Source organism: Triturus cristatus, chromosome 7 (genome assembly GCF_964204655.1).
Source record: "Triturus cristatus chromosome 7, aTriCri1.1, whole genome shotgun sequence".
In the NCBI taxonomy this organism is placed as follows: Eukaryota; Metazoa; Chordata; class Amphibia; order Caudata; family Salamandridae; genus Triturus; species Triturus cristatus.
The window spans coordinates 708,907,405-709,484,120 of NC_140590.1; the positions used below are offsets into that span (position 1 = coordinate 708,907,405).

Genomic DNA, 576,716 nt, shown 5'->3' on the forward strand with positions numbered 1-576,716 from the left:
TGTCATAGAGAGTACCTTTGGGATTCTGAAGAGTCGCTTCAGAATCCTACATAAGACTGGCGGCGCCTTGCTATACAAACCTGATACCTGCTGCAGGATTGTAGCTGTAGGTGCTATGCTGCACAACATTGCGACCAGAAGGGGGATACCCATAGAGGTTGACAGGAATGACGACCAACCACCCGCCCAACACCGACAGGCACACGTCCCTAACACAGCAGAGGGCCATAGGAGGCGGACATACATCATGCAACATCATTTCTGAAGCAGGTAAGAATGACACATTGCAATATCATTGGTGGTGCAACTGTTTAATGCACAGGAGCACTGAGGTATGTGCGACCAAACAAGCTATGAAATGAATGCTCCCCATGAAAAATGTAACAACAAATGTCCGTTTCAGTCACGGCTGTGCAGCGTCAGGAAGGGGAGGACCATGGTTGCCCCACCACGGTCATGTATGACTGTCATTCAGTCTAGTGGCGCTTGCCACGTACACCAAGCCTCCTCTCAGGTGTCTCCGACGCCTCACCACGGCATGTCCCCGTGGAGCACCGCGAACTGCGGCGCCTGGTGCTGCCCTCTGCCACAGACACACTGCTCACACTCGAGGCAGCCTCACTGCCGTCTTCCCCTCCCAAAGCGCCAGCACTGAATGTGCCGCTCTGCAGGTGTTCTACTGCAGCGGTGACCTGCCCTAGAGCCTTGGCGACATCCCCGCAAAAGTGTCCAAGGTCCACCTGCAGTGACACCGAGCGGCGTGCCAACACTGCGGTGCTATTGCTCATCCTTGTGATGGCCTTTGTTGAGGCCGCGGACCTCATCAAGTTCTGGCGGTGCCTCCTCCTCTCGCTCTCATGGCCTTCCCTCATGGCACGGGTGAGCTCATGGATGTCCTCCCTCAGGTACCCATTGCCCTCTGCCACCACAGTGGTCATGTCCCTCACCGCCGCAGTCATGGCACGCATTTCCTTTGCAAGGCGCGCTATGTTGGAGCTGATTGTCGCCATGTGTCTTCCCTGCAGGCGCTGGACACGCAGCATCCTTTCCTCTATGCCAGCTTTTGGGGTGATAGCAACGTCGCCTGAGGAGAGTGAACTGCGCCGAGACCTGCGCCGCTGTGGGAGTCTGGCACGTGCAGGTGGTGCAGCAGGCGGTGTGATGCTGCGCAGACTTTGACCCGATGGTGTAGCGGGTGTTTCCATCACCTGCATGGACGGAACTTGGGACCTGCGTCTCGGCGCTTTTGTAGAAGTTGTAGCAGGAGCAGGTGTAGCTGGTGCTGCTGGTGGTGCTGGTGCTGGTGGTGCTGGTGGTGGTGGTGGTGGTGTTGCAGGTGGAGGTGGTGAGTGCCTATCCTGCGCTGTATCCATGTCGGAATCGGCAGGAGTCTCGGAAATAATCAGCCGGCCGCTGTCGTCCGAATCCCCAGGAGATGCATCTGTGTGTGAAACAGTGCATGGTTAGTGGGATAGTTACACCTACGTAGTATTGTAAACATACATGTCCCTCTGTGATCCACTGAATAAACAGTCTATATCCAGGTTCAACTGATGTGGTGATTTGTAATTATATTTTATCCTGTACATGCACACTGGGCTGACTAGACTACAACTCCCATGATGCACTAGTGTTAAGAGTAAAGTTGTGTGGGCCAAAGCTGCATGCACACTCTGATCCTGCTGGGGGCATGGGAATGGATTTACGCTATGCTGGGTATGGGCACAGGCATGCATCTTACCTTGGGCACTTGTGGCTGCGCCGGAGGTATCCATCTGGGTTACTCCCACGACGGCCTCATGCTCGATCGTCCCTTCCACCAGCTCCTCCAGGGCAGTGTTGGCTTGCACTGTAGAAGGTCCGCCTCCCATTCTGGATGCCTCCCGGAGCCTCTCCGCAATCCTCTCCTTTGCCCGCTTCCTCAGGTCATACCATCTTTTTTTGAGGTCGTCAATGCTGCGGGCGTCACTCCAACTGCATTTACCCTCTCCTGGATGCGCAGCCATATGCGCCGCTTCTCACCCTCTGGCACATTTAGGGACAGCTTACCAAAAAGGCGATCGTGCTTGCTGCTAACTCCCTCTATCAGGTGCTCCAGCTCCCGGTCGGAAAACTTGCGTTTCCGCTTGCGTGCAGCCTCTGCGCTGGATGGTGCTTCCTTTTCCATCCTGGTTGTTTTGGAGGGTAGAACAGTTAGTGTGGCTTTAATGTGCTCAGCCAGTCTCCAGTCCCAGCTCCTGTTTGCTCCTCTGGCGAGGCAATGAGGGTGGGGGCTGCAGTATTTCCTGGTTGGTGATGTCATAGACACGTTCCCGGAGCGACCCGATCTTTTCCGTAATCGCTAATAGCGATTTCGCTATTACCGAAATCGCTATTAGCGATTTCGGTATTACCGAATTCGCAATTAGCTCTTGGGTGTTTGCATTCCCCGCTATTGGATATTTGGTAATAAATAGCGATTTTTAAGGAATCGCTATTTTTTACCGAATCTGTTGATGCATTCACAAAAGCGATTCCTTAATACGATTCCTTATTTCTCGCTATTAAGGAATCGCTTTTGCTTTTTTTGATGCATGTGCACCTATGTCTTTTAATTGTGGTATATATTCGTTATGAGACTAACTTTTTGATATACTGACTAAATCGTGGAAAAGTTTGTAGCACATAGCACTGTAATATCATAGTAGTGTTCATTGACGTAAATACGTGATCGAGTCGTGGAACTGTTCACAGGACATAGCCCCTTAAATATTATAGTACTGTTGATTGACCTTAATATGTGACTGGGTTCCTAAGTGATAGACAGATTGCTTAGGCTATTTAGGGAGTGTCCAATACAAGTGACATTATATAGCACCTTAATATCAAAGTACTGTTAAATGACATCTAGGGTCTTGTTTCTATTTTTGAACAAGAAGTTCATCAGCTATGTGCATCCCTGATGTTAGAGAGAATTTCAAGTGAGAAGAGAGTTTCTTGGAGTTTTCTTGGAGTTTTTAGAAATGTTTGAGAATCTCAGTTTTAGTTGGAGGATACACTCCAGCTCATACTATGTTTTGCTCTGTTTTATTGTCAGCTCTATTGTATTCTTATTCCAACATTGGATCTAACCAATATACCATCATGAATTGCACACTCGCTTACACACCTTTTTGCACTTTCTAGATAGCACCTTATGTAATCTTATATATCACGCTGTTATGTCCATACATGACAGCAATGTTCCATACTAGGTTTGGGATGGACAACTTCTCGGTATAATGCTCTGTATAAATCTCCCCCTCACCCCCTTTCATCTCTTTATGGCAATATGTATATATATATATATATGTCCTTATCTACCCCTGTCCACACTGCTCTCTCACCAGTGTGGTTCTCTTCCCCCTCGAGTCCCGCATGTGCTCAACATCGTGTGCTCCGCCTCTAGTGTTGCTTTCTTGCCTATGTGCTGCTCTGCTCCCCTCCAGATCCACATTGCGCTCTAGCCAGTTTGCTCTTCTTCCCCATCTGCTACACTCCATCTCACCCATTTGCCCCTCTCAAACTGTTACACCAAACTCCCTGTTGCTTCCCCCACCTGCTTAGCCCTCATGTTGTTTGCCCCATCAATTTTCAAAAAACACACAGAACATTTTTGCACATTTTATCATATATTTGCCGAAGAGCGCACCTACAAAATGATGGGATGGGCTTTTTAGGTCGAGCCTGGGCAGCATATGTTCTGCTCTGCGAGACATGCTGTATTTAGGTATGGACTTGAAGCTCCGCACATTTCCACCCATCTTTTCAATTGGCTCCTTTTACTATTGTTTCTAAATGATTGCTTTTGATTCATAAATAGGATTATTAGTCCATCTTTAGTACCGCCTTGTCTGCATTTGTAACCTCCCATAAGGACTGGACTTTTTACTTATGTTGTTACACAGCCTGTTTTATCTACAGTCTGTGAGCACTATTTTCTTAAATGATTTTGACCTATTGCAGGCACAAAGTGCGTTCCTGCAAGGGTGCCCGCTTTGCCCCCCGGCGCCGCGCTACGGTTTCAGTGCGAAGCCTGCTTTTACATTTTTATTGGGCCAACTTCACAAACAAATGTTTTTTTTGTATAAGCGCCCCATACCGCGCTTTCACTTTAATGTCGGCTGAGCATCTTTCTTTAGACAAGCTGCATCTAAAGAAAGGGGCGTGGCTGCCATCAAAGTGAAAGCATGGCATGGGGTGCTTTTACAGCAAGAAAAAACATTCGTTTGTTAACTTGACAAAAAATTTTTTTTTTTTTAGTAAAAACACTCCATAACACGCTTTCACTTTAATGGTGGCCAAGCACCTTTCTTTAGTCACGGCTCGTCTAAAAAAGGGTTGCTTTTGCAATGCAATAGGGCTCACATTTGCGAAAGTTTAAGCTATTGGCACCGGAAATGACAATGCCTTTTATTTATAAGGTTTGATAATCAACACATAAATAAAAGGCATTGTTATTTACAGTGCCAATAGCTTAAACTCTCGCAAATGCGAGACCTATTGCATTGCAAATGCTTGTTTCAATACGCCATGCTGCACAGCATTGGGGCCCTACGCCCCTACGGCATGGCTAAACGATATTGGAAAATCCAATAGGTCCCAAATGCGAGATATACTTGCTTTGCCAATGCTTCTTTTTTCTCCCAGCATGCACTCTAGCACAGGAGCAGACCCCACTTTCTAATTGTATTTACGATCGTTTGCCGGTAAACCTCAGGGCTTGCTTTTAGGTCAGAGCGAAAAAGTGAAACTGAAAGTTCTCCGTGTAACACAGAAATCCCTCCCCGGCCTTGGCTCAGTTGCAAAGACTCCGCCCACCATTTCCCCCAGGCCCAGTCAGGCCCTCATTTTACTCGTAACCAGTGGGCGTAGACGTGCTGCAACCAATCAGGGCTTCCGCTGTCCTCTGAGCATAGCAAAGGCGCCATTTGTGCAGGTAATTTTAACTATTTTCCATTCCGCAGGAGTGCGTGTTAAACAAGGAAAGGCTGCAAGTATTAAATACTTACGTTTTGCAGGTTTCATGGTGTAGTAAACAACAAAGGCTGTGTTTGAATGAAGATGGGAAGCGACACTATTGGAGACTTCACTTTAACTAAAAAAACTTCCCTTCGTTGTTGTTGATAAAATGCTGTAATGTAACAGATGCCAGTTGCCCAGGACGTACCGTGACGTGTTGAGATAGACCTAGCTTTTGTAGACAGCAGTATTGTGCATGCCAGGGTTCGCTAGCCCTTCCTGCTATTCGTGACAAGAATGTAAAAGTTCCAGAGTGCAATATGTAGTACAGCGTGACCTGATTGGCGACGTCACATGTGATGCAGGGACATTTCTCAGATACCAAATAAAGAAACCTCAGGCTGCTGGTGTTTTAAAGCAGCAGAGGTGGTTTGCGGGAGAGGCGTCTGGCCGAAGCGTTCCGTTTGCTATCCTAGCGCTGAAGCCATTCCGGCCCCGCATTCTATCCTTCCATTGCCTCCCACAACTGTGGTCCGTCGGCTGAGCTGCCTACTTTGGTGCAGGAAACCAGGGTTCGAGCCTCGAGGTCGCGTCCACATCCTGTGATTCTGGGCAAATCACTTAATCTCCCCGTGCCTGAATATGTAATGTAAATACGGTGCTCATGTTCAGCGCTCCAATACCTTCGGGTCGAGTTTGTGCTATATAAAAGATGCAACAAAAAAACCTTGCCACACTCCCCTTTAACACAACACAGAATGTACAACAACATTTTTGAACCGGAAATTCTTGGCAGCCACTCTTATGTAATGTCTAAGATCCTGGAAGAAATCTTGGATACAATCGAACTACCCTCAGCTGGTGACGAACTGACTGCGTTATTCCTAATGGCAGGCTTAGCACGCCTCTTAGCTCTACCCTTTTAGGTCACAGGCTACTTGCTAAAGACATCTTGGGGACATTCAAGAAAGTTGACCTAGAAATGTATTCTGCCAGTTGCTTGCCATTGGCTTTGTGGTTTGTAACTCACGTTTTCTTCCTTTCCATTTCCTGGCTCTATTTGTTTTAGGCTGTCCAGCTTGAGTTCGGACCTTCCTTTCACTAAACCTTAGTTACAGTATTGTTCTGAGCGCTCCCTTTCTGTAAACAGGCATGTAAATCTTGTTATATTCTCGTTGCATTTGCAGTTCATTCAAAGACCGAGGGCAAATGTTAGGTGCTGTCATCTGAGGGTGTTAGTTTACTTTTCTTTTCTGACTTCAAAGTGAGAGGATTTCTGTGACAATCTTGCTGGAAAATGGGGGGCAGGAAAGAGTTTTTTTGGTAGCACATGACAACATTTAGATGAACTGTGTAAGTATTTCAGAATATATCAGAATTAGGAACACAACTAAGGCACATTTTTTGTTATTTCTGAAGTCTGTTGGGAACACATACTTTAATATCATCAAAACAAATCATTACACTAGGTGATGCAATTTCCACACATTTTTGTCTGTGCACTGTATGCCTTTATTAGTGAAACAGTATGTCTGTGCAAATAGGAAGAGGTGTGGCGCAGCGGCCAGGGTGCCTGACTCCACACCACGGGGGCTCACAGTTCGATCCCCAGCACAGGTGGTAGGTAAGCCCAGCACCATGTGACTCTGGGCAATATCTCACTTAATCTTCCGGCTGGCCCCCAGTGCCTTGACACCCTCGAGTAATTGTGTGCACTTTACAAATACTGGATTTCAATATAATGGTCATTTCAATTGAAAATGTGTTGTCTGTAACGGCTGTGTCCTACCACACCATGAATACACCACTCTACTCTGCAACACTCCAATTTACATCACGTCACTGCACTCGGCACCACTTCACTCTATGCCTCTCTACTGTACCCTGTACCACTCTACTATATGCCAATGCACTCTTTCCCACTACTCTACACCACTGCACTCTTCGGCACAGCACTCTACACCACTTCAGTTTAGGTCCCACCAATCTCCTCTGCACCACTCTACGCTGCTGCACTCAATGCCAATACAATGTACACCAATGCACTTTACTCTGTAACATTCAACTCTATGCCCCTGCACTCTTTGCCAATCCACTGCCCACCAGCCACTCTAATCTACTCTGTACCACTGCACTCTATACCACTTTACCCTACGCATTACACTCTATGCTGCTGTACGCAACTGCACTCTACCTTGCACCACTCCACTTTATGCAACTTCACTCAACTCTGAAACAGTCTACTCGACGCCAGAGCACTCTGCGCCATCCTACTCTATGCTACTGCACTTGACGTCAATCTGCTCTTAACCACTGCACTGTACTCTGCGTCACTGCTCTCTATACCACTGCACATACACTCTACTCTGCAACACTGCACTTTCCGCCACTCTACTGTGTACTACTCCACTCACTCTATGCCACTGCACTCTACGGCACCCACTCGACTTTGCGCCACTGCACTCTACGCCACTTCTCTACATCACTCCGTTCTTCTCCACACTGCTCTTCGCCACTTCACTCTATGCCACTGCACTCCGCCATTCCACCCTACTATGCGCCACTCTTATATACACCACTTTATTCTATGATGCTGCATTGTATGACGCTGAATTCAGTGCCTCTGCACTCGATTACACCGCACTCTACACCACTACAGTCTGCAACTCTCTACTCCAGGCTTCTTCAAAGTCTTTCCTGGAGGGCCAGATCCATGTCAGATTTTTAGCATATCCCCATGACACAAATTTACTCCAAGAAACCCTCTGCAGCAGTTTCCAGCTTCAGTGGGAGAACAAGCACCACTGCAGCCCAGCCTTGCGAAGAGCATTGCAGAGATACAGAGAAGGTTCCAACCAATTTTGTGGTTACAGCCCAGGTAAGTCCACTCTTCGCCAATATAAAGTAGGCAACACAATTTGGATCTAATTATAAGCTTTATTCGGGATAGCTGTAAGACACGTCTAACTCCTGCCTCAGCCCTGGTCAGAATAACCGCGACACATTCCAACCCCTCGCATTCTATCCTTCTAATACCTCATACAGAACTCTGCACTAGGCCAACTAAGCCACAATTGTGTGCTATTTCTGTGTTTGCAGTTTCTCTACATGTTGCTTTTGCATGCCTCATGTGACATTATTGAATTGTTTATTCAGGTGGTGGCTTGTGACAGGAACCACTTAGTAGCACAGCTGCAGATTAGTGAAGTCGTTTGTGAAAAACCCTAACCCCCCACTCCCCATTAAATGATGTGTTTGTGTGTCTAACAACCAGGGCACAAGTCCTAAACAAGCATTTGCAATGCAATAGGTCTCGCATTTACGCGAGTTTGAGATATTGACATTGCAAATGACAATGCCTTTTATTTTTGTTTTTAAAACCTAAATAAAAGGCATTGTCATTTACAATGCCAATAGCTTAAACTCGTGTAAATACGAGACCTATTGCATTGCAAATGCTTGTTTGTTGCTGGAACCGTAATCCTGCCTTCCTGTCCCTGCTTAGAGGGCAGCTAAGGAATGAGCTTCCCAGAGATAAGCACAGATTTATGAGGTCTTTGAGCTCCACATGAAGGCCCCTTGATGTTTACAATCCCTTGTGTTCGCACTGAAAGGGGGGGGGGGGGTTTATGGCCTTCACAGTCGCCTGCTAGAAGCTTCTTATATGTTAGCTGTATCTGGGCCCGTGTTGTAATTGTGCTGCATGCAAAAAAAAAAAAAAAAAAGCATTTGCAATGCAATAGGTCTCTCATTTACGCTTGTTTGAGCTATTGACATAGCAAATAATAATGCCTTTTATTTTTGTTTTAAAAACATAAATACAAGGCATTGTTATTTACAATGCCAATAGCTGTAACTCTCGTAACTGCGAGACCTATTGCATTGCAAATGCTTGACATCTGTGACACTTCCGCTATCCACCTTTGCTTCGCCCCTTCCTTCAGTGGCACAGTAGATTGCACTCTGGCTGCAGGGAATTCCCGCTGAATAAAGTCACTGTGTGCCCGTCTCCCTCCTCACAGCCACAGAAGAGCCATCTCACTTTAAGAGGGGAGAGGGTGCTGCTTTAGGGCTAGAGCGAATCACACTCCGTGACGAAAACCTCACACGTTCTTGGTGACAAGACGGGAAGTGACATGCAGTTCTTTTGTCCTGGGGTGGGGGTGGGGGGAGCACCACTCGAGATGACATCATGAAAGGAGTAAACAGTTCTGGTTTAAATATACAATACATTCTGCATATTACTGATACAGCTCACTGACACTTCTAGGCACTACAGCCCTATCTGTATAATTGCTCAAAATAATGATTCATACACGTTAGATCAGAGGATGTGCAAAGACGTTATTGGGGTGACAGCAACTCCACAGAGGAAGGAAGTCTATCTGGCAACTTCATCATTTCTAAAAGCTGTCAGTTCAACGATTTTGTATACACGTGGAAGTAACGCACACAGTAAAATGTGAATGACAATCAGAAGCGCAACTAGAGCCAGATTTCGGGGGGGGCTGAGCAAAAATTTCGGGGGGGGCTGAGCAAAAATTTCGGGGGGGGGCTGAACTTTAAGCAATAGGCAGAGTGGAGCTGCAGGGGCTCTTAGAAGGGGTGAAACAACAGCGAGGCCTCATTAACATGCAAATGGTCTTTTAAAGACCTGTGAAGTGCTCGGGTGCGGCTGCTTTTTTGCCCGGGAAGGTGTCTCCTCCCGGGCTGCCACACACGACGGGGGGGGGGGGGGGGGGGGGGGGGGCTGAAGCCCTGTGAGTCCAATGGGTGTTGCGCGCCTGATGACAATACAGGCAGTGACTTTTAAATTAGCCCCTTTCAAAATACAACTGTATTTTGCCTCCTGTTTGCTGCTGTGTGTATAGCAGTTGGGGAATGCCACGTCTTAAAATAAATCGCGCCGCCTTGTCTTTTTTTTTTTTTTATAGAAACCGCATGTGCGTTTAAGTAACATAAAATAACAGCACTCAGTATGGGTGTACATACTATGTTTTCCTTGTCAGTTTGTTGGAAGGGAACTTCATTTCTAAAAGCTGTCAGTTCAACGATTTTGTGTACACGTGGAAGTAACACACACAGTAAAATGTGAAGGACAATACAGGCAGTGACTTTTAAATTTGCCCCTTTCAAAATACAACTCTATTTTGCCTCCTGTCTGCTGCTGTGTGTATAGCAGTTGGGGAATTCCACGTCTTAAAATAAATCGCGCTGCCTTGTCTTTTTTTTTTTAATAGAAACCGCATGTGCGTTTAAGTAACATAAAATAACAGCACTCAGTATGGGTGTACATACTATGTTTTCCTTGTCAGTTTGTTGGAAGGGAACTTCTTTCGAACAACTAAAATGCAAGCCTAAACCGTTTGCAAGTGTGTGAGGGGTAGCCCATACATTAGAACAGAGTACATTCTTTCCCAGAACTATTTCACCTGAAAACGTTTCTTTGTATGCTGTGGTTGGTGCAAGAGTGTGTTGTAATTTATGTAAAACGCGCACGAGGCACACATTACAGCGTCTTGACACAATGTGTACATTGTATGTTTAGACTGTTTAATTGTAAATGAAGAATATAACGATGCTGTTTTCTTTTAGAGTGCTCTTTGTACACGCAGGCTGCCACAGTGTGAAAGTGATCGCGATCACATCAAAGCGGCCGTGCCACACTTCAAAGCGCGGCTGTGTGACAGGCGAAAGTGAAAGACGAGTGCTTTCAGGCTGCCAAATGGTGCGCGCGCCCGGCACACATGCACAGTAGTTGGCGGCCTGAAAGCACTCGTTTGCACTTCCAAAAGTGCTTACTATAAGTCTCGCCAGAACAGCGCTAAAGCGCTGTCTCAGGCGAGACCTAAAAAAGAAGTGGGGGACTAACCAGGTTAGGCAGTATGCAAGTGAAATCATGACGCGTGCCATCACAGCGCATGATGTCACAACGCGTGACATTGCATGTGACATCACAGGGTTTGACCTCACATATTAAGATCTCACACATATTTAACAGGTATATCATGAGTACATTTAAGCGCATTATGAGATTTAACAAATGAGATTCGGCATTGGGGTTGTGTCCAAAAAGTGGTGCAATCTCGACGCAAAATCTGGGCATCAACTAATACATTTATTTTTTTAAACCCTGCCACAAAGAAATTGGCAACAAGAAGAAGCATGGTAGTAGATGTTATGCTTGATTGGTTGCAAAGTCTACATTTTAAAATATTTGATTGGGTTACGGCATCTGCAGTAAAGTTGCCCAGTAAATCTCAGGGAATAGTTCCAATTCCAATTCCAAAAATTCTTTATTTCGGTCATATAGACCATAAAAGATGCAATAAAAAGAATACAGACAATAAAACATTAATAAAATACATTTGAATAAAAACAACTGTCCCAGCAAGGAATAAGTTAAAATCGCGTTTAGAAGGTTCTTTAAAAAGTTCAAGGGGCTTCAGACAATTTTTTCCTTCTGATCAACCATATAGCCATAAGAAATTTGGAAACAGCAAACACAATGTGGTCCAGGGTGCAAGTTTTCAAGATCCTATATGCTTGTGCATACTCTCTGAACCCCAGGTTCTTACAGAGTGGCGCTATCCAATATTTCCTAGGCCTTTGGTATGCAGGACACACAAACAAGATATGGGGGTCATCTTCCACGTAGTTGTTACAACAGGGGCATATTTTGTCGCCCCCATTAGTCCACTTCGAGGTATATGAATTAATAGGTAGTGTGCTATACCTCCATTGAACATACAATTTCCTTGCCAGGATAGGAAAGATAAAATCCATAAAAGGTTCAAAAGCATATGAATTTTTGGATTCTAAAAATTTCAGGGTTAGGGTACCACTATTTTGAGCAGCTGTCAAGTGTGCGAGGGACCTGTCCTTATAAATTAGAGCCAAAGCCTTGCGCGAGATTGCGCGGCAACCTCGTGCAGGGTCCTCCCACAGATGACGAAGATTAAGGGCAGACAGTTCGTTTTCCACAAAGGTGAGCCAGGGTATTTTGCCACTTGAATTTAAGCTCATGACATGGGTAAGGTCCTCCCTATAGTGATAAAGTTCGTCCGTAGACCAGAGCCTGTGCCAGAATTTCACTGGCTTTGACACAAGCTCCTCTGCAATAGGGGGGAGGCCCATGTCCATTCTCAGAGGCTGGAGTGGCGTGGCACTTGGAAGGGCTAAAAGGCGCCTCAAAAAACTGTTTTCCACTATTGATAAGCCCTTCACCGTTTTATGTCCCCATAGCTCACTGCCATACATGGCCGCAGCCTTGGCCTGGGTCTTATAGGTTTCAAGGGCCGGGCTTATGGGCTTGAAAGAAGAAGTATTGGCCACTTTCAGGATTGCACCCGAGAGTTGGGATAATTTGGCCTTGGAACGTACTATCTGCCGATCCCATGCCAGGTTTTCCTGCAGTGTGACCCCCAGATATATGAAGGTAGACACCCTCTCAAGGCTCTCGGTCCCCAGGGTAGGATTGGGCCTAGTTTTAGTTGGTGGGTTAAAGATCATAAACTTGGTCTTTTCTGTATTCACCTCCAATCCATGCTCACTGCAGAATAGACCAAACCCATCCAGGATCCTCTGAATCCCCATTGGAGATTTTGAGAGGAGGAGGGTGTCATCGGCAAACATGATTGCCGGAACCCTCCTACCTGCCAAATAGGGGGCGTCATTATCCTTAACATTTTCCAGGTGTGATATGACATTGTTAATGAATAGACAAAACAGGGTCGGTGCCAGGACACAACCCTGCCTCACACCTCGGCGCACAGGGAACCTGGATGAAAGTCTGCCATCCCTCCCACACCTGACTTGCGCATAGTTGTTCTCGTGCAGGCGGGCCAGGATGTTAAGTAGCTGGGAGGGAATTCCTAGCTTTTCCAATACCTCCCAGAGTTTCCTGCGCGGGACTAGGTCAAAGGCTGACCTCAGATCCACAAAGACCATGTACAGTCTCCCGCCCTCAATCCTCACCGTCTTCCAGTAGAGGAGAACTAGGCGGAAGATCTGGTCCATGGTCGATGTGTTTCTCCTGAAGCCAGCCTGAAGGGGACTCAAGATGTCATTTTCCTCCACCCAGTCTAATAGATGATTCAAGATAAGGCGCGCAAAAAGCTTTTGGGGAACATCTATCAGGCTGATAGGCCTATAGTTTGCAGGGCTCAAAGGGGACCCTTTCTTGTAGATCGGAACTATTTCAGCCCCTAACCAGGAGGAAGGGATCGCCATACCTCCCAAAATGGCATTAAAAAGGACAAGAAAGTACGGGGCCCAAATATCCGGGTGATATCTAAACAAATCACCTGGTAGCTTGTCCAGCCCCGGTGCCTTCCCCAGAGCTAAGCCCTCCAGTGCCAGCTTCACCTCCCCCAGAGAAAATTCCAGGGCAATCTCTTGCAGGCAGGGGGACTCTAACACCATCCCCTCCGGCCAGAGAGTGGAATCTTGGTATAATAACCCAAAATGAGCCTCCCAAACAGAGGGGGCAATGTTGGGTTCTACTGCAGACAGCAGATCCCCTGTTCCATTGTTTACCAGAGCCCAAAATTTTCTATAATCTTTGGATTTCAGGGCTCCGGTCAGGTCATGCCAGTGGTTCCAATCCCACTCAGCCCTTGCATTGGCCAGTGCAACCTTATACCCCCTCCTAAGGGCAGCTATCTTCACCTTATCACTACCCTCTTTGATTGCAGAAAGAAGCTCAGACTTAGTTTTCCTGCAAGTGGAAGTATACCAAGTCGGAGCACGAGTCTTTTTCCTTCTAGTAGGCACGGCCGGATTGAAAACATCTGCAAGGTCCTTTACTAAGGCCAGATGAATACCAGAGAGTCTCTCATTGTAATCTGAGGGTCTAGATTGGCTGATAAGGGCATCCACCTCCTGGAACCTGGGGAGTGCTATGTCATAGAGGTTTTTTAATGCTTCTTCTTTCTCAAGTAGTTTCCCCCATTTCACTCGGCGCCTGCTTGTAGTGAGTAATATATCTCCCTGGTCGGCTAGAAAACCGGTAGTTGGCGTCCCTAAGACAGGGGCTGGGTGCTGGATCATCAGGGAAAGGGCATTGTGGTCACTATCTAACCTCGAGATCACTCTAAAATCAATAACTTTGGGCCAGAGGGAAATATCTATAAAAATGTAGTCCAGCCTTGACTCATGGTCCTTTTTATTAAAAGTACAGACCGAAGGGGTGTCAGAAGGAGTGCGCCCATTGCACGCCCTCAAGGCGAAAATTAAGGTGAGAGAGGTAAGTTGTACTGCCAACGGGGACCAAGCTTTAGGGTGAGGTGATGAAGAGGGAGGAACTCCCCAATGGTCATCTTCGGCACTAGAAACACCCTCCATTAGGCCCTCCAGGGGTTCAAAGTGGCAGTTAAAATCTCCTCCCATCACTATTTTCAAGTCCCCCGTCAATTGCCCTAAAAAGGATGAGAGGTCAGCTAGGGTGGGGGATTCTTTACCCACAGCGACTGGTCGAGAGTATACATTGACAATAGCCCACGTACTTTTGTCAGGCCATCTGAGGAGCACACACTGAATGTCCGGTGAAAGTGTGTCCATACCAACTGCCTGACACCCAATATGGCTTGCTACCCAGATTGCCAAACCTCCCGAAGGTCTCCCTCTCCCATTCGATTTTGCTGAGATTTCGAAGATGTCGTATCCCCTCCTGGCCAGTGGTGCCCTGGCCCAAGTCTCTTGAAAAAGGAGTAGATCACACTTACTAACCAAAGTTTCCCACTCCGGGGTATCCACCTTGTTAGAGATGCCAGCTACATTCCAGGACAGGATAGTCATACCAAGACCTTGGGGTTTGGGACCACCCTCACTTGGTGCAGACGGGATGTCATATACAGGGTCGCCCAAATCACCCAGGCCAGAGGTGATGGGCGACCGAGTGGGTAATTCAGCAAGCTCCACCAACTGCATTGCGGGAACAGTTAATGCATCTGGTGGATCCTCGTTAAAGACTTGAGTGCATCCCAGTATGGGCCCTTCGGCTTTTACAGGGGTCAGGGACCTTTTTTTGTAAGTGGGAACAAATGTACCTCCCCCCCTAAGTATAAAGCCATAGGCAGATTTTATCTGACCATGCGGAATGGCCCCTCTTATTGGTCAATCTACCAGTTCCAGACAGGAAAATCTGTTCTGATGGACAAAATTACCATGGGCAGGCAATGGATTGTACTTGGGTCTGTACCGAGAACCATCTACTGCAAAGCCCACTCTAGTCCAACTCTGTTCCCTCCCCACTCCTAAGTTGGAAGCTTTTGGATAGAATTGCGAGAGGGACACTACATCTATGTTGGATTTGTCCGGCCTTACCAGCCAGTTGCAAATATAAGGGGCAACCAGTGGGTTTTTAAAACTGATTATGATACAGTCCCCTACCCTATTTTTGGGAGTGATTCCAATCCATGGGATCCTTCTAACCATCAACACATCACCTTTTATATTAGGAGGGAGGGGGCTATTGGTATTAAGCCAACTAATTACTTTATTACGAAGTGAGTCCTGTGGCTCTCTGAAATCACTAGTGAGCTCAGGGACTCCTACCATAATCGCTGTGTAGGGCACAGCCTCCGGGGGCAAATTAACCACCCTACGCCTACTGTTAGGACTCATGGGGCGATTAGTGAATTCATCGTTGGCTCGCCCCCCGCTCATTAGAAGTGGTGATGTTGGTTGTTTAGATCTTCTAGGTACCGGGACAGGGGGCCTAAGTATTTGTGAGGGGGGCAATGGGGGAGAATGGCTACCTATACCACTATCTTGAACCCCTGCCGGGACCTGTATACTTGTTCCCGCAGAAGGCGCTCTGAGCCCAGCAGGATCCTGGGGAGTCGTCAGTGCACCTGGACCCAACCCCCCACTAGAACTATTCCTACTCTGTGCCTCTTCCATAGCCTTAAGTCTAGCAGCTATAGAATCCAATTTGACGGTCAGAGGCTCCAACAGGCTCCTAAGGATATCCCTAAAAGAGCCAATCAGAGCTTCGGCTGTATTTAGAGAATTTCCACCAAATACAAACGGGCCAGAAGACCCAGGTACCACTGTTGCTAACGGCGAATCTAAATGATCAAAACCGATTCCCGGGGAACTATCTACGGGAGAAGCTAGGACGCCAGAACTAGCAACTAGTGATGGGTTGATTTTATCCACTTTGGCCCTTTTTGCCCCTCTTAATTTCCTTATCCTTTTCCTTTTCGAAGGGTGGTAGACTTTCCTGCCTACAGGATCTGTTGGCGCTACAACCTGCCCTTCAACATGTACTTTGGATGTTTCTGTACAAATAATATGCGGAGTGGACTCCACCACCCCCGAGGGGCACAGGGACTCGCTATCCCTCAAAAGGTTTGACGGGGTCCTAAGTTGTTGGAGGACAGTCTCTATTGTCTGGTCGATGCTATCCATGAGAGATAAGTGAGTGGCGTCAAATGGTGTTGGAGTGCTAATATCAATGGATGAAGAGTCCGAGGGGACCATTGAGACGGACACATTTTCAACATTTACCTCTGGGATAGTGTCTGATGCTATGCGACCTTTAGTAGCCGCAGCACTAGACTTACAAAAGAATTTATCCAGCGTGCTGGAGCACTGTTGGGCAGCCTTACTTCTAGATACTCTAGTGGCCATAGCGGGCGGGATAGATAAAACCACTAATTGTATAGAAAAAGGAGGGGTTTGGGACAAAGACAACGATAGAGAGGGGGCCCGGTCCGGTCTCTGCCGGCCTCTAACGGCCTAAAACGGCCCGCTCTTTGCCCGGTCTTTGCCCGGGCTGCGTCCCGCGCTGCGGGAGTAGGATGTTGTGTTAAAGCCTCAGGAGGGCGGGGGGCGGGGCAGCAGGGAGAGCGGACCGGAAGCTCGTCGACGGTCTAGCAGGGACTTCTGGGAAATGAAGTCCCCGCACGCTCGCAGCCCCGCTACAGCCACACGCTTGATGCCGGTTTCCCTCCTCTGGGCTCTTCCCGGCGTGGATTGTGGTCCGCTCCTCGATATGGGCGAAGGGGCACCCGCGAAGCGGGTGCGCCGAGTGGAGTTTGGGCGCCAAGTAGGAACAGGTAAGCTCCTCCGTGAAGATCCCCTGTAAAAATCAGCAAGATGTCCCGCTAAATCCACGAAAAACAGGTGTTTTTAAGCCTCAGGAGGGCGGGGGGCGGGGCAGCAGGGAGAGCGGACCGGAAGCTCGTCGACGGTCTAGCAGGGACTTCTGGGAAATGAAGTCCCCGCACGCTCGCAGCCCCGCTACAGCCACACGCTTGATGCCGGTTTCCCTCCTCTGGGCTCTTCCCGGCGTGGATTGTGGTCCGCTCCTCGATATGGGCGAAGGGGCACCCGCGAAGCGGGTGCGCCGAGTGGAGTTTGGGCGCCAAGTAGGAACAGGTAAGCTCCTCCGTGAAGATCCCCCTACTGCTCTGTCCAAATATGACTGGCGGAAATCACAGCTCCAAAGTAACCCTCGTCCCTCCAGGGAATAGTAATAATGGTGATGACTCTGGTAGTTAATGCACTTGCTGGAGAGATCTGTGTTTTGTGAAGTCCCAGATTTGAAGTAGTAGAGAAGGTAAATGTGTCTCCTGCAAAGCACATCATCTAACACGCATATGACAGATTTGTATTTTTATGTAGATAGTAAAGTGGGTTACAGCTTTTAACACAGATCCTTTTGTTACCTGCTGTTCATAAATTGTAATCCTTCTAAAACACCACAGTTTAGTATAAAGGACATGTGACTCCTACACCTTGTAACTCTCACTGTCTCATGTAACTCCTCTTGTACATTGATTTACACCTGTAGATGATTTATTGTCAATGTATAATGTGTATGTTACGTAAAGAGCTCCTACACCCTGCCCTGCATTGGGTTGTATAGCGCCATAAAAGAAATGAAATAGTGCTATTGAAATTGTTATTTGTGTGAATACAGACCAACTCACCTGATGTTCTTACACTGCATGCATCCATTATATAAAGGGACTGAAAAAAGGCAATAGCTGCCTCACTTGAGTTCCTGTGAAGAGATAACAAGCTGTGTGCCTGTGTTTCCCTTCTGTGGCATTTACATTGGAGTGTGAGGTTCCAGGCCGCCTCCAGTCAGGGTATTCAAACAAAAGGAGGACTCATGGCCCCTTAACCTCGGCCCAGCTGGAGATGAAAAGAAGCCCCCTCCCTGCTTGCACGATGCTGCTGGGAATCGAAAGCAGACAACGTGCAGTCGCTGCTGAACGTGTCCCGGAGTCTGAAAATTACACCGGACATATTCAGCATATTTCTGTGGGGCCAACTTCTTAACAGGGGGGACAGTATCCACCCTGTGAAAAGAGTGGGTGGACGCTGTGTACCTTAGTGTACCCCCGACTCGTTCCCTGCTAACGTCATCAGCAGATTGCCAAAATGCGGTCTTACACATATGTGTCTTTGCCACTCTTCGGGCACTGTCCCTTAAGGAGGATAAGACATTTCAAGACAAGATGACAACTCTTAGGACCGGCTTTTGGCAAAGGCGAGCTGGGGCTAGGTCGCCAATCTTTAGACTGGTGTTGCCAATTTTTAGACAGATGCACATGCTCTCTGCATTAAGGTCATGTACACAGTAGCATCTCTCTCACTTGGCTCCAGTGATTTAGTTTACAGTGCTTTTAATTACTATTTAACATGTCAAATGTGCTGTATTTAACACTCCATCAGTCATCTTCCTTGCCCTCCCTTCTTCCCCTCACCATGCCTCCACACACCAGTGTGATGGAGCTAAGATGTGAGTGAATCAAGTGATTTGGGGGTAGTGCTTTAAATGGTCTGGTACAGAGTACCTGCACTTCTTAGTACTCTTCAATATATTTAATGGGAGAGTACCAGCACTTCTAGGAGCAAACAGGCATTTTAAATAGTGAGTACCTGCACTTCTATATTTCCATTTAAAGCACTGATTGGGAGAGATATACAATGTTTGAGTTCAGAAGCCAGTTAGTGTTCTGATGTAACCAGCCAGCAACTGATGTATGAACACAAAAGGGCCCCCGCTGCTTCGTTTTATTCACCAGCAGTTGCGAGTGCACCCGAGCATGCGCTGCTCTCAGCATGAAGAGGACCTTTTGTAATCGATTCAGCCAAAGCTGAATGCACGTGCGTCCAGATGGACAAAGATGGCTGCTCTCACCATCCACCATGCTAAACATGCACACGTACTGACAAAAAAATGCACGCGCATGTGGACAGCCTGACGCCATCTTTGTTTACTTTCATTAGCGTAGGGATGTGCACACGCGCACGCATTTTCTTTGTCCAAACGCGTGCTTTCCATTGTGATGACAACTCGTCACGCTGCCTTGTTTAGGTTTGGCCGCGCTTGTTTCACTTATGGGTCACCTTTTAAATATAGAAGCATTAATATATTTGTGGTTTACTAAAAAGAACGTTGTCATTAATGTACTCGCAGTTTACTGATGTTACTGAATCTGCTGTACACATGTGCAGCTTTCCCTTGTGAGTACTGGCTCCAGTAACTGTGGGCTTTTTGTATTCAAATGGACTTCCTGTTTGTTTTTTTCTTTCTTCCAGTAAATCACGTTGCGACAATTACTCTTATCATTTTGTGCGCAACTGCATAAGTTGCTTAGTGTTTCTTATGAGTGACTCAGACAGAATTGACTTGAATACAGAAGGTCCCCTTTTCATAAAGAGGCGCCCCTAGCTCTGAGTGAATGTGCTTTGAAAACGCCTTATAGTTTTTGCATACGATCCGTGACACAGTCCGAGGGGCCGCTTACAGATCCAGCCAGGGCTGATGTTTAGGGTTGTAGACCTGGCCAGGTCAGTGAAATTGAAAGTGCTATCATTCAAAGTGCTGTTGGTTGAAAACCAGGACTGCTGACGGTCGCTCACACGTATGGAATGTGAGTCGACCACCATTTCACTGCGGGTCCCTTGTAGGAGGTTTGTGATTGCCATTCATGGGTACAGACAACAGAGTACGCAAAGTACGGGTCCGCAGCAGGTCAGTGTGTTTTGGTAATCCTTCCCCTTGCCAATGATTGATAACCCGCCTCTATGCGAGAGTGACAATGGCTCCCTCCTCCTGCCGTCAGTTCTACGGTTGTGCTTCTTACATGCTGCCTGTGGCCGTGACCCCGTTTCACCTGCTCACCTTCAGCCATCCCGACTTTGAGCCCACGGCACTTTCCATGCTCCAGCTGCAGTTTAAGTATGGTTCAACTACTGCGCTCAAACCAAGTGGTGTGTGTTTAAGATGTGTTTAAGAGTCGTGACTTATGAATGCGTAACATTATTTTTAAAATTGTGTATTTAATATTTTCCAATTAGCAGTATAGAAACACAGGTACCAAAAAGATCAAAATCACAGCCAGCTTGTTCAGTCGGTGTTTGGTGGCGGTAGGGTGGTTGAACAGGAGCCGAGATAACAATATCTTTTGCAAGCTGTTTGCACAATTCACCTCATGAGATTAAGTCAATGCCACACAACGGTGTGGATCCTTCAGACGCCTGTTAACCATTAAAAATGATTGCGGACCAGTGCAGGAGATATACATTGTAATGTATTTCTATGGCACTCATGCTGCCTTATTGGCCGTTTTAAGGCGCTGGAAGTCTGTTTTTGCCTAATGTACCAGATAATTCATTGGTTTACGTTTAAGTGGGCCAGACTTCCACACTATGCAATTGAGGCACACCACAGAATAAGACCACTTAACAACAGCACTATATAAATAAATATTTATTGCCATCATGTCATTTCCCTGTGCAGTCAAGAGTAGACTGTAAATACTTTCTAGATGAGATGTACAAATGAGTGTCCATTTGTAGATTCCCCCACAACGGTGCCTGGTTATTTGCACTTCTCACAGGTTAGCTGTTCCTCATATAACAAGAGGCCACATCACAAACCATTTTTGTGTCTATGGTGGTAAGGTATTGCTTGTTGCAAACACATTTTACTAATGAGTCATAAGAACAGACTTCTAGAAGTGGTAATGTGTGACAAGAATGCCTGCACGACAAGTGTCATGATGGGGATATAGTTGTTTATGCTGCTGCATTATTGCCTTGTGTTGCTGAAGTGTACTGTGGTTGTTGTGCTGCATTATTTTTTTGCCTGTTTTATTCTACTGCGCCATTTATGTTTCAGTTGTATTGGTATGACGCTTTGTGTTAAGGCCTTATGTTATGCTCTGGTGTTTACTTTAGAGGCGTTAAATACATGCTGCTACATTTCCAGCCAAAAGCCGTGCATGTCCTTAAAATGATTATTTTTCACTGTTAAATGTGGTAAAATACAACTCTGACATCTCTCATGAACTAGAGACACTCGGCAGCCTAAAATGTGGCAGATACTGTTTTAAGTTACACTTTCAGGGCTTGCTTTATGTGATATGGCCCATCTACATTTCACTAGTAAACGAGCCCTGAGAGGCCATGTCAGCCTTTCAACATTCTTGAGTTGATAAGTAGGGCGGAGTGCATTTGGGGTAATAATGAAAGATATTACTAAACAATCCGAAGACTATAGAAGAATGAGTGACGCATCATTTGTAAATTATCACACATTCTTACCAAGTCAACTTACTACTTATAAGCGCCCGTAAGGCACGCCTTTGACATGTCAGCGATACCATAACTTAGCATGCGTGCTCACCTTAATAATACTACAGGTGGGAGAGTTTCCAATGTTTCTACAAGTCACGCCCCGGCCTCTAAAACACGCCTCCGGTTGCAGACAGCGCATTCCACAGCTCTGTTACACCGTCGAGCAGGGTCCCGTGGAACCTGCAGGCGAGCATCAGCCACCAAGAAGACCTTTGTTTTCGTTGAGGCGATTGGCAGAGTATTGACCCAGTTGGCGGAACCCTGGCAGGACGGTGGGGCACACTTGCAGCCGACATGGGGAGCAGACAGACACCGGGCGCTTACCTGGCCAAGGTATGGTTTGTGATGATTCTACACACAAAGCACGCAGCCTCTGTGGACACGGGTAATGCGGTCCATCTGGTATGCTTTGGTTATAAATAAACGACGACGTCCAAAATCTAATGACCGAGTGTACAGTAAGCCGGTAGCATAGATTAGTTGGTTCAGGTCCTGTTGCCCAGAAATGCATGTAACATGTAGGTCGGGGCTCTGGCGAGGGGTTGAGTCAACTTTCTCCTTTTCTATGAAGAATGTAGAAGCTGTATTTACAGTACAACAACATTAAGAAGGTTGTGATAGCAAGAACAATATAACAAGCATTGAAAATGCAATAGGTCTCGCCTTTAATTAAGTTAAAGCCATTTGCTTTGCTAATGGTATTGTATAGCAAAGCAAATGGCTTTAACTTTATGAAAGGCGAGACCTATTGCGTTTTTAATGCTTGTTTCTTCATTGTGGTCAGATTAGGTCATTTTGTTGGGTTTTGGGGAGGGGATTTCCAAAGTTGCGCCCCCAGTTCTCTATTTGATCTTCGTCCCTGCTTCTGCACTGCAATCTACTTTGTTTAGACATTTGTGCTTTGCTTGTTCGCAGGTTAAGTTTGGGTGTTCAAGGTGGAAAACTAACCTGTAAATAGGTCCAAGACCCATCCGGACTTTGAAGGCAATACAGAGCAGTTTTGATTTTACTCTGCATGCACCTTGTAGCCAATGATTGGGTCAAATCTTTGCCACCTTTGAAACCTATCTCTTTAAAGTGACACTGTTGGGACAGAAAAGTCCACTGCCTGGTAAAGGACAGGCAACCCTGCCCTAAGTGCCAACTGTACTGACGTCTGGATCTCTAATGTTGATTTTTATTGTCATAGACAGAAACGGATCATGCGTATGCGCCATGACATAGGCTTGTCTCATGGTTTGTGGTCTTCTTATGCCGGGAGGGGCGACCAAAGCTCTACCTTCACAGTAGTGAAAGGCTACTGCTTTTTTTCAGGAGTTAAGCAGCACAAGCGTGGTGGTGGCAGCATACCGTGTAGTGATTAGTAGGAGTGAACAGGTCCTCTTTAATCTGTGTCACTGGAGGGAGGCCTACAGCTCACTCATTCGAAGTTCCACTGCTGTTTGCTTACTTCACCCATTGGCCTACATCAGTTTGATGTGGAGTGCTATACAGCGCATGAGTGGTGTATCTGCGCTGACTGTATGTGTACCTGTGAATGGTACAATACTTGGCAAACTATGGGTTCCATTTTATGAGACCCAGAACTGCATGGTGAAACATGAGTAGAGGAGGTAGAGCTATCCCCCTAGACAGATTTGTGTATTGCTGTCCCGGGACCAACCTTTTGATAAACATATCACTGTGGCTGAAATCCAGGTATGAACTCCATTCACTCCCATGGTCTGTGTTGTGGGTCTATCAGTTTTGGTGTCGGTCTTGCTGTGAAAGACTCAGTTTAAGAGGAAGAGAGGACAGATGATTGATTACTTCAAAAGAAGGCAGACCCTCTATGTAAACTTCAAAGACTCGGATCCTAAATCACTTTTGGTGTCTGGAAATGGACTAAAAGAAGTGGAACGTGAGACCCCAAACATTGTCAAAGGTCAAGCAGCCAGCCGGGCTGTGTGAGGAGGAAATGCTATGCAAAGATTTCTGTCTGTGACTGGAACTAGGGTGCAAGGCCTGCTAGTCTCCCTGCTGGGTGAGGGTATATCATCCAGGGAATCCAAGACCTCCTGCCCTGGAGCACCAGCGCCTGCCTGCTTGCCAAGGCAAGTGTGCCCTGTGAGCAAGAGGAGAGTGGCGGAGGTCCAGTGGGGAATCCTGACGAGTGGACTACCTGAGTGAGGTGGAACCTTCTGCTGCACCGATCCGGTCATTGACCATATGCAGGACAATGTGGGTGACCCCTGAATGCAAGAGGAGGGCCACCGTGTAGTGAGCCCTTGATAGTGCTGTGCTGATCTGCCGGAGCCCATGTGCTGTGAGGATGTGGCAACCTGTATGCCAGGAGGGTCAGTTGCAAAGTAACCTGTAATCAGCGCTGTACAGTTTGGGCCGAAGCCCTTGTGCAGTGAGGGAATGGCAACCCTGTATGCCAGGAGCTGCTGCTGTGGACGGATTGCCATGTTGAATGGCCATAGCCCATGCGTGGTGAAGAGCCAGTTACCCCGTATACCATGTCGGGGTGCCGTGTGGGCATCTGCTGTGCCGATCTGGTCAGTGCCTGTGTACAATAAAGATACGGTGACCACATATGCCAGAGGGGGTCACCGGACCTAGCAAGAGGTGTGATGTGGCCTAGAGAGTCACTAGAGGAGTTAGGCCCCTACACCGGGATGAGGGATCAGCATTGCACCATCTCTCCTTCCCGTACACCCCCTGTGGGACGGGCCAAAGATTTAGCCTGCCACGTGCAGCCGCGAGGAACCTTTGGTCACTGCATGTGAGCTACAATGAGTGAGGAACTCTGGGATTGTTGTATGCAGTGAACTCACCTGAACCAGCTGCTGCTGCTCCGATGCCCGCAGATGGCGTGCTCAGGTACTCTGAAAGTTCCGATCCTGTAGGTGCGGATAAGAATGAATTTGGGCCAGTTGGCCCGTGGGGAAACTTGCTTGCTAGATAGTTCTGCAGTGTTGGAACACTTTTGACTTTGATACAGAGTCGGAGTGGACTTTTGAGTTTTGGAGTAGTAGTGGGCCTACTCTGGATGTTGCCTAAAGTGAATGGGGAGTAAATCGCTATAGTCAGCAGGGCTTGGGGGACAGGGAACTTTCTACGAAACAGTAGAGCCCTGACCTCAGGGGGACTGATTAGTTGTCTGTAAATGTCGTATTTCACTTTGTGTTGTTAGCAGTAAAATAAAAATACCTCGCTATAAATACGCTATTCGTGTGAGTCAAGTGCTGAAGGGGTACTTGGTCCAGTTGCTCAGGATCCCTAGTAGGTTGGGTTCCGGGACATCAGCAATAGGAGATCCCCCCCACGGTTGGGACCAGTAACCCCTGCTTGCCCCGTGGCCCTCTGAAAGGTGTTCTGACAGACACAAAGTCTGAATGTTTGGTTTGGAATGTTTGTAATTTAGCAATCTCTTTCCTTGGGGCACAGGCATAGAGAATGTTGCAATAGTCAAGTATCCTCAACACCATGGGCCGGTATATGTGTATGCACTGCACTACCTGTAGTAGCAGTTAGATTTAGTTTTGTGTTTATGATGACAGCCTCAAATTTTAATTACTGGAGTTGAATGGAAAATGAAATGAGTGGTTGAGCTGAGAGAGAGAGAGAGAGAGAGAGAACATTCAGCAATTAGAAAAGTAAAAGTTAAGTATTTTTTAGGTAATTCCGAAGTTTGATGAAAACAACGATTTTAATAGGATCGAAACAAATCAAGACTCTTTACTTGCACAAAAGATAAATTGTCACTGAAATCTGATTTCTACGCATTATAATTTGTGTGCAAGATAGTGTTATCAGTAAAACTGCAGGTCTGTGCAAATTTAGCGGAAATTGCAATGGAAATTGTGCTGTCTGTAAAAACAAAGTGCAAAATAAATTACATCTAATGTGTCAGAAGTTTTTTCTATATCAAGGGAAGGTCAACATGTTTCATGCAACTGTTGGTCCGTCAAGGGATCCACGACATTTCATCAAGACCATAAACAAAGTACCTCAAGGCACTCTAATAAGCGCACCCAGATCGCCAGAGGCAATATTAACCCTAGTGATAACTACAAACACAGTAAACATTACCATCCCATTGGTCGACCTTCCCTTGATATCGCTAACTTCTGACACATTATGTGTTATTTAGATTGAACTTTGTTTTTAATCAGACCTACCTTCCCACAATCGGATTAAAAATGTCCAAAGAGTTAGAGACTATTTTAATTCATATTGTTTCACCACATTACACACCACTACCTTTCACTAAAGGATTAGACACACCTCGGTGATCTCACATAGAATAAAGATCTCCTATAAAGAGCCCCCTTGTGGGTGCCCATTGGGCATTGCAGCGCTCACCCAGCGAGGAGTAGGCCAGATGATGTAGCATGACACTTTGGTGTGTGAGGACTCTATGATCCTATAAAGGATAACCCCAGGGCCTGGGGTCTCCTCCCAATAATCCCCTTCAACAGTGGATGAGAGTCTGAAATAGGCACATATTTTGGTTAGCAGCATTTGTTAGGGAGATGTGTGCCTGGACCTGTTTAAAAGATCCCTTCCTTCGCCTCTCCCTGGAGTTTATTGTGTCACTAGATGCCCTCAGACTGGTAATTTTTGATTAATTAAAAAGCCTAAAACTTCACGGCTTATTGCAAATGGATGCGTTAAAAACATAACAATCTATTCCCTAGCATAATTTGTTAGAGAAGAACTATGCATGAACTCTTGCACCATTTATTACATTAAAAATAGAAGGATGTGGATACCACCCACAGAGAAACAACATAAGTGCATCTATTTATATCATGACCCCCTCTCCTGTTGCACTCTTAGACCCTGGTTAAAGGATTTTAAACCTAATCTGGTGAGGAGGGAGAGATCCTATTTGACTTTAACTTCAGCAACACTAATTGTAGACGTAAAGATGTTTTGGTGTTAAGCGACAGTAACAGAGATGTCTTGGACACAATGATTAACCTTGATAAGATGATGACCTTGAACACACTGATAGGGAATTTAGGGTCCGGTTTATATGTTGGTGGTAAGCATACTCCGTCACAACTGCGGAGAAGTATGCTTACTGCTACGGAATCAGTCCAAAAACATCTGGGGATCTTATCGTGCATACCTAATAGAGAAAGAGACAGACGAGCCAGCAGGAGCAGACACTCAAGACTCATGACTGTATTGACATAACTCAAACTATTTCCCTGGGAACACACTCACTGTCAATAGGACCAGATGTCCCCGGGGTATCCACCTCTGCAGGAACGAAGTAGGCAGAGAGACCAAATCAAACGTACTGCACAATATCTGGGTACTCTGTGTAAGGTGACAACAGTAATGTATACTAAATGCGCCATTGTGAAATATGGCAACAGGATCTCTGTGCCAGAAAACTCATGTATGAAGATGTAATGCATACTGTGCTAAGATAGCCATATGTACTGTGTACTCTCCAGTCATTTGCCCTATACCTTTACTTTGACTAATAAAAATACAATAAAGACATTTAAAAAAAAGTATGCTTACTGCCAAGGTAATGGTCCGCCCAAATGATTTAGATGCAAGCGGACCATAGGTTTAATCACGGCGGACACTACTCCGTCTCTGCCATGATTAGACCCTTCTGACTACCCTGTACTCCACAGTACGGGCTGTAGGAGGCAGAGCTATAATTCCGCCCACCTGATTTAGATGGGCATTAGAGGTCCGTTTTCGCTGCCAGTCACCACCAGTAAACCCTGGTGGTAGGGGGCAGTGGAAACCGGTAAATGCTTCCCTCCCCATAATACAGGATTCCCATGGCAAGGGGAGAATTGTATTTTTTGATTTGCAAAAAGAAAATCCACTTTTGGGAATTGCTTTTTGAAAATGAAAAAGGAAAACTGGTGCGCAGCTCCATGTTGACGAAGCCCTGCACCAAACAGCGAAATGCTTTGACAGGAACCGCTAAGACAGCCGTTCCTGGCAAGGCATACACATTGTTCAGTCAAAGAAACCAAGGTTTCGTCTTTGGCAGATTTCTGTAATATCGGGTGGCAAAATATCCTCCAGAGTAAATCTGGTAAAACGGACAGGAAGACTTACCTACAATTATACACACTAGAATTACGGAGTTCACAGCCATCAAAAAGTCAACAGTAGGTGACCCAGCTCCATAAATATCATTTTATTTTTTGTGAAGTTATGTACTTTCAAGAACTGTTGCAAGAATGTATTTCCATCAATTTAAACAATATATTGATGACTCCCAGGGAGGAGGACTAAGATATCTGTTGCAAGAGTTCAGGTTGCCCATTTCAGTGTAAATTTTGGTCCGTGTGCAAGGTTGTCCTTGGAGGAATGCATCTTCAGGTTGTCTTTGTAATCAAACGCACATCCAGCTGATCGGTAAAGATAGACTCCTGATGCTAACCCTAATGCTGACTCTGACCTAACTTCTAACACTACCTTTTCCTTTACATCACTCCATTTGATACTAATGTGCAGTATGATTTTAGCAATAACATTTTATTTGTTTTTATAAACGTTAACTTAGTTTTCATTTTTAAACAAATTGTAATTTTCACTTCAGTTGGAATTAACATTTTTCATCTTGGCGTACTCATTTCCATATCGCCAGTGCAGTAACCATTACAACATAACCCAATAAAATACTGATGTCGCCATCACGCATATACTTTACTGATTACTTTGGAAGAAACAAAATTTAGAACCCCGCCAAATCATTTCTACAGGGAACCCTTTTTCAGCCTCCCATGCTTCAAAGTTTGTTGCTTCACAAAAGCCTCATTGTGCTAACAATACACAATGCTAGTCTGACAGGCTAATGCCAACCTTCATCTTGTACAGCTTTCAGTTACTGACAATCCAAAATGGATCCCTCTGACTAATACTGATGCAGGCTACACACATGACTAGCTCACACTACCATCCACCTATTCATGTACTAGTCAAGCACACGGAAAATAGCAAAAGGACTCCGCTATATAACTTGAGCAGAACTTCAGGGGCAAGGCTGGTAGGCCACTAGTTAGTGCAGAGAATAGGGAAAAAGGCTTCTTAAGTAATCTATGATTAAAAATACCCTGCCAGCACTGCCAAACCTATGTCAGATGGCAGAAGGACAGTAGACCTCTATCTAAGAAAGGTATGCTTGGTGCACCCCTCCAGACCAAAGAGCTCCACACCTGGTCTTCAGTTCCATTTACTAGGCCTGAATGCCAATGCATATGCATCACTTCCACTGTGTGTGGCCACAAAAATTTCAACATAACAGAGAGACTTGCTGTTGGGTAACTGAGGGCAGGGAGCACACCCCCAAAACTATGCAGGGGACATTCCTGTCCCAACAGCCTTCAACAATAAACTCACTAAAAACTAAAATGAAAGAGCAAAAAGAATGAAGAGGTTTTATTTCTTCAACATGAACAATTTGGATTTTCCACAGCCAGGGTGGGTAGAAAATCATGATTTTATTAAAGACCTGGAGGCTGATATTATGCATATTTCTTTAATTACCAACTCACAGCAGAAACAGCAAACAATGTAAAGAACTTAAAACATAGGTTTAACATTCCAATGTCCATATAATTCTGTGAGAGGCAGCCATATTCCTTCTTTAATGCTGTGAACATGTCCATAAATTCGATCCATGTCAATAACTGAAACACAAGGGATAAACTCCAATGACCCAAAGAGCTTCCTTCATTGTACATTACTTCTTGTTTGTCTCCACCTGAAAAAAGTCAAGAACAAAAAAAGAAATGGGTGGGAACCACAGGGAGGGATAATATCAGCCTCCGTGTCTTTAATAAAATCATGATTTTCTACCCATCCAGGCTGTGGAAAATCTGAATTTTATGGCAAGGCACGGAGCCCAATATTATGCATGTTTAAAGCCCTGCCATGTCAGAAGACCAACCAGCCGCAACTAAGATGGCTGATAAACCACCACCCAGGATGAAGGCCTTAGAAGCCATAGCCCCTCTAGCAGAGTGTGCACCAAACTTATTTAAATCGATCACCGCTCTATTCATGACCTCCTTGACCCAACAAGCCAATGTAGGAGCGGAGACTGCCTTATGTGGAGGCCTGAAAGAAATAATCAACTGTGATTCAGCACGGTCTCATAGACATTCAGGCCTCCTTTCATACTGGCGTCTGAATCTATAATTAAGTCTGGGTTCGGGCCAAAGATTGCCCTCCCATTCCATGCTTCGAGATTTTCCAACCACCATGCTAGCTCCTCCTGCACCTCTGAATCTATCTGCACTCTCTGGGAGTAGCTCACCCCTGTGTTCAGATACAAGGGCCTCATTCTTTGCAGTGCACGGTAATGAAGGGGAGCCGGGAAAACCGCTTGAATAGACGCCGTAAAAAGTCCTATAACTCTTGCTACCTGCCTCAAGGCAACCCAATCGCTCGCTAGCAGCTTTCACACCTCTCTGCGAATCTTCCTGACTTTCTCCATCGATAACTTCAAGACACAATCCAAGGTCGAGATCTGAAAACCCAGAAAAACAGTTTCCTGACTAGGGACTGGACAAGATTTCTTCATGTTTACTATGAAGCCCAAATCCTCTATCACCCTGACTGCTAAGATGGTATGCTCCTGAGCCTGACCCTTGCTTTCTGACATTATGAGCATGTCATCCAAATAAATGATCTACCTTATTCCCCTTGACTGTAACCAAGCTGCTACGGGACGCATCACCTTCGTGAAACACCAAGGGGCGGAAGTCAAACCGAAAGGGAGGCTCTTGAACCTTTACGTGGTCCCTTTCCATATGAACTTTAAAAGGTCTCTTTGTTCTACACAAACAGGAATAGTTAAATAAGCATCTTTCAGATCCAGGCGAGTCAACCAATCTCCCTTCCTCAAGATGTCTCTCAGCATATGAATACCTTCCATCTTGAAATGGCTGTATTCCACCCATTCGTTCAGATCCTTCAGATTTATCACAGGCCTCATAGTTTTGTCTTTCTTCGCTACCAAAAAGAGATTGCTCACGAAGCCAGCGCATGAATTCTCTGCCTTCTCTATGGCACCTTTCTTTTCTAAGTCTAATACCCCCTGACTTACCAAGTCCTCTTGCTCTTTTCCGAATCTTAGAAGAGGAGGTCTCCTTACCTGGGTCGGATTTGCAACAAAGTCTCTTTGGTAACCAGATACTGTCTGTAAGACCCAAGGGTCTGAGGTGATTTCCTTCCACCTGTCTAAAAACAGTGCGAGCCTGCCGCCCACCTTTAATTGGGTAGATAAAGGGTCTTTTGCCAAACATACCTTGGAATCTCGTTCTCCTTTCGCCTCTAAAGCAACCTCTTCCTCCTCGTTGCCTCTGTGGATAGAATCCAGGGGAGTAAGTCCCTGATTGAAATCCTCCAGACCTGAAACACCTCTTGTGAAAGACCCTCGGGGAAATACCAATACCGCGGCCTGGGAATCGGCCCGCATTCTCCCGGCTGAACCAAAAACCCTTCTTATGTCTTTCTGAACTTTTTGGATGGAGTTAAATATCCCTGCGTACTTGGCCATTTCCTTTACGAACTCCTCACCAAAGAGTAAACCATTAGCTAAGTGGCCCAACTCCTTACCAAGACTTTTTGTCCTCTCAGTACACAGGGAGGCGTTGGCGTTTCCAAACAAACAAACTGCCCTTTGGACCCACTGGTGTAGTTCTTCGGTATTAATCACACCCTCTTGTACGTATGCCTCTTCGCACAGATCAAAAATCTTTGTCAAGGGACCAAACACATCAAGGAGGCGGTTTTGGCACCCCTTGAGCCCTTTATCAAGACCCCTTCTAGGGTCCCTGCCCATCTTGTTAAAGAATGTTAGCATTTTAGCGTCCAGTGCTGGCGTGAACGCAACCTTATTTGCTAGTGAGGGTCTAGGACACTCAGACCTCAGTCTTGTCCTAACCTCCCTAGGCATCTCTTTCCTTATCCAATACTCCACGTATTGAGCAACATGTTTTGCAGGCACCCACTGTGGAGAGAGAGGGTGCTGTATGGTGTTAGGGTTAAACATGAGCTCCCCCAAAGGATCTGTTATCTGATCCAACAAATCAACATCTTTTTCTTTCTTAACTTTTTTCCTATGTACATCTTCCTTGTCCGAGGACCCAAATTCTGAGGGACAGGAAATGACAATGTCCCCGCTGCTTGATGACTCGTCGCAGACAATAGCCCTGCGATCCCCATTGGAGGCCTTTATAGCCTTTTTACTTAACTCCTTGCGAGTTCTGATCCCAGTGCCTTTCGTTATAAAGGCCCCATTGCATTTTCTCTCTTTTTCAGAGGTTAAATGTTTCCTCTCTGTGCGACCTTTTTGCCAGAGCCACCAGCTGTGGAACCATCCAAAACCTCATCCACATACAAAACTGCTCATCAGTAGCCACAGCCCTTGAAAACATGCCCCCTGTTTTATCCATGCAGTCATCCAGCTTTTTTCCAAGCTGGGATGCAAGGGCAGACATCGCTTTATCAACACATTCCTTTACTTTTAAGTCCAAAGCATCACCATTTCCATTCAGGTATTCCATTCCTCTCAAAGAACACACCACTCCAAACACCTGACACAAGGATAGACCTTACAAGGCAAATCACTAAAATGTTAGTAAAAAGTCACTTCCCTCAAGACACTCCCAGCTGAACTCCAGATGACAGTTGCACTGAAAGCACCTCAGTCTGACAGGAAAAAACGTACTTCTGCCTTTTTTGCATGTCCAAAAGATGGCTGCCACAATTTCATAAGCAAAAGGTAGGGATGTCCAAAAGATGGCCACTGCATCATGTGATGCAATTACAGTGGTCTCTGAAGCTCAAAACTCAGCCCAAGCCAACATGAATGTGCAAAAGGTAAATTATTTATTTATCTCTAAATGTGTAATTATATTATGCACTCTCAACCTAATAATTGCTGCTGATAGAAATTATTTGATGCAACCGGTGCGGTTAATAACGCGTGTGAGAAGAGTTGTATCATACACGCTTAGGCAATGTCTAGCACTTTACAAAACTAAATAAATAAATAGATTCTGAACGGAAGTTTGAACTAGAGTTACTACTGCCATCTTAGATATGCAGGCTTTGTATCTGAGTTTGCCGTCTATGTAGTAGCCCATTGGTTTGGTGTTGCTCCAGCGTAAAGAGCAAATTTACATAGTCTCTCTATGTCACAGACTCGTCATCACAACAACTCATCCATACACTCATTCATTGGTGGGGCCCATAACACCAACAGGCACTCGTCTCATTCGAATCCAGGACACAGGAGAAAAGCGCTGGACATATGGGTACCTCATTACCTATCAGGATTACATTTCTTTACATTATATACATTTTATACATTTGCACCTATAGAATCCTGACCTTAACATCAAGGCACTCCACCACTTGGTCGATGGACCAATTAGCTGGACTGGTTGATGGTGAATTAGAACCAGCTAAAACACAATTAAAGCTTAGGAAACATTTGCTTAATTTCTGTACTCAATTAAAGAATCACAAACTCATTTCTTATTAATCCAAATTTGTTTATCTAATAATAATTTGCTCTGCATTAGCATTTAGGCACTACAGATCATAACATAAATTCGGTTTCTTTCAAGGAAAATCGAACTTTTGGTAAATAAGCATAAATTTAGAAAATGCATTCAATAGTTACCAAATATCAAACGTTGGCGACCCTCCATTCACACAAAAAATTATCCTAATTCTCTGCTACAATCTCCGGGATAAACTGTCCGACCCACAGCAATAATCAAACCATCAGATGAAATAACTTCCCGAAAATCAAAGAAACCCAAGGTAAACCATGGAAATCTTCATCAGCTCAACGTAGACCCGTAGGATGAGAGTATTTTATACCCTTTTCCCTCTTACTTCAGATGAACATGCAACAATTTAGGGGTAGGGAAATGTTCTGATTGGCCAGTCCGAGGTCAACTTGTAATTTCTCAAAGGTTTCCCAGGACCAACTGGTTTTCCATGATACTTGGCATAAGAAAGCGCAAAATGTATATTATCTATTCTGTTCACAGGCGAAAGTACCGAAAGTAACGTTTGAATAACAAGCAAGCATCTTTATACAGGTCCTCCATTGTCCCCTTGGTGGTTCACACCCTCCATCACTTGGCAACCCTTCATGCTCCTATCCTTGACAAGTAACATGATGTCGCAGATCTGGGGTCACTTGGAGATTTCCAGAGCCATCCGATTCTGCGCAGAAGTAATCGCGCTCACATGACGGCGGCTTCATAGGACCTCCATTTTAAGTACTAGTAGGCCCGAATGCCAACTTAAGCAAAAACAGACATAACAGTAATTAAAATATAGAAATGAAGATTCTAGTGTTTAATCCCACTTCAAATCCCAATGTATATTAGTATTTTCCTAGCTTGTAGAAACATTTAAGCAATAATACTCACCATTCTGCAGTATTGAAAGCACAAACCATCACAAAAACAACAAATCCTGCAATTTTCTATTTCACCACAATCAAGTTAGTTTGCGTACCATAGTTAATTACTTTAGTGTTCTGCCTTGCAATTTGCATTTAGTCCCACGTGTATCTTGTGTTTATCAAGGTGTAAATGTTGGTTAGTAATGTCTCACTTCACACTAATTAGTACAAGTTAATTTTTAGAATGATTACGTAATTCATTTCATGCAAAATAGAGGAGGTATACAAGTTTGTTTTACCTGCTCCATCAGTGTCTACTTATGTTTAGGTGTGAATCTGTCCATATCCATAGCCAGGAACCATTGTCACATTTATGCTTCTTGTTTTTCTCCATGAAGAAGAATGTTATTTGCATGGGATTTTGTTTCAGGTTGTCCTTCGACATCTAAGCTTGAATATGCAGTGCAACTCTTTCAGGTGGTTGATGTTGTCAATGGATAAGGATGTTGGTGGAGCCTAATGGTCTCATCAGCTTGGATTACATTGACGCATTTCATGTTGAGGATAACTATGTCTGGTGGATAGAATGGGGTCCTGAAGTACCAGCAGACCACAGGCATGTGTTCTTCTAAGCTAGTTGTTTTCTATTGCCTGTATTATATGCTGGAATTATTCAGAAGAGGAGGACAATGTCCTTCAAGACAAGGAAATTTATGCAGCACAATGTAGCACACTGCGAAACAGTAGTCTATTATTTGGCATTCTAACAGCTAGCACCTCATTTGTACCAATTTAATACATGATAACAGCAATCGGCAACTGAATGGTAATCCATTAATCTTTGGAAAAGATCTGCCGATGAGCAGAACCAAAACGGTGCCTTTAATTATGTAACTTTTGATCTGCTTGAGCTAGAAACCAATTTATTTGCTGAAATATGCAGATTATGGAGCATAAATTGGATTGTGTGCCAAATCCGTGATAATGCTGAAAATGCAGCAGCAGAATCGCAAAATTCCATTGACCCTGATTGTATATACAGCTCTTTATCATTGCTCCAGAGCTGTAATAAAAGCAGATCATATAGCAGTATAATGTTGATCAAATCTTTTAGGTTATAAATCTTTTTTCTCAAGAAAATAAAGACCCCTTTACTAAAACGATTGCCTTGATGCCTTTCTGGTACAAATTATCCTCAGACAAGCCCTCTTCTCTTTGGGAATCATAAAGTCATGAAGTCGAGGATTTTCCATACAACCTCTAGGTTCTTTCGTATTGGTGATTTCCACCACCATCTCGAAGGTGCCTGAACTTCTATAGAAACTAAAGAAAAGGGTATCATGCATACTGTTTAAAACATGTAAAAACAAATGTCTTTTTCCCCCAACGCTGGAAGAAGTTTTACTTCTGCCCTGTCAGGGGTGAATTTCCATCTTTTCTCTGTATGGTAAAATATTTGAGACGAGCTGATATAAAAACCCATAAAACATGCTAGTAGGTTTGCACAGACTCAAAAGGGCATTCCAACCATGGGGAAATATTGCTTATCGCTACCTTCAGCCCCATTATGTAGTTCTGCGGAAAGGTGGCAAATTAAGCGAATTGTTAGTATTAAAACCCTACTATGATATGAGCGCAGGCATAGTCATAAAGGCTAATAACAGAGCTCTTACATAATGAGATTGCTGCCATAATCTGCAGCTGCAGTACATGGCACCAAAGGGACAAGTGGATTTTGTTACAGGGAAGTAGATTTATGAAGCAGTCTGTCCCATGGACAAGTAGATATTTTATTAAATTCCACACCCCTGTGTACAATCTCACCCTAGTTGACGAGGAGACTGAATTACATTGTTTTACTTGAGATGTCAGGAATTTAACAGCCAATGCCAAACATATTCTGTTAGATCCCCTAGGTATTCTGTGAACTCCAGGGAGTAGGAGATAATGACTTCCATAGCTACTCTTCAAGCGGCAATGATAATCTCTGGAATTGCCTTCTATGAAGAGCCCATCAGCAAGGTACAGAAAGTAATCTTAAGGTGTAAGATCAAAGGTGATCAGAGAACTGTTAGGGTAAGAAATACAAAAAGAACACCTGGTGCAGGACCTAGTGTATGCCAGGGAACGATCAGTGAATGTCATTGAGTGTTTAGTTGCGATGCAGCATCTTACATTGGGATGGTGTCAAACCTTTCCCTTTTTGAAGTTTTATCCCCAAATTTTTTACCTTTTGCCTCCTATTTTTCGGACTCTGTTTTTATTGGCTATAGGTCTGTGGGTGCTTTACCACTGCTGATCAGAGCTAAAGTGCATATGCTCTCTGTGTAAAGTGTGATTATGATTGGTTATCCATGATTGGCATATTTGATTTACTAGTAAGTCTCTAGTGAATTGCACTGTATGTGCCCAGGGCCTGTAAATCAAATGCTACTAGTGGGCCCGCAGCACTGATTGTGCCACCCACACCAGTAGCGTTTCAAGGGTGTCTCAGACCTGCCATTGTAGTGTCTGCGCTCACAGTTTTAACAGTCCCTGTCGACCTGGCAAGTGCACCCACTTGCCAGGCAGTACCTTTCTATTTTTGTACAAGTAAGACACCCCTCAGGTAGGCCCAGGGTACCCCCATGGGCAGGGCGCAATGCATGTGAAAGGTAGGATATATGATGGTGTGTTTTTCATGTCCTAATAGTGATCTTACATTGGGATGGCGATTTAAAGTGCCTCAATCCAGCCAGTATGCCGTTCCCATCAGTGCAGTTCCTTCTTGGAAAGAAGCAATAAAATGTAGCAGACCAGATAAACTCAAATCATTAGCTTTCTGCACTTGCAGTGCTTTGGCTCCCTGACGAATCAAAGTAACTGCAGACATTAGCAGCACTATTCGGAAGGGATTTTTACTTGTCTTCCTTGATTTACCATTGATTGGGTTTTATCAGATTTTATTGGTAAAAGGTGTAAATCTTATATCAAATGTGAAACTTGTTATGGCTTAATTCTTATAATAATTGAATAGTAACTTGTAATTGCATTTATATAATGCTTACTTCCCCTGACAAGGCATTAAGTAGCATGCTATTCCGGAACCCAAAGGATTAGTTGTGTATTAGTTAAGGGAAAAATACAAGGTAAGTGGAGCGGTGGATTTGTGAGTCTGTTAGTTGGATTGAATAGGGTAAGGGGGGAGTCTAGAAAGGGTTATTTGGAGGGCACAGTAGTAAAATGAGGTTTGGGATGAGTCGGAGAGTGGAGGAAGAGGCTATATATTGAAAGAGGTAAAGGATGAGTGGGTAGTGAATTGGAGGGAGGTGATGATTTTGTTTTCTACTATGGGAGTAAAGAAATATATATATATAGATGCATAACTCCATAAAAGGTATTCATGTATATGGAAAATAGAGTTAAAAACATGTATTATGAGTCCCATATGTACATGCATGGATAAATATTGAGAAACTCAGACTTTCCAGTGTTGCTGTACAGAACACATTTTTAAAAAATGTATATTAATTGTAATTTTGTTTTTTAATTGTTTATATTTAATCAATATTTTCCCCAACATTTCAAAAGACGAAGCAATTGTTATGACCATATCTTCATTGTGATTGATAAAAAACAAGAGACCCATAAACATATAATTAAATAACATATGTAAACTGTGCAGTGACCTATATACATATTGAGCCTAATATATATATATATATATATCTATATATATATATATATATATATATATATATATCTCAAACAGAAAGTTGCCTGCTGTAGGAGAGCCACACGAGGAGGAAAGATTTGCCTTTTATTCAAGTGAAGGATTACAGAGGGAACAAACTGCTCGCTGCTTCGCTGAAACTTCTGTCCACCCGGCGCGTTTCATGCATTCAGCATTTCTTCAGGGGTTGTGGACACTCTCTCTGTGCAAAGGCATCACTGTTTTTAAAGTACCAGGTGAGTAAAAGGTCCCGCCTCAGTGGGCGTGGCACTTGCGTGGTATTCTGGAGCTTGTGGTACCTTACTTTAATCCCAAGCGGGTCGTTTGCTTATGCGCAGCTGTACGTACTGTTAATTCTTCCCCAGTGGGTTGCGAAATGCCACACAAACAGCTTGCCATTTTTAAATTAACTCCGTCACTGGCATCCTCGCCCTCATGTTGCCTCGTAATTAACGCTGCAACAGGGCTGCACGCAGTGCAGCGGGCTCTTCCTGTGGCTCAGGCGGGGCCGCTAAACATCAAATAGAAAGTTGCCTGCTGTAGGAGAGCCACACGAGGAGGAAAGATTCGCCTTATATTCAAGTGAAGGATTACAGAGGGAACAAACTGCTCGCTGCTTTGCTGAAACTTCTGTCCACCTGACGCGTTCCATGCATTCAGTATTTCTTCAGGGGTTGTGGACACTCTCTCTGTGCAAAGGCATCACTGTTTTTAAAGTACCAGGTGAGTAAAAGTTCCCGCCTCAGTGGGCGTGTCACTTGCGTGGCATTCTGGAGTTGTGGTACCTTACTTTAATCCCAAGTGGGTCGTTTGCTTATGCGCAGCTGTATGTTCTGTTAATTCTTCCCCAGTGGGTAGCGAAATGCCACACAAACAGCTTGCCATCTTTAAATTAACTCCGTCACTGGTATCCTCGCCCTCATGTTGCCTCGTAATTAACGCTGCAACAGGGCTGCACGCAGTGAAGCAGGCTCTTCCCGCGGCTCACTCTGCTGCCACCTCCCAGTCCAGAGCCCCTGAGGAAGTCTTTGCACGAAACGCGTTGGGAATGGACTTGTGGATGGTGTTGCTGTTCTTCACTGCTCTGCCAATAAAGCATATGTGGCGAACTCTTACCTGTTGTGTGCATCCTCTACAGCAGGCAAAACTTGGAGTGTTTTGATGTGTAGCGGCTTGTTGCCTGACCTGCGGAGGAGTAGCGCTGGCGCTGGTTCAGCGCACCAGCGATTCCGTCAAGCGGTGGAATTGCATATGGAACAGGTGCCGCTTTTTGGAACAATGTTGAGTGGTTTTGGACAGTTTACACTAATGCCACGATCCACTTGGAGAAAAAATTCGGAAGAGGGATGTGAGCAACGGGGAAACTCACTTGAGTAAAACGGACGGAACCACGAGTACCAGCAGGCCACAGTAGTGGCCACACCCACTGAGGCGGGGTCTCTTTTGAATATTTAGGTTTCCGCCATATCACTCTGCTGCCACCTCCCAGCCCAGTGCCCCTAAGGAAGTCTTTGTACGTAACGCGTTGGGAATGGACTTGATATCGTGTGGATGGTGTTGCTGTTCTTCACTGCTCTGCCAATAAAGCTTATGTGGTGAACTCTTACCTGTTGTGTGCATCCTCTACAGCAGGCAAAACCGAGTCAGGGTTGAAACGCGTAATGGCAGATTTGCTTGGCACGAAATAAATTGGAATTTGCACTGACTTTTGGTGGTCCGCTTTCGTCCTTTGGTCCGTGGGAGACCGGTGATGGTGGCGAATTTTGTTCATATATATATATATATATTACTACTCAAGGATTGCAAGTTAAAGACATGCCCTTAGTTCGGACCTTACATCAACTTAATAGCGAAGACAGCCAGGCATGTAGCACACAAGAATTAGCCGAAGCAGAAGGAATTGACATCAACAAACCACATATAAGCCTTTTCAAGCCAGTTTCTTCTTTTGTCCCGAATATGCCTCGAGATGCCATTGACATTTATCATGATAGGGTCATTGAGGAATTGAAAAAACTACATTACAGAACTAAATCACATCAAACACCACCTAATGTTCATACTAGACATTATACAGCATTAATGAACAAACTTAAGAAAAACAACACTGTTGTTGTGAACAAATCGGATAAAGGTGGAAATGTAGAATTGTGGGACAGGAAAGATTATATCAATGAAGCATATCGCCACCTCAATGACAACACATGTTATAAGAAAATCAATATGGCACTTGTGAGTAACATACAAAAAAGCTACAAGGATGAATTAAATGAATGGAAAAAAAGAAGGGCTCATTTCTCGTGGTGAATTCAAGTTTCCCTGTTTTGCCTAATATTTATTTCATACCAAAGGTACACAAAAATGAATCACCCATTCCTGGAAGACCCATTGTCTCATCCATCAACAGTACCTTTGAAAATATGTCGAAATATGTTGATTTCTACCTCCAAGATTTTGTCACGACCCTACCAGCATACATTAAAGATACAGCTGACTTTTTATTTCAGCTGAGTACCTGCGAGTGGTCAGAAGAATATTTGTTCCTTACCATGGACATCTCTACTTTATATACCAGCATTGCACACCCAGACGGTTTGAGAGCCGTGAAATATTTTTGGGGCAAGCGACCGAGTGAACTGTATCGCCACAATGAGATGTTGATCAAAATGATACATTGGTGTCTTTATAAAAATGTGTTCACATTTAATAATGGTATTTCAGCAACAATGCGGTGTGGCTATGGGGGCATGCTTTTCCCCCAGTTACGCTGGACTCCATGTGGGCTGGTGGGAGGAGCATGTCCTCAGGTCGCAACACGCCTCAATATGGTCTGAGTATGTAATCAAATACTGGCGCTATATTGAGGATGTCTTTATTCCAATTTTGCTAATTGTTTGGACATCAGAGTGGAAGTAATCAATGGTAGAGTAGAAACTTGTCTGTATAGAAAGCCAACCTCTGGCAACACTGTCCTACATGCAAAAAGCTTTCATCCTCAACACACTATAGCTAGCATCCCATATGGCGAATTTATTCACATACATAGAGCTTGTAGTACACCTGAAGCCCGTACATACCATCAAATGGAGGCTAAAAAGAGGTTGGAGGCTAGGGGCTATCAATCCAGCAGACTAGATGTTGCTATGAGAAAGGCTAACACCTTAAATCGTACAGCTCTACTTGATCCAAATAGACACGAGAAGTCCACTGCTGTTGCCCTTAATGATATTCAAGACAGTGAAAAAGCAGAGATGAGATTGGTTATAGGCTATAGTAGACAAGCTAAAAACATTAAACACATTGTCTAAAAGGAATGGCCTATAGTCCTAACTGACCAAATTTTAAAGGAGGTCCTTCCAGCAACTCCTACTATAACCTACAGAAGGGCTCATTCTATGCGTAATAATTTGGTTAAAAACAGTCCAGAAAACACAGAAATTGTCAATTGATTGTCTCCGCGAATAGGTGTTTTTAGATGTAGCTCCTGCAGAGCTTGTAAGTTTGGAGTCAACACAGCTTCTTATTCTACACCATTTTCGAATAAGTCTATCGCACTGAGATCCCATTATACCTGTAGAACTGATCATGCCATATATATACTTAAATGTAGCTGCAATTTGTGCTACGTGGGCAGCACCAAACTACAGGTATATGTGTGGATTTTACAACATCTTCGGGCGATAGTGAATTCTGACCCAACTTACCCGGTGGCTAGGCATTTCAAGGCAACACATAGCAACAATTTGAACTGTTTGCAATATTTTGTCATTGATGCCGTGGCACAAAACAAGAGGGGAGGCAACAGGGAGAAACAGCTTCGTCAGCTGGAGTCACGATACATAGTAGAACTGGACACCAAGTCCCCTAGAGGTTTAAACACTGGGGATGACCTTCACAACTTTCTCTAATGAACTATAAAGATGTTTATATATATATATATATATATATATATATATATATATATATATATATATATAACTCTTTCCCAATGAGAGATTTTTTCCGTTCACGCTTATCTTTATCCTTATCTTGATACCAACTTTCATATATCTACATTTTGTGTCTTTGAGTGACATGCCTTGGCTATATATTATTTTAGCCATACATTTTAGTGGCCATTCGTACAATGGGGTACTTTGTATCCCATTTTTGGTAGCCATATTACTGCGACCTTCACCCCTCTGTGACTTACATGAGTATCTTATGTGGCTTTTAGTTGAGATATCATCCTATCCAATATAAATACATTTTTCCTCATTGGGAACAGTTTTTTCCCATTGTAATATCTTTGTCTTTAATTTAACTTAAGTCACATTTATGACCATGATAACATTTGGGTGTATTAATGTTTCCACCAGTATGTCTCCCCATATTTTTGTAACTTTTTAGTATTATTTCGCTTTTTGCACTTTTTTGCACAAATTTTGCACTATTAAACTCTCGAGGCGCATGAAGAATTTAGTCTTGACACAAGTATTCATGATTATAGAACGTTCTAGAGGTATTTGTACCGAGATTAAGGGACCTAATTATTATTGCATTTGCACACAGGAGATGTTGAAAGCTTGCACACAATCTAGTATTTTGCACTACATGTACCATATTGCTTGTCCATCTAGCGTATTTGCACATATATTATGCTTTGTTTGCACATGATAAGTGTTTACATATTCATGCGTATTTTGCACACATGCGCGCTTTGCACAAACCTTTATGGTTCTCCTATAATATTCTATATTTTTATATGGTTTCTATAGATTACCCATTCAGGGGTCTGCTCTTGATTAATGAAATACAATTTGCTATGTGCAGTTTTAATTTATACAACCATGCTTAATAGAGGATTTTATTGTATAATTATTGCATCATGATACACAATTTGCATTTGACATGTTATGCACTATGGATCAACTACACGAGCAAAAGCCCATTTTTGCTTATGGTTTCTATGTTATGGTATTTTTATGTGTAGCCAAGCTGATATGCATTTACAATTTTATCCCTGAACGTTCTTTTTGAATTATCGGTATTGCCCGTTGGGACGCTGTTTTTTCATATTAAGTATTTTTTCTATGTATTTGATGATGTCCTCCTGAGAGTTTTGTTTCTGTGTCTTTAAATATTTGTGTTGCATCTTCGTTCATCATGTGACCAAGGACACCGTTCTGTGTCCGAAACGCGTCTGAGACAGCACCACAAGAAATCACTGCATTAAATTCAATCTGGCATCAGCTATACTGAGATTCCGTGTTCCTGCTTTGTGCTCGATAGCACTTGGGAATACTTTCTGTGTGGATATATATATATATGTCGATGAAATGTCTCTTGCAATCTTCTCCATCAGATAAAAGACAAAGCGAACCCAGGTATGGTGCAATTAGTTTATTTTTGTCCCATGCACCCAGCCATAACGCGTTTCAGCCCTCGTGGGGCCTTGATCACATGACACATTAAGGGGGCAGTACAAAAGGGGGTGGTGATGGACAGAGCATCAGAACCAATCAAACACTCACACCCAGTCAACAGATCTGGGTTTGATCCATCACCGTTCTTTAGCCCACTCTGCCACCCCAGTTCAGACATGGCCATATGCAAATCAGTCTGACCCTGTGCCACATGGGAACAGTCCAGCCCGATCTGCCAAGCCATGCCTTCCCTGGACCTGAACCAAGCTTCCTAGGACCGGTTTCTGGCATTTCAGCCGTCTTCAGCCAGGCTTGCTTGAATCCAGGGGCAAAGTGAGCAAGGGACTCACGTCTGAGCATACCCTGCCAACTTATGGCGAACAAAGCGGTACAAAAGGGGGTGGTGATGGACAGAGCATCAGAACCAATCAAACACTCACACCCAGTCAACAGATCTGGGTTTGATCCATCACCGTTCCTTAGCCCACTCTGCCACCCCAGTTCAGACATGGCCATATGCAAATCAGTCTGACCCTGTGCCACATGGGAACAGTCCAGCCCGATCTGCCAAGCCATGCCTTCCCTGGACCTGAACCAAGCTTCCTAGGACCGGTTTCTGGCATTTCAGCCATCTTCAGCCAGGCTTGCTTGAATCCAGTGGCAAAGTGAGCAAGGGACTCACGTCTGAGCATACCCTGCCAACTTATGGCGAACAAAGCGGTACAAAAGGGGGTGGTGATGGACAGAGCATCAGAACCAATCAAACACTCACACCCAGTCAACAGATCTGGGTTTGATCCATCACCGTTCTTTAGCCCACTCTGCCACCCCAGTTCAGACATGGCCATATGCAAATCAGTCTGACCCTGTGCCACATGGGAACAGTCCAGCCCGATCTGCCAAGCCATGCCTTCCCTGGACCTGAACCAAGCTTCCTAGGACCGGTTTCTGGCATTTCAGCCGTCTTCAGCCAGGCTTGCTTGAATCCAGTGGCAAAGTGAGCAAGGGACTCACGTCTGAGCATACCCTGCCAACTTATGGCGAACAAAGCGGTACAAAAGGGGGTGGTGATGGACAGAGCATCAGAACCAATCAAACACTCACACCCAGTCAACAGATCTGGGTTTGATCCATCACCGTTCTTTAGCCCACTCTGCCACCCCAGTTCAGACATGGCCATATGCAAATCAGTCTGACTCTGTGCCACATGGGAACAGTCCAGCCCGATCTGCCAAGCCATGCCTTCCCTGGACCTGAACCAAGCTTCCTAGGACCGGTTTCTGGCATTTCAGCCGTCTTCAGCCAGGCTTGCTTGAATCCAGTGGCAAAGTGAGCAAGGGACTCACGTCTGAGCATACCCTGCCAACTTATGGCGAACAAAGCGGTACAAAAGGGGGTGGTGATGGACAGAGCATCAGAACCAATCAAACACTCACACCCAGTCAACAGATCTGGGTTTGATCCATCACCGTTCTTTAGCCCACTCTGCCACCCCAGTTCAGACATGGCCATATGCAAATCAGTCTGAACCTGTGCCACATGGGAACAGTCCAGCCCGATCTGCCAAGCCATGCCTTCCCTGGACCTGAACCAAGCTTCCTAGGACCGGTTTCTGGCATTTCAGCCGTCTTCAGCCAGGCTTGCTTGAATCCAGTGGCAAAGTGAGCAAGGGACTCACGTCTGAGCATACCCTGCCAACTTATGGCGAACAAAGCGGTACAAAAGGGGGTGGTGATGGACAGAGCATCAGAACCAATCAAACACTCACACCCAGTCAACAGATCTGGGTTTGATCCATCACCGTTCTTTAGCCCACTCTGCCACCCCAGTTCAGACATGGCCATATGCAAATCAGTCTGACCCTGTGCCACATGGGAACAGTCCAGCCCGATCTGCCAAGCCATGCCTTCCCTGGACCTGAACCAAGCTTCCTAGGACCGGTTTCTGGCATTTCAGCCGTCTTCAGCCAGGCTTGCTTGAATCCAGTGGCAAAGTGAGCAAGGGACTCACGTCTGAGCATACCCTGCCAACTTATGCTGAACAAAGCGGTACAAAAGGGGGTGGTGATGGACAGAGCATCAGAACCAATCAAACACTCACACCCAGTCAACAGATCTGGGTTTGATCCATCACCGTTCTTTAGCCCACTCTGCCACCCCAGTTCAGACATGGCCATATGCAAATCAGTCTGACTCTGTGCCACATGGGAACAGTCCAGCCCGATCTGCCAAGCCATGCCTTCCCTGGACCTGAACCAAGCTTCCTAGGACCGGTTTCTGGCATTTCAGCCGTCTTCAGCCAGGCTTGCTTGAATCCAGTGGCAAAGTGAGCAAGGGACTCACGTCTGAGCATACCCTGCCAACTTATGGCGAACAAAGCGGTACAAAAGGGGGTGGTGATGGACAGAGCATCAGAACCAATCAAACACTCACACCCAGTCAACAGATCTGGGTTTGATCCATCACCGTTCTTTAGCCCACTCTGCCACCCCAGTTCAGACATGGCCATATGCAAATCAGTCTGACCCTGTGCCACATGGGAACAGTCCAGCCTGATCTGCCAAGCCATGCCTTCCCTGGACCTGAACCAAGCTTCCTAGGACCGGTTTCTGGCATTTCAGCCGTCTTCAGCCAGGCTTGCTTGAATCCAGTGGCAAAGTGAGCATGGCTTGGCAGTTCGGGCTGGACTGTTCCCATGAGGCACAGGGTCAGACTGATTTGCATATGGCCATGTCTGAACTGGGGTGGCAGAGTGGGCTAAAGAACGGTGATGGATCAAACCCAGATCTGTTGACTGGGTGTGAGTGTTTGATTGGTTCTGATGCTCCGTCCATCACCACCCCTTTTGTACCGCTTTGTTCGCCATAAGTTGGCAGGGTATGCTCAGACGTGAGTCCCTTGCTCACTTTGCCACTGGATTCAAGCAAGCCTGGCTGAAGACGGCTGAAATGCCAGAAACCGGTCCTAGGAAGCTTGTTTCCGGTCCAGGGAAGGCATGGCTTGGCAGTTCGGGCTGGACTGTTCCCATGAGGCACAGGGTCAGACTGATTTGCATATGGCCATGTCTGAACTGGGGTGGCAGAGTGGGCTAAAGAACGGTGATGGATCAAACCCAGATCTGTTGACTGGGTGTGAGTGTTTGATTGGTTCTGATGCTCCGTCCATCACCACCCCCTTTTGTACCACATTAAGGGGGCAAGCATAGCCTTTTTAAAGTGATAGTGCAACATAGTGTGACAACAGAATTAGTAGACATAGTAAAAATCCTCTTAGTTCCCAACTCAATGGCGGTTATTGATTCTTACTCATGTAAATTGTCATAGGATTAAAATGTACAAAATGAGCAATTTGTAATTCAATAAATATAAATAAATATTAAATATACAAACAAAGTGCAAATACTCGATGTTTTTTAAAAACCAATTGTTTCAAATCGGATGGTAAAAAATGCTTTAAGAAAAAGTAAAACCAATGTAAACTTTTTTCTATTTCTTTAAAAGCATATTGCCAATCCTACATGGTCCTTGTTTGAATATATCATGTTACCAAGTTTAGACAATTAACAAATACTCCATAATACTGCCCAAATGGGCGCAGGAACTAATCATTCTTTGTCTACAAATAAAGTGCATGGTGCAAAGTGAAATATCACCTAATGAACCCATAGGATTCACATGTGCAAAATGTTTCAAAATAAATTAATTAAAACCTAAATAGTTAAAAACAATTAATGATGAGGCAGCGACACATTTTAAGGCAGTTTTGAGCAGACCCCAGACTTCATAGATATGTAAAAAAGTCCTCACTAGAGTTCAAACCATTCGGAGTTTTATAATCCAGCTCCAGAATGTATTTTGTCTCCAATTTACGAAGCATTGCCTCCCGGTCACCCCCTCTTCTCAATGGAGGGATCGAGTCCACAACAAAGTATTTAAGATCCATTGATTTTTTGGAATGACTCTCACCGAAGTGTCTAGCAACCAGATATGTGTTATCACCATTGTTGATTGCCCTTATGTGCTGGAGTATCCGCTTGTGGACCTGTAGCTTAGTGCTACCTACATATCGCAGGCCACAGGGACACTCCAGCACATAAACGGCAAACTCAGTTTTGCATGTCAATTTCTTGGTGATGTGTACAGGTTTACTGTTGAAAGGTGTTAAATATTCAGTCTTGTTTACACCATGCTTGCAAGCTTTACAAACAGCACATTTGATGAATCCCTTGCTTGTACTGAGCCAATTGGTAGAATTCCTCACCTCAGGACTACTTTTAACTAACATATCCCTCATCGATCGAGATTTTCTAAAGGTTATGTTGGGGGACTTGGTTAGTGTACCACCTAATACTGGGTCATTCTTTACCAGTACCCAGTTTGTGTTAATCATCCTTCGTATGATTTTGATTTGATTATTGTAGGTGAGTATTAATCTTGGTGGTTCTATTGTCTCAGATACCTGATTTGTGCCCATGCTAGTTTTTCCAATCAATGCCTGTGTTCTACCATATGTATTTGCTGGCATCATGGCTTTATGGAATGTATCCATTGAGTAACCTCTCCTAAGAAACCTATCCTTGCATTCATTCTGTGTCGCTAAACAATCTGAGTCTGAACTACATATTCTCCTGATCCGCAGCATTTCTCCGTACGGAATGCTGCGGATCAGGTGAACAGGGTGGTGACCGGTTGCATGCAATAAAGTATTGCCAGCAGTGGATTTTCGATAAGGTCTGGTACAATGCTGATCATTGTGAACATAAATTTCAACATCCAAAAAAACAAATTGATACCTTGCTGATCTAACCCGAAAATCTGAGATTCAGATTATTAACATTTATTTGCTCAATAAAATGGAGGGCTGCCTCCTCTGTACCTCTCCATATTATTAGCAGGTCGTCTATGTACCTGAACCATCTTATAATGTTGTTTGACATAACTTCTTCAAAGGCGGCCATGAGGACCTGTTCCTCCCACAGCCCCATGTGCAAACAGGCGTAGCTGGGGGAAAAACAGGCCCCCATGGCCACGCCCCGAACCTGCTGAAATACCTGGTTCTGAAATAAAAAGAAGTTATTTTCCAGGAACATAGTAATCATAGTTAGTATCATCTTGTTATGCTTATGAAAGCAAATTGGCCTGGTATTCAGAAAATGTTCAACAGCTTTTATATATATATTAACTGAAAAAAACCATAGGTTTTACAGACTTTATCGTTAGAAATTAGCATTTAAAAACCCTTTGAAATTCAGTAAAACAACATAGGTTTCAGGGATGTTATAGTTAGTTGAACATTCGACTCATATAAAACCAGAGAAATAAGCCTGTTATAGTTAGTTGAGCTAGCTATAACTCGCGCGCCCGCAATGCACTGCTGATGATGTCACATATTACATCACTCATGACATGGTCAGTGACATCACTGATGACATCACTCATGACATCACTCATTAAATCATCCAGTGAATGTGTGTTTCTATAAAATGTAAATATGTTTTATATATATATGCCAAGGTGTATTGAAGAATGAATGCATTTACAAGTGCCTAATGGAATTATTTCGTATGTATGTGACTGACTGAGTATAAGTGAGTGATTGAACGTGTCTTACTGAATGCATGGGTTACTGACTAAACTGTGTAAAAGTCTGTATTAGTCTCTCCATTGGTGTGTAAGCAACTGCATGGGTTGCTGAATACCTACATGAGTGTCTATATAGGTTATTGATTTGTTGTCTGAGTATCTGTATGAGTCCCTGAGTGTCTGTGTGGGGGGGTGGGTGTATGAGTCTGTGCATAGATGTCGGAGTGGGTGATTCAGTGGTTGTATGGATTAAAAAGTGCATCTGGAAAGGGCTGTATGGGTGAGTTAGTGTGTCTATGGGTGTGTTGGTGAGTGAATAAATGTCTCAGTGGTATATCTGTGACTAACTACATATGTTTTAAGCCACTATATGTGAGTGTTGGAGTATATAAATGAGTATACGTGAGACTAAGTTATTTCAAGAGTGGGTGTATAAAAAAGTGTCTGCTTCTATCAGTGATTGTATAAGACAGTAAATATGTGTTAGTATCTGTAGAAATAAGTGATGTGGTATGTCTAAAAATAACGAAGTTGGTGTGTATAACTGTATACATGATTAAATGGGAATGTGATTCATTCTTTGTATTACTGACTAGGTGTGTGAGTAACTCTATGGATGAGTGGCAGCGTGTGACTGCATATATAGATGTATGAGTGCATATTATAGTCCTCTATTGATGAGTAACTACATGTATAAGTGACTGGATGTGTGTGTAGACCTAGGAAATAGTGAGTGCTATGTAGTATATGGCATTCTTCTGTGTATGGTTTCAAAGATAGTATTCAGCATTTTAGAATGGGTGTATCAAAGTTTATATTAGAGCATCAGTATGTGCATCAGATTGTCACGTGGATGATGTCATGAGTGATGTCATTTGAAATGTCATCAGTGATGTCAATGACCATGTCATGAGTGATGTAATATGTGACATCATCAGCAGTGCATTGCGGGCGCGCGAGTTATAGTTAGCTCAACTAACTATAACAGGCGAATTTCTCTGGTTTTATATGAGTCAAATGTTCAACTAACTATAACGTCCCTGAAACCTATGTTTTTTTTTTTACTGAATTTCAAAGGTTTTTTAAATGCTAATTCATAACTATAACATCTGTAAAACCTATGGTTTTTCTGTGAATTTCGAAGGTTTTTTAAATGTTAATTTCATATTTTGATGTTTATAAAACCTATATTTTTTTAATTATATTTTTAAATATTTTGAAACTCTATTATACTTCTTGTTTTTAACTTTAAAACTCATGTAATGTTTTATATCTTCCCCCAAAAATATGTTTTGGGTTTTTTTTGGGAGAAAACTGCACTCCCATACCGAAAGCGTCCCAAGCTCCATCACCACACGAATCCTATCCGCCATATTGCTAAACTCGTAAATGATGCGCATTTCGTATCCGACGAGTTTGTGGCACCGCGTCCCGCGTAACATCATATACGCATGAAGTCACCCCAGGTACTACTTTGGTATCCGACGGGTACGCACTACCAAGCCACGCATTATGTCATGTACGTATTGGGTCGCGCCTGCTGCGTGTTGCGTATTTGACGAGTACGCGCTGCCAGGCCCTGTGTTACGTCACAGACGTATAGTATCACGCCAGGTACGCCATTCCCCTTTTTTATTTTTGTCTCAAAAGTATATCTAAATAACTTTAAACAGTATATGAGAGCACGCAAAAATATAAATTATTTTAAACATTTATATATTTCTAACTGTAATAAACTTATATTATGATAAATATATTTTGTCAAAATCGCGTCGGGTGTGCCGCCTTGCGTGCTCGGTGCGCGATTGCCATGTGACCTTAAAAAAAAGCATTTGATCGGTTCATAACATTTCCCATTGTAACAGTTGTACGACCCCACCCATTTTACTCATTCTCTCTACAGCGTTTGATGAGAGACACCTCTTCTGCTTAGAAAGCTTCCTTGAAAAGTGTTTTCCTGTATACACATATCTTATACTACACACAACATGCAACGATCATTTTGATCAATATTCATGCTCTGTACATTAGCCTTCCACGTGTGATTGCCATGCATCTCAAACGTTCCATCAAAAAACAAATATGTGTTACACGATGCCCCTGGTGTGTGTGTCTGCACATTATTGTGCTGCCTTTCGGCCTGGGTATTGCTGGCTCCAAGGAGCATCATCAGCCACAGGCAGACTGCACATCCTAGATCACATGCCATCTCATTAACGATAGTTTCCGCCCTCTCGACACATGCTACACTAATCTAAATTGCACACTCTGAGAGGTCAAAACTACAAAAGAAACACACATAAGTACACTTCCTGGCCAGGCAGGAACTGAACAACGCCCAAGTCCCTGGAATAATTATTCACACCCCTACGCTGGCCTGGCGTACGTATGCCCAGCCCACTTTGCGTACGTATAAATAGGATAACCACAACGCCACACACCCCTCTTCTTCCACACTACCTCAAATGAATTGCCGCATCCACCTCGCATATCACAATGCTCAGTAAAAAAAGAAATGGATCCATGAGGTGTACTCCATCCTGGCAATCAACACGGGCTATAAATTGTGAGCCCTACTGCCAGTCGTCTACGAAAGGGATCCATGAGGTGTACACTCTCCTTCAATCAACACTCCATCTGAATTGTGAGCACTGCTGCCCATAGTGTTTGCTCACACAACAATGACAGCAGGTAAGCAGAGCGGCCTGGGTGCACAGGGCCTCCAATTGTACGCGCTGCGGCAAGAGGGGTGGGGTGCTTCAGCCTAGCTGCGCAGGTCTGAACAAACAATATTGCCATGTGTTATGATGTGATCTTTGACCTCATTCAGTCACATCTCTGTCTCATTTTAAAGACCTGCTGGACTGTACTGTAGGCCTGAGCCAGCGGGCAGCGCTGCCCTACAGACACCTCTTCAGCGCGGTGCTGCGGGAGGGATGGGATGCATCAGCCAGACTGCGAACGTGCGAATAAGTGATATTGCCATGTGTTATGATGTGATCTTTGACCTCATTCAATCACATCTCTGTCTCATTTTAAAGACCTGCTATACCATAAGGTAGGCCTGAACCTACGGGCAGCGCTGCCCTACAGACACCTATTGAGGGCGGTTCTGCGGGAGGGATGGGGTGCATCACCCTGAGTGCGTACGTGCGAAAAAGCGATGTTGCCGTGCGTAATGATGTGATCTCTGACCTCTCAGTCACATCGGTCTAATTTTAAGGACCTGCTGGACCATACTGTAGGCCTGAGCCAGCGGGCAGCGCTGCCCTACAGACACGTGGCATTGGCTTTTAGGACACTGTAGTGAGCTCCTTACTAAGTGTACATGCACACAGGCTCCCACCACAGCATTACACGTGCACATTATGCTTCTAGCATGCGCTCTGTTCCTTTGTATGTGAACGTTGGCATAACATATTATTATTTAACCTTGTGTATTCTCGTGCACTCCAACTCCTCTTTGAACCACGATTACCACTAACAGTTGGTAGATCGTACTTCAAAAATGAAGGATGCACTCAACTCCTATTTTCTGTCAAGCTTGAAATAAACCTTCATTTACCTCCAGACGTTTCCACCATTAAATTATTTCTCCCTTTTCAGACATTCCATTGATTGCCACAAGAAGGGCGGAGCGGGAGCTGACCCCGCAATGATACCCTGGCATTCTGACACCTTCCATCGTGGTATCGAGACACCGTCCCCGACCAGAGACCTGGTCTATCGGACAAACATACTAGGAACTTGCACCAACACGTCGTGGGACACACCAGTGGTGGCAGGTGAGTAGTGAAGCCTCGGTGTGCAAGACCTACAATTGAGCACAGTGCGGGGGAAGGGGTTGGGGTGCAGCACCCAATGTGCACACGTGCATGCAAGCGATTTTTCCGTAGCTAGTAATGTAAGACTATATTATCAAACAACGGCGATAACATTATCGCCACTTTAGCGACAGGAAACTGCCGCTAAAGCGACGATAAGGGGTTGATAATATGCCCTTGTAAATTCCCATAGAAGCCCAGGTTCACACCAGAACCTGGGCTTCTAAGGGAATTCACAAGGGCATATTATCAACCGCTTTTCGCCGCTTTACGCGGCAGTCTCCTGCCGCTAAAGCGGCGATAATGTTATCGCCCTTCCTTCATAATATGGCCCATAATTTCTGGCCTCATGTATTTAATTTTAAGGACTTGCTGAACCACACTCTTTCTCGCAGACCCCAGCGTCCTAGACAAACGGGTGACGGAGGGTAAACACTAAGGGCTGGGTGCAATAGGCCGACGCTCTGTCTCCTCCTCCCTCTCTTCTTTTGACTCTCCCTCCCCTTCTCCCTTCCACCCACTCCCACTCCCCCTCCCTTCCATTCTCACTATGGTCCTTTCATTCGGACTACCTTTCTTTACCTCTTCCACGTAGCACACATACTTATGTTTCATTTTTGTCTTGCAGGTTTCCTACGCTGCTTCCACTAGAGTCCAACTGGAGTCCATTATACTGTTCTATTAAAGTTATATTTCTATTTATTTCTGTTTTAATAAAGGTTACTTATTTTTTCAAATAAATAACTGAGTGTATAGGTCTTCTTTTTCTGACGACACTTGTCTATTGTTGATTGTAAAAAACATCTGTTTATAGGAGATTTTAAGGACAACATTATTTAATATTAGAGTGCACCTACCAAACATAATCTAACTGACTATTAGACAAATGAAGCATGGGTAATTGTACAACTGCAAGAGTTCTATGAGTGTATCACTTTATAATACCATAAGTACTGCCCGTGTGATTACAGATCAAATAAGGCACTGCCTAGGACCACCGAGGCTTCAGGGACTGCCGAGGCCCACCCTGCATATTTAAATAAAGACCCGGAGTGTGGCGATCCCCGGACTTCAGTTGGCCTCGAACCCCCGAACAATTAAAGTATTTGCTATCACAGGGTGGAAGCCATGCACCACCCTCTAATAGCAAACACAAATGTCCAGCGAATACACACCCCGGTACATTGTATGAGCTGCGCCTGAGAGGTCGCCCTCCCTACTACCATGATGCATTTGTTAGTATAAACGCATACTAACACTACTTACACATGTGTAGTACAGCGACCAGAATGTAGTGAAGAAGCGCAAAATCTAAAAATATAAATCCTACCAGAAGTCGGATGACATAGTTCAATGAGCCGACGACCCTGGCATGAGTAGAAACAGCTACACAAGCAAAACGGGTCCTCAGCACAACGCAAGCAATTTTGAAATATTGCTGAGTGGTGCTTTCTTTTTGCCTTCTCCCACTCGTCGCCAAATTTATGTAGTGAAGAGGCAGACAGCAGTGAATCCAATAAGTAGATTTATTACAAGAAAACAAGACACCTCAAACAATCACCAACAGAGCAGACAGCAAAGCAACCGTCTAATCCAGCACCGTGTACAAACTCCGTAAGGTTCCCCTCATGACAGCCCTACATTCTAACATTGCATACTGAGGGCCACATTATCAAGCAACGGCGTTAAAATTATCGCTGCTTTATCGCCAGGAAACTGCTGCTAAATGGCAATAATGGGCTTGATAATATGCCGTCGAGAATTCCAATACAAGCCCATGTTCTCGTGTTAACATGGGCTTCTATTTGAATTCTCTACGGCATATTATCAAGCCCATTATCGCCGTTTTAGCGGCAGTTTCCTGCCGCTAATGCGGCGATAATTTAAACACCGTTCCTTGATAATATGCCCCCTAGGTTCTAGTAGAATTACATACTAACATTCTACTATGACTTACAATGGAATACTACACAGAGCACATTACTTTACAGCAATGAGCTCATAGTTTCATCCACGAATCTTGACACCGGTAGGGGTGAGACTTTCACTTCCCACTCCCTATATTGTATAAACGTAAACTAACACTTCTTCCACAAGTATGCTACAGCGCCCAGAGCACATCACTTTACAGCAATGAGCTCACAATTTAGGCTCACGGTTTAATCCTCGAGTCTTCACACCAGTTGAGATGAGTAGTTCGCTTCCCACTCCCTATATAGTATAAACGCATACTAACACTACTTACACACTTATACTACAGTGGCTAGTATCCTACACCGCCCAGAGCCCATCACTTTACAGCAATCAGCTTGGTTTCATCCCCAAGTCCTCACACCGGTAGGCGTAACTACTTTGCTTCCCACTTCCGGTATACTATCAACACACAGTAGCGGTCAGTAGTTCGCTTCCCACTCCCTGTATGGTATAAACACCTAGTAACACTACTTGCACACGTATGCTACAAACACCAGACCACATCACTTTACAGCAATGACCTCACGGTTTAGACTCTCGGTTTCATACCCGAGTGTAGCACCATAGCATATCACCACCATGCCACTCTGAGCAACACCGCACTTTCAGACCGGTAACAGTGATAACTACCTACTGTCGACCGCCAGTAGGTAATCAAGAACAAATTACAATAGTTCCTTGATTCCTTTAGCTTTCAAAAATTCTATCTATTACTGTCTTTCTAATTTTCCATATGAATAATTTTTTTAATTTTCAAGCACACATTGAAGTCAGAAATGCAACGTATTCTATCAACACACTTTCTAGAACATTCTACAACACGTGGAGGTTAAAAGTTCATAATGTTTTTTAAACCTAACGATATTTTTTTGCAACATTTTCTCAAACATTTAACGGCACGTGCAGGTTAAAAGTTCACGATTGTTTTAAGTTCGAACAGTGCCTTCCAAATGCAAGTTGCAGGTGTGGTTGAGTTGAGCAAATTTTATTCTATAATATGTACTATAATATGTACGTGCAAACTGCTTTTTCCTAACCAATCACAAACATACTTTTCCTCAAAACGAATGTGCACCCTACTTTTAAAAGACAATGCTTTTCATCTCCCAATCAGGTACCGTTTTGTATGCGAAAAGAAACTAGTTCCCTATCTTTAAACATATGTCTTATTCTACGAAGGAACTGCATGAGCTACAGACATCTTTCCATACCTTCCAGCCATACCTTCAAAATGCTAGTGTGGATCGTAGGACATAGCTATGTTTTCTGGTGCAAGAGGTATGCAGAACAGAGACGTATTGACTTAGACCTAGGTTTACAAAATGTGGACATTAACCCCTTGCCTGCTCATGACGGAACCACTCCGTCATGAGCCACGGGCGCCGTGTGCTCATGACGTAGTGGTTCCGTCATGCTGCGGCCGTTGGCGGCCTCTCCGCCCACGCGGCACTGATTCCCCGCCTGTGCGGGCGAACAATGCAAGTGGGCGGAGTCGTGACGGAACCACTCCGTCATGAGCACAGCGCGCCCGTGGCTCATGACGGAGTGGTTCCGTCACGAGCATGGCGGCGCCGCTAACACCCCGAACCCCCCCAGCGCTGCGGCAAAATTCGTGCCGCGGCGAAGGTGTTAAATGGTTTGGACAGAGAGGATTGAAGTGGCACCAATTGTTGCCTTTGGTTAAAACCTGTTTGCATCTCCAACACCCTAACCTCATGATTGTGCACTGTGGTGGAAACGACCTAGGCACATTGACTGGGGTAGATTTGGAAATGCTTATGAAGGACACCTTTGGACAATTGATGTTACTTTTGCCTCAAACTGTCTTTGTATATTCCAATATATGCCAAAGACAGAAGTGGAAATGGTCCAAACAATTTTATCCTCAGATTGAAAAATCTCAGAAAAAAGTCAACAAAGTTGTCTCTGCATACCTCAGAGACCACAAAATGGGGTCCATATACAATAACAACATACGTTTTGATATGGCGGATATATACAGAAGTGATGGAGTACACTTCACAGATCAGGGAAACCGAGTTTTCCTGAATAACTTGAAGCTGTGCATCCGCACTTGTATATAGCTCCAACTAATGAACGCAAGGGCTCTTTTTAGAGCCACCCTATAACTTACAACTTAGGCCCCCTATTTTAGGGCCATGTAACGCCAACTTCTGCACCCTCGCCAAAATGTATTCTCCACACAGCTGTGGCGCAGCGGCCAGACCATCTCACTTTGCAGCACAGACCTCTCGCTTTGATCCCCAGCTCTACTCACCCATAGGGGTGAGTAGTTTGCGCTCTACAAATACCATGTTGATTTACCTTTGCACTCCCTTTACAACACCACCTAAGCACCATACACAAGCTACAATGTTCAAAACAAAAGTTCATCCAAGTACCTATAACTACATGTTGACACTACTTGCACAGATGTGGCACAGCGGCCAGAGCACATGACTTCACAGCATATGACACACAGTTTGGGCTCTCGCTTTAATCCCCGAGTCCCGCACCAGCTCACCTTACCCGCATCAGACTCTACCCAATACCTCACTTAATTTCCGTAGCCCACCACGTACACACCGGTAGGGGTAAATACTTCGCTTTGCACCCCCTCTGTAGCATACCCTAAACACCCCACAGAGGTTACAGTGCTCCTACCCTCCTATTTCCCACTTTTCCCCCCTTTTTCCACCTTACTCGCTTCAACGGAATCACAAAATGGCAGCCAACACTTCCTAGTTGCAACCACCTCTCTCTCTACCTCTCTAACTCTCTCTCTACCTCTCTACACCTCTCTACCTCTATCTCTACCTCTGTACCACTCTCTCTACCTCTCTCTGTCTCTACCTCTCTCTCTCTATCTCTCTCTCTCTATACCTCTCTACCTACCTACCTCTCTCTACCTCTACCTCTCTACACCTCTCTCTATCTCTCTACCTCTCTCTACACCTCTCTCTCTACCTCTCCCTCTCTACCTCTACCTCTCTACCTCTACCTCTCTACCCCTCTCTCTCTACCTCTCTACCTACCTCTCTCTCTACCTCTCTCTCTACCTACCTCTCTCTCTCTACCTACCTCTCTCTCTACCTCCCTCTCTCTCTACCTCCCTCTCTCCCTGTACCTCTCTCTCTACCCCTCTCTCTACCTACCTCTCCCTCTCTACCATCCCTCTCTACCTCTCTACTTCTACCTCTCTCTCTACCTCTCTACACCTCTCTACCTCTCTCTCTACCTCTCTACATTGCTACCTCTCTCTCTACCTCTACCGCTCTACTTCTCTACCTCTACCTCTACCTCTCTCTCTACCTCTCTCTCTACCTCTTTCTCTACCTATCTCTCTAACTATCTCTCTAACTCTCTCTCTCTCTTTGTACCTCTCTGTACCTCTCTACCTCACTCTACTTCTCTCACTACATCTCTCTCCCTCTCTACACCACTCTACCTCTCTACCTACCTCTCTCTCTACCTCTCTACACCTCTCTACCTCTCTCTACCTCTCTCTACCTCTCTCCATCTCTCTACCTCTCTCTCTACCTCTCTCTCTATCTCTCTACCCCTCTCTCTCTACCCCTCTCTCTCTACCCCTCTCTCTCTACCTCTCCACCTCTACCTCTCTACCTCTCCACCTCTCTCTCCACCTCTCTCTCTACCTCTCTCTCTCCCTCTCTTACACCTCTCTACACCTCTTACACCTCTCTACACCTCTCTACCTCCCTCCCTCTTCCTCTCTACCTTTACCTCTCTGTACCTCTCTCTCTCTCCCTCTGTACCTCTCTATCTCTCTCTGTACCTCTGTACCTCTCTCTACTTCTCTCTCAACCTCTCTCTACCTCTCTCTCCCTCTCCCTCTCCCTCTCTACACCACTCTACCTCTCTATACCTCTCAACCTCTCACTACCTCTCTCTCTCTCTACCTCTCTCTCTCTACCTCTCTCTCTACCTCTCTTTATCTCTCTCTCTACCTCTCTTTACCTCTCTACCTTTCTACCTCTCTCTCTCTACCTCTCTACTTCTCTACCTCTCTACCTCTCATCACCTCACTACCTCTCTCTCCCTCTCTCTACCTCTCTCTCTCTCCACCTCTCTACCTCTCTCTACCTCTCTTTCTACCTCTCACCTACCTCTCTCTCCCCTACCTCTCTCTCTATCTCTCTCTCTACCTCTCTCTCTACCTCTCTCGCTCTACCTCTCTCTACCTCTCTATACCTCTCTACCTCTCTTTACCTCTCTACCTCTCTCAAAGATGGCTGCAGCGTCTACATGGGATGCGGTGGACTAAGTGGCAGCCTGATAGCACTGCTTGTCCTTTAAAAAAACAAAACAAGCATTGGCATAGCCAATAGGTCTCCTCTTTGGGACCTTATAAGTGTTTAGTTATCCAGTACAATATCCTTGGTGCAACAACATCAAGTGTTGCATGGCTAAACACTTATAAGGTCCCAAAGGCGAGACCTATTGGCAATGCCAATGCTTGTTCTTGTATGCTGGGGTTTTGAGGCAGGGTGCTAATCTGGAACAGAGGTTCCTTTGTTGTATATAGTTGGTGATTTTATTTCTGATGAAAAGTGATCCTGTTCAGTTTTTTGCTTTGTCGGTGATGTGGGGCAACTTGAAGGTGGATCTTCTGGCAACCAGGAACCAATGTAGGACCCTCAAGGTAGGGGAGATGTGGGTTTGTGGCTTTACAAGTAGGAGTAGTTTGGCAGCAGACTTCTGAATTTGTTGTAATCTTTTCATAGTTGATAAAGGTGATCCTTGCTAGAGGCCATTGGCGTAATCAAGTTTAGACAGTGCAAGAGTGATAGTGGCTTGGACCTTGTGTGGAAATCCTAGGTGGGGGAAGATATATCTCAGAGTTTTCATGGTGAAGAAGCTTGATCTTACTAACTTATCCACTTGGGCATTTATTGATAAGTTGGAGTTCATGGCAATTGAAAGGTTTCTTACTTTCTTGAATACTTTAAAAGGTGACCCCAGACCGTCAGTCCAGGGACAGAGTGGGTCATGATTTTTCCAATCGCCACATGCATTTTAGTTTTGTTTGCATTCAATTTGAAATGGCTCCAGGCCATCCAATGATTAACAGCTCTGACGCAAATGAAGATTTTAAAGTTCCAATGTCTTTGGGGCTTTCTAGTTTAAGAACTATTTGTGCGTCATCTGCGTTGTATTTCAGCATGTGAGCTGAAATTCATTGATCATTGCTGGTAATGTCTTCATGTAGATGTTGAAAAGCATAGGTGTGATGATGGGGCCTTGAGGGACCCCTGCTTTTATGATGTAGGGTTTAGATGAGAAAGTAGGAGTATGGATGACGTTTCCAGTCCAGTTGAGACTAATGATCCAGTCGAGAGAAATTAATTAATTAAATACATAAATAAATATAATATCTTAAAAATGAAATAATAGGATCAGTTAATGTACATATAAATTAATGACATCATCAATTAGAAATTATTCAAATCAAAAATAATGTAAAAACTGTAAAAAGAATTACATTAAATGAATAACAAATTAACAATAATAAAATCATTTTAAATGTAAGATGTGTTTGAGTCAGGTTTAGGACAAACCATTAAATGCATTTGAAATGAAATATAATATTGGACAAAAGTAAAAGTTACAGGTATGGTGAGTACTGTAAATTGTTTGTAAATAATCTACAAAAAGGCATATGTCAAAATTCGAGAAAATGAAAACAAGGGAACGTTGAACAAACTAGGAAAATATTTTTCCACAAAGAAATTACAGACATGGAAAAACCTACGATGAAATAAATGGCAGGCGATAAAATGGTTGGCAAAACATTTTATTTTGTCCTTCGGAACAGGATGTGGGTCACTACAAGATATAATGTAAATGGGACTCTCAACGTCCTTTTGAAAAAAAATTCTGATCTTCTGTTTAATCAAATTAGTGATTTACTGTTTTAGCAGAAGTTTTTAAGGAGTTATTTTGTATTGTTTCCGTTTTTTTTTTTCCAAAAGAGTAAAAAATAAGCGATCTTGTTGAAATGATCCCATCACCATAGGTAATCCTCAAACAGCTATCAAATGAATGAACATGTCCTTCCTTTTTATAGACCAACAATCTAATTACATTCTTATATAAAGCGCCATCTCTGCTTAGTCACTGTGCAAAAAATGAATACTAGTTTGCTTAAAAGCAGGAAAACAAGAAATATCAAGATGTGTTTGATGCATTCACTGAAATTGTATTACACAATGTGTGACGTTAAAATCTGTGCTTAGTGGAAGCTATAAGCATAACTTCTGTTTATTGGCTTCAAACTGGTTGTATTGCATAATATGTGAAAAGTGAATGCTGAGACCTGGGTTACAAATAAGCTATTATATGTCCTATTCATTGCAGGCAGGTGGAGCTCTTGGCTGAGAACATATGGTGCTGTTCTGAACATGGCAGAGTCTTGCCAGAAGGTCTCCTACTTGGCTGAATTTCGCTGCCCAAGAAAGGGTCTAACTGTAGGCAACAGTCACATACTGTGCCAGCAGTCAACTATCTACCTGTGCAATGGTAGTGAGTTTGCATATGTGTACAACAAAGAAGAAAAAGGTTTGAAGGTAAGCAGAAAAAAAAGGAATTTATGGCACAATGAGTTAATACTTTGAACTTAACAGCTAACATACAGAGTCAGTTGTGAGTCCCTTGCTTGACACAGGGGAAAGTGCCTCAGCAGTTAATGGAAAGATGTTCAGGTGCTAAGTGTGGGTGTGGAAGGTGTCAAGCACCTGATATCTTTGCGGACCTGTGCTGGAATTAGAAACACTTTACTCTGGGAACCCATACATTGGGGGTCAAAGTAGGGGGCTGAGTCATGAAACGCATTCTAAAAGTCAGCATTTTCATTTATTTCATAAAAATTCTGCCACAAAGAAATTGGTACCAAAGAGAAATGTGACAGTACATCTGTTCTGGATTAATTGGTTGCACGGGTTGCATTTTAAAATATCTTATAAGGTTTAGCACCTGCTGCATAAAGCTTTGCGTGCCCAGTAAATCTTAGGGAATCATAGTAATGGTAGTATTCTCTGGTGGTTAAAACACTTGCTAGAGAGATCTGTGTTTTGTTTAGTCAGTTTTGACTCATTAAGTAGTATAGAGGGTTAATGTGTCTTCAACAAGGCACATCGTTTAACATGCAGATGACCGATTTTATTTTATGCTGATCAGTAAGTGGGTTATTGCTTTTGACACGCATCCTTTTATTACGTGCAGTCCATAAATAGCAATCCTTCTAATATAGCACAGGGAGCTGTGAACCGGCATCAAGGACCTGCATTAAAACTGCAAGACATTGGTGAAAAATCTTATTGGTTTTTGTCAATCTGTTATTATAAGGCTGCTAAACGGATTTCTTTGGGTAGTAATAAAGGACAACACCAAGCACTGCATTACATTTTAAATCTCGACTGTTTCTCTGCCATAGAATCTTAGCATATACCCCAGGACAATGTGTGATTCTTGCACCTAGAAACCCTCTTTGTCAAAATTCTGCCTCCAAATCTCTCAAGTACTTAAGTTTCTATTAAGTACTTATGAAGTGATGGCAAGCTGTTTGCCTTTGTTTCCCCACTGCATTGGCATCTAGGTGTTAGTCTGCAGATAGCTCCCAGCCAGGTTGATATTAGAACAAAAGGAGGGCTGGCGGCTCTTTAAATTTGGCCTTTGTTTTCTTTGCTTAGAGTCCAAGCTAGTAGAGAAAATAAATAGCCCCTTCACCTCCTCTGCATTGCTGCTCTGAGAAGACATCTTGCGGGCGCTGCAGAATTGTGTCCCGGTTTGGCAAATTAAACTGGGACCAATTAAGCATATTTCACTGGGGTCAGACAGATTCTCCATGTGCTGAATAATAGCTGCTGGATCGGGATCCCGCTTGTCCCTCCTTTATTCCAGCACTGTTTGGGATCAAAGAAGTGTGAATTTTACTTACACTGGTATTTTGGTAAATTGATGTCCGCTCTTGTAGATTTCAGGTTTTTTGGGGAAAACTATAAAAGTTGGCTGTATATCGCTGCAATTCAAGGTGTCTGGTTATATAGCAGTATACTGCTTTTCTAAATAAGACTTCAGTACAAAAAAGTTACACGTTATCTTCATAGCTAGTTTGTCTGTTTTCGGAATTATATTCACTGCTATCTTTAGCTTTTAACAGGTGTACATGTAACATATCTATTGGGTACTGTTGTGTCCGCACGTTTTCACATGATACACACATATCCAAATAAACAAGCATTAAAAATGCAATAGGTCTCGCCGTTGATTAAGTTAAAGCCATTTGCTTTGCTAATGGTATTGTATAGCAATTAGCAGAGCAAATGGTTTTGACTTAATTGAAGGCGAGACCAATTGCATTTTCAATGCTTGTTATGTCAGTAACGGGCAATGACACCACAAGAGAGCCGATGACAAGGGGATAGCAAATATTACATAACGCCGGGGCTGCTCGACATTTACCATGTGACAATCCACAACGATAAGCAACTCCTGGGTAGAAGTCTAAATAGCAGGGGCACGGGGTGCATGCATGATTAATGTAGAGAATGTCCATGCGTAGTGCACAGTTCTAGTCACTGTCCATCTGAAATACAACTGGTAATGTAAAGTAAAGTGCTTCGTTACCTTCAGTCGAGTTTGTTTACCTTCGGGCGAGTTGATACTAAATAAACACATGCAATACAAAAGGAAAACATGCGAAAGCGCGCCATGCTCGAGTGATACTAAATAAACACATGCAAAACAAAAGGAAAACAAGCGAAAGCGCGCCATGCACGCGTTGTGCAGAGATGTCACGTGTAATCCCACGCCGCGCGTGCACATCTTCTGTCCGTCCGCGTGCACGCTTTGGAATCCGTATTGATTCCAAAAGGCCCTCGCATGGCGAGTCCGCGCATGCGCGCCGCTAACGACAGGCGAGACCTAAAAAACGAATATATATTTCAAATTCATTACGAAATAGTAGATATCAAAATGGGTCCAGGACATCCATAGCATGTGTCAAGTGCTGAAATTGCCCCTCACTTATTTTTTAGCTTTGTAATGATCGAGTGAGTGATTCCTGTACTCCTTCAGGGTTGTGGGGCTCACTACTACAAGGCATTCCTGCAATTCTGTCCATTACACAAGCAGAAGTCACAGCCACTTTCCCACTCATCGTAACCATCACTCTGGCACCCCTTCTCCATTCTATACCATGGTGGTGTAACATAATCTATAATTATTTTAGAGAGAAATGTGGCCCATTCTGTGATTGGTGAGATCGACCCATTTGTCGTCCTCAACTCATTCGGGGTTGTTGCCCTTGTGTCAGTCCAGCTTACAAGGTTAACTCTCCATTTGTTTAATGGGGGGGAGCTATTACTTTTCCATAACATGGCACTCTGTTGTTTCACCAGTATCAAGCTAGGTGAGTGAAGTGGGCCGCTTCTTTGTGCTTTCTACACCTTTTCATTATTACTAATAATCAGACCCTGGGCTCCCCCTTGATTTTCAGCCACTATTTTGTTCATGTGTCTTAGTGCACTTGGACAATAAGGTGATAACATTGGGCATAGCCAAATCGCGTATTCAAGATCAATATTTTCATCTGCACATTGGGGACACCTATCCAGCACTTCGGGCAACATTCTTTGTAACCTACTAGCTGTCACATCCGAACGATGCAGTATGTGATATTGTCTCAGTTGGAACTTCATGTTTCTCGATATCGACTTTGGATAGCCTGTGCCCCACTTCCATTCAGTATCCAGTAATTCCATCCCCAAGTAATTAGCCTATGGTTCTCTGAGCGTTGACAGTGATATCTTTGTTTCAGCAATCACCATTTTATACATTTGAGTCACAACTGTTTTATAATTGCCAGTTGTTTATATGAAGATAATACTCCATGTGTTTCTAGCACCTCTGGGTAAATTTCCCAAGTCTCCTGTACCAGCCAGACCATTGCATTTTAGGTTCGGAACTGACCAGTCGGAAGCGGGAATCCCAGAAATTTGCAGTACTTCCCATCCTCAAGACAGTTTCCCAAGCAATTTACTCCAGCTCTCTCCAAAGTCTTTACATCTATTTATTTGGCCAACTTGCCAAGTTGGGAAACAACTGTAGTTCAGTGGAATATGCAACTTTTGTACTAGCGCAGCAGCAGAATTTTTCTATTTATCATCTAAATATCTTCATTTTCCTTTGTAGCATCTGTGGCTCACCTGGCCAGCCATTGCAGTTGAACCGTAGCATAGTACAGCTCGGAATCTGGCACCCCCAAACCTCTTTCTATAACTGGCAATTAGATCTTGCTAAGGGAACATTTGTACCTTTCTGTCCCACACTAGTACACTGTTTAACTACTTGTGAAACTCAAGTAGCGAGGAGGAGGCTCTGATGTGTTGTGGGAGGTCATTGCATGTTTTGGATGTTATGTAAGAGAACAAGCGTCCTCCTGTTTTGCCTATGTGAATGCAGGGGTGTGTGAGTGAACGCGAGGCCTAGCATATGTGTCTTGATTGGTTGTGAATGTGTATGCAGCTGTCGAGGTATGCAGGTCCAATAATGTGTAGGGCTTTGTAGGTGTGCATGAGGAGTTTGAATGGCCCCATTTGTGAATGGGGAGCCAGTGGAGCTCCCAGAGGAGACGTGAGATGTTGATGCGCTGAGGAAGTTTGAGTATGAGTTTTGCTTGGTCATTCTGGATGGTCTGAAGTCTGTTCAGGAGTTGCTTTGAAATTCTGGCATACGGTGCTTTGCCATAGTTGAGTCTGCTTGTGATGAGTGTTGGTGTGACAGTTTGTCTGGTGTTCTGTGGAAGACACTTGAAGACTTTTCATTGTATTCGTAGGAGGTAGAAGCAAGCAGAGTTCACTGCCTTGCTTTGTGCTGTCATGCTGTACTTGTTGTCTAGGATGATCCCCAGATTTCTTGCGTGGTCAGTGGGTGTTGGTGAGGGTTCCATTTCTGCCAGCCATCAGGTGTCATCCCACAGGGAGTTCTTGTTTAACTTCTGTCTTGTCAGAGTTCAGTTTCAAGCAGTTGGTTCTTATTCATCCCGCCACCATGGTCATGCAGTTGGTGAAGTTGTTTCTGGTGGTGGGTGTCTTTTCCGTAAAACTCAGCGGGAAACCATTACTTCCCATCTTGCTCACTGCCAGCCTCTTTACGGCCAGCCTAATATCTGCTGCTTGTAAGGGTGCCTCCAATTCTGCTACTTGTTATCCTCCCAGTTTCACTAAATACGCATTGTGTGTCCAAGGCACGAATGTATTTCGGTCATGGGTGCATGCTCATATAACAGTGGCTTTAAGTTGTTTGTTATAGGATTGGACTCATGTTAGTAAATATGTTTTTAGTAGGCCGCAAATGTTTCTAGGTCTAGATGAAGGTGGCAATAGGGCACACATTTTCAACTTTCTATTACAGTAAGCAAGTGAGTCAAGCCATTGGTTAACATTCGGCAACCTTTCTCTACCCTAATAACAAGCCACCCTTCTCTTAGCCAGCAGTGCTAAGGCAAATAAAATCTTATGATTAGGGGGAATTTTCTTCGCCCAGCCCAGGAGTGCAACCCTCACAGTCCACCATGGCCGATCCATTGGAAAATAGGCCTGTACACCGCTGCATGACCATACCAGGTGCAGAAAGTCTGCCTCTGGTGTGCCACATCTAACACAGTTTGCGCCCTCTCTAGAGATACATTTCCAAAGAGCCATAGTGGTATGATAAGCCCTTTGAAGGAATGTATTGTGGATAATATGCAGCCTACCACTTGAGGAAATCATACTACTTTGGGTACATCAAAACTTTCACAACTCCTCCCACCACCCAAACCAGGCAGCCTGGAATGCTATGGGTACCTCCTCCTGATCAGAGAGATATAAATTAGAGTTCTGATGTTAAAAACTGGTTGCAGCTAGAAGTTTCTCCAGTGTTTGGAAGGAACTGGGATCTGAGGGAAAGACCAAGATAGCTTCCTTGCTTAACCCCCACAGTCAATAATATACAAGCATTGGCATAGCCAATAGGTCTTGCTTTTGGGACCTTAGAAGTATTTAGTTATGCAACTGTTGCATGGCTAAACACTTATAATGTCCCAAAGGCGAGACCTATTGGCTATGCCAATGCTTGTTTTTATGGCCATGGGCAAACATTATAGTTTGGGCGTTGTACATGCCATAGCAACAAGACCTTTCTAGTAATCTGGCAACCATTAGCCTACAGTTATCATCAAGGAGCTCTGGATCGGAGTGCCATTGCCTCCCTTCATTCATCTAGTGCCCTTCTGTTGAGATGTCGGAAAGTGTTGAGAAGAATGTGTTTTATTAGTGCGAAAAATCTGCGTGAACATCCTTTCAAGGACCAGGAGTGTCTAATGCCACGTGCTGGTGCGCCGAGGTCCTGCCCCTAAAGCACTGTGTTCCTCGATGCCAGGAGTCTATGCTGATGTTGGACGCAGCTATTTCAGAATGGCTTTTCGACTTTCTGTTTTTTCAAAAAATGTCCTACCACATCACTCTGTAGAAGAACGAAGCTTGGCTTGCGGTTACAAAAAAATTAACATCTGTTTGAAAACTAAACATAATTTTTTCTTAACATGATTTTACCGAAGTGTACAGCAGAGACAGCAGGGCTGAGACACAATCTGTGGACTGGGTCGGGCGTGGGGAGAGGGTGGGTGAAGATGAAGTCTCACCCACAAATGTATCGGTAACACACAGCGACCTTGAAGTAGTCACGCAAAGGGGGTCTTTGTTTCAGTCTTTGCTCGGCGATTCAAAGACGAGGTAGAAGAAGATACTGTGGAGTCTAAAGGGAGGGAGAAAACAGAAACCACATAGAGAGACCAGCTGCACAGCCACGAACAGATTTGCTGTGGGAGTAAGAGAGCGAAAGCCAAGAAGGAAACGGTGAGGAGGAAAAACACACAGGGATAGAGAGAGTAGCAGAAGGAAGGAATCAAGATGAAAACAGAGAGGAAAAGATGCAGGAGAAGGAGAGGGAAGGAGCAAGCAAAGAAACTAAAGGGAAGGGAAAAGGCAGTAACGAAAGGGAAGGAAGGATGCAAACAATGAAGAGGACTTAAAGAGAGGGCGAGCCACAATGGATGCAGAGTAGAGGAATAATACAAAAGACAAGGGGGACAAATGGTACAGCAGAATAAAAAGATAGAGGAAGCGATAGGTAAAGGCAGGAGAGCAAGAGAGCCAGGATGAAAACAGGGATTAGAAGATGTGTAGGGAAATTGAGGACAGCAAGAGCGCAAGAAAACAGAGTACAATATGAAGGAAAGGGAGGAAGCCAGTCAGAATGTAAGGAGAGAGGAATTTTAAGGCAAGAGGAGGGTGCGCAGGAATACGAAGGAAAGTACACCGGGAGGCGAAGAGGACCGAACCGATCAAACATCAAAGCGGCCGTGCAGCCATGAAAGCGATCGCGATCAAGCGCGGCGCGCGCCCGCGCACATGCACTGTAGCTCTAGACTGGCCATGGTTGCATTTTTTTAAGCCCTCACAAAAAGTCTCGCCAGAACAGCGCATGCGCTGGGTCAGGCGAGACCTAAAAAATGTATATTAGGGGCGGGGGGTTATAAGGATAATCTCCCTTAAAGTCTACGATTTTGATGAAGGAGGAACCATTTTTATATCTCGCGCTTCTCTGTGCAACAGGCCACTGTGAGGCAGTTGAGAAATGTCCTTAGCTTCATCTGTCACAGGTACCAGTGGCTAATAGGATAGGAGCAGGTGGGGGGGGAGGGGAAATAAGCTATATCAAAATCTGCCTTTCTATTCAACCTGTCCCATGCTTTAGATGTGCTTGTAGTTGTGGCTATAGACCCAGTATGGTGGGAAGGCGATATGCCGATTATTTTCAATTGATTTCAAGGTGTAGCATACAGGGAGATGATGGAAACCAAAATTGAGCGAATTGAGCATGAGTGCGCGAGTACAATATCTCTAAAGCAGGGGCCTTAAACCTGCAGCGATGGGAAGATAAAGTTAGTGTATTCCATTTTGTGCTGGGGTGCTTGCCAGGCCACACCAATCTGATTAATTGAGTTCTGATCATTTGATAAAAATAATTTGGTGAGTGGTAAGGATAGGTTCACAAATACATAATGTAGTTTGGGGAGGATTACCATTTTCATGAGTCCTATTCTGCCAGCTAGTGACAATGGCAGAGATGACCAGTGCATGACCTGCTCAGTGCTCTTATCAACTGCCACACCATTAACTATTCCACATAGCGGTAACTGTCACGACAGATCCAGATGCCCTGGCATTCTAGGCATCCATCACACTACGCCATGGGGAAGTCCTGCATACATTTTACTATGCTGTTAATTTGAGAGAATATTTGAGATTTGTTCCAATTAACAGCAACACCCAAAAGAGACCCAAATGTTATAATTACCTTATGATAAAAAGGATTTTGCTGGGCCACTAAGGTAGTACAGAGCTATCAGGATATTTAATTAGCTTATCTTAATGCATGATCTGAGTAGAGCTAACAGAGGTTTGTGACTGGAGGCTTGAATGTTAACACAAATAGAATGGATGAGAGAGGACAACCCTGTCGGCCAGTGAAGAAACACCAGTAATCTGCTCTCTGGCCACGACTGATGAGCAAAGCAGTTTAATCTTTTCTTTAAATGTAGTGGGTAAGCCCATCCAGTATAGTGTGGCAATAAGGTTCTCTCACTCTCAGGAGTCGAACACCTTAGATGCACCCAGAAAGAGGGCTGCGGCATCCAGGTCTGGTTTCAAGTCCTGTAGGAGTGCAAGGAAGGTATGTCATTTTCAGCCGTTGACTGACCAGGAATGAAACCAGACTGATTGGGTCTTGACAAATGGGCTTGGAGGGACTTCTATATGCTATTCTGTTTAGCAATACATTTCCTTTTGACTGTCGCCTTAAAAGCCTCCCATACCATGCTTATATGGTCCACAATGCAAAGATTGAGGTGAAAGTTTTCTGAAATTCCGGCCCTCAACTCTTCATAACAGACCCTATTTAATATAAACTCAGACACCAGTGATTCCCAAGCGGGCCATTCCCGGGACCACCAGGCGAAGGAGCAGAGGTGTATGGTCAGAAAGCTTATGGGCCAAGTGCCTCTCCTCAACAAATCAGAGCCCACCATCCTCGGTGACGAGCCAGTAATCTAGCCTCAACCACATGTTGTGTACGGCAGAATAGAGCATGCAGTCCTAAGTCAAGGTATTTTTATGCCTCCAAATATCTAGCAGTTTATGTTCTCTCAATTTAGCACAGCTGGTTGGCTGCCAAAGATTTCCCCCTACTACTATTGGGCTCTGTCCAACTGTTCTTGGAGTGTGCAGTTGAAAACTCCACCCCGAATCAGAGAGTGAGGCTCTGTGGAGAACACCTTCCCCAATAATGTATCTTAAAATCCTGGGCTATCAGATTTGTGCCATAGCAATTCACAGTGGTGATGTGAGTAGCACCAAGTCTGCCCCATAGGTTGACGTGTCTACCATGCTTGTCTAGGTGGCAGCCAATTACTTTCGATTGTGTGACTTTTTCTTTTCACTTGGGATGTCCACCCCATGAGCATAGGATGAGTATGTTGAGGCTACACAATTGGTAGCCCACCTTCAAGCAAAGCTGCGTTTAGCCCTCTGGGCAAAGCAAGTCTCCTGTAACATGCTGTTTACGCAATACCTCTCTATGTATGCTAGGGCCTGACGTGCCTTACGAGGATTATTGAGTTCCCTAATGTCCCATGTTAGGCAAGATAGCGACCTGCTTACATTTTTGTCATCCACATTGCAAAGTAGGTATGAAATCATAGCAGGATATAATGAAGTACAAAATGCTAAGGATCAGCAACTTTCTATGTGTAGTTAGGCAATTAGCCTGTCTTGTGATGTGCAATATAGTGAATGCCCCAACAAACCTCTTATCCCTAATCCACCCACGCTGAGGGCCCAATCCCACCAGGACATTGCCTGCAACCACCCTTAGAACTAGTTCATCCGAGTCAACTAGAGAATATACAGAAACTAGGAAAGGATTATTTGGTTATTGATTGAAATGAGTGCAACTTGGAGCTATCACCTTAAAAGCCTGGAGTGGCCCCTCTAGGTGGTGTAAAAGGGATCTGCTGTGGTGATTTGAAGATGTGTTGCTTACCATGGTGGGTGACTTTTAGGAAAGCTGTTGACAACCTCATGCATTGGATGTTTTCTTTAAGCTGCAGTTTTGACAGTGATAAACTTTCTTCTGGCCTGTAGACAGTGATGGTAAAGTCTGGGAATAAAGAGATGTCATAGCACTCAAATGTTATGTTGCACTTCACCTGGGCCAGTCTAAGGACCATGTCTTTGTCCCAAAAGTTAGGGAATCGCAGGACTATGAGCAATGTAAAGACCCCCAAGGGTGATATTGCTGTTAGAAAGTTGTGAGCCCTCTCCACCACCAACTGGCATGAGAAGGCTTCCAAGCCTAAGACTATATTCACCTTTATTTTACTAGTGTTGGTGGATTCAGGTATGCCCAGAATTCGAATATTATTCCAGCCTTATTTCGCCTCTAGGTCTTCATTTTTCGCTGCAATGACCTGAAGTACATTCTCCGTGTTTAGAAGTGTCTTCCCTTTAGCCGCTTGACTGTCCTCAGCATTATAGGTTTACTGTTCTACCTTTACCAGCCTGCCGAATTTCGGAAGATGGAGACCATTCTGCCATTGAGGGTGTCCATCTTTTGTTTAGGGTGACCATCTTGTTGTCGGTTTAGACCAGGCTTTCGTGCATGGCTTTGAGAAGAATTCTCATATCCTCACCACGGTCATCAGATTCCAGCGCTGAGTCGACCGAGCCGCTATCCTCATCTCTCGCCAGACTTTGAACTGCAGATTCAGTTGTCTGCCGTCCAATTTCACTATCTTCACAGGGAGCGTTGACTTGATTTGGGGGGTGGGGGAGGAGACGGAGATACCACAGCGTTGGCTAGGTAGCAGACTCAGGTCTCAGGATGTTTCTCTGGCTGAAATTTATAAATGTGTATTTTGGGTCATTTGTGACTACGGGAGATTTAACACTGGTCACTCGGTTCTAATCACTCCCCGCAGTAGTGGGGTAACAGCAAAGAATTGGTCTAGGATTGTCTCACTTGTGACTGTTTGTGTGTTTTGAAGGTTGTAGTAATATCCAGCTGATGCTGACACTTAAGGCAAGGTACCAGGATTAAAGTGCAGCCACAAGTAAGGCCCCCTTACCATAACAGGGTCTCAAGCAAAAACGGCCAGAACAGAGAGTGTCTATAAGGGCTGGGTGCACCTATATTGTGGCATTAAAAGACAGCGTCACCTCAGGTTGTGCATGCACTAATTTGTAGTAGTCCGGGGTTGGATCTTGAGATCTTTCCTTGATACGTAACATGAGAGCCACAGGGGCTCATGAGTGGCGCACAATCATGGGGCGAATTTGAAGGGTACTGCGGCCGCTCGCCAACGCAGCAGCTATTCTTGAAGGCATGATTCCCCACTTGGTCAATCAGCTGGCTTACATCACAAGAGATCCGCAGTTAGCTATCTTATTTCTCACCAAAGCAACCTCGTTCCCTGGATGGCAGACTGCTCTTTGTTTGCAAATGGAGGCACCAGCAGTCGGTGAGAGGGCACAGCAATGTATTCACCTACTTTTTTGCCAGGTTTATTTCCAGTTCTAAAAGTCAAGTTATGCCTGATGGCTGCCTCCAACGGTAAGAGCCATTTGCTTGCCCCCTCTCTGGCGCCCTTCCACTATGTATGACCTTAACATGTCGCTTTATGCTCTGTCTTGCAGAGCTTCATCCTGTAGACTCCACATGAGGATTCTAGGCCTCTAATGCTCCCAATTCAGACAAACTGTAAGGGGCCCATGATCGGAGAATGTGCATGCAAGATAATTACTGGGGTAGATAATATTAACTAAGTTCTGGAATACAGATCGTGTATAATGTGAGTATTCCTTATCCTCTTGATGAGAGTTGTGCCATGTGTCGTTAAATTTCCAATGTTGCATTCATTTGTGCAACACAGCAGTTGCCGTGAGTGATGGCGCCCCTGGTGTAAGGGTGGATAGGATCTGTCTGTCACTATTCGGGACACACCAAATTTTGGGTTTGTCTGCATGTGCATATGTTGGTGTAATTACACTGGGAAGTCCCATTGTCATATAGTTAGGGCATAATTGTTAGCCACTGTAATTGTTCTGCCATCTAACTTACCATCAGGTATTTACAATTCTACCATCCTGGACGTTTTTCATCTTCTGCAGTACAAAGGGAGTACCAGGTCTTAGCCATATGAACATTCTGATCCTTTATAAAGAATAGGTTGTGCAGTGCAGTGCAGCTGATTCCTCCACTTGTTTCTAAGCTTGACTCCTTCCTCTTTTCATAAGTGTGTTTACTTAAGGCAGGCTATGTCAGCACCTTGTCTCTGGATGTAATTGTGCTCTTTATACTGTTTAACTGGGTTCCCCTTTCCCTATATACCCCAGGCCATGATCCCATATTGCTTATCTACACTCATTGGAGATACATTTTACAGTACTACTGCAGAGTGATTGCATCCTTACAATTTACCAGTAGTGTAAGCACTGACACTAGTAAATGAATGAAATGTGAAATAAATAAGAAATTTCTAGAGCACCCTGCTACTTCGAAGATTGTCCCGTCGCTAACCTGTACAGGCGGCTCGCAAACCAACCTGTGAACTAAGAGAGAAGAAGTGAGTTTTAAGAGCTTTCCTGAACAGCGATTCTTGCGAAGTGGCACGGAGTGGTAGCAGAAGCTGATTCCATACTTTACTGGCGAGTACTGAGAAAGAACGCCGGTCGGTCCTGTCCCAATGGAATTTGGGTACCTCTAAGAGCAATGCTGCAGCTGGCGATGGGTTCTAGCAGGATTGTAGTGTACCACCCTGGAAATCAAATTCAAAAGGACTGTGCTTTTAAAATATCCTATAGATAAAAGTAAGTGCTATAATCAAAATTCTTTTGTTAATAGGAAGCTTGTGTAAATCCTGAAGATGACCTGAAACTGATTCTCTCCTGGGTATACCCAAAATAGAGTGGGTGGCAGCATTTTGCACAACCCGGAGTCTCCTAATCATGCACTCTGGCAGGCCAAGATATAGACTATTCGAATGGTTGAACCTGGATGTTATCAGCGCATGGACTACTGTTTTGAGTGCCACTGGAGGTAGAACATTTTTAAAAATCCTTATTGACGAGAGCAAGCTCAAAGCAGGTACAACTGACCAACAAGATTTGAGAATGCAAAGGAAAACTTGTTGTCTATCATAACTCCTGAATTTCAAGCAACAGGCGTAGCAGGAGGGGGGAAGATTCTTGAACCACTGTTATTTATCCAAAGATCCCTAACATTCCCAGACAACAAGCTCTCCGTTTTATCAGCATTGTAATGAAGGTGGCTCTCATGCAGCCAATGCAAGAAATCCTTCAGAAATGCAACAAAGGGCGAAGCCTTATCTGTTGCGAAAAGGTTTAGGTTGAGGAGCAGCTTAGTATCATTGTCCTATGAAATGGTCATAAGGCCATGCGATTCAATAAGTTAAGCTAAGGCGGCCATATAGATGTTAAACAGAGTGGGGCTCAAAGAAGAGCCCAGTGGCACCCTAAAAACCAAGCTTCTTGCTAAACTAAGACTAGGATGCAAGCCAATTGTTTTGTACTCTTCCTTCTAAGAAGGATTTAAAACAGCAATTCTCATTTCAGACATCCAGTGCAGTGGAATAGAATGAGACCCGATATCAAAGGCTGCAGACAGAACGAGCGTAATCAAGGCTGAATTTTTACCTTCATCCAAAACAAATGTAATTGTTTCCATCACCTCAAGAAGGGCGGTTTCAATGTTGTGCTGCGGGCAAAAGCCCTATTGAGTACGGTTAAGCAGATTGTTCACCTTCAAATAGTTGGAAAGCTTAATATTAGCAAACCTTTCCAACATTTTTGTAACCGCATGCAGCAGAGAAATAGGGGGCATTTATTGGGAAAGGTTGAAGGATCAGCAGACCTTTCTTTTAAGAAACTACCATTGTCCAAGTAACCAAACCATTCAGGGGTGCCATCTGTGGCCTCCTGAACACAGGGGGGTCCTGGCTCTGTGCCTATTCTCCAGGAACTCCTTCCTGCCCTACAATACTTTGAATTGACACCCAGCCTTTTGTTTTTGGCTCATCTGGGAATCCCAATAGCCATCTGTATGTGCAGTTAAAGTTTTGTCCTATGACATATACCCTGAGGTATCAATTACAGAGCTTCAGCCGTAACCTTTATCATTTATCTGTTACCTCCCTTCCCCACTATCATATCAATTCACCCCATGCTTTTCCAGTCTAATCAATTTCTCCACCATCATGTGCATGACCTTCAGGGTCTCTTCCATATCAAGTTCTGCTTTTATTTGTTCAGACTTTGTGCCTGTATTGGTGCCCTCTCATTCAGATGTTTTATTAGAGCCTTGGCATTACACGTCTCTCCATAGAGGCAGTTCAATACGTGTTAAATGACTGAACTTTGGATTGACTTATGGTTGGCAGTGGAATGTCTTTGTTTTTCTTCTTCTGTTTCCTCTTTCCAACTTGTCAACTATTTGGTTCATTCAAGACGAACTTTAGCTCACAGGTTTCATTTCTGTCTATGAAATAGCTCTCCCTGGGTCTAAGAAGTAGTATTTTCTATCATTCTCTAAAATCCTGAGTTTTGCAGGCAAAAGTAGCGTATATTTTCAATCCCTGTGTCCTAAGGCTTCATTTGACTGCTGAAAATGCAATTCACTGTTGTTGAACAGCTATTGTATAATCTGGAAATTGAGTCACTCTGCTGTCTTCCACTTCAGGTGGGCCATTGTGCCTTGCTAATTAGAGGAGGTTGTTTGTGTAGTTCAGTGGACATGCAACTATCAGGCGGGAAGGTGCTCTAGTTCTTTTGGAGGTGGGGAGGGGTTGGGGACTTGCCAGCACTTTAAAATGAAAAAAGACTTTGAGAGGCCTTTGGGGTCACCACTTGCAGGAGCCAGTCCTCCAAGAACAGTCCCGTACTGGGGCTTTCAACATTTTCAAGTATTCCCACAATTCTGACATTGTTCCTCTGGGATTGGTCTTCGGAGTCCTCTGCTCCGTTTTTCAGAGACTTCATTCTAGTCTACAATTCAGCGATATGTTTTTGCATCTCTTGTGCTTCTGGGTGAGTACTTGGCAGTACTGACCCTACCTCTGTTCCCTTCTCAGACATCTTTCATTTGTCTGCCTGTTGCCACTGTATTAATCGTGCTTTCCAGGGCATCACATGTTGCTGCTATTGCCTCCAACATTGCGTCAAATTTGTCTACTCTGGCTGGGTACGTGGTGGCGCCTATATTTTCACAATTGTCTGACTGTGCTTTGGCAGCCCCTGGTGAAGTTGCTCCCTGAGGTCACCCTGCATACCTGATTCTGCCCATTTCTATTCAAGTCTTATTGCCAATCAATGGCCTGTGCAAAACAATTCTGACACCACTGGGAAGCAGGTTGGTCGGCCACTTTATTATTATGCATCAGCCATACTTTATCCGGCCAACATTCCACCACTCATATCGTCTCCCATCGAACAGGGTTCAAATAACGAATTAACGATGGGCCTGAAGCTTTTTTACCCCCTAGTGCACCCAGGGCACCAAATCCGGGCAGCTCCCCGCCCTGCCATCAACAAAGAGGTGATATGGGGGTGGGGTGTAAGGAAAGAACTCCTTCGAAGTGTAACTATGTCCCTCGGGCACAGTTGTTGCCCGCTCTTCTCCACTTATGCAGCAGCTGTGGGTCCACTCTCCTGTTTTGCCGAAATCTTGTTGCTACTAATATTTCAAGGACAAATCACCTGTTATGCAGCCTGTCCCGCAGCACACAGCTGCTTCCTTATGTCTGCTTAATTATACAAGGCATTGAATCATTCATAGCCACCCTTGGTTCTGTACAGTAGAGCAGGGTCTTACTTCTGTTCCATCACTTGTAACGTGGGCTCTTGCAGCTTTCCTCAGCCACCTCCCGCTTGAGAAACAAGGCACTGCCCACTTGAGTCCTCCCACTCTAGCACCGCCGGCGTCCCTGGCCTTCGTCACTGCTGGTTCTGCCAATCACTCTCGTGGCAAACGTTCAGGGCGAGACCCATGCCTTTTCCACCCTTTAGTGGTACACACATTCTGACATCCAGGCCCGAGCCGGGCTGCAAAGGCCCAAACTCCGCAGCCCTTTACTCTTTCGCCGGAACCAGAAACACCAGTTCCAATGCCCCCAGAAGAACAGTCAGGGCCTGATCTTGCGCCATTCGCCTCAATATATTGGCAGATATCAACCTAGGCACAGGAGGTCTGTTTGAGTGTGTCTAATCGGCCATGCAGGCTTGCCCACACCCCTTGGGCAACATCTTGACCTTTCCACACAATGACCCCTTGCTGAATTTACAATTTTGTTTCAGAAATGTCTAGCCTAATTTCCCCAAAAATTGAAAGCATGTATAAACAGTAAAATTACTAAGAAAAATTGTAACATAATGTGAAATAAAGGCATTTGTTTCCACAACACCAATTTCAGAAAGCAGTGAAGTGTGTGATTTCTGCATTTGAACATTTTTGTTGATAATATTTAACAAAACAAAAACAAATGTGTTCTTGCACAGCACTTGTTTAAATCTAAAAAGATATCTTTGCCATCATTTTTTTTTTGTCCTGCTGCTCTATACTAAGTTACAATCAGCAGCAGGTGAGGCACAAGCATTTGGAATGTAATAGGCCTCGAATTACTGAAAGTTTGAGCTATTGGTGTTGCAAATAATAATGCATCACCAATAGATCAAACTTTCAGTAATGCGAGACCTATTGCATTGCAAATGCTTGTTTTAAAAGGTTACATGTCGGGGGCGTGGCCTGGCAGCCAAGATGGTGGACGTGTGTTAGGCGAGCTCCGTCCAGCCTGAGCACTTATCCTGTAATTATCCTTCCCTTCGATCCCGTTTTGGTGGATCTGTACCGTGTTCCAGCTGGGGCGATCCCCGCTCAGGCCCCACGTTTCAGCAGGGCGAGCCGTTGTGGTGGAGGCCTGGGGCGCGGCCCAGATGAGACGGAGAGACGCCTGAAACGGCAGCTGGCGCGTAGTGAGAGGTGCTCAAGAAGCATTGACGGATCGGCTGAGCAAGCCCGGGCTGAACTGCAGCGACGGACTGTACGGTGAGGGGGTCGGGTGGAGGTCTCTAGACATCTATAGCGTGGGGTTCGCGTGAGGCTGCCCCGCCCCCCTCCTTAGGTATGTGGTGATGGTGGCGGGGCTATCGGAGGCTGGAGTCGGGCCGCGGGGGGGGTGCCGAGTGAGCAGAGCGCTAAGTGCCGTGTCCGGCGGCCGTCTGCCTGTCCTGTGACAGGGGCTGGGCCTGCGCCCTTGCGCTGCTAGGCACCTGGAGGGCCGCTGGTGCTTGCGATCTCCCCCGGCATCACCATGCCCTCGCTCCAGCGGCCAATTCGGGTCACGCGAGGGGGGCACATTGAGAAGACTGCTGTGGCAGCTTGGAGCCCTTTGCTGCAGCCCAGTGCCCTGTAGAGGGGCGGGCAGATATATTGAGGCTCCGTGGAGAGTGGGGGGGCCCGCCTGATCTTGGCCCTCAGGCCTGGCCTTGAGTGACTGTGACTACTGCGGAGTTGGCAGAGTGGCCTGATTGAGATTGAACAGCCCCTCTGTCCTGCGAGACGGCCATTGCCTTCCACCAGTTGTATCCTGTGCGTCCCCTGGGGGCTCTCTCTGCTTGCCCCCTGCGGTCTGCTGGGTCCCCGTGTTCAGCGACCTGGTCGTGTCGTGTGGGACTCATGTTCGCGGCACTGAGGTCTTCTACACCGAGCGTCTTCGTATTCCTACGCCAGTGAGCCTGTGATCCTCGGGAGCTGCAGCTGGACAGTCTGGTGCTGAGTGGTCGGGAATTGGGAGGACCCAGTGGACATTATGACACGAGACAGGACTGGTGGAGGCTCGGCCAAGCAGAGCACGCTCGACATATACACGGGCCCTAGGGCCACGGCGGTGCCAGTGGGGGGTGGGGCAGGCAGCAGGACCTGAGATACCAGACAATGCTGCGCTTATGGCCACGATTACGGAGTCTCGAGATGTCCCCGATGCTAAGATCGGGCGGTGGGCTTGGATGTCATGCTCCTCCGCCAGGACCTGCGGAATGCGGTGGCCCGCATTACAGAGACCAAAACGTGGATATCGGGGGTGGAGGACGAGGTTACCACTCTGCAGAAACAGGAGGCCAGCCTCGAGACGACCCAGCGGGGCCTGGCGACACGTGTGGAGGACACAGAGGGTTGGGCCAGGTGTAACAATCTCCGTTTTGTTGGTTTTTCTGAAGGATGTGAGGGGGAGGACATGGAGCAGTTCCTTACTCAAGGTTGGCTTCCCCCAGAGTCCCTGTCCCGCTGCTTTGTGATAGAGCGCGCTCACCGGGCCCTTATGCAAAAACCACTGCCTGAGGCCCGTCCGAGGCCCTTCATCGCAAAGCTGTTGAGCTTATCACGACCGTGACATTACCCTTATGCAGGCTAGGGCCAAGGAACCTTTGCTTTTTGAAAATGCACGAATATTGATTTTTCCTGACTACACGAATTTGGTCCAACAACGGAGACAATCCTTTTTGGCGGCTAAGGCACGACTCCGAGATCTCAAGCTTCCATACGCCCTGCTATACACGGTTCGGCTGCGGGTATTATACCGTTCCCGGACCCATTTCTTCGACTCGCCGGAAGAGGTGTTTCAATGGACAGATGAAACGGTACGGCTGCGTCCTCATTCCCCGCCTCGGAGGGACTCTGTTATCTCAACCGAAGCCTAAAGATCGCAGGCTGTCCAAATCCCTCTACCCTTCCCACTCCTGCAGTGTAGCCTCCCGGGCCGGTTCGGCCTCTCTGCAGAATTCATCAGGCTCCTAATCAGGGGGGTGTTCGCAGTCCCTGATGACTCAGACAATGTCGTGTGGATCGGAGGGGTTCATGTGAAGGCCGGCTTCTCTGTTGGGCTTCCAGCGGAGGGGCTGCCTGCCGATTTTGGGCTGTACTTTGGAGATCCATTGGCTGAGGTGCGCCGGGACTCCCTGTTGGGGTCTGCGGGCGACACCCGCCACGACAGATGCTTCAGTGTTGTTGAAGTATAGAGTGGGGGGATTTGTTGAGATGTTTTGGTTTCTGTTTACGTTTTTGTCACCAAGTCGCACTTTATTGTTACACTACTCGGCCCCTAGGCTTGAACCGCTCACTCTTCTCTGCACACCACTATTCCATCAGGGTCCTCCATGGCCAGATCACCTGACGGGGCCCGGGATACCTCTGAGACTCTCAGGGTGGTAAGCTGGAATGTCAGAGGAGCCCTAGATAAAATCAAGCGGGGGGCTATCCTCCAATACGCTCAGAGGGCCCATGCAGACATACTTATGTTACAGGAAACGCATCTCATGGGCTCGAAGGCCCTCTGCCTTCAGCATTATGGCTACACACAGGTGTTTCATTCTGGATTTGTGCGAGGGTCACGGGGGGTGGCAATTTTGATTCACCTCCGAGTCCTATACACACACATTAAGATGTGGGTCGACACCCAGGGGCCGTACTTGTTTCTGCGGTGCCCGATCAGGGAGGAACCGGTAGTATTGGGATGTGTTTAAGCCCCCCCTCCTCTTTCCTGGGTACTGGTTGAGCGGCTCATGGCACGTGATAAGGGGAGACTGGAATGATGTCTTGGACATAGCCTTGGATCGCTGGCGGCCTGGGGAGAGTGCTGTGACTAGCCAGGTTCCGAAACTTTCCTGATTGATATCTTCGCTCGACTGGGTAGACCCCTGGCGCTGGTTGCACGGACAGGCCCAGGGCTACACTTATCTCTCTGCAGTTCACAATTCCTTCTCCCGCCTTGATGATCTGTTCGATCCTCGGGCGGTTACGGCTCGAGTGGTAGAGGCGGTTATTCTCCTGAGAGGTCTTTCCGATCACTCTCCGGTGACTCTTTCTCTGCAATGGGTTGGGCGAGGTGGCCCTTTCGCTGGCGTCTCTCGACGTGGAACCTACAGAAGACAGACTACAGGGAGTGTCTAGAGGGCGCGCTAGATCAGTACTTGAATCTTAATGTGGGGTTAGTATCGGAGGCTGAACCTATATGGGAGGCAATGAAGCCCACCCTGCGGCGAGTGGACATCTCCTTTTGTGCGACAGCCCGTAAGACTCTGAGGGAGGCCCTGCTTCAAGCTGAAACGAATATTGGGGAACTCGAGCATCATAGTCGAGGCGAGGGGGGGACACCTTATACGGCAGCAGCTGCAACTGGCGCAACAGAACTATGCAGCCCTCCTCCTGGATAAGGCCCGTCTTGCCTGGTTGGCAACGCGTAGCCGAGTCTATCAGTGGGGGGATAAATCCAGTAAGATGCTTCATAGGCTTTGTCAGGGTTAATTTCACTCTCAGACCCTCCCTGGGATAGTGGGCCCGGATGGAGGGCCTCTTACAGTCTCCCTAGCTATCGCTGAAAGCTTTTCTACATATTTCACACAGCTGTACACACCCAAAGAATGTCTCCATGAAGACGAGATAGGCCGGTTCCTGGATGACCTCCCGCCTCTGGCTTTGTCTGATGAGGTGAGCATGGAACTAGATCTTCCGCTCACTGTGGAATTGGGTGCAGCCCTGGGAGACCTAAATTTGGGTAAGGCGCGGGTGCCCAATGGGTTCCCCTGTGAGTTCTTTAAGAAATTCTTTTTGCAGCTAGGACCCCATTACCTTGGGGTGTTAGAAGAGTTCCGTGAGCGGGGTTGCCTCCCGCGGGACTGGAGACATGCTGAGGTGGTGGTGTTCCATAAACAGGTCAGACCCCCGGACTGGCATGCTTCATATCGTCCCATCTCGCTCCTAAACGTAGAAGCCAAAATATTGGCCAAGGCATTGGCTAACTGCTTGCGGGCCCACATCACCACTCTTGTTCACCCTGATCCATCCGGGTTCATGCCCCAGAGGGCGACTCGGCACAATATACGCCGTACGCAAGAGGCTATTGTGGCCATACCGGGGTGTCGCGAGCGAGCGGCACTGCTGTTAGCAGATATGGACCGGGCATTTGATTCTCTTAGCTGGGTGTACCTCTTCGCTCTTCTACGTACATTGAATCTCGGCCTGCGTTTTATGTCCTACCTGTCTGTCTATACTGATCTTACTGCGTCTGGCTCTACTTCCTCCATTTTCTCTCTAGGGCGGGTCACCCGGCAGGGCTGCCCTCTGTCTCCCTATCTGTTTGCTTTGGCGGTTGAGCTGTTGGCTGCCTGGGTACGTATGGATGCGCAGGTGACAGGCTTTGAGTGGGCCCACGGATTGTCAGACCGTATTGCATTTTATGCCGACGATGTGTTATTCTTTCTTACAAAAGTAGATCAGACTGGCCCGCGGCTGCTACGCATTATGCAGATCTTTGGGGAATCATCCGGTCTTTATCTGAATCCCAGTAAATCTACGTTAGGCTTCTGGGGAATACATTGAGTGTGGGCGACTGGGCTGCGTCTGTTCGGGTGGTTACCGATGGGATGAAGTACCTTGGGATATTCCTATCGGACTCTTCCGCGGTGGCTTGGGAGAGGAATCTAGCTCCGGTATGGGAATGCGTTTGGGAGGATTTGAAGGTATGGTCCCGTATGCCATTGTCTATTTATGGCCGATCAGCCATATTTAAGATGGTCGCGCTTCCTCGCTTACTGTACCAGTTGCAGAATCATCCCTACCCGATCCCCCCTAGATGGTTCAGGCAGGTTAATTCAGACTTGAGGTAACTTCTATGGGCAGGAGGTGCAGTGAGAGACGCCCTACGAACATGTTTCCTCTCTACGTATTGCGGCAGCTTGGCGACCTCTGATATTTTATCCTACCACATGGCCTCACATCTACTCATCTTAAATGAGTGGTGGTATGGGGGTCGGGATGACCCAGCCTCTGCGGTTGAGCGGCGCCTCATGGGGGATCTTTCTCTTTACATGATTCTGTATTCTGCACCAGTACGTAGGGCCCTGCCGTCGGTGACCCAGGTGGTCTTCCCGATTTGGTGACAAGCCTTGCGTCGGATGGGGTGGTGGAACACACTGACCCGGGAGACCCCCTTATGGAACTTGCCACAACTAGCAGCTCTATCAGGGTTTCGGGGCTGGGACAGGATTGGTATCTCTACCCTTGGGGATGTCATGAGGGGGCTAATCCTAATTCACATGCCTAAATCCCAATTTCATAAATACCTCCAGTTTTGTGACGCTCTCTCCCCCAGTTCGGTGGGCCTAGAGTCACTGGCGGAATTCAGTCCGGTGGAAGCCAAGGTATTTATGGGGGATCTTCAGAACCACAAAAAATATCTAAGATTTATCAGTCCCTAGTAACGCACAGCTCCCCCACATTACAAACACTTAGAGAGGACTGGGAGGGAGATGTTGGCTCGCTCGATGAGGAGGACTGGACGGAGGCTCTGGCCTCCCCGCGGGGGCGGCCATAGGGTAAGCCTACGTCTTATCCAGTTTAAATATCTCCATCTGGTCTACTTTACCAGAGTCCGGTTATGGAGGGCGGGTATGGTGGTGTCCCCGTATGTCTGAGATGTGAATGTGAGGAAGGGACCCTGATGTACACTGTTTGGCATTGTCCTTCCCAGGCACGGTCCTGGAGAGGGGTGATGTCTTGCCTCTCAGAGGTGCTGTGCTGGGAGCTGCCCCGGTCCCGGAAACTAGTATTGCTACATGTCATGAAACGGATTGGGGGCAACATTTATAAACGCCATCTTATGTTGTTGGGGTTCACGTTGGCAAAGAGAGACATAGCCAAGGCATGGAAGGCCTTGGTGTTGGTCAGGAAAAGGGGCCTGGACTTATGTATGGACTTAGAGCTCCCTATCTTCACGGCTAGAGGGTGCCCGCAGAAGCATTTTAAAATTTGGAAGCGGTGGACTGATTATCGGGGGTTGCTGCTGGAGCCAGTCGTTGCGGTTGGGGCCCCTCAATCCAGATTGATGGTACCCCGTCAATGCCAGTGCTGATTGAGTGCATATACAGGTGGGTGGGTGCGGGTAGTGTGGGACAACGTCATGTTCCTGGTGGGTCTAGGAGGTTGTTAGTGCGACTGGGAGGAGGGGGGTGTTGGGGGGGGGGGTTCTAAAAGGCATTTTTCATATGTATTGCTTTTTCTGTATCCTTTCTTCTTTCTTTAAAAGTCAAAGTCATGATGCTTTGTACTGATTGTGCAGAGGTCGCTGGGTTACAGTGCCCTGCTCTACATTTGTCATTTGATGAATAAAATCTGTTTAAAAAAAAAAAAGGTTACATGTCTTAGAGATTGGCTGCTGTGACAAGCCAGTGGCGCTCAGGAGATAGCAAGGGAAATGCTTAAGAATGGAGGAGGGGTGGGGAGATGGGAGGGTCGGACAGGACAGCAAGTTCTATCAACAGTGAACAGCGGGGGTGGTGATTGGGAAATGGAAGAAGCGCAAACTGCTATGTGCGTTGGGAAAGGTAATAAATTGTTTTGCCTGTGTGAAAGAAATTGAACTAAAAGCGACAATTAAAGGCGCGCTTAAAGTAAATGCAGCGCCGTTGATAAACAAAGGTGCAAGGCCATGCTATATTTTCAAGCACCGCTCACCTATTTAAAGTGAAAACGGAATTACATAAAATAAACTGTGTCATACGCCGCTGGTTAAACAAGCATTTGCAATGCAATCGGTCTCGCATTTGAGATCTTATATGTATTTAGCTATGCAGCACATTAGCCTGGCTGCTGAAACATCTACTGTTCTTTAACATTGAGGGAAAGTAAGCACTAAACTGCGTGACACGCCAGGTATGGGAACACATGGAGAGAAATATTGCTTTTCAGCAGGAAATGGTATAGTCCAAAGCTCGGTGGTCATATCACTGAAAATGCAAGATTTGAAAAAGATATTATTGTCTACGGGTGCTCGTGAAAGACCATTTCTAAAGACTGGAATCTAGAGAATGCTAAAGTGATTCTAGTATTTTACAGACCTCTGCTGGTCATTTTCTATCAAGAGAGTTATATGTAGGCAGTTGCAAGAAGAAAAAAAAAGTCCCTCAGCAGAAAGCAATTCTGGTACTTTACTGACCTCTACTGGTCATTTTCTATCAAGACAGCTAAATAGAGGCAGTTGAACATAAAAAAAAGTCCCTAAGCGGAAGCAGACAAGTCCTAGGGCTGATCTCCACAAAGTACATACACATATAAGTATACTAAAGTATATACAAGAGGTCTCGAATGCTCGACCTAAACAACAAGCCAGACCTAAAGAGGCAGTCGCGTGCCATTGTGTAGGCCATGGCTGTAAATCAGCCTCTATTTTGACATTCTACTTCAGGGCGGAGCACGCAGCTCAGCCTGCACCTTCTCTTATACTGTTCACTCCACGCATGAGTTGATCCTCCATAGTCCACTGTCACTCTTGGCTTTTCTGTGTTGTAAGCCATTAGGCATTTTATGTTGAGATTTGCACAAGAGTCAGAATACCAAAGGGAAAAAAATTAGAATGGATGAAATGCTCGAGTGGCGAAGTTGACGTTTTGTGCTCGTTACGTTTACCCACAATTAGGATAGTTTACAAAAGTGCCACTTTCCATAGGAATAAAGCTAGAAACGCAAGTGGGACACAACCGTGTATCCTTCCTGAGTGCTTTCCTTTGGGGCCCGGGTGATATCACCATGCATACACAGTCCACACCCAAGAGCCACCGATTACACCCACACAAACAGGAGGTCACAGGCTTCGTTCCTATATGGAGAGCTGCCTCGGCTGAACCCTCAAAAGCAGACAAGCCCTAGGGTTATGTAGGGCGCGCACGCAGCCCCTGCTAATGTAAGGGTGAGGGAAGATTTGCAAGCTGGCCTGAAGAAAAAAAATAAGATCCTTCCGCCATTGTTGCTGATTAGGAGCGTGCGTGCTGTGGTGCTTCATAAATGCGGGCGCCTGCTAAAATATTAGGCGTGGCGCCCGTGTTATTGTTAATATGAAAGCGGGCTCTGTGCTGAAACCTAAAGCGCGACGCCCGGGTCGTGACTGCGATGAGGAGCAGGCAGTGAGCACAGAGTTGAAAAGCGGGCACCATTGCAGGAAAACCTGTTGTGCGTGCAATAGGAGAAAATCATTTAAGAAAAGTGTGCTCACAGACAGTAGATAAAACATACCGAGTAACCACACACGTAAGAGGGCCAGTCCTCATGGGAGGTTACATAAGGAGAAAAGGACGTACTAAGTATGGTCTACTAAGCCTATTCACAAATCAAAAGCAACCATTTAGAAAAGACAGTAACAGGAGCCAATTGAAAAGATAGGCGGGAAATGGACAGAGCTTCAAGTTCATATCCGAATACAGCATGTCTCGAAGAGACAGTGCAGGCGCTGCCTAGACGAGACCTAAAAGAGGATGCAAATTCAACCTCGTTATCCTTTGTGGAAAAGTTAAGTAACTCAAATGTAAAAAACTGAGGTACGAGGCATAGAGTGTTAAGGAATAGTAAAGCAAGTCATTGTAAAAATGCATATTTAGATAATTTTACATAAGCCTTTTATCACACTGAGTTGCTATTTCTGTCTTGAAGAACGCATTATGTGTCTATTTGTTTCACAATATATGTTCAGATGAAGTATGCATATTTTGGTTGTATGACTTTGTATGAATGTGCATAGTTTTAAAGTGAAACTAATAGTCACATTTTTCTAAAAGCTATGTAGGTAGACTTAACTAACTACTCCACTCTAACAATCATAAGCTGTGATGCCAGGTTATCACCTCTGGTGAATAATCATGATTGTTTTCCTTACTAGGCTATCTATCAATTTCCTGGTAAGATTTGGAACATGGAGCTCGTCTCGCAGCAAGGACTCCTATATGTTTTGTGTGCTGGAAAAGGAATCTACTGTGTATCCAAGGAGTTACAAGAAAGGTGAGAAATAGGACTGTGATAAAAGAGTTTTAAACCAGAGCCGTGAGAATTAATGTCACATGAAATAGCTCAGTGGGCTCGGCACCCAACCATGTTATCTTTATGTAACTTTAAGGTCAGATAACTGCATATCGACACAATCATCCCTATATTCTATCCTTCTGAATAAAAAAATAAAATAGAGTGATGGTAACTGTGATTAGTGTAGACACACTGACAGTGCTATGAAAATGTTTATTGCAATAAGTATCATTAGTTAATTTCACCTCAGGACATAAGCGCAGCTTTCCACTGTAATGGAAATCTTTTCAATAGTTTTAGTATATTTAGGGCAGCCAGTAACGGGGTATTGTCTAGAAAACATGATGAGAAAATCTATGTTTGCTTAACGACCTCAGGGTGAATGTTATGCGAATAAGCAACAAAGCAAGTTTATCGTCTACAGACTGGATCCGAAAGCATGTCGACCATAACTTCTTTCAACAATTTAGGCTGAGAGAGTGGACCACAGGTCCACAAAGCGACTACTAAAGATCTATCCCAAATAAACAGGAAGTCTTATCACCATTGCTCTTTAATTGAGGGGAAAGTTTGTACAACTCCAAAGATTTATCTCTGGAATGTTGCCTTTCTTGTAAAATGTGAGAGACATTGCCTTAAGGACACAGATTTTGTATGTATACATGTATAGAGAAATTGAACATAGCTTGGTAAGAGGGTGATCCACAATTGTATATATAGTAAGGGCATTAATCAAAGGTAATGTATTCCATGGAGATAGCAAATAATGACCCTTCAATATGTGGAAGCGGGTAGTTCCTGGACCCCTCAAGCCATCTGCTTCATCGGTAACACCCATCCCTCCTGCACTTCATTCTGAACACAGAGGTGTTATTCTGATGAGGATGCATTCAAAAGTACAGTTTTGAAACAATTTAGTTGAGGACAACATGATATTTTGAGAATAATTTCCAGTATTGTAACAGAATTGTAACACACTCAGCAAAGAGGTGGTATAGTCACTGTGCATGCGGCTTATTGTTTCATTAATTTTTAACTGTTACACACAATCTCCTTTCTAGGTCTGCCATTAGTCAGGACCTTAAGATTTTAGTAAAAGTATAAATATTACACACTTATATGGGGCTTTTCATCTTAATCTAGTAGACTGCTGTGCCACTCACATTTTCTTCTGGCCACTAAGCATACAGCATGGGGTAAAGGGTCAGCCCACTTCAGTCATTGGCTGGGAGTGACCGCATTCTGCTCTTTCACAAGTAGTACATCAGCACCCAAAAGTAATTTCTTTCCTTGCAATGGACTCCTATAGAATGTGTACTTTTTGAGACCAAAGTAAAACTAGCACTAACAAATTCAAAAGGCTGGTTGCCTTTGCTTGACTTTGCCAGTGCTCGTTGCCTAATTTGGTCAATTTTGACCCGAGTAGGTGATAGTAATATGCCTTTTTACGTAGTGTTAGTTCAGCCTCTCTTTTTAATAATTCATTTTTTTAACCATCAGAGTCGACTTGACAAGCATTGAAAATGTAAACATAGTTCGAGTCTAGAGCAATCATAAGCATACATACACAGGTAAATGTGGCTAACAACAATGACTATGGTGTAAGTTGGTCGTCTGACACAGGATCAAGGGGGGAGCACAGATACTCCCTTGGTAGGTTTTCCATTTGTTCCATATAGAGGACCATTTCTTGGGACATCCTCAGGAGATATAGATAGTCTTTTCCCTGAACATACACCAGTCCATGTAATTTTTCCAGTAGTCCATCCTGGGTGGGTCCCCCGCTCCCCACAGCTGCGCAATGTTTCATTTGTCCCAGTGTAGCCCAGAGTTTGTCTCTGCTATTAAGGTCAATGGGCTCCCAAATATTGAAAAGACACCTTTTGGCCTCTGGCTGTATGGTTACCCCCGATATAAGACTCATATGTTTGTGCACTCGTGACCAGTAGGACTGGATAAGGGGGCATTCCCATAGAATGTGCATAAATGAGGCGAGCTGCCCAAATCCACGTCTACAGCTGCCCTCATCTACCTTTCCCATTTCAACCAGGGTTGGGCCAGAAACATAGACCCGATGGAGGATCTGTAGCTGGACCGGGCGCAGTCTAGTAGAGATTGCAACCTCCCTCGGGGAGGCCAGGGCCTCGTGCCACTCCTCATCATCTATCTCCAATCTATTTCCCTCCCAGCGGCGCCTCAAGAGCATCAGAGGATCTGGAGTGGTGTTGATCAGTTTTTTATACGTCAATGCTATAACCCCATCTGGCAAGTAACCGTCTAAGAGTCTGTCCTATAAAGGCGAAGCATCAGGTAGGGAGGTGTCTTTGGGTAGGTTTGACTGTAGTGCATGTCTGATATGCAGATATCTGAAGAGCTCCGAATCTACAAGCTTGTGGCTCTGCTGCAGGGCGGAGAACGGTATTATCGCACCATTTTTCCAAAGGTCTCCAATAGTGGAGATTCCGATCAGGTCCCACTTGTCAAACCCTTTTGTGGTGCCCAATGAACCCAATCATTCCGAGTCCCATAGAGGGGGAACCCCATGCTCCTGTTTACAACATGACAGATTTTTTAAAAAATATTTTATTTTCTTATCCAACCAGCAGTTACATGACTGTGAACCATCATACATTTATCATAGTATTTTCCCTATGCACTTGAGAGTACAATCGACATCCAATATTATACATTTGCCCCTGTACAGTTCCATTTTCCGACCAATGACACCCTGTTTCATTGATTAACAAAAAGACTAAATGCCCCCCTCTCTAGTTCGCATACTTTTGCTCTTATGCATGTCCCCGCACTTTGCCCCTTTTCCCAACCGTTTCCATGCTTTCCTAGTGTGTACATGTAGGCCAATTCATGGCATCTGGTTCCGCTGTAGTGAGTTCTCTCTGAATACGTACAGGCATTGTTAAGTTAGCATAACCACGTTAGATGTTAGAAAGCCATCTTTTTGCTTTTGCACACGGCACTGCGTTTACATGTTATTTCTTAAAACAAACTGCTGACTCGAGACTTGCTTCACACAAGCGCGATCTGTTGTTACTATCCCAAGCTCTGCGCAGCGACCTTGGTCTGTACATGGTGTGACAAACAGTCTGGGTTATTACACAATGCATGTTTTTCACTCTAGGTTGATCGGCCCACTATTTAGCCATAACACACGCGCAGCTGCAAATGCCTGAAAATTAGTGCTTTTAATATCACAGACATCATGTTTATTGTTCAGACCGAAGACGAGCCTTCCTGCGAGAAGACTCCTGATGCTCCTGTGATGTGATTTCACTAAGCTGATCTTTGAGGTATGGGGTCCCCTATTCAAGCCTAAGAGACCTTCTATTAGCATAATAATAATATTAGCTTCTTAGTAAAGGGAAGGTGGTAGTATCCACTGTCATTCTAATATGATCACCCCTTTTATATTCTATGGTATTGTAACTATGTTGCTGGTTTTGATATTAATCATTTGTCTGCTTGTATTAGCCAAAGTACTGCATCTTAGGACACGTGGTCTATAAAAATAAACCCCTTTTTATTTACAACGTGTCTCTGTTGATTATTGTTGTGGACTGATGTGAGAATAATATACGAACAGGTATTTCCGATTCCCACCATTCCTGAGTATGTACTGAGTCGCTTGTTCTGGGTTGTCTACACATTGGGACCGCCGAGCTAAATCTCGGATAACGAATGGGACACTTATGCTAGCCGGATATTGGGTTCTGGGTTCTGAGGTGAGTTTCTGGTACACCACAATTCACTGAGGTCCTGGGGTTCTTCGCATAGTTCTGTGTATCAGCAGAATCCCTGCAACATGGCGCACCTAACGTTTGGTCTATGAGTTGAAACGCCTTAGTAGTGCTTACATTTAGTCCACAGCACCCTCATTCTTGTTTCCGGATAACAAGTCTGACGGATTTTAAACCTACCTAGTTCTATTGATATAGGTTCCTTCAAGCTTGATTATTAAAAAGGTTATTGAACCCTTGTGCTACTGAATACTTGAAGTGTAGCTTGTCCTTATGGCAATTAATATTGCGGCGCATAGCCGTGCGGCCCTGAAACGTCACTTGACGCAGTATGGGGTGCCGGACGCGGGCATGGACGTCATCTTTGTGGTGGGAGCCGATGCGGCTCACCCCTTTGAGTTGTTCTACTCTTGGGTGACGATTCCGGCAGTCAGTGGTAATGATAATACATTTCATTCTTACACTGCCACTGCCGTGCCTGCCGCCTATGCGCCTTATAGGACACAAGAGATACCAATATCTGCTTGGCAACATCAGATTTGGTTTAATGGCGCCCTCCCCCATGTGGTTATACCGCCGAGAATGGGCCCTTTATCAATTGCGGGGGCCACTTGGCCGGTACTAGCCGGATTTACGCCTCATCCCCGTTACCTCACGGTGACGGTGGATGAATTGCGTGTACTACACACTGCCCTTATAACGGTATATAGGGCGTTAGTGCAGTATGTGTCGCGCACTGTACAGGCGGGGGCGCCTGTTAGTGCGGGACAACCTAGTGATCGTCACGCGGTGGTCATTAGTCCTGTTATGGTCAATTCTGTTGTGGGCAAGCGCCCCCTCACAAGGGATGATTATCCTTTTTGGCTTGCTGAAAAATTTGACCAAATAGAGGCGGTTTATCCGCATACAACTCCTGTGGAAAAACACAGGATCCTCACCATTAGTTTGCCTAAAGACTTAGTTCCCCATATAGATGACTGTGTATCCTGGGGTAAGATTTTTGCTGCGACGTACGCGCAGTGCTTCGGCACTCCGTCTATGTTACAGCTGCCCTCCATCATTAAACAGGTTCAAGAGGACCATGGAGCGGAGTCTGCGATAGAATTGGGGATGCGGCTCCTCGGAGATTTTGGCCTGGTGGCTACCATGATAATGGGAAACCTTAAGGGTGATGCGTTGCACTTTCAGGTTCGTAATGAACTGAAGAAAGTTGCTGAAGAGGACAAGCCGCAGGAATTTGCTAAAATAATTGCAGAAGCATATCGTGATCTGGGTCGTAGCTCTTTAGGAGTTAAGCCTGTGATCAAGAATCCCGATTCTAAGCAGCAGGGTAAGGCAGGAACTTCTGGTAAGGATGAACGACCCTTTTTTCCAAAACAAAAGTGGCCGTTTAAACAACAGGGCAAGCAGCAGCAGAAACAGGGCTCTCGGCCTGCCTCTCCCGTACAGTCAAGTAGTGAACGCACTTATGATCTGCGAGATCGTGCTACTATTAAGTCTCCTGATAGATTTCAGGTTTCTGAACCGCGTTCTCCTCGTTCTTCACAGGAAACATCGGCTACACAGTCTGGTGGCGGAGGCGGTGGCAAAGGTCGGGGTGCTCCACAACAGCGTGACCAACCCCGACAGACTGAGGGTAAAGGCAAGCAGGACGAGTTTGCTCGACAAAGACCCCCGTTTCAGAAGAAGAAAGTGGCGGCTCTGACGGCAAAATATGCCTCAGATAGTGCGGACACAGCTTCAGAACCGGACATGGGCGCTGACGCTACTAGACAGCGCGGCGGAAATTACCATAGTCCGTCAAGCTCTGCGTCCATTTCTGGCGGCGACAGCAACTGATGTATTGGTTACTGTTGAAACAGCTGACACCAGAGTGGCTCCCCCTGATAGACTTTTTGAAATAGTCTTATTAATAGAGGGTGACATACAACGTACTATAAAAGGGATTTTTTGGGATAATCTGACCACCACCTATGATATCCTCCTAGCGGAGGCAGATTGGCCCCCGGCCTTCATTTTGGAAGCTCCTAGAGGGGAGGAGAAAATCCTCCCGTCCTTTGCGCACACGGTGCCTAAGGACCAAGCTGAAATGTACGCTGGTGAGTGGGCGCTGGCACTTGCGCCAGCGGTGTATCGTACTCAGGTGGGTTGGGACCGGTTGTCCCCCTGCCATGAGATTCCATTGCGGTCTATGCCCCAGCCACAGCCCCAATATCCCATGCGTCGTGAAGCTAGACCCCACGTCGCTGCGATCCTTGAACAATTGGAATATCAGGGTGTAATTGAAACATGTGTGTCCCCTATGAATAACCCTTTATTCACTGTAACGAAGCCTGACGGCTCGTACCGTTTAGTTTTGGATTACCGGCACCTAAACTCTCATTGCCGGACCTGCGCGGTACAAAATACACATAGCTCGGCTCTAGTCGACAGTCTCGTGCGTAAACGGTTTAAAACGACACTTGACATTTCCAATGGCTTTTTTAGCCATAACCTGTCCACACTGAGTAGCCAGTGGACAGCGTTTACTTCGGGCGGTAAACAAAAACAGTTTACGAGATTAGCCATGGGCTACAAAAATAGCCCTGGCGTCTTTTCCGCTCGCGTGGTTTCTCTCTTAGAAAGAATAGACCCCGAGGCATACTCCTATGTTGACGATATCTACCTCACGGATGACGAGCTGTTGCCGCATCTGTCTCGAGTCGACAATATTGTAGTGAGTTTTGCTGACTATGGCTACAAATTCAATTTTGCGAAGTCTCACATCGCGGAATATACAGTGTTGTTTTTGGGCTACGAGCTCAATAATGAAGGTAAGGGGTTAGCTCCCCACTTTCTGGAGAAGTGCGCATGCTTGAGTGCGCCAACGACACTAAAGAAATTACAATCTCTGCTGGGCTTTCTGAATTTCGGCCGTACCTACATTCCTGATTATGCCCAGCGTATCAAGCCGCTTTACGCCTTGGTACAACCCACATTTTCGAAGTCTAGCTGGCAGCTGGAACATTCTAAAATTTTACAGTCTTTACAGGCTGACCTTCTTGCTTCACAATATTTGCTGACACGTGATAACCGCACCAACCTGGTAATAAGAATAGTGCCAGGCGCCGTGGGTTTCACGTATTTGACGTTTAATGAGGGCGATACAGTCCCCATTGCGTACAAATCCCACTTGTACACCTCTGCTGAATTACGTTTTTCCGCGGTCGAAAAAGTTCTGACTGCTGTACAGATGGCGATCCTTAAAGAACGCGCACTGTCACATGGGAAACAGATTCTGGTTGTAACACCCTATCCCGCCTTGGAAGCGGTGACAAAGGCAAGTGTACCAAATTCTAAAGCTTTGCATCCCCGGTGGATACAATGGGCCACAACACTGACGTCGCCAGACGTCACCTACATCTTTGATGCCTCATTACAGACTCAAGAGTTCTTGCAGTATGAATTTGTTCATCCGGCTCCTCTGTCTTTGCGCCCGCTCGAAGAATACCATTGTGTCATATACACTGACGGGTCTGCGCAGCCCGCAATTGGATCAAAGCACGCCTACTCAGCGGCTTGCGCAATTGTCGTAGGTACATTCGTAAATGGTGAATTCCAATCTGATGCAGTGCATACGCAGTCATTGGGTGATTGTACCGCGCAATTGGCGGAGCTTCGGGCTCTGGTGCTTGCACTGGAGTTTGCTGATCCCCGGGTCACTACTCTTATAGTGAGTGATTCCTTCTACTGTGTCCAGTCCTACAATGACAATTTACACTTCTGGTCTCAGAATGATTATCGAGACACAAAAGGTGGCACAATTAAGCATAAAACGCTTTGGGTTCGAGTGGCGGACTTTAAAGAACGTCTCCCACTCGTGAATGTAATTCACACTCTTGGTCACCAACGACTTGGTGTCCATGCTGTCGGCAACGGCTTGGCTGACGAGGCAGCAAAAACAGCAGTGGCTACATACTTAGTGGCAGCAGTAACCAGATCAAAGAGTAAGATTGATGATGACATCTTGGCAGCTATTGCTGCTACAGAAAAGGGAGGCGATTACCCGAAGGGTTTTCCTTCTCGTTACATTTACCATTCAAGTCCTGATAATGTCCCATTAGTGAGGATTAACGACGTTGGTGACAGAATTATTCCCAACGTGGACTGCAGACCCGCACTGATTCTGGCTGCTCATGAGGGGTTGGCGTCAGCCCACGCCGGAGTGTCAGCCACTATATCTCTGCTACAACAACGTTACTGGTGGTTCGGTTTATATAAACAAGCGTGCGCTTATGTTCTCGATTGTGACATTTGCCAACAGATTAAACCTTCTACTGTTGCGCGCCCATCACAAACACAGTTGTACATATCCAATAAACCATTTGGTTGTGTTTATTTGGATCACTGCGGTCCTTTTTCTTCTGATACTGCGTACAAGTACATCTTGGTTGCAGTGGATTCGTGCACACGTTTTCTGTGGGTATGGCCACAAAGGAGTGCTGACTCGCGGACTGTCATCAGGGATTTGCGTGTCTTTGTGGGAACTTTTGCGTGTGGTACCTTCCATTCTGATCAGGGCCCTGCGTTTGCCTCTAAGGCTTACAAGGAGGCTATGAGAAATTTGGGGGTCCTAGTCAAATTTTCGTCCCCCTACCGAACTGAGGGTAATAGTGTGGTGGAGCGAATGAACCGTGACTTAAAGCAATCATTGACAGCCCGTGTTTTAGGCACAGGCCGGAACTGGCTAGCCCATTTGTATAACGTTCAACGTGCACTTAATAATCTCCCTAGAAGGTCTCTGGGTGGGCGGACCCCGTACATGATGCTCTTCGGAATCAGAATGTTTGTCCCAGACCTTGATGGTCTAGACATGGCGGCGTCGACCGCACCCTTTGACGTAGATGATCACTGTGCTGTTTTACAGACTCTACAAGAAGCCAGAGACACTCTATCGAAGGAACACATGCCCTCCACATCTGAAGTTGAAGTTCAGGTTCCGGTAGTCGGCTGGCTACCCCGAGTTGGTGATCTGGTCCGTGAGAAGGTGGAGAACAAGAAGGAGTTCGGCCCCTCTTATCGTGCACCAGTTCCAGTGCTTGGAGTGCAGGGTACAAGAACAGTCATTTTACCTCCACTTCCTGGTCGCAAAGAAAACAGGTACATCTCTATTGACAATGTCAAACTTCAGCGAGTGGCCGATACTTCTTAGTGTGACTCCAGCAGTTTCATGCCAGACGGTGCAACGAAATTCAATGTTAACTCTTGCTTCTAACACCTTGCCTGAGGTTGCCATCGAGATGCAATCTGTTACTGATCCCTTGTTGATACCATCGGCTGGTGGTTTGCCCGAAGAAACTGAGTATGCTTATCCTACACGTGGTCCCTCGCCTGTTTTACAATCTACGGCACTTGGCCAGTCCCGTTTCTCCTTTGACACTAACTCATTGCCCTCAAGCCCCCCATCGAACATTGCAGTTTTTTTCAGCTGGTTTAAGAGACATTTTTTGATTGCCCCTTGGACATACATTTGGCTGTTGCTTTTCAGTGTTTTTTTATTTATGTCCATTGGATTTGTGATAGTTTTTTTCCGTCTTGTGGATGGCCACTATCTGAGTGAGAGATCGACAATTAGACTTATCAATGGAACTTTGGCCCCCCACTCCTCGTCCCACATCATGAAGAGGGACCAGACTTTTGTGAATATTACTGCCTGGCCCGTCTTGGATGGAATCGCATGGGATGCTGTTAAATTCCAAATTCATGGGCCTACAGAGGTCATTAATGTACCTAATGTATTTCGTTTTTCTATGGGTGATGTGGTTAGGCAGAACATACGTTCCGATGATTGGGATGTACACGCCATTGAATCACTGTTTTCTGATTTGAAATATTATGCCGCTTTTGATGCTGAAGATTTATACGAAAATGCGGCTAATTATGCGGAACAGTATTGTTTTCAACATTATGGCAATCATTTCCTGCATAAAGCTAATACATTTAGAAATTTTGTAAATTATACCCAATGGGAACACTGTCCTACTCCCGAATTCGGAAGTTCACAAACACTAATTAACAAGTATTCATATTTTACCGGTTTCAGTGTTTCCAACCCGGCAGCGTTTTATTTTAAGGTGCTGCCTGAGTCTGCCGCAAAGGTTAGACTGACACACACGAAGCTACTTTATTCTAAGTCCTTTATGGACGAGTTGTCAATCAAAGGTTATGATGTATGGAAGGCTACTATTGATCTAAAGTCGGTTTGGGGTTCCAAGCCGTGGCAGGTACGGGGTACAGAGGCTTTACATCGTGCCTGTCTTATACCAAATCATATTTTATTTTTAAATTCATCCATCTTCCAAACCACCTGTTTTGGATTGGCTACTTCTAAACAATTAAAGTCACCTTCTGTGCCAGATCTGGGCGCTTATCCCAATTGGGATAACCACACAGATCTGTCCCTTGCTGCTTTGCAATCCTTAGTTTCAAATACATCTTTCAATATTTCGAAAGTTAATAGTGAGGGTTGGTTAATTTGGCAAAGCAGTTCAGATATCTGTCATTGACGTTTTCTGGGGCTGACACCGGGGTATACTCAGGAACGCGTAGACCCTCGGTTTGAGTCGTCACATACTGTAACTACATACTCTGTGGGCAAGTTATGTCAATCTTGGCTGCAACATTCCACTTTGGCGTCTGTCAAAGTTCATTTATCACAGTTACATGACAAAATAGATTTGAATGATTTTGTTAAGGGTCCTGTGGGTGGCAGAACCAAGAGGTGGGCGTATGCTATTTACAACGAAGTCTGGAAGTTGTCACAGATTGAGGCGGCTTCCAGATTGCGAGCTATCGACCAAGCAAACATGGAGAAGGTTTTGGCCGTTATAGATAATAGCATTAGCACTCTCTCTTCTAGGATTTATACATTAGATAATATTGTTTCATCAGTTGTTGATATTGTGCATGATGATATGTCTGTGTTATATCATGGTCAAAACCAGTTGCGTTCTGTTATGCAGTTTGCCTGGACATTGCAGACTTAAAAGGCAGGGAGAGTCCCTTGGGACTATCTTAACACTACATCGTTATTCCTTCCCTTTAACCTTACTGACAAGCAGCGATTTATGTCCATGAAGGATGCTACATTTTCATTGTTACATATTGAAAAATTAGAACCATTGCCTTTTTCTGTAGCGGAGATCAATTCGGCTACGTGGTTAATCCACGGATTGATAACTCTCCCGTTTGCACTTTTTAAGTTTACGTCTTGTATGAAACATTATGCTTTGGGTAGATATGAACCGCTGGGCACCGCTTTCATACATGAGGTTTGGTCCCTCCCCTTTACGTATAGATGTACTAGGGACGGGACTGAGGTTTATTTGAAGGGCGAGGAATGTACCACGTCACCTGACCATTCCTTGGTATGTAGGCACATTCAATTACACGGCGCATGCAATGTACAAGCACCGAACTTAGCATGCATCTTACGGGGTGTCCCAGTGCCTGTGATTACGCCTTCTTTCACACTGCTTGCTAACGGTAGTTATTTGATTTTGAATAGTGAAGCTTGCTGTGGGATGTTAGTAGGAATCCCGTATATTGTAACTGTCTCGCAGAAAGTGGTCTGCTGCAATAATGTTCTCTTTCCACCCCCGCATGGGCGGCTGGATGCTTCCATCTGGCCTTCGATTCCAACCTTGAAAGCAGAGTTCAACAAGTTGAGCAGAATAAGAGCCCTATTGTCCCAAAAAGAGGTGTCTTTGACTTCATCACGTGAAACATTCGACCTTCACGCTGCTAATACGCGCACTGAGGTACAGGCGCTTCTGAATACTGACCTCCCCCTGCATTTCGGCTCTTTGATCCAAACTATTTTCAATGCCTCGTCCACGACCGGCCTGGCTCATTATTTTAAACTTGTGGGCTCGGGTCTCGTGACCTCTTTCCAAACTATTTTTGGTGTGGTTCCGGGCTTTTTTCATTCACTTTTCTCGAGCATCTTTGGAGGTGTTCCGCTGCTTCTGGCACTAGTGGCGGGTGTGCTGCTTTTCCTTTTCATACTACGGAATGGCTGCTCCTTCTGTGCCACACGTGCACCTGTCCCGCCTGCATCTTCTTCGGGATAGGATGCTTGACTTTTATGGAACTCTGCCATTGGCGACATTAAGCCTGGCATATGGATTATCCTTCCGGTATTGCTACTTCACCTGCGTGCAGCCTGTGCTTCACTGCCTGGATTGTCCCTTTGAATGGCCTTTGGATTTGTGCTTGACCAGCCTGGTGTCTCCGGTGCCGGATTTCGATCGACTAATGAGGCCCTTAGTGTCTCACGAGTTGACCTGTTCTGGTGTCCGGATAATGGCTTGTGGAGCAGCACATGGGATCCTGGGTAATTGGGACATCTCTACAGCTGCCTACAACTTCTTGGCTATGAGCTATTTGGAGGAACATTCCGGGTGCCCTCTGATCGTGCTGGAAGCTCCGCTGATTGAAGAACACGTGTGCTCCTTTTCGTTGATGGATTGGATGGCTGAGACTTTCGCTGGCCCTGCAAATGATTTTTTGTTGGAAGCGGTTGCCACATATGCTGCCTATACATTCATGGATTGACTGAACTATCGTCCTTGGCGCCTGTCGCTCCTGAACAGCACCCTGCCGCGGCATTTACACTTTTTTTGCTTTCTCCCTGATGGTTGTTTTGAGTTTTTTTTATTTGATTATATTTTTTTCCGGACACCACAGTTTCCCCTTTTGCTTTTCAATTTTTTTCGTTTCAGACTTTAACTCATTCTGCATCTTTGGATTGGTTACGCCTTGTTCTGCTCTGACGAAACTGAACTCTGCGTTCTCTCTTTTCTTGCCTACTAAATAGTGCTTCGATCAAGGGGGCGTGTAGTGAGTTCTCTCTGAATACGTACAGGCATTGTTAAGTTAGCATAACCACGTTAGATGTTAGAAAGCCATCTTTTTGCTTTTGCACACGGCACTGCGTTTACATGTTATTTCTTAAAACAAACTGCTGACTCGAGACTTGCTTCACACAAGCGCGATCTGTTGTTACTATCCCAAGCTCTGCGCAGCGACCTTGGTCTGTACATGGTGTGACAAACAGTCTGGGTTATTACACAATGCATGTTTTTCACTCTAGGTTGATCGGCCCACTATTTAGCCATAACACACGCGCAGCTGCAAATGCCTGAAAATTAGTGCTTTTAATATCACAGACATCATGTTTATTGTTCAGACCGAAGACGAGCCTTCCTGCGAGAAGACTCCTGATGCTCCTGTGATGTGATTTCACTAAGCTGATCTTTGAGGTAAGGGGTCCCCTATTCAAGCCTAAGAGACCTTCTATTAGCATAATAATAATATTAGCTTCTTAGTAAAGGGAAGGTGGTAGTATCCACTGTCATTCTAATATGATCACCCCTTTTATATTCTATGGTATTGTAACTATGTTGCTGGTTTTGATATTAATCATTTGTCTGCTTGTATTAGCCAAAGTACTGCATCTTAGGACACGTGGTCTATAAAAATAAACCCCTTTTTATTTACAACGTGTCTCTGTTGATTATTGTTGTGGACTGATGTGAGAATAATATACGAACAGGTATTTCCGATTCCCACCATTCCTGAGTATGTACTGAGTCGCTTGTTCTGGGTTGTCTACACATTGGGACCGCCGAGCTAAATCTCGGATAACGAATGGGACACTTATGCTAGCCGGATATTGGGTTCTGGGTTCTGAGGTGAGTTTCTGGTACACCACAATTCACTGAGGTCCTGGGGTTCGTCGCATAGTTCTGTGTATCAGCAGAATCCCTGCAACACCGCGGTCTTCTGCAGGTTTTGGACAAGTGGTTCCCAAAAATCACTGTTGATTTACAATATATCATGTCTGTGATCCAGTCCTTAAGCCTTGGTGGCCTCTTACTCCCCCACCGCATAGCTATTCTTCTCTTAGCAAGTAATAGTGCAACTGCCAAGAACTTCCTACGGCTTGCGTATTTAAGCTTCCTGACTCCCAATAAACACACTAGGGGTGTGTTGGGAATCTGCTCCGCTAGCATTTCAGTGAGTATGGTGGTGACTTCTCGCCAGTATGCCTGCAACTGTTGGCATGACCAGGACATGTGTAAGAAATCCTCACCCTCAACATTACATCTCTGACATCAATCCGTCTCCCTAAGTCCAAAACCATGTAATTTAGTCGGCGTGTAATATAACTGATGGAGAAATTTAAAGTGGATTATGCGCAAATTGCAGTTTGACGTGAGTAGTGTGAGTTGCGTGCAACTATACTGCCAATCTTGCTCATCTATCGTTTCACCTATCGCTGCTTCCCATCTAGCCACCGCACCATTTGACCTCCCTGCCTGTTCTTCTTGGGCCTCGTTGTAGAGGCGCGTCACCAAGTTCTGGCGCGTCGGTGCTGTTAATAGAATCTGTAGTGTGTTTAATTGCTTAGGCTCTTCTGGAAATGTGGTGTACAATGTCTGCAGCGCTGTCCGCAGCCTTAGATACGCAAATTTCTTCAAAGGGGACTGGTGGGCACAAAGTGCAGGGTCCGCCAAGTTAATACATTTATTATGTGGGAATATGGAGCCCATGGTGGTCAGTCCCATCTCCACTAAAAGATCGTACATTTTCTTTTCCTGCGTTACCGTAAGTTTGGGATGTTTTGCCACAGGAAGAGCCCTTGCGTAAATTAGGAGCTTGTGTGCCCTATGAGCCAACGTGTGCCATGCTCTAGAGGTGCATCTAGCTGTCTGTATCTTGTCTCGAGGTGTGTATGTCATCGGGTCCGCTATGGGTGCAGTCAGTGGTGTGGGATGTACACTAGCCTTTTCTACCGCTATATGTGGGATATGCGCATGTGGTTTCGTCCAGTAGTATGCGTGCTGGGCTTGTGCGCAGACAAAATATATTTGGAAATCTGGCACCCCAAATCCTCCTAGATAGTGCGGTTGAGCCAACGTCTTCCAACTGGTCCTAGCCCGCTTCCCTGCCCATGTTAACCGGTGCAATATGGAACGTATCTTGACAAAGAAATCTTTGTTCAACCATATCGGTATGTTCCAAAATAAATATAAGAACCGAGGCAGTACAACCATTTTCTGTATCGCAATTCTATCCGCTATGGAGAGAGGCAATTTGATCCACTTTTCCACCTGTTACTCCAATCGCACCAGCGCCGTGCTGTAGTTTTCTCTGATTACCAGTTCTGGGTCGCGATGTATCCAGATACCCAAGTATTTAATTGGGTCTGTTTGCCACTTTAACGGATATTCCAAATCTGGTTCTGGAGTGTCAGCCGTGAGAGGTATCACCACTGACTTATCCCAGTTTATGCGGAGGCCTGAATATTTCTCGTATCTGATATACTCCCTTATGAGCGGGTTCAGATTAGTGTTAGGGTGCGTGGTGTAGATGGCCATGGCGTACAACGCAATACCAATGGGTCGTAGACCAAATTGTAGGGTGGCCTCAAAGTGCTTCTGCCTAATTTTGCAAGCCAATGGTTCCAGGATCAATGCAAATAGCATGGGTGATAAGGGACAGCCTTGTCTGGTACCTCTTGTAATCTCTGTTGGGCCGGACGTGTTCCTGTTGATTCTAACCCATGCTGTAGGCTTGGCATACAATAATGATATCCATTTTAGGAATGGTTCTGGGAACCCCATCCTACGGAGAGTGACATACATGAAGTCCCATTCAACAGAGTCGAATGCCTTGGCTGCATCCAATAGGGCCGCAACCGCTGGCATGTCCGGGTCTAGTTGGTGGAACAACGCAAATATGGTGTGTATATTATGCGTGGTGGACGGCGTCGGCATGAAACCCGCCTGATCCGGCAGCACCAGATTGCACAGCAACGGCTGCATCCTGTTTGCTATTATTTTTGCCAATATCTTTGCATCTATGTTTATCAGTGATAGTGGCCTCTACGAGTCACACTCAGTTGGGTCTTTCCCGTGTTTCGGGAGCGCTATCAAAGTGCCTCATTTAAGGATGTCAGTAGTGTGCCTTCCGCATATGACTCCTCCAACATTTCAGCTAGGTGTGGGATCAGCAAGTCTCGGAACTCCTTATAAAATTCTCCCGGAAGCCCATCCAGACCAGGAGCCTTATTATTCGGGAGAGAGTTGATTGCATCTACTATTTCTTCTTTTGTTATATGATGGCAGAAGTTCTCTCGATGTGCATCTGACAGCCACGCCAGCACCACATCATCCAAATATTCATGTATGTCCACTATTGCGACCTGCGCCTGTGTCTCATAGAGTTTAGCATAGTACTTAATGAAGCAATCCAAAATTGCCGGTGTGTCATATACTATTTGACACTGCTCATTATGTATCTGAGTGACATATGCAGTGACATGCGTGGGTCTGATTTTGTGTGACAGTGCTCGTCCCGGCCTCCCGCCCTCACCAAAGTTTCTAGCCGTGTATTTCCGCGAAATGTATTTTACCTCATCCTCAGCAAACTCGTTGTATTTATCTATCTGTTTCCTAATTTCAGCTAGCAGCGTTGTATTATGTGTGTTCTCAAATTCTCGCTCCAGCCTACTGATATCTGTTTCTATCTTTGTCAGTTGTTGCTGAATATCTCTTAATATGCCTGCGTGCTTGCCAATGCAGTGTCCCCTGATGGTGACTTTAAATGCCTCCCAGATTGTCTTTGTGCTAGTGACCGATCCAGACTATTGGTCAAAATATTCCGTTATCGCCTGTCTAAGTTCCTCACAAAACACTTGATCTTGAAGCGCAGTGTGTCTTAGTCTCCAAGTGAATTGCCGCGGGGTGTGTGTCAGGATTGACAACTGGAGTCTTACTGGGGCGTGGTCTGACAAAATGTTGGGTAAATGATCAATGGTAGTTGTCCATGTACATACATCCTGGGTCCCTAGCCAGTAATCCAACCTGGACCAGGTAAGATGTGTTAGTGAAAAACAAGTACCTTCTCGTCGGTCGTGGTTTCTGTGCCTCCATATGTCCACCAGGCCCCCGTCCTCCATCCCCTCCCTTAAAACTTTTGCCGAGTTTTTGCCATATCTTTCTTGTCCAGTGGATCTGTCTAGTGCAGGGTCTAGGCAAGTGTTAAAGTCCCCACCCCACAAAACGGCTGTAGGTTTTAATTAAGGCTCCCGGTTTTCCGTTTAAATGGATTTTTACATATAAATACAGACGGATAAATATTTTTCCTTTGTCTGCATTTATATATAAAAACGGAAAAATGCCAATAAATAGGTTTAACTTTGTTGTGGTCTTCGAGGAGAAGACAAGTCTGTCGAGCGCAGGCAGGGAGAGGGCTTATTGGATTTCAGCTGAGTCAATACAAAGGTCGATGTTAAGGGGCCATTAGGCCTCATTTTGTTTAAGTATCCTGGCTTGGAGCATTCCTGGCGGGAGCAGAGGTGCGGCGGGATGCACACCTAAAAGAAATGGAGGGAAAACAAATGCACAAAGCTAATCACTTCACAGATACTTGAGAGGCATGCTTTTGACTTGGTTCAGCCCCTAGATTCAAGAGATAAGCATGTACTTTACTTCACACATTATACTTTCGTGTGAAATGATCTTCGGAGCCAGCTGCTTGCTGGACCTGTAGTGCAGCTGCTTTTTCCTGCTTCGTGCCTCCCCAGTATAGACGGAAGAGCTAAATGTGCAGTTAAAAGTTAAAAAGACCTAGCAGTGGAAATAACACCTGGAGTAATGGACTCTGAACAAAAGTGCATGCAACATTTGGGGTGCTGATTGGCCTTGAGGGTGCATATAATATACAAACCAGCACTAGTGGCAGGCATACTGTTAGCCTCATGCAACTAGGTTTGGGTTACAGTAATTCCCATGGTCAATATAGACCTACTTGAAGTAGCCTCGTATTGTCCGCCTTCCTGACTTAGATCAGTATTACTGGGGAAGGTGCTTGCAGGCTTAATTTTGTCTCTCCTGCCACAGGTGGAATATGCAAATCAGACTGGCTTTATGCCACAAAGATGCACAATGCAAATGTAAGAACGCAACTCCTTTTAATGCAGGGCTATGCACCAATGGAAAGGATAACGGTCTAATGGCTTCTGTAGTAAGTGTTGATGGGTGTCAATAGAGTGTGTATGCCGTGCCTTACAAATTTTACAACATATGGAGGGGAGGGGAGGGGAAGAGGAAGAGTTGAGTGTGCCCCGTTGTTTATTTCCCGTGTTTTTTTCTTTGTGGACAGTTTTTTGTTTACGTTAATGCGCACACATAGCTGCCAAGGTTTCACATTGTTGTGTGTAACATTTTCATAATTTGGCAACGTTGTTAAGGTCCTCTTTAAGACTGTGGTGGGTGATTGCAGGACCAGTGCGACTTTCACAGGGAGCTCTGCACAGCACTGTATTTACTTTAGAGTACCGCAGCATTTTCGGTCTGAGGAGGCTCCTCCATGAGCAAGAAGCGGTGGGGACATTAAAAGTGAGGACGGCGTTAACCTTTACTGGTCAATGCCTGTGCTCATCCTGCGGGGTTATACTGAGTTTGTGTGCGTGCTACTGGATAAAGGGTAGTAAGCGCTATATAAATGCAAAAGCAATACAATAAATCATGTGTAAATCACTGCATAGGATGCGTTACATAAGACAGTGAGGCTTACAAGGTCCTTCATAGCTCACTGTCTTATATTAGAAGGTTTGAAATTTATTAACAGCAAGTAACAAAAGAATCTCTTTGTTAAAAGCAGTAATCCATTTACCCATCTGCATAAATCTATCTGAATCTATAACAACCAAGTGCTCATTGTCTTTTAAAATAAATGTGAATAAATACTAGCTACACAGTCTTTTTTTTGCTCGTGGATAAATACTGAAAAAATGACCAAAAAATAAATATGGATAAATACAGACGGAAATGTTAAAAAAAATAAATACCATAAAGCCGGGAGCCCTCGTTGTAATTCACTAAGCTGCGTCAAGATTTGGGTGTAGAAAGATGGGTCATCGGTGTTTGGACCATATACATTGACAATTGTCAAAATGGTGCCACCAAAGCATCCTTTCACTATAACATAGCGTCCCTGGTTATCCTTTACTGATGTAATAAGTGTAAAAGGTGTATTGCGCTTCACCAACAACAGAACCCCTCTAGCATATGAGGAGTAAGATGATGCCAGCCTGTACACTGACGATCTGGCCACTATCTGCTGCTCCCTGAGGTCTGTCATGTGTGTTTCCTGTATACATGCCACGTCCACTTTGTGTCTATCCAAGTATGCCAATACTTTACGTATTTTCTGTGGGTTGTGGAGGCCTCTGACATTCCACGTCAGAAACGTCAGTGTTCTGTATGGATTCAGTGTGCCAGTCATTGGTCGTGTCGCTGCCATCCTGCCCATTGCGGTGTCTGAGACATATCATGTTGTCTGCCGTGTGCTTGTATGTCACTGTGACACTGGTCAGAATTTTCCTCCATAACTCCCTTTCCCTCCCCCTCCACCCTTCCCGTACTAGTGCAGACATTCCCATCAAAAAACCAACAGTCACGTACCCTTATAACCTCTGGTAAAAAAATAAGAAACTAAAGAACAACTAAAAAGGCAAGAAAAAAAAAGGTAAAAGGAGAAAATAACTAGTAACAACTTTGTGGTTTACACAAAGGGGTCAGAGCTGCCTCCACGTTTTCATGTGGCATAGGCCACATGGGTAGACGCCCTGTTTGACATATGCCATAATTCAAAAAACCATTAGAGTGTCCATTGAGTAGTGCCGTAAAGTACTCAGTCACGGCATCGTTCAACCTTCCTGCGCATGTCAACAACAGTTATAAGCATTATCTCTAACATATTAGACTCCAAAAACACTGTCTAGTAAACTTATCTAAACCTTCTGAGGGTACTCCCCCCTCTTCCAAACGGTGTTTCAGTGTCTTTGGTCGCTTTCACCGTCTAAAAATAAAGTCCAGCGTTATGTTGCGCCCAGCAGCCGTTACCAGATCTAGCACATGTCTGGAAAAAACGTCCGCTTATTCGACATCCGACAGTACAGGTTGGTCCGTTTGCTCCCCTCTCGGCGATCTTCTCCTCGCACTCGTCTGTCCTTTCTGATTTATGAACTTCAGCTCCTCATCATCTATCTCTTCCTGAGGTTCAGTGTATATTCTCGACTTTCCGTCGTCTGTGACTCTGAGTCTCGCTGGGTATAGCATAGCAAACGGTATGTTTAGATCTCTCAGTTTTTGTTTCGCTATGCCGAACTTCTTCCTCGCTTTCTGTACAGATGCCGTAAAGTCTGGGTATAGAGAGATGTCCATTCCTTCGTGAGTCAATTTGCCCAGCTCTCTAGCCTTGCGAAGTGCTGCGTCCCTGTCCCTATAATTTAGGATTCTGGCAATAATCGGCCTAGGACGGGACCCAGCAGGAGGCCTAGGCGCCAGGGATCTGTGAGCCCTCTCCACTATAAAAATCTCTGAGAAAGTGTCTCTTCCCAACATGGATATGAGTAGTTGCTCCACGTATCGTTCCATCGGCCCAGTGTTTGTTGTTTCCACAACTCCCGTTAGCCTTATGTTGTTTCTTCGAGACCTTGCCTCTAAATCCTCTGCCTTCGCCGCCATTGCTACAAGTTGTTTCTCCATCTTTGTTTGTGCCGCCATCATCTGTACTTGTCCATCTACCGCTTCGGATATCCTGCGCTCTGCCATGTCTATTCGCTCTGTGTGTTTATCCATGCGCTCAGACATTCTATCAACTCTATATGTCAAAGAATCTATTTTCCCATCATTGAGTGTAGCTTGTATCGTGGTGAACATAGTTTGGATATCATCATTCGACACGCCACCTGTCGCCCCCTCCGTAGATTGCGCCGGTGTCTGCTCTCCCGGCCCTCGCTCGTGCTGTTTCTTCGCCTGTTCAAAGTTTATTTTGGGCTGGGTGCGGTCTGTTTTACCCATGGTGTCGGTAGCGTTTGCGACCCTGTTTGTAGTTCCCAGTGCACAGCAGCAGTCAGATGTGCAGCATCCGATAGGTCACTCCCGCAAGCCCACAGGTATATTGACCACTCGCTGTCACGTGTGCTTTGTGGTGTGCGCTCTGCCTCTTGCTCACAGGGGTTATTTGTGTCTCACCGTGCCCGCACTGAGCACATCTATCATAAGGCGTCGCAGGTGTGGGTCCGCTGGGCCCTAGCTGCAATTCCGGAATGCACGTGCGTGGGTATGCTGTTACCCTAGGCGCATCCGCTCCAGGCCCCCAGCACCGCTCACTGTGCAATATCTGGGGCAGCCCTATGTCTGTCCAATCACCACAGTTCCGCTCCAGACAATATGTGTGCGTGTTGAACCTCCATCGGCATTCCACAGCAGCCTGCGATAAAAGCGGGGGATCGCACAACGCTCAAAATTGGCCCTGAAGTCTCACAGTACAAGCTGGGCTACAGCGCTGACTGCAGTGCGTCGCTTTTCACTGCCATCACCTTCCACCCTTGGGGATCCCCTTCTGCTCAGGTTTCAGGTCCTCCGCCCTGTATCTGAATGGCACACTTATTTGTAGGGAGCACTCGTGAGAGGGTTGCACTCTAAGCTGTAGGGCATGTGCCTGTGGCATTTCCAATTTGTATACACAGCGTATATGACCACCGCTCCAGGTGCAGTGCTCTGCTCTTTGTCGCTGTGATTATGGCCCCCACCTATATGCCTCTTCGTACGTCCACTTAATGGAGAGGCGCGACAGCCGATGCCCCAGGCAGACCACCACCTCTGCTACAGTAACTAGTCTGCGCTCGCTGTCATGGGGCCTGTAACTCTCCTTCCGGGCAGCCAGGGTACCTTTCCTTGCCATCTGCGACCTCCGCTTCTTCTCCCTCGCACCGCCCCAGCAGCCCCTGTACCTGTTGAGATATGTTTCGCTGGCTCCGCAACGTCCCGGTTCGACACCTGATCTTCAGCGAGTGCGGCCGCACGACGCGGCCGCGTACGTGCTTTACGTTTCGGTTTGGAGGTTTACGAGCGGCAGCAGCTGCTGTTTCACTTTCGCCGCCCAGGCCTCAGTGCGCCGATCGTCTGCTAGTCAAGGCATACAGGAATTTCCACATTTCCTCAGCATCTCGGCACCTGCTCCCGCTTCACTCTTCAGCACGGTCCCAATTTAGCCACGTATCGTTGGTTTTTTAAAGGATTATTAAAGGATAGATCAGGCGTCCACGAGGAGCTCGCTCAGTCCGCGGCCATCTCGTTCTGTGGCAAGCTCCGCCCCCCACAACATGCCAGATTGTCACTGAGTGCTTGGTCGGTCCCGTAAGGTGATATCTCTGGGGCCTGGAGTAGAGAGCCCTGTAGTTAGTGCCTCCCGGTAACAACCACTTGACCATTCTATATGCCGGGTCATCCCCTTGTCTATATACACAGTGGTTGATGGCCACCAGGTGTGCGGCCCAGTAGTATTGCTTTATGTTTGGTAACCTAATACCCCCGTCATATCAGCCCAGGACCAACTTCTGTAGTGCTATGCGTGGCCGTCCATCCCATAGCAGATCTCTCCGCAGACTCTCAAGATCGCCAAAGTATCTGACGGGACCCCTGACCCAGACAGAAGGCCTCCGATATTTTTATTATTTACTACTACTTGCGCCAGGGGCTCAGAATACAGGAGCCGCACCCAGCCGACGGAGCCAAGTCCGAAGCCCATTTTCGTCAGGACAGCGAAGAGATAAGACCACTCTGTCGTGTCGAACGCCATGGAGTCATCCAATGAAACGAGACCACTACAGCTGCTTCTTGAATTGTGTCAAGTCTTCCCAGGAAACCGTGAAGGCGCCTTAGGTTCAACGCCGTATTACGATGGGGCATAAAACCCGATTTATTGGGGTGTATCAGCTTACAGATCACTCGCATGCGGCGGCTTGCTAGCAGTTTGGCTAGGATTTTGGGTTCGGTGTTTAATAAAGAGATAGGTCTGTACGAGGAGCATTGATTCCTGGGTTTCCCCTCCTTATGGATCGTTACTATTGTGGCTATACACTGGTCGTACGGATGGAGCCCCTTCTTTCGGCTTTCATTGAACATAGCGCACAGGTGGGGAGCAACAGTGTCTGGCTTCAGTTTGTATAGCTCAATCGGTAGTCCGTTGAGGCCTGTGGCCTTGCCAAGGCGAAGGCCCTGGATTGCTTGTGCCAGCTCGTCGTCCGTGAGGGCGCCATCGAGTCCATCCCTTTCGTCGGCAGTGAGCGCCGGCATCTAAATGTCTCTGAGGAGCACCTCAGAGTCAGCGACGGAGAAAGCGGAGGTCGAACTGTACATGGAGCTGTAATAAGCGGCAAATAAATGTGAGATTGCTTGTGGGTCAGTCACTGTCAGCCCCCTCTCGACTATCAATTCAGGGACCAGCCGATTAGCCGCATCTTTTTTATCCAGCCAGACCAACAGTTTCCTGGCCTTATCCCCAAGATCATATAGCCTACCGGCTTTCTCACTTCCTAGCGTTTTGGCCATGTCTGGGGCAATGCTTCTATACTCATCTCGTTTGAGCTTCAGGGTGTGGAGCGTCTCCGGTGCAAAGTCTTCCGCCTCAATTTCCTCAAGGCAGAGAATCTCACTCTCTACCTGCACCAGTTCTTTCTGCTTCTCTTTCCGAGTCCCAGCAATCCCGGACAGGGCCTGCCCCCTGAGCACTGTCTTGAACGCTTCCCACAGGACCTGAGCAGACTGGACCGTGCCCTCGTTGTAGCAAAAATAGTTAACAATAGTCTGGAGGAGTGTTTTCTTAACAGCTGGGTTAATGGGTGTGACCCTTCCAACATGCCCTTCCCCCACAACCAGGTGGGCCCAGAGCAGAGAGTGGTCCGATATACCCCTCGCCATGTGTCTAGCTTCCTGCACCTCCGTGATCTGGGCCGCCGGGCTCAATAAATTGTCAGTACGGAAGAGACTTCCATGTGCGCCAGAATAAAAGGTGTGCTGGATGGTGTCCGGGTGGAACATACGCTACACGTCCACCAATCCCAGTGCATCCAGGAAGTCGGGGAGCCACCTTTGCGAAGATCCAATGTCCCGTGCGGGGTGGCGGTCCATAAGCCCCAATACCACAGAATTAAAGTCTCCTCCCATTACCAAACGGCCCTCAGGGAATGAGAGTAAGAGCACACCCAGATCTTTGAACGTCAGGCTCTGAAGTCCCAGGGAGATATACACTGATATTAAAGTAAGGGTTGAACCCTCCCAACGTCCGGACACCGCCGCATATCGCCCCATATCATCTACCCATGTGCGCTGCACACAGAGCGGGAAGGATTTTTTGATGATAATGCCTACTCCCTGAGATCCAGTAATGAACCCGGAGTCTGTCACCAGTCTATAGCCCCTTCTGTCTAGTGCTTTACAGGAGTTGCCAACCAGGTGTGTCTCCTGGAGGAGCACCACCTCACGGGAATGCCGTTTGACATGTTGCAGGATTATACTGCGTTTGTGCTTGTCTCCCAGACCATTGACGTTCCAGCTTAACAGTCTAAAGTGTCCGCCATGGTGGGTCCCCAGCATTATGGAAAGAGTTTGTACCTATTTGCTCCAGCTCGAAGAATAGATCAGTCGACATGTGTAACTAAAGAACAAAGAAAAACAAACTAAAATCCCCAATTCCAACCCAACATCCCCCCACCCTGCTCCCCTGCACTCTGGGCCTAAAACTGCCCATCAAACACTATGCAGATTGCCTGTCCCCGAACTGGTAACTAACTGTAGTTTAACTTGGGGGGCGGAGGCAGTTCCCACGTTAACCCTCCCCTAGTGGACAAGAACATTTAGGCTCCTACTTTAGGTATATAGGCCAATAGATCTACGAATTGTCAATATGATTCCCTACTTTGTAAGGACAGGCCCCCACCCGGGTCCCTATGTGCTCAGAACCTCCCAGCATAGGCCCAACCATCCCTTCAAGAATCTCAGTACGTTCATCTTACAGTTCGGAGACAGTCAGAGTCCAAGGGCTGCTCGCGGGCACTCATCTGTGAGCGTTATGAACCTCCGCACTTCTCCAGCCCTCAAGCCAGTCCGCAACGTCTTCCGGACGATCAAAGAAGCAAGCTCTACCATCCGCCTCAACCTGGAGACGGCAGGGAACAACATCGCATATTTAACACTCCTATCCCGGAGTTTCTTCTTGACTGCCAAAATGAACAGCTCTGTTTCTGCACAGTGAGGGTAAAATCCGGGAAGAAGGAGATCTCAGAGTTCTCATAGCGGAGCGGCGGGGCATTCCTGGCGGCCTGGAGGATTACGTCTCGATCACGGAAGTTGAGTTAATGTTTTTCTCACCTTTCAATTAAGCTAGAAAATATATAGCGACACATCAGATCCACGATACAATATGACAGACTTTGCACGATAACTATGTACTTGTAAAAATGAATTAACATCTCTAAGAAACTTTGATATAACGCATTCACCTACCTCTTCCCCTCTCAATAAGTCCGTTATTATTGAAATATGGGCGCCAACAATGCGCACGATTATCCCCCACCTAATTTAGCTTTTATGGGGATTAACATATATGATTACCGTTCGAGCATAGATTATTCAGAACCTCTAACAGTTAAGTTGTTGTTAGCATGTGAAACTGTTCACAATTTCTTTTTACAGGACCAGACACCACAGATCTGATCCCTGAACACAAGGGCGGTGAGTACAAAACACCCACCCCATAACAATTTTTGGTGAACCAGAAGGTGCTCCCAACACTCTTCGGTCCTGACGAAAGCCTCTAGAGTCTCCACGAGGCTGAAACATGTAGACCATCACTAGACCATCACCAGTGCATTAAACCAATAACAAGGTTTTTACATGCACGATAGCTTTTTAATTTCCCATGTCATTAATTTCAAGAATAAAGGACACGAGATTTGAAACTGGGAATTTTATCTTCAACTTCACAATTTTTTGAGCACGAGTACGCCCTCTTTTTTATCTCTGGCCACTACTGCAGAACCAGTTGGTCTTCCTCCATGTGGAGGTCAGCATATTGACAAAAGAAGCCCAATGATCATGCTACTACGGTACACGAAGGCGGAGAACCAACATATACCGCCCATCGCTTGTGTACGTATATGAGGGTTTTTTAACGATGACTTCCCACGTTAACTGAGACCTTGGTTACACAGGACAAGTGGTCCATTCTCCCCCCCCCCCGCCCCCTTTTTGATATTTATACTAACCATTGGAAGCTGAATGGATCACTGCTTCTCCCCCTCCCCCCCCCCAATTGATTTTTTGAAATGGTAGATAACTCTGGCATCAAAAACAGGCAAAAGCTTGGAGGCATTCAAGGAAGTGTCTGTATCGGGGAGCTAATGGACATGAAGAAGGTTCAGTCAGCAGTGGAGCGATTAATCTGTCGGGCATTCATAGGGGTGAATAGCAGATCATGGGCACAAGCACAACTGACAGCCATAGCTCACCATTGCAAAACTAGCCATGGCATGGACCCCACAAAGGCTTCTACATTAGGGCTGCAATGAAATACTAGGGTCGCATAGGGACACGAACAGAGGACAACAAGCTGCCAAAATGACTTTGAGCACTTTAAAGCGTTGTTAAGGGCCCTCTCTGTGGTATGCAGCAGCGCTTATGAGACATTACTATTCACAGCAGCTTTGGCTATCACATTGTGTGGGGCAATATGGGTGTTAAAGGTGGTCCTGTTGTCAAAAAACTAGCCGGGGATTACTTCGTAATGCTGGAAGGTATGCAGCTGTGGGAGGATTACTCGGCATTTAAGATGAGGAAATCAAAGACGGACCAAGAAGGTAAAGCCCCTTAGTGCTGCCTAGTATGCCTAACAAGGGATTACATGTGAAATGGCCGGAGGGTGGTTTGCTGCTCAAGGTGCATGAAGCCGGGGTCATTCCTTAGCAGATAAATATTCACGGGAGTAATGTGCCTAACCTTGGGGCAGGCGGTACTCCCTACATGTGCTTCGGGTCCCAGTCCTTCAGAATAGTTGTTGCAACAACAGCAACTGCACTATGAATGGATGAAACAAGCATCAAACAAATTGGTAGATGGGAATCAAGGGCATACAAGTCCTACAAACAAACTGGAACAGAAAGCATCCCTCATCTCCAGCCGACTGGATTACTGCAACGCTCTCTAAGCAGGGATCACAGCTCACCTCCAACAACTACAGACCATACAGAACACAGCAGCCAGACGCGTCCTGGATCTCCCTAGATGAAACCCACATCACCCCCTACCTCTGGGAACTCCACTGGCTCCCTGTACAGAAAAGATGCCATTTCAAGCTTGTGACCCATGCATACAAGGCCCTACGCAACTGTGGATCCGACTCCTTGAATCACCGCTTGAACTTCCATTAGTCCACCAGACACCTCTGCTCCGCGTCCCTTTCTCTAACCCTCACCCGACTTATCCTGCATAGCAGATGCTGAGGTCACTCCTTCTCCTGTCTAGCGGCGAAGAAATGGAACGAGCTACACTTTAATCTATGGGCCTTCCCATTTCTTCCAGAGTTCCGAAAGTTGCTGAAAACCTGGCTATTCGGCTAATCAACTGGACCTTGAGAGCACCTGGATACCCTCATGGGTGACAAGTATCGCTCTACAAATTTACTGATTGAAGCAAAAAACGATTAACAGCCATTCTTTTTTGCAGGTGACCGGGACAACATGACAACGGCAGTTTGCTTTGTGAGATATTCATTCATAACCAGGTTTAGAAAAATGGGCGACGAAAGACTGGGCATGGCAGCAACTGCACAACACATAGGTGATGTGGATGGGGATTCCGGGCATGAAAAGGGGGCACCTAGCGGGGTCTTAGAGAGACTGCAGGGCGAGCACAGCAGGTCAGGCATACTGCTCATAAACCTAGGGGGTAACGATTTGACAGTTCTAGGCAGAGGGCAGCTATTGGATGGCATTAAGAAGAGCCTCATCAAAGCTGCAAGGTAATTGGATAGGACGAGGATAATCTGGTCTGAAATCATACCACGCTGTCAGTAGAAGGGGGCACATCGCACAACGCTGTGGAAAATCCAGAAGAAAATGGAATAGAGGAATTAGAAAATTCTGCAAGCGTATGGGTGTGGCTTGGTGAGGTCGGGGCTAATCAACTTGAGGAAGCCAGGTTTCTACAAGGGTCCACTGGAATTGGCGGTGTGCACATATGGGCTACCAACAAAGGGGAGGTAACTTTGTAAGGTTGTTGAGTCAGTAAAACGTAAGCAACCCCCAGACCTCAAGCGACCCAAATGGGGGATAGAAATTAACTCCCTGAGCTCTGGGATGCCAAGACAGGGCCAACTGGAGAGATCAGTAGCAAGTTGAAGCTAGGAATCTGCTAGAGGACCACGCCTCCACCCCACCCCCCACTCTATATGCGTTCACTACAGCAAGGACTGCCAGTGCAAAGACTGCCAAACAGGCCCTGCTCTCAACTTTTTCCTTTGGGAGGGCCGTAAAGAAACATGGGTGGGCCATGAAGATGAGTGGGTACTGGCCAAAAAACAACAAAGTATTTAATCGATCTGATATTTTAGGTATTGGCACTGTCCGCATTTGACAATTTTAACACAAAAATCAGCACCCAGAGAGCTGCTTTCTTTGATGTGCTTCCGGTTTTGGGGAAGTCGAGATACGTAGCTTGTCAAATCTTTAAGTTGCAGAACTTTAAGACTGCAGCATGCTTCTAGTCATGTGCAGCAGCAATGTTTCTGCTGCCATACAGAGCCACTTTGCATCTTTTCACGTGTTTAAAAAACATTGGCAGCTTTTTACTTGGCAAAGCAATGAAGTTTAAAAATATGATGCAATAAACCCAGAATCATAATTCAGTTTTCAGGATATCCATGTCATTTGTGCATCACAGCAGCTAAAACACTGCTGCGGACTTCACACCTCTCCCCAGGCCTGAAAGTGTCCTATGTCAAAGGTGTTAATCATTAAAATAAATGATAGGGGAGATCCAACGGAAACTTTAAGGTGAAAAACGGGTTTTCAGTTCTGAATAGTCTTGGGTGGGTCCGGGTTTCCTTGGGTGGTCCTGGCCCACCCTCTAGACCAGGCCTGCTGCCAATGTGAATATTGATTGATTATTATCGACCTACTTGCGGTTACTGGCCCTTGTTACGAATAAACTGCGGCCACACTACTCCATACAAACCGCGTGTATGGTGTGTATAGGCTATGGTTGGCCGCGGTGGTCCGACTGCACAGGTGAGCTCCACCAGCAAGAAGGCTGCGCTGCTTGGGTTCGGTCAGGTCGAGCACGTCATGAGCAACACCGACTAGCAGCAAGAAGAGAGGACTGGGCGCGCCAACGTGTGGATACAGCGGGGTCCTGCCCCTGCCGGAGTTGCCTTCTCAGCTGTGGACTCGACGGAAAAGGGAGAGACGAATAGATTGGGTTAAAAAACGTCTAGCTGAGCCATTTAGCCAGAAGCGATTGATGCTTTGCTTACATGAGGCGATGACGCGGCTTGTCCGGTGTCATCCGTGGCCCTGAGAGGGGGTTCCCGTCAACTATTTAGCGAGCGGACCGCAGTGATGTATTCCCCCTGCAATGCCAGGCGAAGGTGCTGATCGGCAGTGTGTGGCAACGGTACTTCGTTTTTCATGACAACGCCTGCATTCGCCATCCGCGTTTTGAGTTGTTAGGAATCCTTGCGGTGCATTGAAGCTCAGACCTAAAAACGAGAATCTGGACATTTGGTAGATTTTAAAGTTTGGAACTGCACTGGGTTTCACAATACACGCCGCTTCATTGAATCCCAGCAATGGCCTTCTCATGGCTCCTGTCTATCGCTCCCAAACAAGAATTGCAATTAGTTTTGTTGTTGTTATAGATTCCGCAACGCATGTTTCCCACGAGCTGCATCAGGATTAATTTCGACTTTGATTTTTGAAAGATAATTGTGTATGTCGCAGTCAACATGTCATCCTCTAGGTGGCAGCAAAGCATAATAAACCACAAGCGCATCTGCAGTTCAATCGCTAACTGAAACGGTGTTTGGAGGCACTGTTTCATTTATATATCACAGAGTAATTTGAGATCTCAAGGTAGTTTAAATTTGATAACTGTAACAACACAAAAAGTTGAGGAACGAAATGCTGAGCATTATCAAACATGCACCCCAGTATAGACATCTGGGCTTAAATCCATTGTTTTTTTGCTCTCCATGCCATTCCAGTTTGGACCGAGCCATATGCAAATCAGTCTTGACCCTGCGCCCAATGGGAGCAGTCCAGACCGAACTGGCAGGCCAGGTCCTCCCTGTACCGGAAACAAGTGTTCAGAGACCAGATGGGTCCAAACTGGTATGGCGTGGTGAGCAAAAAAAACAAGCATTTGCAATGAAATAGGTCTCGCATTAGGAAAGTTTGAGCTATTGGTATTGTAAATGCCAAATTTTGTATTTATGTGTTGGTTTTGAAAATAGCTAAATTAATAGCTTTGTCATTTACAATTCCATTAGTTTTAACTTTCGCACCAGATACTTAGCACTGACAAACATTGCCCGAAAACAAAAAAAAAATGCTTAAAATGCGTTTTGGAAACGTTTTGTTCCTGTAACGTTTGTGACTTTTTTTTAAAAAGTGAAAATGCACCTACTGACATCGTACAAAATAGGGGGCAGTGTGTAAGAGGGCAGTGTGTGAGGGGGCATTGTATGAGGGCAAAGTGTGAGTGTGTACGGGTGCGGGCTGTAAGGGTGAAGTGTGTGTGGCCTAAAGTAGTGTAAGTGGGTAATGTGTGAGGGGGGTGCAGAGTGTGAGGGGGTGCAGAGTGTAAGGGGGGTGCAGAGTGTGGGGGGGTGCAGAGTGTGAGGGGGTGCAGAGTGTGAGGGGGTGCAGAGTGTGAGGGGGGTGCAGAGTGCGAGGGGGCAGTGTGTGTGGTCTGTGTGAGAGTGGGGCAGTGTGTGTGGTCTGTGTGAGAGGGGGCAGTGTGTGTGGTCTGCGTGAGAGGGGGACAGTGTGTGGGCTGTGTGCGAGGGGCCAGTGTATGTGAAGGACCAGTCGCAGGCGACTTGCGAGGGCAGACCTCAAGACACAGCGAGGCGCAACAGAATAAAAGTGCTGTTAGTGTAGAGAGTGATCTTCATCAGAATGTAAGCAGGAAAGCAAAGATTGAAAGTCCTACAAAAGCACACGTGTTTGGGTGCGTAAAGTAAAATAATGAAACACACATTCAAAAGTAAATAAATATAAGAGATGAATGCAAAGCACAGAGGCAGGAGGGCAAGTAGTAAGTCATACTGAGCCGAGATTCCGGAAAAGTTGCGAGAAAGAGAAGGCGGGGCGGAACTACACGGAAGGGGAGAGACGCGTGGGCGGAGAGGAGCCTGTGAGAACGCGCTGCGGAGATCAAAGGAAAGGTTTGCGACCACATGGAGAGTGAGGGGGTGTGCAGCCTGGTGAGCTGAATGCGTGTGGCAACAGAGGGAAAGCACGGCGCGCGAGCGCCACAACATTTTCACACCGCAACGTCCACGTGAACTTTGTTCATTTGTTAAATAAAGTTAAACAATAATTCTAATTTAAGCACAAAAAACCTAGCACCAATAGACATTAACTGACGAAAACCCCCCAAAATCTACTGATGCGTTTTAGAAATGCTTTGATCCTGTAACGTTTTTATTTCTGTTAAAACTTAGAAATGGCACCTACTGACATCGTATGAACTAGGGGGCAGTGTGTGAGGGAGGATTGCATGAGGGCACAGTGTGAGTGTGTAAGGGTGCGGGCTGTGTGTGTGTGTGTGCAGGGTGTAAGGGTGCAGTGTGTGTGACCTAAAGTACTGTGAGTGGGTAATGTGTGAGAGCAGTGTATGTGGGGGCAGTGTGTCAAGGGGTCAGTGTGTGAGGAGGGGTCAGTGTGTGTGGTTTGTGTGAGAGGGGGGCAGTGTGTGTAGTCTGTGTGAGGGGGCATTGTGTGTGGTCTGTGAGGGGGCCAGTGTGTGTGGTCTGTGTGAGGGGCCAGTGTGTGTGGTCTGTGTGGAGGGGTAAGTGTGAGTGGTCTGTGTGGAGGGGTAAGTGTGAGTGGTATGTGTGAGGGGACAGTGTTTGTGGTCTGTGTGAGAGGGGGGCAGTGTGAACTTTGTTCATTTGTTAAATAAAGTAATACAATAATTCTAATTTAAGCACAAAACACCTAGCACCAATAGACATTAACCAACAAAAAACCCCAAAAATCTACTGATGCGTTTTAGAAACGCTTTGATCCTGTAACGTTTGTGTTTTTGTTAAAATTTAGAAAAGGCACCCACTGACATCGTACGAACTAGGGGGCAGTGTGTAAGAGGGCAGTGTGTGAGGGGAAATTGTATGAGGGCACAGTGTGAGTGTGTAAGGGTGCGGGCTGTGTGTGTGTGCGGGGTGTAAGGGTACAGTGTGTGTGACCTAAAGTACTGTGAGTGGGTAATGTGTGAGAGCAGTGTATGTGGGGGCAGTGTGCCAAGGGGTCAGTGTGTAGTCTGTGTGAGGGGGCAGTGTGTGTGACCTAAAGTACTGTGAGTGGGTAATGTGTGAGAGAAGTGTAAGTGGGGGCAGTGTGTCAAGGGGTCAGTGTGTGAGGAGGGGTCAGTGTGTGGTTTGTGTGAGAGGGGGGCAGTGTGTGTAGTCTGTGTGAGGGGGCAGTGTGTGTTTTCTCTGTGAGGGGGCAATGTGTGTGGTCTGTGAGGGGGCCAGTGTGTGTGGTCTGTGTGAGGGGCCAGTGTGTGTGGTCTGTGTGGAGGGGTAAGTGTGAGTGGTCTGTGTGGAGGGGTAAGTGTGAGTGGTATGTGTGAGGGGACAGTGTTTGTGGTCTGTGTGAGAGGGGGGCAGTGTGAACTTTGTTCATTTGTTAAATAAAGTAATACAATAATTCTAATTTAAGCACAAAACACCTAGCACCAATAGACATTAACCAACAAAAAACCCCAAAAATCTACTGATGCGTTTTAGAAACGCTTTGATCCTGTAACGTTTGTGTTTTTGTTAAAATTTAGAAAAGGCACCCACTGACATCGTACGAACTAGGGGGCAGTGTGTAAGAGGGCAGTGTGTGAGGGGAAATTGTATGAGGGCACAGTGTGAGTGTGTAAGGGTGCGGGCTGTGTGTGTGTGCGGGGTGTAAGGGTACAGTGTGTGTGACCTAAAGTACTGTGAGTGGGTAATGTGTGAGAGCAGTGTATGTGGGGGCAGTGTGCCAAGGGGTCAGTGTGTAGTCTGTGTGAGGGGGCAGTGTGTGTGACCTAAAGTACTGTGAGTGGGTAATGTGTGAGAGAAGTGTAAGTGGGGGCAGTGTGTCAAGGGGTCAGTGTGTGAGGAGGGGTCAGTGTGTAGTCTGTGTGAGAGGGGGGCAGTGTGTGTAGTCTGTGTGGGGGGGCAGTGTGTGTAGTCTGTGTGAGGGGGCAGTGTGTGTGGTCTGTGTAAGGGGCAGTGTGTGTAGTCTGTGAGGGGGCAGTGTGTGTGGTCTGTGTGAGGGGGCAGTGTGTGTGGTCTGTGAGGGGGCAGTGTGTGTAGTCTGTGTGAGGGGGCAGTGTGTGTGGTCTGTGTGGAGGGGTAAGTGTGAGTGGTCTGTGTGGAGAGTAAGTGTGAGTGGTATGTGTGAGGGTGGCAGTGTTTGTGGTCTGTGTGAGAGGGGGGCAGGGTGAACTTTGTTCATTTGTTAAATAAAGTTAAACAAATATTCTAATTTAAGCACAAAACACCTAGCACCAATAGACATTAACCGACGAAAATAACCAAAAATCTACTGATGCGTTTTAGAAACGCTTTGATCCTGTAACGTTTGTGTTTTTGTTAAAATTTAGAAAAGGCACCTACTAACATCGTACAAACTAGGGGGCAGTGTGTGAGGGGGAATTGTATGAGGGCACAGTGTGAGTGAGTAAGGGTGCGGGGTGTAAGGGTGCAGTGTGTGTGACCTAAAGTACTGTGAGTGGGTAATGTGTGAGAGCAGTGTTTGTGGGGGCAGTGTGTCAAGGGGTCAGTGTGTGGAGGGGTCACTGTGTGTGGTTTGTGTGAGAGGGGGCAGGGTGTGTAGTCTGTGTGAGAGGGGGCAGTGTGTGTAGTCTGTGAGGGGGCAGTGTGTGTGGACTGTGTGAGGGGGCAGTGTGTGTGGTCTGTGTGAGGGGGCAGTGTGTGTTGTCTGTGTGAGGGGGGCAGTGTGTGTGGTCTGTGTGGAGGGGCAAGTGTGAGTGGTCTGTGTGGAGGGGTAAGTGTGAGTGGTATGTGTGGGGGGGCAGTGTTTGTGGTCTGTGTGAGAGAGGGGCAGTGTGTGTGGTCTGTGTGAGGGAGCATTGTGTGTGGTCTGTGTGAGAGGGGGGCAGTGTTGGTTAGTGACTTGTCAGTAAACTGTATTTCTATTTTCTTTAAAGGCTGTATTAGTATTGAAAAAAAATACACAATCTGACATTGGCTCACGTAAATGACTGCAGTGCCTTGGAAGTAAACTGTATTCTTATTTATTTGAGGGTAAGGGGGTGCAAAGTGTGAGGGGGCTAATGTGTGTAGGGCAGTGTGTGAGTTGGCATTTTGTGGGGTCCAATGTGTGTAGGTTAGTGTGTGAGGTGGCAGTTTGGGGGGTCTAATGTGTGTAGGGCAGTGTGTGAGGTGGCATTTTGTGTGGTCTAATGTGTGTATGGCATTGTGTGAGGCAAAACAGAATAAAAGGATAAAAGTGCTCTTTGTAGAGAGAGTGGGATTTTTTGTTTGTTTTGCATGAGAATGTAAGCAGGAAACTCAGACAAATGCATACGTGTTTGGATGCGTAAAGCAGAACACAGAGGCTGGAAACTATTGAAGACGAGGGCAGACAGCAAAACACAGAGAGGCGAGACAGGATAAAAGTGCTCTTTTGTGGAGAGAGTGATTTTTTTTCGCATACGAATGTAAGAAGGAAAGGAAACAATGAGCGTGTTTGGGTGCGTAAAGTTAAATTAAAAAAACATTCAAAGTAAATAAATATAATAGATGCATGCAAAACTCATAGGCACAAGGTCAAGTAGTCAGTCGCACAAAGCCGAAAATCAGAAAAAGATGCGAGAAAGAAAAGGCGGAGGGGAACTACATGGAAGAGGAGAGACGCGTGGGCCGTTAAAAAAAAAAACATTCAAAGTAAATAAATATATTAGACGCATGCAAAACTCATAGGCACGAGGTGAAGTAGTCAGTCACACAAAGCCCCCCCAAAAAAAAAAAAATGCGAGAAAGAAAAGGCGGGGCGGAACTACATGGAAGAGGAGAAACGCGTGGGCCGAGAGGAGTGCTGTTTGTAGAGAGATTGATTTCTTGTTTGTTTTGCATGAGATTGTAAGCAGGAAAATCAGACAAAAACATACGTGTTTGGATGCGTAAAGCAGAACACAGAGGCTGGAAACTATTGAAGACGAGGGCAGAGAGCAAAACACAGAGAGGCGAGACAGGATAAAAGTGCTGTTTGTGGAGAGAGTGATTTTTTTTTCGCATAAGAATGTAAGAAGGAAAGGAAACAATGAACGTGTTTGGGTGCGTAAAGTTAACTAAAAAACAAACTTTGGGTGCGTAAAGTTAAATTAAAAAAACATTCAAAGTAAATAAATATAATAGACGCATGCAAAACTCATAGGCACGAGGTCAAGTAGTCAGTCGCACAAAGCCGAAAATCAGAAAAAGGTGCGAGAAGTAAAAGGCGGAGGGGAACTACATGGAAGAGGAGAGACGCATGGGCGGTACAAAAAAAACATTCAAAGTAAATAAATATAATAGACGCATGCAAAACTCAGAGGCATGAGGTCAAGTAGTCACACAAAGCCCCAAAAAAAAAAAAATGCGAGAAAGAGAAGGCGGGGCGGAACTACAAGGAAGGAGAGAGACGCGTGATCGGAGAGGAGCCTGTGAGAACGCGCGGCGGAGATCAAAGAAAAGGCGTGCGACCATATGGAGAGTGAGGGGGTGTGCAGCCTGGTGAGCTGAATGCGTGTGGCAACAGAGGGAGAGCGCGGCACACGCGCACAAAGTGTCTGGTAGAAAATGGAAGCTGTAAAGAATGCGCGTGGTTGTGATAGTTGTTGACTATGCGCGTGATTGTGTTCACATGAACTGTACACGATCCGCAGCTAGGTAGACTTTTCGGACTGCTTACTATAATCTCGCCTATCCATCCCTGAGGGATAGAATAGGCGAGACCTAAAAAGATGGATTTGATACAGTTCTGTGACTGGGGGTGAATGACAATGTTCAGCATTCCGCCCGTCTACTTTTTGTGTTGCTATAATCTGATAACTGTACCATCGAAAGAAGACTTATGTTTGACCAATTCTTCTGAAGCCAAATGCGGAGAACACGCACAATGATCAAAAGATCTTTACTAGTGTTTTAAAAAATCTTCCTAAAACTCGAGATTTGCCTCGCCTTGCTCGTCAGCCAGCCTGTAGGGAGCATGCACCAATGAGCAATATGTGGAGGCTGTGATGAGGCGCACCTACGAATAATGCTGCAAAGAGCTTTCTTTACCGCCAATGTGGTTTTAAGTCAACCCCCTACTCTGTGCCAGATCCAGACAGCGCTGGTTCGGTACCTCAGCCGTCTATACCAGATGCCACTGATTCAGTACCTCCGCTGTCTATATCAGACCCAGATACTGCTGATTCGGTACCTCATATGCGTATACCAGATACAGATACCGCTGATTCGGTACCTCAGCAGTGTATACCAGATACAGATACCGCTGATTCGGTACCTCAGCAGTGTATACCAGATACAGATACCCCTGATTCGGTACCTCAGCAGTGTATACCAGATACAGATACCCCTGATTCGGTACCTCAGCTGTGTGTACCAGGTACAGATACCGCTGATTCGGTACCTCATATGTGTATTCCAGATACAGACACCGCTGCATCGGTACCTCAGCTGTGTATAGCAGAAACAGATACCGCTGACTCGGTACCTCATATGTGTATACCAGATACAGATACCGCTGACTCGGTACCTCAGCTGTGTATAGCAGATGCAGATACCGCTGACTCGGTACCTCAGCTATGTATACCAGATACAGATACTGCTGATTCGGTACCTCAGCTGTGTATACCAGATACAGATACCGCTAAGTACCTCGCCGGTGTGTGGCAGATTCAACATGCCTCTGATTCGGCACCCAAGCTCTGTCTGTACCAGTCACTGCTTCAATCTTGTTGTTTAACCCACCAAGCTTAGGGTAGATCATTGAAACTCTTTTAGGATGAAACGGTTTTTCTTTAACCCAGCGATGCGGTGTAACTACTGACAATTCTTTATTGGTTATTTCCAAACGACCACGCCACAAGCTTTCCAATTCCTGTACCTCTTTTTGTCCAGACATAGAGATCTGTACGAAATGTCCATCATTGTTCAGCAAAAAGGGCTCATTGACATTCCTGTCTAAGAACAGTAAGGGAAGCCCAGTTGGTATGAATGGAAAAGATTTTGCATTTCCTCTGATAAACATGTCTCTAAGACCTGAAACTGACTTACTTGTCGGACCTGAATTGTCCCCTCAGCCAGCTCCCTGCAGGGCCCAGGATCTCCTCTCAAAGTCAGCATTTAAAATGAATTACCGAGGCCCCTTTGGTTTTCTCAGTGAGAGACAAGTTTTGGTTTATTGTTTCTAAACCCCACACTTGCTTATCTGTGTATTTTGAACCCAGGGATTTAGAAACCTATGATGGCCCCTTTAGAATTATTTTCCTACTCGCAGATTGTGGTGGGCTTCTACTCTAGATGATCCGCTTTTGTGAAGGGGTCCGTGTGTGGGGCCTCTGAGCCCTGCCCCCCCTCACTACTTTAATGAATTTCAGGAAGGGAAGCATTTTATAACTGCCAATTTCGCCATCGTTTTACGATGAAGCCATATATGGAACTGCCTGTCACCAGTCACCCTGGAAGAATCCTACGTCCTCCTTTTTGTTTGGCCTCTGCATTGATGATTAGTAAGGGGAAGTGTCTGAGGTACCATTTTCTGTCATGTCGCATCACTCCCCAGACTCCTCCTGCAGTACCTTGTCTACAGACATTAGGGATCCAAACTTTTCCTTAACTCGACGCTTGGCTGATGTGGTTGGTGTCTGTACAAGACTTAAATATCCACTTCAGCTTGGCCTCTTGATCACTGTTGAGGAATAGTTTCTTGTTCTTGCTCTGTCCTCGTCACCGGGTACTTCTGGACACAAAGGTGTGCCGGGCATTTCCACTATCGGAGCAATTCTTAGTCCTGTTTTACACCAACGCAAGAGGCGACATGGCATCCATCATCCTAGCAGTGCCAAGGGGCAGACTTCACAAGCTAAGCTCAGAATCATTTTTTGGGACACTGATGAGAGAAAAGGTTTTCAAGTCTTGAAATAGCTCATGCCAGTTGTTGCAGGCAACGAGGTTTCTTTCGAGGGAGATTTCTCAGCAAAGTGCGCCCTTTCACACATCAGACCGGGAGATATTTATTTAATTAGATTCCTCTAGATACAGACGATGAGCCACCCAGTGAAATCTCAGCTCACATGGCTTGTGGTCCTCTCAGAAAGGGATCTTGCATATCAATGCTATGTTTTTAGCATTAAGATAGTCCTTTACGCAGTGGCATGGCAAAGTGAGGTATTGAAGATCCAGAAATGAAATAGAAACAAAGATGATCTGTTTGCAGGTTCTTTAATGTAGAGAGCATCCAAGAGACCCCATCCTTCAACATCCAAGAATAACTGACACAGCGTTCAAGGAGTAACATTCTCCCTCAAGTACATTCCATATTAGAATATACCAACACAGTATGACATAGCCAAGTGACATAAGCCCACTCTAGAACATCACATCATCTCCCTCTTACAACCTAGAACACTACATCACCTCCCTCTTTTCCAAAACATCAAACCCAAAGCAAAAATAAAAACATAAGAATAAAATGCACTGTGACAGACAATAAGCCTTAATCTTGAAATCTTTGAGGAATTCTCCTCAACCTGATAGGTTTCGACGATTCAGGTTGAGAAGAAATGGAGGGAACAGCCTTAATCTTGAAATCTTTGAGGAATTCTCCTCAACCTGATAGGTCTCGACGATTCAGGTTGAGAAGAAATGGAGGGAACAGGTACAGCTTGAGACCCATCTCCCTCTACACATTTGGAAGGACATTTTGCAACCCTGTTAAGATTCCAAACTCTATGATCTTGAGTTCTGACGGCATTACCTAGAAGTCTTATTACTTTAATCGGTTGACCAAATTTTGACTTCCCGAACCTCCTTTCAGGTAGCTTTACCCTGACCCAATCACCCACCTGAATAACCGTTTTCTTAACCCCCTTCTTATTGTCATACAACTCCTTTCTCTTAACCATTTTATCCATTTCACGATCCCTCCAACCTTCAGTTTTGTCAATAGCACCACCCAGTTCCAACCTTCTTGAAGTAACCCAAAGAGGATTCACCTGCGTGCTGGGGACCCTTCCTCTAAACAAAGTAAAAGGGGAAACACCAGTAGAGGAATGAGGTGTGACTCTATACTCATAAACCTTTTTAACAACAGCTTCCTCCCAGTCATAATCAGACACTAATGCCAGCTGCATGGTTTCCTTGAGCACCCTCACAAACCTCTCAACCACACCGTTACACTCAGGGTGATACAATGCAGCCCTTTTATGTGTAATCCCTCTTTCACAGAAAAATTCCTCCACCATGCTGGACACAAACTGCACTCCATTGTCTGTTAGCACAGATGCTGGCAAGCCTTCACCAGCAAAAAGACCATCAAGAAAGTTGATGACTGCAGCAGAATCAACACTGTTTACAATTTTGATGACTGGCCACCTGGAAAACATGTCCACACAGACCAAAACATACTGATCTCGAGATTTCACCTTAACCGGTCCAAGAATGTCTACAGCTATGTCCGTCCAAGGACCATTTGCTTGCTTTCTGATAACCATGGGTTGAGTCCTGCATTTAAGAACCTTGTCACTACCCGCACACTGAGGACACGAGCGCACCAATCTTTCAATCATAGTGTCCATTGCAGGCCACCAATAAGCTTCCCTCAGTCTTTCTTTCGTCTTTGCAATGCCCATGTGACTGGAGTGAGCATTCTTTAACAAAAGGGTATGCAGTTCCTAATAATAATGTAGTGTGTGTTAGAATCACTAGGTCCCAGGGTGATGGTGTGAACACGGTCTAGTTAAGCGGAGTAAAAGGTACTCCTACTGGAAATGAAGACCCTCACACACCCAACAAGCAGGTGTCTTGCTTCATCACCGGGTCTTTGCTCCTTATCGGGCCGGCGGTGCAATGCCCGATCAGGCACCCCGAGGGGGCCTTCTTATCGGAGATCTTTATTTCCAAACGCCGGTGAGTGAGGTGTGTGGGGAAACAGTTAGTTGATATAACTAGTGTAGGTGCAAGTGGAGTGAAAGGTAAGTGTACTAAAACAGGGTAGGTGATCCACTTCAAACTAATTTAATAAAGTATGGTCACCACCCTGATTAAAAGCAATCTGCACATCTCTCACCATTAGGTGTATGAGTGATATGTGCTACAACAATAAAAAAAGGTCAACATGTTTCTTGCCTGGATATTAATTAAATGGCAATTCTTCAGGACCAATGGATACGGCTACCTGCACCTTTTTGGTGGTGGCCACAACCTCTAAGAGGCGTCAATGGTAGCCACACGTACAGCACCCTAAAAACGTGTGGTGCCGTGTAAATCAAGAACACACAACCTGTGAAGAAAAACACACAATTAATAAAAAAACATTGTTATTGTACATCTGTTCGAGGCATCTGATTCAATTAAAGCATGCATCGAATGTGAGCATGTATTAAAAGGACTTTATCGAGGCAAACAGCAGAATCTTATGGGAGGACTAAATCCCATAAGATTCTGCTGTTTGCCTCGATAAAGTCCTTTTAATACATGCTCACATTCGATGCATGCCACGGTTTCTGGTTTGACATAATACGTAAACTTTAATTGAATCAGATGCCTCGAACAGATGTACAATAACAATGTTTTTTTATTAATTGTGTGTTTTTCTTCACAGGTTGTGTGTTCTTGATTTACACGGCACCACACGTTTTTAGGGTGCTGTACGTGTGGGTACCATTGACGCCTCTTAGAGGTTGTGGCCACCACCAAAAAGGTGCAGGTAGCCGTATCCATTGGTCCTGAAGAATTGCCATTTAATTAATATCCAGGCAAGAAACATGTTGACCTTTTTTTATTGTTGTAGCACATATCACTCATACACCTAATGGTGAGAGATGTGCAGATTGCTTTTAATCAGGGTGGTGACCATACTTTATTAAATTAGTTTGAAGTGGATCACCTACCCTGTTTTAGTACACTTACCTTTCACTCCACTTGCACCTACACTAGTTATATCAACTAACTGTTTCCCCACACACCTCACTCACCGGCGTTTGGAAATAAAGATCTCCGATAAGAAGGCCCCCTCGGGGTGCCTGATCGGGCATTGCACCGCCGGCCCGATAAGGAGCAAAGACCCGGTGATGAAGCAAGACACCAGCTTGTTGGGTGTGTGAGGGTCTTCATTTCCAGTAGGAGTACCTTTTACTCCGCTTAACTAGACCGTGTTCACACCATCACCCTGGGACCTAGTGATTCTAACACACACTACATTATTATTAGGAACTGCATACCCTTTTGTTAAAGATTGATTGTTGGGCATGTATGCTGGACCTGCAATATCATTTAGTTAGGTTTTTATTGCAAAAGCCCCGCCTTCCCTCTTTTTGTTTGAGAGACTGGAGTGAGCATTCTCAACCAACTTTTGGCGTACTGCACTAGGAACAACCAGTCTACTTCCTCTAAAGAGAAGCCCATTAGAAAAAGACAACTCGTCTCTAACATTCCAAAAACCCTTAATCTCCTCATCACACACATGCTTCTCACACCACCCATCACGAACAAAACAAACAACACGCTGAAGAACAGCATCATCTCTCATCACAGCATTCCATTCATCCTCAGTAACCACCCCCTGGGTGACCAGACACACACTCCATTCTCCACCAGAACCTTCACCCAGAAAATAATCTTCCTCATCATCACCTTCATCAGAAACCGTGGTCCCACCAAGTCTTGACAAACAGTCAGCAAGAATATTGTTAGCACCAGGCAAATACTGGACAACAAATTCAAAATCTTGCAATGCAACGACCCATCTCCTTATCCTATGTGACACACGGTCAATCCCTTTTTTTCCGAAAACTTCCTTCAACGGTTTGTGGTCTGAGACTACAACAAACCCTTTACCCCACAAAAATTTTCTCAGTTTACGAATCGCCCAGTACACGGCTAGAGCCTCTTTCTCAACCACCGAGTAATTGCACTCAGCCCCTCTGAGAGGCCTTGATATAAACAGAATGGTATTGTCCCCTACATCACCGGACTGTAGTAACACAGCACCCAGTCCTTTGGAGCTGGCATCAGTCATAACGTATGAATCTTTAGTTGGATCAAAACTGGAAAGATTAGGAGCTTTTTTCAGACAATCCTTAATCAAGTCCAACTCAGAACTACAAGATTCATCCCACTTGAATTCACAACCTTTCTTTAGTAATGCCCTGATCTTTTCTGTATTTTGAGCAAATCCAGGAAAAAACTTATTATAGAACTCTGCCATCCCTAAAAACGTTGTGAGTTCATCTCTACTTGCAGGATAATTCAACTTACAAATGGCCTCTACCAAAGACGGTTTTGGCTTAATCCCTGAGCCAGAAATCATATGGCCCAGGTACTCAATCTGCTTCACATCAAATTTGCACTTATCCAACCTGAGAGTGAGACCAGAATCCTCCAACCTAGAGAGAACTTGATTTACCCTTTCATTGTGTTCTCCCAAACTGGACCCGTACACAAGGATGTCATCTTGATAGATTTTGACCCCACTAACACCCCGTAAAGCATTTTCCATCACCCTTTGAAATACCGATGCAGCCGATATTAAGCCAAAGGGCATTCTAAGAAATTTGAAAGTGCCAAATGGCGTGATAAAAGCCGTCAAATCTTGGCACGAGGGATGGAGTCTGACCTGATGGTAGGCCGAAGATAAATCTAGTGTAGAAAAGTGTGTGGCTTCACCTAACGAGGACAACATTTCGGTGATGTTCGGAAGAGGGTAATGATCTACAACTACCGCTTTATTCAGTTCTCTCAAATCAATACATAACCTGGCCTCTCCGTTAGCCCTTTGGGCCATAACTACCGGAGAAACCCACTCTGTGGCTTCAATTTCTTGAATGACCTCACTATCCAGCAATTTTTTTAATTCCTCTTTCATTTTGTCTCTTACCAATAAAGGAACATTCCTGACCTTAGCCACCACGGGAATAGAATCTTTTTTTAGTTTAATCAGGTGTACGTACTTTTTAAGACACCCTAGTTTCTTTTCGAACACTTTAGGGAACTTACTTATCCATACACTGTTATCAGAGATGGAAGCAACAGTGGATAGATCCCTCAAACACACCGAAGGAGATTCATTGGGATCTAAAAAAAACCCAAGATCACGTTGGTGTGACCAACTGATTAACGAGTCCCCTTTCATTGAGACATAAATCTTCCCAGCCGTGATCCTCCCTTTGTAATCTATTGTTCCCATAAAATATCCCAACAGGCTTATGACCTGACCACCATAACCTCTAGGAATAATGTCAGGCTTAAATAGCTTCACTTTGGTGATGAAGTATTTTTCATAGAAAATTTTTGGTACTAAAGTGATCTTGGCCCCGGAATCAAACAACATATCCACCTGATTGTCATTAACCAAAACCTTCTGTATAGGACCATCTGCTGACTGACTGCAAATTTGTGATACAATCAGATCGCCCTCATCTTGCTCATAGATATCTACCTCATTCACCTTTTTTGTATTCTTGCTAGACCTACAACACTTAGAAAAATGCCCTTTTCTTTTACAAATAGAACATGTTGTTTTCCACCCAGGACAGTCTTTAAAGTTAGCTACATGTCCTGCATTTCCACACCTAAAGCACTTGACTGAGAATTTAGGATTCCAGTTCTGACGTAAGATCTTAGAGGAACTTGATCCAGATTGTACCGAAGACTTAACCAAATTATCAGAATTCTCATTCGGTTTTGTATTGATCTCTTCGACATCCGTGTCAGCACTTTTGTCAGTGACCGACCCCTTTTTTATGGCTTCAGAACAAGCTTTAGAGTGTTCGTGCATTTTCAATGTAGTGATAACTTCTTCCAACGGTGGATTATCTTTCTGCCAAAGTGCATCTTTCGCCTTCTCAATCGAAGAACCCAACATGAGTTGATCTCTAAGTCTTTCCTCCAAGCTACCAGCGAACGAGCAAGTGGAAGCTAGTTTGCGCAACGATGTAACATATTGTTCCACAGTTTCATCATGCCTTTGAACCCTCTTACCAAAATGATATCTTTCTAAAATCATGCTCATTTTTGGTAGATAATGTAAATCCATTTTCTTAATGCAGATTTCATACTCATTGAGGGAGTCTCCATCAGGTAGGTCTGGAAGGTGTTCAAAAACTTCCTGGCCCTCAGAGCCCAGGCAATGAAGAAAGAGAGCTGACTTCCTCTCTGCACTCAGAGACGTGCCACAAACCCTGGCGTAATTTGCAAAAACCTTTTTCCATTTAATCCAAGGAATGGTTGGATCACCAGGAGAAGATAGAAAGAAAGGAGGAGCAGTAACATTTTGCATGACTGCAAGCAGAAATAACAAGGAGCAAATAACCCAAGGAAAGATAAAATAAAATATTAGGGCAACCCAACCTCTCTTTTATACACAACTAAAAAGTCGTGTTTGTAAGCCTAAGAATACATGTACCTATACTGCAGTAAAAACAATAAAGCTGTGCAGATCAGCGTTGATAAAGCAATTGAAAAAGAACAACCCTGCTGTGCAGATTAGCGTAGGCCAATAAATGTCACGAAACAGTTTTAAAACACAAGAAACGATCTGCAGTGAAAAACAGTAAAGCTGTGCAGATCAGCGTTGTCAAAGTAACTGAATCGCTTGATTAGCGTAGGTCAATAAATGTCACGAAACAGTTTTAAAACACAAGAAACGATCTGCAGTGAAAACAGTAAAGCTGTGCAGATCAGCGTTGTCAAAGTAACTGAATCGCTCCACAATACCTTAGCAGTTCTTGGACGATCCACAAGCCACCTCGCACTCAGGACGCAGTAAAACCAACCTTGTGCCTAACGCTGAAGAGTTGCCAGGCAACGCAGCGGAGACTGCGCAGTAGATGTCTTTTCTCTGAGAGAGTTTCCGCTCGTTGACGTAGAGCGTACGGAAACGTGAGCAACTCGTTGCGAGGCAACAGACTGGGCCCAAAACACGGTAGGTTGCTAGGCAACCCCTCGAAGACTGCAAATGCCCTGCGCTTATTCCGGAAAACTTGAAAAATTGGATATGAGGTGTCGGGACAGCGAGGCCTCCACCAGCCAGCGGGCCAGATCTGCGAGGAAACGCAGTGAAGGGTGAAGAGCCACACTATCCAACTGTCAGACGCTTTCCAACGGAGATCAAGGACATGCCAGACGCCTTCAAAAGATCGTGGAAATACAGCGGAAATATAATAGATAGCCGCTGAGCAAGGATGTGAGCACTGAGCCTGAACTTGAACTTGAGGCACAAAAGGAAAGCCTGAGATCCGAAGATGACGATTATCGGTGAGTTGGGGTCTCTTGTCGATTTCCACTCGTCGCCAAAATGAGGTATTGAAGATCCAGAAATGAAATAGAAACAAAGATGATCTGTTTGCAGGTTCTTTAATGTAGAGAGCATCCAAGAGACCCCATCCTTCAACATCCAAGAATAACTGACACAGCGTTCAAGGAGTAACATTCTCCCTCAAGTACATTCCATATTAGAATATACCAACACAGTATGACATAGCCAAGTGACATAAGCCCACTCTAGAACATCACATCATCTCCCTCTTACAACCTAGAACACTACACAAAGGTCTTTGGGTATCTACAGCAAAAGGCTGTAAAGCAGTTTTTGCTATCTATTCCGGACCTTTAGAACTGGGATACAATCAGGGAAATCTTGTGGACTGGAAGTCAAGTAGACCGCTCTCGTCTCCTGTCGAATAGTCTCTTCCAGTTGCTGTAATAAATACGCTTCCTCTGCTCCACACTGAAATGTTTGCACCTTAATCCAACCTCCATTTTCTGAGCTACTCATCGGGGTTGGGAAAAAGGCAGGGCTTTCCAGGGGAGTGCTATCCTCCTCTAGTGAAGAGGGGCATTTATCTGCTGCTCACTTTCTTAGGATGACCGCCAGTGTCGAGTTTCACAACTTCTCCCAGTGCTCCAGGGTTGTCATTGTTGTGGGCCAGACAGGTCTATTTTTCTGATCAAGGTAGTGACAGTTCCTTCTTATTTTATCAACATTAAAGAAAGGCCTGTCGCAGATAAACCATGCCCTTCTCCACCCATCTCCAAACTGCTTGAATTTGAGAGTGGCACCTGAGTCTTTGCTTTCCCATCTCTCTGCGGAGAACCTAGTAAATACCCATGTGGCCAGCATGACTTTTTCCCAGGAAGCCAAGCTGGAGCAGGTGGTTATGCCTGTGCTCTAGGTCTCAGACAAGAATGTTAATCCTCTTTGGTGTGCTGTTGATTCCAAACTATAGATTCTTGCTCCCTTGACTTACAAGAGCAAGAGCGTCATCTAAGGCCCATCGTGCTGATAAAAGGGTGTTCAGGAGAATTTCATATTCATTTGATGCATTTAAGAATAAGATGGATTGAGGGCACTTCGCTGTCCTTTTCCGGTTATTTTCACTCCGGGGGAAACTTAAACCTGTATATCATCCTACCATAGTTGTCGATGGAATGGACGACAAGCCCTTCGATCTTGTGACACCTTCTCATACAAGGCTATCGTGAGTAAAAAACTTTCATAGCTGCAGGTGCTTCAGTCCTTGGGATTAGATAGCTGCAGGTTATCATGACTGAGAATATTTTTTCTTTTTCTCTGACAAATGAGATGGTTCTACAAAATTATCCTTTTTGCAAACAGGTTTTCTTAGTTTTATGGCAATCAAGGCTTTTATTTGCCTTTTAATCCTCCCTTTGTTTTTTTGCAGTTGGGAGAGCTACCCATATTGAATTAGAAAGGTCTCAACTGTGCTGTCTGCCTTTGCAGTTGTTTTCTTCCTAGATGGGTGCTGCTGTCAAGTAGGGAGCAATCGGTGCTGCCATAGTTTGTTGAATTGTTTCCCATATTTTAGGAAGCTGTCTCTTCATGCTTCCTCCGAAGAGTGTTCATGACAGACACCGAGGGCAAAGGCTGCTGGAATCTTGCTTCAATGGCATGTTCCAACAGTGCAATCACTATTTGGGCAACCCTTCGTGCCTTCTGGTAATATCTTGCCTTGGACAGTAGCTTCAGAGCCGAATGGAAAGTGGGTTACCCTTTCAAACATTTTCAGCTAGATGGAAGTCCTGTTTTCTGCCTCCTACTTTAATTCATGCTTTTGAATATTCCTATAGGTAGTAGTTAAGAGCCTAAGGTATAAAAAAATGTAAACGTTGCTCACATTCATAACTAGGATGTATGACAGAACCCCATACGCATTTCCCACCCATGCCTTTACTCCGCCGTCACTACCCCGACAGCTACGTTATCAAGCAAGTTGGTACAGCGACTCGCCTTAGGGGGGCGCTGGACTTTGAAATAGTATAATTTACTATTCCAACTCCTGTCAGTGTATCAGTAAGGAAGGTGTTGGACTTGAAATCCAACACCAGTCCAAACACCGCATTCCCTAAAGCAAGTCGTTGTAACGACTTGCGTGGTAAAGGAATGCATGGTAGCGTTGCAATCGGGGTAGTGACTGCAGAGTAAAAGCAAGTCATGGACCTGCCTGCAGGGTATAAAGGATGTTTCCCACACAACTACTGTATTCTTATTCTTCAAACCCTTTCCTTTATACAACCTTTTCCATTTTCTCGACCCCTTTCTCTCTGGAATTAACCCCACCTTGCAGACAGAGAAAAGGGGGCGGAGGTGATGGGGGCTGAAGGTATGTGAAGGGGACACAGCCTGTAAGGGGACACAGCCTGTAAGGGGACACAGCCTGTAAGCGGGCCCGGCTGGCCACTCTCGGGTTTCTAGCTTCGCTTCTAATCTTTGTTCAGCTGCTAGGGCTCCTGCTCCAGGACTGGATGCCCCTAAATGTGTGATGGAGGCTGCACGGCTAAGAATTCAGGCCTTACCGTGGAGAATAACCTTCGGCTCTCATTTGCAGTTAGTTTATGACTGGGAATCTATGCTGGGGCGATGCTGTTTGGTAGTCCTCCCATTTAACCTAACTTTCAAAACATTCAGATTCTGTTTAGAAAATATCTTAATCTATAATTGATATGTGTTGATCTTTTAGCAGCTCTTTTCATCGTGCCCAAATCCTCCTTTTGATAGAAGTTGTTTTCTCGTGAAAGTCAGAAGTCTTAGATGTATCTTTATATCCATGTTTCCAAATTTTCATGTGAAGAGTTTGCCTCTACTTCCTCTGCATTTGTGCAACATGTTGCATCAAGAGAAACAGCACGTAGCTTAGGTAACAAACATTAACAACAAATAATTATAATTTTGTATTTTTGAAAATGTCTCTTGACTTGTTTTGGATTTTGAGGTTTTTATGCATAGATGTAGTGTTTAATTAACTTACTTAGCTGTTCTGGTAGAGGCGCAGGCATTTATAAAATACTGGGCAGGGCTCCTTCTCAGTAATTGCTGTAATGGCAATTTTTTTGTGAACAGCTATCATTTATGGTAGTTTTTCCCTTCAAGGATACTTGTTTTGCCACAGTGCTTGGTAGGCATTATTAACGCTACTACAACTTCTGCCTATTTTCACTTTCTTACATAAAACCACATCTCGATGTTGCTAATAATTGTTTTGTCAGATTTATTAAAGCCCCTAAGTTTTCTCATTTTCTGCCATCAAACCTCATGGAATAAAAGGGCTGTGAAGGCCATTACATTTTGTAAAATCTTTGCTAGCCGTGTTCTGGCAAAATATGAAAGCTGCAGTGCTGCTGACTCCACAAGTCTCACATTCCCATCTCTCTCCAGCTGTCAGCTGTACACGTGCCTTAATCCTTCCCAACCCCACATCACCAAATACTCCTCACATGTACACAACTACTGCACCAGCAAGAGCCAACCAAAGGGCAGTATGTCCCTCTCTCACCACCATATTTTTGCATGGCCACCTACATATGCGTCCAAGGTGAGAGCCTGTATGTTCACTCATGCTCAAGGAGCTATGCCGCCTCCTTTAGCGCTAGCACAGTGGCCTGACCTAGCCATGCACTGGTGCACACTTAACCCGGATATATGAGGTAACGCACACTGCTAGCATCCACAAACAAGTGGAAAAACAACTTGAATGCAGTCTTTCAATACAGGGCATACTATAAAGAAACTCTGTGAACTAAAGCGTGTTTATAATCTGCATGTGTGGATACTGTTTGTGCTGCTAGATAGCCAATAGTGAATGTTAAAAAGTATAGTGGAATTAGGCCCAAATTCACCCAGGTTAAGGTAAAATGAGGAACATTGATGTGGGTGATAGCTTTGACATTTCCTTTACCTTGCTTGATGAACTGTGTTGCATTTCTGAGTTTTTCTTATTTATTTAAAGGTCTGCGAAGGAGCCAGATCCTGACCGAAGTGGAGGAAGCTGCCCTCCCATCGTTCACACCGTGGGCTCGGAACACTGCATTTTGACAGACTCCACCATTTGCGCGTTCACAGTAGTGAATGGCATCCTGGTTACCGTGTCCAGGTGGGCAGGCAGATGGAAAATTCAGAAATTTCAAAGTGACCCTGCACATCAACGAAATGTACACTATCAGCCAATTGGGGAAGTGGAAATTCCAGCTTCCTTCAAATCAGGTGTCGATGAAACAACAATGGAGTTGCGTTTCCTTCCTTTCCTGTGTTGCCTGGCTCCGCGTGGAAGCGAACCACCTGACGAGGACCTCACTCACCGTAGATTCTTCGCGGTGGAAGCTCCCCTTTTCAGTCTTCTTTTTGGAGTCGATGCTGCCTTGGTGCATTCTCCCATGGTTCTTTGTGGTTTCCCAGATGGACGTTTGTGCTGCGTTCCTCTGAAGACAGTGGTAGTTCATAGTATGAAAAGTGACTGCCCTTCAGTTCAAGACCATCCTTCAGTGCCACAACTTCTCCTCTACCACTTGGAGCAGCCCGTTGTTCACATCGGGGCTTTGAGGCGGCATCCTGGAGAAGGTGACAGTGAGCACCAAGAGTCAACCTCTGCAGGTTTGAGTTCTGGCTGCATCGTTGCCATAGGACATCAAGGCAAGTGTGTGACTGTGACATCCGGTATGAAGGAAGGGACACCTGTTATCATTTTTAAGGAGTTTCACCTAGGGGGACCCATCCTTAGTAGCATCTGCTGTGAAAGCAGCCTGTACTACAGTACTCATTCTAGCGTCTTCGCCGTGCATAAATCACCCGAAGACTGGAAGACCGAGAGACTGCCTTCTTTGCTGCCTGTGAACTTGAATATCTGCAGTGCTGCTGCCATGACCTTCTCTCCCAGGACTCCAGCAGGTACAGTATGATGCAGTACACTAACGTGGAGTTGAGAGTGCATTTGGGAAGTGTTCAGTCAGTCCCTCGTTGTACTAGCTTTCTGTGTCAAACATTGCGTTTTAGCTTCTGTTCTGGGCTGAACTGAGTTACTATAGAGGATTTTAATGTAGTTAGCTGACCTCTTAGCAGGGAGAAGGAGTAGAGGGGCATTCAATGTTATGACTTAACAGCAAGGCCATGGTTTTCTGTTTGGCTGTGTTTAGCTGTGTTTCTAGTTGTTGGTCATGTTCAATAAATGGTATGTCAGTGGTGAAGCATTTAGACTGTGGTTAATTACATACCTCTCTAGAGCCCAACCATAAAGTAGAGGCATAAATGATAGGTTGCATGTATAGGGGATGCATCATAAAATAATCTTTTTCATTGCTGACATATCTCCAGGACGGTGTTGAGGGGTTGCATCTGCCTCTTGTGATGCCAACTGGTGAGCCAGTGTTGTAACACTGCGAGTCCCTCATGACAAGACCACAGATAAGCTGCTTTGGTAAAGAAGATGAAAATAAGTGCCTTTTCTCAGTTGGGAACCCAGACTGCAGAATGGCTTTACCTCTGACATCCACTTGGAGTAAAATCTCCTGCACCCCTGAAAGATATTGAAAGTACACCTCTTCTAAGTTGACTGATGTACTTTCAGAAAATACCTCTTTTATTGTACCGTGGTACAGATGAAATCACGAGAAAATTTGTGTGTTATTGAAGTGGTGAACTTGTTTTTACATTTGTTTGAGTATTTATATCATGGGAATCTAAATAGGTTTACAAGACAGAAATTAGTTTATGTGAATGAATCTTTCTATATGTCATTGACATATGCAAAATAATCCTCAAATAAATTGTCCTGCTCCATTGTTAAGTCAAAGCCGAGGTACAGAAACACTGGACACTCGAGTGAAAGGCCAGATAGACAGTGGGGCTTGATTGGAGACCTGTTGACTGTGGAGGTGAGAGGCATTGGTTGGTGGCATTGGTGTCTTACATATATAACCTTTAAAATAACATTTAGTCAGAAGTAACTTGGGGTAGACAAGATTTCAGTGGGACGAGTGATTATAAAATGGTCTCCATAGATGCAGATAGAAACGAGAGGCGACTGTGAAATAAACGTTGAACTGTGAGTGAGGAGAGTTAAGGGCAATGGAAGTGAGAATAAGATAGGTGGACCAGACAAGACAGAGAGGCCATGGATGGCTTGAATTCTCAAATTAACAAACCAAGTCAGAAACTTAGCTTAAAGTGATGACTTGATGAGTTACGATAATCACATTTGTTCTGGGTGCCTTGATTTTAAATGTTCGTCTTCCTCTCCTCCTACCTGAATAAAGCAATCAAACAAAACAAAGCCAATAGGACTGCTTGTGTCTGATGCTTAACAGCATCTGCAAAAACGAAGCAAAATGGCCGGCCCCACATGATAATGTATATTCGCACCATGTGTATGCACAAAAGTTTCCAGATCCAGTCTGACACCTCGGAAAATATTCAAAAGGCGAGGAGTCTGCAGTTAGAAAGAGTCCCTACCAGAAAGGGCGTTAACGAAGGTAAGTAACTTGTTCAGTAGTGTCTCTTAAAATGTTTCCAAATGTGATCCTAGTTTACTTGCACACCAGTGGAAAACATCCATATGCAATGGAGACATTGTAACTTCGACATACATTTGTTCATTTTCTGTTGCTCAAATTATATTACAGGTAGCTTCACTGTCTGACACAAATGTAGTAGTGTGGTGGCCAACTCTGAGACCAATTGATGCTGTTTTCTTTATTTTTGTCAGTCCAGTAAATTGGTTTCTTTCATGTTCTTCTCCCAGATGTCTGATTTGTTTTCAAACAATTGTTAACTTATACTTATACTTTGTACTGGATAAAAATCAGAATCACCCTTTAACCCTTTCCATCCAATGTTTGAATTTAACTGCTAATCATGTTTCTGTTCTGTCTTTCTTATACGTTATTTAAAGTCTCCTCTCTATCTCCTAACATTTGTTTTGATTATATTAGCAAAATATTTTGGTTATTGTATTTTTAATATCGTATTTTTCATATTTATGGCCCATTGCTAGGCATGTTCTTACATGTGGGAATAACAGTTCACGTCTGTAACATGATATACCTTATTTCTTTAAAAAAATATTATTTACTGTCATTTTACTGACTTGCTGCAATGATATTGTCACACTAGAAAGCAATGAAGTCGAATGAAAAAGTCCAGGCATACAAACATGGTTGTTTTCTAGCATTACATATTGCCTTTATGATGTCATTTCAGAACCTTGATAGGATAAGGTTCTCTGACAGTTGGTGGAGAGAAGGAGACATTGGTAGAGTGGGGTGAAGAGCTGTAATATCGTTACCATACCAGGTCACTACAAAAAAAACATGCTTCCAACTGAGACCTGTGTAAGGAGTTGCTACAGTGGTGTCCCAGCAAATATCGAGCCTGGTGCAACCTTATTGCCACCTATCTTTCAGTCAATCTCCCCTCCTATCCTTGGCCAGTGTGCTTTCCTTCGTTAGTCTTCTCTGTCCTTCTCTATTTTCCTCTCACCCCTCAGCTTCAAACTCTCGTCTCAAGCTGCCTCCCGCAGTCAGGCAGTGGCTGGCCTTGGAACTCTTATGCTTGACACATCAAAGAGGGAAGCTATATTCCTCCCTTCCTTTACCAACCCATCCTCTCGCATTCCGCAGTCTTCATTTCCTCCTAACGGTGCTGCTTCTTCTCTGTCCACCAGAAATATTGGCGTCTCTTTTGACTCGAAATAGAACCTAAGTTCCTTTTATCTACATTAGAGGTGGGCGTAGTTCGCGAAGTAGCACGAAGTAGCGAAGCTACGCAAAGTGAAGTTCGCACTACGCGAGCTACGCGTAGCACTTCGCGAACTGCGTAGTAACATGTTCGCACTGTGCAAGATGTTGTTTTCAATGATTGCACAGTGCGGACAAGCAACCGGCACTGTGCAATCATTGAAAATGGCATCTTGCACAGTGCGAACTGGTAGTTTCTGATCGCGAGCGGTCGCGAGCATACGCGACCCCTCGCAATGAGAAACCTGACCTCCTAGCGTTGGGAATCTCGCCGGGAGGTTTATTTTCCATGCTCGCGATCGCCAACTTGATGTTGCTTATCGCGAACAAGGAAAAAGTCTCGCCGGGATGTCATTTTGCTTGCTCGCGGTCGCCAACTTGACATTGAGGACCGTGAGCAAGCAAAAAATGACCGCAGCACTACGCAACACTACGCTACGCGTGTTCGCACTGTGCTACGTGCAGTTCGCGTAGTGCGAAGTAGCGCGAACTTCGCAAACTACGCGAGCGGAGCGTAGTGCTTCGCCCAGGCTTAATCTACATCACTCACGGTGAGACCTCAACGATTAAACATTTAGAAAAATCTGCCCTACCTGCTCTTCCATGCTGCTAAATCGCTCGTTAACTCATTAGTCAAACAAACCTGACTACTGAAATAGGGCAAGTATTAGTCTTCCAACTTATTATTTTTCTGCCATTACCATAGTTCTCTACTTTGTTACTTGTGTGCCCTTCAGCCTTCACTTTATCTGCCCACCTTCCTCTTCAGCGTCAGGTTGGCTGCCTTCCTGCCAGAGCTCACTACGAGTTTCTCATTTTGACATTCAGATATCTTGATGTCCGAGCTGCTCTGACCTGTCTGAAGCTCTCTTCTGTGACTTGCCATACCGAACTCTGTATTCTGTTAGGATTCACATTCTACTGTTCCCAACCCCATGTGTGCCCCATTTTTGCTGCTTCCAACTACTTGCTCCACTGAATCGGCTTGACCTCTGGTGCTTTTCCTCTCTACCAGCCTGCAAAACCACTCTGAAGGTGCTCCGTACAGGTGGGGCACCCTTACATAGCCACTGTTAACTCACGGTGATACATTCCCACCTCCAAACCTCCTCCCTAAATGTTATAGCACTCAGAGGTGTAAAACATCACATTAGTGTAATGCCTCGACTTTTTTCTTTATTCATTAGCCACAATACTCTTCTCTTTTATGGCACAGACAGGTCCATCCTTGTGTATTGTATGATTTGTAGAGTGTGGAGTTGTGTGCAGAAACGTTATTGTCCTTTAATAAATGGAATACACACGTCAGTAGTACTGATTTATTAGACCTTTGAAGAATAAAAAGCTCAGTCAGTCCTGTTGACGTGCTATCATATGACGTGACTTAAAACGTATGCAGCGTGGGGCGCTCCCTCGTACCCATAGGAACGTAGTCTAGCATAACACAAAGCGAAAGTTCTTAAAAAAGGATGAATTATCTATGTTCATGGAAACAGAGGTGAGACCTAGAACTTGCCCAACTGAAGGTTCTACCTTCTGGCTTTGCTACATATTTAAACATAATGGATTTTGTGTTAATTCAGCGTCGTTCATTGTTCCTCAAGTGAAAGATTATTGCTTTTCCAATGCAACAAGTGGTTCGTGGCTTGGTTTACTGCCTTCCAAGCAGAATACTAAAAAGGTTCTCATTGTACGTCATATTGCAGAGAACGCAGGATCTCAGCGTCATTCCTTTCAGGATGGGGCCGCTCCTTCTTTAAATAAAAGGTTTTCCATCCAAGCTTCTCTTCTTGCGTAGATTTGAAACACGTTTTCATTATGCTCTTGATACTCTGCTCTTACCAGCTCGTCCACCAGGGCTTATGATTCAGTTTATCAGTGTTCATGTGTGAGATCTTTCCTGAAAAGACAATAAAACAGCAACACGTCAAGGGTTAAAGGGGTACATGGTGCAGCCCTGGGCTTGCAAAGGCTCTCTCCTTGTTGATGGAGAGGTGCTTCACTTTACTTTGCCCTGACTCCTCAGTTTTGAAGCTGCCCTCATAACAAGCGAACATTTAAATTCCCAATGCTCTCCTCTTGCATACCCACCCATGAGGGGCACCGATTTCGAGTTTTAAAGTACCGGTTTAGGCTTGATGTGCAGAAATAAAGTTAAACATCGAAGACCCGATACACAGCTCCATCTTGACTACTCATACTGCTGTACAATATGTCGTAGTGATTTGGCTACTTTTCATGTCTGTATCACAAAAGGTGACCGCCATTAAATGACATGTTGTGATATTTGGTGCCAGCTGTAATCTCGGTTACCATAAAATGTCCTCGAGTGCCAGATTAGTTGTGTATAGAAATGCTTACAGGGATGTAATTCTGAAGACCAATTCCATAGATCCCTATATTAGCTAGTACCTCAGGGTGGATTTCAGTGATCAGACTCTCAAGAGGAAAGGTTGAGGCCTCTAGCCTAAACATACCTGGTGCGTCCAACCTTGCTGACTTCACACAAACTTTCCCTGCAGTGTAGCCCTGTGACTGATAATTGCCTCACTCGATGAGCAATCAGGAAAGCCTTTTGCAAAAGGTGAAAATGAGCACAACTTGAAGCTCCTGCACAGTCTGAGGGGGTTGAGTTATTCAATACAAGTAAGGAAAATATCACACACACTGACTGATTCACACAAAAGTAGTGAATCTGCAACTGTACAAATACTTGTACGAACTAGTGCAATTTACTACTTTTTGAAATAAACAAATCTTTTCTGAACAGCTGCGCCAGCCACAGATTTATTTCCATGCGGACTTCTGGGAAAGTCATGAAACTTTTTTGGCCATTAACATTTCCTTGTAGGGGAATCATACGCAGAGTACCAATCCAATCATGGAAAACTGTACTTGTTTTTCACCATAGGGAAATATTTTTCCAGTGGAGAACCCCTTCTCCTAGACCTTACCAACTATGGGGGGTTTTGGTCCGCTTCCCACCTTAGAAGTGGATTTGCTTCTGTCCTTGAGAGGAGCACATTCCTGATTATTACTAGGTTGGGAAAGAGTTGGAGAGGGGCCTGTGAATGTTCGTAAACTCATCTGTTTGTGGGCATTCCCCAAGTCACACACAAATGCTGACTTGGCCTGCCCACTACCCAACTTTTGTGTGGGGCTTATTACCGCCTAATTGTACTTAGGCCTGGTGTACAATTAGGCAGCATTAAAAGCATTTATACCAGCTAGGAATCCTTTTGTGACTTTGCCACTCAGGCCTATTACATGTAGTACGGAATGACATAAGTAGTCAGGGGTTTGCATATAATTATATTGATAATGGGCATTTACATAGAACACAATGAATTCAGAATGACCATTGGTATGTAATTGTATGTATTATTTACTACCAAACTCAATTATACTCTTTTTTTTTTTTATCAAGCAGTGAAGAGTAAATATTTGAGTGAGCCCTCCTATGACTCAATTCAAGTGAAATGTTTTATTTTTTTGTACCCAAACATACAAATACACTAAACGTATGCACTAAAACTGCAATGCAAATGTTTACTTGTGGGGTCCCTAAGAATCCGTTTTCTTCATTTGTTCTTGTTTATGAATTACCTCATTTCCCATCACCCATCAGCACAGGAAGTGACATCACTGGATCTCCCATCAACCACCTGTACAATAAGTGACATCCCTGAATTTCCCATCGTCCATTTGGACAGAAAAGGACATTATTGACTTTTCGCCAAAACAGTCTTTTGAAGAAGAAGCAAAGCAAGAGGACTTCATTTCCCATCACACATCATGACAGGAAATGATCTCACAGCACCCTGCTCTCCTCCCGCCTCCCAGGACCTACTTAATGGCAGCTACAACTCGGACCCGTAGCAGACATGCTGAAGGCGTGATAGAGATCAGGGTGTGTACAATATTCCCACTACCACGAATAAAGTAATCTCACAGTTACACGCACATGCATACATCATACGCTAGGGCCCATTTCACTAACATACGCTCAAATACTCTACCAGCAATAAACCTGTGGAAGGAAAACACTCCTAAACACCCTGCATCTATACCGAGGTCGATAAGACCTGGTTTTTGTGACTGTCCTTAAGCATAATCTATACAATATATACAACAATGATCAATAATGCAAACCCAATAATTGACAAGAAAGAATATCCAACACCATGTTTAAAATTATATTGCTTTATCTAAAATTAGTCAAAGGAAATCAATCAGAGTAAATCATTTCTCATAGTTACCTATTCTAGCTAAATGTCAGAACGGGTCAGGACAAGTCTCTCGGTAAATGTCTCTCAAGACGAAGTCCCTTCAGCATCAATCCTCAGCAACGCAGATTCAGTACGCGGCAAAGGCAAAATGGCAAGTGGCAAAGACCCTCTCTAGGCTAACATCTCTTATAGTTTCTAAACAATAGAAAGATACATTGGGAACATAGAAAAAAACCATAATGTCCGCCGGACTTGCTGAGCAGAGCGAGAAGGAAAGGATGTAACATCGCTACATTTGAGAATCTCCGCTCAGGAAAAGTACACATAATGAAAACTACGGAACAGGAACCAAGAAAATAAAACATGTATCATAATAATCCTGCTTCTCCTCGGCCATCGAGCCACAGTTCAGAGCTTCTCTCTAAGGCTCCTTTGTTTCCCAAGGCTGCCAAGGACACTTTCACTTCTCTTGGAGATCTCCCAAAAACTGCTGCTGTCCTCATGTAAAGTTTTTCAAGCAAGGACCATGGTCAGTTAGCTTCAGGACCATTTCCAGCAGGGGTCTCCCTCGTCACAGTTTTCACATTATAAATCACAGCCAGGCTCACAAGTCGGACATCTTTTCTTAGGCCAACATAGGCCTCAATAGACCATCTTAATTAAAAGAGACAAAACAACGTTACCACAGCATAGTGATTAAACAGTGTTAACCCCACTAATACCCTTATGTGTATGCATTTATCTAGCACTTGCAACATAGAAAAGCATTAATTTCGGAAAGCGTTTTGTGCTCAAAAATAAACAGCACATAGCAACGTTTAAACATGAAAACACGCACGTTATTTTTTAAACAGCATATTTATGCACACCCGCGTGTAACTCTCTCTTGTTAGGACAAATGGATTGATTAATATAAACGCACTTGCACAAGACAAATAATTAATTATTAATTATTAATAATTAGTACAACGAATAGACATGCCAGAGCTTCAAAAGCCCCAGAATTTTCAAACTGAAAACTCTGCTCCAGCAATCCCCCCTTTGGTGATTTTATCACCAAATAAACCCAAAAAAAAAAATTAGTGAAAATTTAGTCCCATTTTAGGAGAAATCGGAAATGTCTTTTCCCCTATACACAACATCAGACACCAGTCACTCTTTCATCATCCCTTTTTGTCTCTAAGTAAACACTCTCCCTCAATTCTTCTAGTTCAATTTCTTGAGGTTCTCTTTTCAACCTCTTGTTTTTCTTTTCTTTATTCAATTTCTTCCTCCCTCCCCTGTTTTTACAACACACACACACCAATCTTATTATTAATAAAGCAACAATTATACAAGTTAAGGGAAACAGGATTCTACCTATAATAGTACTACCTATTTTTGCAATAAAATCCTTAACAGCTATCATTTTATTAGCTATTTTAGTCCATAAACTCTCAGCTTCAAGTGGTACTAATTCTTCATGCAGATCAGTAATATTTTTGATATAGACCTTCAGGTCTTTACTTTCGTCTGGAATGTAAGTGCAACAATGTTGAACTTTCAGCATTCCACAGACTCCACCCTCCTTGGCCAATAGAATATCAAGGGCAAGTCGATTTTGCATAGACATGGCACGTACGGCACTTAATTCCGTATTCACCAAAAGAAACCCTCCAGCGGTATTTGTCGATAAGCGATCAACCACTGTGGACAGTTTCCGAATTCCATAAGCATTCAAAGAAATTCCCACTGCTGGAATCAAAACCCCAAAAATATCACCCACTATTTCAGACCAAGTTTCTCTCTTAAAACGCATTAGTAAGTTAATATGTTCCACATCTGTTACTTTATCTATATGAAAAATCTTTGGAAAAACTAGGCCCACATAACATGTGCCATACCAATGGTCAGGCAACTTGTAATAAGCCTTATTCCCACAAACATAATATACTCCTGGAAAAATTGTATCTTCTCCACCTCTGAAACCCCAACCTGTTGCAATGAAGTATGTATCATGGCACTCACTAGTCCCGACAAAATATGTATCATATTGGGATTTCCTTCTTGTAATACAAAGTTTACCCTTCTGTGGTGCATCTAGAGCTAAAGTTGGACTAGCCCCATTCTTCAACTCTTTTCCCATCTCAATGTCCCAATTTGTCTCACTCACTTTATATTTTCCTCCTTTCTCATGCATGTTCAATCTCCTTTCTTCTACCATATCCAGAAAAGCTTTCTCCTCTCCTTTCAAACTGCAAGTTAAATTATTCTTAAAAATGTAATCTAATGTTAATCCTTTTTCTTCAATAAAAATCTCACCAAAAGTGTTAGCTTCTTTAGCTGGATTCAGCTCTTTGTTCATTGGCAAGTGCCCAAAAATACTATCTCTGTTAGACATCTTATAATCTACTTTCCCTAACAAATAAAAAACACTACTTAAAATACTACAGGAAATACCATATGTAGCTGGTAAATGATGATAAGTAACACCCTCTGAAACGGATGCAGGTAATTGCATACAGACGTAGCAATCCCTTACTTCCATTGTCTTCACATATTCATATAACAGTTTCGAAAAAACATTACTAGAAAAGTTATTAATTGACCTATCTTTGTGTATGTAAGTATTACTAATTCTAATTGGAACTACTTTTTGTGAATTCTTCTCTACATTTGTCACATTCTCTGTATGCATTTCAAACTCCACTTTAAAAGTAACTAATAAAACTAAAACACCCCATAGAAGCATTAATAATCCAGTACAGCAGCAGCACATCCTACACCACCTCTTAAAGAAGGCACATCTATTTCTATTATCCTCTATGTTAGCCATTTTAGTTTAGCCTCTACTACTCCACTACTGTTTGAACTTTTTCAATTCTTCTTCAGCAATTCTTCAGCTTTCAGTTTATCCAAATGATCTCTCCGTTCACTTAATCCAAGTGAATCCTTCCTTTATTCAGTTTGGATACTTGTCATTCTTCACTTCAATTTCTTCAACATCAAATTGTATCAGATCTCCAACATCTAAATCCTCAGTACTCGACTCTTCTCCAATGTCAGTCAAGAGTACTTTCAGAATTTCACCAGTATCTTCCTCAACCACTTCTCTCAAGATCTCTTCCGGATTATCTCGAGTCACTGCTTCTTCTTTTCCTCCTTCAGACAGTGCCACATAAGACCATTCCGGCGATCTGTACTTTTGGTTGGGTCTTCTTACTCTTTTTATTTCTACTGGTTCGTTTGACTCCTTTAATACTTCTCCTTCAGCTTTTGAACTTTGACTCGAAACTTCATTCACTTGTTCAGCTTTCGATGTATTTGCTCTTATTATTTTGTATCTCAGCCTCTTAACTCTGTTGTTAGGCCAACGATCTCCTCTTAACACTTTTTTCGGCTTTATTTCTTTATTATTTCTTTCTCCAATCCAAGTTCTCTTTCTCAGAACTCGACCCTCTGTTTGTTCATCTTCATCATCTGTTTCAAGTGCCTCTTGTTTCCGTTTTCCAGCAGCTTTCTTCTTTTCCACAGATTTTTTCACCACTGTTTGAGACTTCCCTACTCCTGTCCCTCCTCGGATCTCCGACACGCAATCTTCTTGCTGTCTACTTGTCCCTTCACCTGGCTCATCAAGAATGTTCACTACACCTCCTCGGGGGTCTTCCGCAATCTGTCCCTCTCTATCTTTTTCTGACCCTACTTCTTCAAGTATAATCTCAAATGGTTCTTCAATCTCCTCCTCTTCTGATTCAGGAGTAGTCTCTGTGTGATTTCTCTTTTCTTTTCTTTTTCTTTCACTGCTGTTTGAAACTTCAGGCTCTTTTACAGAATTTGATCTCCTCTCTGATACTCGCAGTGGTTCATTCAAAGCTCTTCCTACTTCTTTCCCCACTGATTCTGTATCTTCATCATCGCTGGAATCTGACTCTTCAAAATACTCTTTACCAGTCCCTTCTTTTGGGTTTGGAACTCTCAGAGTATGACTTGCATGTACCCAGTGCTTCACTCCAGCACACTTTACTGCAGTCGTCGTAGTCAGAATAACTTGTCTCGGCCTTCCCCACCTTGGAATCAAGCAATTTCTTCTTCTGTGAACTTTTATCCTCACCCAGTCTCCTGGACTCAGATCATGGGCTTGCTTCTTCTCAAGTGTGGTAGCTTCTTCTCCAACCTGGTGAAACACAGAATGAACTGCGTCAGCCAGGCCTTTACAGTAATCCAAAATCATGTCATCAGTTATTGTCACCAATTTATTGACAGGCACGAATGCATGGCGCATAGCACGTCCCATTATTATCTCGTGCGGGCTCAAACCAGTAGTTCTATCTGGAGTAGATCTCATAGTCATCAGAACTAGAGGTAAAACATCTGGCCATTTCATGCCAGTGGCTAAGCACATTTTTCCAATTCTATTCTTGATTGTGCCATTAATCTGTTCAACCACACCAGAAGCCTCTGGTCGGTATGCACAATGTAGCTTCTGCTGTATTTTCAATGCTTCACAAATCAAACCCATGAGCTCATTTTGAAAATGTCCACCTCTATCAGACTCAACTGTTACTGGAAACCCGTACCTAGGAATCAACTCCCTTAACAGTAACTTTGCCACTGTTAATCCATCATTTCTTCTAGTCGGGTAAGCTTCCACCCACCTTGAAAACAAACAGACTACCACTAGAACATACCTCAGTCTGTTTACTTGGGGCATCTCAATGAAATCAATCTGCATTCTTGTAAAAGGACCTCCTTCTCTGCCTATTGTCCCCAGACTCACCACTGTCTTTTTCCCAGTGTTAAATTGCTGACAAACTAAACACCTCTGACAGATGCTTTCTGCAATTGTCCTGAACTTTGCATTGTACCAGGTTTGCTTGAACGATCTAACCATCGCGTCCCTCCCCAAATGTCCCTGGCCATGATACATCCTTGCCATTGACGACAAGATGGAGTTGGGCATCACTGGTCTGCCATCTCTGTAGACCCAAACATGGTCTGTTTCTCTTGGAGCACATCCTGCCTTAATCCAATCTTTTTTCTCTTCCTCTCCTGCCTCATCTTGCAACTGTTTCACTTCATCCCAGGTCTCTAAGACATTAGTAAACATCACAGAGAGTAAAGACATTTCCCCTTCTCTGTCCCTGTTGATGGATTGATTTGTCTTGGCACAGTATTGCGCAACATCGTTGGCATAACGGTTTCCGACCGTTATAAAATCCTCCCCTAGTCCATGGGCAGCACATTTTACAACTGCTAACTCCTTAGGCAGCTGTATCGCCTCAAGCAATTTACCAATCATTTCAGCATTCTTTATTGGAGTTCCACTCGATGTCAAGAAACCTCTTTGTAGCCAAAGTTGGCCAAAATCATGCACCACTCCAAATCCATACTAACTATCAGTCAATACAGTTGTCCTCAAATCTTTCCCAATTTCGCAAGCTTTTGTCAATGCTATCAATTCAGCAACTTGCGCAGATTTCACCCCTTTCAATGGTGATGCTTCCATGACCTCTGAAACTTTGCATACCGCATATGCTGCACATAGCACACCATCATCATTTCTCAGGCATGATCCATCCACAAACAACACATGATCACTCTCATTCAAGGGTAGATCCCTTATGTCTGGTCTTGGTTTTGTACAGTACTCAAGCACATCCAAACAATCATGATCATCTTCCATCTTCACACCCACATTTTCAATATCTGGTAAAAGTGTTGCTGGATTCACATTCACACATCTCTCGAGAGTCACATTTGATGCTCCCAGAATCACTTTTTCATATTTAGTCAATCGACTATGTGACATGTACTGAGTTCTGCTTCTTGTCAAAAGAATTGCCACATTGTGAGGTACGAATACCCTTACAGGATATCCCATTATGATTCCCTCACTCTGTTCCAGACTCCTGCATGTTGCAGCCACAGATTTCAGACAACCTGGTAAACCCACAGCTACAGGGTCAAGTGTCGATGAGAAGTACGCAATAGGCCTTCTCAGTAATCCATGTTTCTGAATTAACACTGAAAGTGCACATCCATTTCTTTCACTGCAGTACAGCTCAAATTCTTTCTCATAGTCAGGCATACCCAAAGCTGGAGCCTCACACATTTTACTTTTGAGCTCTTCAAATGCTGCCATTTGTTCTGCATCTAGATCCAATGGATCTGTCATTTCACTTTTTGTCAGTTTAATCAGTGGCTTTGCTATCAAGGAAAAATTAATTATCCACTGACGACAATAACCCACCATACCCAGGAACATTCTCACTTCTCTCTGGGTTTTTGGAGCTTTCATTTCTCTGATTATTCTGATCCTGTCAGTAGTCACTTTTCTCAGACCCTTTTCAATATTGTGTCCAAGATAATGCACCTCTTTCTTGCAAAACTGTAATTTGGCTGGAGATACCTTTAACCCTCCATCTGCCAGATGATTCAGTAAAGCTATGGTATCTACTTCACAAGCTTCACGTGTCTTTGATGCCACCAGTAGGTCATCAATGTACTGCACTAGCACTGAACTCTCGGGCATGATCAAACTTTCCAACGATTTCTTCAATAACTGATTGAATATCGAAGGACTCTCCGTATACCCCTGTGGGATTCGACACCATGCTAAGATACGCTGGCCAAACCTAAATGCAAAAATCGGCTGGCTATCATGATGCAATGGATTTGAAAAGAACGCATGACACAAATCAATCACTGTATACCACTCAGCATCATGTGGAATTTGATACAGAATCACTGATGGATTTGGCACAATAGGACAACATGCCACCACAATTTGATTAACTTTTCTCAAGTCCTGTACGATCCTAAATTTCCCATTGGGCTTTTTTAGTCCCATTATCGGTGAATTACACGGACTACTCAGTAGTTCTCTCAGGACTCCTTGCTGAATCATTTTCTCAATTATAGGAGTTATCCCTTCAATTATTTCTGGTGTCATTTTGTATTGAGGAATGTTAGGATATGTGATTCCCTCTTTTACTGCAATTTTCACTGGATCCACATTGTTCATCAATCCCACATCCTCTCCAGTAAAATCCCAAACTGTCCTTTTCACTGTGTCTCTCAGCTCTTGAGGCAAATCCTCCGGATTAAACACAGCAAATGCACCAATTAACTCAATTTCTCTATTTTCTAGAGTCACTCGGTACAAAGCATCTTCATCTGGTGTCTCAAAGGCTATTCCATCCGGTGTACAAAAAATTGTGCAGTTCATTTTGCACAACAAGTCCCTACCCAATAGGTTCACTGGACTCGTGTCACAGACAATGAATCTATGCATGTCTGAAAATTTCCCTATCTGTACTCTTACAGGTTCAGTAAGACGTGTTTTGATTTGTGTATTGGCTACACCAACTACTTGGATTGCTTCATCCGAGAGAGGAAGATTTCTAACATCTGTTGACCTGACAGTTGATCTTGTCGCACCTGTGTCTACCAAAAAAGTAACACTCTCCTCATTTATTTTCCCATCCACAAATGGTCCTGCCTGGTCTATTTCTAGAGTTGCACCAAGTATGCACTCTTCTTCCTCTCCTCGGCACCGTCAATAATCACCCTCAGACTCACTTCCTTCACTCTTTAACAAGTACTGCTGTACTTTGTTAGAACGTCTTGGTTTGTTTACCTGCTCATCATTGTAGAATCCTGAATCCTGATTATACTTTTGTAACCCTCTATTCTGCGGCAAGGGCGGTTTTGGCTCTTGACTCTGCTGTCTCACAACTTTCTGTTGTTGCTGCTGTTGATTATTTCCTTCGTTCTGCACCTGTTGATTTAAATTTTTATTTTCATTACTCACTAATGGTGGATTAGGACACTCCGATCTCCAATGCCCCAATTGGCCACAGTTGTGACAAGGGAACTTTTTCTTCGCTTCCTCAAGACTTCCTTTTCCTTTTCCTGCATATCTAGGTCTATTCCCTGCATTATTTCCTGGATTATTTGCTTGTTCCACTAACTGTGCTTCCTGTCTCTCTGCAACTTTCACTTGTGCCCACATTGCTTTCTCTTTCAGCTTTCTTTGTTTTGCTTCAATTTCATCACTGAAGTATTTTGCATGTCTCAGGATCTCATCTACTTTCTTACTCTGCCAATCCACTGTGTGCTCACGAATTCTCTCACCAATTTCAGGTCTAAGGCCATATACAAATCTGTATACAAAATGACTCAAATCTTTGTCACCCAGGTGTTCATCTCCACTGAATTGTTTAAATGCCAGTATCAGCCTCTCGTAAAAAGCATGAACTGATTCTTTCGCTTCCTGTTGTGTTCGATCTATCTTTACCCAGTCTGTCTCTTTTGCAGGTACTTTACTCTTCAGGTATACCATCACCTGATCATACTTCCTCATTACCTCTGGATCTGGTGCCCCTGTTCTTGGGTCTCTTGGATATTCCTCAGTAGGCCAACTCACAACTATTTTACACTCAGTCCACAAGTCTGCTGGAACAATTATATCAAACAGACTATTCAGGTCAACCCACAGCACTTTTGACAATTTCACAAATCTATCTACCTGCCTATACCACTCGACGGGCTTTTCTCTCAATCGAGGGAAATCATTCGTAAATGATAAAATATCCTGTCTGGTCCATGGAACATGTACATATCCTCCTCCAGGTATTTCTCTCATAGGATAATTATCCACTGGTTTCTCCTTTTCTCTCACTGGAAATGCTGAATAAGTTGTTCTATCTTCAGTCTCATCTCTTTTCTTGTACCACCTATCCTTCCACTTTTCTACATCACCCCATCTTCGCAATAATGCTACCATTTCCTTAATCTGTCCTGTTCTACCAGTAGCATTCAAATTTTCTATGTCCTTTTCTGTAAAATCCATCCTGTAAGTTCTTTGTAAAGCTTTCACTTTATCAATGTCAACTCCCTGTTCATTTGCTATTGCTCTTAGCCTGTCATGTGTATTTCTTGCTCTCCAGGTAACACTCTTACACATAAACATTAGTTCACCATCATAATGACTCTTCAGAATCTCTGTTGGAACTGTTCCTGTGACAAGCTCTTCTAGTTCTACACGTAACTTAGCTACATCAATTACTTGTGAATCTTTATCCTTTTTCTGTAGAACCTTCATCCAATCATTCAAATCATCAACTGTTATTTCAGCAGTTTTTCTCACTGGAACCACTCTTTTTTGCGGTTCTAAAATCGGCATCCCTGAACAACTAGCTTCACTAGCATCCAATATTTCACTACATGTGTCATGTCTTGATTGTCTCAGGTCACTTCTTTCTGCTCTTTTGCCTGAATCTCCTGAAGGACCAACTGAATTTGTCAGATTATTCCCAACATATGGAATCACCAGTCCATTCTCACCTGTCCTCTGTTTGTCAAACACAGGCATAACTGGACCTATTGTTACAGGCACCGTAACAGCTTCTAGATTCTTTGTTAACTCCCTAATCTTCTCAGTCAACTCTGTTGTAGTTCTGGCTAATTGTCTGGCATTCTTATCAAGGTAATGATCACTTCTCACTTCAGGTGTCTCATTTTCCGTTTCACTAACACAAACTGTATCTCTTATCGGAGAAACAACTGGTGTACTTTTGTCCGGTTCTGGTCTATATGGAGGTGGTCTCTTGTAAATCATGTCATTCAAGACCTCATCCTCATACTCATTAACTCCATATTTTCTTATTTCTGACTCAGGAACCCTTTCTGCTCCTCCTTCAACTGTTCTCATCGGATATAATCCCTCTGACATACTAACATCTCGCCACCTTTTCATTCGATCATGATGAGTCTCACGATCATGTCTCCTCCCAAACATATACCTATAGTACCCTCCAGATCTTTGTTTCTCTCTCTCATGTACTTCCTCTTCCCATTCCACTAAAGCCTCGAACTGTGTAGGTCTCGGTTTCGGGTCAAGACATAGCATCTTTTCCCGTAAATTTCTCAACACGGCCAGATTAAATGAACCATGTTCTGGAAATGCTAGAACACCATCTTCTTTAGTATACCTAACCCAATTCTCCAACCATATACAGGTATGAAACCCATGTCTTGCAGCCATAAAGGATGCAGGTGTTTTCGGTGGAGGTAACAACTCGCCCTCTCTTGTTTGAACATCTTTATCCTTGCTAAACCACTTTTTAACTTTACCAAAAAATGTTTTCTTCTTTTTCTCTTCTTGGTAATACATTTTAGCGTTTACAAAAAACTCTCTACTCTTTCCGTATTATAAATATACAATACGAATTTTCAACCAATTGCAGCGCGACTCACACTAACGCACCAATCCTGGAACGTCTACGTCACTAAATAGCCCTTCCAATCCTTGCGCGGCTCACACTAACGCACCAATCCTAGCGCGAGCACTATTCTGATCTACCATCCAATCAGAGCGCGGTCTTTCTGACGTCAACAGTCGCTGCAGTTTGTCTCCTGTCTTCTGTCACTCGTCTACCCCTCCTTTACAAAATCTTTTCAGTAGACTTCGTGTCAAAATTTCTACAAAATCTATTAGTTACAACATAAAAACATCTCCATTGTCTGCTTCGCTAACCACAGAATAGTAAAAGAGAGTCTATTTCATAAGAAACCTTTCATTGACACAGTAGCACTTCTTCTACTCTGCCCTACTAACATACATTCATTAACTGTTTCCTCTAGGACTTGTCCAAAGAGTCTTACAATCAACTAAATGTACAAACATTCACGCACATTCATACAAAGGAAATATAGTACATACGCACAGAATCCTGCTTCCCAAGAACAGACAATCTGCTCCACTACAGAATTATAACATACATCAACTAAGCAAACTTTCTTTGCCCAGTTCTTCAAATAAGCTCAGAGAATACCTATTACTCCTCCCGCGATAAGCTTTAACGGAAATCCTTACGGATCCCTGGGACTTAAGACCAGAGTTTCACAGATAACCTTCACTATCATACACACTCCTTATATACCAGAAATATCTAATAGTAACATACGACGATGTCACTGATTCCGAACCCAGACAATGTGACGCGCAACTTCGATTGTCACACGTTATTCCTCACAATTCCGTCTTTCCCGAGAGCAGCATATACTTCCCTCTGCCCTACTACGGAACTGCTACAGCTTCCAAGTTCCAGAAGCACTACATATAACTCAACATTACGACTCCAACATATAGTATTAGTACATATACCAACATGAACCAATAATCAAAAATCAATAAAAACAATCTTATCAGATCAAGACAATCATCAAAAACCATCAAACTCTGCTACCAGGAAATTGATAGAGATCAGGGTGTGTACAATATTCCCACTACCACGAATAAAGTAATCTCACAGTTACACGCACATGCATACATCATACGCTAGGGCCCATTTCACTAACATACGCTCAAATACTCTACCAGCAATAAACCTGTGGAAGGAAAACACTCCTAAACACCCTGCATCTATACCGAGGTCGATAAGACCTGGTTTTTGTGACTGTCCTTGAGCATAATCTATACAATATATACAACAATGATCAATAATGCAAACCCAATAATTGACAAGAAAGAATATCCAACACCATGTTTAAAATTATATTGCTTTATCTAAAATTAGTCAAAGGAAATCAATCAGAGTAAATCATTTCTCATAGTTACCTATTCTAGCTAAATGTCAGAACGGGTCAGGACAAGTCTCTCGGTAAATGTCTCTCAAGACGAAGTCCCTTCAGCATCAATCCTCAGCAACGCAGATTCAGTACGCGGCAAAGGCAAAATGGCAAGTGGCAAAGACCCTCTCTAGGCTAACATCTCTTATAGTTTCTAAACAATAGAAAGATACATTGGGAACATAGAAAAAAACCATAATGTCCGCCGGACTTGCTGAGCAGAGCGAGAAGGAAAGGATGTAACATCGCTACATTTGAGAATCTCCGCTCAGGAAAAGTACACATAATGAAAACTACGGAACAGGAACCAAGAAAATAAAACATGTATCATAATAATCCTGCTTCTCCTCGGCCATCGAGCCACAGTTCAGAGCTTCTCTCTAAGGCTCCTTTGTTTCCCAAGGCTGCCAAGGACACTTTCACTTCTCTTGGAGATCTCCCAAAAACTGCTGCTGTCCTCATGGAAAGTTTTTCAAGCAAGGACCATGGTCAGTTAGCTTCAGGACCATTTCCAGCAGGGGTCTCCCTCGTCACAGTTTTCACATTATAAATCACAGCCAGGCTCACAAGTCGGCCATCTTTTCTTAGGCCAACATAGGCCTCAATAGACCATCTTAATTAAAAGAGACAAAACAACGTTACCACAGCATAGTGATTAAACAGTGTTAACCCCACTAATACCCTTATGTGTATGCATTTATCTAGCACTTGCAACATAGAAAAGCATTAATTTCGGAAAGCGTTTTGTGCTCAAAAATAAACAGCACATAGCAACGTTTAAACATGAAAACACGCACGTTATTTTTTAAACAGCATATTTATGCACACCCGCGTGTAACTCTCTCTTGTTAGGACAAACGGATTGATTAATATAAACGCACTTGCACAAGACAAATAATTAATTATTAATTATTAATAATTAGTACAACGAATAGACATGCCAGAGCTTCAAAAGCCCCAGAATTTTCAAACTGAAAACTCTGCTCCAGCAGGCGCACCAAAAGCGAGCTCGTCCATGCCAGGACAACGCCCTGTGCCAGAAACCTTGATCTGATCACCACCCAGCGATAAACCGCAGCCCTCTAAGTCGCTAGACCCCAGATGCCTGTGAGGGGAGGTTGGGGTGGAGGATCTGATTCAGTTTGTATCGGTCACCCTTGTTCTTTTTTTCTCTATCAAGAAGTCAGAACAGTGAGCAGCAGATATGGGAGAGGGTTTTATTTCTTTATTACATTTTTAATTCCTTGTTATCAACGTTTTCCCCAATTGTTTTCTCAAAGGTCTTATGGGGAAGACAGAAATAAGATATAGGAGGAAGAAAAAAACAAAGAAAGCACACACAGGGGTCCTCTAAAGCTGGAGTTGTCACAGTTCTTAAGATGAAGCTTTCCCAGTGTTCTGGATTGGGGTTTCTGTGGTTCTTTTGTTTGCCTCCGTCGTAGGGAACCGGGGAAGAAGGAATAAAAATTAAAAAAATGTCAGGCTGCCGTCCTGAGTATTTATATATATATATATGCATGCGGTATAGTGCTCCCCTTATACCATCCCTACTCCCGTGATGTGTCTAAGTGAAGGAAGGGGGGGGGGTGTGTTCACACTGTGGTGCTACGAAATCCCACCCACCAACCCCGAAAAGAAAATAAGCCAGGCACTTGCCTGATCCCACGGTCCTCCTGGACCGTGGGGAGGCAAGTCTCAGCCTACCCTTTCCTTGATGGAGTGCTGGACTCATGGGCGCTGCTCCAAGAGCGGATCTCAGCGTCTTCCTCTGCCTCACTTCGGGGTGAGGTCCCGGTGCGTTGTGTCTCCGTCTCTCCTCTCTCTTGTGGTTCTCGTATGTGGTCCTTTTCTTCCTGCTCCGTCTCTTCGTCTCCTCCCGGTCTCGTACACACAACAATGGAGTTCTGTGCCACTAGAACGCCGTCTGTTGCCCCTCCTTCCGTCATTGTAGATGCCGGTGTGTGGTTTCTGGCGTATACACTATCTAGACCGCTGGGCTCATTTCCGGCCTGGAGTGTTGTGTCCGCCATGTTGGAGTGGTCGGGCCATGCCGTTGTAAAAGGGAATCCACCACAGGTGGCTTAAGTGGTCTAGCTTGCAATTATCCGTGCTTAATGATGTCACTACTGTCATTTAAAAAAAACATTGTATAAAGCTATCCTGTTATGGTTCTCGTGCAGAAGACCTACATGTGGCCAAAACATGTTATAAAGTAGCCTTGATTCCTGCACCACCTCTCTGCGCTGTCGATCGCATTTTTCTGTGGGAGAAACATTTTAGATTTCAAAGATTATATTGAGTTGCTCAGACGAGCATAGTTGTCAAACATCATACTCCGTAGCGGACTGTGGATTGTCTTTGTAACAATGCAGTAGTCCACTTCTATAGCCAATTAAATCATTTGTAGATTTTCAATTTGTGTAATATCTAGCGCTCTTAAGTATTTTGGGCAGCACTGTTCCCTAAAATTTGTTGATTAAATAGCGAGTAAAGTTGCCCACACTCACTCAAACTCTCAAGTGTGTTCCTCATTTGTTGATTTACTACTGTATGCCTTTGTCAAGGAGTCCATAGACCAAAACTTTGCTCTTTCTTGTTTGGCATCCAGCAAAAAGAGCCGGAAGACCTGCTTCAGGTATATGTGAGATGTTTTTACTTCCTGAATCCTCTTCTAGATTCACGTGCCTGTTGATGTAGGGACAGTTAGCTTGATAAGGTGCATTTTCAAACTCGGAATTTGTATTGAAAACGGAAAGTGCACTATTGCACTGAACTGGTAGGTCATTTGTATTAAAAAAAATACCTAACTATGTCGTTATAACTAGAGGATTTTAGAGAAAATAACACAATTTTATTTGTTTGTGCAGCTAACAACGGGCACTGAAGAGAATGTAGATTCTCCTAGTTTTATGATCCGAGAATCTGGATTTCATTAAGACACAGAGGCTAATATTATGCATAACCATTTCATTTCTACTCCAAACTGCTGCACGTTAAAGCAAACTTCAACCACGCTTACAATTCTAGAATTAGAACCCCTAAGAGTCCATATATAGCCAAGCCCAGCAGCCATCTCCCTCTTTATAGCTGCTCCAAGGCTAACTTCTTGAACTTGAAACATGAAAAATAACATATTCAACCATTCCTCCGGACTTCCCTCTTATTCTCCAGATCTCCAACTTTATGAATGTTTTAGGGGAAAAAAAAAACATAACACTGAATATAAAATGAACTTCCTACAAAAAATAACATAACAAAGGTAGTAGATTATAATAATCACCTCTCAATAACAAAATTTGAATTTAATAATACCTTATTTTTTTTTTTAAATAAATCTTTTTATTAAACATGAATGAATGAATGACAAAGCATTTGTAAAGTACCTGGTTACCCGCAGGCATCCCCGCGCTAGTGGACAATCTGTTCATCAGATAGTGCTTCAAGGGAAAAGTAGGGTTTTTAACTGTTTACGAAAGATAGCATGATTGCTTTGAGACCGGATGTGCATAGGGGCGGTGTTCCAGAGTTTCGCACCACAGTAGGAGAACCTACAGCCTCCACATCTGGTGCGTTTTATTCTGGGAGCTGTCAACAAATATTTGCCCTCTGATCTTAGAGTTCTTTGTGGTTGGTGAAGGTGTATCATGGCCTCGGTCAAGGTAGAGCCTTTCCCATTCAGAGATTTTTGTATTATACACATAGCTTTGAATGTAATCCTATCCTCAATGGGAAGCCAGTGTAATGAGGAGAGTGCCGACCTAGCTGATAGACGTTTAGGAATATTCAACAAAAGTCGGGCTGCACAATTTTGTACGGTCTGCAAGGCTTTAGTAGTGGATAGCGGGGCTCCCAAGTAAATGGCATTTGAATAGTCCAACCTAGACAGGATAAATGCTTGTACCAGTATTCTACTAGCCATAAACGGGAGCAAGGGGAGGATCCTCCTGATCATCCGCAGAAGACCGTAACAGGTACCTGCAACCTTTCGGGCTTGTTCCTTAAAATCAAGCTTGGTGTCTAGCATGATTCCTAAACTTTTTATGTTTTTTTTAGGGATGGGCGTGGGTCCAAGACTAACTGGCCACCAGGATTCAACGGATATAGATGTAGCTTTTCCGAGAAACATAACCTCTGTTTTTGCTCCATTAAGCTTGAGGTAGGATGCCCCCATCCAGTTAGCCACTCTCTCCAGACATGCCGTAAGTGCCCCACATGAGTTGTTATCATCGTTCAAAGAAACAACTAGCTGAGTATCATCTGCATAGGTGATGATATGCACCCCAAACGGGGTGACAATGCTTGCCAGTGAGCTCAGGTAGACGTTGAACAACGTAGGGCTTAATGCTGAGCCCTGGGGCACTCCACATGAGAGCAGTACTGGGTCAGAGACGCAGTCGTCCGCAAAGACGGAAAGGACTCTGTCCTCCAGGAAAGAGCTGAGCCATTTCAATACCGCACCCCTAACCCCAATGTCTTGGAGCCGTTTAATTAGAAGTGAGTGGTTCACAGTGTCGAAGGCTGCGCTGAGATCTAATAGGATAATTGCAGCGCAGCCTCCGCTATCTAGGATCTTCCTGGCTTCCTCCACCACCGACAGAAGCGCAGTCTCGGTACCCTGTTTCGCCCTAAAGCCAGTCTGCGAGGAATGCAGCAAGGCGTTATTTTCTTTTTTTTTTTTTTTTTTTTTTTGAAACCGTTTATTGCAATCTCAAAAATATACAGGTATGGGCCTACAACCTTCCGGCCGGCCGCTAGAATGACAGGAGCATATGACATACATACAAAAACACTTGGCGTTGCAGAGGAGCAAAATCAGGAGGTATCAGCGTCGTGGGCCACATCACTCTGACCCCACAATACGGTTTCATTTTACACAAACAACACAAAAAACCACACCCGCAAGGCAACCTGCAATTGACAGTAACAGCACGTGCTCCCCGAATGGGGGACCCCAGCCATCCACAGGAGTCTAAAGAGGGGAAGGGGAACAGATCGAGGACTGGGGGAATTCCGTGCTCGGGGCTAAGAAAGGAGTCAACTAAGGGGACGGGGCTGGTGAGGCCGCAGGCAGCAATGGTGGCGCGCAGATACCCCCGCGGTAGGCGTTCCAGGGGCCCCATACCTTCACCCATGCCCCAGGCTTACCCCTCGCCACATACACCACCTTTTCTCGGAACATGCACCAATCCATGTGTTCTTTCCAGGCCGACACCGCCGGGGGCCTCTGGGATCCCCACAGTTGAGCAATGTCACGCTTAGCTATCATATATCCCAGAGTCACCCATCGCGTCTGCGGAACCGAGTAGTCATTTGGTTCCCACACATTCAGCAGGCATCTCCTCGCTTCAGGCAGCAGCGCAACATGCGTAACCACTCGCAGGACCTCATGCACACCACGCCAGAATCGCTCCACCTTCGGGCATTCCCACAAAATATGCAAAAAAGTCGCCAAAGCACCACACCCACGCTTACACAACCCATCCTCAGCATAGCCCATACGCAGAAGCCTTGGCCCCGTCATGTAAACCCGGTGGAGTATCTTAAGCTGGACGAAGCGAAGGCGAGCCGGTATGGCCACCTCCTTCGGAGAGGCCACCGCGGAAATCCAGTCTTCGTCGTCCAACTCCAGCCCGTCGGCAACCCAAGCCTCGCGGAGGCCAGTCAGCAGGCCCGAGCGGTCATTAATCAATTTTTTGTAAATAAGGGAGATCGTGCTGTCCGGGACGTGGCCATCCAGCACTCTATCCTCCAGGGGGGAAGACTCCGGGATGGAGACGACGTCTGGGAAGACTGAGCCCAGCGCGTGACGGACCTGCAAGTACCGAAAGTATTCACTGCCCTGCAGCTGAAACTCCGTCTGCAACGTCTCGAATGTTTTAAATCTCCCTCTCGTCCAGAGGTCCCCCACTTTACTGATGCCGATCATGTCCCACTTCTCGAAGCCCTTCGAGGTCCACAGGGAGCCCAATCTCTCAGACGCGTACAACGGTGATGCCCGGGTCAAACGGTCCTTCCACCCCATAGCTGCGTTAGCCGCGTGCCATACTCGTACCATGACACGCGTAGGTCCCGTCAGGCGGGGGCCGGGCGCGCCAGAGTAGAGCGCTCGATTATAATCGCCACCAGGCAGGAGCATCTTGTCCATTTCAAATGCCGGGTTTAAGGCGGGCCCGTAAAGGCCATGATTAATTGCAGCCAGCTGGGAGGCCCAGTAATACCGTTTAATATCCGGGAGGGCAATCCCCCCGTCGTACCATGGGAGCGTCAACTTCGCCAGGGCAATACGCGGCCTCCCGTCCCAGAACAGGCGGCGCTGTAGACTCTCCACCTCACGGAAGTAGCGCGCCGGGACTAAATCCATAGTATTCTGGAGAGCGTACAGGAAGCGTGGCAACGACATCATCTTAAACAATGCCGCCCGGCCGAGCGGCGAAAGCGGCAGGCGCCGCCAGCGCGCGACGTCCTCCTTCAAGCGCTGGAGGGGGGGAAGCAAATTCCGCTCGTAGCGGGCCTCCGGGTCCAGAGTAATGTAAACCCCCAAGTACCGAAACCCCTGTGAGGCAATCTGGATCGGACAGCCCCGCGGGAGGACGGGAGCCTCCCCGGAAAGCACATACACACATGATTTAGCCCAGTTGATGACAAGGCCTGAATTGCGGCCGAATGAGCGCAAAACATCAACCAGGACAATCAATGATTTACGCGGGGAGGCTAGGTACAAAAGGATATCGTCAGCGTATAGGGACACGCGGTCCTCATATTCGGGGGTCCAACGGAGACCACGGATGGAAGGGTGCCACCGCAGCCACTCCGCCAGGGGTTCCAAGGCCAGCTCGAACAGGAGCGGCGACAAGGGACAGCCCTGTCGTGTGCCCCGTCCCAGCTCGAATGGGACCGATACTCTTCCATTCACCACCACCTGCGCCAATGGGCCCGAATACAACAATTTGACCCAGCTGATGAACCCCGGGCCAAATCCAAACTTCGCCAGCATGGCCCAGATGTATGGCCACTCAAGCGTGTCAAACGCCATGGTGGCGTCTAAGGACGCCAATATGGCCGGCTCCCGCACAAACGGGACACGCGCGAGCACCCCGTGCAAGCGCCGCAGATTAAGGGCCGTGTTGCGATGGGGAATAAAGCCGGACTGGTCTTGGTGGACCAGGTCGCCCACCACGCCGACCAGTCGGTTGGCTAGCACCTTGGCGAGGATTTTGGGCTCCGCATTCAAGAGCGAGATAGGCCGGTAGGATGTAACCCGGTCTCGAGGTCTCCCCTCCTTGTGGATCACCACGATTGTAGCCAGACGTTGGTCCGGCGGGAGGGAGCCCAGCGAGTGGGCCGCCAGGAACATCGCACGGAGGTGGGGTGCCAGTACATCCGGTCGCAGCTTATACAACTCGATAGGGATGCCGTTCGGGCCCATGGCCTTGCTGGATGCGACCGAGCGTATGGCGAGGGCAATTTCGTCGGCGGTAGGAGCGGCATCTAACGACACCCTGTCCTCCACCGAAAGGGAAGGCAGCGCGATATCCCTAAGCAGAGAATGGGAATCATCCTCCGAGCAGGGAGAAACCGGGGACTACACCTCGCGAAAATATTCCGCGAAACAAGAGACGATGTCTTCTGGCTCGGTGACACGCACACCATCCATCCTCTCGATCAGCGGAACCACACGACTCGCTCTCTTCTTTTTATCCAACCATGCAAGCAGTTTACCAGCCTTATCACCCACATCATACAGTCGCCCCTGTTGCTCTCTATAGAGGCCCCTGGCCGCCTCCGTGACGAGGGCCCTGTAGGCCGCCTGCTTAAGTTGTAGGACATGTAGTGCAGCATCCGTCACCCCACCCTCTAGATCACCCTCCAATTCAGCGATTTCGGCCTCCACCCGGGTCACCTCCTCCTGCTCGCGCCTCCGGGCATGGGAGATAAAGGAGAGGGCCTCGCCTCTAAGAACTGTTTTGAAAGCTTCCCACAGGGAGATAGCCGAAGGGACGGACCCCACATTCTCATCGAAATACCGCTGCAAGGATTTAATCAAATCAGCGCGAATGGTGGGGTCGCGCAGGTACCAGGCATTGATTGGAGCTACTCTGCCCTCCCCCCTCGGGAAGACATCAACGTGCAACAGGAGCGGGGAGTGATCTGAAATACCCCGCGCCAAATGGCGCACCTCTCCTACCCTCCCAACATAGGCCGCAGGGACAAGGACATAATCAAGCCGTGAGAGGCTACCATGGGCACCCGAGTGGAAAGTGTACTGCAGCTGCGTGGGATGTTTTAAGCGCCAGCAGTCCACCAATCCCAGTGTGTCTAAGAAGCCGGACAGCCACGCCTGCGCCCGGGGGAGGTCCCTAGGGGGGTGACGATCCACGGTCCCAGAAACCACCGCATTGAAGTCCCCCCCAATCACCAGAAGCCCCCCCGGAAGGTCAAGGAGGAGGCGCCCTAGGTCTGCAAAAGTCGTGGACTGTAACCCCGGTGGGACGTACACTGATACGAAGACAACTACTTTACCCTCCATTCTCCCCAACAAGACAGTGTAGCGTCCCCTCTCATCATGGCGCACCTCGTCTATTTCCAACGGGAGCGAGTTCTTCACCATGATGCCCACCCCCCGCGAGCCCGACGTGAAGCCCGAATGGGCCACCAAACGATAGCCACGCCGATTCATGGCACAAAAGGAATTACCAATAAGGTGTGTCTCCTGCAGAAAGACCACATCTGGCGAAAGTCGTTTCAAATACTGCAGGACCACACCTCGCTTAATCCTATCCCCCAGTCCGTTAACGTTCCAGGACAATAAAGTCAGGTCCCTACCCCCCATCACATACAGAAGCCATCATTCGTCCCCCGGAGAGCACCTTAAAAACACAAATACAATAAAGGGTTTGCCTTGCGGTAAAAACAAACAACACCCCACCCCAACCCACCCATCCCAACAGAACTCCCCCCTCCCTGCACCCCTGCATGAGCCCAAATAGCCCCCCCAAAGTGCAGTGTGCCTGTCGCCCCATGAATGATTAAACTAACTAGTCCCCCAGAGGAGGAGGGAGAGCCCCCAAGAGACCCCGTACCACCTCCACAGGAGGGAGACTTAACGAACAGTCAAAAATGACGACAATGTTGTCCAGAGCAAGGCCTACTATTAGTCCCTCAGTCGTGATCCGGCGAGCCCTCCCCTCCAACCGCACCCCCCCGGCCCCGATCCCCGGGCAAGGAGTCCAACCAGTCCCCGGCTGCCTCGGGACGATCAAAAAAGTGCGTGCGGCCATCCACCTCCACCCGCAATTTAGCTGGAAAAAGCATCGCATACTTGAGGTTCAGGTCCCGTAGACGACGTTTGACTCCGAGAAAGCTCAGTCTCTGCTTCTGGACCGCTGGGGTGAAATCAGGATAGAAGTTCACATCTATATTGTCAAGTCTGACCGGTCCTTGTTGCCTAGAAGTCTGAAGGATAGCGTCTCTGTCCCGAAAGTTGAAAATCCGGGCAATGAGAGGCCGCGGAGGGGCTCCGGCCTTAGGTCTTCCTCCGGGAACCCTGTGGGCACGTTCCACCGCAAAGAGTTTACTCAGCCCCCGGGGCTGGAGATGGGTGAGAATCAGATCCTCCACAAACAGGTCCGCCGCCGCCTCCTCACGTCCCTCCGGCACCCCGACAATGCGGACATTGTTCCTCCGGGCCCGACCCTCGGAATCCTCCAGTCGACGATCCATCAGGGCGCTCGCCTGGCCGAGCCGGCGCACCTCCTTTTGGAGGGCCGCCACGTCCGCCGTAAGGCCCGAAGTGGTGTGGGCCAAAGAATCGACCCGGTCATTGGTCTTGGATAAATCGGCCCTCACCAGGCCAACATCCACGTGGACCGAGTCAATCTTTTGCGCCAGTGTGTCAAAGCGCTGGTCCACCGAGGCCTTCATCTCGGCGATAGCGCCCATAACATCTCGCAGGGTCAGATCCGCGGGCAGCGTAGGAGCATCAGTCGGGCCCTCAGGGGACCGATGCGGCACCTCGGGAGATCCCTTCTGGAGGGTGTAGCGGTCCATGCTGTTGGACTGGTGGGCCGCGCCACGGCGGGTCGATTTCACCTTTGCCCGGTCGCCATCTTGCTTTGTGGACATGGTTTCAGTCCCCAAATCGTGCCAATCACCTCGGGAAAGGCCGACAAACCAGTTCACGGGCTCCGGGGGGGGGCCACCACAGGTCCGCAGGACGGATCACAGCCGGCGGGCCAGCAGGGCACCCCAACGAGGCCACACCACCGCACACCGCCCCGCAACCCAACCTCGCCAAAGCAGCAAGGAGGGTGCAAAAGCGAAAGTGAAAGTGCGGGGTACGCGAGTCGCCCAGCCCTGCCCGCCGCTGTTGATCACTTTGTCTCCGGATCGCCCCGCAACTCCAATCCGGGGGGCCGGCGTGGAGAAGGCCGCAAACCTCAATCGGTGCTCCCGCCGGTGTCCGAGGTCCAATTTGGAAACGGAAAACGGGTGACACCTCAGCTCGGGCTCACCAACACAGTCCCCTCATCTAGGACAGGATATTTTCAGGATTTATGTAGGAGGTCACGGAGGTCCTCGGGAGCCTCGCACCTACGCGGCCATCTTGGTTGCGCGCTAGGCTCCTCCAAGGCGTTATTTTCAAGGAAATTAGATAGCATCGAGTTAACGTATTTCTCGGCAATTTTGTAGACACCGGGGAGTAGAGATATGGGTCTGTAGTTTGACCAGTCTTCCACATCTAGGTTGGGCTTTTTCAACAAGGCCCTAACCATTGCCTTTTTCCACAGGGGAGGGACAATCCCTGTATGAAACGACGCATTAATAAGTGCGACCAAAGCTGATAGGATTGTCTTCCTAATTTTAAAGAGAACAGTAGGAGGGGCAGGGTCGGACGGGGAGCCAGATGTAAGATGGGTGAGAATTCCCTCTATCTCCAGCTCATCTACCAAGAGGGGCTGTTCTGTCCCTGCCTCAGGTTGACGCAACAAACAAACATCTCCCTGCAGGGGAAAGGATTTATAGATGGTTTGAATTTTGTCAGAGAAAAAATTAGCCATTTGGTTGCACCAGGATTGAACATTCTCCCGGATGGGGCAGAGAGAGGGAGGTGCCAGAAAAGATTTTGCAATCTGGAAGATTTCCCTCGGAGAATTAGCTGCAGATGTTATTTTTTCCTGAAAGAAGGTACTTTGCACAGATTTAATCTCGCTTTTATAGGCTCTAATAGCGTTTCTATATAGAGTTCTGTCATTCAGTGAGAAGCCTTTCCTCCATTGCCTTTCGCATCTTTTACACTCTTGTTTAAGTTTCCTGAGTTCTGGGGAGTACCACGGGTTTTTCTTAGGGTCCGGTTTCACCTGAATCCTTTTTTTTGGCAGAATTTTGTCTAATGAGACTTCCAGCCAATTATTAAAAATATCATTAGTCATTACGGGATCGGAAAGCAGTGGGGGACGGGTGATTTCTACTTCATTTTCCCACTCGTCCCAAGAGAGGGTTGTCCAAGTTCGAATGGATTTTTTTTATGTTTGACAGTACCACTTTTGATTCCTGCCTAACCCATACAAAAGGGATCAAAAAATGATCAGTCCAAGGAAGGGGAGTGGGTTGCGCGGCGGTCAAAGACTGGATGTTAGATAAAATGGGATCCAGAAGGTGATTTTTACTGTGTGTGGGGCCCAGGACTTTTTGAGAGAACTGAAAGATCTCTAATCCCTCAACAAACTCTGATATTTGAGGGTGTTCAATTTTGTCAAAATAAATGTTAAAATCTCCCAGCACCGTAAAGTTGGATAAAGAACTGGCAAATTTAGTTACATTATCTGAAAAAATTTGACAAAAGGACGCATTCGGGCCAGGCGGGCGGTATAAAAGTATACCTGAGAAGGTGGAGGTAGGGGATAGTTGGATTGAGAACAGAATGCTCTCACACTCCGGTATGGGGCTATTTGAAAAGCGACCTTAAAATTCTTCCTTATAAATGATGGCAATGCCTCCTCCACGCCCGCATTCTCGATCTAGCCTCTGGATCAAATAGTGGGGAGGAAGAGTTTCAGAAATAACATAGTCTGAGTCTTTATCTAACCAAGTCTCGGTTAGAAATAAAATATCTGTTTTTTCCTCTTCCATTAATATGTGAGTTTCCACGGAATGTTTCACAAGGGAGCGGCAATTAAGAAGGAGCATTTTAAATTTAGTTTCCTTCAGTATGGCTTCCTGTCTGCCTTGTCGGTGAACCCTTCCATATTCACAATGAGAACATCGTAGGAAGGATGTGTCACAGCTTATAGAGTGTAGGCAGTTGTTCGATACCTCTATCTTCAATTTCATTAGTGAATCACGGGAGTTAATAACCTTAGAACTGTCAGGGTTCCTGGCCCCTGGGCCCGATCTGGCGCGGACAGGCGCAGACGGGCTTGCCTTGAGCGCGCCTATGGCGCGCTCGCGGTGCGCCCGCTGCGCGTGTCCGCTGTGCGTTCGCGTCATTGGCTCCTAATGAGGCCGAGTACGTACTCGACATAAAGGTACAATTCGCCATAGGTCAATAACAGGAAGCACAGCAAACTCAATATACATACAGATACAGAAGGATAATGCTTGGAAATCACGGGGAGTGGGGATCATAACAATCAAGGTTACAGGGGGGAGTACATATATTGCCACGGTATTCATTCCACGAAGCCCAAATCTTAGACCATTTTCGGGGACAGCCCCGGGCTGTGTATACCGTCTTTTCCCTCAACATGCAGCAGTCGATCTTTCTTCCAATCCGCCACTTTAGGAGCATGCGACGCCCCCCAGAGCTGAGCGATGTTTCTCTTAGCGATCACGCAGCCCAGTGTGACCCATAGTATGGCATGTGTCTTGAGGTTGGTTAACAATACCTTATTCTCCCTTTAATACATCCTTACCTGGGAAGGGAGGGTGAGATAATGCTAGCCTCCGTGTCTTTAATGAAATCCAGATTCTCTGATCATATAATTAGGAGAATCTACATTTCATTTCAAGACAGGAGGCTAGCATTATGCATGTTCAAAGCTGTGATAACACAAATGATGATTCATGTTCCATCGGTTTTAGATAAAACCTTATAAACACAGCAGCATTTAACCAGTCTGCTGCTTCCAGAATCTCCTCCAGATAAACTCCTGAAGTAAAAGCCATACTCTTCATTGCTCCTCTTACTGAATGTGAACCAAACTTTTGCAAATCCACTCCTGTGTCAAGCATACACAATGTGACCCAACATGCAATAGTTGCCAAACTCACAGGTTTAAAAGGCTTTACAGAAGAAATTAACAACTGTGTTATTCCATCCCCTCTGAACTCAGCCATTCTGTTCTCATATTCTTTCAAACAACGCACCACAAACAACTTCGGATGGTCATTAAACCTCGGGTAAGACGCTGAGGATGACACTGTCTTAGTTCTTTTAGTAATTTCTAAAATTACCCCATCCGGGTTGTAGAAACGGTTACCAGCCTCCAAAGCACAAAACATCTGAAACCCTTCTGAAAGATATCAAACACAGTAAAGTTGCCAGTTTACAAGACAATTGTCGTAATGTCAAAAACGTATTCTTTAGCCAACTCTCCAAACTCTTAAAAAACAAATTCATATACTGTAGATGACTATACCTAGGCCTAGGAGGTCTCTGCAACTCCATACATATCATTAACCTGCAAATTCAGACATCCTTTGCAATAGAAAACCCAACTACTGGAGCATACCCTGCAGCCACCGCTGTCCTATAACAAGTCATAGTTTTATAACTCAAACTCTTTTCAAATAAGGTTTCTAAAAGATTTGAGAATTCTGTGGAAGATGCCTCCACGGGATCCACATCTCTCTCCATGCACCAACACACCCATTTCCTCCATAATCCAACATAAAGTTTCCTTGTCCCAAGAGCCCAGGAAACCTTGAGCAACTCCTGAGTCTGTTCTGAAAGTCCTTCAAAATGGTTTCCTCCCCTGAAATCTTCCAAGCAAGAAGGTTCAAAGCCCCTTCCAAAACTAGAGGATGAACCTCTCCCCCTGGACCGGTCAACATGTCTTCCAAAACTGGAATTAAAAAGGTTCTTCTACTGCCAATTCCAACAGCCCTGGGAACCAAGGCTGAGCTGTCTAGAAAGGAGTGATCAGAATTATGTGAGATTTCTGTCTCCTCACCATCAACAACACTCTCCGAATCATCAAGAAAGGAGGAAACGCATACCCCTGAAATCCTTTCCAATCCTGCTGAAAATCATCCTCTGCTTCTGCTTGGGGATCCAGTCTCTAGCTGAATTACTGGGAAACTGGAACGTCAACCTCAATGCAAACAGATCCCCTCCCAAAGGATCCCAAACATTCCAACCTCTCGGGAATAGATGGACACTCTGCTTCCAATCACTGTATTCCCAGAAATACCCTGAATTCCAATCTTCTGTCATATTGATCACCCAGCAAATACTCTGTCTGTAAACCTATTTTTTGCTCTAAACAAAAACCCTGAATCTCCTTTGCAACCTGAGTCAAATTCTTTGACTTGCTGCCACCCAATCGATTTATATAACGGACATCTGGCACATTGTCACTCAGTTCCTCAAAGTTTTCTCAAAGCTTTTTAGAGCAAAAATACCTGCCTTCATCTCCAATCCATTTATATGGCCTTGACTCTCCTCACAAGACCATGTGCCACCGATCTCCTGTTGATTCAAACAAGCTCCCCAGCCAAAATGAAATCTGGACATATTCCAAAAATCGCTTGGCCATTCTATGCTTCCAAATTGTCTAGCCACCAATTCAACACCTCCTGAGCTTCTGAAGTGTGCTGCACTTGGTCTCTATACCTTAAACCCTTCCTTAGGCCTTCAGCCTCTGTAAATGTCAGTAATGAAGAGGACCCGGAAATACTGCCTGGTTTGATGAAGAAAAACAACCTATTGCTTGCAACCTCAAAGAAATGGAAGGTTTTTTTAGGACCTGCCTCACTTCTGCTTTGATTTTCACCACTTTCTTTTCTAGTAAACTCAAGGTTGCACAAATAGTGTTCTTCTGAAATTCAAGGAACTCGATCTCCTGACAGGGGGTCAGCACTGATTTTTCCAAATTGATTGAGAATCCCACAACTCCAACAGATGACAAGCCACAGACAACTGTACTCTCAACTCCTCCAGATCCTGAGACATAAGAGGGAAATCGTCCAGATACATAATCATATGAATCTCTCTCTCTCTCTCTCTCTCTCTCTCTCTCTCTCGCTCTCTCTCTCTCTCTCGCTCTCTCTCTCTCTCTCTCTCTCTCTCTCTCTCTCTCTCTCTCTCTCTCTCTCTCTCTCTCCCTCTCTCTCTCTCTCAGAAAAGAAGCCACTGCCCTCAACACCTTCGTAAAACACCAAGGAGTCGAAGCCAACCCAAAGGACAGGCAAGTGAACTGATACAGATTTCCTTACCATCTGAACTGCAGAAATCTGCGACTCTCCTCCGCTATTGGAATGGTAAAATAGGCTTCCTTTAAATCCAGTTTTACCAACCAATCATTTCTTTCCAGAATATCTCTCAAAAGATGGATACCATCCATCGTGAAGTGTCTGTAAATTAAAAATTAATTCAAAGTCCTCAAATTTATCACAAGGCGCCAGCCATCGTCTTTTTTTCTGACTAAAAATATTGTGCTCACGAAACTAGCATCTTTCCTGGATATCTTATTGCTCCTTTCGGGTATACAACCTTTACAACGCAACTTTTACAACGCACTACACTTACAACGCATTTTTTACAACGCAACATCCACTACAACGCATTCCATTACATCGCAGGACACTACAACGCATTTTTAAAAACTACCTTTACAACGCATTCCATTACATCGCATACTACCTTTACAACGCATACCATTACAACGCATAATATTACATTAAAACCCCTACACTATCCAACACTTACCCTAGTGTTGCACCCCCTGGAGTTAGAATAGTAATTTTTACCCCTATACTATCCAACACTTACCCTACTGTTGCACCCCCTGGAGTTAGAATAGTAATTTTTACCCCTATACTATCAAACACTTACCCTACTGTTGCACCCCCTGGAGTTAGAATAGTAATTTTTACCCCTATACTATCCAACACTTACCCTACTGATGCACCCCCTGGAGTTAGAATAGTAATTTTTACCCCTATACTATCCAACACTTACCCTACTGTTGCACCCCCTGGAGTTAGAATAGTAATTTTTACCCCTATACTATCCAACACTTACCCTACTGTTGCACCCCCTGGAGTTAGAATAGTAATTTTTACCCCTATACTATCCAACACTTACCCTACTGTTGCACCCCCTGTTGTTAGAATAGTAATTTTTACCCCTATACTATCCAACACTTGCCCTACTGTTGCACCCCCTGGAGTTAGAATAGTAATTTTTACCCCTATACTATCCAACACTTACCCTACTGTTGCACCCCCTGGAGTAAGATTAGTAATTTTTACCCCTATACTATCCAATACTTACCTTAAATGCAATGTAATATTATGCGCTGTAAAGGTAGTATGCGATGTAATGGAATGCGTTGTAAAGGTAGTTTTTAAAAATGCGTTGTAGTGTCCTGCGATGTAATGGAATGCGTTGTAGTGGATGTTGCGTTGTAAAAAATGCGTTGTAAGTGCATGCGTTGTAAAAGTGTGCGTTGTAACGACATACATCCCTCCTTTCGTCAACATTTCTTGAACTTCCAAATCCACTAACATTTGTAGATCCACCTGAAACACCATCTCCCTTGGCTCCACCTGTTGAACAGGTGCCTCTCTGAACTCTATTATGTATCCTCTTACTGTTTGAAGGACCATTGATTCCTGGTTAAAGAATTCCAGTTACTCACAAACTCTTTTAGAGACCCCCTAACTGTCAGTGGAAAGAACCAGAAATCGTCCTCACACTTAACCTGACTTCCATGTGAGAAAAGGGCTCTTCCTCTGGACTGACGCCCCCTGATACCTCTTCCTCTCTGAGGATAGAAACCAGTGGCCGACTAGAATCCTCTAAAGGACGCACGTCTTTGGGACTGGTTATGGGACCTTGAGTAGCAGTGGCCAGAGAAACGTCCCCTTGCTCTGGTCATGTCGAAAACAAGACCTCCAAAAACTCTTCTCAAGGAATTCTGTGCCTTATGTAGGCTTGTGAAAGTAGAAACGTATTTCCCCACACCTTTCACTAAGCCTTCACCAAACAAGAACCCTTTAGGATCCTAACTAGGCTCTTTTCCAGCAGAAGTCCTTAGTTCAGGGCTAATACTCATGAGGATCACCTTACGTCTTTTTCACCATTATAGCGTTTCCCAGGAAACAAACCGCTCTTGGCGACCAAACTCTCAACAATCCGGTATCCAGAGAAACTGACTTGGACCTTTCTTCTTAGGCCATATCTAATGTCCATGCAAGAGGACCGATGACGTCCAGCAGTCTACCTTGGCACTGTTTAAGTGCCCACCGAGACCCTTTCTTAAAAAGAAAACTAAGCAGATCAGGATCTAAATCTGTAGCATGCATGCCTTATTCTCAGTCACGGTATGAAAACACTCAGCCCTCATTACTGCCCGTTCCTTTTTCCCCAAAGGCCTCTTAATCCATGACTTTAAATAAATTCAGGTAAATTCAGAAACGTGTTAGAGGCCACCAGTCTGCACTTCTAGGGTGCCTTATCATGTCTGGGTTAAATATATCAACACCCTGTGGGTCTTTTACAATTCTTTTCTCCTTCCTCACTTTTTCTTCCTTATCAATATCCCAACCATCTTCCTTAAAGTTGTCAAGAACAAACTCATTATCACTATCCCCATCTCGATGAAAGGAATCCTCCTTATCAGGTCTTGCCTGGATCTCATATGTGCCGCCAAGGACACGCTCTTTTGTGCCACTTAGGATACCTTCCTTTTGCGTGGGGCCTAGACCACCTCTCTGCCATGCTAATAAACTAGCATGTGCCTCATTCTTAATATTCTTTCTTTTCGTCCTTTTCTTTCCAGAACCTAAGGTCTTATTCTGCTCCTCTTCCTCCAAGAACCAATATTCCTCCTCAGAGAGATCCACAGCTCTCCCTTTTCTTTTTATAACTGAACATACAAAATGCTGCACAGAAGCCCTTACCTCCTCCTGTACCATTTTCCTTAAGTCATCATTACCCTTATTCTCAGATGGATTTCCTTCTTGACTCATTTTCTGTTATTAATATATTTAATTTTTAAAACTGCCCTCTGTATCATGTCGGCAATGTGGGCCAGCTGCGGCAAACAGGATTGAGGACGAGTCCACTTGCAGGGCTCATACAGGACAAGATTTGTGTGCTATCCGGACCACATTTCCCACAATGCACAGTCTCATTCGAGCTTCCCATTGGTGGGTGTGCAATATAAAAATGGTTAAGTGGGTTCAGCGTTTGCACACACCGTCTCCGTTCAAGCCTCTGAAGAGAAGCATATGGCGCTTCGAAACGCGTCTGGCAATTCCATTACGGAGCGGCTTCTACAAGCGGATCCTCGTCCCTGCCTTTCATAAATAAAGCTGCTGATTGAGTGCTGCTCACCAGGTGGACAACCTTTGGGGATATATATATATATTCCCAAAGGTTGTCCACCTGGTGAGTAGCACTCAATCAGCAGCTTTCTTTATGAAAGGCAGTCGCCAGTAGGTAGTAATAGTTAGGACCAAGTTTCCATAGGAAGAGCATTTTTTGTTTTGCATATAACCTTGGCGTCGTTTGATGAATCTAAATGATATTTTCCAAACTAATTCTTTGTTCATATCAGCTCCTATGTTGAAAGTTTAGGGGTGATTCGTCAAGGGGGGGGTCCCAAAACGTGTTTTCTCCATGTTAATTTCCATAGGAAACTTTAGACAAGGCTACAGGTCGAACGGGTGAACGGAATTACCTCAAATTTGGCAGGGAGAAGGGTCTTGGTCTAGAAAGCACGCTTTTGTTTATTTGGTGTAAATCCGTTCAGTAGTTTTGGAGAAATATCGAAATTTACAGATATCGATATTTGGAAATTCTGCCATCTGATTGGCTGAGGCGTTACGAGCACAAGCTTGCTGCTTATTGGCTGAGAGCGGTGAGAGCGGTTGCAACTAGGAAGTGTTGGCCGCCATTTTGTGATTCTGTTGAAGCGAGAAAGGGGAAAAAAGTGTGAAAAAAGTAGGAAAGAGGAGGGTAGGAGCACTGTAACCTCTGTGGGGTGTTTAGGGTGTGCTATAGAGGGGGTGCGAAGCGAAATACTCATATCTACCGGTCTGAAAGTGCTGGGCTACGGAAATTAAGTGAGGTATTGCCTAGAGTCTGATGCTGCTAAGGTGAGCTGCTGCAGGAGTCGGGGAAGAAAGCGTGAGCCCAAACTGTGTGTCTTATGTTGTGAATCATGAGCCCTCTCCGTTGCACCACACCTGTGGAAGTAGTGTCAGCATGTGTTTATACCCACTAGGACGGACTACTGACCCCTACTGGTCTGAAAGTGCTGGGGTATGGAAAATATGTGAGGTATTGTCTAGAGCCTCATGCTGCTAAGCTGAGCTGCTGCCGGACTCGGGGATGAAAGCGTGAGTCCAAACTGTGTGTTATATGCTGTGAAGTCATGTGCTCTGGCCGCTGTGCCACATTTGTGCAAGTAGTGTCAGCATGTAGTTATACCTATTTGGAGGAACTTTTGTTTCGAATATTGTAAGTTTTATATGGTGTTTAGGGGGTGTTATACAGTGAGTGTGAAGGTAAATTCGCGCGTATCAAATCAATTCGGTATTTGGAAAGTGCAAACTACTCACTCGTATGGGTCTGATGGCGCTGGGGGCGTAAGCTGAGCTGCTGCCGGACTCGGGGATAAAGGCGCTGAACTACTGACCCCTACCGGTCTGAAAGTGCGGGGTACCGAAATTAAGTGAGGTATTGCCTAGAGTGTTATGCTGCTAAATTGAGCTGCTGCTGGACTCGGGGATGAAACCGTGAGCCCGAACTGTGTGTCCTATGCTGAGAAGTCAAGTGCTTTGGGCGCTGTGCCACACCTGTCCAAGTAGTGTCAGCAATATTTTATACGTAGTAGGAGGAAGTTTTGCTTGGAACACGGTAACTTGTATATGGTGCTGGTAAGTGACCCGCAGCACTTGCAAAGGCAGTGCACCCAGGACGTGCAGCAGACGTGCAAGGTATAGGTGGACGTGAATGGAGTCGACCATGTGTTCGGGATGCCCTGCTATACGTCAGTGGCTCTGCTTGTAGCTGCACTGGCTTGCTGTGTGCCAGTCTTCTGGATGAAATGGCACAACTTGGTGCAATGAGCCGGGTCTGTGTGCAATGGGTGCAAGGCAGGGTTGTCGTGGGAGTACGTGTGAAGGCCATTTCACGCACGCCAACTACGACAAAAAACTTTTGAGTGTGGGATGTCCACTCGTTCTCAAATCGGGCAGTGGGTAGTGTGGGAGACGGATGCAAATATTATCGTATCTGTCAGGGGGGGCTGGGTATTTGCAAGTTCCTTCTTGGAGCAGCAGATGTGTAGCGCAAGATAGCTCAGACAAAGAACCTTTCATTCTAACAGTAACTTCTCCAGGTGCATTCATACAGGATGTGTACAAAGGCCAGTCGTGGGTGTTGTGGGATGTCTGCGACCCTGGTCATTATGGATGAGATGCCCAGCACGTGGCACATGGGCGGGTTCACTGTGTGTTACATTGCCAAACAGGTGCTCCTCCCTCCAACGAGCCCCCCTCTTTTGTGTGCTGCGCTGTTGTATCCCGTGCACTCCTACGGCACACCTTTGTAATGCCTATTGGCACGTGTCCTGCGGCATTCCAATCACACCGTGACACTGCCTTTTGGAGGTGGTGCATGCCACTTTATAACATCACTGCTGCGGCCCTTGTGGCGGCCACAGCAGAACACAGAGACACACTTACTGCACTTCTTGCACACGGACATGTGTGAGACACCCCGTTCCCTTTGCCGCTTGTGCATGCAGGAGGATGCGTGCGTAGCTACATCTCCAGTCTCACTACCAGTGCTGAGGTGACATGGTAACGTCCGCAGAAGACAGCACACTGTGATGTTGTAGGTCCGGTGCCTACCATGCTAACACAATGACCACACGGACATACTTGCTCAGATGTGAGTTCGAGGGCGTTGGCGGTCCTGGGGTTGTTGCGAGGAGTGTTATGGCCCTCATGGGTATCCGTGTATCATGCTCATTGACTCTATGGCTCTATGACTCTGTGGGTTGTTCAGGTGTGGCTCTTGGCTGTGTTCCTTTTCATGCTGCAGGTAGTCATCCTGCTTAACACCAGCAGAAAGCAGGTGTAAAATCTCTGGTGCTAACGCGGTTTATCGGTGGAATTTGTTTCGCTTCGTACTTTTTGGCTTTCGTTGTGAAAGTTGTGATGTGGTTTTTTCGTGTACAGAAAAATAAACAAACTGGGCAGTGATCCGTCAAGATCCAGCACCTGCTATTCCCAATTCATATAAATACAATGAGATTTCTTTATTGATTTTGTGTGTACACTGTAAATGCACCCTCTATCACAGTGGAATTCAATACAGGATTTTAGTCATTAGAATAGATCGCAAAGGTGCACCTCGTGTGTTTTTGCACGGGAACGCCTACTCTGCATCTCATTATCAGCACTTTAATGCAACTAAAGTTGAGATAAATCTAACACACTATTCAGAAGCTGGTGAAAACTGCAGACATCACCAGTATTCCCGCGATAACTGCCCCAAAATTTAACACCATGGTGGACACCACCAATAACAGTATAAGAACGAGAAAGAGTGACACAGCACTTAGCAACCAAAAACTTTATTGAAATTTAACAAAACTCAGCACAACAAGGCGGAAGACTCCTGTCGGGTCCATCAGTGTCGGCGACACAACCTGGAAAATAAAGCACTAAATAAGGACGTGTGTAATGCGCATATCAGAGGAGTGAGACACAGAGAAAGAGAGAAGGAAAAAAAGCCAGAGAGGGAAGGAAAGAAATGGAGTGAGAAAGGGAGAAGGGGGAGAGAGAGAGAGAGAGAGAAGGAAAGGAAGGAAGAGAGTGAGAGAGAGAGTGAAGTGGGAGAGAGAGACACTGCCACCCTTGCGCAGCCATGACCAAATAATTACCTGCTGCCACTGGAGTGTCTACCAGTGGGCACTCCACGTGCCCGTCAAAGCTCCGCAGCCCGCACACATGTCGCTGAGTCCTGAGTCATCAATGGCGGAGACCAGATCAGCTTTTGGGGCCGCTAACCCTGTGCAACGCAAGTCAGCGCCAAGTGGTGGTAGGCCGCTGACGGCCATACAACTTAGGGTGCGACTAACCCTGTGCAAGTCAAGTCGGCGCCACGTGGTGGTAGACCCCTGATGGCCACATCAGCTTCGGGTGGCACTAACCCTGTGCAAGTCACGTCCACGCCATGTGGTAGTAGGCCCCTGATGGCCATGCAGCTCAGGGTGCGACTAACCCTCTGCGCAACTCTTCTTGGACTCTTTATGATTCAGACCCGTGGAGCGTCCGTCATCCAGTCACCACCGGCAATAAAGGATGTGACGCTGTTGATGCATTATATTTGCGTGGTCACATGGCCTGTGATGCATGTGCCGGATGGCTGTGGTGTGTGTGCAAACCTGCCCTTCGGGAGTGGCCGTGACATGTTGACAACTAGAGCACTGACTTGCACACCAACAGCGAGTACGCATGTGTCAGGTAGGTGTGTGGGGGTGTGAAAACGTGTTTTCTCAATGGATTTTCCATAGGAAACTTTAGACAAGGCTACAGGTCAAACTGCTGAACGGAATTACGCCAAATTTGGCAGGGAGCAAGGTCTTGGTCCAGAAAGCGGGCTTTCTCGCATCGAGTGAAAATATAAAAGAAAGGTCTCGGGTGCAATTTAATATACCGAAGCTCTGTTTCTGCAAGATAACTTTCACGCTGCCTCTCCTCAACATCACCACTTCGCAGCTATGCCGTTAGAAGCCAGTCCGTCGGCTCGTAGCTCTCTACCTTTGTGAGCTAGTACGCTACTGTGCCTGTACCTCTGCGAACTTCTACACTGCTGTTCCTTTGGGAGCGGACGGCTCGTAGTACTCCGTCTGTGAGTCGAGCGGACGGGCCGCAGTTGTCCCTCTACGAGTCTGGGTGCGAACTTTCATAACTCACACTACATAAGTGTACGAAGGTGGATATCTGACTATGGTTACCCCCAACTTTTTGCCTAGTGTCTAGCTGGTTTTTCGACTTAGTTGGCCTGAGATCCTGCCATCCAGGGTCTCAGGCTGTCTGCTCTCTCTTTAAAATGGACTCCATGTACCCTAGGTACATACACAATTGGAACTGGATCACCCTGTGAGCCCCTGTACCAGTGTACACTAGGTACCCAGGGCATTGGTGTATCTAAGGCCTACCAGGGGCTGAAGCATGTATTGTGCCACCCCTGGCCTGGCCTAGCAATTTGACACAACTGGCTGATCACTCAGCTGGGGTAAGTTGGTGTATCCACCTCTTACTTAGGTGTAGTATGCCTATACCTAACCTTAAATGGGACACATGTTAACCTATAAGTCACTCCTATGGCAGGCCTTAACAATCCTGAAGGCAGAGTGCTTGGTTTCATGTGAGATGGTGCTCTGGCATGAGCTGAGCCTGTCTGCAGTAGTCGGAACAACTTCCTTCTACTGTTTCCAGATATCGCCATACCATATACTCTTAAGTGCATTATGAACCTCGCGGTTAAATGCTATCTTTGGTTTGGCTTTATCAAAACATGTCGAGTAAGGTGTCATACGAATTGGAATACTAACCCCTCGCCAATTCTGGCGACGGGGTTAGCATTCCACCCTTCTAGAGGGACACGACATGTACAGATCCTGAAACCCGGGTAAAATCAGACATAGCCTCAGCTCCACAAAATGGACGCTGCCACCACAGACACAAGTCTGCCCTCCTGCTGCTGGGAGTCCTTACAGCTTGGGAGACGTGGACAAAGGGTTTCCTGCCAGGGGAGGTGCGAGCACCACCCCAGACAGGATTTTGTGTATTGGTCAGGTAGGGCTTGAATAGAATCAGACATGCCTGAGGTTTACAAGGAGCCTCGGTGCATATGCCAGTTCAAACCGGTCCTGGGGCACACCAGCCCCAGACCTGGGGCGAGCTGGACAAAGGATTGGGGGTGTAACCACCCCCCTTCCTGGTCCCACCCTTAGGGAGGGACTTAGCAGGTAGTCCGGCCCCTAGAATCCGCTTAAAGGTAGGAGCTGTGTCCTAAGACTTCAGACATCCTGGAATCAACTTGAAACTAAGAAGAAGACGGGAACTTCGACGTTCTGCTGCACAGAAGACTGAAGGAAATCTCCCCTATGGTCAGGGAGTGACCATCTTGCTAAAGCAAGCACCATCCAGCAAATCGACGTCTGCTTTGCCGCCGCCTCCTGCCGGAGCCCAAGCCCAAAGACCGACAAGAACTGGACCTCCAGACCTCTCACCGCCCGATCCACAGTCCCTGCAAAGAAGGAACCCGTGGAGGCACCGAGACACGTGGAGCCAGCCATCTTGGAAGACACTCGACAAGCTGCAAGCGCGACAACAGAGGCTCCCTCCGAGTTGTGCTTTGGGTCCTGAGAAGCCCAACATCCGAGCAGCATCTGCACCAAAGGTGAGCCCTCCAGCATCTCCACGATCTGCGTGGGGCCCCTCTGCACTTTGCGACTCAACGCGCCTACCCGGTCCCTGGCCCGTTGGCTAGTGGCCATCTTGGCGAACCTATTTGAAAACTACGACGCTGGTCTGGTTTCTCCAGACCGGCCCCTGCTTCCCTCCAAAGGAGCAGCCCCTCTGACCTCGCTGGTCAGAGTTACAAGCTTTCTTCAATTCCTGCGACTCCTACTTTTGCCAAGGCTTGTTTGCTTCTTTTGAGTCGCCGACACCGCCGACAGCGAGAGCCTGCGTGGGACAGCTCGTGAACCGACTCCTGGACGTCGTCGACCTTCAGGGACCACGTGGCTGCAGAGACAAGCTACACCTCTTCACCTGTTTGCACCCGACATCGCCTGGTACCTACCTGGTGCCACGCTGGTCACTGGCTAGTGACTGTGAACACTGTCCCCTCTGCTTACAGGTCTTCTACACTTCCGATCCACCCTTGGATCCACCGCATCTCTTCTGGACCGACCTCCTGCAGCATCTTTGTCGTCAGGCTCCATTGAACAGATAGACGAAACCCGACGCACTTCGAGACCTATGCACCCGCTTCCTGTGGGTGAGGTAAAGCTGGCACTCCGGTGCCCAAGTGTAGAGTAACATCTCTAATGTCTAGGTTTGAAGTCTTGATTTCGTAGTCCAACCAGAAGACCCTTCTAGCAGTAACTTTTGAACTTTTACGCACCCATTGAAAACCTATGGGAGCCCGCGTGTAACTTTCCTCACTGCACACGCGACCCGTGGACCTCCTGGTCACTAACTAAAGTTAGCTCCTTGTAGGCCCAGCAATTCTAGAGGCCCTAGGCCTTTTCCCTTTCCTGTTCGTGGTACTTATACCACTATTTTAGTATATGGTTTGAGCGGCCACCAGGGCCTATCCATATAAAGTGCAACTTCTGTATATTGTGATACTTTCTTGTTTAACGATTTGTGCTCCTGTGCTCATAAAGAGTCTAGGGGATACTTTGAGAAATAAATACATATATATTTTGAATATATATCTGTGTGGTGTCCTTTCATTGGTATAAAAAGGGGGTTACATATGGTAAAACAGCTTGCTTTACATGCCTAAACGAGTTTAGCCTGAAAGACTGCTTAGCCTACGCTACCACTAGGGCAGCTGGTCCGAAAAGGTTGACTTACAACCACACCATAAGGGTTGCTTGGCATGGTACAAGGTGGTCACTTTAATTAGTGAACATCATATACCAGGCCAACTTCTCACAATAAGCATTGAAAAACTATTTTGTGATTCAGTCCGTCAGCTGGCATAAGTCTGAGGCATTTCTGAAAACATATCGGAGTTCTTTCTGTGAAAGATACCCCTTTCACGCTGCCTCTCCCCACATCAGTAGGTAACGCACCCTCTTCCCATATTACCAACATACCCCCAACAACCTTCTTGGGCCCGCAAGTGTCCCTGTGCGGTTGGACAAATAAGAATCTTAGTCTTGTATAGGTTTACATATGAAACATTTTATTTAAACAAAACAATAACAAATAAAACTGAAGGGAGTCTGGTGCTGTGGTCACTGCCACGAAGTTGGGGTCACTGCCATTCAGGACTCAGGACACAGTTCCACATGTGAGAATGGCTTGTGTTGAAGAGGGTTAGTGGCACCACGTGTCGCTGGCTTGTGTTGAACAGGGTTAGTGGCCCTTCGTGTCGGCGGCCTTGCATATGGAACTATGCCAAACAGATCGAAGGGAGTCGGGTGCTGTGGTCGCTGCCACGGACTTGGGGGCACTGCCATTCAGGACTCAGGACACGGTTGCACATGTGGGATCGGTTTGAGTTGAACAGGTTTAGTGGCACCACGTGTCGCGGCTTGTGTTGAAAAGGGTTAGTGGCACCACGTGTCAAAATTTCAAATTGCGAGCTCTGTTGCTTGCAGTGTAGACTGTTGTTGAGTGTTTGTTTGCACTTGAAGATGAATTTGTTGATTGTACTAAAGGTATAACTGATATAAAAAAAGTTCTTGAAGCAAGGATACTAAAAGGATATTATGTAGGTTTTAGGCCTGTGATAGTTACTTGCCTAGTGGACTCTGTAATTAATGAATCAAGATTTAATTTTAATTGTGAGGCCTACTGACTGCAGTGTAGGCGTATCATGAAAAGATGAAATATGTATAGAATACACTGTCGAAGTGTATGAGCCTGTGATGCTGCTTGGTGCGGATGGACCGCAGTGGGAGTCTCTTGCCTACTGCATCATCTGCAACTGTGACTGTATCTGAATTGTGAGTCCTGCTGACTGCAGTGTAGGCCAGAGGTAGCGGTGAGCAAGGGCCCAGAGACACATGCATAGGTTGGTGGTCCCTGCTACAGACTTGGGGTCAGTGCCATTTAGGACTCAGGGCACAGTTACATATGTGGGATCGGCTTGTGTTGAACAGGGTTAGTGGCACCACGTGTCGCCGGCCTTGCATATGGAAATATGCCTAACTGAGCAAAGGGAGTATGCTGCTATGGTCGCTGCCATGGACTTGGGGTCACTGCCATTCAGGACACAGGACACAGTTCCACATGTGGGATCGGCTTGTGTTGAACAGGGTTAGTGGCACCACGTGTCGCTGGCCTTGCATATGGAAATATGTCTAACTGATCAAAGAGAGTAGGCTGCTGTGGTTGCTGCCACGGACTTGGAGTCACTGCCATTCAGGACTCAGGACACAGTTACACATGTGGGATCGGCTTGTGTTGAACAGGGTTAGTGGCACCACGTGTCGCCAGCCTTGCATATGGAAATATGCCTAACTGTGCAAAGGGTGTATGCTGCTGTGGTCGCTGCCATGGACTTGGGGTCACTGCCATTCAGGACTCAGGACACACTTCCACATGTGAGATCGGCTTGTGTTGAACAGGGTTAGTGGCACCACGTGTCGCCGGCTTGTGTTGAACAGGGTTAGTGGCACCATGTGTTGCGGCTTGCGTTGAATTCTGCCTGAATAAGTCCACGTGGTGATGACTTGTGGTGCAGTGAGTTAGTGGCAACTGAAGCACTCAGCGTGTGCGCACCCTGCGATGATGCGTGGTCCGGGAGGGCCTCACTGGTAGCAATGTCTTTACATGCTTTGAAAGAATCTTCATAGCAGTCAAAATTTCTAAGTAATTCCATTTCAGTCCTCCAAGGTCTGAAGAGTTGGAGAAGAGCTAAATAGAAATCTCTCTCTTATCTGGAGTATCACAACTTAATTTCCTGTGATTAATCAAATTTCCTTTGGCATTCTTTAAGAAACATCCATCAGATCCAATTACAGCATATTTCACTTTTATTTATTTTGGCTGTAACATTTTTTCTAAAACTATAATGTTGCAGTATTTCATATAGACATATGTTTTCCAGGTATGGACTTCTATTTGGATAGTATGCGAGGAACAGGAATTGAGTTATCTGCAATATATTGTATGTCCATATTTGTTTTCCACATCTTCAAAGTTACTGGATTGTAATCATTAATGTACTTTGATTCTTCTGTTCTTTTTGTATTGTAAGTATTTTTGGGTGATTTTCGAGTGATAGTATGCCTCATTGCTGACATAAAACTGTTCACTCTTCCTTGCTATGACTTATGGTGCACTGATTTAGTAGTACCTTTGGCGCTCAGCGTGTACGTACCCTGCGATGATGAGTAGTCCGGGAGGGCCACATTCGGAGCAGTGTCTTTTGTCTATTGAATTCAGCCTCAGTAAGGCGACGTGTCGATGTCTTGTGGTGCACTGAATTGTTGCAGGGATTGTGCTCATGCACAGAACTATGCGCAGGAAACCAGAACCTCAGTGAATTGCGGTGTACCAAAAACTCACCTCAGTACCCAGAACCCCTATCCGACCAGCATCAGTGTCTCATTCGCTCTTCATACCATAAAGAAGCTACCAATGATTAGACAACCCAGAACATGCGACTTTAGATTACTCTCAGGAATGGTGGGAATCAGAAATACCTGTTCGTTATTATTCTCATATCAGTCCACAACAAGAGTATTCAGAGACACAGTAAAGTTTAAAATGTTTATTTTATAAACTACGTGTCCTAAGATGCAGTACTTTGACTAACATAAGCAGACAAATGATTAAAATTAAAACCATCAGCATTGTTACAATACCATAGAAAATGAAGGGAGAAATCATATTACAAATGATACTGGGATACAACCACCCTCCCTTCGCTAGTAAGCTAGTATTACTCTACTAATAGAAGGTCTCTAGGTTTGAATGGGGAACCCCATACCGTAAAGATCAGCTTAGGTGAATCACATCACAGGATCAACTTTGCTCTGCGCCTGGAAAAGTTCTTCTCCAGAACGTGTGTCTAGTGCATGCAAACTGCAATATTAAAGGCACTCGACTTTCAGATATTTGCAGCTGTGTGCGTGTTATGGCTAGAGCGTGGGCTGATCAACCTGAACTCAAAAACCGACATTGTTTGGTGGCTCAGACTGTTTCTGCACACAATGTTCAGACCAAGGTCGCAGTGCACGTCTAGGGATGTGAACAACAGACAGTTCTCATGTAAAGAAAAAGCAAGCAAGCAGTTTTCAAATAATATCTATCTGCAGTGTTGTGTGCAAAAGCAGCAAAAGTGGCAAGATGGCGTTTCTAACATCTAAGACGCCTATGCTAACATAGCAATGTATGTCATCTAAAACTTTGCCTCCACTACACCCTCCCTTGATTGGACCACGAACTATTAGGGATACAATTAAGGAACGCACAGTTCAAGTTCGAAAGAGCAGAATCAAGTGCATGTATTGGAAATCAATATAAAGGGGAGTGAATGTCCGAAGAGGAAAAAAGTGAAGGGAAAAAAAAAACGCGTAAAAATTTAAGGAAACGGAGGGGAAAAAAAAACATGTGCAGTTCGTATAAGAAAAGTTGGATGACATCCAAGCTAATCCATCAACGTGTAAGCACAGTAAGTAGCGACAGCCTCCAAGAGGAAGTCATTAAAATGTTTTGCAAAAGTTTCCGCCATCCAGTCTAATAAGGCAAACGAACATACATGTTCCTTGACAACAGGAGCCTCTAGCACAATCAGAGGACAACTAGCGTGTTCTTCAAGATAACTTCTTGCCAAGAAGTCATAAGCAGCCGTACCGATGCCTTAATTCCCCAGGACTCCATGTGCTGCTCCACAGGCCATAATCCTGACACCAGAACAGTCCAACTCATGAGCCACTAAGGGACTCATCAGTTGATCATAATCCGGGGCAGGAGACACCGAGTTTGGCAAGCACAAATCCAGAGCCCATTTGAAAGGACAATCTAGGCAATGAAAAACAGGTTGCACGCGAGTAAAGTATGAAAACCGGAAGGACAATCCATAGGCTATGCTTAAGGTGGCCAGTGGCAATGTTCCATAATATTCAAGCATCCAGTTACGAAGATGGAGCAGCCGGAACAGGCTGTCGTGTGACACAAATTGTGCAGCCATTGCGCAGTAAGCAGACCAACAGCAGCACACCAGCCGTGAGGGTGAGAATCAACAGGATCCCGCCAAAGACGCTGGAAAAAATAGAATGAAAAAACGCCGGTATCACACCAAAGATAGTTTGGAAGGAGGTCACCAGGCCGGAGCCCACAACTTTGAAAAAATATATCAAGCCAGTTGTTGACGAGGCATTGAATAAAGTGTGAATCAGAGCACCGAAATGAAGTGGAAGATCAGTATTTAAAAGTGCATCCACCTCGGTGCGGGTGTTTGCTAAGTGAAGGACAAATGTTTCACGGGATGAAGCCAGAGCGACTTCTTTTTGAGACAATAGAGCCCTTATTCTGCTCATCTTGTTGAACTCTGCTTTCAAGGTTGGAATGGAAGGCCAGATGGATACATCCAGCCGCCCATGCGGGGGCGGGAAAAGGACATTTTTACAGCAGACTACTCTTTAGGATACAGTCACAATGTAGGGAAGTCCCACTAGCATCCCACAGAAAGCCTTGTTATTTAAAAGCAAATAACTACCGTTAGCTAACAACGTGAAAGAGGGTGTAATAGCTGGCACTGGAACCCCTTTCAGGACGCAAGCTGAATTTGGTGCCTGAATGTTAAATGCACCATGCAATTGGATGTGCCTACAGACTACTGAGTGATCAGGTGTGGAAGTACATTCCTCACCCTTCAAATAAACTTCTTTCCCTTCTCTCATGCATCTGTATGTAAATGGGAGTGACCAAACCTCATGCAGGAAAGCAGTACCCAACGGTTCATATCTGCCTAGGGCATAATGTTTCATGCACGAACTGAACTTAAACAAAGGAAATGGTAAAGTGATTAACCCGTGGATAAGCCACACAGCAGAGTTCAATTCGGCCACAGAAAAAGGCAAAGGTTCTAACTTTTCAATATGAAGCAATGAGTATGTTGCATCTTTCATGGACATGAATTGTTGTTTCACAGTCAAATTAATAGGAAGGAATAAAGACGATGTATTCATGTAGTCCCATGGGACTTTCCCAGCCTTCAATGTTTGCAAAGTCCATGCAAACTACATTATAGAACGCAATTGATTTTGACCATGATATAAAACAGACATATCATCCTGCACAATATCAACAACAGATGAAGTAATATTATCTAATGTGTAAATTCTGGAAGAAAGGGTGTTAATGCTATTATCGATAACAGCTAATACCTTTTCCAAATTGGCTTGATCAATGGCTCTCAATCTGGAAGCTGCTTCAATTTGCGATCATTTCCAAACTTCGTTATAAACAGCATACACCCATCTTTTGGACCTGCCACCTACAGGACCCTTAACAAAATCATTCAAATCTATTTTGTCATTTAATTTTGATAAATGAAGTTTAACAGATGCCAAGGTGGAATGTTGCAGCCAGTTCTGACATAACTTCCCTACAGAGTAGGTAGTAACTGAATGGGAAGATTCAAAGCGGGGGTCCACTCGATCCTGGGTATATCCAGGATGTAGACCTAGAAAACGATGTTGACAGGAATCGGAGCTCCTCTGCCATAGTAACCATCCTTCACGATCAAAATCAGAAATGTTGAAGGATGTATTAGTAATGTACGACTGCAATTCTGCAAGGGACAGATCTGTATGATTTTCCCATTTAGGATAAGCAGCCAGATCAGGAATGGAGGGGGAATTCAACTTTTTAGAAGTAGCCAATCCAAAGCAGGTGGTTTGAAAAATAGAAGAATTCAAAAACAGCATGGTGTTTGGGATGAGGCAGGCACGATGCAAAGCTTCCGTTCCCCGTACCTGCCACGCCTTAGAACCCCAAACAGATTTAAGATCAACAGTAGCTTTCCACAAGTCATAACCCCCGATAGCCAATTCATCCATAAAGGATTTGGAATACAATAATTTAGTGTGTGTCATCCGCACCTTTGAGGCAGACTCAGCTGACAATTTAAAATAAAAGGCGGCAGGTTTCGAGACACTAAAATCAGTAAAATATGCAAATTTGTTCACCAATGTGTTGGAGCTGCCTTGCATGGGCATTGGACAATGTTCCCATTATGTATAATTTACAAAATTCCGAAACGTATTGGCCTTATGTAGGAAATGATTGCCATAATGTTGATAGCAAAACAGTACCCCATAATTAGCAGTGTCTAAATACAAATCTTCAGGATCAAAGGCAGCATAATATTTCAGATCAGAAAACAGTGCCTCCATGGCCTGAACGTCCCAATCATCTGAACTGATGTTTTGTTTCACAACATCACCCATAGAAACACGAAGAACATTTGGAACATTAATAACCTCAGTGGGTCCATGAATTTGAAATTTAACAGCATCCCACACAATCCCATCTAACACAGGCCAGGCAGTAATATTCACAAAAGTCTGTTCCCTCTTCATGATGTGTGATGAGGAGTGGGGGGCTAAAGTTCCATCAATTAGTCTAATCATAGATCTTTCCTTCAGGTAGTGTCCATTTACAAGACGAAAAAATACTACCACAAAGCCAATGGACATAAACAAAAAAATACTAAAGAGCACCAGCCAAATGTAAGTCAAAGGGGGAATTAAAAAATGTCTTTTAAACCAGACAGCAAAAATAGAAATCTTCGACGGAGCACTGGAAGTCATAGAATTAGTGTCAAAGGAGAAACGTGACTGGGTAACAGACGTTGATTGTAAAACAGGCAATGACACATCTGTTGGATAAGCGTACTCAGTATTTTCAAGCGGACAACCAGCCGGCGGTGTCAACAAGGTATCAGTAACTGCATGCATCTCGATGGCAATATCAGGCATGGTGGTAGAAGCCAGAGCCAAAACAGAATTTCTCAGCATCGCAGGAGAAGAGACCGCTGGAGTCATACTAAGAAGAATCGTCCACTCGCTGTAGTTTGACATTGTCAATGGAGATGTACCGGTTATCCTTGCGACCAGGAAGTGGAGGTAAAATGACTGTTCTTGTTCCCTGCACGCCAAGCACAGGAACCGGTGCACGATAAGAGGGGCCAAACTCCTTTTTGTTCTCCACCTTCTCACGGACCAGGTCACCAACTCGAGGTAGCCAGCCGACTACCGGAATCTGAAGCGCAGCATCAGATGTGGAGGGCAAGTGTTCTTTTGCAAGACTGTGTCTGGTCTCTTGTAGATTCTATAATACAGCACAGTGATCATCTATGTCAAAGGGTGCGGCTGACGCCGCCATGTCTAGACCATCAAGGTTCGGGACAAACATTTTTATGCCAAAGAGCATCATGTATGGGGTCCGCCCACCCAGAGACCTTCTAGGGAGATTATTAAGTGCACGTTGTAAGTTATACAGATGGGCAAACCAGTTTCGTCCAGTGCCTAAAACCCTAGCTGTCAGGGATTGCTTTAAGTCACGGTTCATTCGCTCCACAACACTGTTACCCTCAAGCCGGTATGGAGACGAAAATTTGACTTGGACCCCCAAAGATCTCATGGCTTCTTTGTACGCCTTAGAGGCGAACACAGGGCCTTGGTCAGAATGAAAGGTACCACATGCAAAACTTCCCACAAAGACATGCAAATCCCTGATGACAGTACGAGCATCAGCACTCTTTTGTGGCCATACCCAAAGAAAACGTGTGCACGAATCCACTGCAACTAAGATATACTTGTATGCAGTATCAGAGGAGAAAGGACCACAGTGATCTAAATAAACACACCCAAGTGGTTTATTAGATATGTACAACTGAGTTTGTGGTGGGCGCGCAGCAGTTGAAGGTTTAATCTGCTGGCAAATGTCACAATCAAGAACATAAGTGCGAGTTTGCTTATACAACCCGCGCCACCAGTAACGCTGTTGTACCAGAGTAACAGTCGCTGAAAAGCCGGCATGGGCAGAGGCCATACCTTTGTGAGCCGCTGTTATCAAAGAAGGTCTGAAGTCCGCGTTGGGAATCAATTTGTCACCAACGTCGTTAATTCTTACATAGGGGACTTTATCAGGACTTAAATGATAAGAGTACCGAGAAGGGAAACCTCTCGGGTAATCACTTCCCTTCTCTATTGCAGCAATAGCTGCCAAGATGTCATCATCGATCTTACTTTTGGATCTTGTAACTGCTGCCACTAGATACGTTGCCACTGCAGTTTTCGCTGCTTCGTCAGCTAAGCTGTAGCCAACAGTGTGGACACCAAATCGTTGGTGACCAAGAGTGTGAATTACATTCACGAGAGGCAGATTCTGTTTAAGTTCTGCCACACGAACCCAAAGCATTTTATGCTTAATTGTGCTACCTTTGGAATCGTGATATTCATTCTGAGACCAAAAGAATAGATTGTCGTTAAAAGACTGAACACAGTAAAACGAGTCACTCACTGTAAGAGTAGTAACTCGAGGATCAGCAAACTCCAGTGCAAGCACCAGAGCACGGAGCTCTGCCAACTGTGCGGTACAATCACCCAATGACTGCATATGCATGACATCAGACTTGAATTCACCATTCACGAAAGTACCCGCTACAATTGCACAGGCCGCTGAATAGACATGCTTCGTTGCCGGTTGCGCCAAACCGTCAGTATAAATGACACAATGGTAATCTTCAAGCGGGCGCAAAGGCAGAGGAGCTGGATGAACGAATTCATACTGCAAGTACTCCTGAGTCTGCCATGAGGCATCAAAGATATAAGTGACATCTGGCGAAGTCAAAGAAGTGGCCCATTGTATCCAACGTGGATGCAAAGCTTTAGAGTTATGTACACTGGCTTTCGTCACTGCCTCCAAAGCAGGATACGGTGTAACCAGCAACATGTGTTTTCCTTGCGACAGTGCTCGTTCTTTAAGAATCGCCATCTGCACTGCAGTCAAAACTTTTTCAGCCGTGGAAAAGCGCAGTTCAGCCGAAGTGTACAGGTGTGATTTGTAGGCAATGGGGACCGTATCGCCCTCATTGAACCTTAAGTACGTGAAACCCACTGCGCCCGGCACAATTCTTATGACCAGGTTAGTGTGGTTATCACGTCAGTAAGTATTTCGAAGCAAGAAGATCAGCCTGCAAAGATTGCAAGATAGCTGAATGCTCTAACAGCCAGCTCGATTTGGAAAAAGTAGGTTGTACCAAGGCATATAGCGGCTTGATACGCTGGGCATAATCGGGAATGTAAGTACGCCCGAAATTCAGAAAACCCAGCAAAGATTGTCATTTTTTCAGTGTTGTCCGAGCACGCAAACATGCGCACTTCTCCAGGAAGTGAGGAGCTAATCCTCAACCTTCATTGTTGAGCTCGTAGCCCGAAAACAACACTGTATACTCTGCAATGTGGGACTTCGCAAAGTTAAATTTGTAACCGAAGTCCGCAAACATAACAATGATGCGATCAACGTGACACAGATGCGGCCATAATTCGTCGTCTGTGAGATAGATATCGTCAACATACGAGTACGCATCAGGGTCAATGCTGTCCAATAGAGAGACAACACGTGTGGCAAAGACGCCAGGGCTGTTTTTATAGCCCATGGCCAATCTCTTAAACTGTTTTTGTTTGCCGCCAGAAGTAAACGCCGTCCATTGACTACTAATAGAGGACAGGTTATGGCTGTAAAAGCCATTGGATATGTCAAGTGTGGTCTTAAACCTTTTTCTCACGAGACTATCAACAAAGGCAGAACTGTGGGTATTCTGTACAGCACACGTCCGACAATGAGAGTTCAAATGCCGGTAATCAAAACTAGGCGGTACGACCCATCAGGTTTCGTTACAGTGAATACAGGATTAATCATTGGTGACACATGTGTCAATAAGACCCTGATATTCCAATTGCTCAAGGATTTCCGTGACGTGAGATCTAGCTTTGCGGCGCATGGGATATTGGGGCTGGGGCATAGACTGTAAAGGAATCTCATGGCTTGAAGACAATTTATCCCACCCAACCTGAGTACGGTACAACGCCGGAGCAAGCACCTGAGCCCACTCTTCGGCCAACCTTTCAGCGTGCTCCTTTGGCACCATGTGCGCAAAGGACGGGAGGATTACCTCCTCCCCTCTAGAAGCATCCAAAATGAAAGCCGGGGGCCAGTCCACCTCCGCTAAGAGAATATCATAGGAAGAGGTCAGATTATCCCCAAAAATCCCTTGTATTGTACGTTGTATGTCACCTTCAATTAAGAGGACTATGTCATATAGTCCATCAGGGGGAGCCACTCTAGTATCAGCAGTTTCTACAGTTATGAACGTGTCAGTTGCTGTCACCTCCAGATATGGACGCAGTGCTTGCCGCACTACTTTAACCTCCGCTGCGCTGTCGAGCAGCGTTAGTGCCCATGTCAGGTTCCGGAGCTGCGTTCTCACTATCTGTGGCATACCTCGCTGTTAGTTCAGCAACTTTCTTCTTCTGAAATGGGGGACGTTGACGTGCACACTCGTCCTGCTTGCCTTTACCGTCAGACTGACGGGTTGCTCACGTCCTTGTTGGGCCCCCCGAACTTTGCCACGTTCTCCGCCACCGGACTGTGAGGCCGATGTTTCCTGTGAAGAACGAGGAGAACGTTGTTCAGTAACTTGAAATCTATCAGGTGACCTAATACTAGTGCGATCGCGCAAATCATATTTGCGTTCACCAGTCGCCTGTACCGGTGACGCAGGACGAGACCCCTGTTTCTGTTACTGCTTTTCCTGTTTCTTAGTTCTCCAATTTTGTTTAGGAAAACTTGGACGATCGTCTTTGACAGACGAACTCACCTTAGTTTGCTGTTGTATATCTGGAATGACAATAGTAGGCTTAATCCCCAAACTACTGCGGCCAATAGTTCTATAAGCCTCCGCAATAATTTTAGGCAACTCTTGGGGCTTATCGAGTTCGTCGACGAGGGCTAAACCATTTGCCACTTGAAAGTATACCGCATCTCCCTTGAGATTACCAAGGATGAGAGAGGCCAGTACGTCGAACACACCGACAAGCCGCATCCCCAACTCGACCGCCGCCTCCGGTCCGTGTTGATCTTGAACACGCTTGACGGAGGGAAGCACTGCCATGGATGGGGTGCCGAAGCACTTCGAGTAAACCGCTGCAAAAACCTTACTCCAGTTGTCACAGTCTGACACCTCTGGGACTAAGTCCTTCTGCAAACTAATGGTTAGTGTCCTGTGTTTCTCCACAGGAGTAGAGTGCGGAAATACTGATTCCAGCTGGTCAAATTTCTCAGCAAGCCAATAAGGTAAATCGTCCTTATTCTGGGGGCGCTTGCCCATTACCGAATTAACCATGACTGGACTAATGACAATCCCGGCCCGGCCAGCTGGCTGTCCCGCAACAACAGGTGCCCCCACCTGTACGTTGCGTGAGACGTATTGCACTAAACCCGATATACAGTAATCAGGGCCGTATGGAGGACACGCAACTCATCCACCGCAACATTCAAATAACGAGGAAGAGGTGTAAATCCGGCTAGTACCGGCCAAGTTGCCCCTGGAATTGATAAAGGGCCCATTCGAACCGGTGTAATGGGGAAGGGCGCCATTAAACCAAATGCGATGCCAAGCCGAAATAGGAATCTCTTGCGGCCTATATGGCGTATAATTTGCTGGGATCCGCGTGGGAGTATAGGTGTGAAACGTATTATCATCAGCATTTACCGCCGGCATAGTCACCCAAGAGTAAAACAACTGGTAGGGGTATGATGCATCGGCACTCACCACAAAAATAACAGCCATCCCATCGCCCGGCACCCCAAACTGCGTCAAATGACGTCGCGGATGTGCTGCAATATCGACCGCCATATGGACACAGAGAAGAACAACAATTTGTAGTAGCACAAGGGTTCAAAAATATAAAACATTTTTAATTAACAAGCTTGACTGAACCTATCAGATCAATAGGTAGGTTATAACCGTCACTCCCGCTATCCGGAAACAAGAGTGAGGGCGTCGTGGACTAATATAAGCACTACTAAGGCGTCTCAAATCAAAAGACCAAAGGTTAGATGCGCCATGTTGCAGGGATTCTGCTCATGCACAGAACTATGCGCAGGAAACCAGGACCTCAGTGAATTTCGGTGTACCAAAAACTCACCTCAGTACCCAGAACCCCTATCCGACCAGCATCAGTGTCTCATTCGCTCTTCATACCATAAAGAAGCTACCAATGATTAGACAACCCAGAATATGCGACTTTAGAGTACTCTCAGGAATGGTGGGAATCAGAAATAGCTGTTCGTTATTATTCTCATATCAGTCCACAACAAGAGTATTCAGAGACACAGTAAAGTTTAAAATGTTTATTTTATAAACTACGTGTCCTAAGATGCAGTACTTTGGCTAACATAAGCAGACAAATGATTAAAGTTAAAACCATCAGCATTGTTACAATACCATAGAGAATGAGGGGAGAAATCATATTACAAATGATAGTGGGATACAACCACCCTCCCTTCGCTAGTAAGCTAGTATTATTATACTAATAGAAGGTCTCTAGGTTTGAATGGGGAACCCCATACCGTAAAGATCAGCTTAGGTGGATCACATCACGGGGATCAGCTTTGCTCTGCGCCTGGAACAGTTCTTCTCCAGAATGTGTGTCTAGTGCATGCAAACTGCAATATTAAAGGCGCTCGACTTTCAGATATTTGCAGCTGTGTGCATGTTATGGCTAGAGCGTGGGCCGATCAACCTGAACTCAAAAACATACATTGTTTGGTGGCTCAGACTGTTTCTGCACACAATGTTCAGACCAAGGTCGCAGTGCACGTCTAGGGATGTGAACAACAGACAGTTCTCATGTAAAGAAAAAGCAAGCAAGCAGTTTTCAAATAATATATATCTGCAGTGTCGTGTGCAAAAGCAGCAAAAGTGGCAAGATGGCGTTTCTAACATCTAAGACGCCTATGCTAACATAGCAATTTATGTCATCTAAAACTCCGCCTCCACTACAGAATTAGTATTACCTTTGGCGCTCAGCGTGTACGTACCCTGCGATGATGCGTTGTCTGGCAGGGCCGCATTCGGATCAATGTCTTTTGTCTATTGAATTCTGCCCCAGTAAGGCCACGTGGGGATGACTTATGGTGCACTGAGTTAGTGGCATCTGAAGTACTCCGTGTGGGCGCACCCTGCGATGATGCGTGGTCCGAGAGGGCCGCACTAGAAGCAATGTATCTTGCGTACTGCACTGCGTCATCTGCAATCGCTACTCCATCTGAATTGTGAGGCCTGCTGTCCTCAGTGTAAATTGAAGACAGTAGTCTGTACAGACCTAAGTCTTTGGTGCTGTGCCGCTGGGTTCACAGGGGGCCTGTGTCGGAGACCCGCGGTCATGGCGGCAGCCTCGTGGCTGGGTGAGGCCCGCCTCTCTGGCACAGTCGTTGGTCTTCACAGTTCACAAGTGAACCACGCCCAGAGCCCTGGCCTATTTATTCACACTGCTGCGCTGAAGTGGCGTACGTCGGACCAGCCCGCTCCGGTTACCCTTATGCTTAGGGGGGGGGGGGGGGGGGACGACACAGCTACATGACTGAGATCGTCCCTAGTGTTTGACCTAACATGGTTAGGTCCACTGTCCACTACACTACAAGCACCAGTAGTATTTGTGCACATGGAGAGGTGTGTGCTCTGCATACTGAGCTGTGTTCAGCACATCACCGCTACACTTTGCATTGTATGCATTGTTATTCATGGGTGAATTGCTTCCTTCACATATAGTTTGTTCACACCTGTCCCAATATTCAGCTATTGTGTGGCTGAGGGGCCATGCCATTTTTCGGAAAGTTCGCTGTCTTGTTCTGCGCTGCCTCGGTGGTGGGGGTCCTGAGGGTGGTGGTGGGTGTTGTGGCGTTCTTGGGTGTCCGAGCTGCTTCATCAGTAGGTCTATGACATGTGTTGGTCTTCAGATGTGGCTCTGGGCTGGGCTCCCTTTCATACTGTATGTAGTTGTTTAATATTTAAAAAACAAGAAGACATTAAATAATAAATACAAAAACAGGATATTAAAGTTACACAATATCAAGTTTTTTCAAAATTACTGAGAAAAACATAGGTTTTATGAACATTATAATTAGAAATTAGCATTTAAAAAACCTTTGAAATTCACTGAAATAACCATAGGTTTCAGGCACATTATAGTTAGAAATTAGCATTTAAAAAACCTTAGAAATTCACTGAAAAAACTATAGGTTTCAGGGACCTTATAGTTACTTGGACATTGGACTCATAAAACCATAGAAATTCGCCCGTTATAGTTAGTTGAGCTAACTATAAGTCGCGCGCCCGCAATGCACTGGTGATGACGTCACATATTACATCACTCATGACATGGTCAGTGACATCACTCATGACATCACTGATGACATCTGAAATGACATCACTGATGGGGGCACGGGCGTTTGGCCCTGCTTTCCAAGCCTGCTTCATGCTCAGAGGACTCCATTCCCCAGGGGCCTTATCTAATATAAAAGGGGAGGAGGCATGCAGCCCTCCTCCCTGAACCACTGTTGGGCTCCAGGGACCCCACCGCTGGGGCTGATGCTTTATTTAAAGGGGAGGGGGACATGTGGATCCTTCCCACAAGCCTACTTGAGGCCCTGGGGATACCACCCCATGGGGCCGTATCTAATATAAAAGAGGAATAGGGCATGCGGTCTTCTCCCCGAGCCACTGTTTGGGTCAGGTACTCCATTCCTCAAGGCCTAATAAATGTTGGGCAAGGGGAGATGTGGGCCCCACCCTCTGCAAACCGAGCACTGGCTCTGGGGACCCCATCACCATGAGCCTGGTGCAGCAGTATCCTCGGGACCTCATCCCCTGGGACACTGCTGTTTTCTGCCCAGGAAAGTGCTGGGATACCCTGCCTGCAGTCTCCCAGTCAGAAACCTGAAGTTCGCTCCCACCCAGTGGGAGCAGATTAAAATGCTGCTCCCGCCCTGGCTGGATCAAGGGAATGCTGCCTGCACCCATTATAGTGCTGGCTGGGAAGCCGGCTGGGGCCTTGGGGCTTTCCCGGTGGCACTCCAAAAAAAACAGGATTGTGGGTGCCCTGGGTGGGCACCGGGAAGCCACAAAGAAATTAAAGGTGGCTGTCTCCTATCGAGTGGGCACCGAGGCACGCCAATTTTAACAAATTTGTAAAAAATTCAGAAACACGTTGCCCAGCTCCTGTGTGGCCTGTGAGCCCACGAACTACGGGTGTACGGGGACCCCACCGCAGCCCCCTATACAAACTGAACATGTGGGTGTCTCAGGTGGGCACCGGGACATCCAATAAATAAATAATTAAAAATTAATAATTTTTCATATATTATTTACCTCTTCTTCCCAAAAGCGCCTGATAATTCCCTGCAAGGGCTTTTTTTTTTTTTTTTTTTTTAAAAACCTTTATTACAATTTCAAAAAGATACAAGTATGGGCCTACAACCAACAGGCCGGCCGCTAAACGCAGTGTAAACATAGGCACAACTTAACATGCACATCAATGAAGCAGCAAAAGAGTTACTAAAGTGCTAATCCTCGCAGTCAGCCACAGCCGCAGTCCCTAAACAAACAGGAAAGGTTTCATATTTTTGAAAAACAGAAAACATCAAACTCACAAGGCAGAGGAAGTTAACGGCAGAAACATGTGCTCCCTGTATCGAGGGAGTAAACCAACCCGGGTAGACAGAGGGGGGGGGGAGGGGGGCAAGGTAGAAGCGACAAAGTCGCATGTCACAGGAGCATACAGGAATGCGGGGGCTAGGGAGACAGAGCGTCGTCCATCTCACGCGTCTGGGGCGGGGCACAAATACCTCCACGATAGGAGTTCCAGGGACCCCACACCTTAATCCACTTCCCAGGCTTGCCTCTCGCCACATACACCGTTTTCTCTCTAAACATACACCAGTCCATGTGTTCCCTCCACTCGGAGACCGTTGGCGGCCTCTGGGAGCCCCACAGTTGTGCGATGTCACGCTTCGCTATCATGTAGCCTAGGGTCACCCATTGCGTCTGCGTCACATTGTAATCAGTCGGCTCCCAGACATTCAGCAAGCATCTACGTGCCTCCGGCAATAAGGCAACATGCGTGACTTCTTCTAACACCGCATGCACTCTGCACCAAAACCGAGTCACCTCCGGACACTCCCACAAGATATGGAGAAAAGTCCCCAGTAGCCCACAGCCTCGCTTACACAAACCATCCACCGAATACCCCATACGCATCAGGCCGGGCCCCGTGACGTACACTCTATGCAGTATCTTAAGCTGGACGAACCGCAATCGGGCCGGGATAGCCACCTCTTTCGGGGAGGCCACCGCTGACACCCAATCCTCGTCGTCCAGTTCTATACTGTCTGCGATCCATGTCTCCCGCAATGAGGCCAGCAAACCCATTCGATCATTGATAAGCTTTTTATAAATCAACGAAATGGTGCTATCCGGCACATAGCCGTCCAATATTCTGTCTTCCAACGGGGAATGCTCCGGAATAGCCGCCACGTCTGAGAACACAGAACACAAGGCATGATGAACTTGAACATACCGATAGTATTCCCTATCATTCAACTGGTATTCCGTTTTCAGCATGTCGAACGTCTTGAATTTCCCTTTCATCCAGAGATCCCCCACCGTGCTGATACCAATCGTATCCCACTTCTCGAAGCCTTTCGTAGTATACAGACAACCCAAACGCTGGGACGCGTACAATGGCGTAGCCCGAGTCAAGCGATCCCTCCACCCCATCGCCGCATTTGCTGCATGCCACACCTGCACCGCGACCCGCGTCGGGTCCGTCAACCGCGCATCAAGGGACCCCGAGTATAGTGCTCGATTATAGTCTCCGCCTGGCAGCAGCAATTTGTCCATCTCAAAAGCCGGGTTCAAAGCAGGGCCATACATCCCGTGATTGACGGCAGCCAACTGGGAGGCCCAGTAATATCGCTTAATGTCAGGGAGGGCGACCCCCCCGTCATACCACGGTAGGGTCAGTTTAGCAAGAGCAATCCGCGGCCGCCCATCCCAAAACAATCGACGCTGGAGACACTCCACCTCCCGAAAATAACGGGCCGGCACTACGTCCATAGTATTTTGCAGGGCGTACAAAAAACGTGGCAGCGACATCATTTTGAACAATGCTGCCCGGCCGAGCGGCGAGAGCGGCAGCCGCCGCCAACCCGCCACATCCGCCCTTAGGCGCTGAAGGGGGGGGAGAAGATTCCGTTCATACCGGGCCACCGGATCCAGGGTTATAAAGACACCCAAATACGTGAACCCTGACTCCGCAATCTGGATAGGGCACCCCCGCGGAAGGGGGGGGGGGCCTCCCCGGAGAGAACGTATACGCAAGCCTTAGCCCAGTTAATTACCAATCCGGAGTTGCGACCAAAGGAGCTCAACACATCCACCAATACAATGAGCGATTAACGCGGAGATGCAAGATACAAGAGGATATCGTCCGCATATAGGGAAACACGATCCTCGTACTCCGGCGTCCATCTAAGGCCACGTATCGAGGGGTGCCACCGCAACCATTCCGCAAGGGGCTCCAAGCAAAGCGCAAAGAGAAGAGGCGATAGTGGACATCCCTTTCGGGTGCCCCTACCCAAAACAAAGGGAGCAGACACCCGTCCGTTGACCACTACCTGTGCCAGTGGGTTGTCATAAAGCAATTTCACCCAACCGATAAACCCCGGGCCGAACCCAAACTTCGCTAACGCCGCCCAGATGTATGGCCATTCCAAGGTGTCGAACGCCATGGTAGCGTCCAAGGACGCCGGCTCACGAATGAATGGGGCGCGAGCAAGGACGCCATGCAGTCGCCGCAGGTTCAAAGCGGTATTGCGATGGGGTATAAAACCGGATTGATCCTGATGAATCAGGTCGCCCACAACCCGGATCAGGCGATTGGCCAGTACCTTGGCGAGGATTTTGGGCTCCGCGTTTAACAAAGAGATAGGCCTATAAGAAGTACACCGATCCCGCGGCTTCCCTTCCTTGTGGATAACAACAATAGTAGCAAGACGTTGGTCAGAAGGGAGGGAGCCCGCCGCCTGAGCCTCAAGGAACATGTCCCGGAGATACGGGGCAATCGCATCTGGGCGCAGCTTATACAATTCGATGGGAAGTCCGTTAGGACCCATGGCCTTACCCGAGGCAATGGAACAAATGGCCAAAGCAATCTCATCTGGCGATAGGGCCGCATCCATCAATATTTTATCCTCATCAGATAGGGAAGGCAGAGTAATATCTCGAAGCAGCAGTCGAGAGTCTTCCTCCGATCGCTCTGAGACCGGAGAGTAGACCCCGTGAAAATACTCCGCAAAGCAATCAACAATGTCACCGGGGTCCGTCACACGCACACCATCCACCCTCTCAATCTCTGGCACCACTCGACTCGCTCTCTCCTTCTTATCCAACCAGGCAATCAACTTCCCGGCCTTATCACCCATATCGTACAATCGCCTCTGTTGCTCCCTGCTCATATTCCTAGCTGATTCAGTAACCAGCGCCTTATAGTCGGCCTGCTTAAGCTCCAGCACATGCAATCTGTCATCCGTAACACCTTGCTCCAACTCACTCTCCAACTCGGTGATCTCATTTTCTAGCCGAACAACCTCCTGCGCCTCGCATTTTTTGTTATGGGAAATGAGAGATAGGGCCTGGCCCCGGAGCACCGTCTTAAAGGCCTCCCAAAGGGAGATGGCGGAAGACACCGACCCCACGTTATCATTAAAATAGTGTTCCAAAGACTTAACCAGGTCTGCACGGATCGTGGGGTTTCGTAGGTACCAGGGGTTGATCGGCGCCACCCTCCCCTCCGCCCCCAAGGCGATATCTAGGTGTAGCAAAAGAGGGGAGTGATCAGATATACCACGTGCCAAGTGTCGCACTTCCCCGACCATCCCAGCTTGGGCCGCAGGCACTAGCATATAGTCAAGCCTCGAAAGACTACCGTGGGCCCCAGAGTGGAAGGTATATTGCGCCTGTCCAGGATGTTTCAACCGCCAGCAGTCTATCAGTCCCAGGGTATCCAGAAAGCCCCCCAGCCAGTTCTGGGCCCGATGGAGGTCCCTAGGGGGGTGTCGATCTTCAACTCCGGAAACCACAGCGTTAAAATCCCCCCCCAAGACCAAACCCCCCCCCCCGGAAGCCCAAGTAGCAGGCGCCCCAAATCAGCAAAGGTGGCCGTCTGCAGGCCCGGCGGCACGTAGACCGCGACCAGCGAAATCAATCTACCCTCCCACCTCCCCACCAGCGCAGTGTAGCGCCCTCTGTCGTCGTGGAGCACCTCATCCACCACCAGCGGGAGAGAGGTCCTGACTAAAATGCCCACTCCCCTCGAGCCAGAGGTGAAACCAGAATGGGCCAGGAGGCGATATCCTCGTCTGTTCATGGCATGAAAAGAGTTCCCTATGAGGTGCGTTTCCTGCAAGAACACAATATCAGGCGAAATACGTTTCAAGAACTGCAGGACTACCCCCCGCTTTATCCTGTCCCCCAGCCCATTCACATTCCAGGAAAGAAGTCTCAGTCCCCTACCCCCCATCCCTCCCAATGCAAAATATCCCCCTCCCGGGGAGCACAATCATACTAGCACAGCGAAAAATATTACCCCGCCTTGTGAAACAAACAAACAAACAAACCCCAACCCCCCCATCAACCCCAACAAAACTCCCCCCTCCCTGCACCCCTGCGTGAGCCCGATCAGCCCCCCAACATGCAGTGTGCCTGTCGCCCCAATATGGAAAAAGGACAAGAAAAAACCCCAGAAGGAGGAAAGGGCCCCAGCAAGCCCCCCGCAACCGCCAAATACCACGGGGCAAATCGTTACAAACTGGAGTCCAGTGCAGCCACAGGTGCAAAACGTTACCAATACAGTCCATCACCAGGATCACAGTTCCATTCCTACTCCGTCAATCCCTCTCCGCTCTCCGCCATCCGACCCTCCCGATCCCGACTCTTGGGCAGGGCATCCAGCCACTCTCCCCCTGCCTCTGGCCGGTCGAAGAAGTGGGAGCGACCATCCAACTCGACCCGCAGCCTAGCCGGGAACAGCATCGCATACTTGAACTCCATGTCTCTCAAGCACCGTTTGATGGCCGAGAATCCCATCCGTTGCTTTTGAACCGCTTGTGTAAAGTCTGGGTAAAAGCTAACATTAGAGTTCTCAAATCGTAATGGCCCAGCCACCCTCGACGCCTGCAGGATAGCGTCTCTATCCCGAAAATTAAAAAGTCGGGCAATGATAGGCCGTGGGGGGCACCCACCTTGGGCGCACCCCCCGGGATCCTGTGGGCCCGTTCCACAGCGAAGAACTTGCTCAGCCCTTTGGGTGCTAGATGAGTCACCACTAGATCCTCCACAAAAAGATCCACAGCAGACTCCTCCGACCGTTCGGGCACGCCAATAATGCGGACGTTGTTCCGTCTGGCCCTGCCTTCGGAGTCCTCAAGGTGACGCTCGGTCAGGTCACTGGCGAGCTGCAACCTCCGCACCGTCGTCTGCAAGGCGGCCACGTCTAGCGTTAGGCTCGACGCTGCTTGGGTCAATGAGTCGACCCGGTCATTGGTTTTTGACAGGTCCGCTCTGACCAAGGTGACATCAATCAGCACCGAGTCCAATTTGTTAGCCAGAGTATCCAATTGCTGGTTCACAGTCACCTTCATCTCCTCAATGGCCCCCATGACATCCAACAGGGTCAATTCGGATGATGCGCCCGAGGCCTCCTTGGGCGGCTCAGGCGATTTACGCGATCCACTAGGGGATCCCTTTGGCTGTGCATAACGGTCCATATTGTTGGCCTGGGAATAAGCTCCCCTCCGGGTAGATTTGGGTTTCAGTTTGTCGCCGTCCACTCTCGGCGTCATCGTCAGCAATCAGCAAGGTCAGCACCCTCCAGCACCCGGAGGAAGGCCAGGAGATCCGGGCCGCCAACTGAAAGTGGCCTGTTTACATTTCAAGACTAGGCCTTGCACTCCGTGCTTCGCGCAGCTCTCCCAATGTCCCACGCATCAGTCTAGGTAGCTTAACTCGAAACCAAAAGTGAAAGCACGGGGTCCGGGGCAGGTCCAGCCTGGCATGCCGCTGTTGTTCAATTCGCAGCCGGGCACCTCACCAACCCGAGGTCGGCACCAAGGCCGGAGAAGGCCGCAAACTTCAGATCGCCAAAAAACACGTTCCCGGAGTCCAATTTCGATTTGGAAAACGAGTGGCACCTTAGCGCAAGATCATAAACAAAAGCCCATCGAAAAAAATCAGGATTATGACAGGATAGACGTGGGAGGTTGCGGAGGCCCCCGGGAGCCACAAGCCTACGCGGCCATCTTGGTTGCGCGCTAGGCTCCTCCCCCTGCAAGGGCTTTTTAAATATATTTTTGGGAGCCTAGTGGTGTCCCTAGAAAACACAGGGGCACCACCAAACCTTTTGTAATGTGGGAGCTAAAGGAACTTCACCATCTCCTTCAGCAAGTCTGAAAAAACAGTAAATCTCCTGGGTCATTAAATCCTTGAAGTTAATCACTTTTATTAGACGTTGCAGTGTGTGAAGAAATGAAACATACATTTGAATATAATAATGGTGATTTTTGACAAGACACTAGGTGTTCTTTATTTATAGTGTACTGCTGACCCCTTCATAAACCAATAGGTTCACTCTCCCTGAGTCCAGCCCCAACCCCCCACTCACCAGATGCCAGACTGCCCATGGGAAGGTGGACGCAGGGCCTGGCCGATGCTTACGACGTTACAAATTATATCACTCATGACATGTTCTCTGACATAATTGATAACATCTCTTTTAGATCTTAAATTACATTATTTTTTTTTTTTATTATTTTTATTAACATTTTCATTTTTCGACCAATTCTGCAATACCATATAATTCCTTCATTACATATATCACACCGTCAAAGTTCAAGCCATTTACCCATACATCAAAACTATGTGCACGATTGTCTGAACATTTCGCGACCAACATGTTATCCATATCAAACTACTGACTCTTAGTTTCATCTGTGCACCTCTTGTCTAGTCGGGATTGCCTGACATCGTTATTCCCTGTGGGGGATCGCAAATATTACCCCGATATTCGTTCCACTTTCCCCCAAATCCTAGACCACTTCTTGGGGCATCTCCTGTGTACATATACTGATTTTTCCGTCACCATTAATTCGTCCATACCATTACACCATTTTCGCAGTGTCGGGGCTTGTCTGTCTCCCCACCTCTGCGCGATGTTTCTTTTCGCTAATGCCACACCAAGCGTCACCGATGTTTGCGCTGCCTGATTGAAGTCTGTGTCCTCCCATATGTTTAATATGCATCGATTTAAATTACATTATTGATGACAACACTGTGCATGGTGGGTAAGTGAGTTATAGTTGTTTTATGGCACAAGTTATAGTTACTTGAGAAAACTATAACTGGTGAATTTCTGTGGTTTTTTTCGTTTAAAGGTGTATGTTTTTAACTGACATTTTCACCTAACTATACCAGAGAGAGAGGGAGAGAGACCCTGTGCATATACATATATAAAGATATTTTAAAAGATGTATTGGTTGCAATCAAAGTCAATTGAAAAAATACATTTAACACTTTCGGCTAAAGGCCACCATATCATATATAAAGTCCCTGCAACTAACTACCTTGTGTGTGGTTGTGCTCCATATCAAAGGGCAGAATTCCATCACTCAGAATGAAGATAGCCAATGTCTGAAGTAGGCTCACCAAGTGTCCCATGCCATGTCCTGTAGTGGTCGGAAAACATTGAATGATGCAATAATAGACTAATAGATGAATAGTGCTAGCTTAAAGTGACTATAAGAAAGTTTATTATAAATGTCATTTTAGAAAAATCAGAAGCTCTATGCATGCCTAAACTTTTTTTTAAAAATGGCTAAAATATTTTTGGGCCTCCTAAAGCACACTTTGCTATTAAAGTCTTTTGTACTCAATTGAACTATTGTGCGTGGATATTCTCTTTGTGAAAAAGGCGAATGCCATCACCCACAGGGAAGTTAGTCTACATTAGAGCATGCAACACTTAAAACAGACAGCATTGCATAAAATAGGAATAACAAAACATAAGTAAACAGGTTTAAAACAAAGAAAAAAGCACCTCTGGGAGTGACATAAGTTTGCAATGGCACTATAATATTTGATTTTCCCTGCAGTTTCTACTTTTTTTGTTGTGAATTATTGTTCATTTGACCTTAAATCTTTCAAAGAATATCGTTTATAGTGTAGGGTAACACAGATGTAGGCGTAACAATTACATTTAGCTCGATAAGAAATCCAGCACGCATTCCAGTATAACTGACTCCCGTATACATTAAGCGTATCTACAAATCCCGAATAATTCTTTATTTGGCAAACCCGCGAGGATACGGTATCATTTTGTATGTAGGCGATCAGCGAAAATGAAGCAGAACTAAGTACTAAATCTTACAGCTGTTGTACTTCGTTGTAATATGCATTAATTTCTATTTAAATAGCAGTTTACAGAATTGTTGTGCTGGTACTGTCTTTGGTTGAAAAAAAGTTCTTGCAGGTGTCCCACGAGTGTGGCGTGAAACAGCACTGCAGTGGACGTTGGGTGTTCAACATTGCCACTGATTTGTTATGCGGTCTAATTAAAATTAGTGTCAGATGAGCGAAATTTAGAGGTGCATCTTTTTGACAATATGGCTTAAACTTTTCAGAACACATTGAAACCAGCAAATGTTGCATTAAGATAGCATAATCAGTCATGCAGTGCTGGGAAGCGAAGAAGGCAGGAATGATTTTGACCTTGTGGGAGTGGAACTAACATGTCCTTCAACATGTTGGAAATTCGTCGTATTTATTTCAAAGAGCGCAGTCTTGAACTCTTTGTCATCAGGGACACAAGTAAAAGAACGAGGTCATTTCTCGTCTCTGTGTGCATTCATTTTTTTTTAATAGAAAGATTTTGTTGTCAAAAACAAGTTATCACAAACAACGATTCTGCTCAGTTTACAAACAGATACGCAATAATGCAGTGTGAAATCAGATCCCCATAGCCGCAAAACTTGGCCAACCCCGGGATAAGCAGTGTGGCGCCTATGCATTACATTAACCAACCAGACGATAATATTCCCACCATTTACTCCATATTTTAATGTACTTCTGAGGTCATCCCCTCCCTTCATATATTGCTTCTTCCACTGTGCCACCCAGTCCATGCCACATGTCCAGGCTCTCACAGCGGGGGCTGTGGGGGATGTCCAGTTGCAAGCTATGTTGCGTTTTGCTATGAGTGTGCCAAGACCAATTAAAAATCTATTTCCCCTGGGCCCTCCAACATCCTCCATGATGCGCAGCAGTATAATGCGTGGATGCAACTTGATGGGACCTTCCACCACCACAGAGAGAGTACTGAGAATGGTAGACCAATAGGTGTGAATCACTGGCATGACCAAACCATATGGAAGAAACCACCCCTTAGTTCATGGCACCTAGGGCGAGCGGGAGAGCTGCAAATGTCAGCTTTTCATTAGCGATGTGGTGATAAATAGGATTGGTGGAGATATCGCAATTGTGTGCAACGGAGTCTAGAGGATATCGCCAGTTCCCGAGGAGACATGCATTCATCTCTCCAATCGGCTTCGTCCAGCTCTCCCATCTAACCTTCAGATCATCTAGGATTGTAGAGGAGTGGATAACCAGGGATTTATATATTTGAGCTATCCCACCCACCCACAGATGTCCCATAAGTATCTTCGATTCTAGGACGCTGCACTCAGTGACACTATCCAGTTCAGCTTGGTAAGGGGAGATGGCATGGCGAAGTTGAAGATAACAAAAGAACTGGGAGGCTGGCATCTGAAACTCCGATCTAATGTCTTGAAAGAATGTCATATGATCCTTCTCCCAAACATATCCCACTCTTGGGGGTCTAACAATTACCTGTCCTGTGGAAGGAGACCTGCGTGTGCTCCCTGATTTGAGCGGACTCTGCTGTGGGCTTGCCTCCGTTTGCGTCCCCCTCCCGCCGCCGCGTCTGACACTCCCGCGGCCGCGGTCGGAAAGGGACTACATCTCCCGGCAACCTCGGCTTCCTGGGGAGGAAGTCCCGCCCACTACCCGCCAACAGCGCCTGGAGGCGCCATAAATTCAAGCCCACCCTCGGTGGAGCGGGGGTCTAACAATTACCTGTCCTGTGGAAGGAGACCTGCGTGTGCTCCCTGATTTGAGCGGACTCTGCTGTGGGCTTGCCTCCGTTTGCGTCCCCCTCCCGCCGCCGCGTCTGACACTCCCGCGGCCGCGGTCGGAAGGGGACTACATCTCCCGGCAACCTCGGCTTCCTGGGGAGGAAGTCCCGCCCACTACCCGCCAACAGCGCCTGGAGGCGCCATAAATTCAAGCCCACCCTCGATGGAGCGGGGGTCTAACAATTACCTGTCCTGTGGAAGGAGACCTGCGTGTGCTCCCTGATTTGAGCGGACTCTGCTGTGGGCTTGCCTCCGTTTGCGTCCCCCTCCCGCCGCCGCGTCTGACACTCCCGCGGCCGCGGTCGGAAGGGGACTACATCTCCCGGCAACCTCGGCTTCCTGGGGAGGAAGTCCCGCCCACTACCCGCCAACAGCGCCTGGAGGCGCCATAAATTCAAGCCCACCCTCCGCGTCGCGGGTCCGCGCGCGAGCAGCGCCGGGCTGAGCCCGGGCAGAGGGCGGGCCGTCCGGGGCCGGAAGAGGCCGGGCTGGGGCCCCTCTCTAAGCATCGAGTGCTGGTAAGCGATCATACAAATTACAACGAGTAACCACGTGAGTTGTACGTCTAATATCGGCCCAATTGCCCCTGCATGTGGGACCTATGATATGCTCACCTCCTCATTTGAAAATATGCTGGAAGACGCCGTTAACAGGGTCAACAAAGAAATCGAGAATACTGAGAGGAGACTTTCCATGGGTCGCATACCATCACACCAACCACTGTTAGAGGGCCCTTGTGATAACAGAATCGCGACCCCTGCGTCATTATTTCCTACTGTCATAATTAACAAACCAGCCCATTGTGAAAACATTGTTGAGGCCCCCCTGATCGCTGATGCTGTAATTACCATCCCCGACTCCCAGCTAAGCCCCAATGTCATTGACACCAATAACTCTGTAACAACATCAGAAAAGACTGTGGGGGAAAAAAGGAAGAGGGGCCCTGGTAAAATCCCCAGAAGCAAGAGGAAACAGCCCCCTTGCAATAAACTACAACCGACACCAATGAGCATGTGGTCACGAGGAGCTGATGACCCTGATAGGGCACCCATTGACTGTATCGTGCATCCAGTAATCAGCACTCCCGCTCTCACCACAGGGGAACCGACACATTCTTCCACCCTCACACAAACTGAGCCTGCACCAAGGGACGGCCTATCTGTAAACCCGAATGGAAACCTAATTGATACAATAGTGGACTCTACCTTTAACCGATTGAAGGACCTAATGGTAAACCAGTTTAATACTATCTTTAAAAGACTTGATAGACTGGAAAACATCATAAAAAATGAGGAAACAAAAAGAAAAGGGATCATGACGATAGAACAAACCAGAGGTGAAAAGCTATTAAAAGACCTGGATGCTCACTACAAAAGAACCACAGAGGGTACCGGTAATAGTGTCTTGCCTGGACCAACTGGTGTGTATAAGGAATGTACTGGGGGGGTTAATTCAAATAGACCATCAACAATCCCTATGATTAGTTCTGTGCCTAGTTCGTTGCCACCAAAAAAGGCACATACCCCGAACAACCCCCCTACTAACTCGGTTCTCTCTCCTATCGCACCAATTGTAATACCCACGCCAGGCCTTGCAAAACAACCTGACACCACTAACAGACCTACTTTTCCCCAGGTTATTAAAAGTACGGAAGTCACTCTTCAGTTGCCACCAGAAGCCTGTCCCTACGTAATAATATTAGCTGGCGTACCCCCCCTTAGACCCAACCAGACAGAGACCTGGGACGATTTAAAAAATAAATGTCTGGACTGGTTGTGCAAACACAAGAGCGTGGGGTGGGAGATCGCAAATGATATCTTAATGGTCCGTAGGGTAGCCTGGGTGGGTCCCTCCACCAAACACATTACAGGCGATTGTATAATCGTATCCCTAAGGCTTCCCTCATTGGCAAAATGGTTGCTGAATGCCCCATTTGATCCATTTTCTAGTTCCAGGTACCACTAGGCTTCTTTTACAGACCACGAGCAAGGTTACATAATGATACTAATCTGGCACCCCAGTTATTTAACAGGTTTAGCACCTTATCTGACCTGGAGAACCAGGATTGACTTGTACATAGTTCTACTTTGACTGAAAAACCACAATCGAGCCATTTGTACGAGAATTCTGTTATAGTTGAATGTACTCTCACTGATAACTCTCAGGGACCGAGGCAGGTAGTAGCTGCATCTGCCGCTCCCCCCGTGACCATCCCCTGTAAATCCCATGAACAAAACCTGAACATACTTAGCTGGAACATTGCAGGCTTGAAAGCTAAATTGACTTCAGATGAATGGGTCAATATGGTTAGTCGATTTAACATCCTGATGTTCCAAGAAACTTGGTGCACTAGTGGTCTATTGCTCGAAGGATTTGTCTGTTATAACAAACTAGCACCGATCCCCGACTCCGGTAGACCAAGCGGGGGTTTATCCACATGGATAAAAATCACTGAAGGCAATAGTATAAAACCTATAGAGACTGACAGCGATAATATTCAGGCTTTGATTTATACGTATGGAATCACGTTTGTTTGATAAATTTTTATAATAACGATTTTATAACATTGCCTAACAAAAATTTTATCAGGTTATTTGAATTTATCGACAATCTAGTGCATGAAGAAAAATATGGTAAATTAGATGGCATTTGTCTGGGGGGAGATTTTAACGCCCACTTATATAATAGCATAGATACATCTGCCGTAAGTATTGCCGGAAAAATCCCCTGTAAGAGAGGGGAAGAATTGTACAACTATATATCCATTCACGGCTTAATCGATGTAATGGCTAAAGCTGGTCACGACTCAGGCAATCCCCCATTGCCTACTTATAGAGGTCGTGGTTGCTCATCCACCATCGATTATATTTTTATCTCTGCTTCCCTCGAAAAAATTTTAGCGAAGGCTGAAGTTTTAGGCACCATTTATAGCGACCACAACCCAATTTTAACTACTTTTAGATTTTTAAATAAATTCAGGAAATGTCTAGAAATAGGGGCAAAAGATCTGACAGCATCTACCGACAAGTTGAAACTGATCTGGAGAGGGATAGATAATAATGCTTTACTGGCCCGTATTATTAAATCCCACCGTCCACTTATAGAGATGTGCCTGTCTAGCACCCGTCCTGGCACTGACATCATCCAGGCCTTCACTATGCTGTGTGCCGGAATAAAATCAGAAATTTCGAAACCAGTTAATATCCAAGATAAGAACCCTAGATGGTTTGATGGCACCTGCTCAAGGGCAAATAGGTCCTTACGTGAAGCATTAAAAGCTGAACCTAGGGATACGGCATTAGAGAAGCATTTGAGAGAGCGTTATAAGAACGCAACTAAAACACGTGCAAGGCAGTGTTAATGGAACGGTGGGATTCTCTTGCCTGTGCAGCAGCTCTCAATGACACAACGGGGTTTTGGAGAGAGGTGAAAGCACTTAGATCCACTGGATCAAATATTACCCCCATAGGATGTAATATATCGAGCAATGTATGGGAGGATCACTTCTCAAAAATCTATCTTGCTGACACACCAAGCACTGACAGTTTTCCATCACCCACCAATCTTATCATATTATTATCTGAAGTTGAAGATGCCATACATGAAAGCGCAGGGAATAAAGCGCCAGGCCCAGATGGCCTGTCAATAGATCTTATTAAATCTGAACCTGACCTCTGGGCCCCTCTTCTATGTAATGTTTTTAATAATTTGATCAATAGCTCCATCCCAGCAACCTGGACGACAAGTATAATAGTACCCATCTTCAAGAAAGGGGATAGATCCGACCCCTGTTGCTATCGCCCAATATCCTTGATCGATAACACCCTAAAGATCTTGGGCCGGGTCGTTTTTAATAAAATCAGGATCTGGGCAGAGGAGGAACAAATTTTAAACTGTTGCCAACTGGGCTTTAGGAGCCGTGTTGGCACAGTTGAACAGTGTTTAAACCTGAACCTTATATTGGGGAAATATACAGTAGCAAAAAAAGTACCCTTATATTTGGGTTTTATGGACCTAACTTCAGCGTTTGATTTTGTTAACCGTTCAGGTTTATGGGAGATTCTTTTAAATTATGGGTTGGATGATGCACTTGTACACTTTTTGGCACATTTGCACAAAGACTTGAAGGCACGTGTGAGGATCAACAATGAAGGGGAGGTTTCTAGGGATATTGCAATTGGCAGAGGGGTCCGACAAGGGTGTGTCCTGGCCCCTCTGCTTTTTATTCTTTATATCAATGAATTGAATAATTCCCTGGTTAAACTAACTAGTGACATACCAAAAATCAACGGTCAAATGTATCCTGCACTCTTATATGCAGATGATGCGGTCCTTATGGGCCGCACACCCAAAACATTACGTATTTTAATCTCTGGTTTCGTCTCTTTTATGGAAGAGTTGGGACTACGCACTAATTTTAACAAATCATTTATAATGTCATGTGGACCCAAAAAATACAACACAAAGAACATACGGATCGGAACTGATCTTTTAAAAAGCACGAGCACTTTCCCCTACCTTGGCCTAGTCTTTTCCGACACAGGTTCATGGAAATCACACGTTACAAGAGGCAGAAATAAACTAGGCATGACAATTAATTCCATAATCAGTCTGCGACAACCTAAAAAGGCAGACATAGTTACTCCATTACTGCAGATCAACAGAACCCAGTGCTTGCCTACCGCGACCTATGGCTCCGAGGTTTGGGGGTTCGTGGACTGTAGTGGGATACAATCCGAAGAAAACAGATTCTGCAGAAGGTTACTTGGGGTACAAATTTCATCGCCAACTTTCTTATGCCACAAAGAATTGAACCTACATTATGTAGAAGACTTTATTAAATCTCGCCCTGCATTATTCTGGCTGAAGATATGGCGCAATCCTGCTGCCATTTTAACTCAACGGATTATAACAGATTGCCTGAGATGTGATAGGGGTAAAAACATAACTTGGCTCAATGCTGTTTATAAAAGTTTAGCCAGTATACATTTAGAACACAGCTTTTCTTTTCCCTCTGCTGCCGAAAACATTAGCCTAAGATCAGCCAGGGATGCACTTTACGATTTATATCGTACAGACAGAGCAAAGGCTGAGTCTAGCAAACCATCTATTATTAGATACTTGTCCATCCCGAGGATAGTAGGTACCAACCATTTCAAACCACAAGAGTACCTAAGAAAAAACATTGGGAGATGGAATAGGCGCTTGCTCTTTCGCCTTAGGGATAACAGTGTAAAATATTTGCTTTGTTTCCCCATCGGCTTTAATAAAAATCTGGAGGAGACAGTTTGTCCATGTGGTGATGGCTGTAAACAAACCCTACCACACTTTCTGTTTTCCTGCAGATTTTATGTAAAGTATACTAAACAATATCTCATCCCCTATTTCAAGGCAAATGGGATAATCAATCACATCCCTGCATACGAAGAAATACTCCAACTGGGCAGTGAGGATATGATTTATCGTGTTGGCTCCTTTTTATCAGCAGCTGTCAAATCACGAGCCTCCATGCTTACCCCGTGAAAAAAAATGCCATCATATGTAAAAAACATAGGGGAAACTTTACTGGCTAGCTAAGAAATGTTTATATTGCCCATAACTGGTTGTCATAAATTGATTATTTGCATTATAATTATGTTTATGTGTTTGCCATCCTTGCATAGCAACACCAAGGATCTATTTTATTGTCTATCCAATATACATTATCGCCTATTTTGTAACTTATCAACATTAGTATATATAGGGCTTCTTTTAGCACTCAATGATTAAATCGTTATTTATATTGTTGGAAGTCTATTAGCTGCCTATTTTGCACAGTGCTCTAAAGTTTACATTTTGTATTTTTGCACACTAAAGAATGTCGATCTTTGCACGAATTATTAGTCTAACCCACTCCCATTTTTTAAATTGTTTTTAAATTCATCTTATGTTTTTATCTTTTTACTGTTTTTGCTCGAGTGAGGAATAGTATTATATGTATATCGATAGTGATGTTGTACTTTTATGGATCAGATTGTATCCGAATAAAGAAGAAATTGAATTGAATTGAATATCCCACTCTTGATTTTGCTATGGAGTCCCAGCCTCGTAAGCCCCTCAAAGACGAAACTTGCTCCAACTCCCTACCCTCCCACAGCAGAGTTTCTTGTGTAAGTTTACGATTCCACACAGTCCCGCAAAACGTGTCTCTCTATGCACAAATAGCAGCTTGTGTTATCTCGGGGAGAGAGGAAGGCACAGGATTTCCATACAGGAGGCATATTACCTTGTCTAGGCCCAGCCGAGCCAATTTGCCTCTGTCGGCTGGATCGTCCCACCCTCCATGCAGCCAGTCATAAATAGGAAGAAGGAGCACTGCCATGTAATACAGCCACATGTCAGCCATTGCTATCCCCGTCATGTGTCGTTAAGTACATTTCCCGCAGGCCCGCATGGGAACCTTACCGGCCTAGATAAACTTGCGCCCCATGGCCTGCATTGCATCAAACCATATGCCATTGGGATACTTTGAGGGTAGTTTTGCAAAACATAGAGCAGTCTAGGGAGAACCTTCATTTTAAACAGGGCGATACAGCCCATAATATTTAGATGGAGAATGTTCCAACGCATCAGCTTTCGGCACGTAACAGGATGGAGGTTCTCTGTGTGCATTCTTAACATTGCCACTTCATGCGACTGAATGCTCCTTTATGCTGCCTCCTACACCTCTATTCTGGTTCGCTTGACATTGGATAAAGGGGGTGGCCTGTTCCTCATATGGGGCATGCAAACCCTTATATTCTAGACAATTAATCAATCAATCTAGATTTGTTTAACACGGCTAATCACCCGTGAAGTTATCCAGGCACTGAGAGTGCTGCTGCAGGGGTAAGCAGTTGAACAGCCAGGTCTTGAGTCCTTTTCTGAATCCCAGTGGAGAGGATGAGGTCCGTAGATGAAGTGGAAGGTCGTTTCAGGACTTTGTTATGAGGTAGGAGAAAGAGCGTCCTCCATTGTTGCTGTGGCGAATGCGGGGGTGTTGGCGAGGCAGAGTGAGGCGGAGCGCAGGTGTCTTGAGGGAAAGTGGAAGTTCTGCTGGTGGTTTATGTAAGCTGGTCCCTGGTTATGGAGGGCTTTGAAAGTGTGGATCAACAGAGGAGCTTCTTGAAGTGGGGGGTGACGTGGGTCCATTTAGGGAGGTCTAGGATAAGTCTGGCAGCTGGGTTCTGTATTGTTTGCAGTCTCTTGAGGGGGTGCAAGGTGATTCTCACGTAGAGTGCATTGCCGTAATCCAGGCGGCTGGTGAGCAGGGCCTGTGTGACGGTCAACCTGGTGTCGATGAGGGGCCACTTGAAGATCTTGTGGAGCATGCAAAGGGTGAGGAAGCAGGTGGATAAAACTGCGTTGATCTGTCTTTTCATGGTGAGCTTACTGTCCAGGATGATGCCATGGTTGAAGGTATGGTCGTTCGGAGTGGGTGAGGGTACTAGTTCAGGGGGCCACCAAGCATCGTTCCATGGATAGGTGGTGTTCCCAAAGATGAGCAATTCTGTCTTGTCTGTGTTGAGTTTTAGGCACTTGTCTTCGTCTTTGGCAGCTTCCCTGGGAATGCATTACGTCCAGTACTTACCATTGGTTTTGTGATTTGTAACTCACGTTTTCTAACTTTATTTGTTTTAGGCTATCCAGCATGTCTTCGTTCCTCGTGAGGCGCATAGCTTGTTCACCATCACTCCTTGTAGTCCTCCATGATTCCTCGCTTTCTGTAAACAGGCCTTTAAATATTGTTCTTATCTTGTCACAGTTGATGTGTTTCACTCTGCACCGCTCTATGCCACTTCACTCTAGGCCTCTCTACTCCATTATACACCACTCCACTCTAAGCCACTCCACTCGATGACACTTAATGCCCCTCTACAGCACTCCTTGCCACTTTACCCCACTCTAAGCCATCCCACAACTCTATGCCCCTCCACTCTATGATACTGTGCGTTACTCTGCACCACGCTATTACACTACACTCTATGGCATTTTACTCCACTCTACGTCACTATACGCCACTCCACTCTACACCACTCCACTCCACTATATGACTCTACTCTCTACTCCCTCTACGACCCTACTATACTCTATGCCACTCCACGACACATCTCTGACACTTTATTCCACTCTACGCGCCTCCACTCTACACCCCTCCACTCCAGTCCATAACACTTCATGATACTCCGCTCTTCGCCACTCTACCCAGCTCTTTGCCACTCCACTCTTGGACCCTCCACTCTTGGCCACTCCACTCTTGGCCACTCCACTCTTGGCCACTCCACTCTTGGCCACTCCACTCTTGGCCACTCCACTCTTGGCCACTCCACTCTTGGCCACTCCACTCTTAGCCACTCCACTCTTGGCCACTCCACTCTTGGCCACTCTACTCTTTGTCACTCTACTCTTCGCCACTCTACTCCACTTTGCCACTCTACTCTTTGCCACTCTATTCCACTCTTTGCCACTCTTTGCCACTCTTTTCCTCTCTTTGCCACTCTGTGCCACTCATACACTGCACATATCACTACTACTCCAGAGATTAATTATTCCTCCATCCTCTCCCACATTTCATAAAGTCATGGTCAAAAGGTCCACCACACGAAATGCTCCTTCGAGATGAGGCACCCAACGACATCCAGCTCCACTGCCATCACCATCCAGTCGTATATAGCCAACAACTCACTTCCTTCTCCTACACCTTCCATTTCCTGATACAGCTGCAAAGCCATTCCAGTCACCCCTGCCAATTCTGTGGCACCATCTCTCTCTATCTCTGTGGCAAACCTTTGGTTGTGGGCATGGTACTTTTTCTTCCGAGCAACAATATGACACTTCTACTTATCAACAGCAGTGAACTGTTGATCTGCCGAAAAGGTCTAATCCTATAGTATCCCTAAAGAAATCCTTTAAAGGAGTGAATTGTCCTGTCTCAGAATGTGTTTGAGTGAGGTCTGCTTGAGGTAGCCTCCTGTACCATTACCATGCCTCATGTCCAAGCATGCGTCACTGGTGCTGTCTCCCACACCATCTAGCTGTTTCTGTAAGTTAGTTGCTGTGTTCGTCTGCATTTCCAATTCATCTTTCCTACCATTCATTCTGGGAAACCAGGGCTCACTTCGCCATGCATGATTTCCCAGTCCATCTGCACCTCATTCCCCAGCTTCCATTGTCTCTTTCCTTACCTATATCCACCATCCCGTATTTGGGGTTTTCTATATCTCTCGGCTCCTCTCATCCTGGTCCCCCTTGCACTATACTGACTAGTATCTCTGTTCACGATGTCTTCATTGCTCCATCCACTCTAAACAGTCCTAATCTCCAAAAGTCAGTCATCATCTGCAATTCTCAGATTCATCAAACTCACAACTTCATCTTTTACTTCTGGCACGGGTCTCTGGCCATCTCACCAGTGTCAGGAGGCGCTGGGCAAAAGCGAACAAGGCCTCATCAAGGGTCTGGAGCAGGCACTTGATGTGCTCCTCGTTCTTGCATTAAAATACATTATATAGGTGCTCGAGCTGGGCTGCAGTACCACATCCATGACTAACGGGTGCAGCTAATCCACAGTTGTTTTATTTAAGGGTGTAGGATCTAGAATTTCTCGACACAGTTTTTTACAGTTTGATAACAGCGTCTGAATAAGCGTTTTTTGTAGAAGTCGTCAAGCTGATATTCGGACTCGAAGGGGGGCTTTATGATTACAACCTTCTGTCATCCACTGTGATTGCAGTGCATTCATACTGCGCTTACATAAGGCCTAGAATTGTACAGTGTGGAAGTGGCAGTACTAGCCTCCTCCTCTCTAGTCCTCTTTTTATTCTCTCGTGTTGGCTAATCCCAATCCCTGACACTGTATTCTGTTTAAGGCAGCCATCAAACGCTAAACCCCTTCCTACATTTATTGTCCATGGCGAAACTGAGCAAAGGTAATGCCTGTAGCTCCCAGAATGTCCTTTTACTTCATGTCAGCAGTTTTGGGACATTGCTGAATTTGTAAAGATGTACTGATCCAGAGATCGGAGTACTGATTGAGAAGATAGGATTTAATTGTATTCAGCCGATATTTGATTGCAAGTCAAAAATTGAGATGACACCATAGGGTGACTGTTAAAAATTGGTCAAAAGTTATGGCCCACCCTCTGGATTTTGTATGGAGGGAAATCAACATTATCCCGATAGGTGAATGGCCACCGTTGATAAGCACAGCATCCCCATTTTGTAGAGAAAGTGATGGCTTCACTTAGTGGGTGTGTAAGTTAAAAGGGACTAGCAAAGGTTCTACTATCATAACTTGGTGCTGCTGCTTGAACATTTTAAAGTGGAGACTGCATGCTGGGGAATGGCAATGCCATATAAAATCATCACGCTACCTAGATTTCTATATACTTTGCATACTGTCCCCTTCTGGGCCCTAGAGGTCTTCTTTTACATAGCAAACAATATTTTACAGGGTTTCGTATGGCCAGGTGGGACTTAAAGAATTTCAATAAAAAACATTTTTTAAAGTGGTTTACAACAGAGGATTGTCACTGCCTAATATACATTATAACTATTTGGCAGCCCGCTTTGGAGTAATAAACGGATGGGTGTTTATAGCACAGGATGGCCCTTAGCTTAGGATGGGCAGTTGTAGAATGGGTTTGAAAGGGTGTGTACATTACCTGCATGGCAGTGACTCACCAACACGATTCTCTTCTCTGACTGAGGTATTAATTAAGACATGGAAAAAGGCAGCTAGTGATATTGGATGGAAGGGGAAAATAACGATGGAAGCCCCATTGTGGGTTGAGAATTTCGTGAAAGAGGTAAAAATGCAGCCTGTATTTAAACCTCGGGATGTAGTAGGTAGTATATCTAGAATTAGACCTATATGGGGTGGAAAGCTATGCTGACTTTAGCTCAACTGAGCGAGGAACACACATTGTTAATGTTGTAATGTCTTAAATATCTTCAATTGTGTAATGCAGTGGGCGTTACTGTCTAGAAGGAAGAGGATATACCTACATACTCTTCTCTTAAAAATCGGGCACTGACAGAGACAATGGGAAACAAAGCAGTCATATTGGTACATTGTAATTGCATTGCATTGTAATTGCATTTATATAGCGCTTACTACCCCTGACGAGGCGTCGAAGCGCTTTTAGGCGAGAAGCACGCTACTGCGGAACCCATAAAGTATTCGTGTTGAATTAGTATAGCGAGATATGAAAGTGATTCAAGTTATGGCTAGGTTAGTCAATTATTTGGATTCAGAAGGACAGCGGAAGGATAGAAGAGGGAAAAAGGTTTGTATTTATATAACGCTTGTTACCCCGATGGGGTATTGAAGCGTTAAAATATATATATATATATATATATGTATATATATATATATATATATATTTGACAAACCATACCGTGCCTCAGGTATGTAGGCAGTACAATACTGCAGGGGCACTAGCGGGTACTCCAGCACATCAGGGCAATTAAAAACCAGGATCAAACCTACCCGGTTGCCTGTCATTTCGGTGAAGTGCATAATGCGGACCCCAATGATCTTAAATATTTTATGATTTACAGCATACCACCCAATAAGCGAGGGGGTGACAGGGTCAAGGCACTAAGACGTCTGGAAACACGGTATATTTTAGATCTTGGTACGAAGCAACCGGGGGGCCTGAATGCCACGGAGGACATACACGTACCTTTAGACCATAAGCGGAGCAAGAAGAGATTGAGTCTAATATTTAGAAAGGGGAGCTAATCATCATCTAGCAGTCAATATATAACCACAGGGTTTAAACTGAAATCCGCCATAAAACCCTACACTTTATACATTTTAACACGGTTTTCTAATTGGGTTTTATTTATTAACTCACCTGAGGGTGATTTGCACATATTCACACTTCTTCTTTTTTTAATAGTTAGACACACGCACAAAAAAATCTTTTACATATACAGTAGTGAGGTTTACAAATCAGATGTTTACATTCAAGAGTACTGTACACGCACTAGCACTTTACAACTAGTTTACATTAACCAAATGGTACAAAATTGAAAAAAGTGTCTGGTATTAAATCTGGGATAGTTGTCTCAAATAACAGTAAGCGTGTGAATTAAGCAAAACTCATAGAAGGTTTTACTAATTTTAAACATCTAACAGTACTAAGATTATTTTATGGTTTTACAGGAACAGAGGTTTTAAGGGCAAATATTTTTGTATTTATTCTTCTAACCAAAAACCTTTTTAAAGCAATTGACATGCACTATCACTTTTAAAACTGTTGAGTTTAACTAAAATGTATGATGTACAAATCTTGGTATTTAAACCTGGATGTTTTATGTTAGACAGCAACAATGTGAAATTGGGCAAAATGCATAAAAGGGCTCAAGGCTTTTCAGTACTGATTGTATGATAGGGCTGTTTAAAATAATTTCTGCTTTTAAGGTTAATTAATGATGCAGTTACCTGTTTAACCAAAAATGAATGTCCGAGATAAACACGAATATGTTTTCTATGTCTACCTCACTCAATGTATGTACATGTCACTTTAAGTAACGAACCTTTGAATATTCAAATGAGAAGAAAAAAAGAGTATTTAAAGAAACAACTTACCGTGTAGCGTGTCATGTGATCAAGGCCCTCCGGGGTCGAAACGCGTCATGCTGATGATGTGTTGATGGGAGCAATAAATCTTTAATGCTGCACCAAATTGTGGTAGGTGCTCCAATTCTTGTGGAAGCCAGCGAAGCAAAGGTGGAGTTTTCCTGTTATTTATATATATATATCAAATTGACAAATAAATAGAACAGGGGTTTTAGAGTCATGGAGGAAAGCGACTCGCAAGAGACTTTGATGTGTCTGAGAAGTGTCTATAATAGCAAATTGTAGATTAGTGCAGTTTAAAATTCTACACAGTTAATTACTCAACAACACAATTCAAAACATTCAGCCCTAACCTATAATGCTGTGTTTTTTGAAGGATGGCGTTGGGACAGCTGCAAGTAACAGTTGGCACCCCAAAAGAAATGTCCAAGTGATTGACCCTACTGGGAAAATGGGAAGACATGGAGAGTTACGGATATATCAAAGTGTTTGTTACCCTGGCTTTGGTTGTGACAAATCACGATATGTATTTATTTATTTTGTCATTCTATACAGCACAAAAAAAGTCCTAAAAGAGTGCCTGAGCGCTGTACATAGAACAGATATCTACTTGCAAACAACTTACAAAAGCACAGTTGAGCAGGTTAGAATACATAAAGACATTATAAACGGTTACTTCAGTTTAAAACATGTCACCCACTTAAACGAATTCCAGCAGGAAATTAGAATTTAGCCGTGAAAATATGTAGTAGTCCAAAAACAGGGCAGTTAAGTACTACCATGAGTGAATGTTTGGTGCATCTATCTAGTTTGATGTGTGGAGGTTGAAAGGGTAGTCTGCCAGAGTGAGAGTGCCTAAATATATTTGACAGATATCTGGAGATTTAAAAAATATGAATAGTTTAAGATAACAGTTTTGGGACACTTGCGATATCATTCACTAGGGAAGCTAGTCTGTTTTAGAGCCTGTGTTTGGCTGAGGTTATTTGCACGTGCGGCCCTTTCAACATCCGATAGGCCAGTCACAGGCAGCGTTTGCTCCAGACAGAGCGCCATGGATTTTAACCGTTTGTCTGTCTTTTTAAACCTATGAAAAAGGAACCGTACGCACAGTGCCGTGGCAGACTGCCATTACTTCGGAGGCTGCTCCAGTGCATCATTAGCGTTAAAAGCCCTCTCTCCTTTGTGGTTTGTTCCGCCGTGCAGGGGACGCGGAGCTGCTGCTGCTGTCCGCGAGAGGCAGATTGATGGGCTGCCGCCTGAGCCGGGGCGTCGACAGGCCCCGGCCTCCGCGCGCCGCCACGGCCAAGGAGGGACCGAAGATTAAAGAGCTGCTGTCTCGGATTGGCACTGTCTCCGAGAGGTGAGTAGCGAAACCGCAGAGCTGCTCTTCGGCTGGAATTAATATTTAGAAGTGTAAAACTAACTCGGCACCGTCTCCCGCGGGGATTTATCGGGCCCCATTAAAAGGTAGCAGGCAGAACGCCGAGTGCTTGCTTTGCATTTATTTTACGTGTTTGTCTAAGCAGCCTGCGGTTTCCGCGTAATGTAAGCGACTGGTACGTACTTAAGCAGGGATGTTGACAAGTGCCTCGTCTCTGCGCAGGGATTGGAGGCATCAGCTGTGCGTCTAAAGGCACATTCAGAGACCAGGGCCTTTGAACCACGGATTTATAATATTACTGTAGTCTTTCTTTTATGCTCCTGGGTTTGATGTGTTGCTTGTACTCGTGGACTGCACCTGGTGAAACTCAGTAAAAATCCAAGCGAATAATAATAAAAAGTGAGAAGGGCGCGTGGACAGAGTGCATTACTACGTCTGCTGCTGCCTGCCTCGCAGCGCATGCAGCTCCCTGCACGCATTCAAACCCCTTCAGTACAGGTGATAATACCCAATGACCATTCATCGGCGCTATGTGTCATCAACCTTTAATTAGATTTTTTTTTAACAATATTATTCCAGGTCAGCAACATAACTGCAGCGTTGGTCTGCCCTGTAGACAGTGAAAGTTAGTAGCACGAGGTGGAGGGGGGGGCGGACAAAAGAGGAATAAGTAGAATTTGTGATGGGAGATGAAGACTGTGCGGTTGCAAGTGTCCCATCGGGTGCAAGCCACACAAACAAATACAAAATTATTTAAAATGTGCAAAGTTCTGTTGGACCTTAACCTATTCTAAAATGTTCCTGAGAAAGATTGAATGTACTCCAAATCTCCGTCAGTGGTTTAACATCTACACAAGCCCTCAGCTGCTGATATATCTACTAAATGTTTTTGCCTCTCTGGCTGCCAATTGTGTATCGAATTGGCTCTTTCCCACATAAGCACCATACGCAAACAGATATTTACAGCATATCCCTCTGTATATAACCATTTATTGTTACTATAGATAAGAGCCTATCTTAGTGTATTGCTTTGTATAAACATGTAGAATAATTATGTTAAAAAAAAAATAATTTAAAGTACAATAAAACTTGAAAACCAGAGTTTATCTGGTGCATCTTTGGTCTACATGTACTTCTTCCATTGTGCATCTATGTACCTTCCATGTACTTGGATCTGTGTGTTTGTTACTTTCCTCCTGATAAGCATATCCAATGCACTGCCCTATTTCTCAATCTGTACCTCTATCAATATCTTTAATTTATATATACCTTTTCAAAGATCGTGATGTCATCCTGGCTGAAGCCCGCAAACAGCAGCGGCTCCTCTACGAGAACCACGCAATCATGATCTTCCCGGACTATAACCTTGAGGTCCAGGGTCAACTTCGATCCTTTGGTGAGGTTAAGCAGAAACTGAGGGCGCTCAACATCCAATATCGTCTCCTTTTCCCGGCACGCCTGAGAGTGGTGTTCGCCAATAAAACCTTGTTTTTTGACTCTCTTACTGAGGCTTGGGCCTGGGCAACTGAAGAGCACCCCTTGCGGACTGGCGACCGAGCTTTGCCCCTGGGGGGGGGCAGGCGGCGGACCTGTCCATCCCACACCTTTTGTCCCCCAGCCGCAGCGCAACCGCCCCCGCAGGTGCCGATGGCCGAGGCGGGCCCGGTCGGACTCTCAAACCCCACCCCCCCCCTCCCCCCCCGATCCCCCTCGCGGGCCGCTCCCAACAACCAACACTACTCTCCGGGGAGTCTTCAGCCGGGATGCGCTCCGGCTCCTCCGGCCGCCTAGAATGTGGAGGTGCTTTGCCCCGTCCTTCTCTTCTTGATCTTCCAGATACTGACCTCCCGCGTAGCCCGATGCTCCTGAGGGACCCAGCCTGATCTCGTCCCTGCCTGCCGAGCTTAGCTCCGCAGCCAGAGACCGTGTTTTGACTTATGTTTTCTTTTCCTCCGATGATCTCGTTTATGTACATCCTGTCATGAGGAGGGGTCCTCCACGCTTCCCCAATCCCAAACGTTTTAGTTTGGTCCTGTTTCACTAGTTCATTGTTGGGGCGACAGATGCTTCCGTTCCCGAAGTGTAGGGTGGGGGGTGGGAGTGGGGACTGTTGTCCCGTGTGGTTTTTTGTTTAGTTTTGTTTTCATTACTTTTTAATTTTGTTACACCAACATTCACACAGCACACAGACTTCCCTCTGGACACTACACTACGCCCTCGGGCGCACCTTCTGGGTGTAGGCCCCCCTTCTGGGTCTCTAATGCTACGCCATCCCACCATGCCAATATGCCTGATACATCTCTACTAAGCACTTCTCTATGCATCATATCTTGGAATGTTAATGGCCTCCTGAACCGTTTCAAGCGGATGGCTGTCTTGCGCTACGCGCAACGCCTTTGGGTGGACATATTACTGCTACAGGAGAGACACTTGCTGGGTAACCGTTGCCCCTTTCTAGCGCGCTATGGATACGACAGGGCGTGGCACTCGGGGTTCACTCGTGGATCCCGAGGGGTGGCGATTCTGGTGAAGCGCTCTGTTCCCCTTGTCATTGTGCAGACAACCCTCGATGCCCAGGGCACATTTGTGGCCCTCAGCGGTAAATTACACGGGAGCCCCATCAACCTTGTATCGCTCTATTCTCCTCCCTCAATGCTAACGGCGACACTAGCCAAATCTGCAGATATCCTGGCAAGCCCTCCTTCCGCCTCCATGCAGCAGACATGGAGACTTAATGCCTGGCTCCTCCAAGACGGGGAGTTCCGGAAGGTGGTGGGTCAGGAACTCAAACAATACTTCCTTTCTAATGACGGATCCATTTCCTCTCCGGGCGTTCTGTGGGAGGCGGGCAAGGCCACGATTAGGGGGATTGCTAAGGGCCAGCTTAAACATTAGCGGCAAGCCCAAGTAGATGAAATTACCAGTTGGTAGGCGCAGGTTCTGTGCCTCGAGCGAGCTTCTACTCAGCCTCCAGACGCTCCTGAAGCCAGACATGTTGCCCGGCTCCGGTCAGAAAATCGCTGGAGACGGCCAAACTCCTTTGGCGATCATCTGTGGCCAGGGTGTATGGTTGGGGCGACAAGAATGGTCCGCTCCTCCATTGCCTTGCCACATATCTCAGGGCAAACTGCATAAATCCCGAGGTCATGGCACAGGACGGCTTGTTGTGCCGTTCCCCAGAGGGGATGGCCCGGGCCTTTGCCTCCTATTATCATCAACTATACGTGGCCAGACCCCCATCCCTTTCTCTCACAGACATGTTGGAGGTCGGGGTGACCTCCTCCCCAGCTTACACCCCATCAGCCAGAAAGATCTTGATCGCCCCATCACGTGTGAGGAGATGGAGGGAGCGATTGCCCTTGTCTCCTCTGTCAAGACACCTGGCCCAGACGGCCTCCCTCAAGAGTACTACATGCAGTATCGGGACATTCTCACTCCGCTTCTGGCGGGGCTGTTTCGGGAGGCCGTTGAAAAGGGCTCCTTCCCGCAGGAGACAGATATGGCCACCATTGTGGTTCTCCCCAAGTCCCAACCACCTTCAACACGGTGTGCGGACTACCGCCCTATCTCCCACATTAATACTGAGGTTAAATTGTTTGCCACGATCCTTGCCCAACGACTCAAACCCCATTTGGCCATGCTGGTCCATCCTGACCAATGCGACTTCATGCCCTCACGTGGCACCAGGCACTGTCTCCGTAGACTGCAAGTCGCCTTTGCACATAGTCATCTTCTCACTCCTTATCTCGCGATTCTTCTGGTAGACTCTGAAAAGGCCTTTGATTCGGTGGATTGGGGGTTTCTAGAGGATGTCCTTGATAAGATGGGACTTGGTCCCTGTTTTCGTGCCATGGTTAAGGTTCTTTATGCTTCCCCCCGTGCCCGTATCCTGGTGAACAGGGTTCTGTCAGAGCCCTTCTCGGTTCGCAGGGGAACAAGACAGGGTTGTCCCCTATCCCCCCCTGCTTTTCGCCTTGGTGATGGAGCCCTTGGCATCCATGATGAGGTCGTGCGAACATATGCAGGGATGGGAGTGGCCCAACACCGACCCAGACAAAATTGCACTCTATGCGGATGACGTTCTCATCTACTTGGCAGATCCCGCCCGGTCAGGCCCCCATTGCCTCCGCATTCTGCACCTCTTTGCACGGGCCTTGGGCCTCCGGCTGAACCCTGATAAATCGGCCCTGGTTCCCCTCCACCTGTCCCGCGAATGTTTTGACTGGCAATCCAGCATTCCTCTTCGCCGTCAATCCTTCAAATATTTGGGGATATGGATGACCTTGCTTCCTGAGCTCAGCTGGGCCCTCAACGTTGCTCCCCTGGTGAAAAGGGTTTAGGTGGACCTCCACAAGTGGCAACCATTGCCCCTAAACCCCATGCGGAGGGTCGCGCTATTTAAAATGATGGTCCTCCCTCGCTTCCTCTATGTATTACAAAACACCCCCGTGGGCTTTCCCAGGGCCTGGTTCCGTGAACTCGATAGCATAGCCAGCATGTTTTTATGGGGGAAAGGTAGGGCCCGATTGGCACTCAACGTCTGTAGGATCCTCTCGTTCGATGGGGGCTTGGGAATGACCCATCTCTATTTGTATTATTTTACCATGCAGCTTCTCTCCATACATGATTGGTTCAACGGGGGTTGGTCAGACCCGGCTTACAGGCTCGAGGTCAGGGAATTGGGCTTCGCCAGGATTCAGGCTATGTTGTATGGGGCCCCTATTCCCTCACGTTCACCAGAGGTAACGCGCTCTGTGTGTCTGGCATGGCGGGCTGCATTGCGGCATACCAAATGGATGCACACACTGACCCAATGTACACCTTTGTGGCGGGGGACCTGGCTCAAGGAAGTTAAAAAAACAAATTATCTCTTGATTCACTCAATCAACAAGAACCCCCTATCAATAGTGGAATTCTTAATTCATATAAAACACATAGATAACTCAAAAAAGATCTCACTCAAAATGGTATTGTTTTTAATTATGCTGAAATGATGCATTGTGTTTTATTATAGGTGTTTTTATAATATTTGTGTTTTAATAATATTCCATGTACTAAAGAAATAAATTGACTTGTTTGTACTTCATGTTATAGTAGTATCATTGTTTGAGTGTTTTCAGGGATTTTGAGTGAGATCTTTTTTGAGTTTATCTACGTGTTTTATATGAATTAAGAATTCCACTATTGTTAGAGTGTTCTTGCTGATTGAGTGAATCAAGGGATAATTTGTTTTTTGTACTGATAGTACTCTACTCCCTTGGTTGCTGACAAGGGGTCTCTCTCTGTTTAAACACATCAAGGAAGTTAACACATTACACGGTTTCAGGGCCTGGGATCTCATAGGCATTTCGCAGCTAGGCGATGTGTGGTTGGGGGATACCATGCGGTCCTTCGGTGACCTTCAAAACAGATATTCTTTGCATCAGTTGCAATTCTATAGGTACTTGCAGTTGCTCCACGCGCTCCACATCCACCTTGCGACAGGTACATGTCTTTCTACCCACAGCCTGCCTTAGGCCCAGATAATGTTCGGTGACCTGGGGAGGGGTGGCATCTCCTTCATTTATCGCACACTGTTCAACAATGCCCCCACTTCCTTGGACCGACTGCGGGCTCAATGGGAGGGTTGGGTGGGCACCTTGGATGAAGAGGATTGGTGTGGCGCCCTTATGGCTCCTAGGATGGTCACTGCCTCTGCTAGATTGCGCTTGGTGCAACTATATTATTTACATGCTGCATATCTCACCCCGATGCGCTTTCACCGAGCCAGACTCAGCCCAACTTCCGCTTGTGCTAGATGTGGTCACGATCCCGCTGACTTTTTCCACATGGTATGGGTATGCCCCCGCTTGGAGCAGTTTTGGGGGGAGATTGAGGAGAAACTCACCGAGGTTTTGGGATGGGAGGTCCCCCATGACCCAAAGCACACAATCCTGGGCATCACTGATGGGCTTGATGGGTCTCGGAACGAAAAGTTGTTTTACACTACGGCAATGGTGGTTGCCAAAAGAGACATTGCAGACTCCTGGAAGCTCTCCGAGCGTTGGACGATGGAGGACTGGGGTGGACAGGTGTGCCACGCAGGAGAAGGTTATGCATGAGGCTCGTGGATGTCCTAAGAAATACCGTAGGGTTTGGGGGAAATGGTTGGGGGACGTGGTTTAGTCATGAAGGGAATGTCCAACTTTATATTCATATCCTCTTACCAATGTTTGTAAACCAGGTGATGCTAATTTCTTATCTTAGTTCTAGAATTTCATGGTGTAGGGCTGTATTACTGGTGTATTTCTTTTATTTTGTCAATCTAAATAAAAATTTGTTTATCAAAAATTTTTACATATACCTTCCTCCTTTATGCATCTATATACTTTCAATGTACTAATGGATCTATACATTTATCACTTTCTTCTAATTCAGCATATCCAATGCACTACCCTATTTTTCACCCTATACTTCTCTCAATATATCTTCTAACCCAACTTTGACTCATCTCAAACTTCTTTCTACTATTCTTTCCAATGCAGTACCCTATTTCTCACACTATCTATCAATATATCCTCTACACCCACTCTCTCATTTATCTCAAACCCCATACCACTACTATGATCCCCAAAATAACCCTTTCTAGACTCTCCCTTACTCTTACTTACTTGCATCATCTGACAACTCTTTTACTATACTGATCCCCAAACAAACCTTTCTAAACTCTTCCCTCTACCTCTTTTCCTCCACAACCCCTTTTTACTCATCCAAAAGCCTCCTCCTACTGCTATGACCTTAAAAAAAATCCTTCACTCTCCTATCCCTCCACTATCCTTTTCAATCAAAATACTAGACTAACATGTTCCCTTCTCAAATTTAATATTCCACTATACTAATTCACCACTAATCCTTTATGGGTCCCACAGTAGCGGGCTACTCACCAAAAAAGCGCTTCAACACCTCATCAGAGGTAAGCAAGCATTATATAAATGCTAACTTATTCCTTCTTCTATTCCTCCACTACCTTTCTCTATCCAAATGAATAACACATCCACCACTCAAACTACTTTCTTATTTCACTATACTAATTTTCAGCAGTAATCCTTTATGGGTTCCGGAGTAGCGTGCTACTCGTCAATAAAGCGCTTCAATACCCCATCAGGGTTACAAGCGCTATATAAATGCAATCCTTTTCCACCCCTCCCCAACCCTTCTCAATCCAAATAACTGACTAACAGATCAACCACTCAAATTACTTTCATATTTCACTATACTAATTCAACACTAATCCTAATGGGTTAGAGCAGCGTGCTACTCACCAAAAAAAGCGCTTTAACCCCAATCAGGGGTAGCAAGCGCTATATAAATACAAACCTCTCTATCCTGCCCTACCCTTCTCTATCCAAATAACTGAATAACATATTCACCACTAAATGACTTCATATTTCACTATACTAATTTTCAACACTAATCCTTTATGGGTTCCGGAGTAGCATGCTAGTTGCCAGAAAAGTGCTTTAACACCCCTTCAGGGGTAACAAGTGCTATATGAATGCAAACCTTTCTCCCCCTTCTATCCCTCCGCTATCCTTCTCACTCCAAATAACTGACTTATATCCACCACTCAAATTACTTTCATATTTCACCATACTAATTCACCACTAATCCTTATGGGTTCCAGAGCAGATTGCTACTCACCAAAAAAAGCACTACAAACCCCATCAAAGGTAGCAAGCGCTATATAAATACAAACCTCTTTCCCTCTTCTATCCTGCCGCTACCCTTCTCTATTCAAATAACTGAATAACATATCCACCACTAAATTACTTCATATTTCACTATACTAATTTTCAACACTAATCCTTTATGGGTTCCGGAGTAGCATGCTAGTTGCCAGAAAAGTGCTTTAACACCCCTTCAGGGGTAACAAGCGCTATATGAATGCAAACCTTTCTCCCCCTTCTATCCCTCCGCTATCCTTCTCACTCCAAATAACTAACTTGTATCCACCACTCAAATTACTTTCATATTTCACCATACTAATTCACCACTATTCCTGTATGGGTTTCTGGAGTAGCGTGCTACTGCCCAAATTTTTTGTTTAAAGTGTGCTTGAACACCCCATCAGGGGTAACAAGCGCTATATAAATACAAACCTTTTCTCCTCTTCTATCCTTCCGAATCCAAATAACTGACTAACCTATCCACCACTTTAATTACTTTCATATTTCACGATACTAATCCAACACTAATCCTTTAAGGTTCCCGGAGTAGCGTGCTACTCGCCGAAGAAGCGCTTTGACACCTCATCAGTGGTAGTAAGCGCTATATAAATTCAATTACAATACAATATAATGAATGTTCCCTCATTGTACCTCCCTCTTTCCTTCTTTCGAGTTTGAGGGCATATATTGCCTTTTAGAATTAGGGGAAATTAGAGTTCCTGTTGGCTGATTGAGGCCTTCATGTTTTGGTACCGGACTAAAGAAAAATATATTTACTTCTCATAGCATCAATCAGCCTGCGTGCATGGCCACTGCATCCACTTTTTTTGGTTTGTAAAATCTGATAATCCTGTTCCATAACTAACCTTTTCTAGTGACTTAGAGGAGCGCAGGCAAATGGTTGCCAGTTATCTCCTGATTTGGGATACCAGTTGTGGATGTAGATCAGATAATATTCCCCAAGTTTTCCAAGACTTGCTGTTCTTGTCTCTTGTAAATCAGTCAGTAATAATAAGTTTGGAAATTCAGAACACTGACAATCTCGGGCTCTAAGTTGTATTCTCCATCTTTGACTGTCTTTTCCATTTTAAAGTGAAAAAATGCTATTATTGTTTTTTTCAGAGCATTGAGAGAAATTTGTTGGTGACTCAGAAGTGTAACAGGCTCGAGAGTTCAATATTACTGATTAAATACATTTCAAAAGGTTACATATAACCTGTGTGTCAGGAATGGGCAGGGGTAATGTGTGGAAAGAACGTATCGGATGCATCTTCTGTTTTTATATAAACACATCGGAGCCAGACCTTGACCTGTACAACTCAGCACCCAAACTGATAATCCCATATCCACCAAAATTGATATATGAATCGACAAACCTTGGTGACTACAACTGACTTTAACAAAGGATTGAGCCCCTGTTGCTTGAGTGGTTTTCTTCCACTGTCTTTGGGTAATACAGGGCAAGCTACGATTAGCAGTAATACTGATTGCCTGGTGAGTTTTATGACTTAGTTTTGTGTGCATATTCATTGCACCAGATCTGAAGGCGTGTTATGCTTAGTGCCCCAGTAACGCAACATGTGTGTGCTCCCACGTTGTGCACTTCTGGGAAACTGTGGAATTACAGAAAGGGGAGGAGATGCTTGTGTGGCCTCTCCTGTAATACTGGTCGTGCTGGTGCACTTGTATTGCAAACGCTGCTTTGAGGAGGTGTTCCCTCATTTGCATTAAAGAGGCAGTCCTATTACCTCTGGGCCTCTACCCTATGACCGGCACAAAGATAAGCAAGGAATTAGGAGGTGCACTGACAGTGCACCACTACCATTGTGCCCCCTAATGGCAGCCCTTTGGAGAAGTTGCACCTTTTGAAAGGTGTGCCATGGCGCTAACTGGCAATGTGTGCCCTGTGTATAGTACAGACTGATCTTCAGATTTTGCTTCTTTAAGCCCATTAATTTGACAGAGGTCAGTTCAAGGACAAGGTAGGTCTGACTGTTCTTGTTCTCTCCATCAAGCAGAGGAATCAAGACTTTACTCCCTGCTCCATGAGCAACGTATGTGAGGGAGTGGGGTGCTTTTGGTAATTCAGCATCAAAATCCTAAAAAAACAATTACTATAGGTTTTGAGGGTGTACCTCGTCAGTGGAGCTAAAACTTTATAGTATTTGAAAACAATATTTGGAATACTTGAATGTGTTCTAACATTGACTAACTTTTATGAGAATGCCACATTTCGTATACTTTGTAATTTTATTCTTCTAACTGATAAAAAGCACATCAAAGCCATAGCATTGTTGCGCATTTACACATATTTAAAATGCACTGCCATTTTGTTATTCCTTTTTGTACAATGCACATTTCAGCGTCACATTTCTAGTAAGCATATTCTCGTTATTAAGTTTACACAACAAAGCGAGTACTGCAGAAATGAGTAAATTCAGCCATTTTATCCAAGCTTAATTAGTCTAGTTTTCAATGCATTCTCATATTCACACAATAAGAAGAGCCCAGCAGCCTGCTCAATGGCGCTCATCTGTAGCTTCTACTGTACCACATTTTGTTCAAACCATTCTTTTACGTTGAGAAAAACAATATAAATGAGGCACTGAAATGAATGGATTTTAGCTGACGAGGGAATGAAGCTCTGCTCCGTTGATATGGCGATCTGCCCTTAACTTTATTTTTTGTGCTAACTGGCTATTTTGGATTAAACATGTGTTAGACGTCTATGAGCTATTCTTAGTGTCTGTTTTATTTTGCACTTACCTTTAAAAACTACGAAATGGCACTCGTGGAGAGGAAGGAGCCCTGCCCCTTGACCAAAGCAATAGCTGGCCGACAAACACTGAAGCAACATTTGCTGAGGGTCTATTAGTCATGTTCACAATGGAGAATTCAGCTCTTATTGCAGCAAATACTGCATTCTTTAAAATGAAAGTGATTATTTGTCTTGTATAAAACTATGCATGTTGTCAAGACACAGGCTGTCGGTTTTCGGAGTTGTTTGACTTGCTGCCACTTTGCAGGCCATTGTTTACAGTCTCATCGGTCGTTAATGTAGGTGTTGTGAAGAGTAGCAGCTGGCTTAGTTTTCCCCCTAGCTGTTCATCTGGGCATTGTCAAAGGTTTAAGGTAGGCATGGATGCTTTCTCCTTACCTTTATTTTTCCTTCTTCCTTCTGCTGCTCGCTTTGTGAGGTGAGCTGCAGGATTAATATCTGGCGAGATCTCGTACCATCAGGACTCTTTAATTGTGCTGTGAACCTAAGAATGTTCTTCTATGGTCCCCCTCCCCCCCCCCCCCCCCAGGACTTTCAGCGACCCCACTGTACCATATTCATTCGTAATAGTTTGCTGCTGTTCATGTTAACTAGTTCATCCTGCTATCTCCGGATGGTATTAGCATAGAGTGAGCAGAATCAATATTCATGTAGTTGGATAGTGCTTAGATGCTAATGCATTATGACAATTTAGAAAGCTGTTCTCGGATTTGCTGAGAATGTAACTATTTTTTACACCACGATGATTCTGTAGAATTATTGATTTCCAATGAAAGAAAATTGTATACAAACCCTTGATTTTGAAATTCTGCCAAAACTAACCTGATGAATGCTATTAGGGATGCTGTCCGTTTTCCTAACGATTTTGCAGCTCACTAGGAACTTAGAACGTTTCTGATTTGCACATTATTCTGTAATTCTGTGTTCTGGGAGCCCTCATAGCATAGAACATATTGTTTCTATACTGTACATTTTGAATTTTGTAATAAATCTTTCAAATGTTATTTCTGATCTAGAACTCAGTATTTGAGTGGGAACTTACTTAATTGACTATAATTTAATGTTATGAGGTGCCTTATCTCGGAGCACATTGCCTCATGAAATTGAGGTTAACACTGTCTCCTATTGGACAAATGTTTGATGTCATAATTTGAGGAGTACACATTTAGTAGGTCCGCCTCACCCACAGGTGTATCATTCCACCATCTACAAAATCCTTACACAGCAATTTTTGGGGAACCATCACATGTTCAATTGTTTATCTAAGACATGCAATGTATTCATAAAGCAATCTATTCTTGTTTTATTATTTCCTCGGATAGCATCCACTGCCAGACAGTGGTGCTTTGCGCCTTCTTTGACACCATACACTACTTCCAGGACACAGTCTACAGCCCCATTCTCCTTCACTTTCTCCAGCAATATTACCCTCATACATTGCCTGCCATCTCGAGACAGTGCACTGCAATCCACAAGACACTGACTGCATCTCTTCATGAGAATACTGTCTTCTGCCCCATTCCAGTAAACCACACACTGACTCAGAACGCTGACCTGCATTCACTTTGCCTGGGAAACATCACCCTCCACAACACTGCCTGCCCCCCGACAGACAAATCAGGAGGCATGGCTTTAATGTGATAATGGATAGAAGCACAGTTATTCATGCACGGTCATTACATGCCGTAGCACGTCACAATACAGCCCTTTCTAATGGCTTTGCCAATGCTTGTTTTCCCTTTTTCAAGTTCAGATTCAGCTATGTCTGTAGTTGTGGCTAAATAGATGTTTTATGTGAAGTTGTCAGAAGCAACTGTTTGTGCCAAATGTAAAATTAGCCAAATAAATGCATCCATTATCCCGTTGAAGGTCTGCGAGGCTCTGCCACATGGGGGGGATTGGCAGCGACTGCGGAGTTGGGAGGAAATGGGGTTCACCACTATTGGAGACCTCTATGAGGATGGCGTGCTTTTGCCTTACCAGGACCTCCTGGAGCGGTTCGACCTGCCCCGCCAGGACTTTCTTTTACATGCTGCCATGTCGGCAGCTATCCGGAAGCACTGGAAGAGGGGGATGGAGGAGCCTCCGACCTCTCTCCCCTGTCAATATGTGGTATATGCAGCAGGGACGATTAAAGCGGTAACCTGCCTATACAGGTGTCTTACTCAGGAGCTTAGGTCCCCTTTGGAGAGGCTACGGATCAAATGGGAGGCGGACCTTGGGATGCCTATTGAGGAGAGACCGTGGGAGGATCTGATGGAACGGGCGTTGAAATGCTCTAGAAATGCGAGATTTCAGCTGATACAGTTTTATGTCTTCCATAGGGCGTACCTCACCCCGCACAAAATTAACGAATTTTTTGGGTCACGCGCTGTCTGCCCCCGCTGCAAATCAGAAAATGCTGAGTTTTTGCATATGTTTTGGGAGTGCCCATTATTGCATGAGTATTGGGGGGAGGTAACGGCTAAATTGGGCGACACGACGGATAGGAGCATTGATCAGACCCCAGGGTTTTGCTTACTTCACTGGTTTCCCCACACTGCCCGTAACAAGGTGACTAGTAAATTTATTGACTTGGGACTAGTCCTAGCTAAGCGAGAAATCACCAGTCATTGGAAAGCGGCCACGGCGCCTAATGCTGCGCGTTGGCTGCGAGAATTTACAAAGTGGGCCGACTGCGAGGGGACTCTCAGACTTCAAATGACCCAGAGAGCCGATAATGACAAAATGTTGACTGCAGCTAGAGCGTGGGTGGCGTTGGTGGACCTACTTAAGACATCGGCAGCTGACAATGACTGATCTCCTTCACGACGCCACTAGACCACACGCATGGCTGACCTGCCCTTCCCGAGTGGGCGGCAGGGTTAGAGGATAGCGGGTCTTGAGTGGCAACTACTGTTCATTCGCCCCCTGACAGTACGATACCAGTGGTCCAATCAGCGGGGCTCATCAGTGATACTGAAAGATAACGGAGGGAGCGACATGTCTGGCAGTGGGGGGGGGAATTGGAGGGGGTGGGGGTGGGCAGAGGGGGTTTTGTTAACTTGTTACTTATTGCGGAGGCTTGCAGCGAGGCCTCGTAAGACACTTTTGACCTGGATACTCTGGATGGGACTATAGGCCGTGCCTAACCTGACATTGTTGACGAAGAGATGGGTTTGCAGGGCGAAGGGGGAAACAGGGATAGGGGGAGTGATGCTCCTTCCAGGTGCCTTTGATATCGCAGGTGTAGGATGAGATAGCATGGGGGATTTAAGGAAAGACCCTGTCTTATGGTCTTATGGTGGGGATGGCAGAGGGATATCGATATTACGGAATTTGGTTGGGGGGACTGGACAGGGGCCCTAGAGGGGGTGGTTTATTTAGGCACGGCCCTTCTCGCAGTAATCATTGTGATGTTCACTGTCTTATCGTAATAAACTTGCAATAAAGTTTGTTTAAAAAAATAAATGCATCCATTGTCTGCACTCATGTACTAAATGATATCCATTAAAAATGTGTTGATTTCATCAGCGAGTTTATGCTGACGGCAACTGTTCAGAGAGTCGTCGCAACCAAAAAGACTTTGTTTAACATTTTCTTTCTCTACCTAGAGTGTCTTGGTTAAAGCATGCCATTCAAGAGAAAAACAGATCTTTGTCGCACCTCAACCAGGTAATCAACTTGAGCTGTGCCATGCTAACTAACGAAAGTCACCGGCAGCAGTTTGGATGCACTGTTACTGTAGCGTGGAGCCGTTTGCTATTGCAAGACTCTCTGATGATCACTTGCCGCCTTAAAAATTTGACAGATTACAGCCTAGACCATGGATGGACTCTTTGTGTTCATGTATCCGCCAGCTGCTTTAATTTTAGCCCAAATGTGCACCGTTCAGCCACCATCTATAATTTCCCAATCAACAGACTTCTTCCAGGAAACCATACAGATGTGACGTTTCCTCATCATCGTGGTCCAAACGGTTGCCTAGAGCTGCCCGTTGTTGTCTCCTGCACGCTCTTTTACAGCCTTGCGGAAGTCGTTGAGAAGTACTTGGTTTCCCCTAATTCTCTAGATTCTCAATGTTTCTCTCACGCTGATCTTCTAGATAGAGGTGGTGTATGTTTACCTTTGAATGAACATGTCATTGATGTGCTGCAGTGCCTTCAAATACATAGTGGTACAGATCAGAGTATCACATCTTCAACACCACAAAGCAGGACCGTGACACTGGATGCTGTGCAAACATTTTTGAGAACATCCACGAAGCTGCCAGAGAAGACTTTTCTGTCTGGGTCTGGAAAGCATCTTCAAGAAGTGGAGGTCATGGAAGACAGCACCTACGTTTCACCTTTGGTTATGTCCATTCGAGTATCGGTAGATCTTCTGAAAAAGGCTTTAAAAGACTACTCTACAGGTATGTTATATAAAGTTTATACTTCTCTATTTCTGCATGAAAGATGAATGTAAAGAGCCTAGCTTGCTATGGTTTTCATATAGTACCCAAAAAGGCACTACCATTTTACCCATGCTCTCGTCTAAAGCCTGTCTGGAATAAAAGAAATGTATTCAGGTCAAATAGTAAAAAACACAATAATTGAAAGAGTAAAAATGCAAGGAAAATTGCTACTTTTTCAGCTTGAAGCTTTCAAAACCTGCTGTGAAAGTGACATTGTAATTGCTTGCACACGTACCTGAAAATATCTGGCCTAAATAGGTTTTTATGTTGGGTTGTAATTTGGAATGCTTCTTTCTCTGCACTTTTGACATGTGGTTTCATTGTTGATACAGGCTTTGCTGTATCATCTGTAACAGTAAGAGCCCTATTTTCTTTCTTGATGGCATTTATTTATAAACTGTTTTTATGTATTGAATTTTGTATAGTGTTTACTATAAACCAGATTGCCTTTTAGCGCGCACAGCAGGTGAAATACCAAATCAACCACAGCATCCCATAAAACACCCAATAACCGCCTCATTGCTCAAGACAAAAACGTTTTAAGGAGGTGGGACTACACGATACGGAAAGCGCGTTTCAAATAATTAGTGCAACTTATTCCAAATGTTTGTCACCAAATCTGCAAATAAGACTTGGTTATCTTATACTACAGAAAATACAAAACCGTCCCAGTACCTAGGTTAGCTCTTCTGTCCTTTATACAGTCATTTCTAGAATCGGAGACCAAACTCAATCCCACGTTTTGAAATCAGTGTACACCTTGCATAATAAGTTCCTGTTTTCCATCGTAGGTTTCTTATTTGATATTTATACATATTAAAATAATATTTTTGCTTCTGTTTGGAATACATAAGACATTTCATAAATATATCATTTCAATTCCTGCAAATGATCTCCGAAAGAGAACTTGCTTATTAGTGGCCACACTTTCTGTACTCCTTAATAGAGACAATCGGACGTACGTTTTGAAACTGAAAAAAACATTTGAATGACAAGCCTGTTAAACTTGGCTCCAAAAACAAAGCAGGATATGGTTTACTTGGCATCAACTTTTATATGGAAGTGTTTTGACGCTGCTTATTTAAGGCATCCAAGTTCTCCACTGTTTCTAAATGCACATACAGCACTGTGTGTCGGGCTGAATATGTTTCTGTTTTGTGATTCAAGGATTCCCTAACAAAGCTGGGCCTTTTTAGGGAGTGGTTGATTTTTCATTATCAAATTTCTCCTTAATGAATTTTCTGGAGAAAGGGTACTTTAAAATAATGTCATAAGTTTGGTAGTCTTTTATTGTAATTAAAATGGTCACACTAGCATTAATCCTCGACTGGAAGTATCAATTCAGGATGAACTAAGGATTGTTAATCACAGCCACAGTTAATTTGTATTTTAAAAAATGGCGTATAATTAATGACATAAAATACAAGTGTCTCTTAATTTGTATATACAAAATTATACCCAAGAGACTGTGTGTTATTTTTGGCTTGTTATATACCCAAAAATGTGATGACTGTTTAATCAGGCTTCGATCATTGAGCGAAATTCACAATCGGATGAGTATGTTAACAGCTGAGTAACAGCCTCCCGTAATATCGCTAGTTTACAATACAGCAGCTCCATAGTCTTCTCCTTGAGACAATGTTCCAACTAAGTTCTAATTGTTCCTATTCCACAGGCTTGAAACAATTATCTTAAAACCCTAGGTCTGTATCCCTCCAGTGGAGTGCAAATGAAAAGACATGAACTACATCCTACTGAGGCCAACTGCACAGCCTACAACAAGAACATCTGATTCGCTGGAGAGCAGCAAATCCTGATGACCTTAATAGTGGCAACATCCTCAACAGAGATGTTTAAAAGTTGGTTTCTTTAAGAGCGACTCAATGCCAGCTAAAAACAGTTTAGATTCACATCTAGCTTAATGTTACCCTTAATTATATTTTCAATATTGGCTGGGGTCCAATTTAAATTCAGACCTAGTTTTTTATGGATGAGTTCTGTTTATTAAAGTATATCCCTTGTCATACACAAGTAATGCCACCTACAACCCAGAGGCCGGCGGGAAAAGTAAATAAAAATGTAACACACCCCTACCTCCCCCCAGCCATGCCCCCTTCACTCGCTATGAAATTTGTTACTGAATAAAGCAATAAAATAAAATTTTAAATTTAAAAATGTATATTTAAAATTTTAAATTTAAAAATAAAAATAAATAAATGTGTTATTGAATAAAGCGAAGAGAGATAAAGCATAATCCGAAGCCTCCGGTCCTGCCATAGAATTGTGAACACACCTCACGCCTGGCCCTCCACCCAGAAAAAAGAAGAATCGAACGGCAGTGAACTAATACTTAAACAGGACTCCATTAGCCTCTAATCAAACTTGAGTCCTTGAATCACTGATAGGGCTGCACATAGCGCAAAGGGGGATTTGTTGACCTTTTAATTATCTTGATGGGAATGTTTGCATGGCATAGGGAGGCCTTGCACTAGTATTTGTGTCTCAAATGTCTGGTCAATGTCACCTAGGGTACCCCCAGCATTGAGACGGAATAGGGCAATTCCAGGGTGTTAAAGAAGCGTCCCTGTGCCTCCACAGCCCCGGCAGCATTCTTTATTCCTTTCCGAGTACTCTATTTACTCAGGCTGGGGTGAGGTACCAATATGTCTGTTTGGATTTTGCGTCGGGCTGGGGTGAGGTCCCAATATGTCTGTTTGGATTTTGCGGACTGTTTTGCCAGATATTGCAGCCTTAAAATAAAACAATTGTAGCAAAAAAGAAAGCAAAATGTGTGGTATTTTTACCACAGGCACCATATATGCTTGTGGCAGAAATACCATGGCCCAGACTAGGGTCAGCAAACCAGCACTGCACAGCATGGCAGAGCTGGGAAGACAAATGTCTGGTGCCAGAGAGAGTGCAGATTTTAATTTTAAAGCTGCGTTCTCTCTGTCACCACCCTAACATAACATAACATGTATTTGTAAAGCGCACGTTTACCCGTAAGCATCTTGCCGCAGAATAACGAATGTTTCTTGTTACCAAACTCAGTTGTACTCATTTTATCGACCTCAGATAGATGAAAGGCTGAGTGGACCCCTGGGATTTTAACCTGTGACCATGAGGTCAAACACAGGCCCCTGCAGTGGACGCATTAGTCCACTGAGGCACCAGATGCTGAGACGCACCAGACCCGGCTGCCGTCGTGCTTCTCCATCTCAAATACACTGTGCGAGAGAGAGCTGTTACTTAGCTCCCTCTGCCCTCCTCCCACTTTAAGTTAAAGTGTGAGAAGGGCAGAGGAGGCTAAAATAACAACTCCTCTCCAACACCTTGTATTTCACTAACTGTGTGGATGGGTGGGTGAAGAAGCAAAAGACTGCCAAAGGAGGCCGGAACAATAACATACCGGTTTAGTCCTGGTCTTCTGCAGTCTTTTGTTTTGCTCCCGACTGTGGATGCAGGCGCTGCATATTTAACACCACATGTAGCAGTGAGAGAGTATGACACACCTCTCTCCTGCCATGCCGCCTCCTACTTGCCCAGCGCAGCATTGCAGGGTAAATAAAAGGAGGGTTAAAGAAAGGGGTTAATTAAGATTCTGCGGGGATTTTTGTAAAAATCGCTGCGTTTTACATAAGTCACGATTTTGTAATTTATTTGCAAATCGCTAAATCCTGGAGGGTCTCGCTATGAATGTCGCCATCATAGATTATATGAGTACACTCGTCTTTAAACAAGTTAAAAAGAAGCCTGGTAAAATTGGTGCCAAGGCCTGACAAAAATTATTATAAAATATGGCGTAAAACTATCTGAGCCTGGGGTTTCAGTCTAGCAAAAGCAGCTCTATCTCTTGTATTGCAATGGGTCTCTCTAAGGTTTCACAGTGTGATGGCGATACTGTTAAGTTAAGTGCCCATTGTCTAATTATTGGCCAATATTGGTGTTATGGTTTTATTGTAATCCTGTGCTGTATACTGGGTCTGGTAGTTTTACCTGAAGGTTGTCATAAATTGTATGTACTCCCCCCGTAATCTCCTCCCCTTTCTGGTTCAATATAGATTTTACCCTCTATTTATTTCTGCAGCGGAGTTTAAGCGACAATATCTTCCCACTTTTATTGCTACTTATATAGAATTTGTGTTGGAAATGGAATATGTCTTATGCTGTCCTGTCTAAATCCAATCTCTGTAGGTGGGCATGCAGTTCGCAACATACTCTGGGAGCACCAGTTCTGTTATGCATAGCCTCCAGTTCTTTCACCCCTTTCCCCAAAACATTGTCTAATTATTGGCCAATATTGGTTTTATTGTAATCCTGTGCTGTTTACTGGGTCTGGTAGTTTTACCTGAAGGTTGTCATAAATTGTATGTACTCCCCCCCCTGTAATCTCCTCCCCTTTCTGGTGCAATATAGATTTTACCCTCTATTTATTTCTGGAGCGGAGTTTAAGCGACAATATCTTCCCACTTTTATTTCTACTTCTATAGAATTTGTGTTGGAAATGGAAAATGTCTTATGCTGTCCTGTCTAAATCCAATCTCTGTAGGTGGGCATGCAGTTCGCAACATACTCTGGGAGTACCAGTTCTGTTATGCATAGCCTCCAGTTCTTTCACCCCTTTCCCCAAAACTTCCCTTTTTTCTCTCCTGGCCCTATTCACTGTGTAAGCCCTCCGCTAACTACTGTTTTGGTGCATCCCATAGGTAGCTCAATAAAACTTCCTGTGTCGTTATCTACCAGGCATTGGTTGATGACTGTTTCTAGAGGGCTGTGTGTCTGAGTGTATATAATAGTATCTGTAAGCCTCCATGGACCTTTCTGACTTTTCTACTTTTCTTGCCTGTAATCTGTAACACAATAGACAGCAGTTGTAGGAAATCTACCTTTCCTGCGTAGTCACCCCTGATTTTGTGGCTTTTGCTGGACCGTATATTTTTGCTGCTTTAGAACTAGATGCACTTTTCCCATGCTGATCAGTAGCTAAGTGCTTGTGCCCACTAGGGACTGCTGCATTTATTGTGCCATCTACTACAGTGACAAAGCAAACATGGCTTCCGGCCTACAACTGTAGCCTGACTAACTGCAAAAGATGCATTGCGGCCTGTCAAAATGAACCATTTTTGACAGCTAAAAACCTTTCTTTTAGATAATAAATCACCCCTATTTAAGCCTTGTAGCCCATAAGACAGGATGCATTACATTTAAAAGTAGGACATGTAGAAATGTTATCTTAACTGATACTTACAATGACTAGCATTCAAAAGCTATTTTCACTGTAGCAGGCCTAGCTTTTCTATTCAGAAAACTAGAGTACAGATTTAACTACTAATAATGTATCTAAGCAATAGGACCAGCTAGGAAAATGACTAATCATCTATAACTAGATTGTAATAGTTATTACAAATCTTATTTAATGGTGAAGTTGGATTTCTGATAAACATTAAGAAAAAGTAACATTTAAAAAGTTACCTTTTCCTTGCCTGAAGTTACTAGAGGCTAATGTGGATTGGCTTCCTAGCTTCCTCCAAAAAGTAATTAGCATGGAGTAGGTGTGAATAGCTGAGTTGAAAGGGCAGGGATGACACCTGACAACACAAATTATGCAGTCTGGGGACTTTAGTCAAATTAATTAAATTAAACTTTATTCGGTTACACAAGGGCAACCATAAAAGTTACAGATCAACATATCCATAAAATCAGGCATGTTAAAACACGACATAAAAAACAAACCCGCTCCGAGGTATTTCACGTTAATAAAAGAGAAGGGCCAGAAAGATCAGAGTGTGCAAAACTACTAATTCATGAGGAACAAATGTTCCATAAAACATTGTAGAAAAAATAAAATGGGGCTGCTTTTCATTTTACACCCTAAAGGGTACTTGGGCCAACATGCTATTATCTACCCAAAGAAACATCAACTCCCATGTTATACATCCATACAAGCCCTTGATTTCATTATCGATTTTAAATAGCCCACGACAAAAAATATACAATCCTCGTTTAGTAGTTGTAAATACAAGATGGCTGGGCGAGCTTGTCTAAAATTCAGTTTCTTTAGAATAGGGACCAGGAAATGTTTCTGTGGAACTGAATAAAATTTGCAGAAGAACATAAAGTGCAGCATATCCTGTGGAGACTGGCCGTCGCAACCACAGGATGCTAACACTTGTCCTCTGTGACAGCCCTTGGGTCTAGCCACCAGAAGATGAAAGAGGTTTGTCCGGAACGTGGTTAAAAGAAACTTCTCATGTGTGGACAGGGACCCTAGGAGGTAAGGCTCGGTAAGTGGAGTTGTTTTGAGAAATAAAAACCTACGGACACTTACTTTCTTGAGTTCCTGCTCGTTCCTATCCAGTTTCTTTAATAATAGATAGGCTACCCTAACTAGTTCCACATCCTTCTTGGTGATAGTTTCGGGCTTATAGAATAGCTCTACGCGACCTACATCTTCCAGGCTTCTTTTAATATAATTAAGCCATGGAATTTGGAGTGCTTTATCAAGTGTCAAGCACTCTCTCATTATCGTGTGGGTGAGGTTTAACTCCTGATTTAACCAGCATTTTAACCAGAATAGAAGAGGGCGCGAGGCCAGGGTGTCACTCAGGTACGGGACCCCCAATTCTTCGTGGGCCGCCAAGTTAGAGAGGCTTTCGGGGGCACACAACAGGTGCTTAAGAAATTTGTTCTCTGCCACCTGTAACAAGTTCACTATAGTGTGACCCCAAATTTCACTCCCAAACTGGCTATAGCCAGGCTTTTAGCCTGATATACCTTTAACATGGCACCTATTGGGCTCCTCCCTATCTTTGTGGCGAAATTAAAAATTGTCGCAATTGCCCTGGCCATAGCCCCTCTGTTCTTGGTCATTTGGGGTTCATTGTAACTGATCATCCAGGAGAACCCCCTAAATATGAGAAAACATTTGTATGGGGGATGGGGGAAGAGCCAACCCTAAAATGGAAGGTTTTTTTCGGGCGCAATCCCACTTGCATAACATAAGATTTCGTATTGTTAATAGCCAGATCCCGATCCGACATAAAGCTGGAGAAAGCTTCAAGGAGAAATTGAAGGCCTAATGCCGTCCTCGCAAGGAGGACGGCATCGTCCGCGTACAGTAGGACAGGGAGTCCACGCCGCCATATGTATGGGAAATCTACCTCCAAAGAGCTTAATACTTTGTCCACATCATTTATATAAAAATTAAATAAAAATGGAGCCATTATACACCCCTGTTGTACTCCCCTTTTGATATCCAAATCCCTGGTGACCCTGAGGTCCTGGAAGAACCTTACATTGGCCTTGGATGACCTATGCAGATCTTCCAAGAAGTCCACTAAACTGTTCTCTACCCCCATTGCCCTCATGGCCTGCCACAGCTTGACCCTATTAACACAGTCAAAAGCTGAGGACAGGTCCATGAAGGCAAGGTATACAGTACCTGTGCGTGCAACTGTGTATTTACTCCATATCAAAGAGAGATTAAGGCATTGAGCCACAGTAGAATGCCCGGGGCGAAAGACAAACTGGACATCTGATAAGATTTTATGCTTCTCCGCCCAGCTAGACAATCTGTCCAAGAGTACACGTCCCACGACCTTGACCACTGAATCAAGAAGGGAGATTGGCCTATAGCAATAAGTGCTATTCTGTCCCCCTTCTTGAAAACAGGGACAATAGTCGAGGTCGCCCAGGACTCGGGGCACCCATTTTTTGTGGCCGCGTTAAACACTGCCAGGAGTATTGGCGCCCAGAAAGAAGGGTCAGACTTAAGTAAGTCCGGGGGGATACCGTCCGGGCCTGGGCCTTTATTGCTTGTTAAGCCTCAAATGCCTTCCACCACCTCACCCAATTTAAAATTCACTACAGGGGCATTCATATTACGACCAACCTGTGAGAGGAGTTCCGTAGGACTCTCAAACATTGATTTAAAATGAAGCAACCATTCCTCCTCCATTATATGGGAGTCAAGGGCCGTCACCCTTTCCTGAGCAAAAAGAGGCCCATTCACAATGCTCCAGAAGCTGGAGCTACTCCGTAGGGTACTAGAGATAATCAATTCCTTCCAGACCTCTTCCTTCATGTCACCTTTCCTTTTTGCCAAGCAATCCTTGTATTCCTTCCGGCAGACTCGCACCAATACAGGATCTCGAGGATTTGCTGACAAAGATTCCCTTAGTTTTTTAGCGGCCTTAGAGCAAGGGGAATCAAACCAACTCAGCCCATGGTGCACCCGTCTACCACCCGGGACACTTAAGATCTTTCCAACTTTTTTTTACAATCGATGCATAGGCATTAATAACCTCGCCTGGCGGAGAGCCTTCATCCAGACACAGCCCTACCTCAACGGCGCACAATTCTCTTATCTTTCGGTAAAAGTTATCTGGAGTAATCTGGAACCATTTCAGTCGGCGTAAGCCGTCCGTTGCTTTAAGCACTCCCGTTGATACAGCTCCACTGATCTGGACTGACAGTGGTCCCTGCAGATACACACATAGAGGGTTGTGATCACTAAATACACTATCCTCAATATGAAACCCACTAAATAATGCATGTGAAGAGGAGGAAATTAAAATATAATCGATGAATGCCCCCTCCCTCTTCCGTGAAAGGTGGGTACAGGGAAAGTACGAAGTGGGTCCGAAATGGTCATGGTACACATCATGTCTAGATCACACATCAAATTATTTAATGCCTCCCCTTGTATAGAGTGTTCAAAATGGAACCCCTTGAGTCGTGGACAGCCCAGCTTGGAAACTCCAGTGAGCATGGGGTTTCCGCACGGGTGAATATTAAAATCCCCAGAAACCGTTAAGTTGTGAAGAAGGGAACAGTAAGATTGATGAATAAGAGTGCCCAAGGTAGTTATATTACTCACACCAGGTGGGCAAGTCGCGGAGTTATAGAAATTAATTATTCCCCAACTTTCGTCTCCCCTATTTAAAATCAATGGCAATATACCTGGGCTAGGGGATGAGATGACCTGAATCTGACAATCGACTCTCAGGGAGATATAGGTTACTAATCCTCCCATGGGTTTACCCCCATCTGAGGGGATAGCTGGCACAAAAAAAGCCCTGTAGCCCTCCAGGAATAAATCACATTCCACTGACCAAGTTTCCAGGAGGTTAATAACAAGGAATTGCCTCACAAATGTTAGCCAAAGCGGGTCCTTGAATTTGTTCGCTAAGCCTGCAATATTCCAGGATAAAAAGATTTTGTTTTTTACTACAGGTGCGCCAGGGGTGTCAATCTCTGCCTTTTGTGGATGCTGGATATTTATAGCAAGGTCATGGCCCTCTCTCAAATCATTTCTCGTGTCGTTTCCTAGTCAGTCACAGCCCTCCATCCCTATTAGTGGTGAAATCTATTACACAGATTTATCATAGGACCTACGCCTTGCTGTCCAACAAATAGAGCTGGAGGCTGGACCGCAGATATCAACTGTTGCATGCGCGCAGGAATCGAACCATGTGACCTCCCACCTTGGGCAAATGGCGTTATAACATTACGGGATCTTGCTCTAAATTGATCGAGTTTATAGAAGTAACCTAGCGGGAGTGCCCTGATTACTGATCCTGGCTTACTGGAGGTTCGATGTGCGTCCCCGAACTATATCCTACCCGCAATATGAGGATTGTCAATAATAATGCAATCACCCGTGCCTGTTTTACTAAGGCTCCCAATCTAGCCGACCCTGCGGACCATGATGATATTTTTAGCCACTCTATCCCCCAGGCCGGTATTATTTGAGAGCCAGTGAGTTGTTTTATTTTTAAGCTGACTATAGTCCTCACTACCCCCCCGGGGGAGAGATGGAACATTTCCCAAAACCACTACGTAGGGGGTAGCTTCAGGTGTCAGATCTATTACTGGTAAGTTCTTTAACTGTACTTCACTATTCTCAGGCTTCCCATCCCTGGCTTGAGGGCGTTTGCTTGAGGCACTACCAGTGCCACTACCGCTGCTACAGACAGGTATGTCCCTACTAAAACCAGCTACGGCAGTCCTATCATCATACCCCACAGAGGCTTCAGATGGCTTTGACAGATGAATTGGAGGGGGAACCACAGGGGTTGGCTGGCTAATTAATTGGGAGCACCGGAGCCCAGATACCCTTGCGTTATTCTGCCCAGTGTCAACACTTAATTCCCCTGAGAGGGATGGTGTAACCTTACTAGTAAGCAGAGATATGGAATCCTCAATCCTGGTCAGCCTCTCCATGATAGGGCCTAATTTTGCATCCAGTATATTAGACAGAGAAGCCTCCAGTGACGCTAGCGCCCCGGAAAGCTCCAGGGTTGGGGAGTTAGTAGGGGGAGCTATATTAAGTCTGGGAGATTTAACGCCCAGGGCAGATTTAATTTTTTTTTATTGACCCCCTATAGATTGAATTTTTCTTTTGGTGCCACCCCCCGACTGCAGAGTCCTTTTCATTATCTGGGCTGCTTTTTCTTTCGGTAAAGGGTAATTTCTCTGTAATACTGGATAAACTGGCATCAGCTTCCAAAGGGTCTCTTCCCCCACCTCCCTCATTACTTATTCCAATGACAGGTGAGAAAGGAGCCACCAAAATGGGCTCACCAGTGTCAATAGGCGACATTTTGGAAGTCCCAACGTTATACTCATAGTCCATGCTTGTGTCTTCGTGAGTGGCAGAGTCAATGGTCGCCTCCAACAGTTCCGACTCTAGAACACAAAGGCGCTGGATGTTATTTGGGGACCTCGAAAGGCGCCTATTTACCAGCTCGATTTCCTTGTCCAACACGGAGGTGGCCCTTTGCAAAAACGCGTCCATAGTAGAAACAGGTACGGACGCAACCGGCTTCCCCTTTGCCGTCTTAGTGGGAACAGGCGCAACCTTACGCCTGCCCATAATTATTTAAAAATGAAAAATCCGTTAAGGAGTGGGAAGTTAAAATAGCAAATTATCAATTAGCATAGAAAACGCCACGACAACGGGATAGATGGGGTAGTAAAAAAAAAAGGGTGGTCTGTGTAAACAGCAGGCACATGTAGTGGATGACCCAGGACAATACTTGATAATCTTTAAATCTTTAAATTTTGACTTGGAAAACACCCACGCCCATGTTCAATGCCTGCAAATAAAAGCTGGTTGCCAGGTATTTAAGAGCTCCAGTCCCGCAAGACAGAGAGGGGGCCCGGCGCCGCGGGGGTTGAAGCAGCGCTATATGGCGCGATCACCACGGCCCCCCCCAGCAGCAGCTGTAACCAATGCGGGCTTTGTGGCACGATGTACTCGGCGTCCCGCGGCGCTTGCTGCCTTTGCTCCCCCCGCTGTGAAAATGGAGACGGAGGGGGCAGGGGTCGTCTGCAACGGGCTGGGAGAGGCTTTAGTCAACATTTTTGACACTAGAGTCAAATCCTGCTTGCATGTCAAATCCTGTATACATATATATATTCACTTAAAAAACCATAGGTTTCACACATGTTATAGTTAGCTGGGCATTTTCCTTGTGAAAAACCAATGAAATTCCCCCGTTATTGTTTGTGCAGGCAACTATAACTCACGCGACCGTAACCCGCTGCTGATGACGTCAGATATTACATCACTGTATTTACACATTTATATACCCATGTCTTCTTCCTTTTTTTTTTAGCTCTACATATATTTTTTTTTTTTTTTTCAGAAAGACACATATGTCATCAGTGATGTAATATCTGATGTCATCAGCAGCGGGTTACAGTCGCGTGAGTTATAGTTGCCTGCACTAACTATAACGGGGGAATTTCATTGGTTTTTCACGAGGAAAATGCCCAGCTAACTATAACATGTGTGAAACCTATGGTTTTTTAAGTGAATTTGCAAGGTTTTTTAAATGCTAATTCCTAACTATAACGTGTGTGAAACCTATGGTTTTTTCAGTGAATTTGTACGATTTTTTAAATGCTAAGTTACTTTACGCCGTTTGTGCCGTGCGCGCACGGTGCGCTTCGCGCACGATGCGCGCACGGTGGGCACGCGGTGCGCTTTGCGCACCGCGCGCCCACTTCACGCAGTTCGTTCCGTGCGCCCACTTTACGCAGTTAGTGCCGTGCACGCACGGTGCACTTTGCGCACCGTGCACGCACGGTGTGCACGCAGTGCACTACGCGAACCCGCGCGCCCACGTTACGCTTAATGGTCCATGTACGCACCGTCCGCACAAGGAGGACACATGATACGCTTTGTTGTTAAGGGTTTTGGCATAAAATGGTAATGATTGATAAGCCATGCGCGCACAGTCTTACATTCCAATTTTTTTTTAAAGTATGTACACAGTGCGCACACGCTGCGCGAACCTCGCAGAATTTTTTTCATTTATATAGTGCGCGCACGCTTCGCGCACTCGGCGAATTACCGAAAAAAATAATTTTTTATAATTGCCCTTGGGGGACCTCTTGGGACCCCTTGACCCCTGCTAGGGGGTCAGGAACTGTCCAGCTTGCCCCCTTTACATGTTTTTCTCCTTTGTGTTTCACCCCCCTCTCAGTGCGAGAGACAAAATGGCGGCCGACACTTCCTGGTTTCGACCGATTCGAATGTTTACTAAGATGTAACAACCAATCAGAAGTGCGCTCGCGGGCGGCCAAGTGCGCGCTCCCTGCGCGCACGCTGCGCGCGTATAGATATATATATTGATTTAAATGCTATTTTCTCAGAAAATACTGAACAGATTTACACCAAACCTGCAAAAGGCACCAAACGGACGTTAGGCCTACCTCTCTGCCAAATTTCACGTAATTCTGTTCAGCCGTTCGGGCTGTAGCTGCGACTAAAGTCCCTATGGAAAAATCCATGGGGAAAACGTGTTTTGGGACCCCCCCTTTTTCCCCCCCTTGACAAATCACCCCGAGACTTTCAGGGTAGGAGCGGAGCGGAGCGCCCCATTAGTTTTGAAAATTTCGCGAAGATTCGTCAATCGGCGCCAAAGTTATTCAAAATAGAATTTTGAGATTTACTATGGAAACTCGGTCCTAACTATAACTATCTACTGGCGACCGCCAGTAGATAATATATATATATATATATATATATATACACATACATATACATACATACATACATTCTCTCTCTCCCCACTTGATAGAACAGAATGCCTAAACAGTTCTTGTGGATTCATTGTCTGGTTGGTGAAGGACTGTGCTTTTGTCCTGCCAAACTACTGACTCAGTTTTGTTTTGGTACAGTGGCTGTCTCAAACCAGATGTTATTTTTAAATGTGGATGGACACTAGGGTTATTCTCCCCCCACACGCAGAGACGCATCCAGTCCTTAGAGCCCAAGTTTAGTTTGGCAGAAGACTTTTGCAATCTTGAAAAACCCCAAAGTGGGTGGGTAGGGTTAGCCCCAGAAAACATATACCCAATTGGTAAGGGATTGCTTGGGAGTCAATGCCACCCACTAGCTAGTGGCAGGCATAATGAGGCATATCCAGGCACCCATTTCAGAAAACTTCCAGGACCTCCAGAGGATTAGAAGAGAACTGAACCTGTTGTTTGTGACCTGAGAGGAGCCCTAAATATCTGGATCTGATCCCCCTTGTGCCCAGGATAAAGACAGACTCCAAGGGTCATAAGGCTGACCTACTGTTCAAGCTACTTGGGTACAAAAAGCTACAGCGAACCCTTTTTTTCTCTAATAGCACCCAGCTGACCAGTGGCTATTGAACCTTGCTGTTGGCCTCTACCTGACATCATCTATGTGAGTCTTGAAAAGTGCCTCTCCTGAGATTTTGGACCTTTAGAAGTGCACTACTGTGGTGGATTGAAATGTAAAAGCCTAAGTCAGAAGTTTACATCTTTGACCAGGATGAACCTTGCCTGGTGTATCCAACCCGTGCTCCATTGTGTTTAATCTCAATTGCTCCTACCTCCTGGTCTAACATGACCATTGACCTTCATATGTGCTTTTTTGAACTATTTATATTTAAAACTTAAAAAACATCATATCTATTACTTCCCTTATTGGATTTGTGCCATTTTGTTTACTACATTTTATTCTATTTTCCTAATTTGGTTTGTGATTTTTATTGTTGTGCATTTTAAGGTTATTTCTGTTTTGGTACTGCAAAAATACTTTACACATTGCCCTAAGTTAGGCCTATCTGCTCTGTGCCATAGCTACTAGGCGGTTGAGCTCAGGTTATTTTTGAAGTTTCACACTGACAAGGGTTATGATTATTACTTTAGGTGAGTAGTCACCCAATCCAAATTATAATCCAATTTCTTAAAACGGTGCATAATCAGACCACGACCAACTTCTATTTCCACGCTACTTGCAATAGCTTGAATAGTGGGTGTGCCTAATCTATGCTCGTATGTGTTTTATGTGAGGCTGAAAATTTAGTGTAATCCCACTGTGTGGTAGGCATGTTCCTCTAGATATATTCTAGACAATTCTCCCTCAACCATGCTGTTCCCTTTTTAGTCAAAGTCCCAGTCTTTCGGAATTGTTGGCCCGATCTGTCTCATTGTTCATCACAAAATGTATGTCCCCTCCTCCAGTCAGTACTGTTCTATTTGGGATTTGCATGATGCCTGTAATATCCAGCTGTGGAAACGGTTCTTGGACCTCTTTGTGTCCATATATTTTAGCTAAGGTAAAATATTCAGCCCCATCCTTATTTGATAAGCAGTTATACTGCCTGTGACGTCACAGAATCTTGTCCTCGAACTCCACTTGCAAATCACGGGGGAAAAGTATGGCCAGCCTTTCTTTTTTAGTTGGCCATAAGGACAGATGTTGTTTAGGGAACCAATGTGATTTCATTCTCTGTCACTCTTTAGAAAAGATGAATTTCTTGAACAAGACAAATGTCACAGTGATCTGTTCAAGCATTGGTAATATTGCTAATCCATTAGTGGGGTTGTTCAAGCCTCGAGCAGTGAGGTTAAGTAATTTAAGATTGAAGGTATTTAAAGTTTATGACCAATTTAGGTGTTATGACCCGGGTGCTGTGGATAGGGGAAGGCTGGGGGGACAGGTAGGCGCTCCCTGATGCCTCATAGTGAGTAATTAAATCCAACAAAACCCAAAACTTAATTCTATTAATGCATCTTTTAGTAAGTTCAACCATGGTGGGAACAATGCAGGTAAATCCAATGGACATAAAAAGCCTGGATATGGGGGTAACAAGGGCACATGGGATACTAGTTTTTTTATTTTTCATTTCTTAAATGGAAAATCATAAATCATAGAATGCAAAGTAAGAAAATATTGCCCTAAATGTCTGGCAGTCTGAAAATACCGAATACATGTGGGTTTTCCTAGAGAATAAATCTGGACAATCAATTATGTAATATTCGCGCTGATCCCTAAATTGCTGCAAAATCTCTGTTTGTAATTCGCTATTCTTTAGTGTCAGATATCCAGCTCAACAATATAAGGACAATCTAAAATCTATATACTTGTCACTTCCCAGGGTATTTAGTGGTGCAAACCACACCTCCTTCATCCTATTTGGCTGCCTGGCAAGAGGCACTCTACATGAAGTTTGACAAACTGTCAGCAATATAGTTTTAAAATTCTGTTATTGTCTCCTATCTCCCATGCACAGAAAATTATACCTGCTATGGCTTGACTCACGTTGTTCCCCTGGGTCTTCTGAGTGTGAAAATACCAAATATGAATAGGGTTTCTGTGAGTTTGGGGTCCCCAAAGGCAATACACTGGGTGTAGCACATTTTTTAAAATTTGGAGAGCGAAATATGGTTCAGGTTGTTTGTCTTTTGGTCCCAAGTCACACCATGGCATAAGAAATCATACCAAAACCATATTAACATGTGCACACCCTAAGGTTTATTTTAGTAGATACTAGACCTTCTTCGCCTTGATAAGGTGGCTGGGAGAACACACTGAACATGTTGTTTGACAGATTTTCAGCAATATTTTTCCAAATTGCAGTTATTGTCTCCTATCTCCCTTGCGGAAGAACATATGCCTGCCAGGGATTGACTCCTGGGTTTCCTGCGTGTGGGGATACCAGATATGTATGGGTTTTCTGTGAGTTTGTGGTGCCCATAGGCGATAAACTGAGTACAAAATGCCTGTTTAGGTTGCCTGTCTTTCGTTTGCTGGTATCACCCCAGGCGCTATAGAATCATGCCAAAACCATTTGTTTTCAACTTCTCCACACTCTAAAGTTACTTTTAGTACGTCAGACCTCCCTCGCTGTGATTGGCTTGGTGAGATAATGTGCTGAATTGGACGATAGACACATTTTCTTCTCAATTGTTCCAAACACAGATATTGTCTCACATGTTCCCTTCACAGGAAAACATGCCTGCCAGGGATGACTCACAATGGAGTTCTCCTGCGCCTCCTCAGCATGGGGATACCAGATATGTACTGCAAATTCTATGAATACAAATAGCATGACTGGCATTACCTTTTCCTGGTGATGAATAGCGAATGAAGTAAAATGGTCATGCTTTCTAGGGGTTTAGATGTGAAATATATCTGTTTATATTTTTCATGTGACGTATCCTGTAGTGATTATCTATAATGTACGTTTGTTTTGAAAGTTATTCAACGCAGAGGCCAGGCTTTGACGGCAATTGTTCACAGCAGAATAGCAAATCTCTCCTAATCCCATTCTTCCAGCGCACTCTGCAGCGTTTTTGGGCATTTGCTTTCGTGGAGGTAGATGGCATTACCCTGGCAAAATGTCACTCTGTTAGGAGTATGATATTGTTGCACTTTTCTGCCTCTGGGACAACACGCTGTTTGTAAAGAAGACCAGAGACAGCAGCAATGTGGAGCTTCAAAAATGTCGGCTTTTGCTCTCTTGATGCGGTCTTATCGAGGATAAATGCACTGTGCACACTCATCTCAACTAAGTATATAGCAAGTTTTTTATACCATGCTACAGATTTTCATGTGGCATTATCCGAATGCATCATTTGATAATTTTTGTCAACGCCACCCATGTATTGATAGTAGTACACAAATAATTTTTCTGACCTGTGTCCTGACCACGCAACGTAACTTCCTTTGTTGACTCATCGTGGATGGTCGTCAAGAGATGCACGTCCCTTTTGTCTGTGAACTTCACTGCTAGGAGTTCTGCACATCTCATTGCTGATGTTTTCCCCTCTTTCTTGTTTTAGTGCAGTTAATTATATCGAAAAACCTTTCTTATTTGGCTTATTGTACCACATGCCAGAGTGCTTTTGGCATATAGGACTTTGACTAATGGCAAGCCAGTTTAAACATTGTCCATGTACAAGTGGTAGACACAAGTTAACGTAAGGTGCACCAAGTCCAAACCCATTTTTTCAGTTAAATTGAGAGTTGCAGGACAATCTGGAGGGGTCAAATGACTGTCTTTACCAGTACATACTCTGAAGTGTTGTGTGTATCCAGTTGAACTTTCACATAACTTGTACAGTTTCATGCCATACCTTGAGTGCTTCAGGGGTAAATATTGTTTTAATATAAGTCTCTCCTTGTAGAGCATGAGATACTCGTGCATTGAGATGTTCTTGGCAAGTGTCTGTAAAAGGCCTGCGTTTGTGCAGCCGATCATGTCCAGGATGCTCCTTTGGCAGGGCCACGCTGTTGACATTAAAATGTAGAAATCGCAGAGAAGTTATTAATTTCTAATCATTATATAAGGAAATGGGGGAGTGTGCAAAACTGGGTGCCTTGACCAGTATGACTCAATGCTGTTTTTTCTTTTTTTTTTTTACAAATCCTATGGCTAGTGTGAGAATCCAGACTATTTTCTACTCCACAATACCAGTGGGAACCCTTGACTAGGACCTTGCATGCAAACACAAATTAGGATGTTGCTTATGAACTGCGTTGCATACAAATGTGTTTCCATTTTGGGGAGATTTTGCAACAAGAGCCACAAACAAGCCTTTTAGTGCTCTGCTTCCCTAAATGCTTGCCCCATCATGGTAGTGCGTCTCGTCCATGAGGTGGGACCAGAAAGTTAACGCCCCAAACCATCACTTTTGTTTTTCTAGGAGAACCCCCAGCCCCCCAATTCCTCCCTAATTGGTTTGGCTCATCTTAAGATGTTTCATCTCTCTTTTATACATTATCAGCTGCTCTGGGGCAGAGCAGACTCTAAGCATGAATCAATAAGTCCTACCAGTCAGTCCAATAAAATATGCCAGTCAGCAACAATGTCTCTCTTGCGTCAGATTCTATAGCCCTCTTCTTCTACTGTAGATGTTCTCATTTGTGGTCCTCCTTTCTACAGATCACAGGGAGGACTTTTGAGAGATTGTGAAAGAGAGGATTAACACGTTAGATTAGGTTAACGTCTCTGCCAAATATTCATAAACACTATCTGTACATGGTTAATGTCATAGAGTGGCCCTGAGGCTGTGTTTTTCCTTTCTTATACCAAACGCACAACAAAAATCTAAAACTGCCTCTTTCCTTGGAAACGCACTGTTTGGATTTCATGCTTACAAAACGATCTAAAACATGAAAATGCCGGCAGAGACTCAGAAATAGGCATATTTGGTGTAAAAAAGTGAACTTTGAGTCATGTGGTGAGGCTTCTCCCAACAGTGGGTTCAGGCAGTCTGAGCAGAGCAAGTTGCAGGCCTTTTAACAGCAAATGTAGAAGCAATCAATCCGGGGCAGAGGAACCCAGTGGCTGTTTGCAGTGCTTGCAAAGGCTGTCATCCACAGAACAATGATTCCCCTTCCCTCATCCGCGCAGCACTGCATTTGTTTGAAGCCAATTCAACCATTTTCTAGAATGGCAGAGTATAACAAAGGTATAAATGGCTTCTAGATACTGTAGAGAATAGATAGAATGCATTACAACACACAAAAATCCTCATAGCAGCCACCTCTCCGGTCACTCATTGATGTTATGGTTGTGTTTGACCTTATACAGAGTTCTGCTGCCTTTTTTTCTACATACAGTCATAAAAGCCCCGGTTTAGAGTTCCCAGATCAACATTTCTTCCAGGGCATCAGGACTTTTTCAACTGGCCCATAGAGTGCAAAACTAAAAGATCCTGTAGCCCTTGATACATCTCTAGCGCAACATGAACTCCTGGAGAATTATTTCAGCATCTTCTATCTCTGTACAAGAAGATACTGATATAACATTCTCCAGTTGTGCCTGGTGGTCTGAGGATATGGTCACTGTTGGAGGTGTATTCTTGATTGACTGATGTTCATGTACTTTGAGAACTACCATATATTGGTGAGTAATAGTACGACATAGTGACACGCTTTATCCAATATTTTTAAAATAAGAAGATGGATTCTGATGGCTAGCAACTATAAGGTGAAGGTATTGTGAATAAAATTGCACTTTAGGGATTTTTATATTTTGTTGGACATCACATATGCTCATGATCGTTTCCAGCTCTTCAAGCATAACATCCTTAACCTTGAAGAAGCGTAGTGCCTGCGAAACACTAACACATTGCCAATTGATACTTGCTTCTGATATTGTACGTTGTCCAATTTTGTGTAAAAAAATAAAATACTAAGGAATTAGGAAGATGTAAGGAATTTCTCTTTGGTGCTGCTAGAAAAACCAAAGTGCAGATAGAACATTTTACCAAATGTGTATTTTGCTTGTTGGGTTACACCTATATTAAGTGCTGTGACGTTTAGCAAAGGTACCCTGGAAGCTATCTGAATACTGAATATAAAGTTGAGTGCATCGTGGATGTTTTACAGTGATGGGTTTAGTGCTTACCAGCAGTTATTGCTGGGCTACCTCTGTAAAGTGGGTGCTCACTCCATCTGTAAGTCAGATTGCTGCTGGAAACTAGGAAGGCAAGAGACTGTGGATAGCATGCACCCATCTACCAGAGAAGGACTGAGGAAAAACTGCCTCTGTTTAAATTGCTAGTGTATCCACACTGGCTGGTGGCTGATTTAGACACATTCTTGACAGACTTTCAGGATTCAAAGAAAGATATCCCCAAATCTTCATGATTTAGTCTTCTGTCTGCTTAAATTACACAAAAACGATGAGCACTCCAGACAAAGTTATCTAATGCTTAGAAGCAGCGACGGAAACGGACTCCACAAAAATGTATAATTTTGAGCACAGGCTCTTCTTTATGCGACATTATTTTCAGCATCAGAAGGCCAGACACATTTTGTCTTTTCTGGGCCCCAATGCATGCGTCTGTGACCAGGCTCCATATCGGACATTTTCAGTAGTGCCTAGAGGACAAGTGATGCCTGGCAGAAGGAGTTTAAGAGGACAAACTGTATCCCTGAGTGTATTCCTTGTAGCTTTACAATGATTCTCTTGGTGATGCTAGAAGAACAACATGTTAAGGTCTAAACACTGTATTATCAATGTATTGTAATACATGCCTTAATACAGGGCTGGAGCGTTTACATGGGATATGGAAAATGGTCTTCTGTCGTGGAATCCTGTTTCAAGGATGCTCGTGCAAAGAGCGGTCCATTTAGCTTTGAAGTCCTTTCTGCACTTGTTGAGATTGAATGCTATGAGACAAAATCCCCGACAACAGCTGAAAGGTTGCTTCATACCTTGGTTGTGAGATGAGCCCTGACGTATTATCCCGACAAAATGAAAGATGAACATAAATCAAAACAGCTATTTGTGACTTCTGGATCTCTGCACAGTTTTTTCATCCTGAGCAGACCTTAATCAGTTGGATAGTATCTGCAAGGGAATCCTAATACCCATTACTCTACAGATATTACAACTAGTGGTGCCCTACCAATCTCTACTTTCTGCAGCTTTTTTCATTGCTTCTGGTGCAGAAGTAACACTGAAGTGAGCCCGGCTTCCCTTTGCCATTTATAAGATTAACTTGTTCACCTTTTTCCCCACCTATTGTCCTTATTTATCAACCCCCTCAGTTGAAGTGATGAGTTCCCTGTTCTATTCTAATGTTTATAACTATCATAGAGGACATCATGGTGGGGTTCTGGTTCTCCAGTATGGTATCTACGAATTTATGAACATGCCCTATCCTTCTCTGTTATGCCAGGAATACATTCGGAAATTGGTGTGATTTGATCCTTTGGTTGAACTTTTCAAAATGGACTGCCTTATTGACAGCAGTCTTTATTCTGGAACAGTAAAGCACCTGGATTCCTTGAAGAAGTAATGTCAAGCCTCCGACATTGTTTTCTGACGGTTCGCGGGACAATTAAATTCTGCTTTTCTATCAAATTATTGTCTACTTTTCAGGCAAATGTATTTTATTGTACATAACTTTATTACTGATTGCCTTTTCGAAAGAAAAAAAGAAAAGGTTGGTACGTGTTGCCTCCTAAAGCTATTTTGTTTACTAGATAATTCTCGGAAATGAAAATAATATGTAGTAAGTAGTCGTACTTTTCACAAGTTGAAGAACATTGTAGGTTTATTGTAGTATTAAAGGCCCACGACAAAACACAGCCATATACATCCTTCTCCTCCTAACATCCTTGCAGCAACTGACATACCGGTCACTGCTAGAACCTTAGGAACAATCCCAACTTCCCTTCACATTCTTCATTCCGCCGGCTGGTCTTCTACTTTCCTACCACGACAACGGCATCGTACCACAAAACTGTTCTGTGTTGTCTAAAGTCCGCACACTGGTAGTGATATTGTAATGTGTATGACTTTAAGGAAGTTGCCCTAATTAGAGAAGTGGAATTACAAATAAGCACCTTTTCTTTACAAGAATTTCCAAACAAACGCAGTGAGCAGGAAATGATAGAATAAGACACAGATTATGTGTGGAATTTCCCTCTTCTGCAATTGTTTGCTTTCGTTAGATTGCGTTCAATGTGTTTACTGCAAAGCTGCTTAAGAGAGGTCAGACTGTTCATTGAACTATGCCCTATGCCATGGACCATGTAAACCATCCATATAACCACAGGTACCTTAAGACCCCACTCAAACATTCAGTCCACTTCCCAAATAACACGTTTTTTTCTCTGATCAAAACCTGTATGAGTCAACCAACAATCGTCTTTCTGAAGCAACCGCTTGTCTCATCTAATTCATACCATCAGCAAACCCATTTCTTCTCAAAGTCAGCAGAATCTGCACCCCAGTCATCCATCTTCCCATGTAATACAAGAGAACAAAACCTCCACCCCACCTGCTGCCTCCACCTGCGTATGGCCTTTCACAGCAAACAAACTCTGCCCAACTCCTAAAGCTTCTCAATCAGCACTCACCCCTCAAGTCAACACATGTTCCATCCCAGCACCAGCTCTTACAGTCAACACATTTCTTCCGGGAATTTAGCATGTGAAAGACTGTTTACTTTCAAAGCACATATATCATATGAACTGCTTCAGAGTTGTTAATCAAATGAAACATACTGACTCACTCATTGCATGATCACACAAAGGAGTGGGAAAGCGTCCTTAAATCAACTCCGTTTTTTGTTCTTAGAGTTCCTTAATCATCTGCTGTTACACATTGCACAGTCACCCAGTGGAACGGAGTTGCTTTTCTCATTGTTATGAGTGCATGGTTACGTTTAGTGTTCATACTCACCAGCTTTGCGACTGAGCGGTTTCCTCCTATCATGGAGACGAGGAGTGTTTTTATTATATGTTTTGTCAGTTTTTAAAATACGACTGTCCTGTTGTCTATATTTCAAACATGTGGTATGTTCGCAGGTTTTTTACTCTCCCTTCATTTTCCTTTCACTTCTAAGAAGCAGCTCTTCTGGGTAGTGTTATTACCTGCATGTTTCCAAGTGCATCTTAGTATTGCTACAACATAGAAACAATGGGCCAGATGCATAAACAAACCGTTTTGCTATTTCCTAATTGCGAATCCTTGCGATTCACAATTAGGAAATTGCAAAACGGCTTGCACGACAGTGTGTTGAACACTTTTTGTGATTCCTAGGGGATCATAAATAACCTACCTCATGAATATTAATGGGGTAGGTCGCAAAACAGGCCCCTTCCTAATAGCAGATCGCAAACCCTACTTTGCTATTCGGTAACAGGGTACCAAATCGCAAAATAGGGTTTGCTGCATCTGAAAACCATTTTTTGTGTTCGCAAACCGGCCTATTCTGCAAATTAGTCCGTTTGCGAAGACAAAAATACTTTGTGCCTGTGCCCCAATGTGTTTCTGCCACAGATTGTCTGAATGAAGTTAAGCTTCTGTTCATATCCCTTGCAGTTCTTGGTTAAATGTTGTTGAAACAATGGATGTAGCCCAATTTTCAGTTTATCTTTACCTTACCACCCACCCCCACCATTCACCTCGCAATGCACAGTTTTCAGCATTAGAAATCTTCCCACAATTATTTACAATATCACAAATTACACCTGTAATCACAGTGCTTGTGAGGGCGCCAAGGTTCACGGTTTACTGTAATTCTCACCCAATGCCATTACTCGGGGAATGAAAGATAGAACAAGTAAGTGAACAGGGGTCTTTTCATTATAGATGTAATTTGTGGTGTTTCAGAGGAATACACCTTCCCGCAGATTCCTCACCATATAGATTATACTTCCAGGCTTCAGACTGGTCCTAAAAACCTTTTCCCCAGCAATGACTCTCCAGCGGCACCATGGGGATCCTGCTGCGATGCAACATTTGGAGATGATGACACCAGAGTATATAAGGCAGCAACCTGCATATCGGCCACCCGAGTCCAGAACCGTTTCTCACTGTGTTCCACTGACAAAATTCCACAGCATCTTACTACAACTAGGTCAAAGATCCCCTTCTGTCTTCTTCATACCTTTCAGGTTTCAAGTCTAGTCACAGATTCTGCCAGAGGGTGTCCTTTTAAGATCCACATGACAACTTCATGGAGAATATCGGATCGGAGCATGATGCCGCAACTTGCTATTCCTGTGCCTCCATGTACCTGAAGGCCATTAAAGAATGGGAGGCCTTGCTGTCTCTGACTAATGCCCAGAGGCACATTTATAAGCAACCTTCTTCCCACATAGGTAAGTCACCTGCTAGGGTAGGATCTTCTAAAAGATTTCCCCACAAAATAACTCAAGTTCCATAGGAAGGAGAGGGCATTTTCATTCTCTAGGAAATGTTCCCACTCCTCCACTTTTCAGAGATTCGATGTTGGTCCCTGACGCTGAAAACTTCCTCAGTTTTGGAGAAGATCTCGATGTTGAAAAACAGGAGACTGGAGTTCCAGTGTCCATCGGTCAACCCCGCACAGGTCTAAGCATTCTGATATGCTATGATGGATCTGTTCAGAGGCTGCTGTGCTATGGGGAGAATGTTCCTGCAGGCTTGGTGACTCTGATGGCTTCAAACCCAGCGTCTCTGGATGCCCTGCTTCCAAGACTCTTGTCTCAGCACCACAAAAGAGGTTGAAGCTTACCAAGGAGTTGTTTGCTGTACGGCCAGAGCCTCCTTCAGTGCAAATCCACCCACAGAGCTGAGTATGGTGCCACTGTTGACGCCACCGATGTGAGGGGGTAAGTTAAGGTGAACCTTAATCCTGTTACCTAAAGTTTCCAGAGATGGAGGAGATTTATCATTCCAAATTTAAAGCCCTGGCAATGCGTGATCAAGATTATGACCATACAGAGGCTGATGATTTGGAGGTTGAAAACATTCTGACTAATTAGAATAATGATGCTGGCTTATATCTGGACTTATAAAATTAATGTGGCTTGAACACATCACCAGAAGGTGACATTCCCTACTTCCCTGGCCCTGCTTCAGAGGAAGTTATAGAAGTATCACTGTTGTACACAAAGCAGCTTGGAAAGTCCGACATTTTGACAAGGATCTTGCAACTCTCCTCCTCCGTAACAGAGCCCTTGCTTCCATTGGCTGTATGGGAGAAACCCTTTTCGGGCTGTGCAGTGCACAGACAGGTTGATAGATGCCATAGCTCTGCTCCTAGTGATGCCCACTTTGTCTTGCCACCTCACCCATCACCAGAAAGTCTGGTTTAAACATTCCCCTCTAAGCAGAACGCAAATTGCTTCCTTACACTTTTTGATAATGGGGTGAAGAAACCTGATGCTATGGGCTGTAAAGTCTACTTCTAGCAACATGGCCCTCTTCGCTGCTAGACACCTGCTTCAATGGTTGTTATGTACATGTCTTTTGGAAACTGGCGAAGCTTACGCTGATCAGCTTTCCAGACCATGTGAAATAGCTGTTTACAGACTTGGTCAAGGAAGGAGTGGATGTATTGAAACAGATCTTAAAATGATGCGTAAAAGCTTCAGATAACGTTTTCCAATCTGTGGATCACAGCTGCCACCGTGCATCGGCACACTTGGATTCTATCAACTGGATTCTCCAGAGATGCGCAAGCCACAGTCATTGACATGCCCTTCAATGGCTAGCGCCTGTTTGGAGAGAAAACTCCTTCCTGGAACCAGCCACGGTCCGTGCAGGTAACAACGGTGGGGCCGCATGGGGGTGGGGATTTCAGGGACAGTGTTGCGGGAAATGTAATTATTTATTTAATTTCCCCTCTGCATCATCCCTTGAAATCCCCAACTCCCCCCATAACCCCCCTCCCCCAACGCGGCCCCACCGCTGTTACCGGCACGGAGCGCAGCTGCCTGGAGCGCTTCAAGAACAGTAGCGCTGCAGCTTGTGCTTTTAGCCTAGTCTCACCAGTGCATCAGTAGAGAATGTTTGTGGCTACCCCAGGATGGTGTAGTCCTGGCAGAGAGTACATTCTCAAGCTACCTGGACACTTCAGCTGCTTTACTGCTTTGTTTGGAGCAGGTGTTTATCTAGGGGATAACAGTGACAGCAGCAGGTGCAGTGTTCACCTTCCTCTGCTGGAATTGCTGCCTCAAAACGTTTCTGACACCTTCCTTCCACTAGGACGTACTGACTGGTATACAACTCGATTTTGGAGGTGGGAGTCCTTGCCCTGTGGAACAAAAAGACCATAGACGTGGTGAACCCTGAAGGAAGGCGCACCAGAAGATGTCTGAAACCCATCTTGGAAATTCTCCATCTCAATCTGTTTGTTTCACAGGATAAGTTTAAAATCCTGTCCCTGAGTCGGGTGTTAATCGCCTTGAATGTGGGTGACCTATTGACATCCCTGGATCTTCAGAACAGTTATTTTTATCTTTCAGCTCAGAAGCATTACCTGATGTTCACAGCATGATCCTTGCAGTTTACAATTTTACCATTTGGACTGACGACCTCTCCATGCACCTTAGCAAAATTGCTGGTAGCTGTGGCATCTTCACTGTAACAGTCAGGGGTTCATGTATTTTTCATACTGGGGCAATGACTCTCCTCCACAACTTGGGCTTTACCGTTAACGCCCAAAAGTTCCACCAATTGCCAATGCAGAAGCTACCCTTCATGTGGGCAGTAGTAGACACAACCCTCATAAAGACCTTTCCTCCTCCTCAGAAGACCACAAACATTCAGCAGATGATACTGAAGTTTCTGATTCAGGCTTAGATGCCAGTTCTGCACGTCTTCTGTCTGCTTGGCCTCGTAGTGCCATGCATCTTATTGGTGCCACATGCCAGATGTGGGCTGTCCGGTGAAGCTTTAGGTCTCAGGGGCTCCCTCATTTATAGAGTCTCACTGCTCAGGTGCATACTGCCCATTCTGTACACCTGGGCCCGGCAACCTCTTAGTGAGTTTTCCTTTTTGCTGTCCGCAAGCTCAGGCTATCATGGTAATGGACGTTTCCTCGCTAGGCAGTGGTGCTCATCTGGGTGTTCCTTCCTTGTCATAGCAGAACCCATACATAAAAGCACTTGAGCTGCATTCCCGCAGGTTTGGCTTCTGTCAAAAGTGCTGCGGAAGGTGTGGAGGATTTAGCACTGTGGATTCAAAATGCCCCAGAGTGGAAATGGGGGATCTAGCGAACTTTGTCTCGCAGGAGGATTGTCAAGTCCTCCACCAGACTGCATAAACTCTGTGGCTTTACATGTGGAGTGCCAGTTAGCCTGCACTACTCCCAGGGTAGTGTTGCTTTAGGACTCATTCATAAGGTGAGGAATTTTCAAGAAGATCTATCCATCAGAACTAACAGTTACTTACCTTCTGTAACAATATTTCCTGTTAATCCTAAATCTTCTTGCCGATTCCTCACCAGCCTCCCATGCGGAGTAAGTACTATGACTAATAAGATCTCAATGTATGCAAACGTGTTATGTGCTGTGTTTTTTGCCTTTGTAGCTCTCTCGCTTCCCCTACACATGCATTGATGGGTCACAGCAAAATTTCAGGAACTGATGCCAGTGCACTGGCTGGTAACTAATGTGTTCTGGTGTCCTTATATCTGGAGGGGCCATTGTGGCTGGAACCCTTTCCACATGGCAGCGCTGGACAGCTATTGCTGAGGAAAAGCCTTTCTGGAACACACTAAAGCCTTAGATGATAATTCATAAGTTGAGGAATGTGTAGGAAGACTATGAATCCACCAGATTTATTGTTACAGAAGGTAAGTAACTTTAACTTGTTGTTATCTAATGTGTTATTGAACGCGTAAAAACATGTTTGATGTTTAAAACTGTGTTTGCGAGGATTGGGAGTAAAGGTGGAGGTTTTACCATAGCGTCTGAATATCATGTCTTTTTAGGTTTTGTGTAGTTACAGACAAGGCACAGGGGCATCTATAAACTGTCCCAGCTTTCTTGACTGTCCAAATAATCTGGGTCAAGTAGTCCCGGCACCCTGTTCGCAATTGCAAACAGTCTTTTGCCATAGGACATTCGCCTTTGATCATGGCAGTAGGCGCTCACACCCAGTCGCAGCCTTCAACAAGATGGACTAGTGAACAGTCTCCACTCTGCCCCACCCTTCGACTAGGCAGTGGGGTAAATATTAACAAATGCCCCACCACTGTGCCAGGAAGAGTTTAAATATATTGGATGTCACCGGCCAATCTCACCTGATATTTGTGACATTGACAGATATTAACGCTGTTAAGATTCTGTGGTTTACATGTTCAAATACATTTGTCAATCTTCTAATACTCACTAGGTTCTAACAGTAGATAAAGCTAACCTTATCTGACAAATAACACAAACAATTTCACTTTGTCTACATTCAATAAAGCAAAACTCAGCCAACCTTGAGTAGGCAGTCCGTGATTCAGTAACCCGTGGACCCTCCTTTAGTATCGATAACTTGAAGTAAACATTTCCTGTAAGAATTATCAGTCTCTCATGTCTCCTGGGAGGGGTTTTTGCCCACTCATCCATGTAAAACTTCTTAAGCTCAATGATTATGAGGGAAGTCATTCAAGCAAAACTCTCTTTCACTATCACCAACACATCTCAATGGTGTTGAGGTCTGCATTTTGAGTCGACCATTTGAACATTCTGATTCTTTTCTTTTCCATAGATGTACTGATGGGTTTTGCATCAGTGTCCTGTTGCATGATCTATTTTCTGCTAAGATGTACACTGAGAGATGTTCTCGGATTTCCCTCTAAAATTTGCTGGCAAAGAGAGGAGTTCATGGTGAACTGATGGTGAGGCATCCAGACACTGCTGCTACAAAGCAGGCCCACCACCCACACACAAAGTAGGGAGGGGGAGAAGAGAAAACCTAGGGTGCTGGTACCACTTTCCCAGACATGTTTGATGGCTTTTGGGAATCACTTTGCTCTGTAAATTCTCACCCTCCTATAAGGCAAAATCCTGCCTCCCCTTTTCTTTTTCTACCTTTAACTTTAGCTACTGCACAAGCCGAACTTGGTTTTCAACAGTTTCCCTTTTGCTTCCATCTTTCAGCAATATGTTAGTTGACAGCTTGAAGACAAACAGGGACGGAGGTTTGAAGGGCATGCTCAGGAGATACCCTGTAATTCAGAAGCCTGCATCAGCGCTGCCCTGGTTAAGGGTTCTTCTCTGCGAAACATTGCACAAGGCAAAATATATTCCTGTAATGGCAAACCACCTTCATTGGGGTTAATTAACTACAAGCCCACTCCATTCGAGACTCTTGAGGGTTGGGTGGTGGTTATCATTTCATACTCAGACACTGCACTGAACTTACTAAACAAATTTCACTCGTAGCGAGTGCACTACAACTCTTCGTTCAACTTCCTTTTAAATCCAGCTTTCGACACATGCATTCGCTACCACCTGAGTATTAACTTGCAAGGCTTTTTCCTCCATTCCCGTTTTCTACAACAATCGGGAAGTGGTGCCTGCTTGGCAGTAGCTTTCTTAACTGTTTTTCTCTGGTTGGAGCCATGTGCTTCAGGCCTGTTTTTCTTTTGGGCTTGGGAGCTCCTCATTCAGCGCAGGCTGTCTGGTTGTGAAAGACCTTTTGTGGGCTTACCATCAACTTACAGTAAACTTAAAGCCTGGCCATTACTTTATTGGCTTTATTTGTCAGTCGTTCGCTTGCTTGCTTCTTATTTGATGTCTTGCTGTCCTCTTCATGTGCCCTGGAGCGTAACTTCTGTACCATCCTTTTCATTTTCTGGCTTGTATCCTTCCACTTAACTTTTATGGAGCTATTTGCCTTTTTAGGTCTCGCCTTGCTATCGCGTAAGGGTTTGAAAAGTGCTCCCAAAAAGCGGATTGCATGGCTAGCATGCGCACCGTGCTGCCATGCAATCTGCTTTTTGGGAGCACTTCAAAGGGTCCGCTCCCCCGCCCCCAAGCGTGCGCGCGCCACGCTCCGCCAGGCTTGTCTTGTTTTTTTTCTTTGCAGCGTCGAGTTGAGGGCACGGCCCTGCAAAGGATTGTGCGCTTTTGAAGTACGTATAAGTAGTTCAAACGCCGTCCCGAGCACAAGCCTTCCAAACTTTTCGCTTTACCCTTAAAACACCCTGAAGCATATAATCGAATTTTACATCTTCCACTTATATAAGCTACATGTTTAAAATTTCAATGGAAGTGACTCAAGACAAATAAATGAAAAGAACGAAGGTGCGTCTACGTGACCAAACGAGGCTCGTGAAGTGCGGAAAGCTACTACTAAAATTCACCAACCAAAATAACTCGTAAGCCCCTTCACCGGAGGTTAAAGCACTCTCAATGAGTCATCATCAGACATATAAAATTGGACACAACCACGTGACCCGGAAGACATTCCTGGCAGTCATATGACTGGGGTCAGCTGATTTTTCCATTTACTTGGGTTCGTTTTAATCGTTTTCAATTCCCATCCCAATATTTCATACTCCCTTCCGCTTACCCATCCCGTGCCAAAGCACTAGTGGAGTGCACGAGCAGAGCCCCTTGAGTCCGAAACCAGCTAAGAACAGAAGACACAGCGACGCCATCTCCAGTAATTAGTAGACGATTCACTTCCGGATCACGTGGCTGTGATAAATGGGTCGGCCTTTGCGGGGCATGTGATGTCACCCCTAATTGAGGCAGCCTGGTGGGGGTGAGAATCTAACCTCTTTGACACGCTCTGAATATGCTGTGTCACGCATACATACCAAGCCTTCCAAATTAGGCTTTAAGCAAAAAAAGAAAAAGATTTTACCTTTGCCCCATCTAAAAACTCTTCCACTCAAATGCTAATTAATTTGTAAATGAATTTCGTGAACAATGGACTGCGAAGTGTTCGGTATTTATCGGGTGTGATAAATATCACCCCTCATGAGTTTTAGAGGAATACGATATTTTGTTGTTTTCTCCACCGAAATCCACGTTTCTGTAAATATCTGGTTCTTTTCCTGTGATAAATATTGGAAGGTATAAAATTGCGATATGTGCTACATACGTGCCAATATTTTAGAAGAGGAAACTGGTAGATTTGTTCAAAATAATCAGGAGAATGTATTTCCCCCATTGACTTTTATTGCAGTAGGGTCTGCAGGCTTTGTCTCTAAGGAATCAATCTGTTCGGCATGTCAGGCCTTCACGTGTAAAAAGGACCACCCAGTAACAATGCAATGAAAGGGGGTGGGTGCATTATAAGATGCAGCGCCAATGGTCTCTCAAGCCTTCAATCACTTATGGCATCGTAGATGTTGAAGGGACCTGTTGAAGAGAGGGGTGGGTCTTCGAGTACTTTGTGGACCAAGTGCAAGCAGAAAACAGAGTATGTCTTGTTTATTTACTCAAACCTCAGAGAAAATCCTTTTCAATGCCCCTCAGTGAAACTCACAGCCAGGACAAAGGCCACATCTCAGTTTTCCCAGTCAACATCTTGTGAGGATTCTCCTTCTGGTGTTCGGCGTTTAGTTGAGTCTCAGCTCAAGGGCAAGGAACAGCCTCAGAGAGCCATGCATTAGGCCCCAGTCTCCTCTAAAAATGGCCTCAGTAGTCAGCATCACCTAATACTCTAGACCCATCTCAGCCTGAAAGCCGGTCTGAGCTTTGAAAAAGCCTGGAGGACCAGGACTCGACCTCAACACCGAGAGCCTGAGCTGCCCACCTCACAACAGAGATTGACTCCAAAATCGACTTCAAAACCATCACCAGTCTTGATGCTAATGAGCCAATCCCAGAGGAGGGCAAAGGCGTGCAGCCTGATGTGAAACAGAGGAAAATAGACATAGAAACTGTCAAAGGTTACTTTTTAGCAAGTCCACCTTCAACTGTACCACTTCCAATGGGCAAACTCCACACAAAGAAATGCCATCTTACTTTCAACAAGGCAATCCCCGAGGCGCTCAGGGCATATCCTATTCCTGAAAAAATGAGACCTAGGGAACCAAGCTCACCAACAATACAGTTACATACATACACAGTCCCGTCCCTATCATACTTTATTCATACAAACTCAAATCATCATAATACTACTGCGGATCTCAGACTCCAAAATCAACATACTATGTCAAAACACAACGGAGACCACCGTTGGTATAATTATAATGTATTTATTTATTTATTTATGTGTTTTTATATAGCACGGACTCGAAGATGTCAGAGCGCTTCACAATAGGAACAGTAACATTACATGAGGAGAAAATTACAAGTGGGCATGTTACAAAAGCAAACGTTACGTTACATGAGGAACAAGCATTTGCAATGCAATAGGTCTCGCATTTACGCGAGTTTGAGCTATTGACATTGCAAATGATAATGCTTTTTATTTTTCTTTTAAAAACAAATAAAAGGCATTGTTATTTACAATGCCAATAGCTGAAACTCTTGTAACTGCGAGACCTCTTGCATTGCAAATGCTTGTTTGTTAAGCATGCTGTGAGAGTTCATGTGTTTTCCAGCTCTCTCACTCACGTGGTTCTTCTCTTAAGCACTTCATGAGAGTGTACTTGTTTTCTAGCTCTCTGCCTCATGTGCTTCTCCCCTCCGTGTCCTCTCTCTTACTGAGATAAGTGGCATCTACCATCTTAGATCGGTCAATAAAAAAATAGTGTCTCTGTTATTCCCTATGCATGTGCATGTAGGTTGACGTGCGCATATATGTCATAATGTATTTGCTTGCTTACAGAATGGCGGTGCCGGCAATAGTAGCTGGGTCATTGCAATGTTTTTTCTTTTCCTATTTTTCTTTTTGCTGACGCTGCACAGCATTTTGCTTTTTATAAAAAAAAAAACATTGGCATAGCCAATAGGTCTACCAGGCAAAAGCTGTTGGCTTTGTCGGTGCTTGATATGTTTTTGGATCAGGTAGTGACGTGCCAAGGAAATGAAATGTTTGACAGTTTGTGTATGACGAGGAGGTGCTGGAACAGAACACACGACCTTATGCTCTGCAATCCAAATGGTGGGGTCTGTTCCCTGTAGCTCTCTCTGTCCCCGCCTCTGTTCTGCTTAGATACAGATGCCAGTGACCACTGCACAAGACTGAACGTGGCTGAGGCAGCTGAAGACCTGTGTGAAGGAGGTTGGTGTAGGTGAACATTTACTATCCAAGGCAAGACGGGCTCTTTCTAACTGGACTCTGCTCGTAGTGGTCTGTGGCACGATTGCAACTGAAACAACTGACCCGTTAACTGCCTCACCTGCCACTCTGCCTGCTGTTTCTGAAAGTGACAAAGCTATGTTTTTATTTAAAAATCAAAGCACAAGGCTATGATGACATCAAGATGAAGAATTGAGTCGCAATAGACAGAAAGTGATGCATACTGTATTATGAATGTAATAGTGTTTATTGGTGGTGATTTTAATCATCAGAGTTTGACAAAGATATTTTCTGATTTAAATCACATCTGCATATTAACATGAACCTATTGCAATTCAAATGACTATATCATGATGAACAGAACTGTTAATTTTGGCCTATGCCAAACTAGGCCTCACCTCCATTTTGTATTAAAATGGCTGTTGCTTCATAATATTGATTGTGTATTTATATTTCTCATTGACATCACAGGTAGCAGAAGGTGCACTGCTTGTTTTGCAATGATATGTTGTTCTCAAAGAACTCCGGAGGAAGCCTTAAGAGATCTTTCACGGCTCTTCCTCTTAGTGCGCTCTAGTCCATTCGCTTTTGGGTCTTTCCATTGCTTTTGTTCTGACACCTCTGATGACGTTAGGAGAGAAGGGACATAATTATTATTTGTTTAGGGGGAGAGTACTAGGGTGGTGGTATTATATCATGTTTTATCGTACTGTATTTTGATTTGCTGTCATATTGCTTCATTTCCACACTCACTGCTGACTGTGCAATTTCCATTGCTTTCAATGGTGAAAATCACTATAAAAAGGTCCTCAATATGGGGTGCGCCAGATCCTTTTGATTCTGTACTAGGTTTGCTGTCAGTTTCTCTGTGGATTTGCTGCACATTTTGTACTCAGTCTATTTTTCAGATTTTTGCATTGCTGCATCTACCTTAAATGCTAAAGACTCCTTATGGCAATTGATTTCTATGTGATATGACTCCCTTATTGAGACTGACTATATGTTTGCCTTCTGTATTGCACTTTTATATTATACTGAACATTCATGATTTCCCTATTTACTGATCTCGAACTCCCTTTATGTGTCAGTCTTTATGATTGAATGAATGAATGAAACAGTATTTTTAAAGTGCATAGCTACCTGTGGGCATCCCAGCGCTGGAAGATAACTGAAGCTTCCGAGAATCATTTAGGGAAGAGCCATGTTTTCAGCAGCTTGCAAAAGGCCAGGTGGCTACATTCCCTTCGTAGCTGAAGAGGAAGGGAGTTCCACAGTTTGGCGGAATTGTATAAAAATAGCTGCCCCCACTTCGGACTTTTTTAATCCAATGTGACGACTGCCAGATGTTGTTCATCTGAACATAGGGGCCTGTTGGCTCGATATAGTTTGACCATAGTGGAGATCATCTCTGGTCCCTTTCCTCCTAACAGCTTATGAGTGATGCATAGGGCCTTGAAGTGAACTCTCTCCCGGACGGGGAGCCAGTGGAGAGCTTTCATGGCGGGTTTAGCAGATTACCGGTTCTGATTCCCCATAAGGGTCCTAGCGGACCAGTTCTGTTTTATTTGAAGTTTGGAAAGGACCAAGCTCGGGGCACTGAGGTATAGTGAATTGCCGTAATCCAAGCGTGACAGAATGAGTGCATGGACAATAAGCTTTTTTGCCTGAAATGAAAGCAGGGGAAGCACTTTGAGAAGCATCCTTAAGATGCCAAAGCAAGAGGTACCTCTCTGGCCTGGATTTTGAGGCTGAGGTCTGAGTCCAGCCAAAACCCCAGGCTTTTTATCTCTGACTTAGGGAAGGGTGCCGAGCCCACCGAGGATGGCCAGGTCGTATCTGCTCTGAAGAGTGAAGGATTGCCAAGGAGCATAAGCTCAGTTTTATCACCATTTAATTTTAGGTAAGAGTGTTTCATCCACTTGGCTACTTCTTCAAGGCAGGTGCAGAGACGGGTGGAGGCCAAGTTTGAGTGGTTGAGTGCAACCACAAGCTGGGTGTCTTTGGCATATGTCACGATGTTCACTCCATAGGGATGTACAATGTCCGCGAGGGGAGCCATGTAGGCATTAAGAAGTGTGGGGCTCAGGGAAGATCCCTGAGGGACCCAACAGTGGAGGGGCCAGGGTTTAGAGGTAGCCTCACCCTCGAATACCTGGAAGGATCTCCCCTCCAGGAGGGATTGCAGCCAAGTCAAGGCTACTCCGGACACTCCCAGATTTCTGAGGCGGTCGACCAGGATTCGATGATTAACTGTATCAAAGGCCGCGCTCAGATCTAACAAAATCACAGCAGCGAAACCACCTGCATCGAGGATCTTTCTGGATTCTTCCAAGACAACTAGTAGAGCTGTTTCTGTGCCTTGGCGGGGTCGGAAGCCAGTTTGAGAGGGATGAAGAAGATGATTAGATTCCAAGTGGGTAGAGAGCGCGGAATTAACATGTTTCTCGAGAATCTTACTAATTCCTGGGAGGAGTGAAATAGGACGGTAGTTGGCCAGGCAGTCTGAGTCCAGGCTGGGCTTTTTCAGTAGGGATTTGCCCATAGCTTTTTTCCATAGGGGAGGACCACCCCTGAGGATATAGATGAATTGATCAAATCCAGGATGACCGGACTAACTGCTTCTGCCACCTGCTTCAAGATCTTTGGCGGGGAAGGGTCTCTGGGCGATCCGCTTTTAACAAGTGCAGACATGGTCTGGAGTGAGGCATGGTCAATTAAGGGGAAGGCCTTTAGAGAGGTTTCCTTGCTCCCTGTGTGTGAATCCTCAGAATGAGATGTAGTATGGGTATCGGTTGGGGCAAAGGATCCGTAGATAGTTTGGATCTTGTTATAAAAATATTCCGCAAGTTCGTTGCTGCGTTGGTCTGTGGCTAAGGGGGTATCGGGAAGCGAGGGGGCTTTCAGTAGTTTCTTAGCAATTCGGAATGTATCACGGGGGGAATTAGCAGCTGAGGAAATAGTTTCCTTGAAATACGTGGCCTGGGCTTTTTTAATTTCAAGCATGTAAGTTTTGATCGCCTCCCTATATTCCTTTTTCTTGTTCCGTGAGAAGTCCCTTCTCCAGACTCTTTCAGTTTTTTTACAGATTTGTTTTAATTCTCGGAGTTTAGGGGTGTACCAGGCCGTTCTGTTGGGCCCTTTGTGCAACTGCGTGGTTGTTTTGGGAAGTACTTGGTCTAGTGTACCCTCAATCCAGATGTTGAATCTATCGTTGGCCACCACCGGATCAGAGTCGGGGGGGGGGGTTAGAATTTTCTAATGCCGGTATCCATTTTTCTATGGGAAGTGTTGACCAGCGGCGGGAATCAGTTTGCATGGTCCGAGTTGGGTGAGTAACATGGGTGGGAGACCAACTGCAAGAGATGAGGAAGTTATCCGACCAAGGAATAGGGGTCGGTATCTGACAAGAGAGCTCCCCCAGATTGGAACAAATGAGGTCTAGGAGGTGCTCTTTTGAGTGTGTTGCATGTAATACCTTCTGGGTGAGCTGTAAGGCTGCTAGGTCCAGGGACAGCTCAGATGCAACTTTCGATGATAAATCATCGAAATGGACGTTAAAGTCACCCAGGATAGTAAAATTTGAGGCGGTACTAGCCAGTTTGGGAACCATTTCTGAAAGTGAGTTACAGAATTGGCCGATGGGTCCAGGGGGGGGCGGTAGATTGGGATGCCCGATAGGGCAAGTGTGGCCGTAAATCCTATTGAAAAATGAAGGTTTTCACAATCGATTTAGGGGCTCCCAAGGGTCCGACAAGTGAGGTGACTTTTCAGGATAATGGCAATGCCCCCACCTTTACTAGTAGCCCTATCCAGCCTCTGTATTATGTAGTCAGGGGAGAGGGCCTGAACGATGTCAGAGTCTGAGCCAGCGTTCAGCCAAGTTTCGGTGAGGTATAAAACATCAGGGCCTTCCCCCATAAGAAGGATGGACAGTTCGGCGGAATGTTTAGGCAAAGATCTCCAGTTTAATAAAAGTAATTTGAAGACTTTGTCCGGCAGTGCTGCGGTGTGGGCAATAGGGGAGGAAGACGAGGGTCTGAATGGACATTACGTACAGTTAATATCTAGACTACTGGGGGCAATGGAGTGGAGGCAGTTTAGTTCTGGGGGTAAGTTCAGCTGTCTAAGCTACGCCACACTATAACAGTACTTGTCTGATAGGGAACCGGCAGGGGTTCTGGCCCCTGGTCCCGTCTGGACGCGCACAGGGGCAGACGGGCTTGCCTTTGGCGCACCAGCGGCGCTCACGGTGCTCCCGCTGCACGGTCGCTTCATCGGGCTTTTACTAGCCCGGGTAGGTTCAGCAACTATGGTGCTAACCGGGTCAATTGCGTCAATGGCGGCTCAAGTGCGATAGTGCAAGAAGCGAAGAGTTAAAATAAAGTTAAAATAGTTCCCCCACAAATTCCCCACAATCACTTAGATTCGATTCTGGTCAGTTCAATTTTAAAATAAACAGTGTATTTAAAAGAACACAACGAGGTAGCAACGCTGCCCTCGCTCCTAGCGTGACTGTATTTTGAAATGCTGTTTTGAACCTTGCCTTTATGGACACATTGCCTCATCTATTCTTCAGGATAAAACTGTCGCCTTCCCTCCAATGGCAGCCCTGCCAAGTATCACGCATGAGGGGTTAGACAAACGCATTTTTGTGTGGCGTCCGCATCACAGCACTAAAATGCATTATTCACGCATTTCGAGCACTGCCCTAACACCCTGAGGCATGCTGACTGAGAAGCTGCATTAACAGCGAGCGCACTGCTGTCAGTGACTAGGTGCACACAGTGCTGCCCGAGACTGAACCTGCTGTAGTCAAAATGCACACTGGCCTTTATTACAATCCAATATTGGGCAATACATTTCTGTCAGAGATAACTATCAACTCATCTCCTGCCCTCCACGCCGGTTACACTGTGCCACAGCTCTCCTTGAAAAGGCAGAGGCTGGCTGACCTAGGGTGCAGTCACGCCGTATGGTGACCAGAATTTTAAGGCCAAAAACCGGGACATTTCCCAAAAACAGAAAAAGGACTACAATTTTACTTCAACCCGGCGCACTGAGTGACAGTGCTCCTTATCAGGGAATTACAGAAGAGACAGTAAGAACATACATAAAATGCCATTTTTAAAGCCAGTAGCTTGCCTGGTAATTGAATTGCTTTCTCATAACAGCTGCTAACTATCCCTGCATTGCAAACATAAAAAGATACCTCCCACTGTTTTCAGCCGACCCTCTGTAAAAACCGGGACATGAGCTTAATTTCCTGAAATCTGCCGGGACAGCTGGCGAGAAACTGGGACTGTTCGGTCATCCAGGACGCTTGGTCACCCTAAGTCACGGTCTCATCTCACCGTGACTGCAGCAGCACTAGACTGCCTGTGTTACCCCCTAAAAACCCTGGGTCAGAGCGCTGAGGCTGCTACTATTGCAGGTGACATCTGCACACTGAGTCCGACTCCCGCTCATTGCTTAATTTGTAAAATATTAAGTGCCAGGGCTCTGACCAGGAGGCCACTGTAGCTTGCCCCACCCATCGCCCCTGTCATCGCTGCCAAAACAACTACTAACCTTCTCTCTCGCACGTAAATGCAACAGTTCAGAGTATCCAGGTCCCCAAAGCTAAAGGAATGGCTGGGGAGGCAGGTATTAGCAATCTTTTAATGTTTATTGTTTTCCAAAAGAACTGTTATATTGCTCACCTCTAAATTACATGAGCAGCGCCACCTTGTGGCAGACTGCCCTAAGTGTGGTGCAGCCGCTACTGGTGTGGTGTTGACAATTAGGTGCCGGTGCCGAGCACCGGAAACCAATTAAGTGCTGGTGCTCAGCACCGAAAAGCACCGGCTCAAATTAAGCACTGCTCCCGCTCAGCAAGAAAGAGAGAACAAGTGTCAGCAATGAGTCCACCACTGTTGCGGCTTAGAGACCACTACAGCTGAGGTCCAACGTAATACGCCCAGCAGTTAGTTGGTAAGTGTGCAGTTGGCATTGGTTGAAGAGGGATAGAATTTGCATGAAGAAACATTTAAATGAATGTGTCCTTGTGTAATGTAACTGGTGCTCGTGTCAAGCGCTCCCAATACCTTCGGGTCCAGTTTGGGCTATGCAAAAACTATTTTAAAAAAAATAATAATAATTCAAAGGCAATCACGAAGTTGGTGGAGAGTAGGTTTTACCTTGTTATAATTTAGTGGCGCAGCAAAGGTTATCCATAAAAGGGATCAGTCGAGCGCTGGTGTTTGTGATTGACAGTACAGAGACAATTTTGAGTTCTTCTATTTTACTGAGATTCATTTTGATTTCTTTCTTTCCTCTTATTCAGGTTAATTGGAAAAGATTCATTTTATTTGTGTGTACAGTTTGTTGCGACCAAAGGCATTGTGATGATTTTATTCACGAAGAAGTCACGCTGCAAAACGGCTACTTTTTGCTTGAGAGCTGTGCAGGAATTAGTGAGACAACACAACGAGTCATGCTGTCATTGGTCAGCTGCTGTTGTAGGTCGGGCGCTAATTGACTGACCTTTGCCCTAGCCTTACTGTGATTGGTTGGTGGGTCAGTTGTTTTTGTTTTGTTCTTTTTACATCGTTTGTGTATAGTTCGATCGATGGGGAAATGGGTGCTAAGTTTCTACGGTTCCTACTGTGCAAGGTGCAAAGATTCGTCCTTAGGTTTCCCCTGCATATGAGATGATGGAGGACATGAGTTTTCATACATGCATGTGCTGGCAGCAGGAGATCACATGACAAGAACTTGCAATTTCTTGTAGATGGTACTTTTAATATCAGAAAGCCTGACTACTTGAGGCATGTGATGTGTCAGAGAAAGCTGCAACCTAGACCGACACAATTTAGCATTAAATGAATAGGATCAAGTAGCTACTGAGATGGAAAGGAAGACCATGAGAAAGCAGGCTAGTGTTTAAGTGAGTCAATGGTTAGAAGCCAAGTGGGCCATGCGAAAAAAGTAATGGTGAGAAAACACAATGCTGAGAGTGGGTGTATTTCTTGCAATATTTAATAGGACATACAAAAAGAAAATTGAGAATAAATCTGATTAATCCAAAAACAAGAGATGAAAAAGTCACAAGGAAACTTATTGTGATGAAGAAGATAACTTCCTACATAATTTATAATATTCGAAAATTCCTCCTTGTACTGACGATACAGAGACAACAAAACTGCCAGCACATGATATGGGTGCAGGTGAGCCAAGCATGGCAAGCATCTGATAATATTACAGGGTGCATCGACTGAGCGCTGGGACCAGTTGTACCTGGTCTTAGTAAGATTATTGCTGCATTGGTTATTGATAGGAGTGTTCCAGTTACTGAGGCTGCCGCTTCTACAAAACCAAAAATTAATATTGGGAATATAAAAATTTAGATTGCAGAACAGGGTAGGATTTATGCAGAAAGTGTGTGTAAAATTCAGATGTTGAAATATTTGATCAGGGGGGGGGGAGGGAGGAAGAGAGAGAGAAAGAAGAAGAAAAAAGGTCTACTGGCTCTATGAGCACCTATCAAAGAACTAGTTGACAGCATAAACATGCACTGGCAAAGCCAACAGGTCTCGCCTATGCAAGGGCTATTGGATTTGTCAGTTTGTACACCACCAGGGTGGCTGCTGTTCCGCATGGCTAAAAGTTAGTGGCACAGAGAAGAGCTGTTTGGAGTGCTGTAGAGTGGAATGGCGAACAGTGAAGTAAAGTATTGTAGAGTGCCAGCAGGACTGCTTTTTTATAACTTCTCCCCATTACATTATGTATAGTATATGTGGAGTGGTAACATAGTTTTAGGTTTCAAAACCTGCCAGGGGTGTGAACTGTTAAGAGGGTGTCACCCTATGTACTTCCATCTGCCATCATGTATATATTTGCAAATGAATGCGTTGCATTGAGTAGTGTATGTGTAATAAATTACTTTTCCTTTTTTCATAATTAAAAGCATGGACTGAATAGTGATTTATTGGGTGGTGTTAGTTGCAGGGCAGGCTCTAGGACGGTGCCACCGGTGCCACCGCACCCGGTGCTAACTTCAGGGGGCGCAGAGTTCGCAAGTTTATTTTGGTTTTAAAAGCAGGTTTTAATTTTAAAGGAACCTGCTGCCACGTTCCTTGCCTCAAACAATTTCCTGGCAACAATAAAAATGTCAATATAACTCCTGTGATTAAGTTCTTCCTGGAGAGAGAAATCATATGTTCGAGGCATATGAGCTGCAGATTGTACACTTAGCATAGATCGCCATCTGGTGTTGGGCCCGGATGTTTGCAGTTTGTTTTTCTTCTTGGACAGTCTTTGGAAGTCACGAGTTTGGTGACTCCTCCTTCGGTCCGTACTGCGCATGGGCTTCGGCTCCATCCTCAGATTGTTTTTTTCCGCCATCGGGCTCGGATGTGATACTTCGTGCTCCGGCTTCGAACTTCTACGGTTCCAGCCTCGACGGAAAATCCTCGTCTCTTCGAGTTTCTTCATCATCATCCTCATCTCTCGAAGCGGCACTTTTCTCCATCCCGTACATCGGCACCGGCCTTCGGGCCCTCCTCGACTCCGGTCCCGGCCGATGGAAAGGACTCCGTTCAAAAAGTGCCCAAAATGTGGGTTTAAATTTCCCCACACCGACCTCCATCAGGTGTGTAATCTTTGCCTCTCTCCAGAACACGAGGCCAGAGACTGCCCCGCCTGTAAGTCTTTTCGATCGAAGAAAACCATCCGGGATCGAAAAGCTCGACGCACCATGGCGCACTCATCGTCTGCAGCTCCACCGGACATCTTCGGAGACGGCGCCGAAGCTTCGGGGCAAACACACACCGAGCAGGAAGAAGACGTCGTCAGCGCTTCCGAGGCCGACGACTCCGACGTGGAGGACATCACACCAGCGCAGCGGGCCGTGAGTACTGTGCCCCCTCCCACCCCCGCGCCCAAAACCAAAGAGACTCAGGTTACTCCCTCGCCTGCCGGCCTGGGCAAAACCAAGACCAAAGCTTCGATCACCCCACCTTCGGGCTCGGTGTCGAAGCATCCAAAGTCTCACGGCAGCTCGGGATCGAGCCAGCCGACGCCCGGTGCCGAAAAACAGCATCCGGCACCGAAGAAAGCAATATCCAGCTCGACTCCGAAGCCACCGGTGCCGAAGCCTGGACTCTCGGTGCCGACCAAACACAAACATAAATCTGTCGGCACCGACGCTCCGACGCCGAAACCTCCTTCGACGCCGAAAAAACAGGAGGCCCCAAAAAAGCATGGCGCACACAAACCATTGAAGTCCTCGGTTCCGAAATCACCGGTGCCGACGGACGATTCGACGCCACTGGCTCTGTTTACACCAGACCCTCTACAAAAGACTGTCCAAAGATCCAAAGACTGGACTATTGACTTTAATTATCAAGAAAAGACGCCTTGATACTCCGGCTCCTCCTCCACCACCCAAACGGAAGGACTCTGCTACTTCTCCCCTCAGAGTGCCCTCCCCACTACCACCTCCCCTACCTCGTCCACCTCCTCCACCCCCTCCCAGGTCTTCGCCACCCTTACCTCACTACTCTCCGGCCCCGTCCCCAGATCCGGACGACGGGGACCCGGACAATTATCCGGCGGATGCCCCCATGGATCCCACTCCACCAGGGACCCCAGACCCGTGGGAGGATTACAATAACCCTCATGTACCCGATATTCCTCAGGACGACCTATACCCATCCAGGCCGTCTCCTCCAGAGGACTCCTTAGGGTTCCATCATTTAGTGCAGAGAGCAGCACACTACCATGGGGTGGACATGCACACTGAACCAGTGGAAGACGACTTCTTACTGGATACATTCGACATACAGGACAAATCCACCTCCATCTTACCCATGCTTAAGGGTGTCACCAAGCATGCCGCAGAGGTGTTCAAAGACCCTGTCAGGGCCAGGGTACTAAACCCTAGAATAGAGAAAAAGTATAAGGCGGCACCCACAGACCCTGCATACATTAAGGGCCCTGCTCCCTTAGATTCCCTAGTTGTCTCTACAGCTAGAAAGCGGGCTAACTCCCAGTCCTCAGGAGAAGCCCCACCGCCAGACAAGGAATCCAAACTCCTAGACGCGTCTGGCAAGCGCACCGCCTCTCAAGCTGCAAACATGTGGCGCATTGCAAACACACAAGCGCTACTTGCGCGCTATGACAGAGCACACTATGATGAACTTGAGGCTCTTATGCAGCACCTCCCCGAGAAACACAAGCGTAGGGCTCATGAGCTAATACAGGAGGGTAAACTCATTACAAACACCTCCATTAAGTGTGCCCTCGATGCAGCCGACACTGCTTCTAGAGCCATAAATACCAGTGTCCTGCTTCGTCGCCATGCCTGGCTCAGGATCTCAGGGTTTAAGCCTGAAGTCCAGGCGTCCATACTCAATCACCCCTTTGACCAACAAACGCTCTTTGGGCCCAAGGTAGACGAAGCGTTGGAAAAGATGAAAAAGGACACAGACACAGCAAAGTCTATGGGGGCACTCCAAACACAAGCGTCTAAACGTTCCTTTCGACGCTCCTCCTTTCGTGGCACAGGCAGAGGCTTCTCCACCGATAGCACCTCTACCTCCTATAAATCCCCTCCTCAAAATACCTTTTCAAAGGGCAACCAAAGGGGTGGTTACAGAGGCAACAACAATAAGGGCAGGGGCAAAACTAACAACACCCGTTCTGCCACCCCGCCCACACAATGACTTCCCTCCGCTCCCCCCAGACCATTCCACTCCGGTCGGGGGCAGACTACAAAACTTTATCCACGCATGGGAGTCCATAACATCGGACAAATGGGTGACCCAAATCATTCGGTCAGGGTACTGTCTCGAGCTAACATCTACCCCACCCAATATCCCACCAAGGCACCGCCCAATGTCTCAAGAACATTCCACACTGCTCAAACAGGAGGTACTCTCCCTCCTCCAAAAACACGCTATAGAGCAGGTCCCCATCAATCAGCAAAATCTAGGGGTTTACTCCCTATATTTCCTAATACCAAAGAAAGACGGGACCCTCAGGCCCATTCTGGACCTCCGGCCTCTAAATGCCTACATACATTCAGACCATTTCCATATGGTCACCCTACAACAAGTCCTCCCGCTCCTCTGTCAGGGAGACTTTCTCACAACATTGGATCTGAAAGACGCATACTTTCACATTCCAATACACCCCTCTCACAGGAAATACCTCAGGTTCGTGGTGGACGGGCAACATTACCAATTCACGGTTCTCCCCTTCGGGGTCACCACCGCACCACGGGTGTTTACCAAATGCCTAGCGGTAGTAGCAGCACACCTCAGACGTCAACACATTCACGTCTTCCCTTACTTAGACGACTGGCTGATAAAAGCCGCGTCTTACCACCAATGCGTGCAGCATACAAACAGCACCATCCAACTGCTCCACCAGCTAGGCTTCACGGTGAACTACCAAAAGTCCCACCTCATACCATCTCACACAAAGCAATATCTCGGGGCCACTATAGACACCTCCAAAGGTATTGCCTATCCAAACACAGCCAGAATCACAAGCATTCAAGCCTTACGCAAAACATTCCTTCCCCAACACTCTCTTCCAGCAAGAGTGTTCATGAAGCTCATAGGAATGATGGCGTCTTGCATCTTTATAGTGCCCCATGCAAGACTACACATGCGTCCACTTCAAGAGTGCCTAGCACAACAGTGGAACCAGGCCCAGGGTCAGCTGACGGATCTGGTGTTGGTGGACGGCCGCACACATCACTCTCTGCAGTGGTGGAACACCACAAACCTTTCCAAAGGGCGGCCGTTCCTGGACCCGGTTCCTCAGGTGATTCTAACAGCGGACGCATCGCTCTCCGGCTGGGGAGCGCACCTCCTACACCTCACAATGCAAGGTCTATGGACGCCACAGCAAAAATTGCTCCACATCAACCATCTGGAGCTCTTGGCGATCTTTCTAGCCCTAAAATCTTTCCAAAAACAGATTTCGGGCAAAGCAGTCCTCATTCGCACAGACAACATGACTGCAATGTATTATATCCAAAAACAGAGGAGGACACACTCTCCCCAGCTCTCCCGCTTAGCCCAGAGCATATGGAGATGGGCAATTCCCCAAAACATCTTTCTCCTGGCACAACACGTTCCAGGCGTACAAAACACCATGGCAGATCTGCTCAGCAGACAAACGCAACAACTACACGAATGGGAACTGCATCCGCAAGTTCTTCAGCCATTCTTCCAACAGTGGGAGCATCCTCAGATAGACCTCTTTGCCACCCACGAAAACAAAAAATGCCCAAGCTTCGCCGCCAGATACCCACACCCATTGTCCAAGGGCAATGCGATATGGATGAACTGGTCAGGCAGATTTGCATACGCCTTTCCACCTCTCCCACTAATTCCATTAGTGGTCAGGAAGCTACAACAGCACTCCCTCACACTCATTCTGGTAGCTCCGACGTGGGCCAGGCAGCCGTGGTACACCACGCTACTACAACTATCAGTGGTACCACATCAAAAACTGCACCTATCCCCATGCCTCCTAACCCAGAACCATGGAGAAATCAGGCACCCGGACCCAGCTCAGCTCAACCTGGCGATCTGGCTCCTGAAATCCTAGAATTCGGATACCTTAACCTTCCCCCTGATTGCATGAACATCATCATGGAAGCCAGACGTCCTACCACTAGAGCATGTTATGCCGCAAAGTGGAAAAGATTTGTTATTTACTGCCGTAACAATACAATCAACCCTTTAGATGCATCCATACAGCACATCATATGCTATCTGCTCCATCTTCACAGGTGTAACCTGGCATATTCATCCATACGCCTACACCTAGCAGCGATCGCTGCTTATCTACAAAACAGACAGCATTTATCTCTTTTCAGAGTGCCCGCTATTAAAGCCTTCATGGAAGGCCTTAAACGAGTAATTCCTCCCAGGGCACCACCTTCCCCTGTATGGAATCTAAATTTAGTTCTTACACGACTAATGGGTCCGCCCTTCGAACCAATGCATAAATGCGAGCTACAGTTTCTCACCTGGAAAACAGCTTTTCTCGTAGCTATCACTTCCCTTAGAAGGGTTGGTGAAATACAAGCGTTCACTATACAGGAACCCTTCATACAAATACATCACAGCAAGGTCATACTTCGCACAAATCCGAAGTTCCTGCCCAAGGTCATTTCCCCCTTCCATCTCAATCAATCGGTGGAATTACCTGTCTTCTTCTCGCAACCTCAATCTGTTGCAGAAAGAGCCTTACACACACTCGATGTAAAAAGGGCCTTGCTATACTACATACAAAGAACGCAACCCTTCAGGAAGACTAAACAATTGTTCGTCTCCTTCTCTCCACCACATAAAGGCAACCCCATTTCTAAATCAGGGATAGCTAGGTGGATTGTAAAATGCATACAGATTTGCTACCAAAAGGCTAAAAGAACATTATCTGTTCCGCCTAAAGCCCATTCTACAAGAAAGTTAGGGGCTTCTATGGCCTTTCTAGGGAATATACCCTTAGATGACATCTGCAAAGCAGCCACATGGTCTACACCGCACACCTTCACAAAACATTACTGTGTAGATGTGCATTCCAAGCAGCAAGCTAGAGTGGGCCAGGCTGTACTAAAGACACTATTTCAAACCACTGCAACGGATACCGGTGGTCGCCGCTAGGGTTGGGTACTGCTATATAATCTATGCTAAGTGTACAATCTGCAGCTCATTTGCCTCGAACGGAATATGCTACTTACCAGTATGCATCTGTTCTTGGCATGTAGAGCTGCAGAGTTGTACACGCCCACCCGCCTCCCCGGCTACCTGTATCCGTTCCAGTACATCTTATTTAGATACTACACACATGGGTTTCTCACTGTGATTACCAAGCTCCATCATTTCCCTGTTGGCGAAAAACAATCTGAGGATGGAGCCGAAGCCCATGCGCAGTACGGACCGAAGGAGGAGTCACCAAACTCGTGACTTCCAAAGACTGTCCAAGAAGAAAAACAAACTGCAAACATCCGGGCCCAACACCAGATGGCGATCTATGCTAAGTGTACAACTCTGCAGCTCTACATGCCAAGAACAGATGCATACTGGTAAGTAGCATATTCCTTTTATCTAGTTGAGGTTTTGACTGATCATAAAATAGCACAGAGGGTTAATATGCCTGCTGCTGTAAATGGGTGCCATGCAGATCACATAGTGCATATCCTGTAAATAGGTCAGTGGGTTACTGCTTTTCCAAGAGACATACTTTTGTTACTTGCATTTTGTAAGTTAAAATCCTAATGTAGAACAGTGAATTATTAACTGTCATCAAAGAACTGCATGCACACTGCAAAGTGTAGATTAGATAGATTTATGTTGCAGAAAGGGTTCAGTTGGGTAGAAATCAATTCTTATTATTAAAGAGAACCCCCTACTATGGTGTTCTGTTTTCAATTCTGAGTTTGTGCTTCTCTAGAACAAGCACTCTTAAACTATACTGCCTACCAGCAGGGATGGCATGTCACTCATACACCTTGTATGCCTCTGGCTTATGTAACATGTCCTATACGCTGATTTACACGTGTATGATTAATTGTCTGAGTGTAATGTGTTTGTGAATCAAAGTGCTCTGACACCCTACACTGGTGTGAGTGATGCTAAATAATTAAATACATCTAAAAGAGAGTGGTTTTGGAATCTTGAGAGGCACTGTTAAAAGGTGGTGGTGAGGGAATCTGTGGTGGAGGTGGTCACCACCTCCACCACGGATGGGGGGTGCAAACAAGCATTGTGACACCAGGCGTCACAAGGGCTAAAGGTGGCCCTGTTTAGTTGCATACCTAAGGCAGGGGTACTAGTGTACACCACCTCCCCTGAGTAGTTCATGGACTGTTTTTCCCTGCTACCCTGAGAAAGTCAATCAAACGCCACAAGTTGTGCTTAGTTTCAAGTAAAGGATGTTTGTGGAGTCACTGATTGTGAATGGCCCACTTCTGCACAACTAATGACTCGATTTCTTAAAACCAGTAACCCCCTTTTCAACCATTCATTTCTAAACGGCACCCAGAAACCCCATGCGGGTCTGGGTACTTAGTAGCCTGTCTGGTATGAAAAACTATATGTATGCCACAGTGTTTCTGCTGTTGTCAAACAAACTATCTTGGGCACCCATCGGCCCACCCTAATCTGCTAACCCGGCTGCTCCTCTTTGCCGACTCGTGTGCGGATCACGGTCCTCTGTTTTTTGTTGTTGTTAATACTTCAGTGTCAGAGAACATGTGAGCCCCCCTTAACTGAAAAAGATCGGAAAGGCCCTGACTTGCAATATGCGCCTGAAGTTGGTCCGTATCTCTGTGCTTAACGAGAATGGCCACAAAGGGGTTGGCGACCAGCCTGGCACTGGCCGTAGCAGAGGGCTGGAAGGAAGGGTTCTTGAGGTGACCATGGATTATTCAGGGAGCTACCATGTGCCTTGTTGGGACACGCTGCCTCCGTGCCTTACAAATCACCAGGTGAGGTGGGCCATTTGGTTCAATGGGAGCAAACCAAGTGCAGAACTGCCAGAAGGACTTTGTTTGTCAAATGAAAGGTCTTGGCTGGAACAAGTGTCCTGGTGACATGGGGCGAGGGAGATGCGTTTGACCGAGAGAAGGAGACGGGTCTACGAAGAAAGGGACTGGTGATGGAATAGAGGAGGGGGCGAGGGCTTTGGGCAATAAGCGCTTGAAATAATGCAGTGCGCATTGGCAGTCGCTTTAGGCAGGAGACGGTACTTCGAGTGGCTTTAAATAAATACTTTGTTTTTTAATGGAGACAGGGCCCGCCAGGAGCTGCTTTCCTCCCACCGTTCCTCCTCGCCTGTGCCGTTTGACAACATGTGTAGGAGTCTTTTGAGCTGACACTTGTTCACTCAGTAGAGCAGTTACGCAGACCCTCCAGCCGCCTCCATCTCTGCCCAGTACAGAAAGCCAGACTGGTAATTCCTTCCATCCCTTGGCTCCGTAGAAACCAGCCCGAGTTTTTCCATTGTTCATTTTACATCTCACTGCCTTTGACAGGAAAACGCGAACCTTTTAGTGCCCTGCGAGGCCACCTCTGTTTCTAAACTTTCTGCTAAGCTGTTGGTACTGCTGGGGTGGGCTGCCGGCTTCCGTCCGCCTCAGACACTCGCATCCCCTCTGGAGCGGGCAGTCATGCGGCATCTCCTCCAAGTGGATCCGGTTAATGTAAATAATGTGACAGCGGCGCGCGCGGATGCTGCCTGCCTGCCTGCCTCGCGCTCTGGAGGGTTGAGCTGATGAATGGCGCGGGAGGTGTGTGCAGGTTGTGTAATGCTGCCGTGTTTGCTTTCTCCTCTCCCGCAGGAAGCCCCCCGTGCTGCGCCGTCCTCCAGTGGCTGCTGGCTGACAACGCCCGGGTCGATGCGGTGAAGGAACAGAAGCTGTCGGCGGCGCGGGGCATCGCTCCCGATGGAAGGGACGTCCGTCTGCTTGTCACCGAGGCAAGGATTGATGACCCTCCCCAGGCCTGTTGCGCCCTCCCCGCCGGGCCCTGTAGGAGTCACGGCCGGGGCGGAATGCTAACTGTACTATGTGGGCGCGTGGCTTCCAGACTCGTTGATGGGTGGGTCTGGTGGGGGAGATTGTTCTGTCTCTGTCGGGGCGCTAGCAGTGTGGGGCGAAGGACCCTCATTTATTGGTACTAGAGAGTTGTGTCTTACTATACAGATTCCAGAGTACCTCTGACTGAGTGCATAACATTTTCCATACCCTCACGTGTTGGCATGGGAACTCTTTATCCCGTATAGCCCATGTTGCCCTCCCCCGCCCCTCCATTGGATAAAATCGCCAGGCAGATGTTAACTAGATTACATAGATTGCACCGTTACGAGGCACCTTCGTGCTGCCACTGGTGGAATGTTAAGCCAAAATCGAAGCCGATGTAATGTTATAGGAGCGACATTTGCCCTGTTGGCCCGAAGTAAAATGTGGTTTTGGAACTGATCACATGATGCAAGTGACTGTACATAATAGACTGGCGCTGGCGCAAGGCGTGCAACCCAACCAGACATCCGAAGGACATGATGCCCTCCCATCCCCTCCATCCAAAGGGCACCTGATGCCCTGTCCCACCTCCATCCAAAGGGCACCTGATGCGCTGTTCCCCCCCATCCAAGGGCACCTGATGCCCTGTCCCACCTCCATCCAAAGGGCACCTGATGCGCTGTTCCTCCCCCATCCAAGGGCACCTGATGCCCTGTCCCACCTCCATCCAAAGGGCACCTGATGCCCTGTCCCACCTCCATCCAAAGGGCGCCTGATGCGCTGTTCCCCCCCATCCAAGGGCACCTGATGCCCTGTCCCACCTCCATCCAAAGGGCATCTGATGTGCTGTTCCCCCCCCCCCCCATCCAAAGGGCACCTGATGCCCTGTCCCACCTCCATCCAAAGATCTCCTGATGCCCTGTCCCACCTCCATCCAAAGGGCACCTGATGCGCTGTTCCCCCCGCCCCATCCAAAGGGCACCTGATGCGCTGTTCCCCCCCATCCAAGGGCACCTGATGCCCTGTCCCACCTCCATCCAAAGGGCACCTGATGCGCTGTTCCCCCCCCCATCCAAAGGGCACCTGATGCGCTGTCCCACCCCCATCCAAAGGGCACCTTATGCGCTGTTCCCCCCCCCATCCAAAGGGCACCTGATGCGCTGTTCCCCCCCATCCAAGGGCACCTGATGCCCTGTCCCACCTCCATCCAAAGGGCACCTGATGCGCTGTTCCCCCCCACCCCCATCCAAAGGGCACCTGATGCGCTGTCCCCCCCTCCCCCCTCCAAAGGGCACCTGATGCGCTGTTCCCCCCCATCCAAAGGGCACCTGATGCGCTGTTCCCCTCCCATCCAAAGGGCACCTGATGCCCTGTCCCACCTCCATCCAAAGGGCACCTGATGCCCTGCTCCCCCCCCCCATCCAAAGGCCCACCTTATGCTCTGCTTCCCTTCTATCCCAAGCACACCTGACGCCCCGATTCCCCTCCATCCAAAGGCGCACCCGATACCCTGATCCTTCTCCATCCAAAGGCGCACCCGATACCCTGGTCCTTCTCCATCCAAAGGCGCTCCTGATGCCCTGCCTCCCCTCCAAAGACATACGGGATGCCCTGGTCCCCCTTCACCCAAAGCCGCTCCTGCTGCCCTGTTTCCCTTCCATCCAAAGGCCTACCTGATGCCCTTCTTCCCTTCCATTCAAAGGCGCAGCTGATGCCCTGGACCCCCTGCATCCAAAGTGCACCTAATGCCCTGGTCCCCATTTATACAAAGGTGCACCGAATGCCATGGTTCCCCTCCATAGAAAAGTACAGCTGATACCCTGTCCCCTTACTTCCAGCGGTGCTCCGGATGTCTTGCTTCCTCTCCAAAGGGGCACCGGATGCCCTGGTCTCCCTCCAGCCAAAGGCTCAACGGATGCTCTGCTCTTCCTTCAATCCAAAGGCGCTCCTGATACCCTGCTTCTCTTCCACCAAAAGGCACACCTGATGCCATGCTCTCCCTTCAATCCAAAGGCGCTCCTGATGCCCTGCTTCCCTTCCACCCAAAGGCACTCCTGATGCTTCCACCCAAAGGCACACCTGATGCCCTGCTTCCCTTCCACCCAAAGGCACACCTGATACCTTGCTCTCCCTTCCATCCAAAGGCACACCTGATGCCCTGCTTCCCTTCCACCCAAAGGCACACCTGATACCTTGCTCTCCCTTCCATCCAAAGGCACGCCTGATGCCCTGCTTCCCTTCCACCCAAAGGCACACCTGATACCTTGCTCTCCCTTCCATGCAAAGGCACACCTGATGCCCTGCTTCCCTTCCACCCAAAGGCGCTCCTGATGCCCTGCTTCCCTTCCACCCAAAGACGCTCCTGATGCTTCCACCCAAAGGCACACCTGATGCTTCCTCCCAAAGGCACACCTGATGCCCTGCTTCCTTTCCACCCAAAGGCACACCTGATACCTTGCTCTCCCTCCCATCCAAAGGGCACCTGATGCCCTGCTCCCCCTCCATCCAAAGGGCACCTGATGCCCTGCTCCCCCTCCATCCAAAGCGCACCTGATGCGCTGTTCCCCTCCATCCAAAGGGCACCTGATGCCCTGCTCCTCCCTCCATCCAAAGGGCACCTGATGCCCTGCTCCCCCTCCATCCAAAGGGCACCTGATGCCCTGCTCCACCGCCATCCAAAGGCCCACCTTATGCTCTGCTTCCCTTCTATCCCAAGCGCACCTGACGCCCTGCTTCCCCTCCATCCAAAGGCGCACCCGATGCCCTGGTCCTTCTCCATCCAAAGGCGCTCCTGATGCCCTGCCTCCCCTCCAAAGACATACGGGATGCCCTGGTCCCCCTTCATCCAAAGTGCACCTAATGCCCTGGTCCCCATTTATACAAAGGTGCACCGAATGCCATGGTTCCCCTCCATAGAAAAGTACAGCTGATACCCTGTCCCCTTACTTCCAGCGGTGCTCCGGATGTCTTGCTTCCTCTCCAAAGGGGCACCGGATGCCCTGGTCTCCCTCCAGCCAAAGGCTCAACGGATGCTCTGCTCTCCCTTCAATCCAAAGGCGCTCCTGATACCCTGCTTCTCTTCCACCAAAAGGCACACCTGATGCCATGCTCTCCCTTCAATCCAAAGGCGCTCCTGATGCCCTGCTTCCCTTCCACCCAAAGGCGCTCCTGATGCTTCCACCCAAAGGCACACCTGATGCCCTGCTTCCCTTCCACCTAAAGGCACACCTGATACCTTGCTCTCCCTTCCATCCAAAGGCACACCTGATGCCCTGCTTCCCTTCCACCCAAAGGCACACCTGATACCTTGCTCTCCCTTCCATCCAAAGGCACGCCTGATGCCCTGCTTCCCTTCCACCCAAAAGCACACCTGATACCTTGCTCTCCCTTCCATGCAAAGGCACACCTGATGCCCTGCTTCCCTTCCACCCAAAGGCGCTCCTGATGCCCTGCTTCCCTTCCACCCAAAGACGCTCCTGATGCTTCCACCCAAAGGCACACCTGATGCTTCCTCCCAAAGGCACACCTGATGCCCTGCTTCCCTTCCACCCAAAGGCACACCTGATACCTTGCTCTCCCTCCCATCCAAAGGGCACCTGATGCCCTGCTCCCCCTCCATCCAAAGGGCACCTGATGCCCTGCTCCCCCTCCATCCAAAGCGCACCTGATGCCCTGCTCCCCCTCCATCCAAAGCGCACCTGATGCGCTGTTCCCCTCCATCCAAAGGGCACCTGATGCCCTGCTCCTCCCTCCATCCAAAGGGCACCTGATGCCCTGCTCCCCCTCCATCCAAAGGGCACCTGATGCCCTGCTCCACCGCCATCCAAAGGCCCACCTTATGCTCTGCTTCCCTTCTATCCCAAGCGCACCTGATGCGCTGTTCCCCTCCATCCAAAGGGCACCCGATGCCCTGCTCCTCCCTCCATCCAAAGGGCACCTGATGCCCTGCTCCCCCTCCATCCAAAGGGCACCTGATGCCCTGCTCCACCGCCATCCAAAGGCCCACCTTATGCTCTGCTTCCCTTCTATCCCAAGCGCACCTGACGCCCTGCTTCCCCTCCATCCAAAGGCGCACCCGATGCCCTGGTCCTTCTCCATCCAAAGGCGCTCCTGATGCCCTGCCTCCCCTCCAAAGACATACGGGATGCCCTGGTCCCCCTTCTTCCAAAGCGCACCTAATGCCCTGGTCCCCATTTATACAAAGGTGCACCGAATGCCATGGTTCCCCTCCATAGAAAAGTACAGCTGATACCCTGTCCCCTTACTTCCAGCGGTGCTCCGGATGTCTTGCTTCCTCTCCAAAGGGGCACCGGATGCCCTGGTCTCCCTCCAGCCAAAGGCTCAACGGATGCTCTGCTCTCCCTTCAATCCAAAGGCGCTCCTGATACCCTGCTTCTCTTCCACCAAAAGGCACACCTGATGCCATGCTCTCCCTTCAATCCAAAGGCGCTCCTGATGCCCTGCTTCCCTTCCACCCAAAGGCGCTCCTGATGCTTCCACCCAAAGGCACACCTGATGCCCTGCTTCCCTTCCACCCAAAGGCACACCTGATACCTTGCTCTCCCTTCCATCCAAAGGCACACCTGATGCCCTGCTTCCCTTCCACCCAAAGGCACACCTGATACCTTGCTCTCCCTTCCATCCAAAGGCACGCCTGATGCCCTGCTTGCCTTCCACCCAAAGGCACACCTGATACCTTGCTCTCCCTTCCATGCAAAGGCACACCTGATGCCCTGCTTCCCTTCCACCCAAAGGCGCTCCTGATGCCCTGCTTCCCTTCCACCCAAAGACGCTCCTGATGCTTCCACCCAAAGGCACACCTGATGCTTCCTCCCAAAGGCACACCTGATGCCCTGCTTCCCTTCTACCCAAAGGCACACCTGATACCTTGCTCTCCCTTCCATCCAAAGGCACACCTGATGCCCTGCTTCCCTTCCACCCAAAGGCACACCTGATACCTTGCTCTCCCTTCCATCCAAAGGCACACCTGATGCCCTGCTTCCCTTCCACCCAAAGGCACACCTGATACCTTGCTCTCCCTTCCATCCAAAGGCACGCCTGATGCCCTGCTTCCCTTCCACCCAAATGCACACCTGATACCTTGCTCTCCCTTCCATGTAAAGGCACACCTGATGCCCTGCTTCCCTTCCACCCAAAGGCGCTCCTGATGCCCTGCTTCCCTTCCACCCAAAGACGCTCCTGATGCTTCCACCCAAAGGCACACCTGATGCTTCCTCCCAAAGGCACACCTGATGCCCTGCTTCCCTTCCACCCAAAGGCACACCTGATACCTTGCTCTCCCTCCCATCCAAAGGGCACCTGATGCCCTGCTCCCCCTCCATCCAAAGGGCACCTGATGCCCTGCTTCCCCTCCATCCAAAGCGCACCTGATGCGCTGTTCCCCTCCATCCAGGGCACCTGATGCCCTGCTCCTCCCTCCATCCAAAGGGCACCTGATGCCCTGCTTCCCCTCCATCCAAAGGGCACCTGATGCCCTGCTCCACCGCCATCCAAAGGCCCACCTTATGCTCTGCTTCCCTTCTATCCCAAGCGCACCTGACGCCCTGCTTCCCCTCCATCCAAAGGCGCACCCGATGCCCTGGTCCTTCTCCATCCAAAGGCGCTCCTGATGCCCTGCCTCCCCTCCAAAGACATACGGGATGCCCTGGCCCCCCTTCATCCAAAGCCGCTCCTGCTGCCCTGTTTCCCTTCCATCCAAAGGCCTACCTGATGCCCTGCTTCCCTTCCATTCAAAGGCGCAGCTGATGCCCTGGACCCCCGGCTTCCAAAGCGCACCTAATGCCCAGGTCCCCATTTATACAAAGGCGCACCGGATGCCATGGTTCCCCTCCATTGCAAAGTACAGCTGATACCCTGTCCCCTTACTTCCAGCGGTGCTCCGGATGTCTTGCTTCCTCTCCAAAGGGGCACCGGATGCCCTGGTCTGCCTCCAGCCAAAGGCTCAACGGATGCTCTGCTCTCCCTTCAATCCAAAGGCGCTCCTGAAGCCCTGCTTTCCTTCCACCCAAAGGCGCTCCCGATGCTTCCACCCAAAGGCACACCTGATGCCCTGCTTCCCTTCCACCCAAAGGCACACCTGATACCTTGCTCTCCCTTCCATGCAAAGGCACACCTGATGCCCTGCTTCCCTTCCACCCAAAGGCACACCTGATACCTTGCTCTCCCTTCCATGCAAAGGCACACCTGATGCCTTGCTCTCCCTTCCATACAAAGGCACACCTGATACCTTGCTCTCCCTTCCATGCAAAGGCACACCTGATGCCTTGCTCTCCCTTCCATACAAAGGCACACCTGCTGCCCTGCTTCCCTTCCACCCAAAGGCACACCTGATACCTTGCTCTCCCTTCCATGCAAAGGCACACCTGATACCTTGCTCTCCCTTCCATGCAAAGGCACACCTGATGCCCTGCTTCCCTTCCAACCAAAGGCACAGCTGATGCAATGCTCTCCCTTCAATCCAAAGGCGCTCCTGATGCCCTGCTTCCCTTCCACCCAAAGACGCTCCTGATGCTTCCACCCAAAGGCACACCTGATGCCCTGCTGCCCTTCCATCCAAAGGTGCACCTGATACCTTGCTTCCTTCAATTCAAAGGCGCTCCTGGTACCATGGTCCCCTCCATCCAAAAACGCACTTGATCCCCTCCACAGTCTGAGCACATATGTGATACTGTGCCCCCATCCCAGACCCGCACCTGATATCCTGCCCACTAATCCAAAACGATGGACCACGCTCTGTCCCAGCCATACCATTTGAGGAGAACTCCAGAACGCCATTTTACCGCCACCTTTCAAAACGCTGAGCTCACACTTGCGTTTCCAGTGTTTAATAGCTGCAGGACGACTTTTGCAATAATGATATTAGAGACGATGCGTCAATAGGGTATTGTAGGGTACCCTACATGTTTCCTCCCCGAGGCGCTTGCAGAATACCGCAGCCCACAGTTTTACCCCCAGCTAGTGTTTAAAGTGTGCTGTGCCTATGTTGTGACCTGTTTGGGTGTCTGTCATCAGTTTCTCGCTGCAGTGTCCAATTAACTAGCCGTGGGAAGTAACCAGCCTTATTCTTCACTGTAAAAGGCACACAGCTTGTGTTGCCAAAGTGCGCCTAAAGACTCGAAACGACGCTTTTCACGACCAGAGGTGGGACTCAGCAGAGATAATAAAACAGCTCTGAAACAGGCTTGTCGAAATGGAAACGGAGAGTAAAACTAAAAAGCCTGCGCGGCACTCAAATCTTGTAATTATGAAGCCTTTCCAGTTAATTGAAGACCGGCTGAGAATGCTTAAGTGCAGGAAGTTAATCTCCCCCAAGTGAATATGCTGATGCTATTTAGGCTAAAGCTTTTAACAGTGGATTAAATCTGCAGAAACGGAAATGCTAATCTTGTTGGATTCCAAGTCCCACCTTGTGTTGTTAAGTGATGAGCGCACCTTTTTAGTGTGGGGCGGGTTTGTGCCGGCAGATTGTGCTGTAAAGTTTTAACTCTCTTCAGGTGACCTTGAATGACCTCTGTCCGGAAGGGCCAGTCCCAGCGGTGGAAATTAAGATGGAAAGCACATCTTTGGCTGTCGTTTCCAGCATGCATCAAGCTGTCCTCCGGCGTGTGCAGGTATCGACACAAATGGGCAATTTATTATCATTAAGTATGTACAGAGCTGTGTGCGTGTGCACTCCTAGCATGTCGGGTATACACTTCTCTGCACTGAGGAACACAGCGGTCATTTTCACACTGAATGCACGTGAGCCTGCGCCCCTCAGAAATGACTGATTTTCGGTGTTTATAATTCTAAAAGGCACTTGGTGTTGAAACAGTGAGTATAAAGAGGCACAGTGGAAGTAAAGCGATGGAGACTGGAAGCAGTTTTAGAGAATGAAGCCATTGCAGACAAAGGTCTTGTTAAGATTTGGATGTTCAAGTGAGCTGGAACTGGCAAGCAGGAAAGGTCAGACCAGGTAGAAAAAAAGGGACTTGTTAAATAAAGGGAGGCATTTCCACAACATAATCTGGCTTCTAATATTTAGGCTAACCTCGTTCCACGGGGATGTGTAGTGTGCCCCAAGAAGGCAGCCCATTTGTATAGCTGCGCACCTATATCTTCCGTTCTCCCAATGTTTTGGGATAATTCATCTGGACATCAAGAAAAGCTCAAATTTGAAAAGTAACAACCCTAGGCAACACAAGGCCCAGTTAATGATAAGGATCTATTCTAAACGAATGGACAGTGACGGCCCGTGTAGGGCGTTTTACCGGGGCGGTGACGTGGCGCAGAGGAGGGGCAGGGTGGGGGGTTGCAAAATGCAGCAAACGGCCGAGTTCAGGTAAGTTACGAAAAAAATTAATAAAACGAATTTCGTTGCGCGCGCTGCATCGAGAATCGCAATTTGGCTTGCTACATCTGGCCCAAAGTTTCTTATTTTCTCAAGAATTTTCTCTGTATATTTGAATGTTTTATTGAGTACAGTATATTGTATTGTCTTTTGTATAGTGATGTACATGTTTGACACAATCAATTTTTAATATGAAATTGAACTAATAAAATGATGCTTTTAATTTGAATCTGTTGTACACTGCGTCCATGGGAGCATCCATTCGTTTAGAATAGGTCCATATCATTAACTGGGCCTTGTGTTGCCTAGGGTTGTTATTTTTCAGATTTGTATTTTCCCTGCCCTGGGAACTATTACTAGTAGCAGGGGGTACTTTATTTTGACATTTCACCAAGAAAAGCTCTACATTTGACTTGAGACCTATAAGCCTGAATCGTTAACTACTCGCATTGTCACTTGGGGTCCCTCCCGTTTATCCACAGAAGGCATCTGATGCTCATTTGCTGCAAAGGCTGCGCTTCATTTTCTTATTTCCGATATAGAGACACAGCCTTATCCCATTAATTCTTCTGACCGCTTACTAAAGATTAATCTTTTCAGCATGGAGGCAAGAGGGATTCTGAAAGCTGTTAGTGCAAAAGCAAATAGTTGAGGTCTTATTTCTGGCCTCTGGAGAGGAATTTTAATCCTCGGAGTTGTCTTTTTGGGACTATTACATTTTTGACTTTTTGGCAGCCACTGACATACAAGTTGGCACTTAAAGCACAGTTTAACAGGTTGAGGCTTGCAGGAGTACTCATGATCAGACTTTTTCCTTAACCAACCCCCTGGTGAAGGTACATTTTCTTGAGCTCACTCACAGGTAGTGCCTGGTAGCACTTGCTTTTGGCAAACAAGTTAGTGAACACCCCGCTCTTTGTACTTAAGAACCTTGCACATTTTTCACAGAAACACAGTGGTGCTGCACACATATCCTCTCTTCACTACAAAGGCAATTTCAGATTCCCAGGGAACTTTTAATTGTTAAGTTATTTTTCATATGCTATATTCCAATTTCGTCATTTAGTTAATAAGGAGCACTCCGTTCTTAAACAATAACGTTTTTTGCAGTTCGTGTCTGTATGCTTCCCTGGCTTACTTTAGCAGAAGATCCTATTCAAGCTGAAAACTGTTGAAGTTTGTGAAAATCCTATAATATATTAAATTTGCTGATTAAACCTATCGGCCCGTTGTCACATGTAACAATTGATATGCATTGTAGAGCCAGAGTACAACCATTACCTGCTTTTAAGTCCAGCCAGTGGGCATTATATGGTAAATCATTTGTGATATAAGGTTGAGGTCATTTTTTATTTAACTAACTAGATGGTCTTGGCACACTGAAAAGAAAAGAAGCACAGACATTTGGAAACAAAAATGAACCAATGATCATAAGAGTTGTCAAGAGACACTCGGAGAGGACCGAGAGATCAGTCTGTATGAAGATAGAAAAAAAATGTTTTCTGCAATTTTCTGAGGTACAGAATGTTGGATTGAGATCTTTGTTCGCCAGGTAGGAAGTTCTAAAAGCGCGATGCAGAACCTCTGAATGATTGATCGAGTGCTTGAGAGGTTTTGAATTTGGGTGATTCGGAATTGAGAACCTTATTACTTCTAATGCCTTTTTGACCACCGGAAATGGTGAGGAGTTTGGTGAGATAGGTTGTTTCCTTACTTTGGTTTGCAAGTGAGGAAGCCAAGGAGGGTTTTTCAAGACAGGGGAGATGTGATTAACTTTTCTTTTGCAGGAGAGGAGTGTGGGGTGTGGAGTAAAGGACATCCTTAAGTGGTGTGGCCATGCAGAAATATAGGTGGGAAATGACTAATGAATTACATATACTGATACATTCAGAGGAACAGCATTTGGCAGGAAGTAGTATGTTTCCAATTTTATATTGATGTTTTGAATCTACATTTTCAAACAGAATGTGCTAATCCATGATGCTCCGACCAATGGCGGTCCTTCAAGACTCCAGGTGGAACGACTCCGAAAGATGATAACGAAGAACGAGGTAAGATTGCATCGACAGAGACTGCTTCTTTCACATAAGATCAGTATGAGCCAGGAGACTGCTGTGTGCCATGTTTCCAATAGCTTCTCAGTACTGGTTTGTGAAGTTGCAATTTTTCCTCATGAAACATTGTGGATTTCTTGCCAAAACATTTAATTCTTTGTGAACTTCATGTCGTTTTTGATATTCGAAAAAACAAATAGTTTAAGAACATTTCTGCTAAAAATCGGTTTATTGGAGAAAAGCACTACAAACAATACGTTCTCTTGCAAAATATAATTTTTCAGAAAAATTATGTATTTTTTTGGTATGGTTTTTCAACTTCCATTCTCATTTTTTTTGCTTGCATGTTGTGGCGGGTGCAGGGAGGGTAGAAGGGGGGCGCCTTCCGTGGTTGGACGAAGATGCACTACAATGCATACATTTCACTCAGGAGGGGAGGAGCTGTCTTGCAATCGGGTAGGCTAAGGGGGGTAGGGACATGTGGGTGGGAAAGGCATAAAGGGGCTAGGAAACAGAACAAAACTGGAAACGTGATTCTGAGGTATTTGGGTGTAGGGGATACGAGGATGTAGATCATGAGGTTCGGGGGTGCCTTCTTTAGTTGGTTCTGCAGGATCCATCCAAAATTTCAGCTGGTGGCCGGTTTTTTGTGGGACAGGACATGTATTAAGGGTCGTTCAGGAAGTCTGAGCTGCTTGCTTGTTCAATGACTAATTTAACGTTGGTTAGCTTTAACACTAATGGTCTTAACAGAATAATGAGGGCAGCCACGTTGGCGTGGCTGAAACAATTAAAGTGCAGTATCATTTTACTACAGGAAACACACAGGATAAACATCTGGAGCCATGGGGCACATTTTTTTCAACTATGACGACACCGAGGGTGTTGCTTCCTGTAAGCAAAGATTTACAGGCGAAATATCATCAGGTAGTTTAGGATGAGGTAGGGAATTGGGTATTGGGTCATTCTTCCAGTAGAGCTGGGGACCACACAATTAATGTTGGAAGTTATCATGGCCCAGTCAGTGATGATCCTAGCCATCTCCAGAAACTGGCTTGGTCTTTAGGCCCTCTGCCCGGTAAGGTCTTTCTGGGTGGGATGGAATTTTCCTTTTTTACCAGACCTGGATCAGGATTCCTCTAACTCATCACACACAGTACAAAAGACATACAGAGAAAGTGTTTAAAGACTTGAGTTCCCGCCTGGGTTTGCGTGATATATTTAGATAAGAGAAGGCAGCGTTAAAAGCCTTTACCTGCTATTCTCAACGTTTCCACTCTTCTTCCAGGATTGATCTATTCTTAGCGTCCTTTTCCCTGTCCACTAAAGACATTTCCCATCGTGTATGCAGCTGTTCAGACCTCTCAGCTGTAGTGTATAATTGCTCAGTTACCTTGCAGACAAATGCGTCCAGTCGGATCATGGATAGGACCATGCTCCTAGAGTCGGAGGGTCTGAATTGGGTAAGCATGGATATAAAAATATTCTTTTTCGTCAATGATTCTTCAGCAAAGATGTCGATGGTCTGGGAGGTAATCGAGTGTACTACCAGAGGGGTCTTTATTTCTCTTACAGCATCCTGAGGTATAAGGGACCGGGAAAACATTTGCTCCCTGCAGAAAGAAGCTGATAGAGCTTTATCAAGCTGAACTCTCTGATAGGTCCGATAGCCTTTTGAGAGATAGATGGCAGGATACAAAGGAGAGAGTCAGAGATTTGTATCTTCAAAAGGAGTTAATAAACATGCATGCTTTTCAGTGTCCGGTGTATGAGGGAGACATTTGTAGGCTGGTTTCTAGCCTGACAAGCCAAAGGGAGTAAAAATCGTAACTTGATTTTGCAAGTTAAAGACTCACGCACGAATCGGCTCAAATATAAGGCTGAGGAAATCAGCCAAGTTTTCTACCAATATTATTCCACCCTGCACTGGGGTGATAAGGTTGGTGGGGCAGAGGTGGGTCCCTGAGTAACAAATAGAGGATTTCCTAGCTGGCCTGCAATTGCCCTATTTTACATCTGAAACCTCTGCAAAGTTAATAAACCCAATTTCAGAGAGAGAGGTTCTTGCGGTAATAGGATAGATGGCCAGTGGCAAGGCTCCGGGGTAAGTCTGTGTGGGCCTGGAGTTTTATAATGCTTTTTCAGCAGTTTTCTTAGGCCTTCTGACTACCCTTTTTAATTATCTCCTAGGAAAAGAGCGGGTACCAGACTCTTTCTTCAGAGGGGCTTTGATCAATATTCCTAAAATAGTCAACCCGTAACAGACCTTTCAAATAATTAAGGTTCTCACTGCTTTGGGGGTTTTAAGATAAATGAAGACAGAATGCTTACTTTTGAATGTCTCCACAGAAGTCCTCCCTCCTTTTCCGAATAAGAACTGTAGAATGGGCCTAAAGAGTTACCTCAGGAAATATTTCTGTGATAGACAGTGAGGGTTTTTTCCAGATAATTCTAACCCAGTTCTCAACAAGGTAGATAACCTTTTGGAAATTTGGAGACGCCTTCCATTCTTGGAAATTGGCATAACCGCACTCACTAAGATGTTAATTCCTCCTTTGTTTCTGTTTCTTTTTCTTGCCGTTTCTTACAGACTAGAAAATTCTTTCTTTGTTAGACTGGATTAGATGTTACGTTTATTTGTGTAGAAGCAGAAACACTCCTGAGTTAAATTGAGCGTCTATAATTGTCCAAGGGTAAGGGCGGGGTTGATACTTCCAGTTTTGACAGTTCAGTTCTGCTCCAGATGCTGAAGTTTCAGAACAATACTGATTCATCGTATTGTTCAGTAACACCCACACCCCTGAAAAAAGTGAGATGCGAAGCACTATTCCAATCCGCGAATCTCCTGCAGAAGATCTTTTCAAGTCAGGGCATACCCATTATAAATGCTGAAACACCACTAGGTTCTTTTATTTTTCTGTCTCCCAGTTTATCTAAAGAAACTGTTCGTAAATGGGCAGATTTAAATATAATGAAGATTAGGCACTTTTTCGTGGGTCCCAGTTTCAAGTCCTCACAGATGTTGTTTTCGGGCAAAACGCTCCATAGCCAACATCACTTTATGTGTGCCCAAATAAGAGCGATCCTTGGTAATATTAACGGAGACTTTCAGGAAGATAGCAAGATGTTTAGGAAGGATAGAGTCCATCTCTCTCTTAGGTTTTTGTACCATCGCTGAGCCCAGACACAGTGCAGTTAGTAGAAGCGACAAGAAGTAAACAGACACAGCACTCAGGGATTGATGTAAGTGACCAGAAAAGGAAGAGCTATTTTGGCTTGAGCTACACCTGCTTTAAGGGTGCAAACTTCCAGCATATGGCTTTTATTATGGGTGGATGCTCTATCTAACATCACAGGTTCTGAATAAAATGTTCCCTTCAGTGCCTGGAAAGTGCCCAAGTGTAGTTCCAAGGGAGATTGGCTACACATGTTCTGGTCCTTAAACTCCCTTAAGGGTTTTTGGGTAGGGATATTCAGCACAGAATGTAGGGACCATCCAAGAAAATGTTCCTCCCTCGTTGAGAGTAGCTTTTCTGGGCCTGGTGGACTCGCATTTTCAAAAAGCCCTTCAGGTCAGGAATTCAGTTGTTATTGCAATGATGATTGCTAGGTGATGTAATTGCTACCCATTGGAAGTCCTCTGTTGGGCCCAGCTTTGAGCAATGGGTAACGAAAATGAGGAAAGTCAGTTAGTGGGAAGCCTGGTTCCATGCCAGGATAAATAGGTGTGCTACATATTACAGAAATTTGAGAGGCTGGGCTAGTAAGGAATACTACAGGGGTAGGTGCAGGCACTTTTTTAGTAGGGAAGAGGGTATGCACTAGTACTTTCAGGGAGGTGCACACCGAGTTAAGGGCCTGCTTTGGGAGATGCTATGGTAAAACTGCACCGTTGCTCAAGGGGGAGGCCATGAAGCGGGAGCCGGGGAAAGGCGAGCATGATGTATTTAATGGGTTTTTCAAGACCTCACATGGACTGGACATGAGACTATGAGGGCTGGTTGAAGTAGAAGATTTCTTTGACTGTATTTTACGATTTATGGATGAATTTTTCATGGGAGGTAATTTAATTGATATGTATACCCCGATGTTGTCGTAAAGTGTGGGTTATACTGTTCATCTGTACTCACCTTTTCGTATTTTAAAAAAAATCTTTCATGTTGGAACCATACCCTTACAATTTGGGTGCAATTTTAACTTTGAGGGTGAATTTAAAAACTCCCATCCATACTTTTTATATCAAAATAACTGCTTTCAAGTAGCATTTGTGTCAAATGAATCATCTGCATTCGCAGGGAATAATAGCAAGAAAATCATCCTGTGAGTGTCCGCTCAAGAATTTTGAGGTCTGTTTTCCGCCTTCAACTCGGGTCTCAGGGTTGCTGTCACAGCCACTGTTTTAGTGGTGTACTGTCTTAATTTTGTAGAGCCACTTCAGTCACCTGCAGTCCTTTCCTGACTTCTCACTCTATTAAAGCTCAGCCTTCTACATTTCTTTTATTGCTGCATTTGCTCTAGCAATCTATCATGGTTGGTGGCTGTTTTCTGGTACACGTGCAGTCCATGTGTGCGTCTGTTTTCCATCATGGGATTTTAATTGTGTTTCATAGCGTTTAAAATAAACTTTGTGAATCCAAATCAATTTTAAATAAACATTTTGTTAAATAAAAACAAATTGTTCTTAGGATGCTCATAAAGATTATGAGGAACTTTTTTCTTTGAGGCTTAGAGCCTTGGAACACCCAAAATGTTTTTCAGTCCTCTCATGTTTTTATTTGGTGCTTTTTGAAGTTATCCATGGCTCCTTCTTCTTCAGGCTTTGTATGCATTAAAAATTGGCCCCTTCCTCACAAGGGCATTTCTGTGATTTTGTTGTTCAGAGGGTCTTGCAGGTTTCACAAGATTGTCTTTTTTCTATGTTTTTTTTCAGTAACTACTTTCCTCTTGACACGAACATTTGGCATTTAATAATTTTGGCAACGTGTTTCTCTGTTTTTCGTATTCGTTAATGTATCCTTGCTACGGCTGCTTAAAACATGAGCGATTGTTTAAATTATAGTGTTAGGCCATAAAAGGCTCTTCAAGAAGGGAAGATGCGGCTGTCGGAGGCAAGGCCTCGCTTTTGGAATGCTCCGAGCGTAGCCCGCAGGTATAGTTACATACTGTCCCCTTCCATAGAGATTCATTTTTTGTAGATATGTTATCTGTTTGGACTCCACCTGAAAACACCCGACATCCCTCTTAAGAAACCTCCTGTCAGCCTGTTTTTAGACCTTAGGCTGTGCTTAAACTCACTCTTCAGACGCCTGTCTTTGAAGCATCAAATGTCGAGGATGTGCTGGTGTCAAGCAGTCTACCATTGATGTGCAAGGTGTTGGGCATTCATATTCGGGGGTCTTGATATCTTGCTGCTTCTTTGGGGTGCCTGTGAGATTATCTTGTCTGTCCTGGGAATATGCAAAGTCAAGATTTCCTGGATAACACCCAGATTAATGCCAAATCATCTAATCTTTTTGATCATGACATCATTGATTGTCCCTGTGACCATAGATTTCTTTGAGTGTCCCAGCAGGCGGACAGACCCATGCCTTTCATGCAGTTTGACTTTAAACCTCCTCTTGTTCTGACTTGTGGCTGAATGTAACCCAATACACCTCTCAGGCACTCGCCATTCACTTACTGGCTGGATACGGGTTCAGACCTGGAAGATTTAGAGATTGTTTTTAACTATTGACAATACAATTCGGCTTGTGAGGCAGTCACGGTCTCGAGATGGGCAGGCATTTAAATATTTAGTGCTGTAATTGACAGGTATTTACATATTTGGTGCTGTGATTGGTCCATTGGTGCCTAGCACTGTTAAGCTATTTAATAGTTTACTCTCTTCCAGTCCAATTAATTTGTCAGTCATGTTTGAGAGAGTAGTGTTGTGCCAGAAGAGGATCTTGTATTCTGAGATCTCAGCTTCAACCGCATTCATCCTTGGCTTCATGCTTCTTGCCTGGCGCTCAATGAGCTTTTCCCCAATGCATGGTGGTACTTGCAACCTGTCTCCGGAAGAACACAGTCTTTTTTTGCCCATTGTTGGACGACTAGCTCTTCCTATAGGATGGTTATGGCTGAGCACTGGAGCTTCCAGAAGTCGACTGTACTTGCAAGAGATAAGTAAAGTCTCTCTGTCTTTTATGGAGTCCCTCCTTGTCCCTACGCAAAAGTCCTCAGATTTTTTAGATCCATTGGCTAGCAGTGAGAAAAGAGAACCTTCTTTTGGGCATCATGGACATCACATGTTTTTCGGATTCCCCAAGGCAGGTTCCCATATGAGAGTTTGTAGACCAGTAATGGAGACGTAGTGCAGGAGATTGGGATGATCAGGAAAGTTAGACTTCTTTATTTGGTGGAGTTACAAGAAGAATGTCATTCATAGCATGTCTTGTCAAGCACTATTCTTGGTAGTTGTATTTCACTGATCCTTCTGGGTTCAACTCTTTCACTGATAGAGACAATCATAAAACCCTCAGTACCTGCACATTCCCTCTTGTGATCTCATTGATTGCCCCTCAGATTCTGTGTTGGGAGCTTGGCAATTGAGACTGTGGTTGTTTGCCTGACACTAGAGTGCTTCGGGCAATAGTAGATGTTGATTTAGTCCTGCGAGTGCATAATAGATTAGTGCATTGTGGTACACTGACTTTCTAATATGGTAGTCTGGTATCCTCAAACGCTATGAACTGAAACAATGCAAAAACTGGTGGCTAAGGTTCTAGTGGTACTTCTGGGGTATGCAAGATCGGAGGACTATATTAAGTTGTCTTTCGCAATTCTTTGGTAATATTGTATGTTGTGCTGGTGATTTCTCTCTGCCTCTTTTACAAGCTTTCTCCTTGCTTCTGGGCATTTTAATACTTTTTTAATGGAGTAGTCCTATTTGTTTCTGGATTTTTGGATGCACTTTCTAGAATGCTGGAACCAGCTGAGTACATAATAAGAAAGTAATTAGGGTTTTATTGCATAATGTATTAAAATCATTGCTAATCAATATACATAATAGGCAATCAAATAAATTAAGCATATAGTGTAGTAAAATTACACCTACTTAGCTTTGATTCATGGGACCAGGGCATTTTAGCGTAGGTATGAAGAGGCAGATTACATTTTATTACAGGCGATTAACATAAATTTTGCAAGAAACTCCTTTTATTTGAGTATTTGAGCCTGATTAATATGTCTTAACCATTGAATTAATTACATTGCTGAATGTTTAAAAGGTCGACCTTTTATCTTAACAAAGATGTTCTTTCTGAGATCAAGTATTTACATAGACCTAAAATATGGATCGGGGACTGTTTTCGTTTACTGCACACCTGACACCCAGTGTTCATATCCGCATTTAAATTACAATATCGAAAGTTTTTTTAAGTATGCCCTTGAGTTAAAGTACATGGATACTTTTAAAATTGTTGTCTTTCATTAAATATGTATGTACTGCTCACCATCTATGATTTTTTTCTTGTTTTCAGTTTATGTAAATCCTCATGAAAGGAGACATGTTTGGCTTGGTTCATTGATAGTTACCTAATCTGTGGGACTGACCAGTTTTTCAAAATTATACTTCTGTTTAAGGCGGAATGAAGGTACTCTCTTCATGGGTTTTTCCCCTTCATAAGATCTTTCCATAAAAACCCCTTGACATATTGTGGCGAAACTGCTTTCAGTTTTGCATAGTAGGACAAGAAAATCACTTTGAGAACGTAAGCTTGACTTCAAAGATTGAATTCCAAGAGTACTTGTGGTTCGGGCGTGGATTCTGGAAGATGGAAAGAGTTCTATACACCTGCTATTTTCCTACGTGTGTCCACCCCTTCAAAGGTCCATGGAAACTATCATGCCATATGTGATTGTAAGGAGGAACTTGCTCGCCACTACACAAAACAGTGGTAGGACAGTGGAGCTGGAGAGTTTGTTAAACAACTATTTTAATGTGCCTTTTAAGATGAGGGCCTTCGCTTTCAACATCTCTAACTGCAGTGCTGTTTCACATCGTTCTTCAAACCATATTCTCAAATATTTATAGCTTTTAACTCATTCTAGGGTGTTGGTATGTAACTGCCAGTGGCCCTCTTTCTTATGTTTACTCCCAAAAATTACTATTTTTGATTTTCTTTGTTAATTCTAGGACTGTTTAAAAGGTAGTAATAAGTGCTTTGCAACATAAAAAGGTTTTTTTGAAATGCTTTTGTAGTCTTGTCTAAGAGAACAGTGTCACCTTCCTACTGCAGCGTACCTATGCATTGCTGGCCTAATTTTATTGGGGCACAGAATTAATGTTCCTAGTATATCCCCACATCTGGTACATACAGGGTAAACAACAAAGGTGCACATATGCAGCCCTTTTTGTGCCCCTTGTTGGTAAAGATCTTCTCTGACACAACCGGTTGTGTGATTAGTCACACCCTTGTCAATGCTTGTGGGTAAATTGAAATGATAGCGGTCCACAGAGGCAGTATGATTTGCCATTTTAGTAGTTTTTGCCATAACCTTCCCCTGTCTGTGCTAACAAAAGCTATTTCCAAATCAATGAAGGTGGTGTACAGCGGGTTACTTTTGGGGACAGTTGGTTTTTTAATAATTAAAAAGAGGGTTAATAAGTTTTCTTCTCTTTCACATCCTTTCTGAAAGCCCTTTTGATATTGTGGGATAAGCCCTCTGTGATTGTCCCAATACTCCAGTTCCATATAGAGAAACATAGCAAAACATTTTCCGTCTGTGTCTAAGAGTGCAATCATACTGTAATTAGGTAGTGATGACTAGGATCCTTTTCGGGGATTTTGCACTAATAAAGAGCCCTGCCACCTATCAAGAAAGATGTTATTTGGCGAGCAGTTACTATATAGAGGTGTTACAATCTCTGCCCATAAAGATGGATTTGCCTTAAACATAACTCGCTGAGAAACCATTCGCACCCAGGGTGCCGCATGTTCTCAAAGAAGACAGAAACTTCTGAATTTCTGTACACATGAAGACCAGCACATGTTTATCCCGTGCAGTAAAATCAGTGCAAACTGCACCATGTGCAGTGTAAGACGGTGCTGCTTCTTTTCTTGCCGCTCGAGTAGATTTTCTACCCAAGCTGCAGCTTTCTCTACGCGAACAGAAGGTTTCTCAACGCGAGCGGTCGCGACCATCCTCAACCACCCGTGTTGAGGAATCTGATGCCCGCGTTGAGAAATCTCGCCGGGAGGTGGATTTTCTTTGCTTGTGCTCGCCAACTTGACTTTGGCGAGCCAGGAAAAAACTCTGCTAGGCGGAGCAGAGATTTTCGGAATTCCGCGAGCTCCACAGAGTGCAGAAAACTTCACAAATGGAGCGGAGTTCACTGCCCAGGCCTAATCATAATATGACTATGGAATCAAGCTATCCTGGATGAAGAGGGGTGAAACCCTGAAACCGGTCCTAGGATGCTTGTTTCCAGTCCAGGGAGGACCTGGCTTGGCAGTTCAGGCTGGACTGTTCCCATGAGGCACAGGGTCAAGACTGATTTGCATATGGCTGGGTTCAAACTGGAATGGCATGGTGAGCAAAAAAACGATGGATTTAGGCCCCGATCTCTGTACTGGGGTGAATGTATGACATTGTTCTGCATTCTGTCCATCAACTGTTGTTTTTGTATTAAAACCTACATGCATACATATTTAAGACTCCTGCCGACTGCATAGACATTCTGAAGGGATGTTCTCCATTACGATGTAATATCATTTTGAGTAGGACCATTTAAAAAAAGAGAGTGCTTGATTTTATTAGTCTTTTGTGAGACTTCCTCTGTCACGGTTCCTGCAGGTCTAAAACTCTGCTTCTGTTAGTGAGCTGAACGTAGCACCGTCTGAATTGATGGCCTCCTTTCGAGGCCATGCACAGGTCAGGCCACCGACATGTTTAATATAAGATGGCTTTGATACAGTTGTATTAGAGAGATAGTAGGTCCACCATTCTCTGTGTATAAACTATCACCATGTTAGATAGGGATCGATTAGCTTCACACACTTACAGACTCAAGCATTATTTACCCAGAGATCTTACTGATTTGCATTATAACCAATGGTTTTGTCAGTAGTCTTCTTTGGTAACCTGATTGCGTACACTGTGCGTTGTCTGGCACATTCTTAATGCAATTGATTAAGAGGTATTACGTGGGCAGAAGGTATCAGAACTTCGAGACAACTTTTAATGCTGTAAGCCACTGCAGGTCAAGGTGCAGCTTTTATCAACTAATTGTCTTTAATGGAAAGCTTTCTTCATCAGCTATTTCCATGAAACGTTAACTCCAGCTTTTCTGGTAGCAGTAGCACTCCCTCATCAAGAGGACAGTTGCCAACGTGTCCTTCCTGGGCTACATCTCATTCTGAGACACTGGTTAATCAATGACCTCAAATCCATTTCGTTCTCTTTTCAGGCACATCTGTTTAGACATGGATTCCATGATGCACTCTGAGACAGCCCTCTCGAATTTAACATTTTGCTAAAAAGGCCCCTCTCCCGTTTTCACACCTCCCCAGATGTCTTGTTTGCAGTTCCGGTTTTCGTCTTTGTGTTACCTGACGGAAGTCTCATATTTGAGAGAAGGAAACGTTACTGGCCCTGTCGTCCTAGTTCTGTCCAATGAGCATATTCACCTTTTTCATGTCCATCCCTCCCTAAATGACCTCACGGAGATAAGGGGGTGGGGCTGAGCAGGGAATAGCAGCTGCTTCAAGGCTCTAATCCTTGGAAGGCGATCAGTGTCTTGGCCTGGGCCTCTGCTCAATATATTTTCTTTTGAAAGGGATCTTCTTTTAGGAATAGATGGGCTGTATCTTCATAAACATACATTTTGAAAGGTGTTTTATAATCAACGAAACCCATAAGAATTACCATGATCTAGAAATATAATTAAGTAGAAGGGTAAGCAGTGGAGTAGGAGTGTGGGTAAGCAGTGGAGTAGAAGGGTAAGCAGTGTAGCAGGAGGATAAGCAGTGGAGTAGGAGGGTAAGCAGTAGGTTAAGAGGTTAAACAGTGGAGTGGGAGGGTAAGCAGTGGAGTGGGAGGGTAAGCGGTGGGGTAAGAGGGTAAGCGGTGGGGTAAGAGGGTAAGCGGTGGGGTAAGAGGGTAAGCAGTGGAGTAGAGGGGTAAGCAGTGGAGTATGACATTAAGCAGTGGAGTAGGAGGGTAAGCAATGGAGTAGAAGGGTAAGTAGTTGAGTAGGAAGGTAATCAGTGGAGTAGGAGGGTAAGCAGAGTAGTAGGAGGGTGAGCAGTGGAGTAGGAGGGTGAGCAGGGAAGTAGGAGGGTAAGCAGTGGCGTAGGAGGTTAAGCAATGCAGTAAAAGGGTAGGGTAAGCAGTGGAGTGGGAGGGTAAGCGGTGGGGTAAGAGGGTAAGCGGTGGGGTAAGAGGGTAAGCGGTGGGGTAAGAGGGTAAGCAGTGGAGTAGAGGGGTAAGCAGTGGAGTATGACATTAAGCAGTGGAGTAGGAGGGTAAGCAATGGAGTAGAAGGGTAAGTAGTTGAGTAGGAAGGTAATCAGTGGAGTAGGAGGGTAAGCAGAGTAGTAGGAGGGTGAGCAGTGGAGTAGGAGGGTGAGCAGGGAAGTAGGGAAGTAGGAGGGTAAGCAGTGCAGTATAAGGGTAAGCAGTGGAGTAGTAGGGTAAGCAGTGTAGTAGGAAGGTAAGCAGGAGTGGGGGTGATGGGGAGTTGTTTCCACTGTCTCCCTTGTTGAGGGAGATCTTCTATTCCTTGGTCTCCAAAGCACAGAATGTAGTGCAATAGGTGTGTGTTCTGGGGTGAGATGGTTGGGGGTATCTTTCCCTTGGCAAAGGAAATGTGAAGGGTAAGGTGCATAATGCTGTTGGATGGAGTTTCCTACTTGCAGGCCTCACTGTTCTCTCAAATGTGCACACAACACAAAAACATTTCAAATTAGCTTTCTTTCCTGCAGCGGTCTGCTCTGCTCTCCATTCAAGGGCTGGGGACGGGCTGGTCCAAGCACATCTCTAGCTGGTACTGCACTTTGTGTGTGCTCTACACTCAAGTCTCCACCTTCGGCTAGTGAACCTCCAGGTTATGTATGTGCTTTGTCGCCCTGTGACAGATCCAGTGAAGACAGGCACAGTTCAGTAAAGGATTAGCTGCACACCTGAGTTCTTGATTAGAGCGGTGAGTCACTGGGCGTGACTGTCAGTAAGTCAGGAAAGAACTGCTGAGGCAGTGTTAAGCTGTCGAAATAACTTGAGTCAATGCACAAACACAATGGGCTGGCTTACCAGCTCCAGCCATCAGAACAAACGTTTACTTAGCTACCTTTCCAGTAGTCTCAACAACTGCAAGCTTCATCTGGTCCCGTGCCCCCTCTGATGGATGGATGAATACATGTGCTCTGTACTGCTAAAACGCCGGCCAGTCCCTTTGACTGCTTTCACAATCAATACTAGCTTTCCAAACTACCTCACAGTATAGGCACAATGGGTCATGAGACATGTCTACACATCCTGAAGGAATTTATGGTAAAATCAAAGATTCCATATTGATGCCTTATGGAATGTCTCAATGTTAAGTCCTAGTCCCACAACCAAGCGCTTTAATATGATCATAGGGTACCACAGAGCACTGATTCAAAGGATAGGCCTCAGAATGTAGCCAAAGGCTGATGGCAAAATACCACCGGAAAATGTCCTCTGAATTTTACCCATCTCTCCGATTGACTAAACAGTATTCAAGAGTGGACGTCACTGCTTCGCCCTATTGTAAATCACCACAAATGGATGACTCGTGCCTTCTTCATCCCTTAAGTCCTAGCGTGTGGGGGAGCAGGTGCCACCGCAGTATTAGACGGACTGTGAGGAGCAGACCAGCATCTGTGTAGGTAGGCTAAATAGGGTCACCCATGTGAACATCTGTTGCTTTGGTGACATACATATGGGTACTGTGAGGCGGAAGGCCATGTGGAGTGTGGCTCCATATAATGCCGGACACCGTCCAAATGGCTAGAATGGCTTTGGCTGCTTCTTTACCTCAGGCCTCCATAACTGGCAGAGAAGGTTGGGGACTGCTGAAAACTTTCTTGTCACACTCTGATTAGCGAACCTTCCGGTTGTGAGAATGCTTTGGGCTTCACATCAGCGGTCAATAAAAAAAAGGTGGGAGACCATCCCTTCATTCAAACTTAAGAAAGAGCATTCGCTTAAAGAAATGGTTGTGTGCCACGAATCGCCATCATTGTGAGGCATACTTTGGCGATCAGGACGGATTGGCATAGAATGAAGGTGTATACAGAGACCTTCAACACCTCGAACATATGCTGGTACTGTGCAAAATGAGAACTTTCCCAAGTGTTAACATTCTTTCTCTCGTCCAGACACTCCCTCCCCAATCCCACAGGACTTGACGACCTACTGCTGTCACTTCTCTCGCCTGAGCTCAGTCTGACGCTGGTGGTTTGGCTACAAGCATCTTTTAAGACCCTAGTGCTCTTAAACATTGCAAAATGTACAAGTTAACACCTTAGAAAAGTGATTGCCATCAACAGTAAATAACTATAGAAAGGTGGAACGTAGTAGACCGCTTGTAAGTTTACAAGGACTCCGTGACGCTGATAATCCTTTTAGTTCAAATGAATTACACAACCCAATGAAATGTTGGATTTGTTGTAACTGTGTAGCATTCACACGATTTATTATTATTAAAAATGTAAATCAGACTGCTTATTTTCCAAATTTTAAATTCTAGCCTCTTGAGTGGTTCCGAAAATGTGTCATTTTGTTTTCTTTAAAGCCGCTGGGAAAACCAGTTGTGTCGTTAGGACTGGCATTAGCTAAGACCTTTTGATGTTACTAAAATTATACGTATAACATACTTCCTTAAAGAGTCTTTTAGCCAGCCCTCTTCATCTTCAGCGTGTCATTCACATTTTAGTTCTGCCTGTTGCAGGAAACCATACAGCAAGGGGCAATGGGTCAGCCCACGTTAGCCATTGACTAACTTCACGATGAGTGACTGCATTCGTCCAGTTCGCAATGCGCACATACACACAAGGTAGTTTCCGTAGAAGCCACGGACACCATGGTAATGTGTACATTTTGAGACAAAGAATATTTTTGCTTTAGCCAATGATTTTTTTAGATTGATGAGAACACATCAGCGTCCCCAGCAAAAAACATGTCTATCAAAAGCCATAACAAAACAAACAATGGCGAAGCCAAAAGGCTGGCAGAAATTCCAGACCTATTGGCTTTGCTAATGCTTGTTTTTGTTGCGCTGCTTAGTAATCTATACATAACCTGACTCTTTCAAAGAGTTTATCTAAAACATTGGTGTGCTGATTTTCACTATTTTAAGAGCACTGCTAGGAGTCGTATTTGAAAGTTGTATTGCACCAAACCAAGCCTCAAATTTGGAAGTGTTTGATTTTGTCTTGTTTGTTGATAATCGATTATTTTTTAGGAAAATGTAAAAGCAAATTGAATTTCATGCAGATGTGCGACATAGCATTCCTGTTTTGTTTTTCATGTTGGTTCTCAAAATAATTGAACTTTGCATGGACTCCTACTTTTATCAGTTGGTCACTATAATGAGTGCTTTTTTGCTTGTCAGTGTGGGGTTATGAGAACCGAAGCACTCTCTGTGGTGACTAAAAGTGTGTGACTGGTGTTTGGTCCCTGATAAGGAATGTATTCCTTGTTTAATGTTTGGGTTCCTCACCATCATTGACCCCTTCCTTATTTGTATCATTTATTTCTCTCGCTCGCCTCACCTCACTGTGCCCATCTCTTCTATGCTTAGACGCTGTTAAAAGAAGCGCTGGCCCTGCGTGACCAGTTGTGTCTTGGGAAAGATTCAAGCTCGAGTGGCACTAGAGAGAGACTCCTCAGCATCTACCGAGACCTGCGGAACCCGAGCCTGGTCATCCTGTGAAGATGTGGTTCCACACGTGGAGTGACACCCACCAGTTTGCATCTGAGCACTGTGCCGCGAAGGCATCTGGGGTGCCAGGGGACACTGCTCAGCATTACAGGACTACTGACCAAGAGAATTCGGAAGAGGAAAGGCGGGTGGAGACCGGACCATTTACTAACCTCCTATTGAATTGGATTTGGGCATTTCTTGGTGGTAAGGAAGGGATCAGAACATATTTGGTCAAAAAGAGGATGTTTTCCGTAATAAGTTGAAGAAATGATCAGTTTCGTCTAAGATGTTGTTACATGGATGCCCTATGCAGACTGAAACAGAAAAGAGGGTTTCTTCCGTGTCTAAATGTTGGACATTTTTGTAGAGCCACGTTGTTCTGTCTACATAAAGCAAAGACACAATATTTAAAAAATGCGGTGCTCTGTTATGGACATGTGCATGTGGCTGTATGCATATAAAGGCTTTCACCTCTAGAGCACATGTAGAGTTCATTCTGGGAATCCTGTACTCTGAGCATTATTAATAGAAGGGGAACACCCTGTTCCCGACCTGCAGATTCAACCTGTTCTATATGGCTGAAATACGATTTCTCTTTCTAGTACAGTCAATCTCGCTTAGAAAGTACCAAATCGCTCAGCCCATTACCTAACCCATAAAAAGAAGCAAATAAAACGTTTTCACCTCGTAAAAATCTCATAAGAACTGGAAGCGTTTGTAGAACAGGCAATTAAGTGCTATCTGGTTGAACATTTCCTATATTCTTGCGGATGAATAGCATGTTTGGGAAAAAAAAAGATGGTCGTGGAAAGAATGTAAAACAGTAAAAGTGCTGTGAGAATAGGCGAGAGGCTACTTATATGCAAAATTAAAAGGAGGTCCCATTTCAATTCAGGTAAAAATGACCCAATTCAGTGCCTTTGGGGATGGAAGTGAGAAATTATCGTCTTTACTTTTGTAATAAAAGAGATGACGAAATAAACTGGTTGATGTGATTTTTAATTTTTTTACCCATCATTTTCCTGTTTAAAGTCTATATGTATTTAGAATGTTTTTTAGCTTAAAATTGAGCTTTCGTTTAGTCCTTTGAGTAGTGTATGAAATATGTATGACTCGCCTCCTACTGCAAATTGTGGTCTAAGTAGCTTTTTTATTATGCTTCTCACTTGGTGACCACAGTTTGTTCCACTTCTCACGAATACTTGTACACCTTGCATCAAAAACACTACACCACAGTTGTGGCCAAATATTTGTTATGCAAAGGACTCTTCCAACCAAGCCTACTGGCTGTAGACCAAACGTTCAGCACCTCAACATTAAGGGCAAGCCACATTCACCAGGGAGTTTGAAACATTGCTTTGCCTTTGATTTCATTGTTTGTTTAGTTGATTCCTGCGGCGCACTTACTCCAGAAAAGTACGTAAAAAGATAAGTCACCGGCACCTAAACATGAGATAAACGAGAATAGAGTTGCAACATAAAACATGGTCACCATCCTGTCCACAGTTAAATGAAGCCATCTTAACAACAGTGCAAGCACTCCATGCACCGTGGTTCACAAGTACACACAAAAATCCTGAAAAATGATAATTAAGTGGAGAAAGCACGCACACATAATCGAGAAAGCAATCTTCAATGCTTCTACTAAATAGTTTTGATATAATCCATCAGGCCTCTGTCCTGTTGCATCAGTGTCTCGGCATGCTGGTGCTACGCTGGAGGAGTTTTCAGCCCTAATATGGGCATGCATTCTAATGGCACAGGTATGAATGCCCACAAGATTAATAGTCATGCAAGAGAGAAGGGCTTACCAGGCTTGTGGCAACCACACCTTGAGTCTCTGGTTATAATGCATGGTGCCAGTGCTTCATGAGTGTCTTGCAGTGTAAAGCTAGGATTATCTATTATTTACAATGAAGGATCCGGTTTGCTATAGGTGTGATTTCTTGTTAGGACTGGTAAAGAATGTCCAACCCGTGTGCAGGCTCGGAGTTTCCACCAGTCCTAGCTGTGTGTTGTGAGGCAGTTTATACGTTTGTGACTCTCTTTGTAGAAGCACTGAGCACTGGGCAAAGATCCTCCTCTGGTCAAGGTGGGGATAGTTCTGGTAACAGAGAAGGGTAAAAAGGTGGGTATCTGGACAAGTCAGTTTTGTTTGCATAGCCATGGCACAAAAGAGTGTAAGAGGCGGCATTGAAAGCTGTCTTTTAAAATACTCTAAAACGCTAGGACTCAAACCTGAGTTAAAATAATCGGGTGGATTGCACCAAAATGGCACTAGGCTTTTCCATCTCCACCTTGCCCAAGATCCTTTTCCTTGGTTCATTGACCTTGGGTGACAATGGAGCTCGGATTAGGGAATGTGAAAGGCTCTGTGCTGCCCCTGCTCCCTGCTTCGTTTTGATATATTGTGCAGACACTTAGCAGTGCTGTCCGTACCATGAATCTGTTGTACAAACTCCTCATTGTGGTTATTAAAATAATATAAGCTAGACATTGTTTGGCGTTGTAAGGCCAGAGGATGTGTTTTAACGCACGTCAGCTTATGATGGACCTACAATGTGATTTTGTTTTTTAAATTGACTACAGATAAGACTGGTGACTGATCCTTGGTGTGTCGGAAGCATGGCTCAACTCTGTCAATCACTAAACCCTCCTATACTTGAAGAACAGAGGCGTACTGACTGTAGGTAGAAGGTGGGCAAATCCAGACAAGGACTTAAGTGCCTTGGTTTCTGCTTATTTAATGAGTAAAATGGGCCTAGGTAAGGAACTGTACCTTGGTGTCATAGAGTCCCTCTTTCATAAATTGCTACATACCAGATTTAGGCTGGTCATCATTGTTGGTTGTTTAGAGCCAAGGGGATATACAAGTGGGAGCCAAAGCAGTTGTTGTCCTCTGAGTGGAAGCAGATGGGATAGAAGGCTGAGTTGCCATTGGATGAAAACTTTGCTGCACAATAACTGAGTTGGAAATCTGTTAATTGCCCTGTTCCACTGTGTAAAGGTACAGACAATTCAACTGTACAGTTTCAAAATAATGGGCGCATGGCGACATCACCAATAGCCAATAGTCTCCCTCCCTGAGCTACTAAGCCCACCGATAGGTTCTCTGTCTAAGCCACTAAATCCACGGGGTTGGAACCTTGAGCTGCAAGAAAACTGTTCATGCCGTTGAAGGAGAAAATCGCCAGAACTAACAAAAAAACTTTGATGATGCTGCAATAGGAAGTCTTCATGGAGCCAGTGGTGCAGTTTCGTCACGTGCCTTCTGGTACTAGAACGTGACAGTTCCAAGTGTGGGAGTCCTCACCGCAAATGGGTCCTTGCATGCTTTTAAGAGTGTAGTTCTTTGTTCTTCGAACAATCTTTAGCTTTGGTCGCTCAGTGACCCAAGTCCCCAACAGTACACTTGCATAGTGCCAACAAGCAGTGGCATGAGTCATTCTCACAGTATAAAGGGAACATAGTGTCTTGAAATTGGATGTGTTGGTGGTGGTAAGTTTCTTTGTTGGAGTTTGTTCGAGTTGTCTTTCGTGGTCCTGCGGGCTCACGTAATCCCCTCTTTTCAATGGAATGGAATGCTGTGCTCCAGGCTTCGTTTTTGATTTGAGTTGGGCAAAACTCCGTATCTAGGCAGTGCTTAATTTGTAAAACAATAAGTGCTCATAAGCCTGCGGCCGGTGTCTTGAATATCGGGGGTGCGAATACCAATGCCTCATAGTCTCGGTTCAACTTCATGTCCCTTTCACCCACCAACCAAACCATCCCTGGCTCGCTCTCTCCCTTACTTTTTCCCTTTGTCTGTTTTTCTGTATTTCTCTTAATCCCCAAAAATGAGTGCTGGTAAGCCCCACCTGCAACCACTGGCTCAAATGAAGCACTCGATCTAGGCCAGTAGAGTTTTCAAATCCAAAGGGCACCGAGGCTGCCTTTCTACAGCCCGTATACACTGTTCAGGTGGGAAGGGCTCTTGTTGCTGCAAAACAGCACTACAGTGATGTAACGATGAGTATCGTGGGCTTGCTAGCTATCGTTATCAGGCCTTATCGAAGCTAATGATGCTACCCAACGTCGGATTGGTAATATGGGCACTCAGGCAATGCATGAGGGGCGGGTATCCAAATTCCAGCTGTGGGCTGCTTTTTTAGCAGCCTAGGGAGCCGATTTGGGCGGTTTTCTGCGTTGTTCGATGCGCCAGCGGTCCAGTGGGTGCCTGAGTGGCCTTTCTGGAGGTAGATGGGTGTCCTTTGCCTCCCTTTTATCAATGGCAGAGGTGTCACTCCCTTTCTCTCGCTGGGTCGGCCCATTATTATATATATATCACCAGTGTAAATTAATCGGTGCATTTATTTTTAACCCCCCCCCCCCCCTTTTTTAGGTCTCGCCTACGCAGCGAGCATGCGCTGCATAGGAGGGCCTTTAGCCGTTGTTCTTCTCTTTTTCAAGCACTGTACTCGTGCTAGTGGCGGCATCCACCTTGCGGGAGCGCGCAGAGGCGCGCCACAGGCACGAGTACAGTGCTTGAAAAAGTGAAGAATGCGCGCGCACGCATGCACTACCCCCGGGCTTGATAAGATAAGAGTTTAACGTGTTTTCTCAGGTGCATTGTAATCCTTACCCGATGTGCTGTCTCTCTATCTTAATTGAAGTGCTTTAAAACAGCTGCTGCTTGTGCTCTTTTGAAAGATGGGAAATTACAGGTTTTCAGAACATGCGGATTCAAGTCGTCACTAATTGTTTCTTTTATTTGTTCTGCATGTATTTATTTGCATATAATAATGTAGTATCCTCAGAGCATTAGGAATAGCCACAAATCGTTAAACTCTGCAAACATGTACGGGTTTTATATTCGAACCATTGTCACAATGAAAGTTGAGCTTTAGAGTACTCACCCTAACTGCAAATGCCTTGCAATAATGGCTGACTCACTCTCACTGACTATTACACTCTCACTGACACTCACAGACTCTCACACTCTCACTGACACTTACTCACACTCACTCACACTGACTCTCTCACTCACACTGACTCTCACTCTCACTGACAGACTCTCCCACTCTCACTCTCTCACTGACTGACTCTCCCTCTCGCTCACTGTCAGACTGACTCACTCACTCTCAATGACAGACTCTCACTGACTCACTCTCACTGACACTCTCACTGACTGACTCATCCACTCTCACTATTTGACTCTCCCACTCTCTCTCACTGACTTTCTCACTCTCACTGATAGACTCTCACTGACAGACTCTCCCACTCTCACTCACTGACTGACTCTCCCACTCTCTTTCACTCACTGACTTACCGACTCACTCTCACTGACTGACTGACTCTCACTGAAAAACTCTCACTGACTCCCCCCCTCTCTCACTGACTGACTCACTTTCTCTCACTGACAGACTCTCACTGACAGACTGACTCACTCACTCTCACTGACAGACTCTCCCACTCACTGACTCTCAAAACTGTCTCACTGACTGGCTCACTCACTCTCACTGACAGACTCTCCCACTCACTCTCACTAACTGACTTTCCCACTCACTCTCACTGACTGACTCACTGACTCACTCTCACTGACTGACTCACTCAGTCTCACTGACTGACTGACTCACTATCACTGATTCACTCTCACTGACACGCTCTCACTGATTCACTCTCAATGACACGCTCTCACTGACTGACTCACTCACTCTCACTAACAGACTCTCACATACTGACTCTCACTCACTGACTCACTCACTCACTGACTCACTCTTTCCCTCACTGACTGACTGACTCGTCCACTCTCTCTCACTCACTGACTCGTCCACTCTCTCTCACTGACTGACTCGTCCACTCTCTCTCACTGACTTACTCTCTCACTCTCACTGACTGACTCTCTCACTTTCACTGACTGACTCTCACTGACTGACTCTCACTCTCTCACTGACTCTGACTCACTCTCTCACTGACTGACTCTCTCTCTCACTGACTGACTCTCTCACTGACTGACTCTCTCACTCACTCTCACTAACTGACTGACTTTCACCCTCCTGTTGTTTATGTCCCCCATAACAAAACAAGCATTGGCATAGCCATTAGGTCTCGCCTTTGGGACCTTATAAGTGTTTAGCCATGCAACAGTTGATGCTGTTGTACCAATGATATTGTGCTGCATAACTAAGTACTTATAAGGTCCCAAAGGCGAGACCTATTGGCTAGGCCAATGCTTGTTTATAAATTTTCGCCGAAGCAGTGCTTTGCGGAAAGGCAATATGCAAATGTAGGCCACTTTTTTTTTTTAAGTGCCCCGGCCAATTTGTAATCCTAATCCAACCCTGCTGCTACCCCTTTTGCAACTGCATGACGCCACCTCATACCTGGGACAGCTGGTGGCTGGTCCACAAAATCTCATAAGTAACTTCTTGGATAGCCAATATGGCAACCCCTATTTTTCTTGAGAGCAATGTTACTGTTTAGGCCTTGCTGTCAAGTTAGAGGAAAAGTTCCTGCTACATGAGTGCCACTGTGCACCCCGTGTGCATGCGCCTGCCTGGCTGGTGGGGGGATCATTTGCTGGCCACTTCACAGGAAATTGTCTGCCTGTGGCTTGTACAGTGATTCGTTTTGACCCAGACGGGAGGTACATTTAATCAAAATAAGACACTCAAGGACTAGACTTTTCTGGATCTTCCCTGAACTGGCATTGCTAATTGGCAGGCATTTGTAGCAACCAGACCAAATTTATAAAATTTAAGAGGCCCCTTGCTTTTGGAAAATATTTCAGGAATAGCCAGTTGTAATTAACAATGTATTGAATATTGAACTGTACTGGAAAAAGCAGCCCAGTGGACAAAACTGTAACTTGTGTTTAGAAATACTTGTTTATCAACGCTACATTTAAACAAGAATTGTCAAAGCCAATAGGTCTCACCTTTGGACCTGTTCAATTATTTTAGAAATATATTACTTTATGTACATTGCATAATTTAGTTAAGTAGATGCTTTCAATGTGTTTCATTTGTAAACTCTTCATGCTTTAGTGCAATTTTGTATTGTAATTTACTTTACTAAGTATTGGCAAAGGCAAGAGGTCTCGGCTGTAAAAAGCTCAGCTGTTAGGTTTTCAAATGCTTACATTTCACATGTGAGCAGTGTCTCTTACAGGTGTCTGGATGAATTATGACTATGGGAGGGTGTTCATTATGGGACACGATTGAGAGCTGAGGCTGAAGGCATTGTGAATCAGTGGGCCATAACAGTATTCAGATTACATGCTCATCCAATCCTTGGCCTCTCTCCAGTGTGTGCATAGTGATAGTCACATATGTACCAGTACTACTACTTACCGATTCTAATTATTTACAACAAAATCATTGTTTTACTCATTAAAATGCTAACAAGCACTCACAATGCCAATAGGACTGGCTTGTTTTAGGCATTTGTTTGTTGTGTGATATGTCTAGATGCAATAGCAAAAACCTCAGAGGAACCTAATTGTTGGTCAGGCAGCATACTGTATAAAGCATAGGGTTATAGTTCACATGTTTTAAGCCACACCCATATTTACACCCCCTCCCCAAACCTCTTTGTCCCACTTAAGGCATTATGGTCCACAAAAGCCTTTTGCTCATAGACAGCTAAAAGTTGTTTCATAGGCAAGACCTTAATATTGAGATGTTGGAAAACTGTGGAGTCCCTGGGGTCGAATCTAAAACTTAATGGAGCAAAAAGGAGTGACAGTTTTTCCCCTCTGCAACGTTTCTGGGAGGGCAGGAGTACAGCTGGTGTTATATGTCAGTGGGGCGATTCAAAGTGGAAGAAAGCCGAGGGCCTGACCTCCTCCACGGTGACACCCCAGGCAGAGATTGTAGGTCCCGGGGAGATTGTCACCTGGCAAAGTCATGCATGTCCTTTGTTCTGTGGTGAAGCAGATCCATATGTCCTCGGCTCCTCTGGGAGTCCAGCGCAAAGGGAGTAACATGGGCAAGAAACAGCAATGTGGAAGTTTGGGGTTGTGCAAAACAATATGGAGGGCGTGGTGGAATCATGGAGGACAGGGATTGGGGAAGCAACAAGAGGATGGGAAAGAAACCCGCTACGTGGGTGTGTGTGGGAAGCAAGACGCAGGATGGGAGGAGGGAAGCACAAGAGGCAAAACCAGAAGGAAATGCCAAGCAATAAGGGTATTCCTGCTGCAGCATATATCATACTCGCCAAAATAAGCCCCCTTGAATGCCTTGATTCAGATTACCTCACAGTTCCTTTTAGGCACTTTTGGGCCTATTCACAAAGTCCATTTTGTCGTATCTGAATCGTATTGCAGTAGTATTGCTCATGTAATACAAAATGCTATTCACTAACAGGTGAAGACCTTGGCCTCTCATATCTATTGTGTTGAGATCTCCGCACTTGTAAGCCTATGTTTTAGTAGTGAATGTGGCAGGGACAAGGGAGTGACTGGATATAGAAAATGCCTACTACAAAGTAGGAGAGGGTTTAAGGAGAAATAGACTGCTACAACCACACACCCGCCCTAAAGGTGACAAAACAGTTGTAAATGTACCTGAGCCCCTTCTTGGAGTAAGTCAAGTACCATACATGACACTCACTGGTATTGCAGCACACTCGCATAGAAAATAATGTTGGCAGGGGCTTAAAATGACACCTCAGATGAAATAATGTAAAGTAAACACAATTATTTCTACTTGTAAAATATTTTATATATTTTGTATAATGTTAAAGCATTATATATAGTTGTTATTATTTCAAAATGTAATCCTAATATTAATTTACACACAAAATGAAATGTTTAAACTTTTGATCAAAATGTTAAATTATTTAAAATTATGTTTGCACATAACTTTTAACAAAATGTAATAAATGTTACATAAAAATAAAATATCGTTGATGGGATTTTTTTCCTTTAAGAAATATTATTTGCAAATTCAATTTATTTGTGTTCATTATTTAATACACATTTAACTTAATGAGTTCATGTGATATAGCATTTTATTATAAATACCTCCAGGTTTATAATTGTATAAATAGTTTTTTTTTCATTTAGATTTTCTACTAAAGTATTTTTCATATTTTTGTAAAGAATAGAAAAATGTTTCCCTATACTTTCCCATACGGTGATCTCTGCCACAGTGCCAGAGATCTCCACATGTGTGGAAAGTTTACTTTAAGCTCATAAAACCTATTATAGAGGCTCCATGATGTATGTAGACATGTACGTCTATGCGTAGGTGTGATGAATCTACCCTTGGAAATGGTAAAAAGCGAAGAAACAGGATTGTGACTGTGTAGCAGCCTAGTAAGCTGCTCCCTCCCCACTCCTGCCACAAATGAAAGGGAGAGTGGCTTTACCTATTTTCTCATGCGGGATCACTCCGACTCGGCTCCAGGAGTGACGTGAAGGATCTGCCAGCCAACCGAGGTCCTGGTTTTGGTGCTAGTGGTGATTACCTCCCATGCAGTTCAATGGAAGGCAAGAGCGCGGAGGCACTGCGCTTGTTACGTGCGGCACTCTGTTGTTGGAGTTGGTGGGCTGCTAACGGCACTGAGCAGAAGAATGCTGCAGAAAACCTCAAGGTCATTTCGAGATGAGGAGAAAGGGCCGCAGGAGCTGGGTTCTGTTGGACAACCCCACCCTAAACTGGTCAGAGCAGCTTGGGATTGGGGACAAAAAAGCATGAATCAAGGATTACCAAAAACATTGAGGGACATGCAACCGGAGAAAAGATACCTACCAACCAAGAGTGCTCACAACATGGACTGCAAGGGTCAGGAATGCAGTCTCAGCCTTTCATTATGAAGTTTTTTTTATGGCCTCAGCCTCCGGGGCAGTTTGTCTCTTGAGGTACCGCCAAGCATCAGTGATATGGAGATAAAAGCGGACTTCAACGCTGTCAAGCTCATGACAGAGCAAAGCTCCAACATAACCCTAACAAAAGGCCTTGATTTGCTTTCCTCTGATGGTGGACCAGGTGGATTATCGACCTCGAAAGGGCCCCCTGGCCCCAGTGGCAGTAAGCTGCTGGATATTTTTGCAGGTCAGTGGGAGGCATGCCATTATGGGGGCAAGCGGGCAGGACAGTATTGAGTTGGACACTGCAGATAATCCTAAACGTTTAATAAAACAAACGCCAGTTGGGAGTAATACAGCAGTGATGACCCAAAGGAAAAGACCTATTCAGGCGCTTTTAGAGGAGACATCGGACTACGCCAACATTTGCCCACACCAGGTAGATAAGATAGAAGGGTTTTCGAAGCCAGCGATGGGTCTCGAAATCTTAAGTTGCCTGACTCTTAAGTACAACGGTCATAAGTCCCTAGGGGACTGTGGTAGGGCTCACAAAAGTCTAGAGGTTTCTTTTGATCCAGAAGATTAAAAAATCACTCAGTGGTGGCTCTATCTCCACTAGTATGGCTCTAGAGATCTAGATGATGACTCTTGCCTGTCTAAGTCTGAGGCTAGTGTAAGTAGCCTATCAGAGGAGCCGAGTGTGATGGTCAGATGAGCAAAACAGCAAAGTAAATCGAAGGGCAAAAACCAAGCCCGCTTATCTGGAGCCTGCTTAACAGAATGTCTGAAGGATCGTTAAGGAGCCTCCGCTCTGAAATGGGATTATTCTGCTATGCAGCAAATATATCCAAGGCTCAATGACCAGCAGCCCGTACGTCCCTCCTCAGTGATAGTACAACCGACCCCCACAGAGGGGACAGAAGAGCCCTCTTTGCGACTCATTTATAGGTCTGTAAAGCAGCAGCAAGAAGAAACTTGCAATGAAAGTCGCAGAGCTCGACTTACTATGAAAAAACTGCAAGGGTCAATAAGGAAAGTCAAAAATGCCTATACTGTGATTGGGGAGAGGATAGCCTCAGTGGAAGAATGTGCAGCAGTGCTTAAAACTGATATGGGAATTCTTAAGGCCCAGTCTGATTCTCACGAATCGCAGATCTCTGATATGTTATGGAAAATGGAGGACTTTGAGAACAGGCAAAGGCGGAATAATCTGAGGTTCATGGGTCTAGCAGAAGGCGCGGAAGGCGATGACATTAGGGCCTTCATGTTGAGGGGTCATTTCCCGAACTGGCCTCATGTGACTGGGATAAGAAGGTTCAGAGTGAGCACCGCTTTCCGCTGATGCTCTAGAAACAAGCATAGACTTCGGGCAAAAGTATAAACAGACCTAGAGCCGTTCTTGTGTATTTCGGGAACTCTCTGCTTAGGCAAGCAATATATGAATAGGCACACCCTGATGCCAGGCACAGCTTCAATAATCAGACTTTCTGTGTACAACCAGACTTTTGTCATGTTACAATTGAGAGGAGATCGAGGCTGAGGCAGTTTATTAAATCATTTCAGGCCCCGCGGGATGAAGCGTATTTGATTAACCCTGCTTGGTTGAAAGTTAACATCAAAGGCATGATAAATACATTTTTGTCGGAGGGCAAGGCCAAACAATATCTGGCTGAATTGTCAACTGGGAACTTAGAGGCTGATTTATCGCATGATGGTTGGGGAATGTTGATTGCATGTTGTTCTTCTTTAAAGTATTTGGTCATCTCCCTTTCTTTTTTGTGCTGGTATTAACTGATCTAGAGCACAATTGCCTTAGGGTATTCCCTTATGATTATGTTTGTTTTTCCTTTCATTTATATTTAACTTTTTATAATTTAGTTGGGTGGTACGGGGATGGAGGCTGCAGAGGGTGAACATGGGAGCCATCGCTCAGGCCTTAGAAGTCCTGATTGCTTCTAGGTGGAGGTATGGGGGTGAGAGGGTGGGCTGTCAGTTGGGAGAAAGAGAAACCCCTTTCGCTCCCAGGCAGGGCCTGGGAGGGAAAGGGGTTTATAGGGAGGGGTCACTGTTGAGGGTCTGGCAAGGGAGGGGGCACAATGCAAGAGGCAAGTTGAATAAACTTGACAGAGCGTATAAGACTTCTGGGCAGCTCGGCGAATGTTAATATCTGTGGCCTGAATGATAATGCCAAAAGGCGAAAAATGTCAGAAGATTTTAAAATGCTGTGTGGTGATATTCTCTGCCTGCAAGAGATGCATGTCACTGGGTTGAGAAATGTTTTAATTAATATTGGCGTGTAAAAATATATGTGGTTTTAAGCGCTGCTTGGGTGATAAGTATGGTAGGTTGGCTATCACTGAGTGCCATTCTGCTATGGGTATTTTTACTCTATGTTCAGTTTATGGGTCAACAGTAGATGTCCCTACGACTTTTGATACTCTGGAAATTGAGCTGGTATCGTGACCAACCTGTATCATAATGTGTGGTGACTTGAATATCAGTGTGGTCGGAGGGCTTTTTGAAGCTGGTATAAATAGTTATACAGGCCTCAAACCTACATTTTTTAAAGCTCAGTATAATTTGAAGAATGTAGGGCATAACATTGAAGCGCCAGACCCCGGCTATACCTTTTTCTCGGCTTCCCACAGGAAGCACGTTCAACTAGACTGTTCTTTTTGTTTCTGTTAGTTTGGTGCCAAATTGAAAAATTTCCCAGGGTCATGTCTGATCATACACCGTTGGTTATAGAGACCCCATTTGCTGGTCAAGATAGGGGTGCAGAATTGGTCATTCGAGAGAGGCTTGCTCACTGATCAAGGTTACATCTCCCATATAAACAACTTTATTCCAGAATTTCTGGAACACAATAGAAGGAGTGCTTCATTTGGTACAGTCTGGGATGCATTTAAGGCCGGTTTAAGGGGGTAAACACTCAGCTTCAGTAAGAACCACCAGAAAAGACAAAGATAGCGTATGAGGGAGCTGTATGTAGGGCTTTGGATATAGATGGACAACTTATTGTAACTGTCTGTGAAGGGTCTGACCTCGAGAGAGTGCAGCGTAAACTTGCACTGGCTAAGGGAGTCATCAATGATATTTCAGCAGAAAGAGTTACAGAAAAATATTTGGCACGGAGGTGGAAGTGCCATGAATATAGTGAGTGGGTTGGGCATCTCTTGGCAGTACATACTAGGCATAAGGTGGTCTGGTGGAGATTACCGAAATTCAAGACTGCCAGGTCGATTCTGTTACTGATCCTGATAATATTCAGGAGGAGTTTTGAGTATATTACGAGAGGCTTCATTGTGCTGAGGAAGTACAAGAGGAGGAAAGTATAAGGCAAAATCTTGACTCAATTTTAGTAAACAATATAAGCCCTGAAGATTGGGATCTTTTAGATTCTCCTTTAACTCAAGATGAAGTCCGGGCGACCCTTCAAGCTCTCTCATCTGTAAAAGCTGTAGGTGTCAATAGGATCCCCTTAGAATTTAGTAATTTTTTTTTCCCCCTCCTAGGGCCTGATTTAATGGAGACATTCTCACAGGTACAAAAGGGACAACCGGCATTGGAGTCTTGGTCCTTGACTAATATAGCAGTGTACTTGAAAAAGGGAAAGAAACGCAGACTTTAGGGCCTATAGGCCAATTATGCTAATGAACAGTGACACTCCAATATATTCAAAAGTTCTGGCCTTGTGACTAAGTCCGGTTATAGGGAAGGTGGGCAGCGCAATTTTATTCCTGGGAGGGGCACCACAGATCATAATCAGCTAGTCATCATGCTATCTCTGTAGATCCTATGGCATTAGTACTTTAAATGCAGAAAAAACGTTTCATAGGGTTTCTTGGAGCTATCTGTGGGCTGTTATGAAATGGTTTGGAATCTGGATAAGTTATATTAAGGCCATACAGGCAGTCTATCAAAACCCTAATACCAGGCTCCAGATTAGGGGGGGGGGGCAGTCTGGGCAAATTCAAATAGGGAGAGGAATTTGGGTGGGGTATCCCTGTTTCTCCTTGTTATTCACTCTATATATAGACACTCTGGTTCGGAAATTATAATCCTGTGCGTTAATGAGGGCTTATGCATCTCCACGGGTAGAATACTAAGGCCCATGGCTACGCAGACGATAAAACAATTGTGACGCCCAGTCCTGGATAGGCTTTGATGGAGTTAGGAAAAGAGGACCTGGGGTTTGGAAAGTGTTCCGGGTATTCTCTAAATTGACATAAAAACCCAAGTTGTGGCCAATAGTCCAATACAGTCTGCTGATACACGATTGGTCGGGAAAGCTGTATGTCTTAGTGTGAGCATAGTAGCAGATGTGGACCAAATTGTAGAATCCAATTCAGCCCTGGCCATCCAGAAGGCAAAAAAAGATTTGTAGATGTTTGATAACCTGTGGTTGTCCATTGTTGGCTGTTGGAATGTGGTGAAAATGCTATTTTTACCAAAAGTTTTGTATTCTTTCAGAGCAATCCCACTCGTGTTTGGAGCACATTGGTTCAAAATGATGGATGAAATGATATGCAGATTTATTTGGTCATATGCAAACACTAGAAGAGCATTGAAATACATGTCACTCCTTAGGGATAGAGAGGGGTGTGCTGTTCCAAATTTGAAACTTTATGAGTGGGTGGCTATGCTTCAATACATGCTCTCCCTCGTCGGGTAGCATACGGAAGATTGGTGTGATAGTGGAAGTATACCTCCCATTTATGAGCTATCACTTGGGGAAGAGCCCAGAAGTTGCTGTTTGAGGTACATAGAACCTAGCTACTACAAGAAGGTTTGATTTAAACCTCTCTGTGCTGCGTTTGGAATCCAGTCAACTGTGAGGAAAAATATAGGGCTGGGTAGGTTCAACAATTTTATGGCAAGACCGGAGGCTCCTATTATGCTTTCTTTTCTTGCCTTTATTCCAATAGCAGCCAAGATAAGTACTAAAAACTACAGTTCCCAGAGGGCCAAGCAAAGAACTGGCCAATGGGAACGCACAAAATCAGAACATCAAAACCAATCAGGTCGTAGTAACCGGTATAACGTCATAACTGACTGCGAACAGTCCTCTTTTCTTGCTACTCGCAGTCAGATAAGTGCCTTCTCTTCGTTGCTCTGTTTATATATGTATTATTGCATGGTTTATTTAAATGTGGCATTTGTTGTACGCTTTTCTGCTTTATTAATACTTGTTTTGCCCTTCGCTCTTCCGAATTGTTTGGTTTCAATTGTCTTCGTGCTATTTAGCGCTCAGCTGTTTCCCCGCTCGCTCGTTTTGCCTTTATCTCTCCCCTCACAGCGTGTGTCTGCTTTCCGATGGCGCTTCTGCCTCTGGTGATTCACGGAGCCTTGTTCTTAGCTCCTTCTCTACACTGTTAAAAGCAAAACGACACTCGTGAACATTGCCTGCGCCATCTTGTCTGGTGGAAATTTCTATGTGCACATAAGCTACAGTCATTTTAATCTATCACAGCCATTTTGTACTCTGTTGGCCACCTTTGTTTCACCCTGCCCTTACTAGCATCCCTCTGACCGACCTGGTATGTGTGCTGGGGGCTAGAAACTCTATTGCCGCAACAAACCTCAGCGCCACTTGCTGTCACAAACTCGTTTTTCCTCTCATCTCTGTTTACGGGCAAACCTTTGGACACTCTACCCCTCACTACACCTAGTTACACAAACAGGTTCCAAACACCAAAAAGACTCTTGCAACATGATTTATTGCACTGCAAACAGCAAGACTTGTTTTTACCAACAATGGGACCTGTTTTTATCAACAGAACGGACTCTTAGATCTGGCCGGTTTCACATGTTTTAGACCCCGAAGCAAGGTCCAGCTGCAAGATAAGATTGTCTGTTTAACCTGGGTGGGAAGAGAAATACTGTTGGGCTTGTGTGACAACCTGCCCGGGGCGGGGACTCCAAGCTTGTGTAACCATGTTGATGAAACAAATGCATTGTGTCAAACCTGTATAAAAGGAAGAGCCAAAGGAGTTATCAGCAGAACACCTCCCTCAGACATCCCGGTGTCTGCAGTTGACGTGATCTCCTCATCAGAAATAAACCTTTTTCTTGTCTTCCAGTTTCCAGCGCTTGCCTCATTATTTTGATAGCGAACCCAAAGTGAGTTAGAGGTGGAACCCTGCACCAGGCAGCATTGAGGGTCTTAGAAGACTCGCTGTCTTTCACAACACCGCCTCTTGTGGGAGTGGTTTTGGGTTGGTCCTGCCCAGTTTCAGCTTCCTGCTTCTCCAGTCTCCCAAATGTAACCCTTTCTCTCCTTGTGGTGCAGACTTTTGTCTTTCTAATGGAGGTGGACAGCTCCCCCGTGTCAGACCTCAATAATGAAGAAGGCGAAGCCTTCAAAAGTGATTTAAATGCTTTTATCAATAATTCTGTGGAGAATGCTGTTGAAGCATCCATGAAACGTTTTTCCAAGGGTATGGAAAATTCTATGCTCAGTCTTGTCCAAAGCTTTGGCCCATTCTGCGGGGGATAGCAGAAAATGAAAGTTGGTACCCTCTGTGTCTTCTAATGTCCCCAAAAAGGCGTCATGTTTGATTGGCGAGGCTCCCTTGCACCGGAATGAGGACTCTGTACCTCCCAGGCCTACTTCCAAGGAGGGGTTGTCTTCTTCTGAGGGAAAAAGAAAATCAAAATCTAAACACGTAGAGGTACCTAAGAAGTTGGTGATTTCCACCATCCTGGACAGAGACAATGATATGGGTGACGCAGATGATGATTTGTTTGATGTCTTTGATGTTTCAGACCCTCCTTCCCCCCCTCTAAAAAATTCAAATCCGACTCTTTCACTTTTACTCCAGTATTGGACTCTGAAGGTAATTCCATGTTTTATTCTTCCTCCCTCCGTCATCCTAATTCCACGGAGCGGTTTCCGGCTTTGCATGTTGGCGATTATATCTCGGCCAGACTTTGGCTTCCTCTCGACAAATCAGCCTGATCTAAATTAAAGTCTGAATGTCCTAAACCTTCTTTACCTTCTAGCATTACTATTGTTCCTTCCATTGACCAGCCTCTCCTTACGTTTTTCTCTAAATTTGGCAAAGATCCCCGCAAAGGGGTGGATAAAGCTTGGTCCACATGCCAGGACAAGCTTTTGGATATTGTGGGCCCTTTGGCTCGCTTTTTTGACCTGGCAGAAGCTGCTCGCTTGTACGGTCATGATTTGAATGCTGAAGATATTTCTTTGTGGGTCAAAAGAACCTTCTGTCTTCTAGGTAAGACCAACGAAGCTATTACTCATGAGCGCCGGAAAGGGCTCCTTATCAAGCTCGATCTGAAACTAGCTAATCTGGCTCCTCTAGATCCCAGCATCAAGGCGGATGGACTTTTGTTTGGGGATTCCCTTGTTAGAGATCTCAGCAAATTCGTCACAACCTTTGCCTCTCTGGATAAGGCTCAGCAATCTATCAAAAAAGTTTTTTCCCCTCGTGTTTTTCGGCGGGCTGGCAGAGACAGGAGTTGCTCTACCGGCCGCTCCTATCCCAGTCAAGGCTCCAGAGGCTCCTTCAACACTGGCTACCAGGAGTACAAGCCTCAATTCTACCCACAACGAGGTCGTGGATACAGAGGTCGTGGACAGAAGAACTTCCGTTACAACAATAGCAACCAACAAGGTAGGTCTTCCCCCGGTGGGGGGTCGTTTGAAACTCTTCATCCAAAAATGGCGCACTCTCATGCAGATCCCTGGGTTCTAAACTCTGTCCAAGGTTATCTTATAGAGTTCTACGCGCCACCTTCCCAAACAGTTTTCCCTCCTCCTCTAGTCTTTTCGGAAGACATGTCTCTCCTCATTTCCGTGGAAGTCCAAAACCTTCTCCAGAAACAGGCCATTCAAATCGCCCCTCTAGATCCTTCAGGTTTTCTCAGCTCCATTTTCCTTGTCCGAAAGAAAAACAGGAAAATGCGCCCTGTTATAAATCTAAAGTGGTTCAATCAATTTGTGGTGTATCGCCACTTCAAAATGGAAACCATAATTCATTTGCGTGATATTCTTCGTCCAAACGACTGGATGATCAGGTTAGACTTACAAGACGCATATCTTACCATTCCTATTCACGCTTCTCACTCCGAGTTTCTTCAGTTCCAATGGTTAGGCATCACCTACCGATTTTGCTCTCTTCCGTTCGGCCTATCGTCAGCACCATGGTGGTTTACAAAAATCATGAAACCGGTGGTGTCTTATCTACGATCCCTCTGTATCAGGCTTATCATTTACCTGGACGACATTCTGCTCATGAACACGGACAAACAGACTCTTTTGTCAGATTTGAACACCACTCGGTCCCTTCTTCTAGATCCGGGTTTCCATCTCAATTTCGAAAAGTCTATGCTCATTCCTCCCCAGAGCATCACTTTTCTGGGATTTCTCGTCGATTCCTCCACGGCGTCTCTTCTTCTTCCACAGTCAAAGGTCTCGACCATAAAGTCAGAAATTTTTAACGTCCTTCAGTCCTCTCTGATCGCCTAAAGATCTCTTCTCTCTGCTTCCATCCAGGCTATCTTTCCGGGGCCTCTTCATTATCGCGCCCTACAACGTCTAAAGATCCGGCACCTTCGCCAAGGCTTGGCCTACTCCGAACTCATCGCTTTGGATCAAGAGTCTTGCGTCGAACTCCAATGATGGATCGACCATTTAGATGCTTGGAACGGGCGAACTATCTTCGCTTCAACCCCAGATCTTGTATTAGAATCCGATGCAAGCCTATCGTGTTGGGGCGCCCGTTGTGGTCCAATATCGACTGGCGGTACATGGTCACGCGAGGAGTAGAAATTGCACATCAATTGTTTAGAGATGCTGGCAGGCTCCTTTGCAATCCAAAGCCTCACAAAAAACAGAGTACACTGTTCCATTCTCCTTCGTATGGACAATGTTTCTGCGGTCCGCTACATAAACCATCTAGGTGCCACCAAGTCCAGACCTCTAGCAGAGCTAGCAAAGAGTCTTTGGGAGTATTGTCTGACAAACAAACTATTGCTCAAAGCAGAGTATCTTCCTGGAGATCTCAACTCCAGAGCGGATTGGAATTCTCGCTATCTTCGAGATTCCAGCGATTGGAAGCTTCTTCCATCCGTCTTCCGATCTCTTTCTCTAAAGTGGGGCCCTTTTCATATCGATCTTTTTGCTTCTCGCCTCAACGCCCAATTGCCTCGTTTCTACAGTTGGCGGCCGGACCCCCTGGCTTTAACGACGGATGCTTTTCTCCAGGACTGGTCCCTTCATCTCAATTATGCTTTTCCTCCTTTCCTCATGATCAACAGAGTACTTTCTCAGGTTCATCACCAATCGACCTCCCTGGTCATAGTATTTCCCTTCTGGCAATCACAGATTTGGTTCCTGTCTCTTCTGGAGATGACGGTGGACTTTCCGGTCCTTCTCCCTCTTTGCAACGATCTGCTTCTGAATCCCTTGGGTCATCCTCACAGCCTCATCCTGGACAACTCCTTTGTTCTGTCAGCTTGGAAAGTCTCCAGCCTATCCCTCCTGACCTCCTCATTTCGCAAGAAGCTTCTCTCTTTATCAGTAAAGCCTGGGCCCCAGGTACCTCCAAAGCCTACAAGTCTGCTTGGTCTTTATGGTCAAGCTGGTGTCTGGCAAGACATATCGATCCCATTTCAGCCCCTCTAAACTTTGTGGTTAATTTTTTGGCTTCCGAGGCCAGTGCAGGTAAGTCCTATAGAACGGTCAATTTGTATAGATCAGCCATTTCCCTCAATCATTGTTCTATTGATGGCAAGCCTGTCAGGGTTCATCCTCTCAATTGTCGTCTTCTTCGAGGAGTACGATTTTCCAAACCTCCGTTGGCTAAGTATTCTAATTTATGGGATGTTAATTTGGTCCTTAAACTTTTTTCTGATTGGCCAGACAACTCTGCTCTTTCTCTGAAAATGCTCTCTGCTAAGCTTACCATGGTACTTTGTCTTGTTTACATTAAATGTGTTTCAGATGTTAAAGCACTAGATGTTTCCTCTCAACAGTTTTCTCCTACTGGTGTATTGTTTCAAGTTAATAAATGTACTAAGACAAATTTAAACTCCGTTTTTTATCCCTATTTTCCTTCCCATCCTAAACTATGTGTAGGTCAATGCCTCAAGGTATATGAGCAAAGAGCCTCTGATCTCAGAACGTCCTCTCATTCCCAACTTCTCATTTCTTTCCGTAAACCCCATCTTCCTGTTTCCTCTGCTAATGACCAAATTGAGAGCCCGGTCGTGTGTGTGAAACTCTGTTCCTTGCTTTTTAAAAAACGAAATTTTTACTTGCTGGTTGTTGAAACTCTGTCCTTGTTTTTTTTTAAACGAAAGTTTTAGTTGCTGGTTGTGTGTGTGAAACTCTGTTCATTGACTTTTAAAAAACGAAATTTTCACTTACTGATCTTATTTTTGCTATTTGCACTACTTTGGGGGGACTGCTGCTGGGAATCATTTTTTTATGTTGTTTTTAAAATTTACCTGCCATTGTCTTGAGTGTGCTTGATCCCTGTAGACGCTCTAGCCGGTGTGTCTTCTTTCCCTCACTTCCTGTAGACGCTGTAGCCGGTGTGTCTTCTTTCCCTCACTTCCTGTTGAGACACCGGGTGAATGCCATTTTGGTTGGCGCTCTAGCATTCTAGCGCAATAACGATTCTTCCCTCTTTAAAAGGGAGACCCATGCAAGCGCGCCTCATATCAAATTGAGAGCCCGGTCGTGTGTGTGAAACTCTGTTCCTTGCTTTTTTTAAAAACAAAATTTTTACTTGCTGGTTGTGTGTGTGAAACTCTGTTCCTTGGTCATCTATTAACCGGTATGCTTTGCTACAGACCCCCAGGAGGACCTCACTCTAAGTGCTCTGCCCTGATTGATGTGGTGTGTAACCTGGCCTTGACACACTCTAAACTGATCATCCTGGGTGATTTCAACTTGTGGGCTTATGGCCCGCTGGACACGGCGCTTAAGGAATTGTCGGAAGCTTGCACAAGTTTCGATATGCTCCAGCTGGTGTTGCAACCTACGCACCAGGGTGGACATATATTAGATCTACTGTTTGCGAATTCCAACATGGCTACAATTACAGATGTTCTACCACTGTGCTGGACTGATCATAGTCTGGTAATTTTTAGGCTTACTCTGCCTAATGTGTGTTGTAAAATTTATCATCAGAGACAATATCGGCTGGGCAGAGAATGGGCCACATTGAGTAAGCTTAAAAATTCCTTGCATTGGAATGACTTAGACAGCCTGGACCCCAGTTGGTCGGTGGACTGTGTGCAGATCCGAGACAGGCTTGATAAGCATATTCCTGCAAAGAAGCTAAAAAAGAGACAGAAACCCTCAGCCCCCTGGTTTAACGAGGAATTGCGAGCACTCAGTATGGGTTGTAAAGTGGCTGAAAAAGCCTGGAGAAAAGGATATAGTGATTCAGACAAAAATACTTTTAAGAATCAACTTAAGCTGTACAAAAACACTATAGCGAAAACTAAAGCTGAGTATTTTGCTAATACCATTCTTCTAGCAGCTAATAGCACCAAAGCTATATTCAGCTTAGTAAAGAGTCTGTCTAAACCTGACTGTGCTAATAACAAAATTCCTGCTACTCAAGCTTTATGCGATGAGTTAGCTTCCTATCTGGAGGATAAAATCGACAAGATAGTTAGGGATTTTGATCCACCAACAGCCGTGGAAGAACCTGATCCTCAGTTGTCCAATGCTGAGCAGTGTTCTCTGCCATCACCAGACTCTAAGCCCAGCAACCCTACCATTTTAAAACACTGGCAGCATACTCTGGATTGCTTTCGCATTCCGGACGAGGAGACATTTGATTCCTTAGCCAGGGGTGTCTCCTCTGGGTCCCCCCTGGACCCCCTTCCCCACAGAATCTGGAAGGAATACGGAGCCGAGCTCTTTCCCTATTTACGACAGATCTGTGGTCTATCCTTGAGTACAGGGGAGGTCCCTAAAAACTGGAAGGAAGCAGTTGTGACCCCTCTTCTAAAACAAAACACGCTTGACCTCGGGTGTGTGGCCAACTATCGGCCAATTTCTTTATTGCCATATCCTGTTAAAATTCTGGAACGCATCGTCAGTAAGTCTCTATCCCAGTATCTTGAGGAGTATTCGCTCCTTGACGAGATGCAATTCGGCTTTCGGCCCAAGCACGGTACTGAAACAGCACTTGTTACCGTGCTTGATGATATGAGGATGCGGGCAGACAGTGGCCAGTCAGTGACCTTGGTGCTGTTGGACATGTCAGCGGCTTTTGACACTGTAAACTACGGTATACTGTTGGAGAGACTTAAAGACCAGGGTGTGACCGGTCGCGCCCTTGACTGGCTTTGTTCTTATCTAACAGACAGGACACAGACAGTGTGCCTTCAGCTGTTCTCCGCTAACAAGTCTTCCTTACGACAGGGGGTCCCGCAGGGCTCAGGGATTAGTCCTGTGCTCTTTAACATCTATTTGCAGCCTCTCATTCCGCTTATTAGATCTTTTGGAGTGGAGGTGGTGAATTACGCGGATGATACCCAGCTCGTGTTTTGCTTGGAAGGGAATGATTCCATTTCCTTGGAAAGATTTCACGAGTGTATGACTAGCACCACAAAATGGCTTAAGAAGAACTGGTTACAATTTAACAGCTCTAAAACGGAAGTGGTCCTGTGTTCTTCCAGAAGATCTGATCAGCCTGTTTTACCCATCTTTCAGCTGTCCCCTACTGGCGCACCTATTACCCCTTCTAGCACAGTAAGCAATCTGGGGGTGATGGTGGATCAGGATCTCCAACTGAATTCTCAGGTTAACAAAACGTTTGGCACTTGCTTCTCGCTAATCCGAGTGCTGAGAAAGATCCTCCCTTTCTTGCCTAACTCTGCTAGAACGCAGGTTGTGAGATGCGTAATTCTCAGCAGACTTGATTATTGCAACTCTCTATATCTGGGTGCGCCTAACACCCTTATCGGGAAGCTGTATAGAATACAGGCCATTGCAGCGAAACTCGCTTTAAATAGGCAGCGAGGGACCTCAACCACATTAGCCTTGCGAGATTTGCATTGGCTGCCAATCCACCAGCAAATTCAATCCAAAGCTCTATGCACTGTATTTAGGGCAGCTCATGGAATGGGCCCTAAGAACCTGTAAAGAAAATTCAGCTGGTATTCTCCAACTAGAAACCTTCGTTCTGCTTCTGCATTTCTGATGAATGTAGTCAGGTTCAGGCGGTCCAGAACAGGTGGCAGATCCTTCTCTGCCGTTGCTTCTCGGCTATGGAACACTCTCCCTTTGGATCTACGTCAGGTCCAAATTCTTATAGATTTCAGGAAAAAGTTGAAAACGTTTTTATACCCTAGGCTGGAGTAATTTTTCCCTCTGATATTATCTCTCTTTTCCTCACTTCCTGTGTCACACCTCGGCTGCCCCTATTAACTTCTGGTGGGGACTCTCCTTTTTAAGCGCCAGGATACCCGTCGGGTGATAGAGCGCTATATAAGCACCTCATTACATTACTCTTGCCCGTTGGGTTTGTTGGGTCATGTCCCTTGCGGGCATTGACGTCTCTGTGTTTGGGGCCCATTCCACCAGGGGAGCCATGGCCTCCAAAGCTTTTTGGGCAGGCTCTCGCTTGGAGGACATTGTTAGATCTGCGGATTGGTCTAGCGACAATGTATTACGAATGTTTTATTACAAATCAATTGTTTTCTGCTGTGTCTTTGGTTATTGATATGCTTTGAACAAGCATAATAGGAGCCTCCGGTCTTGCCATAAAATGTAGATTTTCCTAATAGATTATGACGGAAAGTCTTAATTTTTATTAAAGACGCGGAGGCGAGTATTATCCCGCCTCAACACTTCTAATCTGTTTTTTCTCCCTCCCTACAGCGGCTCCAGCGTTGCCTCCCGCATCTTCATGATGGGGTTCATTATCTGCAAGAGTGTTCTTCTCCTCTTCATGACGCCTCTTCTTCCTCTTCGACTTCCTCCGCTGGGATTCCTGCTGTCCGAATGACCTGGTTGGATTTTGGTCAAGAGATTTGTTCCTGGACTTTGGCCTTTTATATTGTGTTATCAATTGTTCCACTATTTATTGACTCTATCTGAGCTGCTCGCCAGCGAAAAGAGGACTGTTCGCAGTCAGTTATGACGTTATACCGGTTACTACGACCTGATTGGTTTTGATGTTCTGATTTTGTGCGTTCCCATTGGCCAGTTCTTTGCTTGGCCCTCTGGGAACTGTAGTTTTTAGTACTTATATTGGCTGCTATTCAAATAAAGGCAAGATAAGAAAGCATAATACTCGCCTCCGTGTCTTTAATAAAATTAAGACTTTCCGTCATAATCTATTAGGAAAATCTACATTATACCCCGTTGCAAAGGAACCCGGCACTTCCAGGAATTTTTCAGGATTCTTATGTGCTTGGCTGGGAGGGACAGGGGCTCAAAAGGCTGGGAGATTTTATGTTGGGGGGGGGGGTGAGGGGGCAGTTTAGCTTTATTTGAGGAATTACGAGAAGAATTCGGGATTAAGCAGAAGGAATTTTTGAAATACGTGCAGTCCCGAGATTTTCTTCTTAAGAGAGCTGGGTCCCAAGAGGCTTTGCCATAGATGCTCTAATGGAGCTATTAAACTGCCGGGAGGGGTGTACAATCAGACAGCTGTACTGGGGTTTGAGTTCTTTGTCCCAGGACGATCTGGAGAAATAAAACGATAAATGGCAGAAGAAGTTGGACACATCAGACTGTGGTTTTTACATATTCCTTGAGCTAGGCCGCACTCAGCTGTGCTCGGCTGGTTTATAGGCGCAGCGCTATAAAATGTTTTACGATCTATATTATACACTGGCTAAAATTGCCAAAGGGGCGGGGGTCGGTAGGCATCATCTGTCCACAATGTCAAAATCAAGGGGCCGCTGTGGTTCAGTGGTTCATACGTTCAGTACCAGACCTGCCCTAGAAGCACTCAAGCGCGATGTAACAAAGTTTATGGAAACGATGTTAAACCTTAATGTAACTCTGACCCCCCCAGCTAATGTTGTGGGGCATGCACAGTGAGGTGATCGCCAGGCCCGATCAGTTTTTCGTGTTTGTAGCCATGGCAGTGGTATGCATTTGTTTTTCTTCAGGCTGACTGCCCCCTCCCTCCAGCTCAGTCAGATTAAAAGGATGTAGGTGCCAAATAAAGGCTCCCGGTAAAAAAAGAGATTTTTTGTGGCTATCATGTATTAGATGGGTGAGATCCCCTGGGTATGACAATACTGCTATATCAGTGTTGAACCACCTTTCGCACTTTATTGTCTGGATCAATATGTAACTCTTTATCCCAGCTGGTTTTAGTAATTCTGTGGACATATCTAGTACCGTGGCTATGAACTCCATGCGTTTTCACCAGCTCAATACAGATATCGATATATAGGAGGTTTTTAAGTTACGTTCAATGCACTTTAGACTTTATTTATGGATTGGCACTTTGTATTGTCTGTTAATATTAACAGCAGTGTTGTTTTTATATTATCAATAAAACGTGCCTAAGCTGAGTTTAATGTGATGGTTTAACTGGGTTATATAATGCTGGGGTAAATCGGGAGGGGGTGTACAACTTATTTTGTCTGGACTTGCAGTAGTGTATTTTGTTCTAAGCATTTTATATGACGTTCACTGAAAATATATATATATTGAAACGTAATTAATTGGTTACTGCGCCAAGATATATGGGTAGGTTTAGGTCCCTATCATGCGAAGAATGTTTTGTTCGCTTTTTTGGTGACGCCACTCATTCATTGCAATTGGATTCTATATCTGAAAACAGCCCAGAATGCTCGAGTGCTGTTTTTCAAAGCTTGCAGGGTCTTCCCTGCCCAGGTTTCTCGGGCACTGTTAACTTGCTTGCATGCCTAATCAGATTTGACCGACACGATAATCGGAGGGAGATGGACACCTAATGCTCGCCTAATATTAGCCACAATGTTAGAAAGTATTCTGTGCATTCAGTTCGTTGTTGTCTTTGCAGCCGGCCGAGTGATCGCTGGGCTGTGCATGTGTGGTTACTGCACTGCCGCTCCCGCAGGGCTCGAGGCTTCCTCGGTAAGTGCATTACTTCTGTTCCACCGAAGGTGTGTGCCCTGCAAGCTTAGTGGCATGTTCTTTTCCAAGGTGAATCGGTCATGCTTTCGGATGGGTCCCTGCTTGGATAATAGGGCTTATGTAAATGCAATTATGTCACGTGAAAACTGAAATTTAAAAGAAATATGAAACATGACATTGGTGTGGTGCAGTGAAGGGCCCGGCCCGAGGGCCTCGCTGCACGAGCTCGGGCACCACGGGACACATTGTAAGCGCGAGGCCGCACAAGTGGGCGCCGGGCCAGCATGCTGCTCCCAACGCCCCTCTGTGCCTGGAAAGATAAAAGGATTGAAAGGCACCGTGGTCCCTGTCTGTTAGAATTAGCCACTCGGGTGCCTCCGGCTCCCCCCCGGCCCACGGTGATGCTGGTCGGCTGGTCTGCTCACTCAGCTCTGAATCTGCGAGCTGACAGATCTGGGGCTCTGGGTCCCTTCCATCACCCTGCAGGGCTAACCTAATTGGATTTCAGCCAACTGCCAGGCCGATGCACGGCGGAGAGGTGCAGAGGGAGAGGCGTGCTCCCCTGACGACTAATGCAACATTGGTCACTGCCTGCCACGCTCACGGGCTGCGTGCAACAAATGCGCTTTGCCAGGACCAGTTGTGCAGGAGCCTTCCTTGACGGATGGGAGGCCGCCGAGCCTGGTGTGCTGTGCACAGACTGCAACTCCACAACTTCGCATCTCTTAGCTTACTCATCATGAGGTACATTAAGACGACACGCGGGCCTTTTACCTCAGAAATTTGTATTTTGACCTCGGTTGGCAATACTTTCGAAACTATGGAAAATAACTAGATTGGAGGTCGTCGCGTGATTTACGCTGGGTGTGTTGTTCCTGGTGCAGCATCTGAAGGCACTTCCATCCACAGAACCACTACTGACAGTCCGGTTCAGGCTCGAATTTGACTAGGCCTCGTTGATTAAAATTGACTGGGAGGTGGCGCAAAGTAAAATGATGCCCCCTTTAGAATGTGAGGGGGGGCGAGGGGGGTCTTGAGTCTCCCATCTCTCAGTATTCAGTGGGATGGGGCAGAATGCCCCCCTCTCCCAAACACGCACACACACATATACACACACCGAAAAGAGAGAGAGAGAAAATAAATGCGTGTAGCTAGGGTTTTACTACAAGGCAATGTCGCGCAGTGCGGGGGAGTACTGCTGGACGATATGAGGGTGTTGGAGCGACTTCAAAGGGACAGCAAATAAGTGGGGGGAAAAGTTGGGAAACTGGGCGGAAAATCAGAGGGCGGGAATAACCGGAGGATTGGGCCAGTAGACGGAGTCAGAGGTGTGGCCAGAAAGAGCAACACATCCCAGTTTTTATTAGTATTTATTTGGAATTTCACTGACCAGTTACAGCTTATTACGTTATTTAATTCACTCAGTGGATACACATGCTTATTTAAGGTTTAATATGAGTTATTGACATTAAAATACATTCACAAAGTGGGATGTATTTCCAATCACAGAATGTCCCAAATACACTTAAAAGAATCACAAGCCATTTGTCTCCGAGCCATGTCGTTTCTGTCATCAGCACTTCTCTTCCCTATTCCCACAAGAGCAGATCAAACATGAATATCAAAATATCCTAGTTTGCAAATGTTATCCACATAATTATGGCTCTCACATATTTACTACATAATAAATACATAATCTGCTGCATAATCTGATGATTTTAACAAAAAAAATTGTAGCTCAAACGGATCAAACGTTACTAAAAAAATTGACTTTTGTTGCTGCAAAGTGAACTGCCCTTTGCAAAGGTTGACTGGTCAACTTTCTCACTGCTGCATTTGTATGTTACACTGGTACCAATGAGGCACAATCTTTACAGAGACTGTTATGTGTAAAACTGTCAAAATAAAAAAGTATCAGAAAATGTACTGTATTAGGCTGCAGCCTTTTTTTGTGCTGCATAATTCCAGTCAACACTGCGTCATAATGTTGTCTTCCATTGCTGCATAATTAAGTGGTCCCAAAGCTGGCAGCACATGGTAAAAGTGCTTGTGCATGAGGCAGAGAGACCGCGAAGTTTGCGAACTTAGTTTTGTGTGCATGCAAATCCTGCATTGCCGTTTCCTGGTGTGTTGCACTACTGCTGCTGAAAAAAGGCAAATGGAGGTACCAATGGGCGAGGCGACTGGCCTCAAGGGTCCTGTGACCTCAGTGACAGAGTCACTGTTGCTCTAAGATGTGCTGCTTCGTAGGCCGCCTGCAAGACTGTAGGAAACCTTTAGTATGGATTGTGGTGGACAGGCCTTCAAGGTTAACCCACAGGTGCCAACGCTAGGGTCTACCTGCTGGTGCTAAGACACTAGGGCTTCTAAGGTCTAGCATGTGAATGTGCTTCCTCAGGAGAGTTGTCTGGTGGATTGGTCATGAAGGCTGAACTTGGTTCCCCAGTTCCAAATTCCACAGCTCTGGCCATAGTGCCACATCCTCTCCCCCACTGAACACCATCCTGCCCTACCGAGAGAATCTCACACTGCCTCAGCTACAACCCAAATGCGCCCGCTATAAACAGCTGGATGTGACTCAATTCAAATTATGCAATTGATAAAGAGTAATATGCTTCCTGGAAAAAAAAGTAACAACATCCTGGAAAAAGTAAACACTCGTAGGGAATGCAAGATTAAGTAAAGCATGTGAAATGCAAGCTGGAACAACATGCTTACCTTAACGCTTTTACACTCATTATTCAGAAATCAATGCGTGTTTTTGCATGAAAACTTGAGGACATGACTACAGAGCCCAGAAAGGAACTGTTTCAATGTCCATTACTTATATCCTTTATATCCCTACAAAACGTAAATAATGTGGTTTAAAAAGACCACATCCCTGAAAACAGAGCCACAGTATACATTTTATAAACTAAAATAAGGAAAACAGCTGATAAGGATCACATTTAACGTTTTCCACTCCACGCATCAACCTGCTATTGCTGTACCCACCCGGGGAAAAAAATGTTGTTCAAAGAAAGACGAGAGTACGACAGTAGCGCTTCACTGGCAAACTCTGTAAAGTGGCGCTAATGTGTTTGGCTGTGAATAAAACCAATCTGGTCACTTTGCGACGACTCTGTCTTGCTTTATTTAGTTATTTTTCATATTTTGAACGTTTTTTTCTCTCTGTTCCGAGGATGTACTTTGGAATAGAAAAATGTCAGAAAAAGAGGCTATTTCCAGGGTAAGTGTTTTTCTTTTTGGATCCATTTCACAAAGGGAACTGATGAAGGAAAGGAGAAGGAAGAGAGGGTAAGAGCCATTTCTTGAAATCACAGTTTTCAGCAAGTGAGGAGGAGCAAGACAGAGACAGAAAGAGAGGAAATAAGAGGATGAAAGAGGGAGGGGGGACACATCAGAAAAGCAGGAGAAGTGGACACTGCTTGTGCCTTCTCTGGGCATGAAGGAAAAGACAGTCTTTTTCCTTCTCTGCCCATCCATCCCGCGCATCCCCGAATGGCCAAACCTTATCTGTAGGCCTTGGCTATTTCAGCCATCCAGGGACACATTTTTAAAATAACAAAAGTAGGGGAACGGATTCTATTAAATTCCAAAAGTAGGGGCACACCGTGCCCTGCTGATCCTGCCCACTGCGGCAAACAGACCTTTATAGACTAGGCCGTAGGAGGAGCATTGTCACAGCGACCCGTGTGAGAAAGGAGACAACATTTGGCAAAGGCTGGTTTAAGAAATTCTAACTGAGAAAAAGGGTGGGGGGAGACACGCTATTTAAAATGGGTCTAACTACGACAGGATAATGTGAATTAATGAATTTTATTGATTATGGTACAGGTAATTAAAACCTTTTAAATGGTAAAATTATACAGTTAGCAACAAAACAAAAGGATTAATAAAAACGTGCATAGTCAAAGAGACCTATTCAAAACATAATAAACAAGCATTGGCCGCGCGGCCGTAAAAGAAGCGCGGCCGTAAAGGCTGGTGTTAGCAAGGTAATATATTGATGGCAGAAACCATTGCTAACAGATGCCTGACACGTAGTGGAGTCTGTTAGTGAAACTGTCTCTTCTTTTTTAGCGATAATGAAATGATTGCGTTAGCGCGTGAAAACGCAGTTGGGTACAACAAGTGCCAATAACAAGATAACACGAGACAATGTTGTTGCGGACATACTGACAAGCTTATAGGTTAGCTGGAGTGGTTGAAAGTGTGATGTGATGATAAACAATGCACCTTTTTGTTTTCTTTTCACAGCTCTCATTCCAGGTCCTGAGGAAAACCCTTAAAATAACACACTGGGTTTGAAACTCGTAGACCTTCTTTTTGTGTCTAAACAAGTTCTGTTTGTTTATAGAAAAGTATCAGGTCGCTAGAAATGTATGAGAAGAGTTGAAATTTCATTTTTCCATGACCTGAACACAAAAACTGTTTAGCCAAAATCTCCCCTGGGTTTGTGTTACTCCTTAAACTGGTAATTGTGGTGTTTTTTATTTAACCTTTCCCTTGGGCTTTTCACTCTTTCTTTTTTCTCTTTTCTAATGCTGTGGAATTTGAGCGGATTGCAGCGCCGACTTGACGAGGGGCAATGCTCATATGATGAAGCATGACACCTAGCTTGCTGGGTGTGTGAGAGCATTAGTTCCACCTAAGGGAACTTCCCTGGTTTCCTGTTGATTTTCAACAATCCTTGTTGACTGAACCTTCCATCCACCTACCTCATCTCTTCCTTCTAGTACTTGAGGAACTTTGTACCCCGCTTTGGATATAGACTTTTGGGGCTTGTACATTGGACCTCCTTAAACATAGCCCCCTGTCCCTCCTTTTGGATTACTGGTTTTTGCGCGGGTTACCCCTGTGGGACATTATTAAGAGGTTACCAGCGGTCTATCAATTAGATCCAGTCTGGACCAGCACCCTTTACTCCCTGTCTCTCCCTCTCCTCCTCCTCTATGGACAATCAAGGCCTCAGCTTCGGAGACGAGGTTGTCTCGGACATACTTGACAGAACTCCCTCTCTCCTTGGAGTCGATGGGAGTGCCGCATCAGGGTCCCAGTCAGAGGACTGGAATTCGCTGACTGCTTTGAAAAGAGAGTGGCTCAAAATAACTTTACATGGCGCTCTCATGACTGAATATTTACGTGCTAACATCGCACCTACAGGGTTGATTGTCAATAACTTCCCCAGACTGTTCCTTGATGACGCTACCTTCAAGAAGGAGGGGTCCCTGATTGCATGGAAATGCACCAGGGACCTCTTAGTGCTCATCATCAACACAGCGAGAAGCTTGGCGGATGCCCTATTGGTGAGAATACAAATCGCTGAAGGTGCACTTAAAACTACCATCCAGATCTCAGCATATAAGAATAAACTTGCTGAGATCAATGCGGAAATCTCTGAGAACAAAGAGTACCTCATGAAACAAAAAATAACTAAATTACAGAAAGATATTCAAAAATTCGACAAAGAAAAAGTATATCCATATCTTAAGTCAGACTACACATCAGTAAAGAACAGTTATTCTTCCGATGACAACTCAGACAGGAGAAGTTCTTCTGATAGTAATTCTAGCACGGGCAGTTGGGGCTCCAATACTGGCCACGTAATCAACGTGCCAACTACAACTATAACGTTCCCACCTTTCAGGGGCCTCCCTTATTTCCAGGTCCTCCTCCACCACCCCCCTACTGGCAGTACCAACCATTTCAACAAGGACATCCGCAATTTTTTAACAACGGCCCCCCTTTTTTAGACAGAGGTTGGGGCAGAGGAAGAGGTCGCAACAGAAGAGGCCCAAGAAAACAGGTCCACTGGCAGGACCCCCCCATGGAAGGGATGGACACCAGGAGCAAAACCCAGAACAAGAAGAACTAGTGGTTAACCTATCACAACGTGGTCTATCAGACCTCGAGACTTCACTACTACAGAAGGGGTTAGGTTTTGTACCCACCCCCAATACTGACAAGTTTAGAGATGTTTGTGAGGTTCAAAAATTGTTCCGTAAAATAAGATTACGGTCATACTTCTTGGACAAACCTATCCACCAGGAGAATGATTCAGGGTTGAGTAACCCCTCTACTTTTACACCTCATAATGCCATGGTCCCGGTTGAGATCTTAACTTTTGAGAAGGCGGTACTGAAGGATTTAGCCCTCACTCCTTCACCTACCTCATTCCACAACTTATCTAGGAATGAAATACAAACGGCAAACACTCTGGCCAATGATGATTCAATTATCATCAAACAGGCGGACAAGGGTGGGGCCACTGTGATCCAATCTAGAGATGACTATGATATAGAATGCAAACGACAATTAAACAATGATAGGTACTATGTACCTATCTCTGTTGATCCCACACCTCGCCTCGCTAATACCATTTCGATATTAGTTAACGAGGCACTTGTCAATGGGTGGATAAGTAAAAAAGAAGCAGCATTCTTAAACGCCACAGAACCAAGGACCCCGTACTTTTACACCTTGCCTAAGATACACAAAGGTACCAGTCCGGTCCCAGGGAGACCCATAGTCTCAGGGATTGGCTCGATACTTGAGCCCTTATCCAAATTTGTGGACCATTTTCTTCAACCCTTGGTGAAAGAAATACCGTCCTTTATCAGAGACACAACAGACATCCTTAGAACGATTGACTCAATAGAAGACCCTACTTGCATTGATCTACTAATAACCCTTGACGTGGAGGCCCTCTACACGAATATTCCTCAGGGTGATACCCTCACAGTAGTAGAGATGGCCTTAAACTCATTGGAATGGTCTTCCCCAACTCCGGTCACATTCATAATGGACCTGGCTTCCATAGCACTGACCAAAAACTTCTTTGAATATCAGGGGCAGCTATACCATCAATGCCAAGGAACTTCGATGGGGAGCACTTTTGCTCCTAGTCTGGCCTGCCTGTATATGGCAGCCTTTGAGGCAACAATCATTAACACTGACCGTAACCCGTTTCGACAAAATCTTGTCCTCTGGGAACGGTTCATTGACGACATCTTAATCTTCTGGAAAGGCTCCACTGATACTTGTAACACCTTTGTACAGTGGATCAACCAACAGAACCCTTTCCTTAAGTTTTCTCACACTGTTTCAGACACAATAGTTGCTTTTCTGGACCTAAACATCAAACTAGCAGAGGGACAGCTCTCAACTAGCTTATTTAAGAAACCCACAGATCGCAACAGTCTTCTTCTATATCAAAGCTACCACCCCAAAGCCCTTAGAGACAACCTCCCTGTTGGCCAATTCTTACGTATTAGACGTAACTGTACCTCAACTAAAGATTACAAAGAAGAAGCAACCTCCTTAGCCACCAACCTCAAGACTAGAGGTTATCCTCATAAAGTGATAAGAGACTCTATGAAAAGGGCCCTCAATAATCCAAGAGAGTCCCTTTTAGAGGTACACCACAAACCACCTGAGGACATCATGACATGTGTAACCTCGTTCACACCCAACTCAGTTTGGACCAAGAAAACCATTTTGAAACATTGGGGGATTCTCAATACAGGAGATCTCCAAATACCAAGACCCAGATTTGCTTACAAGAGAACAAGTAGCCTACGAGATATGTTGATTCACACTAGACCAAGAAAAAAGGTTACCCCAACACAGACCACTCTTTGGGGCTTACCACCAGTCCAAGGTCATTTTCCATGCGGTACGTGTACCGTCTGTGAATTAACCACAATCACAAAAGAGGTCACGTTACTTACCAATTTCAAATGGAGCATTAAGAAACATACCAATTGTAACACCAAACAATGTATTTATTTGATCACGTGCCCCTGTGGGCTGCAATACATTGGTATGACTATGCGGCCAGTCAAAACCCGCATAATAGAACACAGGAGCAACATACGTTGCCAACGCACCACAACCAAACTCTATAGGCATTTTTTGGAGTCACATCACTCTCCCAACTCATTACATTGGGTTATACTGGAATCCCACACCCATATTTCCAAAACTTCTTTGTTTAGAGTAGAACAAAGATGGGTACATAGACTATCATGTGACACTATCGGACTCAATGATGACATCCCTTGGAGTGCTCTTCCATAAACTGAATACTCCGCTGCGTGGCCCTCGATACCTCAATATATATTATTATTGAACTGTGACCAGTTACTTTCAATATCATCAACTAGGCACCAGCAGCCCACCTCACATTGTCTGCCGATTATGATATCTCCATCCTCTGCCCAGGAGTACCTTCTCTGAATGAACAATCCACCCAACACTTACTTACTCTTGGGGTTAACCTATCAGTGAATTATATACACATTTCACATCCATTGTTGCGTATCGCAAACTAGTGTTTGAGGTGAGTGTGATCCACTCAACAAATAGACATCAGCCACAACGACAGTACGGCACAATAGAGGTTGATTATCACAGAATCTTAACCTAATTCAGGGCAATACATAACACAATTATAGATAGAGTGTAAAGAATCGATTTTTCACTCATTAAGACCTCCCCACACGCCCCCGTGTTTTGCACAACATTGGTTTGCATTCAGATAACTGGTTGGCATACCTAGTCTAGTATGATGAGTATAGTTCACACCACACGTGGTGCCGGACTACATTGCGCAACCGATTTGAATGGGTCTACGGACCCTGTGAGAATCTTATTTCCACATTCTCCATAAGACTGCTGCGGGACGTTGCTGCTTACGTTTCCAGTAACCAATAATATTCGACTTTATGACATCATGGAGACGCGTACTCCTTCACGCCCCGGCGTCTGCATTCATTTCCTAGCAACCAGACACGTCACCACGCGACGTTACGATACGTGGTAGGACGTCAGGCTCACTCCCACTTTTTGTTGTATATCTAAGCAACAGCGGCAGAAGTCCCTTACCACCCCGGACTCTGGCGGCTTGGGTAGGTCTGCAAGAGAAGCGCTCGTTAGCGCTGGTGAGTACGTCCAATACTTGTACCTCCGGTACCCTGTTCTCTTAATACATTTTTTAAGCGTGTCGATTGATTTTGATGGGCTACTCTTACCTGGAAACAATTCTCGAATGAAGTAGATAATGCCGGTTACCACATTCGACGGCATCAGCTTGAGCGAGAGCTCCAGTCAGACACGCTCTGATTTCAATCATGACATTTTAAAGGTCCGATAACATCATTATGTGAAATTGACTAGAGGCAACAACTTCGATACCAAGCTCTGTCTTTTTCACAATTGTGCCTTGATTGTCAGTAGTTGTTCCTCTTTATCCACTTTTACTCTAGGACCCAATCGGTGTCCTTAATAGCCGCCAGCTCCGTTGCTAGCCTGTCTAGTCAATGTATTAGGTGAGTGAACCTCCTCTGTCCTTGAGAACGGCTTTAGCGTATTAGTAGATCTAATACACAACAACCCCCCCCCACTTATGTTCACTTATCCTTTGAAATAGTGCACTTTGAAGCAGGTTGTTATATTCACGTTATGCACGGTGATTCTTGCAACACCATTGTTGACATTATGAACTCACGGAAGAGATGTAATTGGTTTTACTCTTGATGTAGTTACTTTATTTTTACAGGCCAGCAGCATCGGACGTGGTATGTAGAGCACACATCACCACTTTTTATGTAGACAGTTCCTGATCCTGATGAATTGCCCTGATCCTTCTGACAAACATGGCAAGAAACATGTCGATCATTTTAGAGTAGAGCTTCACGTCTAGACACCTTATTTCTAGCACCTAGCCACTCTACACAATTTTAATAGGGTAGTCTACCTTTTGAATAAAACACTGTTAGGACTGACCAACCCTTTTTAATATAAACTTCCATTTTCTGCTACATTCATTCTACCAGGCCCCTTACACCCAGGCAGGAACAAAAGATCCCCGACAAAGAGCCCCGGTTTCGGGAGCCCGTCAAGGATTGCAGCGCCGACTTGACGAGGGGCAATGCTCATATGATGAAGCATGACACCTAGCTTGCTGGGTGTGTGAGAGCATTAGTTCCACCTAAGGGAACTTCCCTGGTTTCCTGTTGATTTTCAACAATCCTTGTTGACTGAACCTTCCATCCACCTACCTCATCTCTTCCTTCTAGTACTTGAGGAATTTTGTACCCCGCTTTGGATATTGTTATTTTTTTGTTATGAATGTAAAGTATTGTTTTATGGTTGTATTCGTTATCGTGGTTCGATAAATGAATAATACGGACAATGCTCATGAAATTAATAACATGAACTAGAAAGTCCCTTTGTTAAATAATGAACTTTATCCCAAAATAAAATACAAATATTTATTACTTTTTTCAATCACTTTGAGTGACACGGGCGATTGTTTTTGAATGAAATGGTAAATAAGTTATCAGTTTTGGCAATGTGTTTGTTGTTTCGCGTATAGTTTGGTCCAGCCTTACTGATTAAGGGCCAGAACCCTTTATTGATTGCATTACAGAGAGCAGCCTTAGTTCCTGTTCTGTGGTGTTTGGCTCCTCACTAGTACGTGACACCTCGCCTCCCCCCCACGAGTTTCTGGTGCACTCGCTTTCTGGTGTTCCCCAGTTGCCCATCCAGGTATTCACCGGGTGCTCCAGGTGCCCCCTCCCATGCGCATTATTCTAGTGCCTTGCGAGTTAATCCCCTGGTGTCCTATGACGTGTTCCCACGGTGTCCCAGATTCCCTAGTACATGTTAGGTGTTCCCCGGGTTCCCTGGGAATTGTTAGCCAGGTGCCATGTAAAGTATTCCCCTGATACATTGGGAGTCTTTTCTATGAGGTGTCACCCAGGTGTCATTTGAGGTGCTCCCTGCGGTCCCCAAGTATTCTATGAAGTGTTCCCTCGGTAAGCTCTGAAATGTTCTCCAGGTGCTCTGTGAGGTTTTCCCCAGGTGTCTTGTGTGTTGTTCCCCGGATGACCGAAGGTGTTTTCCAGGTGTCTTGTTGGGTGTTCCCAAGGTGTCCTGAGTGGTTTTCCTCAGGTGCCCAAGAGCCCTGTTTGTGTGCCTCATGTGTCCTGTGCATTGTTGCCCAGATGGCCTATGAGGTGTTCTCTAGGTGTCCTGCGACGTGTTCTCCAGGTGTCCTGCAAGGTGTTCTCCAGGTGTCCTATGAGGTGTTCTCCAGATGTCCTATAAGGTGTTCACCAGGTGTCCTATGAGGTGTTCTCCAGGTGTCCTATGAGGTGTTCTCCAGGTGTCCTATGAGGTGTTCTCCAGGTGCCCTGCGAGGTGTTCTCCAGGTGCCCTGCGAGGTGTTCTCCAGGTGCCCTGCGAGGTGTTCTCTAGGTGTCCTATGAGGTGTTCTCCAGGTGTCCTGCGACGTGTTCTCCAGGTGTCCTGCAAGGTGTTCTCCAGGTGTCCTATGAGGTGTTCTCCAGATGTCCTATAAGGTGTTCACCAGGTGTCCTATGAGGTGTTCTCCAGGTGTCCTATGAGGTGTTCTCCAGGTGTCCTATGAGGTGTTCTCCAGGTGCCCTGCGAGGTGTTCTCCAGGTGTCCTATGAGGTGTTCACAAGGTATCCTGCGAGGTGTCGTATGAGGTGTTCTCCAGGTGTCCTGCGAGGTGTTCTCCAGGTGTCCTATGAGGTGTTCTCCAGGTGTCCTGCGACGTGTTCTCCAGGTGTCCTGCAAGGTGTTCTCCAGGTGTCCTATGAGGTGTTCTCCAGATGTCCTATAAGGTGTTCACCAGGTGTCCTATGAGGTGTTCTCCAGGTGTCCTATGAGGTCTTCTCCAGGTGTCCTATGAGGTGTTCTCCAGGTGCCCTGCGAGGTGTTCTCTAGGTGCCCTGCGAGGTGTTCTCCAGGTGTCCTATGAGGTGTTCACAAGGTATCCTGTGAGGTGTCGTATGAGGTGTTCTCCAGGTGTCCTGCGAGGTGTTCTCCAGGTGTCCTATGAGGTGTTCTCCAGGTGTCCTGCGACGTGTTCTCAAGGTGTCCCGCAAGGTGTTCTCCAGGTGTCCTATGAGGTGTTGTCCAGATGTCCTATAAGGTGTTCTCCAGGTGGCCTATGAGGTGTTCTCCAGGTGTCCTATGAGGTGTTCTCCAGGTGTCCTATGAGGTGTTCTCCAGGTGCCCTGCGAGGTGTTCTCCAGGTGTCCTATGAGGTGTTCACCAGGTATCCTGCGAGGTGTCGTATGAGGTGTTCTCCAGGTGTCCTGCGAGGTGTTCTCCAGGTGTCCTATGAGGTGTTCTCCAGGTGTTCTGCGAGGTGTTCTCCAGGTGTCCTGCGAGGTGTTCTCCAGGTGTCTTGTGCGTTGTTCCCCGGATGACCGGAAGTGTTTTCCAGGTGTCTTGTTGGGTGTTCCCAAGGTGTCCTGAGTGGTGTTCCCGGGTGCCCAGGAGCCCTGTTCGTGTGCCTCATGTGTCCTGTGCATTGTTGCCCAGATGGCCTATGAGGTGTTTTCCAGGTGTCCAGTGAGGTGTTCTCCAGGTGTCCAATGAGGTGTTCTCCAGGTGTCCTGCAAGGTGTTCTCCAGGTATCCTGCGAGGTGTTTTCCAGGTATCCTGTGAGGTGTTCTCCAGGTGTCCGATGAGGTGTTCTCCACGTATCCTGCGAGGTGTTCTCCAGGTGTCATATGAGGTGTTCTCCAGGTGTCCTATGAGGTGTTCTCTAGGTGTCCTGCAAGGTGTTCTCCAGGTGTCCTGTGAGGTGTTCTCCAGATGTCCTGCGAGGTTTTCTCCAGGTGTTCTGTGAGGTGTTCTCCAGGTGTCCTGCAAGGTGTTTTCCAGGTGTCCTGCGAGATGTTCTCCAGGTGTCCTATGAGGTGTTCTCCAGGTGTCCTGCGAGGTGTTCTCCAGGTGTACTGCGAGGTGTTCTCCAGGTGTCCTGCGAGGTGTTCTCCAGGTGTCCTGCAAGGTGTTCTCCAGGTGTCCTATGAGGTGTTCTCCAGGTGTCTTATGAGGTGTTCTCCAGGTGTCCTATGAGGTGTTCTCCAGGTGTCCTGCAGGTGTTCTCCAGGTGTTCTGCGAGGTGTTCTCCAGGTGTCCTGTGAGGTGTTCTCCAGGTGTCCTGTGAGGTGTTCTCCTGGTGTCCTGTGAGGTGTTCTCCAGGTATCCTGCGAGGTGTTCTCCAGGTATCCTGCAAGGTGTTCTCCGGGTGTCCTATGAGGTGTTCTCGTTCTCCAGGTGTTCTGCGAGGTGTTCTCCAGGTGTCCTGCGAGGTGTTCTCCAGGTGTCCTGCGAGGTGTTCTCCAGGTTTCCGGCAAGGTGTTCTCCAGGTGTCCTGCGAGGTGTTCTCCAGGTGTCCTGCGAGGTGTTCTCCAGATGTCCTGCAAGGTGTTCTCCAGGTGTGCTGAAAGGTGTTCTCCAGGGGTCCTGCAAGGTGTTCTCCAGGTGTCCTGCAAGGTGTTCTCCAGGTGTCCTGCAAGGTGTTCTCCAGGTGTCCTGCAAGGTGTTCTCCAGATGTCCTGCGAGGTGTTCTCCAGGTGTCCTGCAAGGTGTTCTCCAGGTGTCCTGCGAGATGTTCTCCAGGTGTCCTGCGAGGTATTCTCCAGGTGTCCTGCGAGGTGTTCTCCAGGTGTCCTGCGAGGTGTTCTCCAGGTGTCCTGCGAGGTGTTCTCCAGGTGTCCTGCGAGGTGTTCTCCAGGTGTCCTGCGAGGTGTTCTCCAGGTGTCCTGCGAGGTGTTCTCCAGGTGTCCTGCGAGGTGTTCTCCAGGTGTCCTGCGAGGTGTTCTCCAGGTGTCCTGCGAGGTGTTTTCCAGGTTTCCTGCGAGGTGTTCTCCAGGTTTCCTGCGAGGTGTTCTCTAGGTGACCTGCAAGGTGTTCTCCATGTGTGCTATGAGGTGTTCTCCAGGTGTGCTGAAAGGTGTTCTCCAGGTGTCCTGCAAGGTGTTCTCCAGGTGTCCTGCAAGGTGTTCTCCAGGTGTGCTATGAGGTGTTCTCCAGGTGTGCTGAAAGGTGTTCTCCAGGTGTGCTGAAAGGTGTTCTCCAGGGGTCCTGCAAGGTGTTCTCCAGAGGTCCTGCAAGGTGTTCTCCAGGTGTGCTATGAGGTGTTCTCCAGGTGTGCTGAAAGGTGTTCTCCAGGTGTCCTATGAGGTGTTCTCCAGGTGTGCTGAAAGGTGTTCTCCAGGGGTCCTGCGAGGTTTTCTCCAGGTGTTCTGCGAGGTGTTCTCCAGGTTTCCTGCGAGGTGTTCTCCAGGTGTGCTGAAAGGTGTTCTCCAGGTGTCCTGCAAGGTGTTCTCCAGGTGTCCTATGAGGTGTTCTCCAGGTGTCTTATGAGGTGTTCTCCAGGTGTCCTATGAGGTGTTCTCCAGGTGTCCTATGAGGTGTTCTCCAGGTGTCCTGCAGGTGTTCTCCAGGTGTTCTGCGAGGTGTTTTCCAGGTGTCCTGTGAGGTGTTCTCCAGGTGTCCTGTGAGGTGTTCTCCAGGTGTCCTGTGAGGTGTTCTCCAGGTGTCCTGTGAGGTGTTCTCCAGGTGTCCTGTGAGGTGTTCTCCAGGTATCCTGCGAGGTGTTCTCCAGGTATCCTGCAAGGTGTTCTCCGGGTGTCCTATGAGGTGTTCTCGTTCTCCAGGTGTCCTGCGAGGTGTTCTCCAGGTGTCCTGCGAGGTGTTCTCCAGGTGTCCTGCGAGGTGTTCTCCAGGTTTCCGGCGAGGTGTTCTCCAGGTTTCCGGCGAGGTGTTCTCCAGGTTTCCGGCGAGGTGTTCTCCAGGTTTCCGGCGAGGTGTTCTCCAGGTGTCCTGCGAGGTGTTCTCCAGGTGTCCTGCGAGGTGTTCTCCAGATGTCCTGCAAGGTGTTCTCCAGGTGTGCTGAAAGGTGTTCTCCAGGGGTCCTGCAAGGTGTTCTCCAGGTGTCCTGCGAGGTGTTCTCCAGGTGTCCTGCGAGGTGTTCTCCAGGTGTCCTGCGAGGTGTTCTCCAGGTGTCCTGCGAGGTGTTCTCCAGGTGTCCTGCGAGGTGTTCTCCAGGTGTCCTGCGAGGTATTCTCCAGGTGTCCTGCGAGGTGTTCTCCAGGTGTCCTGCGAGGTGTTCTCCAGGTGTCCTGCGAGGTGTTCTCCAGGTGTCCTGCGAGGTGTTTTCCAGGTTTCCTGCGAGGTGTTCTCCAGGTTTCCTGCGAGGTGTTCTCTAGGTGACCTGCAAGGTGTTCTCCATGTGTGCTATGAGGTGTTCTCCAGTTTGCTGAAAGGTGTTCTCCAGGGGTCCTGCAAGGTGTTCTCCAGGTGTCCTGCAAGGTGTTCTCCAGGTGTGCTATGAGGTGTTCTCCAGGTGTGCTGAAAGGTGTTCTCCAGGTGTGCTGAAAGGTGTTCTCCAGGGGTCCTGCAAGGTGTTCTCCAGAGGTCCTGCAAGGTGTTCTCCAGGTGTGCTATGAGGTGTTCTCCAGGTGTGCTGAAAGGTGTTCTCCAGGTGTCCTATGAGGTGTTCTCCAGGTGTGCTGAAAGGTGTTCTCCAGGGGTCCTGCGAGGTTTTCTCCAGGTGTTCTGCGAGGTGTTCTCCAGGTTTCCTGCGAGGTGTTCTCCAGGTGTGCTGAAAGGTGTTCTCCAGGTGTCCTGAGAGGTGTTCTCCAGGGGTCTTGTGAGTTGTTCCCTGTGCCTCGCAGGTGCCCTGTGAGGTGTTCTGTGATGTATTCTCCAGTATCCTGACTGGGGTTCTCCAGGTGCCCTGTGAGGTGTTATCCTGGTATCCCTGGGTGTCCTCTCATGTGTTCCCCTGGTGTCCTGGCTGAGATGTGTTCCCTGGGTATCCTGTGAAGTGCCCCCCAGCTGTTCTGTGATGCGGTCTCCAGCTGCCCTGTGAAGTGCTCCCTGGATGTCCAGGTGCTGTATGAGGTGTTCCCCCTCTGCCCTTTGAGTTGTTTACCAGGCGTCCTGTTCTCTGGGTGTCCCAGATGTATTGTGATGTTTCCAGATGTCCTGTGATGTGTTTCCAAGGCGCCTGTGAAGTGTTCCCTTTGTGCTTCAAGGTACATGTGTGGTATTCATCAGGTTACTGCTTCCGGGATGACAGAATGTACTTTTGAAAGGCATCCGTCCTTAGATTAGATGCACACCAGGCGGAGCTCCAAGGCAGCATCATAAGACCTCATGAGCCCCAGAAACCAGACACATCCAGATGCAGTGCCTACGGAAAGGTTCACCGAGAGGCCTATTGTTGTTTTTAGCGCGTTGTCCTTCAGTTAGTGAAAGTGCTACTTGGAGCAAAGAACCTATTCATGGGGTTTTGAGGCTCTTCAGAAGCATGTTTGCCGTTTTGACCAAATGAAAAAAAGTAATTTTCTTAAAGCGGCAGCTCTTCGAAGGGATGTAAAGTCGCCAAAACCGCTCAATAGAAATACAGTTTTGTCCAGTTCAACCTATTATATTGCTGTACGAAAATAGAATTTTTGTTCTTGTGTGTGAGAGTTTCTTTATGCTATTAATGTCCGAGCAGGCCAGTCCAAGTTGTCTTAACTTTTGATTTATTCTGCGGTGCGTAGCGAAGCGATATCAGTCAATTTGTAAGGAGCTATTAATGTTGGCCTTCTATGCGCTCTCTAAGCGTACTTCTCCATAGATCATTTTGCCATCACCTGGCTCTTGATTATGCTTCGACTACGCACCCACCAACATTAGCTCTACTGGTTTGCTAAGGGTGGTGACATACGCACTTTTAAACATAGTGCCTGATATAGTGTTATAATTTCGCAGCACTGCAAATAACGTGTTCATCGTACAACTCAGTGGTGTTTCAGCACATTGGCCTCACCATACAGGCAGGCTTCGAGACTAGGCAAACCGGGTGCATCCCGTCACCGTAATTTGAAAATTTAGGGGCATATTATCAAGCACAGCGTTAAAATTATCGCGGCGATAATTTTAAAGCCGTTTCTTGATAATATGCCCCTTTATTTTTTTTAGAGAAGCGCCGTATTTTTGCGCGCAGAAGTGAGCTGTATCTTATGAACCTATTTACAACAGAAATGGTGTTTAGCTTGTAACGTTCACTGCCGGTGATCTTTGCATCCAACTAACTGCCAGAAGTACCACTGAGCCGGGAGAACACTCCTTTCCCGATCACTTTGCTAACTCTACCTTCATTTGGGCGGAGGCTGCCTTCCGCTTCCCATCTTTTCTTCCACACACCAGTTCAAAGCACTTGAAACTGGCAATCAACACAATGACACTTAGGGTTAAAAAATATTATCAAAATTAATGAGCTTGCAAGCATCGGGTACAGGTATATTGAACCCCTCACCCCCCCCCCCCCCACACACACACACACACACACTGAACTACCGATCGGAACCCTCGTCTCCCTATTTAATTGTATTATTTCTGTTCAAGGTGCTGAAAACTCCTTAAGCCCAAGCCTCAAAAGCTCGAAAATTGAATAGAATATTCAAAATCCACGAACAAGTAGTGGAATTAATACTAGTAGGGGAGAGGATATGGTCTGATGGCTAGACTGCGGACTTTGGAGCTGGGGTAACCAATTATGGGCAAATCACTTAATCTCCCCATGCCAACCAAAAAAATGAATGCGTCTTTGTGTAACGAAACCCGTGCTCATGTAAAGCGCTCCAATACCTTCGGGTGGAGTTCGCGCTAAATAAATCTGCAAACATTAAATAAATTCAACAAACCATGAATATTTACTTAGCAGGGCGGTGGTAATTTCAGCAAGCAGGAAGCAAGATCTGTGGGCAAATTGCAGTACACACCGATAGTCGGTAGAGGGAGCCCTGCCTCCGCGTTTCAGTAGTAAAATCTATCTGCTGACCTGCAGGACTACTTAGCAGTAAAATCTAGCGTATTAGTTCCTTTCAGGCAACGCAAGGGTTAACAAGGCTACAGGCAACTGTAAAATACCTAAGTGGTCACCAGTCCAGAGAGCAGCAGATCACAGTCGGATTCAGTTCCATCTCATCACAAATAAAAAGGGTCACGTTAGGCCTTGATATTTAACGAAACAAACCACATTTGACCTCATTTTGTTCAACCATTTTAACTCGTGCTAGGAAGTATAATTTTTCCTTGGAAACCAAAATCATCCGTCATTACTACGAGTCCAGGTCTAACCACGTTCGGGTTTTTCAGGTGAGTTTTTCTTACTACATTGCAGACATTGTTTACCAAGCCCGTTTTTTAACCTCCTCCCAATATGCCTGACCAATTACCTACACGTGCTAATTCCCCTTCCTGTACTGATTTAATTTAGTTACATAAATCAATCAATGAAAACTGACAGGGCGGGAGGGAATTTTTACTGGAACCAGGAAGGCTTGGATTCGGAGTAATGAAGATGCAAGTAAGTAACCAGAATCATTAATTACCTCCTCGTCATCTTCCTCATCCAGTCCTTACAAGTGGGAAAATACCCAAGCAGATATGGAGTCATTTAATATACTCACTGAAAAGGAAAGAAAACGTACACAAGCTGAATGCAACAACCATGAATTTTATTCCAGTTTAACCACACCAGAAACAATCTTTTAATCAGAATGAACAGAAGGAAATACACTTGAGCCAAAGTCTGTCAATACTTCACCATTCAGCTGTAGACTATAGTGAAGTGTGAGTGTATTTGGGGATACCCACACTGTGGCACAATAGATGTCTCGAATGGATGCTCCTTTAAGGGATGCGTAAGAAGCGGCCCAAACCCCAGGTTGATATACCTAGAATTTGAGATGGGATCTCCTTCCCTGAGATCTCATATGGTTTGGAATTGGGCAGCTTAGTCCACCTGGATAAAGTGGATGTTGAAAAGCAAAGACCTTTACCTGAGAGACCATATGTGACAACAGGGGGTCTACTTTATGAAAAGATGCAGTTATTTTCAGATAGCTGGTTAACTATAATGAAGACTTACATAAGAAGTGATGCAAAAGGTAAGTATTTATCTATATGGTGAAGTGCCCACAACGCACAGCACATCTAGTCTCGCCAAGACCCTGGCAGTAACTGACCAACCCGCCACTGCCAGAACCTTAGCTCGATTCCAAGCTGGAACCTCTGACATTACAATAGCTTAGTTCAAACATGTATAACAATATAAATGAAGTGTCCTTACAACATAAGTGAAGTGTCTTTACAACACCTTCCCCCTTCTGAACAAAACAAAAAACAAATAAATAAAATGCATCATAAATTTTGCATGAATACATAATGTAGTCATTAAATTGGCTAGGTACTCTAATTGCACGTGAACTGCTCTCCCTCAGACCATCAACTGGCTGACAAGCTGCTTGTTCTTCAACTGCAGAATGCTGGATTGTACCTTCAATATTAACATTCTCAGGCTGCAACCAAGCGGACCACTCTGCTTCAGCACTCAAACACACATTCTTTTTTAATAATGTTTGCTTGTTCTGAAGACAGTTTTACAAGGTGCCCCCTATTCCGCCAACCTTTGTCCTGTATTAAACCAGCACCTTTGTGGACTTTCAAAACCTGCATAGGTAATGCAGACCTGGACTCACCCTTTCTAACTCTCCTTGGATGTTTTATCATCACCCAATCACCAACATTAACATTTTTATCATGAGTATTGTGTTTTTAATCAAGGTATCTTTTAATTTTAACTTGCTTTAAAGTTACTGTGGCAGAAACCTTTTCCTTACCCCAGGACTGACGTAGCCCTCCTTTGTCCTCTAACCAATTTGGACTCAAATTAATGTGTACTTTGCGTCCCCTCAACACTGTGAATGGAGCTTCCCCCGTGGTGCTATGAGGAGTCACAGACCCTTTTCTTCAAAAACACTGAAACGTCCTGATCTGAAGTTACGGCTGTTTGTATGCCTTCTTTTATAATTTTGTTTTCCCTTTCTACTAATCCATCTGAAGTAGGTGAGTAAGTACAACCATCACACGTTTTATGTCATGCTGTTTGAGGAATGAACAAATACGGTCTGAAACACAGTGGGTCCGACTGTCTGTGGCAGCCTCTTTCGGAGCACCTTACAGGTCAAACACAGTTACTAGAAATGACAGCTACATTAGTGAAAGGGGAATCAACAAATGAGAAATATATCCACGTCGAATAATAGTCAATTAATTATATCAGGTACCTCATGTTGCTGGAAAGTAGGGAGTACAAACCAGAAAATCTAAGTCCACCTTTTCCCAGTGTGCCAGGCACAAAGGAGTTTCTTTAGTCCTACAGGGCTTATCTGAAATCAAAATTCAGGCCATTTGTCAAATTGTTTTACATTGGCGTCTAACAATGGCCACCAATAAAATTGCTTTACTCTCTAGGAAGTTTTTAAAATTCCTAAATGCCCTTAATGGGCCAGCACCACCAGCTCATGCCTCACACTCACAGATGGTATACAGATACTTCACCATGCATGAGAACCCCATTAATCATTGCTAATTCCTCAGACACCTGAGAAAAAGTCTTTAAATCACCGGATAAACACCTACTCTCTGGCCAACCATTCAGTACGAACCTCATAACCCTCTGCATGTTCTTGTCCTCACAACATGCCTCCACCCATCTACTTTCCGGAATGTTCTCAAATTGACTAACAGCATCCACAACAGCAACCAGCAGCAGCCACCAGTCAGTACCATCCTTACCACCCTCCTCCTTATCCTCGTAAGACATGGGCGATAGGCAGTCAGCCCGAAACGTTTTCCTGCCAGAAAGATATTTGACTTCAAAATTATTTTCTTAAAGTTTCTACCCCAACCTCACTAACCTGGCTGACAAATTACTTGACCCATTACTATGAAAGATATTAACTAGAGGCCTGTGGTCACTGAACAGTTTGAATTGACGTCCCCATATGTACATTCTGAACTTGTGCACGTCCATATGCAAGCTAAAGTTTCCCTCCCGATTGTGCTGCAGTACTTTTCTGCCTGTTTGAGAGACCTTGAAGCGAAGCCTACTGTCTGCTTCTTGCCCACTGACCACTGGTTGAGTACTGCCCCGAGACCTGTCAGGCTGGAATGATCCCATAATCATGCCTGTCCTATAAGCATTCAAAGCAGGTGCTTCTACAATGAGCTCTTTTATTTTGCAGAAGGCTTGTTCTCATTCCTCTGACCATGCAAGCTTCACCCCTTTTTAAAGGAGAGTACTCAATGGTGCCACTAACTGGGCATAACCTTGCATGAAGCGTGCATAATATTCGGCTAAGCCCAGAAAGGACCTGAGGCTGTCTCTGTCTTTTGGTGTTTTTGCTTCCTTCATAGCTCAAATTAGCCAAAACTTGGTTTTCATCCCAGAAGATGAAATATTATGGCCTAAATATTATAACTCCTGCCCCAAAAATGACATTTGTTCCGCCTGATTTTCATCTCAACTGGTGTCAGAATCAATAAGACATTCTTTAAAATTTGATTGTGGGTTTCATTATTGTTGGCAAACACCAAGAATTGAAAGAGTGAGGATGCGGTGCACACCTGTCTTAGTGTAATTTGTGAATTGAAAGATAGCAATAAATCCCAAAATTGATCTATTTCAACTATGTTTCAGTGTGCTACGCAGTATTTGTGGGCTGCCTGTCCCACATAAAAATACATGCAACAAGGTCAAGAGGACATTCACTTGAGAAAACTGCGTGCACAACCAATGTGAGGTTTTTAAATCTTAATCAACTTATATTAAGGTTGACTGGAAAATTCGCAATTTAAAACCAATAAAGCTCCAAACCAGTACATTTCTTTCAACAATTTGTCATGTTGTATGATATCAATCAAATGATAGAATAACGCAAAATACATCAAAGCAATTACATATTTTGCTTGCTTGAAAATTCTTTTTACATGAAACTGTTCAATATCAGTTCATTCGTAAACACAGAGATTACAGTGCTTGTAATTTACAAACCGTTGTAATTAGCCCTAGCCCAATGCATTTCGGGACTCCCAGTCCCTTCTTCAGGGGCCTCTGCATTACATAAAAAAGGCTTTGTTTAAACATAGAAATAAACATTTAATGAAATTAAACCCTTTTTGTGCGTTCACAGTATAATCATGCTGCCTGAACCGTGAGACAACCTCAAAAACGATACAATAAATCTGGGAATTACCAGAAAATATGGTCAGAAGAGTTGCCAACGCCACCTATATTGTCCATTGTGTGAAATAAATGTGCCTATGAAAGTAGTGAGATACCAGAGTACAACAGAAAGTGCGTATAAAGCCAAAGAATGAAAGGAGACTAATGATGACATACCTACGTAATGGGTAGCAATGAGTAATAGGGACTGTACGAAATAAGATGCGAGCACCGTAAATGCTGAAAGAAGCGAAAAAAACACACAATACGGCAAAACTAAATTACAAGATGCAAAGAAGATATCCCACAGTGCTGGCAATGTCAAAGCGAAAATGGTCAGTACCTGTGAAAGCGCTGGTTACAGATTGGAAACCTGCAAGTATGGAAAAACGTAAGGATACTGACTCGGCAATGCCGCAAACCAGATATATAAAGAAAACAGCTTGCACGGAGAAAGAAGGTTACCTTAAAGATGAGATCAAAGCAGTCTCTGGAAATAAAAGAACAAAGTAGTCAGTGCCAAAACATGGTGAGAAGACAGCATGGCATGGAAGTGTATGTCCAACAGACGCTAACTCACCCGGGATGATGAAGGCAAAAAGTCGAGAATGGTTTCCGGCAGTCGGTGATAGCAGACTGACGTCCGGATGTCCCGTATAAGGAAGGAAAAAACGGTATCGCGAGACTCAAGCGGGTCACATGATGCTGAGCGAGCAATAAAGATATATGGGCGAAAATTTCGCCATTTTGGAAAAGCAAAAAACGTGTAATATGAATATAAGTAAACAAAAAAAGAAAGAATTGACAAAGCTCCATTAAAAATGCTGGAGTGAAAACGGAGAGCAATTTTGCTTGAACTGTTGCGAATCAAGAGAGAAAAAATTGTGGTAAAAATACCCGAATTATAAGATAAACAGAGCCTGGCAGAGCTAGCAATAAAGACAAAATACGAGAAAAAAGAGTGAATACATGAAAAGGAGTGAAAGAGGAGTGAAATAGGAGACAAAAATGGTAGTGACTACTCAAAAATTAACAAAAATCAAACAGAAAGATAGACAGAAAAAAACAGAATTAGATAAGAACCTCACCCTTAATGTGACATAATGGGGAAATGTACAGTCAAAGAATATAGTCACTCTACTGGCGAGTACATGAACATAAGATACTTTTCTCCGTACAATAAATGAACATAGTATAACTATTAATGGCATGACTAATGAATTGAGAACATGGCTTGTGTATTGGAAAAAAGGTGATGTGATTGAAAAAACAGTGTGTTGCAAGAAGTGTGATGCGAGACTGATGCCTCTGGTGTAAAGAAGAAAAAATGTTAAAATGTGGTGAATGCAACTCTTCGAAAGTTGGATTTACAGAAAACAGCTCAAGTCCAATTTGTCATTGAGACCAAACGGCATCATTGTGTTCAGCTTCCTGATCCACAAAACTTCATGTTGAGAGTTTTTTGCTTGGATTATTTCCCTCTTGCACTGTCAATTTTTCCACAATTAAAAACCGGACTTGAGTAATATAATGACCTTGTTCTATTCAGTGCACGACTAAGTTAGAGTTAATATTTTTGTTCCTGATCATACATTTATGTTCTCCAATTTGTGTTTTAACTTTCCGCTCAGTCTTTCCAACATACAGATAGCTGCACCGACATTTGATGCAATATATGACGTTGGTCTAATTACAATCTGAGGAATGGTTTAGGCCGATTTTGCTTCCTGTTCTCGGATGTGTAATAAAATCCTGCTGCATGACATTGTTGCAGTGTACACAATTACTACATCTTTTCATGCCGGAGTGGTTTGTTTTGACGATCAGGATTTTTTAGTTAAAAGTTCTTTCAAATGTTTGCTTCTTGTGTAAGCAAACAGTGGTGGTTCTTTAAATGATGTACCAAAGTCGGGTTCCAATAATTCCCATCTTTTTAGAATTATTTTTTTAATGCTCTTGGATTTTGTGGAAAACTTAGAAACAAAAACTGTAAGATTGGTAGTTGTTTTTTGTTTGGTCGTGAGGAGGGTACTGCAGACGATGCTTTGAATCCGATCTTCAGCGTGTTGTATAACCGTTGACGGGTATCCACGTTGTAGGATTCTAGTTCTAATCCTGGTCATTTCATCTTTGAATTTGTGTTCAGAAGACGATATTCGCTTGGAACGGATCATGTGTGAAAAAGGTAAATTCTGAATCAATTTAGGAGAATGGAAACTGTGGAACAATAAAGTGTTGTTGCGGTCTGTAGGTTTGACAAATACACTGGTTTGAATGGCGGAATAAGACTTTTCCACCAGAACATCTAGGAAGGGTAAACTAGACGAACTAATGTTGAAATTAAATTGAATTCTGTTATTCCGGGTGTTCAGTATCCGGATTTGTTCTATTAGTGATTCTTCCGTGTTGGACCAAATGAGGAAAATGTCATCAATGTAACAACAATATGTAATCAGATGTTGACTCCAATTGGTGTTGTTAAATATATGTCTGTCTTCGAATGCAGCCATGAAAATATTCGCGTATGTGGGCGCCCCTCCAAAGCCCATAGATGTGCCGCTAATTTGAAGAAAAAAATCCTTATCATAGTAAAAATAGCTATGTTGAAGACAAATTTGGAGTAGTTCCATCAGGAAAACTTTGTTGGCATGTACAGTAGGTTGATTGAGTAACGCCCATTCAATAGCTTCTAAGCCTTCCTGTAGAGGAATTGAGGTGTACAATGACGTAACGTCGATGGTACATAACAAGAATTCACTGGAGTTAGATAAATCTACATTTTGTAACCATGATAAAAAGTTTGTGCTGTCGCGTATGTAAGATTTCCAAGTGCGTACAATGGGCTGAATAAATTGATCAATGTAGGCTCCCAATGGTTCGAATAACAACCCGCAACCAGACACAATAGGTCTGAAGGGATGGTCGGTGTGATGTTTGTGGATCTTTGGCAACATATATATATATGTGGCTGTTTAGGGTGTTGTTGAATCAGAAAGCTCTTAGTTTTACCAGTAATGCAATCCATGTCTTGTGCTTTGTCTAGAATATTCATCAACACTTTAGATATTGCTGCTGTGGGGGTCACGGTCCAATTTGAGGTAACTGTTTTCATCAGCTAAGTGATCTTGCACTTTGCCGTGGTAGTATGATGAGTCCATCATTACTAGGGCGCCGCCCTTATCTGCTGGTTGAAATGTCAATGCCTCGTTGTTCGCTAGGTTTTTAACATCATTCTTTCTTGTTTGGATAAGTTTTGACCTTTGTGTTGATGGTACTGTAGTTTATGCAAATCTTGTTTCACCGATGATTAAAAAAAATCCAGTATTTTATGAGCTACTGGAGATACAAAAGTGCTTTTGGGTTTGAACTCTAAAAACTCATGGTTTTCTTTGGTATCAGGATGCGTACACACATTGTCAAAAAAATGGCATAAGCGTAACATGCGCATAAAGCGAAAAATCGCAACTTCTGTCTCGTGAAAAGAGGTCTTATAAGTCGGTACCACAGATGTGCCTTTATTTAAAGAATTGCCTGGTTGCAATAGATGCCATGGATTACTCATCTGGTCGCAAGTTGACATTATTTTTTTGGTAGGTTAGGTCATGCCGCTCAAGGAGTATTTGACAATTTACCACTTTTGACAGCTCCACATGGTCAATCTGGGGAAGGTGTTTGGATCAATATTAAGAATATGTAGAGAGACTGAGGAAACATTATTCTTATGAACCAAGTGTTATGCTTGGAATGCGTACAGGATCCTCACGCATGGAGCACATGTAGGGAGGAACTCCTGTGCTATAACTCGAGCTCAGCAGGGCAGGCTTAACAGCTCAGCTTGCACTCTGTGGGGCATTACCAAACAAGAAAGTTGAAAATCACAGCATAGCGTTTGCTTACACGTCTGCTTCCTTCATGCTTTCTCTGCATGGCTTCTGTGGCCTCCTGTTGCGAGCAGCACTGCAATTTATTCAAGTTGAAGCTCCAGGAGTAGAGCAAACGCATGCTGGATGCCGACTTGCATCTGTGGACACTCGCAAGCTCCGCTCGTCACCAATATGAAGTGAAGACTTAAACAAGAAGTGATGCAAAGGTAAGTCTTTATATGGCCCAGTGCCCATAGCGCACAGCACATCTAACCTCACTAGACCCTGGCAGCAACTGACAAACCCATCTCTGCCAGAATCTTAGCTTGATTGCAAGCTGGAACCGCTGACCTCACAATAGCTAAGTTTAAACATGTACAACATTAGTGAAGTCTCCTTACAACTTTAACACCCTGTGTACATGCAAGGTATGTAGCTTAATCTCTTCCTCTGAAAGCGGATTAAGAGAAGAACCAGGCAATACTATGTCTTCGGAGCAATGAGATGCCAATGGGATTTTGGGCAGGAATTGAGGGCGTGGCCTTAGCACTGCCTATTTCGGAAAGAATTTAAAAAATAGGCACTAATTTCACTGATCCTTCTGCCTGAGCAAATAGCTACCAAAAATACACCTTTGACACTTAAGATTCGCTGATTTGCTGATGAAAGTGGTTCAAATGGGAGAGACTGCAAAGCTTGTAGTACTAAAAGTAAGATCTCAAGCGGGGGTGGAGAATGTACAACAAGTCTTCTAAGTAAAAAACTCTCCGGCAAAAGGGTGGCTAAGGCTGTACTTGCTTCCCACTGAAAGTCTGCCCACTAATTCCTAATGGCAGACACTGCCAATCCAGGAGAAAGCCATCCCTATAAAAATCTAAGACTTTAGCAGGATCGAAGGATAAAGGGAAAATACATTTTTCATTGCACCATATTCCAAATTGCGCCAGTGATGGGCATAGGTCTTTTTAGTGGAGGGTCTTCTGGATTGTTGGATACATTGCAAACTTCTAGAGAACAACCTTACGTCACTAAGGACCTCCTTTCAAGTGGCTGACCCCGAGGCTGAGTCTCCAAAGGCAGTCTAATGGAAGAAGAAGTTGGCTCTGAGGGAAGTGGCTATTTGGGAACAACCAGTGTAGACTAACCGACATCTGCAGAAGGAATGTGTTACATGGCCAGCTAAGCCAACGCAGCGCAACAAAGGGAATCTCTGCCCGGCCCTCCTAAACTTCCTCACCACCCTCCGGACCAATTGGAATGGGGGAAAGCAATACAGCAGACCCAGAGACTACTTGATGGAAATAACTTTTATTGCCCAGGCCTCATTGAAAGGAACCAGACTGCAGAAGGTTGGAAGAAGAGAGTTCTGTTGGGTAGCAAAATGATCTATCTAGGGCATTTCAAACCTCTCTGAGCTTGTCTTGAAGTGTCGAGGACAGAGACATAGGCAGGCGCGGCCGGCACAGGTAAGAGCAGTGCGGAGGGGTGGGACAGGCGGGGGAGTCAATAGACGACTGATAGGTAAAATGAAATTTAAAAAATAAATAAAACCACTTACACTGCACTTGCCACATTGCCGAGTCGGGATGCGTCAAGCGCAAGGTAAGTGGCTTTATAATTGTTTTATCCAATTTTACTTATCCCTTCGTCTGTCGACTTAGCCCCGCCCACAGTCCTTCACCCTTCCCACTGCTCTTACCTGTGCTGGCCGCGCCTGGACATAGGGATGCTGGTGACAGAAATTTCCGACTAAGAATGTCTGCAGGTCTGTTCTCTTTTCTCACTGACAGAGAGAGGAGATTGCCCTCTACCCACAGGCATATCCTCAGAGAAAGGAGAAACGGGGTGGTGGGCATTTACCAGTCGATTCAAGTATGCCCTGAGTACATGATTGTTGGTTTGAATGCAAACTGCTTGATGTTGAATCAAGGGCTAAACGAACAGAGCGCCCTGTGAACTGCTTCGAGCTCCTTCTAGTTGGAAGAATTGGGAATTTTCTTCTTGGTTCATCTGCCCTGAGCCAAGGAAGAATTGCGGGTGGCCCATCCCAACCCATCTTGCTTGTGTCTGTTCTCACAATCAGTAATTTTGCTGGAATCAAAGAAGCACCTCTGTGGATATGTTCTAGAATTAGCCGGCATTAGAGATCTTGATGTACTCCCGGTACTACCGGTATCAACGTCTCTTCGTTTTGAGAAGTGGTAGACCAAAAATGGAGCAAGTGGTGAATGAGAGCTATAGATGAACAAAAAGCCCAAGGGAGAATGGCTAGTGTTTGTGCCATCTCCCTTTGGCTACTTAACCACAATCTTGCTGACACCTGTGGCTTGTGAAAAAGGGATGACAAGAGAGTTCCCACCTTAAGTCTCCTCTCATGGGACAGCCGGACTTCCCTATGTCCATACAAAACAGAGCCCCAATTTTTTGGAGCTTCTGAGAAGGAGAGAGGTGGGACTTGTTCACATTAAAGAGAAATATGTGACCCCGAAGAAGACGGCATACTTGATGGGAGCCTTGCTCTGTCTTATGGAAAGAAGAAGAGGCTATTAGCCCGTCATTGAGGTAAGGGCATTCCTGAATTCCTCTATCATGCAAGATACCCACCAGAGGAGCCAGAAGCTTTGTGGAGACTCTTGCTGCTGAGGTTATACCAAAGGGAAGAACCCAGAATGGGTAATGCCTTCCTAGGACAACGAATCGAAGAAATGTTTGGCATGATGGATGGATTACCATGTGTAGGTATGCATCAATGACGCTCAGTCATGTCAGAGAAATCCTCTTTCTTTTAGGAGAGGAAGAATGACTTGAAGGGAAACTATATTGAATGGCCTGTGGGGAATGAAGAGGTTCCCCCCTTTCAAGTCCAGTACCGGTTGGAAGTTCCCAGAAGGTTTCTGGACCAGAAATAGAATGGAGTATTAACTCTGAAACCTTTTATCCTGAGGTACAGGGATTATTACTGATTTGTTCAACAATTGGGGTCCATCTAACAAGGCTTGAATGTCGAATCAGTTTCTTTAGAGGCGGAGTCTGCTGAAAATTCTGAGGAGATTGGCTGCCGAAATCTATTTTGTAGACTTGAGAGAGTATTACTCGAACACAGGCATCCAACACTGTTTCATGCCAGACCTCTTGGAAATGAAGAAGACGGCCTCCCACAGGAAGATTCTCAGCATAGTCATGACTTGGGAGGCGGAGATGGGGCTGATGAGGTTTAGGAGGAAGAGGGTTGGAACCAGGACTTATCTTCAGCAGGGTCACCCCGGCCACAACCCCTGCCTCAAAAGGGCTGATTGTTAGCCTTCGAAGCCCCTGAACCAAAAGCACTTCTATAGCCAGATCCTCTCCCCTTGGAGAAGGAACAGACTGGCTCCATGAGTTTGGTATTCCGTACAGACTTCGTGGTCATCTCTTCTAGCTGCTGTCAGAAGATACAAGAACCCTAGAAAGGAAGTTTCATAAGAATAGACTTCTGAGCTGTATCCACTTTCCATGATCTCATCCAGATATGTCTGCACGCAGCTATAGATTGCCCTCAAAGCAGCAGCTGAAACTCAAAAGTTGTCAAAAGAGACATTAGATAAAAAGCACACTTGTTTTTCCATCCTGGCTAAAGTTGATGAAAAATCAACCCCTTCTTGAATCTGCTCAGCCAAGGAATGGGAATCTTTTACAAGTGACTGAATTGTGTATGTTGTGCACACATTTGCTCTAATTGCAAAATTTGATGGTGCACATGTTCTTTTAACAGCTCCCGCCACCTTTCTTTCAACGGGGTCTGATAGTAGTGTGTCCTGAAAAATCACAGTTCCCTGACTTGTTAATCCAGCAGTCAACTTATCGAAGTTTACTGCAACTGGAAATTCTTCAGAAAAATTATCCAAAGGATATCTCTTCCCAAGGAACCTAGGAAAGTCTTGCTTATCCACTTCATTCCATTAGTAGGTTATAATCCGCCATTAAGAATTGTGTTGAGGCAATGACTCGGGTTATACCCATTAGTAGTGGAAGAAAAAGTCATCATCCCCTTTATCAGCTACCAGGGGATCAAAACCTAGATTGCCTCTTTGATCCTGCAAAAGCTCTGAAAGTTTTGCCACCTATACAAGTTGACTGCCCACTACCTCGCCATCAGAGTCTACGTCAGGCCCATCAGCTATATCCAGCCGTGGAGTTTTAGCTGGAAGAGGGGGAGGAATATCTTCATTTGCCTGAAAGGCAGCTTCGATCGACGTTTCAATCTTTTTCTTCAGCGTTGCCACTGTGGGAACCTCCGAGAAGGGCATAGAAGAAGGATCCGCCTCTGCAGAATTTATCGCCACAGAGTCCTTACGCTGCTCCATATCACTATGAAAGCTACTAGCAAGTGACTTCCTGGTTATTATAGCAGCAAGAGAACATAGCCTTGTGTAATCTCACAAGAGTCTCCATATTGGAACAGGCAGTGGGGTTCAAGGAGCTTAGAGAAAACCACACAATCGGCAATTTCAAGCACGGTTGCCCCGCAAACCACAAGAGACAAAAACTGCCCAACACTATTATTTATAGCCTTTCTCTGCTCAGCAAGACAGTAACGACTGGTGCTGTATGACAGACTGGTAGAGCAAGTGTCATTTAGGAGAGAAAGTAAGGTTAATAGTCACATAACTATTCCAAAAGCATTTACATCAGTCAGGAAGGTAAAGCTTACCACAATTGCTGAAGAAATAACACATGATATCCTTCAGGAAATGGCATATTTCAATACTTGTGGGTAATTGGGTGTCCATATTGGGAGAGGTATTAAAAGACAAGCTTGGTAAACAATGTCTGTGAGCTGGGAAGATTAACTCAGCTATAAGAATTGGAGATGAACGAGGAGGATGTTGACGTAGTGGTCTTCAAACTCCAAAGAACCAAAGGGGCTGCAAGGCTGCGGCACGAGGAACTGATGTTTTTTCACTCATTTAAAGAGTGTTTCCAGAAAATAATAGCATTTGCCTTTAGGGGGCTAACTCAGTCCTTTTGCGTTGTTTGAAATATGCAAGTTTATGGGCCAGATGTACGACTGTTTTTAGCGGTCGCAAACGGGAAATCAGCCAGTTTGTAACCGCTAAAAAGGGTTGTAGCATGTACCAAAACTACCTACTTTGCGAGTCAGTAATCTGTTACCGACTAGCAAAATAGGTTTTGCGAGTTGCTATTAGAAAGGGGCGCGCCAAGGGCGTCCCTTCCTGATAGCGAGTCGCAAGGGGATGTAAGATTGTTTTGCAACTGCAAATCGGGTCACAAAACAATCACATTTACAACCAATTTCAAATTAGTGGTAAGCCAATCGCAAACGGGAGACCTTCCCGTTTGTGATTGGCAGCCAAAAATGTTTTTTAAGAGCAGGCTATGGTCTTTAAATGCATTTAAAAATGGTCTGCATTAAAAAAAAAAACTGCTTCCACTTGATGGAACAACCTTCAATGCCTCCATCAGTTGACACAACCTCTCTCTTCATCAATAGACCTGTCTCCCTCCTACCATACCTGTCCATGGTCTTACAGAAACAAATCAACCGACATCTCAACTACCACCTCAGCAACCACCGACTTCTTGATGACACGCAGTCCGGATTCAGACCCAAACGCAGTACAGAAACAGCCCTTATCTCTGCCACTGACATCCGCATGATCCTTGACAGAGGAGACTTGGCAGCCCTCATTCTGTTTTGGAACCTCTGCAGTATTTGAAACGGTATCATACTCCATCTTAATCAGATGCCAGCATGTGATTGGCATCCAAGCACACATTTTCCACTGGATCGCCTTCTCTTAAAGGATAAAACACAAACTGTCAGCCTGGCACCTTACTCCTCGGAAGCCCACAAACTCATCTGCGTAGTGCCTCAAGATTCCCTCAAGGTTCATCACTCAGCCCCACCCTCTTCAACGCATACATGATCCTTCTGGCCTACGCCATCCCCACACACAACAACAACATCTACACCGTAAAACAACTCATACTCTCATGAGTGTCTCAGAACGGACACTCAACAAATGAAACACGTTTACTGCTTGCATAACCAAAGTTACTAACTGGATGAAAGCCAACCGTCTCACGTTCAGCATCAACAAGACAAAAGAAGTGATATTAAGAAGAACACATCCCCATGGGGATCCAAGTGGATACCAGCCAAACTAGGACCCACACCTAGCAACCACGCCAAGAAAATCGAATCATCATCTGCTGCAAACTGGACATGACTGTACAAGTCAATGCATTGATTTCATCCTGCTTCAGCTCCCTGAAAATGCTGAGGAAGATCTTCAAATGGCTCCCAAGCAACACCAGAAAAACCATCACTAACACTCTAGTCACAAGCAAGTTGAAATACGGGAACAACCTCTATGCCACAATCATCAATCAACACACCATAAGCCTACAGACCATTAAGACTCAGCAGCCGGACTCATCCTGAACCTCCCACACACAATTCACAGGACACTACACCTCAGGTTCCTCCTGTGGCTTCAGATACACAAATGTGCTCATTTCAAAGTTCTCACTCACACATTCAAGGCTGCACACAACTTAGGTCCCACCTACCTGACCTGTCACATCTCCTTCCACCGGGGACAGATCTCCTTCCACACGGGTACACGCGGAGACACCTCTCCTCTTCAGGACTCCTACTTGCACACATCTCATGCATACACAGAACCAGATCAGGAGAACAGGTTTTCACTTACATCCGTCCTAGAGCATGGAACAACCTCCTACTACACATGAGAGCCTCCTCCTCTCTTCTTAAATTCTGCAAGAAGCTGAAGACCAGGCTTTTCAATTAGCTAACCCACCCTAGGAAGGACACAACCTGCTGAACGCTCAATGGGTGATAGTACGCTTTACAAATGCATAACATAGTGTCTCATACCGCTGCTGCGACCCCAAAGTGCATTTTGGTATTAAAGTGGGATGATACACTGTTCATTGTGCTTGTTTGGGAGAGCATGAGATTATGCCATGACCTATGGGTGAAGACTGTTGATACTGTGCATAAGGACTGGATACATTATATGTTCCTCCTGAGCAATGCAGTCGTGATGTCTACAATTGAAGACCTCTACAGAATGATGACTCGCATGCAGAAGATTTATCTAAAGCCTGACTAGAAATTGCTGTATTAGCTACTCAAGTCCCATCAACTGCAAGTGTGCAGGGCGTGGGTAAACTCTCCGCCCGCCCAGCGCCCATTTAGTATGTCCCCAAGAGTCTCTGTCATGGTTCCTACACCAGTCCCGTTGGCTCCCCAAAGAGCTTCTCAGGTGACCCTGCTCCAGTACAAACCTTTTTCACACAAGTGCAATTGCATTTCATTGTGCGACCCACTGTTTTTCCAGATGATCAATCCTGCATTCCCATCCTCATTTCATACCTTGGCTGGGACGCTGCCATGTGGGCTGTGCCTTTAGTCAATACAAATTGTGCTTTGTTGTATAACTGGAGAGAGTTCAGAAAGGAGTTCAAAAAGGTGTTTGAATGCCAACCTATTAAAGGATAGGCAGAACGAGAACTCTTGGAGTTAAGGCAAGGAAATGAAGACTTGGTAAGTTATTTTACACAATATAATCATTTGGTTTTTGAGACACAGTGGCCTCAGGAAAAAAGAATGGCGCTGTGTTACCAGGGGCTGCGGGGTGAAATGAAAGATCTATTAGCTCCAATAGAGCCGGAGTCACTTTCCCGTGAGGATCTCATAGCCTTCACTGTATGAATGAATCACAGAGTCGCTAGACGAAAAGGGGATGGACGATGGTTTGAACCGCAACCTTCAGTAAAGATCAGATAAAGAAGTAACCTATCCATAGGGGAAACTAGTGAACCCATGAAAATTGGAGGAATATGCAAGCCTCTTACCTAGGAAGAAAAAGAAGCACATTGGAAAAGTGTTTGTGCCTTTACTGTGGGAAGAAGGGGCTCTTTGTAAGAGAGTATCCAACCCCTCCAAAGGCCCCTGGGACCAAAACTACTGGGGCGAGATTCTCACAAGGTTGAGGAAATCTTGAGGGGTCAAGGAAAAACTAGGAGTATCCCTTGAGATTCACTAGCAAACCCCTGAGCAGACCATCGCCAATACTCTATAAAGTTCAGTCCTGCATCGGTGTATGAATGCTCAACTGAAGTACAGGGCCACCACTAACCAGGTAGTAGTGATGATAGAACCTGGCATCAAAGGGAATTATATTGTACTACATTAAAAATTCCAACTGTCCCTGAAGAAAGACCGGAATCAGTAAGGCCAGTAGATGGCTCCTTGCTTACGTCTGGACTAATCACACATCTGACAGTGGCCCTCCAACTGACCTTTGTGCAACAGAACCAGAGTCTTACAGAGAACTTAAGCTTCAAACGTAACAACGCTCCTCATTTTGGCATCTTCCTCTGCATGCCGTGGTTAACGTTCCACAACCCATGCATCAATGGGACCAAACAAAATATTACCTTCAATTCAGACTGGTGTCTCCAGACATGCTTAAATTCATAGTTGGCATCAGAACAGAAACCATGAACAATTTATCTCTTTGCCACTGCAGCCGAACATGATACTACCTTGCGCACGGAATATTAGACTTTTGGAATTTGTTTTTGAGTGCAGAATCTCTACCACCACACTGCAGTTATTATTGCCATATTGACTTGGTGTCAGGCACGAAGATACTTTGGAGTCAAATCTATGCCTGGAATGAGTATGAAAACCAACATCTTCGAGAATACTTGGATTAATATTTACAGCTTCTCCCTTGCTTTTCATTTCTTAAGCCAACTGAGAGTTAAGAACCTACATAGACTATAGAGCCTTGAATGCTATCACTATCAAGAACCGATATTTCCTTCCATTTATTCCCGTTCTTCTTGATCAAGTCAAAAACGTCACCCTAGTTACTAAACTTGATCTACGAGGGGAATGCCACTTGGTCAGAATCTGTCCCGAAAAGGAGTGTAAAACGGCATGCCGTACTAAATATGTTTTGTTTGAGTATTGTGTTATGCCGTTCGGACTATTCAATACCCCGGCCGCATTCCAGTTCTTTGTGAACGATGTCCTGCATGAAGATTTAGATCGATTCGTCACAGTTTACATTGATGACATCTTAAAATGTTCTACCTCCCCATAGGAACATGTAAAACATGTCAAAATTGTTCTATCTACTCTGAGACAACATGGGTATAAGCTAAACTATCAAAATGTGAATTCAATACTCCGGAGGCCAGGTTTCTGGGATTCATTCTCACACCATCAGTAGAGCAATTAGTTTAATTGCTCCTTCTGCGAATATGTAAAATTAGATTGGATGATGATACGTTTAAACCTTTGCCTTGACCTATTTATTTGTTTTAGTTAAAAGACTAGCGAGACCTCGCAGGATGCCTAGAAGTAGCGAGATCTCGTGATATCACGTGAACTGAGGTCTACATCTTGGGACGATCCAGCACCTATAAAACATCAAGGATTCCGCTTTCTACTGCTCCTCATTATAGTGGTTCAGAGTGGAGCAGTGTTCAGAGGCTGATGTTCCCATAGAAGGTGTTACGAGAGCTTAACTCTGCAAGGCAGTGTGGGCCGCATGGGCCGCACTCTCCTGGCGGTGATCTACACCATCAGCAGGTGCGTGTGAGATCTCTTTTCCCCTCAGATCTCATTAAGATCCATTGTGTTTATATTTTGGCGACACAGCATTAATTAGCACAGCGGGTGGCTCAGATCTGGAAGTCTATCTTCCTACCAATCTCTGAAATCTTAACAGGAGAATTCTGCCTTGTTAGAAAGCAAAACAAAACTAAACTGGTTGCGCATCGCCTACTATTTGAAAGTATTGATTTGATTTGAAGAGCTATCCTAGTTTTTAGCATACCAGAGTGCTGATTGCACTCAATGTCCAGGCAAACTCTGTATCTCCCTTATGTTTTACAACTATCTACAGTGAGCAATCGCAGTGTGCTACAAAAAACTACAGTGAGCATTGGCATAGGACCATGAACAGTCCTAGCTCAGAATAACCAGAGAAAAGGAAACTCATGGCACTCCCTTCCTGCAGTCCCCTTCCTCACACCCTTCCTTTTGTCTGAGCACTCTTAACCTCTGGTCAGTTTCGTATTATGGACTCGGTGCTACCAGAACATGAGTGTCTGGTGGGTACTGGTCCCGAGGAACCTTGGATCTTGACACGGACAGCCTTTACCTGTATCAAACCACTCACAGTCACGGAACCTACAGTGAGAAATGAAGTGGATATGAGTAGAAAAGTGTGTACTGTAAAGTGTTTACTCTATGGAGAGAGTTTACTCTGTGCCATACTGTTTGCAGACAGTAAAAAAATAGAAATTATAAATACACCACAGAGTATAAAAAGTATCTACTAAGAACAGTTTTCCCTCTATGCAAAACGTGTCCAAAGAGGTACTACTCAATAAAAAAAAAAAAAAAGTCTGAAGGTGCAAAAGGTCATCCTACCTGCAGTTTTCATACAGTGGTGAAATCTTTACAGGTTGCCCATCTTCTGAAGCTAGTCAAGCACATGCACATAGGTTAGTACCCTGTGCACACAGTCTTCTATCTTATGTAGAAACTGTCATGCTGAGACGATTCTGTCTAAACACTCAAGGCTGCTTACAATACTTAGTTTCTACTGCATAGAATCTTTGCCCTGTTGGAAACTTTCTCTGCAGAACCAAACTACTTGTGTGGAACATACTGGACACAAGTCTTCAGCTGTCACCTGCACAGAGAGTTACTCCTGAATACAAAGATTTATAAAGTGCTCAATACCCCTATACACCTATGATGCATTAGAAGCACATGTGTTTTGTATTAGCTATAGCCAGGCTGTACAAAATTAGGTAGAGAAATAATATGGTAGTTACCCGCCACTTTGTAAACTATTCAATAAACTAACACACTCATTGGATGATGTCAACTGTGATGTAATCAATTATATAATTTGAGATGGCAGCCTCCGTTTAAACTTATTTTCGGCCCCGGGGGATGGAGTACATGCTGCGCAGCCCCCTTCACCGATTTTCTTTTTAACCAATTGATCTCAGTGGATGGGTGCCCCAGCCATATAAAGGCTCGGGAGTGGGGCCACGTGGCCCCCTCCCATTTTTCTAAAGGAGGATTGCGGTAAAAATTGCTGAATTGGCAATTCAATTTTTTTAATTTGTCCCCATGGGGGTCCCTCCCTCAAGGGCTAGGTGGGCAGGTTATCCTTACACTGCCCCCTTATTATATATGTTTTTTTAACTTCAGGACAGGGCACTAAGTTCCAGAGTCCCTTAATGGCAGCCAGCAACATTTTCTCCTGTTGCTTGCAGCCAATCAGAACTCTTTTCCTGTGGGAGTCTTGATCTCTTGGGAGTGATTTGGCCCAAGGGGAAAAAACTCCCATGGCCAATCAGTTTGCTTTTTAAAAAAAAAATAGGGTCTTAGGGACTCTCACAACCGTCCAGATATACAAATATTTTGTACCTTCATTTTTCAAAACTACTGAACGGAATTACACCAAATCACAAAACACACGATCTGTGGACCGAGAAGTAACTTCCTGCCAAATTTGGTGTAATTCTGTTCCGCAGTTTTTGCGGTAGTGCTTCTTAAAGAAGTCTATGGAAAAAGCATGGGGATTTTGTATTTTTGGGACCCCCACTTTTTCTTGACCCCCCTGCTAGACGGATCACCCGGAAACTTTTCATGCACAAATTAGACAAAAAGTGCACTTTTTTAGAAAGTTTTGTGGAGATTGGTCAAACAGCACCAAAGTTATTCACAACCCCTAAAACGCATTTCCTATGGAAACACAATCCTAACGATAAACACCGAGTGGTGGTTATATACACACACACTCCTGTCGAAGAGTTCAATGAACTAGAATAACAGCGGCACCACAGAAGTTAAAAATCCTCATATTTTATTGTGACACAGAACTTAAGCTTAACAACATGGCTGATGCATTTCAGTTGACCCCCTTGAAAGGGTGGTTGGGGGGTGGGTTCCTCCAAACAAATATAGATTTAAAAAAAAAGAAATGTTAGATATATATTTACCTTATATATACTTGCGATGTGTAGTAAAGGCACGTGCGGTAAAGCCATCTGCATGGTAAAGGATGCATGGAAAAGGCATGCGTTCTAATTGCATGCATTTTTAATTCATACATTCTTACAAGGCAGGAAAATGAATGAAATACCTGTTTCTATATGTTTGTACAGTCCGGTTCGTGTATCAAAATGAAAACTGAACTAGGAAAAACAAGATGGTTAAAATACACTTGGCACTGATAGCGTGCACCTCTGTTTGACGTCCAAAGGGGTCACATGGACTAGCAATCCACACCTCTGTATGTGGTGTTCAGTCATGTGAACTATAAGGCCCAAGGTGGAATAGACCATGTACTTCAATATCCTATGGTTAGGCAACTTGAAACATAGTGCCATGTCTAAAGTTTGGAAGATGTTACGGTACCAGGAACACTAGATTGGGCATTGCCATACAAAACAACTTTGGCATATACGAGCCACGCAGTTAAGTAGTCATGTTTATTGTCCACACCAACAAAAAGAGATGTTGCAATACCCACAAAAACAAAACTAGGCTATGCATTGGTGAAACAAGCAACTCACATGTACTGGAATCAGTCGAGTTTACTTCTCCTGAGAAGGGCCACAGTCGAGTTTACTTCTCCTGAGAAGGGCATTAAGAAAAGCCCCCCAAAATGTTTTTTTTCCCTCCAAAAATAGTAATAATATTTATACATACTAATTAGGGTTCCTGGTTTTATGGTATTTACTTTTTTACATTTCGGTCTGTATTTATCCATATTTATTTTTTAGATAATTTATTCTGTATTCATCGATATGTCTTTTGGGTTATGTGAAACAAATTCAGCTGAAACGAGTGTATTTCCACATGTATTCAACCAATAAATACACACTGATACTTGAACACCTGACAGGATCCAATGCCATAAATATCTATTAATCATTAATCAATACTGTTGTATGAAAACATTTACATTTTAGTATCAACCTTGTACACATCTTTAGCTGTTTAAGCCTCACTAAAAAACTTTCTGACATTTTTTATTGCCTTGCCTGTCTATCTGCACAGCTATTGTCCTGGACGCCTAGAAGTCAAGACTGTCCGCATTTAGAATCACTTAAAGAACAAGTTTCCTTTTTTATCCACATTTAAAATAAATACAGACAGGAAATAGATAGGCTTTTGTCTGTATTCATCTGTAAAAATCAGTAAAAACAGAAAACTGGGAGCCTTAATAATAATCCATAGGCTGCTAAACCAGGCAATATAGGAACCACAAAAGGATATATACAAAAACATATTAACTGTAGATCATACATTTGACAAATTGTTTGTCACTGTCTATAAGCCTAAAGTACCATGGCTCAACATAATTTCCATAGGTGTCATAGTTTGCTTTCTTGTACTGCAGTCAGAATAGACATATAATATTTATCTTTAAGCATCAGATACTCAGTGAGAACCAGCAAAATATAGGACAATACAATTGCACATATGTTAACAGCGTATAACATTTTCCCATGAAATCTTCTCATTCAATCCAGTAATTTGGGTGTTCAAGTTGAAAATCCACGATATTTCTCTGACTTTGCATTCTTTGGTAACATTAACACACCTGATGTCTTGTTTAATCTTTTCAGTAACAAGCCACTTCAAAACGGTGTCTTTATGATGTTTCTTTAAGCAATGGCTGACTAGAGGGGTTGCTGCTCTTTGGTTTCTAATAGCCAATTTGGGTTCTGTAAAATGTATCCGCATCTCTCTTCCCATATATCCTATATAAAGACTTGAGTATTTTTTTTTCTTTTGGAACACAAAGGATTTAGTATCCCAAGTTGCTTGGCAAGTCTCACAATGGTAATTACCTTTTACATTGAAAATTACTGTCAAGATATATTGTCTGTCTCTATTATTGATTGCCACACCCGTATTAGTCTGTATTTGCTGTAATTATTTCTGCGAAAACCAAAATTAGGTTTCTCCAATCTTTCAACAGGCTCACCGCTGAGAGTATGGCAATTAGAAAGAATCAAATTACAGATGCCATTAGGCACATTTCTTTGGTTAGTGAAACAATCATATTTGGTTTATCCTGCAGTCTAGATGGTTCAAACGTGTTGCAACTATTATAAAAACTGAGCTGTTTTAAAGGAGTGATTAATTATTTGTTTAGGAAATCCTCTCACTGTGAGTTTTTTTTTGAGTTTTCTGAATGCTTGACAAAATCAGGAATTATTGAACAATTTCTCCGTAACCCGACACATTGCCCGAAAGGTAATGTATCCCATTGATTTTTAGGATGGTAGCTTTAGAAATGTAAAAGTGTATTTCGTGCTGTAGGTTTAAGAAATAACTCTATTTGTAGTTTGTTGTCTTTTTCCAAGATTCAAATATCAAGAAACTCCAGCTTGGACTTGTTCACCTATGAATTAAACCTTAAATCTGGATCATCAAGATTGAGCCTCTGATTAAATTAATTCAGATTTTCCTCTGTACCTTTCCATATGAAAACAATATCCTCAATCTAACCATTAGGCCATAAATTGACATTCTCTTAAAAAGGAGCTAAATCAATGTTGATATGTGATTCTTTAAATGCTGTTATACACAATTTTGTAATACTTGTTGCACACGTGACTCCCATGCTCACCCTTTTAAGTTATGGAACCATTGAAGAGGATGTAGTTATTTCTATAACTTCTTCAACACATGTTATAAGGAAATCAACAGGATAGGTTTCAGGATTTAATGTGTTAAACTGATTACTTATTTTATCTACTTCTTTTGAAGAATGTTTTTGTTTAACGATTCCACATCAATGGTTACCAGTATGTCTGTTTCAGGATTGAAGTGTGAATTGCACTAATATATATAGAGGTAGTTCCTTTGTTTGTCTGTCTTTTGGCGTTGAAATTGATTATGCACATCTTTCGAACTGAAATCGGAGTTTGAATATCTAAAATATTCCGCTCAGTTTTAAGGTTAGATGCTGAATGAATTCTGCCTAGCTTGTTTTTGGAACTCCTTAATTTCCATTACAAAGCAGTGGCATTCTAACACTCTCCTTTGGAGCTAATGCTGATCACAAAACATCTTAACATAGATGGTAGTGATCAGTATTTTGCTTTGGTTACTGTAATGGTTGATATTGAGCACTTATTAGATGTTTTGAATTGAATACTTATTGCAGTTTGTTTCATGACTATTCTTAGAACTTCGGCCTCTGGTTTATTTCTAAACAATTGATGCAATGGACATCTGTTGCAAGGATCATTTTGGCTAGAACGTTTTCTACTAGATGTTACTATTCTGGTAAGCATAATGATTCTGTTTTAGATTTGATATGACGATCAGACAGCTATTTTGTATTGTGGAATATAGGTAGCAAGGAATGTTTTAACTAAGTCCCTGAGTCCATTGAGCACGCAGTCACATAAGTCTTGAAAATTGAAATGACAAATATAAGACAATGGAATCAATTTCCAATAGACACTAGGAGACTGAATTTATATATTGGAAATTTTGTATTTCTTTGGTGACATTTGCATGGCTTGTATTTCTTTTATAGATTTTTTATTGTTTCTAACATATGTGTTCTGTGACTGAATTTACTGTATCTATTGAAGAGGAAGGAAGAGGTATGTCGAACGGTGTTACAAAATGTCAATGTTCTCATATACTATTATGAAAATGAATTATAATTTCTAAGATATTTCTCAGAATGTTTAACTTAGCCCAGAGGTTTTTGGCTAGATACTATTGCCATAAGTTAGTGTTAAAATATTTTGTGTGAATATTGAAAGTTTCTACATCTCATGTATTATCTTAAATACAAGTAGAGTGGATGTAGTGTTTAGGTGTATTTTAAAGAACGTTACATCTCAACAGCTTAATTTGCATTTGTGCGATTAGGACTAGAATACATTCTTTGTCTAGTAGATTATAGTTATGGCCACTGGAATTATGCAATTGTGTGGCTACGGCATTTTTCGCGTTATTAGAGATTTGCCACATTTACCACATAATCCATCATCTGCTGCATATTTTGCAAATTTTAACAAAGAAAAATGTTTCTACCTCATACGGTTCAAATGTTGCTGAAACACAGCAAAACATGTTGCTGCGCAGTGGAAGGCCCTTAGCAAAGGTGGACTGGTCACCTTTCTGTTGCTTATTGGTATTGTTTGGTTTTAGACTGCTACTAAGGAGGTGCAACCAATGCCCAGACAGTGTTAACAAGTGTACAATAATGAAGTAATACTATCTCAAAATGTGGTGCATTATGCCGCATAATTTGCCTTTTCTTGCCGCATAATTTAGTCAACCCTGCAGCATAACTTGGCCCTCCCCTACTGCATAATTCCAGTGGTCCTGATAATAATTAAATATCACTTGAGAAGAAAGGCATGTAAAGGAAGTATATTTAATCACTAATGAATTTGAAGGATGCTGCCTATATAGGCAGTCAATAGATATGAAATCTCTGTCTAGAGCAGTGATACTCAGAGTACGGCCCCGGGGCTGCTTGTGGCCCTCTTGTTCTTTACACGTGGACCCTTTGGTAAACAGCAGCATGAGCTGCTGTGTACTTGCTGAGGGCTAATATTCAACAAAACAAATGTTAAATAAACGGGCAAGCATTTATTTGCAGGTGAAATGAATTTATGAAGTAACTATACGGTGGTGTCCTGCACCACTTAACTTTAATTAACCTGAAAATAAATGCTTGTCCGTTTATTTAACATTATTTTTGGCTTCCTTATAACAATCCATGACCCACCCAGACCCCCTACTGCCACCCAGCTGGCATCAGTGCGGCCCTCGGTCACACCACAGACATACTTTGTGGCCCCTCGGAAAATGTTTGCGAGTACCCATGGTCTAGAGGTTTGATGTTTATGACTCACAAGCGACTTCTGTTTTATAATGAAACTATGCAATAACATTTGCTCTACATTTATTTTGTTGATTATATATGTTTTTGCACCAGACCGTTATGCCATTTGATGAGATCCAAGACTTCTGATTATATCAGTCAATTTTGTCAGATGTCTTTGAAGAAAGTGGAGCAGATGTCTGAGAATTGCCACCGAAACAAGCCTTGACGTTGTTATCCGACCACTGTCGTCGGTCTATCAAGGAAGACACAATAGTTGCCGACTTCCATGTGACTAGGACTTTTAATGCACAACAACAGGGATGTTGTTTTTAATGACTAATGGACTCTTTGGATAACGTATACATCTACATAATAATGCAGGACAAATTGTAGAGACTGATTAAACGTATTTTTACTAAGTAGCTTGTGAGTGCGCATTTTCACTCAAATACTACATTAGAATTGTAGCAGTAGTGTCTGAAAACATTGAGTTGTTTTAGTTTTGGAAGTTTAGCGGTGGAATCTGCTGTTGGGTTGTAGGCACTGATCTCTTTCACCAGCACCTCTGCTCTTTCCATGCCGGAGACCAGGGCTTTGGACTCCAGTAGCATCAAGCGTGAGTAAAACCAGTCGAAATTCACTGCAGCCACCTCATGCGATATTATGTTGCAATTGAGCCGCCATCAAAGGTGAACAAACCATTCTGTAACTGCTGCCTAATGTCCCTTTTCTTCTTTGGACAATTTTTATTTGTGTCTGTCTTGACAGCTTGTGTTTTTTACATGACCTAATGGGTCTGGATTGCTCTTTTTGTTATTTCATTTTTATTTTTTCCCATTGACTGCTTATTTGTTTATTTCCTGTTTTTCTGATTGGATTTTGTCCTGGGTATAGCTGTCTCCAGTCTCTTAGTGCCAGGACATCTTTTTGGCAATCGTGTGCTTATCAGATCCTAACATACGTGGCAGTTGGCTTTGACCCCAGCGAGAGGAAGGTTCTCTATCACCTCATGCTGTTGGCTGTTTGGTGTTTCCTTACTCCTTCTCTCTCACCTCATGCTCAGGTCTACAGAGGCATCACATGCATTGTCTGGTTGTCCAGCTCCATCAGCTGTGGTTAACAGGATGTGAATCATCCCAGCAATACACATACCGTGACACTCATTCATGAATGGAAGGGTCATTGAATACCTACGATTTCAATAAGCCCCTTATAATGGCATCACACCTAACCCATTCCAGACACCTGCTATTATCTGAGAACCCCAGAGGGCTGGCCAAAGAAGATGAGTTAGCTCAGGTTGGTATCTCTTAGCTCAGTGCCTTGCCTGGACCATGTCATCCCTCTCTCTGGCACTGGGAATCAGCAGTCAGCAGGGATTGGTCGTCTCTGCCGGAAGGGGAGGACAGAATAGTAAAAAACATGATGAATGTCACGTCATGTCCCTTAGAGGGTGCAGTGGCGTTTTCTGATGAATGCCAGCTGGTAATAATTTGTACTTATGAGGTGGTAAGTTAGCTCAGTGGGTTGGACGTTTGCCCCAAAAGTCTCTGTGTAATCTGAGGGGTGCACCGAGAAATCCCAGCAAGGCAGGATGTACTACTTGCCTCTCATTGCCTTGCGTTTGACACTACAAGTTCTATTGATTTGAATTGCAGTACCCGTAATATAATCACAAGTTAATAATTTTATTTGTGGCTTTAGCCATGTAGTCATTGATTTATTTACTAAGGAATTTCTTTAAATGCTGAATTCCGTGGCTACGACAGAGTGCTTCTAGATGTAAGAGCCTGAGTATTAGGCACTAGAGTCCGAGAGGCCCAGTTCAGTATTCTTCATTACTATTCCCCTATAGAGGGGCTTCAGATAAAGGCGATGCAGTACAGTTCAGTTTCCAGGCCATTCCTGAAAAGCATATAGTTCTGCTCTGTGCTCAGACTTGGATTCAAAGGGTTACACAGGTTAGGGCTCTGACCTCTGAGGCTTCTGTGTGTTTCATCTGATTGAATGCTCTTTGGGAAATCAGATGTACAGGTACAGAGGATCTTGTATGGTGTGTAACTGGGCGTTGATGTCTGTAGGTGTTGGGACGAAAGAGTCTTCTGCATGGTACCCCTACCCGGGGTGCCCAACTGTACCATTGTCTGGATCCCTAATGCTTATTTGTGTTGTCATAGGCAAACACGGATCATGTGTGTGCACCATGACATCAGCCTGTCTCATGGATTGTGGTCTTTGTTGGACTGGGAGAGGTTCCAAAAGCACTGCCCTCGTAGTGGTTGAAGGCTACTGCCTTCACCAGGAGTTAAGCAGCACTAGCACGACGGTGGCAGCGTACTGTGCAGTGAGCAGTAGGAGTGAAAAGGTCCTTTTTAGGTCTCGCCTGAGCCAGCGCTTTAGCGCTGCTCTGGCGAGAGTAAACGGGGGATTTGGAAGTGCAAACTAGTGCTTTTCAGGCCTCCAAATACAGTGCATGTGCGCCGGGCGCACGCACCATTTTTCAGCCTACCTGATCACTTTCGCGGCCGCTTTGATGTTCTCAGTGAGCCGCGCGGCCACTGAGGACATCAAAGCAGCCGCAAAAGTGATCACCATTTGCCACCCACTCCCTTGGCAGCTTGGATTTGTAGCTCAGCACGCTTGTAATAAAGCGGTAGGGTTTTTCGGCTCTTCATGGCCCAGCGTCACGGGTGGCTTGTTTAGGACTGATGCCCTGGTTGGCCCCATGACCCCCATTGCACTTCACGTTTTGTGCGTGCCAAAGGCAGAGTTGGCTAAGAATCCACACTTAGCTACAACTTCAGCATATGCCACCGACATAGTTCTGCCCCGTGAGCGACGTCACTGAGCGCTGGCTTCCAAGGCTGCCGTGAATAATTGGTTCGGTATTCTGGAGAGTAGTTTTGTTTTGAAGGTTCGGATGTTGTCATCTAACTTCTGACATCTATCTACATCACTTAGTCAGTCAGAGTGAGTAATGATTATTAGCCTATTGACATTTCTCCGGGAGGTATTACATATCCACGGAGTGTGGTTAGAATTGAGTGCATGGATATGCGCGTGCGTGATCATGCGTGATCTGGACAGCCTACACCCATTCATACTTTGTACGTGCAAAGCGCCTGTCGCGTCACTGACCAGCTCTTCATGAAAAACAGCGTTGACATGATTGCTTGGGCAACCATTGTGTTCCATTTGTTTTGTGAGTCTCCGGGTGAAGTAGCAGGCAGGCTTTTGGAAATTAAGCTTTTCAAATAGAGCTGTATTATTCTCCCATCCAGCAGATTTCCTGCGGCAGAACATTGACAGGTGGTAACCGGAACTCGATGAAACATTCAGAGGATGGGAAAGAGGTCTCATGCCAACGGGGCTTCCTGCCACCAGATCCATGTGGCAAGCCTTGTGGGGAGGCTGCACATCACCATTGGGAACCACTGAGAATGCGTTTACCGCAGTATTGGAACAGACACAATGCTGTCGATCAGGATTCAGATGTCTAAACCCCACAGACCATCTTTCCTCAGTTTTGGTCTATAAAGTTACGTAGTCCTCTGCAGCCTAATTCTGTCATGATTAGGGTTACCACCTGGCCGTTTATTACCGACATGACTGGTATTTTAATGTCCCTGCCGGTGCAAAAATAAGAACAAGCATTGGCATAGCCAATAGGTCTCGCCTTTGGGTCCGTATAAGTGTTTAGCCATGCAGTTGATGTTGTTGCACCAACGATATTGTGCTGGATAACTAAACACTTATAAGGTCCCAAAAGCGAGACCTATTGGCTATGCCAATGCTTGTTTTACCTTGTGTCACTGGAGTGAGGTCTATAGGCACACTCATCTTTTTAAAAAAAATTCTGCTGATGTGTGCTTAACACCCTTGGCCTACATCAGTTCGCTGTAAAGTGTTGCATAGCGCCGGAGTTGATGTAAAGTCCCTAAGGTCCGACTCCATCTTACATAGGCCTCGACTCCATCTTGATTAATGGAGGCTGCCATCTTCCCTCTCAAACAATGGAAGCCTCCATTTTAATCCGATTTATGTAGAATCATTGTCATGTCTGCTATTAGATGCAGATGTCGCCTGACCTTTTCTTTCTAAGAACTGTGAAAGCGTCAAGCCCTTCAATCAATGACATAGATACGACCATCAATGCAACATTTGTCTGTATTAAATGTCTACTTTCTACCATGCCATGGTTGATTAAGAACACATACAGATATATCACCAAAATATTGTCTCTGAATTTACATCTTTTTTTACCTTGTATGTTCATACGGAAATGTTTGGAATGCATACCTTGATGCACATAATCCATGTCAGACATTCTTTAACTTATGTCAGAAATTCCAATCTCTAATAAGATTTAATATATAAAGACGACCACTTGTCAGGAGCGGTCCTTCATGCAGAGTATCACCCCGAGATGCTGTCAGAGACAGTCTCACCTATTGCCAGCACACTTCACACTTCGCAGATGCTACATCTCGCCTGAAGCTGGTAACGCTAAGTCCCGGAGGAAGACTGACTAATTGCTACCGCAGCGTGTGTTTACCCTTCATATGGAACACTGTCTTCACACCTCCACTGATAAAGACAGCCTTTGCTGTCAACAAGGTACGCAGTGCATCTCTTCTCCCTAAGATCTCTAGACTTCAAGTTGCTCTGACTTCCATGCTTTCTTAATATAGCGCGCAGAAGTAGCTCTTAGGGTGTCAGGTTCTAGATTACATTTTTAATGATATTTTAAAATGCTTGAAATGTTCATTCAATTCTTGTTCCTTCCTGCTGTTTTTGTAATATTCTGTGTAGTTGTTTTAGATGTACTGAGAAACAGGTTGTTCCTGTAGTAATAAAGACGTTTAACTTAAAAGTGTTCATTCTTCTTAGTAAAGTGTGTGATATGAGGAATAACAAAATAAGGTTGTTACTGTTTCCACAGTGCCTCCTTTCCCTTTATGGGATTGTTAGTAACCCAAATAGCAAGCCTTCTAGGTGAATTACACATTGAATAGTGTTTTAAGGGACTACAATAATTTGTCATTCACATTTATCGCCGGTGCATTGAACCGAGTTCACACGTATCCCCTGTGGGTGGGAAGACACACCTTGTAGAGGTATGCCAAAGTCATAACTTATGCATTAGAGTGGTGACTCTGCGCTGGTTGTATGTGTGCCTGGGAATGGTACAGTACAGGTATAGTGCAGTACTGTGCAGTGCATGCATGGGGAGTGCATTTACTGAGTGAATGTATACCTGCGAGCAATATATTACATTAGAGATGTAGTGCTGTGCAGTGCGTGCACAGTGGTAGCCTGTGCTGAGTGTATATGCGCTTACCAAAAGTACAATAAATGAAAGTTTAAGTGTTGTGCAGTGCTCGCACAATGTGTATAGTGGCAGTGTGTGTGTTTGCAAGTAACACACCATGGCACAACACAGAAAGGCTACAGTACTGAACAGTGACTAAAGTCAATATGTGTGCTGAATGTGTGTCTGTGAGGGCACAGTGCATGAAGGTAACAGTAGTGAACGGTGTGTGTGCTGTGTCCATATACTGAGTGCACATGTGCCTGCAATGGTATATTACATGGAGGACCCTGGGTTCCATTTTGGGAAGCCTGGGACTGTCTGGTGAAGACACGAAGAAGTAGAGTTATCCCTCCAGACAGATTTTTGTATTGCTGTATTCTTGTGAGCTGGGTGGGTCACACTGGAGATGGGAGAGAGAGACTCCCCCTCTACACTTCAAAAGGTGCTCTTTGATTCACTGATGGACCAGAAGGAAAGAGCCTTGACACATCTCAAGAAGACGATAGAGCTGATAAGGGAATCATAAAAAGTATGGCTGAGGGCCCAGGATTAACCTTTTAATGCGCATATCCCAAAGGCTGACATCCAGATGTGAACTCTAGTCACTCCCATGGCCTGTGTTGTGGGACTATCATCCTCAGAGTCTCTCCTGCTGTGAAAGATAGCCTCTCAAGATGAATAAGAGAGAGAAAATGATAAACTTCAAAAGAAGCAGAACCCCTCATGGACTCAGTTGGTTATGGGCTGGGATGGATGGTCTGGTTATGATGGGTGGGCGCTTTTTGTGGTGATGGAAATCGCTGGTGGTATTCTGAAAAGAGCAGTGCTATTGGCAGGCTCTCACTGCGAGTTGAATTGAGGTGTGCTTTGTTCCTAGCTGCAAAGGCTGGAGGGTGAGTGGGTGTGACTCGGGTGACTTTGTGTCTGCTGCGGATGCAAAGGATCCTTGATAGTTAATTCAAAGATTGCTGTGCCCATACACAGAGTCCAAGTGTTTCTGCAATGGTACATTACATGGAGGACCCTGGGTTTGATTTTGAGAAGCCCAGACCTGCCTGGTAAAGACATGAGGAATAGAGGAATCCCTCCATATCTTTGTATTGCTGTATTCATATGAGCTGGGTAGGACACATCGGAGAAGAGAGAGCAACAGAGACTCCCCTTGTGCACTTCATACGGAACTTTTTGATTCAGTGATAGATAACAAGGAAAGGGCCTGGACACATCTTGGGAAGGCGATGAGACTGATAAGGGAATCATAAAGAGTAGGGCTGAGGGCCCATGATTAACCTTTTAATGCGCATATCACAAAGGCTGACATCCAGATGTGAACTCTAATCACTCCCATTGCCTGTGTTGTGGGACTATTAGCTTTAGAGCCGCTCCTGCTGTGATTTCAAGAGGAATAAGAGAGAGAAAATGATAAACTTCAAAAGAAGCAGAACCCCCAACATAAAATGTCAAAGACCCAGTCCCTAAATCACATTTGGGGTTTGAGAAGATGGAGGGGCTGAGACCCTAAACTTTGCCGTCTGCCAATCAGACAGACGGGGTGTGTGAGGAGGGGAACCTCTGCAAGACCTCTGCCTGTGATCAGGACTGGGGGCCAAGGCCTGCTAGTCTCCCTGCTGGGAGCAGTGACATCACTCAGGGAAACCGGGCCACCTGCACTGGAGCACCAGCGCCTGCCTGCTTGCCAAGACCAGTGTGCTCTGTGAGGAAAAGGAGTGCTTTAGATGGAGTGAGGTCCAGTGGGGAGCCCTGCCAAGAGGACTTCCGGTACGAGGAGTGAGGAGATGGGTATGCACTGAACAGATCATTGCCCATGTGCAGGATCGAATTGGCGACCCACGTATGCCAGGAGAGGACCACCATGAACTTAGCTGTGAATCAAGTGCCGTGCTGGGAGCGTGAAGCCTGTACCGCTTTGTTGCAGGGACTCCATATGCCAGGAGGGTCCACCGTGGAAGTAATTGTTGCCTACAAAGCGCCAAGACCTGTGCGGGCCTTAACGGTGACCCCATATGTCAGGAAGGGCCGCCGTGTTGTAAGTGGCAGTACGGTAAAGCCGTTTTTCCTCGCTAATGGGTACCACAGCAACCCCGTATGCCAGGAGGGGCTGCCGGTACTGGGTATTTCAAAGTTCAGATCGTTGCCTGGGAAATCTGAAGCTGCGGCCTGCGGGTCAGAAATAAGCACCGAGACCTGCCCCCTGACCTTCCCAGTGGACACTGAAGGATGTCGAGTGGAATTTACTCCATCAATGGGGCCCGGTCGGGAGCACAAGGATCATCCCTTTAACCCTGTGTGTAGGGAAAAGCTGAACTTACTGTACCAGCAGAAGCCAGGAGCACCAATGATTGCTGAAGAAGCCAGCCGCGCCGCTCAGAAGGGAACGTGTGCCTGCCGGGTGCTGCCAAGCGTGCCACGTGTAATCCAAATTGACCAAGCAGGCTTGGAGCATAGCAAGTGCCCGCGGTTGGGGCACTCGCTGAAACCCAGGACTCTTCCTTGGTGCTGGAGGGGGTAAGACTTGATAGGGGCCTCTCGGGCCCGGGGATTTGCTGCTAATGGTGTTGCGGCACCATAAACACTTTTGAGTGTTTCTCAAGAGTCAGAGCGGACTCTTGAGTAAGGCTTATTAGTGCGCATTCCCTAGATGCAGCCACCTGTGAATGGGGAATTACCCAGACTACATTACAACGAAGAGGTTAGGACAGGGATTTGAGTGTTAAACACAAGAGCCCCGACCTCAAGGGGCTAGTTTTATTGCTTATGAGTATCATAATACCACTTTGAATGTGCAGTTAAAAATAAAATACTTCTTTTTAATATAAAAATAAGTATTTGACTGGACATTGATTTGTTGACATTGCTAAGTACATCAGGAGTTCATGACCTCAACCACCACGGTTGGACAAATAGCTCCTGCATGCCCCTTCGACCTCTGAAATAGGTTCTGACAGTAGGTATCACAAACCTTTGCCCCAGCTGGTTTTATGGATGGTGCAGAGTCATTTAAAGTTGATACTCACATCTCCTGGGAGATAGTTAGAGCTTTCAGTGCAGGTTACATGTGGTCACTCCTCTTCAGGATCAGAGATAGTAGCACTGCCTGGTTTGGGAGTTTTTGCATTCTGTCAATATTTTTTGGGAGTGTCTTCTATATACAATATAGCTTAGCCTAGTCTTCCATCAAAGAGGGCTATAGCCAACTCCGTCTGTCTACTGAGAAGATTCTTTGAAGGAGGGTGAGCTGCAGGCTAATTCCTTGACCACTGTTTCATCTTGATAGCTAGAAGGAATACTGTGAAACAGATATGACTCCCAAAATCCATACATTAAAACAGTGGTTAAACCATTCAAACCATGGTCTTTAGTCCTCCTGACTGGGAAGCCAATCAAAGATTGCAGCCTTACTTTCTATTCCACTCACACAACACCATGATCACAGTCTTCCTTCTTTTCAGACAGGAGGTGCACATTTGTCCAGTGGAATATGTGGAATAAATAAAAACAGTTGCTGGTTCTGTTTCCAGCTGGCATTGGATTTGAGTATTAAGAGAGTACATTTGTGGATTCACCCTATACTGATCTAGAGGTTAAACCAAGGAGCACAATTAAACATTGAAGTGCATGTAGGATAATGATGAACCTTGTGGTACTCCATGGGATACTGACTGAGGAAACAATTCTACTGGCCCTATACAAAATAGATGATAGGGGTCAGAGATGAGCAATCTAATCCAGAACCGAGTAGGTCTGGATATTCCTGCTCATTCCTCAAGTCTTTCTACTGAGTTGTTGTGGTCTGCTGCATTGTAAGCTTCTGAGAGGTCAAGATGTAAGAGAGCACATGTTTTTACTGTGAAACATCAGAAGTTCTTTGCAATTGTGATCAGGGTGGATTCACTTCCCTATGTAGGTCTGAATCATGACTTGTGGTTGTGCAAATGTGGTTGTGCTTGACGTACTCTTAGAGCAGTTTTGTTGCTTTTTATCCAATGGCCGTGCCATGTACATGAAGGTTGCAGAAAGGCTGGTAGTTGCAAAAGACCTTGGGGTAATTGTTTAGATAAGGCGTAGTTTGATGATGGCATGTTCAAGTAGTTCTTGAACAACTTCACAGAGAAAGGAGAAATTGTTTCACACATCCTGCAATGTGAGGCTTTTTAGACAGGTTAGACAGTTAGGTTGTTTTGGGCCAGTCTGGGTATATCCTCCTTGGTCATTGGGCGGAAGGCAGTGACGGAGGATTGAAACGAAAGTGGAGAGATGAGGATAAAGGTGAATCTATGGTGTTACAGGAGACAGGTTGCTGGATTTTGGAGAATTTGGATTGGAAGATCAATAGCTCGTCCTCGCAGTGTTGACCCGTCACACACTATTTTCAGGCTGTCTAGGTTGGTCAACTTATGGAAAATGTAAAAAATCTCCAGTGTCTGGTTCAGCCAGATGCTGCCCAAATCGTCGTCAATTTGTTGCGCTTTGGGTCTTAGTCTATTTTGCTTTATACTGCAATTATTTTGAACTCTTCAAGCCTTTATGGCAATAGATTTCTATTTTCTTTGACTGATTTATTTAAATGTTGCGATTTTTATTCTTTTCTGTCTTGCACTTAAATTTTTTAATGAACCTTCATGATTTTCAAAATTTCTAATTTTAAACTCACTTTTCAGTCCATCCTTAATTTTGAATTGAATTTGAAATGCTATTTTGAATATTTTCTTTATGGACATATTATCTCATATATTCATCAGGACAACACCACGGACCCCAAATTTGGGTGCTATGAACACTATGTATGACTACCATGTAGATTATCCAAGAGATAGTGCCCACAGGTTTTGTTGGTAAATCGTTCCTGAAATTGTTTTCCCCATTCTGAAATCTGACTGGACTCTTCAGTTTTAATGACCAGATCACAATTGGAATATTTGTGGTGTTTTAGCATTCCAGAACTGTTCCTGAGCAGAGGAGTGTGAGTATTAGTAGGGTGGAATGCATTAAGAGAGGTTGCGAAACTTTGCTAGTGGATTGTGGAATTTGTATTTAAAGAATACAGATTTGTATGCAGTCATGAATTACACTGTATGTGAGATCTGGTTATGTGCTTTTGATTTGTGGCTCAGTAGGTGGATTAATTACTGTAATTTTGGTGATTTTGCATCAAGGGAAATATTGGATTTGTATGTTTATTGTTGGTAAAATAATCAGATTCATCGTAATCCAAAATCTTGAGATATTTTGTTGAACATGTCTGCAAATGGTAACCTGTTTATGTGAGGTGCTTCAAAACATAGAGATTTCTGAATTAATGAGAATCTTTGAGTTGAATGTGTTCTAATACACATTAGATTGGTGTTTAATCTCTCGGGTACCGACGTAAAAATGCTGTTTTAATCAGATCGATTGTTCCTGGTGGTGAATCTGCCTTTGTGCGATTGACAGTGCCAAGAGGATACTGATTCTCTTCAGCTGGTGAAATTGTTCACTTACTTTCTTTTCTCTTAGTTTGGTTGAGTGGACAGGGTTTATTTGTTTGTCTGTATGCAGGTGAAGGCATTGCATTGATTTAAGTTCACAAAGAAGTCACGCTGCAATTGATTCGACATTTCCGGAGAGCCACGCAGGGATTGATGAGACATTGCTGTTGCGCTGTCATTGGTCAGTAGCCGTTGTAGGTTGCACTATGATTGGTTGAACTTTTCCATTGCTGTGCTGTATTCGATTGGTTGTTTGTTTTTGCATGGTTTGTAAATGTTTGAATGGGAGAAATGGATGCAGAATTGGAAAAGCCTAAAGTTTCCAAAATTGATTATATTATTGAAAGGGAAAAGATTCCTCCTGTGGATTCGCCTGCGTTCAAAATGATGATGGAGGTGGGTTTTCATATATGTGTGTGTGCAGGTAAAATACTAGCATGAAATTACATTGGGTGATTCGGTTTTGCAATTTCCTTTAGAGGGTACCTTTAATGTCAGAAAACCTGAATACATGAGACGTGATGCACAAAAAGAAGCAACAACTTAGACCTATACAGTTTAAAGTATTAAATGTATGTGATCGAATGGCGATTGTAAAGGATAGTAAAATAATGGGAAAGCATGTAATAATGCAGTGAGTCAATGGCAAGAGTCAAAGTGGGGTACGCAGAGAAATGCATGTAGAGAAGATACGTTTATGTATGGGCGTGGTTCCTGTATTAGTTAATGAGACTATCAGAAAGAAAACTGAGAACAGATCTGATGAGTCTGAAAACAAAAATGAAAGAGAAACAGGAAAATGATTCTGATGAGGTGGATAATTTATTAAATGACTTGTTAGATTCTTGACCTCCTCCTTATATAGATAATGCACAGATACTGAGACTACCACTGCATGCAAGCCAAGGAGGAGTACATGTGAAATAGCAGCATTTGGTATTGCATGTGCTCCACCTGAGGATGCTTTACCTGGTCCTACCAGAATTTCAACTGTTGTTGATACTGTAGTTCTGTGATGGAGGCTGTCATTTCTACACCGCAGCCAATAGAGCGTGAGAAAAGAAAAATGAATGTTGCTAATTTGAAAATTGAATTTCGAAACATTAGTGCAATCAGTGCAGAAAGACTACTTGTCTATAATTCAGCAGCTAGGTGTGCACGTGAAGCATTTGACTGGCTTGAAGACTTAGCAGATGAATTTGACATTGATTTATATAATACTAGGAGCTTGATTAGACACTTTAGAATGAATTTAAATGAAGCTGAAGTGAAGAAAATGGTTCTACTGACTCTCAATGCTCATATCAAGGGATTGATTAGATAAAGGACTGGATAGAGTTAGGGAAGTGCACGAAGAGGTAGAAAATATAAACTAACTCTTAGAACAAGGCTTAATACTGAAAGAAAGCGAATGTGGCCATGGGTAACCCTGATATGTAAATAGTTGTGAAAGAATTTCCTTTGCAAGAGGTTCATGGAGGAGCATATGTGAAGGTTTACGTATTTGTATTTCAAATCCCTTAACCTCTCCCCAAACGTCTCACTCATCCATATCCATCATTGCCTCTCAACCACAGTCCACCACTGCAAGTTCTTGCTTCTCAGTCTTGCCTGCTGGATTTGAAGAATTTGCTTTGTCTCTTCTCTCCTACAAAATAAAATCACCCAACATTGTCAAAACAAGTATACATAGTAACATTGACAATCTTGGTGGAATGAGAGGTACAAATAGCCCTAACAATTCCTGTTGTTATTTCTTCCAACTGACCTTGCTTCTCCTAGAGTTGAAAACAAATAACAGGATCTTTCTGAGAGAAATCTAGTGGAGCAAAACCATTTTTATTGCTCACATGATGTTTCAGACTCTCATTCCAATATTCTGCTTTGCTAACAATGATCTAGGTCAATAACGCAAGAGACACTTGTAACAAGTTCTATTTTTGACTAAGTGCACTACTAACACTGCTAATATGGTAGTAGATATGTTGCTTTTGTGTTAGCCGGGGCTAGGTTATGTTGTGCACGAGGCTCCCTTTCAAAGTCCCTCTGTGGATCCCTTTGGTAAGATTTTGAACAAAGGTGTCAGAACTTGTGTCAGAGATCCACATGGCAAGAAGGAGCTACTGGGCCCAACCTTGGGGGTTGAGGTATTTTGCTGCTGATGTCCAGGGACCTCACTTACTATGGGTCCTGAGCAACTGGCCAAGTACCCCTTCTGCACTTGACTCTCAGTGGTAGTGTAGGTCGAGTAGTCCAAGCCTTCTCAGGGGGTGGGGGTAGCTGCAGAGGGTGAAAACAGGCTGCCAACTCAATATACTTTCACAGGCCTCAAGAAAACTACTCACCCGTTTTAGAGAGCTGGGTCTGTGCACTCAGAAAGCGAGTGAGCAATAAAGATGCCTTTAAATCTTGTTTTTATCTTGTCACATTTGCTCTGCGTTTAAAGACAGAGGTCATGTGTCAGCTTATGTTTTCTTACAATTTGCTGTTTATTTTTCCTGAATGTTGGTGTTTACTTTTCTTTCTCTGACTGCAAAGTTAGAGGATTTTGTAAAGTGAGCTGTCTGACAATCCTGCTGTAAAACAAGTGTGAAATGAAAGGCTCTAGGATGTCAGTTTTTTCCAAACACATACCATCTAAATTGCTTTTAAATGACCTGTCAAAATATTTCTAAATATGTCTCAATAGTTAAGAAATCACATATTTTGGAATTCTGTGTGATGGAAAAAGCTATCTTAATAGGAATCAAACAAATCAGGACACTGTATACTTAGTGATTTGCAAATTATAAATATTTTTGCTGAAACACAATTTCCATACATTATTGTTTATACTCTCTATAGTTTTATCAGTAAAACTGCATGTTAGTGGGAACATTTGTGGACATTTCAATGGAACATGTGCTGTGTTTAAATGAAAGTGTGCTACCACATCATGCTTTAGTGATATATGTATTAAAAGTGAGAGTTTTTAAACATGAACCGAGAAACATTCCTGTATGCACCCTGATGACACTGCTGTTAGTGAACTAAGAGGCAAGTCAGGAGTACCCTATATGTGGGTAAGATTTTTATTATACATGGAGCAAAAGTTTAGTCTTTTAAAACATACAAAAGAGTTTTTGGTACAGCAGAAATGTTGAGCATACATAGTTGAAGGTGCTCTCATATGTGAAAATAAAACAAAAGGCAATTCTGTAAAATAAAATATTTGCCTAGCATCACACAATTTGGGACCAGTTTACAGGTCAAGCATATTACAGCTAGGTTGAGTAGATTATTCAAGTCACTAGATCCATAGGTCTGGTAACATTTTTATGATTTTTCTAGGCCTGGCTTAATAACAGCAATAAATTGTTGTCCAGTCAAATATTTGCTTACATGAAAAAGCATTGGCAAAGCCAATAGGTCTTGCCTATAGAAGAGCTATTGGCTTTGCCAATGTGTTTCAGCCATGTTGGACAGCAGCATGCTGTTCAGCATGGCTAAATGTTAGTGGCATTTAGGAGAGTGGCGTGGAGTGTCATGGAGTGGAATGGTGAAGAGTGGAATAGAGTGTTGTGGAGTGCCATAGAGTGACGTGTATTCGAGTGTCATATAGTAGAGTACCTACAGTGGAGTGGCGCAGAGTAGAGTGGACTGGTTTAGAGTGCATTGGCAAAGAGTGTTGCAGAGTATAGTGGCGTAGAGTGCAGCGGCATAGAATTCAGCAGTGTTAGATTTGAGGGTCTCTAGTTGGCAGAGGTAGGTACCTTTGACCAAATAGGGGCTCTTGCGTCTAGTCAGGGTAAGGGGGTACACTCCTAAAATAACCCCTGTTCACCCCCTTGGTAGCTTGGCACGAGCAGACAGGCTTATCTCAGAGGCAGTGTGTAAAGCATTTGTGAACACATACAGTAACCCAGTGACAACACTACAGATGGACACCACACAAGTTTTATATAAAAAATAAGTATTCTTTATATAGTTTTAACACAAGACCATAAATGACAAAAATCCACAATACTGTACTTTAAATGGTAGAATTAGGTTAGTTCTCTTTAGAAGTTAAATTGCGACACTTTGAGTTCTATGTACCTTAAGATGCGTAACGCTATACAACGAAAGTGTTGCAGGGAAGGTGATGCGTCGGTTCCTTACACGCAAGAACGGTGATGCGTCGGGTCCCTACTGCTGCATAGGGGATGTGTCGGCTCTTCTCTGCGAGGGAAGGTGATGCGTCGGTTTCTTACTGCGCTTACGTGGCGATGCGGCACGCAACGCCGTGATGCAATGAAGATCCGGTACAATGCGACAAAGATGGCGTCTTTTTCTTGCTGCGACACGATGCAGAATGTGACAGGCCCTGCGACGCGCTTCTCGGTGATGCAGCAGCACCTGATGCGACGTCGATCCTCTTCTCCAGCGATGCGAGACGCTTTGGCAACGATGCGAGCCGCGACAGGCCCTGCGACACGCTTCCCGGTGATGCGGAGGCGTCTGATGCGAAGTCAATTCTCTTCTCCGGCGATGCGAAGCGCTTCGGGGACCCTGCGATGACTCAACGGTTCTTCTGGAACGCGACAGGCCCTGCGACACGCTTCCTGGTGATGCGGCGGCGTCTGATGCGACGTCGATCCTCTTCTCCGGCGATGCAAGGCGCTTTCTCGTTGTGAAGCGACAGCGGCAGTTTGGCGACACGCTTCTTGCTCGTGAGTCGCGCTTCCAGCTCCTTGCCACACGCAGTCCCTCAGAAAGCCTCGCAAAACAGCAGGCACTTCCAAAGAACTCTTGGGGAGCTGGTTGGTGAAGTCTGTTGTCCCTGAGACTTCAGCAGGAGGCAAGCTCTTTTCTCAAGCCCTTGGAGATCCTTCACAAGTTGAATAAAGTATACACAAAGTTCCTTTCTCCTCTCTTTGGCAGTCAGGCACCCACTGCAGGCCAATCCCTGAAACTTAGGGATAGTCTCTACTCAGTTTCTCTGGTTTCTCTCCTCAGCAAAGGTTTCTTCTTGTTTCCCAAAGTGATCTAAAGTTCTTGGGTTTGTGTCCCAATAGTTATACTCAGTTTCTCTTTGTTCTCTGATGGCAGAGAGGCCTTTGCCTATTCCAAACCAGTTCTGGTCAGTCCTGGAGCACTCTGTTTACATGACTCCTTCTTTCCTTTCACAGTGCAGGGCAGAGACATCAGACGCACCACAGGAGGTCGAGCCAGCATTGTGGAGGGAAGGCAGAGGGAAAGTAGTATTGTAGAATGCAGTGGCATAATTTAGAGTGTTGCATGGTGGAGTGTAGTGGTGTAGAGTGCAGTGGAGTAGTGTAGAGTAGAGTGTCGCAGAGTGTAGTGGTCCAGAGGACAGTAGAGTGCTATACAGTGCAGTGGCGTAAAGTAGTGCAGAGTAGAATGGTGTAGAGTGGTGCAGAGCAGACTATAGTGCCACCGAGTGCAGTGGCATAGAGTGAAGTACTGCAGAGTGCAGTGGCATACAGTGGAGTGATGAATAGTAGAGTGGCATAGAGTGCAGTGGCATGAAGTGCATTGGCAAAGAATGCAGTTGTGCAGAGTGTCACAGAGTGAAGTGGTGTAGAGTGCATTGGCGCTGAGTGCAGTAGAGAAGAGTGGTGTTGAGTAGATTGGCATAGAGTGCAGTGGCGGTGAATACAGTGGTACAGAGTAGAGTGCAGTGGCGTAGAGTAGAGCGGTGCACAGTAGAGAATAGTGGAGTGGCGTAGAGTAGAGTGGACTGCTGTAGAGGTTTGCAGAGAATAGTGGTATAGAGTGCAGTTGCATAGAATTCAGCTGCGTACAAAGCAGCATCATAGTAGAGTGCAATGCAAAGGTGTGGTCCAGAGTGCAGTGGCATAGAGTACAGTGGTGCAGAGTAGAGTGACTTAGAGGAGAGTGACAGAGGGCAGTGGCATAGAGTGGTGTGGCGTAAAGCAGAGTGATGCAGAGAGCAGTGGCATAGAGTGCAGTGTTGCAGAGAGAGTGGTGTAGAGTGCAGCAGTGCAGAGTAGAGTGTTGCAGAGTTCAGAGGCTGAGAGTGCAGTATGATAGAGTGTCATAAAGTGCAGTGGTGTAAAGTAGAGTGGCGAAGAATGCAGTGACACAGAGTGGAGTGGTGCAGAGAGGAGGAGGGTGCAGTGGCTTGGAGTGGTGCCGAGTAGAGTGGAACATGCATGGCCTGGTAGCACGCTGCCAGTACAGAAAACACATTTTCAATGGAAATGGCCACTACATTTGCACAGACATACAGTTTTACTAATAACTATATATAGCAGAAAAACGATAATGTGTGGAAATGGCATCATCTAGTGCATTGGTTTGCTTTGATCTTACTAAAGTATATGTTTTAAACACTCTTCAAAATTAACAAAAACTTGCTTTATTTGTGCTCTCCTAAATCTGATATATTCTGAAATACTTGCATAGTCATTTAAATGTTGTCATGTTCTAGAAAAAAAACCTTTCCTTTCGGCACTATACAGCAAGATTGTCACATAAATCCTCTCACTTTGAAGTCAGAATAAGAAGAGTAAATACAAAGCTCCCTCGAAGACAGAGCTTGGCATTTGACCTCTGTCACCTCTGTCATCGAATGCACAGCAAATGTGACAAGATAAGAACAAGATTTACAGGCCTGTTTACAGAAAGAAATACTTGTGGAGGACTACAAGGAGAGGTATTGTGAAAGGCATTGCTCTTTGTGAGGGATTAACTCACACTGGACAGCCTAAAACAAATAAAGCCAGCAACAGAAAGCCAGTAAATGTGAGTTAGAAACCAATGGTAAGCAACGGGCAGAATGCATTCTAAGAGAAGCTTTCTAAATGTACACAAGATGTCTTTGGCAAACCAGACAGCTGTGCTATCTGGTCGACTCTGACCTAAAAAGGAGAACACATTCCCCTGAGGTCAGTACTAAAAAGGAGAACACATTCCCCAGAGGTCAGTACTATTGTGCTTGATAAGCAGGTCCCTGAATCCAACATCCCTCTCTCTAAAGGTAGTGGTTATTCCACATTCATGATAGGGGCATTCAAGTTAGGCCCGGCTAGCAGTCCGTGTGTCAGGGGTCCTACTTTGACTCTTCCAAAGTCAAAAGTGTTCCAGCGCCTGAAGCGCTATGAGGCAGATCAAGATTTCCTGGGCTCTTCAGCCCTGCAATCAGTCTTACCCACTCTTGCAGTGATTGCACTGCGGAAGTCCCTGGGAGGGTTACACACTTGAACATCATAGAGGGCTGCAGCGGCTGCTGATGGTAAGTAGCACTCTTGAATTTGCAGGGGCAGCACATGGTCATCCACGGCGCACTTCCGAAGACATGGTAAATTCTCTGATCTTTCTCACAGGTAGGGGGATGATGGCTCTGGTTCCAATACTTTAGTTGGGGCTCACCATGGTACCCTTTCCTCTTGACATTGAAGAACCCAGCCAATTAATCTTGCTCTTCACAGAGGCCTTTTTTGGCATCTGTGGTCTCTGACTTTACTCCGCACACGGGTGACGGCCCAATCAGCATGCCAGTAATGCAATCTTCACTGCGGCCTCCTCGGGCACATGGGGTCATCAACTTTACTCCACACACAGGCGACGGCCCAATCGGCACAGCAGTGATGAAATCTTCACAGTGGTCCGCTCTGGCACACCGGGTCGCTGACTTTAATCTGCACACAGGCTATGGCCCGATCAGCTTGGCAGTAATGAAATCTTCATTGCAGTCCTATCTGGCATATGGGGCAGCCAACTTTACTTTGCAGACAGGCGATGGCATGATTGGCATGGCAGTTATGCAATCTTTATGGTGACCCACCTATGGCATACATGGTTGCCGACTTTACTCCGCACACAGGCTTCAGCCTACTCTGCACTGCAGTAATGCAATCTTCACAGTGGCTCCCTCTGGCATATGGAGTCGGCGACTTGAATCTGCAAACTGGAACAGCCCGATCGGTGAAGTATTTGCTTCCTCGCATCTCACAATGGGGATCCACTCGCCACAATCCCCCACTGGACCCTCCATGCACTTGTCTTTCCCTCACAGGGCACACTATCCTTGGCAAGCAGGCAGGTGCTGGTGGTCCAGCCATGGTGGTCTTGGAAGTAACTGGGTGATGTTCCCTCATCCAGCTGGAAGACTGGCAGACTTTAGCCTCCAGTCAGTCAACAGGTAGAAGTCTTGCAGAGCTCCTCCTCCTCGACATACAGCCCAACTGGCTACTTTACAGTTGACAGTTTTTGGGGCTTCAAGCTCCCCTTCTTATAGTCCATTTCCAGATACAAAATGTGACTTAGTGTCTGAGTCTTTGAAGTTTGTGTTGGGCTCTTCTTTCTTTTGAAGTGCACACTCCTCTGCCTTGCCCAGGCCCCAGAAAGCAGTCTGTCTCAGCAGGAGTGACTCCAAATCTGATAGCTCCACAACACAGGCCATGGGAGTGACTAGAGGTTCACACCTGAATGTCAGCCACACTGATATATGCATCAAAGCATTATCCAAGGGCCCAGCCCTACTCTTTATGATTCTCTTATCAGCCCCCTCTCCTTTCTGTGCCCCAAAACCTTCTCAGTGAACTCTCTCCAAATCCTTTATTTTTTTAGATTAAAACTTTATGTTTCCTTTTTATAAGGTACCGCACATACATAGCAATCTCAAAGAGCATCCTTTGAGGTGTATTGAAGAGCCTGGCTCTTCCCTCTTCCAGTGTGTGTCCCACCCAGGTCTCAGTAATGTAGCAATCCACAATTCTATCTGAGGGGAGTCTTCTACCTCCTCATGCTGCTCAAGTCATCCCTAGGTCTCCCAGATTCTTCGATGTATTGCACCACACACAGGCACACATACACCCAGCACATGCATGGAACCACACATGTGCTGCATAGCGCTACATGGAGCTTAATGTAGCCCAAGCAGAGGAACCTTAGATGAGTGGGCCTGTTGGCCTCACTCCAGCGACACTGTAAAAGAAGGCTTGTTCACTCCTACTCATCATACATGTTATGTTGCCACCACAGTGCTCGTGCTACTTAACTCCTCATAAAGGTAGTAGCCTTTCACCATCATGAGGGTAGTGCTTTCTTGAAACAGGCCTATGCCATGGCACACATGCATGACCAAATTTGCCCATGACAACAAAAATCAGCACCAGGGATACAGGTGTCTTTGCAGCTAGGACACTCAGGGAAGATGTACACGTCCGTCACCATGCGAGCGGCTTTTCGTCCCAACAAAAGGGTAGACGAGGTGTAAGTAGACCAGGGAGGCTAGCACTTGGTGGTTGGTTCAGGTAACAAAAGTTACCTTAGGCTTTGAAACTGGTCACAGAAGATTGCTGCAACACAATGTGAGCCTTCAGTATCAGGTGGATGAAAGATGCCTTTCACAGCTGATCCAGAGTGTCTTATTCTGACCCCTCCACTCTGGCAGACTAAAGAACTCTAACTTCTACTTCACTTTTGTGCAAGGGCCGAGGCGCTTGAGCACAAACTGTAAATCAGGCTTGTAATGTTTGTCAACCAGAACAGACAGGGGGCTTTTCTAGAAGTATTCTTCCTCAGCCCTTTAATTGTCTTCAGTCTCCAGTACACACAGTCAAGACAGAATACTACTTCTTCTTGAGAAGAGGACCCGTTATCGGAAGATGGACTATTTTGGTGGTACACGGCTTGGTAATATTCAGAGAAACCTGGATATCAGATGAGTGTAGGTTTCAAGCCTTCCCTGGCCGATAGCTGTCTCTGTCCTTTGTGCCAACCATCTGTTTCTAAGCAAAGTGGGCGCTAAGTAATCTCAGGAGAGTGGGTTCAGGGCCCCTCACATCTCTTGTGTGACTTCCTGCTTTGCCAATATGGCTAGCAAAAAGCTTTTTTGAACTCAACCACAGCCCTGGACCCAACTTCCTGACAGTGTTCGAGAGTCGTACATTTCTAACAGTATACAGAAAATTCAACTCTAGAAGGGAAGTGTTGTGCACAAAGGGGTGTTTGAGAGGTCTAATCTGTTCCCACAGTATGAGAACATCAATGTGGCTGGCAGTTTGTAAACTATACACCAAGACAAGATCTCTGATGCTGGATAAACTACAACGTTATTAATGCAACGGAATTCACTATTAAAAATTAATTATCCATTTCCTATCCTTGCCTTGCTATGCTGTGTTTGTAGGCGCAGGGTACCTAGCCTGCCATCGTCATACAAAAAAACAGTTTTATATACAGCTTCATTAAAACAAAACTCCTGCTACATCATAAGAAAGGGAATCTTGCATACTGTTTCTGCTTGGCACATGTTTTGCAGATAGTTCATGCACACAGTGCCATTGGCACACGTTGTACAGATTTTAAATAAAATAAACATGCACCCGTAATGTCCCTGTCTGTGAGAGCAGCATAAGTGGCTGTGCAGGATCAGCACATTGAAAAACAATTTAAAATAATGATCCCACTTTGCTTAAGAAGGATGTTTTTGCACCTACACTGAGCTGAAGACACAGACTTGGCAGGAAAAATAAAGCAGGCCTCGTGAACACTTCGCATCTGTACATTGTAAATGAGTGGAGGCAGCATGTCTGCCATCGGAGAAGCTGCAGTTTGCATTGGCATTACCTTACCATTGAACACTTGAAGGGTGGGAAAAATACTAAGACCAAGGTCATCAACAGGGGTGCAGCCAAAAGTGTACCACACCAGTGCAGATTCATTCTTTACACGAGACATTTTGAGGGAAGTTCCCTCTTGTATTCCCCAGCCAGAAGGCCCCACTCATGCTGGGATTCAAACCTTGTGCTAGTACTTTGGCCACCAGCGACTGCTCCCTGCTATGATTTAGTGCTGATTTCGACGATGGGTAGGAGACATGCTGTACCTTCAGGCGGGATGCATAAAGATGTTGAAAGGATGCATCCTGCCTTTCTATCCAGGGTGGTTTCTGAATTCTATGTCAGTGAAGAAATAATCCTTCTTGTGTGTTTGTGACTAAATATTAGCGTGCAGAACAAGCGCCTCAAGCCTGGATGGAGGAGGGCTTTCAGATGTTGCCCTGTGAGACCAGGAACCTCTTGACCCATCTACCTATCAGGAGTCTACTAAGGATACCATCATTCAGTGGGTTGTTCCTGATACGCGAGTGCTGCCAGGGGAAGGGGGTACCCCCTGTGGGTTACATTTCCATCCTATAAGAGTTAAGCAGCACTGTCGCTTTCCAAGTCACGTGCACGTGGATTTGATATGGAAGGCCGCCCTTGGGACTACATTCCATCCTTTATGCAATCATGATGCCATAGGTGATGGTTCGAAACCTGATGCCAACTCTTTTTCAGCTTGCCTCCTAATAATGTGCCTGTTACATCCCTCTTGAATAAGATCTAAACTCGAAACAATCACCCCATGCCTGTTGGAAGTACAAGTTACTCACTCTAGTGCATCTTGTACTGAACCTACAGTCCTATGTTCTCCTTCTTCTTGGGTTCCCACCGTTCAACTCTACTGTCAGGATAGGCAATGACCTGAACAGGAAATGAAGGGATTGAGGAGAGAGGCCAATGGACGTGTGAGGGAGGAGGGCAAAGCCAGTGTTGTGTCCTCCTTCAATCTGGGTCTACCTATATACATCCTTGCCTGTGAATACCAAAGCATTCTACGAGTCTCACTAGCGGGGTAGAAAGGACCATTAGTACAAGTCACCAAAAAGAATATTCGTACAAAGAAGGAAGGTGCACCAGAAAATAGTCAGCAAGCTTCAAATCAATTAAAAAATATGTCCTTTATTGCTCTTGTGTTAAAAATAATCATCAGCCAACGCGTTTCGTTCACAAGGAACTTCGTCAGTGCTCAAATATTCAAATATAAGTCCAGTTGACATATATATGTTGGTCAATGGATTCCAATTAACGAATGGTATAGGTAGAGAAAACAGTTTTCTCTCCAATATTTGAAAGGCGCCGAGTTATCGCAAAACAGTCCCTCGCAATTTTGCTCAGTTCCCAAGGTCAGTATAGACGTCAGTAGTCCTGACAAGTATCGGTATCAACGAGCAGAATCCCTCGTCCGCCGGAACTGAGGTGCTGAACCCTGGTCAGCCGCACTTTGCATTTGTCTTTATTTACCAAAAAGAATATTGTTTACCTTTTAAGACTTTTTTCTTGTCTTAAAAACACCCAAAAGGGCTTCTGCACTGTGTTACCTGGGAGCCATCGACACTTGTACTCAGAGTGATTTTCCGTCAGCAGTCCATGCCTACAAATCACCCGTGATAGTGGATGGACATATTCAGATGTCTCTTTTTCAGGCCATGACTCCGTGGACCCTTCATGACTTTCTACGAAGGCATGCAAAGGACTCTAGCGACCGGGCCTGAAGATGCCTTTGTCCGAGACGCCTTCTCGACCTTAGACTAGGCACCATTCCAAGGTGCCCATAAGCATTCTAGGAAACCAAAGGTCCTGGCTCACTGTAGGAGAACTCACTACCAGATGTTTGTGCTGCTGTTTTAAGTGATATCTGTTTATCTACCTATCTGTTAGTCTGTATCTCTGCTAGAGGGCATGCGTGCATCTTACTTAATGCTCACTGTGAGCCTGCAGACAGAGAGAAGGAAGGAAAATCACAAGAAATGTAGTCCAGCATCGAAGATTTGATTACGGCAACCTCTCCAGCCACAGGAGCCACCAGCCCCATTCAGGATTTTATTACAGGACCGGAGGCTTCGGATTATTGCTTCTCTTTCTATACTGTCAAAATCACAGCAGCCAATGAAAACGTCTCATAATAAACACAAACTACATTTCCCGTGCTGCTCTTTCCACCAATCATGTCCCATCAGACCCTATAAGAGTCACCATCTCCTTCCAATGAGCCTCTTTCTTTGGTGCTTATGGCAGAGATAAGTGCTTTATTTCATTTACATTAAGCTTTGTATATCGTAATTACGGTCAGCTGTTTCCCATAAGCGTGTGTGATTATCGGAACGAACTGCCGGTGTAGTAAATGTATTTACATGTATTTACCTGTTTGACCGTTTAATTTATTCGCTTTAGCGTGATTGTACATTGCTTGCTGCTACACGCTTGTTAGCGAGAAGTGTATTAGCCCGGTTTGGGAAGATTTTATTATGCGCTGCTCCCAGCGGGGAGCGTGAGTGTACACCGAGGTAAGCGGTGTGATTGATGTCGATTTCAGGCAGCGCTGACGGTCGGAAGCCTTCCCTAATAACAGGCCCAACAGAAACAAGGAGAGCCTACATCACCCGACACGGGTAGCCCAATTGGACTGATTTTGGGTGGATTTGGGCTAAGTACATCGAGCGCTGCCCCCTGCTCGCACCAAGGCTCAAAATAGTCCGGTTTCAACTGCGAGCAACACTGTTTGTGAAACGCCTGAGGAGTGAGTGCACACTCCAGAAAGTGTATATTTTGGCTCTTGAGGCCCTGAGACTGGGGCTGGAATAATAATTGAACACAGCTTTGCTGAGGAGCTAAGTACTTTGTTGATTTTGTGCACGTGGGTTGGCTCCCCCCCTGACTCCTCCAATACTCACTTTTGGTATTGTCATAGTGAGATAAGTAAATTTGCAATGGGAGAGTGGGTTAGATACAAGAATGAGGAGGATGAACCCTTTTATGACGGACAGCAGGAGACTGTGTTGGAAGATAATATTGTTAACACCCTGGATGCATCGGTCCAGCAGTCTGTCAACAGGGCAATTGAAAGTACGGTCCCTAACACTGTGCAACAAACCTTGGCAGCAGCATTAAAGCCCATTACCAGGCAGCTAGAAAGCTTTGCAAGGCGCCACGGTTTCCAAAACTCGCTTGACCCCCAAGAGGACGGCCCCGCAGGCAAGAGTAAATCAAAGTCAGGGCCATTGCCCCATGCAGGTGCATGAGCTAGCTTGCCACAGGCAACTACAGATGAACATGGTTACTCCACGCCATCGACCACTGAAGGTGTAAAAGTAAAATGCAAACAGAAAATATACACAGACACCAACACCGAGGGACCCCCTAAAAAGAAGGTTAGGAAGGCAGTCCTCATAGTGCCAGATATGACACCTCAAAACCTTAATAACCCTTTTACCTTCAATCCAACGGACATTGTTCATCCCCGTTCCTCAGATTGGGCCCCGGCCCCTGAGGTGGCGGAATACCTCCACGACAATCTTAGAAAAGGCTTTGACAAAGAAGTGCGCAACAGGTTATGATCCAAGTGCCCTCGACCAGACATCCCAGACAAGGTCGCAGAGACACCTGATATCGATGCCAGCCTATTGACCTTCCTCAAGAAATTCGCAAAGGACCCCAAAAAGGGTATCAATCATGCCTGGTGGGGCTGCCAGGACAAACTCTTGGATGTGGCAGGACCCTTAGCCAAAATTCTGGAGATGGCCCTTGTGGCAAAAGAATCAGCCAGTCCCGTGGACCCAAACATTCTAGTGGGCTGGACACAGAGAGTGATATGCCTTCTAGGCAATGCAAATTGCGCCATCTCTATGGAGGGACGTAAATAACTTCTGATCAGGATAGACTTCAACCATACAGAGTTAGCCTCGGCCAAACCAGGTTCCCTTGCAGAGGGCAATCTCCTTGGTGAGAGATTTGTTAAGGATGTCTCAAAGTACATAGGTACTTTTACGTCGCTAGACAAGGCTAAATCAGGGATCAAACAAGTGTTTCAGGCTGGCTCTTTTCACAGGGCCAGGCGAGGCAGGGGATGCTCGCCAGGCCGTCAACACTACCAAGGTCCTCCCAGAGGAGACTATGGGCACGGTAGAGGCGACTGGGACTCTAACAGAGGCGGAACCTTTTACCCTACATGACAAGGGTTCAACAAGCCTCGATTCAACAGAGGTGGCCACAGAGCAGGATTTCAGGCCCAAAACCCTACAGGTAAGAGTAACAGAACTATCTCACTTACCCTTGGGGCGTCGTACTCAGTTCTTCATACACAATTAGAGAGTGTTGTCACAGGATGCATGGATTATACAGACTATTCAGGGTTTTCACCTAGAATTCTATCAAACCCCATTCCAGGACAGATATCTGAGACAGCACAGTTTTTCCTAACAAGAATGTGCTTTTATAGACGCCTAAATAGAAGAATTGTTGCAGAGGCGCGCAATTGCTTATTGCGACAATGGGGCTAGCGGTTTCTGAAGCAATGTCTTCCTGGTGCAGAAGAAGGGTGGTGGTCACAGGTTGGTGTTAAAACTGAGAGAATTCAATCACTGTATGGTTTACAAACATTTCAAGATGGAGGGTACCAATCTATTAGCAGATCTACTAAAAAAGGTACATTGGATGTTCCGGCTAGACCTAAAGGATGCTTACCTGACGATAACTATATTCCCTGCCCATCTGCGTTTCCTCCAGTTTCAATAGAGGAACCAGTAGTTGGAATACTTGGCTCTTCATTTCGGGCTTTCCTTGGCTCCATGGTGTTTCACCAAAGTAAGGAAGCCGATGATAGCCCACCTCCGAGAACAGGGAATTCCCATGATAGTATATGTAGACAATATACTTATCATGGCTCAGACTCAATCCCTAGCCAGTCTTCATTTACAGATGACAATGTCCCTTCTGCAAAACTTGAGGTTTGTAATCAACGAACCCAAATCGGCCTTATGTCCTTCTCAGATGATGAACTTCCTAGGTTTTGTCATAGACTCACGGACAGCTCAGCTGAGTCTTCCCAGGTCCAAACTACGGGATCTCAAGAAAGAGCTCACATCAGTGTTAACCAAACAGATGGTCTCTCTCAGGACAATTGCCAGAATTGTGGGGTTACTGGCATTCTCAATACAAGCAATTTTCCCGGGCCCGCTTCACTACCCGGCCCTTCAGAGACTAAAAATTCAACTCCTGCGAAAAGGTCTGTCTTATACGGATTGGGTCCCTCTGACACAGGAAGTAAGGAAAGAGATGCAATGGTGGTGGGCCACGTTTAGGTGTGGAACGGCAGAGCTATCTTCAGCTCTCAACCAGAAGTGGTTATAGAATCAGAAGCCAGCCGTTGGGGCTGGGGAGTACGCTGCGGACATATCTCCACAGGAGGAAGATAGTCTCTTCAAGAACTATCTCTCCATATCAATTGTCTGAAGTTGTTAGCAGGGTAATTTGCGATACGAACGCTCCCCCCCAAAAAGGTCTCTTGTTGCATCCTGCTCCGGATGGACAATATCTCGGCAGTGAGATATATCAACAAGTTGGGAGGTAAGAGGTCGTCCCTGCTATTGGAAATAGCGAAAGATTTATGGCACTATTGCCTGAATCACCAGATATCGGTGATAGCAGAATACATTCCGGGACAGTTGAAGATTGTCGCGGACTGGAATTCCATGTCTTTAAAGGATTATAGTCACTGGCAACTCCAACTTCAACTGTTTTAATGGCTACAGACAGTGTGGGGTCCTTGCAAGATAGATCTCTTTGCATCCAGACTGAACCGGCAACTGCAGACGTTCTTCAGCTGGAGGCCGGATCCATTAGCGAGAGCAACAGACGCCTTCCCCCAGAATTGATCAATAATTCTGAATTTGCGTTTCCTCCTTTCATCCTAATCCCCAGAGTGACGACCCAGATAGCCCGACAGCAGGCAGAGGTGATTTTGGTGCACCCCCCGTGGAAGTCGCAGCCCTGGTTCCGGATATTATCGGAGATGAGTTGCGACTTCCCAAGGATGCTCCCTTGGTCCCAGACAATGCTCCAGGGCCCTCATGGAGAACTGCATCCGATGGTGACATCGGGGCAGTTGTCCCTGATGGCATGGAGGCTTTCCGGCAACAATGGGAAATTCCAGGAATTTCGGACAAGGCTTCTGAATTCATTAAGCAAGCCTGGGCCCCTTCCACACGGAAGAGATATTCCTCAGCTTGGAAATGCTGGGTACGTGGTGCTTGGAACGGCACATAGATCCCGTGGGGGCAGAGTTATCCCTTATTGTAAATTTCCTGTCCGATAAAGCTTCAGAAGGTTTAGCATATCGGTCAGTAACTAATTTCAGATCAGCCATATTCGCAGGACATACACAGGTCGATGGAAAACCAGTAGGCATGCACCCAGTGGTGTGTAAGTTACTTAAGGGAATTATAGTGGCTAATCATCCAAAACCGAAATATTCATGTTTGAGGGCTGTATCACTGGTCATAGCTCTTTTTGACAAATGGCAGAGTAATGCTTTGTTATCCAGGAAACAGCTATCAGCTAAATTAGCTATGCTTTTGTGCTTATCTGCCTGCAGACGCTCTTCAGACATGAAAGCTCTAGACATTACAGGGAGCGTATTCACTCTGGAGGGAGTTTCTTTTAACATTACTGGCAGGACAAAAACATTGTCACTTTGCATTGATTATAATGCTTTTCCCAGTAGTGATAAGTTGTGCGTAGTGCAATGCCTTAAAACGTATGAAGAACGTACTCTGTCCTTGCGACCAGAGTGTTCAACACAACTGTTGATTGCTTTGCAAAAACCGTTCAAGCCTGTATCTGAAGCTACAATAGCCAGATGGTTCAAGTCAGTTATGAGAGAAACTGGTATTGATACCCAGGTATTTGGGGCGCATTCTGTACAGGGTGCCATGGCATCCAAAACTTATATGTTGGGTTCAAATATTCAAGACATTATGAAATCTGCTGATTGGTCACCTGAGTCTACGTTTAAACAATTTTATTATAAACCGGTCGGTGATCTAACTACTGAGGTGTTTGATAAGCGTTAAACGAGCAATAATCCGAAGCTTCCAGTCCTGTAAAAGAATAAAAAAAAATGCTGGCTTTCGCGCCAAGAATATTCAATTCTATTAAGGACACGGAGGCAAGGATTATCCCACCCGGTTGTATTTCAATGTTTTTCTTACAATGAGTACCCACCCGTTTGTAGTTGTATTCTGTTCAACAGAGATTACAGGTTTGTCTGTTTCATTTATTCCAGGTTCAGAAAAGAAAGCAGAATAATTGTTCTTCTGGTTTAAGAGGTTGGACGAAGTCCCAGTTCTTGGTTAAAGTTCTTCCACGTTGGAGGATAACACTAGTGGGTTTTCAAATTAATGTTCGCACTTGGACTAAAGGACTCGAGCAAAGAAAGAGGCTCATGGGAAGGACATGGTGACTCTTATAGGGTCTATGGGATATGATTGGTGGAAAGAGCACCATGGGAAATGTCGTTTGTGTTTATTATGGGATGTTTTCATTGGCTGCTGTGACTTTGACAGTAAAGAAAGAGAAGCAATAATCCTTGCTTCCTTGTCCTTAATAGAATTGAAAATTCTTGGTGCGAATGCTAGCAATTTTTTTATTCTCTCCTAGAGCACTTCACTAACTTGGTGCTTCCATTTCTGGAACAGTGTGTCTTCTGCCTGGTGAGTGAAACATCAAGACCTAACCTTACATATTTACGCAGACTTTAAACACGTTCTCCTCACTAGATTCTCCTCGAGGGTACCAAAATGGCTTTTGCCTATAGACACCTGATTGCCCTACAATATTGGTTGGAATCCCCAAGACCTCATCAGTAAAGCAAAGCAGGTGGAAATGAGCTTGTGAGCAGCACAAGTATAATGTCTGACAACATAAGGACATTTTACAAGGACCTAGGTGCACTCTGTAGCCCAAGTGCAAGAAGGGAAAATGTAAGAGTTTTCAGCAGTCCTCTGCCTTTTGGCTAGGGTTGCACTATAGAAATACTATTTCAGAGGGCAGAGAGTGGTGTTATAGGCGACGTCGGACCCCTGACAATGTGTGACTACAGGGCGATGTTCCCGCTCCAACTCCAAATTCAGAATGAATCAAGTGAAACTTGGGAAGTTCCTGAGAGTCTGCCCTAACCAGGCAAGTATGGCCGAATAGGGATTCCCCATCTCCATTAAGTCAGTGACAGAGACAGTGAAGGAAAGTATAGGTTTATAACAATATAAGGGATCTTTATCCTGACGAAGGCCATCAACCTTAAGAGGCGTTGGCAAAGGCCGAAACATATTGATAACGGCAATAAGGGGTAACAGGAACTAATTATACAGTCGCATACCCCGAATTATATATTTTTTAACCCTGCCAAGGGAGGCCCAGACTCTTTACAAGGAGGGTACCTTCTTAGGTAGTTTTAAAAGATTTTTGTGCTTAGAAAATCCCTTTCTTTTTAAGGGGATATTTTCCCCAAAAAGAATAATTGTTTTGCTCCACTCTGAGTGTTGGTGTGCACCAGAGTGTAGTAGCATGCCCTATGATGAAGCATGCTACTATCTAGTGGGTGAGGGCAATTTTAAGACCATTGAGGGCTTCCCAAAGAGGAAATATGTGTATTGAATTCTCCTCTTCCTTTTCTGTTTATGTGAGTGGATAGTACTCAGGGAGGACAAAGGAGGGGCAGTTTCTCACCCCTTTCTGAGTGTGTGTTGGATAGAAATACCACATACATAGATATATACATACATACAGATACCTTTGTATCTTATATGTACCATAGAATAAATCCAGGGAGAACACAATTTGTGTATTATGAGAGGAAATTAAGGCAAGGGAAGAGAAAGAATAAAGTGCCAACACATTACCGTTTACCTGACCATATTGGGCTGATGAAGGATATATCATTTTCTCTCAAAATTGCATTTGCCTCTGCCGAATATTTCATATCTGGGATACCACTGTCCCTTCACTATGCTATTCTGGTGATTTGTCTATATTCTGTAAATTGTACAAAATGAATGGACCCTGAATGTTTTCTTACCCGCTTCCACTTATCAAAGTATCATGGCTGTGAAAGCCGTCCTCAGTCCCTTATCATCTGCAGCTTTGAGCCTGGATTGCTGGCTCCAGGGTTGCTGCAGCTCTTTGCATTGAGGTCTATGTCTGCAGCTGTAATGAAAGAGCTTCAAGGCTCCAGGGCTTCTGGTTTGCCCCAGGTGGTCACAGATCTGCAGGCTTCTGCACTGTGGTTGCAGAGTCCCAGGTGGCTACAGATCTGCAAGCTTCTTCCCTTTGATTGCAGAGTCCCAGGCCGCCACAGATCTGCAGGCGTCTACCGTGTGATTGCAGAGTCCCAGGGGAGGTACAGATCTGCAGGCTTCTACCCTGTGATTGCAGAGTCCCAGGCGGCCACAGATATGCAGGCTTCTACCCTGTGATTGCAAAGTCCCAGTCGGCTACAGATCTGCAGGCTTCTATCCTATGATTGCAGAGTCCCGGGGGATGGGGGGGGGTTTACAGATCTGCAGACATCTACCCTTCGATTGCAAAGTCCCAGGGTGCCACAGATCTTCAGGCTTCTACCCTGTGATTGCAGAGTCTCGGGGGGGGTAGGGTTACAGATCTGCAGACTTCTACCATTTGGTTGCAAAGTCCCAGGCAGCCACAGATTTACAGGCTTCTACCCTGTGATTGCATAGTCCCAGAGTGTGTGGGGGGGGGCTACAGATCTGCAGGGTTCTACCATGTGATTGCAGACTCCCAGGCGGCTAAAGATCTACAAGCTTCTACCCTGTGGTTGCAGAGTCCTAGGCAGCCACGGATCTGCAGGCTTCTGACCTGTGATTGCAGAGTCCCGGGGGGGGGGGGGTGTGGCTGCAGGTCTGCAGGCTTCTACCATGTGATTGCAGACTCCCAGGCGGCTAAAGATCTGCAGGCTTCTACCCTGTGGTTGCAGAGTCCCAGGCGGCCACAAATCTGCAGGCTTCTACCCTGTGATTGAAAAGTTCCAGGCGGCTACAGATCGGCAGGCTTCTACCCTATGATTGCAGAGTCCAGGGGGGGGGGGGTTACAGATCTGCAGACATCTACCCTTCGGTTGCAAAGTCCCAGGTGGCCACAGATCTGCAGGCTTCTACCCTGTGATTGCAGAGTCTGGGGTGGGGGTGGGGGGGGGGGTGGGGAGGGGGGGGTGGCGGCTACAGATCAGCGGGCTTCTACCATGTGATTGCAGACTCCCAGGCGGCTAAAGCTCTGCAAGCTGCTACCCTGTGGTTGCAGAGTCTCAGGCGGCCACAGATCTGCAGGCTTCTACCCTGTGATTGCAGAGTCCCGGGGGGGGGGGGGGGGGCGGCTACAGATCTGCAGGCTTCTACCATGTGATTGCAGACTCCCAGACGGCTAAAGATCTGCAGGCTTCTACCCTGTGGTTGCAGAGTCCCAGGCGGCCACAAATCTGCAGGCTTCTACCCTGGGATTGCAAAGTCCCAGGCGCCTACAGATCTGCAGGCTTCTACCCTTTGATTGCAGAGTCCCGGGGGGAGCGGGGGGTTTACAGATCTGCAGACATCTACCCTTCGGTTGCAAAGTCCCAGGCGGCCACAGATCTGCAGGCTTCTACCCTGTGATTGCAGAATCCCGGGGAGGGGTTACAGATCGGCAGACTTCTACCCTTCGGTTGCAAAGTCCCAGGAGGCCACAGATCTGCAGGCTTCTACCCTGTGATTGCAGACTCCCAGGCGGCTACAGATCTGCAGGCTTCTACCCTGTGCTTGCAGAGTCCCGGGGGGGGGGGGGGGGTGTGGCTACAGATCTGCAGGCTTCTACCCTTCGGTTGCAAAGTCCCAGGAGGCCACAGATTTGCAGGCTTCTACCCTGTGATTGCGGACTCCCAGGTGGCCACAGATGTGCAGGCTTCTACCATGTGATTGCAGAGTCCCGGGGGAGCTACAGATCTGCTGGCTTATACCTTGCGGTTGCAGAGTTCCAGGCGGCTACAGATCTGCAGGCTTCTACCCTGTGATTGCAGAGTCCCGGGGGGCTGCAGATCTGCAGGCTTCTACCATGTGATTGCAGAGTCCCGGGGTGGCTACAGATCTTCAGGCTTTTACCCTGTAGTTAGTTGCAGAGTCCCAGGCGGTCACAGATCTGCAGGCCTCTACCCTGTGGTTGCAGAGTCCCAGGAGGTCTCAGCTCTGCATGCTTCTACCCTGTGATTGCAGAGTCCTGGGGGCTACAGCTCCACAGGCTTCTGTCCTGTGATAGTAAACCCAGGCAGCCACAGATCTGCAGGCTTCTACCCTATGATTGCAGAGTCCCAGGGGGGTGGGGGTTTACAGATCTGCAGACATCTACTCTTCGGTTGCAAAGTCCCAGGCGGCCACAGATCTGCAGGCTTCTACCCTGTGATTGCAGAGTCCCGGGGGGGCTACAGAATTGCAGGCTTTTACCCTTTGGTTGCAGAGTCCCAGGTGGCCACAGATCTGCAGGCTTCTACCCTGTGATTGCAGAGTCCCGGAGGTGGGACTACAGATCTGCAGGCTTCTACTATGTGATTGCAGACTCCCAGGCGGCTAAAGATCTGCGGGCTTCTACCCTGTGGTTGCAGAGTCCCAGGCGGCCACAGATCTGCAGGCTTCTACCATGTGATTGCAGAGTCCCGGGGGGGGGGCTACAGATCTGCAGGCTTCTACCCTTCGGTTGCAAAGTCCCAGGAGGTCCCAGCTCTGCAGGCTTCTACCCTGTGATTGTAGAGTCCTGGGGGCTACAGCTCCACAGGCTTCTGCCCTGTGATGGTAAACCCAGACAGCCACAGATCTGCAGGCTTCTACCCTATGATTGCAGAGTCCCGGGGGGGCTACAGATCTGCAGGCTTCTACCCTTTGGTTGCAAAGTCCCAGGCGGCCACAGATCTGCAGGCTTCTACCCTGTGATTGCAGAGTCCAGGGGAGGTACAGATCTGCAGGTTTCTACCCTGTGATTGCAGAGTCCCAGGCGGCCACAGATATGCAGGCTTCTGCACTGTGGTTGCAGACTCCCAGCGGCTACAGATCTGCAGGCTTCTACCCTGTGATTGCAGATTCCTAGGCGGCCACAAATCTGCAGGCTTCTACCCTGTGATTGCAAAGTCCCAGTCGGCTACAGATCTGCAGGCTTCTACCCTATGATTGCAGAGTCCCGGGGGACGGGGGGTTTACAGATCTGCAGACATCTACCCTTCGATTGCAAAGTCCCAGGGTGCCACAGATATTCAGGCTTCTACCCTGTGATTGCAGAGTCTCGGGGGGGGAGGGTTACAGATCTGCAGACTTCTACCATTTGGTTGCAAAGTCCCAGGCAGCCAGAGATTTACAGTCTTCTTCCCTGTGATTGTAGAGTCCCGGAGTGGGGGGGGGAGGGGGGGGGGCTACAGATCTGCAGGCTTCTACCATGTGATTGCAGACTCCCAGGCGGCTAAAGATCTACAGGCTTCTACCCTGTGGTTGCAGAGTCCTAGGCAGCCACGGATCTGTTGGCTTCTGACATGTGATTGCAGAGTCCCAGGTGGCTACAGATCTGCAGGCTTCTACCATGTGATTGCAGACTCCCAGGCGGCTAAAGATCGGCAGGCTTCTACCCTGTGGTTGCAGAGTCCCAGGCAGCCACAAATCTGCAGGCTTCTACCCTGAGATTGCAAAGTCCCAGGCGGCTACAGATCGGCAGGCTTCTACCCTGTGATTGCGGAGTCCGGGGTGGGGGGGGGGGGCGGCTACAGATCTGCGGGCTTCTACCATGTGATTGCAGACTCCCAGGTGGCTAAAGATCTGCAGGCTTCTACCCTTTGGTTGCAGAGTCCCAGGCGGCCACAGATCTGCAGGCTTCTACCCTGTGATTGCAGAGTCCCGGGGGGGGGGGGGGGCTACAGATCTGCGGGCTTCTACCATGTGGTTGCAGACTCCCAGGCGGCTAAAGATCTGCAGGCTTCTACCCTGTGGTTGCAGAGTCCGGGGGGTGGGGGGGGGCGGCTACAGATCTGCGGGCTTCTACCATGTGATTGCAGACTCCCAGGCGGCCACAAATCTGCAGGCTTCTACCCTGAGATTGCAAAGTCCCAGGCACCTACAGATCTGCAGGCTTCTACCCTATGATTGCAGAGTCCCGGGCGGTGGGGGGGGGCGGGGGGTTTACAGATCTGCAGACATCTATCCTTCGGTTGCAAAGTCCCAGGCGGCCACAGATCTGCAGGCTTCTATCCTGTGATTGCAGAATCCTGGGGGAGGGGTTACAGATCTGCAGACTTCTACCATGTGATTGCAGACTCCCAGGCGGCTACAGATCTGCAGGCTTTTACCCTTTGGTTGCAGAGTCCCAGGTGGCCACAGATCTGCAGGCTTCTACCCTGTGATTGCAGCGTCCCGGGGGGGCGACAGATCTGCAGGCTTCTCCCCTTCGGTTGCAAAATCCCAGGAGGCCACAGATCTGCAGGCTTCTACCCTGTGATTGCAGAGTCCCGGGGAGGCTACAGATCTGCAGGCTTTTACCCTGTGGTTGCAGAGTCCCAGGTGGCCACAGATCTGCAGGCTTTTACCCTGTGGTTGCAGAGTCCCAGGTGGCCACAGATCTGCAGGCTTCTACCGTATGACTGCAGATTCCCGGGTGGGCTACAGATGTGCAGGCTTCTACCATGTGATTGCAGACTCCCAGGCGGCTAAAGATCTGTGGGTTTCTACTCTGTGGTTGCAGAGTCCCAGGTGGCCACAGATCTGCAGGCTTTTACCCTGTGGTTGCAGAGTCCCAGGTGGCCACATATCTGCAGGCTTCTACCATATGACTGCAGAGTCCCGGGTGGGCTACAGATGTGCAGGCTTCTACCCTGTGATTGCAGAGTCCCGGGGGGCTGCAGATCTGCAGGCTTCTACCATGTGATTGCAGAGTCCCGGGGTGGCTACAGATCTTCAGGCTTCTACCCTGCGGTTTCAGAGTCCCAGGCGGCCACAGATCTGCAGGCTTCTACCCTGTGATTGCAGACTCCCAGGCGTCTACAGATCTGCAGGCTTCTACCCTGTGCTTGCAGGTTCCCGGGGGGGGGGGGGGTGGCTACAGATCTGCAGGCTTCTACCCTTCGGTTGCAAAGTCCCAGGAGGCCACAGATTTGCAGGCTTCTACCCTGTGATTGCGGACTCCCAGGTGGCCACAGATGTGCAGGCTTCTACCATGTGATTGCAGAGTCCCGGGGAGCTACAGATCTGCTGGCTTATACCTTGCGGTTGCAGAGTTCCAGGCGGCTACAGATCTGCAGGCTTCTACCCTGTGATTGCAGAGTCCCGGGGGGCTGCAGATCTGCAGGCTTCTACCATGTGATTGCAGAGTCCCGGGGTGGCTACAGATCTTCAGGCTTCTACCCTGTAGTTAGTTGCAGAGTCCCAGGCGGCCACAGATCTGCAGGCCTCTACCCTGTGGTTGCAGAGTCCCAGGAGGTCTCAGCTCTGCAGGCTTCTACCCTGTGATTGCAGAGTCCTGGGGGCTACAGCTCCACAGGCTTCTGTCCTGTGATAGTAAACCCAGGCAGCCACAGATCTGCAGGCTTCTACCCTATGATTGCAGAGTCCCAGGGGGGTGGGGGTTTACAGATCTGCAGACATCTACTCTTCGGTTGCAAAGTCCCAGGCGGCCACAGATCTGCAGGCTTCTACCCTGTGATTGCAGAGTCCCGGGGGGGCTACAGAATTGCAGGCTTTTACCCTTTGGTTGCAGAGTCCCATGTGGCCACAGATCTGCAGGCTTCTACCCTGTGATTGCAGAGTCCCGGAGGTGGGACTACAGATCTGCAGGCTTCTACCATGTGATTGCAGAGTCCCGGGGGGGGGGGGCTACAGATCTGCAGGCTTCTACCCTTCGGTTGCAAAGTCCCAGGAGGTCCCAGCTCTGCAGGCTTCTACCCTGTGATTGCAGAGTCCTGGGGGCTACAGCTCCACAGGCTTCTGCCCTGTGACGGTAAACCCAGACAGCCACAGATCTGCAGGCTTCTACCCTATGATTGCAGAGTCCCGGGGGGGCTACAGATCTGCAGGCTTCTACCCTTTGGTTGCAAAGTCCCAGGCGGCCACAAATCTGCAGGCTTCTACCCTGTGATTGCAGAGTCCAGGGGAGGTACAGATCTGCAGGTTTCTACCCTGTGATTGCAGAGTCCCAGGCGGCCACAGATATGCAGGCTTCTGCACTGTGGTTGCAGACTCCCAGCGGCTACAGATCTGCAGGCTTCTACCCTGTGATTGCAGATTCCTAGGCGGCCACAAATCTGCAGGCTTCTACCCTGTGATTGCAAAGTCCCAGTCGGCTACAGATCTGCAGGCTTCTACCCTATGATTGCAGAGTCCCGGGGGACGGGGGGTTTACAGATCTGCAGACATCTACCCTTCGATTGCAAAGTCCCAGGGTGCCACAGATATTCAGGCTTCTACCCTGTGATTGCAGAGTCTCGGGGGGGGAGGGTTACAGATCTGCAGACTTCTACCATTTGGTTGCAAAGTCCCAGGCAGCCAGAGATTTACAGTCTTCTTCCCTGTGATTGTAGAGTCCCGGAGTGGGGGGGGTGGAGGGAGGGGGGGGGGGCTACAGATCTGCAGGCTTCTACCATGTGATTGCAGACTCCCAGGCGGCTAAAGATCTACAGGCTTCTACCCTGTGGTTGCAGAGTCCTAGGCAGCCACGGATCTGCTGGCTTCTGACATGTGATTGCAGAGTCCCAGGTGGCTACAGATCTGCAGGCTTCTACCATTTGATTGCAGACTCCCAGGCGGCTAAAGATCGGCAGGCTTCTACCCTGTGGTTGCAGAGTCCCAGGCAGCCACAAATCTGCAGGCTTCTACCCTGAGATTGCAAAGTCCCAGGCGGCTACAGATCGGCAGGCTTCTACCCTGTGATTGCGGAGTCCGGGGTGGGGGGGGGGGTGGGGGCGGCTACAGATCTGCGGGCTTCTACCATGTGATTGCAGACTCCCAGGTGGCTAAAGATCTGCAGGCTTCTACCCTTTGGTTGCAGAGTCCCAGGCGGCCACAGATCTGCAGGCTTCTACCCTGTGATTGCAGAGTCCCGGGGGGGGGGGGGGCGGCTACAGATCTGCGGGCTTCTACCATGTGATTGCAGACTCCCAGGCGGCCACAAATCTGCAGGCTTCTACCCTGAGATTGCAAAGTCCCAGGCACCTACAGATCTGCAGGCTTCTACCCTATGATTGCAGAGTCCTGGGCGGTGGGGGGGGGGGGGGCGGGGGGTTTACAGATCTGCAGACATCTATCCTTCGGTTGCAAAGTCCCAGGCGGCCACAGATCTGCAGGCTTCTACCCTGTGATTGCAGAATCCTGGGGGAGGGGTTACAGATCTGCAGACTTCTACCATGTGATTGCAGACTCCCAGGCGGCTACAGATCTGCAGGCTTTTACCCTTTGGTTGCAGAGTCCCAGGTGGCCACAGATCTGCAGGCTTCTACCCTGTGATTGCAGCGTCCCGGGGGGGCGACAGATCTGCAGGCTTCTCCCCTTCGGTTGCAAAATCCCAGGAGGCCACAGATCTGCAGGCTTCTACCCTGTGATTGCGGAGTCCCGGGGAGGCTACAGATCTGCAGGCTTTTACCCTGTGGTTGCAGAGTCCCAGGTGGCCACAGATCTGCAGGCTTTTACCCTGTGGTTGCAGAGTCCCAGGTGGCCACAGATCTGCAGGCTTCTACCGTATGACTGCAGATTCCCGGGTGGGCTACAGATGTGCAGGCTTCTACCATGTGATTGCAGACTCCCAGGCGGCTAAAGATCTGTGGGTTTCTACTCTGTGGTTGCAGAGTCCCAGGTGGCCACAGATCTGCAGGCTTTTACCCTGTGGTTGCAGAGTCCCAGGTGGCCACATATCTGCAGGCTTCTACCATATGACTGCAGAGTCCCGGGTGGGCTACAGATGTGCAGGCTTCTACCCTGTGATTGCAGAGTCCCGGGGGGCTGCAGATCTGCAGGCTTCTACCATGTGATTGCAGAGTCCCGGGGTGGCTACAGATCTTCAGGCTTCTACCCTGCGGTTTCAGAGTCCCAGGCGGCCACAGATCTGCAGGCCTCTACCCTGTGGTTGCAGAGTCCCAGGAGGTCCCAGCTCTGCAGGCTTCTACCCTGTGATTGCTGAGTCCCGGGGGCTACAGCTCCACAGGCTTCTGCCCTGTGATAGCAAACCCAGGCGGCCACAGATCTGCAGGCTTCTACCCTGTGATTGCAGAGTCCCAGGCGGCCACAGATCTGCAGGCCATGACCCTGCGGTTGCAGAGTCCCAGGCATCTGCAGATCTGCAGGATTCTACCCTGTGATTGCAGAGTCCCAGTAGGTCACAGCTCTGCAGGCTTCTACCCTGCGGTTGCAGAGCCCCAGGCGGCAACAGATCTGCAGGCTTCTACCCTGTGATTTCAGATTTCCAGGTGACGACAGATCTGCAGGCTTCTGCCCTTTAATTGCAGAGTCCCAGGTGATCACAGATCTGCAGGCTTCTACCCTGTGATTCCAGAGTCCCAGGCAGCACTAGATCTGCAGGCTTCTACCCTGTGGTTGCAGAGTCCCAGACTGCTGTTAAAATGTAAAATCTGATTCTCTCATTTTTTGATTAAGCTATGCCTCATCCATTTTTCACCCCTGCCCTACTTCCAGCCCAGCTCTATCCTTGACACCGCATCTGTATAAACATGAGTAAAGAATCTAGATTGGGGCATTGTAAGCTGTGTATACATGCAGAGTCAGTGCAAAAGAATAGCTGGTGTCTGCTTGGGGTTTTTCAGACAATGGTAAAGCCTCAAGTTTACCCAGATAGCATATCTTGTTGTGCAGCTTCAGGACGCGACAATTGCACAAGGCACCAAGGCTGTCGATTCTTACCGGTACCTCATTTGTGTGTTTTTCCCAAAGCTCTATTTACCTCTCGGCATCCCTTGTTTGTGATCTTTTGCTATAAAACCCATGTAACCATCGTTTAGTGTGCTTCCTCCTTGAGTATCTCTATGGTGCTTGTCTGACGAGGCCTCATTCATGAATGCTAATAAATGACCTATGATTTGTACTTTGCTCCAGTGTCGATTCCTCCTTACTTGTTAAGAACCCGTGGATGAAGAGATGACCTTGCACCAGTGGGTTATCAATAATCCGCTTCCACAAATTGGCGCCCAGACATGGGGCCCCATCAAGGGCTTGCAGTCGGACCGGGGAACTTCGCTGAGGGGCGCCCCATCTGAAGAGACTAGTGTTTCTCGTGGTCCAAGGTGATTTTTCAGCTCTCCGACTCTGGTCTTCCTGGCAGCTGCTGGCCTTGACTGGGGCCCTCGGAGGGTCATTCTTTTGGATCAGTGAGGATCGACAGGTGGGAGTTGAAGACTACACATAAGGTAGCTCTGTATTGAACCGGTTCATTTGGTTAGAATTTGTTTGATATTTGCTTGGCATTTGTTTGGTATCCATTCGGAATCTGCTTTGAATTTGTTTTGGAATTTGAAATCTGTTTTGGAATTTGCTATTTGTTTTGACAAACATTTGTTTTTCCTACAGGTAATGTGAGATTTCTTTTTTTATTTCTCTCTGTTTATAAGTTGTTTATATCTTATATAACATGCCTGTATTTAGTACGCTTTGGAAGTTTTGTTGCTGCTGCTGTGATAAGCAGAGCATTTTTTGAAGCAAGTCAGCCGGCGCCACCAGAAGGTATTCAAAATTTTGAGATGTACATCCAATATGGTATTTGTCCCATCATGTATAATGCATTGTCGAACAAATATACTAAAGGGGATCCCCAGTTGCAATGGCCATTAGAGGGAACAATGGACCCTCACAAACTCGAGTATTTAGAGAAACAATTGTTTTTAAAGAAAGTTAGGCCAGCTATGTTTGACAGTTTGCGTATGTGGAGGAAGGAAGTAAAGGAGCGGCAGCTCAAGGCAGAGACGGTACAAAGGAAACAGGAAAGGAAGACAGAGGATAAGGAAGTTCAGGAGAAAAAGGAATGTTTAGGTCGAGAGCATAGATTGCGAATATCTAAGGAATATATAGTCAGACTGACAGTAGAAGCACGATTCCACCAAGAAGATGTGGATTCAGATACTGATGGATTATTGATTGAACTACCTCCACCCCCATATGTACCTCTAACACCTCTTCCCCCCGGACTACCAAATGTCGTTCCCCGTGGTTGTCCAGCTCCCTATTTTCCAACCAGTACCGGTACACCCCTTAACCCCCCATCCCAGGCCACTGCGCCCCCATCCCAGGCCACTGCGCCTCCATCCCAGGCCACTGCACCCAAAATGACTGATGATCCCGTACTTTCTGTATCTGTCTTGACCCCTCGAATTCTTCGTTCTACTGTATCTCAATCAAGTCAGGATGTGATAAGGTTGATGGTATTAAATTGGTTGAGTGATCTAGAAATGGAGGTAGGAGAAAATGATAGATCAGATACAGGATTTTTCTGAGGGCAAGGTTCTTTGTCTCATAAATAAGCTTTCTCATCAACTTATGGTCCAATGGGAGATGACTACAGAACAGAATGGCCCTGATGATGTTAGAGCTATTAATCAACAGTGTCAGATAGGAGTCTTCCCTGTAAGTAGAATTAACACTGCCATAGCAACGATAATTGGATATCGTAATGAACTTTCTTCCTCTCCTCGAATAAGACCTATGAGGGAAGCCGTACCTCAGTTCATTCCCGGAAGAGGGAATGCAGATAATGATGACCCTAATAGTCCTGATGCTAGAGCCCATTTTTTGTACAATTGGACATATACGCCCTGGAAAAGGACGGATGTACTCACTTTTAAAGCCTCCATACCAGAAAATACGGAAAAATCCTAGAGGATTTTATGATGATGTACAAGCAGCCACTGATTCCTGTGTCATGACCTTAGCTGATATTGATATGTTTTTTGGTATGATCCTGCTACCGGATATGTGGCGACTTACTCTGAAGCAGGATCATGCTGTTGACTTAGGAGGAGACTGGGCTGCCATCATAGCAGCCGACAGGTATAGGAAACCTGGTCAGAAACCTAGTCAGCTTATACTGGATCTTCCTGGTAACGTACTTACTTACATAAAAACGATGGTTCCGGACAGAAAAATAGATTGGGTACTTCTCACTGCTTGTGAACAAAAACAGGGAGAGGTCGTCCCTGATTTCTTTACTCGCTTTGAGGAAGTGTTCCACGATTTTACTGGGCAAGTTACATCTACACCTACTGGTGCACATTTATTTGGAGATCGATTTGTGGGAAATTTACTTCCCGAGATATCTGTTCGCTTAAAGACTTTTGAGAGTACATGGGATTCAGTAACCCCGAAAGCTATATTAGATATGGCTTAGTATTATCAGAATCAGGTGACCACTGAGCAAGAACGGAAAGAAGGAAAACTAAAAGAATTGAAAACTAAGGTAATGATGGTCCAGGCCTATGGACCCCAAGGTCGAGGTCATGGTCAAACCTATGGTCAGAATTTCAGACAAACACCTCCAGTAGGGCCTCCGCGTAGACAAACTCCACTAGGACTGGATCAATGGGCTTATTGTAAGGAGAAAGGACATTGGCGTTCCGAATGTCCTGTTTTAGCTGCTGGTGGGAGTGGAAGGCGACAAGTGAATGGTAGCCGGGGGACTTCAGCGACCCGACAGCAACCACAGCAGGTTCAAGCTCCAGAGAAAAATAGGTCAGGAAATTATTTTGATCAACAAAATAATCAATATTCAATGGAGGATTGGGAATAAGAGGGAACTGTGGGAACACATTTTGCCTAGGAGAGCGTAGGACATGGAGGACCAGTTGAGATACCTGTAGACCAGTCAGGACCCTATATAACAGCCATCATACTTGGGCAAGTTCAGAAATTTTTTGTGGATACAGGGGCGACACAGAGTGCGATATCTCAGAAACTGGTCCCTGGGACACCCTTGTCTGGCCAAGTGATTACATCAATAGGATTTGATGGAACACCAACTCCTAGCCCTGTGTCCCAAAAATTGCCTTTGCAGGTTGAGAATTTTGTTGCTTCAGCCCCCTTTCGACTTCCCCCTCACGCTCCAGATAATTTGATGGGACTTGATCTTTTGAAATATTTCCATGCTACTATACATCTTTCCCCATATGGAGTACGTGCCATTGGCGGCCGGACACCCTTCACTATCTGGGTATCCAAATATACCGCCAACCGGCGGATCTTGTGGAGGGCAACCTGGGTAGAGCCGTATCTGCAGTCCGGGCTCAGATGAAGTTCTGGGGTACACTTCCTCTCTCGGTCACCGGACAAATAGCATTAGTTAAAATGGTGATTTTGCCCCGACTTCTGTATTATTTCGCCAACCTGCCCGTTTATGTCCCGGCGTCCTTCTTCGCAGGATTGGCGTGATCCCTCCGGGACTTCTTGTGGGATGCCACGCGTCACAGGGTCGCGTTGCCCAAACTGTACCTTCCCACTGGCCAGGGGGGACTTGCAATGCCGTGTTTTGAGCACTACTATCTGGCTGTGCAGCTACAGTGGATAGCCCGCTGGCTGGCAGATAGAGGCCGCGAGGATACCGTGACTGCGGCGGCCCCCCCCTTTCATTGGCTGACATCCTTGGGCTCTTCCATCCGGCTGCGGGGGTGGCGAGGCCTGAGTCTCTGCTACTAGCAGTGGCCTACAAATGCCATCGCCGGTGTCTCCGTCTTACCCGGTGTCAGACCCCCAATGCCCCGTCTATACCGCTCGAAGCCTCCCCTAGTGGGCAGGGGGTGCTTAGGGCTTCGGAACTAGAAGACTGGAGCGCGGCAGACGTACACACCTTAGGGGACCTCTACCGTGATGGGGCTCTTCTTTCATTTACCGCCCTGGCGGAGGAGACGGGGCTAGCTCCGGGCCACTTTCTCCGCCACCGGGCTCTGGTGGTGACGCTCGCGGGCTGCTGGGGAGACCTAAGGGAGGAGCCAGAACAACATCTAATGGTACAATACCTTCATGTTATGGGGCAGGGGAGACACCTGGTTAAATGGTTTGCGGCGTCTCTGCGAACGCTCACGGCGCTGAGTTTGGCACCGCTGCGTGGTAAGTGGGAGGCAGATCTGGCTCGACCTGTGACTGACAAGGAATGGGATGGAGTACTGCAGGGCCCGAAGAGAGTTCCCAGGAACATGCGCTTCCGCCAAATACAATTCTTCATCTTACACAGAGCATATCTCGCGCCCGCCTCTATTAATAGATACTTTCACCGTGCGGATGCATGCTGCCCCCGTTGTGCGGAACTGGATGTTGGCCTGATCCATATGCTGTGGAGCTTATCTGTGCTGAGCACATACTGGGAGGCAGTACAGGAGGCGCTCTGCGAGTGCACAGGTCGTGATATTCTATTCGAGTGGTCAGCCTACCTATTACACCTTCTCCACAGAACACCCTCCACAAAGGTCACCTCTAGATTCATAGACCTGGGGATTGTGGTGGCGAAGCGGCTTCTTACCAAACGTTGGAAGACGGCTGCCCCACCACACATGAGGGCATGGCGCGGCTCCTTCCTGGTCTGGGCTAGGGCGGAGGGCGTGGCCCTCCGGAGGAAGGAAACGCTGGGCCTTAGGATGACACCCATTGTGGCCCAGTTGGAGGCGTTATTGCAGATCATGCTGCGGTTGGGGGAGGATGCCACAGAGGACTGTCAGGGGCGCACTGAGGGAGGCGCTCCGGGTGGTGCGGAGTTGGTCTGTCCGGCAGAGTGCCATGACATACGTCAGCGTAGATTTAGTCAGAGTGACGAGGCATAAGGGCAAACGCAACGCAGTCTGTACAGCGACCCAAATGGGGGGTGCGGGGCTGGGGGGGCGACCTACGGGGTATTGGGTGGATGATACTTGGACAAAGGCCGGACACTGCTGCTGTTATCATTGTTGTTGTTTTGCAGGAGCGATAGTTACCCAACTGTTTAGTCCATGTTATTGATATATAAATTAGCTATTTGTTTATGGAGAAACACTAGGGGAGAATGGGTGCAATAGTAAAACTTTCGCCTTAGGGTCACTCCTTATGGGGTAAGGCCTCAGGACATACAACGGTTCAATGGTTGACGACACTGTCGCGGGGGCCTTCATTGCGATAGGGAACCGAGAGGTGCACCCATTCCTACAGTTATTTGTATGCCAGTATGAATACTTAGCTATGATTTAAATGTCGCCGCACATTATTCTGTTTCATGATGTGATGTATACCTTTCAAAAAACTCAATAAACAGATTTCTAAATAAATGGAGTACGTGCCATTTTTGGGAAAAAGACATTGCCTAAACAATATAGTTTTTCTTTATGTTCGGATCTTGATTCTGTCCCTTCATGTGTTTGGGCTACTACTGACACAGATGTGGGAAGAATGGACATTTCCCCAGTACAAATACAGGTTCGGAGGATGCTTCCTTACCAAGGGTACCGCAATATAAAATATCAAAAGAATGTGAGGACGAGCTGATATCTATCATTGATGACATGATACGTACAGGAGTTGTTGCGGAAGTTTCTTCTAATATATGCAATAGCCCCATTCTCCCCATCCTAAAATGGGGCGATGGAACAGGTGACAAGATTTACAGATTCGTGATTGATTTAAGAGAAGTCAACAAAATAGTGATTCCTCAATATCCTGTCGTCTCTGATATTATGACCTTGTTGACATTAATCCCACCTACAGCCACGGTATTTTCTGTTATTGACCTAAAAATGCCTTTTTCTCTATTCCTATACATGAGAATAGTAGATATTTACTCAGATTCTCATTACAGGGTTGCTCATTTAGATTTTGTAGAGCTCCACAAGGTTATACAGAAAGTCCTAGCATTTACAGTCAGGCACTTAAACGACAGTTGGATGAACTTCTTTTGCCACCAGGAGTTACACTTGTGCAATATGTCGATGACATTTTGCTAGCCGCAGACACAGTTGAGCCTTGTAAAGAGGCCACTCTCTCCATATTGCATCATCTTGCTGTCAAGGGTCATAAAGTCTCTAAGAATAAGCTGAAATATTGTCAGTCTGAGGTCACTTATTTGGGTCACCTCTTGTCTAATGAAGGCCGCACTCTGACTAAAGACAGGATTCAAACTATTCTAAAAATTCCTATTCCAAGTACTCAAAAAGAAGTCAGGGCACTTATTGGTATTACTTCATACTGTAGACAGTGGATACCCAACTTCTCACTTATCATGAAACCTTTTTTGTCCCTTGTTACTAAAAACACTCCCTATCCTCTACTATGGACATCTGAATGTCAGGAAGCATATCAGCAGCTTCGTGCATCCCTTTGTTCTGCTCCAGTGTTAGGCACTCCAGACTATGCTAAGCCTTTCATGTTATATGCACACAAGAGAGAAGGATGTCCATTGTCAGTTTTGACACAACCGTATGGTAGTAAACATCGTACATGTGCTTATTTTTCGGCTGTATTAGACCCAGTGGCCAGAGGACTTCCAGGCTGTCTTAGAGCGGTTGCTGCCACCGCCATCTCTATACGACAATCTGAGGGGATAGTGTTGAGTAACAAGCTTATGGTTATGGTACCCCATTTTATAGATGCACTCCTGAACCAGGCTAAAACACAACACTTGACTAGCGCTAGACTCACAGGATACGAACTTACGCTTTCGGCACCTCATATTACACTCAAGAGATGTTTGACATTGAACCCAGCTACATTGTTACCTTTGCCAGCTGAACAAACTCATGATTTGCACGACTGTATTTTCCTAACAGAAGAACAAACTAAGGGAAGAATAGATCTTAAACATACACCTTTGTTAGATCCTGCGGGGGAATTATGGGTGGATGGTTCTTGCTTGAAATTACCTGATGGCACCACCTCTGCATTCTATGCCATAACCACATTACCATTACAAACTGTGGTAGAAACAGCCCGTATTCCGCAAACATCTGCCCAAGCAGCTGAACTCATTGCGCTTTTGAGGGCCTGTGAACTTAGTGAAGGGTTATCAGTGAACATTTACACAGACAGTCAGTATGCATTTGGTGTGGCACACAATTTTGGCAAGCTTTGGAAGGAACGGGGATTCCTAACCTCCCATGGTTCTAAAATACAGCATGGTGAATTTGTAAATAGTCTTCTTGCTGCATTGACATTGCCAAAGAGTGTAGCCATTATCAAATGTAGTGCCCACAAGAAAATGACAGATAAAGTGGGACAAGGAAATGCCTTTGCAGACGAAGTTGCAAGAAATACTGCAAGTATACACACAAGTAGGATGTATGTATTACGTTCCCAAGCTGAAGGATGGGAAAATATGTATACAGAGATCAAAGAAATACAGCAGTTAGCTACGGAGCAAGAAAAGGCAGAATGGCAGAAGGAAGGAGAGTTAGATGATAAGGAATGTTGGAGGTCAAAAGATATGTCAAAATGGAAGTTGCCCTATGCCTACTTATTACCTTTTGTGACTATGGCTCATGCACCTGCTCACGTCAGTGCCAAAAACACCATCTCCCAACTAGAACAGGTATGGGATGATCAGCACATTCGGAAATCAGCTGAGCATTTGGTCAAACATTGCATGATATGTCTACAGCACAATCCTGGGAAGGTAGTATCAACCCCTACTGGTGGATTTTCTCCACCCCAGGTTCCCTTCGAAGAACTTCAAATGGATTATATTCAGTTAGAGCGCTGTAATAATTAGAAGTATGTATTAGTAGTGGTTTGTTCTGTTAGTAAGTGGGTAGAAGCTTATCCCACCAAAGACAACACAGCCTTGACAACAGCTAACATTCTGTTGAAGGAGTTCTTTCCCCGTTTTGGGGTTTGTAAAGTCCTATGGAGTGATAACGGCCCCCACTTTACTGGCCAGATAATAGAGTGCCTAATGAAGGGTTTGGGGGTGTGAGAAGTTGGCCTGATATATGCTGTCCACTAGTTATAGTGGGCACCCTGTATCAGTCCAAACAACCCCTTATGGTGATAGGTTAAAGACAACCTTTATTGAAAACTATTCTAGTGGTAGCTATGGAGAGCAGCCTTCAGGCTAAGTCTTGAAGGAATGTAAAGCAGCTTGTTTTACCAGTCTATAATCTCTTGAATGCTTGAATGACCAAATGAAAGGACAACCACACCAGGTATATATTTAAAATATATGTATTTAAGATAAAACACACCCCTCTAGTCTCTTTATGAGGCTGGAGTTCGAAATACTTAAGTTACAAGTCAGTATTCAACAGTAAAAGCACAAATACACGTTTGGGCCCTAGGGTCGTACCGAACCATATACCAATAAAGTGGTATAAGAACCACGACTGAGCTAGACACAAGTCCTAGAGCCTGTAGAAGTGCTGGGACCATAAGGAACCACCCAAGGTAGTGACACAGGGGACCCAAGGGGGACGCGTGCAGTGTGAGAACACAGCCGCGAATAGCCGTTAACTTCTATGGGGGAAGTCGCGGTTGGAAATTAAGAGTTTAAGGACACTTAGAGGATGACTACAAGCGAACTCTTTTGGACTTAGAGGTATCTAGGGCCAACACCCACAGGAGCACCAGAGTACTTGTTTTACCTCACCCAGGGAAGCCAGGTGCATAGGTATCTTTTGGTGTCGGGTCGCGGCGTCGTTTTCAATGGAAGCTGGAAAAGAAGTGCTGCTGCCGTGAAGAGGAGAAGTGTCCAAAGAGATCCAAGCCCGGATCGAGGATGGAAGGAACCTGAAAGCAGAGTGGACAGAGTCTGGGTCACTTGTCAGTGACCAGGGGCATGATAGACCAATGCCCACAGATATCGGGTGCTTCAGGTGAGTTGACGGGTGTCTTGACTCTTCAGCCACGAGGTCCAGGAGGCGTCGACAACGACCAGGAGCTGGATTCAAGCTGTCCCACGAAGTCTGTCGAGTGCTGCGGTATCGGTGACCAGAATGGACCCAACAAGCTTTAGCAACGGCAAGTCATGTGAAAATAGAAGAAAGATGTCGGTGCAGACCAGCAAGGTCTGGGGGACTCACCCAGCGAGGGTAAGTCAGGGCACGTCTGGAGAAAACAGGAAAGCCCAAGTCGAAAAGGAGATGCCTTCGTGGGGACCCACTAGCCAACGGGCTAGCGATCGCGAAGGAGCCTTGAGCAGTCGCACTGGAAACTGCCCACGGGTCACTCATGGAGTGGAGGCCAGAGATTTTCGGTACAGTCGGTGTTCAAGGCTGGGGCTACTCGGAGCCCAAAGCACAACTTCGAGGAAGACCAGGAAGAGGATGTACCGGCAAAAGATCACGTGTCCAGAGGTCACGGTTCAACATCACCCACGATAGCCACGGGCCTCAGCTTTGCTGTGGACTCAGGGTAGCCTCGGGGGAAGTCTGGAAATCCACCTTTGGTGATGCAAAGACTTCAGCGTACGGCTGGAGCTTCAGAGTTGCAGACTGGACAGTTGCTTCTTTGGTGCCTGCCAAGCAGGGGAGTTACTCCTTGACCCCAAGGGAGATTTCTTCAGTCCTCTAGTTGAAATAGAAAGTCAAAGGTCCAGGATATATGTTGCAGCGTTTCGTATAGGGTAATCTAAAGTCTCAAGGACTGGGTTCCTATACTTATACTAAGATAGGGGGTTGGACATACTTTGGGGACCCACCTATGGGAGGGTTTGGAAAGAGGGGTGGTTACACCCATTTCATTTGTCCAGTTTCGCACCAGAGCAGGGGCAGGTAGCCCCTGCCACCGGTTTGAACTGGAATATGCACAGGGACACCAAGTGTGCCCCCAGTGCAGGACTTCAAAGCACCAGAGAGTGCTCCCTCCCAGCGCCAATTCACATCTGCCTGTCTGGGGAGGTGGTTACACCTCCCTGTGACAGGAAACCTATTGTCCAGGCCTCCCCTGCCGGAGTTTCGGTCAGCAGCAGGAGGCCAGACCCGTGTCTGTGGCAGTGGAATCCATTTTGTGATGACAGAGCTTTAGAAAGTCTTTACCAGGTAGACCAGTGTGAACATGTCTCTCCCTCTAGAAGGGTGGAATGCTACCCCCGCCACTGGGGAAGGGGGGGGGGGGGTAGTATTCCAAACTGTTTGACACCAAACACGACATGTTTCCGTGTAGCCAGTCCAAAGTTAGCATTTACCGCGAGGTTATAATGCACTTAAGAGTATATGGTCAGGCTCCACCACAAACAGCATCAGAGGTACTCCGAAAGCTGCAAAGGGGCTCTGCTCATGCAGGGGCACCCTCTCACATAAAATCCAAGCACTCTTCCTTCAGGATTGTTGAGGCCTGTCATAGGAGTGACTTATAGTTTTTTATGTGTGCAATGGTAGTGATATAGGTAGCCGATACCACAGTAAGGGGTGCATGCACCACCTTACCCAGGCTGCAGTAGCAGACCTGTGGCGTCATTTTGGAGTGCTTCCCAGGGGTGGCATAATACATGCTTCAGCCCCTGGTAGGCCTCTGGGGTACCTATACCCTATGTACATAGTATACCATATACTAGGGGCTTATAAGGCACTCCAGAATCCAATTAGAGATGTACCTAATGTACATGGAAACCATTTTAGAGAGGAAGCAGCTAGGCTGGGGTCCTGATTAGCAGGGCCACAGCCAGACTAAGGTAAAAAAAACAGTAAAACACCAGCAAAAAGTGAGGGTGCCCATGTGAAGCAGATCCTACTCTCCTACAGGGGGCTACAGATCTGCAGACTTCTACCCTTCAGTTACAAAGTCCCAGGCGGCCACAGATCTGCAGGTTTCTACCCTGTGATTGCGGAGTCCCAGGGGGGGCTACAGATCTGCAGACTTCTACCTTTCAGTTGCAAAGTCCCAGGCAGCCACCGATTTGCTGGTTTCTACCCTGTGATTGCAGAGTCCCGGGGGGGGGGGGGGGGGGGGGGGGGCTACAGATCTGCAGACTTCTACCCTTTGGTTGCAGTGTCCCAGGCGGTCACAGATCTGCAGGCTTTTGCCCTTTGATTGCAGAGTCCCAGGACGACACAGCTCTGCAGGCTTCTACCCTGTGATTGCAGAGTCCCGGGGGCTACAGCTCCACAGGCTTCTACCCTGTGATTGCAGAGTCCCAGGAGGTCACAGCTCGGCAGGCTTCTACCCTGTTATTTCAGAGTCCCAGGCGGTCACAGCTCGGCAGGCTTCTACCCTGTGATTGCAGATTTCCAGGTGGCCACAGATCTGCAGGCCTCTACCCTGTGATTGCAGAGTCCCGGGGGGGCTACAGATCTTCAGGTGTTTACCCTGCAGTTGCAGAGTCCCAGGCAGCCACAGATCTGAAGGCTTCTAACCTGTGATTGCAGAGTCCCAGTCGGCAACAGATAGCAGGCCTCTACCCTGTGATTGCGGAGTCCCAGGGCTACAGCTCCACAGGCTTCTGCTCTGTGATTGCAGACCCAGGCGGCCACAGATCTGCAGGCCTCTACCCTGTGATTGCAGACTCCCAGGCGGCCACGGATCTGCAGGCTTCTACCCTGTGATTGCAGAGTCCCGGGGGGGCTACAGATCTACAGGCTTCTTCCCTGCTGTTGCAGAGTCCAAGGCGGCTATAGATCTGCAGGGTTCATCCTTGTGATTGTAGAGTCCCAGCGGCTACAGATCTGCAGGCTTCTACCCTGTGGTTGCAAAGTCCCAGGCAGATACAGATCTGCAGGTTTCTACCCTGTGGTTGTAGAGTCCCAGGCGTCCACTGATCTCCAGGCTTCTACCCTCTGCTTGCAGAGTCCCAGGCAGATACAGATCGTCAGTCTTCTGCCCTTTAATTGCAGAGTCCCAGGAGGTCACAGCTCTGCAGATTTCTACCCTGTGATTGCAGATTTCCAGGCGGCCACAGATCTGCAGGCCTCTACCCTGTGGTTGCAGAGGCCCAGGCGGCCACAGATATGCAGGCTTCTACCCTGTGATTGCAGATCCCGGGGGGCTACAGATCTTCAGGTGTTTACCCTGCGGTTGCAGAGTCCCAGGCAGCCACAGATCTGAAGGCTTCTAACCTGTGATTGCAGAGTCCCAGTCGGCAACAGATAGCAGGCCTCTACCCTGTGATTGCGGAATCCCAGAGTCTACAGCTCCAGAGGCTTCTGCTCTGTGATTGCAGACCCAGGCGGCCACAGATCTGCAGGCCTCTACCCTATGATTGCAGACTCCCAGGTGGCCACGGATCTGCAGACTTCTACCCTGTGATTGCAATGTCCCAGGTGGCTACAGATCTGCAGGCTTCTACCCTGTGATTGCAGAGTGCCAGGGGGGCTACAGATCTGCAGACTTCTACCCTTTGGTTGCAAAGTCCCAGGCGGCCACAGATCTGCAGGCTTCTACCCTGTGATTGCAGAGTCCCGGGGAGGGGGGGGGGGAGGCTACAGATCTACAGGCTTCTTCACTGCTGTTGCAGAGTCCCAGGCGGATACAGACCTGCAGGGTTCTACCCTGTGATGGTAGAGTCCCAGGCGTCCACTGATCTCCAGGCTTCTACCCTGTGCTTGCAGTGTCCCAGGCAGATACAGATCGTCAGTCTTCTACCCTGTGATTGCAGAGTCCCAGGTGGCTACAGATCTGCAGGCTTCTACCCTGTGATTGCAGAGTCCCAGGGGGGCTACAGATCTGCAGTCTTCTACCCTGTAATTGCAAAGTCCCAGGTAGCTACAGATCTTCAGGCTTCTACCCTGCGGTTGTAGAGTCCCAGGCAGCCACAGACCTGCAGACTTCTACCCTGTGATTGTACAGTCTCGTGGGGAGCTACACATCTTCAGGCCTCTACCCTGTGGTTTCAGAGTCCCAGGCGCCCACAGATCTGCAGGCTTCTACCCTGTGATTGCAGAGTACCAGGCCGCCACAGATCTGCAGGCTTCTAACCTGTGATTGTAGAGTCCCAGGCGGCCACAGATAGCAGGTCTTTACCCTGTGATTGCAGGGTCCCGGGGGCTACAGCTCCACAGGCTTCTGCCCTGTGATTGCAGACCCAGGCGGCCACAGATCTGCAGGCCTCTATCCTGTGACTGCAGTGTCCCAGGCGGCCACAGATCTGCAGGCCTCTACCCTGTGACTGCAGTGTACCAGGCAGCCACAGATCTGCAGGCTTCTAACATGTGATTGCAGGGTCCCGGGGGGCTACAGATCTGCAGGCTTCTAACCTGTGATTGCAGACTCCCAGCCTGTTACAGATCTGCAGGCTTCTACCCTGTAATTGCAGAGTCCCAGGCGGCCACAGATCTGCAGGCCTCTACCCTGTGATTGCAGAGTCCCAGGAGGTTACAGCTCTGCAGGCTTCTACCCTGTAATTGCAGAGTCCCTGGCGGCCACAGATCTGCAGGCCTCTACCCTGTGATTGCAGAGTCCCAGGAGGTCACAGCTCTGCAGGCTTCTACCCTGTGATTGCAGATTTCCAGGTGGCCACAGATCTGCAGGCCTCTACCCTGTGGTTTCAGATTCCCAGTCGGCAACAGATACCAGGCCTCTACCCTGTGATTGCGGAGTCCCAGGGGCTATAGCTCCACAGACTTCTGCTCTGTGATTGCAGACCCAGGCGGCCACAGATCTGCAGGCCTCTACCCTGTGGTTGCAGAGTTCCAGGCGGCCACAGATCTGCAGGCTCCTACCCTTCAGTTGCAAAGTCCCAGGAGGTCACAGCTCTGCAGGCTTCTACCCTGTGATTGCAGAGTCCCGGGGGGGCTACAGATCTTCAGGTGTTTACCCTGCGGTTGCAGAGTCCCAGGCAGCCACAGATCTGAAGGCTTCTAACCTGTGATTGCAGAGTCCCAGTCGGCAACAGATAGCAGGCCTCTACCCTGTGATTGCGGAGTCCCAGGGGCTACAGCTCCACAGACTTCTGCTCTGTCATTGCAGACCCAGGCAGCCACAGATCTGCAGGCCTCTACCCTGTGATTGCAGAGTCCCAGGCGGCCACAGATCTGCAGGCTTCTACCCTTCAGTTGCAAAGTCCCAGGAGGTCACAGCTCGGTAGGCTTCTACCCTGTGATTGCAGAGTCCCAGGAGGTCACAGCCCAGCAGGCTTCTACCCTGTGATTGCAGTGTCCCAGGCGGCCACAGATCTGCAGGCTTCTACCCTGTGATTTCATAGTCCCCGGGGCTACAGCTCCACAGGCTTCTAACCTGTGATTGCAGAGTCCCAGGTGGCCACAGATCTGCAGGATTCTAACCTGTGATTGCAGAGTCCCAGGCGGCCACAGATAGCAGGCCTCTATCCTGTGATTGCAGTGTCCCGGGGGTTACAGCTCCACAGGCTTCTGCCCTGTGATTGCAGACCCAGGCGGCCACAGATCTGCAGGCCTCAACCCTGTGATTGCAGAGTCCCAGGAGGCCACAGATCTGCAGACTTCTAACATGTGATTGCAGAGTCCTGGGGGGGCTGCAGATCTGCAGGCTTCTACCCTGTGATTGCAGAGTCCCAGGGGGTCACAGATCTACAGGCTTCTACCCTGCAGTTGCAGACTCCCAGGCGGCCCCAGATCTGCAGGCTTCTGCCCTTTGATTGCAGAGTTCCAGGAGCTCACAGCTCTGCAGGCTTCTACCCTGTGATTGCAGAGTCCCGGAGAGGGTGGGGGCCACAGGTCTGCAGGCTTCTGCCCATTGATTGCAGAGTCCCAGGTGGCCATAGATCTGCAGGTTTCTACCCTGTGATTGCAGAGTTCCAGATGGTCACAGATCTGCAGGCTTCTACCCTGTGATTGCAGAGTCCCAGGTGGCCATAGATCTGCAGGCCTCTACCCTGTGGTTGCAAAGTCCCAGGAGGTCACAGCTCTGCAGATTTCTGCCCTTTGATTGCAGAGTCCCAGGCGGCCACAGATCTGCCGGCTTCACTTGCGCAAGCCGGAAGCTCAAGCTTCTACTCTGCAACTTCAGTCCAGAATTTCATGCTTTAAGATTTTACTACCGTAACTGGTCCAGTCAAAGTACTTACCTTCAGAAGATGGTAAGGCTTTCTCCATCTGATAATGTCATGAGCCTTCTATCACCTTTATACTGTTTTTGGTGTAATCTACACTGCTTTTTGAGTAGTCTGTTTGTATTATGAAGAATACAAAATAATGAATAGAGTTAAAGAAAGGGCCGGTTTAAAGTCGGCAGAACGATCTCAGGCTACATCTTTACAACTGAAGAGTTTTATCACCGCCCCAAGGAATGAAGGACATCTCAGATGCTGCCCGGGAAGCAGGCATATTTTGTGTATCTCCTTGATATGCAAGAGAGAAATTAAACATTCTCTTTCTTTCTTAAATGCTGCCAAGTCGTGGAATTAGTGTTATTACATCACAAACGTGTTCCATATGTAGCAAGAAGATCGATAGAAGAAATCCGGGCATGACCAGCGGAGAAGCAGTATCACCTTGCTATTGAAAACAAGGCGAATCAATATCACCATGGTAACCATTACAGTCAGAACCGGTATCACTCCGATCACTGTGACACACTACTGGTGTCCCCATGATAACCGCCGCGGCCCCTCTGCAGACATGCATTTCTCAAAAGGTAGAAACATTTCACCAACAGCAAGTGGCTGATTTCCTAATAGAGTGAGTGGACTTTTACTTCTGGTTTATTTAGACCAATGCGCTAGTGCTGAAAATGGTGAAAACGCAATTTCCGCCCACTATAGCACTAGGGCCAAACTAGAGCTGAATGCACAATAGGCTCGGGCTCCCTCCCGTGAGTGCACAGGAGTGCACCACCATGTTTCACCTGGCGGGTAGTGCCTGTGGGAGGGTGACCAACCGTCCGTAAATTTCAGGACCGTCCGTTAATTGGACCTCACGTCCGTTGTCCGTGGGGATCCCTTTACGGACGCCTTGTGTCCGTAATTTTGGGCCTTTCAGGGAACAGAGCTGTTCCCCTGTGAAAGGCTTCAGCTCCCTGATGGGGCCGCCTCGTACTCCTCTGGGCACAAGAGCAGCCCCACCCGCCCATTGTCATTCTGTATGCAGCTGATGATTGCCACATACAGAATGACAATGGGTCATTCTGGGCTGGCACAGCATGCGGTGGCCTCCTCCAGGGCAGGGCATTCTGTCTCATGGAAGTGTAAAAACGCCCAAGCTGCTGCTAGGTGAGAATCCAGTTAACCAAAGGAAGGGGTGAAAGAAGTTCAAAGGAAAGGATTATAGTTCTCTCAGAGCCTCATCTGTTTAGAATTGACGCATTTTAAAAATTATAATCAAGGAAGCCATGGTTGCTGCTTTTTTATTTTATGCAACTAACAACTGTTGACAAAGCCAATAGTTCTGGCTTGTTGTAGGTGTAACGTTACTTGTTCTAGGTATAACGTTACTTGTTGTATTATATATCTTAGTGTAATGACAGAAGCAACAAAAATACCAATCGGGCGGCACATTATACTAAGCACAGATTTTTAGCTTATGTGTTTTTAGCCACGCCCTTAATTACATCAAACTCCGTTTTGGAGAGAATCCTAGTTTTTTAATCCCACTTAAAGCTCTAGAAACATCACCATGTCACAGTCTCCTCACGTCCAGGCACTGTGCATCATGCATGACTCATGCCTTCCACTTTTTCAGATTGGCTATGTGCAGGGGCATAGTGAACCCTGCCCCGCCCCACCCCTTGCTTTAGGAACTACAGCAAGGGTAGAGTTCTTGATGGGTCTCTTCTGTCTGCAACTCTGGAGACAAAGGCTCAGCTCAAAATTAATGTGAAAAGGTGAGTGAGTAAGTAAGTGAAGGGATGGGTGGATGGATGGATGGATGAGTGAAATGATGGATGAGTGAAAGGGTGCATGATGGGCGAGTGAATGGGTGGATGGATGAGTGAAATGATGGATGGATTGATGAATTGATAAGTGAAAGGGCAGATTGATGAATTGATAAGTGAAAAGGTGAATGGATGGACGGATGAGTGAAAGGGTGGATGTAAGGCTGGATGAGAGTGAAAGGGCGGGTAGATGGACAAAAGGATGGATAGATGAATGAAGGAGTGAAAGGGTGGATGGATGAGAGAAAGGATGGATGGATGAGTGAAAGGATGGATGACTGATAGGTTCAATGGATGGATTCATGAGTGGATGGGTGGGTGGATGGAAGGATGGATGGCTAAGTGAAAGGGGAATTGAGAGAGAAAGGGAGGATGGGTAAATGGATGACTGAACGGGTGGAAGGATGAGTGACTGGGTGGATGAATGAGTAAGTGATAGGATGGCTGGATAGGTAAATGGCTGGATGGATGAGTGAATGGATGGATGGGTGGAAGAGTGGATGGATGAGTGTACGGATGGATAGGGTGAAAGGGTGGATGGATGGATAATGGATGGATGGGTAAAAGGGTGGATGGAGGGATGGATGAGTGAAATGATGGATGGAAGGATAGGTTTGTAAATGGTTGAATATGGACATGGATGGGCACACAGATGGAAGGACAGAATGAATGGTGAAAGACTGAATGATGGATGAAAGTATGATTACACATTGTAAGCCCCATTATCTTAAGCAACATTTCCTATATATTGACTTTCACATTTATATGAGTGATTGTCTCTATATAATATGTGTGTGTTGTAACGCACTCCAACACTCTGCCCCACATACTTGGTATGAGTGGCACTATAGAAGAAATTAAATACACATGAGAGAGGCTCTATGTGAAGATGAGGGGCGCCATTGGAGGGTGGTAGCAAGGCCAGATTGGCCGGACCAGGCATCAGGCGTGTTGTCTGGGAGCTGGAAAGGTGGGGTGGGGGCGGTTTTGTTACCACAAAAAGACCTGCACATTTGCTTAAAGGTGCGCACATACTGAAAAACCATGAAGTGCACAATAGTCTCAACCTAATATAAACTTATTTTCACTTGTACTTAAGTGGTTGTCTATTTACTTACTTATATACTATTGTGCAACCTCCTCTGATAGGTCCGTAAAACTTACCTTTTGTCCTGAATTTTGACCTCCTGTCCTGAATTTTTGTCCTGAATTTTGACCCTTTGGCCTGAATTTTTACACTCACTGTCCTGAATTTGCACCCATGACAGTTGGTCACCCTAGCCTGTGGAAACACAAGTGCAAAGGGATGCACAATGCACATAAAACAGACGCATTTACTATTTGTCCAAATGGGCAAAATCACACCCGTTTATGACGCATGGTCCATCATATTGTAAGGAATAATAAACAATCAAACGCATAAAATAAAGCGAGGGTAAAGCGTTGTCCCTAATAAGCTGCGTCACATAGTGCGGATTGAAAAACATGGCTGTCTGCTCATTAGTCATTATTTCGGCGCTGTTCGTCGGGGGACGCTTCAAAGCCTATTGAGGTCAGACAGACATGAGGACGCACAAGGTGTCGCGGTAAATGTTGAACCTTGAAGCGTCTTTCCATTCTTGCTGCCCTGCATACAGGGGCGTAGCTTCTGGTGTGCGTGTGTAATAAATGTATTTTTGATGAATTGGAAGAACTTTACTAAATTGTCGTATCAAGCATGGTGGTATGCTGTCTGCTACAATCACAGATTGGACACAACTTTTGTATACCCACTGCATATGGCGTCCAAACGTTTGGACCTATGGTCGCCTGTTACACTGTTTATTGATGCTAGCGCTCAACGCTCTCTGTCTCTCACTCCCCTCCAGCAAGAAGTGACTAAACCTCCATGACTCCCTTCATATTGCTATTCTATGGTTTAACTATGTTTTCTCTTGTAGTGCGCATATTCACGTAGATTGTAATACTCTTATGTTCACCGATTCTTTATGATATTGTTCTTTTTCTTACAGTTGGTATGTTGTCTTGACTTACATTTTTTGATCATTTATGCTTTTCAACACTGAATTGCTTATTATGTGTAAAAAAAATGTCTTTTATTATTATTATCCTTATACTTTTTTGTGCTAGTATTTTCTTTTATCTCAATAAACTTCCTTTTGAACTTAAAAAAAAAAAAGTATTTTTGATAAATAGTTGGGTACAGGTGCTTTCAGTCGTGTATGGCTCAGGTGTCTGTCGGATTTCACCAGCAATCCAGGAGTTCTTACACACACAGACAGAAACGGACGCACACCCTCTTCCTCTCCCTGTTTGGAAAGACTTCAAAAATGTTGGTTATTTTACAAAACAAATGTGTTTTCTCTCACTTAGTACCCCTGCCAATCTGAATTCCTCTCATTTTCCACTCCCCCTTAAGCCCCTCTTGTGCGCGCCCTGCTTGCGCGTGATGTAGTTTAACATTATGTGCCATGGTGAGTGTTCGAATATCAGAAGCTCAGCCCTCCCACCCCACCCCAATCTTCCTGCCCAAGCTACGGCCCCGCCTGCATACATACAAACTGCTGCCTAATGGCTCTTAACCGAAATACCGGGTCTGTTCCCGGACTGGTAATGAACTTACACCCCTGACAGCGCACTGTTTCCTAAAGTCTGCACAGGCCTCGCGCACACTCCTAGCAGCCCCAGCTGGAAGAGGGTTGCCTGCCCGCGCGCCATGGCGCTTGCTCTGACAGGCAGTGTCTCGCCCCCTGGCTCCCTCCCCCTGCAGCAGCTCTGTCACTAAGTGGATTTCGTTGTATTCCATGCGACCCAGAGGACAAATAAAGCAACTTTTATTCTGACAAATTCCCACCGTGTCATAGTAAACGCTAGCATTAATTTAACATACTGCTGCCAACGGGCCTCTGCGTTATGCCTCGAGGAGGGCTAATGAGATGTGATCACGTGCGGGGGGGTTGGCAGAAGGACCATTAGACCCAGAACGGGCCCGTGGTGCGGCGCCACTCGAGCACAGAGGCCAAGGAACGCGTTACTCTCTTAGCCCTGCAATGGCTGGGTTACAGAACTCCTTTGACCCTGATAATCATGACAGGCAGAAGTAATATCACCAGAGTAACATTAGCACACTGAAACAATACCAACATGGCGGCAGTAAAGGCAGCGCCATGACCACCAGGAGCAGTATCTATGACTGCCATGACAGATAGCAATCACGCCACAACGACGGCCATTAAAGACAGAAATAGGATCACCCTAATAACTACATCAGCCAGCACCAATATCACCATGGCAACAGTTGCAGACAGGACTACCATCCTCATGGCAACCACTATGGCAAATGAAGAGCACTTCTTTCACACTACTCAGAACTCCGTGTAGTGTCTGTACAGTAATGATAAAAGTGTGTCCATCAAGGGCAGAAGGATGTATTAAAATTGTCATATGTTGATGAGGACCACGTCATCTGGATGGCTCTTGGCATCCTTAGATTAATACAGTTGGTCGCAGTAACAGCAGACGGGCGTGGCTGTGGATGTATTTGGACTCCACGTCACTTCCTGCACTGAGGCACGAGGAGTGGTCACTCCAATGCTGCTAGAGGTGAGCTGTCCAAGGGTTGGGGAACAGAAGCCGACCCTCTAACTCTGACGTATGACGATTGACTTTCTAATGCTGAGGTGCAGTGGGTTTTGTATTGCTTGTTCTTAAGCCCATCATATTCTGCACCTGCCCATCATTCTTTTAGGGCCCAAAGGCTACACAGGTTTATAACCATTGCGTTTTTTCTCGATGGTATGATTATTAATATATGATAATATGTGTGATATATATTATGGCTTTTGATAGTGTGTTTTTAGTTTGCATATTTATAAGCCTGTATTTTTAATAGCATTTTAATATCAAAATTGAGAGAACATATGTTTAAAATTGCGAAGTGGTTTACATGGATTTTCTCTCATGTTGCATCATGGGAGAGGGTCATATTTTTCTTTCAGGGGTTTTAGGGATCACTGCAAGGGCGGCATTTCCGATCACTTCCGGGAGAGAGAGAACAGATTGATTTTGCGGAACTTGCCTTTCTTTCAAGGCTGCAGACTGACGACATCCTGGGTTCAAAGGGGTGTAAATTGCACCGGCTGTTTCCCATGTGCTTTCACATGGTGACAGACCATTCGGTTATGTTGTCTTTGTTAGTAATATTTATTTTCTGCTAATTTTTATTTGTTACCTTTATTTAAATATTTACTATAATACTTTGCATATACAGATCAAGAGAAGGTAGGGGTGGATAAAGGGGTCGCACATCAATATCAATGTATGAAGGGGCTACAAAGTAGGTTGTGTAGTAACATAACATGAAAGAGTAGACTTGGTGCCACTCAGGGTAAAAAACACCCCACTACCTTGGGTGCAGAAAACACATGTAACAAGAAGTGGCTTGTGAATTAGCGTACAGCAACAAGAAATACCGTGGTACTCAAAACATTTAGAACTCAATTAATGACACAATTCAGTCCAAACTAGCAAGAAAAAATAAGAGACGTACTCTTAACACAGGAAACACGGAAAATTTAATTTGTCAAGACATTCATTAATTTATTTGATTGGTATCAAAGTAACACAAAAATGTTACACATTTTGCAAGGACTGATACACTTAAGTCTAAATAGTACAATCAAAATAGAAGTCTCTACAATGATGAAATTAGTGATCCAGTCCTTGGTGCAGAAAACATGAAACAGCCAACACGCGTTTCGTCACAACCGTGATTTTTTCAAGGCTGTAAGAACAATAGTAAAAACACGTATATACATTTAGTATATCCTTACAATGTGTAATACATCCTATTCAAATTAAGCTGGACAGTGTACAGGCAGGATATATCAAGAAAAGAAGATCTGAAACCATGCAGAAAGAAATAGAAAAGAGAAAACTAGTGTAAAAAATGGAAATATGTGAAGAAATGTAATAGGAAATGATAGTAAACTCAATTCAGAAGTTGTATAAGATGAGAAGACAGTTGGGAGGAAGTCCGACCCACTAAGTGTAACAAACAAGCGAAAAATGTGAAAATAAAGAAAGGTTAGCTGTGGCACCACTGGTATAGACCAAAAGGGAAGTGTATCCGGAGAGCATAACTAAGAATATGACCTTTGAGATATACGGATTATTAGAAGAAGTTAACGGCTCGCCGGTAGGAATAGGCAGAAGTAATGGGAGTAATTCCGAAAGGATCAACAATTAAGGCTGAAACATAAAAATTGTAAATATTCAGAAGAACAAGTGTAAGTATTTATATTGACGTAGTAATATACATCTTGACTGTATGCTTACTCTAAAATTGTATCTAGGCCACTCTTCATCTTAGTTGCATTAGTAGTTTGAGTAGTTTTTGATGGAGTCGTAATAAATATTTATCTGTAACAGTGAAATAATGCGTTTTAAAGTTATCGGGCATGCAAACAATTGACCAAGATATATGGAGGATAGTAGGATACTTGAGACCGAGTTAAACACTTCGTAATTAGCTAGTACTTATGGTAACTTACATCTCTAAATATTATGGAGAGTGAAGACGTAGACCGATTTAGGACGGCATCTAAGAGGCTATGATAGGTCCCTGTGAACAAACAAAATATTATTCAGGGAAAAGAAACTCACACATGTGATTAGTCTAAAGTAACTGCCCTGTTAGAATTATTCCAATACGCTCGTGACATAGAGTGCTAACTTATTGTATACAAGCCGCACGCTAAAAAACAGGGGCACAACACTGAAAGCGTGCTCCCGAAATTCCATGAGAACTGACTTGATTAATTAAGCGATCACACGTAGTAACAGTCTCCTCCCGTCTGTTCCGTTGCGAGGAACATTGCTCCAATGTGCGACATTTAAATACGTCACATACCCGGAACTGGAAATAAAACGAAATATCACATAGACAGAAAATTCAGAGAAATAGAAAACAGACTTAGCGTAATATTCAAGGGTGATTCAAATGAAATGATCAGCAGGAGTAGTGCGGCGGCCATCTTCGAAAAGCTCCCAAAAAGGTCAAAAGAACAGTAAAAGAAGGACCCAGTGAGTGTAAAAGTGTAGACAGATGGAAACAAAGGCACTATGCGTAGATGCAATCAAGTGAGAGGATTGCAATAAAATTAAGTATTTAAAAATTACAGACATAAAGATGTTGCGTTACGGTCATTCTGGAATCAAAGGCACCATGCGTAAATGGACTTAGATGAAAACAGATTATACTGAAGTAAAGTAATTAAGAATACGGACATGCAGATTCTTGTATTACATATAATACAAGCATATGTTGAATATTCTATACATCGCTAGTTAACAATGAGACATGTGCCATACACTGCTCAATAATAGTCATAGAGTTATGCTTATGACACAAGGAAAACATCGAATTATTAAGATTCCTCAACAAACATATCTTCAAACAATATTAGTAGAAATCCAAAACATTTGGAAAAAAAGCCTATTTCTTGGCACAGCACTTATATCACTAGAACTGATCCATCATACATTGAGCATGTATCCCTTATGGATACATGCAAAGGTCCCTGTCCTATGGATTACTCAGACAAAAACATGTGTAGTTCCCTATCTGTGTTTAAACCCTTTTCTACAGCTCTCAATTTTATAATCCATTGTGTCTCTGTTCTCTTTAGAGTCTATCTCCCCCTCTGGGGTGGCACTGTACTTGTGTGATTCCGTGAAATCTAATACCATTCATGTTCACAGAGGGGGGTGTGTTAATAAAATATACAGCAACAGGGTAGTCCGGGTTGTTGTTGTTAATTGCCTTCATGTGTTCTTGGATTATTTCTTTTAAAGGGCGTAGGGTGCTTCCTATGTAAATAAGTCGACAATGGCAGATAATACAGTAAACTACAAACCTAGTGTTGCAGTTGATGAAGTGTCGTATGCAGTATTTAATGGGAGTGTTGTACTGGAACTAATAGCTCTTATCCAAAACATCAGGGCTGTTCCTCACTGGTAGTAAGCCTGCACCCCTGACAGCAAACTGCTAATTTTTATTTGTTACCTTTATTTAAATATTTACTATAATACTTTGCATGTCATGCATTACAAACGTGCTCCAGATAAAATATAAAGCCTTATAAAACAATGTTTCCTATTTCTTTTGTGTGATTTACTATTGCACTACTGTTACATTTCAAACAGAACTCTCTCTGGGTAAGTTCAGCAGAGACGCCTGGGCCACCGCCTCTCTGTTATGCCTGCTTGGGCTGTGAAATTGGTGGACTTGTGCATGCCTGAAAATAAATCTACTAGATGTGTTCAGGACATGCAACAGAGAAATTAAGGTAGTCCTCAAGTAAAGAGGTGGTCCTTCCAAAGTTAAGATGTGTAGTATTTGAAGTGGTCACACTACTGAAGCACTATGAAGCATTAAACACCAGAACCAGCACATCTGGGTGAAAGCACTATGCATGATCACTCTACGTTTAAAAATATTTATACCAAAGGAAGGTTTTTCACCTCAGTCATTGCATAAAGATTTCCGGTAGCACTGATTTGCTTGTGTTACAGCTGTGATATCTTTGCATTCAATCACAACTTCTGTTTGACCAAAGTCATGTTGAGTTTCTACTTCGTGGGGATACTATTTGGCCTGACTTTGGCAGAAGTGCTGTTCCAGAGTTTTATACACAGCCTGTTCATGGGTGTGGAAGAACAAGATTCTTCCAAGATTACATTTCAGTAGGAGGAACAGACAAAGCGGAGGAGGATATTTATCAAGGGTTGTGTCGCGTTTGCAGCAAGCAAAGTGGTGTATGCACGACGCAATCCCTTAAAAGCGATTTATTAAGCCACGCAAGGCCATTTTGCTTGGCCTTGAGTGGCTCGATAAATCAGGAGTAACGCAGTGCAGTGCAAATCGCTGCATTGTGTTATTGTGCCCTAGGGAGGTATTCCCTGGGCGTTGCGTGGATGTTTCCACGCAACTGCCAAGGATTTTGATGCATTCCCAGATTTATTATTACTGGTAGACCTAGGAATGTGCCAACATGCTACACCTTCCCAGGGGAGACGTAACGAGGAGAAATCTCTGTAGTCCCCACACCTTTATTTTCTATAGTTTTACTTTTGAAGCAATCCCAGCACCTGCAGTTTAGCTTAAATTGTTTAAAGCTGAAGCGTGGGTGCCGCCATAGTAACAAAAGTAAATAAATAGAAAAAAAGCATGAAGCAGATATTTTTTTCTATTTGTTTACTTTTGTTACAATGGCGGCACCTGCAATTTAGCTTTAAATATTTTAAGCTAAATCGCTGGTGCCACAATTGCTTCAAAAGTAAAGAAATAGAAAAAAAATGTTTTTGTCTATTTCTTTACTTTAGAAGCAATTATGGCACCCGCGCTTTAACTTAAGATGTTTTAAGCTAAAGCACAGGTGCCGCGATTGATTTGCAATGCAATAGTTCTAAACATTACTGAAAGTTTGAGCTATTGCCGTTGCATTATTATTAGCAACACCAATAGCTCAAACTTTCAGCAATGTGAGACCTATTGCATTGCAAATGCTTGTTTTTCCCATTGCTAGGAGTTCCCATATCCTACTAAGCCAGTCTTTTTCAGTGGGAGATGAATCTTTTTCCAAAAGGCACACTCCTGGTTGGACCCCTTCCGCCAGTGCTAGAGTTATGTGCTTACCAAGAAGGCATTTAAAAATTCTGGCATCTCTGTATAGGAGATCTAGCAATAAGATGTATGTGTTGAACATGGAGTCTACTGCACAGAGAGTTTCTCACCAGTATTTGACTAATGCCGGACTTTACAACAGCAAATGTAACAGCAAGCCAATTTTGCTGCAGACCTTCCAGCATTTAAAGGATTTCGTGTTGGCCCAATTGTGTAGCTTTTCATGTGTATGGCTTCAACATATAAGAAGCTGCTCTGGGTTTTTCACAGGATTTCTTACACAAGTCAGTTATGTGAACGCTATTTAGTCGTTACATCAATATATCACTCAGGTTAGACCATGTATTTACAAAAAGGATGAATAGATCAATTATTGTGACAACATTTTATTTTTGTCTTGTTGATATTTAGAAACAGTGTTTAAGCACTCCTAATGTTTGAAGAAAAGAGACTACAGGCACAAGGAGATTGCAAGACCTAAGATTTTATTTAATTCGAGTGAAGTTATTAAGTTACTTCCTTTGTGCATTTGACTCACCAAAGGTATCAGTTGCAAGCAGATAAAGCTTATCTTTGGATGTGGTAGAGGGATAGTGACTCAGTCAGCATAACAGTACGGTCAGATCTATGAAGCTTCTAGCCACTAGGTGCTGAATGTAGGGTTCTGTATGGAATGATGCCTTCAAAATAATTTCACAACTTAATGTCCACTCTATGTAAGTTTTCCTTCCCTACCTCCATCTTATACCCAACCCCCACCCTTCTGGCATTAATGTGGCTCCTGGTCACGCAGCAGACCATACTTTTTGGCCCCTGGGAAAATATGTGCCAGCAGCCATGTATTAGAGTGTAGAGATAAGGTGCCTATTCTGTTTGCCCCCACCTCCGTACCCATCTCTCGAAAGTTTGTGAGCTCATGTTTCACCCCTATCTTTATTGAAGAGTGTAATGCCCAATGGTGGATCTGCAAACATCAATATGTTTCAGTCTCTGGTAGACTGATTCTCATTTCTAAGTCTGCAAAAGTTTTAATGTCTCTCATCCTTCAGCAGTGGGCCCAACGTCAGACATTTACAGTTGCTTCACAGTTTAAAGCCATGGCTATCTAGACCTGCCATGAAACCTGTATATTTGCACATAGGAGTGAATAGTGATGGAAATGTTGTGAAGTCTTTGGCCTTGCTTAGTTTGTCCCAAATGCCAAAAATCACTCAGCGAGCAATGGCAAGCATAACCCGTACCTCCTTTGTTTCTTCACTAGCCAGTTCATTTTCCACAGGAAAATATTTGCAATGGCATAGCCAATGCAGCACCATTGTTTCCTTCTTGCCCCATTTAGCCGCAGTTGAGCCACCTGGTAGTGTGGAGGCTGATCTTTCATTTTAAGTGCATTGCAATTTGGGCTTAGACTAACTCAAGTTGTGTTTACAGTGCCCCACAGCTTGTACTGGTGTCACCAAAATCACGTGTTCTTGTTTCCTACATTTCAAATCAAGAATTGCATGATGCATACTAACAAACTGAAATCTGCTCACAGAGTCATCTTTGCTCTGTTCCAAGGATGCTTCAACTATCCCAGGCTATGGGCATACAATGTATCCATTGGACTGCCAAAACAACTGTGAGAATGTCTGCACATTTGGGGGCCGATTCCAATCCTGGAAAAAGGCTGTACGAATCGTTGTACGGAGCGTTTTCTCCGTACGACTCGTACCCGGTAAACTTTGCTTACAACCTAGGAAGTACGATTCGTACAGAAAGCCTCTTTCCGTACGAATCGTACAAAAGACCGTACGGGTAAAAAAAAACAACGATTCGGATCCAGAACAGCCTGTACGCGACATCCGCACATATTTAAGCAGCGGTTTCCGGCCCAGCAAGTACGATTTGTCCCTACGGCACTCTTTACGGCTCTTTTCTTACGGGACCCAAAAACAGCCGTAAAAGCAGAGTCCTACAAATGGAGCCCCGGTACGCGACGTACATGCCATGAACCCCATCGTATGTGTCGTCCCGGTCCTCTTAGCCTACGACCTGGTGCACCGAAACCGACGCATACGCCGCAGAAGGTGAGAACAACACCCAGGGGCCAGGGTGGGGGTGAGGGGCAGGAAACATACCCCATACCCAAAGCCAAACCTATAATATGGAGCCCATACATTACCACCAGGGTCTGGTCACTTGGGGGGCATGTCCAGCAACCCCTGCGTACCGCAACAACGGAAGTGGACGTGTACGGTGCGTTGCACACGTACCCGTACGGCACCAGTACAATAGTGATACGGGGCGTACACACGCAATGAATGCGGGGGTACGGTGCGTTTCACACTTACAGGTACGGCACCAGTACAATAGTGATACGGTGCGTACACACGCAATCAATGCGGGGGTACGGTGCGTTTCACACGTACAGATATGGCACCAGTACAATAGTGATACGGGGCGTACACACGCAATGAATGCGGGGGTACGGTGCGTTTCACACGTACAGGCATGGCACCAGTACAATAGTGATACGGGGCGTACCCACGCAATGAATGCGCGGGTATGGTGCGTTTCACACGTACAGGTACGGCACCAGTACAATAGTGATATGGGGCGTACACACGCAATGAATGCGGGGGTACGGTGCATTTCACACGTACAGATACGGGACCAGTACAATAGTGATACGGGGCGTACACACGCAATGAATGCGGGGGTATGGTGCGTTTCACACGCTTACAATGGTGATACGAGGCGTACACACACCAGGAATGGAGGGCTACGAGTCGCACAAGGATGTCCATCAAGTACTTGTTATTGCATACTTTCATGTGCAGGCCCTAGGTGTGGCAGCCAGTGATACTGCACAGGGCATCTCATCTAGTTGCACAATTGATGGGTGATGACCTGTGGACACATGTCATTTGTGATGGGGCACTATGTGGCACACATCACCTTGCCACTTGCCACATGTGTGTCTGTAGTCCAACTGTGTCATGCACAGCAGCAGTGGGACGGCACAGTCATCAACACCCGCACCTGTCTCCTGATGCCAAGGACAGGGACAGTTATCAACTGACATGTCACGATCAGTGTGCCCCTATGTGACTATGTCAGGTGTGTGTCATGTGTTCCCATGAGCTTGCTGTTAGTGTTCCGTCAACTGCATCTGCTGTTGGTGCATCCAACATTGGTCTGTGTGGAGATGGGCATGGCACACATCTACGCACACCATGCCACATGTGGATTCCCACGGCTCTAGGGTCTGTGTGCATCGGACATCATATTTTCCCAGGCATACATCTCTGCATCGTCTCAATGGCTGTGTTTTTTTGTTGTCACGTGTACCACTTCATCGCAATGTGTTTGATATGTACATTTGACATTCCATGTGCCCTGTGCGTGTGCCTTGCAGTCAGCTGTCTGGATGAGAGGACATCCTTCCAATGCAGCTATGTGGATGTGTGTCCCTCCGGTGATATCTCTGGCTGTTCACTCAGATTGGCCCCCAGCTCAGTTCAGGACATGTCATGTAGACTTGACAATCAACAGGTGTTTCTGGCTTTTTGTAGGAGTGCCAGCAAGCTGGCATATGTGTCCTGGATGTATTGAACACACAAGACTCCATAGTTACCTGATGTTTAGTAGCAGTTTAGCATGTGCTATGTTCATTGATGTTGGCAGACTCTCAATCTTCATTATTCCAAACAATGTCCTGCAGGGCACCACCTGTCCCAAGACCAATGCCAGACTTGGCTGCCATAAGGGAACGTGCCTGCATCCGACGTTACAGATTCACTCCACAGTTGATTGAGGACTTGACTAACAAGCTGGCACCACACCTCCAACCGCGACACAGGTATCCTACTGCGCTGACCCCCAAGATGAAGGTGATGGCAGCCCTACATTTTTTTGCCACAGGTACGTTTCAATTGACCATAGCTGATGTTGGTGGGATGTCACAGACAATGTTCAGCCGTGTCCTGAGTGATGTTTTGGCAGCCATGTTGGTGCACCTTGATAAATTCATCAAATGTCCTACTCCTGAGGAGTTGACAGATGTCAAGGGTGATTTCTATGCCCTGGGAAATATGCCCCATGTCATTGGGTCCATTGATGGGACACATGTGGCTTTGGTACTACCACAGGCACAGGAGCAAGCCTATCGCAACCGAAAACATTACCACTCAATAAATGCCCTTGTGGTGTGTCTTGCTAACATGCTGATTTTCCATGTCTGTGCACATTTTCCAGGATCAGCACATGATGCCTACATCATGAGGCGTAGCAGAGTGCCACAAATGATGCTGCGGCTGCACAACGAACGAGCATGTTTTGTTGGTGGGTATACTCTGTTTGTCCTGTGTGTTGCGGTATCTTTGGCTCTTACCAGTGCTTAATTTGTAAAATATGAGGTGCAGGTGCTCCAATTTTTTTAGGAGCCCACACCCACTTCCCTCGGCTCCACCCACTTTCACCAGTGGCCCCACCCACTGACTAGTTGCTCTACCCCAGTGCTTAATTTGTAAAAAAAAATAAGTGCCAGGGACCTTTTCGGGATAGCACCGCCCATTGCCCCTGCCAGCACTGCCAGTGACAGTACCAACACAACTATATACCATCTCAGTCCTAAAAGTGATACAATTCAGACTATTTTTATGTATTTTGACTTATTAAACACAGTTGTGCTCTTGAGGGCAATATTTTACAGGCATGGTTGGGATTTTAATTTCAAGGTAAATAAAAATGAAGAAAAAAGAGACAGAAAGAAAAAAAAACTACGGAGGAAATCATCCAAAACCGGCGTTTTCCCTTTTGTAACATACACTTTAAAAAATATATATGTACAGAAATTATACAATTCAAATCTGTTTTAGACCCATCTCATCTATCCATAAACGATTAGTAACACAAATAAAGACCGAACAAACCTGTTAAAAAGGTGATACAGAGGACTGTAAACAAGTATTGAACCTTCCAGAATTACAAATTAAGATCACATGAAGAAATATTTATTGCACTGAGTAAGGGGCAGCCCTGGCCTCAGAAATAGCAAGAGAGGGGAGGAATAGGGAGAAAGAAGAGGGGAGAGTTGATTGGAAAAGGACAACGGAGAATAGAGCACCTGCAAGAGGAGAAATATGTACAGAAGTGGAGTGAGGTGCAGAAAGAAGAATGGGGAAAATTAAGCAACCTTGCCACGCGGCTGCGCCGACAGGCCCCAGAAATCCTCGAGGCCCCTGCACTTAAAATTTTACAAGATAAGCATTGAGCACAAAGCACCTCAATGGTATCCAGCAGCAAAACATGGCACCCACGCGCAGCTTCTATGCTAATGCACCTCAACAGTAAACTTGCTTTATTCTGGTAACGAAAGCATAGAACTCCCACAGTTAATGCATGGCAGAATAGAACGGTATAGAAACAACAACGATGCGAAAACCACCACAAACACCACCCACGCAGTATGGCACCATTAAACTTGATCAATCTAATGAAAAACATCCCATTCCACCTGGGCCTTCTAGTGTTAGGTCATAGTTGCGAGGCTGGGGCCCCTTCCCCTGGGATTTGCTGCGGTAAAAGATGGTTGTGACTGCAAGGCCTACTGGGGGCCCCTACTACCATGGGTCCTGCAACAGTAGACCTTGGCATTGTATGTGCACATGGACGGTGCCGGAGGCATGATTGCTCAGGGCATGCCAGCTTGGACTCGCATGAAGTGAACCATGAAGTCCACTGTCCAAGGCCTGCCCTGAGCAATCATGCCTCCGCAGTCGGCACTGTCCGTGTGCAAGTACAATGCCATAGTAGGGGTCCCCAGTAGGCAGCACAGCCATGTTTTATGGTACTGCTGCAAGCCTAGGGGGAGGGGCCCTAGCCTCGCAGCCATGACCCAACGCTGCCTGGGAGGACCACTGGCCTAGGTGAGGGAAACACGCAAAAAACTACTCTATTGACTGCCAGTGCCAGGAGAAGGCTGGTCTGCTGGATGAAGGGCAGCAGGGCCGGTGCAGCCTGCAGGGCCTTTAAAGTTAACCCCGGAGGGATGGACTTCATCACGCCCGTGGGAGCCGGAGCTAGCCTACGCCTACCACGCCCGTGACCGTCGGTCGCAGACAGTGTCACTCCACCCACCACACTCCTTGCTACTTACGGTTTGCTGGTGGTGATAGGCGGCCGGGCACTGGCCTGCCTGCCTTTATTCAATAGGCGGCCTAGGCCTGCTGCTGCCTGCACTCAGCGTCGGGCTAACCCTCTGCCTGTGAACCCTGATAAGTAATGGCGAGGACAGGCGTGCGCGTAGGTGTGCTGCAGCGTGGCATACTGAAAAAAATACACGCACATACTTCCTGCCGCAGAGCACAGCAATACCCCCGCAAAACCAAACTCAGCCCCCTGCCCAATCAGTGTCCCGGGGCCATGGCCCGCCCATTGACAGCAACACTAAAGGGCCGCAGTCCATCCGCTGTGGCGACGCACAGCTTAAAGCAAATTTGAAATGCGTCATCATTGGAATAAGTAAAATGAGTCGGACGGACGGTCTGTGGAGTCAGTAATATGAATCATATGTGATGCGCACCGCACGCCGCGTCTGAGCCTGAGGTAATTTAATTTTATATACTGACTGACATTCACATTACCTACCATATGACCAATTATATGACGTGCAGAGTTAGAGTTGCAGAAGCGTGGTGGTGTTATGTAGACCTGGCCCTGTAAAATAGGTGCCGGTGCTAAGCACCGGCAAGCACCGGCACAAATTAAGCACTGCCCTTACCCACCCCTAAACCCTAAAACTACCTCACCACTCAATATCCTTACCCACCCCTAGACCCTAAAAACACCCTTACCACCCAAAACCCTTACTCACCCCTAAAGCGTAAAATCAACCTATACCCTATACTTCTACCCACCCCTGCACCCTAAAAACACCATTACCATCCAAGGTGTTTTCAAAATTGCATGTACTAAAGCATAGTTTAAAGGGGCAGTTGTTGTTTAAGTATCAAAATAGCCATCACACACATTTTATGAAGATGTCAGTTTTGGTTCTCTACTCACTCCATGCCTCTTTTCAGATTCATACAGACCTGGGACTCCCTCCCCGGGCACCTCCACATGACCCATGACCTCTACGCCTTCATGATACTCTTTCAAATTGGTCTGTCTGAGCAGTATTGTAAGTCCCCCCTCAGCAGCTTGAGGCCATCACGGGTGAGTATTGGGCTCCATGTCTGTATTTGATGATACATTGTGACCCATGTTTGTCCTCGACCGGACTCAGATCCCAGTGTATGGATGGCTGGAGTTAGTTCCACACTCAGGCATACTTTGACATATCCCCACACGTATGTTGTGGACTCATGCTAAATGACTGCAACATAAAATTTCAATTATTCTTTTTTGTATTATAGGTCTGGGGCGTGATTTGTGCAAATAAAAAGGTGCAATACAGGGACCATAGAATCCAAAGTTCACAGGGGGAGATAGGATCCTTGGCATTTGAAGTCAGCAGAGTCCAGACCACAGTGTTTGGCATCATTGGTCAGACTGTGACCAGCAAGTCCATGTGGCAGATAATGTCAATCAATGAGGTGATGCTGTCGCACATGAAGACCAGGTGCCAGGCCAGGTGACCTGGGAGATGTGGATGGGCCGCCGCCTCTCACGGTCTTTTCCGTGGACGACCCACCTTCCTCGGGGGACCCTCAGATGCAGGCCTTAACGATGCTTGGGACGCTCCGTTGGACGAATACTCCTCCTCCTCCCTCCCTGTGGCTGGTGGTGGTCTTCGCCTGGTGGCACAGGGAGGGTTGCCCATGTTGTCGGCGATCCGACGGCGTGAATGGCTTATGTCCCTTTGCACCGCCAGGAGCTCAACCAGTCTTGCCTCCATCCGTCCTTGGTGTTCTTGTTGACTGGCGTGTTGCTCGGCCTGCTGGTTCTTCATCTCTGTGATGGTCCCCTTTATCTCTGTGAGGGTCCCCACTACCTGGCTGAACTCACTGGTGTCACGCCGGTATGCGTCCATGATGTTGTGTATGTGTGACATACCGGTCCCTTCAGCTGGCTGGTCAGGTTCTCGCCTCCGCCTGCCTACACTCCCACCACCCCAGCCCACACGAGCCTGTGCTGCCGTTGTGGGCACATCGGGTCTACGGGACCCCTGAGGGATGGCAGTGGCGGTGTTGTCTGCCTCCTCCTGGGTGCTTGGCGCACCTTGTCCCTCCTGGTCAGACTGGCTCAGTTGTTCACTGCGGGCACGGCTCCTCGGTGTCTCCTGGGATGTGACAGGAATGGGGGTAATGGTTGGCACAGATGTTCCTGAACCAGGTGCTGCAGGGGCTTGGACACCAGAGGGTCCAGGTCGGTCGGGGTCATCCGCAGAGTGTTGAGAGGCGCCGCTGCCGGTGGGATCAGGTTCCTCCCGAGCCTGGGACTGTGATTCTTCACCCCCATTGTTGGGGGGAGATTCATCACGTTGCCCTGTGTGTGAGAGACAGACAATGTTAATGCTGTTTCATGGAACGTCCATGTTTCATACACATTCAAGTTGGCACTGTTCCTCCAGGTAGTTGTATGTGTCTAGTATTCTCCTCGATGTTCACTTGTGGATGGGTATGTTGCGCGGGACAGATTGATATGTTCTCCTGAGTCTTTGACATGTAGATTTTTGGCTTGGATGCTTCTTCGGCTATATATTGGTCTTGTTGTGTTACATGTTCATTGTGACAGTGTGTAAATCCATTGCTTGTCCTGGGGGTGTCTGCTTGTGTAAGGGGTGTGTGTGACAGGGCCTGCTGGTGGGTGTAGTGTGATTTGGCACTGGGGCTCCCAGGTGATGTAGCTGTCCCCCCATGGAGCATGCTGCCATCACAGTGAGTGTGAGTTCCTGTCCTAGATATCTGACCTTGTTGTCTTGGTGTTTGTGTTTGCACTGGTCACAGGAGGGCCTTGTGCTGCCTACACAAGTGTCAGCTATCTTGTTAGTACTTTCCCAGTCCCTGTGCATTGCGCATGGTGCATGGGTATGTACCTGGGCCATATGGGATGAGAGCAATTGTGTCTGATTTGGAGTTCAACAATGCGTTTGGTGACACCCACCCTCCCAGCATACCGGACATCCATTTTTGGGTTAGTGCTTCGTGTAGCATAGGACATAGCATGGCCTTGCTTTCTCAATGGGGCATACACATGTTAGTGGCATTAGCGTTGTTTTGACTGTGGTTCTGGCCGGTGAGGGCTTGGGGGTAGTTGCGTGCAATTTGTGTAGTTGGGGTGTGGATGCCATTACCCCCATGTTACATAAGTTGTTTGTGTACTCACCAGGCTCTGGAAGTCCTTGAAGTCCATGTACTCCCACCGGCGGAAGCAGGGCCATCACCTTCTCCTCCCAGGGATGGAAATGTACTGGTCTGCAGGACCCACCACCTCCAGTGATTGTTGCTCTGGGCGTAGTCTTCATTCATTTTTCGCTTGACTGACCTCCGCAGATCGTACCACCTGGCTTGGCATTCAGTCCTGGTCCTTCTGATGGGTGCAACAGCATTCACCCTATCAACGATCCTCTGCCACAGGCGTGATTTTTTGCCTATGCTGGTCTGTCTGACCAATGTTCCAAACAGCTGTGGCTCGACTCTGATGACTTCGTTGACAAGGATCTCCAGCTCCACCCTTGTGAACTTTGGATTCTTGTCTGTGGGCATGGTGTGGGGTGAGGGTGTGGATGGTTGTGGGTGTGTGGGTCTGAATGTGAAGGTGTGGGTCGGAATGTGAAGAGGGGGTATATGTGAAGGAGGTTGTGTGAAGGTGTATATGTTAAGGTGGATGGGTGCAGTTGTTGGGGTGTGCTCTCTAGCTGCAGTGAGTCTGTTGCAAAGGCTCATGGTTTGTGTGTGTGGGCCCTTTTTATTGGTCCATTTGTGGGTGGGCCTCAGTTTGCATTTTTGGTGGGTGTGTTATAAGGGGTGGTTGTGAGTTTGCCCCTCTGTTTGCCTGTTTGGATGTGGCCACGTCAGTCATTTCCATGTTTTGTGCACTGTAGACGTGTTTTGTGGTGTTGTGCGAGTCGAATAGACCCTCCTTGTGCTGTTTTACAGTGTCCGTGGTTCAGTACGACTCGTTTTGTTGTATTTGCTTCTGTTTTTTTGTGTGTCCGACTCGGTCATACGCGACGTTCTCCGCGGTACGAGTCGTACTCGGACACGTTCCCAGGGGTGTGAGTCGTACAGGAGTATGAGTCGCACAGGCATACACCCCCATGCATTGTGTATGTATGGTGCGTACCCCAACATTGCGTATGTACGGTGCATACATACGCGATGTTGTTGTAAGGTGCGTACATATGCATGGGGGGCCTGTACAACTCGTACCCCTGTACAACTCGCACCCCGGTAACAACTTTTCCCGGGATACGAGTCGTACAAAGTTCGCTTTGTAGCGGGTAAAGTCATTCCCCGTGTACGAGACGTTTTCCGTACGATTCGTAAATCGGAAAGCCGGTCCGGATCGTACTTGTACGGTCGGACTGTATTTTTACGATTCGTACGGAAAAGTGTCCGAGTCCGTCTCGTACAACTTTTCCCGATCCGATTCGTACGGATCGGGCTGATCCGTATGTATTTTTCCCGTACGATTCGTACTTCACGGATACGAGTCGTACGGAAGAAAAAATACAGGATCGGAATCGGAATCGACCCCTTAATGTAAGGCTACCATGACAGAATCATCAAATGTATGCTATAGTAGATTGTAACCTATTGTTTGTTCTGTATTGGTGCATATACTGAGAAAGGTGTACTCATGTAGAATGTATGACCACCTTTGTCTAAAGCACTATAAAAGGATGTAGATATCTATGGGAAGGGATCACCCCTTTTCCCACTCTTAGAAGGTGAATCCATGCCAGATTTCACCTAGAACTGTACTGAGTTCTTTGTGCTTATGACTTATATGGATAGTGACTTCCTTAATAATAGAACTTGCTTGATTTTAATCCTAAAGTGAATGCTAAAAACTGAACTTGAATTTGAATATGAATTTAAAAAAACTTTACCGGAGTCTGTTGGCATTAAATTGGAGCTAATTTCTGTAGCAGTCTGTGTGCTCCCATTATTTTGCACGCAGCACTTTAAAACAATTTTATCCTACCTTTTAATCTGTGCTATAGTCTGATTTTTAATAAGGGGCAGGAATTGTACTCCGGCAGTGAAACGGTAGTTGGAAGAGGGGAAAATCTGAGCACAGAGTGGCACAATGTTTCGGAGAACACACTCTAGTGTATGATTGAATAAAGAGGAGGATTCTTCCCCTCCTGTATTTGCATAGCTGCAGCGTGGATACGGCTAGCAGATGCGCCAAAGGTGCACCTAATGCAAGCCCACCTGCGCTCGTCTGTGACCCGACCGTGGCCAGCACCAGCCACCATGCCAGTTTGGCCATCAATAGACATTGCAGATTAGTCTATACGGTGTCCACACTGAAAGGTATAAGGGAGGAGGTTCCTAAAGCTTGTTCCCCATTCCTCCTAGACTGCGTGGGCCATATTTCTTGTGCCCATTGTAAATGTAGCCTGTACCCCCATCAACGGAAAGACAAAAAGCATAACTATAAAGACACTGAACCCGCCCGGTCTTAAGGCCGCCCTGAATAGCACTCGCTCCTTACATAAACATGCACTAGATATATTCAATTTACTGGAAGTGAGTAAATTGGATGCCCTCTTCTTGACAAAGACATGGATGAGTGATGAGGATTTATGCCCTGATCTTCAGTTAGCCATCCCCGACAACTACGCTTGTGTGCACGCAGACAGAGTGGGCAAGGGGGGGAGGGGTTGCCATTATTTTTACAAAGGCTTTTGAGTGCCAGCCATTTAGTCTGGAGGAGGTGAAGGGTGAGGAAGCCCTTGGTTTAGCATTTCCCCCAGTGCCAAACACTCCTCAGGTGTGCTGGTTTACCCTCCCCCAGGTTATGCAGGGAATTTCCAAGCATCCCTTGACCAGATCCTAGCCCCTATATGCATTAATTATGCACATTTTACGATTCTAGGTGACTTTAATATACTCCTGGAAATGGTAAATGAACCATGGTCCTTCAACTTTCTGGAATCCCTATCCTCACTTAATCTAACATGTGTAGACACTAGCTCCACACATAAAGCAGGTCATGCCATTGATGGTATTCACTGGGAAAGCCTGGTACAGGTGTGTTGCTCGGATCATATCCGTTTTCCTGACGTTATTCATGCCCTTAGGTAAGAAGATCTCCTACCCAGGATCAAGGAATCAGATCATGGAACAAGGTCTCACTCTCCGACCTCAAGAGTGTTTTGGATGGATCCAGACCAATGCTTTCAGTTAAGGTCGATGGGAGCGGCTGATTCTGTGGCACCAATGAGGACCTCTTTGAAAATCAAAGGCCTCTACGACTACTTCAATGACCAGGCACCTGACGCTGAAACCACCTCCCTCTCCAGCAATGCCAGCCGGCCTACCATCTCCTCCTGGACCCCAGTCACCACCGAGGACACCACGTCGACCATGAAAGGCATCCACTCAGTGGCCCCGATGGACCCCTGCCCACTGCACATCTACCACAGAGCCACCACCGCCATCGCACCATCAACACCACCTTCAAGACCGGCACCTTTCCCGATAACTGGAAACGCGCAGAAGTCAGACCCCTGCTCAAGAAGCCATCAGCAGTAACCCTGGGTGTTACACTACGCTTCGCCCACGTAGTGTACGTAGCGCTGCCTGCTTCGCAGTTTTCGAAGTAGGCGAAGCAGGCAGCGCTACGCACACGCCAGGGCGAAGCGTAGCTGCCTGCCGCCCGCCACCCGCCTCCCTCCTCCCGCCCACCCTCCTTTTAAATCATATCTTGCATGTTAAATAATTAAAAGTAAAGAGACTTACCTGAAGCCCACCCTTAGTCAGCAGACCCCACGGACCTCAAAAACTACTGACCCATCTACCTCCTCCCCTTCGTGGCCAAAGTCACTGAGAAGATCGTCAATGCCCAGCTAACAATATTCATTGAAGAAAACTCCATCTTCGACCCCTCCGAATACAGATTCCGAAGCAACCACAGCACCAAGACCGCTCTACTTGCCGCCACAGATGACATCCGCACCCTCCTCGACCAGGGACACACCACAGCCATGATCCTACTCAACCTCTCTGCAGCATTCAACACCGTCTCCCACCGCACACTCACTGCCAGACTCCACGATGCCAGCATACAGGGAACCGCCCTCAAATGGATCCGCTCCTTCCTTGCGGCAGAACCCAAACAATGTGACTGCCACCCTTCCTCTCCGAACCCACGGAAATCAACTGTGGAGTGCCCCAAGGATCGTCGCTCAGCCCCACACTCTTCAACATCTACATGGCCCGCTCACCACCATCGTCATACAGCACGGACTCAGCATAGTATTGTACGCCGACGACACCCAGCTCATACTCTCCCTCACCAAGGACCCTGTCACCACCAGACTCAACTTCCAGGAAGCAAAGAAGGACGTCACATCCTGGATGAGCAGCAGCTGCCTGAAGCTCAACTGGGAGAGGACGGAGGTCCTCGGACCCTCCCAATCCGCACGGGACAACACCTGGTGGCCCACCACCCTCGGCAGTCCCCCCTCCCTCATGGATCATGCCAAAAACCATGGCATCGTACTCGACTCCTCCCTCTCCATGACCTGACAGGTGAACGCCGTCGCCTCCAGCTGCTTCAACACTCTCCGCATCCTCCGAAGGACTTTCAAATGGATTTCCCCCGAATCAAGGCAGACCGTCACCCATGTACTCATAACCAGCAGACTGGACTATGGAAGCGCCCTCTGTGCCGGGATCAACAAATCTCTGCTCCACAAACTCCAGACCATATAGAACATGGCAGCCACACTCATCCTCGGCATCCCTCGACATGAACACATCACCCAACACGTGCGCAACCTCCACTGGCTCCACGTAGAGAAGAGAGTCACTTTCAAGATACTCACCCATGCCTACAAATGCCTCCACAACACCGGACCCCAATACCTCAATGAGAGGATCTCCTTTCACGTACCCAAGAGAAACCTCGATCCGTCGACCTCACCGAAACCCCACGCATCCGCAAAGCCAGGACAGGCAGGAGAGCTTTCTCCCACATCGCGACCAAGACCTGGAACGAGCTCCTAATCGACATCAGATGCGCCCCTCCCAGAACATTCTTCAAGAAGACACTCAACGGCTCTTCGACTAAACGGAGCTGCAACCCCCCACCCCCAGCGCCTTGAGACCCTCATGGGTGAGTAGCGCACTTACATCTCCCCTGATTGATTGATTGATTGAAGGCTTGTTCAGCCTGCTGGTTATTTCAGGAATTATTCTTAGAGAGAGCTGGTTGTAAAAAGCTAGAGAAAGCTTGGCGTCGACACTATCTAGAAGAAGACAAAGTACACTATAAACTTACCCTTAACATATACTATAAAAATATAAAAAGATCATACCGCTCATTTTACACCCAGTGTATCAGAGAGGTCGGCAACAATGGCAAGGAGATATTTAAGAGCTTTTCCAACTTTACTGATCCTAAAACGAAGTCCCTGCTCCCTGAGTCCAACCAAGTCTTATGCATGGGACTAAGTGATTTCTTCGAAGAAAAGATCTAAACAATCCAGGCTAACCTGGGGAAGTCCTAATACACTGGATTCTGCCCCAGGACTTGGAGACATTACAGGGGCATCAGCAAAAACAAAGCTGACATTTTCTTTACCACCTACAACAGAGGACTTGAAGGAGCAGTTCAATCAATCAATCAATCAAGAAATTTGTAAAGCGCACTACTCGTAGAGCCAGGTCTTGAGGAGTCTTCTGAAGGTGAGCAGGTCCTGGGTCTGCCGTAGGTGGGTGGGGAGGATGTTCCAGGTCTTGGCGGCGAGGTAGGAGAACGATCTGCCGCCGGTGGTCGAGGGCGAGGTTTGCTGAGTGGAGCTGGCGGGTGGGGGTGTAGAAGTGGAGTCTGTCATTCAGGTAGGCTGGTCCGGCGTCGTGGAGTGCTTTGTGTGCGTGGGTGAGGAGTTTGAAGGTGAAGGTGAGTTTGAAGGTGATCCTCTTGTTGACAGGGAGCCAGTGCAGGTCTTTCAGGTGGGGGGTGATGTGGCTGCGGCGGGGTTGGTCGGAGGAGCAGTTTGCTACATGACGATGAGGATCTGCTCAGGATCCGCTCGCACCTCATGTACTGGTGTCTGTTTCTGACAACATTACCCCGGCTTTCGAGCCCAACATAGCACAACGACAGCTCTACTAGAAATCTCTGAATCTATTAAGATCAGCCTGGATTCTAGTCTTAATGTTGCTTTTGTGCTGTTGGACCTGTCAGCAGCATGTGACATGACACAGCATCTTGCTACAAAGACTGGAACACCTGGGTGTGGCAGGCTCAGCCTTAGGATGGCTAGGCTCCATTTTGGAGAAACGAGAGCAGGTAGTTTGGATGAAGCCATGCTCTTCCAAAGCCAAACAGTTGAAATGGGGGGTTCCTCAGGGCTCTGCACTGAGTCCTACCCTTTTCAATATCTATCTGTTCCCTCTGGCATTCCTGGTCGAATCTTTTGGCATCAAGAACATTTCCTATGCGGCTTCTGCTCACCTACTCAATTAGCGCCAAAGAAAAATGCTCTCTTTGCTTAAAGGCTCTACTTCACTGGCTCAGGAGGAACAAACTACAGTGCAACCCAGACAAAACTGAGATCCTTTTGTTTGGGTTGAATTCCCTCCCTGGATGGACAGGAGTCTGGCCTAATAATGCCTCTCCCCCCCACTGCCCCAAATGGTGGTGGCAAGAAATCTGAGCATTTTGTTTGATTCGCATCTTTCCTTCAGTTCCCAGGTTTGGTCGGTTGTCAAATCTTGACTTTGAATTCTTCGCCTGCTTAGGAAATGTCTGCCCCGGATTCCTCATGAAGCTCAGGCCACAGTGGTCAGGGTTGCGATATTACAGATGCTGGATTGCATCAATGTTTTGCCCCTGGCCATACCATACTTAATCCAGCAGCTACAGGTAGTACAGAATATGGCTGTTCGCCTACTATACAAGCTACCTAAGCACTTGCCAGTATCTCATCTCAGCGAGAAGCTTCAGTGGCTCCCAGTGCGCAAGCGCATAATGTATTTTTTTTAAAAGCCTAACAGTGACATACCAAGCCGTTCACAACAAGGGCTCCTCATACCTGGATGAGAGGATCAATGAATACAGACCAGGGAGATCGCTGCGTTTCAGTAACGCTGAGCTGCTAACAGTCCCCTGCTTTAAAAAGCAACGGAGAGAGGGTTTCTCCTTCACGGTGTTGGCGTGGCCAGTTGCCTGGCCATCTGAGATTAATCACGGAGAGAGCAAGCTTAACAAAAGCACTGAAAACATAGGGCCATATTATCAAGGAACGGCAATAACATTATCGTCGCTTTAGCGCAGAAAACTGCCACTAAAGCGGCGATAATGGGCTTGATTATATGCCCTTGTGAATTCCCATAGAAGCCCAGGTTCTGGTGTGAACATGGGCTTCTATGGGAATTCACAAGGGCATATTATCAAGCTCATTATCGCCTCTTTAGCAGCAGTTTCCTGCGCTAAAGCTGCGATAATGTTATCGCCGTTCCTTGATAATATGGCCCATATTTCTTTCCTCTTTAGGGTGTCAGGAAGCCTATTTGGTTTTGCCTCCCCTGTACCTGCCTTTGATGCCGAGCGCCGGGACACACCTGGAGTAGCTGAGCGTTATATAAATAATCCTCATTCATTCATTCATTCATTCATATGATTTGCTGCTTAATTTCCCTAATAATATATTTTATAACCTGCCTACAATTTCCTATATAAAGCTTTGAACCTACAACCTTTGTCTGTTACTCTTACTAAAATGTTTATCACCTGCCACTGAATTGAAGAGAGTGACGGCTCCGGTCGGAGAGCACTAAGGTCCGTACTAGATCTACACCGCTCCCGGTCCTGGTTGTTGGTGTGCCCCATGAATGGCATTTATGGTACAGAAAGCGCACTGACCGTAGCAACCATTCAGGGAGGGGAGATTCAACCCACAACCCACCTGCGCAACCGGTAGGTGAAGAGTTCTGGTGCCACCCTTTGGCTCTTCCCTCCCCAGATGAAGTTGTTAATTGAATTCTGAAACAGGCAGAGAAGTGCAGTCGGCGCTGGAAGTGGGATGGTTTGGAATAAGAACAAGATTTAGAGCAGGACTGGCATTTTCACAGCTGGAGTTCTGAACAGGGAGGCTCATTGCATGTGTCTTCGCTTCAGCTCCCTGCAGATGCTTGCAAGCAGCAACTCCCTGTGCTGCAGATGGTGCATTTGCTTTAACTAGGTATGTGATGGTTTCGAATGCCCACCTAATGGAGGTGTGCGTTCTGCGTGTCTGCATAAGGCAGGAGGCTTGTTAAGAGCTTGCACTTCAGTTTTAGAGGTGTTGACTTTTAATCCTGCACAATCAGCGTACCCCTCTCGTTCTGACAGTAAGTAAGCGAAAGAGCGTATTAAATATGTGATGGAAAAAGATGCAGAGAGCGTATGTTAATTCTTTGACCATGTCCACACCTATCCTAATCGCTCTAGGCTCTCATGCCTTCGAATGCGGTCTGAAAATGGGTCCATCAAGGACATAGTTTAAACACAGATAGATGATTAATAAATAATGTAAAAGAGAAAGAATTAAAGGAAAGATCATTGGTGAAGTACTGACCTCCCAGTCCTGGCACTGAAGTGCGCCTCTTTTCAGCCAGATGAGCATGTGATCAAGCAAAATGCAAGACATCGAGGGCCAGATGAACTAACACTGGGAGTTGCAATTTCTAGATTGTGATTTTTACCGAATCGGTATTTGACAATTGCAATTCCTAATACATGAAAGTTTGAAATAGCAAATCCTAGTCGTTCGCAAATTGACCTATCTCATGAATATTAATGACTTAGGTCGCAGTTTGCGATCTATGAGGCATGAAAGCAGACCACCATGTCTGTGATTACTTTTAAATAAAGCTATCTTTTTTTAATGCAGCTCATTTTCATTAAAGGAAGATGGGATGGGTTTAAAAAAAAAACTTATAAGTGTAACCTTCATTTTTTAAAGGTAGGCATTGGTCCATCACACCATTAACTACTCTTAAAAATATTTTTGTCAAGATTCACAAATGGAAAGGGGTCCATTGGGAACCCCTTTCCATTTGCACATGGGTTGTCACCGTATTTCGTTCACAAAACATTAATACATACCACTACGGTTTGGTATTTGGAACTGATACCCTAAACACATTCCTTCCAAATACAGAATCTCAAACCCAAATTGTGATTCTGTAGAATCGCAGTTTGGTGTTGGTACATACAAAAAAAAACATTTTTGCGGTCAGAAACAGCACGATTCTTACTGGCCGTTTGTGACCTCAAAAATGCTTCGCACATCTGGCCCCCAGTGAATGAAATGGGCTAACTTGTTGTCCCATGATTCCAGCGAGCGGATGTGAATGACAGTTGAACAGACCATTGGATGAAGAGGGCTGGACCAAAGCCCCTCTAAGTATGCATTTTTTAAAAAAAATGTATGATTTATTTTATTATATGATGGTCGAAACAGCTAAAACTGTCTCTGGGCCAAACCTGAAAATTCCAGCACTAAAGGGTTGAGACATTTGAAGGGCTGATTGAATCTGAGTTGCGTTATGTGCCTAACTTTGCTAGGAACACCCATTCTGAACATATGTTGATAAATAAGTGTGCTAGGGTGAAATGCACCAGTGAATGGCAAGAAATGTTTCAATTTTTGAAAATAGCCATAAGTCACGTAACACTGTTAAAAGTGGTTGAGCTCACCTTGAAGAGCATTAAAACAACCAATAAATGTAATGTTGAATTGCGGGAGAAAATGTAACTACATTTGAACCCAAGTCCCTCGTAGCTACAGAAGAAAGATATTCTGTAGTGGAGGGAATCTTTAGCCAGCGTTTGGGGGAGAAGATACATTTTTAAACACCTTTCCGTGGAGCTCTGGGTTTAATACTAGAAATGAACACTCACCCTTTTAATAATCCTAAAAGGAGTGACCAGAAGACCACCTCGCCTTGTCACATTGCAAGGATTTTATTGTTACTATAAGACCATTGTTGCAATATATTTCTGGTGCAAAGAATGACTTGTGTATCATTATAAGAAGTGAATGTGTAGGAAGATTGTTTAGTACTAATAGTTGTGTAGATTTAGCATAAAGCCATTCACAGTTTGAGTGAGAAAGTGGTTATGTGAAGGGTAGGGATTTGAAAGGCGCTATTAGGTATATGCTGAGAGGGTGGCAAGAAAATAAAGTGTTTCAGGTAATGTGCAGCCATTTCGAGGGGCAAAGTCGGAATTGTCAAATGGTAATAGATTTCCAGATGTGGAAAGATTGCTCTAGTAAATGGATTAAGGAAATTGATTGTAGAACCAGGGAATAGAGGGCTTTTAGGAACTGGCAAACTGAAAAATAGAATAAGAGATAAACATTTTTGGCTTCGTACTGATATGATGGTGGGCAAAATGCCAACAGTGAGTAAAATGTCAGTCTGAAGACAAATTGAAGAAGATATGAAGACCATGGTTTGTTGCAAAAGCTTGACTGAAACACCCTTCATGGGATAAACTGGCTGTAGATAGGATAGGCGTTCTCCGGGAGGCCAAAGGCCCAGCATTGTGCATTACAGTCCTTTTCTATAGTCAATGGTCAGAGATAAGTGTATTTAAAAGGGTGAATAATGAGGGAATTCTAAAGTTCTTGCTAGGCGTATTTAGGCTGGATGGAGTACCCAAATGTAATTACGTGTGAATGTTTTTCAGTTTTAATTGCAAAGTATGAAGGAGCTTTTAGTCCTGAAATTAAACATAATTTACTTCCACTGTGCCCAACATTTTTTTTTCGCTTCAGCAGAGTTGCGCAGACCTTTTTCTGCCAGTATTTCCACATTTTATGGAAACAGGAAGAATTTGTCCATCTGCTTCATTGTGACACCCCCATCGTTTCCATTTTTTTCCTATTTTATGGGTGTATTTATGGTTGAAACAAACATAGAAAAACCCATCATGCCTCACACATCTGGTACTGACCAAGCAGTCTTCCACAAAAGGCCTTTCAGAGTCTAGGTTTTTGAAAGGAGTTACACAAAAATTCTTGAAGTCTGGTGTGAAGTAACTGTGTTGTGTAGATTTCAGATTTGCGTGGATAGGTGATTGTGTTTGATGGCTGGCAACTGCTGCACGAGAGCGTGCACATTCCACACAATAGTGTTCACTGAAGGTCTACAGTGTCCTATTATTGATGTCCTGTTTGTCCTTTGTCTGTGTTCTCCTGCCTGACACTGGAGTTGCCATATGTGGTAGCGGAAAGATTCCATCCTTTTATTGTGGAATATGTTTCTCTGCTCCCCTCTACAATCTGGCCTCCCCAATTCTCTATATTTTCTAACCTGTCTTCAAGTACAACAGTGTGGCTCAAAGAGTTTGGTTCAAATCCACAAAGAATAATAACCAAAATGTCGTGACCAACCTGACTGACCGGGCCTGCAGGGATACAGATAGGAAGGGACTGGACAAAGACGTAAGATGCACTTGTCCCTGATGGGAGCAGTATTTTATATTTTAAAGAAAGCAGACACTTTAGTTAGCTCTGGGTTCCCTCAACTGCCTGGAAGTAAAATTAACCACTGACCTTCTAGGCCAAGATATTTTTACATAATCAAACCTCATGGAGACTCTCTACAGTAGTGCTTAGGAAAATGTTTGCCACAGTTAGACTCTTTGCAGGCCGCTATATACTGGACTCTTGAGAACAATCTTTACAACAGTGAACTGACTAGAGCTCAAAAGCCCAGTGAGGAGAGAAGCCGACGTGTGACTGTCAAGCAGACCTGTACAGGCCCACTTGCATGAAAGTCTTATCACTTGATCAAGCCAAGAAAATCCTGCAGCCCAGCTCACCAGATTTATCACCAAAGTATCGCCAGATTTTGAGGAGCTGTGGAGGAGCTGTGGAGATACTTTCTAGGACACAGACTATGGATACAGTGAACCATCAACGATGGCTGGCATCTCATGACTTGTGGCGGTGTGACCAGCTGGCTGCCACTTGTCATCAAGAAACTGGAACAATTCCAAATATTTCTTTAGCTCTGGAAATTTTTTGTTAAGACATGGTGTGGCCTTAATCCTAAATTTCAGTTCACAGTTGAGACTGGTCAAATGTATGGTCCCTGTGGGTTCCCCAATTATATTGGGTAGCCCTGCCACCAAAATACTTTGGCCACAACTGGCCTGTTTTCAGATATGTTAGGTTTTCACAGAGACTGAAGAACTGGGCTGGGCGCCCAGACTGATTACTTTACTTGGATGGAACCCCTGTTCCAATTTTGGCCCTGGGGTTTTGGAGTTGATGGATTTTTGGAATGGTTTTCTGGAATCTCAGCAGCAGGATCTCCAACCCATTAAAGTTGCCAAGCCTTGCAAGCCCCACTAGTCCTAAAGGGCTGTAAGGGCATCTGACATTTTTTCTAGATAATAACATTGGATATATGGCTCAATGTTAAAGATAACTTGATTTTGTGTGTGTAATAGCTTTGACTGCTCTACTTCACCTAACTCTAAATAAAGCCTTATTCTTTTTAGAACTTAAAAATCTGACTGGACATACAGTATTATTTTCCATGTCATGCTGAATCTGTGTTTCAAACCCCCTATTGCTACCGTAAGCGTTGGCTGCTTGCTATTCCTTCAGAGCTCTCAATGCTTGAACTAAAAAGTTAAAAGGGGTGATGTGCAGGATCTGGGACGTGTGAGTTCCAGAGGATTGTGGCCCTTGCCATTAAAGAAAACTTCATAAGATAAAATTCATAGGCAAAACTGTAGCAAACTGGAACTTTGTTGCAGTTGTCCCCCACATTTTGCCCCTATTAGAAGTACTAGGTGCTGGATTTCAACTCTGACAGTGCACTGAGGCCTGCTAACCATACCTCAGTGCCAGTGCTCTTTCCCCTAACTGTAACCCAATTGGCATGGACTGTAGCATCCCTGTAAGTCCCTAGTAAACGGTACCCATGGTACCTAAGGCGTAGGTACTAACTTGGGTCCCTAAGGCCTGCAGCTTGTCTTATGCCGCCCTAAGGGACTCCCACACAAATTGCATGCAGACTGCCATTGCCGACTGCGTGTCATGGTGCAAACCATGAGTGAAAACATGACATGGCACACTCACTATGTACAATGCCAAAGTCACTGCATGTGAAATAATAATGAAATACCAGCATTTTTAAAGCTCATAGCTACCTCCAGAGAGGTGTCCCGGCGCTGGGGGCCATCGGGAAGATTAAGCGAGCTATTGCCCAGAGTCACAAGGTGCTGGGCTAACCTGCTGCCGGCGATCGAACCGTGAGCTCCCGTGTCCCGGAGTCAGCTGCCCTGGCCGCTGCACCACACCTCTTCCGCGCTGCACCACACCTCTTCCAAATGTAATATATGCAAGTCACCCATACCACAGACCTGGTAGCCCTAAGGCAGGGTACCTTATATTACATGTGAGAACATATCTTCATGAGCAGATATGCCCCTGTACTGTCTAGTTCTTATTACTAAATGGTACAAGGGAACAGGGAAGCCATCTTAAGTATATGCACTGGGCACTGGTCATTACGAGTTCCCCAGTTACATGAGGGCTTCACTGAAAATTCTGGTGTTTGGTATCAAACACCTTGTTTTAATAAATCTTTACTGATGCCAGTACTAAATTTATTATGCACGTACCCAAAGGGCACTTTAAATGTAAATGTAAATGTGCTTGTACTTATATAGCGCACAGCTACCCCGGTCCGGGGTCTCCCGGCGCTGTACTCATACCGCTAGGGAACCCTTCCTGGCTTTTTCCCTGTGAAATGTCCACTCCTGGGCATCCCCAGGTTGAAGCCAGGCATCCCAGCGCTGTGGGGCCGTTGTGGAGATTAAGCAAGCTATTGCCCAGAGTTGCAGCGTGGGATGATTAGAATAGGCACTGAGGCGAGAATATCCGGTCCGCGGAATTTATAGCCCGAGACCCTGCCGCGACGGGAATCGAACCCTGGTCCCGGACCAGTGCTCTGCATCGAGGTCTGCCGCTCTAACCATTGAGCCACACTTCTCCACAAAGGTACCCCTTAAACCTTAATCGTCTTCTTGTTTTCTGGCAGACTAGATCCTTCCAGCCTGCCACACAGACATGAGGTCAGGAACAATGCCTGCTCTGGCAAGAGCTGTTATCACCTCCTCCAGCAGCAGCAGTGACCGGCACAGGTAAGCGTGGTGAGGTGGGGCAGGGCGCGGCAGGGGGGGAAGCCGGCAGACGATAGAATAGGTGTTATTTATTTATTTAATTATACCTATTCTGTCATCTGTCGACTTCCCCCCACTCCCACCCGCCTGCCCCTGACCCGCCCCACTGCGTTTACCTGTGCCGGCCGCCACTGTCCAGCAGCATGGCTAGTGAATCTGCATACCAAGGCCAGAGGCTTCAAAGCCTCTGCCGCCTTTGATATGCAACCCTAGTTTCCCCCAGAACAGGAAGTGCCAGCCTCCTGACCCGAGGCCCATCTGGGACAAGGGCAGACGAGGACTTAGCTATTCAAGGAGGCGTGCTGCACCTCCAGGCTAGTAACATTCCTAAGGTGGGCTGCCTGAAGTGAACATGAAAATTAGGATTTCCCCATCTTGGTTGTAGTGCAATAAGGGACTCTAGGACAGGGTTATGCCCACTCCCACAGGAAGTGGTCATATAGGGGGTGTAGTGACCCCAAGACTACCCTTCACTCCCTTTAACACACCTAAATTCAATATTTTGGTGTCTCCCTAACACCAGGAATTTAGATCCATCTGACTGAAGAAAGAAGAGGACAAAGAAGAGCTGAAGAAGCAAGAACTGCGGATTGCTGGTGCACATTCGCACCAAACCTTGCCTGCTTACCTGCTCCTGTCCCAACAATTGCGATAACCCGACTCGTCCTGCAGCTGTGCATCCTAAAAAAGCTTCAGAGAGCCTCCAGCACTTTGCCAAACCACCAGCATCTCCCTTGAAGTGGAGGAGCCACTTCCTTGCAGCCTTCAGACACCGACGGCAATGTCCGGTTCACCGTTCTGTTGTGCACCGGGTCCACAGGAGCCACCCAGGAAGACGTCACCATGCTCCAAGAGGTCAGATCCAGCTCCCACCAAGTGAGAAGATGGCAGGATCAACCCCTGCACCAATACCCGGGGTAGAGACCCCTTGCAGCAACCAAAGCTTGTTTGAGTCCAATCCGGACTCCAACGCTGCACAGACCGAGCAGCCGACGAGGGACATCAGGATCTCAGAGGCCAGCACCGAGAGTGGCCCAGCTTTCCTGATTTGTCCCCGTTTGCAGGTCTAACTGAGAATCATGGGTGCCTTTGACGCACGGGCATCAGACAATCAAAACCTTCTGCACCCGAGCTCCCCAGTCCAGATCCATGACAAGCGATGGTGCTCCCCTGCTCCCAGGACCCCCACGAACTGAGCCCTGCATTGGGAGCTTCCAGACTTGTCCCCAAGTCCCCCTCTGCAGCCTTTTTTAGGTCTCGCCTGACCCAGCGCATGCGCTGGTCTGGCGAGACTTATTGAGAGGGCTCCAAAAAGTGCTACCAGGCCAGCCTAGAGCTACAGTGCATGTGCGCGGTCGCGCGCGCCACGCTTTACCGCGATTACTTTAACTTTCGAGGCCGCACAGCCGCTTTGATGTTTGATCACGATCGCGATCACTTTCACGGCCGCACGGTCGGCCGCTTGGCATAGCCAATAGGTCTCGGTTTTGGGACCTTATAAGTATTTAGTTATGCAACTGTTGCATGGCTAAACACTTATAAGGCCCCAAAGGCGAGACCTATTGGCTATTCCAATGCTTGTCTAGGTGGCCCTTCTCTTTTCCTATGGTGCAGGGCGCAATGATACCAACCCATCCAGCACCTCTGCACCTGCAGACTCAAGGGCATGTAAACGCAAACTGATGGTGGTACTTCAGGTCTTGGCTCCCTAAAGGCTTAGGTCCTAAAGGGGACTGATGAGAATCATTTGCAAATATAAATATGTAGTATATGCCTTTTTTCTCCATAGGAAAGTATTACTGCGCAAAAATGCATTTAAGTGACATTTTTACTTACCTGCAAAAATTGCTATTATGACAAGCACTTACCCAATTATGAACTTCTTGGTGTTAAAATAAATATAAAAATACTTGTTATGTTTATAAATTGGTCTTGAGATTCTTCTTGAGTGTGTGTCACATTTATTGACTCTCTTTGTGCTCAACAATTCATTAACACTACCCTCTGATAAGCCTAAACTACTCACCCACACTATCACAAAAGTTTGCATTTGGGATTATTATTTTAAGCCATGTAAGCCAATAAGGGTCGTCTGGACTTTCTACATAGTATACCTGGTTTTGGGATACTACATAAAAATCCAGCTTCCTACAAAAACCATAGAGGTTAAATAAAAACGAAGAAGCATTACAGAAGGCAAAAAGTAGTTAGATTCAAAACAAAATCAATAAGGTATGAAAATAAAGTCATTTGTGAGAGCTCATAACTTAAGGTCGCCCTCCAAAGCATCTAACTAGCCAGAACCAAAATATAATTTAGCAAAGGATTAGCATAAATCTACTCGGTTCAAGAGTCAAGGAGCACCTAATTATAAATCATCAAGAGGACTGACATGAAGTCTGCCTCCTGGGAAAGAGCTAAATAAAAGACAGTTTGAAAAGCAAAGAAAGTCTCTAAGGATAAGTTAAATAGACAGCCTAAGGGGAGTCTAACTTTGGGAAAGCAAGCAGCAACTCTAAGTATATAGTCAGATGACAGATTGGCATAGAGACTGCTCGGATGAAAAGGCAGGAAAAGTCTGGCACACATCCCAGAAATGGCACATTTTTTAGGTTTGAGAGAGTGGAAAAAACACACACTCAACATGGTGAGATTCAGACTCATAAGTCTGTACTAACAAGGGGGCATATTATCAAGGACGGCATTAAAAATTATCGCTGGTTTAGCGGCAGAAACCTGCAGTTAAAGCGGCAATAATGGGCTTGATAATATGCCCTTGAGAATTCCAATAGAAGTCCATGTTCTGGTGTGAACATGGGTTTCTATTGGAATTCTCCAGGGCATATTATCAAGCCCATTATCGCCACTTTAGCGGCAGTTTTCTGCCGCTAAACCAGCGATGATTTGTAATGCCGTCCTTGATAATATGCCCCAAAGTTACATGACATCAATCAATCAAAACTGGAAAAACTGTGCTTCGTGAAATAAAAAAACAATAGAAAACACCTACATTATGAATAATAATTGAGCACTCTTTGCCCTACAAACAAGGGAAATCACACTGCACTATTGAAGCAAACAAAATACAATAGTCATTTAAGCAATGAATGAATCACAGTTGTGGCCTGGGCAGCAGGCCTTGAAATTGTTACTTGCGCAGCACATCGCCTGAAGCAGGTCTGTCTTTAGCAATGATGGCGCTCGGTGTAAAAATCTTTGTTGGCACATCCATGACCTTCTTCTCCATGGATTCCCTCACTACTACCTTCCAACAGTGCCCCTTATCTCTCCATAGCCCCCAACTCACATGTATTTTGTTTGTTTTATTGCGCTACTCTTACCAGTGTAGGGTGTCAGAGCATTTTACATCACATAAACATTATACAGAGACAATGAATCATAAATGTGCAAATCGGTGTGTAGGATATGTTACATAAGACAATGAGGACTACAAGATGTAGGAGCATATGTCAACCACATTGGTAGGCAGTATATTTTAAGGGTGCTTGGTCTGGAGAGCACAAACTCAGGATTTAAAACGTAACACAGTGGTTGGGGTCGGCTTTACTAATAAGAATTTATTCCTACCCAAACTAATCCTTTTCAGCAACATTAGAATAATGAAAGACTGGGGATAAAACATAATGTTCTAACCTATACCTTCAGTTTGCATGCAGGTCTCTTGATGACAGTTTATAGCTCACTGTGCTAAGGTAACGACTGAACTGCAAGTGACAAAAGGATCTCTGTGACAAAAGCAGTAACCCACTTAACTATCTACAAAAAATTTAATCAATTGATCTGCATGGTAGACGTTTTTTGTAGCAAGCATGTTAACCCTCTGTGCTGCTTTATTATTAGTCAAAACTGCCACTAGACAAAATTACCATCGCTCTACAGCAGGTACATTAATCACTACAGTTATCTTGACATTTTTATTGTAGCCTAAAAAATACTGGTCACACAAGGAACTCTGCAGCAGGTGCTTTTGATACCATAAGATATTCCAAAACACAGTTCAGCTTCCTCCTCAAAGACCTAAATTAATACATGTTGTTTGCAATTTCTAAAGCACCATGAAAATAAACTACATTTCATTTCTTTTCTTTTCAGGTAAAACACTAGGTAGAGACCATCGAAAAACCAGAACCAAGTGCTCCAAGGAAATAATTTGCTTACTCAACTGCAATGCTAACTTCTTGGTAAACCTGGGACACCGGTGGTAAATACAAATTACAAATTTAGGCCCGGCTGCTCGAGGTCTGGGACACCACATCAGTAATCCCGCGCCCCAAATTACTGATACTGCATTTAACAGAGATGGAGCAGTTATTGACCAACTCCTTCAGCCCCATCCATTCAGGGAAAACTTCATAGTAATGTAAATAAGTGAATTTATTTAGATTCATACAATACTTTTTTTTTGCTTTCAACTCTTTTGTGTGGCTAAGAAGCTAAATAGACTTCTGACTAGCAATGCCAACATATACCCAACACAAGCCTAATTGCTAGAATGGGTAGCGATTTGCATAATCCAATGAGCTGTCTCAGAAAACATTTCCCTCAGCCACATCCGACTATTATAAATGATTTTCTGCTTAGATAAAGAAGCAATGGCATAAATATGAGATCAATTTGGAGCTATACACCATTAATAAAGGGTAGAGGGAATGCTCACCCGTGAGCTGGTTATTTTAAAGGGACCATCCATTACAGATTTAGGCATAACACTTTTCAATTGTTACACAGATTTCCAATCAAGGATGCTTGTGAATATTATCCCAGGTAGTTTTAATAAAACACCTCATGAAGTACTCCCTTATTGTTTCCCCACGAAATTCCGCTTACAGTGGCCAAAAAGCATAATTGACAAGTTCAGTCCATTAAGACTGCAACATTACTACTGATGGAATAACAAACATTGCAGTCCCAAGGGCTGTGACTAATAACATCATGTTTCCTGCATAAATAAAAAAGGAGACATGTAGACCCCACTTTGGGAGGAGAGCTATTTGTCTCCAATAAATGTTCTTATAAATAAAAAAATATGTCATAGAAAAGATGAGGTTTTATAACCAGCTTTTTTTTCACCCAAGAAGATTGCAGCTCTTCCTTTGTTGACCTTGTTGAGGTATTCTCAAACAGAGAGGTGCCACTGAAAATATATTTTGTGGAACCTTTCGGTTACACATATTTAAAAACAGCTTAGATCTATCAATTGTTTTAGAGGTGCACTTTAAATCGGTACATGAGTGATATAATGGAGGACTATTTTCCTTTTACGCTTGGCAGATGTAGCTAGCAAATGCAAAGTTATTAGTTATTAGTTAACAATGAATAATGTTTAGGAAGTCCCACTGGGAAATCAGGAGGTGATGTCTAACTCGAGTTCATCCCTCCGATTGTCCAACCCTTGTTTACTGTATTCTTCCACAAGCTCACTTGCTGTAAACAGGCCTTTAAATCTTGATCTTATCTTGTCACATTTGCTGTGCATTTAGAGACAGGGGTCAATTCTCAGGCTGTGTCTTCCAGGGAGCTTGGTGCCTATTTTTCTTTCTCTGACTTCAAAGTGAGAGAATTTATGTGATCATCATGCTGGTGAGTAGGGGCTGCTTGAGGAAGGCTGTACAGGTGTTATTTTATTTTCTAGCACACAACAAAATTTAAACTGTGAACTGTGCTGATGATCAAATTACATTGGGTGATGAAATTTCCACACGTTATCATTTGTGCGATGTATACTTTTATCAGTAAAACTGTATGTGACTGCAAATGTAACAGACATTTCAATTGAAGATGTGTTGTCTGTAATGGCAGTATGCTACCATACCATGTATACTCCACGTTACCCCATTCCACTCTACTCTGTACCACTCCATGCCACTGCGCTCTACTCCGCACCACTCCACACTATGACCCATTACTCCACACTGTGTCACTGCACTCTTCTTTGCACCTCTCCACTCCTCTCTATACCACTCCACTCTACGCTAATGCCCTCGACACCCCACTACTCTACCATGCACCACTGCACTCTACACCACTCCACTCCACTCAGTGCCACCTTACTCTGCAACACAGCACTCTATCCAATGCACTCTATGTCAATGCACTCTACACCACTTTACTCAAAACCAATGCACTGTATGCCAATCTACTCTGCACCAAATCACTCGACGCCACTTTATTCTACTCTGCAGCACTGTACTCTATGACAATTCCCTCTTCACCTCTCTACTCCGCACCACTGCACTCTACATCACTCTACTCTGCATCGCTGCAATCTACACCACTCTACTCTGTGCCACTGCACTCTATGCCAATGTACTCCACACCACTCTACTATACATCACTTCACTCTATGACATTATACTCTGCAACACTGCACTCTCTGCCACTTTACTCTATGCCACTCTACCCTACTGAACTCTATGCCACTTCATTCTAAACCACTCTAATATAATCTGCACTCTACGAAATTCTTAACTTAACTTCTGCGGTAAACATGGCAACTGACAGATTTACCAACTGGATCAAAGCAGCAGCAAACACATTAGCCCCAGAAAAAAGCTTCACTACCGAGCGTAAATAAAACTCTGAACCTTGATTCTGTGATGCAGTGCGAACACAAAAACAACTATGTAGACAGTCAGAGAGACGGTGGAGAAGGCAGTACAGTGCAGGTTTTAACATTTTATATGCACAGTCATTGACTGACTATAAGAAAATGATATTGGCAAAAAAAGTGAGTATTTTTCAGAGAAAATTCTGCAGGCTGGTAATTCTAGCAAAGTACTCTTTGCAACCTTAAAGAGGCTAGTCAAATTACCAGAAACATCTAACCGGGACAGCAGTGTGGAATTTTGCAACCAACTAGCACGGTTTTTCAAGGATAAGGTGGAGACTGCTTATAGATCTCTCATAGACAAGGGCACAGATTGTATAGGTAATACACCTGCCGAAACACTCCCCTTTTCCGATAATTTATTGGTGTATTTTGATCCATCAAACATAGGGCAGATATCACAGGTTGTCAGAACATCAAAGGCCGGAGCACCCTCAGACCCTTGCCCCCAAAAATATTCCAGATGGCACCTGACCTCATCAGTGAACAACTTAGCATACGTTTTAAATAGATTATTAGCACTGGTATATTTCCTGATTCTTGGAAGACTGTCTCAATCCTTCCCCTTTTAAAAAATCCTAATTGGGATCCTAGTGACTCCAGCAGTTATAGACCAATTGCCAGGATACCATTCCCTGCTAAGGTCCTGGAAAAAATCTTAAACATTCAATTGACAGCCTTCATATCATCGGCGGATCTGTTAGATCCCTTGCAATATGGTTTCCGACAAGGACATAGTACGGAAACTGCCTTAGTCATGGCAGCAGAGGAGCTCAGAGCAATACTAGACTCAGGTGACAAAGCCGCCTTGATACTTTAGGATTTATCGGTGGCTTTTGACACCGTTGAGCATGATATCCTAATTGGAAGGCTCTCAGAGGCGGGAGTTAAGGATTCTGCCCTTAAATCGATTAAATCCTATCTGAACAATAGGTTTCAATAGGTTCAGCTTGGACATTCCTGCTCAGAACAGTTCATGCTTCCATGTGGGGTGCCGCAGGGCTCCTCAATGAGCCCCACATTATTCAACATGTATTGACCCCCTTGGCTGATATAATTAGTGAGTTTGGCTTCTCTGTGATTTCCTACTTGGACGATGCTCAGTTAGTGGTGTCCATCTCCAGTAATTTGGAGGAAACAGCGGAGCGCTTTAACCATTGTATGTCCCGTGTGAACCAGTGGATAAGCGCTAATTGCCTAAAGCTGAACGGGGTTAAAATGGAGGTACTCCTGCTGGGCTCCAACACATCCTTTTAGTCGCATAGTTGGTGGCCAGCCAGCCTGGGAGATTTTGCAGTCCCAGTCAAGAAGGTGAAGAATGTGGGCATCATCTTTGAAGATGACCTGACTTTTCAACACCAGATTAATAAGGTTTCATCTTTGGTCTTCCTGACTCTAAAGACAATTAGGGAAAATTTGGTCTTTTATCCCTCCAAAGGCAGTTAAAACACTTGTGACCATTCTAGCCTTGGCTAGACTCGATTACGGAAATACCTTGTATTTGGGCATCCGAAAACAGCATATGCTCAAACTACAGCGGGTGCAGAACGCAGCTGCCAGATTGCCGTTGGATATTCCTTAAATTTCAGTCAATCTCCCAAGGATTAAGAAAGCTTCACTGGCTCCCAGTGAAAAAAAGGATAGACTTTAAATCCTTATGTTTAGCTTACAAGGCTTTGCACGGGAACGGTCCTCAGTACCTGAAACAACACCTCTCCTGCTACTATCCTGGTAGAAATTTAAGATCAGCGCAGAGCAAACTCCTCCAAACCCCCAGATTATACAAGGCACGTTGGGGAGGAAGAGGCTTTGTTCTAGGCACAGTGAAATTGTGGAACTCACTCCCGTTTGGTATCCAGAACAGTCCTATGTTCCTTTCCTTCAGAAAAGCACTAAAAACCTGGTTGTTCTCTAACTAAGTTTCTCATCGCTCCTATTTCTGGCAATGTACCGCGCAGCGCCTAGACGCCCTTGGGCATTCGTGTGCTATATAAATTTCCAAATCAAATTAAATCATATTCTACTCTATACCACTGCACTCTTCGCTACTTCACTTTACTATGAAACAATCTACTATGCCACTGCAGTCTACGCCACTCTACTGTACTCTACGCCACTTCAAACCACGCCAATCCACACCATGCCATAACACTCTACGCCACATCACTCTATGCCATTCAACTCTGCACCACTTCACTGTACGCCACTATATTCTACTTTATGCCATCACTCTCTATGCCACGATACTCTACACCATTCCTTTCTATGTTACTTTACTCTGCACCACTATAATGCACTGCACTCTACACCAAGCACTCTACACCACTCTACTCTACACCACTGCACTCTATGACAATATACTCTGCAACACTGCACTTTCTGCAACTCTTCTTTAGGCCACTCTATGCCATTGAATTCTATGCCACTGCACTCTATGGCACTGCACTCTTAACCACTCTAATCTAATCTGCACCGCTGCCCTCTAATCTATACTACTGCACTCTTTGCCACCTCACTGTACTCTGAAACAATCTACTCTGCCATTGCAGTCTATGCCACTTATTGCACTCTGTGCCACTTCACAAAATGCCATTCCATGCCACGGCGCTCTACGCCACTGCTCTCTACACCACTTTATTCAAAACCAGTACACTCTACATCATTGCACTCTATGCCAATCTTCTGTACACCACTATACTCTATTCTATGTCACTGAAGTCTACGCCACTCTACTCTACACCATTCCACTCTGTCACTGTACTCTGCACCATTATACGCCACTGCACTCTATACCAATGCACTCATTGCCACTCTACTCTACACCACTGCACTCTATGACACTCTACTTTGCTGCACTGCACTCTCTGCGACTGAACTCTGCCACTCTACTCTGCTCCACTCTACTCTGTGCTACTAAAGTCTATGCCAGTGTACTCTACTCTGCAATATTCTACTCCACCCTTCGGCACTCTATGCCACTCTATTCTACTCTGCACCACTGCATTCTGACACTTCACTCTATGCCGCGCTACTCTGCACAACTCTTCTCTATGCCAGTACACTCTACCCCAGTCTACTATGCACCACAGCATCTTTGTCACTGCACTCTACACCACTCCATGCCACACCACACCACTTTGCAACACTGCACTCTATGCCAATACTCTATACCACTCCACTCTACCCTGCACCACTCCATTCCATGCCACTTCCCTCTACTCTGAAACAATCTACTCTACGCCTCTGCACTCTATGCCACTGCACTTTACACCACTCTACTGTTCTCTGTGCCACTCTACACCACTGCAATCAATGATTCACCACTCTACTCAAGGCCACACTACTCTATGCCACTGCACTTTACCCTGCACCAATATACTCTAACCTGCACCATTCAACTCTACTCTGAAACAATATATTCAATACCTCTGCACTCAATGCCACTGCACTCTGTGCCAATCCACTCTACACCACAGCACTCTATGCCACTCTACTCTACACCACTGCACTCTATGCTAATACAATCTACACCATTTTACTCAAAACCAATGCACCCTACGCTACCATGCATTCGCCAACTACTTTGCACCACTGTACTTTACACCTCTATACTCTGCTCTGCACCACTCTATGACACTGCACTCTACAACACTCTACTCTGCATGACTGCACTCTACGCCACTGCACTCTACTTCACTCTACAGTACTAAACCACTCTACTCTATGCCAATGCACTCTACACCACTCTACTCTGCGTCACTTCACTCTTATGCCACTGCACTCTACCCTGCACCACTCCACTCTCTCTGCACCACTCCACTGTATGCCACTTCACTCTATGTCACTCTTCTTTGCAAAACTACTCTCTCCGCCACTGAACTCTCTGCAACTCTACTCTGTATCTCTTCACTCTATGACACTCAACTCGGACTCAGTGCTCCCCTCTACACCTCTGTGCACTTCCATTCTAGATACTCTACTCCCTCTACAACACTCCACAACACTGTATGTACCCCATGACACTCCACTTCACTCCTCTCCTCTCAACTCTACTGTACGCCACTCTATGCCACTCCATAACATTCCACTCTGCTCCATTTTATGACACTCCACTCCACGCCACTCTCCTTTACCCTACTAACTTTTAGTCATGCGAAACACTAGTCACTCTGGTGTACAACATTGCTAAAATATATTGGCAAAGCCAATAGCTCTTGCATAGGCGAGACCTATTAGCTTTGCCAATTGTTGTTGGGTATGGAACTAGTGAGCTACACTGCCTTCCATTTAAAGCACCTCTGCCATGATATCCCTGGTCAGCCATCCCTAACAATAGCTTTCTAAGGCATTATAGCTTTAACCACAGTTTTTACTATTGGCTAACATTCATTCATATGGTTTGTGTCAATGTAACTGGCTTAAAGACATGTTTACCATATATAATTTTCCAACATATTTGTCTCAGATCTGCTGAGGCAACCAGGAGCGTAGCTTCAAGGTGGTGTTTAGGGCATGACACACCACAGTAAATGCCTTCTTGGCTTGATAGTTGAGTCTGGGGGCTCTGATTTGGGTCTGCTGTGTCTGTTTTTCTTGCCCAGCGCTAAGAATAAAAGACAAAACAGAGACCTTTGATATAAAAACAGGATATAGAGAGAGAGAGACAGAGATATTTGCATCTAGTTAATGAATTTCAAAATGAGAAACCAGGTTACTTGAAATCAATACTTGCCTCCCTGCTTGTTCAAACATTTTACTTCACACAGCCTCCTTTTTCTATACTATCACATATGAGACCAAAACAATACTTGAGTTCAGGATGTGTGCTGTACAAGCACCTCTTGTGTTTGCTTAATAGATTGCACTGCTGCAACATGTTATCGTTATATGATTAAATTAGTGGTTGGATGTTATTATTACTATGATCATGTGGCTGACAGACAAATATGTCTTTTTTACATACTACAGATACCCCTGAAGAAGGTTTAAAATAAACCGAAATGCATTGGGTGTAAGGATCGTAAATAGAAGAACTTGGAAATCTGTTTAAATGTTCTAGAATAGGCCTGGATGGGCAATTTTGGAATAAGCAACATGCATATGATTGTGGAATTGTGAGTCTTTGGCGCTATGGATTAACTATGAATAAAAGCATGATTAACAAGAATAAAGACTTGATTACTGTGGTTTAAGTAGATGAAATTCAAACACTAGTGCATAAGGCTGTGCAACGCTTTCGAATCTACAAAAGGCGGGTCCATATTTTTGGAAAGGTTAAAGAAATGCACATTTTTGAATCTTGAAGTAACTATTTTATTTTTTTCATTTTGTTTTTTGGGCGATATACATGTCAAATGTTTTCATGGCTCGGCTCATGCACAGCCTACTAGGGCCAAGACAGACCCTTGCTTGTTTCTGACTCAGCTCGCCCTATTAATTTTCTGGTGCTCCCACCTCTATTTGCAACTCAGGCTTAGTGCAAGGGGGTATCAGTCACTTGATAGAATGATTTGTAAAATACAAGGACTGTAAACATTGAGCCCTGCTTGCATGAACTGATTTAAGAACTCTAGTATCAAGGTTTCTCAAAGCAGAGATGAAGAAGAGTGTGTGTAGTGAAAATACATTTGAAATAACTAATCCTAGGGCAGGGACTTCAGGCTGTTGTAGTGTATGTGACTGTAGTCATGAGTTCCCAGAAAGAACTACCAGGCTCTGGTGAAGCAGGCAGAGGCGTGGATTCAGGGGGGTTGTTTGGGGTTTGACACCCGAAAGCATTCTTGGCTTGGTAGTTGGATCTAGAGGACGAGAGTTGGGTTTGCTATGTCTGCATCGGTATTTCTCGTGGTTCTCACTTCACCAAGAGCTTTTAACATGTTCATTTTTTGAAGCGTAAACCTAAATATAGATAGTAACTGGTTTACAAAATAAATAGTAAATCTGCGCCCATAAAAGTACTTCTAGAATGGGTGCAAATGTACTTCTTTTTGGAATTCACAAACATTGGCAGAAGTAGGCTGGAAAGCTGAGCTGTTTCAGGTTTCCATGCATACTACTGGCAGTCAGACACCGAAAAGGTGATGGAAGGAATGCTTGCAAATTGTCTAACCAGTGGCAATTGCTTGGGTTAGCATTCCAACTCATCATTTTTCACTCACTGTGACACTCTAGACAGAGGCCCACCTAATGCAAATCAGTACTAGCTCTGTTCCTCAAGGAAACAATCTATCCCGAACCTTGGTCATCTCACCCCTCCACCCCACTGCTTTTTTTGTTGGGAATCTTGAAATTCACACACCCCGAATCTCTTATTTGATTAAGCTCCATCCCTGGAGGCAACCCATTATTCTTAATTTTAGATTCCAGTTTCCACAATGCTATGAAGTAAGGGCAACCCAATAACCTCTTATGAACTTGGGTAACAGAATCAACTGAAGTAAATGGCCTACAAGCGGATCATTTACAATATATATTAGGCTTAATTATCAATTTTTAAGCATCTCTTGAATGTGACACATCGAACCAAACTCCAAGAATCAATTAAAACCAGCTATATCAATAATGGGACAAAACAAAAGGAAATGACAGAACAGGCGTACAAAAATACTAGTGCCACATTCACTTGTGTACATATTAAATTCCAGACAAAGGTACTCAGATACATTTTTGAGGGTACAGGAAAAGTAATAAACATGCATTTATTCAGTGTGTTGTTTGTACATAATAATTCACAGTCCACTTATTAGACTGGTGTGTGTACACCTAATTCAAGGAACGTTTCGGAGAGCGTATCCTTGGGATGTAAAATGTGTTTCCAGTGCACTAGGAGAGCGAAACGTCAACACAGATTCCACTTCTTCCTTCCAGATCGACCAACATGGGTACACATTCTACATCCCAAGGATACGCTCTCTGGGATGTAGCTCTTTTTCATAGAGTCTCATAGTTAGGTCCGATGCATCACATTTACCAGACACTTAAATACTGATCATTAAGCCTAAATAATATTGTAAATGAAACCCTTGTAGGCCATTTATTTCAGTAGAGGCATTTTTCCGGCTTTGATAATTAAATAGAATTTACATAAATAATGTCTTTGAAGTGCTTCAGATAATTGAATCCATTTGTATCTAGCATACTGCTTTTTACTGTATATTATAGATGTAGTTATACACTTCTTTAATTCTTTAATTCTATAGTAGACCAATTGACTCTGATGGCTCCTTGATGTCAATGCAATAGCTTCCTTCTTTCTCTACAAATGTATTATTTTGGTGGTTGGGACTACTATTGTTTGTCTATTCAGTTATATCAGGGAAAGGTGGATATCACTCAGTTAGTGCCAAAACATCCATTGTCAAATATCCAGCAAATCACTCCTCAGAATGTCATGTCTTACGGATTAATTTGGCCCCGCCTCGGTTTCCATCCTCCTCCTCCGTCTTACCTAAAAACGTTCTGAGGCAGATAGCCACTCTCCGACCAATGTCCATTTCCGAAGCCAGCTATCAATGTTAGTAAAAGTATAATCCAATATAATATCACCCACACTCAGTGGACAAGTAGGTCGAACCAGGACGTCTCCCATCATGGCATGATTAAGTATATGCATATTAATATAGCCTTATAGCCCGCCGTAGTGGGCTATACCGGCTATTAAAGGCCAGCTGCAGCGTTAAAGGCCCGAGCCGAAGGCGACGGACTTTAGCAAAGCAGCGGGACTTTAATAGCCGGTATAGCCCTTCTACGAAGGGCTATAAGGCTATTAGAAAATTCTGCCACTGGAGGGCAGAATGTTCTAACAAATAAAGCCTTCAGGGAGCGCGAGGGGATTCAAATCCCCTCCAGCTCCCTGAAGCCTTTGTTCACAGCCAGAGCTGTGAACAAAGAAGCATTGGAATGTTGGAGCTCTGGGCTTATTCCAGCCATTATAAGCCCGGAGCACTCCATTGTTTTCAATGGAGCTTCCAACGTTCCAATGTTCTAATATGTATTAATCAATACGAATTAGACCTCCATGAGAATCTAGCTTAGGATTTTTATATATGTATCCAAAGGAACCTCGTGCACTCCGGTCATAAGGAGCAGTCGGTGAAAGCCTATTTCCCCATGACACATTTTGGCTACACAGAGCCTTGAGCACATAATGTAAACCAGTTGAAATAGGTTAAACAAACATAAACAAAAGACAACAAAGTGTCTACAGGAAGCACCATCTTTGAATGTGTTCAAAGTGTTCAAAAACCATAAGGCCATCATCCTACTTAAACCTCTACCCATTGGTTTACCCCTCGTTATTCTAGACACCCACATTATGTAACGCACCGGGAAATGCACCTACTCCATCACCTACCCTCCTAACCTCACTAAAAAAGCAGCCAAAGGCTTCAAACACAGCCTATTAAAATCCCACCCGGAAACCCCTATCTCTGACCCCTACTTCTCTATGAACAAGGGGCTCATTAAGAACGATATCATATTCTACACGAAAAGAAGAGCTCAATGGAGAAGAGCCTTTATCGCTCTCTTTAAGGTTTCTAACTTAAAGAAAACAGTGCACGGTATCACCCTATCTATCCTTCCCTCCTTATTCTTTAATGCTGCTCGCACCATCACTATCTATCATAATGGTATCATCCTAATCCAATCCTCCAACCACAACCTTAATCTGCTCGATCATATTTTTCCGCTCATTAAGGATAGAGTCGCGCTCACTCTCCCCTCCCCCTTCCACTCACCAGGACTTCTACAATTACCATCCCGCGGCTAAAATAAATCTGAACTCCCAGATTACCCTACCCACCACAACTTTATCTTTTGACCCCAACGACAACCCACACAACAACACTTTCCACCTTACAACCACCCCACTTCTTAACATCGCCAATTCTGTCCCCATCCCCCCTCACCCTGCACTTTCGCACCCCCCCTCCCAACTCACCGCTACGCCCAACACCTCCCTTCAACACATCAACCCCAACAATACCCCCCCGGACCCCAGCACTGACACCCCACAAACCACTCCTACCACATTCCTTATAGCACAAAAATACAGCCCGTCACCACACACTAAGATCTTTAACCACATCCAACATCGTCCTGCAAACTCCCAAACACATGGATCTCCACGTTGGACCACAGTCCCACACCCTAATGCCACATCCCGCCCTATCAGGGGGTTAAACCCTCTATCTGACTCAGACCTTATGGCCCTCCTCCAATCCTGCGATCCACCCTACCCTCTTCTCGACACTGAACCTCCAGTTAGCCTGCAATCTGACTCCCGTATTCTTTCCATTCCGATCAACACACACAGAGCCCCTAGACTCAATTCCAGAGGCATTGTTGAAAATAACCTCACTAGAATCCCCATCACAGTTGAACCTACCACTGTAAACACCCAGCCGCGTCTAAGATGTATACTCCTCAACTGCAGGTCCGCCTCCAGACATGCAGCTGATATTGCCGACTTACTTATCACGAACGAACCCGACATTATGATCCTGACAAAAACATGGCTAAATGAAACTTCTACTCCCATCCTGGACATCTTGTTACCTCCTAAATATGACATCACCAGACTCGACAGAACTGACAGGCCAGGCGGTTGGATAGCCTGCATACACCAGACCAACTTAACTGTGACCAATTCCTATGCCCCTGCTATATCATCCTGCGAATACCTATGCTTAAACATCGCTAACAACAACAAACAAATATTCTCTCTCCACACCTTCTACCATCCTTCGGGAGATAACCTCACTTTCAGAGAACACTTCATGGACATATTAGCTTCAAATGACAATCAACATATTAAACACATTTTCTTAGGGGACTTTAACCTTCACTGGGACGACCAGAACGACCTTGCAGTTAACAGTCTCAAAGCCTTCATCACAGACCTCAATCTCACTCAAATTTGCAACAGCGCTACACATGACAAGGGTGCAACGCTCAACCTAATTATCTCCAAAGCGGATTCCACACAGCTAGACTCGATACTCCCATGCGACTGGTCTGACCATCATATCATTACTTTCCAAATCCTTGAATCCTTTAAACGACTCCCGACACAACCCCTGAGAGCTAAGATCTGGAAGAGAAACCTGAAAAACATTGGATCTGACCTCTCATCCTTAGCTAACGCAAACCCTCTCCGTCCCCCGGACGACATGAATGATGTACAGGGGCTGACAAATCACTACTTTCGCTCCATGAACAACCTGCTTGACAAAATGGCCCCACTGCAACTGAAAAGAACCTCCTCAAAAGACTCCAAACCAGAGGAGCCTAGCGCTTGACCAAGATGGCCGCGTGAGCTCTGAGCTCCCGAGACCCTCGCGCCCTCCGTCGACTATCCTGTCTCTAATCCTGTCTGTATGCATGGCATCGTGTAGATGACTTGTCAGGGAGGTGATTGATGCTACCCGCGGTCGGATCGCTCGCCGGGAACCGGAGTTATGCATGGCGGAAGACTGCGGCCTATCTCCGAGGGATGCCAGGGGCTAGAGTTGGCAGGATGCCCGACTTCTAGTTGAACAACAGCGGCCAGGCGAGGTGTGAACTGTCGGATGGAGGTCCCCGTCCTTTCACTTTCGCTTTCTCTCCCTTTGTCTGCCCTGCCCCTGGAGAGCTCTTGGTGGCTTTATTATCCTTTGGACGCTCTACATGCTAATCTGGCGGCCCACTGCAGAACGGATCACTCCTGATTCCTCTCGTTGAGAGAGGGCCGTCTTAACTGAACCGACCTGCTTGGTACCAACCATGTCGGGCAAAGCAGAGGTGGATCGGCTGAAGCCTAAGTCTACCAGGCGGGGAGCCTATACTCAAGTCAATAATATGGACCGCTATGCTCTGCAGAGGGGATCACCGAGTGGGTCGAGCCAGTCGCCGGATACCCAGAAGGCGGCCTCGCCCTTGGCCCCGGAGCTCTCGCTGCAGGATGTCATGGGCGCGCTCGAAGGGATGCAGGCGTCGATTGGGAGACAGTTTGATGCCCTGGCGCATAAGGTGGATACCATCTTGGTGGACGTTAACCTGATCCGTGCGGACTTGGGCAAAACGAATGAACGGGTTAAAATCCTGGACCTCAAGACCACGGGCCTCGCCGATGATGTCTCGGAACTGCAGACCGAGGTTCGTAAGCTGAGGACCGAGAGTGATCTCGCCGCCCGTCGGCTGGAGGACTTTGAGAGCCGGGCCAGGCGCAACAACGTGCGCGTTATCGGGGTCCCGGAGTCCTCGGATGAGGCTTCGGTCGACCTGCTCGTCGAGGACTTGGTGCTTAACCATCTGCAGCCTAAGGGCCTTGGGAAGTTCTTTGCGGTTGAAAGGGCCCATAGAGTGCCGGGTGGGAGGCCCAAGGTGGGAGCCCCACCGAGGCCGATTGTCGCCCGGCTCTTTCATTTTCGAGATCGGGACGCTATCCTGCAAGCATCGAGGGTGACGGGCCCGGTCCCCTTCCAGAACGCGTCGGTGAATTTCTATCCTGATTTCACCCAGCAGGTGCAGAGGCAGAGACAGGGCTTTCTGGGGGTGAAGAGGCGACTTCGGGAGAGGGATCTGAAGTATGCCATGCTCTTCCCTGCCAGATTACGTGTGGTGTACGAAGACCGGACATTTTTCTTTGAGTCTCCTGCCATGGCCGATGAATGGCTGGACGCTTTGCCCCGACGGCGGACGGGAGAGGACACTGCCGCGGATGGGGACAGTGGCCGGGATGGGCAAGGTTGATGTTTTCGGAGCCGGTCTCACTCGATTTGACTTTATCTGATGACTTGAATAGAGTGCAGTAAATGCGGAGGGTTGCGGGAGGACGAGGGGAGCTCTTTCCTCCCTTAGGGTGCTTTTTGTAGATTTTGGGTTTGGTAGGGCGACAGGCACACTGCAAGTTGGGGCGGCTTTGTAAGCTGCAGCAGGGGTGCAGGGTGGGGGGGATGGTTGGGATTTTGGGTTTGTTGTTGGGGGGTTTGTTTCTGCAAGGCGTAGTGATCATCTTCGGTATTGTTCCATGGTGGCTCTTCGGGTGGGGGGTGGGCCTCTTTGTGTTTGGGGATGGGGGGTAGAGGTTTAAGTGTTATTAGCTGGAACGTTAATGGTTTGGGGATCGCATTAAGCGCGGGATAGTTTTGCAACACTTGAAACGGTCAATGCCAGATGTTGCCCTACTGCAGGAGACACACCTTATACGTAACACGTGCTATGCTCTTAATAGGAAGGGTTATAAATTCATAGCTCATTCGGGATTTTCCTCCGGGTCCAGGGGTGTGGGCATCCTAGTCAGGGCCTCGCTACCATTTGAGGTGGACTCCACCGTTGTTGACGATAGGGGGAGGTTTGTGGCGGTGGCGGGGAGGTGGGAAGGTAGAACTTTGGTTTTAGTTTCGGTTTATGTCCCTCCTGCCCTGCAGGCCTCCACGTTTACAGATCTGGGTAGGGCCTTGCTGGATCTCCCGGGGGGTATGCTAGTGGTGGGGGGGGATTTCAATGCTGTCGGCTCTGGGCTGCTGGATAGGTACCCGCCCAGAGACACAGGGGGGGCTCAGAAGCGGCTTCCAGACTTACTAGACACACTCGGCCTGATAGACTGCTGGAGGCTCCGGCACCCCACACAGCGTCAATATACCTTCCACTCCGGGGCGCATGGTAGCCTTTCTAGGATTGACTACCTGCTCACTTTGGCCGCGCACGCCCCATTGGTGTCTGAGGCCAGGCACATGGCGCGTGGCATATCGGACCATTCGCCAGTGTGGGTCAGGCTGGATGTCGGCCGAGAGGGAGGGGGAAGGGTGGCTCCTATTAACCCCTGGTACTTTCGAGATTCCAAGATGCGCAGCGCACTGGTGAAGACAGTTGATAAATTTTTCAAGGACAATCAGGGGTCCGTGGACTCGGCAGTGTCGCTCTGGGAAGCATTTAAGACCGTGCTGCGAGGGGAGGCCCTCTCACTTGTAGTGGCGGCCAAGCGGCGGAGAGATGGCGAGGTTATGCAGGTGGGGGAGGAGATTGTGGCTTTGGAGGGAGCGCTAGAGGAGGAGGTAACAGCGGCCTCACTGCATGAGCTGAGCCTGAAGCAAGCCGAGTATAAGGACCTTGTGACAAATGCTGCTAAGACCCTCAGTAGGGAACAGCAGGGCCGCCTGTATGATGTTGGTGACAAGGCCGGGAAGCTCCTAGCTTGGCTGGATAAAAAAGAACGGGTCAATAGAGTAGTGCCGGAGCTGACGGGAGAGGGGGGAGAGGTGATTGTGGAGCCTGAGGGGATTGTACAGTGTTTCTCGGACTATTTCAGTAAGGTTTATGCCTCAGTGTCGGATAGGCCGCCCGAGGACTCGCGTGATCTCTTGCGGGATATCGCTCTGCCCTGTCTTTCTGATGTAGATAGAGATGATCTTGATGGAGACATAACGGTCGATGAGGTGGCGGGAGCTATTCGCGCGCTGAACTCGGGCAAGGCCTCGGGCCCGAATGGCTTGCCGATTGACCTGTATAAGCTGTTCCCGGATAGGGTAGCCCCTCACCTGCGCGCCATGTTCGTGGAGGCGCGGGGGAGTGGGACCCTCCCGTTGGACCAGAGGCTGGCGACAATTGTTGTGGTACACAAAGATGGTAAACCCCGAGATAAGTGTGCCTCATATAGGCCCATATCACTCCTCAACGCCGAGCCGAAGATTCTGGCTAAAATCCTGGCGGGCCGATTGGTCAGGGTACTTGGAGACTTGATTCACCCTGATCAATCCGGTTTTATTCCGCATCGCAACACCGCGTTGAACCTTCGGCGCCTTCATGGTGTGATCGCCAGGGCTGGCACGCTGCGAGAACCGGCTATTGTGGCGTCTCTTGATGCCACGATGGCCTTTGATACGGTGGAATGGGAGTATTTGTGGGCTGTGCTAGCCAAGTTCGGCTTTGGCCCTGGTTTTGTGAGCTGGGTGAGGTTGCTGTATGAGGGACCCCTTGCGAGTGTGGTGGTAAATGGCCGGTCATCGACTCCGTTCCGGCTTGGGAGGGGGACTCGGCAGGGCTGCCCCCTGTCGCCTCTGCTGTTCGCCCTTGCCCTTGAACCGCTGGCGGCGTGGATATGCTGGCACCCGGATATACGTGGCCTTCGGTGGTTGCCCGAACACGAGGACCGCATTTCGCTATATGCTGATGACATCTTGTTGTATCTTGCCTCGCCCAAGAACTCACTCATAGTGGTCTGTGACGTTCTTACATCCTTCGGTAGGAATTCGGGTCTCGTCATCAACTGGAGTAAATCGTATTTATACGTCCTGAGTGGTGAGGTTCCACCGGTCCCGCGAACTTGTTCGATCCAGATTGCTCAGCAGGGCTTCGTGTATCTGGGGATCTTTATCTCCATGGACCCCGCTTTGCGGTATGAGAGAAACCTGCTCCCCCCCCTGGCGCGCCTGCGGCGGGATGTTGAGGGCTGGCGGAGGCTGCCGCTCTCCCTCGTCGGGCGCGCTGCCTTGTTCAAAATGATGTCCCTTCCTCGGTTCCTCTACGCATTGCAGAATACTCTAGATTGGGTGCCGGCCAAGTACTTTCGGGAGGTCGAAAGCCTCCAACGGACGTTGTTGTGGGATGGGCGGCCGCGGATAGCGATTGCTAAATTGACGCTTCCATGGTATGACGGGGGTATCGCGCTTCCAGACATCCGACGCTATTATTGGGCCACCCAGTTGTCCGCGATTAACCATGGTTTCTATGGCCCGGCCCTCAGCCCTGGTTACGCCATGGACAGATGGTTGCTGCGAGGTGGGAACTATCTTAGGGCGTTGTACTCGCAGTCCCTCGACTCGTCCCTCACGGGGCCCACTGGGGTGGCGGTGCGTGTATGGAAGATGGCGACTGACTCTCTGGGCTGGAAGGATAGGCTCACCCTAGCTACCCCGTTGTTTGAATCTGAAAGGTTGGGTAGGCTTTGGCATACGAAAGGGTTTGATAAATGGGACTTAATCGGCATCTCCAGGGTTGGAGATGTGCTGATTAAGGGTAGGGTGAAGTCCTTTGAAGAGTTGCAGAAGGAGTATGAGTTGGGGGCGTCTGAGTTTTTCCGTTATGTTCAGGTGCGTCATGCCCTGCGGTCAGTCCTCGTGGAGGGTGAGAAGGTGCCTGAGTCCTCTCCTTTGGAGGACCGGATCCTTGATGGCCATATGCCGGAGAGCACGATCTCGCTCATCTACAAGAAACTGATAAATGTTCGGGCTGATATGCTACTGGGGCTGCGGGACCAGTGGACTAGGGACGGACTCGAGTTGGATGATGAGGACTGGCAGTCTGCTGTTTCCTCTCCTAGGGAGGTTGCGATCCCGTCGCGTCTGAGGCTGGTGCAGCTCAAGATCCTGCATCGGGTGTATGTGACGGGGCCACGGCTGGTTCATATGGGATTCTCTGAGGAAGGCCTATGTAGGAGGGGATGCGGTATGGTGGGTACTTTCCTACATATCATCTGGGAATGTGGTGTCATCACGGAATTTTGGAGGCGAGTTCATGCGGTGATGGGGGAGGTGACGGGCATTGCTATGCAGCCGGAAGCGCGGTGTTGTCTCCTGAATGTCTGGGGGCCCACTGATCATGATGAGGCACAGACCCAGTGGGTGACCCTGGGTAACATGGTGGCTAAGAGGGACATCGCGCGCTTGTGGGGTTCCGGGGGGCCCCCCACGTTAACTGCGTGGAAAGAAAATATGGACTGGAGTATGCTCAGGGAGAAGACAGTATATTGCGCTAGAGGCCGCCCTCGGAAGTGGCATGCCATCTGGGGGCGGTGGAATCAATACAGGGGGGGAATATGTCTTGCCCCTGATCTGGATCCCCCCGAGGAACAGCTTTCTCCTTGACCTTCTTTCCGGCTCAGTATGCAGATGTGATGGTTAATTGACTTCTTGGGCCTCTGCTTTACCCCTTTTCCCTCTTATCATAGTACTGTGACTGTTAGACGACTGGGGTCCGGCTCCCCCTGAGGGGCTATCACCGTGGGCATTCAGTGTTCTTGCCTTGCTGGGGTTTGTTGTGTGTTTGTACTTATTAAAAATGGAACCTTTTCACTGCTCCTTCAATGCACTGTGGACGCTTCTTTGTCCTCTCCTATCGAAGCTGCCGAACCTCCGGGTTGTCGGCTGAATAGCTGTGTCCAGATTTTTGAAGAAATAAAGGTTTTTAAAAAAAAAAAAAAAAAAAAAAGACTCCAAACCATGGTACAATGGGAGGCTAAACGATGACAGGCACTCGCTTAGATTAATGGAACGCCGCTGGAGAGATACTCCCTCAACGGACCTCCTCCAAACTCTAAGAACATCCAGAAATGCCTATTTTAGTAAGGTCAAAAAATCAAAAACAGATTTCTTCAGGTCTCAACTAGACCTTGCCAAGAACCGCCCCAGAAAGCTTTTCGACCTTATCAAAACCCAAACTAAAAGCCTACCTATTACCCCCAACGCCTGCCCTCCCTCTCTACCCAACTGTGAGGAGTTTGCTTCCTTCTTCGCCTCTAAGACAGAATCCATTAAATTGGACCTACTGAAGGACCTTCAATCCATATCAGATTTGACTAAGAGCCCTTCACTCCCACTGGAAGGTGCCCTAGCCAATATCCGCCCATTATTTAAACTAAAAAACAATGCAACATGGTCCCATTTTGACATTTACTCTGAAGACTCCATATTAAAATCACTTAACACACTGAAGCCCTCCAATCACTTAACTGACCCGCTACCTGCGAACTACCTAAAAGACTTCATTCCTCTCCTATTACCCAGCTGGACCAAGATCATTAACACCTCTCTCCTTCAAGGTTCCATCCCTGACATCTTGAAAATTGGGCAGGTCTCACCTATCCTTAAGAAAACCACGGCGGACCCCTCGGACCCCAACAACTATCGTCCGATATCTAATATCCCTATGTTAGCCAAACTCCAGGAAAAATGTGTTAACATACAGCTGAACAGTTACATTGATCGATACTACTTACTGAAACAATTTCAGTCTGCCTTCAGAGCAGGTCACAGCACCGAATCAGCCATGACTTATGTAGTAGACGACGCGCTCAAAATCCTAGACCAAAATGAAGCTTGTCTACTTATCCTTCTCGACCTGTCATCAGCTTTTGACACCGTCAAACACGACAACCTACTTGACCTCCTGAAACACAGAATGGGAATATCTGGAAATGTATTTAACTGGTTCGCCTCCTTCCTCCAAAACAGATCCCAAAGATTCAAGGTCAACCAATCCTTGTCCAACCCCATGCCAGTCACACTAGGAGTCCCTCAAGGCTCCTCCCTCTCACCCACCTTGTTCAACCTCTTCATGGAACCTCTTACGAATTTCCTCAGCCTCACCAAGATACACTTCCACATGTACGCAGACGACACACAAATATACATCAAGATACACTCACTAGAGGACATCAAATCGCTCAACACCACACTGCAAAAAACCCAAACGTGGTTGGCAGAAAACCATCTGAAACTGAATTCTCTCAAAACAGAATTCCTTTTAATCGCCCCCCGAACAAAACCCACACTATCCTGGACTGGATGAAACACCTAACAGCGCTCAATGGACAACCAACCATAGTCGACACAGTGAAATCTCTGGGGATAATGCTAGATATTAACCTAAAGATGCAGAAACACGTCAGCACCTCAACTAAAGGAGCTAACTTCCAACTAACGACCCTGCGAAAACTGAAACCCTTTTTGCCTGCACACGATTTCAAACAGTTCAAGCCCTAGTAATCCCCCGAGTGGAATATGGAGCAGTTACCCTATGCGGCCTCCCAAGATCTTCAACAGCACCGTTAAGAGCCACGATCAATTCAGCTGCTAGACTCATCACAGGATCTAAAAGAAACGCTCACATTTCCCTTGACCTGAGAGCCATCAACTGGCTCCCGTTTGAAGCCAGAATTCACCTAAAAATCGCCTGCATGATGCACAAGGCCCTCTACCACAAAACCCCACAATACCTAGCACAGAAACTGGTTCTCTCTGCGGGCAACAGAGCCTCTAGGAGCGCCAAAACCCTTCTCCTACAACCTCAACGATTTGCCAAGGAAAAAACTTATAACCGGTCCTTCTCTGGTATGGCTCCGAAGATATGGAACGCTTTGCCCAGTGAAACAAGAATGAACCCCTTCACTTCCTCCTTCAAAAGAGAAGTGAAAGCTATCCTCATGGCTAAATTCACCTGAACTCTATGTCTACTCATTGTATTTCTTTTATTGTCTGTAGTCTATGTATACAACACTTTGCCTTCTTTTACCTGTAAAGCGCTCTGATACTCACAAGAGTCTTGTTTGCGCTATATAAATCCTTCAAAATAAATAAATAAGGAAGTGAAAAAAACAATCAACTGAAATCTCATACCCACAGAACAATACAGTATTCATGCAACATTTTCATGGCAAAGAATACTTAACATATCTATATCTCAGATCAGCACTCTTAATGCTGAACTATTATTAAACAAATACAGCCCAAGTCGGCTAAAGATAAATTAAAAAAAATCCAGCAAAATCAAAGCTGAAACTTTGAGCACAAGAGTAATGTTGCTGATAATAATTAAGCATTCCTTTATACCAATTATAACTGTGATATTGGTACAGTCCAAACCTCTATATATTGCCGTTACTACGTCTTGGAACAGGGGGTTCTTTTTGCCTTAAATCATCGTTTAACAAACTGTGGGTCTCGACCCGCTGGTGGGTTGCCAGCTGATTTCTGGTAGGTTGTGTAAGAGAAATAAAGATACTATAATATTTTGCATTTATCTTGCCGCATTTGCTGTGCTTCAAAGACTCCGGGGAAACTTTCCAGTATTTATTGCTGCTGGTTTTTTTGTTCAGAAAGCCATTTCAACAGAGGATGTGCTCACTATACATGATCATACAGAATCATCCCACTTGTGCATGACTTTCATACATAAATTAAAAATGATGGATGTGGTCTAATCGCCAGGGCTGCTGACTTTGGATCTTGGAAACCAGGTTCGAGTCCAAGCATTGGTGTTGGGCAAATCACTTAATCCCCAATACTGAAAATAAAATGAATCTGACCCTACATAATGTAATCTGGTGCTCATGTGAAGCGCTCCCATGCCCTGGGGTGGTGTTTGCACTATATAAAACTGCAAAATATGTGTATAGAGTCACAAATGCAACACTGGCCCTCAATTTAACACAATAAAATGGGCATGAGGTCTTTCCCCATAATCTGCTGCAGTAGGTTTTTTCCTTATTTTCTAAAATCACTGCTATCAACACCCAGATTTTTCAGAAACGTTGGGGAAAGTGTTCCAGCTATAGTGCGGTTCGCAATTTGCCACTTTTATGAGCAGATCATCAAAATCCATGCCACAGTCAAAGACTTAGTGATGGCATGATCAAGGTTGTGACATTTACAAACAATTGCTGTTAGAGAGGAGAGGAAGGCAAAAGAGTGTAAAGAGTATGTTATTTTGGTAAATCACTGCATTTTGAAAGCATGTCTATGACTACATTAAAAAATGGCCCTGCCTCATGGCTGTTAAGGCTAGGTGGGTAGCCATTCTAGAAAATTGGGTTGTGTCTCTAGAAGGTTTCAGAAGCACTGCCTTAGACTGACAGGCTCTATCATTGGAAATCTGCAATGAAGCCAAGGTTCTTGAAGCATGACTATTGAGAATTGTTTCACATATCTGAGAGTGCCAACGTTTGGACTATAAAATGTGTGTAGTGTACTTAGCTCCTGCTATGCGAACATTTGTCCTAGTCAGTATTAAAAACAAACCTCACACAGGAGAAATCTTGGTCTGTTTTTTTTTTTAAAAAATTATTTAGCCAAAAGAGAGAAACGACCAGACAAAATACAAAACAAACCATAAAGTCAAAGAGTACAGACTGGATAGGCAAATATAGGAGAAATCTTGGTCTGGACTAAAGCCTCCATTTCTCTACATTGGTGGGAGGATGAGGGGTAGTTGGGGTGGGGGAGAACAACGGGGACTGAGACACCAAAGCCACAGTGGGTGGAGCTAAGATGCAATGCTTCATGCAATGCCGATCCTTCATTCCCCCAAGCCCCAGTATCTTCAAACCTCTCAAGTGAGCCACTTAGGGCCCCGCTTCTAGACTTCTACCCATTACTTGAGTAACAGTATCTCTGAGAGAACCATCTTTTATTCACAATCCCCTGAGCTCCTATAATCGTTAACAATGGTGGCACTGCAGGCCAAAGCTCCTAGAACCTCCGGGGTTTTAACTTAAGCTCTCTTATTGTGGCCATGCGTTTGAATCGTCCATGCTTTTTTAGGGATGGCCTTTTTTTTACCAACATATATTTTATTCTACCCAAAATAAATAACCCTAACCCAACTTTGCCCCTTACAGTACGGTTTTCTTTGCTGATTCACCTTACAAGGCTTTGATACAAGCAATTCAAGGGACAGTCTTCTTGATTGCATCTAAACTTGATATAGTAGTAAGCTGAAACATCTGGGGCTGCTCTGTGAGATGCATTTCTCACAGCTCATCAGTAGACAGCGGTTACAAAACTCTATGACACAAAAGTACTCCCTTTTTTCACGCAGCCTTCCAGATGTGAGGGTACCCCAACAAAGCACATCTGTAGTCCTCTTATAGTAATGGTTAGGTCAGTGACAATCATAAGTTAAAGTCCATTATGAGCTCTTAAAGTACCACAGAGCTCTTGAGTCTCAGACACCGGGCCACAAGCTTAGCTTCCATAGAGTATTCTAATGGGCATGGGTATGGCTGTTTCACTTCTGAGTGTTCCATCAGTCTAAACAGGGCACCAGCCACCTCTTTGATGTTTCCCCATCTGACCCCACGCCAGTGGTGTCTGTCCTTATCTTCACGTTTAGTAACCAGTGCAAGAAGTGGCACCTAAGACTGGAACTCTTCTAGCAAATGGATGTTAAATGACCGGCAGGCTCTGTCTCCCAGGGATTTTCTCCTTGCAGGAGTCATTATCTGTGTCAACAGATCAAAACACATTTCGTGGGTTTCCATAAGAAAGTTGCATTTACATTTTTTTTTCTTCTAAGACTGCTAACTTCAACAGAGAAAAGAGTTTTTGTGAAAGGACATTCATGGCATATGATTCACTGCATTGAAGGTGGATCTGATAGTGATATACCTGCAGTCCTCAGGGTTTCAGAAGAAAGATCAAACATCAATTTGTTAGACAAAAAATGTCTGCAAAGCCCACCTAGTAACAATGTGCCAATGTCAGCATTCAGTTTTTTGTATAAGCTTATTCTAACCTCAGTACAGGTTTTCAAATTCCAGATAAGGCCTTTAAAGTGCTGACAGTTCTGTTATTTTTAATATAACAACCTAGCATGCACTATCCAATGAAGGAGGGAGGTACAAGTTAATTATATCTTTTATATATATTTAATGGTATTCCACCTACTGACCTTAGAAGGTAAGAAAGGTAAATTGACCATACTCGCATTAGAACTCGTAACCTGAAGATCACAGATGATGTCACCAGAATGTGTTTAACTCGTTGAGCTATCCTGTCAGACCACACTCTCACAGAGTCTAACTAGAGGGTGTGGCATCTAATACATCACATACTCATCGGCCTGGCAACAACCTCTGTGGCAGACACCTGATATCAAGATGAGGAAATGTGAGGAACAGCAATGTATCTCTCGAATGATTGCGCACGAAAAGGCTGGTCGCCACAAAGGACATTTAAGAAGAAAAACTCTGCACTGACCTATCACTGAAGGTATAATTTCTATATCCTGGGCAACAGATTTATGTATGTCTTTCCTAATTTTTTCACTTATCCCTAGACTATTCAACAAAATAGGTGTTTTCACCTGCAAGAAGTTACTAATGAGTCCCACGGGGACAAGACAGACATGGCTTCTAGACCTCAGAGGATATCAATGCAGCCCGTATTTCTATAGACGGTTCGGAGCAAAATTCTCCGTAATCAATCACTGAGTTCTATCAGTTTAGCAAAATGGCTCCAGCCCTAGAATTTCTGCAGTAGGTGTTGTCTGCAAGCCTGATTCTCGTTCTGTATCATAAAACAAGATTATAAATATTTTAAAGTTTAATTTTGTGTTTAGACTGTTCCGAGGAATAACTTTACCCAATTCATTACCTTCCACATCAAACTTACCTTTCCTAAAGTTATCACGATAAGGCCTTCAAGTTTAACTTTTGAGAGCACGCGTTGTAATTGCCTTCTAGGACGAGACAACGCCTGGTCAGAAGTCCACTTCAGCAAACCCCATCAATGCCACTGCTTACACCATCTCCTCAGGATACTTTCCGACATCTTGGGGAAATAACACAATACTGACCAATCTAATGAGCACTCTTTATGAACCAATACATTCTTCAAACCACGTACTTTTCATGGAAAGGGTCATTCTTGGTAGAAATGCCAGCAAGAGAGGTACAAAGAATTGAAGCCTTTTTCTATAGATGAAGAGTTCCCATTGTTCATCTGGGATGAAGGGGTACTCCACACTCCTTCAAACCTTACCACGAAGGCTGAATCGTATATCCACATTCAATCACACTGTTCCTCTTCCGGTATTTTACTATAATTCCTCTATTGCAGAAATGTCTATGACTACTTAGGATGGCGAAAGAATCTAGCATTTCTATATCAAAATAATAAAAGATGTAAGCGCTGCAAAGTAAAGGCCCTTTATAAATATGGCCTTTGAAGGTAACTTGTTTTCCTGTATTTGATAGTGTTAGTTCAAGCTGAATAGACCAATAGAAAGACCAATTATGTTGAATTGTATAGGAGTTCTCTGTGTGCATTCATTACACACAACTACCTTGACATTCATGCAGGCTTATACATTCGACTCGGCCAGGCAGTGATTAAGAAGATTTTCAGATAAAGAAAATAGGTTCACACCGTTCACCCCAGGCTAATACTTGCAATTCTATTCAAGAAAGCACGTGGATCAATAAAGATCCTTTGCTGATGAAGAATGAGTTGCTTTCAGGCAGCCTTGCGTCTACAGATTCACACCCACCAGCCCTCCTCGCTTGCGGAGTGGGCGCTGACGAATCTTCACTCTACGCGCTGCTGCACTCCAAGATGGCTACTGGGGTTTGAGCTAACGTTTTCCATCCAACGACTACCTATTACTAAAATTGCTCAAATGACTACATAGATAATTGTGATCACGCTGTCTTGTTAAGTTATTGAGGCTTCCCAGTCTGCTCTTGTGGGATAAGAAAGAAAATATATGAATTTGTAAGTGTTGGAGAACTACAATGGATGGCGGTGAGTGATACAGCACTAAAAAGTGAGTTGAAGTTGTTTGCTGGCACTGATGGTGCATGACTATGGTATGTTTTTGGCAGCGAGTGGTATATCAGTGCAGGCATCGGCAAGGCGACAACAGTGAATGGCAGTGTGTAGCTGTGCTATGGGCTTTAGTGAATGGTACGGTAGTGAGGGACAGCCGCGGCTGCTGCAGGTAAGAGCGGTGGGGCCGGCTGAGGGGGACTTCGAGAGACGACCACGAGGGAAAATTAATTATTTATTTAATTTTCCCTTGTGGTCGTCTCTCGAAATTTCCCTCTAGCCGGCCCCACCGCTCTTACCTGTAGCAGCCACGGCTGGTGGGGGACAATCGAAGGTTGGCGAATTCTGGCAGCACACGATTCATCAAAACTTACATTAGGTTGTTTTGCAGACGGAATTATGCCTGTAGTTAGTGGTGTTTCGTGGTTCTGGTATCTTTAGAAAATCACCCTCCTCTCCCTTTACCTCTACCCACCCTTGAACCCTAAAATCACCCTTACCTCCCTTTATCTCTACCCGCCTCTGAACCCTAGCAAGCTCTAACCATCCGTAAAACCCTAAAATCTTACTTATTTACCTTTACAACTACCTATCCTTTAACCCTAAAATCACCCCCTGCCCCTTTTATGACTATGGATCCCTTTTAACCTAAATTCATTAATAACCCCGTATCCTCTCCCACAGCTCAATCCTAAAATATCTTTTGTCCTTAAATGACCCTTACCCCTATTTTTACTGCTACCCACACCTTTACCTGTGGAGTAAAGTACCATGAGGCAAAGGATGTGTGGTAGAAGTAAAAACCCATAGAGAGTCACTTACCTGCGTAGTACTTACATGAGTTGTAAAGACTGGGGTAAGTGTCCTGCACTGTAAAGTTCGCGCATGAAGGTCAGGCCCCTTTAAACCATCTGAAAAACAGCAGTTCAATCTCTAGTAGCCTCAAGGATTGACTTCAGAAATGTCATTTAGCCAGTGGCGGCTGGTGACATTTGAAAGTAGTGAGGCGTAAAAGTTGGGTATAAGTGTAATGTCACCATGACACACTACTAAACTATTCCCTGGGACACTATTAACTAATTGCATGATACTCGTATAACCAGTTCTGCAGCACATGTTTTGCATATTCCACGAGACACTTTAGCAAGATTTCTCAGACACTATCACCCAGTTTCTTAAGATACTTTTAACCACCAGATCGATTAGTATCTATTAACCAATTTCTTGAGGCACTATTTACCAACTACATGGAGCGCTATTAGCTAGTTCCCTAGCCCACTATTAAACAGTTCCTTCAGAATCACTAAGCAGCAGTTTCTATTAACCATTTCCCTGAGACACTATTAAAACGTGTCCAGAGGTCCTATTGATCAAATATGTAACACACAATTAGCCAGTTCTTTTTTAGACTCTTTTTATCTAGTTCTATTATACATACTTCACCAGTCTCTGTGAGTCACTTGGCCTTTACTTTTCCAGACTCCACCACTACCACGGTGAGCAGTAATTAATAATCCTGGTCAAAATGTACGGCGTAGAAAGAAAGCAAAGGAGAAATTTAGGAACCTGGTAGGTTGAGTGTTTGTTTATTCACTTAGCTCTATTTTGGCTTTGATGTTCAGCTTTTGTGCCCCCAAACGCCGCTATCAGTTGCAAAAGCACAGCAAACATCTGAGGGTTATTTCTCTAATCTGTTCTTATTTATGGATTGAAAAAAAGGCACATGTAAACTGTGATTCGTCACATAAACCAACAGGAAACTAATCACTTTAGGCTTTATAAAGGTCCCTTTCGTTTCCATGTGCAGTTTGTAATAAAGCATGACACAAACAAAAATACGTAATTAAGAAGTGAAATCACAAGAAGTTAGGGTGAATGGGGCCTCTGCCATGTGCCCTTTACTGCTCTGAGTGCTCTCTGAGCTCAGACTGTCTGTATTGCAGGACACTTCACATAAAGGTGACCTGATCACTCTCGCCTATGAAACTGTACTTCTAAAACAATAACATTCTACGTGGCAGTCGGGAGGTTTACTTTCTATGTATGAAGTAACAATCATTCGGAAATCACACTGCTCCCCTCCCACAATGTTCCTCCCAGACAGAAAGTGAACCTGGCCTGGTTAGAGCGGATGCCTTCGTGGCCGAGTCATGCTTATGTAAAGGAGTGGGAAGGGGAAGCCCAGCTCCCAGGCCCAGCTCTCAGAGTCATGGTTGTCCAGCGCTGTTCCTTGAGGACTTCAGCAATAACAGTTTTTGTCGATAACCACCGTCTGTTCCAAACAGTCAACCATCTATAGATGAATTCTATATCATGTACCCTCTGTGGATATCCTGAAGACGAGGTGTGACCCGTGCCCTCGCAGACCAGCCCAAGAAAGATGCCCGATGGTTTGTCTGCGTCACAGAGGCTTGGATGACCTTATGACCTCTCTGGATGAGTGACGTTGGGGCACTGCACTGCACCCCTGATCCTCCATCACATTAGCGAGTCACGCATTATTCTGATCGTTGAAGTAAAACCAAATATGTGTTTTCATATTTCTTTGTGATTATGTTATATTGTTGTTTCTGTAAAATAGGCCCCATACCTTTTAAAGTACAGATTATTATAAGGGCATGGCATCACGTCACTGCTTGTAGCGTCATTTGTGAATTGCATATGATAATTATTCTCCCCGATGGGCCCTGATGCAATACAAAAGAAATTATAACTGGCCTTTTCTTCTGCGTTGGCAGTGGGCACATGGGTCTTTGAGGAAAGGTGTCAATAGTCCGGGAGGGAGAGTGAGCGAGGATTTAAACTTTCGCTCACCTTCGCTCTGCGTGAGTGATGCCTTAACGAACTCTGTTACGTAGACACACACTCCCCCCCCCTGTCCCCCCTGCAGGGCATTCGCCGGCCCCCTGTTGATGCCACCACAGCGCGCCTTTTGTCGCAGGACTGTCCCTTGGCAGAGAGCAGGCCCCGCCCTCTGCCACCGGCACCCAGAGTGACACGCGTACCAAACAACCTTTTTTGTGTATTCCTTCAGCTTCTTGTGTCTTGCAAACTAGCCCGACTTGTGATACACATCGGCTGTGCTAAAGATGATGCTCATCTCAAATAGTCAAGAAGCAGGAAGACTCGTACTAAACTGATTTGTTATAAAAATGAATGGCAGCCCCAAGCCCCCATTCAGCTCGCGGTAACTTAACTTGATATTTAAAAGTAAACCAACCTGCTGCTGCGCGCTCGTTTGAAACCACGGCTGCAGTTCAGGCGCCTTTCTCTTTCCAGCAACTGATTGTGTCCCTGCAATAGGAGGAGCTGCCAAACAGCCAATCTAAGGTATAGCCACTCCTCTAAGGTTGCCTGTACTGTGCGCCAGCCCTGCCCCTTCCCATTATCCTGAATGGCGCTCCACTGTCCGCGCCCTGGGCCAATTCCTTAGCGCCCATTTTAAAACCATGCTCTGCTGCTTTATGCAGCCACTCCCACAAGCCAGGATGTCACCCGCCTCCTCGCTTGTGCCTCGAGGGCGAGGAAAAATCCTCGCCCAGATTTGCACATGGGCAGGGCCAGGAAGACACTTCCAGACGAGCGCAAAAAACAGGATTTCATTTGTCATTTTACATCATTTCAGTTCACGGAGGAGCACCAAGTGAGCACTTCTTTTAAAACTGCTCCAGTGCCACATCGGTGTTCATTTTCTTCCCCCCTTTAATTTTCCTGATGCTGGTAGGTAGGGCAACGCCCCCTACGCCCCTTAATACCAGCCGCCACTGCATTTAGCAGGCTCTCCAGAAACATCCAGTGCTCCGCTCTGAGCTGTTGTAAACAGGGACTGGCCATAGCGGGCATCGGGCATTTGCCTGGGGAGCTGGAAGGGTGGAGGCCAGTTTTGCTGAGGTGGTGGCCGGTTTTGTTAGAGGGGGCCAGTTTTGCAGTGGTGCTGAAATTTCGGCTCCCAGTAACAAAAGTAGCAGCGCTTCACACTTGCAGCCTCCCATCCCCACCAGGGGCTGTTCTGGAAAAATTGCCAGGGCTACTTTGGAATCTCAGTCCGGCCCTAGTTGTAAGTTCGGTGGCAAGACCACAGCGTCATATGACTACATTACCCCCATACTTCAAAAACTCCACTGCCTACCGAGCACAGCCAGAACCACGTTCACAATTTGCTGTCTCGTGCATGGAGACATTCACACCCCTCCCAACCTAGCCGATCTACTTATCATCTCCAATGGCTCAAAGGGCCTTAGAGGTCAGAGAACCCTTCTCTTAGAACCGCTTAAATTCAGAACAGCTACGGCACAGAAACAATCTCTCTCCAAGGCAGTCGTGGCAGACTAGAACTCACTGCCTCTCAACCTTGGCACACTGTCCTGACTCTCAACCTTTCATTACAGCTTAAGACTCACCTTCTTGAGCAATTTTTGAACTTAATTTCATACTGATTCGTTTGGACTCATAATGTAAGCACGACATGTGATTAGGTTTATGTTTCTCTAAGTTTGTATAACCCTCTCCCCATCACGACGTAATCCTAGATTGTTAACCTGTGTTGAAAAGTAATGCACCCCCATCCTGACTAGTCAAGGTACGCTATATAAACTGACATATAAATAAATAATCACCTTCTCTTTGTTCTCGACCGATTCCTTACTCATTGAGTGAGGGTGCCCATTCACTCCCCAGCAGCCACTAGTGAAAAGCTGTTTTCCCTTTCTAAGAAAGGGTCGAAAGATGTTCCATAAAACCCTTCCCTTGCCCTATCCTTTCTGTTTTTGATGCCCTCTACATCGTAAGGGCCATTGGAGGTTGCTGGGGTACCTCCTGGGATGTTCAGGTATGCGTTTCTTACTTTCTTAATTTTTTTAAGGGTGCATGGGCACTTTATTATTTATTTGCTTAACGGCTGGTGGGACACTGTGTGTTTTCTTTACCTTCTGGCTGCCTGAGCGCCTCTCTTTGTTGCTGGTATGGCAGCTGCACGGGCGCCGCGTGTTTTCTTGGTTAGCAGCGGCCCGGGTGCCATGCTTTGGCTGGTATGACGGCTACCCGGACGCTGTGTTCTTTCTCCAGCCTGCAACTGCCCGGGTGCCACTATTTTGTTATTGAATGAGTAACACATTCCTCTTCAGTTTACGCCTGCCTGGGGGGGTGCCACGTTTTCTTTTATTTGGTAGTGGCTGCTTGGGCACTGCATACTTTATGAATTTGCATTTAGTAGTACTGTGTATTAAGTCAACACAACTTCACAATATAGAGACTGAATCTACTAATATCAGTAAATGTTGGTTTTGGATAGCTCACAGTACCACAACTCAACCCCTAATCCTTCAGAGTTATAGATGTTACTAGTAACCTCAAACATGAGCACTCTGATTCCCAAGTAAATGGTGGAAACAGATCTAGCCCTTTTGTTTGTCACATTTGCATGCCCAAGGTTTTACAAAGAAGAGAAACAATGTTGCATTTTCAAATGTTTATTGAAACGCTAACATCCTTGTAAAAACATGAGTTGCGATTATTAGACAGATGCGACACATCATTGTTATGAGCATTATTAGAATGGTGAAAAACACAAATAATTCAACCATGTTAATTATTTCTAATATTACTCCTGTGTATCACTAGTACCTCTACACCAGAGAGAGCATAGTGAGAGCACCCTTCTGCCATACCTATTGGAATGATCTAATCCCATAACTTGGGAGTATGTGTCAGGAATTCAGCCCCAGTACATTAACAAATGCAACTGTGTAAGTGTGCAGTCCTGCACATTTCTCTCACACAACTATCTTCCTTCTCAGGATGAAGGTTGGGCCAGCAGGGCTGCATTGCAGTTGCAACTCACAGCAGTTTCCATAATAACTTCAACAGGAAGTGTCTCTCACCAAATTCAGCATGGATGCTGTTCCAATAATACAATCATCCTTATCTTATTGTGCCAGAGGTGCACAGCTGCGTCTTTAGTTAGTCTGGGGAGCAAGAGTCTTCTACTATGAGCACAAACATTTAACAAGGGCATCGCTTCGTAATTGTGTAACCTTGGAACTTATTGTGCAGACTACAGGGCAACAATGCCTACCAGGAATAAATTAGTGCGTGGCACATTCTCGTATTGGGGGAAATGTGTGCAATCCACTATTAAAAAAAGATGCTCAATAAAAACGAAAAGCTAAAATTGAGGCTAAATGTAAGACCTACAACAGTTTAGCAGCCGCCTGGGCGACATTTTGCTGATCTGTTTGGATATGGCCTGAGCCCCATGCTCTCTATACTAGAAACTCAGTGCATGCCTGGGCATCGTATTTCTCAACAGGCAATTCTTTTGTGCTGCTTCATCTTTCCAACCAGTCATATGCAACCGAACTGGCGGATGCCATCGCAGGGGCTCTGAGATTATCAAAGGCAATGTCAGAGAGGAACTTTGGCTGCAGTGACATGCAACCAAATAACTGTGAGAAGTCCTCCCACTCCAGAGGGCAGAAGAGAGTCCCTGAAAGTCCTTAACTAAAGACTGGCACAGCAAAAATCTCTGATCTTAAGGCTAGGCTGAGTCCAGGATGCTACAATAGAAATAATACGGGGTTTGTTGACTGATCAGGATTTGGATGGAGTCAATAAGGATTTTATAGTAAACTGTACCTCAATGATCCTGAAGAATAACATTTTTCTTTTTAAAGACCAACTCGATAGACAAAAGAAGGGGACCAGCATAGGGGCCACATGTGCACCAAGTCTGGCCTGTCTTTATGTGGGCGAATTTGAAAGCAAGCACATCTATAATTAATTGGCCCCTTTTTATGAGAATGTAGCGGGCCGGTACCACTACATTGATAACATATTTTTTTATTTGGGAAGGCAGTATGGAACAGTTAAATTAATTTTTTACTTGGGTCAATCTGGGTGTTCCGAACCTAAAATTCACGTCCCATCACAGTAGCTCAAGGGTTGATTTCCTAGATATCACAATCAAGGAGGAGGATGGGGCTTTGAGTGTGGAGCTATACACCAAACCAATGGATAAAAATACACTACTCCCTTATTCAAGCTTCCACCCAAAATCCCCAAAAGATAACATTCCTTTTAGTCAGTTTCTCCTTCTTCGGAGAAACTGGTCAAACCTGGAAGACTTTTATAAACACTTTAAAACAATGGAAAGAAAATTTAAGGAGAGGGGATACCCCAAAAAAACTGATCTCACATTCCTTCAAAAGGGCTAGATTTTATGATAGGGAATCTATGCTTTATGATAATAGAAGAAAGAAAAAAGAGAATAATAGATTTGTTTTTGTGAGACAGTTCTCTAATATTAGCAATCAGATTAAAAATGTAATTAACCGAAACTGGCAGATTTTAAATGATGAAGAGGATGTAAACCTGGATAAACCCCTGTTTGCATTTAAAAGAAATAAAAACCTCCAAACTGAATTAGTTCACACATACAGCGAAGAACCCCGTGTGATACACAATACTATGTTTAATACCCACAGCATAGGGAGCACATGATGCGGTACATGTAATGTTTGTGATTTGTGTATAGTGACGAAAGAGATCAATCATAAATGGCTTCTGTGTGCCCTCGAAAACTTTGAACAACTGCTGAAGTAAAAACGTAGTATACCTGCGGTTTAGGTTATGTGGGCGAAATGGGCAGAGAAATATGCACCAGACTACAAGAACATATGTCAGCAATTAGAACAAAAAAGCCCAATGCCGGGGAGGAGCCTAGCGCGGGACCAAGATGGCAGCGTGAGCACAGAGCTCCCGCGACCCTCGTTCCCTCCGGCAACTATCCTGAAAAAATCCTGTGTTAAATATCCGGAATATTGGAGATGAACCATTGCTGAGGCGAGCGTCGTTGTCCGGACTGAAATCGTACACCGGAGACCGAAGTTGTGACAAGTGGAAGTTCGCGGCCTATCCCCGGGAGGTGCCCGGGTCTCGCGTTGGCATGGGCCCGGACACTAATTGAACAACAACGGCCGTGTGTGGTGTGGACCATCGGATGGGGGCTGTTTTCACTTTCACTTTCGTTTTCTTCTACAACTGCGTGCCTCGGCCCGCGAGTGTCTTGGGCAACAGTCGCCTGTAGCTTGGCCTGCACATGCATGGGCTTGCATCGGGGTCCCGGATCCAGCGGACCTCGTGCTAATAGTGTGGCTGAGCGGCCCGTCTTTGACTCTGACCGTTCCTGGTGTTGAGGATGTTGGCCAAATCGGAAGCCGACAAACAGAAGCTCAAGAATTCCAGGCGGGGGGGCTACACTCAAACTAACAATATGGATCGCTATGCCCAGCAAAAGGGATCGCCAAGCGGACCGGGGAAGCCACAGGAATTACCGAGAGACGGCTCGGTCCCCGCACTGGAATTGACACTGCAAGACATCATGGGCGCCATTGAGGAGATGAAGTCCTCTATTGGGCAGCAGTTCGAGACCCTGGCACACAAAGTGGACACTATCTCAGTTGACGTTAATTTGCTCCGCGCTGACCTGGGGAAAACTAATGAGAGAGTTAAATCATTGGACCAAAAAACCTCTAGCCTCACGGGGGACGTCTCTGATCTGCAATTAGAGGTCCGCACGCTGAGGACTACCACTGACCTCTTTGCCCGCAAGATTGAGGATTTTGAAGGCCGGGCGAGGCGCAATAACGTGCGCATTGTTGGCGTTACGGAGAAATCGGAGGAGCAATCAGCGGACTTGTTTGTCGAGGACTTGGTGGTTAATTATTTGGCGCCTAAGGGCCTCAGCAAGTTCTTTGCGGTCGAACGGGCCCACCGAGTCCCGGGTGGGAGGCCCAAGGTGGGAGCCCCCCCGAGACCGATCATCGCCAGGATTTTCAATTTCAGGGACCGCGATGCCATTCTGCAGGCGTCACGAGTGTCCGGACCAGTCACTTTCCAGAACACTACAGTGAGCTTCTATCCTGACTTCACCCAAGCGGTGCAGAAGCAACGGCAGAGTTTCCTGGGGGTTAAGCGGAGGCTACGTGAGATGGGCCTGAAGTATGCCATGCTCTTCCCAGCCAAGTTGCGCGTCGAGTACGAAGAGCGAACCTTTTTCTTTGACTTGCCAGACGAGGTTGGGGAATGGCTCGACACATTGCCTCAGCGGAGGACTAGCGGGGATCATGCTGGCGGAGCGGAAGGTGGTCATGTCGCAAAAGAGTGAGGACTCCGGTGATTGAACATTCTGGCTAAGCTCAGGACAGTGGTTCGCTGATTTGTTTTCATTGATGGCTATGAACCGGGGGTGGCGAGGGTACAATGGGACCTCTTTCCTCCTACGGGGTTTCTTCTTGTAGATTAGCTTTTGCTAGGGCGACAGGCACACTGCAAATTGGGGGGGCTTTTTAGGCTTACGCAGGGGTGCAGGGTGGGGGGTGGTGTGGGTTTGTTGGAGTGTTTGTTGTTGTTTTTTACTTTGCAGGGTATCGCAATGAAAGTCTCGTGTGCTGTTCCCTGGGGGGGGCGGGGGTCTCTTGCCATTCTGTGATGGGGGGTAGGGGTTTGAATATACTTAGTTGGAATAGTAACGGCTTGGGGGATCGTATTAAGCGGGGGATTGTTTTGCAATTTCTGAAGAGGTGCTCTCCTGACATAGTTTTGCTGCAGGAGATGCATCTGATAGGCAACACGTGTCATGCTCTCAATAGAAAGGGGTATAAATTTGTTGCGCACTCTGGGTTTTCCTCGGGATCTCGGGGGGCTGGAATACTCGTTAGGACCTCGTTGCCGTTTGAGATTGATTCTACTACTGTCGATGAGAGGGGGCGCTTTGTGGCTGTTGCGGGGAGGTGGGAGGGCCGGACACTGGTTTTGGTTTCTGTTTATGTCCCTCCTGGCCTGCAGACCGCCACATTTGCTGACTTGGGGAGGGCTATGCTGGATCTCCCCGAGGGCGTGTTGTTGGTGGGTGGTGACTTTAATGCAGTTGGTTCCGGATTACTAGACAGACATCCGCCAAGGGACCCCGGGGGGGCGCAGAGATGGCTCCCAGATTTTATTGATACACTAGGTCTGGTTGACTGCTGGAGGCTGCTGCACCCCGCTCAGCGGCAGTACACTTTTCACTCTGGGGCGCATGGCAGTCTCTCTAGAATAGATTACGTTCTCACCTTGGCTGCCCAAGCCTCCTTGGTGTCCGAGGCTAGGCACATGGCTAGGGGCATCTCCGATCATTCGCCGGTGTGGATTTGTATGGATTTTGGCCGTGGAGCGGCAGGTAGGGTGGCCCCGATTAACCCCTGGTATTTCCGTGACCCTAGGACTCGTAGCGCGTTGCTGAAAGCGGTCAATCTCTACTTTTCGGAGAATTTTGGCTCGGTCACCTCTGCGGTGTCTTTGTGGGAAGCGTTTAAAACAGTACTGAGAGGGGAGGCCCTCTCCCTGATAGCGGACGTCAAACGTCGGAGAGATGCGGAGGTGGCGCAGATCGAGGCTGAGATAGTGGTATTAGAGTCAGTCCTGGAGGACGAGGTTACTGCGGAAACACTGCATAAGTTGAGCTTAAAACAGTCGGAATATAAAGCACTGGTGACAAACGCGGCTAAGGTTCTTAGCAGGGAACAACAAGTGCGATTGTATGATGTAGGTGACAAGGCTGGGAAATTAATAGCATGGTTAGACAGAAAAGAATGAGTGAATAGAGTTGTGCCAGAAATAGTGACGGTCGGCGGGGATATTGTCACAGACCCCGACGGGATAGTCCAGTGTTTCGCGGACCACTTCCGCATGGTCTACACGTCCGTGTGTCGGACAGGCCGGAGGAAGACTCGCACGAATTGCTGCGAGATATTGCCCTGCCTTGTCTCTCCGACGTAGACAGGGAAGACCTTGATGGTAACATCACTGCGGATGAGGTTGCAGTTGCTATCCGCTCGCTAAACCCGGGCAAGGCCTCGGGCCCGAATGGCTTGCCGATCGAGTTGTATAAACTCAGGCCGGATAAGATTGCTCCGCATTTGCGAGATATGTTTGTAGAGGCGCGGGAGCAAGGGTGTCTCCCGTTTGACCAACGTCTGGCGACGATAGTGGTTATACACAAAGATGGCAAGCCCCGGAACAGATGTGGATCGTATAGGCCGATCTCCCTACTCAACGCTGAGCCGAAAATCCTCGCTAAACTGTTGGCTAACCGTTTGATCAGGGTCATTGGGGACTTGATCCACCCGGACTAATCCGCGTTTATCCCACACCGCAACACTGCGTTGAACCTCAGGCGACTCCATGGCGTGCTCGCGAGGGTTGGGACGCTGCGGGAGTCGGCCATCTTGGCGTCACTTGATGCCACGATGGCTTTCAACACTGTGGAATGGCCGTATCGGTGGGCAGCGCTCACAAAATTTGGCTTCGACCGGGTTTTATAGGCTGGATTAGGCTACTCTATGAGGAACCTTTGGCTAAAATCGCGGTGAACGGTAGGGCGTCATCTCCGTTCGAGCTTGGGAGCGGCACCCGGCAGGGTTGTCCTCTGTCGCCACTATTGTTCGCCTTAGCCCTTGAGCCGCTGGCGGCATGGATTAGATGGCAGCCAGACATAAAAGGGATCCGATGGTCGCCAGACCACGAGGACCGCATTTCTTTGTACGCGGACGACATTTTGTTATACTTAGGAAATCCCTCATAGTGGTCTGTGACGTCTTGAATTCTTTTGGTAGAAACTCGGGTCTCGCCATTAATTGGGGAAAGTCGCATCTATATGTTCTCAGTGGTGACACCCCTATCGTCCCGCGGAATTGCTCCATCCAGATCGCCCAGCAGGGCTTTCTGTACTTGGGGATATATATTTCCACCGATCCCTCTGTCCGATACGAGAAGAACCTACTCCCTCCGTTGTCACGTTTGAGACGGGACGTTGCGGGCTGGAGGCGGCTGCCGCTCTCCCTCCTAGGCCACGCCGCATTGTTTAAAATGATGTCTCTTCCCCGATTTCTCTATGCCCTACAGAACACCCTAGAGTTAGTTCCGGCCTGTTATTTTCGTGAGGTGGAGAGCCTCCAGCGCTCGCTGTTATGGGACGGTCGACCGCGTATAGCTATTGCAAAGTTGACCCTTCCATGGTATGACGGGGGGATTGCACTCCCTCACATCAGAAGATATTATTGGGCTACCCAATTGGGAGCGATTAACCACGGTGTTTATGGTCCGGCGTTGAACCCTGGGTTTGCTATGGATCGGTGGTTGTTGCTCGGGGGTAATTATCTTAGGGCGCTGTATTCCAAATCACTGGATGGGTCCCTCACGGGACCAACCAAGACGGCAGTGTATGTGTGGAAGGCGGTTACAAACTCGTTGGGCTGGAAGGACAGACTTACCCAGGCTACTCCGCTTTTCGAATCCGATATATTGGGGAAATTATGGCACACGAAAGGGTTTGAGAAGTGGGACCTCATTGGGATTTCTAGAGTTGGGGATTTGCTGACTAAGGGTAAGGTGAAATCGTTTGAGATGTTGCAGACGGAATACGAATTAGGGGGTACTGAATTCTTTCGGTACGCCCAGGTGCGTCACGTTCTGCTATCTGTCTGGGCCGAGGGGGAGGTCGTGCCTGAGTCTTCTCCTTTGGAGGATCGGATTCTGGATGGTCATATGCCGGAGAGTACAATCTCCTTGATTTACAAGAAGCTTGTAAATGTTCGGACCGACCTCCTCCTTGATGTGCGAGAACAATGGACTAGGGATGGTCTCGAGCTGGACGATGAGGACTGGCAATATGCCATCTCCTCTCCGAAGGAGGTGGCGATCCCGGCTAGACTGCGGCTGGTGCAGCTTAAGATACTTCACAGGGTTTATGTCACGGGGCCCCGCCTGATTCATATGGGTTTCTCTGATGATGGCTTATGCAAGAGAGGCTGTGGGATGTTGGGCACCTTTCTACACATTATTTGGGAGTGTGGGGAGATCGTAGAGTTCTGGAAACAAATTCATGACGTGATGGAAGAGGTCACGGGTATCGCGCTCTTCCCGGAGGCAAGACGATGCCTATTGAATGTCTGGGGTCCCACCGACTATGATGCCGCCCAGACCCAATGGGTGACCCTGGGGAATATGGTGGCGAAGCGAGATATTGCGCAGCTGTGGGGGTCCCAGAGATCACCCACCTTGGTAACATGGATGGAAAACATGTACTGGTGCATGTTCCGGGAGAAAACGGTGTACAGTGCTCGAGGTCGCCCTAAGAAATGGCATAAGATATGGGGGCAATGGAACCATTATAGGGGAGATATTTGTGTGCCCCCGGTTACTGAGATGCTCGATGTGCAACTTTCCCCCTAGCCCTACTCCCAACTTTGACGTAAAACTGTTTATAACCTGGAGTCCTGTACCTCTACTTTCCCCTCACTTCTTTGGCGTGGTGTACTGCTCCGCTGATGGGAGTGGGACCTCGCCCCGGCTGAGAACTAGCGCACGCTTATTGTATGCTCTGCCCTGCTTGTGTTTTCATTTTTTGGTTTCCATTAAAATTAAACCTTTGTTACTCCTGATGTATAGCTATGGACCTTCCAACGTATTGTTCTCATCGTGCTGCCGGACCTCCGGGATGTCGGCTGAATAGCTGTGTACCATGGTGACGTAAATAAAGGTTTTATAAAAAAAAAGCCCAATGCCCCCTTGGTGACACATTTTGAGAAATTTGGCCACAGTGCACAAGAAATACGGTGGTTTATTCTGGAAAAAATATGGGTAGGAAAGCGAGGGGGGAGATATGTTGAGGAAGAGGAAGAGGAAGGAAAGGGAACAATGGTTCATTTCCAGACTTAACACGGTCCGGAAGGGACTGAATTCAAGAGAAGAATGGGACCGTTTATTGAGCCAAAACTGAGAGTTTTCGTGGGCATTGGTTCCTGTTGTAGGGCATACAAAGGAATAAAAATATATTTGATAAGGAATTGTCGAAAATAGCAAGATTTATGGGGTTTATGAATGACGAATGAAAAACAATAGGGGAAGATGTAAAGATAAGCTAGCATTGTGGATGATTTCAAGATGAGGTATTAATGAATAAATATAGTTTAGGGTGGTGCTCTTAAACACACCTTCTATATTTTTTATTGTAGGGTGATACCAACAGTAGATGGAACATAGCGTGCTTATTGGATGAAATAATATCCTTAAAGGTTTGGTGCCGTAGAATTTAACCTCACAGTGGTGAATGTTGTTGTAGGTTTGAGATATGCAAAAAGAACAGGGTCAAGACTGATTTGCATATGGCCATGTCTGGACTGGGGTGGCGTGGTGAGCAAAATAACGATGGATTAAACCCAGATCTGTGACTGGGGGTGAATGTTTTGCCAATGTGCAACATTCCGGCCATCATCTTGTGTGTTTTGCTGTTCGCCCTATGTGAGAAAGGTATGCCCAGACGTGGGTCCCGTGCTCACTATGCCACTGGAGTCAAGCTATCCTGGCTGAAGAGGGATGAAACCCCGAAACCGGTCCTAGGATGCTTGATTCCGGTCCAGGGAAGACATGGCTTGGCAGTTCGGGCTGGACCCGTTCCCATGAGGCACAGGGTCAAGATTGATTTGCATATGGCCATGCCTGGACTGGGGTGGCGTGGTGATCAAAATAACGATGGATTAAACCCAGATCTGTGACTGGGGGTGAATGTTTTGCCAATGTGCAACATTCCGTCCATCATCTTGTGTGTTTTGCTGTAAGTTTGAGATAGCCTCAAAATGGCGCTTCTAGATGTGAAAGAAATGACAAAGCTGATTGGTTGTCATGCTCCCACATGGTTTTTGAAAGTGCTAACCAATAGAAAGATGTATTTAGAGTCAAGTGGGTCCGATGCGGGATATTTAAAATCAGCGTCCTCGAACTCGCGGTTTGAACGGAGATGCGGTCCCCATGAGATTACGAAAATAAGGAGGTAAGAAGGAATACCGTAGTGGTTTTTTCCCAAAATGAATGTTTAGGACTCTCTTAGTACTGAGTAGCTTAAGTTACTCGTTTTGGGATAAGAAATGTTGAAGCCTTACATGCTGAGCATTGTTTAAACATTGCGCTAGGACACTCGTGTAGTAACAGGGTGTCGGGTAAGGCGTTCATTTTCCGTCATGCTGGGCATTGTTTTTATATTGCGTTAGGACACTCGTGTAGCAACAGAGTTCCGGGTAACGCGTATTCTCTTTTTTTAAGCGAATATGTTTTTTTTAAAAACACTATACGGAGAGGTTATTAACTGTATAAGAGGGTCAGAGTAAAATTGAGTGTTAGAATCGGTACGGTAAATTACAAAAAGGGAATTTGTATGATATCCCTATTTGGCCTATCTTGCATGCTAGAAAGATAATAGGCACCTGATCAGCTAATACGACCGCAAGGATTTAATATAGATTGTTCTATATGTCTCATAGGGATCTTGTGGCAATAATTCCGAAAACGGAAGGGAGGAAGCCTTACAAATTTGAGGACCGCAACCATCTGTATTACAGCAGAAAATATATACCTTACAGTTCTTAAACTCCAATAGTTATCCATCAAGGCGTTTTTTTCCCCATGAGGGATTTATCTTTATTTCAACAGATGGCTTATAAACTTTTTGGGGGTTTTCAGACTTTAAGACCCACAGTCTATGCTTCATTTCCATGCTTGGGCCTCCCATTGATTCTTTCCTAGCTATAGAGACATGTGTATGAACCACTAGAAGAGGTATAAGTGAAATACCTTACCCTCAAAGTGTTCCTCTTGGTAGTCTTTACCACCGCAATGCGTCTGGGGAGCTAAATAATCTAGTATGTTGTCACCCTTAACTGAGAGTATTTGACGATAGATTAGTTCTGTCATTGGATCCCAGGTTCTTGCAATAAAATCAATTCAGCATTCCATAGGGACCTGGAGGCAGTTCTGCCTGTGTTACATCAGAAGGATAATGAATCCGGCCTTCTACTGCGGCTCTTGGGGGTAGTTAGGGCTCTTAATATTTATTTCTCTAGATCCACTGACTTTAGAAATCCTGGTAGTCTCTTTGTGTATTTAGGTCCTGTGAAGAAAGGAGAAAAAACTTTTTTCGTCCTCCCTAGTCAGATGGATGAAGATGGTTACCTTTTTGACTTACCTGTCAGTGGGTAAAGACATATCAGGGGAAATAAAAGCCAACTCTACCAAAGGTATGGTGACTTTGTGGGCTGAATAGTCTGGAGTTTCTATTAGGGACATTTGAAAAGCCACAATGTGGTTCTCTCCTTCCCCCTTTATCATGCATAATAGATTAAATGTCATGCAAGAGTTAGAGTTGGCTATCAGCTTGCAGATAATAAAGGGTTTTATGTCTGCTTAAATTCTCTTTTTCTTTTTTATTAAGTTTTGTTACACCGGAGTGGTGCTTCTTTCTGTTTCTTTAGGTTCCTTCATATTTCCTGCTGTTCTTGTAAAGTTTTTCTGTGGAGAAATGAAAGGGGACTTTAACTTTCCAGTGTTAATAGTACATTTGGGATGGACTGACAATACATTTCCTCCATATACTTGTCTTCTTGTGTATTCTTTCTGGAGCTGCTGAAAGAGGTTTGCTTTGGCATGCCTCAATGAGTAAGGAGTGATGGGCCGAGGACGGAAGAAGAAGAAGCAATGCTCGGATTACTTACCGGTAATCTTCATTACTCTGATTCTACCTTACTCTTCCTATTACTTACAAAACCACCCATCCCACCCTGTGCTTTCATCAGCCCTTTTTTCCGAGGCTTAATATGGAAGCAAGAGAGTGGTGGGTTATATGAAACATCTTTTGACCCTTTCATGGAAAAGGAAAACAGATTTTCAGCAGTGACTCCTGGAAAGTGAATGGCCGAACTCACTCAATGAGTCTTTTGTGACAGCCCGGCTGAGACAGCTTCCCGGGCACGCACACAGACAGTTTTTGAGCTGCTGTATGTAGGCTGGCTGGTCTTATTACATTCACACCCGAGTACTTCACAAGTCTTTAAAAGACCATTTACTAGTTAACGAGGCTTTGTTGTTTTGTCACCCCTTCTTAGAGCCCCTGCATCTCCACTCTGACTATTGCTGGAAGAATCATCCCCCCCCCTCCTCCCCCCAATTTGGCTCTAGTTGCGCCTCTGGAGTCAAGTACCACGTGACGTAGGTCCAAATCTGTTGTTGCACGGTTCACTTATGGAGGTAAGAGGTGAGGCGGGGACGGAACTTGGCGTTACCTCATCGGGGTATGTATAGCGCTGGGTGCTGAAGCCACAACGTCCATTGGCGTTCTCCGAGGTTTCGTAGGCGCTGTCCGTCTGGAGCGCTGTGACGCTACATTACTACTCATCTTTGTAGCATCAATATACCTGCTTTCCTCTCGCCTCTGTGTAGTATTCCACGTCATATTTCATCTCTCAACAAATAAAATATGAACTAAAGTAAACTGTATTGGTTCAAAGGAATTTGCAAAAAAAAGTGTTATTCTTTCCCCCTCCTCAAATCCCTTCTTCTGGGCCTCTTCCTTCTTGGCGTTGCCCTTTCTCTTCCCAGGCCTTGTTTCCTCATTCTTGGCGCGGCTCTCCCTTTCCATTTACTAGCCCGCGCTCCTCTGCCTGACATTTATTGCTTGTAAACAAGCACTTACAGAATTTCATGGCATACATCTCGAAGCCCGTAAAAGGCGGAGGCTCCTCCTCGGCGGCCTCGGGGAAATGTGAACGCTACAGCAGCCGTCCCATAAACTGAGATTTGCAAACAGTGCTCTGCATTATCTCACATTTTATCTCATTACCGGGGATGCTGACTGAGGATTCGCCGTCTCGTTTCCTGGGGTTGCAGTGTCCATTGTAGCGCGCAGTGTCTCGTTTCTGTGGCGAACGAGTGTCCTACCTGTGAGACCCTGCATGACACCGGGCCTCGAGGCAGCAGGTAGACGCCGGTGCAACAGCGGCCCCCAGTGGCTAGTCAAGGAACACATGTCCCGTGGCGGGAGTGAACAGAGAGGGTCCCCCGACAGTGACACTCTGTGGTCAAAGTCTGGAACTGACCAATGGTCAAAGTATGGAACTGACCAAGGTAGGGGTTGGGGGGATAGGCACATACCGAGGGAAGCGACAGAACTGACGGTTGAGAAAATGGAACAGGTTGAAACCCCAGAAGGGGTTCTATGTTGTACCTTTGGCAACCAGGCATTTGGATTACTCTGCCTTTTGCAGCAGCGGCTCACAAGGTCCGGACACAGTATAGAACAAGCATTTGCAATGCAATAGTTCTCGCATGTGCAAGAGTTTAAGCTATTGGCATTGTAAATGACAAAGCCTTTTATTCATCTGTTTTGATAATTAACACATAAATAAAAGGCATTGTCATTTACAATGCCAATAGCTCAAACTCTTGTAAATGCGAGACCTATTTCCCTTCAAAATAAGCGACCGCCATTGTCCTGGGCTGCTTGGAAAGTGAAAGCACGCATGGCGCGCTTAATGTTGCTGAAAAACATGCCGTGCCTGCAGTCGGAGAAACTCATTAAAGAAAATAGTGCTTACAGAGTAAATAAGACATACTGTGTAACCACAGAAGTAAAATGGTCAGTCCTCATGGGAGGTTAAAAGTGAAGACAAGGCGGGTACTAAGGAGAGACTAACAAGCCTATTAACGAATCAGAAGCAAGCATTTACGAAGGAAATCGACACAAGCCAATGACAAATATGGGTGGAGAATGGGCGGGGCTACAAGTCCATACTTAAATACAGCACGCCTTGGAGAGCAGCGCATGCGCTACCCAGGCTCGACCTAAAACGGCTGAAGTAGCAGATAGATATTACTCCAGTGATGACACCTAGTGGTCAGTGTATTACACAGTTTGTACTCCTGCAGAAATGACCCCAATGAGCCCAAATATGGGATTAGGTGAGACCCTGTTCTGTTTTGTGTATTTGTAGACCGCACTATCACCTGTGAGGGAATCCTGGCGCTGATTATCTGTGTGCCTAGCTGGCCTATGGTAGGTTGGTTGATTGAAAAGACAGGTCTTCAGCTTCTTGCAGAATTCAAGAAGAGAGGAGGTGGCTCTGATGTGGAAAGAGAGGCTGCTCCACGCTTTAGGAGCAATGTAAGAGAACGCTGGACCCCCTGATCTGGCTCTGTGTATGCATGGGAATCCTGTGGAGCAGAGGTGTCTGGGTTGTTGGTTGAAAGAGGTCAGGCTGTTCAGGTAGGTAAGGCCTAAGTTTTGCAATGCCTTAAATGTGTGTGAGAAGACCTGAGAGAGTAGACAGTAGTGCATCAGTGGCACCCGACATTCAGTGGTTGAAGTTTAAGGTTTCCGAGCAAACACTGGTGCAGTAGTGACACACAGTGGTCAATTAATGCATGGGATAGTTTGGAAACTGGACTGAGCAGATACTAACCACCAAAGGTATCCAGTGTGCAGCAGACACTGGTGCAGCAGCGATATCCAGTGATCACTAGTACAGGAGTTAAGCGAGAGTGCAAGCTGACACCTGGATAACAATAGCATTTATAGACTGGGTAAAAGAGGCCATTGACTGAGTGTGTAAACAAACATTGCTGTAACAGTGGCACCCAGTGGCTACTGAAAGTAAGACAAGTCCAGGGACCAAACGCTGGTTTAACAGTGACACTCAGTGCCCAGTCTAAATATATCATTGGCTAAAACAGTAAAAAGTACCAACAAGGGAAAGGCTTATCAAGGACACAGCAGCCAGCCCACATACAGCAACAGATGAGGTCTAAACGTGGGCCCACACAGGGCTTTAAGTGGTCTGCGTCCTGTCGGTGCTGAGAGTTTTAAACACCAAGGGGCTTATTTACAAGCCCCTTGCGCCGCCGGTGCGTCACTTTTTCCCATATTAAGCTTAACCGCGGCACGAATTCCACCACGGGGCGGCGGTTTGAAAAACTGGGCGGGGTACGTCGCCCAACGGACGTGCGCAGCACTAGCCAGGTAGTGCTCGCGATGGCCGTTGGCCGACGGAAGCACGGAAGGGGCTAAAAGTAGCGCACTGGCGGCACAAGAGGCATGTAAATAAGCCCTCAGGTGCTGAGACGGGCACGTATCGGGCCTTCTATTTTTGCCCTCACCCTCAGTGTAAAAAAATCTGCCCTTGATAGCCATACCAGCCATCCGCAGCCTCTGATGTAAACCTGAAAAGACTCCTCTGTTATATCTGCTGCCACGATCAGAAGCTAATTCCAAGAAAGGATCTCTCGCTGGTGATCTGAAGGTGCGTGCCACCGGATCCGCAGGGGGTAAACGTGGTGGGCAGAACTTAGGCTCTAAATGTAACATGTATAGAAGGGTTCGCCGCTGAAGGCTGACAAAGCTGCTGCGTGGACCTCTGCTGCCCAGTATAAGCTGCTTCTGAATATTTTTCAAGCCCACAACAAATAAAAAGTAAATATTTTTCGAAAGGGTTTCATTTAAAGTTCCTAATGCAGCATTACAGTTATCTTCAAATTGGTACGGGCGCAATAGCAGCCCTGTCCAGGAAGAGGAAGAGAGAGGATGGCAGAATGTTGGCACATTTTTAGCTGATCAACTAAAGGAGAGGTCTTAAAATGTAGAATAAAGCATTCTTTTAAAACCCTTCCTTTTCCGCAGTTACAGGAATAGAATCGTTCATTGCAACCGATGCAAAGTATTGTCGAGTGCTTTTTTTTTTTAAATTTCTAGTTCGTGGCACTGTCACTGTGATAAACTCTTGGCTCTAACGTCCTCCTTTAGTGAAACACGGAGCAAGGGGGCTTTGTAGGCACACGTGCATAGAAACTCGGAGCCTCTCACACTCTGCTCTGTTTCCGGCTGCCCTGAGCGCAGGGTTTTTATTGGCACTGCTGTTTTTAGCACTTCAACCAGTATTGGCCAATCTGTAGTAGTAACTAGTTCCAAAAATGTTTCAGTTTTTTAAAAATACCCGTATTTTTCCAACAAATTTCCCTTTGAGACTTACTATTTCTAATGGCACAGAATTTTGTTTCTGTAATAAACTTAAATGTATTGTTGCATGTGATTTTGCAGTTTATGGTTTTGTGAAAGAATTGTTCGTTTATTAACTTGCGCAGTGCAGGATTGTAGCCCCCTCTATTAGGCCACACTACAGCCGCCCCATCCCCCCACTCCCCGCTCACAGAAACACCACCTGCATATAACTTACAGCACTGGGCCCACACCATGTGGTTCGCTGGTTTGGGGGTTCGGGGCGCGCGGAAGCTGCAGATTAGAGGCAGAACGAGAAGCTTACGATATCGTCTGCTTCTGGTAAAGAATATGGGGAAATAACGAGTTGTTCAGAAACTAGTCTGTAGTAGAGGCGCCGCGATACATCTCCAGGGAGTTCGCAGAGCACCCTACAGAGCTCAAGTGGTGCAATTTGTAGGGTCCGGAAGTCTGCTTCAAATTGCACCAAACCCCAAAGGGGGAATCATAAAGCAATTTGAAGTCAAAAGGAAGAAACGCGGCCAAGTACCAGGGTTCGTTCTTGGAGGCAGTTGCTCCACGCGCGGCGCTTCCAGCTGGCAGGCTCGCGCGCAGGAAGCACTCAATTGAGGCATTTGGGGAAAACCTGCCCGATAATTAGGTGATTGACACATGCAGGAAACGATCCGGACAGCTGTTCTGCCCTATTGGCCTGGCCAGAAGTAGCTTTAACTCTCTACTCTCCTGACAGGAAACGCTGACACTTTTTTTTTTTTACAGTTTTATAGAGGAAGAACTCGGCTGGAATTCATTAGAGCGCTTTATTACAGACGCACACTATGTTACACATGTTATTTATTTATTTATTTTTTAAAGCACGGGAGATTAAGCGATTTGCCCAGAAGCACATGCTATTGAGCTGAGGCTGGGATTGGGTTTTGCTTCTTGGACATGACGATGAGCAGAAACGCTTGTGTCCTCGGTGTCTTCCCCAGCCCAGGAGCATGCAGATGAATTACGCCACACTGGAGCTGCTATCAAGTTTTGCTTTGTTCTTCAGCATGCACTCACACACTGGGCATTACATAACACTTCACATTAACCACACCCTAACACCTCCCTGCATATTACCTGTTTCCTCTTCAGAGTCCACCCAGAACCACAAAGGTCCTAGTGCACATGACATCAATATGCTACATCACACCCATTTTTAAATAAAAAGTGGCAGACATCACTAAAAATCATATTTCCTCGATTAGTCGGCGAGGCGCTCATACTTGTCTGCCAGCTCTGGTGATCTGAAGGGCTCACGGTCCACCTTGAACTGTCAACGGCGACATAGGCTAGGGCGCTTGAGCCAGACCTGCTGGCAGGGTTGCCTTCCGTATGGTTTCTGGACTCCACAAGTGTCATGGTAGGAGTTTAAAATGTGATGTGTACTCAGTGATGAATTGTCCAGAACGATGTGCTGTCACCATATGTCCCTTGTACGCCACAACCTGTAAAGGATCAGCAGCAAATGGAGTGTCCGTTTTCCATCTTTGTCTCTGCTTAACCAGTACCTAGTTTCCTTTGCAAAGACTTTCTCCTGGACATGGCAACGCTGATCTGCATACATTTTCATTTTCCTTTTTCATGTCGTGTCGGTGTCTTGAACCTTGTCAGTATTCACTGATCGTTCCGGGGTCTATTGAGGTAGTGTTGTTCTGATGGCTATCCCAAATAGTAAGGCGGCTGGACTCTCACCAGTTGTCGAGTGAAGAGTTATTCGATAGGACCGGAGTGCCTAGCACAGAGCTTGGTTCAGATCGATTCCCTCCATGGACGCTGGTTGAATGACCCTCTTGAGGGTGCCCATGAATCGTTCAATGACGCCATTGGCTTGGGGCCAGAGTGATGTACTCTTTTAGTTTTTGACGCTGAGTCAGACAAGAAATTCTTTGAACTCTTGGCTGTTAAACGGCAGGCCATTGTCAGATTTGAGGATTTCGAGAATACACCTCATTGGAAAGATGTCATCAAGCCATTCTAGGACTTTCTCATGGGTTGTCAAAGATAGGTCTTCCACCAAAGGAAAACATGAATATTCGTTTATGACTGCCATGATATGGTGTCCATTTCATAAAGGTTCAAACAAGTCAGCTGCAACCCTCTCCCAAGCATGGGCAGGAAGGTCAGACATTGTCACTTGGTGCTGCATCACCTTGGGGGACAAGTAGTTGCAAATGTGGCATGCCTTCAGCTCCTTCTCGACTCGCTCATCTAGCAAAGGGACCACGCTCGATCACTTAAGGCTCTTTTGGTGGCTATAATGCCACAGTTTCCTTCATGGGCAAGCTCAATGACACACTGTCTTAGGCTTTGAGGTATGACTATCCTCAAGCCTTGCAGTATTACACCTTCTTGGGTGACTGCTAAATCATCCTGCATATTTTTGAACTTTTGAAATTCAACATTATCAGCAAGGGGCCAGGCACTTCTCCTCCATGAATGCCTGGTAATGCATTCTTTGATTATGGTCAGGTTGTTATCTGCATTGATGGCAGCAATTATTTGTTCCACAGGCAGAGCCACTTGTGTATTGGATCTCGCAATAAAGATGAGATATGCTTCAGCTCTCCTTGAGGGCGAACTGTGACGAGATAGTGGCACTCGTGAAAAGTAATCTGCCTGGTTTTGATCCTTACCCGGTTTGTGCACAATCTCAGAGACGTACTCTTGCAGTCTCAACCCCCACATCTCAATGTGAGGGGGCATTCTAGCCTTCAGGTTTCCAAAAATTGTAAGCAACACCTGGTGATCTGTGATGCCGGTGAATCGTTTTCCATAGAGGAATACATGAAACGTTCGCAGGTCCACACCACAGCCAGACTCTCATTCTCTGGCTGAGAGTAGGTACGTTCGGTTTCAGACACGCTTAGACCGTCATAGGCTTGGGGTCAAAGTAGGCCTTTTCAGTTTCATTCTCAATCGCATGTTTAATGTCTTTGAAACTCTGGTCGCATTCCGGAGACCACTGGAATGGTACATTTTACTTTGTCAAGTCTCTCAATGGGGAAATAATTGTAGCAAAGTTGTGAATGTATCTTGAGCAATAATAGTCCATATCTAGAAAGGATCATAGCTTGGTAACATCTTGGTAGGGGAAAGTGGATGACAGTGCTTGCTCCTTGTCTGGGTCTGGAGCCATTCCCCCATCAGAAAATATGTGCACACAAAATTTGAGTTTGGTTTTGTGAAACACACTTTGCGGTGTTCAGAGTGAGACCAGCACCAGTGAGTAACTGGCACACTTGTGTAAGGGCTTTGTCATGCTCTTCCTGTGTTCTCCCAAAAACCAGTATGTCATCACTGTAACATGGATCAACAACGGGAATTTGCCTGTGATCTCAGAGCACAGAGGTTGTAGTTGAGGGATATCAACCTCATGTCATCAGCGGTGGCAAAACTTAGCAAACAGGCACTCGATTAAGTCACTTGTAGAACATGAGTGATGGCTTGCACCAATGACTTTTTGTGTTACATTGTCGCTGTGAATGACTCTAGGCTTTGCAGTGGCTCAGAAGCAGCCTAGGTATACACCTTCATGCCTGATAGAATGAGATGGGGCACAGGGGATAGGTTGTTGAACTCATCCACTGGCATATTAATCGACGCACCACTCTATATGATGAAAGTGATTGGGTGATCGTTCACTTTCGATGTGATTTTAGGACAGTGTCCAAATGAAGTTTGTCGCTTTATTTGGTAAGCTGTCTTTGAACTGTGATTTTCTTTATAGGCAGCTAACACCGCATGTGCATGCTGTCCTTTGGTGGATATCATCAGCGCACACCCTTCTTCTTTGCTGGTATTTGATAGTGACATTGAAAAGCCTGTGCATGATGAGCTTGACATTGATTGATTTTGCCCGGTTGTAGCAGATGTTGCTTTTTGGTTTGAGGGAAATGGCGAGAATGCTTTCATACAGTTATGAAATGGTTCTCTTTCCCAAAACCTTTGCAGACTTGCCCTATGGCTGGACATTTACCTTCATGGGGAAACAAAAGTTCACATCAGAAGAATAGCTTTTTTTTCCTTGAAGTTTTACGGTCTGCTCATTCTTCTGCTCTCGCAGCCGTCAGCCTTTTTTCTAGACTGTGTGTTGCTTTGAGCATGCGCCTCCTAAACGAACCTGAAAGGCAGTCTTCAATAGTTCTGAGGTGCATGGCTTCTTCGTTGGTAAAGTCACAGAACTTGCATTGTTTAATGAGTGCATCAAGTCTATCGACAAACTTGTCCATTGTTTCACCAACCTGTTGTCGTGCTTGGCTGAAGATATAGCTTTCATAGTCAACATTCAGCATTGGATTAAACTTGGTCTCCAATGCTTCTTTTACCTTTTGGTGCGATTTTACATCAGTTTGTGAGATTTTCCTTAGCGCTTCTTTCACTCTATAACCTGCAAGGTTTTTCAAATATTTGATGATCTTCTTGTCATCTTCTTCCTCTAGCTCATCTGTGTAGTCATTGAACATTTCAATCCACGCAGCCCACCAGGCACCAATGTTCTGTTTCTTAGAAGTGTTGAACGGTGGTCATGGCTTCAGGAACATGGCTGCATTGTATTTTGCGCTTTCTTCTGCCGCCATTGTGTTTAGCATGTGCTGTTCAGGCAATCACGATGCAGGCTGGCTGCAACAACTCCTGCAAGCAGGAGTTGTCTTCGAAGCATGTGTCGCAGTATGCTTCAATTGCCGAGGATACTGTGTACATTCTCTGTTTTTCATACCTTGCTGATGTGACCATTATCTCTGGCTTCATCTGCTTAGTTGCTCTGCATTTAGGGCGTGGTGCAGCATCTCTGTCTACCAACTCATTGGTAGGTTTGGCAGAAGTTTCGAATATGCACCTCAGTAGGTCCTTCGGTTCTTATGCGGCCATGTATGGGCTGGACAAGGGATTTTACTCCACATGTGCTGGTTGCAGACCGCCCTGCATTGATTCTGGGTACATGTGGAACGCTTGAGCAGTTTGCCATATCATAGCAAACTCTCAGGGAGAGCAGTCTTGTCCTCTCAGACACGTATACCCTACTCGTCTCCAGTTGCAGCGTCTTTGCCAGCTCAGGAGCATGCAGATTAATTACGCCACATGGGAGCTGCTTTCAAGCATTACTTTTTTCTTCAGCATAAACTCACACATTGCACATTACATCATACTTCACGTTAACAACACGTTAACACCTCCCCACATACTACGTGTTTCCTCTGCAGAGTCCGCCCAGAACCATGAGGGTCCATGCCAATAATATGCTACAGTGACTTGCTTCTATGTTTAGTGGAAATCAGCACATTTAACCTGGCTACACAGTCAAGGGTGCAAATGGAGTAGAGTAGCATGAGCCTTAGCACATGTATCGCGGATGCACACTTAGTTGTGAAAATTGAGCAAAGCAAAACAAAGAAAAGCAAATTACAAAATAGAACACACTTTAGTCCCCAGCAGAGGAAACTATACCCTGTACCATGACTCTCTGGTGTTTGTAGTCAGGGTGGTCTGCTAAAAATGTGTAGTCGCTAGTAAACAGTGCTCGGTGGGGCCATAACCCTTACAAAGCAGAGAAAAACATATCTCTGAAAGACTGAGGGTCCATAGAGTGGGATCAAGTGCCCCAGCAACCGGCGTAGTTTGACTTTTCCTTAAAAAGTTCCCACACGGCCCCAGTGCCTGAGTTCTGGGAGAAACACGGTGGGTCATAGCTCCCATTTTCCAGGGCACTGTCCTGAAAACTCAAACCAACACACTTTGCTGGCAGGAGCCTGAATTCAGAGATTATTTAGATTTCGCCTAGAACAGGAAATGCATCTGTTGTGGCTACTATTGCCTGCATCAAAGGCCTCTTGCTATAGGTGCAAGCTGAGTTAACTGGGGATGGGGGAGCAAGGTGGTGGGGAAAGGGATACACAGAGCAGATAAGCATAAAAGCTAACTTCTTGAGAAAAATAAAATGTGGTTTTATATCAGAGAAGAGCAGGGCTGAGAATGGAAAAAATCAGCCCTATCAAATCTCTGCCTTGCAGGTGCTGTAGCTGATACTTTGGAAGCAAAGTAAGTTTCTTTTCAATGCACTGTTACCTTGGTACTATGCAATGTAATTTCCCTACCAATAAAGACTTTGGAAACTGTCTGGGAGGAAATTCTATAAGTTCAGGAGGATGTCTCTCGATGAAAAGCAAAAGAAGATATTGGGCTCATATGGAGAGGGTGAGGATAGAAGGGTAACTCATGGTGGGCCAGTTCAGTCTTGTTCAGTCAGGCAACTTACCAAGTGCTTCATGTTTCACTCTTGCTGGTGCAGGGTGCTAGTGTGGATAGGGTTTAAGTCACAATCCAACCAGGACTCGCCAGTCTGGTGCTCCTCCACCTTTTGGAACCTTTGGGATCCTGAGAAGGGCTTAGGGTGCGAATTTACCTCTTCCAGCCCAGCAGGTGTAGGATCCGTCTAGCCGTTTGATGAATCTGCAGTTTCTGCTAAGGTGGCCATCCTCGATTGCTCTTCCAGCACTTACCTCCCTTAGGTGTATTTGCACACCAGAAGGCACTATCCTGGCCTTAAACATGAATGGCGACTGCTCTAATCACCAGCTTCCTTTTCTGCTCCAGTTCTTATTTGTGGCATTATTTTACTCATTTGATAGATTCCCTGTCATGAGTCTGGAGCCATTTGGATCACTCAGCTTTTTGTGATCACCTTCCTTTATGGTGTAAATGCACACCGTACGCCACTGCCCTGCTGGCTTGGTGGATGTGATGTCTCTGTGTATATATTTTTGTCCTCCTATGATTCCCCCAAAACTAAATACCTATGCCCTGGGTGCTTAACAGAAACTCATTGGTTGTTTGCTTCTGGTTGTGCCCCACACAATCTATATACCCTGGTTTCTTTAAAAATGCATCAAGGGGATTTAGTCAATGTAAACTGCACACGCTTTATCTATCACACTTCTTTCCATCACCACTCTATTAAGCGCTGTGACCCACGACAACATAAGACACCTCTCTGGTCTTTCATTCACCACACCAAAACACTACCCACATAAGCTTACAACTATACATAGCACTCTTCCAACCAGTCACCCAACACAATGTAGCTGCCTACCCTGGTGAGCAAGCACTTCAGGGTCCTAGATAGGAGTAGTAGGCACTATATAAATGCTACATTACAATACAAATTGTGTGCCTTCACACAGAGATGGGAATGGGAATTGTTCATACAGGAATGCCCATAGTCTCACACTAATCTTGTGTGTGCATGAAGGCCCAGGCCTGTTCCTTGACATGAGTGAGGTTTTGTGACCTAGAAGTCAACACCAAGCGTGCCCTCATTGGACCGACAGTGTGCTGCTATGACTGTCCTGGGTTCAGCCTGTATAGTGGTGGTGGCACCATACCATGTTTTGCGAATGAGCAGTTGTAACAAGACCTTTTTAACCGTGCCACTGGATTGGAGGTATGTCGGCCTACTCATGTAAAGTTCTGCTTCTATGTGGTAACTCAGATGCTTGTGGTAAGATTCCAAATGCATATTATTTTTGTGCATCTATGTGGCCTGTGAGATGCACAAATTGTGTGTATGAGTGAACAAGAGTAATGGAGGTCTTAATGTTCCATTTTGGATACCTCTGGCATTTCCCTGAAAAGATGGAAGTGATGTTATTTTTGTAGAGAGTGAAAGTTTCTTTCTGAAATTCCTGAAGTCGGAGGGAGGAGACCTGGATACTAAATTAGGGAAAGAGGAGATAGGGCTTTTTCAATTCAATTAGGTTCTTTTGCTGAGAGGGTCTGTTGATTAGCCTTTCTGTAGCACTGCTATTTGGTGGACAGTGGGGCTGAAGAGTAGACTGCAGTTTATGTTGTTAAGGCTAAGAATAGTCTTTTAGGTGAAGCAAGCCTTTTGCTTTTCTCCTGATCACTGTCAGTGTGGCTGCTGAGGAGCCAGATGTGGTAAACTCACACTTCTTTGTGCCCATGCTGTGGGTACTTCAAGCTGGAAACTATCTTGCCGTGAGGAACACCAATCTGCAAAAAAGCAGCGCCTGCAGAACAGCCTGGGGAGGCCAGATGAAAACAGACCCAACCCAAGTTCTGAAAGTGCACACAGAGAATCCACATCCCCTGTATGCTTAACCTGTGCTAAAATGGGAGCCTTGATAACAACTGAAGTGACATTCAAACCCCATGGGAGACCTACCAATGAAAGAGCAGTGAAGTGGGACACAATACAAGTCAGATTAGTCTGACCGCCATGTGCCCAATACGCTCCTGTACGAGAATTGTGATTGCTTTATGTGCTTTGAAGTATTACATTTTAAGCGTGTAGATTAAAGTACTTTTCCTTTATAAAAAACAATACTGAGTTGGGTGTTCCTGGGAGATTGTTGACTTTGCACATCTCCCACTACCTCCCTGAGAAGCCTGTGACTGCTCGCCATCACTACCTTTGAGCATAAAGTGCTGAAGGAGTTGAACTTGGTCCAGTGTGCAGAGCCATATAAGGACTGAACCCGGATATTCGAGGCAAAGGCCCAGCACCCCCGGTTAAAGCCAACTGGCCTCTGCTTGTCTATGGCCCCACAATCATGGGTCTGACAGAAAGTGTTCCAGTTTTTAGAAAAAATGCTAAATGTAGGGAGAAGTCACTGGCAGAATTTCCACCACCTATAAAATAGCATTGAGGAGGAAATTCCACTGGTGCTTTATCCTCAGGATTTAGAAATTCCTACAGACTTTGGGGAATATGCTAATACCACTCAACTCTCATTCAATCCTCTGTTGGTCATTTTGTAAGGAGAGGGGTCATGCTTAGGGAAAATTACTTCTTCCACAGCTTTTGGTAGACCTCCACCCTCCAGTATATTTTCTATTGACACTCAAAGCTTCTCTTTTTATGTTACCTCAATAACATAAAACTGTTTCCCCCAATTTCCCTTTCCAGTCACTTGTATTTCTGACACAGTCAGGCTAAGGGTTTAAGGTTTAAATGTCACAAAGTGCTTCAGAGTCTCACTAGGGGTTGTAAAAGCCATGTAAATACACATACCACAGCATACCACTATCCATGCCCCACTCCTGATTTCTCTCATTGTTACGACCAATTTCTTTCAGTCACCCTTGATTTCTCTTACCATCAGTGGCTGATTCCTATTTCACTTCCGCCCTTCTCTTTCACCCACTCAGTCTACACCTTTGATTTCTCTTTCATTGTTACGCCTCTGCTCTAAATATCCCCATTTGAGAACAAAGTCTAAAGTCACAATTCAAGCCACAACGACTTAACTAAAACATCTGTGTCGACTTCCCCGACGTTATTATATGTGTATATATGTATGTATATGGTATTTCTATAGCATCCAAAGGCAGAGGAGCGCTACATGGTCAAAGGCAAGGATATAGACAACCAGTGATAGGAGAAACAGCTGAGTTGTGGGTAGTTAATGCATCGTGATGCAGTGTTCTTTAAAGAGGTAAGTCTAAACTCTTTCTTAAATTGGAGCAGCGTTAGGGAGTTGTAAATACTGCAATAAAGACTGGTAGATGTGATCTGATAGTGTGCGCCCAGTGAGGGTGCGCCAAGCAGAAAGTGAGCTGCAGGGTTATTCAATACTATTCACATATGCGTGAGTCAAAGGGGGTATATTCTCTCTGTTGTTTGGCCCCAGTGCTAAAGAGGTAGAAATACATGTTCAGTTCTCTGGGATAAAAGGTATATTTTACTGTATATATCTTTCAACCAAAAGCTTAAATAATATTATTAGAATGTTAACATTTAAGCAAAATAATTAAAAAGGTCATCTTGATTCTGCACAATTATTATTTTTCAAACATATTTTTATTAGCATTTAATTTAATATAATTTAATATCCGACCAATATATCAGCTCATAACATTTCATGGTGTACAGGATTCTGCACTAATATAACAACTTTTGGGGGAATGTGACTGGGAGATGTGGAAGCTGCTGTGGTAGAAAAATAGGATTCAGGAACGGGGCTGAATTTTGTGGGAGCCGAGGGAGTGGCCCAATAATTTTACCCTGCTGTAACGTTAATGTGGGCTGCCCCCAACACTAAGAGGGAAATATATAAATCCTTTTGTCCTGATGTAGACCCTTGAGAGATGTCCTGATGTAGACCCTTGAGAGATGTATGTACACCTGTATTAGGATATGAGTGTCTATGTTATGGTCAGGGCTGGCACTAGGAAGGCCTTTAAAGGTTTGTACATACTACTATGTATTTCTGTATTGCAGAGCTGGATAAGCTGCCACATTTATGTGGATACCTGAGCAATGAGCCTGACTTAGCGCCTAAGAGCCAAAACCTGAGAGGAGCTGTATAAAACTGGGTTTTTGTTGCAGTAAGCCCCCCACCTCCACTTTCTGCCTGGTATCTGGTGCAACTTTGACTGAAAGTGTGTTGGGTTCCTGCTAATTGTAGGAAGGTGGAATCTGACTATATGGTTGCCCCCACTTTTTGCCTGGTGTTTTGCTGGTTTATGACTTAGTTGGACTGGGATCCTGCTATTCAGGGCCCCAGTCTATCTGCTTTCTCTGTAAAATGGTTTCCATGTACATTAGGTACATATCTAATTGGATTCTGGAGTGACTTATAAGCCCCTAGTATATGGTATACTATGTACCTAGGGCATAGGTACCTCAGAGGCCCACCAGGGGCTGAAGCATGTATTATGCCACCCCTGGGAAGCACTCCAAAATGGCACCACAGGTCTGCTACTGCAGCCTGGGTAAGGGTGTGCTTGCACCCCTTACAGTGGTATAGGCTACCTTTATCACTACCATTGCACACACATATAAAACCTATAAGTCACTCCTATGGCAGGCCTTGAAAATCCTGACGGCAGAGTGCTTGGTTTTTATGTGAGAGGGTGCCCCTGCATGAGCAGAGCCCCTCTGCAGCGTTCAGAGTATCTCCTCTGATGCTGTTTGTGGTTCAGCCTGACCATATACTCTTAAGTGCATTATAACCTCGCGGTAAATGCTAACTTTGGAATGGCTGCATCAAAACATGTCGTGTTTGGTGTCAAACACTTTGGAATACTACCCCCCCCCCCCCACCCCCACCAGTTCTGGCAGCGGGGGTAGCATTTCACCCTTCTAGAGAGAGACATGTTCACACTGGTCAAACCCGGTAGGACTTTCCTGAGCCCTTGCATCACAAAATGGATGCCTCTGCCACAGACACGGGTCTGGCCTCCTGCTGCTGACCGAAACCCGGTAGGGGAGGCCTGGACAATAGGTTTCCTGTCAAAGGGAGGTGTAACCACCTCCCCAGACAGGCAGATGTGTATTGGGGCTGGGCGGGAGCACTCTCTAGTGCTTTGAAGTCCTGCACTGGGGGCACATTTGGTGTCCCTGTGCATAGTCCAGTTCAAACCGGTTGCAGGGGCTACCTGCCCCTGCTCTGGCATGAAACAGGACAAAGGAAATGGGTGTAACCACCCCTCTTTCCAAACCCACCCATAGGTGGGGCCTTAGAGTTAGTCTATCCCCTAAACTTAGTATAAGTATGGGAACCCAGTCCTTGCGACTTTAGATTACCCTGGACAAAACTCTGCAGACCTTCGACTTTCTATCATGACTAGAAGATGGAAGAAATCTCCCTTGGGGTCAAGGAGTGACTCCCCTGCTTGGCAGGCACCAAAGAAGCAACTGACCGGTCTGCATCTCTGAAGCTCCCGCCGGACGCCGAAGTCTTTGCATCACCAGAGGTGGATTTCCAGACTTCCCCAAGGCTACCCTGAGTCTACAGCAAAGCTGAGGCCCGAGGCTAACGTGGGTGATGTGGAACCGTGACCCCTGGACACCGTGATCTTGTGCAGCAACACTATCTTCCTGGACCTCCTCGAAGTTGTGCTTTGACCTCCAAGTAGCCCCAGCCTTGAGCATTTCCTGCACTGATGATTGTTGGCCTCCACTCCACAAGTGACCCGTGGGCCAGTTTCAAGTGCGACCGCTCGAGGCTCCTTCACGATCACTTTGAAGAAACAATTACGTCTTATTCTCAAGAACTGTCCGTAAGGTAAGTTTTCTTTTAAACTTCTGGGGTGATTGCTTGAAAACAAGAGGGCCTTGTTCCTGTCCGATGGAGGAGGTGCCATCTTACCTCCAAGATACTACAGACTTTATCAACAAATTAGAGCTCCTGGAGGGAGGCAAGATGGCCGCCGTGGCTCTGTAGAGAGAAGTCGCATTTTTTTACTCTCTCCTATCCTAGGATGATGGAGTATTGGTGAACCCAGGGATGTGGGGTCTGACTAACCGGATTTTTCTTGACACAGTGGATACACTCAACCCAGACTGGCTGAGGGGCTTCCCTACAAAGAAAGTGATAAAGAAGGTGATAGACTGGCTGAACTGCTGGAGAAGTCTGTTTAACGACGTGAAAGTACCTCTGAAGATGTCCCAAAGGCTCAAGGCGGATAGAGACAAAATATCGTCAGCAGGACCAATTAAACCCTCAGGAGTTGCTGTGAGAGAGGGGGCTATCCCAAAAACAGCCTCTGTGAGAAAAGCGGCGGAATTTCCAAATCGGAGTTCGAAGAACACAGCAGCAAAGAAAGCGGAGAAGCAGGAGAAGAAATTGGAAGCAGGTCCGGAGACCCGCTCAGCGATGTATAAGTCGACGAGGGACACTGCACTAGATGGAAAGCCCCAGCGAGTGCATGCAGCGCAAACGATTGTTAAAGATCAGAAGCGGCAAGCGACCTTACCAGAGTCGTTTACCACAAGGGTTCCTCCGTCTGTTCCACGAATAGAGATCCAGGCAGATGGTCCGCAGCAAAAGGAACGGCAGGATGAGAAGCCGCCGACGGCTACCGGCGCCCAGGGAGACAGCTGCGAGACAAACGCGGAAGCAGAATCAACGGACCGCGAGGACGCAAGCAGCGGAGGCCTGGTTGCTAGGCAACCGGGAAGCGGTGCAGGAGATGGTGCGGTGAACGCAGAGCGGCGTGTAGAAGCTCCAGAAGCCGCGGGAGGCGAGGAGGCAGAGGTGGAGGCTGGTAAGGAGTTGGGCTGTGATACCGACATCGACACTGCTTCTAAGCAATTAGAAAAACAAAACAACACGCAGATGTTAGACGCTCTCCTGTCAGTAGAGGCAGGGTTATACAATAAACATTCGAAGGGCACTGAGGCAAGCTGGGGCAGCACGCAGAGTTTAACGGAGCAGCATGGGCTACACTTGGATCAGGACTTGAGCAGAAATAACAAAAGCATAGATAGAAGTGTGAGGGGAGGCTCGCCTGAGTTTTTTTCGGTCAATGAGGGCTCGGATTCATCAAATCCGAGCGAGGTGGAATCAGAGGAAGAGGAGAGTGGAACTGAATGTACTTCTGACTCAGATATTAGCAATGGATCTAGCGAATTAGTCACAAAAAAGAAAAAAGGTACTGTGGGAGTAAAAAAAAGAAGCGGAAGAGGTTCAAGAAGCAGTATGACTAAGAAGTTATCATGGGACTACTCCGCTACTTCAGAGACCTACAAAGAAAGTGAGCAGGAAGGAGGGGAGAAGGAGGGGAGGCAGAATAACCAAAATGTAACCCTCGAAATGCTGTTTGGGACCTTGAAACAGATGCAGAAGGAGGCAAGAATGGAGAGCAGAAGGGCGAAAAGAGACACAAAAAAACTGCAAGCATCACTAAGGAAAGTAAGTAGAAAACAGGAAGAGGTTGAAGAAAGAGTCTTACAAGTGGAGGAAAGGACAAGTAGGGTGGAAGACGAAGTGACAGATTGGCAGACTTTTAAAACGGATCAAGAGAAGGTGGTTGAAGATCTTCAGTGGAAGCTAGAAAGCTTTGAAAATCGCCAAAGAAGGAATAATGTGAGACTTTTGGGTCTGGAGGAGGGAAAAGAGGGGCAGGATCCCAGAGGTTATGTGGTTAAGATTTTGGAAGAGGCCTTTCCTGACTCAAAATGGCAATGGGATGTGGAAGTGCAAAGAGCACATAGGTACCCACTGTTCAAAAAGAAAAATCGGGGAGGGCAGGATAAGGAACTCCCAAGAGCAATGTTGGTTTTTTTGGGTAATTTTCTAGCAAGACAGGAGATAATTGATAAAGCTAGACCTGACTCAAGAATTACAGCTGATGGAAATACTTTTTTCTCTAGGCCAGACTTCTGCCACGTTACCGTGGAAAGAAGGTGGAAATTAAGACAGATGATTGGGCCTTTCCAAAAGCAAGGGGCAGAAGCATATCTCTTGTTCCCGTCTAGGTTGAAAGTTATCAGGAAAGGTTATACCAAAATGTTTACATCCGAGATAAAAGCAGCAGAATACCTAGCAGAAATTTCGGAAACTAATAAAGGGAAGGAGAGTAGAGCTAGAACCAGAACCCCATCACAGTCTCCCCGGAGAACTCCACCAAAAACTCCGTAAGACGGTTAGATGGTAATGCCAAATAGCCTATTTGGCAATACCGGACAGAGGGGTAAACAGGATGGGAGAGAGTAGCGACGCTGCAGAGTACGGTCGGCTACACATAGGCCAGGATTGGCCTATTTGCCTGTAGTGAGGGGGGGGGGCTCCCAATGGGCGGGGGGTAAAGGGGGGAGGGGGGAGGGTGGGGGGGGGAGACATACATGCTGGTTTTGGGCACAGTTATGGTGTAGAAGAAAGAGGTAAAAAAGACTTAAAAAAAGATGCAGGGATCAAGGTACACAAACAAACTAAAAGGGGGGAGAAATTGTTTTGGAAAGATCAAAGTCTAAAGATAACTACTAAATCCTGCTGGTTAAATTGGAAAAACGGAATAGGGAATGCTATGAAATATAAATGTCGTGTAGAATAGTATCAATAAACATTTGTGGACTCAATGAGATCAATAAGAGGTTAAAAGCTGCGTCACTGTTAAAATCTTTTAAACCGGATTTAGTGTGCCTTCAGGAAACACACATTGAGGGCACTAAGGTCTACTTACTTGATCAACTAGGTTTTAATGTTCTTGCAAAAACTAATCAGAACACCAAGACAAGAGGAGTGGCGATACTGGGCAGGAAACAGGATACAATAGTTAAGAGAAAGCTGGAGGATAAATGGGGAAGATGGGTTATAGTAGAATTATCGTTTAGGGGGGAAACCTTTACGCTTGTTTCAGTCTATGGCTCTACTGGAGATGACCCAGACGTTCCTCAATTCCTAGATGCAGAACTTGCTCAGTGGCCTGAGCCTATTATATTATGCGGCGACCTGAATATTCATGATTCAGATAGTAGTTTTTTAGACCCTAACAGGAAGTATGCGGGGAGGAAAAAAAGAACCTATAGGGCTCTAGCAGATTTAGCAAGGAATAACTCTCTAGAGGATCCTTGGGTACATTGCCATCCGAATCTCGATGGGAGTACTTTCTTTTCAGCGCCCCATCAGATCTTAGTCAGGCTGGATTATTTTTTAATTACTAGAGGGCTGCTAGACGGTGCAAGGATAGTAAGAGAACCAAGGATCATATCAGATCACAGTCCGTTAGTGTTAGATGTAAGTATTGGGCAAAGGAGAAATAAGGAGCCGACGCAATGGACATTTGACAGAGCACTCCTTCAGGATCATAAATATAGGGAAAGAATGGCTGAATGGATTAAGGAATTTTGGGTAATTAATAGAGGTACTTCATCACCAGGGATTGTGTGTGACGCTTTTAAAGCTGGAATACGAAGAGAGACCCTTAGTTATGTTATTAGAACGCAAAGAAGAGAAAGGGAGGAACTAGAAAGAAATAACGAATCAATTAGAGAGGCAGAGGAGGAACTCATGTTGGCTATACATGCGCACACACCAGTTGAGCAGATATTGTTAAAACTAGTCGCTCTCAAAGCAGTGGTCATGGAAGGGATGGCAAAAAAGACGGTGGAGAAATATTTAGCCAATAAAGAAAAGGCGTATGAACTTAGCGAAAGAGTGGGTCATATATTAGCGGTGCGAGCTAGACAAAGAGATGGGATGGCTGATATTAAGGAGATCAAAAATGGTCAAGGAATTAAAGTTAAGGGTGCAGAACAGATTAGAGAGGTTTTTAGGCAGTTTTATACGGAATTGTATCAGGTAGATGGGCATGGAAGAGAGGAGGACATGAGGGCTTATCTGAGGGATATTGAGCCATCAAACTTGGAGGAGTCAGACAAAATAGAGCTGGAAGAGAAACTCAAGGTGGATGAACTTGTTGAAGCGTTGAGGGAACTCCCATCTGGGAAGGCTGCTGGCCCGGACCAGATTCCAGTTGAATTTTATAAGGTCTTCCAGACCTCTCTGCTAGCAGACATGTTTAATATAATGGCGTCAGCACAACTGGGTGAAACTGTTCCATGTTCCTGGGGTGGCGCAGACATTATTGTTATCCCAAAAAAAGGTAAACCGCCAGATGTCCCAGGCTCCTACCGACCCATCACCTTAATGAACGCCGATGTCAAGGTGTTTTCAAAAATATTGGCAAAAAGATTATCTAAGACAATTGAATCTTTAGTTACACCCTCTCAGCATGGATTTATTCCAGGGAAAGGAACAACCCACCACACCAGGCAGGTAATTACGGCATTTGATGTAGCAGACATCCTGGAAGATCCAATGGCAGCGGTGTTTCTTGACGCTGAAAAGGCTTTCGATAGGGTCTCATGGGGTTATCTATGGGATGCTCTAAGGTGGCACGGTATAGGACCAGGATTTATAAAGGCTCTGCAGACGCTATACATAGCCCCGACGGCCAAGATAAGAGTCAATAGAGGTTACTCAGCCGCAGTTAACATCCAGAGAGGTACAAGGCAGGGTTGTCCCTCTTCTCCCTTACTGTTTGCTCTATATCTGGATCCCTATATTCGTAAATTGGAAACGAATCAACAAATATTACCATTAGTACTAAACGGTTGTAGACTTAAATCACTAGCCTACGCGGACGACGTCGCCATCTTGACTCCAGACCCTGTAGCCGCCATCAGGGCAATTGAATCAGAAGCTGAGAGGTTTGGTCAGTTCTCTGGGTATAGTTTGAACACAACTAAAACACAGATAGTCAAAAATCAGTGGGTAACGTGTAACGATGTAAGAGTGACAAATACGGCAACTTATCTAGGGGTGCAAATGACGGCAGAAGTAAGTAAAATTGTGGAAAAAAATATGGATCCCTTGATAACTCAAATGAAAAAAGATTTAGAAAGAATGAACAATTTACACCTGTCGCTAGTTGGTTGCACAAATATTATCAAAATGATGATTTTACCCAAATTTTTGTATGTATTCAGGGCTGTACCATTGTTGATTGAAGCCAGCTGGTTTAATTGCATAGAGGCTATATGTAATAGGTTTATATGGGCCCAAGGTAAAACCCGGAGAGCTTATAGGTACATGACACTCCCTAGAGAAAAAGGGGGATGGGGGGCACCAGATTTTCGCTTATATTATATGGCCTCTGTGCTGCAATATATTCAAGGTCTTATTGGTGGAAGCCCTGACGATGTTAGAATGCAGAAAATGTCTACAGATGTGTATGCTGTCGCCTTAGGGGTAAATGCTGAGAACTGCTTTTTGAAGTGCATTGATTATAGCTATTTCAAGAGGACTAAGTTTAAAACTGTTAAAGCGGCAGTTACGACATGGAATGCATTCTTGAAGAGGGTAAAACTTGGGAGGTATAACAGATATGTCTTATTAAGTAACAATAGGTCACTCCCCAAGGAAATTTTTGGAGATCATACTATGGCAGAGTGGGCACTAAAGGGGGTTACGCAAATTGGAGATTTATATACACAAGATGGCTTTATGCAATTTTCAGAGTTGAGAGGAAAATACGGCTTAGATAATAGGGGATTTTTCAAATATCTACAGGTTAGAAGTTTCCTTAATAATAAAGTTGGGGGCCCGGCAGGTTTTAATAAAATGGAAATAATGGAGAAAATAAAACTGTTGGGGGATTGTACCATCAAGTCCTTTTATGCAGCATTGGTGAAAGACAAGCAGGATGATTTAGTTAAATTTAGTAAAAAATGGGAAGATAAACTGGGTATTGATACTAGACTTTTTTATGATTCTTTGAATTTTGGATCTACGATATTATGTGCTGCCCCGCTGCAGTCGCAGCATTATAAAACATTGTACTCTTTGTACTTTACTCCTGCAAAGATTGCAAAATGGGGAGGGAATCAAGGAATCAATTGTCCCAGATGTAATGAGCTGGAAGCAGATAGCGTACACATCTTTGCTACATGTCCACAACTAAGAACTCTGATTAGGGAAATTGAGGGGTTTTTGGCGAACTCACTGGATATTGAGATATCTCTTACACCAGTTTGGATTATGTTAGGGGTGAGCGATGACGAGCAGACTCAATATGCTGAATTCCTTTTTGTAGTAATGGCTGTCTATAGACTAACAATAGCTAGGGCATGGCTAGATAAAAGCCCTCCGAAAATGCAATGTTGGCTGGTAAATACCCTATATGCATATAATACAGAGGAAAAAATTTTTGCCCGAAAGGGGAGGAGTGGAAGACGTTTGGGGAGAAGAATTTGGGAGCCATTATGTAAATGGAAAGAAAGACAAAGAAGGAATAGCTAGGGGGAGGGGTAGGTAGTTGCCTTTACTTTGATGTCGAGTTTTTATATTTTTTTTTTTTCTCTGATTTTGGACTTTGCTCACTAATTATAGCTGATTTGTATAAATGTGTACATTGTGATCGGTCAGATTTATTGTATAATTTATTTGTTAGTATTTAAGGCTTGTGATATAGGTAATGCTCATAATCCATTGTTGTAATGAAGAAAAATAAAAAAATCTTTAAAAAAAAAAAAAAAAATTAGAAGGTGTCTCATTTGAAACAGATAAAGATGTAATGGTGACATTAGATGTCAATTCTTTATACACCCAAATTCCTCAAGACGAAGCCCTGGCAGTTTTGTCCCATTTTTTGAACAAAAGACCAAGACCCTCGAGGGTCCCTACTGAATTCATTGTGGAATTGGCCAGCTTTGCTCTAAAAAAAACCTTTTTCTCATTTGGTAATGAGTTTTTTTACCAGACGAAAGGTGTAGCAATGGGTTGTCCATTCGCCCCAGAATTGGCAGTACTGTACATGTCCATGTTTGAAGAAAAATTAATCTATAACATTAACCCGTTTAATCATTTTATAACAACTTGGCTGCGATTTATAGATGACATCTTCATGGCATGTACTGGTAACCAGGATCAATTGATCCAGTTTTTTGATTGGCACAATCAGAGATCAAGTTCAGTATCAATTCTTCATTGGTAAGGATACCGTTCCTTGATGTTGAAGTATTTCCAGCAGAAGGACGTTTAGTGACTACATCATACACTAAACCATCGGACAGGAACAAGACCCTCTTGTTTTCAAGCAATCACCCCAGAAGTTTAAAAGAAAACTTACCTTACGGACAGTTCTTGAGAATACGACATAATTGTTTCTTCAAAGATGATTACAGTATTCATGCCAACAATCTCATTGAAAAATTACGGGATCCAGGTTACCCTAAAAAACCGGTAAAAACAGCCATGAAGAGAGCTTTTTGGACCCCCAGAGAAACACTACTGACCAAAAAAGAGAAGTCCTCTACAGGACGTCAAGTATTCGTCACCACCTTTTGTCCCAATTCCAATCAGCTAAAAAAAGTAATCCACCAGAATTGGCATTTGATACAGAATTTGGATTCCACTTAGGGTAATGCTCCCTTATTTGCCTTCAAGAGAGAAAAAAATGTGGCCAACCACATAGTTAGGGCATCATCTAACAAAGTCATTGAACCTACACTAAGACAAATGATGGGTTTGACACCTATAAAAGGGCACCACAAATGCGGGACTTGTTCTTGCTGCGACCAAACGATCGGTGGAGCTTTATTCTCCTATAAAGGCATTAATTGGAAGCATGACACCTTTTCAAATTGTAAGACGAAATACGTCATTTATGGAATACTATGCCCTTGTCCACTGTTATACATCGGGAAAACCAATCAGGAGGTTCGCCATCGGATAACGCAACACAAAACCCGTATTAGGAATAATGTTGAGACAGCACCACTTGTGAACCATTGGCACAAAATGGCACATGTAGAACAAGACCTCCGTTGGACGGTCATCTCAAAAGTAGAACGTGATCCCCTAAGAGGGGATTTGGAGTTAAAACTTTCACAACGTGAAACAATGCTAATTGTGAAATTTGACACCGCTATCACTGGTTTGAATGAATTATCTGAAATCTACAGATTGTAAAGGTGGTAGATTCCTCCTCCACTGATTCCACAATACACAGTTATGTACGATGGATTTGAGAAGCCCCTTCTTTGCAATTTAAGCATCAAATTCACCTCGCCCTGAGCCAGTCCATTTTTACTCACTGTCTATCGTTACATCGTTCCCAAATCAGTGTTCAACACGTATCCGGGTCGTTTTACTTACATTTTAACTGCCGAGCTACAACTCCCAGAATTCCGGGTACTCCTAGAATTCCATTTAGAGGCTACACGGAAATACGAGCCCAGAAGCAACAGTTTCTCGTTCCGGTGGATGAAAAGCGCTCCCCGCCATGAATTAGGTAAACATAGTGTGCATGTAACTTCGATTTGTTGTTATGCTTTAGATACTTGTGCGTGAGACTGGTTATTGATCCAGGTCTCATTCGTTTGCAGATTCGGCGGTTCCGTTCCAATTTCAAGCCAGTACAGTGCCTGCTGTCTGAAGCACATAGAAGGTATGCTCCCTTCAAAACGGTGCTTTTTCCATTATTGTCGACCTTTCCCTAGGCTCACACAAATTTTTTTTGTTTACCTTAACAGTGTAGAGCTTCCCGCTTCCACCTCACTCTCTGACTTTAAATCAAATCACTCAAGACATTCACTCTCATTGACATTCACTCTCATTCCCGTCTTGGGATCTTCGTCACTAATGTAAGAAGACGATCAGTTCTGAATGACTTTTCTGACTGTGACACTTTCCGTTTTCTGTCCGTAAGTGTTAATTCAGTCCCTCTCTTGCTTTTGTAGTTGTCTCCACTAAAGAAAAGGCGTTTGCGCTGCCACTCCGGTAAGATTTGTGGTACTAGAATGGTTATAGGCGTTTTTGCACTCTGAGGTCATTGTATATTTTTCAGGTGTAGGTACACCCTTTCCTCTTTTTCTTCTTTTTTAGTGTCTTGGTCCTGAGGAGAACCCCCCCTGTGCTAATTAATAGGGGTTCGAAACGCGTCGACCTTTTTTCTGTTGTGTGAACAAACTGGTGTAAACATACTTTGTTGGTGCGCTCAAAAAAATCTTGTTGCTTAAATTGTAAAATAACTTTATGAATAACCGCTGACATGCACCTCTAAATAGTTTTGATCAATACTCACCAGGTTTGGTTGGCCCTTTGGTAATTTCGCAAAAGCGGCAAATAGGTTACCGAAGGCAGTTTTGTCTGAATGTTTGTTTGGATGTATGAGGAGCGGTGTATGAATGTATGTTTAAGGTATTACATCTGCCTCAATGGCAGAATATTTTTTTGTAGTTAAATTTTTCTATATGTTTTTACATGTTTGTGTACATAAAATTGTAGACGGTGCTTCATTCTTGTATTCAAATAATTTTCATACAAGATAGATTCAAACTTCATACATTGAAGATATATTTGAAATAAACACTACTAATCAGTTCAGTCGTGGTTGTTTGATGTTGTCTTCCATGATTTATTTACTCTTTTGAATGAGTTATCAGCATTGGCATTTTCTTGTTTTCCCATAGTTTAGGCTCAGCCTTGCTGATTCGAGCCACACCCATTGTTGTTCCCCATCAAGGGACTTCCGCATCACTGAGACCCACTTCGAGAGTGTCCCAGCTGCTTTAATTTTACCTCTGCCAGCTGTTTGTCCATGACTGTGAGGTGTAACTTTGCGCACCAACACAGCCAAACTAAACACTCTGCACCCAAGCCGCCCGGCCTGGGTCCCGACAAACTGGCTGTGCCCCCCTGCTCCAAGACCTCTTGTAACCTCAGCCCCCGTTTGTGAGCCTTCGGACTGGCACGCAGGTCCCCCTGTGCAGTCTTTTTCAGGTGGCCCTCCTTCTCAGTAGCGCCAGCTACTAGCATGAACATCACCCTGCTCCTGGTAGAACCCGGGCGGTTCCTAACGAACTGCTGGTAGTACTTTCAACCTTGGACCACTACTACTCCAATCCCCGAAGGTAAACCCCTGAAACCGATTGTATCTACCTTTATGCATCTTTGACTTTTCCTCCCATAGGAATGCATTGTGCGTAAAAGTGCACAGGTTTAAACGCTTTACTTAAATGTGCATATTTTTATCAAAAACTGTACTCATCTTGAAACGCAGTTCTTAAGTTTGAAATCTATATTAAAAGAAGTTTTATTTTTCTAAATAGGTCTCGGATTTATTCTTTGAGTATGGGTCTCTTTTATGCCTCTGTGAGTACAACAAATGGTTAGCACTACCCTCTGTTAAGCCTAACTTCTCGCCTTCACTACCACAAAAGAGAGCGTTAGTGTTATCTACTTTAGCCTCTGTAAACCAATTGGGGACCATTGGACTCTCTGCACAGTATACTTCATTTTAGTGCACTATATAGAGTACCAGCTTCCTACAAGAGTCATTAAAAGACCTATTATATGTCAAATAATAGATAACACATAGAAATAGGATTAGACTGCTTAATTTTGAAAACAGAAAAAACTTCAGGCCTGATGTACGGAAAGGATATTTAACGTTTCCAAAATTGCCACAAAAAACGATTCGCAAAATAGGAATCTCAACATATGGTTTATATACATTTCCTATAGGCAATTATTGATTCATAACATTGAGTATTTTTAAATATCGAATCGGAAACTGCGAATCATCATCATCATCATCAAATCTTTATTTCGGCCACCAGGGCCATAAAAGATAACAAAGTACAACATTACCATACAATGCAATAAAAAACAATAAAATTCCATGAACAGCAAATTTTTAAGAACATCAGGCAATTAGCTTGTTTGCAAAGACTTGATGTAACGCATGCGAGTAAACCACATGGAAGTTAAAAATTTTGCCACCGCAAATACTATTGGGGGAGAAAGGTCTGTTTTTAATTTTTTTTTGTTGAAACATTTTTTTATTGTTTTCATACACAGCAATACAACAACCAACCCTCAATCCCCGCCCAGTCAGGAAATACCCCCCATATACCAGCATTTCCACTCAGCTGTCCCACCCGGCCCCTTCCCCCCCCGCCCCCCACCCTCTGTCAGTGTGCCCCCGCCTGCTACCCCGGTCCCCCGCTCGATGCTTCCCCTCCCCTCAGTCAATGCAATACAGGAGCCCCACCTCTCCCTACAGCCACAATACCTTCCCCCCAACCCTATCCAGAGTGCAGTCGGTCAGGGCCCGCCAGTCGCCTCCACTACTCCCCACTCCCCACTACCACTTCCTCATCAGGCCCGCTCCCTTCCTCCCCCGGCTCGGACATCAGCCCCTGGAGTTCTACCACCAACGCTTCCCACGCCCGGGCTGTCGCTAGCGCTTTTTCGTCATCTCGCCAGAGGGCCAGTTGCACCCGGAGCGTGCCCTCAGCCCCCGCCCAGCGCTCCAGGGCTGATCTCCAGCGCAGGAAACTGGGTCCCCCCCGGGATTTCCAGTGCAGCGTCAATTCCCTCTTGGCCAATATCAGCCCTAAATCATAGAATTTGCGCGTGACCTTCGTGCGACGGGTGTGGGGGAACCAAAGCAGCAAGCAGGTGCCCATCTCCGGACCAATGGAGCGATCCGTAACCTGGTTCAGGCACTCCACCACCGCTTCCCAGTAGTCCCCCAACTGCCTACAGGCCCAAAACATGTGTCGAAAGTCTGCTCCGTCCGCCCCGCACCGCGGACACTGAGAGTGCGCTCCCCCGAAATATTGTAAAACCTTTGCCGGCGTCAGGTACGCTCTGTGTAGTGTAAAAAACTGGACAAGCTGGAACCTGGCATTCCTCGTCCCCTTCCATGCCCTCCGCACCAGCGTGGACCACGTGGATTCAGGGATCTCCTTCCCCAGGTCCGCCTCCCACTTTCCCCTCAAGGCGCCCAATGGGGGGAGGCTCTCCGTTGACAGCCTACGATAAAGGCATGTGATGGCCTTGGTCGTCCCCGCCGCCATCACCACATATTGGCAACCCGTGGCAGTCGGGGGCTCCGACAGCCCCACATTCCAATGCCTCTGAAGGCTCGCCACCAAGGCCGCATGGAGCAGGAAGTCTCCCCGCGGAAGCCCATAAGAGTCCTGCAAGTCTTGGAAACGCAGCAGTGTTCCCTCTCGAAATAGATCCCCTACCATCTGGACCCCCATTTCCTCCCAGACCGCCAACCCCGACCAGTCACCTCCATGCGGGAACGCCGTGCACATCCTCAGGGGGATCTCAGGGGCATAGGGGTGAACTATGGCGGCCTTTCTCTGGCATCTATTCCAACATAACCGGAGGGTACGCTCCTCCATGGTGAGCTGGGCGAGGTCCAGCCTCTGGTGAAGGACTATAAAGGCCAGCACGTGGCGCGGGATTAGCCTGCCCTGGGGACCGTCCGGGCCCCTGTACTCCCTGGCCACCGCCTGTGTGAGCCACTGGAGCTGGGCCGCCAGATAATACCATTCGAAATCCGGAGCCGCCAAGCCTCCCTCCGCCCGCGGTCGCCGCAAGGTGGTCAGCGCCACTCGACGCCTCCCCGAACCCCAAATGAAGCTCGTGGTGAGTACCCGCAGTGCCGCAAAAAATGACGCTGGGATCCATATTGGAAGGGTGCGAAAATAGTAAAGGAGCCGCGGCAGCGCCACCATTTTCAGCAGCGCCACCCTCCCAGCACACGAGAGCGGGAGCGTTTTCCAAAATCCCATACTACCCCTTAGGCCACGAAGCGCCCTACCCACATTACCGTCCAGCAAATCAGCCTGGGTATGATAGATGTTAACCCCCAGATAACGGAGACAGCTGCCTTCCCAGCGGATTTGGCCTAACGCCTGCGGGGGCTGTCCCCCTCGCGACAGCGGGAACAAACAGGTTTTACGCCAATTGACCTTAAGCCCGGACAGCCGACCAAACACCTCCAATAAGGCCACCGCTCCCTTCAGTGCACCCGCCGCGTCCTCCAAGAACATCAGTAGATCGTCCGCATAGAGGGAGATATAATGCGTATCCTCCCGCAAATCCACCCCTACATACGCACCCCCTCGTCGGGCATGAGCCGCCAATGGTTCAATGGCCAGCGCGAATAGCAGGGGGGAGAGGGAACACCCCTGTCTCGTCCCCCTCCGGACATGGTATGAGGCTGATATGGTGACCCCTGTCTTCACCCGGGCTGTAGCCTCGCTATAAAGTAACGAGGTCCAGCGCACAAAGTCCTCCCCCAAGCCGAACTCCCGCAACACTCGGTACAAATAAGGCCACTCCACACTGTCGAAGGCCTTTTCTATGTCGACCGACAGCGTACAGGCCTCCGGGAAGACCTCCCGGTCCAGTTCCATCACTCGCAGCAACCTTCTCACAGAAGTGGCAGTGCTACGTCGAGGAATGAAGCCCGCCTGATCCGGGTGGACTAAGGCGGCCATATGACCCAGGAGGCGCGACGCCAGTACCTTGCTCAATATCTTATAGTCCACCGTCAACATGGAGAGCGGCCGATAAGCCGTGTGCGCGTCGGCCTTCCCTCCGGGTTTTAATAAGGGGATCACAATCGCCTCCCGAGCAGAGGCGGGTAGACGCCCACGTCGCCAAGCTTCGCCGTAGAGGGCCTGCAGCTGTGGGGCCAACAGGTCCGAAAACTCCGCATAAAACTCGACAGGCAGCCCATCCGCCCCCGGGGTTTTCCGGCGCGCCATATGTCGAATCGCCGCCCGAATTTCACCCAGCGAAATGGCACCGCCAAGTTCTTTCCCCACCTCCGGGTCTAGGCGAGGCAGGCGGGCCTCCAACAAGAAGTCCGCTAGGCCCTCCGGCTCCCCCGCCATGGTGCTGTCGTAAAAGGTCTGTTTTTAATATTCTGAAAGCGGGGGCATAATGTCTAAAACCCATGTTGCTGAGGAGGGGCCTGAGCCAGTAACTCCTTGCTCTGCGATAGGTCGGACAAAAAAATATGATATGGAGATCCGTTTCCTCAGGGAGTAAGCATATGGGGCAATGAGCAGTGTGGTTTGAATGTGTCCACCGGGTTGTGTAGGCCTTTAATGGCAGTGTGTTATAACGCCATTGCATAAAGAGTTTCCTCGTTAAGGGCGGGCCCATATCGTCGTAAATAAGCTCTAGTTGGAAAAAGTCTTTAAAGCCTAGGAAATATGCTGTTTGAGAGCCCACTCGGGCACTTGTAGTGGCAACACTCAGGTGGTAGTCATAGTAGTCTTTGGAGATAGACCTGCGGGAAACTTTGAGACAGGCCGTTGCCGGATCAGACCATAGCTCCGGTCTGCCGAGTGCCTCACAAATTCGTTTGATATAGCTGAGCCATGGAATTTGAGTACTTTTGCACAACCGTAAGATCTCCATCAGCTCAGCTCTGTATTTCAGGGGATCCTGAGACGACCAAAGTTTGCACCAGAAGGTCAAGGGTTTAAGACCGAGGACCTCTGAAATTGGTCTTAGGCCCAAATCCAATCTAAGCGGCATGAGTGGGGTGCTATTCGGTAAAGCAGTCAGACGTCTGAGAAAGTCATTCTCCGTAATTTGGAGTTTCTGGCCCATGGTATGACCCCATAGCTCAGCTCCATATGTCACTGATGCTCTTGCTTGTGTTTTGTAAATTTGCAAGCGAGGCGCAAACGGCCTGTACGTTAGTCCCTTCGCCATTCTTGCAATGCCCCCCACAAGCTGGGAAAGTTTCATGTTCATCTTGGTTAAATGGGGGTCCCATGACATGGACTGATTTAATACCACCCCCAGGTATTCGAACGTATATATCCGTTCTAGCCTAACTGTCCCTATAAAGGGCGGTGCTCGGGTCCTGGGGGGTGGATTGAAGATCATGTATTTCGTTTTTGCGGCATTGATCTCCAATCCACGGTCCGCACAGAAACACAAGAACCCATCTAGAACTCTCTGCAGACCCATGGGAGATTTAGAAAGCAGCAGGGTATCATCCGCAAACATAATTGCTGGAACCCTGCTGCCATCTAGCTTAGGGGCATCGATGTTGTTCAGCTCATTAAGGAAGCTTATAACCCCGTTGACAAAGAGGCAAAAGAGGGTAGGTGCGAGAACGCACCCCTGGCGTACCCCCCTGTCAACGGGGAAGGCCTCAGACAGGGAGCCGTCCCTGCCACACCTTACCCTGGCAAAATTCCCCTGATGCAATCTCTTCAAAGTTGTTAATATGTCAGGCGGGACCCCCAGATCCGCTAGGACTGCCCACAGTTTGTCTCTTGGGACCAGATCGAAGGCGGCCCGCAGATCCACGAAAATCGTGTAAAGACTGCCGCCCTCGAAAAGAACCGTTTTCCAGTAAATGAGGTGCAGGCGAAAAATTTGGTCAGTAGTCGAAATCCCCCTTTGGAACCCTGCCTGGTACGGGCTCATAATCTCGTTGTCTTCGATCCAATCCTGGAGGCGGTTTAACATGAGTCTACCAAAGATCTTTTGGGGGACATCAATAAGGCTAATAGGTCTGTAGTTGGCCGGGAGCAGAGGGGAGCCCTTCTTAAAGATTGGGACAATCTCTGCGCCCAGCCAACTACCAGGAACAGCCATGCCTTCAAGGATAGCATTAAAAAGGATCGCGAGATAGGGCGCCCAAACATCCGGCTCCTGTTTAAGTAGATCACCGGGGATGCCATCCAGCCCCGGAGCCTTCCCAGATGCCAGGCCAACTACAACCGCACGCACCTCGCCGACCTTGAAAAGTTCCATCGTCCCTCCTTGGTAAAAAGTGGGAGTCATACTATTGTGTGCATCCTGTGGGGATTTATAAAGGGACTGGAAATGGTCTTGCCAGACCTTTGGTGATATATTTGAAAGCATGGCCGGAGCCAGCTCCTCTAGGCCGGAGTTGACACAACACCAAAATTTGCGAGAGTCTCCTCTAGCCAGAAAAGTAGTCAGTCTTTGCCACTTATCGTGCTCCCATTCCCCCTTGGCATTAGTAATCAGAATTTTGTAGGCTGCTCTTCTTGCCCTGATTTCATCTTTATCCTTTCCTTCTTTAATAGAAAGCAAGAGTTCGGTTTTAGCCTTCCGGCAAGTATTATTATACCATAGGGGAAGGGGACTTTTCCTGCCTAGCCTATTTGATTTTTGAGTTAGGCATTCAAAAAGGTGTTTAACCAGGTCTTCATGGATCTGACCCAATTGCATGAAAGTATTCTGGGAAGCTTCCTCTATTTTAAGTGCCTCAAGCTTTTCAAAAATAGGAATGACCTGTGCGTATAGTAAGGGGAGCTTCTCTTGGTGTGAGGCTAGGTGTTCCCATTTTAGTCTGCGCCTATTATTAGCAATGTCCAAATAGTTCTCCACAGGAGTCCCTGGAATACCTCTGGCCTCCAGCCCAGGATGGTCATAAACTAGTTCAAGGGCGTTATGATCACTGTCCTCCCTGGCAATAACACTAAAATCCCTTAGACATATCCATGAAGACAAAGGGACCATGACATAGTCTATACGGGATTCGCTGCCCTTTCGATTAAATGTGCACCTGGAGGGGATGTCTGACTTTAGCCTTCCGTTACAGGCTCTAAGACCAAATTTCAAGGACAAGGAGGTGATTTGTAAAACTAGGGGGGAGCATGCTCTTACGGCCGGGGCGTGTGGAGGGGGAATGGACCACAGGAGATCTTCGTCCGAGGTCAGCCCCTCCAGTATACCTGGGAGGGGCTCATACTGGCAATTTAGATCGCCACCAATAATGAATGGGGTGTCCTCAGGAATTGCTTCCAGGACCGTCACTAGCTTCGCAATGGTGGACGATTCCAGTGCTGTGTTCACTGGCCGTGAATAGATATTGACCAGAAGGAGGTTATGGAGATTGGGCCATTCCAGCAATACAGCTAAAATATCTTCTGAGTCAGTTGGAAAGATAGAGGCCTTGCACCCCAAGTCAATAGCCACCCATATGGCTAATCCTCCGGACGGGCGACCTTTCCCCCCCCAAGTCGCATGTGCTGAGAATGTGGCGAAGCCAGTATGGAAAACATCTTCCCTTGCCCAGGTCTCCTGAAGGAGGCAAATATCTTTGCCCCCAATAAAGGAGCTCCAGGCCGGGTTGATCCATTTGGTTGCTAGGCCCGCGACATTCCAAGATAAAATCTTGAGGGGAGACAGAGCAGCCGTCGTGGGTTGTGAAACTGGGCTACAGGCCGAACCAGAACATGGCTCCAAGTGCGGATTGGAAGGGAGAGTAGAAATTTGGGCATTGCTGACCATAGCCAAGATGGGCAAAGGGCAGGTAGTCCCCACAGGACCATCTATATTTAAATAAGTAGAATGATGCTCCTGCACAATCGGAGTGACAGAAAGCAGAGGGGGGATGCAAGAAAGGGTTTGGTGCAGGGCTACGCCACCCCCCGAGTGGGTGGTCAATCCACCATATCTAAGGAACTGAACCTATTATATGTGGGGAGATAGTCAAAGCAAGGAGGAACCAAGGGACGGGGGTCCCCGCTAAGCCCTTGGCCAACCCAATTCCCTCTCCTGCCTACCAATGTCCAACGTTCTTGCTCCTGGGCAGGCAATATATCCGGATAGAAGAATGTAAGTGGTTGGGGTTGGATAGACGAACCCTGGGTGTTTTGGGGCCACCTACATATATGTGCCACCGTCCGGGGATCTCGGAAGTTAATCAATACACAGTCTCCCTTGATAAGTTTGCTGGTGGACCCTAGCCACGGAACCCTTCTCACCATAAGGACCTCACTATGAATACCCTGAGGTAGGGGTCTGTTTAGAGAGAGCCAGTGGATAACCTTATTTTTTAAGGCATCGACTGGCTCTTTGGCAAAGGGACGAAGTTCAGGGATGCCAGTTAGGATGACGGTATATGGGGCAGCTTCCGGGGGCAAGTGAATTGACCTATATCCAGGATCGATGCCTTGTGTCCCTGATAAAGGTTCGGGTGTCTTCCCGTGGGAGTTAAAATCAGTGGGGCAAGGTGCAGGCAGAAGTTCAGATGTGTGGGGGATGGGTGCGGTTTGAATACATGGCTGTAAGGGTTTAGGCAGAGGGCGGACTTCCTTTGCAAGGGGAGTTTGGGAAGTAGTTACATGTTGCCTATCTGGTCTGGGCGCTTCTAAAAGTGCTTGGATTCCCTTCTGGAGATTCACTATGGATGTTTCTACTAGAATCAGACGGTCCAGTAGTGGCGAGAGTGAGTTCTTCAGGAGAGAGCTTAAGTCCTGAAGGGAATAACCGACCGCACATGGTGTTAAGTTATGGCTCTGGAAAGTGTGGGCAGGTAGGTCTATAGGATCTAGCCCTGTTTCAGTTGGTCTTGGGTGATTGAATGCACTCCTCGGGTTGGGCTTAGGAATCTTGGGCTTCTGCCCTTTAATTGTTTGTGCCTTTCTTTTTCTCGTCGAGATTGCACCCTCCCGCTCCCCCTGACTGGGTAGTTTAGTTGGAGAATTACTACGATAAGAGTTAGTCTGGTCGGCGGTTGAAAGAATAAGATTAGGTTGAGCGGGGGTTGGCCTTGGTGGTAGAAGGGAAAAAATGCTAAAATCGGTTGCGGCCGGAATAACAGGATCAATGTCAGGAGTAGTCAGGGTGACATATTCAGGTATGGTGGAATCAGAGGCAGCAGTAGCTACCATGGGTTCCTGTGCACGAGCTGGGGAGGTAGCCTGTGCAAGGGGACCCAAAGAGGATCTTCTGACCCAGTCAATCTCCTGGGAGATGCGTCTTTCTAGGACAGTAATCTCGTCAATAAGCAAAGAGCCAGCCTTGGCGAAGTACAAATCCAAAGTACCAGAGGCAGCTCCAGCAGCAAGCGCAGATTTACTTCTAGTTTCCCTGGCAGACATGAATGAATTCGAGAACGGAACCTCAAGAGGCCCTTAGACTACCACAATAAATAAATAACAATAGTGGGGCCCTGGGCCTGGCTCGCCCGTTCTCGAACGGCCTCAAACGGCCCGCTCTTTGCCCGGTCTTCGCCCCGGGCTACGTCCCGAGCGTGTTCCGCTGGCGCGTGTAAGCGAAATGTTTATACTACAGGAGGGGTCCAAGAGGGGGGCGGGGCCGGGAAGAGTCTCCAGGTGTGCCAAGTTAGTGAATCAAAGAGCACCCTGGTTCTCGCAGTCCCGGCTTCTCCGGCTCAGCGTCGGCCCTTCCTCAGGCAGCGCAGCTTCCCCTCCGGTCGATGGACGGCAGTAGATCAAACACCAGCTCCAGAATATCCCGATGACAGTGTCAGTTCAGCGAGCGGCTCCCGCGAAGCGGGGGCCGCGAGAGGTAATGTAGATGATGGGGGCGGGGCCGGGAAGAGTCTCCAGGTGTGCCAAGTTAGTGAATCAAAGAGCACCCTGGTCCTCGCAGTCCCGGCTTCTCCGGCTCAGCGTCGGCCCTTCCTCAGGCAGCGCAGCTTCCCCTCCGGTCGATGGACGGCAGTAGATCAAGCACCAGCTCCAGAATATCCCGATGACAGTGTCAGTTCAGCGAGCGGCTCCCGTGAAGCGGGGGCCGCAAGAGGTAATGTAGATGATGGGGGCGGGGCCGGGAAGAGTCTCCAGGTGTGCCAAGTTAGTGAATCAAAGAGCACCCTGGTCCTCGCAGTCCCGGCTTCTCCGGCTCAGCGTCGGCCCTTCCTCAGGCAGCGCAGCTTCCCCTCCGGTCGATGGACGGCAGTAGATCAAACACCAGCTCCAGAATATCCCGATGACAGTGTCAGTTCAGCGAGCGGCACCCCAAGCACTCTACCACACAATGTACCTGCTGCTCGCTCGCCTGCGAATCAGTATCAGTGGCAAATTGCAACTTTCACAACAGCAGCGAATGATGACCTCACTTATAACAGGAAGTACATTTACTTACAGAGGCAAAACAGAAAAATAACTTCTTTCCCTACAGAGGACTAACTCATCGCAGCATCACTAGCCGGGAGCCACAGGACGAGCTGGGGACGAAAATAAATGCAGTGTCACAGAACTAGAGATATTAGTGGAGTAGTGTGTCTCAGAAAATGGGAGAAACTCTTTGGCAGTTCCTGAGACAACTAAAAAAGCAAACTTGGACAAGGCTCCCACTGTGCACAACTGCAGTAGCTGTTACAAAGAAGTTGGTGGAAGAGATCTGGGAGCACTAACATGACCTGTAGTCCTGCACGAAGGAGAAGGTAAAGATAGCTGGGTGTTACTATTGCAATAGACATACTCTGTTTCAGTATGTGGACAAATTAAAACATGTGCTCCATCTACACAAACACTTTGAAGAAATGTGTTATATCATAGAAATGGATTTTTGTAGCTTCCATCTTAGCAGGGGTACTTGGATATGCAACATGTGAATTTATTCTAGCCAACGTTGCGACAAGTATATTTTTCTAAGTTCCCATCTGCAACAGTATGTTGGTATCTACCAGAAGCTAAAAGGTGTAACCTACTCAAAACCTCAATGTGTGCAGAGATAGCACCACTCTGTGGTGTAGACCTGCTAGTAGAGGGTCCAAATCAGTAATTAAAGTTAAAATGACCTCTTTGGTAAACCTATAACTAGCATAAACCTCCTCATCTGCGTGTTCAAATAGTCATGCTCTGTCTGAAAATCCTTTCTCTCTTCCTCCTCTCTTCCTTTTGGCCCCCGTGGCGGTCAGGGCATTTGCCATTCTCCGCAATTCTTTGTACATAGAAATTTCCATTCACTATTTGAAAATCAGATTTAGTAATTCAGTATTTTCTATCGCAAAAAAATAATAATCGCTAAATGTTTGGTGGGATGCGCTATTTTAAGAAATACGCTTTTAACAAGTTTTTTTAAAACCACACTCTATCGTTCGCTAACTAGTTTGCGACTGGTTAGTGACTGCTATTTTTCAGGCTATTCATTATTAGGTGGCATCTGTGTTTGCGTTTCATACATTACACTAGATTAAGTTTTCATGTATTATGTTCTTATTTACTTCCATTTATTCCCAGTTTATGCCATTAGGGACAATGCTGTACAGTGGCATTTGGCTGTCTGCCGAGGACCACACAATGTGGCGTAATGTGTGATCTGGGACTTCATCAGGATTTGCAGGTCACACTGTGTATAACTTAGCCAGAGGAGTTACTTCCTCCTGTCTCTGTATTTACAAAAAAGAATAATGCTTAGTGCATAGCTGTCGTTTGAGAGCTAAATTAGTATAGTACGTTCAAAATGTTTAATAAATCTAACGCGTAAAGCATGTAAATAACACACTGTACTTACTTGACAGCGAATAAACTTCTCTACAAAAAAAAGTGTTAAATCTACTGTGATTCACTCACAGTGAGTGCATTCAAGTGACTATAGAGCATTCTCGTAGACAACATGGAATAACAAAATGAATCCCTGTTGTCCTTTATAGCAAAGCCAAGTGATGAAGTTACAGACTTTGTTCCAAAAAGATTATACTGAATTACCCATGCTTCACCCCATAACCTGCACGGTAAATATATTAGACAAGGGAAAAGTCGCGCATTAGAAGACTGTGCTGAGGAACATTGAGTTAATTACACCCTGACTTAACTACATATTGTCTTTAGCTACTGTGAAACTCGTATCCTGACTAATTGCATACAATGCACCTCTAAGTATTTTATTTCATTGAATATTTTTGTTCCTTGCATGTCATACTACACATTGAATACTGAACAATTCACATTCTGATTTTATTTTTAATTTGCCTCTGTAAATTTACTTTGCGCCATAATATTCTTAAAAATCTCACTTTTAAATGATCTTATTGCTTAGCATTTAACTACTGAGAACATTTTAGGAGTGGATTTAATAATTATCGACAATTCCCACTTTTTTGAAAATAATATGCAGATTTTGGTGCTTGCAAAAAGAACAATTAATGGACAGAATGCTGTACAATGTCATACATTGATCCCAGTACAGAGATCTGGGCCTAAATCCATCGTTCTTTTGCTCCCCATGCAATTACAGTTTACACCCAGCCATATGCAAATCAGTATTGATCCTGTTCCCCATGAGAACAGTCCAGCCCCGAACTGCCAAGCCAGGTCCTCCCTGGACTGAAAACAAGCATCTTAGGACTGGTTTCGGGGTTTCAACCCTCATCAGCCAGGCTAGATTGAATCCAGTGGCATGGAGAGCATGGAACCCATGTCTGGACATACCCGCCCCACTTGGGGTGACTAATGCAAAAAGAACAATTGATGGACAGAATGCTGAACAATGCATGCCATTCCAGTTTAGACCTAAGTGTGTCGGGTATGCTCAGACGTGGGTCCCAGGCTCACTGTGTCACTGGATTTAAGCTAGCCTGGCTGATGAGGGGTGATGCCCCGAAACCGGTCCCAGGATGTTTTATCCTGGTCCAGGGAGGACTTGGCTTGGCAGTTCGGGCTGGAATATTCCCATCAGGCACCGGGTCAAGACTGATTTGCATATGGTTGGGTCTAAACTGGGGTGGCATGGTGAGCAAAAGAAGATGGATTTAACCCAGATCTATTGACTGGGAGTGAATGTTTGTTTTGCTCTGCATTCCGTCCATCATCTCTGTGTCTTTTGCTTTCTCATCCTAAATGTGCCAGGTATGCCCAGACGTGGGTCCCGGGCTCACTGTGTCACTGGATTCAAGCTAGCCTGACTGATAAGGGGTGATGCCCTGACACAGTTTCAGGATGCTTGTATCCGCTCTAGGGAGGACCTGGTTTGGCAGTTTGGGCTGGACTGTTCCCATGAGGCACAGGATCAAGACTCATTTGCATATAGCTGGTTCTTTAAACTGGGATGGCATGGTGAGCAAAAGAACAATGGTTTCAACCCAGATCTATTGACTGGGAGTGAATGTTTGATTTACTCTGCATTCCGTCCATCATCTCTGTGTCTTTTGCTTTTTTGTCCTAAGTGCGCCGGGTATGCCCAGACGTGGGTCCCGGGCTCACTGTGTCAATGGATTCAAGCTAGCCTGGCTGATTAGGGGTGATGCCCCGAAACCGGCCCCAGGAGGCTTGTTTCCGGTCTGGGGAGGGCCTGGCTTGGCTGTTCGGGCTGGACTGTTCCCAAGAGGCACAGGGTCAAAACTGATTTGCATATGGCTGGGTCTAAATTGAGGTGGAATGATAAGCAAAAGAATGATGGATTTAACCCAGATCTATTGACTGGGAGTGAATGTTTGATTTGCTCTGCATTCCGTCCTTCATCAATGATATTTTGGTGCTTATAGCACCAAAATCCACATGTTCCAGTAAATATGGGCTTTTTTCCCCTGTTAAATGTCCAGAGGTTTGACCTGCTGAAATGTAATTAAAGGTGTGAACTTTACCGGGTACAATAAACATTGCACTACTTATAATTGTGATCCCTTCGCATAGTTGTGATACCATTGATAACAGTATAACTTGCAGGTAAAACCATTTTTTGCACATTGAATAGGTTTGCATCGTGAAAATTCTATTGCTAGGTACCTGTGCTTTGAAATCTTTCCCTGGCTATTCTCAATACACATATCCTGAGACACTGACCTGACTGCTATAGAGAGAGCCTCACTCTGCTCTTTAACTAGAGTGTGAAACATGCCCCCTATAAGAGCAAAAAAATCCAACTACCCCATTAAACTGAAAGACATTGGATGTAGCATCTTTAAAGTAATCTGCCCAATTAGTATCTCCAAAAATATTTTTACAACTATTAGGCACCACTTCTTCAAATCCTTAGCCCTTCATTGGTGACAAATGTGTTAGTCAGGTATATGGGCAAAAAAAAATGATTTGATATCCTACACTGAGGATATTATGACATGGACACCCTGTCTTAATCAATTCTTTATGTTGCTAAACTACAAACCTGCAGCTATGAAGAACAAAAATATGAATTGCATGTTATTGTACATGGCAATGGATACATTATCCTACAAGACTCTGACAATAGCCCCAATTTTTTCATGACTACTGTAATGAAAAATGATGAGTATCAAAATATAAATAATCGTACAATGCAGCATTAGAGTGCGGTGAACCCTCTCATATCAATACGTTTATACTGTCTCTCTATGACCTACCACACTGACCATGTACACGATAGCCTTAACAACTTTACTCCACATTCAACCCCTTCCTCAAAGTCACCTAAATTGATAGCAATCCCATTGGGCAGATTGATGCCTATACACATTTTGGATACTGACTTCAAACACATAGCTAACATTCTTCCTTTAGTACTACAACTATCTCCTGGTACCTACACCGACTACTTGTCCTGCTCAACCCCATACCCTACCTTTAGGAGAAATTGCCTTTTTTTGGGGACAACACTCTTGCTAGTAGCATGGCCTAAGAATCAACTAGTGATTATAACACCCAGAAACACAACAATGCCAGTATTCCATCCAGCAAATCTCCGGCACTGCCCAGTTTCTCTCAAACTCGACCTCCACATGACCCACCACTCTCCTGGATACCACAAAATCCCCCAAACAAAAACATTTCAGAATCTAAGTGACCTAGCCAATTGGTATACTGATGCTACAAAAACTAGATACAAATTAAAACTCCTGGACACTGCCTAATTTTGTAGGAAATCATTGTAAAGCAGGTAAACTTAACCTGCTTATTGAGGACAGGTCACCAACATTGGTCGTCCTACACAAAACCTACCTAATGGCAAAGCAGGCAACTAAACACTGTTTGAAAAAGTCCACTCCAGCAACTCCCGTCATCTCTATAAATTTGATAAATTGCCTTCAACAGGCTCATCAAACAGCTCACCGCCTACGCACACGACTCCAGGAATCATAGTCACATACAGGAACCCTACAAACTTGAAAGATACGACAAAACATAAATGAACTAGAGTGATCTGTGATTACGACCTTTCTAAAGGGATCTTAAGAGAAGCCTAGCACCCACTAACCACTTGCAGACTAATGTGTGTAATTGTGTTGAACTGCTGATCTCCAAAGGCCAGAGCTCCCTCTGTTTCTGTATCGTCCAATCTTGATATGCTTTTCTTAATCAAAACTTGCTTTCCCTGTAAAAACACCAACTAATGGTTCTACTGGGCCTTGAAGGAGACAACAATCAGCAAAAATGTAGAGAAAACAAAATGAATGGTCTAATGGCCAAAATAAACAGAGAACATATAAACTGCGCCTCTACCTACTCCATTGCTGTCCTCCTCCTTCAAATGCCTCCAACCTAAACGAATCCGACTAGCATCACTCGATTGCAGTATCCATTAAGCATTAATCATTTTTTGACTTTTCCAGGGCAATTTCAACTTACATTGGAATGAGAACAAAGATATATCTGTAGTAACACTCCCCTTGCCCCTACTACATGAATATCTAACTCAGCTGTCACTAAAAATAAGCCTCCACTTAGGAGCCACCCTTGGCCCAGTTATTGCTGATCCATAACTGTTGACAAGCCAGTCATAGCTGTTTAGAGCATCATCAAATCACATGAGAAACCCCACTTAAGCCCAAATATGCCTGGTAAAAAGCACAAACAAGTTATCTCTGGAGACTAACAGCACGGCCATCTCTGCAGTTATTTCTCCTGACTAAAAATAGGCAAATGCACCCTCCTTGGTAGAATATCACAACGTCCTCTCAATCTTGATCATAATGGACGCCTTACCCCAGCCACTAAAAATTAAATGAAACAAGAGCTGCGAAAGAATGAGTCACCCCTCCTTAAACATGGAGAGGCAAGGCTGGAGCTTTCGTGAACCAAAAGGGAATCAATGCCCTACCCTGGTGAAAACTGTTAAAGGGGCCTTCCAGTGTAAAGAAAATGACAGTTCTATTTACCCTGCCCTGCATCTCTAGCAATCAACAACAACAGGCATCCTAGAATTTTGCTTGGTTTGATGTCAGCTTCGTTTTGGAGATGTATTCTGCCATCAATCAGTGTGGACGGTCATTTTAAAGCCCAAACCCTGTCCTCCCAAGCTTGGAAAATCAATCAGGCCCTTTTTTCCATATATATGGATATGGAGATGTAATGCCTCTTTCAACCAGAATCTTGCTCAGAGCTCTTTAAAAAGGGTGTTATACGGCTTACTGTATAAAATCTGAAGGCTGATTTGGGTCGCAGTGTAAACTACTGTCCACGTCACCCGCCTGCCTTTTGCTGCAAAAATCTGAGTAACCTCTGTAGTCAAAGAAATAAACCAACACATCACTGAAAACATATTGCTAAACCTCTTCCAATCTGGCTTCAGATCAGACATATAATTAAAACACCAGTGCTAACTCCTATTGATAACATTGATTAAACAAGAGTGAGGCATGCCTCCCGATTCCACCCACTCGACTTCTCTGGGGTATTTGATTTGGTAGATCATGGCATACTGATTATCACCCTCTTTACTTCTATAGTAGTAGTAGAATGGTGCTCATAGTTTCAAACCCTGTCTGGAATGAGAGCTGCAATATTGTCAAGATAAATAATACCTTCTATCACTCCACTGAATACCTTTCGTTGTCACACAAGGGTCAATTTGTACCGTATTCCATTTTACCTAAGCTTAGATCCGTTTGGGGAATTCCTAAGGCTCTTAGCCTATCATACCACAAATATGCTGATGGCACACAGATCTCTTTTAGAATAAACAGTGACAAGAGTCAGAAACTGCCTCAAGGACTGCGCATGTAAAATATAGACCTGATATGTGCTTGACAACTATGTGTCACTGGCTTATTTATTAGGCCACGTAAAGCCATGTTACGTGGCTTTTCATGGCCTTATAAAGATGTGCCCCTTTCACTCAGAAAACTGTGTGAAGGGGGCGTTCGATGGGTGGTGCTGGGGGCGTTCCCAGCAACATCCATGGCTTTTTGACACTGCCCCAGATGTACGTTCATTACTAAACAATGGGGAAACCCAGTAAAAAACACAAGGACCTGGGTATGAAGTAGTACAAAAACAATTGGTCTCAAAGGGATTGTTTTAACATTGATAGTTCCCAAAATATAGAAAACAGACACTCAAAAAATTCAAAACTGTTGGATTTTATCATATGTTTGATCATAAATATATTTTCCTTTTTCAGATGTTATAATAAGTTGCTCCAAAGTGAATAGGAAAGTGATTGAAAGAAGTGCTCGTGACGAAGATCAAGTAAAAAACAAAGATCATGCACAGAATCAATATATACAAATTCAAATGGAGGAGGCCTATCTAGAATTGCCTTGTGATGCTGATTTAGAACTTCTTCTTTAACAATTTATGTCATTGAAGCAGAGATAAGACAAAAATTGTATTTCCGGTATAGATCATGGCTATATGTCAACGTTTTGACCCCAAGCAGAAGGTAGGCCAATAAACTCCTTATTAAGGGGTCTTCATCAGGACAGGGTGAAGAGCAACCTAAAGTACAACATTTAAAAAAACGGTCGTGGGCCTTGTGTACAGGGCCAGCCGGCTCCTGGGGGCCAATAATTCTGTATTGCCAGACCGCTACACGCTGGTTAACATGTCCATACCAGAACCAATTCAATCGGCTATTTGATTAATACGTCACCAAGCAGTGGATTTAGTCTCTACCCATGGACCCTCTCCTTTCTGCGGGGCGAAGCTCCGGAGATATGATCTGATTCATTCTGCCTTGTGAATCTTCATGCCCTATGGGTAATTTGGCCACGCATAAGCATCTCATAGAGCATGTCTAGCGGCTGCATCCTTGTGGACTTTGGTCTGGAAATACAGAATTATTGGCCCCCAGGAGCCGGCCGGCCTACCTTCCGCTTGGGGTCGAAACATCGACCTATATCCATGATCCAGATGTACGTTCTGCAGCACACATAGAAAGAGGAAAAAGCCTCTTGAGATTGTTTTTGTGCAGGAAGGTTTCCCTTCCTGCACAAAAATAATCATCCCTGCAGCACAGGCATCCTTGAACCATGGTGCAAAGGCGCCTGCATTGGCGCACAGCAGCCCATTGTGCGCCAGCGCTGGGGAAAAGGACAGGAATGCGCCATATTTAATAGATACTGTGCATTCCTGCCCTTTTCTTTTGCCATAGGGCAGAGCAGCAGCAAGGCCTGCTGCGCTGCCCTACGGAAAACAACAATAAATGAGGTTTAGAGTTCTTATCCTTAACCATAACCCAAACAACAACATAGCTAAAACTGTGAGATAAACCTTGAGGGGCTGCTATGTGCTCTAAAATGATAAGATAAATAATACCAAAATCACTCGAATTTACTCTAGATAATATACTCCAGTTAGAAAGTTACTTAAATGCTAATTTATAAAGAGTTCACTACAAACTAAAATGTCTTAAATGTATTAAAAATGTTTTTCTGACTGCTAATCTAAAACAAGTATCCACTCTTTAGTTATTTCAAGGGTGGAATATCAGGCAATCGGAGGTCCTTCAAAGCACAAACATTCTCTACCTAGAAACCTGGGGGCATATCATCAACGGCCAGCAATAATTATCGCTGGCCGCTCTTAGCGTTAAAATGTTTAACGCCGGCTATCGCAGATAATTATCGCCATGCTAGCGCTGTATTAACAATGCTCAGCGCAATGGCGATAATTATCCTAGCAATAGCGATGTTTTCCATGGAACATCGCTGGTTTTTCAGCGATGTTCCATGGAAAACGGCGATACCCTTGATAATAGGGGCGTGGGGTCTTAGCCACACAATCCACCCCCCATGTTAAGTATGCCTTAGTCAGGAATTTAACAGACGTTAAATTCCTGCGTTAAGGCATACTTAGCGCGATTTAAATAATCGCTTCCCCGCATTGTAAATATCGCGAAGCTGCCTTCGTGATATTTACCCATGTTGTTTCCACAGACATGCCTACTTTGCATCTCATTAGCGATGCAAAGTTAGGCGTGCTGGAAACGGGAGCAAAATCAGCAAAACACGCGATAGCGTGTCTTTGCTGATAAGGCGATAAAATTATCGCGGCTTTTCGGCCGAAAACGGCCGCAAAAGCGCCGATAATTTGTTATCGCCGCATTGTTAATATACCCCCAAATGATGCAATAAGGCTTCCACCTTATGCCACTCTTCTGGATTTGCCACAAAATCTGGAACAATAATCCTATTGACATAAGGCTAGACTCCTCCTTTACATCTGGCAAAGCCCTCAACATATCACCTGTTGGTAATCCACCTATACACAAAATAAAACTATATTCAGGGCCATTGGAATTATGCAATTTTCTGGCTGTAGTTTGTTCTGCATAGTTGTAAATGTTCCACTTATGCCACATGATCCATCATCTGCTGCATAATCTGCAGATTCTAACCAAAAAATGCATCAGAATTTAGTAAAAATTCAGCAGCATGTGTTGCGTCACAGTGGAAGGTCATTCGCAACAGTTGACTAGTTACCTATCTATTGGTTATTGCTGTATTTTGGTGTTAAATTGGTACTAATGGGTGAAACCTTTATCCAGTGTTATGATTAAATAAGTGACAAAATAATGAAGTAGTATTTTTACAAATGTTTCTGTTGCATTATGCTGCATAATTTGCTTTTTCTTGCTCCATAGTTTTGTCCAAACTGCAACATAATTTGGGGGCATATTATCAAGAAACGGCGTTAAAATTATCGCCGAAACTGCCGCTAAAGTGGTGATAATGGGCTTGATAATATGCCCTTGAGAATTCCCATAGAAGCCCATGTTCTGGTGTCAACATGGGCTTCTATGGGAATTCTGTGCGGCATAATATCAAGCCCATTATCGCCGCTTTAGCGGCAGTTTTTTGCCGCTAGAGCGGCGATAATTTTAACGCCGTGCTTGATAATATGCCCCTCCGTCCGTCCCTGCCACATAATTCCAGTGGTCCTGCCTACCGCTTGTTTTAAATGAGCTTCAATTTTTCAAAGCTATAAGGCTGCCGTACACTAGGTATGTTACTTCTATCACTTGATGTACAAATGCTTACTCCCTTCCCTCACTACTAATGTAAAGCACTCTAACATCCTTTGGAACAATGCCCTCACTTTACAAAAGCCAATAAAGAAAAATAATACCCATTTAAATGTATGAAAATAAACCACATTATTGATATGCTTACATCACTGTTTCCCATGATTTAGCTCACCAAGCTATTTCAGACGCCCAAAATCTCAACACATGCATAAAATTGATTGACAAGACTTTATAAGGTCACAGAGGTGATATGGACCTTACTCTCAGGTTACATTATAGCAATATAAAGTTCAGCTGGCAACATTCTACTAGATAGATTATTACTTCTTGTTCTGCATTTTATTAAATGTGCAAGTTCAGTGAAATGAAAAGAAATTCACAATTCTTTTTTAGCAGTCTGGCCTAGAGATATTCAGACATTCTTCAAGCCAAGGTTCGGTATGCATGTATATATATACATACATTAACATATATGTTTATATATGCATATATATTTGTGTGAATGTATATATGTCACCAATACTGCTCATCAACCTCCACGGCAACAATACGGCGGCACAAATTCTGGAGAATAACATTCACCTTTGGCAAGTAGGTATTTTCTCAATTCATTTATTTGGCAAAAAATGTAACGAAATACAAACAAAAGTTATGACCAACGCATTTCGGCATGAGGCCTTCTACTCGGTCTAGTTCCTTCAAAGCAACCCTTTCCTTTATAACAAACATTCCTCTTCACTTTCTTTGGCAGTCAAAACAACTACACCATATATTGACAATGTGTTCCTTTGGATTCTAGATGCATCCATGTTCTACATCAGTTTTCACCATAAATGGTCCTTTGCTTTGGTTTTTTACATTGTTTTTTCAAAAAAGATCTACATGCTCCATACATTATGATGTTATTCATTGCAGTTACTTATATATATATATTATCTACTGGCGGTCGCCAGTAGATAGTTATAGTTAGGATCGTGTTTCCATAGGAAATCCGCAACATTCTATTTGGAATAACTTTGGCGCCGATTGACGAATCCTCGCGAAATTTTCAAAATAGGTGGGGCGCTCCGCTCTGCTCCTTCCCTGAAAGTCTCGGGGGGATTCATCAAGCGGGGGCTGAGAAAAAGGGGGGGTCCCAAAACGCGTTTTCCCCATGCATTTTTCCATAGGACCTTTAGTCCAAGCTACAGCCCGAACGGCTGAACAGAATTACTTGAAATTTGGCAGAGAGGTAGTCCTCAGGTCAGGGATGTGCCTTTTGCAGGTCTGGTGTAAATCTGTTCAGTGTTTCCTGAGAAAATAGCATTTAAAAGCATATATATATCTATAAGCGCGCACAGTGCGCGTACGTTAAAACTTACCGTACGCGCACGCTGCCGTGCGCGAGCGCGATTCTGATTGGTTGTTAGATCTTAGTAAACATTCGAATCGGTCGAAACCAGGAAGTGTCGGCCGCCATTTTGTCTCTCGCAGTCTGAGGGGGTGAAAAACAAAGGTGGAGAACGTGAAAAGGGGGCAGGGTGGACAGTTCCTGACCCCCTAGCCTTTGTCAGGGGGTCCCAGAAGGACCCCCAAGGGCCAAAATTTCCTTTAATTTTTTTGTGAAAAATCGCGGAGCACGCGTAGCGTGCGCGTACGGTAGAAACGGAAAAATTCCGCGAACTGCGTAACGTGGGCGCGGGGTGCGCGAAGTGCACCGCACGCCCACAGCGCGCGTACGGTACGCGCACGGTGAAAAACCTTAAAAAAAAAAAAAAAGATACATAACTTAGCATTTAAAAAAACGTACAAATTCACTGAAGAAACCATAGGTTTCACACACGTTATAGTTAGGAATTAGCATTTAAAAAACCTTGCAAATTCACTTAAAAAACCATAGGTTTCACACATGTTATAGTTAGCTGGACATTTCACTCGTGAAAAACCATTGAAATTCCCCCGTTATAGTTAGTGCAGGCAACTATAACTCACGCGACCGCAATCCTCTGCTGATGACGTCAGATATTACATCACTGATGACATATGTGTCTTTCTGAAAAAAAAATATTTGTAATATATGTATAGCTAAAAATTAATGGAAGAAGACATGGGTAAATAAGTGTCTAAATACAATGATGTAATATCTGACGTCATCAGCAGAGGATTGCGGTCGCGTGAGTTATAGTTGCCTGCACTAACTATAACGGGGGAATTTCAATGGTTTTTCACGGATGAAATGTCCAGCTAACTATAACATGTGTGAAACCTATGGTTTTTTAAGTGAATATATATATACACTCTGAAAAAAACTAAGGTTACAGGGATGTTATAGTTAGGATATAGAATTTTAAAAACCAAACAAATTCACTGAAAAAACAATGGTTACAGGAACGTTATAGTTAGGCTCAGATTTTACTCAGACAAAACCATGGAAATTCAGCAGTTATAGTTACCTGAGCTAACTATAACTTACGCCACCGCAGTGCGCTGCTTATGACCTCGCATATTACATCACTCGTGACATGGTCAGTGACATCCCTGATGATATCTCAAATGGCATCACTGATGACATCTCTGATGACATCAGCCACAGAACCACTCACACACCCACTCACACCTCCATACAACCTCTCATATGCCCATTGAGACACCCAGCCATCCAGTCACATATCCATTCACACACCCATACAAGTACTCATACATCCACTTACTCATCCATAGATAGGGTGACCAGACGTCCCGGTTTTCCCCGGACGGTCCCCGTTTTTGAAAAAGTGTCCCCGTGTCCCGAAACTTTTCTCCAAGTCAACGAAATGTCTGGGTTTTTAAACAGTGTCCGGGTTAAACATAGAAACGTCCCGGTTTTTCATTGGTGTTTCAGTTGAGCATGCGCACGCATGCTCTCTTTGCACTGATTAAGGCGCGACGTTAGGTGAGCGTTGTAGCAGGAAGGGAAGTCCTTTGAAGAGAGACACTTTCTCCCGGGATTTCCCTTCTCTTTGTACAATGCAGCGCCACCTACGTCATCGTGCCAGCCATCGGCCCTGGTGTTCTGATTGGCCTTGGATTTCTACGGTGCCTTGTGAAACTGCTGAACATGGACAGTCTCATGGAGATGTGAGTGCGTGTTCATTTGAAAAATATGCCTCTCATACCGATGCGACCCTGAAACTGAATGAAAAATCAGCGAGCAGGGTCTGGAAACTCTTTGTGGAACTTCAATGACAGCGCATTGCGAAGTGCTAAAAGTAAGTGACTGGGATTGTTTTGAAACGCCATAATTTTGAAAGCACATGCAATTACAAATTTTTCAAAACGCGTTTTTCCCATGCAATTTTCCATAGGGACATTTAGTCCAAGGTACAGCGCGAACGGCTGAACAGAATAACTTGAAATTTGGCAGAGAGGTAGTCCTCAGGTCAGGGATGTGCCTTTTGCAGGTCTGGTGTAAATCTGTTCAGTGTTTCCTGAGAAAATAGCATTTAAAAGCATATATATATATCTATAAGCGCGCACAGTGCGCGTACGTTAAAACTTACCGTACGCGCACGCTGCCGTGCGCGAGCGCGATTCTGATTGGTTGTTAGATCTTAGTAAACATTCGAATCGGTCGAAACCAGGAAGTGTCGGCCGCCATTTTGTCTCTCGCAGTCTGAGGGGGTGAAAAACAAAGGTGGAGAACGTGAAAAGGGGGCAGGGTGGACAGTTCCTGACCCCCTAGCCTTTGTCAGGGGGTCCCAGAAGGACCCCCAAGGGCCAAAATGTCCTTTAATTTTTTTGTGAAAAATCGCGGAGCACGCGTAGCGTGCGTGTACGGTAGAAACGGAAAAATTCCGCGAACTGCGTAACGTGGGCACGGGGTGCGCGAAGTGCACCGCACGCCCACAGCGCGCGTACGGTACGCGCACGGTGAAAAACCTTAAAAAAAAAAAAAAAGATACATAACTTAGCATTTAAAAAACCGTACAAATTCACTGAAAAAACCATAGGTTTCACACACGTTATAGTTAGGAATTAGCATTTAAAAAACCTTGCAATTTCACTTAAAAAACCATAGGTTTCACACATGTTATAGTTAGCTGGACATTTCACTCGTGAAAAACCATTGAAATTCCCCCGTTATAGTTAGTGCAGGCAACTATAACTCACGCGACCGCAATCCTCTGCTGATGACGTCAGATATTACATCACTGATGACATATGTGTCTTTCTGAAAAAAAAATATTTGTAATATATGTATAGCTAAAAATTAATGGAAGAAGACATGGGTAAATAAGTGTCTAAATACAATGATGTAATATCTGACGTCATCAGCAGAGGATTGCGGTCGCGTGAGTTATAGTTGCCTGCACTAACTATAACGGGGGAATTTCAATGGTTTTTCACGAATGAAATGTCCAGCTAACTATAACATGTGTGAAACCTATGGTTTTTTAAGTGAATATATATATACACTCTGAAAAAAACTAAGGTTACAGGGATGTTATAGTTAGGATATAGAATTTTAAAAACCAAACAAATTCACTGAAAAAACAATGGTTACAGGAACGTTATAGTTAGGCTCAGATTTTACTCAGACAAAACCATGGAAATTCAGCAGTTATAGTTACCTGAGCTAACTATAACTTACGCCACCGCAGTGCGCTGCTTATGACCTCGCATATTACATCACTCGTGACATGGTCAGTGACATCCCTGATGATATCTCAAATGGCATTACTGATGACATCTCTGATGACATCAGCCACAGAACCACTCACACACCCACTCACACCTCCATACAACCTCTCATATGCCCATTGAGACACCCAGCCATCCAGTCACATATCCATTCACACACCCATACAAGTACTCATACATCCACTTACTCATCCATAGATAGGATGACCAGACGTCCCGGTTTTCCCCGGACGGTCCCCGTTTTTGAAAAAGTGTCCCCGTGTCCCGAAACTTTTCTCCAAGTCAATGAAATGTCTGGGTTTTTAAACAGTGTCCGGGTTAAACATAGAAACGTCCCGGTTTTTCATTGGTGTTTCAGTTGAGCATGCGCACGCATGCTCTCTTTGCACTGATTAAGGCGCGACGTTAGGTGAGCGTTGTAGCAGGAAGGGAAGTCCTTTGAAGAGAGACACTTTCTCTCGGGATTTCCCTTCTCTTTGTACAATGCAGCGCCACCTACGTCATCGTGCCAGCCATCGGCCCTGGTGTTCTGATTGGCCTTGGATTTCTACGGTGCCTTGTGAAACTGCTGAACATGGACAGTCTCATGGAGATGTGAGTGCGTGTTCATTTGAAAAATATGCCTCTCATACCGATGCGACCCTGAAACTGAATGAAAAATCAGCGAGCAGGGTCTGGAAACTCTTTGTGGAACTTCAATGACAGCGCATTGCGAAGTGCTAAAAGTAAGTGACTGGGATTGTTTTGAAACGCCATAATTTTGAAAGCACATGCAATTACAAATTTTTCAAAACGCGTTTTTCCCATGCAATTTTCCATAGGGACATTTAGTCCAAGGTACAGCGCGAACGGCTGAACAGAATAACTTGAAATTTGGCAGAGAGGTAGTCCTCAGGTCAGGGATGTGCCTTTTGCAGGTCTGGTGTCAATCTGTTCAGTAGTTCCTGAGAAAATCAAAAGTAATTCATATATATATGTGGGCGGAGCCTAACCACACATCTCATCCTGAGATCTGATTGGCTGTCAGCACTTCATCCAAGAAGTGTTGGCAGCCATCTTGGGACCAATATACATGATAGCACCTCATTAAAAATCATTGCAGTTAATAGAAGGTTTTAAGACTTTAGTTACATTATAAATCATTTGTTGATGGTACCATACTCATTTTAGGAATTGTGGTATGTTCTAAGGTGATTTCACCATGTGAAAAAGCCTTCTGCTGGGATATCATGATTGAGAGAAAAATATTTTCTCATGCTTTTCCCAAAGAGGTTTGGAAGGTGATCTATAAGCTGAACTGAGAGCTTATTTTCTGTAAATTCACATTATCTTTCTCAGTCATGTGAGAATGAAGTCTGACATTCTCAGTAAAACATGTACATCCAACAAGGGCAGAGACTGTCAGTTGATTCCTTTGTGTTCTACTGCAGCTTCCCAGAGTGTTCCCAAGAACAACTAGAGCGCTAACAGTCCTACTTATGATAAACGTATGGCACACCTGAAGCCATCTTGCTTGGATTAAAGTGGTAACTCTTAAAACATTTAATTTAAAAAGGAACAAAATGAGGGGGTTCATTTTTCCATAAAAAGTATGATTAGTGCTGCAGAAAGAAAAATTAGGGCACATTTTGAGTGACTTCTCAAATCCTCTTCTATTTCATAAAAAAATTCTGACATGCAGACTGAAACATGCACTTTCAATACCAGCAGCAGTTTCCCCTGGTGAGCAGTAGCTTTACTACAGTGATCTAATGAGCAAAAAGAGTGCTAACATTCTGAATTTATGGCAAATGTGTGACACATTTGAATGCCTTCTTGATGGAATCAAAGTAAAAAACTGAAAGAATTTCCTACTGAGGAGACTGCAGTAAATGAGGAAATTAGGAAACTTTATAACAAATAAGTCTCCCAAGATGGCCACCAGAGACAAAAGAGCCCAAATGTAGCCCAAATATCACCCAGATGTAGCCCAAGTATAGCCCAATGACAGAATGTCCCAGAGTGTTCTTAAAAACAACTAGAGCGCTTACTGTCTTCATTATGACAAAAGTATGGCACACCTGAAGCCATCTTGATTGGAATAAACTGGTAACACTTAAAACATTTAATTTAAAAAGGAACACAATGAGGGGGTTCATTTTGCCGTAGAAATTATGATTAATGCTGAAGAAAGAAAATGAGGGCACATTTTTAGTGACTTCTCAAATCCTCTTCTATTTCATTAAAACATTCTGACATGCAGACTGAAACATGCACTTTTAATACCAGGAGCAGACTTCCATGGTGAACAGTAGTTTTACTACAGTGATCTAATGAGCAACTAGAGTGCTAACATTCAGAATTTATGGCAAATGTGTGACATATCTGAATACCTTCATGATGGAATCGAAGTAAAAAACTGAAAGCATTTCCCACTGAGGAGACTGCAGTACATGAGGAAATTAGGAAACTTCATAACAAATAAATCTCCCAAGATGGCCACCGGAGACAAAAGAGCCCAAATGTAGCCCAAAATCACCCAGATGTAGCCCAAATATAGCCCAATGACAGAAGTGTGCAAAACACTTATTATTTTGTGTTTTTGCAGTGTTATATAGTGCAGACTTGTCAGGTATTGGAGTGCTTTACATGAGCATTGGTTACATCACACAAGTACAAATTCATTTTGGTTGTAGACATGGGGAGACTAAGTGATTTGACCAGAATCACAGAATGTCGAGCTGAAGCAGAAACTCCAACCTGGTTCCCCAGTTGCAAAGTCTGCAGTTCTGGAAGTAACACCACATCCTCTCCCCTAAGTGCAACATTTAATCAAGTGGTCAACTGGATAAAAAAACATAAAGATAACAAATAATTTAAAAGTGCTTTGTCGCTATTTGAAAACTCAGAAAATATGTCCTTATTTTAATCTTTTAGAGCACTAACCATAATTTTGATGCCAATAAGACCCTCTCATATATGTAATTTCTAAAGGAAATGCTCTAGGTATTACAGTTTTGATTACATCAAGATGACGTCAGGCGTTCCACACTTTTGTAATAAATATAGAATGTTAGCAATCTAGTTGTTCATTAGGATACTGTTGAGAGGCAGAGGCCAGGGGCACGGACTCTGAAAATTGAAGGCAGGTAGGAGGGTGCAAAGGCAACAATTTAACCACACTGAGCAGGCAGGAAGGGCCGTGGCAGCACAACAGACTATGGAGGGTAGTGGAAAGGGGGGCAGGGGCAACAAACCAACAATACAGGACTTGCAAGAGAGGCTGTGGCAATGTAATAGACCATTGTGGGCAGAAGGAAGAGGCAATGGTAGTACAACCATACATGCCAAGAGACCCGATTCCGCCAGGAAACGTCCAATGTTTTTAAGCTCAAATGGGCTTTATTTGATCTGTCTCCTGTCTACAATCTCCTCTTTTTCAATGTAACTCAAAGGGGAAAATCAATACCCCAGTTTTGTTTCAAAATCTCCCTCTTACCAAGTTCAAAATCTTCGCAAGTATGGTACATTGGATCATGGAAGGAAATGGGGTAGGGACATGGACTTGGATAACAGAGGACAGGAGGGACATGGAGAGGTGCACCAAACTGACCCTGCAGGGCAGGCATCAGGGTTTGCCGCAGCACAATACACCACACAGGGCATGCGGGACGGGAGTGCAGCACAACAATCCATAGAAAGCAAGAGGGAGGGGACAGGACCATGCACATGGACAACAGAGAACAAGAGAGGGGCAAGAGGCAATGGTAGCTAGCTGACCATAATGGACAGACAGGAGAGAAAGCTGCAGCATAACAGACCATAAAGGGCAGGAGGGACGGATCAGGGGCATTACAATGGAACAGACAAGCCAGGAGGGAGGGAGTAGGGGTCTGCATATGTAAACAGAGGGCTGGGGGCAAGGGGGCAGGGCAGGAGCAGCAACATAGCCATGGAGGTCAGGCAGGATGGGCACTAGAAGCAAGACACACCATGAAGAGCAACAGTGAGACTGTGATGGCATACACACAGGCCATGGAGGGAAGGTGGGAGGGGGTCAGGGGCAGCTAACTGACCACACAGGGAAGGTGGGAGGGGCCATGGCAGCACAGAAGACCATGCATGGCAAGTGGGAGGGTTAGTGGCAGCACAATGGCTATGATGGGCAAGAAGGAGGGTGCAGGGACATGCACAAAGGACGATGGAGGATAGAAGGGAGGGTCAGGACCTGTGCACAGACAAGAAAGTTCAGGGGAAGGGGCCTCACAACAGACCGCACGGGGCAGGCAGGAGGAGCAGTTGCAGCACAACAGACCAGGGAGGGCAGAAGGGTGTGGCAGTACAATGGACCATGGAGGACAGGAGGAAGAGGATAGGGGCATGGCATGTGGCCAGGCAGGGTGGAGGTGGCAGGGACAGGTTACAGTCATCTTACAATGCTAGGCAGGTGGGAGGGGAGTGGCAGCTCAACAGAACACTCAGAGTAGATAGGAGTGGCAGCGCCATAGAACATGGTGGGCAAAAAGGATGGAGCAGGGGCATGCACAAAAACATCGGAGGGCAGGGGGAAGGAGAATAGGGGCAGCAAGCTAAGCACAGAGTTTAAGCAGGAGGTCAATGATGGGGCATAGAATTGGGCAATGGAGGGCAGGAGGAGTGGACTGGTAAATCATACTAAATTGAGGGCAGTGGCAGCACATCAGACCATGCATGGCAGGAGGGAGGAGGCTAGTCCATGGATTCACACAACAGAGGATAGGGAGGAGGGGGATGGGGCAGCAAGCTAACTGTTCAGAGAAGGTGGGTATTAGGAACTTTATTGTTTTTAAAACGTGTGTCTGTGCGAACTACTTAAAATATGAACAAGTATACAGCATAATCTCACTTTTATTCAGGAAGAAGAGGACGTTTGTGACTGTGACTCCGGGCTCACTTGGCAGAAACACCCCCTGACCCTCCACCCCCTATCGCAAAATGTAATGCCCGTGAAAAGGGTAGGTGAACACAGTGTTATATAGAACATAGTCCTGAGAGCACGATTGAAAATGAAAACTAGATATAGTGTATGGTATAAACTATGCACCAAAAAGTGTGATATAAGATGAACCGGGCGTGAAATATAATATGCAATACATTGTGCGCAATGACAGATTCATTGGAGAGCGCGAGATAGCACAGGCACTAGCGCGTGCTATGCGATATGCGCCTTGGAGTGTAATATGCATAGGGCAGTGTTGTGTAACCTAACTAGTCTCTAAAGTTGTAATATAAAATATGTGCTGGGGAGTGTAACGTTGCATATGCACTGTGACAAAGATATGGATCCCAGATTGTAATATGTATGGCATAGCACTGTGCGTTATAACATAGGCATCGAGGAAGGCACGTTAGATGGGGCAATATAACCCGTGCGAAGACAAGTGTGGCATGACATATTCACGGGGTGGTGTTACAGTGCACATGGGCTAGAGAGTGTCATAGCATATGCACTAGCTAGTGGAATACAACACAGAGGTGTGTGGCAGTCCGCAGGCAATGGTGGGTGTAACACAGCATTGGGCTCTGCCAGGAGCGCGCTGTGACTCTCAAGTGATGTTCGTCCCCTTTCCAGAGAGTAAAATAAAAAGTATTACACATCCGGCAGTGGATGTGTGTTTTATTAACCGTGAGGGGGGTTTCTTGCATAGTTTTGGTCGAATTTTTGTCGAATCCCCTTTGAATGGCTTGGTGTGCATGTGTATTAAATGTGCCCGTCAATAGCTACCCATGTTTGTATAAATAAACGACAAGGGTGTCTACCGGGATTAGGCACGGTAGGGCATCAGACATGTCAGAGCTTCACTAGTGGTGTAAATACATTCCACGTGGATACATTGTATGCATAGTCGCCTTTTAATGAATATCACGCAAATCGTCATGGTGATAGGTACGTACGGTTTGTCCAGCATGTCCTAGGAGTGCCCCCTCCTTTCAGCACTCTGCAAACGCGCCCCCTGGCGAGTTGTAAGTTGGGGAATTAATTCCTCTTCAATACTGAAGGTCCCTGAGGGCCAACTAGCCCAACAGGCATCTCCAGTATGCGCCAGCGAGCTGCGCTGCAGACAGGTGTTCTGAGGCCAAGCCCCTTTTTACACCTCTCTGCAACGCAGCTCTGTGGCGCTTACTGGAGGTACCTTGTGGTCTAGTTTGACCCTAGGGACCCTTAGGATTCAAGGGGACTTAATCTCTCAACTTAGAACAGCTACAGGGCGCGTTTACACAGTGGTGAAGGGAGGGGACGGGGCCTGAGGTGACGTGTGCAAACACACACTATGGCACGTTTTAAATTGGGGATATAATTTCCCTTCAATACTGAGGGCCCCTGGGGGCTAACTAGCCCACCAAGTGCTTCCAGTAAGCGCCACTGAGCTGCATTGCAGAGAGGTGGTCCAGGCCGTGCCACTTTTTACACCTCTCTGCAACGCAGCTCTGTGGCACTTACTGGAGGTACCTAGTGGGCTAGTTGGACCCTAGGGACCCTCAGGATTCAAATAAACTTAATCTCCCAACTAAAAATGGACACAGGGCGTGTTTACACAGTGGTGAAGGGAGGGGACGGGGCCTGAGTTAACGTGTGCAAAAACGCCCTGTGGCCTATTTTAAGAGGTAGTTTTAATCCCCCTGCCCTATTATATACTAGGGGCTTTCAGAGGAGGTCATGCTAATCACAGGGGGACCCCAACGCATAATGTTCCCTAGTGCATGTAGGTGTTTTCACTGTATTCTAAGTGTCTTTTAACATAGCACTGGCTCTAGGACTGGTTAGTCAGACTCAGTTACCACCAGTATCCGTCTGAAAAAGTTGAGGGTACAGGATGATTTTGCAACAAGGCTTCTTTCTGCTCTTCTTTTTGTTCTTTCTGCACGTTATCCTTCTTCCTGCACTTTTCTTCGTCTTTGAGGACTTCTGTTGCTTCTTTCTGCACTTCTTTTTTTTCTTTCTGTGCATTTTTTCTTCTTTCTTCACATGTCCTATCTCTGTAGGCGTAGTTAGAAATTAGCATTTAAAAAACCTTTGAAATTCACAGAAAAAACCATAGGTTTCAGGCACGTTATAGTTAGGAATTAGCATTTAAAAAACCTCAGAAATTCACTGAAAAAACCATAGGTTTCAGGGGTGTTATAGTTAGCTGGACTTTTCACTTGTACAAAACCATTGAAATTCCCCCGTTATAGTTATTTCAGCTAACTATAACTCGCGCGCTCGAAATGCACTGCTGATGACGTCACATATTACATCACTCATGACATGGTCAGTGACATCACTCATGACATCACTGATGACATCTCAAATGACATCACTGATGACATCACTGACGACATCATCCTTGTGATAGAGTGGCAGACCTCCTCTCACCCTAATATAACCTTTGATACACACATTCAAAAATAGAGACTCAAATTTTCAAAACAATGGACATACCAATACCAGTTACAACAACCTCTTCAGTAATTCTAAGATCCACCTACACATCCACTCATTCACCAACAGTCCTATACAGTCACTCATACATGTACTCACTCATCATATGTACTCACACACCTATACATCCTGTTACACAATGCCACTCATCCATAGAGTTACTCACACACATTGTCACTCATGCTAATAAAGAATCAAACATACATTTACTTGCATATACAGTTATACACACACCACCACACTTACTTCTATGGAAACTTACACATACTTTGTCTTTTAATCAATCACTTATAGAAACACATACTTATTCATACAGGAACTCTTTCAATCTCTCACTCTCACATATACTCACTTATATACACCAATAGTCACATATACTAGTTTAAAACATATGTAGTTACTCATAAAGACACTATTGAGACAGTCATTCACTCACTAACACACCCATACACACACTCATCCACCCATACAGTCCTGCACACATGCTGTCTTCAACACATACAAACAGTGAGTCACTCATTCATGCACCTATGCACTACGTAATACCCCCCACCGAACCATGCAGACACTCAGACTGATACTCAAAAAACCAACTAATAACCTATATAGACACCCATGTAGCTACTCACCAACCCATGCAGCCACTTATACACAAAGTGAGAGACTGATACAGATATTTACATATTTAAACATTACTCACTAAGCCATGTATTCACTATGATACACTTAATCAGTCAGTTACACAATCAATTTTTCAAAAACAAATCATCCATTTAGACACTTATATACCCATTTATTCTTCCATCGACCTTGAGATATACATATATAAAACATATTAAATTTTCAGAAAAACACACATTCACTGGATGATGTCATCAGTGATGTCATTTGAGATGTCATCAGTGATGCCATGAGTGATGTCACTGACCATGTCATGAGTGATGTAATATGTGACGTCATCAGCAGTGCATTGCGGGCGCGCGAGTTATAGTTAGCTGAACTAACTATAACGGGGGAATTTCAATGGTTTTGTATAAGTGAAAAGTCCAGCTAACTATAACACCCCTGAAACCTATGGTTATTTCAGTGAAAATATATATATATATATATATATATATATATATATATATATATATATATATATCTCAAATCCACACAGTTGCCTGCAGAGAGAACGCCCAAACAGCTAAGTTGATTTACGCTGTTTATTCGTTGGAAGGAACACAGTCACCAAAGCATGAGCTGTGTCTCGCTGTAGTAAAGGCCTCGCCCAACGCGTTTCGTGAAAACACTTCATCAGGGGCATCACGAGAAGCATCGTCACAGCATAGTTCATTACACCAATTTAAACATTCAGTCCCCGCCTCAGTGGGCGTAGCTACTCCCATAGCCTTCTGGATCTTGTGGTGCAATGCGTATTCCTTCAGTGAGGTGCCGTGTAGAATCTTGTCACCTTATCCATAGAGCCACTCACACACCCACTCAATCACTCATACAGCCACTCACACAACACCTCCCAGAGGTGAAGGCACCTGGGGCTGGTGGGGGGGTCCCTGGACCCCCACTGAAAATTGATCGTGGCCCCAAGGAGGTGGTGGTCCATGAGTAGGGGGTCCAAGAGGCCCCCATAACAATGAATTAACCCCTTGGAGGTGGTTATTCCCACAGCACGGTGTTCCGAGAGCCTCCCCAATTTCTTTTTAACATGTGGCCCCGGGGAGGTGATGGTCCCCGGAGCAGCAGAGTTTATGGGCCTCCCCAGCATTAATTAATATGAAAAAGCCCCAGGGAGGTGGTGACCCATGGGGCTTTAATTAGCCCCAGCAGGGGGGGCCTGTACACCCCCCTCCTTTATTTCCCAAATCCTCCGGGATCTGGTCCACCCAGGAGAGTATGCTTCGTATTTACAATTTTCAGTGGGATCCGCTGAGCCTGCTAAAAAATTTAAAATAAATGCTTTTTGGGCCCTGTGGGGTCCCTGTGGGATCTCCTCCCCCCCCCCCCAAGAGGCCTAGTGGGGTCATGATATTTCTACCTTGCCCCCTTTTCTTTTTTTTAAATGTTTTTTTTGGCTCAAGCCGAGTCCCAAGATGGCTGCCAATACTTCCTGGTTTGTAATGTTGGCAGCCAATCAGATTAAAGCACATTGATTGTTGAATCCATGGGTATTCCGCATCCTCAGATATACAAATTTGTTTTCAGATTAATATCTCCCAAACAACTGAACAGATTTACAACAAATCACAAAAAGCACGATCTGCGTATGAATATCTAGCTTCCTGACAAATTTGGTGTAATTCCGTCCAGCGGTTCGGGCTTTAGGCTTGTTCAAAGGTCCTATTGGAATTAACAAGTGAAAAACACGTTTTTGGACCCCCCTTTTTTCTTAGGCCCCACTACATGCAACACCCCAAAACTTTCCAGATCCCATGTGAAGTACCAGGCACATTTTTGGTTAAAATCTCATGAAGATTCATCAACTGGTGCCAAAGATATAGACAAATGAAAATCACCTTTTTAATAGAAGCTAGGTCCTAACTAAAGCAACATACTGGCGACTGGCAGTAGGTAATATATATGCATGCATAGTATCTACTGTCCGCCACCAGTAGGTAGTCACAGTTAGGACCAAAGTTTCCATAGGAGAAGCATTTTTTGTTTTGCCAATAACTTTGGCCCCACTTGACGAATCTCCACGAAATTTTCGCAAAGCTTCCCTTTTTTGGTTCAGCTGTTATGTTGAAAGTTTCATGGTGATCTGTCAACTGTGACCCGAGAAAAAAGGGGGTCCCAAAACACATTTTCCGAATGTTAAGTCAATGGGGATTTTTCATTTTTTGAACACGACTACAGCCCGAACTACTGAACGAATTACACTAAATTTGGCAGAAAGCTAGATGTTGGTCCAGAAAGCATGCTTTTTGTGATTTGGTGAAAATCTGTTCAGTAGTTTTTCAGATATCTAACTTGAAAAGAAATAGATATCTGGGGGCGCGAGTCCTTGCCATAGACTTGCGAATCCTAAAAAAATTTGATTAGCTGCCGACACTTCAACCAGACAAAAAGTTTAAAAAAAATGAAAATTGGGCAAGTACACTGACCCCCCCAGTGGGACTCCACTGGGAGTAAAAAGCATTTTTTTAAAATTTTTCCCCGGATGTTCGAATCCGTGGCAATTAAAAAAAAAAAGCAAGCGCGGTCTTCCGTGCTTACTTTAAAATATACCCCAGCGTGACAGGTCCCAAGGGCATAGCCTGAATATAGCAGGGTGCGCACGGAATCCCACTCCTAGGGCTTATCAAAACCTTGGGGACCGCCACCTACTTGGGGCACACTGAGCCCGCCCGCAGCCCCAGGGACCACCACCTCCCTGGGGCACACATACAACTATTAAGGGGGTCGGTTGCGGACCCCCAGCCCCGGGGACCACCACCTCCCGAGGCTTACTTCACATAGGAGGAAGACACCTCTCAATGTCCCGGAGCACCGGTGCCGCCATAGCAAACAGTTCCGCTTTGAGCAAGCGAGAGCATTTTGCTCTTGCTTGCTCAAAGCAGATCACACTTTAATTTTAAACACAGGGAGCTGCATGTCAGCAGCTACCTGTGTGTAAAAGCAATGCTGGCTCCCACAAAAGGCGGGGAGCGGCCAGGGACCACGGGGGCCTTCTGGCTCCCCCCACCGTCCCCAACATAGAGGCCTAGCCCCGGGGGATGGGGTCCCTGGGGCCGAAAATGGTACGGGAGGGGGGCCGCGCAGTTCCCCCCTCCTTTTAAGAAAAATACATATAAAGGCCTGGTCCAGGGGGATGGGGTCCCTGGGGCCGAAATAGGCCCCCCTCCCTTGTATGATAAAGGTTAAAAAAACATGTAAGTGCAGGTCCCGGGGATGGGATCCCCGGGGTGAAAATTAACCCAGGGAGGGGAGGCATGCGGCCCCCTTCCTTTCATTTAAAAAAAAGAGATACATTTAAAAAAAGAAACTCTGACCCCGGGGATGGGGTCCCCAGGCCGTATCGTCCCTGGGAGGGGGACCTCGCGGCCCTCCTTCCCATTTCATAAAAGACTGGCCCCAGGGAATTGGCCCAGGGAAGGTGGCCCTAGGCAGCCCTCCTACCCTGAAGAAAAAAAAAACCTCCGGCAAGTCGCCAGAGACCAAGGCTCCTTTCTCCCCACACTACAAACGTGCCACCTGGCACAGTGGTGGTTGGGGTATGAAGTCCCCTTGAATGCTGAGGGTCTTTAGGGGCCAACAAACCCTCCTGTTAGGTCCAGTAAGTCCCAGTCAGCCAGATTACTGAGAGAATTTGAGGCCATGCCCCCTTTCTTAACCACTCTCAAAACGTGGCTCCTGAAGCACTTCTGGTTGGGGAACGAATTCCACTTTTCTCTTGAGAGCCTCGGGACTATGGTGGACTTCTTACCCCAACCAGTAATGCACCAGGAGGCGCGTTTGCAGAGTGGTGGAGAAAGGGGGCATGGCCTCTGATGATCTCTCAGCAATCCAGCTGTGTGGGACTTACTGGAGGTAACAGGGGGTAGATGGCCCCCAAACACCCTCTGGAGCCAAGGGGACTTCATCCCCCTACTCGTAGTGTGCCAGGAGGTGCATTTGCAGAGTGATGGAGAAAGGGGGCGTGCCCCCCGACAACCTCTCAGCAATCCTGCTGTGTGGGACTTACTGGAGATAATAGGAGGGGTAGTTGCCCACCAAGGACATCCTTATCCTGCCCTTCACCCCTGATTCCTGTTGCCTGGGACCCCTCCACCACTACTGTCCTCTGCCCCTT

General features: G+C 45.6%; 1 protein-coding gene across 3 annotated transcripts; it reads left to right on the top strand.

The window, feature by feature from the left end:
- The first annotated feature begins 4,830 nt into the window (after nt 1–4,830).
- On the top strand, nt 4,831–311,251 carry FAAP100 (FA core complex associated protein 100). Of its 3 annotated transcripts, XM_085617377.1 has the most exons (10): nt 4,831–4,957; nt 60,866–61,074; nt 86,379–86,497; nt 135,903–136,837; nt 220,615–220,771; nt 234,871–235,670; nt 284,757–284,893; nt 292,451–292,567; nt 295,251–295,337; nt 310,147–311,251. In XM_085617377.1, exons 2-10 carry the CDS (start codon nt 60,910–60,912, stop codon nt 310,276–310,278), a joined length of 2,649 nt encoding a protein of 882 aa, XP_085473503.1. In that variant the 5' UTR covers nt 4,831–4,957; nt 60,866–60,909; the 3' UTR covers nt 310,279–311,251. The 3 variants fall into 3 exon arrangements, 2 of the variants coding, with proteins under 2 accessions (XP_085473503.1, XP_085473504.1); XM_085617378.1 differs by lacking the exon at nt 292,451–292,567; XR_014966584.1 differs by lacking the exons at nt 284,757–284,893; nt 292,451–292,567.
- The last annotated feature ends 265,465 nt before the right edge of the window (nt 311,252–576,716 follow it).

What these genes read in the sequence shown, in the direction of transcription:
- FAAP100 (XM_085617377.1), top strand. Translation starts at nt 60,910, where the DNA reads ATGGCAGAGTCTTGCCAGAAGGTCTCCTACTTGGCTGAATTTCGCTGC. An exon ending in TCCAAGGAGTTACAAGAAAG is followed by an intron (nt 86,498 to 135,902) that starts GTGAGAAATAGG and finishes ATTTATTTAAAG; the next exon opens with GTCTGCGAAGGAGCCAGATC. An exon ending in TTTAAAAGACTACTCTACAG is followed by an intron (nt 235,671 to 284,756) that starts GTATGTTATATA and finishes CCTCTCCCGCAG; the next exon opens with GAAGCCCCCCGTGCTGCGCC.